Source organism: Takifugu flavidus, chromosome 17 (assembly GCF_003711565.1).
Source record: "Takifugu flavidus isolate HTHZ2018 chromosome 17, ASM371156v2, whole genome shotgun sequence".
Lineage (NCBI taxonomy): Eukaryota > Metazoa > Chordata > Actinopteri > Tetraodontiformes > Tetraodontidae > Takifugu > Takifugu flavidus.
The window spans coordinates 7,826,233-8,318,587 of NC_079536.1; the positions used below are offsets into that span (position 1 = coordinate 7,826,233).

The following is a 492,355-nucleotide window of genomic DNA, read 5'->3' on the forward strand; positions in this document are numbered from 1 at the left end:
GCTACGCCAATGTGGCCGTTCATTGTGCGTCTGCGTGCTTCTGTCTCTCCCAGAAATGCCTGTGGGTGACAGTGTGCTATTGTACGATTAAGTGTGCGTTATCGTGGATTTTCTTTTTCTTTTTTGGGGGGGGAGGGGGGTGGTAATTTACTTTCTATACTTTTTAAAAAGGTATCAACTCGGGTCTCTCTGGTCCATGCATTCATTTTTTAAGCATCGTCTTGATTTAGTTATGTCATGGTTTATGACAGTTACAGGATATAATAAAGACGTTTTGCAAACTGATAAAGTTGTAGCGATAGTTGAAGCAGGCAAATCAATATAGACATTGTCTGAAAGTATGAAGCTGGAACAAGAGTGTTCTTAATCCATACTGACCTTCTGTTCTTCCGGGATTCGTGGTATCGCGCTCAGCGTGATTGTACAAGAGCGAAGACGAGGACAAAGACGTAAATATGCTAACTGGAACCAGAGAGGGATCATTACGCTTTTATAATGAGAATATGCTGTCTGGAGACAAGACGTCTGCTGTCACAACTGGCCTCCTCATTTTATCATGGCTGTCCGTCCATTGTCTCCCCCACCTGTCTCCCACACAGGCGCAAATGTCCCTGAATGGTTCCATGCACTAACGCTCATGTAGCCAATCAGGATGACGTACTTTTTAATGATCCCAAGTGCAGCCACGTGTCCTTGTTAGCTTACTTTTTCTCATCACCCCGTCACGCATAAAAACACCCTCCTTTTACTGTATGTGCAAACGCACGTTCCCACACGCGCCCGCTCACACAGCTATGATCAGTTATGTTCTTTCAGACGTACACATGCGCACACTTACGCAAACTTCCTCCACAAACATGCGCGCTCGCACCAACGGAGCAGTCATTAAAAATAAAACCATGGGCTTTTTGAAAGCTCCCAGGACTGAGGGAAAAAGTCAGCAGCGCAGCGGTGAAAAGAGTCCCCCTGGAAACAATGAGGAGAATGATCATTTGTTGTTCTTGAAATCCCGGTGAGGTTTCTCAGAGGTTAAGCTTCCCTTTGATGTGTTTTTAACTCGTTTCAGCACTGCAGAGGGATTAGTCAGCCTCTGTGTGTGTGTGTCTGTATGTGTGAGAGAGAGAGAAGCACACAAACGCACACACACACACAAACATGCACATTCACACTCAGGCATACAAGGTCTTAATTTCCACACCGTGAGTTCTTTCCCTCACATAAGTGGTAAGCGCAGAACAGGCTTCCTAACCTAATTTCATCAAATGAGAGCGAGTGGCGCTTCAATGCCGTGAGTGTGGTCCAGTAGAAACCTGCGGTAAACCGGCAGAATGGTGCACGTCAGGATTTTCTCTGTGTTTTCCATAAATTAGCACCGGTTGTTTGCAAAGAGCGCCGGGCCTCAACCACGGGAGCAAGACACCCAGAGATCGCAATTCTCATTAACGTGTTAACACCGCATTAGTTGAACCCTATTTCAAGATAGAAAATGCACGTCTGCGTTTGTTGCTGGGCCGACCTGGTCCGATCGTCTGATGAGAGTGCTTTCATTTCCACTCTGGTATCCACTCGTCACGTTACAAACGGTCATATTATCTCTAAAAAGTCAGTAGGGGAACAAAGACTGAGGATAAAACAGAAGTGACAGGAGCGCTGGCAGCACATCTGCTGCAAACTGAGGTCAGTAAAACAAAGGAAGATAGAAGAAAAGTTAATTTTTTCCCTCCAAAGTTTGACTTTTTCTGTGATTACTTTTTATAGCCACACTATAGCGTGCTTCCGCTCCGCTGGTGCAGGCTGTAGGTGTTTCGTATTCAACGATTCGTTCTCACGCTGACAAGTCTCAGTAGAAGAACTCATTACTTCACCCACACATTTACTCATTATCTGCTTTTTTAAAATTTTGACACATAATCAGGGATCACGTTGCTTCATCCAGTGATTTTTCTCCAGATAATTAATATCATTCCTTGTATCCTGACTGAAGGTGAAAGTGCATGAGATTTTTCAGCAGTATCGATTACAGTGACTTTCTTTGGTCTTTAGAACACAGTCTGGTCAAGAGTCCTGTCGTTTTTCTAAAGTTACCCATCCAGCTCACCCAAACCCATCTGAGCGCATGGCAAGTTTTGATCAAACTTCCCTTCATCTCTCCCACGCTTACATTTACATTTAAGGGTGTTTAAAAATAAGGCCTATATTTCATGTAGTTATAACCGCTTCAGTTAAACTGCTGCAGTTTAACGACGGCCGCTGCTCCTGCAACGCTGCCAGTAGACACCCTGCATTAGCAAACAGCATTCATCAATTGATAAATACTTTTTAAAAAATTGTTTTGCTTAATTCTGCCATGCTGGAGTGCCCCTTGATCTTTATTTTGAGTGGCGGATCATCCATGCACTTCCCAGGCGTTGCTTTCTCTAGCCATTGTGAAATATCATCGATGTGTTCAGGGCTGTCCAGATCTAGTTCCTGGTGGCCACGATTCTGCTGGGTTGGACGTGTCCACCTGTGATTCCACTTTCCTTGGTGATAGCATTTTCTGCCTGATTGAACAGGAATCTCAGCTGGACTGTGGCGCTTAAAGACTAGGACTAAATAGTGCACTACAAGGGAGTACCTTGTTTTGTAGGGCCGTCTGAATGTTAAGTAATGCATGACATCATTCCCTGCAGAGACACAAGGGAAGCTAACGTGACACCGTTTAAATGTGCGGCTTAGTGTCGGGGATTTTTTTACCTTATCATTTGGTCGTCCACTCACCCCTGCTCCCTACATAGTGAGTAGGAGGTAGGGAGCAAGTGTGTGATTTTGAACACATCTGGAATGTGGCGCTAAAGGACATTCGGCTCCATCTCTGATTAAGTGAAAACCTGACAGCGTCTCTGCATGTTGTTGATTTTTCATGGGCTTATCTTTCGCATGATAGGGTCTTAACTTGCATTTGTAGATGAAGTGATAAACCGTGTCTGGTCGTAGTGTTCCCCAGACCATGTAGTAATATCCTCCACCAAACCGTGTTGCTTTTAACGCAGCGCCGCCCGAGGGACCCGAGGTCATAAGCATTCAATTTAGTATGTTCATCTTTGTCCGGTATGTGAGGAGATTTCTCCAGATTCGTTGAATCTTTTAATGATTTTATGGGTCGCAGATGGTGAAATCCCAAAGTTCCTTGCAATTGAACTGGGATATTTTGTGGGAAAACTTGCCAGGACAGTTTCTGACTGTGTCCCCCAGGAATGTGCCCCATTGCACAAAAGTGATCCCACCTATTTGTCTGTACCACATCTCATCCAAGTTACTTTAGAGGTTATCAGGTAATGTTTTTCTTTACCCCACATGTCGGCCCCCTTTTACACAGTGATGGTTTTAGTTTCCTTTACACCCAGCAAATGTTAATTGATGCAAAATGTGCATTTGTCAAACAATGTGCCATTCCACCCCAGTGTGTGAATCCCACTTAACATTTTCCTGGCATTTCAACACTTTCTTCTTTTATTGTCTTCTTTAATAAATTCTGTGCGATTGTCTTGAAGTTATATTGCCAACTAGAGGCCTGGCCACCACACTACAGTATGTTCAGGCCTTCCAGTGTTTATCATTTCATTGTCCTAAAATCCATCAAGGCAAAAGTAAAGAAATGAATGGATACCGTATGTTCGCGACCATAAGGCGCACCGTATTAAAGGGCGCAGTCTCAGTTACGGGTGCTATTTCTGTATTTAACACATACATAAGGCGCACCGGATTATAGGGTGCGGTATATATTATATTATAGGGTACCCATGGTAAAACCTACCGGTATGCTAGCTTAAAACATGTATTGTATTCAGCAATGGAACCCTTTTCGATCCTCATCCACAAATCTGTCAAAGTCCTCACCTTCTGTATCCAAAATGATACAAAATGGATTTTTTTTTCCGAAAAGCATTTACAGATTTTTGAACTCGGTGAACACATAAGGCGCACCGCATTATAAGGCACCCTGTCCATTTTGGAGAAAATTTAAGACTTTTAGGTGCACCTTATGGTTGCAAAAATACAGGAAATAAAAAAACAACTTCTGCATTTTCAAAAGTTGTTCATGAACAGAATGAGACGCTTCCCAGTGTGGCGTATCATTGATAACCTTGCTTACCTTCATCCATTTACAGTTGAGATGAAGGTCTAATTTGTGGGTATGGCACCATTATTGTATTCTTAGATTCTGATTCAATTAGACCAAGATTATTTACAACTGATGAAAACAAAGAATGGACGAGAAAAAGGTGCTTGTGTAAGCACTGATGTTTGCTGAAATGATCAATGATTATGTATAAATTTTGGTTAAGAGTGCACGATGAGTTTATTCGGGGCTTACCTTATAAAGTGGGAGGGTGGGTCAATCCACCAACTCAAAATGGGTGTTGGAGGTAATGGAGTCAAACAAAAACACTTCCTACGTCATTTCTTTGGGCGTTAAAACTTAAACTACGCTGCGTGTTTAGCAAATGCAACACTGCAATGCTTGAACATAAAATCTAAAAACCACAACACAACATTTGTTTCCACAAGCAGCAATTATTGATTGGACTATTAAATGAAACCAACACCCACTGTATGAGACAAACACTCCATCATGTGATCACCCTTGGAAACAGCAACAGGGACTCACAGGGACTTAGCAGCATTAGCCTGGTAGGCGTACACGTGCTGTGTCCACCGGAATCTCCATATTCTTGACCGTTTGGGAGCCGACTAGAGCGTGTGTTTGAAAAAGTTATGCAAACTTTGTTTTTCATTGGCTTTTTGAGATTTTCCCTGGAAAGAAACAAGGCTAACCTGCTCAAGCCCCCACCTTACCCTGAAAATTACCCTTAAAACACATTGAAAAAGTAAGCACAACACTTTTGTTGAACTGCAAAGGTCAATAAATACTAACCAGACAGATTCCAACATTGAACACTAAAAAAGATTCCAGGCCTAACGCCAAGGGTATATCATTAAATTAACCCCTGATTTTATTGCACATTTGACAAAAAAGTCAAATCTGACTGAAGACACTCGGCCCACCACTGGATGCATGAATATAGTCACATCTTTGATGGGTTTACAGTTTTTTGTAGTTAATCTCAGTAGGGATAAAGGTAGCATAAACCATCAAACACAGTGTATTTTAAAACATTTATATGAAGTATGGCAGCACAAAGGGACATGTGACAGATCCTCTTGTCTGTAGTGCTGTTTTTTATAGTTATGTTGACCAGAAAGATGATTTCTCAAACTAAGTATGCTACGTTCCCTCGGGGTGGAAAAGGAAATAGGGGAGGGAATGGTACACCAAGACAGAAGGAGACCCGGGGGGATAAAAAGATTACAAGACAATTTAAAGAAAAGGCAAAAAGTTTAGAACTACCAGGAAAAAGGGAAGAAAGTGGAGGATGGGGGGGTGAGGGGGTGAGGAGACTGACAGAGGATGTTTCCAGGGAATTAGGGGGAAGTTGTGTATGAAGGAACGATGATGCGGAGGACGATCCACAAAAGGGACGGATGGGTAGCGGTTTGGGGGAAAGAGCAAAGGGGTTAAAAAGGGAGTATGAAAGTAATGGGACATTTAGGGAAAGGTGGTGGGATGGAGAAGAATGTGAAAGGTGAGTGGGGCGTGCAAAGGGGCCGGACTGAGCACTGGATGAATTGGTGGGGACACTGATTTAGTGAGGGGAAAGAGAAGAATGAGAGAGGAAAAGAAAGAGAGTAGTGAGAGATTTAGTGAAGAGAGGGCACCAGAGAGGAGCATATTGTCCTTATCGGCCTGCTCCAGAGAGTCTGCGCCCTAATGGGGCCAGTGTGAAGGAGAAGCGAGCACCAGGCCTGATGCTACCTGATTAGCCATCAACTCAGGCGCACATCAAAAGCTGGGGGGAGTGTGTGGAAGCTGTGTGTGTGTGTGTGTGTGTGTGATATTTTGCCACTACAGTTACATTAAAAGTAATTTGAATTGAAATCTGGTTTCCCCCAATTAAAAGTCATTTTGGTGTCCGAGCTGCACAAACGTGTGTGTTTGTTTGTGTGCATGCGTGTGGGTGTTTAAGGGCTTGTATGCATGCATGATCTGAAGGTGAGTCGTTACCCCATTCAGCGAGACCACAAATGAAAGTCCCCTCTCATTCTCCCCCCACATGCAGGCCATTTTCTTCAACCTTGAAACGGGAAGCTGCTCTGAATAAGAGATCCTCGGAATGGTACAGCATGATGGGGAGGAGGGGTCAACCGGGGAGGAGGGGTCAACTGGGGAGAAGGGGTACAGTTGATAAAGGAGGGTGCTGCCAGGAAGAAGACGTGTCATTTCCTGCCATCCTATTGTGTATTAGCAAAACTAAAATATTAGCTAATTATGCCATGGAACCTTTCGCATATGTGTGCGTTTGAAATTCAACCCTCTTGGCCAACTTTTCCCGTTGTCTGCCCACCATCATACACACCCAAACACACACTCTTAAACACATTCATGGTCATCTTCCCTACCTCATTGGTTTTATGTTTTATTCCAAAGCAGCCCCACCGCTGCGCCTTAGACCTTCATTAGTGCCTCTCCTTTATTTGCTTCCATATTTCATGTTTTTACTCATCTTTCTCACATATGTTCACACACATGCTCCCTCTTTGTTTTCCCGCCCTTCTTCTCTTATTTTCCACTGTCAGACTCATTCCAACCCTTTGTTTCATTCCTTCCGCATGCAGTCTTCCACTCAGGCGCCTTCCCCTCATATCCCCCTTTTATCTGTCACTCTTTTCTCATTACTCCTTTGCTATGTTTCATTAGCATACAGAGTAAGAAGATGGCGCTGTGGGTAATCTGCAGAAGTCGGCGCTGACAAAATGGAGGGCGTCGTGAGAGGTCGCGGTGCTGTCATCAGCTGCCAAACCCGCGCTGACGCCTGCCTGTCACACTCTCACGCTAACGCATGCATCGGCGTGCAGACGGGAGAAAAAGAAACGTGTATCCATAATCAGGTGTGACACATCACTGCTTAAATGCCTCAATCTCACCCGACAGCCACGTACACACGTGTGGCGTTCCTGTCATGGACAACCGTGACGGGGACAGACATTGACAGGTATCTTTGTGTGTTCCACGCTGCACCTAAAGGCGGCTTTAATGATTAGCGCAGGTTTGTTATGCTTTTTCGTCCAGTTGTTGAGGAGATCAACTTGTCAGTGTTTCCTGTCAGGAAGCGTTTTTGAGGATAAAGGATGGTCACAACTTCCGTTTAGCTTGCATTAGCTTACATCTGCAACAGAAAGCTGCCTTCTGCCTCGCGATACTTCTGAACCATCCACTCTTAGAGATGGATGGATAGATAGATGGATGGCAAATGGTGTATTCAAATCAATACTAATTGCAAATGTATTGTATTTAAGACAGAAGGTAAGCATTGCTACTGACGGTATAATGGAGTGCTGCTAAGAGTGAAAAGGATCCAATTGGGTTTGTGACCCAGAAGTGTGTATGGATCAGTCAAATAGAAGTGTGATTATTGATGCCCCAGGTTAAACCAGAAGTCAACATGCATCCATCTTCTTCTCAGTCAAGGTCAGAGAGGGCACTGGGACCTGTCCATACGGTTGTCAGACAAAAGGTAAGAATACACCGTGGACATAATCCAGATCCTTCTTGAGGGCGCTCCGATCACTCACACACATGCAGGAGAAAACCCTGACAGGCAGCGACCACACAGAAAGGATGTGAGCTGGGGCGTTAATCCATTTTCTTCCTGCTATAAGGCAACGCTATTAGCAAGTCAGCAGTTTAGCGCAAATTAGCTTCTTAGCTTAACTCTGTAAATTGATCTTTTTTGGCAGAAAGAGAAAGACTTGTGTTCTGACCAACACGTCCACTGCATAAAGTTGACAGAAGTGGAGAAAAAAAACCTGCAAAAGCCAAATAAAGTGAGAGAAACAGGAAGGAGAGGACAAACAGAGAGTGAAGGATGAATTCCTGTGAGGCAACAGTAGCTCGTATTGGTGTGTGAGCCGTCACTAACAGTGTCCCCGCCATGGTTATGAGTTCTTGCAAATACTTTGGTGCTAATAGACAGATTATGGAAAGAAACGGAGCATGTCCTGAAATCCTCTTAGCAAGACTCTGCTGTTTTTATTTATTTATTTCCTGCCATATTCCTTTCTTCCCCTCTCGTGCGCGTTTGCTACGTCGGTGGCCTTAGCATTGTCTCGTTGAAGGCGTTTCATGTTCCGTCTGACGCTCGGCGGGTGCTGTTGTCTCTTCCTCTCTCTCTATCTTTTCCTGTCTGACACATTTTCAAAAGGCACTTTATTTATTGTCCCTGGGGAGCACTACATTATGCATTAACCTGTTCAATTATGCATTCATTTATGCAGCCGTTGCCTTATGTAAATGCACTTTATGATTAAACAAATTGTTTCGCTGTTTGGCCGTGTGTTCCCCACGTTGAGTGTTTGCCAGTGACATCATGCAGCAATAGCAAGAGACTCTGAGCCTCGTGTGTGTGTGTGTGTGTGTGTGTGAGAGAGAGAGAGAGAGAGAGAGAGTGCTGTTTGTGCCCTATTAAAGTGATGAAGGAGCCTCAGAGATTAAAAAGTAGATCCTGTGAGCTGTAAAAGGCGAGAGGGTCACATCAACTACCTTCAGACTGTATGCATATGTAATGTATGACCCAATCACAAGGCCTTTTTTTAATTTATGAAGGATTTTTATTAAGGATAAAGGGCTTCCAAGCACTTTCCAGAGTGTTGAACATTAAAAAGATGACCGGTTCGTATTAAATGTCAGTGTTTTTTTTCTTTTATCTAAATACAGAAAGGTGGCAGCAGAGGTCATCAGGCGGTCTGACCCTGTAAATGCTCAAAATTAGCGTTCACGCTCTAATTTTCACGTGAAGGTTATTTCTGATGTTCTCATTTCTCTTTTTTATCCTCATAACTATTCAGTGTCACTCTGCGACGTGCTCAGTGATTTTAGGATTTCAGTAGCTTCGGAGAGAAATTAAAAGAAGTCAGATTTAACTTAGAAAGTAAGACTTTGCTTCGGCCATCTTTCTTCCCCAGACCCAAACCTGCTGTAGTGTTTCATCCATTTACGTGCACATACATACTTTGTGCAGAGGCCAGATTTTTAACCCACAGAAGCTGCATCTGGAGGGAAAAATCCATATTCGATGACTTGGGAGTGATTTGCTGGGACTTTGGATTAATGAGAGACAGCAGAGCTCTGAATACACAAACCAGGATTACTTGAAGTGTTCTTCAGAGTATGCGTTCATGTTTGTGTCTCACAACCCAGGACCCGGGTTTAAAAGAAAGAATAATTAGAACCAAATAGAACTTCCAGAGGGGGCTTCGTAGCTGAGGCCTGTAAAGTCTAAAAGTAAAAAGTGGCTGCAGACAGCTTAATCACTGCTACAGATAGACTTTCCTCTATCTGACAAGAGAAATGAGCAGCCGTTTAAGACAGATGAACTGTGTCTGGTCTGCGGGTGGACTTATCGGAGGTGCAGCCACACCTTTGATCTACTCTAGCATCTCCCATTGGTCTCCACCATCTGATATAGGCTATCAGATTCACTCGCACCCGCTGAGGGATGAGGAATTTGAGACAGATGGAATATGCATCCAGACACCTTGACTGTACAGTCACTCTATTTTTCCTGCCGCGCTTTTGCCTTTCTTCTCCCCACACGTGGCCACTCCTCAATCATGAGGCTGCACCGCTCCGACCCTGCCTCCCCTCCCCCTCCTCCCCTCTTCCTCTCTTCACCCCTGTGTCCCGCCTCGCCTGCCTCCTGCCACGGTGTGCATCGCTCTCTCGCTCCATCTCCGGCGGGGTGTTAGTGAGTGATGGAGTTTTAGTGGACCCTGCAAGCAGTCCTGTGGTGTGTGTGTGTGTGTTTTCCAGTGCCACACATCACAGACAGAGCATTAGCCCTTTGCACGCTCCAGGAGTTTGGCTTGGCAGAGTACCAGGCCCTGACTTCCTCCTCCCTGGCGCTCCTTTCTGCCACCAATGGCCAGATAAGCTACCTGAACCTCACATGGAATATGCATGGAGTTACAAGCGTGTTTATTAACCTGTTTAAGGTCATGCGTGTGTTCCGATCACTTTTCTGAGTGCACCCAGACACGGGCTGATGTAAAGCTTGCTTATACTGTCTCTTTTAAAAGAAAGTGCTGCCAACTTGCTTTATTTACATTATATCCTCATTAGAGGGCCCTTTAATAAAGCCACAGAGTTATGGTCTCCTCATTTAGCAGAATTTGAAGAAACATGGCGGAAACGGCTGGACCGAGACGCAGGATGACGCCTGTGTTGGTGTGAGAGTGTGCCTGTCGCAGATCGCCTGCGGCACCTTCAGTTCCGCGTGCTGTAGCTGATCAGAAGCAGATGAGCACGGTAATCTGGAGTTCTGGATTGTCATCATTATTGCACCACTGTGGGGTGGAATCAAGGACTCATTTATTTCTCGCCATATATTATAATGTCCATTCACGGACGTCCAACAGTCTGATTGTAGCACATGGTGTGTTAAGGTGTTTTCTTCCTCATCCTCAGACTTGTGGCCATTAGAACACAAGGATGAAGGCGCATTTTGTTTTGTCCCCAGACGTGTGTTTAAAAAAAAAACAGGTTTATTTTGACTGGTGGCCTGCTGAATGTAGCAGGGCCTCCAGAGTCACTATGGTAGACATATAGCCTCGGGCTGTGCCACACGCCGCCCGTGCACGACTGTGCTTGATGTAGCAGACGTGCGCATCCACATATCAATACACAGCGCGCCTAGGAAGCCTGCATTTCAACCACGCCGCTTTATTAAATAGTAATCATCGAAAAGCTACATTGGCGTAATTTATTGGATCTCTAATAAGGACAGAAGAAAGAGGCACACGCGAGACGCTGCGTTTGGACTAATTCCTGGACATTACTTTAGACTAACGCACATGTGAAACTGCTCTCCTGGTGGTATGGCAACAGAATAATTTATCAAAGGAAATCTCAGTTTTATGCCGTGCCACCATTGAATATGACCAACACTAAAAGATGCAATGCTTTCATGTAATATGTATGAAATTATGCTAATACACAACACTTTGCATTTATATACTGTATGGTCGGTTGGAATTTTTACGAGCGGCGCGTGTGCTAGCGTTGAATGCTTGTATACGTAGCACAACTCCAACAAAACAGAATCGACGGCAGCTTTTTCATGCGAAACGGCAAATTTAAAGAGTTGCCGTGCAACGTTGAATGCCAGTTCACTCCGGTAGGAACCAGATTTTCAGCATTTCCTCGTGTCCCCGCTAATATTTTACGAGCATCGGCTTGAGCGGGAGTTTTGGCGGTAAACCACAGGGTAATACGTTGGCAGTCACACTCACATCTATAATAACAGAGATCTATAGCTCAGTATGTGCTGACCACCCAGAAACCATTACCCAGTTATAAGAGACAGCCGTATGCTTTTAAATGCAGCCATAATAGATGATTAGAAGTATAATCATTCTCCCCCACATGCGCACATTTGCATATTACAAACATTCAGCACGCTGGTGACACCTCAGTAGTCACATGCTCGGCTATACATCTATGATAATGGTTAGCACACTGATGATCAGAGCTATTTACTTTAAATGGGTCATTATCGGTGGAAGACTCTACCTTGGCGATGGCGATGAGGGCTTTGACAGATATATTGCCGAGTGGGAATAGGTTGGCGATGATGAGCTGCAGAAGTGTGCCACCATTGTGTGCTTGCACTCCCCGCTCGTGTCTCCCCACCTCATCGTCGCTTCACCTCTTTGTCCTTTGCTTCAATTTACGAATTGCGTGTCAGGAGTAGTCAAGTGCTGCCATTCTGCTACACAACAGCGCTCCTCGGAATACTGAAAGACGACAGTTGGAAACGTATTGGTTACACAAAGTCCGTGCTGTTTTTTTCTTTTTCCCCGTTTTTTTTTTTTTTTTTATTATTGAATTATGAAGAATTTATGGTAGCGATTTGATCTGGTGTATCACTTTCGGCGGAGTTCTTGTTCTGCATGTTTCAGATATAGTGCAGCACTTGAGCGTTTGTCTCTTCGGGGAGTTGGCAGGGAGCAGAGCATGCTGTGAGATGCTGCACGCCTCCTAATCACAGCTTTGACTCTTCAAAGAAAAATATGATGACTCAAATTCATATTTGACACGGTAATAATAAAACTACTTAAAACTATAAAGCGTCTCCCAATTTCCCCCATTTTGGTAAGCCTGTGTTTATCTCCCCCATTTTAATTAGTAAGTGGCATTAATTTCTGCTGTTGCTTTTATCGCCAATCATTTACAAGTGCAGGGATGATCATGTTAATATTACAGAATTATGGAATACATTCCCAAGGTTAATTAGGTTGTTCTTTTTAATTAGGACGTATTTCTGAGAACTGATGTCTTTTCAAGGAGAAACGCAGGCCATCGGGCTGGAACAGGCTGTAATCAACAGTGCCCTCTAGTTGTCAGAATTGCAACTGCACCATTATATTATTGTGCTTTGTTATAGTGGTTGTGTGAGGTTGGGATTCACAGGGTGCTTGAGTTGCCATGCACGCGTAGGCATGCATGAAAAGGCCAGTGCAAAAAGTTCCACCATAGAGTTATTTGTTGCTCAACATGTGTGATCTGTTAACTATTACATAAGCAGGTTTGACTATTCTGCTGCTCGTTCCTTCTCCAGGAATTTCTATTTCAGAATTTAAAAAAATGCAGCTAAATCTACAGAATATTATTCTGTTGAACATGTCATTATTAATAAATTCAATATGGATCTAACTGTGCTGTTAAATATTGTGTAGAAACGTGTCTGTTATTGTTTATGCTAACTTGACCGATATGGCGGATTTCAGCTAGTGTTAGTGCATTAGCTAAATCAGGCAGAGCTTTGGGATTTGCTGTGCATTACGCATTCTCCAGACTGTGATGGCCTGTGAAGTGAAAGGATTTAAACATCAGTAGGTTGTAATAGTAGCACACAGTTTTAACCATCAATCAGTGCAACAGTTCACTCACAGAAGCCATTAAATCCATCCTGTCATGTCATGGGACCTCTCACACTCACCGGAGGGGGATCTAAGTTTCCACGGTGAATTAAAATGCATATTTATGCATCCCTAGTTGTGTTGTCCTCAAAAGGGTATGGAAATCTTTAATAGTATTGAACCTCTCCATCTCTCCCTGTTCTCTACAAACGGGAGGCACAGTATAATCGCCCTGAGCGGCCCCTCGCCTGCCGTGGCCCCGAAAAAGAACCTCGCAGGCCACAGGTCCACAGAATTATCTCAAGGCCGATCCTACACATGGGGCAAGGCAATTACAAACTCTGCATGTCACCCCGGCGTACCACATACGCTTCACACGCACACCGACAAACACACACGTCCTCTATGCACGGATTTGGAGGCACAGCCCTCAGGTCTTCAACCACCCTGCACATTTTCTCACTATTTCATCCCTCCCCTCCCCACCCCCCCCTGTCTGCATGTCATTCTCTGTCACTCGCCTCAGTGCAATTTTGCACAGAGGCGAGCTGCCACAGTATTGAGGAATAGTGTCATATACTGGCAATTTCCTCCCTAGGTGTCAGGCATACTTTACCTTAATATGTCTGCAGCGACTCTTAATAAAACAGCCTTGTCTATATACATATCTCTACCGCAGCCCAGCCCGTGCCACATTGCATGCGGCACTCGATAGCATGCTGTTAAATATTTACCTCCACTGAATGTCAACAGAGGAGGAGTAGTCGGTGAGGAGACAGAGGAGAAAAATGGAAAAATGTGTCCCCTGTTGATGTTTTAGCTGTTTCGATCTGTTGCAAGGCAGTCTGGGAGAAATTTCATACCAGCTACCGGAAGGTTTTCGGATATTGTGACGCAATATCAATGTTCTGGCTTGCTTTAGTGGGGAATATATATGGAATATATGGCAAGAACAGGCAATGATTGTGATCATGGAGTGATCGTGAAGCCCCACAGTCTCAGACCTGACTGTGCTGACATGTCTTTGAGTAACAGCAGCTTCCCTGTAGAGTCTGTTGGGCGCATGACTTCACTGCTAACTACCAGGGTTGTTCTAACACTGACCGGATCTATGCAAAACTGTTATGGGTCTGAAACTGGATTATTTTAATTTCGGTTTCCATTAACTTTATTTAGAGTACTTGTTACAATAAAAACTCAGAGCGTGACCCAAGAAGAAGCAACAGCAGAAAAAAGAAAATGACCCCAACTAAATCTGAGTTGTTCAGTGGAGTCAAAGGTCAGTACACAGCTATGGGGTCAGTGATACCTAAAGACTGAGAGAGATAGACGTGTGTAGAGACGGTGTTTATAACATCAAACAGTGACGAGGAGAGAGAGGAGAGGAGAGAGAGGAGAGGAGAGGAGAGGAGGAGGAGAGGAGAGAGGAGAGGAGAGGAGAGGAGAGGAGAGGAGAGGAGAGGAGAGGAGAGAGAGGAGAGGAGAGGAGAGGAGGGGAGGGGAGGGGAGGGGAGGGGAGGTTAGGACAACATGCAGCCCAGAACCAATAAGGTGAGAGAAACCTGTCAGTGGATCATGTTTCTGGACCTGGGCCGCCTTGGCCAACAGCACCACAACACAGGTGATGCTAAAGGTTCGTCGCCCGTCAGTATTAGCTTAGCTATTCAATTACTACACATAAGCTTTCCCAAAGAGGAAGGTTTTCAGATTAATTTTAAAGGTAAAGCAGGTGTTAGCCTCTTGGACCTGGAAGGAAGCACTTTTTTTAAGGTGGGACATGGACCACATCTCTCTGTAACCTTTGACCTTCAAAGATCTAACTTATCTGTCGGATGAATTAGTCCATAGCTTGTTTTACCTTTCTGTAGGTTGGTCCCTCACAGAGGTGATGGTGATGAGCTGAGCAAGCTGGTAGCCTGTGGATCCCAGGATCTGGTGGATTCCCTCTGATGCCCCAAGACCGACGGTAATGGGCTGTCCATCATGTTGTTAGCTTTCAGAACCTAAAAATATAGTTATTCTGCAGTGAGGCTGAACGGAAGGCTCACATTAAAACCATTAAACCACAGAATTACTGCCCAACCCTAAAAACTTCATCACTTAGCGGCGGCGCTCCTTTGAGTAAAAGTTAGAAAAGTGTCTCCGCCATGTTAACGAGGTGGCAGGTACGCCTCATAATGATGATGATCTTGAAGGAAGGAACGCTAACATCTCCTTCAAGTGCAGATTCTCCAGCTCCGGCTTACAGGCAGGAATATTCTCAGCGAGGGGAAATGAAAAAAAGAGAAGGAAAACGGCGCCCGGGTTCTTTTTTTAATGACTTTCTGCACATTAGAATAATCTGTCATTTCAATTAGCAGGATTGTCATCCACAGGATGTCTCCTGCTGCACCCGCACGCTGACACACCCATGCGAGTGTGCACGTACCACACATGCCTATACCTTAAGGTTGTCATTTGTGCCCCTCATGGGAGAGAAACAGGGATGTCAAAGCATCCCCCCCACCACCACCACGACATTCACGCACGCATGCAAGCGCGCCACCAGCTCCGCCGCCACTACTAGAACTACAGACACCACCCCTCCTAAAAAACAAAGCGCGGTTTCAAGGGAAATTGCTTGACAGCAGCTTAAAAGCCAGTCAGGAATAACTTATCAGGCGAGGGCTGCCATCATGCCTCGCGGGGTCATTTCATTACGATTACCTTACCCTCCTTAACTCAAAGGGAGCGGAGAGAGAGAGGGAATGAGCAAAAAAAGAGATGGAGGGAGGAGGAGGAGGGTGCAGGTGGTAGTGGTGATGGGAAGGGGGGGTAAACTCTTCAAGAAAGACAGATGGAAAGCAAAAGTTTCCAAAAGTGCTTAATTTTTACTTTTTCCTCTCTCGCTGTTTTTTTTTTTTTAAAAACTTGTCTCAGTAATGAGCTTACCACCCCCCAACCCCACCCGCTCCATCCCAAGTTGCCACCACGTGCGTCACCTCTTTCTTCCCTTTCTGCTGATATTTACAGCCCGTTTCAAGTTGCAGAAACAACTCAATAAACCTGACCACTTCATGTATTTCCTCATACCGTCTCCGTCTTTTGAAGGTCAGCATTCGTATGTCTGCTGGAACTTATCTGACCCAGGACCTTGTCTCCCCCGAGGAGCTCTTGTTCCATTCGCTGCATTTGACCGAAAAGCAGCGGTAGAGATGGAACTTGTGTCCTTGTCTGACGACAACTTCATTAAACTTCTGTTTTGTTGTTGTTGATTGAAGATAACTTGACCCACTTTCAAGCTGTTATAATTATGTTTAAGAATAAAGAAGCCTGGCGTTTCTTCTTGTAGTCTTTTACCTCAAGGCAATTAAGTTGCTCCCAGAAAGTACGGCAGCGTGGCATGTTGGGATGATGTTATGATTGCTAATTATCCTCTGATGCGGCTCCGAGAACTGCGCGGCGCTCTGGCTTTTGTCTGGCCGCGTTTGCCAGGCCCAGATAATATTTATGAAATGTAGACATTCTTGGGGCTAAAGCAGAGGCTTTATAATTCGAGACAGATGGGGTCTGCTTCGGATTACCAACGTCGGCTCTGCTATCTGTGGGAACACCTTCTCTCCACGTGCGCACGCACTTAAATGCGCCTCAGTGTTTTGCATGTGTGTGTGTGTGCGCGCGTGTGTGTGTCAAGGCGATTGTCTTTGACAGCTGCAGTGTAGTTATTTTTTTATGCATTTCTGAGCTATGATAACCATCGCGGTCAGCCCTTTTCAGTGGCTCGTACGTCTGGCAGTCAAAATGGGAATAATTGCACAAAATAACACTTTCAAAAAAAAGAAATGCCTCACAATTATATCGCTGCAGTTCATTTGGACCAAAGATATTTGCCAACTAAATGTCTCTCTGATGGTGGTTCATCAGAACCAACGACCCTCTGGTACCTCCGTGGGATGAAGACGGACGCAACAGGATGGCAAATTATACACGATAACAGCAACAATATACGCTGTGGTGCATTGCACCACCCTAATGACGTCAAACTAACGCGCTAATGGAGATTCCAAGAGCGCAAATGAACTGAACATCTTCCAACGGCCAAAGTGTCGTTGTGACCGTCTATGTTTTGCAGTCATTGAGATTTAATTATGTGATTCCCAGAAAGGGCGAGGAGAAGCGAAGGTGTCGTGTTATGTTCAGGGCTGCAGTAGGTTGCGTTGTGTTCATTAGCTTCCAGAACATCCATAAGATCAAATAAAACCTTAGAATTCACATTCTAGGTACTTCCGACAGGCACTGATGATAATGATGCCGGGATATCAGCATGTTTCGTTTTATCTCTGTGGTTTCTTCACTCTTGAGTGTGAATATTTCCCTCCCTTATTCTCTACCCTACTTCCATCTCCCCATTCCTTTTGCTCCTTCTATCTTTCCCTGACAACCATCTCCAATCGCTCTGGAAAGGAAGCTGACCCACATGGTCCAGGAAAGGGTTAATGCACATATTTATGTGTGTTTGTTAGGGTTCCTACATGCGTGTGCTGCTGTCCAAGCCCCACACTCGGCTATCTCAGACGAAAGAGACAGAAAATGGAGTCAAACTTGGCTGATCACATTACCATTGAACGGGGCTCAGATTTAACCGGCCAAACGCCGCCTCTGTGAAATACGCTGGCAGAAATTCATCAGGACACTGAGGCTCCGGGGAATCGATATTTTTAAAAAATATTTCTTCCACTTTGGACTCCTCCAGTAATGCCGGAGTTCACCTCTCTCGCACTAATTCTGAATAAAAGGTTATTAAACGCCACAATATCCATATTCATGTCAGCGATAAATCCCCAGCCAGCGGTTTCAAAGACAAGAGAAACAAGGTTGAAAAGTCCATTTTGGCCCATATTAATACTTACCCTCTGCCAAAATGAGCAGATGGAAATTAACTGAATCTATTGAGGCCATATTAGTCCCATTTGGGTAAGTGTCATGGAAAAGATAGCGCGCACTGACACTTTTCAGCTCAATGAATTAGGCACAGTTAAGGATTAGCCTACAATGGAGGTCAATTGATTAACAGTGTTAAACACAGCATTAAATGTTGAAGTTTGAATAAAGGAAACACGGAGGGGAAGAAAAGAGAGGGGGTGAGTCCAGTTTCTCTCCCTCATCTTTCAACATGTCAGGTTTGTATAATTGTAATTTACCAACTCCGTTTACGATTCTCGCTCGGGAGTATCACGGGCTCAGATCTTCCTTCCTTTCTTCTGTCCTTCACTCTTCTCTCTTTCCAGCCTCTTTTTTTTATCCCTTGCCCCCCTCCGCCATATCTTCCCTGTCATATCCCATCCCATCCCTTTTTTTGTTGTTTGCTTGGTTTCATCCGGCAACAATGAGGGCGAAAATTACATTTTAGCTGGAACGTTTCATGTCGCGTGGCGCCGGACGCTGTAATCTTTTTCTTCTCTCTCGCTCTCTCTTTCTCTCTCTCTCTCTCTTTTGCAAAGGTGAAAACATCAGGCTGCATTTGCAGCACTTCCTTTATGGAAATCAGACGGGTGATGCACACCTTCTGAGACCAGCGTGATGATGTGTTTAGACTGCTTAGATACTGAGTAAGCTCTTGTCTCTTGTGTGTGTGCCCACGCGCGTGCGTGTGTGTTTACACCCTTTAGTGACAGCTTCAACATAATCTGGGTTTGCACTACAGGCCTGGTGGGATGATACTTCAAAGTAAGTAGCTGCTAACAGACATTAGCCCATGTAAACAGGGCCCACCTGCCTAAGCTGGCTGTGCAGCAGCGTGTGTGCATGCACTTTTGTTCATCTGCACACACTACTGATACAATTACACACTTGTGTAATGAATGTGCATGCGCGGTGACGGCATTAAGCTACGCTGCGCCGGACATTTTGGCGTGCGTGCACAAGAGAACGCAGGAGTAGGCACAAGCGCGCCGTGCGTTGGTGTGTCGCGTCGACTCGGCGGCGGCAGGTGAGGGAGTTAAACGTAATGAGGCTGTTTCCCCTCATGATTTAAACATGAGAGGCAAGACAGACAGAGAGAATGAGTTTAGTGTCTTGAGGCAGAGGGATGAGAAGAGGCAGCCTTCAGCCGGTTAACAGTTTGATGCGTTTATTACAGCACCAGATAAAAAAAAAAGGCAAAATACAATAGATATTTTTTGCATCTGTGCATAGATTCATTTAACAGGCATTTATTTGGTCCGCTTTTGAGTGCACAGGGCATGAAAAACACAATAAAACCACCATTACCGACTGCATTCCTGGAGTGCTCCTCGAATTTCGAGGCCGAACGTAGGAGTGATTATGGATTATGGCGCATCTGGTTCATGCTGTGATCTGTTCTTTCAAGCTCCTGAAGACATCCAGTATATAGGGCACCATATATATGTTTCTGTCAGATATGGGTTGATCTCAGCATGTTGCAATGGAATATTAAGCTTTTGTAAATATGCACGTTTGGTATTTAAGATACTGAGAATGAACACAAGACTGCAAACTGTGCTCAAGCATGGCAACTCAACCATACAGACAAAAACAATATCTATCTCTCTGTCTGTCCGTCCGTCCGTCCGTCTACCATCCTTCCTCAAATTCAGGCTGTAGAGAGAAAAGAGAGCAAGAACTGAAACTGCCAGAAATCTAACCTGAATTCAAGAAAATTGCACTGAAGATTAATTAAACAAACGGCACCTCTGTGATTTTTCTTTTACACTATTTGTGGGAGAAAATGAGGTTTGAGCATGATTCACTGACGGAGATGAGATCTGTTGGGGCAGATAACCTCAGAACCACCACCTTTAGCCCACACTTCCATGTGATGCTGATGGGATATACATCAAGAGCCCTTATCAAACACCATTATCACACCTTTGGATGCCTCGCTAGTTAACCAGGCTGCCCAGACTGGCCAGTTCATCACGTCACCATCTGCTTCTTTTTTACACCTCCCAAATAACACACACACAAAAAAGAGGAATTCACATTTGGGATTTCATTTCATTCAAACCTACTTTTTATCTACACGTTTTCTTCTGTGTTCTTCACTCCTGTGTTTCACGCCACCTTCCTTCCATGTCTGGGCTCGTCTCTTATCGGCGCATGTCAAACACAGGCCGGGGGACATGTCTCCCTCTCTGTCCACTCTTCCTTCTCCCTCCCTCCATACTCCCGCTGAGACAATAGGCGGTCAGGATAACCCTTACTCCAGAATTAATTATCTACTCCTTTAATTCTGGGCCACACTGATTAGCCTCGCGTGTAAAATGGAGTTCACATTAACATAATATTTGGCTATATACTCTAAGCTGAGGTCCCTTGACCTTTTCAGCCTCCTAAGTCCACCCCCCCCCCCCACACACACACACACACACACACACACACACTCACTCACTCACTCACACTCTCTGTCATCATTTCCTCTCAGGAGGTACCTGACAGTCCCAGCCTATGAATGTGATTTGAAGGGGCAAATTAGATTTTACTTCTCTCTTTCTGTCCATCTCTCTCTGCCATTGGTATCTGAAACCAACGGCAGTTCATTTCACAGCCTGGGTATAATTATGTCCTGTTATTTTCTTCTTTTTATTTTCCATCATTGACTTCTCTGATGGCAATGCTGATATGCTGTTTTAGGATAAACGTTTAGCTGGGTTATTATGAGCCCAGAGAGTCATAAAGGACATCTAGCTTGTAGTCTTATTGTCTCCCGGACAGAATGTCCACCTTTGCTGCCTGCTGCTATTCTTTCCGTTATCAGCCCACCCTCTTTCTTCCAGTTATCACCATCTTGTTGCATTTTCTCCATCTTTGTCTCCGCCAAAGGTAATGTTCCTTAGCACAATTAGAGAGCCAGGAGAGCTCTTTAATTAGCTTTCTCCCGTCTCTGCGAATGGTTGGCAGGGAGATGGTGGCTTCTGTGTGAATTAAGATCATTTGAGGAAATGGATGTCAGCGCCGCGCCGCCGATCAGGGGAGCTAACGTGCCATCGCTTTTATGGCAGAGTCATCTAGCGGAGACATATAAAAAAGCAGCAGTTTATTCTCATAAGGCAACGCTCCAAATGTCCCACAGGCCCACGCGTCAGGTGAAAAATATAATCAAAGAGGAAGAGCCAAGCCCCCTGCACAGTTAGAATTAGAAATACTGGTAAGATGCTGGTCGGTTGCAGAAAATAAAAATTAAACGGTTGTTTCAATCACAGATGCAGGAAAGAAAATCTATACATTAAAAAAAAACAATGAAAGTCCTATCCAGACCTTTACATTTGAGCCGCCGGAGATGGCGATGGCGTTCAAGTTTGCCTTGTTCAGTTTTTTTGGACATTTTCCCAACGTGTGTGTATTGTTCCCAGTTGTTAAATACAGTTGCACTGTTATTTGAATTTATTGCAGCGCTGCCCCAACATTCTTTCACACAGAATTAGCAAGGATCCATGATATCATCTGGGAAATTGGCCTTTAATTGCTCACTGGTGTGCAGGAGCTGGTGCGCGCATCTCGCCACTCTCCTCAGGCCATTAGACACGGTAGGTGTTATTTTAGCTCTGAGCAGGTAAACAGTTAGAAGGGCATTAGCTTCTAATCAGCCCACACTATATCACCTAGAAGCTTAATTAATTTGAATCCATAGGCCATGTGGTATAGAGGTCTGTGCATTTGTGTTTGTGTCCACTTTGCCTCCCTTAAAAAACATGCACAGTCTAAACCTGCAGGAAAAGGTTAGCGCTCTCTTTAACTCGCCTCGCATTTTAATTGACTATCTCCCATGTGCCGTCCCAACACGCGTGCACCTTCACAGGCCCCGTCATTATGGCGGGTATGGATTCCAGTATGAATTGATGATGTCCTATCTGAAGCCTAATCAGTCTGCCAGAACTCGGCAAGGCTCCCGTCATCCATTTCCCTCCTGTTATCCACAGGAATCTCGCTTTCACATGCTGAGCCTGTTGATGAGGAGAAAATGAGCATCCTACCTGGTTTATTGGAGTTCACGGAAAATTCCCGTGAAAAATTGGAACAGACATGGCGTCGGCACCGGGTGCCACTGGCAATGGGTGAAATTGATGGATGTGAAAGCATTAGTAGGAACATACAGCAAACAGTAGCATGTAAACGCAAATTTAGACATAACGTGGCAAAATAATTAGCTTTTTATTTGTAATTTTTCAAATATAATTGCTGCATAGGCATCTGTATAAGACAGGGTAAGTGCTGGAGGCGCGGATAGAGCACAACTGGTTTTTGGTCAATGGCAAGTTAAAGGAACAGCACATTCTTTGATTCTGCGTATTTATTGAGAACTGGATTCTTGCTGCGTGCTTAGTGCTCTAGTCACTTCCGCAGTGAAAATGTGTCTGCAGATTCTAGTGTAGTTGTGAATTCAGGGTTTTTCTAACCTCTAGTACATCACTGGTAGTCGTTGTCGGGTTTGGACCCCACCACGACACAGGAGCCACCTCATGACTGAGATCGTTGCAGTTACTGCAGTGCCTTCAAGGCAAGAATACAGTAAGCATAGATCAGTAGGGCCGTTCCTCCAGCTTGATAGAACCTCCACAAGAAAGCTTTCACTCTCTGTCGCATCCTCAATCAACAGGGTCCTTTTTCTTCTTCTTTCACAGTCGAGCCTGCACAGTTATTCCATCTGTTCCGTTATTGCAGACGGATGCACAAAGAACATGGTGCTTCGGTGTGCTTGGTTCGGCAGACAGGTAGATGTTCTAATGTGTATAATGAACCTGTTTCAGAGGAAAAGAAGAGTGGAAAATGTGCCCCAGTGATATTTAAAGATGAAAAATGTCTCTGTGGATCAACAAAAATTTGAGAGTAAATAAGGCTGGACTGTGCAAGCATGTGTTAAATTTTACATTTAAACACGCTGTAAGTTTATTTGGAACCCATAAGAAAATAACTTTTTCCTGCATCTGCGTTCAGCACCGGCTGGTGAGCAAGTTAACCCGCATCATTATATTCCACTAGAACACACAAGATGAAACAATTATGATGAAAAAAGAGGGAAAAGACACACGTGAGCTTTTTTGGAGAGGAAAAATTTGCATTGATAATTTAATTGGTAATAATAAAGGTTTCAAGCTTAAGTACATCATAGCTAATTACATTCTCGGTCTTCTCACATTCCCAATAGCCGTTTTATGTAAAAAAAAAAAAAACAAAAAAAAAAGATTTTCCTTTTTCTTGTAGTGTTTATATGCTATATTAAAATGTTATAATTATCTGCACCTTGTGTAATGACTATTAAGGAGCCAGACATGCAGACCCTGGGTGGCTTTTTAAACTTTTCCCTAAAGCGCATTGATGCACCAGTTCTTGAACAAGAAGACCTCCACATCGACACACACCCAAAGATACACACGTACACATGCACACAATGGCCCTGACACAGGCTCATCTTTGTCTCAGACTTTTGCAAGTACAGAAGTGGGAGTGTGAAAATGAGCAAGCCAGAAAAGAGGGGCCCAGGATGAGGTGCGTTATTCATTTTCACCGCGGGGGGTGAGGACAACCAGGAGCTGAGGAGAGTCTGCCCATTGTCCACGTGCACCGCACACATATGCACATGTCAGACAGAGAGCGGCCGCTTCCGCAGCTCAGCCCAATATGTTGCAACATTTGCCAAAGAAAAGTGAAAATGAGTGTAAATTGAGGTTATTTTATCCACCTCGCCGTCTCTGCCTCACACTCGTTATCAAGTCGCTCTCAGCTGCGACTGTGGGGGGGAGCAGAGACTGTCGGTGGGGGGAGGTGCCTGACATCTGCCACTAAAAAAGTAGGAAACAAGAAGCACTCTTCTGCTTTTCCCTTTTCTCTTTGTAATCCAGATTTTATGAAACAACGAGGAGTGACCTGTCAGTCTTATGGAAATCCGTGACATCACACAAGCAAGTAAATAATGAATGTTCCAAATTCACTGTTGTGTGTTTAGTGTTTCATTTGTAACTCACTGCCTTGGTGATGCAAGCCTGCTGAGGGAACAATTTGCAACAGCCTCTCTGAAATCCTCTTGGTAACCACGTCAACCAGGTCATGAGTAATTTTGTCTTCCTCTCTGCTTTTATCTGAATTTGACTGAGCGGTTTGACCGATTATTTTGTTACACCGAAGACGACATATTCACGTTTCAGACGTCCTGAAACCCTCGTGCAAACAGCGAAGCTTCTGTTGCATCCCGTTACACTGAGGCTTATGCAGCCTCCCGCTGGTGCGACAGGATGTACAGGATGAGCCGACAAGCTTATTTCCTGATGGCCTCTTATTTCCTTTTGGTGTGGCTCCCGGTGTCGGGCGGCGGCCCTGTCCCTGAGGCGCGGACGGCCTTCCTGAGACGCTGTCGGTAATTAAACCTGGGAAAGTCTCTATTTTCCACAGACTTTCTCATCTTGGTTGATATCACTGAATAGATAGCTAGCTAGCTTTTGTCATAAATGGTGTTATAACCCTCATATACTGTATACGTGAATATAAAATAGATGACTATTTACAAATAAAATAAATGTAAATCCTGAAATACCGACCTCGCAAATTGTAAAATGTAATGAAACACCAGCCTCTCGGACAAACTGTGAGACAGCCATAAAAAAGTGTTTCAGTTTCACACTAACAACATTTCCATCTCTCACATGTCTCAGATGCCATGGCAACCAAAAATGTCCCAACAGAAGTATCGCACATGTCAGGAACACCTGACTGCAACAGCGAGCGCACTGGTGCGTCAGTCTGTGGGAGAATGGCACCAGAGACCGGTTTCTGGTTCGACACCCGGATGTGGATGGGAAAAAAAATTGTGAGGTGGTGCTGGTAGCAGGAGAGACATTTCTAGAATAGTGCTGAAGTTCCCTTGGGCAAGGTACACTCTGACACCGCTCCCTTAATGGTTACTTACGCTATATTAATTGCTTCTCCTCTTCACCTTCAAATCATAACATGCTTAATTTCACTTCCTCATTCTCAAATATATATGTCGACGACTGATAGTTTTCTTTGTTCTCCTTTGTTGTTTTCTTCTGGCTTCATTTCCTTTTTGCTGGTTTTGAGCAGAAGATCTGTAGTGGTTTATTATATGTGAGGAACAGATTTTAATATATCTCATACTTGACCTAAATTTAAGGCTTTTTTTTTTGCTGTGTCCTGTCTAAATTCAAGTTAATCCAACTGTGCCAAACACACCCGTTTTTATAGAGATGACGAGATCAGGGGCTTTAGGATGAACTCTTCGATCCCATATTGATTCCCCACTTTAAACTATGTCTCTTGGGGCTTTAGGAGAAACGCGCAGGTTAAGAAAAGGATTTGCAAATTGACAACCGGATTGTGAAAAATTGGATGGGGCTCATTATTAAAATGTCGTTTCCAATATTTTGTGCGCTCTGGTTATTAGTGCGGCAGAGGTCTTAATTTGAACTGTCTTTGCACATACATCTTATTACCAGACACCAGCTTCCTTTCTTCTTTTGGTGCATGTTTCCCAGTACACAGTGGGGACATGTAGTGCACATGTAGTAGATGCTTTAAAGAAATAAAATTAAATAAAAAAAAGTTAAGGGTTGGTGATGATATAGACAACAACAAGAGGAACTGTCATCAATTGTTCTTTGTGCAGTCTCACAAATCAAAACTCCAAACTGGAGGCTCTCTGTTTGTCCCTGAACATTTTGATCATCAGGCTTTATCGCTTTCAAAGGCAATGCTGCGATGAAAAATCAGAGCTACGACAGTGACGCTTGGGAAAGGAAAGCTGGAGCTTCGATGAAGGCGTTCATTGTTGTTCAGCATGTCTGTTTGTGTTCTCATTCTGCGCTTTGCTGATGGCGCTGTGCAGCTGCTTTACGGAGGTGAAGGTAATTTGTAAGTGTTGACTTCTATCAGGTACAATTTTTGAGCAAGAAAATTTCATTTTATTAGGTTTCACACAGCAAAGCTCCAAAATGTATGGATTTGACATTGGTGACTGAAACTACATTGAAACAGAAGCGTCTCATGCATCTTTTTGCCACTGACAGTGTGTTTACTAAGGTTTCGTAATGCTGCTTTTTGCCGAAAAAGTTTCTGTCAGGCCCAGAGAGAAAAGAGCTCCTCAAACTAGTGAGCTTCAGAGTCAAGGGGAAGAAAATGATGGACCACTAAAGCAAAGTCCTCATCATTTTAAATTATGGCTGTCACTTAAACAAATGCACATCTGTCGCCTTGTTAAACGTTCCATAATGTGTTCCCAGAGAGGCTGAGAATGGCGACGTGAGTCTTCCCTTTAATTGCTGCAGCTCTGGATGTGTGTGTGAGTGTCTGTCCTGATTTACCCTGCCACACACATGTGCGCTGTATGTTTATGAGTGTTTAATGATAGATTCACAAGCTGCTCCTGGAGGACTGCGGTTCCTCTGACCTCTGACCTTTAAATCTCCAGTCAGGTTTAATGATCCAATCCTCTCACACCCTGGAATATGTAACCATGGAAACATAGCCTCTTCCCCCCTGCTCATAATGCAGGAGAGGTCTTCCTCTCCCATGTCTAATTCAGTCTCAAGCCAAGTCAGTGACCTCTGAAGAGGTGTTTGCAGTCTGGAGAGGCGCAGACGTACTGTTCTTCTCCCTGAAGATGATGTGAGGATTTCTCCAGGTTAAATACTGCAGTTAATGTAATTGGCACTGACCTCTAAGAAGCAGCGCTATGCAAAAGAGTGCTCCCCATGAAAGAGGCGCTAGCATTGCACGGTTCAGGAAAACTAGGGGAAGAAAAGCTCAAAATAGAAGTCAACTGAAAAAACATTTGACTATTTGGAAGTTATTTTAGCTCCAGGATATATTTCTGGGGCATCAACATTGGCAGGAAGCTGCTCTTACGACTAAATATTTTGAATTAATTGGTCGGCGTATTCCATCTTGTGTATTTTAATGCCTTCCCTTTTCTTTTAAAAATGCACGTTTTACAACCACGATGAAATATTTAAAGAGGAATCCGATTTTATCACAACCGTGAATATTAAAAGTCAGAATAAAGTTGGCTTGAAATCTGCATTTTACTCAACCACGTTACATCATCGACGCAATAAAAGTGGCAGCAAGCCACGTGTTAGCTACATAAAGTTGGCGGAATATGGATTCGGCCATATCGTTGAGCCACTGCGAAAGAGGAAGGAATGATCCCTTTTAATCAATGTGAGTAATATTTGTGTCTATGAGCAGGGAAGCAGCCACATTATCATGTCAAGTTACAAATTAAAATGCCCGGCCGCTAACAGAGCGGGAATATAAATGGGCCATCTCGGCCATCTGCAGTAAGTGTTCTAATGACGCTTTTTGCCTGTCAGACAATTAATTCTATCAATCTGCATAACCTTTCCCAAAGCTCGGAAAACAATGCCATTTTTATGGGTCAAAATGAATGAAGTCCGAGTGAAAAGCACGCTTAGGCAATCATTACATTATTTAACAAACGGGTTTAATTGGATTTTGATCCCAGTGTGTCTGTTTCTGGAGCGCCTGCACCAGTGCGGCGACTTGGGCTCCAGCTAATTCAATAGGCTAAATGGAATCACTGGAAACACTCTGCAGTCATCACTGCATTAGGACGCTCGTTCCCATCATGTAAACATTGCTGCGAGCTCTCGCCATTTATCCTCCGGTCTCTCTGTCTCTGTTTCCTCTCTATTTCCACCACTTCTCAAGACATTCTTTCATCCTCTGCCTAATGAAAGTTGGGGTTGAGTTCCGTTTTGGACTCAAGTGAATTCGCAAAAAGCAATTTAACTGAAAAAGCTAGCACTTCTAGACGCATGAATTGCTTAGCTCCTCACTTTTCAGAAATTAGGCGTGGAAGGCTTCCATCAGGCGGTGTCTCGGAGGGATTAGGAAGGTGCTAAGCATGTCTGCCTTTAACGGAGGTGAAAAACAGACTAATTCATTAAGCATTGATCACCCCAAATGACAGCAAAGTGCTTCGACATTTAGCGGGCAAATAACTGACAAATTGGCACACAATTTTTGTACATTTCCAACTCTTTAATGGCTAAAGTATGGAGCAAAAAGGCAATAAAAATGTTAGCAGACAACCCGATGAACCCACACCCAACCCATTATGCTCACCACTCCTTACAGCTAAATGCCCTTAATGTCTTAAACTGTGGCCGAGGGCTGCCCTAATGACGCATTTTGGTGAGTGTTTCTTACTTTTTGATCAAAATTACATGTCTTATTTGATTCTTTTAAATGCAGTTTGTAACAGGAGCCCCATTACACTGTGGACGGATGGACCCATTATGATACAGGCTGAAAGTACCTGAGTATGTATTCGACTAAATGTTCTTAATCTCACACAGCCTAATATCATTTCTATCAATACTCCACCCTGTTCCGGCCAGTGCGATGAATACTTGTATGACCTCATTATTTTATTATTGGTTGATTTCTCACCTAACAGTCTTATGCCACATGCACACACGCACGCGCTTTTGTCTGCAGACTTTTGTGAGGGCTGGAATAATGTATAATGTATAAAACTGAGGGTATAGATGCTGCCTGCAGACACGTACGGTATACGGTCCCACTATGACTACCGATTTAATGGATTCAGCCTTTGCCACGGCTTCTGCTCAAGGACAATTAAAAGGGGTTAGGCCATGTCAGTCAATACAGGAATGCTGGCAGACAGCGCAAACACGTGTGTGTGTACGTGCGTGTGTGTGTGCGTGCGTGTGTGTGTGTGTATAAGCGATGGCTCGGCAGTACTAGATGAGCAGCGAGCTGACCTAAGCCCCAGCCAGACTTTATTAATCAAGGCAGGAAACGTGCACAACCTCTAACGCTTGGCCTAAAGACTCTGCTCGCCACGTTCCTGCCATCTCTGTTCCTCCGTCTCGGCGCTCTTTCTGCCCGCCGCCGCTTCAGTCTTCTTAGATCCTGCTCTACCCCTTAACTATCTCTCAGCTGATAACTCTGGGAAGGTTTGCAGCACAGAGGATTTTAGAACAATACCTCTCTGAGGGAGAATCTGAGAGCTGCTAACGATTGAACCCAGGAACACGTGGCCAGCAAAGCTACTGATACTTTTCAATCACCAGGTCAGCTTTGCTCCCCTCGTTGTGTGTTTTTGTGTGGCTACTTTATTGTTCAGTTGATGTATGATTGTTGTTGTTGTCATTATTTGTGACCTGTCCGCTCTTCTCCATCTTTTACAGCTTTCTTTGTGTTCACTGGAGATGTTCGTGGAAATGTTTTTCATCCTTCCTTGCCCTTTCTTTTATGGTCTAAAAATGCTAAGTAAAGTTCCTGTTAGCTCGGTGCCAGATGCTAAATTGAATTGGTGATAATTGAATCCACAAAGTTTTTGTCTGAAAGTCACATTTTCAAGGACTTTCTTTGACATATTTTTAGTCATTGGAAGGTGCAATTTAGGGTGCATGGCTCTTATTTTTCAAAAACATACAGTTGTTTTACTAAGGCAGAAGGTTTATGTCAGTCTCTTTAATGTAAAGTCTGATAGGTGCTTTTCTAACATGAAAAACAATCTGAGGTCTTTTTTTGAATTACAATTTTTATATACTGTCTGTTGCAATAAAAAATGACTTGCTTACAGTAAAAATAGTTGCAGTAGGAGCCAAAGAGAAATTCTGAAAGTTTGAGAAACCTTAAAGAAGTTAAACTTTTGAATCCTGCTGACATGATTTCACATGAAGAAAAGAACACGTTGAAGCAAAGTACATCTTGCTGGCGGGGGGCACTGTCTTATAGCACATGATGCAAATAAGGCAGAGGAAAATGATTAGTGTGATTGCACGAGTGATTGCAGGATCGATTGATGGCTGGCAACGTTTAATGAAAACTTTGCGACAAATAACGTTTTTCTCGCGACGGGGGAGTCAGAGAGGAAACCACCCAGAGAAGTTGGTGCAATATTGACGGTGCCATCTGTGATGTGTGTGACTTCAAAGCCACAATTACTTTGAGCGGGTTTTTAAGGCCGATACCTGTTCGTGTTAAAAGGAAGGCGCTCACCTCCGGAGAGCCGCCTGCCAGTTGAGAAATAATTCAGTTTCCTTTTCTGAAGAAACTGAAGGGAGGGCAAAATCTGCTGTGCAGCTCTCTTCAAAACTTCAAAGAAACCCAAGTTCCTACATGAAACAATAGAATATTTGGCTTCTTATTCATGTCATGAACCTTTTTTTCCCGCCAGTGCAGGGTTCTTTAATTCCTCTATTGTTGCTGATGTGCCATACTGGGAGCACATAAGAGGCTTTTTTTCACCCCACTGGACACTCTTAAACACAGACCCATCAAACGCATAATAACAAGTGCAACATTTGTTCCAGAACTGCGGGGAATTTGCTATCAAGATGATCTCTATCTTTAAAACAACAATAAAATAGTCCCAAAGACATACCGGCTATTTCCATGAGAGGCCATTTTGCTCAGTTTGGCGGCTTCCTCGCGCCTTTTAAATGACAGCTTTGCTGCAGCCATTAACATGCGTGCCACTGAAACAAGTATTATAGTTTAATTCCTACCATGAAAAGCTTCCAGAGGCATAAAAAGGAGCGACCATATGAAGGGAGGGGGTGCGGAGTCAGACAAGCTCCAGAGGCCTCATTGCTTGTCTGTTGCTTTGACTTAATGGCAAATGGATGTCATTGGAATTTTGAGCGCAGCAGCAAGATCTTATCGAGCAGATAAATGAATTAATATTTTACACTTACGCCAGAGTTTTCCCTCTGCTACATGAAGCCTAGAGTTGAGAAGGAAGTCAAGTAAATTAAGGGAAAAAAGAAAATAGAATGGAAAGAATGGGAGAGAAATAAGAGCTGGAACTCCTCTAATGTTATTCAGAGGCAATGAGTCAGGTGAGAGAAAAGGATCTTTTCTTGTACTATTCAAGGACATTATCTCCTCCTGCTAGCAGTTATTAGCATTAGCATTTATATATTCAATGCAATTTTGAGGTCTGGTGATACTCTGAGGGGGTCAGGAGGGAGAAATGAAATGAGGGAAGGAAGGATAAAAAAGGTCTTTTCTCTGTGTGCAATTGGCGCTAACCAGGACAGAATAAGCAATGAGGTAAAACACAAGGACATCTCATGGCGGAATTCAATCTGTGATCACGGCTCAAATTTTCGGAAGAGAGCAGGTATAATACAGACAATTTAAATACGATCAGGAAATGAAGGAATTGTTGCGCTCAAGCAATTGTGCGTATTTATTAAAACTTATGAATATCGGTGATTTGTGGAGTTAAAGCCTGAAAACCTTTGGCGGTCAGATTGTATTCACAGCAAATGGCTTGAATAATTTGAAATTGGCTGTTAAATTGTGTTTTCTATGAAAGCGGGGGGACGGTTATTCACTAGATGAACACACACGCGCGCGCACACACACACACAAAGCATAGCTAATGATGTGTGCCCCGCCCACCCGCACGGAGGGGTCAGAGGTCATGAGCTGAAGCACTCAGACATTTTGATGCATCATCTGTTCAAATTAAAGACCAGAAAAGAGAATAACTACATCACTGGGAGAGTTTTGGTCTCCGGCTCTCCCCTCCCCAAAAAAATTTCGACACATTTTTGTGAAATCTGCCTAAAAAGTGGTTACTATGGTTACATACACGATATAACCCCAGTTTCAGTTACATGTTGAATGATAGTTGTAATCATAACCGACACAAGAGACGAAAGGGGTGCAGTAAAAGGTGGATATTGGTGGATGTGGCCCATTTTTCTACAACAAGACTAAAAGAATAGCCTATTGTGACTGGTAAAATGATTGTATTTTCTTCTGGGACTCATTAAATAAGAAAATTATAGCACACACAAGGTAACCATATGATCTCTTATTTAATTATCATATATATGGTCAAATGCCGCATGCTTGAATGTGCTATTTCAAATGCGTAAGCTCTATAACATAATATGTTGGACTTGGAAAACAACAGGAACTCCCGCCTCCATGATCGGTCCGTATTTCACGCATCTACATCCTTTTTGAAGGCAGGAGTAATCTAATGCCCTCTTTTCTGCTTGTGATATGCAATAAGGAATGTCGGTGAAACAAAATGGGCCTTTTTCTGTCGAGACAACGGCTATAGGAGGGGAACAAAAGCTTGTGACTAAAACAGCAGCCGTTGTTCATTTTAATATGGAGCTGGAAGATGGAGCTGGAAACCATGAATGTTTTATAGACATTCGTATTTCAATGTAGCTTCACCTGTCTGAGAAATCATTGTTACCTAAATCCCTCCCACAAACGTCATCTAATCTCCACTATAATGAGCTTCATCATCTTTTTGTTTGTTCCGTAAGTAATTCGCGGGGGCCTTAAGTGTCACAATTTGGACCCCCACCCTGCCGTGTTCCCTCCACACACACAGGGCCCACCTTGTCCTCAGCAGCCATTGTGCAGTTGTATTAAGTGGTAGGGGGCAGACGAGGAGGGGATGGAGCACAGCCAGGGGAGCACATACTCTTCTGAGGCCGACTTTGAGATTGTTATTATCATTTTCAAAGCATCAAAGCTTTCTCTCGCGCTTTTTCTCACTCTCTCTCCATCCGAGCTTAAAGAGATGAAAGTTTGCCTTTGTTCCATCCCCTGCTACATTACCTCTATGCATTAGGCCTCCTCTTTATCCGTGAAATTACCTTTTAGCTTTCTCATTCAGTGCAGGCAGTCTGCATGCGACGAGATGGCTCGCAGTTTTTCACCACATCATATCCTCCCCCTGCACACCTCTCTCTCTCCCTCTCTCTACCTCTCTCTCTCTCTGAAACGATTGTTACATTTTGCAGTTTGATTTTGTCTACATCTCTCTCCCTCAATGGCCCTGCATCTCTCTCCTTCCATCTCTCCCTTTTCCACTCCATATGAAGTCCATCTGTCCCTTCATTATGTGGTTAGCGCTGTTCTTTGATCGCTCCATCTCAAAAGCAAACACAGGGGTCTGTGTTGTTCCCCCCATCGCGCAGATGGGTCGGAGATGACGGCTGAGATGCTTCTGTTCTCGTGGCGGTTCTGAGAGCCACTTTCTAGGCCTCTTAACGTGTTCTTTGATGCTGACAGGAAGCACTCCAAGAGAGAAAAGTTGCCTGATCACAATTCAAAACACACTTTCTTACCCTCTATTTGTGATAAATGTTACCTCTTTTTGTTTATGAATGTTTATCTATCTATCTATCTATCTATCTATCTATCTATCTATCTATCTATCTATCTATCTATCTATCTATCTATCCATCTATCCATCTATCCATCTATCCATCTATCCATCTATCCATCTATCTATCTATCTATCTATCTATCGTTACAAGCACACAACAGGAAGTAGCAGAAAGGTAATTTCCTGTACAACCGCTGCCAACTCAATAGATTTAACAAATGTTTCTCTGCTCTGTAAAATGTTTGTGCTGTAGGAGCCACCAAAGATGAGTAAAAGTCCCCTTTTCCCCCCTCATAAACTCATGTCTCGAAAACTTAGCGGCGTTGTTTGGCCCCGAGCCCTCATATACAAATGAGGAAAAGTGTACCCATGTAAAAGTGGAAGCTCCACACAGGCGGAGATACACACATAGTCTCCTCAGTTGGAATGAAGCTTTGCTGCGCACTAATGTAATTAATAGCTTTTTATCCATGTAGAATTTGAAATGAAGATGTAAATTGTTCGTTTAACATAGCCATAGGACATGGAGGCTTCTGCTGTCAGAGTCAATTACAGACTCAGCATAGTCCCAGACTTTATGAAAACCTAATCACAACGTGTGTGTGTGTGTGTGTGTGTGTGTGTGTGTGTGTGTGTGTGTGTGTGTGTGTGTGTGTGTGTGTTAAACACAGATTGTGTCCAGTTACGCCAATGTACAATTATCTACAAATCCCATCTTATCACCAGATGTAGAGGTTCTGTGGCTATAATCTTAGAAAGCCGTCTGATCGCTGAGGCTGTTTTTATTCCATTTTCATTAGCCTCACCAAAAAAGTGATTTGAAGCAAACACAGAAGTAGTTTAGCACCGCAATCCCTTTAGAATTGTTACAACTGTGAAACTGAGTATTGGAAACTGTCAAGGTGCACGTGCTTACATGCTTGGGGAAATAAATTATCCTATTATTTGTTCATCATTTTTATGTTCCTATATTATTGATCATATAAAACAGATATGACTAAGCTAAACTGAGCCTAAACTTACCCAGGCTGTACCTACAGGTTCCCCCAGGACCACCGTGGGGCTTCAGGTGACGGATGGAGCTGCTCCTTGTGGCCAAAGTGTAACATTACACCTAGAAATACCCCTAACTCTAATCAGACATCAGAGACACAAAGCATATACACCTAATCTTTTACACCTTTTTAAACCAATGCTTCATATTGCTGCCATGATTCATTATCTTGATGATTCATTTGTTTAGGTGATTGACAAGCACGTGTTTTGCAAATTGTAACCACATTAGCCTCTTCAAAAACAATGAAATAACCACTTGGGTGATGCCAGGATGGCTGTGCTGTCGCCTTGAACACAGATTTACAATTAAAATCACCATATTATCTTCTTAAATGTCAATATGTCGTATTTCGCGTTGTGTTTGAACATGACCTTACCGTTCGTCCGGCGCTTTCCTTTAGTTTTTCTGCCCCTTAAAGACCAAACAGTTGATCCATTAACCAGAAAAATCACTGGTAATCAAGGCAATTGTTGACTGGTTCACATTAATGAGACTTTGGCATTAGGACGTCATTTTAATCAGTGTCTTCTTTTTCGAGTAGAACCCATGATTGTTACTATTATCGGAGACATACAGACGCCATTCTCCTGTCTACCCGTTGAGCTTCAACCAAAGCTCTTTGGTTCATCTATTTAGCGACAAAACAACATTGTTTTTTTTTTTAACACAAAGGTCCGAGTATTGTGGACAAACCTCGTTAAACCTCATTGGAGCTCAAATACCCAAATGACTTTGGTGGAGTGAGTCATGCCAGCAGAGGTTGGCTTGGGCGGAGAGCCATTTACAACCAGCAAGGGTAGCCATTCATGCTCAATGATTTAGGACTTTCAAAACACATTTCTAGCTCATTTGAATAATAATGGGCATAAAAAACATTGCCAGAGGCGCAGCAAGCATACATCAAGCTACAACAAATGCCTTCTGAAGTTGTCGAAAGGCCACAAACACGGAAACAATTAGGACGCACAACTTAATTTGAGAAGGGTATGTTTCCCACTAATGCCGCCCTCATTTTAATGAGTTTGAAGGCAGCAGCGGCGGCGGCCGGTGCCGAATGATTGACTGTTCCATCCGTACGAGTTCAGACAGGCCCTTTATTAGAACCTCTCCATCTGCTGTATACCTTTTTTTTTTTTGCACAGAGAAGCAAATTTTCACCCGCCTTTGTTCCTTATGCCTGATTTAATCGCGCCAGGTAGCTGATGATAAGACATTCAAACACCCACGTGCACACACTCGCACAAAGATGGATCAAACAAGCTGCTCCACTTCAAACAAATGACCTCATGATTGCGCTACATCAAAACTAGCAAGCAATTAAGGCTGAGTAGTGTTCATCAGTCCGCTGTCGCTTTGTCCAGAGGCTTTTCATTGTCCAGCTTACTTTGTAGCAAAGAGCAGTGAAGTGAATCAGAAAGATGAATGTAATTACATATTGCCAGTCAGAGGCAGAAAAGTCAACCCTTAAGTCTAAATAGGATGAAAATGTGATTTCTTCAAACAGTGTTGCCATGTGAATTGCTCGAACCCACAAGCACAAAAAAAATGTAGATAACATGGAGAAAAGAATCAGTTCTTCTGTCTATCTTCCATCTCCAGGTGCTTCTTTGATGGGGGAGCAAATCCATCATTGAGTTAGACAGCTGGCGTGTTTTTTAAAAAAAGGGAAGGTTAGCACCGAGGCCGATTGGTTTATATGTTAATTCAATTCAACTATATTTATGTAGCTTCTGTTACAATTAAAAAGGCCTCATAGAAGAAACCTAGAGTCTGACCCCCAAACAGTGGCAAGGAGACGCTCTTGAGCAGGACCAGCTTCAGGACCCTCCTGCTGATGGCCGGATGGGAAAATGAGTAAACGAGCTAACAATGCAGCAAACAGTTTTTTGTTTTTTTTATTGTTTGGAATAAATGTCTTTTCCAGGATGGTTTGACCGTGAGAAAGGAGGTAAAGCTCAAGCTAAAATGCTCTGAAAAGGTCCACTTGGTTAATGCAGCCCGCTAGAAATTTGGAATATCAGGTAATCTAAAATAACCAGAGAAAACAGAGGAAGAGTGTATCCCATAAACGTTATTGAAACTTTGTTTCTGGCCTCTTCCATTAACTTCATTACACTGTTTATTGTTTGTAAAAAATAAACCTACTATTGTCTCAGCACAAACCCAGACTACACGTGCACAAACGCACACACTCAGCACAGCGAGAACAACATAGTCTAGATGGAAGTGACAAACAAACACGCACGGTGCGCCGACTAAAAAAGCTCCCAGCTAGCATTGTCAAGTGAAAAGATATTAATATTTAAATAGATCATTTGCAAGATTGGTATAATTAGTGACTCATATTCATGTATTCACTTCAGGGATATCACGTTGAGACACGTCTACTTATTCAAATAAGATGCAACATGTCACCGGGTGCGTATATGCAAATGCACATATGCCGCTAATTACACAATGCCTGTCACAAAGAGAGAGACGCTTTCAGCAAAAATGTTCAAAGTTTTCTATGAACTGTTCAACCATGCTGCCGAGGCTGCTCAGGTCTAATTAAAACATGCACGTCCCCCAGGCCTTATCAAAGCTACCGTTGGAATATGTACATCTCAAATAGTGGAGAATTAGCTAAATAAAGGACCTCCCTGGTGCTTTTGTCCTGCTCAGATTTCAGGCTGCGCGCTAACAAACTTTATTTCTGATTGGTACTGATAGCCCACCGCAGGGATTCGAGAATATTTTGACCTGAGGCGGGGGACGTTAATTTTGACATCTCCTCCCGCGGCACAATCCCAGATTTAATAGCGCGCTTGACACCAACTGTAGTGAAGGCTGTCGTGACAGAGATTGTTATTTTAATGAGGTTGAAATGAGAGGTAAACCTTCTTGGAAATGTTTTCTAATTAACCAAATGATTTGGCCTATAGGGGTGACGAATTCCACGTCCGACGCCGGGCGGGAACGCTGCTTTATTTTAAGGCATCAAAGCAAATCAAGCTAAGGGTTGGGCTCTTCCACGAGCGCAGCAACTTTTGATTGACACGCTAAGGGGGGTAATTTCATTGAGTTTGGGTTTGATGTAATAACAAAAGTGAATCATTTATGATTAATGATCAGAAGTTCTGTTTTTATCCAAATAGCCGGGAATATTCCAAATTTATTCTTCCGCAGCGTGGCAAAATTGCGTTAACTTGTCAAAACAGCTACTTCTGTCATTCCATGCTGTATGTATAGTAGATTATACATTTGACATATTTATTGCAGTGTGCCACAATGAAAATATCAAACTCACTCGTTTCTTTTCTCTTCACATTGTGGATCCAACGTGTCAGCGCGGCGTTTTGTTTTTTTTGTTTGTTTGTTTTTTTCGTGACGGGAAAACTGCTTGTGAAATTTCTGTACACCTCTGACAGGTGTAACAAACGCAGGCATTATTTCCAAAAGACGTTTGGGGGAAATGTGGCGGATATATGTCCGTGTTGACATGCGTTTTTGCATTCCGGCACACAGCCCGGCTCCTTTCCCGCCCGAAAAAGCTCATCTGTGTGAGTCAAATGTACGCGTCGCCAAACCAAAGCGGCCCTGCCCACGGTAATCTTTCTCCATTAAGGATGTCACTTTTTGCAATCTTTTCGCAATTGCGGCCTAATATCCCCGACCACACCAGTGCTCAGGGTCGGCGAGCTGCCACTGGCGCCCACGGCTCCATCACGCACATCATAGCGTGGAGGTATCTGCTCAGAGAGGCAGCCATGTGTGTCTTTCAGATAGGAGATGAGAAAACCCTTGATTAGGACAGGAAGTCATGTGTGTAAAACTCACGGGTTTCTCGGTGCACAACGGGCGTCTGGCGCCTTCGTGCATCACACGCACGTCCGCAGAGTTTGCAATTAACTTACGTAAAGGTAAATAGCAATATAAAATTAATTACATGCCAACAGTGGGTTCCTTTGTACCTTTTAAAAGTGATCTGTTCTCATTTTCAGGGTAAAAAAATAATTATATCCAGAGCTGTTTTGGAAATGGGACGCCTTTCTTCTGTTATGAAAGTGCAAATTATTTACACTTGGTTTGTTTCCGCTGATGAAATTCAAAATTGAGGAGCACCAGTCTTGTGAACAGGAGATAAAGGGGAGCCATTGTCTAATTCGACTGATCTTCCTCAAGCGAGTTTTGATCGTTTTTTTCGTTATTAAACCTCATTTACTTGAAACCTGCCCTGATTCGCTCTGATGGCCACGCAAATTTCCCTCAGAATGCTAATGTGAGATATTTGAAAGCATGGTTACAAGTCTAATTCTGTATTATCTGCAATATCCTACATTTTAACTACATTTTACAACTACATTTTAGAAAATCACACCCAAATGTTGAACTTCCTAATGGACACCCCATGGTGATGTGAACTATGGAGACAATAGTTCAACTGTATGGTTAGGCTAAGGGCTAATGTTCTAAAAGGCTTACATAAGGCTAGCCTGAAGCCACCTTCTGGCCACCCCTAGTTTAAAAGTCTAGCTCCACCACTGACGTTTACCCATCTAATTCTGAATTATCTGCACTATAATCTAATTATTAAATGACATTATGAGAAAACACACTTGCTAATGTTGCTAATGTTGAAGGTGAATGCTAACATGACCACTTGCAACCTCCACCAAAGCAGATGAAAAGAAATTTGAAAGCAGGGTTAACTGTCAACAGAGATGCTACACTTATAAAAACATCCAAATGTTGACCTTATTGCTTCCAGCAGTTGAGGTATGTGAGTGGGTGCAGCGGCCAGAAGATAGACTGAGGGGCAAGATTTTCCATTTGAGAAAAAGTGAGGGTCACCAATTACTCAAGACACAACATGTCTCATGACTGCATTATCACATTATGGACTATTGATGTGACTGTCAGTGGGGAAATTGCCATCTCTGCCTCTTCCATGATGGATTTCTCCCTGATTGCCGAACGTGGAAAACGGTAAAAGGTCCTTCCTCCTTAATTTCCCGGTGCTGAAAAAACAAACATCTATGATTTGAAGAGGCTGTTTTGCACACAATTTTACAGCCATTCAGCGCACATTTATCTGCACGAATACGCGTTGCTGTGACCATTATATCAAAATTTCTCATGCTTGATTGCAGACAGAGGTGTTTTTTCATTCGGGTTGATTGCCATTTACACTGCTATTTGTCTCAGAAAGAGACCTCTGGATGGCAAAGGGGCCCGAGTCTCAACACTGTTTTTTTCCCCTCAACCTATACATCTAAAGCACCTCTACCTCTTTTCAGACCTTTTAAGAGGCGTTTTTGTCCTCAGTGACATTTTTTTAGCCAAATTGTGCTCTTTTACATGGATTTCCCTTGAATTTTGGCCAACCTGCGTCATTGGTGAGCTACACCTACACACAGTAACCCTCACAGAACCACTAATGTTGTGCTTTTTTCCCCCCCAAGTTCTTAACAAACACGAGGTCAGTGACGTGATCATCCATCCTTTCCTTTTCAGAGTGAACGCGCAAGCTGCGCCGCTCCGAATCCCTTTGAATGCCGAGGCTGTCGTTTGAACCGCACACCAAAGCATCTCATTTAGCCGAACAACGCACCTCTAACCGGGGGAAGTGGGAGGACGGCGGCGCATCGGTGGCTCGTTTGGAAACAACGAAAAACCCCGTTTGTCTGGATGTCAGATCGACTGTGCTGACGGCATTTTCAAAGTATCCTGAACATCTGCACTTAACTTTGATGGCGGGCTTGTGCCTGCTTTGATACCACCTCTCACGGGGAGGGCACAGCGCATGTAAGGAGCATTTCTCAGTGCATTTGCATTATTGACCAAGTTCCAGAGGTGTCCACGGCTCCCAGGATCTGGAGGATCCTGGGAGAATTTTCCTCATGCAGATGTAGTTATCTGAAATCACAGCTCGGGCGTTTCAGGCCTCTCCTCGCTCCCTCCTTGCCCGTCACCCCCTCTCAATTGTGTCCCTTGCCTCCGGCAAATGGGAGTCATTTGTTTGTGTGAACTTCCCATAACCCGCCGCGCGCGAGACACTTATCATTCAAAGTGGGGCTGCCACCCCCCCACCCCCTGACGCACAACTCCTCTCCTAGTCTTCCTCCTCTTCCTGTGGCTTCCACTGCAGCAGCGGCGTGCATGTTCCTGCAGACTCTCACCATGGTTCATCAGAAATTAGTCCCCCCCCCCCCAAACACACACACACACACACTCACACACACCCTGCAATCTCATTCTCTGTGTAATCTCGGGGTCCAGAGGACCGATTTTATTACCACACTGCTCATCTTATCATCCACCCTGTCATCTCTTCTGTCTTCTTTATTTTCCTTTATTCCAACAAGGCGGCATCTCAGAAGCCATCGCTGGTCCACCCCGTTTCATTTCCCTAATGTGTACCCCCCACCCCACACACACAAACACACCATCCCCCTTCATACCTGACTCTCGGGTCTAACCCCTACTTTCATTGCCCCTAACCCACATCCCATCATCATGATGCTGAGCACCCCCACCCTCCCACTCCACCCCAATGAGTATGCAGCTGTGTGTGTTTTACATTTTATCCTTTATTCCACAAGCAAAGGGGGGGTGGATGGAGGGGGGGCAAAGGTGGGGGGTGGTAAATGAGGAATGAAGGGAGACGAACATCAGTGAATTCTATAAAAAGTGACACATTCTACCTTTTTTGTCAGGGTTTAGTCCACTGTTGGATGTCACGCCATAAGAGAGAGAAGAGGGGGAGAGAGGGGGGAAAAGGGGGAGAGACAGGTGAGGACGTGGGATTTAAGGCGGGGACGCTGCCACCGACGGCCGAGGTGAGCCTTAACCCTCTTGCTTGCTTGATTTAATCCCTCATTTACGTGAACTCAGCATTGGAAATGAAGCTGTCACTGTGTTTCCCTTCCCTTCACCCATGCTGGGGTATAATGAGAATCCATGCATGCAACACACACACACACACACACCACACACACACACACATGCACGATCATAGGACAGAGACACAGAAAATCACTCAGAAGAGGGTTTTTTTAGATTCATTCTGAGTTAGATGCAGAACTCTGCACCAGCTCACCGTCAGTGGAGGGACGCGGGGATATGTTGGAGACAGAGGGGAATTGTGGGTAAATGCACCTGTGAGGAATATAGCTTGCAATCTCCAGGTCTGATCTGGGATCTGTGTTCACTGACACGTGCCATTCACTTCAGCTTTGGCCCAGAGAAATCTGCTTGATTTTCCCTTTTTGGTTTGTGCTTATTTAAAATAGTAATGCAAAACCTGATGTATCATCATCAATCATCATCATCACCATTATTATTATAAATGGGAAAAATCTAAATGCAAGTACTGTTTCTGAGAGGACTGCAAATATAATTACCAAAGATATGTATCCCATTGGAAAACACCGCAATGAGTTCATAACACTCTAAATTCATTAAGATAGTACTAAAGACTTTTACAAATTCATTCGCCTCCTATTTTTTTTATTATTTTTGAGTTAAATTGACAGAAGGACGTTTGTTGTAAGACAAAGTGGAATTTGCCCTTTGAAAACCACAGAACTGTACTGCCATCTGCTGGCCATAAAAGGAAAAGCATAGGGAAAGATTATGAATGCTATCAAATCTCCGCTGTGATTCAATGTTTTGAATGAAATCATCACGTTTTAATGTTTGTTTTTATATTCTTGAAATGTTTTTTCTTCATTTTAAATATTACAAACTAGCGATCCTATAAAAATACAGAAAAGCAACAATGGGGGCGATGAAGACAAAGGAGTCATTTTTTAAAATGGTAACTTCAAATAAAAATAAATTCAATTAAATAATAAGGCAGATTTCATATTCCCATCCTTCCTTTGCTCCTCTGTATGTCCATCCCTCTATTTTCCTCCTCCTCAGGTGGAGTGAGCGTCACACTGTTGGGTAATAGGGTGCTGTCAGCGTGGGCAGCAGGGAGGAGAGCGCTGCGTCTCAGATGAGATATGTGACTGGCATGCTAACGCAGAGTTTTATCTGACGAAAAAAGACAGACAGAGCCTCCATGTCTCTTCACTACACACCTTTGATTAAAGCAATCAAAAAAAGCCCACCATACATTCGGGAGTGTACACACATTTGCACAGATTAGAAATAAAGGCAGGAAGGAGCAAACACACATACAGTATATATGCATACACACACCCTGCTATTGTCAGTGCTGTTGAATTGACCTCGGTTGCTTGTCCATTATGGACTCGATAGGAGGATTTGGCCATGTTGATTCTGGGCAGCATCAGCTCCTCTGCCTTAAATAACCCGAGTGTTTTTCTCCAAGTCGCACAACAATGCTTTCTTCCTCCACGTACTAATGCTCACCGACACACATGTAAACCCGGAGAAAATGATTTGTCTGAATGACCAAAATAAGATATTTCAAAACTCAGTTTCCCGGAGCACATTATCATTTTACATTCCAGTTTAGCTTCAGGAAGAGTGTGTTTTCTCAGATGGTCGGAGGGGCAAAACTAGTTTCTGATTTTAGATGAGCAGCGTCATACAGCAGTGTAGTCTCAATGACTTGCCAATAAAGTTTTTGGATACAATATACACTTGATTACTGCGACTATGGGGAAGCTTGATGGCTTCCAAAATGGAAGAAATGAACAAATTACACTTCCTTTTTCCCCACTAAAAGCCACGGTGGTGATGTGTTGTAGCTACAGACAAATCGTTTTCTTACAGAAAAACTTTGAATGCATGCTCATTTTCACATGGAGCACCATGCAGCATACAAAAAGGCGTGTATTTACAATTGGCCACTAGGGGGCACCGTTTCACCAAAACGCTATTATCTTGTATTATCACTTTGAGTAATTATGAAAAGTACACATCATCAACCCAAATTAACAGAAAAAAACTGACATTTAGAATTTTACATTGGAATTTAATTATTGAATTATATAACTTAAACAAATTAAAAATGGTAAAGATGGTTAACATATTAGAATTATGTTATTTGTATATATTGGCTAATCTGCTCTTGTTTTTGCATTTATTAAAGCCCTGCATTAAATAAAGCTAGTTACAATATCTAATTGCACATTCACACCTTTAACCATGAACAAAAACAATCACAAAATCCGTAAAACTATTATAGTTATAGTTATAAATGACATTTTGTTTTCATAAACCTTCAGTTAAAGTATTGAACAATTTCCTTAAATTTCCCATCAACTACAGAGTTATTCAAACAAAACCTGTTACCACCTATTTACAGAAGAGTTTTGTTTAGGATAAGCTTTTGTGTTTTAATAGCTGGCTACATCTTCATATTGACACTTTTGACTTCACAAAGTGCAGATTTAAAGTATTTCAAGCCAATGTTTTGGTTGACTGAAGTGGACAACAGGAAGGGGCAGATCTGACCTCTCAGCGAGAAGTCAGGGGTCTTTCTGCGAGGACAGCGAGGGGCTGGCTGGAGGACCGAGAGGCTGGGCAAAGGGCTTGTACTTGTCTGGCGCAGGCCCCTGAGGGGGAGATGGGATGGGAGTGTCTGGAGAGGCTGCAGGGTGACGGATAAGGACAGAGAGACATTTGCATTTTATCTTTAAAAAGGATCATTTACGTTTGTGCGGGCAACATCGGCTGGAAACAAAATGAAATCTACGACTTTTGCGTTACAGATGCAGGTTCAATCAATCCTGTGTGTCCATTAGGTGGTGTAATATGGCCAAATGCATTTTTTTAAATGAAAGCATACAATTTGGCCAATTCTCATCAGTTATTTTTATAGACTCTTTTCAGCTCCAGGGTTCATATTTATTCATTTTAACTAAGTTAATGGAAACAGTCTGGCACACGTTTAGCATTTTATGAAAGGTAGTAAATTGTGCTGTGGCTCTCACCTATCAAAGGAGTGTGAGCTGCAGATACAGCGCTGATGACCAGTGTGTGACCAGTCAAAGGGTCCTGGGCCAGCTGGGTGTGTGCAGGGTGGTGCAGGTGGGAGGGCTCCGATGTGAGACCTGAACAAATAAACGGGCAACTCTCCATAACAATGTTGTGGACTTGCTTAAATCATGGTTGTGTTACATGCTATTTCATTTGACATCACTGTAAAATTCACATATATAATTAAATATAATCTCAAACAGGTAAATACACCAAGAAGCAGCCACCTAAGAAAAGCAGTTGCACATTACACAGTAATAGATTAATAAATGAGCACAGGGATGAAAGATGAAGCACATACAGCCATTCACATTTTGTCCTATGCTGAGTTTCCTTAAAGCCACTTTAAATTTAAGACCTTTTTAGAGCGAGAGATGAGCAGATATGATAGTTCTGCTCTTTGGTGCATCTGATTTAAAGAGAATTCCTTATTTGTACAAATTACAAGTACTTTAGCAGCAACTCTTGAATCTACTTTGCCTCATCTGTTTTTGCTGCAGATTCCTGCAGAAGCTGGGCAGAAACCTACGTGGCTGGTGCTGAAGGCCACCACGTGTTTGGTACTGGGAGTTCAGCCTCACAGTTTTACCTCCGAGGAGCATCTCCTGCAGCAGGTTGTCGATCTTGGCCAGGCCGCACAGCTTGATGAACTGGAGCTGCTCGATCATCTGCCAGGTGATGCTCTGCAGGGTGGGCAGTAGAAGTAACAGCTCTCCAAAACGACCCCTGGAGTCATACTGGCGGTCGTTGATGTAGTCTTCCAGGCTCATCTGGACCTGTGTAAAAAAGGTATATTTCATAGAAATCACTCTAAAACTGATTTTTTTTTTGTCACCCATCTGGAACTAAAATAAGGGCAGCATTCAGCAGGAAGTCAGATGATTGGTGTACCTGCAGTCGCATGGCCTTGATCTTTGAAGGATTCCTTAAAGATTTCGCATCTGCAGATTAGGGAGAGAAGCGCAGGATTGAGGGGATTGAAGGACAGCTGAACAACAAAAACAGAAAGATCAGGCACAGTATTGAAGATATGAATAAAATTGATGGAATATTTAAAGTCAAGCTGGGCTATGAAGGCAAAATCAGGAGATTTAGCGTGTGTGTGTGTGGGGGGGGATCGATTGTCATCAAAGCAAAGAGAGAAAAAGGTAATGGGGGGCTTGAATCTAACATTGAGGTGAAATGTAACCAAAGGGAATGATCTGCATGGGGAAAAGAGGGATTTGAGTTAAAAATGTTGTCCCATGTTGTTTTTAATGGTTTTAATGCAACTTGGAAAATGTACATATCATTTATATTTAATGGCAGGTCTTTGACAAGTCACCAGTACACTCGTGCTTCATTATAAGACTCCAGATGAAAAAAGTTATAATAAAACACACAAAGTTACTGATTAAAACTAGATCTTATATCCTTCCCCATCCAACAATTGTGTATCTCAGAGAGATGTTTTTTTTTACTACCTGGATCAAAAAAGACGATGGCCTTGAGGGCCGCATACTCGTTGTCGTCGATCTGAATATCCTGGAAAGGCTGCACCAGCTCGTCCAGCACTCTGTTGGCTATCCTGCAGATCTCCGGTTCAGGACTGTTCCTGTGGATCACGCAGCCATTGCCTGCAGACACCAAGCGTGTGGTTCAGTGGGGAATGTGTCAGGATGGGAGGGGTGCAGCGCTGGTATCAAAGAGTAGGAGAAATAGTTCATCTGGATGGGAATATGCATGGTTTTATTGGGCTTTCTTAAGGGTCCAGTTAAGGCTGCAAAAGCAGGTTGAGCAAAATAATGAAGTGCTGGGTGTGCCTGGGTGTTGGGACCTGTCATATTCTCTTACAGTATGTTCAAGCACACCCCTGTCATGAGTAATGCTGTTTGCATTTTCCAATTACAAAGGAAGAAACCCCCTCAGTTAATGATTCTCAGCTAGCACAACATTTGATTACACTCCAGCTCCAAACCGCCACATATGAGCAGCACGGCTGGTCCGTACCTAAGAGCAGGAAGTCCCTGAAGGACATGGACCTTTTAGCGACCCCGAGCAAGAGGTGTTCGCCTGCATGAGCCCTGAGCAAGCTCACCTGAAGATGAAGAAGAGCACAGAAGATTGAGAGATATACCGTGATACAGTCTCATACATGGAAACACTGAACTGAAACAGAACAGGCTGACTTATTGACAGACTATTGAGTGTTTAAGATAGAAAGTTACCAGGTTAAGTCACTGATAAGCCCTGTTACCTGGTCATCCAATGGCAGTTCTCCAAAGGCAGGAATGTATTTGGCCCATTCCACCAACACCAGTAACTGCTGCCTCATAGAGTCACAGACGTCCCCAACGGTGGCTGCCTTCTGCTCTGACATATCTACTATCCCAACTGGAGATGTGATCTGGATGGAAACAGAGAATCAGATCAGGAGCAGGCTCATATGGGGAGGGAAGGAGGGATGGAGCAGGGAGAAGGGCAGAAAGAGAAAGAGAAGAGACACATGCAGCTACACATACAAATATATCAGGATGCAGGATAGAAACTGAGCAGGTCAGTGGGGTCAAAGGTCAACAGGTCACATACACATAAACACAGGAAACGTTACCTGCTTGGACAACGTTTCTGCTTGGGCCAAAATGGTGATGGGAGGCAATTCTTGAGAGTCGGGAATGCTTCTTCTGGAGCTGATGCGATCTCTTTCATTCTGTACAGCTAGTAGAAGAGAAAGAAACCTGCATCTTTAGGAATTTGCAGAGGAGTGAATTCAGTCTCAAGTTGCAAGAATGGCAGACGAGTCTGCAGTTAATATTTAGGAAAATAGCCACACAGGCAGGCCTCAGCAGAAGGAGTCAAATATTAACCTGTTGCGATCCAGAACAACATGCTTGAATAACTATGATTAGGTGTCATAAAAGTGAGGTGCCAAGGTTATACTCCTCATAAACACACACACACACGCACACACGCACACACACGTACACACCAAGCAACCACTTGTTTTATGGCGTGGCCAGTTTCAACTATCTTGAAACTGCTCCCAGGCTCGCTTTATTTCCTCAAATGTTCAGGCTATTTTTAAAGTAATAGTTCATCCAAAATTCACCGTCATGAGGGAGGGAAGCTAAGTCAGGTTCAGTTTTCGTGCATAAAACATACAAAAATACAGGGAAAAACTAAAATGCTTCACAGGGCTTGAGAAAAAGTTACCTTGGGTTAAGGGTAAATTGTCAAAAATCAGTACATCTAAGCACATGCCACAGTATAGAACCATTGTTATTAATCAAATATTTCACAATGCAGTCATTGCTTTCTGCAGTCCCCCATTTCTCTTGATTCCTAAACTATTTTGTGAACAAAGACAACTACTAATGCGCAAAAAACTGAAACATTTGAAGGGGAACCAACTCATACATGTATCTTATGTCAACTAATGGCCTCAAAGGAAGGAGATTACAGTTTGTGAGGTAACCATCAGGGTTCCTTACCTTCTTTTTTCATGCCGGCCCTGAAACATTTGTTCAGTCGACAGAAACGACACTGGTTCCTCTTGTCTTTATCGACAATACACTGCCTGCTGAACCTGAACAAAAGTCAGTGACGCAAGCAGCTACCATTAAAAGATGCTGTGAGCAAGTTTAAGTTGCATATCTGCATTTGTGCAAGCTTGATTAGGTTCCAGCTGCACGTATGGGCGCTCACCCTTGCATGGTTTCCGTACCTGCATGTATAGATGTGGCTCTTGCGTATCGAGCGTCTGAAGAAGCCTTTGCAGCCATCACAGCTGGAAGCTCCGTAGTGCTTCCCTGTGGCCTTGTCCCCACAGATGGCGCAGTTGGTGGTGACCCCATCTGGACCGGGCAGGCTGGGCTCCGTTGGCATGCTGTCTGCTTCACACAAAAACAGAGCTATGCAGGTAAGTACACACATGCCGCAAATCAATGAGCTGTGCTGCCATGATGGGACACACTAACAGCAGTTCATTGAACCGTATTGGCAATGGTCTAATTTCAGCAAAACAACAGCGTTTTATGACTGTTGCTCAGTATATTCGACATAACAACAACATATCTGTGCTTGGGTTCTGTAATTGCAAAGTAGTTTATGCACATTTAATTCAGGGAATGGAAGAAATGGAAGTTCAGCCACCAGCCGTGTAATATCGCTGATATTTCATTTTTATTGTCCTCTCTACGCTGTCATGACAATCATCGTGATCATTTTCATTATCTGAAACTGTAACGGCGTCGTCTCCATAATCAAAGCTGTAATCATCACCGCTGGCTACACATTTATGGTTCACTCAAAGCTTAACTAATAGAAGGGAATGTTCTATTAGGCACATGCGAAAACCCATTGGCACAGGTGGCCATAGCACCACCTCCGTACCAAACGCCCTGTAGCCCCGTTTTGGCAAAATGAGTCAGCGTTTCACTTCATTACTGTCTTCATGCTCAGGTGACATCAGCGTATCGTATAGATGTACCGGGCTATAAAAATGTATTTTATGACACATTTCTACTTCCACATTAACAAATATACACATTTGTATTTAGTACTAGATGGATATTGTATGATTTAGGGTAAAAACCATATCCATCAATGCCTTTAGCCGATCTCATTAATCAATCAGTCCAATCAATTAAAATTCTGTGTGTGCGTGTGTGTGTGTGTGTGTGTGTGTGTGTGTGTGTGTGTGTGTGTGTTACCTCCTCCTCCATAGAACACCTCTGCATTCTCAAAACCAAGGGTGCTGTACGAGGGATCCAGGCCTTCACAATAGTTGGCTACTTCCATATCTAACAGAGACTTACTCTGAGAAGGATACTTCATTCTTCCTCACCCTCGGGCCGTCCTCGTCTTCAGACCAACTGAGTCAGCTGGTCTGGGCCTAATCTAAAATTTACAGGTATAACAGGGGACATCCCTGACATAAACGATGGATAATCCCATCTGATTGGGCAGAAGACAAGAGGAGGGGCGGGGCTGTGCTAAAGGCTTCTTTTCTTATTGCAAGTACTTATCTGTTTTTCTCTGTTATCACAAGGAAGAAGTGATAGTGTTGAATGAGTTTCTTCACTTTTTTTTACCTTTTCACCTTTTCTTTTAAACCACAAAGCAGAAATCATTAGTGTATTGTTGGTACATGGGACAGGTTTATTAGAGGAGACCCCAATGTGTATGTGCGTGTTTGTGTGTACATGTGTACTTTGGGATAAATCTCAGCTCAGCTAAACCCTCAATAATTAGGCACGCATAATCAAGTTTACGGTTAGCAAAAGCAATACATGCACAAATATATAAATGACTGCTAGTAAAGACCTCACAAATACAGCTATGCAAACCTGTATGTGTGTGTGCGTGCGTGTGTGTGTGTGTGTGTGTGAGAGAGAGAGAGAGAGCTTTCCTAATCTAATCAATCATGAGGTAATAACACCACCACCTCAGCAGATAAAATTTGCAGAGACTGTGAAGTGAAAAATACTGATAAGTTCCCATAAAGACCCTTTTTGGGTTTGATTGGTTAAACCAATCCTGTCCTGATGCTCCTGTATGTCACACATTTAAGCAGCTTGACCACTGATTAGAGCTTGTCTGAAATCTTTGTTTTAGGTTAGAATCAATCACTTTTCCTTAAAACGCTTGTCTTTTTGTTTGTGACAGCCAACATTTGGGCACATGTATCAACTCCTTGTCCTTTTCCTTAATAATCAAGGACCAATCAGCTGGTAAGAACCAAAGAAATCTCATCAAACTACTTAAAAATAAATTAAACTTCCACCCAAAACATAAGACACAACTTCTCACTAAGATGGCTCCTCTTTTAGTGGAGGAATGCTGCCAACATTCCAATTTACTGTCATAAAAGAGTTAAAGTGTCCCAGCCTGCCCCTTTCACATCAGGAATTACATTGCACTAAATCTGGTGTGGCTTGCAGGTAATCAGTTAGAGGCCTTGTGTTGGGGAGGCTGTAAATGATAAGGAGCACCGTTGTTGCAGATTTGATGTCCTACATCAGAAAAGCACCCACCCTCCTTCTGGAAGCGCATTTTCAATCGTGAGCAGACAGCGATGACAGCACAGCAGTGGCGGCTGTGTTACTTCATGGAAGAGGTTGGATTGAATCACACACTAATCCTGCGAATTAATGGAGGTCAGACATCCCAGCTAATTTGTGGAAGCAGTGAATTTGTTTTTGTGACAGTAGCAGTCACCTAATGCACTAATGTGCACAAAGAAGCATTAAACTGACATTAATATAATCCTGGCCTCACAGAGACAAAGGTGGGAAAATTTAAAATGTGTGATGTCTTAGAGGTGTTGGATCAGATGTTTGTGACCAGTCAATTTTCCTCCTTAGACCAACGGTGCTAAAAGCCAGTCCTCAAGGGCTGGATGCTTCCTCCAAGGAACCTGGGATCCCAGGTTAGAGGATGTCTACCTGGTAGGACGGAAAACCCTGTCCCTCTGCAGCCCTTGAGGACTGGATTTAGGCACCCCTGCCAAGAGGGCAGCTAAAAGTTTCTGAAAGTCAAATTTTCATCACATAAATACTGTATAGAAAAGATCTCTTCCATGATTTTGTGCCTATTTCATATCAATACTTTTCAAGCTATATTATCAATCCAAACATATGGGTCCATTGAAAATAATACAAAACTTTAAAAAATCGAACTACACTGAGATATATATATAAAGTTATGAAACCTCTCACGACTATGTTGGGTACATTGTGTTCACCTAGCAACCAAAACCTCTCAGAAGCCATAAAACCCTGCGTTAAGAGGCTATCTGTGTGTGAACCTGCCATAATACTGCCACTTCTATTTAGCTTAGAGCCTTTAACAGCCGCAGATGATCAGACAGCAAACTGTCTCCCGTAAACCAACACCGCGAATGTCCCAACAGCAAAGTACTGAAAAATGATGCTCCAAAAATTGTAATAAATAATAATAAACTCACAAATAACCAAAAAAGACTCAAAGTACTTCGTTATTAATGAAGTATTATAGAGAAAAGACGGGGTTGTAAATTTCTAGTTACAATTGATTTCATAAAGAGATTTCTTTGTACATTCCATAGATACTCAATCAATCAATCAATCAATCAATCAATCAATCAATCAATCAATCAATCAATCAATTTCACTACTTCCTGTGTTGAGCTTCAAATGTTATCAAGAGATTAAATCATCATGGAGATAATTCAATTAATCACATCATCTTTACAGCCCAACATGCACGACAAGGTAAGTTTCTTATCTCTGTTCATTAAATGCTCCATCAGACACACAGACCAATACTCAATACTCAGCAACATGCTAGAGAAAATGTGGTCCACTCAGGCCACCGTACTGCGCACCACAACTTTCAGCACAGGTTTTGACAGACACAGTGTGTGAAAGTGGACCGCAGCCACAGCGGAACGCAAAAGCATGTAGTTTCTCTAGAACCTTGTACGAAACATGCCTACATTTACAAGAAGAGACAAAACAGCCGCTCTTATCAGCATGTTTTTGGCCTCACAGGCACAGAAGACTTCACAGGATGAGACCGTCTTACCTGGTTTTCTTTTTCCAGCTGGGATGTGCATTTATCCAGGTGCACCGCTCTCAGGGCGACATGGATTTCAATGAGACAGAGTTGGTGAAATGTTGAAGGTGTCCAATAACAATGAAAGGGAAGGTTGGAGAAGCAAGCAGCTTATGATTCATGGAGCGACACATTGGATGGCGCCACCATAGTCCTGTCATTAGATCGATTTACTAAACAAACTCAAAGTAGGGTGGGGATGTTAAACAGTAACCCAGTGCCATAAAACCCGAAGGAAAAAAAACGAACACCAGGTGTGTGTGTGTGTGTGTGTGTGTGTGTGTGTGTGTGTGTGTGTGTGTTTGTGTGTGTGTGTCAGCCAGGCCCTCTAACACCACTCTGAGAAGAAGGTAAGAGATCCATGAGGGTTGAGGTAATGTTTCACAATAATGGTAGAAAAGTAACAATTTTAGACATTTATTTCTCAGCTCTTTAGGTAAATGCTACAAATGTGCACATCAGGGTGAAGGTTTGAAATGCTCATAACATACAGGAAGAGGTTATGACAAATGGTTTGCTTTAAAGACCAAAACAAAGCAAAACAGTAGCCCTGACCAGGAGTGTATCTTGTTTTTATTCCCAGTCCACCGCTTTAATCTAACATTTCCTTTCCGGCATCCACGTCACTAAAACAGGCTCTCAAAAACTAAAGGCAACTTTTGAGGTGTTTCTGAACTTAGAGTATGAGCTAATTAATCAACTGGGTTCATCTCTGAGGTACATCAGCCACTAACAGCAGATAGGTATAAGTAAAACAGATGTATATAATTTAATATGGCTTTAATGTAAACACTTATGTAATGGGTGTCATGGTGGTGTAGAGGTCAGCACATTTATCAATCCTAGGTTCTGGTTTGGATTCTTCTATGTCTTCTCTGTTTCTTCCACTTTTCTCCCCCAGTCCTCAAATGTGACCATTAGGATGATTAAAGGAGCCAAATTTCCCCAGATCAAAGTGTGTGAGCAAACAGCATACCAGGAACCTGTCCAGAATGTACTGTCTCTCACCTGGTGACAGCTAATTTGGTCTCCAGTACCGCCACGAGCAGATTAGGAATAAGTGACAGCTACTATTATAATGATGAACAAAATTGTGCATAAGTATAAAAGCCACAAATAAATTAAATTCATTCTAGCAATGACTTCATTGTTCTCTGATATATTATGTTACATGGAAATAATTATAGTAAATATATATTTTTTTAAATTCTTAAACCTAAATCATCCTTTGCGTTGTGACAGCCAGCCAAAATGTCCTCACTTCACTTGTAGATTGATTAATTTGGTACTCAATCTGTAACAAAAACGAACACACACACACAAATCATTGTACTTCTATCTTTGTGAAGACTTTCATAAATATAATACATTCTCCAGCTGTAGCTCTCCACCCTTAAACTAAACCTCGAACTCCAACCAAATCTTCACCCCTCAGAACTTTGAACTCCCCCCCCCCCAAATTCCCAATATTTATTTGTGATAAATCATTTATTTATTATATGAAAAATGCCATTTGTATGTGATAAGCTGATCAAAAAACACATTTTGAGAAAGAATAATCTTAAATGTATTGAAGAAAATAAAAGAAGCAAACTAGTAACAAATATTTCGGTGAGGTTACTCAATTTGCATAATTTCATTTTATATGACAATCGCAAAAAAAAAAAATTTCACATCTTCTTTCGGACTAGTACTACTAAAAGGTTTCAAATGTTCTTTCCAAGCAGGCACATGATGCACCGCCTGTTTCCTAAGAATGTGAGCATGTCTACACAGTTTAGAGTGGTCAGACTTAAAAACACCTCATTGACATTTTGCAGATCAAGGTTTTCCAAATATGTCAGCCGGAAGATGTGATAGGGAATGAAGCAGACTGCCATGATGGCTGCAAAGTACAAGCTCTTCAAATGGGCCGCAAAGTCCTGCTGGAAAGTGCAGGACTCCCGATGCTTTCTGTACAGAACCCACGTAGCGTTGGCCTGAAGGGCCGTCAGCATGGAGGACACCAATATGATCGCTATGCTAACGATGTAGTTGAACACCTTGCCTCCAGACTTGATGTGTTTGCCGAAGACGAAGCAGTGTGTTATGTTGTGTGACCCGCTCTGCTCTGGATCGTTACCGTAGTAAACGGACATTATGCATGGGAACACCACGAGCACCACCAGCCACACCACGATGCTGACAAAGAGGGCGTGAACCCTGTTGATGGAGACCTTCGGCCCTGATCTGCAGTAGAACGTGACTAGACGCATGGACAGGATGATCACGTAGAAAATGAAGGACATGTACATGTGGATGTGGATCATCCCACTGATGGCCCTGCACCAGCCGTGGCCCAGGTTCCAGCGAGTGGTGGCGTGATAGTACATCCTGAAAGGCACAGTGAGGAGGAAGATGAAGTGGGTGAAGATCAGGTTCAGCATGGCAATGGAGGTGCTGGAGGTCACGTTTGACTTCATCATGTACATCATCAGGCTCAGGCTGATGGTGCCGCTGAAGAGAACCACACAGTAGATAGCCAGGAGAGCGGTGTGGTGCTGTCCCGTTGGCTTGTTGTCATCCATTGAAGTTGGTGTTACGAAAGATATATACACCTCCGTTCCGAAAGGTACAGAACTGGACGTAACATTCGGTACCATAGAAGTCATGTTGTGCAAGGAAACTGCAGACAGATTAAAAAGTGTTAGAAAGAGAGCAAAGTTGGTAATGACCATCATTGGATTTTTGCTAAAAAACCTGCAATTACACAAGAAGTTTAAACCGCTCACTTTCAATGATGAAACGGGAACTACAGCCTGTAATTCTACCCATTTTTGTTTGCAATTGTACTATTGTTGAGCAGTTTGATCTGCTGTTTAAGAGTCTTACATTGTCTATACTCTCCAAAGGTAGCATCATATTGACCGAGTACAAAGTCAAAACAATGCTCACTGTTCTTACTTACCGTACATTGTGTTTCGCAGAAACCCCCGCTGTTGATTGCTTTTATGTTTAACTACGACGATCAACACATCCTCTAGTCCATTATGCTGGCAACAATGTCAAACAGTTGGTGTTTTACATTGGACAAGCACACAAAACGTCCAAAGAAAATGTCCGAGTCTGACAAGCCTCAGTATGTAGCAGCATGAAGGGTGGAAGTTGGCATCTTCATTTGTGAGAAACCAAACTTCTAGTTTTGCATACTGTGTGCACTGTCTATGTGTGTGTGTGTGTGTGTGTAGGGTTGTGTGTGCGCTCTCTCAGGCAGATGGGGGGTGATTTCACACATGCGGACTCAACCACAGCCTGTTACTTCCTCCTTCCTGATACTTACAGGCAATTAAAATGGCTCATTTATATTCTTTCTGCATTCTACACCTAAACAATTAGAATAGGAAAACAAAGAAAACAAAGGCACTATAGTATGGTTCAGTCAGGGAAACTCACAAAAAAGGAAGATTAATGTAATTTACAGTTGTACAGGCAGTTTCTGCATTTTCTTAAAATGAAGAAAACAATAATGTAACACATTATTAATATAGTATATTATTTTACCAACATTGCTACACACATTTTCATACAGTTGAGCCAGGCAGAGTTCAGGATGTGGTCACATTGGTTATAACTGAATGATTTCTGATGAAACGCACTCTTCATATTCCTGCAGTACTATGAGCCCTCTAAGGTGATGGTCGTGATGTTTACTTGGTCAGAAAAATGAAGCTACTTTAAGTGGAAAAAGGAGGAAAATGTCACACAACAGAATTGGATAATTTATTTTTATTTTTCAGTTTCAATAATCACTGTCCCCACATTAACGAACATTCCCCACCTAGTACTTTAAATGCACCCAAGCCTGACTTTTATCTGTAAGCCATATTTAAATTTTGCCCATCATTCTCTGCCCATCACAATAGTTAGAATGTAAAAAATATAATTGCTAGAATGAAATCTGTTTTCCGCCATTTGTACATGCAGTAGTCCTGTACAGTTGAGCTGATACAGTAAGTTAGATCAACTTCCCTTTTTTAGAAAGTGCTACAGACAGCTTGACAGGAACTTGTGCCAGACACTTTTTTTTCAAGTTTTCATTCTCTGGGAGCTCATAACTCAGTAGAGTGGCTTATTAATTATTTAACAATGATTAATAAAAACACAATGGGCATAGACATAATGTACAAAGTATATAAATGAAGTAATACAACAAATATTACTTCATAATTAATAATTAATCATTTGATTTTGCTTATAACATCTAACAGTTTCATGTCATTTTCACAGCAATAGACAGTAAAAGACAGTCCTACACACCTCACATAAATACTCTAATATTGTAAGAAAATATATTAAAAAAAGATTAAAGGCAATTCCTCAACCAACCAATATTTCCTCTCTAGTAGAGTGTGTGTGTGTGTGTGTGTCTTGTGCACAGTAACACATTTTGTCTAAGGAAAATGCATCTTGGGTCTCCTCCACAGCGCCAGTCTTTGTGAGGTGAAAGTGTGTGTGACCACACTGAGCAGCATCAGAAAAATGGTCATCGACATCACGATCACGTAATGACTAATGCTGCAAGAGACAAGAGTGAACGTGAAAGCCACGGAACAGGGAGGGGGCGTTTGTGTGCACAAGCCAAGTTTTTAATCTGTTATTAATTAGGACTTCAAGAGCCCGAGCTGCTCGGCTCGCTCACCTTGTACCAATGTCCAACCAGCTCCCGTAGTCTTGCACCAGGAAGAAAAAATGCTGTGCGTAAAAAGAGCAAGTTAAAAATTCATTGTGCAAGTTTCACATCCTGTGTTCTAAAAGTGCAAATGAAACATCTTCTACATGAACTGGAAATGTCTTACAAGGGCCATCAAGTCAGATATGACCAGGACGATGAGGAATAGGCTGGAAGACAATAAGAATTTATCGATGAGTAAGAACTTTAATCCATCTGCCTATAGAATCAAACCTTATATTAACAAATTAACTGATACAATACCTTCTTGAAGACAGCTGTGTTACAACTTGAATAGTCTCAAATGTGCACATGACTATAATGAATGGGATGATGACCTAAAAGAACAAAGAATAAGATAGCTAAACAATTGACAATAACTTTTATAAACTGGGACTTTATTGTAACAAGGACTATTGAAGAAAATGCTTTAAAGGTCATTAAAAAGTAAGTAATATCCCATGGTTAATTATCAACCTGCTCACAGGAAGTAGACAGAGAAATTACGGCTCCAGGCTGGTTTACCATGCAAGGGTCAATAATATGCAATTCCTAGTTTGGTCACTAAACAAGGTGAAGCATTTTATAAAATGTATGCAGCAAAAAGTGGATCCACAGCCTAACACTTTTGGTTGCCATGTTCATGAGGTAGATGATAACAAGTCAAACACAGAGACACAAGAGGCCTTTTTTGGGGGGGGTACATATCAAAATACATTACCTTCCACATCATCAGGCCTCCCATGATGAAGGGGTTGAAGACAGTGAGGAAACAATAAACTGATGTTGGATCAAAACTAGGAAATAAAGGAGAAAGAAGTACTTTGTAAAACTATGCACATCCATATACGTCTCTAAATATGAATATATACATGCCTGTTGATAGATGCTATGTTCCCTGTGCCAAAGAAAGCAGTTATTATAAAAAACACCTGCAGAAAAAATGTTAAGGACAAACAAAGTGTGTTTTCTACTCTTAAACACCACACTAAAATATGGTGCAAGTTTAATACTCTGCTAGTGTGATTTAAATAACATGGATACAAAAAAATAAGATCTTCTGATGTCATCCAGCTTCAACTGACGGATCTTGGAGATGTCGATGTTTGCTGAAAAATCAATGGTGGAGAGCTGAAAGGAGATGTGGACAGGATAGCCAAATTATTCTCCAATCTACTCACACTCAGGGTACTTTAACTTTCACTCAACATGTATGCATGTCTTTGTACTGGGACAGGAAGCCAGAGTCCCTGGAGGAAACGAGCGATGGCACTAAGACAACCATGCTGTCCGTCTGAATAGTGCTGGTCACGTGTAAAGAATCAAATCTAAGCTATTGAATGCGCTACCTCCTGTCTGCCAGGAACACCCTGAGCCAGCATGGCCTCCTGTTCAATATTGATCCACCCATACATCAGCCAAGATAACGCCGGGGGAAACAGTGCTTCTGATCTGTGGAGAATGTATTTGCATCAAGAAGGTTTTACTTAATGTTTAATTTGCAGCACTGTTGGGAGACTTACCCAGTGCTGAGAAGCAGGTACGTGGCAGTGAGTGAAAGGAGGATGCTGAGGAGCCTGTGGAAAAGTCGCGTGGAACTCAGCAACGGAACCAGTAGTGAAGAAGCTGGTGAGGGAGGAATGGTAAATAACAATGACATAAATTAATGTATGGATGAGCTATCAATTTAAATCTCTAATTATTTAGTGGTCTCTTGAACCCATCTACCCAATGTGGTCCAGCTGACGATCTGATTTAGAAGGGGCAGACCCTGTTTCTGCTGCAGACTGGAGTGTGTGAGGAATGGTACATACGCACACACCACCACGTGGAGCATCTGTATAGTTCAAAAGCTCAGGTTTGTGATTTTTGTTCGGAATTCACACATTTAATTGCATTCTAAATCAGTAGAGGCGCTACCTGGATAGCAAACTGTTGTCTGTCACATGGATGTAGCACTGATCTCTGCCACAATGAGAACAGGAAGCAGGCTGAAGTGAAGAAAGTCATTACACCACCGCACAAGCTGAGGAAACAATTGTCACATGTGGTCTTATTTTTGGCATCAGCCATTAAAATGAACACTTGTGTCTCATAGTATGCACTGTGATGATGATGCGTAAATAAATAGAGGAAGCACTCACACCAGATGAATATTAGATTCTCTACCCATAACAGGCATCAAGGGGAACACAGCCAGACACAGACAGCTGAAGAACCAGCTTAATGACCACAGCTACACAAATACAAGAAATCATAACTTTAGGCATTGTGGGGAAACTGTCACAGTAGACTGCTCATATGTGCAAAAAACCATAAGTCAATTTAAAGAAAAATAATACAGTTTTTTCACTGGTTTATTTCTAAATTCAGTCAGACTCAATCTGACTTTCTTTGAATTAATTTTGTCCATAAAAAAAATAATAGTTTGAAGATTCAGTGCTGTTAAGGCTTGTAGGTAGCAGAGAATAGCTAAAATGTAACCTTAAGAAATGCCGAATTGTGTACAGAAGTAGAATAAAATATGTTTATCGATATAAATAAAGATTTCATCGTGTCACCCTGCATTTGTAATTTTCTTTGCTTTTCAGGTATGCAGAAAATCTATTTTTCATTACAGCGCTTTGGTTTAAGTACCAGTGCTGTAATTACCTTGGACCTGCCAAAAATTCCACACACGAAAGGCCAGAGAGAGAGGACGGCCAGGCCCAGGGTCAACATGGCGCGGTGGAAGAAACTCACCACCTGGGGGCAGCAAAGGTGAACATTCAGCATTATTCAGCGCATGAAATAATTATGAGCGCCAAATAATCCAGATTCAGTGTATTTAATCACCTACCAGCAGCTCAACTCCTAATGCTACCAGCAGAAAATAACTTAAACATTTCCACAGTGGCAGAGAGGGAGCAGAGTGAATCAAATCTGTCAGAGTTCCAGACCTGCAAAGGATCAATAAAGCTGTTTAAAGAAGAAAAGAGAGAAGAAAAACCTAAAAATCTAAAACAATATTATACAACAGCTCTCAGGAGCCGATAACAATGAAGGAAGTGACATGTAATGTAAATAACTTCAAGATACAGCTGCTATGTATTGATTATTCATTGATGGTTATTATTTTGGCGCTGGTTAAGATCCAATGCTTGCAAGACAAGATTTGCTAATCCAGCCTCGCAACCGTAGGTGGTAGTTACACAGATAACTGAGCAGACTGCAATAACTCTGCATTTATAATCTGCACCTGTTTACATTTTCTGTGTTTTACTCACTCTTTAAGGACAGAATACCACACAGGGACAGGCAGCAGGCAGTAAATATAGTAGGTCATCGGGCTCTTTTGGACAAGTAGGAATGCAACAATCGCCACAGCCAAGCACATAAAAACCCTCGCTAATGTGTGATTCGGGATCTGCAAAGAAGTAAGAATCTAGTCTGACCCACGTGTTTAATAGAAAGTGATTACAAAGTTGGGTACATTAACTTGTATGCTCTGACCTGTCGGAGGATGCTGGGATTTCTGATGAGGCTGGCGTGTGTCTTCAGTATTAGAAGGACAACATAAGATGTCCAGCCTACAAATCCAAGAACAACACTGCAACCCAGGAAAAACCTGTCGTAGGTGTGGTAGTAGACCAGACCTTCCAGTGCGTGGGATATCAGAGACTGACACAGAGAAACCTGATGGGAGACAAAAGAAAGGCGGACTAATTTTAGCAAATGGTTCAAATCTAAGCAGTCTAACTGGCTTTTAGTTGTTTTCAGAATACTCACAGCATCAACATACTTCTGTAACCGAATCAGCATTTTGGCTCTTTCGATAAATTCTTCTTGTTTTGACTCAGTCAGAAGTCTGGAAGAAAGGTTTAGCGTGAACAATAACAATTGCAAAAATCTCCCTCTTCTTGATTATAAACCCAAATGTGTTTCTTTTGCCCTGATACAGACATTAGTATATAAACGACAGTGACCTGATATATGTTCTTGGCTGCACTTACTGATATGGGGTGAAGAAAAATGACAGCGTTGTATCCTTTCTCTGGGTCATTTTAACCTATATAAAAAAAAATAGTTTACACAAATTTCTGTAAAAATATTTAAATACAATATAGGAAGACAGTGTGTAAAGTTACTGCTTTCAAGTTACTACGATAAACCAATTCTACTGTGAATAGCACTACATCTTATCACCTGATTATACAGTTACCTATTATTGCTAATGAAAACTAATATTTCCTTTCATTCAATAACTAAGGAAGAAGTGGTGTGTTTATAGTCATTTACAATCCTGATTAAGGATAAATCTTAAGTTAGGGCAGTGCTGCATGATTTAGTACCTTGAATTGCTCCAGTACTTGAAGAGCATTTGTGTACATGCTTTGTGCCTTGAAGTGGTCAGTGTTGTTGAGGTAGGGAAGAGGTAAAACACCCTGAAATTACACATAGCATTAAGATACATAGAAAGTGAATTTTTTTTAAAAATGTGTACAACCATATTGTTGTTGAGAGTTTTATGAAGAATCAAAATAAGCATTTTAAGCTACAAATGGTTTGTGTATGTCCATTATGCTGAACATATTTGTGGACTTACAACAGAGTTGACAGGGATGGGAATGCCAATGAGAGATGCCATGAGGGTGGCTATGTCAGCCTGCAGAAAAGAGTTTTGTACTGTCAAATTTGATTTATTTGCATATTTACATATACGTCAGCAACAATTTGATCCTGACCTGATTGACGTCAACTCTACGAATCTGCTCCAATTTCCAATCTCAGTAAAAAGAAATTGAAAACGTTAGCATAATAACAGTCAGCCAATGTCACAAAACAACCAAAATGTGTGTGAGTTTAGTACCTTGTAGGTACTCATCGATGTAGGGTTGGGGATCAGTCGCTCTCTGAGCAGTTTGGACTCCAGCTCCCCACACCACCAAAGGAGTAAGAGTCTCTGAGGGATGGCCTGCGCCATGTGAACCTGGAGACACGGGCATAAAGTAATTCTTGAGAGGAAACATACTGTGCGACAGACATTTGTGAGGCATATATTAGAGAAATAATTTCACCCCAGTTTGTCATTCCATGATCAGAAGTAAACACGTAAGCTGTTCTCCCATCATAATTAAAAAACTCCTCTATGATAGAAACCACCTCAGCAACACCACTGTCCACCAAACCAATGTTGTTAAGATACTGCCTGGAAAAAACAAGAAATAGAAGTAATTCAGCAAACAATTAGTATTGAGCAGATTTACATTCGATATTAAAATGCATAAATAAAGAAACAAGGAGTCATAATGTTATCCTTAGTCTTACTGTGACATTGGTCTGTGTGCGTGTCCATTTGTGTCGATGCCCAGCAGATGTAGAAAGAAGACATTTTTATCTTCAAGGAGATAGGCCTTCAGGCTGGAGTTTGACTTTGCTGAATGAAAGAATGACTAGTACACAAAAAGAAAAGTCAACACAGACATTCACTTTGGTGAATTCTTTCTTTAAAAGAGAGCCACCTCTGAAAAAAAGCCTCTATCGATTACAATATTTATCATTGGCAATGTTATTAGCAATTCCACTAGCATACTTTTACTTGAGTGAACACCCAGGTGTCCAGTCTGGATGCATCTGTGGAGGCAAAATCCTCTTCTTCTGCTGGGTACGTGTGTGTGTACACATGATCTCCACTAGCACCTGGGGAAAATGGCCCAGCATGAAATGGCATTACGGTTTTCTATCAATGATAAAAAAAACAACAACAACACGTTTTTAAAACCACAAGAGAAAATTTCACGTAGTTTAGTAACTCATTATGTGCAAGAGAGTGTGTGTACCTTTGGCAAACATGGGCAGAATATCAGGGCTGCCCCAGCACCAGGTGCGTCTGCTCTGGTTAAACACAGAGTCGAACTCAACTGGATTCTCCTTCCACCCTAAACAGACACATGAGTACATATAACCCAAGCTTCAGCCAAATATAAGCAAAAATGTCATGCAGCATAGGGCACACACCCACCTTTAGCAACGGCACTAACATCCTCATAAAAACCTGCGATGAGAGCAACATGACCAGGACGAGACTCAGTGGGAACCCGTGTGTGCGACACCCCCCAGGTGCCCTTCTCTTCGATAATACTTCTGATATTTGAGAATCACATCGTGGCACAGTAAATTATGTACCACAATATGGTAAAGGCAAGCTAGAACACAGGAAAACTGTATCCTAGATCTATAAATAAGGTACCTAGTAGCACCCAATCAATCAGTTTAGAGCCATACCTTAGGTATGGGGTCCTGGAAGAACCATTGTGCAGAGGCATGAAAAGACTGTCTGCTCTGAGACCGTCAGCAACAATTAAGATAAGTCTGGAAGCAGGAGGTGGCAATAGCGTGGCATGGGGAGGCATGCCATGGACCAGAGGGGATGTGAAGTAGATGTCAAAAATAGACAGGAAGAAGACAATGTGCACTGTTAATCCAACCAGGAAGAAGGTGATCATCCTCATTTTGGAGTGAGCTGAGTCTGCAGGGCATTAGAAGGGTGAAGACCTAAATTAAAACACAATACACATGACAAATGAAGCGGAAAAGCATGATTTGTTTGTCCTTGTGTTCAAGATGAAGATATTTCAACCCCAAAACGTGTTAATGACCCTTTATTCAACATGAAGAGAAGGTTTCTGTAGTATGACAATGGAGAATTCCAACGTGTTTTCAATCGATGTTTATTTCTGACAGACCACAATCGGTAAAGTACGCTTGTTGACATAGGTAATCGGTTACAACGTTGTCGTGACAGAATAAGAAACCTTACCTGTTTGTTACGTAGTATTCGTGAGTAGAGTTAGCCAAAAGAAAGGGAGAATAGAGTCTGTTTATGAATGAATGGGAGAGTAGTGAGATTTACAACCAATTTAGCCATTCCCCTGATTCAGCATCCACTCCTCGCGTGTAACGAAAAACAAAACCCGACGGATGCTTTACTTAAGGGAAGCAAGATCAACATAATCTTTAAACGCTGCCAATTACAAAACCAACTGTGCCGGCGTTTAAGAAGATTAGCTCAAGACATTCAGCTATAACTGACATCAACTTCCTTATTGTGACTGACGTTCGACGCTGTTGCGCGTCCTAGTAACTTACATGGAATTATGGGTATTGTAGTTAAATTCGGACAATGGGATTTCTTTAAATATTATGTTTAAAATCAAAAGCATTTTCACATCAAGATACACAATTGTGTTTTATATTTTACGTTGTGTGAAAATGTGCGTTTTTTTCTCCATATCGACATTTTCATAATTTATCGTTCGATTATAGCACACCAGCTAGCACACATTTGTGCCCTGCCTGTCTTTCTGTTTCACTGGCATCCAATCATATTACGCTGTCCAATTTAAGAGGCGGGATTTTACGAAAGGGTTTGGATAATTTGGCCTATCACGTGTTCGTATTTTCTCTCCATCGTCAAAGCCGCTAACACCCATGCTATTCAGGAAGAAGTGGGTCTAGCTAGCATAGCTAGCTCGTATTGCTAAAAATCTTTATAGTGGAAAAATGGCGTCGGTCAACCCGTTTAATCTCAGTGACTCAGAGGAAGAAGCTGAGCAGCGCCCAAATGAAACAGTTGACACAGAGCGAAGCCCAAGTGACGGCGCGCCAGGACCCCCGACAGGCAATCCATTCTCTCAACCTGCGGACGCCGACCCTCCGACGCTCCTGCTGTCTAGCAACCGCACCAGCCCCAGTGGTGAAGGCGTCTCGATCTCAGCCACCTCCGCTATGGCAGCAAGCACCGAGGCGCGAGTATCTATGGATGTAATCGCTGCTCAGCTCTTACGGGACCAATACATTCTCACGGCCCTAGAGTTTCATACCGAGCTACTAGAAGCAGGCAGGGAGCTCCCCAGGTTGAGGGATTATTTCTCTAACCCTGGTAACTTCGAGCGACAGAGCGGCACCCCGCCCGCCAAAGACCAGGTACTCGTACCGGGAGGACCACTGAGTAAGTACCGCCATGGAAATAGTGACAGTCATAAAGCTAGCCAGTGTTGCACTATTGGATGTTGGTCCGATAGCTAATGAACGTGAGGCTGAATGATTGATTGATTTGGAATGGCAGCCAACCGACACCTGCCGTCCCGGTGCAGGGCCCACAAGTAGCAACGTTCATGTGTTTGCTGTCATGCTGACGAGACATCCCAGACGGGAGCACTGGTTGCTTTTGCGTCCATCCAATGGGATCAGCTGGGTGTGTAACATTATGACCGCCTGTCTGCTTATTTATTGTCAAAAATTGTCAGGATAAGATCCATAAAAGGAAAGATTTTTTTTTTTTTTTTAAATAAAACGTTGCCTATCCTAGCCTTTTAGTTGGACGTTATAGGGCCATGAAGCCAGAATAATACCTTTATGGTGGCAATATTACTCACATCCCTTCAGAGGCCCTATCTACTGGAAAAACCTGTAGCATTTCATGGTGGCTGAAGCTTCTGGACCTATAAACTAACATGGGGTGCTAACGTAAGCATAGAGATGAGCTGAGCCACAAATCAACAAAACCCACTCAGAACAATAAGACTGGACTTAATTGATGTATATGTGCTGTTTATGTAGCTTTATTTATTTATTTATTTTTTTAAACATAATGTGTGACTACATGCATGTATTCAATGCTGCTAATTGATGCCCTGGTCTTCAGTGATGGTGTTTGGTCCTATGCACATATTTCCTAACAATCTTCAGATATTCAGCCGCAGGGGTAGTTTCACATTCACCCTCCCAAAAACAAATCATAGACAGTCTTTGCATTGTACACCATATCAAGGCCAGCGTGATGGCTCTCACATGCTCTCCATCAGCACGCCCATGGCTGTTTGCACTATGTTACTCTTCTTTCTTTCTTTTTCTCCGTTCTCACTTTAATGCATTGAGGAACTGACAGCCAAAGGCAAAGCAATACCAGTGACAAACCAGAGAGAAATAAAAGTAAAAATACCAGAAATGATATTGTGATTTAAAGCAGCTGATGACTGATGCATGCTTAGAGGACAGAAGTTAGAGTTCTCATAGTTGTAGATCATCTTTTCATCTCTTTTCTGTTCTTGACAGAGAAAGTAGCTGTTTAGGCAATAGAATTAAATTCAGCATGTAATGTAACACAATCAATCCAATATCTTCCGATGCCTAGATGCTGATATTGGTCTATATTTAGCTTGCTAAAACACTGAGCAATGGCTAAAACGATGCTTTCATTGAAAAATTCCAATCCCTGAGGTTTGTGAGTTTAATCTTAAATTCAAACATTGTCCCCAAAACAAATACGATGAATTCGGTCTTCCTGACTTTGATTGCACAACCAGTGGCTGTTAGTTGTTGGTCCAAGCAGCGTTTGGTTGCATAATGAGAGTGTTCTATGTAATTTACCACCAGATCCGCAGCTGCGGCTTGAAGATGCGTCACGTTAAACATCTCTCACCCGCTTGCTAATTTGCCAACAGTAAGCCTAATGAAAGTCCATTTCACTCGTCAGTGGCCTGTGAGGTGATTATTTACGTTGAACTAACTCGCTCTTTAAAGGCATAAGTCAAGCTAATTACATTTCTATTTACGTCACTGAGAATAAAATTCATTGTGAGCAAGTAACTCCAGTTTGTTCTTTTAATCTGTTATTATTTTAATCTGTAGAAGTAGATGTGGCTGATGGTCTGCTGGAACTTTAACAGGCAGAGACTTGCTGCTGTGTGAAGGTGATAAATGATGGAGTTGTAGCCTGCAGGGTCCCTGCAGTTGCACTTTTATTAAGGTTATTTTCCTTCATTGTGCATGTGTAAATGACTCAATTGTTACTTTCTTTTTACATTGTGAAAAAAAGTCTTTTAAATTTTAAAAACTTTGTTGTCACAGTTATTACCTCACATACAAGAAAACATATTTATATAAAATACTTATGCACGGTTTAGTTAAAGTCCTCCAGTAGTTTTTTCCATTTGCCAAACACAAAAACATGCTCATTACCATGATTAAAATGCTCCTTCAAACCAGCATTTTCATTAGACCTTATGAGATTCTTTTTCAGCAAATGTGTATTGGTTCTTTTGAAGATGCTGCTACATGTGTGCAGGATTTCCAAGGTGTGTGACAGCACTAAAGAGGTGACTTCTGAACCCAGGCAATGATTGCTGCAAGCATTTAACTAAAGGTCACCACAAGGAGGTTGGTTTTTAGTGGTAACCATCTTTTTTTACGTAGTGAAGATGTGGTTGTTTTTAACATCCCAACATTCACAGAAGACATTCAATCATCAGGAAGCGAGGACAGTCAGATGAATCCGCCGCAGGGAAATTTGTCCCCCTGATGTTAGTGTGACAACACAATAGTCAAACACTTGCTCTCCAGCCACAAGACTGAGGTCGTCTACATTTACGCTTCACATCTTGCATGTTTTGTTTACCATATCACCATTCAAAGAAAACTGGAGAATCTGTATTAGTACAGGACAATCTATTTGTGGAACACAAACATCTTTGACTAAGCTGTGAGGAATGTGGAGCCCAGTGAAATAGGAGCACCAACACAGGGCGTGGCTCAAATAATAGATACTGTATAGTAGGAACAATTACTGAAATTATTATGCAATGATAATTCATTTTTAAAGTGTGTTATAGTTCAAGAAATCACACTGTCTCACTAATGACACTTAAATAAGGTATTAAAACATTCTTTCAGCTTCGCACCAACGTTACCCGGACATGAAGCCATTGTTAATAATTAACATGGGTTTTGTCTTGGTTAGTAAAGGTTACTTGGGGCCATTATTCTATGTGAACAAGGCTTTTTATGACTTATAACCATTTTGTGTGCGTGTGTGAATGTGTGTGTGTGTGTGTGTGTGTGTGTGTATATATATATATATATATATATATATATATATACACACACATGTGTGTATATATATATAAACACACACACACACACACACATATATATATAATGTACGTGTTTTTGTGTGTGTGTGTGTGTGTATACATAGTGAGGGTTGGTCTCCGCCAGGGCTGCCCTTTGTCACCGATTCTGTTCATAACTTTTATGGACAGAATTTCTAGGTGCAGTCATGATGTTGAGGGGGTCTGGTTTGGCGACCTCAGGATCGGGTCTCTGCTCTTTGCAGATGATGTGGTCCTGTTGGCGTCATCGGCCCGTGACCTCCAACGATCAGCGGATCGGTTCGCCGCCGCGTGTGAAGCGGCTGGGATGAGAATCAGCACCTCCAAATCCGAGGCCATGGTTCTCAACCGGAAAAAGGTGGAGTGCCTTCTCCGGGTCAAGGAGGAGATCCTGCCCCAAGTGGAGGAGTTCAAGTACCTCGGGGTCTTGTTCACAAATGAGGGAAGAATGGAGCAGGAGATCGACAGGCAGATTGGTGCGGCGTCTGGACTAATGCGAACTCTGCACCGGTCCGTTGTGGTGAAGAGAGAGCTGAGCCGAAAGGCGAAGCTCTTGATTTACCGGTTGATCTTTGTTGCTACCCTCACCTATGGTCATGAGCTTTGGGTAATGACCCAAAGAACAAGATCACGGGTACAAGTGGCCGAAATGAGCTTCCTCCGTAGGGTGGCTGGGCTCTCCCTTAGAGATAGGGTGAGAAGCTCTGCCATCCGGGAGGAGCTCGGAGTTGAGCTGCTGCTCTTCCGCGTTGAGAGGAGCCAGATGAGGTGGCTTGGGCATCTAGTTAGGATGCTCCCTGGACGCCTCCCTGGTGAGGTGTTCAGGGCATGTCCCTCTGGTAGGAGGCCCCAGGGAAGAACCAGGACACGTTGGAGAGACTATGTCTCTCGACTGGTCTGGGAATGCCTGGGGATCCCCCCGGATGAGCTGGAAGAAGTAGCTGGGGAGAGGGAAGTCTGGGCCTCTCTGCTTAAGCTGCTACCCCCGCGACCCGACCCCGGATAAGCAGTAGAGGATGGATGGATGGATTTTTTTTTTCTTCTAAAACTTTTCTTTCTGTCTCACAAAGAGATCAACCACCTATATCTTGTATGTTCTTTATAAATATAAGTATAGTCCTGTAAGATTGCTGCTTTTTAGTGCTTAGAAGTCCTAAATTTTTACTCTGAACCATAAACTGAAGTCCTGTTTCTGATTGTCTGTTGTCTCCATCTGTGTCCTCTGTGCAGACCGAGCAGGCAGCATCAGCACCTTGGATTCTCTGGACTTTGCCCGTTACTCAGATGACGGTAATCGAGAGTCAGATGAGAGGGTGGCAGGTAAGACGAGGCGCTTAGAGCGAACACAAAAACATGTAGGAAAACATTTTAGACAGTAGATGGTAGACGCATCAGAGAGTTTAATGCGATGACCTATAAATATGTTTATGAAGCTTTAATAGAGAGGATTTAAAGCAGAAATGTTCCTCCTCGCGTGCGCTGCAACACTGTTGAGGCGCTCTGATGATTCTGCTGCTGGTCTCAGCATTGTTGAAAATCACACCTTGTTGATTCGGGGGCCCTGACACGAAGCACCAATCAGTCAGAAGGTTGTTACATTTGGTTGAGCTCAGCGCATCACCAGCTGAGGCTGCCGCTGACAGTGCCTAAAAACAGAATAGTTTGGTATATCTCTGATGTTAAAATAATCCGCCTCCTTTTCTATCTCACCAGCATTCGTTAGCCATCTTGAAAAGGTCAATTCCATTTGACATTTCCTTTTCTTTTTGTCTTTAGCATAAGATCATTTGTACTGTGTGCACATTGCTACCGTGCATGAGAGTTAGGATTCTCTGTCGCGTAGACAGGATATTTTCTACAGTAGGTTGGAGCCTTCGGTGATATTTCCACAAGGACAAATAAAACTGCTGTCCAAGTCCATCATAACTACACATGCAGCAGAGATGTTGGTTTCCTACTCCCAAAAGCAAATTGGGCATCTTTTTCAAAGACTCTGCACATGCTGCCAGATTGGCACCTTTCCTTCTCTCTATTCCTCCTTCACCTACTCTTTCCTTTCTTTGGTTCTTCCTGCCGAGACACACCTGCCCCCCAGCTGTCTGACTCTGGGTTTTCTGCTTTCTCTTGACGTTGATCAAACCCCAGTGAACAATACTGGACAAGTCACTCCATCCAGACTAGCTGTTTACTTCATTTTCTTTCTTTAAAAAAGGAAAAAAAAACTTGTCCTTGTTACTCTGTTCTTAGTTTTCCCATTTTGTTGCAATTGCATCCTGTGCACTCTTTATCTGTAAGAATCATTAAGAATTATGGAGTGGCTTAAATTTGTCGATTGAATAAGTTGGCATTGCTGATATCTCTTTCTGCAGATGTTAAACCTTTGCAAATGGACACAAAATTTAAAATTCCTAGAGATATTGCTGCCAAACCAGAAGCAATACAATGGTAACAAGAGAGGGAATAAGCCCAACAGAGGAAATCAGATTTTCAGTGCACACCTATGCAACATTTTTTCTCCTGTTCCATTGCTTTTAAGTTTGTGTGTGTTTTTAATCTAGTATGTGAATCTTTTGTTCTTTTTCTCTCCTTGGTGTTCAGTTTACACTTTGAAATTTGAATTATCTGCTTCTTCTGAATGTGTATGTCAGAAAGAGCAGGCTTGACTGTTGTGGTCGATGAATGAAAATGAAAACCAGCAAAGGAGTTCTACAATCATTTGTTGTTCTTATAACATAGACTGATTTGTTCCTAGTTTGATGGTCTTACTGATGAGAATTAAAACCTAAACAGTGGCTGTCCATTGAGTGGCTTGAAACCAGTTAATTTATTCCTTTGTTTGAAAGGAAAGTCCTTTGTCAGACAGCTCCTAGAATAAACAAGAACCATTTGAGCAGTTCAGTAGTTTTGCTGACTCCAGCTGAAGTAAAATCAAAACTCACTGAGCTTTATGTTCAACATGTCACTTGAGCAAACATGTCATTTAGCTGGCTTTACCATGATCCTCTGCTGCATGTGTTTCCTGCAATCATGACTTGCATGCATCTTTTTTAAATTTTGTTTTGGTTTATGACATGATCTTTTGTGTGCTGTTTTTGTTTTTCATACCCATCTTGTTTTATTTGTTTATCCCCCCTTCTTTGGTTGGATGCACTTCCTGTGTGTCTGTGTTGTCACTTCCTGTCCAGTGCTGGAGTTTGAGCTACGGAAAGCAAAGGAGACCATTCAGGCTCTGCGCACCAACTTGACTCAGGCAGCAGGTGTGGCGTTCTTTTTACCTTTTCTGAACCTGAAGCCTTTTTATTACAGCCTTCTCTCTTTCTTGGTTTCCTATGTGAATTCCTGTGGATGATTAGTGCTAAGCATCTTTCCAGACTGATCTTTCTTCTCACTTATTCAGAGAGTGAAATTCCCTCCCAGGAGAGGAAAAACTACAAATCAAGTCCTGAAATTCAGGTGGGTAAACCTGAAATGTTAAAAACAGTTCAGAAAGTTGGTGAGGGATTTGACACATTCTTGTGAGGCACTCTGATGTTAAAACTGCTTCATGTTCCCTTCCTTCAGGAGCCCATACGCCCACTGGAAAAAAGAGCCTTAAACTTCCTTGTGAATGAATATTTACTGAAAAATGAATACAAACTCTCATCAATCACCTTTTCTGATGAAAATGATGATCAGGTAAAGTCCAGTGCTGTGGTATCATTAAAACAAAAGAAAAGTCATCTTATTACAGTTAATCATGTGTTAATATTCGCATTTGCTTCCTTTTTAATTCAAAAATCCCCATTTCTTGACAAATAATGAACGAAAAGAATTAACAACATGGTCAAGTCACTCCTAGTAATATAACTTTCTGCCTTCCAACTTGTTTTCAGGACTTTGAGTTGTGGGATGACGTCGGTCTCAACATCCCAAAGCCCCCTGACCTACTACAGCTGTACCGGAACAGCGGCACCCCCCTCTCTTCACCCAGGGACATGGTAGATGTGTCAGTAGAGGTGGATTTGGGTGATCTTCCAGGAAACAGCAACAACCAAGATCCTCCAAAGAAGCCTGACCTCTCACAACAGGTGTGTGTATGATGATTGCATAGGCTTGTTTGATTAAAACCTTTGTGGTCAGACAAGACTGACAACATTGAGGCACAGTGATGTGAAAGTGGGGGAAGCTGGCTAATCTTTTTTGTCACTTCATAGCAGCAAACAGAAGTTGTCCAAGAGTTGGAGTACCAGATAAGCCTTCTGAGCAATGAAAAGCAGAGCCTCGTTGAACAAATTAAGAAACTGCAAAGGTGTGACAATGAGGATAACTTTATGTATGACTGTGTTTTTTGGTAATAATGGATTATTTACTCACTCTTCATTTCATCTTGTTTTGCAGTGAGCTCGAGACACTGAAGAAGGCTGTCTCCTCACCTCCCTCCACTCTGGACTCAGATTCTCAGAACATATCCAATCCCTCCTGTTTCTCCTCCAACACCAACAGTTCGTCCACCGAACCGCTCTCTGTGGTGTGTTTTAAATACGTAGTTCAGAGATTTGTGATTATTTGCACCAGTGTTAGACCTTTCTTATAGCTAAATATTCATTGATGAAGTAATCATTCAAAATCATTTAGATGATTCCAGAATAACTGCATTTTCTTGACATGCCTGTTTAGGATTTAACCTAGTTTTACTTTCAGCCTGATACCGACAATGATAAATATCTGGATACCCAGGAGGGACCACAGCCTGAAACTGACACCAACTTCCCCTCCTCTCAGAACTCATCACATCCACACACACAGATCAACAGCAAGCTTAAAAAGCGACCTCCTGTCCAGTTCGATCAGCCAAACAGGTCAGTGAATTTAGAATTACATAGTTTTCATTCTAAGCCCAGTCTTTTAAGGAGTAATACTTTGTTTCACCTGGAAGGTGTAAATGACTTAATATACCGTAAATTACGGACTATAAGCCGCTACTTTTTTCTACACTAAACACTGCGGCTTATTCTACGATGCGGCTTAAAATTGAAAATAAAATTGATCAGAGGTCTAATGAAATTGTATGATCAGTCAAGCACACTGATTCACAACTATTGTGAATCAGTCATTTTTACTAACCCTCATCAACATGGAAAATACTAAAAGAAAAGCATATGATGCGACTTTTAAGTTAAGAGCGATCACTCTGGCGGTTGAAGAAGGAAATCAACCTGCCGCACGTAATCGTGGCATAAATGAATCAATGGTGAGAAGGTGGAGACGCCAACCTGAAGAACTGATCGAAATCAAAAATATGACAAAAGCTTTTAGATAGCTTGAAAACTTTCTGGAAGACTGGGTCAACACACAGAGAGCAGGCGGCCGTGGTGTTTCCGCTATACAAATCAGACAGAAGGCAGAAGCAATCGCCATCGCGATGAAAATATAAGATTTTAAAGGTGGGCTATGGGGTTGTTTTAGATTGTCCATTGTTTGAGTAAAAAAGCATAAGCAACGTAATTAGTGTGTAGCTGATACAAACGTATATTTCAAGGTAGCTGCATTACAGAAAGTTAGAAAAAAACCATTTATCAGTACAGTGATCCCTCGTTTATCGCGGGAGTTGCGTTCCAAAAATAACACGTGGAAAGTGAAATCCGTGAAGTAGTCAGCTTTATTTTTTTTTTATTATTTTACAATGCAATACTGAACTATAGAATGAAACCAAAAATCAAAACCTGTTTTAAAGCCCAAAATTTGTTTAAAACAATAATTTTAATCTAGTAATACAAGGTTGGAAACATTGTCACTCGCGTATTTCACAGTCCCAGCTGTGCCTCTGCGTCCTGACTCCGCTCCGCTGTAGCGTCTGTTTCTACTGAAGGCGCAGGAGTCTTTCTCCGAGAGAAGAACATTGTTATGGGTAGTTGTTGGCGCTCTTTCTTTTTCTGAGCAAGAAGATTTTTATAAACGGATATGCCACCTTCGATTATATTTGAGAACTGCAATGAACGACTTGCAAAAAAAATCCGTGAAGCCGTGAAAGATGAAACGCGATATAGCGAGGGATCACTGTACATTATATTTGTTTATGTTGCTAAACAGATTAAATTAAAAGTTAAAAAAAATCCTTACATGTGATAAAAAAATTGGATTTAAGGTCTCTGTATAAACATACAATTGAAAAGAGCGGATGTTGTTTCTTACCTGTCTGTTTATCACTCGTCAGTGACTCATTTCTTACAGTAATAAAAACATATACCGGTACTGAATGTTATTGAGCTAATTTTTCATATTACTACGTGGGATACCTGCGGCTTAAAATCCGGTGCGACTTGTATAAGTAAAAAATTGATTTTCTTTCTAAAATTAGATTATGCGACTTTTAATTAGGTGCGCTCTGTAGTCCAGAATTTACGGTAAATATAAATTAAATCAATTTTGATTAGGTTTAGCAGTGTAGCCACTAGATGGAGCCATCATTCTTTATCAAAAGTGCACAGAAGCTGCCAGCTTGTGGAAAAATGTAACTTACTCTGAACATGTACATTGGACTTCATTGTGTAACGTCAACTTGTGACTTTTGGCCGTGTAGAAACATTTTCTACCACAAACTCACCACCCATACTGTGGTGTGCTTGCAAAATCGCTTCTGAATCAATTAATATGTACATCTGTTATGCCCTCTGCCATTTTGAAATGTTGTTACATCCCTCAGGATGCAGTAATATGAGTGGCAGCACAAACCGCTCTAGCAAATGTCTAATCCTCAGTCAGAGGAGGTCTCTGGTTGGGGGAATAAACTTTGAACTGTCCTGTCTGTAATAACTGTTATTTTTTCTTTGTCTCTGTGGGCTTGTCTTTATTCTCTTGCTCATAGGAAGTTGTCCCCAGCCTTCTTGCAAGCACTGCTCTCTTTCTGCAGAATGTGCTCTGACAGTCGCCTGGGAGCAGAGGTAAGATTCCATCCTTCCTATAGAACACTTAAAGCTGTACGTTCATTATAAAGTTCACCCCAGCAACGTCTTTTGTTGCAGGTTTCTCGTATAGCTGACAGTGAGGACAGTGTGATGTTGATGCTGGGCCGCTGTCTTCCCCACATTGTCCCTAATGTTCTGCTTGCTAAGCGAGAGGTACAATAATCCATATTCTTTCTGCTCATCATATATCTATATCTATATCAGCATCTCCATCAGCAAGGCTTCTTTCATATTGTCCAATAGATGAACATGCGGCAGCAGGGCTTTGCAGGGTGTTTAGGGAAGATAGGAACATTAGTTTTCATTTTATTTCAGTCAAATAAGCTGCATTAATGTAGACGGCCCCCCCCCCCCGGTTTATACACAATTTATATATTTTCTCCTGCTAATTCCTAGCTGACTTGTGTCTATCTATTGGTTTAGAGTTTCACCTCACTGGTCGCGTGGCTCTTGTTTACACCACTGTAAACTGTCATCATTTCGCTGATTTTTTTTTTCGACTCCCATTCTTTTTCCACCTTCACTGGTTTGACTTTTCCGTTCTTTCCCCGTCTCACCCATTCTCTTCACTCTCACGCATGCCTCTCTTCTAGAGAATGGTTGCACACCTTTGCCAGGTGAGTCTTTCACGCGCTCATCTGCATGGTTCTAACGTGTCCTGTTAAATCCACGTAACAAATGCCTAAAGCCTGTAGGCTACAACTGCATTCACACAGGTCAGAAATGAGTAAGAACTAAAATAATAACTCAAACAGGCCTTAAGTATTCAGTTTTAGCCTCAGGTGTCTGCTACACCCTGTGTATTTATTCCTTCCCTGTGTTTTATTTGCTGCAACTTTCATCCTTTTTTGACTTGTGTTTTGGTTTCATATCTTCAAAGGAAGCAAGGGAAGGCTTTTATTGCCATCTGCAACTTTTCTGTGCCTGGACAAATACTGTAGGCTTATTTTGCTCCCAAACACCTAAAACGTGCAAAGCTATAAAAACACACGTCTGGTTGGAGCAGTTCTTAGACTTGCGTAGATTTGCATATCCGTATGGTTTGTTATTCTTATTAACGTTCACAGTTTTGAGATCTTGCTCTCAAGATCGAAACTAATGTCATATGTAAGACTGCTGAAAACTACAGAAAAACAGCAGAACTTTAAGATGTTGAGACTCTTCAATGATTTGGACTTTGTTCCTTGTCCGTTAGATTCACTTAACCATAACATTACATTCACATGAGCGCATGCATGCACACACGCACATGCACACGCAGCTGCTCACACCTCTATCATGCAACTTGAAGCTCTCTAACCCCTTCAGGACCGGAGGAGCCCTTTGTTGGTGTTTAAACGTAACACCCTCTTAAGAACAAAAAGTGTTTGACTTGAAACGGTCCAGTGACACATCGGAACTGTGCCTGCCACCTGGCCACATTATCAGACACTGTCAATCATTAAACGTTATTATTTCTCTTGCAATGATTCCCCACAAGGGCTCGGCCTGATTTCTGTTACATTTTTAGTAACCTTTCCTGATAATGAAAAATCCAGTCTTTTTTTAATAAGGCCCTTCAATCAACACTAAAGAATAAGCCTTTTGTTTTGTTTTTTTGGGGTGGTCACCATTAATACTATAAATATGCCATAGTGACCGACTTCCCTTTTCACTGTGAGGATTTCTCTGTGATCTTTAATGTACGACTCACAGGACAAAGAACATTGTCAGTTTTATCAGGGCTCCGTCGAACTGGGTAGTGTAGGATGAAGAGTGACTTATAAAGAGTTATTTGGTCTCTGGTTAATTTGCACTACTACAATCATCACTCCTCTCAAAAGATGGTAAATGCATTCTCTGTTATCAGCATAAAATGAAACTCTTGCCATTATGTTGTGGTTATAATACACTTTATGCCTGAGATTTTCACGAGAAATAAGGCGTCTTAGAGATGTCAGAGTCAACCTTTTAGCTTCAATATAGTGCAGATAATATAGCTTACAGAGTTTGAATTGTCTGCTTTGTTGCTTTCATTCATCATTTTGGAACCAGCTGTGTTCCTTTTGAGGGGGGGTCCATCTATTAATGTTCCTGGGAATATGCCAAGTAAATTATTATTTACAGGAAAAGCCCCTGACATCTGGAAGACAGAATCTTTATAGTCCCTTGCTGAATCTGCAAGCATTTATTCATTCTTTCTTTGTCTTTATTTTCTTTTCTTTTTTTTCTTTCATTCAAGAACCGGAACATGCAGCAAAGTCAAGCATAGAAATTGATGTTAACAATGAAATACATGTGAGAGTAAACTGTTGGCTGAAATTATTGGACAGATCTTGAGATATAGACTTTTTTTGTCTCCAAAACCTGACTTCATGTCCTAATGTTCATGAAATTTGCAGATGGTGGCTCTCAGCACATCAAATCTGAATTTTAACATCTCTCTGGCTTAGTTTTGAGCCTTAGTTTTTGTTCTCCCATCCCTCGTGCAACTCAAGCCAAAGCCTTTCCTTTGAATGTGCAATGGGCAACATGAGCAAAGCAGACTCTTATTGTTTAGATGAGTATTTCTTTCTCTCATGGCAGACTATAGTATTTTCTTAGGCCAAGGAGGCAGAAAACAAATTTTAGCCTACTTGAACCATTCATGTAACCACTTAATATAGTCCAGCGCTTCTTAATTGCCATGTTGAAAACGTTTGTTGGTATCTGTCACCTCTCAGGTCCCTCTGTCTCTCCAGCTTTGGGGTTTTGCTTGTTCTTCCAAGTACATTGACAGGAAACTATGAGATCTTAGTTGAGGAAAGGGAGAAAAAAACTAAATCGTATTTTTAACTTTGTGTGCACTCTCTAATTTGGGTGTATCTGGCGGGAATAGCCTGGCCATAATTTTGGCAATGGACGCCCTGTATCAAGTGCGGCTCTGGCTGGAGTCTCCATAAACTCTGTGTGAACTCTGCAATCGAGCTGCTGTGTAAAAGAGGAGCAGATTGACTGTATATGTGTCGGTTTATGTGCAGCCGTGTCCCACTGTCTGCATGCACTACTTAAATCAACTCCAATTGCCTGTATGCAAATCCAAATCCAAACAATTGGTTTCAGAGATGGTTCCTTGTTTTCTTTTTCCTCACTTCCTTATATTGTTTCCTTTTAAAGACTTTTACGTGTCCTTTCTCTGGTCTCTCCAGGCCAATTTTATTGTTATCAAATTGTGCTTCATGAATAGTAATTCAAGCTGATACTTCTTTTCTGTGTGTCCTTGCCTCCCTTGATCTCCTCCAGGAGTTGATCCCTTTAATCTTGTGTACTGCCTGCCTTCACCCGGAGCCTAAAGAGAGGGACCAGCTTCTCCACATCCTCTTTAATTTAATCAAGAGGCCGGATGATGATCAGAGGTGATAGAACAATACAAGTTTAGTTTGTCTGATTAGCCTTTAATGCCCCAGCTTTTCTCTAGCAGTGTGTTCTCACTGGTGTCCGTGTGTGTTGTGTCTCTCCAAAGACAAATGATCTTGACAGGGTGCGTCGCCTTCGCAAAGCATGTAGGCCCCACACGTGTTGAAGCCGAACTACTTCCTCAGTGCTGGGAACAGGTAATGTAGTTTGAACACTCACTGTGGCTAACCATTACCCTCGACTTCTCTTCTCATAGAGAAATGTCTTTTTCATCTTTACTTTTGCGTTGTCCTTGAATGTGAGAGCTCAGTCTGGTTTTCATTGCCACCTGTGTCACCTCATGTGCATATTCTTAACAGCTGCCAGCAGCTAGTAGCCTGAGAATGAGACTGGAGAGCTTGGTAGCCATTTCCACAGGGTCAGCATGTTGATGATACATGAGTTGTTTTCCATTCTGTGTGGCTGCCCTCCAGTCTACTTCTCTCCTCCCCTGTTTCCTTTAACACTTTTCACTCTTTAAATATTGTTCTCTTTCTCTGAAGATCAACCACAAATATCCAGAAAGGAGATTGTTGGTCGCAGAGGCCTGCGGAGCATTGGCACCGTACCTTCCTGTAAGAAAATATGTTCACAGAGAATCGGAGATTGTACATAAATCACTGGGAATAAAGCTAAAAAGTCTTTTTCTCTATTTCTCTTCAGAAGGAAATCCGTAGCTCGCTGGTGTTGTCCATGCTGCAGCAGATGCTCGCTGAGGATAAAGCTGACATGGTCAGAGAGGCTGTGATCAAGAGTCTGGGTATCATCATGGGTTACATTGATGACCCTGACAAGTATTCCCAGGTATGTCAGCTGAGAGCAGAATTGATGTTTATTGTGTTTCTAAAAGTAGTTTTATTCTATTTTATTTTATTCTAACTAGTTTATATTCTATATACATTGCAGTGGTAAAATATATACAGTAAATTCATCAGATACTCTTGAATTACATCATGTTTACTCTTGAGTGGTTGTCTTTCAGGGTTTCGAGCTGATGCTGCTGTCACTTGCAGACCCATCGGAACGGGTGGTTAATGCAGTCCACCAGGTCTTCATTCCTGCTTTTGCTGCCTGGGCCACAGAGCTGGGCATCCTGCACACCACACTCATTCCCTCCCTGTTGACACGGATAGAAAAACTACTTATGGTACGTGCAGAAAATTATAAAACATATAAAGCACATAATCACAGTTTACCTCCATGTGCGCCCTCTTTTCTGCAGCAAGGAGAACATGGACTGGATGAGCACAAGCTGCATGTGTTCCTCTCAGCCCTGCAGTCTCTCATTCCTCCTCTGTTTGCTGTGGTGCTTCAGAATGCACCCTTCACCAGCAGAGTTAAACTTCATGGAGACATACCTGCAATAGAGGGTAGGAGACACAAATATGGCAATTATAAGTAGCGATTCTTAAAGGTCTCCTGATCGTTCTGTTCTGCATCTGCAGTGACCCGCTTCCCTCGACCAGCATCTCCCCTACAGGATGTAGCAACCATTATCGGAAGCAGGGAGATGTTGAGCGCACTGCTGTTGCTCTATGACCACCAGCTGGAGCACGAAGGAACCACCGGATGGGAGAGTCTGTTATGGGTGGTCAATCAGTTGTAAGATACATGCACACGGCTGTAAATAGTAATATACAGGGAGTTTTTTAAAAGTTTGCACATTTTGTCTTCAGCCTTCCTCAGCTCATAGAAATAGTGGGTCGTATTAACGTGACTTCGTCCACCTGCGTACACGAGTTTTCTCGCTTCTTCTGGAGGTTCTGTCGCACGTTTGGCAAAATCTTTACCAGCACAAAGGTAAAACCTTTATGAAATAAATGTAAAGCATTTGTGTTATCTTACCTTATCTATCCAATAACCACTGACCTTTATAATTCTAAGTATCAAATATTTGTTTATGTCCCTTTCTGATTCAAAATAGTAATAAAAAGTCTATTTAGACATTTGTGTATTTAGAAATATGATGATCCTTTGTGTGTCATCAGATTAAACCACAGTTTCAAGAAATTCTTCGATTATCTGAAGAAAATGTTGGTGAGTTCACACACACACACACACACACACTCTCTCTCTCTCACTCTGTATGTTGTCACCTTTTTTGGCTGTTTGATCAGAATGTTAGTAGGTGGAGTTCAGACACAAACATCCACAGAGGTAAACAAGCTATTTGCAGTGCATTGTGGTTTTTTTCCTGACTTTTTTTCCCACGTTTCTGTCGTTATAAGAAGTGTTTGGCCAAATGTTTTGCCTTTGTGGCCTCTCAAGAAGTATTTTTGGTGTTACCCAGTCGGCACTTATGTCATTGTCAACTTAATTTTCACTTCCGTAGATATTTGTGAATACACAATAACATATTTGCAGGGTCATGTTGACAAACATCCCACGCACAATGTTAAACATAGTATCTTTGCTACATTTCTAGGTTATTAGCTGGTTATAGATACATCATTAGGAGTACATAATACTGTATTTCACTTTCAGATGCTTCAACTGGGAACGATATCCTCACCAAAGCCACAGTTCCTATCTATGCTACGGGGGTCCTCACCTGTTACAACCAGGTAACGAAATAACATCCAAACCTGTTTGTGATGCACATTTCCTGTAGTTTTGTGACCCATCTGCTTTGGGTTATGGGTTTGAGCATTATATCTGTGCTATATTAGATACATTTTGCAATTATTTATGATCCCTTCACAGGAGGAGGATCGGAAATTACTGGTGGGTTTCCTAGAGGACGTCATGACAACCCTGTCGCTGTCTCATGCGCCTCTAAACAGTCTGAAGGCATCTTTTGTAGAGCTTGGGTAAGAAAATGCATACTGTTTTAAGTATCTACCAGATCATGTTGATGTGGATAAGGAATTTATTATCATATTAATTAATGTTGTCTTTTCCAGAGCGAATCCAGTTTATCATGAATTGCTGCTGACTGTTCTGTGGTATGGGGTGGTCCATACCTCTGCACTGGTGCGATGTACTGCTGCGCGGATGTTTGAGGTGCTGAACACTCAAAGTTGACACACTGAAATGTGTTTAGATTCATCTCAATAAGTTTTACAAAAGCTGCTTTGTGACAAATGCAACTGAATAAGTTACACTGATTCAAAGTCTTACAATTTATTCCATGTTTTAGTTGAATTTAATTTGGTAATTGACATGTTTAGCCACTTGCTGTATATCTGCTTTGCTTGGTATTGCTGCTGTTTAACATGCTAGCTGCTGTCTGTCTTATTAATGTGAGTAAAGGCGGCAATTTGAGCGATGGTTCCAAATTTCTAGATTTCCAATCAGAACTTTTACTGTTTACCGATCACACAACTTGACTTTATGATATATGTTAGGAAAGTTTTGGAAACATCCATGTTCATAAAGATTAAAGGGAGAGTTCACCCACAATTTAAAATTCACTTTATTTTCAGGGAGCCATTGGTAGCGATAAACTTCTCCCTGTTAGGTTGAAAGTTATAAATACATCAGTTAGCTTTCGCACTTACTTCCCACAGCGGAAACAGGAACTTTCTGTTACCATGGGTTCATACCAAAGCTGATATAAATTTCAGGACACGTTTACCTCCTACTGACGCTAATAATAGGTTATACACTGGGAGCAGTATGGAGAAGTGGCCCCAGTGAATAGAGTGAATTTTAATTTAGGGGTAAATTGGTTCTTTAATGCCTGAAGTTTAGCTGAAACCAAGACCTGATTAAACACAACCAACATATCAAAGCTCCCTGTTCTTTGAGAGCTGTGAACAGTAAAAGGTCAGATGCTGAGGAGGAGGTTTAGTGGAACAACAGAAGTCTGTTGATGTAAACCTGAGGGAGGAGGAGCGGTAGGTCATATCCATGCCACCTCCCCTCTCCCACCACACCCCACTCTCACCATTCCACTTTGAATAGCTGTCCACCATCGTCCAAACCATGACTGAAAATGTGGTCCTCTACAACAGATCCCAGACCAGATCAATTCTTTCTCAGTAAATAGGAAGGAAAATCTGATCTGGGGTCTGTGAAATGAAGCCACAGCATTTAAAGCTCACACAGTATTTGTACAGTTCAGCTGCAACCCTGTTTCTACAGCAGTTGGAGAAAATCTTGTTGTATGTCTTCATACTCATTATGTTTTCAGCAACAAGACTGAGAAAAAAGCACATTTAAGTGTCAAAAATAACCCATTTTTTTTAAATGATCCATATTGTTATTGTTTTTAACATATTACACAGCATTCCGGCTTTTCTTGGAAACAGGGTTTCGTTTAAGTATATCTGTGTTTGCACGTGTGAGCGTTTGTGTGTAGAGACACTTGCTCGATACACGCAGTACCGTTTTGTGTCCTGCGTCTATAGTTCTTGTCATTGTGTATCACTTTCTTCCTATCTTTTTGTATTTTTCTTTATCCCTCCCTTCTCCTTTCTCGCTTCTTTTTTTTAATTTTCTCTCTATGTGTTGGCGGTGTTGCTCGCTCTTGTCCCAATGCCCCGCCCACCTCTGTGACATCGCGGCTGGCTCTGTCCAATCCGATCAGCTGCTGGTGAAGGGGGTGAATGAGACGCTGGTAGCTCAGAGAGTTGTGCCGGCTCTCATCACACTGTCCTCCGACCCAGAAATGTAAGTGGAACCACGACAATCAACCGTGCCGCGTCTCTCCCCCCTTCTCTCCGCTGTCTGAGAACTAACCCAAACCAGTCTGTACCCGCCAGGAGCCAAAACACTTTCTCAAAACTCTCTGATTTGGTTTTTTTTTATTTAATTTTTTTTTTTTTAAATTCCAACTGATCACTTTTAGGTCTTGGCTGCCACCCTAGCGCGGTTCACAGTGGCTGTGCGGAGTTTGTCCCACTCAGGTTTAGGCTGGGATAGGGGGGTGGATGTAGTTCATCAGCATAGCCACTGTTCACACACTGCACGTGCAATTCCAGCCCACGCATGCTTGCTTCCATCGCCTCATCAGTCTCGATCATATTGACTGAACACAGCAGTATCATGGACCTAGCATGCTCCTCTGTAACCTGTCCCCTCCTCCTCTTCAGTTTGATTAGGGACCCCTCCTTCAGCCGACCCGTCGATTAGTGGCCGGGCTGTCTCGGTTTTATCCTGTCACTGTTCTCGCTGTCTCTCTCTCTCTCTCTCTCTCTCTCTCTCTCTCTCATTCTCACTTCCATATCATCCCCTGTCTTTGCCTCCTCCTGTCATCTCTCTCCTCCTTCCTCCTGTCTCTCTGACTCCTCCCACCCTGCCTCTCCCTCTCTCATCGTGCTGTATGGTGGGTTTGCAGTTGGTTCTCCGAGGCATGAGTGAAGCATTAATAGATCGCCGGGCGGCTCCGGCCCTTATAACTCTGTGCAGTGGGCCTGAATTGTGAGTTAATTGACACAAGAAATCCTCTCCCTCAACACTTGTTTGTTTGTTTGTTTCTTGGGCTGCATCCTTACAGTGTAATCAGGATCTTCTGAGCTTTAGTGCTACAAAATACTGTCCTTAACTACTGTTATATTTCATATTTCACTGATATCTTCAACATAAAGCAACCTAAAGACATGAATAAGAATAAACAGAGAAATTTTGGACATCTATAATCTGCTTTTCCAGCTGCACCACTGTTAGAATGCAGCCTGTTTCATATCATCATTTTTTAGCAAACTGTAATGCTGATGGATGCACACATCCCCAATTCCTAGATTTACCACCTGTCCTTATTTTTAAATAACTTTTAGTTGTCATGAACTTATCACTTATTTTTGTGCACAATCATGATGAAAGATGACCCAAGGGTCAGTTTTGGGCTTAATCTGGAACTATTTGCTAATGTTTTCCTTGCTTTGTAGGATAACATGTAGGAGTTCCCCCGATCCCAAGTAATGCCCTTCAGAAGGAGCTATGACCTTGTTTTCAGGACCGAATCCTTTTAGGTGCTATTCAGATTAACTGTTTACAGTAAAGGAAATCATTTGCATTCAGTATAATTTTATTTAACTACAAAATCAAAGGATAATTGGCACTACTGTCCATATTTCTGTCATTGCAGAAATATAATAATTTAAAAAACATTTATAAAGTTGACAGTAACCACACAATTTCAATCCAAATCAGCATGAAATGTCACTTCAAAATCACAGACTATATTATTTAATTTTTGTAAAGCTTGTTATCAAATGAATATAATTATAACATCTGTCAGATTATTCACTACTAGATTATTGAGGGCCAATTAAGGCCATTTAGTATCAAGCAAATATAGCTGAAACATTCACAGATAATATCTGGCTCATTCTGATTTTTCTTTGGGACATTAATTAAGAAAATGTGATACATTTCTGAGTGAATTGTAAAGCTTTGTTTTTGTGCTGCTTCCAGCTCAGTGAGGATATCCACCATCCCTGCCTTTGGGACCATCATGGAAACTGTCACACAAAAGGAGGTGGGAACACACACAAGCTGCCTGTCTGCGGTTTAAAAAAAAAAAGAAAGAAACAAAATAAATATGTTAACGGTTCTGCATTCATTTGTGTATTCTATGTAGCTGCTGGAGCGTGTAAAAATGCAGTTGGCATCCTTCCTAGAGGACCCTCAGTATCAAGATCAGCACTCTTTGCACATGGAGATCATCAGGACATTTGGGAGAGTGGGGCCCAATGCGGAGCCCCGCTTTAGGGATGAGTGTATGAAACGAAGTCCATTGTGTAAGAATTCAAATCATTGCTTTAGAAGCCCTTTGATTTCCTTCATTTCTCCTTTAGTTGTGTTGCCACACCTTCACAAGCTGGCACTCGCTAACAACAGCCAGGCAGTGGAGAACAAGAGGATCGACATCGCCACGCAGCTGTTTGAAGCCTACAGCGCCCTCTCCTGCTGCTGTATCCTTCCATAGCACAGCTCTGTTAGTTGGCCAACAAATTACCGGTAATAATATTTTTCTTCACATAATAAGTTGGCCATACGTTTCCAAAGCATTTACTCGAAACCTGCGTCAAAGTTGGCTCAAGTTTGGGGTTGGCTGTCGTGGTAGCGAGTCATCCAGAAGGTCAAATGTACAGTCGGTCAGCTGTGTGTGTGTGTGTTTGTGTGTCTGTTGGCAGGACTGGCCTGTCATTTGGCAGGAGGAGAAAGGAAAAATGAGCCTCCTCCATTTTTGGGGTTTTGAGGTAATTACAGGGTTGGTGAAGTGAAGGAAAGGATGAGAGAGGCAGAAAAAAGCGTGAGAGCAGCGAAGGACAGAACATCAGCTCTAGCCTTCAGTAATACTTCCCAAAGAGACGCTCACTTTTACCTCCATGTTATTTCTTACATTTTTTCCTCTGTTCTGTTGCCCCTCTGTCAAACCCCACCCAGGTCTAACACACACACACACACACACACATATGCACATACAGGACAGCTGGTCTGAGGTTCATTCCTGTGGATCTTTGTCAGGCTGTGATTTTACAGCGCATTAGTGTCCAGGAGGAAAAGCCCATAACCTCAGAGGCTGCCCCCCACAACAGGTCTTTCTCTTTTAATCAGTGTGACCAGCTCTCAGATGGGATGCTGCCATCACTGAAAATACACATTTATTTGCTGTGGGCCCATTACGGCACTGCTGACAGAGACAGGTGGCAGAACACACCCAGGCGGGGCGTGGTGGACAAAGTGCTCCTGAATTAGATCAAACAGCTGTCGAAGTGTGCAGGAAAAAATTAATTAATGTGTTAGTTTTACCTCTTAATCTGTTTCTGATTATCATTCATTTTTAATTAGATCTGATTTTTACCACTTTTATCAGTTATTTCTTTTTAAGGAATGTATTTAGTATTTATGTATGTGTAAAACCCAGTTTGCGTGACCTCTAATTTGTCCTTGTGTTTTTTATGATGAACGGGGTTCATTTAACTGATTTTCAGTGTCCCTTAACTTCCTGAGCAGTCATTTCTGAGGAAGTGATGGTCAACCACTTCCTGCCGGGCCTCAGGTGTCTCCACACTGACATGGAGCAACTTTCACCTGAGCACGAGGTCTGGAAACGCACACACATCTCTTTACAGACGTCCCACTAATGCCAGACGACTTCCACCCTGTGTCTGTTACTCTCAGGGGGATTTCACAGAATATATACGTAAAGATGGCTGCAGATGTCTTATAGACAACTCTGCTGTATTTATTCTTGTCACAGTTCCACAGCATCTGTTTCATGTGAGCGTCGGCACAGGGTGAAGAATGACTAATGAGTTCTGACACATTCACTCTGTCTGCAAGCTTCATAGCAGGCAAAAAGTGGAACGTTTATATATTCATACAGTTGAACAAATGCAAAGTTTTTGTGGTATTTGGACACAATCATTGATAAGTTTTATAGCTCTGCCATTGGTATAAGCATGAAATTGCAACCCTTGATTGTTATTTTAAGTGTCCGTCATGTGTTCTGCAGGTTATTCTGAGTTCTATGATCAAGGAGTGTGAAATCAAGGTGGAAAACCGAGGGATGGCAGATGCGCAAGGGTGAGGAACAAGAAAACCTCTTCAGCTAACGTCACTTCTTTCTGATTGGCAAAATAATTGCTACCTAAATGGCTGTAACACCACTATTAGAGGGAGCTAATTTGGAACTTCATCCTTCAGTGGGATTTGACCCACCATGTGGTTTTACTTCCTATTCTACGACTGGAGATATTTTAGTTTCCAAAAATCTGAGATTGCAAACTTAATCAGACACTTTATAAATAGATGCCAAATAGAAAAATAGCAGGCTATCACAATGAAATCATGCTGTAAAATCACAGGAAATGTGAATGTGTGTTGATGCTGTCACCAGTATGTGTTGATGGCCCATGAAAATTAAAACCCCCCTTTCAATCAATCAATCAATCTTTATTTATATAGCGTCTGTTACAATCAAAATTGTTTCTAGGCGCCTTACAGAATCCTTTACACAGCAACATTTTGGGTGAAAATCTAAAACTAGTTCCATTTTGTTTGGCTGTCTCCACTAGAATCCATGAAACCGGAGCATTCCTAAAACATCTCCAGAGTGGAAGATTTTGAAAAGTTGCATTCTTTGTTTTTAACGTAAAGCAGGGTGTTAGCAGCAAATTCGGGCACGTGCGCTACAGCTGCAGGCAGCTAAGCTTGCGTGAGTACCGGTAGTAGTAGACCATAGGCAAGCATAGGAGAAGAACGTGCCCCACACATGTTTATGTCTGGTTTTGCAACCAATTCTGAAAACATTGTTGTGCCAAAGGGGCCTAAAACTCACATTAAAATAACAGTGATTACAGAAGAACTTTTGTCAGTTACGCTTAATTTCCTTGTCAAGACAAGGACAAAAACTTGAAAATGTGCCTTAGTACATGCCAGTTGAGTTTACTTTGTCTTGTTTTTCATCTTTTCGTTGAGGAACCGTTGGTCATGAGTGGTCTCTTCTCTATCGGACCAACTCAAAAGAGGAACTCATAGAGCCGTTGGACTGTAAAAATCAGGAGGGGCTGTATTGGCAAACAGTGTTTCCTCATCTGTGAACACGGACATAAAACTGAGAGGGGATAGAGGAGGATTGTAGATTTACTTTCTAGTGATTTGCTTTTATTGTTTAGTCCATATATGGTGCAGACCAGACGTAATTCTGTTGCTTTGCTATGGCTGAATTTGCTTTTTTTTAAAAAAAAAAATTCCCGACAGCTCCATTTCAATCGCCTCCAGTTTAGTGGGCGAGGACGCCAAGACCAAGTTCCTGAGCAAGATGGGTCAGCTGACCACCTCCAGCGCCATGCTGGCCAACGTCTTCCAGAGAAAGAAGTGAACGCAACGCCGGCCACCTCACGGAACTGACGGGTCCCACCACCAAGCGCGCGTGGGACTTTTTCAGTTTGCTGGGAAGAAAAAGCGCCGGTTCCTTTTAAGTGTAGATGAAAATCAAATGTCGTTGATTCACTTAACAGAAATGAAGGCTGTGCTGACAGTTTTTCATTTTAGAGTTTTTGTGCGAGAGGACGTCTTCGATTTACAGACGAGCGACCGTGTTTTTAAGGTTGGTTGCAAGAAAGCAATTTCACGGACTCGGGGGGGAAGAGGAGAGTGTGGAAGAAGACACTGGACAGTATTTAGATTCACCAAAAAGTGAGAGCGAAAGACGTCATTTTTGGACTTGAATGCGTCAGAATAAATTTGGTTCGAGTGCAGTACTTGTACGAGAAGAGCTCCACACGTCTCAGCCTGCTAGTTTGATGTAGAATTTTGGAGGAAAGTGTTGCCAGATGTTTGACATTTCGCTGTCAAACAATTGTCTCGACACGCAACAAAATGGCTGCGAGTCTCGTTAAGAACGCCAACCGTGGCGTACCTGCACAGCTCGAAAGTATCGCCTACTTGAAGTTATGAAGTGTCTTGCCTTTACGTCATCAGTCTTTTGTTTTGATAGCTTCTATTTTATAACTTATTTATGTCTTAATGAAGGAAAAAAAAAACTTATTCCAGCTTCCAAAGAAATTTGCACTTCAAATTTGGGTTCTTTATTTTACAAATGTGTGTTTTAATTCTAATCATAGTCATCACTACTGTTAATGGGTTTCTTTTTTTATTAATTCCAGCATTGTAAAGCTAAAGAGAACACTGGACAAACCGATTCCCTGTGTGTCTGTTGCATATGTCTCCGTGTTTGCAGTGTCTTTGATTGTATTGCTTTTTTCTATAAAGGGTATTTGGTCTTATTTTTTGCAGTATGCTAAGAGAAACGGTAAATACCTGTATCATACACTAAATTGAAGAGGTCGGTGCCTATGTATATTTGAAAGTTGTGTCGTTGTGTAATAAAGATGGATTCAGTAGTGTACCTGACCTGAAGCCTCGCATGGTGCCTGCACCACCTTTTTTTTCTCTTAGGGTGTTGGAGCGTGGACAGGTGTTAGCGACCATAAAACAAAGTCATTTCACAGACAAACAGACATTCTTCTGGCTGCGGCCCCCGCGTACGAACCCTTTGATGTGCACTCTATTGTCTCACAAATACAACGCGCCAAAGTCCAACTCGAGAGCCATTGCTGATAAAAGCAACCCACAGGTGAGATTAGGCTGTCTTTCCTTTTTAATCCATCTCTTTTGTCAGCAATTCAGGCCTTGGTTCTTCGGGACACCTGGATTCTGTAATCAGCTACATCTTGTAGTTGTGCTGGGATTGATCTATGCTCCCCTGATCAATAGATGTGTGAATGGCTGGTGATAAAGAGCAGCATTTTCATATTCAGGCTAATATTCAACCTTCTGCACTGATAACTTGACAGGTGAACAAATAATCGATAAACGTGGGGTTGCAGTAAAGGCTATGGCTTTATTTTCATAAAGGTGTGGTCTAAATATGTGAGGAAATCGACATAAGGAAGGTGATCTGCGTGCACAGTAAAGAGTTCAGCAGTTTTCAGCCCTTATTCAAACACCTGTAAAGGAATGTCATCAGTATGCAACCCTAACTGACCCCGGTGAGCCTGGGGTCACGTCAATAGCGCAGCCTCAAAAACCAGCAGAACACAATAGCCCAGCCCTTAATATTGCCAACCTGAACCGAAACCTTCCCCTGAACTCCAGTCAAAACAGGCTGTGGCTGCTTTCTGTCTGTGCTTCTGCATCAGTGGAAACAAATTTGCTGCATTTTGGAGCGCAAGCTGTCTGAAACGGTGTCGACTCTGTGAACTCCGTCACTGGTGCGGTGCCCATAAAAGCAGCGTGGTGTTATCCTGCAGCACGCCTGCACTTTAACCCATCAAAATCAAGTTGGCTTCTGCCTAAATATTTGGGATGTATGCAGAGGCTTCCTGAGGTTTGGGACTGACCAGAGATGGAAATTACAGAGGCCCCAGACACAAAGCAGCTTTTCTCTTTTTTAAAAAGATGAGGAAGTCGGAGCCTCCTCTCTGTCTACCACCTCTGGCTCTTCCTCAAACCCAAAATTCTGCTTCTTTTTTTTTATCATCCCCATTGACATATTCACAGTGAATATGTTGAAATGATGTCATTCTTAGGTGAATGGAGTTTTACAATTTCCTGCACAGCACTTGAAGGTACATCTAAGCTATAAATAAGCTCTGTTTTACTGTATTTTAAACTTCTGTTCTTAGGAATGAGAACAGCCAAACGTTAGTCCTTATATAAGAGTTTAGTAACTAAGTTCTTATTTTTATTTCAGTGCCAGGAAAATAACTGCAAGTATATTTTCAGATTGTATTTGTTACGCTATGAGAGACAAACGCTGCTGATCTTCTGGTTACTGGTCTTCTAAACTCTGACACAGTTCTTCCTGCTCTGTTTTCATGACTGAAGAAATTTTCATTTCCTCACATTGCTTTTTTAACTGCTCTCTGGCCCGGATCTTTATGTTTTCTCCATTTGGAGGGCGGTGGGGGGCACATGCACATTGGTATTTGCATAACTGTCATAACGAGGAGAAACTTCTCCACTCTCCCAAACCTTTCCTCTTGTGATTTGACAGGGTTGAATGAATCTAATCAAACATGCAAATTTAGAAATACACTCAGTCACTCACTTTCTCTCTCTCTATCTCACTTCCTCTATATTTTAAGGACTCTAGTTTGTATAACCTTTTTTTTTTTAACTGATTACAGATTTGGCTATTTGAAAGGAAAATATTGATTCTAATAACGATGCTGCTCAGATCATGTTTTTTATTTATTTTTTTAATTAATATACAGTGAATACATGTGTGTTATAGGACCTGTGTGTGGGATTTGGTGTCATCATTTGGTGAGATAACGTGTTGTCTTTCTCAGCAAGAGTGTCAGCCAAACTAAGGTAGCTGCTGAAGGAGAAATCCATTTACAGCCAAGAGGTTTGTTTTTCGATAGTACCACTAAGAAATACTAAAATAAGACTTGGATTCGCAATGTTGGAATTGTCAGATGAGCTCAATGAAGATGATTTTCTGTCAATTCTATATGTAGCTATGCTTGAAATGATGATGAATCATTCTTATGTTTTTGTGAAAATGTGCCAAACTTTAAAAAAAAAAAAAAAGTTTCTTAACAAGCTGACAACCGAAAAATTGACAGAATATTATTGCGGGGTCTTGAAGGTTCAGGTTACAGAGACCGATTCACATCATGGACAGACACACCTCTCACTTTCAAACGGGGGAGAAGCCTCGGGGTCAGATAAGAGAGGCGGGATGAAGCTGCTTTACGCACATGACAGCGTGCAGGAGATCCCTCCCTCTCTCTTTTGGGAGGTTTTTACAAGCGGTTGCGCGCTGTTTCCCCTCACAACGCGTGGGTGAAAACTTGCAAAAGGAACATGAAATGAAGAGACAAGTGAGAGCTGCAGCCGCCTGACCGGGAATGACGGCGCAAGAATGCGCGGTGAGACGGTGCGGAGGACCCGCCACTTTTACGCACACGAGGGGAAGAATTGACCGAGAGCTTGAGCGAACCGGTGTTGACAACCATCGTCTGAACTGAAGATTCGTTTGCAGATTGTTGACAATCAGAAAGATGGAATTATTTACAAGTTGGGTCGCCAGAGCCTGGATAATGTGCGCCTTCGTCACCTTTTACGCACAGGTAAAAACACTAGCTGCCTAAACATGGGGTGGATCTTTATTTTCTGTCCTGTCCTTTATTCTTACTGATACAGTAGAGTCTGAGTAGATTAGCTCTTTTTCTTGCGGGTTAAGTACATTTGCAAATCAACTTGACATCACAGTAAATGGTCGAGAGAATCGAAGAGTTGGGAGAGGGTTCGAGGTTCGATGTGTATGCTTGGAATCCTCCTGGATTAAGTTTGGTTCGGGTCGAGCTCCTTTTTGCCATCGAAACACCGCCGTAGCAGCTGGTCACTCGCTTTGCGCCTCACTGAGCAAAAGAGCTCCACCAAAACTGGAAAGAACAGTATCGTAATCGTCGCCTGAGCAACCACTAACGGAAGGTTCAATGCGTCGTTAAAAGCACAATTTGTGTTGCCGAAGATTCTCATCTTAGTAAGACGTTTTGCAATTAAAAGACATAAAGGAGTGAATCAGCCGTTACACGCCGGTGTTGTTTAGTCCAAGGAGCTAACTCTGTCCAGGTGGAGCAGTTTATGAGCTGCGGTCTCAGTGGTGGGACTGTTGGGCACCAATAATCTGTCACTGCCTGTGTGCCTGTAAGTCACTTGTGACTTTTAACTGGAAGAGACGCGTTTGATTCCCTGTTGTTGTTCCAAGTGTCAGTGTTTTACAGGAGATGCTGCAGTTTTGCGAAATCTTCTGCCTGCTCTTGCCAGGATCGACTGACAGTTTCCTGCAGGAATCACCCCGTTCAAAGGCATAGTCATCCATCATCATCCATCCATCATTTAGCGCATTTGTTCCTGTTTTAAGGTGTGCAGTGGGGGCAGTCACCTCATTACAAGAAGGTTATACTTTATGTCCAATCCCCCAGGCTCTGGCCTGTCTACATGGAACTGACACATCTTCCCAGTCAATGCGTGGATTTTCTCCATGTTCCACAGTCGTTTACCCCCCCCCCCCCCAACACACACACTCCGACCCTGTTCACCAGACAATGTTTGTTTTTTATTCCAGTAGCAACTTGGTCTGCCGTTCCATAACTAGTTTTTGCTGTCAGCAAAACATCAGGACTTTGTAGGAGGTGGGAAAGCAAAGTTATTATTTTTTATAAAAGTTTTAGAAGAACATATTGTGATTATTTTAGCTTGTACTCTTTATACTTGGTACAAACACAGTTGTTATCTACAGTGTTGTGCTTTTGCAGAACCTTATCAGAGATCAGTGGGGATATCAAAGTCAAATCGTGCTTCTTGGTTGGCCGAAAGCCACCAGCCATCACAGCCGTTATGCAAATTCTCCAGTTTTCTGACAGCAAATGGAATGCCCTCTGAGTCACACCTACAATCTACAACATTGCATTGCCAAAACAATGCTTTTAGAGATTTTTAAAACAAGAACTATTATTGGGCACCACATGAGCTTCTGGTGGAGAGAAGATATAGTTCTGAGGGTGGAAGTCCTGTCTTAACCCTGGTGGCAGCCTATAATCATATAGGGTGGACCTGCTCTTTCCCTCCTGCATATTTGCTGTATTTAGGGAAGGAAAAAAACTGTTCCGCATCACCGTTACACAAAGTTTAGATACAGTGGGAACAAAAATACAATACCCAGCATTTTTTGGCTTCTTGATGTCCGGTTTGACCACACCTCCACATCTATCACATGCTATCAACATTTTCGTATCACGGGAGCCTTCCCCCGTAGGTGTGGCATCAGTCTGCTGCAGCACGTGGTCCTGGTTAGCACTGCGGTTAGAGCTGTGAGAGAGTGGATGTCATTACCTCTCTGGTTGGATAATAAAAAAAAAGCTTGGTTGATGCATAAGAGAATGGGGGTAATTAAAAGCTTGAAGGGGTTTATTGAGTGGTGTCTTAGCTCAAGGCTTCTAAAATATTTTTTTTTAAAAACAACAGAAGGATCACTTTTGTATTGTGCATGTGGGGAGGGCAGTCAGTCTGGTTTGTCACATTTTGCATCAGTGATTTCTGCAGGAACAGCATTTCTTTTTAGAGCACCTCCATAATTTTGCTGGAAAAACAGAATGGTTGCATGAGAAAAGTAAGTAGTTGGGAGTGCAGTCGGGTCTATAGGTTTTTCTGCATTTATATATAGACCAATGTGGCTTTGGCAGCATTTCTGTCATAACAGCCAGGTTCTGTAATTCAGCAAGTTCAGCAGTCCTTCTATACTGTGTGTATAGAAGGACTGTGTGTGTGTGTGAGTGTGTGAGAGAGTGACCTTACAATCTCACTTTTTGCTTATGTGTATACTAAAAATATTTCATTTTTACCAGCTTTGAAGCAACTTAAACACTTTGACATCTGTGAAGTGCTTAGCGGCAATAGTCACCGTAACAGACATTATATAAAGATGAATTGAAGTGAATTGAAATTGAACTGATATGTTCGCTGCTACCAGAGGTAAATGATTCCTCCAATTCCTAGTACAAAAAAACAATGTCCTCGTCACATCATGTCCACCGTTGTGTGTTGTTTTCGTCTCCCCTTCAGTGCAAATTTAGATGCTGTTCCAGTCTTGCTGTTGCAGACGTTAACAGGATTATTTATAGAGCAAAGCGTTTGATTCACAATCAAAATGACCTAAATGTGTAAATTTCCACTGCTTATGTTTGCGTAGTTTGAGCACTGCTGTGGTCAGGTGACTCTGAGCGTGTGGAAAACATTTCTGGTCAAGTCTTGGAAACATTCTAACCATCCTCATCCTCTCATTAGTCACCGTGATGTCAAAATATCAATGATGTGCTATTGTGAAAATTGCAAAGAATGGCCAACTGATGTTTTTGTGTTCTGATTTTTCACCACCGCATCTTTTCAGGTCGTATTCTCTAAATCGTCCGTCATGTGCGATGAGAAGCACTACTGGAAAAACTCCAGATGCTGCAAGAAATGTGAACCAGGTATTCTGACACACACACACACACACGCACATACACACGCAAATACACACAAACACACAATTGGTTTGCAGAATTGAAAATAAAAATAACTTTTCCATTCATAAAGATGCTAAATCAAAAGAGGAAGGATGTGTGTGCTTAAAATAACCCATAAACACACTTACTCACACAGTTTACTGTGACATTTGACCCAGTTCTGAAAAAGTGGAAGTTGATCCTGTTTTCCTTTTTGGCCTCACCATAGTCTCATCATGGATCTGCCGTTTATTCACCACGTGTCGCTTTCCTTTTTTGCTCCGGTTAGGCTTCCACGTGTTCTCTCACTGCACGGAGTCACACCAGACCATTTGTGTCAAATGCAGCAGTGGAGAATATCAGCCGGGCTGGACCGACAAGGCGCGCTGTCTCCAGCAGAAGTACTGTGATCCAAGTCAGTCCACAGAGAGAGATCTCCGCTATTTACCCCAACTTATTTTGTTAGAAAACTGTTTGCAACAATTCTTCATGACCTTAATATACTTTATGACCTTCAGTTAAAGGTTTCATGGAACGGCCTGAAAACCCAGTAGCAGAGGAGCCGTGTCGCTGCTTTCCCGGCCTGCAGTGCTCCCCCATTAACTGTGAGTACTGCGAGAGGATCCCAACCTGCGCCGCCGGACATGGCCTGGAGCCGGACTCTGGTGAGATGCACAGCTGAAAATCACTAGCTGAAGAGCGCCAGCTGGAGCTGTACTTAAAAAAATGTTGGTTACAGAGTCCGTTCATGGGAGGAAGAAGTGTGTGGCATGTAAGAAAGGCTTCTTTTCTGTTGGCAACAAAGCTGAACCATGCAAACAGTGGACTCGGTAAGTTTCCACACAATGGTACACATATGCACACACACAGGCACACACAGTGGACTTGTGAAGACCTGCCAGAATGTCCTCACTTCCAAAAATGTCCTCCTTAAGCCAGGAAAATATGTGGTTTAGTATTCCCTATATAGCATGTATCCGTAAGAACACGCATGCACATTTGTTCTTGTGAAACATCATCATGGTGGTAGCTCAGTCTGGAGGGGACTGGGCTGAGAAGCGGAGGGTTCTTGGGTTAAGCCACAGTGCAAGGTGATCTGATAGCAGATACTTGAGGAACTGATGAGGTGATGGGGTGTACCCTGCCTTCATATTCTGATGGAAGAGGCTCCAGCACCCTCACCACAACCCTGCATGGGATACAGCGCTATATAATAAACAAAAAAACAAGTACCGTAGTAGAAAATAGTCTTCCTTGGTCCGCCCATATATGCATTAGATATGACTTGTGGGGACTTGGGAGAGCCAAATATCCCTCAATACCTTCCACCTCAGCCAGTAACAGTAGACAATGCCGACCAAATGGTGCAAGACTTTACCCTCAAATAATGAACTAAAACTACTAGAATGCATTCATTTGCCAATGTAATGCTTAGTCTGGTCCTCACTACATAGTATACTCAGGAACACACACACTCAATATCATAAGGATAGTTTTGACTTATTTATCCATCGCTACTGCCGATCTGTCTATAAAAGAATAAAACACATCTGAGTGGACGGCTGTTTCATTCTGTCTTCCAGCTGTAAAACCGAAGGAAGGAGCGAAACGCAGACGGGCAGCGCCGAGGCTGACGCAGTGTGTGGACAGTCTGTTTCTGGTAAGATTCTTTCACTGTCTCCATTGAGATGCTACTTAAAGGGACGTCTGCACAAGTGAGAGTGGCGGCAGGGAAAAGAAGTTCAGCTTTATGACTGGATGATATGCAGTATGTCTTCAACAACAGACTCTTGTGACCAGCAGATGCGGCGCCATCTTGGGTCATAGTCTCGGTGCTGTCTGCCATCACTGTTGTTTGCCTCCTCATCCTATTGCTCTTCTGCAACAAGGATAAACTGAAATTACTCTCTGGTAGGTTAACCTCAAATTTCACCTCTAGTGAGAGCTTTCAGTGTTATTCTTCAATTTGTATTCTTAATTACATGTACAGTTTTGTGCGTGTAATTAGGAGAACCTGTGAAGTCCAAACCTCTTTGTGGTACATTTTTGACTAAAATGTCCCTTTTTTTTGTTCAGTAAATTTGCGATCATGTGTCCAGAATCTGAAGAGGACACGGATACAGCAGGTAAAGTAGATTATAGTAGTATAGTAGTAGATCATTTTTCACTATACTGGAAACTTAAAATAATTAACAATGCTACTTACACATTTCTTTGTTTCACTTATAAGGAGACTTTAGCTCCTCTTTACCACAGTGGAGCAGCAGGAGGCCCTGGAGGACCTAAATGTTCGCCATGTGAGACAACTAAACTCATCTGCCAGTCACCCCCCTGTGTGACCGACAAGACCCTGTGCACCTTCCCCACGTCTGTGCCCGAAGTCAAAATCACAGTGACGAATGAAACTACAGGAAAGAAGTCAGAGGAAGTAGAGGCCCATGGGGACAGAGTGGCAGAGGATTCAAACCAAGGCTGTGGAGAGCCAGAGGAGGTGTCGGAAGAAGAGGAGGGTGACAGCGAGTCTCGTCTTCTAACCGGTTCTTGCACGTGTGACGTGCCAGTCCGCCAACCGCTAGAAGTGGGTGAAAACGAGGACTGCAGCCAGGCAGTTAGCCCAGGGACTCTGGGAAACTGCTCATGTGGAAGTGAAATTCGGAAAGACGAGAAACAAAAAGAGGACAATGTGAAAACGTCGCCTGGCAGGAGCAAGAGTTTTGAAAAGAGAGACAAGATGCTGTTATCCAAGAGTGAGACGACTGCTACTGCTCCACTTGTCTCATTTTCTTCCCAAATAACTCGCTCGTCTATCAGCCCTCCGTCCACTCCACTTTCTGAACTTGGCCCCCAGCTGTCTGAGGATCAGTCAGGAATCAAACCACCCCTGACTGACAGCTCACTGTTGAAACAGGAGGAGTTAGACGGGATAACGAGCGCGGTCTCGGTCAGCCCCAAGACAACGTTTGCATCGGCCAGAGACCCATTGAAGCCCCCCGGGGCTTTGAGCCCGGATCAAGGCCTGGGACATTCCTGTGGGGACAGCAGGGGATCCAAGCTTTCTTCAACCGAGGCCCAGCTAGATTGCACCCCAGAGAGCCTCCACAGTCAGCTGAATGAACCAAATCTTACCTCAGGTTGGTCAAAATTAAACAAACTTACTTGAAAGTCCAGTTGAACATGTGGTTGCCAAATGGTATCGATCTGGAAATGTCTCCAATTTTTGGGCATATCCCCAAACTTATTTGCTACGGGTTAGGGGATATACCTCTAAATTATTTGCTATAGGAATACAGACCCATTTTGAAGCATGTGTCAGGCCATAGGTGCAGTTGCCAGGCCAAATCTGTCCTCTTTGTTTATGTAGGCATTGCGCCACTGTATTGCCGCAGGGTATCAGCTTTACATTTGATCCACAATACCGCAGTTTACCCAGTTTTCACGTTCCCAGTTTGTGGCAAAAGCCACCGTCAACAACAGAATGTTGTAAGTCAATGCTGGACATTTTCATTCTCAGTCAACCTTGTATTGTTTTTGTTGGGAGGAAAAAAACATACATATGTGTCCTGGAGACATATTTGTTTGCCTTAAAGATAGAGTGGTCAGGGTTGGGAGCAGCCGTTCTTGAATATTCAGACAAGTGATTCGCTCACAATAGGGTGTTATTACATCAACAAAACTTATAACAAAGGATCGATTTCAGGGCAAAAATCAGAGGTTTATGTTTTTCCAAGAAATGTTTTTATTTAAATTTGGCATTGATAGGATTCCACATTTTTGGGGAGACCACACAGAGAGCTGTAATGAGATACGGGAATGTTTGATGAGCTTGTGGCCTCACCAGAACCGCAGACTAGCATAATGTTTTGTGTGCGTGTCAGACCGAACTGTGCCATCTACAGAACTCCTGTTTATGCACGGCTCCATCACGTTGCACAAAGTGGCCACGGCCTTAATCGAAGCAAGATGTGCACAGCTTGAGTAATGCTCCTAGAACCCCGGCCACCCAACAAAAACACACACGCACACACCGTGAGCGGTACACACGCGTTGCTTTGCAAACTTGTGAATGTGTTTTTCAGCTCTCACAGATGACTGGGTGTTTTAATGACACACCTGCGGCCCGGCATGAAACCCATTTCCCATCATGCACTAATTAAATTTTATGATCAAATACGACTTCTTTAGTTTTCTGTTTAATGGCCAGTGTGAAGGCTTTTTCCTCACGTCTGAATTTAGACAAAATAAAATAGACATGCTTATTTTGAATATAGTACTATGAGATATTTATATAAATGCTGACACAGGCCTGCATCCGTGTTGATCCATCATGTGGCTCCAGTAGCCCCGGATGGACAAAATAATATTACAAACCAGCTGTATCACTTTTGCATTTACATTTCTGGGCTTATTTCTAGAAAATAAGTTCAACTTTTTTATATTTATAGCCTCTGTTACAATCAAGTCTTACAATCATTGCCTCCGAGCAGGCATGTCCATGGACCCCCTGCAATGAGGGGAGAACTAGACGTGCAGGCAGTTGCCACCGTAGCTTCTTGAGAAAAGTTATTCAGTATTTGCAAACTGCTTTCTGACGGTTAAATGGAAATTGATGCTAACACGTGTCTGCATGAATTTTATTCTACTTGAACGAGAGCAACTTTGGTCCAGAACTGTTGGTTTAAGGCAATGCCACAAATAACATGATCCTGATAGGTTTGACTGATTGAAGGGTTGCCCAGTGGCAGCCGTCCAGGGAGAATCTGCCAAGATTGGTGCAGAACAGTTTGGACTCGTGGCTTATCCCCGGTAAATAAAATCCCTGCCTGCTTCATTACAATTGTCGGACATCCAGACAAATCATCTCAGCGTCGGGGAAGGACAAACACAAGAAGCCAAGCGGATTCCATCCACTCTTTGTTTTCTAATTTGTGGTGAAATTGCATACTTTTGATCCAGGGCGCCCCAACTGGCGTTCTGGGAAAGTTTCTCAAGTGGGGAACACGCAGACTGCACGTGTGTGTGTGTGTGTGTGTCTTTGCGACAGCTATGTGTACTTTGCAGTGAATAGTCTGCTAATGCTTTCATGCTCATTTTAACTGTGTGTTGTGTGTGTGTGGTGTTGTGTGTGTGTGTGGTGTGGTTGCATGTGTGTGTGTGTGTGTGTGTGCTGTGCGCGCAGACAAGGCATGAGCTGTGAGTCACACAGGGTCTGTTAGTAAGGTCTGCTGGAAAGTCAGACAGGAGGCTGGATAAAAAAAGAAGCAGAGGCGAAGCAAGTGTGAGAGCCTAAAACGTTTTGCTCAATATGGACAGCAGCAGATCTCTGAGGGTCCACAGGAGTACAGGATTATGTACACACCCCAATCTGTGAAGGCTTGATGAGCTGAAGAGGTTTCTCACACTCAGACTTGCTGCATTTTAGAGAAGCAGGAAGGATATGGTATGGTGGTCCATGAGGCCGCTCTGTGCTCCATCTGCATGGTCCTCACAACCACTGTCCATTTGTCATCTGAGGCCCCTCTTCAGTGATGTCACAAACAGTGGAAGTCGCTTTAGGCAACACGTTACACATGTTGATATCTCAGCCTTTCCCAACAGGGCATATTTCTTGTTGCCCACGCCAGAGTCCAGAATGACTCATATGTCACAACCTTTGACCCACTGGTTTGCTCTGTGGCTAATGGCAATTTAGTCAGATCCCATTTCTTCTTCTGTTCAGCTCAGGTGTCTGGGAGCAACAACACCACCTTCATCTCCAGCGGCCAGGTAATGAACTTCAGCGGTGAAGTCATCGTTGTCTACGTCGGTCACTCATCTCCAGGCAGCGACGGGACAGATCAGGGGGGCGTTTTCCGAAACCCTGTCCAGGAAGAGGCCAACGAGTCAGCTCTGCATTTTCAAAGTATTCCAAGGGCACAGGACTCCATTTCCCACGATGCCTTGCAGGACGAGACGTTGCCAGTTCAGGAAATGATGGAACGGTGAATGTTAACAGGTCTTATTGTAGCGTGTCCACTCAATTAGCTTTAACAAACAAAAGCATGAACTGAGGCTTTTGGTTAACTCGGTGGAATGTAATCGTCACTCAATCTCAGGCATCTCCAAAGAGCCTTTATGGTTTTTCCAGTGGAAGACATTTTTTATAATGGACACTCCCTCCATTCCAGACAATATTAGGGAAATTTTGTTGGAAATTGAATGTGGAACCAGAATTCACACTGAACAGCAGCCTTCTTCTTTTTTCTTTTTCTTTTTTTACAGTTGAATGGAAATTGTAAGTGGCTCCTAAGCGGAAAGAGAATTATTGCATGTCTTTTTGCCTGTTTTATTTTAATTTGACATTTCATTGATTCACTGGGTTTTTTCTTATGTAACAAACTGTCCACAATGTGGAAAGATTACCCTTTTTGTTATAGTCAAAAATTCAACAGTCAGGGTTTTCAGGGTTTCTCAGAAGCTGTTTTACAGTAATTGAACATAATTTTTTTGCTACAAAGCTTTGCTCAAACTGTACAAGGACTCACTTTTGTCTCATTGCACCACAGATCTTGTTTGTGTCTAGAAATAAAAAGAAATGCTGTGCATTTTGATAAGCTATTTTATTACTGGATTGTTTTTTTAAAAAAATTCTCATTATATATGTATTTCGTTTGTACAAGGCTTAATGAAGTAAAAAGTCGGCCTGTTTCTACTTAGCTTTAATTGATTTGATAAAGGAGATTGTTTATTGGGAAAAAAATTACTTTATGATCCTGTTTGTACATACTGTATTTCAAAATTTTTGACTACAAGAATGAATATTCTGTTTTTCTTTCCTTTCATTTGTGTTGTGGTGTCAGTGACAAGCAAAGAACGCAAACGGCAACCTCACTGCACGTATGCAACATTTTAAAGATTAGCGATTACACATCACGAATGATGGCAATGAACGGTTGAGTGAATATTTTGATTAAAAGATAAGATTGAAGGTGCCTTCTTTCCTGGCTTCTTTGTTTTAAATCACTTCTTTCTATTTTGGACCTGACAAATTACAAGTCATTCATCTCCTCCAGATGATCTATAATCTGAGAAGAAAAGCTAATTGTACATGTGGCAGTGCCTTGGTGTCTTTGTCCCCATGTTGACAGAAAAGGCAGCCTTTCATCAGATGCAGTGAGGATGGCGAGCAGCTGTGAGCACAAACTAAATAGCAGTCAGGCTCGCTAGCGTCACAGAGAGACCACATGAGAGGAGCAGGCAGCGTTCATTTGGGTCTGCTTTGGGTCAGCATACCACTGTGTGTGTGTGTGTGTGTGTGTGTGTGTGTGTGTGTGTGTGTGTGTGTGTGTGTGGTGTGTGTGTGTGTGTGTGTGTGTGTGTGTGTGTGTGTTGCCTCAGCTTATTTTCTGGTTGTTTGTGCAAACAGGAAGTTATGACTAGCTTTCACATGGTTTACGTGAGTCCTGATTGGAGACTTCAGGTTCTGTGCTGGAAGTTGCTGAATTCCTCCCTCTAGTGGTGAGTTTTGGTTAAAACCAGAAGAGAAGATTTAATCTCAAAGCGGGGTTTTAAAGGACCTGTTGGCTGTTTCGCAGTCTCCCATTAAAGTCTGTGGTCTGTATGGAGGGAGGTGACCAGTACTGAAATAAATATGCCTAATTATAAGGAATTATTCTTTCTGTATAATTAAGAATTGAAAATGAAAGGTCATTATGGTCATGAAAGAAATAGTCCACATTGTCATAACATTAACATGGAATTCAAGATGTGATAATTGTATTGTAATAATCACTTTGAATATTTGAAAAACAAAAGCCCTCCCATCTGTTACCACATCTAAACTAATATCAGTTTAATAATTTAAGTAATCTGCATGTTCCTTCTTAATAAACTGGCTTCCATAAGAGGAAGCTGCTGCCACATTTAGTGTCCTACTTTTGGGGCGTCCTTGTAAATGTGATGCCCGAACGCACGTTGTTCTAGAACAAGAGGAGATATTTTAGTTCCAGTGTTTGCACAGTGTAACACAAACCAACCCTCCTGTGGAAAGCACCAGTAAATCCACATTTGCTGAGATCACCTGTGGATCCCGCTTCTTCATTTTCACGTGTGCCCATTAGACACTCCAGTTCTTGCACCACATTTTACAGATTAAGTTTAATCATCTCACATGACAGTAAAAACACTGTCGATAGAGAAAAAAATAAAATAAAAGACTGTTTGAAGCCAGGTTATAAATAGCCCTCTGTTCCTCTTCATTAATCTTCATCATTATCATGTGAATCCTAACAAGGAGCCCATTTCAGACTGTGTCTGATTGATTGGTTACATTTGCAAACATCGTTTAATAAGTATTCCCAAACATCTTCTCAGTCTCAGTCTTCACAGAGTCAACATTGCAGTTGGAGCTCAACAAACCTCAGACATGCAGGCGATCCGGTAAGAAGCTTCTGAGCAGATCTCAGTATATTTGAGCTATTTTAAGGAATGCTTGACCACATTTTTGTATGATGATATCGAATGATACAAATGGAGACGTTTCCACGTCTTTTGGAACCTTTAATCTTTAACTTGCTGCATGACCGCGGTTCCAGGAATTTACTGTTTTGACTTAGGTGGTAAACCTCACCGCCCTCCTAATTCAGTTACCATGAGGTCAAACCAACATCTCACAAACACACTCCTTTATTTTTACACACACTCCTCTTATCCTCTTACAAAGCTCTTCTTTAACTTCCTTGGCAGTAAAAGAATGCCTTCACCACCACTTTGGGTGACTCTATTTCTCGTATGCTTTCGCATCTCACCTCCATCAGGTCTCTGTTTTTCAAGAACTGGAGCTCGGACGTGCGTTTGGATGGGAAGACAGCTATAGTGACGGGAGGAAATGCCGGAATAGGCAAAGAGACGGTGAAAGATCTGGCCTCCAGAGGCAAGAAGTATCAATTTGAAGCTCTTTAACTGTTTGGCACAATGTGTGAACCAACACAGAGACTTCTGGCAGTCGAGTTAGAAATCAGCGCTTCAAATTCAAACAAAAGCAGAATTGTTTAACAGTGATTTATCCGGTGAACTGTAGGTGCCCGGGTGGTTTTGGCGTGCAGAGACATGGCAAAAGGGGAGCAGGCCGCCCGTGACATCATGAGGGAGGTGAGGGGAGCCAAGGTAGTTGCCAGGCTACTGGATCTGGCTGACACCAAATCCATCTGCCAGTTCGCTGAGAATATATACAACAGTGAGTCACACACACACACACACACACACACACACACACACACACACACACACACACACAACACACACACACACACACACACACACACACACACAGAGTATTACAGAGTTACTTGCACAGGCATGTAATACACATGCTGTTTATTTTCCAGCTGAAAAGTCTCTTCACTACCTGATCAACAATGCAGGAGTGGCATTTTGTCCTTACAGCACCACAGCAGATGGATATGAGACACAGTTTGGGGTCAATCATTTGGGTATGATGTTATAAAACATTAATAATACACAAGTCCATTTATATACTCTCCAATTACTTTCTGTAAACTGTCCATCTCCATCTCTCTCCATTCAGGTCATTTCTTCTTGACCTACCTGTTGCTGGATTTGTTAAAACACTCAGCCCCCTCACGGGTCATAAATCTGTCCTCAACGGCTCACAACATTGGCAAGATCCAGTTTGATGACCTGAACGGGGAGAACAACTACCACCCCATCAAAGCCTATGCCCAGAGTAAGCTGGCCAACGTCCTGTTCACCCGAGAGCTCGCCAAAAGGACTGAAGGTAGCGCTCACTCGCCCCAACCACATGGGTGTTCTTACTCCTAAAATGATGGCTCTATTTTTAAATTATACTGTCAATAATGAGTCTGGTGAGAGTACATTTTCTCTTGAGTACATCACAAAGTGCTTCTTGGTGCAAAAATCAGACAAAACATTGATTTGATGAATAGAAAAATAAAAAAACTATTCAAGTAATGCTTTAATGAGGAAATAAAAAGGTGCTCTTTAATGAAAGGAACGTACCAATGAATGCACATAAAAATGAACAAATAGCAATTATTGAAATTACTCATACATGTCTTTATGCGAATGGATTTATGTAAGTCACTAACCAATTGTGGTTGGAAAATACTAGCAAATTGTACAATACTATCAGGCAGTAACAATATAATTATCAAGTTTAAAGACAAATCAAATTACATCATGTTAGAAAGCGTCATGATGTTTCATTCTCAACGTATTTGATGTGGATTTGGAATTTTCCATAGTGGTTCAGCTGCAACTGATCCACACTACACTTGAACTACACTTCACAGAGTAAATCAAGTACACAATTAGTTTGAAATGCATTAAAACAGTATTTGATACAATACAATTTGATGTTCTTTGACCACAGCTCTTGGCGTGAGCACGTACTCAGTGGACCCGGGCATGGTGGACACTGGAATCACGAGGCATTTGATGCGCCCTCTCGTAAGCTTTGTGAAAACCTTTGGGTTTCTCATCAGGACCCCTGCAGAGGGGGCCTACACCACCATCTACTGCGTCGTCACCCCTGAGGACCAGATGCACAATGGCGGATACTACAGGTGGGGTTCAACAGCAGCATGGATGGTGGTCATGAAGCAGAACATCAATGTTGTCACACTTCTGTGTCCTCCCTACAGCAACTGTGCTGCTGCACAGAGCTCCATCGCAGGTCAGGACGATGGCACAGCATTGAAGCTGTGGGCCGCCAGCTGCCACATGCTGGGCATCCGCTGGAGATGATGCGTTGCACGTAAACAGATTTTCCATAAGGGTGCCGCAACTGCTGTTTAGGGCCAAATGTAGTTTTCAGTGATGATTGAGTCTGATGGTGAATGTGTGACATAGAATAAATGCTGCAAGTAGATAAAGAGGTGATTTTAATGGATGTTTTTTAATGGCAGAACAGAAGGTTGTATTTTGAAGGTTTTTTTTTCGAAAGCAAATTGGAAAACAGTTAAAAAATAAAATAGCTCCCATATTGTATTTCCATATTGTATGTTACACACGTGTATTAATACACATGTGTAACATGTGTATCAATAGTAGTAATTTTAACCTAAGGGAGCTGTGAAGTGCAATATTAACTATTCATTTGCAAAAGAAATCTCTCACAACGCTCCATTTAAACACTACAATTGTGAAATAAAATCATCATCTATGGACATAGACGTTAAATTTGATATTGGACGACATCTTGTGGTCATGTTATAGTATTGCAATCAATTTTCTAACTTTCAACTCCTAGTTGGACTAGTTGGAATAGTTGTTTGTGATTTTTTTTGTTTGTTTTAATCCATTTTTCTTTCACAGTTGTGTGTACACAACCTTCTCAACACATTCCTTAAATACAATTCACACAAGTTCGTATTTCATTTGTGCATTTGTCTGTGGTTGAATAAACAGCTTAAAAAAATGATAAAATGATAATATAAATGTTCACAGTCAGGCTGACAAATTCAAATCTCCAAAATGAGTTCAACAGCCTATAAATGAAGCCTGTATGACGAAAGTGGAGGCTGATGAACAGCCTATAAATGAAGCCTGTATGATGAAGGTGAAGGCTGGTGATGAAACTCGTATGATGAAGGTGGAGGCTGATGAACAGCCCATAATTGAAGCCTGTATGATGAAGGTGGAAGATGGTGACAGCCTATAAATGAAGCCCATATGTTGAAAGTGGAAGCTGGTGAGCAGCCTATAAATAAAGCCTGTATGATGAAGGTGGAGGCTGGTGAACAGCCTATAAATGAAGCGGCTATGATGATGATGGAGGCTGGTGATGAAGCCTCTATGATGAAGGTGGAGGCTGGTGAACAACCTATAAATGAAGCAGCTATGATGAAGATGGAGGCTGGTGATAAAGCCCGTATGATGAAGATGGAGGCTGGTGGAGGGAGACTTGTGGAAGGCTTCCAGCATTTACGCCTTTCAGCAGGAGGCACGAGCGTCTGGTGGTGAACTTGAGAAACAATCACACGCCTGCTCGCACCTGATTGGCTGAGCTGTGGCCGCGCTGTGCACGCGGCGGCGTGGCAGACGAAGCGGACCGAGCAGAGCCGAAGGTGTGCCGAGGTGTCGTTGCAGAAGTAGCTGCCTTCTGCTCCGCGGGCGCTTATTTATCTGTAGGGAAGGATGTCCTGCAGGTAGGACCAGTCATTTCTACGCCTGTTTCTTTTCCCCCAAGTATTTATTGACTCAAGTGACGGCACTTCTCGCAAATCTGTCCGTGAGTCTGAATATTATACAGGAAATTTGACAGCTTATTTGTTCAGCCTCTTTTAATGAAGTGCCAAGTTTGTGCTGTATGAATACTAAAATGGCCGTTTGAAAATGTATGGTTCACATAGAATTTGTATTGTCTGTTGTGTTTCTTTACATTTTCCCAACATTCCACAACAGGTCTTATTATTGGCTGAATGTGCATTCTTGACAAAGTAGCTTAAGTGTGACCTTTAACTAGTTTTCTGGAGGCTCCTTTTTTCATGTTGTGACAGGAAATAATTGCAATTGTTTCCTCTTGTTTTGATGTGCTGTCTGTGATGCCCAGGAGTGTGTGCTGTTATCACTGGTCATCAGAAGAGAGGTTAGATGGGAAAACAGTCATTATCACTGGAGCCAACACCGGCATCGGCAAGGAAACAGCCAAAGATCTGGCCAGAAGAGGTGACATCTTGCTTCAGCAGGCAACGGCTCTTGTTCAATCAGTGGAGCACTTCTTAATGCAACAGTGGTTTTTAAGCTACAAAGCCTGAGCATTATGTGTGGGCTTTGCCCTCAATACCCCCTCTCCAGACAGAAAGATAAAAAAAACACCCACATTTTGGTGGCAAAGAAGCACAGATGGAATGATTTATGAATTCAGTATCGTGTCTATTTCCCAACTCCAGACACAGGAGATATGTCAGCAACATGCATCTTGCAACTAATTAGAGGGAAAGACAAAAGGCCGTGATGACAGACGAGCCATCACAGGGACAGAGGGAGCATTGTGAGGAGCTGCTCTCCCCTCCTGAGCCAGACAGGCAACAAAGGGACACACAGACACATGCAGAGAGAGGAATATTAACACTTGTCCTGCATATGTGATCCTGTCTACTCATGAGGTGCACCTACTTTTGTTCTCACATGTACACCAAAACTGGCTTTGTTTTTATATATAAGATCACATGATGTCTTTGTCACGCTGGGGCAGCATCATAACGTTGCCTGGAGAGTTTCACCAGCTGAATTAATCTATACGTGTAACTCCACAATGACAACATGATTAGATTTGGGAAGGATTCATTGCAGATGGTGCTTCCTCCAGGCGGAACATCAGCGTTTTTAATCACTTCTAACATTCATTTTTCCTCATGACTGCTGCACATGCATATCACTGGTGTTTGTGAAGCAAAATGAGGGAGCATGACTGTAATGTATTATTACCATTTTGCCTGATGATGGGGCCCATTTGCACAAATAACATTGTGTAAGAAGGGCTCTTTAACTTGACCTTTTATGTCGCATTACACCAAATTGAGGGAAATAGCTGGGAAATTCAAGGCCAGCTGGGTTTTCCCACACGGGAACAACGGGGTGAGAAACAAAGGCCCTGTGATGGGGTGCAGATGCTATGCATCATCTGCTTATTGGCTCTCCTCCTGTATAATTGCTGGGCACGGTGATAATTTTGCGCAATGGGGGAGATTTCTGTCTGTTCACTGTTTGTGTGGGAAGAGCTTCATGCTCATTGGCGAGCGTGTGTGTGTGTGTGTGTGTGTGTGCAGGGATCATTAAGAAGTATGCATTGTAATTTCTGTGAGAAATGAATCAGAATAACGCACTTGAGAGGGTCTTTTCCTGACAACAGTTGGCTGGACGAGCATTTTTGGAGTTCTAGAAGAAACTGTTCAATCATATTATACTGTTTTTCAGCTCAACATAGTTTTCATTTACAAAGAAATAAAGCAATAAATTGCAGAGAAATCTATTTATTTGGATTTGGAGTTCATTTAAATGCTGTTAACAGATGTGTTTTTTTAATATCTGTACTTGTGTCTCAGGGGCCCGTATCGTGATGGCGTGCAGGGACCTTGAGAGGGCCGAGGAGGCACGGACAAACATTCTGGAAGACACGGGAAATGAAAACGTGGTCATCAGGAAACTGGATCTGTCCGACACCAAGTCCATTAAAGCCTTTGCTGAGCTAATCGCTAAAGGTCTGTTGATCCGGCTTCTGCTGGTGCTGCCTCTGAAAGTGTGAATAAGACGTTTTTCATATTAGAAAACCTTGCTTCTCTGATTTTCCAGAGGAGAAACAAGTGAATATTCTAATAAACAACGCGGGCATCATGATGTGTCCCCACTCCAAGACTGCAGATGGATTTGAAATGCAGCTGGGCGTCAACCATTTGGGTGAGTCCTGCTGCAGCCTCACAATCTGTAGCTGTACTTTCATTAACCTGCGAAAAAATATTTTCACTCTCAATCTGACCTACTGATTAGCTATCTCCCCCAACCCTAACCCCCCTGGTTACAGCATTGCATCATGGCTTCCTTCCATAGATTTTCACAGATTTGCTTTTCTTAGCATGCTGATGATGAGAACAATGTGCTCACCAACTCACATATGTGCACACGTTTGCACACATAAACTGTAGGTACTCATTGACAAACATTCTTCACTTCTATACCTTCAATAAAGATGAACTCCTTCTGGGGTCATGGAAAAACAGGAAGTGGATACAATAGCCAGAGGCCACATCCTTACATGTACTTGGTCACAGGGCTCTCTGGAATATTCTTTGAGATGGGAAAATATGTTGTTCAGTATATTATTTTCAGCATTAGTTTTCTGGTATTTTGGCCTCACATTTAGGTTAATATAGTTAAATTACAGCATATATCTGACAATAAAATTGCCATTTTCTTTATTCAAACCGGTTAAATGAGCATTGTGATAACTGCACAATTTCCACAACTTTGCTCAGGCCATTTCCTGCTGACATACCTGCTGTTGGACCTCATCAAACGCTCAACTCCTGCCCGTATCGTCATTGTGGCGTCGGTGGCACACACCTGGACGGGACTTCGCCTGGATGACATCAACAGTGAGAGCAGCTACGACACCATGAAGGCCTATGGACAGAGCAAGCTGGCTAATGTGCTGTTTGCACGCTCACTCGCAAAAAGGTTACAAGGTGAGCTAAAATATTGCATTTCTTGGAAATGTATGATCCTTTTGCTTGGAGGTTTATTTTGACACAATAATTCAATGCATCCATGTCACAGGTTCGGGTGTGAGTGTATTTTCTCTTCACCCGGGGGTGGTGCAATCTGATCTGTGGAGGCACCAGCACCAGTGCATCCAGATGGCTGTGAAAATCTTTAGAATTTTCACCAAGACAACAGTGGAAGGAGCCCAAACCACCATCTACTGCGCTGTGGAGCCTCACCTGGAGAGCCAGAGTGGAGGGTACTTTAGGTAGAAGCAGCACTTCAACCCAAGGATAGTTATAAAAGAGCTTTTAGGACACAGGCTTCATGCTGCTAAGTACTTCCTGTTGAGAAAAGGGCAATTGTTTGTTGTAAATACAATGCACCATGTTGTAATGGCAATTCTCTCTCACTGTGTGTCCTTAGTGACTGCGCTCCTGCAACGTGCTCAAGGGCTGCTTCCGATGATGACCTGGCCCAAAAACTGTGGGAAATCAGCTGCAACATGCTGGGCATCACCTGGCAGTAAAACCTTTCAACAATACAGTGTTTGGAATTTAGTACTGAGGCATTAATGTTCTATTTTGTGTTGAAATGACAAAAGAGGCCTTACATTTAGCTTGTACCTTAAAACACAATATCATTAGTCCTGATGGCTATATGTAGTAGTAGTAATGTTTATTTTTATTTGTATATTGAGCATAGATACTGTTCTATAATGATGTTATCTTTTATCTATTATCTTATTATTATCTAGATTTGCTTGAATTGTGCAAAACCCTCTCGTGCAATTTATATGGTCTACTTCTTCTCAGAATGGTAAAGAGTCTAAATCATGATTCAATTTCCAGATGAAGATATTCCACGAGAGACTCTTATCGGTTTCCCATGCAGCGCTGTCGTTAACAGTTATAGAATGTGGTCTCTGGGGTGTATTTACAGCTCTGCATTTTTAAAATGAGACACATCTTCAATGATCAGTCTCGCTGCACAGCTTTGTATCACTCACCTGTGAAAATGCAGAACATGCATAACATGATGCAAATTGTCCCCTCAGAATGGGAACAATTTATTGACCCTGCAGCACTGTTACTCCAAATTGTGACAACATGCACAATCGGTTAATAAGTTTGAAGAGGTTGGCAAGGTTTTTTTGTGCCATTTACATATTAGTTACTGTACTTTCTCCATGGTTTCTGTTAGCTGAGGTGAAGGGTTAGCTTTTTGTGATGCAGCAGGTTTTTATCACCAAAAATGTGCACCTTTTTAATAGTGAAATGGAAAAAAGGACCTGATATGACTTCTTTATTAAAGTGCAAAAATACACACAAAAAAACGTTATTTTAGAGAAGAGACCACGTTTGTGCAAAGTAGAATCAAACAACCAAGTAGCAGACATTTGCTCTTTCAATTATTAAATATCAAAAGAGCTTTGATTCAAAATAACACACAGTGCTGCAAAAGAAGGTCCAACACAATGCCTCAAACGCATCACAAATACACCTTTTCCATTAAAGTGTCTCTCATCAGAGTTGAGCAGCCCTGAAGAGGAACAAGGTTAGTACAAATACTGTTTACATTCTGTTTAGGGTTCTTTAAATACCTTGGTTTAATAAAGTCATTAAGGTTAAGGTTTAAAGGATGAACAAGTCTCATATTAGGGTAAAATAAAAGTACTAATGTGAAAAAGTTCATTAGAATGAAAGAACATTGTCATGATTATGAGCAACTTTATTTTATAACTGTTGTACACTATTTTTTGAATGTATAATGTATTCTGTCAGCTTTTATATTGATCCAAGGATTCTTAGTAACTTCTCAACCCTCAATCTTTACTATAATTCGGATGGGGCTTCTAGAGTAATGTTCTTGAAAATGCTAGAATTCTATTAAGCAACAGTACTGCAGTCTTAATCACATGAGGGATTATTCAAGGCTTAAGAAATGTGGCATGAATCAAAAGACTGGCTACAATGCCTCCACGGCTAATATTCCTTCACAGCAATATATGCATTTTGTGCTTTACATCTTTACCAGTATTCAATCCATAGTGCTTTTTCAAATGGTACAGAACTATATATGTGTATCTAGTAAACACAAATGTTAGGTGATTAAAACGTGAAGAAAGATTTTTGTAGGAAGGTGTTTAGTACAAACACTTGGATGGAGGGAATGCAGGTCTCTTGAGAGTTAAACAAAAATCAGATGTTTTAAAAGTTGGCAAAAACAGGATTGTGCTGCGATTTCAGCTCTTTGAGCAGAGACACCGCCCAGCCTCTAGGTGACGCTTGTTAATGAAAACCTTCCAGAAACCATAGAAGAAGATCATGCGCACGCGCGTCTAAAGTCTACGTCAGCTCTCGACCATATCAAGCTTCTTCAGGCTACGTGGCCTTCGGTCTTTTCTTCGACTTCTCCACTAACACGACAAACAGGTAAATTTGACGCTTTTCCTGTAAAACATTGTGTGAATCAAGGAATCTTTGCAGTAAGTCTTGAGAGCTCTGTGGCCTTTTTATTTTATTTAAAAAAACTATAATTTCATTTCATTGTAATTCACCTCGACCTGATTTTATGGCTGACGTTAGTTGGCTGTGACGGTTTGAACAAAAAACAGTCACGTTTGGTGATACTGGCTTACAATTAATGCTTGGAACGAGATATTTTAGGGTTAAAGTTACTGTGCATATAGTTTTGAGGTTTATGAATCGTCCGTGGTGTTAATCCCCGAGGCTGCTCAGGTCAACGTCAGCATTGAACGAGCCTGATCACAGCTGAAATTTGTCTTTTCCACCGTCCACAGCCCAGAACCATGGATCAGGTCATGCAGTTCGTCGAACCTGGCCGACAGTTCATTAAAGACTCTGTAAGACTCGTCAAAAGATGCACAAAGCCAGACAGAAAAGGTAGGATCTTGCTGTTTGGCAGCGCATCAATCCTGATAAACCCAGCTTTGTTGAGAACTCATGACATGATCGGAACCACTGAGCACACTCGGTTACTGCCTTTTGATAACACTTTGTGGATTTCTTACCTCTAGAATTCCAGAAGATCGCCATGGCTACTGCTATTGGATTTGCCATCATGGGTTTCATTGGGTTCTTTGTTAAACTCATTCACATCCCCATCAACAACATCATTGTGTAAGTAGTCCTGTCATAAATATTACTATCATAAATGATTGCGTGATTTAATTTGTATTGAAGTATCGAACTGATTACCATTTAAATGATCTGGTCAATGCCTGTGATTATCAGTTCAAGCAACAGAGAAAGTGTCATCTGGGAAATCTCATTCTAACTTTTTAAAGGAATTTTAAGTGTACAAATTAAAGTGTTTTGTGAGGGTGTGGATCTCTTATGCAGTTGATTATATAGAGTTTTCTGCTTATTTTAAACTGTCCTAACACTACTGGTATTTTCTCCAGGGGTGGTTAAATGCTGCTTTGGCAGAAACTCAAACATGAATATCTGGTTAAAGAAGACTGTCGGCAGATGGGACTGAGGACTGTAAGGATGGCATTTTTACATTGTTCCCAACATTTGTATTTCATTGTAAATAAAAACAAATGGGAACCCATGTAACGATGTGTCCTTGCTATTTTTGCAGCAATTAAATGTTTTTGTTTTTAACTGATTTGTGTGAGTGCTAATAAAGGAACTCATTTTTATCTTGGTCTTTTCTTGACTCTGGATCAGTTGCTGGTTCAATTAGCACTTGTGGGTTTGGTGTCTTGCTGTGGTGCTGCTTTTGGGGGTGTTCTGGCACCTTCCATATCTTGTTCTGCATGGTGTGGGGGTGTTAGTTCCCACCTATAATTTATTTTTATACATAATTTACATATTAAACTAATCTCTAACTGAGACCAAGAACACAGGAGGAAAATTATTTTATCATACTACACTATTAAACATTCCAGGCTTTAGATGTTGCAGTAAAGTAGCCCCACAGTTCTGAAAGATTATTGGTATGCAGCAATTGCACTTATGTTAAGATTAATAATGCAAAAATCAAGTCTTTAATGTTGTCTTTCATTCTTGGTATCCATGTATCCCCATGCTCCAGAGCAGTGGCTGGTCTGTGGTTACCATTACAGGTTTCCTGGGGTTTCCATGGGCAACAGGTTCATAGGTGTTGGAGGTGCTTACAAGCTTTCCAAACTGCAGGACCTGGTTATCTGTGGAGGACAGAGGAAACTGTTTAAATAGTGGTTTTGAGTGCTGTAATGCATTCTGCTGTTGAGGATGTCCTAATTTTAGTGACAATGTCTTCTGAAGTGATTTGTATGTAGAGGCGGTTTACTTGACTTTGAACGTAGACTCGATCAGAGTCCAGGTCAGGATCACAGACAGAACCACACATTTAGTAAACTCACTGCACTTGATAGTCCTACAGGCAGGACAAATACTCCTGAGACAGATTCAGCTGCCATTAAGAGGCTGACCAATGAGGTGTGAGGCTTTTGTTTGGGGATCCTTTCTAAAATCAAGTAGTTGGTGAAGGAGAATGAACTCAATTCCATTCAGAGGGAAAAAAATTGAAAAATGTTTTTTAAAAGGCTTGACAAACGCACAGTGTTTATGCTTAGAATACTAAAAATCGAACATTTGATTAATTTAGAAATGAAGGTATTTCCGGGCCAATCACAACTGAATCGGAAGCTGGCAGATACTGACACCTACTGGCCAAATCGGGGAGTGCAAAAATTAGTCCCAGTATGATTCAAATTACTTATTTTAAAGTAAATAAATATATAGCTTAATACCCATCTTTTGTGTGATACACCATAATTGAGGGCAATGTCCTGAGTACCCTCACGAACTATTTGATGTAACATTTGTGTAAATTTGCTTTATGAAAATTTAAATGTGAAAATTATAGCAAAGAATTCAATATGCTTCAGTGGGCCAAAATGAGAGAAGATTTTTTCCCCATTGTGGGTTGATTTAATTCACAAAGCATTCGCTCTGAATAAGCTGAGGTGACAAATGTCCTGAGAGTGGAGCTGTTGGATTGTGTCTAATGTAAAAATGTGCCTAAGGCTATTTCTACCTGAAGCTTTCTATTATTCATTTACTGTTATCTGCATTCCTCAAATCTACAGCAGATGGGGGAAAAAAGGACACTTTTACACTTAATTTTGTCTGAGCCAGCAAGTTTAAACAACAAAAATCCCCTCCTGCTCTGGACCGAGTTATTATGGGAAGCTTTCTCTTGTTTTTAATCTATATTGATCTTCATGATTTCATGTCTGGGTTCAGTCAAAAGTATTTTGGCTGTCAGATCTGTCTGAACTGTTCTGTCTATGAAACACAAATCATCAGGAAGTGATGAGCCAACTTTAATTGCCATGTAAATTAGGTCATTGTAATTTAAAAGACCAGGGAATATCCTGTATTAGCCTCCAGAGTACAGATTGTAACCACTGAGTTTCAGTACTTTACCATTTAAAACCTTCATAATGTTAAAAAGTTAAAAGCTGGAGTGAGAGTGAGCACCAAAGTGAGATGGAAACAGCTGTCTCAGGCCATTAGAAACTAGATTTTAGCACACTGGAAAAATAGTCCACACATGGGCACAACTGCCAACGTGGCCAGGTCTGGCTTTCCAAACAAGTTCACTCTGAGAGCAGACTGAGAGATGCTAAAGATGTCTCCAAAACCCCTAAAATGTCCTCCTAGTACCTGAGACAAGCATTCCTCTTCAGTCAGAACAGGTGATTAGCCCTTCTCTCTGAGGAGGAAACCTTTGCTCTCTACTGGTATAATAAACTCTGCTCTGAAGAGTCCTAAACTGATTTATTTGGACACCGGAACAGAGGACATGTTTGAACTAAACCAAAAACAGAATTCAAGGAAAAGAAGCTCACCCTGACTGTGAAGCATGGAGGTGTCATATTTAGGAACCTGACCAGCTCTCAACATAGAAGCTACCATGATGTTTTTAGCCTGAGGGTTCTCGAGCAACCTCTGGAAAGCCAAAACCCAACTGGACTCCTGCAACATGACAATGACCCCAAAGTGCCAGTAAATCCATTAACTGCTGACTGAAACCTGAGAAACAGAGGATCCCGGGATCGTAATCAATCAATCAAGACCCAGATCTTAATCCCACTGAGATGGTGGAGGTGCTGGAAACAGACTGTGCATGCAAGGAACCCCCAATCATCTCACAGCTGAAAGAGAGCTTAAAGAATTCTGCATTGAAGAGGGGGCACATATTCAGATAGTGGTAGAAAAAGCATCTCACTGAGGTATTTCCAGCTGGAGCGATTTTGTGGATATCGACCTACAATTATTAAATTACAGATTAATCAAAGCAATGTTACACATCGATATGTAAACATCTCTAAAACACTGGTCATTTAAAGAGATTTGCTTAAAAAAACCCTCATGTTCTAAAAATAATTAGTTATTGATATATTCTGTCCTTCATTTATGTAACTAACTGATTTCAATGTTGTGTTTAAGTTTCCAATCAACACAGAAAATATCTGATGGATGACATTTTCTCCCTATAATAGATAGAGAATTAAAAACTGATTTAATTTTAATGCATTTATTTATTAAAATGCTACATTAATTGCTGAGCCACAAGTTCAAGAGCCTTAAAAGCGCCAACCGTCGTGTACAATTAATGCAAAATATCTACAGATGTCTTTTTAATGACAATGATTCCCTTCATAATCCTTTTCTTTTATCAATGATGATGAACACATTCAATACTTTCCACAAGCAGGGGAATTTCCTGAATAAATGCAATTTCATGCAGAAAATATGGTTATAGAGTATGTTTCACCACATAAGTACATTGTTTCACCATATAAGTACAAGTGCTGGTGTTCATGTGTGGCGCATTTAAAGAAAACAAATAAATAAATAAATAACAGCTTCAAAGGGTGTACAGGGATGGTGTTAGAGCAGCGTGACTGAGAATGGTGGGGAAAATAAGCTGGATGTGAAGTTTGGGTCCTTAATAATTGAGTAACCACAGAGGTACAGCCACCGTGCTCAGGGTGCATGAGAATAATGTCCAACTGGGTTAAAGTGCTGCCCCTGAAGTTTTTACTCTGTGGGATAATGGTCCCCACTAAGTTTATACCCGCAGAGCTGCAAAGGTCACCAAAACTAGAAAATACAGACGAGGCACAAATCGCCGTGTAACACAAGAAATGGACCCGTTTCTAACATTCCTGAAAAGATTCCTGCAGGGGGGATGGAAAGATTACACAACACATCTTAAAGCTTGGCTCAGATGAAAATAAACCTCCTATACACAGTTAACTGGCTCACAAATCAGAATTTTGCAGTGAAATTAAAGGTAATCACATTTCATCAAAACTTATTTACCCATTTTAGCGATGAACATCCATCCATTAGCCTCTTAGATCTCATTTATGCAGCATCTCTCGAGGCTGTTCCAGTCACCAGTTTATCACTGGACGCACGTAAAGTACAGCAACTGGGAAACACTGATCTGACTTGTGTTACTACTGGGATGGAATTGTGTTACTGGACAGCGTGACACAGTCAATGGCAACAAAGAAAGAGGTCCTGTACTCAGGCTGCAAGAAAAAGCACAGTGGAGTATTCTGATGGCAGATGTCAGACAAACAAATGTGCCTCGTGCAACTCTTGAGGGTCAGACATTTCCTCTTAGCTCAACATGTTTGATTGTACAAACAGGTGATGATGGATCAAGTAATTAAAAAATAAATAAATCACAAAATCATTGTACGTTCACACTGTGTACATTGCAAAAAAGGGAAAATTAAATAGTAAAATAAGAAAATATACACCAGACATATGTTGTAGTTACTAAAGCCGCCACCAGAGGCAGCAAAGTGCAAGGGGTAAAGTATGAGAAGTGTAAGGGTATCTACATTTACTATCAAACATTACTTGTGCCCCCCATCCCCAAACACACACACACACACACACACACACACACACACACTCCTTACTGAGCAGAAAGGGTTTTCAGATGGCTTCATTAGTAATCCCCTCCTCAAAGCTGATAGTGATCAATAACGGCCCCCGTTGCAAAGGGGACCAAAATGAGCATCGCACCCTCCGGTGATAACAATGGAGATGTTTGCAGCCTGTAATTGCATTTCCAGCTCCACAGCTGAAAGAGCCCGTCAGCTGTAAGTAGACCATATTTACACAACAAATTACCCAGGAGAGAGGGAGGGTGAGGAGAGGAGACACACACAAGGCACTCACACTGCACAGGGCAGCTGAGAGGGGAATTATAGGTGGTCAGGGGCATTTCTGAAAAGGAGAGATCATTATGCTTCTCTATTTGTGCCCCAGGTAGTTCAGTGATATGTTAAAGGTGCAGCATGGAGCATTTTACGAGCTCAAGTGCTAAATTGTCTGCAGAACAGCTCAGTGTAAACACAAATAGGACCACACGAAAGGCAACTGGTCTTTATCTAAAGGTTGTTTATGTTATTTGGCTCAGGAATAATATGACAAAAAGGTTGACTTCATGTTCCCATAATCTCTGAATGAGCATGAAACACAAGATCTTTCTGCCAGACTTTCACCAAGACTCAAAAACAGTTTGACTGATGAACAACACCATCATTAGACAGATCTGAGCTCTGACAGAGTCAGCTTGAAAAGATTTGCAGATGCAGCTCAGCAGGAGATAAAACTGCCTGTATATCTTCACACGTTGCAGACATCCTCCCTCATCCGTTGTTCACAAACGCTCTCTGGTTAAAAAGATGGAGTGACGTGGCTTAAAGAAAGTAGACGGCTGTTTCGGTGTCCACTAGTCTGGTTTACAGCCGGAGTTTATGGAAATCTCTGATCCAGTGGGCTCTTTGATTCAAAGTGTCAGAGACGTGTGGCGCAGAGGCAGAAATGTTTCAAAACCCTCCTGGGTGACACAGCTGCACACCAGCTCAGCTATTGAAGATGCTTTATACTCACTTACGCCCAGTTGTCTGCTGTAGAAAAGCCTTTATGATTACAAAAAGTGCATGAAGGCATGCGAGAGAATCTCGATATACTTGACTATGTTTTTGTTTATTGTGCACATGCAGAAATCAGGATTTATTTATCTAGAGCCAATATCCAAAAAGTCAATATTGTAGCATTCTTTGTAGGGTCAAGGTCAATTTTTATATGTTACAATAAACAAAATGATTTGCATGCTAATTTTATTATACTATAAACTATAGAAGCTAACCATTTCCTAATATGCATACTTGTCCTTGTGTTCTCATGTTCTTATGAAATGCCATCATTTGCTGATGTACAGTTGCAATACTACGTACCCAAGCTCCCAAGTATGCGCCAAGCTTCTCCGATGTGTAGTTGTTTATATCAATCAGTCAGCCAGTCAGTAAGTCTATGTTATACATATCCAGTGTATGTATACATGTACACTCTGGACAAGTCTCCTGCTCAAACCCACAACATTCTTGCAGTGAGGTGACAGTACCAGTGCGCCGCATATGCAGTACATGTGTCTAAAAAAAGTAGTGACTTCACTTTTCTTCTTGACATGTATGTATTTATGGCTACTTACTGGTTATGGCATGAGGCAAGGCAGGCACTGCCATTGTTAGCACCATCTGCTGTGTAATGATAACCTCTTCCATTAAATGTTTATGGCACTACTGGTGGGTTTGTCTGGGAGTGTGAGGTGACAAATGTCATTCTGGCTTAAGGTCACCTTCAGATAAAAACTAAACGTATTCACAGTCAGTCAATAAACACGTGCAAACAGACAGCACGGCAATTTAAACCATATTTTTGTTGCGTCTAAAGCTCCAAAACAGGTGAACATGCATGCGAGTCATTTTCCTTCAACTCTCCAGGGGGATGTTCTAACAGTCATTCATATCAGGCTGCTCCAGCACACACCCACCCAACTTGTGTGAGGTGCACGGCTTCAGAAATCTTCACGTCCATACATAAAAGTGCAGCGCTCCCGCTTTCAGAACACTTTTCATTTCCCCTCAAGGAAATAAGAAAGAAAGAAGCTATTTTGGGAAGGGGCAACTCTGCTAAAAGGTCAGTGGCAATGTTGATATGTAGGTTTGACAGAGGGAGAGTGAGAATGCAGTAGGAAATAAAAGGAAAAAGGTTGGAGAAGACTTCAGATTTCCTGAAGGTCGCAGTCCAGATGGAAAAACAGAAGGATCAGGATGTATCAGTTTTAAAGGAGGGAAAGGAGAGTTCATACGGTAAAGATGTACGCCTCTGGCAGGAATGCTGTTTATGACCTTCCTGAACCGTGTTAGACACATTCATCCGCATGACTAAAAGAAGTACAAGAACATTTCTTTACTTTGAGGATGATTCCTTCAGGCTGGAGTGGCTTTATCTTAGTGACAGAAAAACTTTAAACACAACCCCGTCAACTCATTGTTGGAGTTATTGATTCTGAATTCATGTCAAAATGTTCTAAAAAGGCCTAGCTTGGCCCCTCTCCCTCCGAAACCAAGCAGATTCTGCAGCTTTGAAGATGACTTAAAATGTCAACACATGGAAATCCCTGCAGGTTTAGTCGTTTTTGACACCTAGTCAAAAGCATCTGCCTTCACAGGTTGGCCAGGCAGGAAAGTTAGCTTAAACGTTCCTTTAAGAAGTCACCAAACGGAATTAGACGTGAATACATCTGTAGCAACAAAGATGACCGACTAATTAAATACAGGCGACAGATCTTGATTGTGAATATCGCGTCTGTATCATCGTGTTCACAGTCAAACTAAAGATACGGAACAAACAGCAACTGCTTATTAAGATGCAACATTGTTTGCATGCTGATGTGTTTTAGAAGGCTCACATTTTAGAAACGGCCCACTCTCATTAACAGTGAGGGCGAGCCTTCTAATCTTACCCAAAGTTTATTTTTAATTAAGATTTCTCAATGGCGTCGTCTCTCTGAGACTATTCCATCTGTGATCACATTTGTTCTTATCAGACTCTACACCTGTGCTGGCTTTGTGTTCCTGCGTGTTGCTGTGCTGATATGCACAGGTGTTGGCATCTTTGGATGTGTCGGTGTCACCCAGCACTGGGAGAAGGAGTTTGGGAACCCATCTGGAGGATCATATGATGATTCTTCACCATTCCCCTGACATTTAAAACACTGCCTGTGGAATTCCTTCTGAGTAATTGAATATGTATTGAGTGGGAGATTTGGAATATCGAAAAGCTGGAGAAATGGGAGTAACAGAGCAAAACAAAATAATCACAAGGATACAAAAATGACAGCAAGGTTTGGATGATTTTACATTTACATGATAAACATCACAATATTTCTCTTTTAAACCTAAAACACAATATCAGCATAATTCACCACATCCTTCCCAGGTCGAGACTTCAGAGTTGTAAAATGTACGTTCATTAATGTAAGTTTGATCAATAAATCCAAAAATCCCCGAACATCAGATCATTTGATTGATTGATGACAAGGTTAATTCTTTAGCAAACACAATCAGGATACGGAGCCTCCTTTTGTCAATAAAGAGCTTTATTTAAATTTAGCTTAGATATGGATCAATTTTTTGGGACCGTTTTATTTGCATTAGGATCTGGAAGGATCAGCTGGTCCAGAGGTTTTTCCAATCCATTTCTTGGATAACTATAAGCTAAATCTATGTTCTAAGCAACAATATACACATGTATGGTGATTCATTTAATCAGAGCAAAGAGATCTGACCAACATTAGACTTTAAATTGGATACGTATGAGAATATATATATCTAAAAATTACAATTCCAGTTCAGGGTCTGCACATGCACATTATATTGCCTGGAGACGCTAAACTGTGAGGGCACTTTAAACCTGTCTCAGCTATATCCTAATCCTGTGCGTGGTGACTGCTGGGACAGACTTTAGCACCCCCCCTCCATGACTCTAATCAGGAATAAGCTGCAGTCAAAACAAGACGGATGGGTGATACATAAGGTCTCACCACCATAAATAACATTTATGGATGCATGCACCACCCATAACTGCATTTTTAACATTTGCTTGTGTCTAATTACACATTGGCACTGCCAATGGTGGCTACTTCCTCCCAATATTCCATCCTTAAATACTACTATATGACCTGTGCGTATAACTAATCTGACTTTAGTGTAGATAACAGTGATTTACTCAGCTACACAAAATCCCATATTCCAAAAAACCTTTGTCACATTATTTATTCCCAGCCCCGTGTGCTTGAGTTTGTGGCTGTTTTAACCCGATAAAGAGGAAATTATTAGATACAGAGGAAGAAATGTTGCGGGAGAACACGAGCAGCTTATTTGCATATCATGCTGAATGCAAACCTCACAGAGGAAATCCTCCTCACCCTTCCTGTGGGGTGACAGCCATTGTTCCGGCTCTTCACAAGTTTCTCTCCCAGTGTTCTCAAAAGCATTAACCTCCACGTCACCATGCATAAAGAGAAACTTTCACACAATGAACCACAAACAAGAGGACAATGTGTTGAATGCACGCGTGCATATGCACACTATCAAATGCAAAAACCAAGCAAATAAAAGATAAGATGCTTTTTTTAAATCCCCTCCCTGCTTCCCACGTATACCATGTGCACAGGAGCTGGTTTGCGGATGACAGCTATTCAAATTACTTGTTCATTATGATCCATGCTGAGCCGAAAACACCACCACAGTGCAGGTTTTATCACAAGTGCATGCACACACACACAAACACACACACACATCCTTGTGCTTCTATCTTCATGAGGACTTTCTTAGACATAAAGGCATGACCCAGCTCCTAACCAACCCTAACATCACAACTAACTCACCAGCTCTAAATGTAACCATAACCAAAACCCAATTCCAGCCTCAACCTTGAAGCCATGAACCCTCAAACAGCCCTGCTATCTTATATGCGTACAATATAAGTTTTTCCTATTTTAATTTATCCTTCTTAAATAAAATGCGCTCTGTAAATCTTTGATTATCAAGTTGGGAACATCTTGATAATCTTGTTAAGTTCTAATTTCACCCACTCCCCACACACATTTAGATGCAACTTCTGTTGTTAATGAGTTGTCCACTCAACCCTGTTCCGTATATAGTGAGTACAGTATCTAATTGTGAAGGAGTCTGTGATTTTGGACCCAGCAATAGATTATTATTTCTCCTGCGGTGGATGAACTCATCACCTCGTATATCTGTTAGAATCGGCACTAATTTCTGTTAGTACCTTTGAAAATCGCTCCTGTGAATGTCACGTTGAACATGTCGCAGCTTCCTATCACCCAATTTATATAAATTTTGCTAGGGCTTAAATTCTGACTGTGTCTCTTTGATGATATGCAGAAGGTGCAACAGGTCTGTTTACACAGCCTGGGTAATGGTGCACATTTTTTTTTCCTGATTGAATTATTCTGACCTTTAAGGCCAACGTGGATTTCAGTCATAACTAACTTTTTGTGTGGACTGCCACTTAGGGCATGGGGTTGGTATTTAATTAGAAGCTATCTTATCTCAGGATATTCTTTAAAAATAAGACTTTCCCCCTGGTGCTTAGCTTTAGAAGAGATTAATACTGAATGCACTATCAAAAAATGTAATTCTGTGCTTATACTGTAGGTAGAAACTTGTATGTAACAGCACACAATGATCATGTTTAACTGGATTAAAAGAGCAGTTTGATTTGCTGGAAAATAGAGCCAGCAAGAATTGCATAGATGGCCTAAAAAAGCCTTCCTTTTCACAAATGTGGACATAAGGAGGTTAGTTTGGAGCAAAAATGGAATTTTCCAATCAAGTAAAATATAAAAGTCATGTCTCACACACTGTGTTTGGTTTCTGGCAAAATATGAACACATGTAATAACCTTTATCTTAATCTGGAACTTTTAAATCATGTGAATAGTTTTTTGAAACTTTATCTAGTTTACATTAAGTCAAAATTAGTCACTTAAAAAATAAACAAATGTTGTAATTCATAAAACCTGCACAAACAAACTGTGCGTGTGAAGTCTGTACTTGATGTACCTCCCTACAACCCAGCATGATGGCTTAATTCATTCATGCACATGAGGAAGAACTTCAATCTCAGAATCTGTTGGTAGAATTATGGCTTTATGAAGGCCACTTTTATTAGGATACTTTATTAACCATGGCACGTTCAGAATTACAGGGTTTAAGAAGAGGAACATTTACTAAAGAGTACTTTTATGCTGTAAGACTGTGGTTGAAGATGTTGCTGAATGAATACCTGTGTATGGTTCTCCTCATGTAGCTAAGGAGAAAGAATGCATGATGCAAATGAGTTGAGGAGAGGCAAGAATTAATGACCCTGCCTTTTCAAGTATGCATTACATGTGTCTTATTAAAACAGGGAGCACACACAGCAGGGACAGGAAGTAAACCAGGTCACCTAAATTACAATATTACTTGAATATGGAGTATCAGTTTGAGTAGCAGACCACCTTGGCTTTGGCATATTCATAAGAATAAACCACACTGAAGCTTGCAGTAAAGGAATGGGTGAGGAAAGGGGGGGGGGGGGGGGGGGTTAACAGACAAATTTGTTCCAGTGCAGAGCCCCAGCAGCAGCCTTTTACGTCACATTAATGTTAACATTGGACACTTGCCTTGGCTGGTACGCTAACGGTCATTTTCTGCAAGGTAGAGCGAAGACAATGGAAGGCACAAGAGCAAAGAAAACGAGTGGGGAAAATCGAGGTTAGGGCTCCTTAATGCGTATAAATCGACAGGGGTCTTTAAGTGTTACTGCAGCTATTGCCAATCAAGAGTCAGAGGCCCAACCAGCAAAAGTCTGTCTGGGGTTTATGGTCCCAGGACTGGCTGATTCACAAAGAATTAAACCTTAATTCAGTCGGCGTCACATGGTAGGACATGCTGGGGTCAGCAAACAATTTTAGCATTCCATTTCAAGAAAGTAGTCATCTCCCCTTGATTTTATAATAAACATCTAGCGATTGGAAATGTGGTCATTTGGTGTGGCTTTGCCTTCCTTGTTCACACACACACACACACACACACACACACACACACACACACACACACACACACATTTACACACACACGTATTTACATGAAATGTAAATACGGAAATAAAAGTTGTAAAAGCAGCCTGGTGAGTGCGACAGAAACACATCAAGCATTTTCATCTAAAAGCTTTTGATTTTGTAAGTGTTGTGTGCATGGGTGTGTGTGTGTGTGTGTGTGGGAAGGGGGTTACACATTTTTCATTTTTCAGACTATTTCCTCCTTTGTATAATCATCATGAAACATCAAATAAGTGCCACAGCCTCAACATTCTTCCATTTCCTCCGTCTTAAATATGATTTTGCCAGTATAGAAAGACAGACATAAGTCATGTGACTTCCCCCTTTTATGTGGTTATTACATTTCATCTTTTCTCAGACTATAAGAATTATTGATCTAATGAGCATATCTCTAGCTAACATCCATGCTAATTTTACGGCAGCTCATTACTCAATAGAACAGCCTCAATTACACCGTGTTATGTCTCATTGGCATTCATTTGAACTTAATTTAAAAATATTATCCTCATCCAATTTCTTGTACAGTGAATGCCTTTATATAAAAGCACTATGACTGTAGAGTGTATATAATGTAGCAGGTGTGTGTTTATGTCACACAGTGTCATTTCAAAAATGGGCACAGCTGGTTGCTTATGCATCTGGTTTTCTCTTAATTACGCTGTAAGCACAGCAGTTAACATTTCTCCTGCGAGGGGGTGGTTAACAGCAGGAGCCTCACACAACAGGACCTTAAATGATAAGTTTTTTGCCCCTCTCAGGGCAGAAAGAAAACATTGGTGGGAGAGATTGTGTTGACTTAACTAACCAGGAATGGAAGCAAACTTCCTGACTGACAGGACTTGACGGACGTTGCTGGAGAAAAAACCCAAGTGGAAACTGCTCATGCTGCACAGCAGCACTACTTTGAACCCATTAGCTGTTTATATTGACCTTGATCCAAAAATCCGATGGCTTAAATCATCTGTCTTGATTGGAAACACATTTATTTCCAAATAAGCCCACCAGAAATTGACACAACAAATAGGGACAATTCAATAAAAGCAATGGTAACCTCTTATACCAGTATATATAAGTGTTTAACTACTATTACTTGACCTCTGTCTAAACACCACAACCCATGTTAAATACACATAAATTAATAAAAAACATAACAGCAATGGTGACAATATTGTGCATGTAGATTCCCAACAGAGATTAATTATTGCGTCCTCTGAGAGTCTAACAACTAAGAAGTGGAAATTCATTCTTGATAGTCAAGAAATAAAGACACTTGACAGCGGGAGGTTGAGAGATGAGGGGAATGATCTCCACTTGGAAGGTAAATATCAGGTATTCATATTTCAGTTCATTCCTTTATTGTGGACTCTCATCAGATTAATGACTGCAGAAAATGGACACTACCCTCCAAGATGTGAGTCTCCTCATTAGAGCAGACTACATTCTCCTTACATCCCTACCTGCATTTAGCACTCTGTACATTATTTCTGAATGCACCCCTTTCCTATACTTTTCTGTGTTGCAGTCCTTTCATTAGAGAGCATTCTCAGCAAAGCTGATGCTTCCCCTGCTGTTGAGCTTCATCCTTCATCATCCTCTATTATCTAATGCTGTCAAAAAGGCTGAACAAATTGCTGGATCCTCTTTATTTGTAGAGCACTTTTAATTAAAGAATCCAGCTTTATAGAAAGGAATATATGGTATGTTTAGGTAATACATCATGAACAGGCGGTGGTATATGCTCATTATATCATGGCCAAAGGGCGTTCTTCGGCCCAACACGAAGGAAATTTTATAAAACAGTTACCAACAATTTCAAGTTTGCTGCAGAGCAAAGGAGAACCGTAAAGCTACTCAGTCCAGGTAGTTTCCCTTAGAGTTCCTGTTTGGACGATAATAACAATGTTGTTTGGACCTCCTCTTAACATCCACTGACACACCTTTAGCCTGAAAAAGTCTTCAAAGTGCTTCATTTCCATTTTATCTCTGTCTAATTTATCAGTGAGGCTAGCATCACTGTGAGCTGTTTCTCAATCAATCAATCAATCAATCTTTAATTATATAGCGTCTTTTACAATCAAAATTGTTTCAAGGCGCTTTCCAGAATCCCAGGGCCTAACCCCAGACAAGCAACAGTGGCAAGGAAAAACTCCCCTTTAACAGGAAGAAACCTTGAGTAGGACCACGCTCATGTAGGGGGACCCTCCTGCTGATGGCCGGCAGAGAGAGAGGAGAGGGGGGAGGACAGGTAGAGGATAGAATACGTAGGAGAGGAGAGGAGAGGAGAGAGAGGAGAGGAGAGGAGAGGAGAGGAGAGGAGAGGAGAGAGGACGGGCACAGAGCACAGAAACACACACAAAAATACACTATTTATACAGCAGGTCAGCGGGGCCGGAGGTCATCATGCAGCTCCGAAAGCGGCGATACCTGTAAATGAATAGGGGGGGGGGGAGAAGCAGAAAAACTACACAAGAATCAGCATAACTAGTCTACTCGATGAGGAGGAGGAAAGGAGAGGAAAGGAGAGGATTTCTTCGATGTGGAGTGATACAATGTTAACAGGTAAACCTCTGGTATACTCATACCACGGCTAAAAACCAACCAGATGGCTTGAATTCATTTTTCCACTCTATATAACACTCCTTTGTTACAACTGCTGGAGGATTGAGCTGAGTAGTGGCTAGATGATAGATTCATCTTTACTGGAACAGAGTGAAAAGTACACAAGCAACTCTGCAGCACATGACCACCAGGACTTCTGTACTTTTATGAGAAACTCGCAAGCTGCATAAAATGTTGACAAGCTAGAAGGAGGTCCCGAGATGGCTACAAGACAGGAAATGATCAATATCTCATGGAGAGGCGGTGGCTTGAACAACTGAAAAAAACTCTTCCAGACAATCCTTTGAAAAAATGATTGGGGCAAATATTATGCCTCCAGACATCTAATTTGTCTAGACAGAAGATCTTCACAGTGTTACAGCACTTCAATACTCCAAGACCTTGCCTGTAATTTTTCCATTCAGAACAAAGCTTTTGTGTAATTCTTAGACACTATTAATGATAGAAATACCAACAGCTTTTGATCTTATTGCAAAATATTAATCACCCAATATAATAATGACCCTGCTGAACATGCTGAATAACTGTTGAATTATTTGAGTATTCACCATGAACCATAAATATATAAATCACTGCAAATCTTATTAGTTAAAGCAAAAGTTAAACCAAGTTCTCTAAAGTCTCCGGGTCAGCAGGGATTTAACGGCTGACAGACCAAAACTCATTTTTACAGAAAGATTATATACTTTTAATTACACGCAGGCTTTGAACACAAGTCGGGGGAAACATTTCAACAACTTCTAAAGCATTTTGCTGTCATCTCAGGGAGTATTTGCACACACGTTAGGCCCCATTAAAGATGCATCAAAAAGACCAAGATATAAAGAGTAAAAACAAAAGCACAAATCACTGACAAATAATCAAGATGACATGTCACTATGTAAACACATCATGCGCTCCAACATTTGAGGAAAATACCAGATTTCCTGATGTGGCTGCAGATTCTGGAACTTGCTCACAATCCCGATGGGAAATTATTACTTCCAGCCTCTAAATATGCATGTGATTAATTAGGCATCATATTCTAATTGGCTAATCTGCATAGGCCTCTCATGTGGACCTCCTCTCATTACCATTCACATGTCCGTTGGCAGGTGTGCTCAGTAAATACGGATCATGTCTGACCAAAGCAAAAACACACAAGTGTGTGCAGCTATCTTTGTGAGGACTTGTAATACATTATGATACAAACAGGCTCAAGAATTGCAAAAAATCGAAAGCTAAACTTATAATGATTAAAGAAAAAAGGTGCCGACATCCCTCCCAATGGTGGCACTTTAGTCTCTGCCAAATTTTTAATAACAAAACAAGTGAACATAAGGTCAGACAGAGGGGCCACAGGGGTCTTAAACAGCTGTCAACTATAATTTTACACAAGAGTTAACAATACAGCAAACTATGGTAACTTTTAACTTTGAAACTAGGAAAATGGCCCTTTTGTCCATAAAAACAAATGAGCAATTTGGTAATTTAAAATTTAGACATAACGTTGCAAATAACACAGGTTTTTTTTAATGGTGGTAAAAAGAAGCCATCTACTGGTCTGTAACAGAGACTGTAATATTTCTAACAACAACATCAACAACAACAACAACAACAACAACAACAATAATAATAATATAAAATACTAAAATGTTTGCTCACACCACCTTGATGTTTGAGGAGATTTACTCAATTATTTTTCAAAAAGAGGACTCACCCAAGTTCCATTTGAGACCAGTGGTTGTTGTCCGACAGGGTCCACCAACAGGAATAAGGCTGCACCAGTTCCCCTCCAGGCCAGAGTTCACCCCCAGTCTGTGGCTGCCCTGTCCACATAAAGAAGATTTACTTGATTTTGAGGCTTTCTTAAGAGCAAAAGAAAGAGGAAAAAGTTCTAGAAATGTAAAAACTCCTTCACAGAATAAAACAGTCTGAAGGAACATTGTTTCTGTTGCTTCCCATCACCATCTCATATCCAAGACCCTCAAAACTTTACATATACATATCTCCCCAAATGGACAGGGTGAAAAGCTAATTAATAATCTTGGGGCACTATACGGTGGTGCAGTGGTCTGTAATGTTGCCTCACGTGAATCGCTGTGCCAGTGTGGCTCCTCTTTGGGTGGTGCAGCTATTCTAAACTGGTTGTGGTGTCAACGTCAACAATTGTTTGTCTTTCAATGTCATCCCTCTGACTGGTGACTTGTCCAGGGTGGATCCCACTTCATGCCCAAAGGCAGCTGGGAAAGGCACCATGATTTTCACATAAAATAGAGATGCATTCAAATGTTGTGTTGCAGTTTCCCTATAGCTCAATGGCAATGAATAACACATATTCTCTGAATGCACTCTAATAATGTACTGAAAATGAACAGCTGAAGCTACATTTTGTTCTTTCCCAACAAAAAAAAAGAAAGTACATTTAATTTCAGTAAAAAAAGATATTTAAATAAGGACAATGGTTTCTGCATTTAAAAACAAGAAGCAAGTTTAAAGTCTGAAGTCATGAGAGTGTTGTGTTCAAAGACAGCGTTCCTCTGTGTGGCTTTTAGAGTGGCACGGTGTCATGAAAAAGACTGAAAAACGGGAACATTTTGCATTCTAAAAACTTCCCTGGGGTTGTTCTCTATACAATAAAAGATGTCTTGTTGTTCAAGTGTGTCAGAGAGAGAATGACAGATCACAAAAAACGGGGAGACGATGCACAAAAAAAGTTATTACAGACGGTTTACGGCTTGTGCTGCTTAAGTAATCAGGTCTTTTTTAAGCTGAGAAAAAAAAGTTTACAATTCTCCTCTGTATATATTTATTATAGTATCACAGTCAAACTAAAACTAATATAACTTGAGTGGTTCTGGACCAACCCTTCCAAGGTCATTTCCATATTATACTTCAGGTTTTTTACCCAAACAGAATGTAAGATCAACTTGCTCCAGCCTCCAGCCAAGTTTCACACCTCAGCTATCATACTTTATCATTGAAATCAGCTCTTGCACTGACAAAGTGTTACTCATCAAAAGGGCATCATGAAAACAAGTCTGCTTGTTTGACCCAGACTGTGTAAGCTTATAGAATGATTTATAGCACCATTTGGGCTGAGACAGCTTCCGCTCCATAGAGAGACGCCTATCTGGAGAAGAGGCTAGCTTAATTTTCATTGTGTAAGATAATAACAATAATGGCAGTGGTAGCAATATTAAATGCAATAACAATAAGAACAAAAATAATAAAGATTAAACAAACACTCTTATGAACTTTTTCACTTTCTTCTTTTGGTATAAAATGACTAAATTTAGCATCACTGACACATTTTCTCACCATGTAGGGACTTGGATGTCCCAGCCCAGAATATTGAAATGACATGAAATTATGAATGCAAACAACTAGGGAGGAACAAAAGGTGCACAATAACAATGATGCTAATAACAAGAAGAAGAAGAATAAGGATAATAATAATAATATTAACACATTTGACACCTCACCTAGGAAACAGAAGCTCAAATAAAAAGGTGTAGTCCTGGTTAGATCAAATAACTGGCATAAGTACACTACAATTACAGATGTAGTTTGAACAAACAGCAGTGAGTCTTTCAAAGGTTGGGTTCACCTTCATGTAAAGGCATCTGCGTTCATCAGACATAACTGAATCGGAGCCGCGTTGACAAATGAGCTTAATTTGCCCTCCCCAAAGTAAGATTAATTGAAGGTGTCGAGATATGAAGAGGCAAATGACAACGCTCCTTTGGAATAATGACAAGATGTAGGAGGGAAGTAAATAACAGAGGTATATGCGTATAGTTACTTTACTCCTGTGAAACCAGCAACAGCAAACTGATCAACGTCGGCACGGTCAACAATTAGTGGTTGCTTGTTTAATGTTCTATTATGTCCTAAATATTTACATTAAATAATCAGCACCTAGAATGCTCCAAGGATGATGGTATGTGTTGGTACGTGCACACTACTCTTCACAAAGCATTATGGGATACATTGGGCACACTAAATATAGGGTACAGTATCATTTGGACACCCCTAAAAAATAGAATACGGTACTTCCTAGATAGTGCAATTCATAGGGAATAAGGAGTCATTTTGGACAATTTTGAATGAAGTAAATAGAAGTAAAGTGTACGGATGCCATTCTCGCTGATCAGAAAAGATGGTGGAGGGTCTCCGTGTGTGTATCTCACTTACGGCTCTGAGCAGATATGCCAGGCTGCTGTCCTGTATGATCAACAGAGGCAGTTGTGTCATTGACAGAGCATGATGGAGAGTCTCAACAGACGCCATTGTCTGGTCAAACCTGCCGGCCAGGCCGCCTAATACTACGATGGCATCGACCTGGGAGAAAATAATGATGAAACAAAAAACACACAGCTTGAGAAATGAATACAACTTTCGATTTATGTGATGCAATGACTGAAAATACAGGAACACATTTTTATTTTCACCCCGTTATCCTGTTAAAAAATGATCCTCAAAAGAAAGGCTGTGAAAATGATGCTGCTTATTCCTTCCTTTCTCTATAAGCGATTTAAAAACACAACAGTGAGCTGCACTATTTCCTAAGGGGGCTTGTTTCTTTATTACCATACCATAAAGCCAGAATGTAATGAGCAACGGACTAATGCTTTAGTGGCTTTGCTCTTTTTATGGAATTTGTTGATAATGGCAAAAAAATGGAGTTTATAACAAGCATTGTCATTTGAATAAAAAGGGGAAAAATAAGCATGCAGCCCAACAAATACCAGTGGGACATTAAAGGGAAGAAACAGGAAGGACACAGAATTTTAATAGAGGACCCATAAAAGGAGAAGCAACTTGAGACACAAATGATGGTGAATTGAGTAAGCCGAGTAGGATTTTCTGCAGCTTGTGAACTAAAATTAGGTTCTTTTCCAATTTGAGCCAGCATGTGGTTTGAGTGCAACTTTTAGACCTCTCAGCATTTATACTCTCATGGAGTCCCTGAGCAGTCAAGCACCAGTGCTGACAGCATTTAAACCCAGCAGAGTTAAGAGGGCAGAGGTGCTGTCAGACAGTAGCGACTGACAGACACACTGGGAAGCAAAATAAACCTAATAGCATCAATCAGAAAGAGTGTCACATAAAAAAAAAGAAGGGTTGAGAACTAACAGCAGTGTTTTTGAATGGGCAGTGAAATAAGCGAACATACACAACGCAGCAAAGACCCAACACTAATGATGTCAGAAAACATCCAGAACGGTCCCTTTATTATTCCAGCTCATGTGTTTGCAGGTGATGTTTTCCTGGGCGATGGAAATATCCTTTAGGTTTGTGGTTCCAGAAAAAGGGCATTTTGGTGCAGGTCAGAGTTCAAGTGTGGGAGGAAATATGGAGCAAAGGATGCAGGTAAAGGTAAAGCGCTCAAATTATTGGTGATTCTAAATGTCACGTTCCGTCAGGAGTGACAAAAGAAAAACAGCACTATACAATATGAAAGTATTTTCCAGCAGGAGCAACTGCACATTTAAAAAAAATAGCGGTGTGATTCAAGAAGAGCGAGCTAAGGTGGTTAAACATGTCTTCTGGATTGACTTGGGTGGTGTTTCAGCCAGTCTGACCTTGAGGCCAAACAGGATATGCAGGATCTTCCAGGACATGCCAGGATTACCCTCTCCTGTCCAGTTCAGGAATAAAGGGACTTTATAATCATGAAAGAGTGAGTCAGTATGGTTAGGGAGAGGAGGGTTTGGGACTGTTGTCCCCATTGGCCAACAATGGGCCACAATTAAATTTGTTTTTTTGCCACATGAAAACAGATAGCTTACTAAACTGAATAACAACATCAAATCTCCATCTTGGGGTCACTGTAACATTTGGCTGACACCCCGATACATGCAGGCAACAATACAGTAAACACAAGGGAGATTTTTAAGTTGTCATAGTGATGTCTCTGAAAATACTTATTTTCCACAGTCATGACCTGTAAAGTTTAGATAGTTACTTTTCACAGAGAGCTACATTTATCTGGTACTTCCTACCATTCCAAATACTTTGTAACTTAACCTTTGGTAGAAAAAGGTTAGTATACCTCCCCTCTTTATACTTAGGTACAACAGGACTTTTTATTACCAGGTACCCCTGGAAGCATATATATGTTGCATGTATGTATCTGTTCTTCTTCTCTGCCTCTCTTTTTTTCCTTCCCTCCTGTCCTAGCCCCATTCCTCCTTTACCCAGCTGGCCATCAACAGAAGGGTCCCCCTATATGGGCCTGGTTCTCCTCAAAGTTTATTCCTGATAAAGGGATTTTGTTCTTTCCACTGTTGTTTGTTCAGGGGTCAGGCTTTGGGGTTCTGTAAAGTGCCTAGAGACAACTTTCATTGTAACAGATCCTATATAAATAAAAAGAAGAAGAAGAAAGAAGAAGAAAAGCACCTATCATCAGCCAGAATATAAAGGTCATGGTGGGATCAAGCCGAGCGAGAACAATATCAGGAAAGAATATCAGTCGTAGGAGTGAAAAGTGAGAAAAAGTAAATAAAGTTTAAAGAAAACCAGAAGTAAGGAAACACATTATGTTTGAGCATCCAATGACACACTGTCTCAATCTTACATTTCACATCACTACTTTTTGCGTTTGTCATGCATACCCCGTGTCAGCGAGCAAATTCTCCTCGCTACCCATTTCATATTGCTTACCACATACGAATATGAGCAAACCAAAGAAAATCTAACAAGTGAATGGATAAAATTCACAAAGATCAACACATCTGATCATATTCTTTCTTGATTGGCTATTGGAAGCAGAATGCGAAATGGTGCCTTGACAAGAGCCAACCATTTCACCATAAAAAAATCAATTTTCTTTTGATGATGAAGAGATAACTGATGTAAAATGCTTGTAAGAGTGCAGTGAGAGATAATCACAGCTAAGTCAAAAAGCACAGAAAAGAAAGGTTTGAAAGAAAGAGCAACACACAAAGAGACATAAACAGGAGCCAGAAATATTACATAAAGAATATATCAAACTCCACTGAAAACAGTTTGATCTTGTTATATAGATTCGACGCGAGTAACAAATTTCATAAATCTATGGTACCAATAAAACGCCTATTTGAATTGTTTAAATCAAGGTGTCGGGAGGCAAGCTGTGTGGGAGAAAACATTTAGGGGTTAATATGCTGAATCTAAAACAGGAGCACCGCGCTTGGCAACCACCCTGTTATTATTTAGTCTAAGTGCAAAATTCATTTAAACAGCCTAAGTGGATGGAAATAACTGAAGGTGCAGCTGAAGAGAAAATGACAGGCCTGATATTAAGCCATTAAAAAGTTCTGCCTTCATATAAACACCTCCTACTCATAAAAGCGTTTACAGGAACCCAAAATTTAGGGGGCAGAGAGTCTTGGTAAAGACACAAAAAAGCGATTATCAGCAACTCTTCTGGAGCATTTAATGTTGATTCCCGGGCTCCTATCTCTCCGAGGCAGATGGATGGACAAACACTCGCCACAACAAACACACAACAGTTCAAACACAGGGTAAATATTAGCCTTAACAATAAAGGCCCAAAAGCTGTGGAGGACAAAAGTATATCTTCCCATAAAGCTAGACACCAAAAACAAACTAAAAATGCACGGCGTAACCCCGCGGTTGTGTTTAGAACGGCGTGGACACCCTTTTTGTGTGAAGTGTTTACGCAGGCATCTTTTTGACGCGGTTTCATCAGCTTAGAGATGTGAAGTGATTTGGACACTTAACGGTGATTGGAGCAACACTCGGCACACGGCATTAATAAAAAGCTTAAAGAGAGAAAGGCTGCAAGCGAAAGATTCACAAATACACTCGGGCAGAAACAGAAACTTTGGGAAAATTCTTGAAAAAAAAAACTGGGACAGTGTTTTGTTTTAAACCATGTAAATCCCAATTTGTAAGTATAGATCGATATGTTTCTGTAGAGGTCTTGCGGGAGATGCTGAGGGGGCGTGCATGCTTGTTTCTTGCTGTATGCTGTTTAATATTCACACGCTGATGCATGCTTGCACACCTGCCTGCAGCCAAGCATGGTCTGTTCTTATTGACCTCTTCACAGCTCAGCCCAGGCACCTAAGGAATGAGTGTCTAACCTGAGGGCATAAAACTCACAGAGGCTGAAGAGAGGAAAGTTTTATTTATCTGTTTAATGCAGTGCTAACGTGCTGCTACTCATCTGAATAATAACAGACACTTTCTGCAAAAAACAATTTGCGACAAGAAGTTGCTGCTCCTCGTCCAAGAAATGTCCATCCCAGCATAAAGAGAGGCAAAATAAGCCAAATAATAGATAAAATGAAGTGTTTACTTGTTCTTTACCTTTCAGAAAGGAGGTGTTAGTGCTAGAGCAACACCACATATATAAAACACACCTATTGATATTTTCAAAGACGAACACAGTTTAATTCTCTTCTGTCTAGTGTGTGCAGTGTTGTTACCTTTAACTGCTGTTTCTTAATTTCCTCCAACAGGATTGTGAGGCATTTAGTGAAATCTGTTTGGTCCTGGTTGGCTGTTTCTATCAGTCTGCATCCCTGTGCAAGAAGAGAAATGGAAACAGAAACACCGGCAATAAATAATCAGATGCGCACACACGCAGATAAAAGTGAAACAAAAAGCAGGCAGAGATAAGGGATGGGGGACAGAAAGGTAAAGAAAAGCAGAAAGTGATAGATGGATGGAGAGATTAATCAGTGTTTTAGCGCTGTCTGGCTGTCTGCAGGCCGCACTGCTGAATAATGTAGAAGCTCCAGTCAGTGGCCCTAAACCCTAACATCTAGCTAAATAACTCTTTCTCTTTCTTACACACACGCACACACACACACACACACACACGCTCCTCTCACAAGTTCACACAAACTTGTTCACTATGTCGTTTGATCCCATCCATTCACGGCCTCTTCATCCCTGCCTCCCCTTGTCTCTCCGCTCCCTCCCTTGTGGATGCTTTTCTCTTCCTTCCTTTTATGCAGAGTTATTCACGCTTTCTCACAAATCTCACTGGAAACATTTCAAACTTTCCTTTTGTTCTGACGCTAAAACATTACCATAAATGTCATTTCACTCAATAATATTTTTAGGGATCATATACACACACACACACACACATACCGTACATACATCATTTGTCTTCATATTTTTTATCCATTGTTAAAGATGAGAAAGGTAATTCATTTTAATTTGTGCTCTTTTTAAAGATTATTCACCTTAACTGATAAATGTAAAATTATCAAACTTCTTTCCTTGTGGCCATTCTGATGATCGCACTGAAAATGTTCTCACCACTACAGGTGGGGGAACTCCTGCCACATCTACAGGAAAAAAAATAAATAAACTTTTTGACTTTCATCAGCTCTGGCATTACTTTTACATGATGTGACCTCAACTGTTCGCCTGCAGCACCATTCAAGCTTTTTAAGAACGTTCTTTTAGGACAAGTTCTGGCAGAGTGATGGAACATCTAACTGCTGGTTTTGAAAGAATCGGTGTACAAAACCAGGATAAGATCACCTGGAATCTCTTCATCATTATTCACAAGCACAGCAGAAGAAAACTGGTTTGGACGTTTATAGTGGAGACATGGCAAACGGTTACAGGCTGCGTTTATATATCTTTGACTAAAGCGCTTCACATTCAGTCTGACTCCACATTCATAAACTGGTGGCATCGACTCACAGGAGTAACTTATTAGGTATAAGGAATAACCAATCATGCACGTTCCTGCAGCGGGGAGGCCTGCAGGGCATCGACCCAATGACAATTGTATGAATGGAGCAGCCACTCTACCACTTCAGCTAAGTTCAAACTTCATTATGTCTGTCTGAAGTCCTTTGGCCTCTATTTCTATGCATTTCTGTGTGTACATCTGCAGTATAGTGTGTGCAAATTGTGTGCCACTCACCTTATCTGAAAAAAAAGCTCTGACCTCAGCTGTAATGGAATCAAAATCTCCACTGATATAGTCGGGGAGGAAGCTGGATAGAAGGACAGAAAGAGAGGATGAGTGACGGCAGAAGAGAGTTCCGATTGGGAGACAGACAGAGGGTGTGAGGCAGAGATAGCAGGGAGGACATCGGGGCATTTGTCAGCTCTCTGATATATGCTGCAAGGGAGAGGACTGACACCACCGGGGGAAGCCGAAAGACATGAGGAGTGACAGGGTGAGTCTTTGTGCTCTTACACACACACACACACACACACACAAACGCACGCACGCACACACACACACACACACACACACACACACACACACACACGTTTCCAACAGTGTTGGTGAAGCACTGAATCTGATAGCAACCATCCTTAAGAAAATCAAAGGTCTAGGCTACAAATATAAAACTTATATCATCAATCATTAATATCGCTAACATTTGTTGTGAGTGATTAAATAGCTGCTCAACTTTTAGTGCTAGAATGTAGCACAACAGATTCTCTAAGGGGTTCAGATTGGGGACATTTTCTGGTGGAAAACAAACATCTGTTTTACTTATGAGCCTCAGTGCATTTGTCTTACAAAAAGAAGCCCAAAATAAACAAACTAGTAATACATTATTGATAAATTATATAATCAAATTAAAGGCAATATGCACGTAATACCACAAATAATTAAAACTGATATATTTGGTTTATCAAAAAAATGAATTGGCTGCTTAAACTAAAGATTCATTGGTATTCATAAAATTAAAAAGCTTTAGAACCTTTTTACTCCAGAGTCCACTGTATGTGCCCAGTATTTATAAAAAGCAATTACAGATTTGAAAAAATAATATAAAAATTCCAATCTAAAGGGCTGACATTTGATTCAGCCAGCTGTAGGCTTCCCTGTAGCTTTCCACTCGTGTAAACACCCACTGAACAAATCGATGATAACAAGTAGTTAGTCATTCAGAATGTCATCAACAATAACCTAGGTACAACACAATGTTAATAAAGGTAATTAAGAAGATTACAACTGCACATCTAGGCTTTTCTGAATATAAATTTCACAATGCCTTTCACTCAACCAGAAAAAAAACACACTTTGTTTTGAGGCAACATGCACTGCCAGGCTTTAGGAATTAACGTGGCCCACCGGAGCCATCGCTGGAAAGACCGCAAATGTGCCAGCATCTACCGGGTAGAACATTTTTATTAGAGCAAAGACAGACAGCACTTTGTTTATTCTGTGCAAAGAGCAAGACCAAGCAGGGATGCCGTTGCCACTATCTGGAAGCACTAAGATGCCTTACATTACGATTTCATGGTTGGACGGATGGTATATTTGTTTGTTCGCGTGCGTGTGTGTGCATGTGTGCTTGGCCGTTCCCCAGCAAGAGCCAATAGCAATGTTCTGCTTGGTTGAAGTAACAGATACTGAGGGATTATCCCTACCCTTCCTTCCCACTGTTCCCATTTATGCCAACAAGATACAGCAGGACAAATAAGGACACACCAGCGGTCATCTGTGGTACAAAGCGATTCGACTTTCCTAGTCTGCACAAATTCACCTCCATTTCCGTAAAAGCACTTTTTTTGCTTCTTTAAACAACAGCCACCCACAACTGCATCTCACTTTAGAAATAGCCTTCATGAGACAGATGGGATGAGACGTGACATTGGGACTGATCAGACTCACACATCCCTCCGTGACCCGTGCGCATGACTCCATCAACTGACAACGGCTGGTCAGGGTGGGATTTGAAATTCCAAACTCGTGTCTGTGAGCGTAAATGCTGTTTGTGTGTCCATGCATTGTGTGCTTGGCACTCTTCGCGTCCACATTAATATTAACTGACACTTTAATTTGGATGGGAAATAGAGCATTTTACCACCAGTCTGACTGAGTATTGGGTGGTACGGCTGGCGGTGTGACCTTTGCCTGTGTTTGTGTTTGGCTATCAGCCTGCACATGGGTCCCTCTCCTCTTCACCCACTTTTTCCTCCTTCCAGGGCTGCTTCCTTCGTTAGATTCCCATCCAGTCTCGTTTGTGCTCTCCAATACTTGAATTAAAAGAAGCTCCCTCCATCTCCCTCATTTATTAGACCACCAAAACATGTTTTCTTGTGGACTATATTCCAGTTCTATTAAATCCTAATGCCATCCTTCCATATGACTACTTAATCACAACTAAATGTTGCTTTGTGTGTGGTTCCTTCTTCCATTATCTCCTTCATCACAGCATGATAAGCAGTCTTCTTCTTTCTCTCTTCTCTTCATCGGCTGAGTAGATGTGTCACTGATTATTCCCTCTCGTCCTTTCATTCTCCCAATCAGAGAGGATCCATGGAGTTGGATGAAGAAATTTTCCCAGATGAGAACAGCAATGACCAAAGTGCATAAACAAGTAATAGCAAATGCTTTGACACAGTCGGCAGTCTGGCTCATATTAAAAATGATGTGAACTGTAGGCAAAAACTAGCTGTCAAAAAAAGCAACCAGACGCAGACGACCAGAGATTAAAAAATGTTTTGGGCATTACTGTTAAGAAGAATTACTAATTGCCATCTTTTGATGTAAGTGTTCTAAATTTAAAGTAAAAAGGGATAGATGAATTTCCCCTCTTCCCTCAAAAGGAGCTGGTTCTGATTACATTTTCAAGGTGCCGCCTGTGATGGTGTATGGCTCTTGTTTTAATGTGGCTGAAGCATATTAACAGCAATCATGATGGTTGGAGTATGACTTTGACTCTTTTTTGATTTATTTACATTCTTCTCCTTAGTCTCAGATCAAGATGTGTGCTGTTTTATATTATTTGCTTTATTTTCTTCTGAAAAAGATGGCTGGTTCTTTTAAATTTGGAGTCAAGAGATAATTTTGACCTTGGAGCATGAATCATCAGACGTTCTAAAAAAGCCAGGGCAGGAATTTCCAATGGGTATGGCAGCCACAGCACCGCCATATAGCCAATATATTATTTTAAAAGTTGTGCTCTGCGGCCTTGCACTGTGAATGGCTAAAATCTGTGACCTGTAAAAGAATGCCTGACAAGAGTTATGTACTGTTTGTGACCAATACTGAAAAAGAATTTAGTAACTCACCAAGAGGTCTGTCAATATTTTATAAATGTCTCATGGCTAAAATAATAAAAGCAGTTATTAGCTATTATGTAAAAAACAAGACCTTTCGTTAAACACATCGTTACATTTTGGTAGATGTTGTAGCATATTTATTCGTGAACAGCTGGTCTACAGTGGGCCTTAAATTAATAATAATAAAGGAATGCAAATTAATGGTAGCAATATATAAAAAAAAAAAATAAATGAAAACAATACTAACACAATCACCAATACTTACAAGATCAGATCAGATCAACATTGGCGCTAGTCAAATATATTTTCCTTTACTGATTAATAAGTATGAATCACTCACTTGTGGTTTGTTGGTTAACACAGAACTACATCCTTAATGCTTTATTTTATCAGGTGATACTTTGAATGAGCTAAACAGGGTACAGTGATCCTCAGTTAACAATTTGGTCAGCCCTGAAGGTGTCAAACACCCTTGTTAGTGCACTATATAGGAAGCAGGGAGTGACTTTGGACACGGCACATGTCAACTTACGCGGCTCTCTCAGAAAAACAATCTTCTCCTTCAACACGAACTTTTGTCAAGCAAATAAAAAGTAATACTGTCAGAGGGAGATATTGATATGCCACTAAGCATTAAAAAAATAAGTAGTCGAGCTGCTGACACCTTCATTTGCTGAAGCTGACAGCATTATCAGTGACACCCCAAAATGCATACACAATGCTGACTACTGCTCCTAAAATCCCTTCCACACATGCACAAGCTCTAACACCTCCTCCTGCTGGAGTAATTCCACTCACACATCCGTGCTAGGCTGGAGATTTTATACACTCTGCTTCTGAGCAATTATCGCCTCCCACATTCAACGTTCCCATTCCTCTTCATCCATCTCTTGGCTTCCTATTCTCACAGAGGATTTGATGAGACGCAGGAATTATACACAACACAATTTTGTTTAGAAGGGGAGAAAATATGGGATTACCTTTAGAAGAATGCCAGAAGGTCTGAGCAGCCAAGTCAAACAAAGCTAAATAATACTTTAGCAAAGGTGAGAGTACTTTCTTTATGAATGACTGGTCAGTTAAACAGTGAAGGTCTAAAATGAGCTGAAAATCAGATAAACATTAAAGTAAAAGCAGGTTATTCACCCAACATCGATTTGAGGGATTGATACTTAAATCTTAGTTTCACTGTGCATGAGCTGCAAAGGAAGCAAACAAAGGTATTTAAGAGTCCACCTCAATGTCCATATCAACACATCCACATCTCTCTTCAGTTTAGACAGAACATTATGTAGCACTGTTCTTTGTAATCGTAGCAGGTCATCCATCGACTGAGTTCATGTGCCAGTGAGAGGCAACAGAAGCTCTAGAACATTTATTATTTTGTAATGGAAACACACAATGGCAGTAAGTACATATCACCTCAAACATATATCATTGTCATATGTACAAAAAAGTTCCTCGAAAGTCTTACATTGCTGCCCACGAGAAATGCCAGAACAAACGTTAAAAAAAAGTAGTATAAAAATAGTACAAAAAATATTGCAAAAAGAAATAGTCCAGAAATACTTTGGTTACAGCAATTGAAATACAATAAAACAAAGTACAAACTGTGCAGGAATAAACATGTAGTATATACAAATAATAGTAATGTGCAAGTGCAGTGCAGATATGTGCAAATGTGCAACAGAGGAATGTGTGTAAATCTATTGTGTGAGGTAGTCCGTGGTTGTAGGTCCTGTCAACTGTTCAGGAGTCTGATGGCAGTTGGATAGTGAGAGTTCTTCAGCCTGGAATTCCTGCATTTCACACTTCTGTACCTCTGACCTGAGGGCAGAAGTGTGAACAGTCCGTGCTGGGGGTGGGTGGGGTCCTTCAAGATGGAGGCAGCTCTACTGGGGACTCGGCGGTGGTAGATGCTCTGCAGGGAGGGCAGCGGAGTCCTGGTGAGCTTCTCCACTCAGTCTTCACCACTTTCTGCGGGCATTTGTTACTGAGGATTTCCTGCGACATGCCAAACTTCCTCAGCCTCCTCATAAAGTACAGCCGCTGTTGAGCCCTCCTGTCCAGCTGTGTGTTGTTACATGTCCAGTTAAGGTCCTCACTGATTTGGACGCCCAGGTTATTGAAGCTGCTCACCCTCTCCACTTCAAGCTCCCGGATGACTAGTGGCCAATGAAGTCTCCTCTCCTTCCTCATGTCCCCTATCATCTCCTTCATCTTGTCTGTGTTGAGGGTGAGGTTGTTGTCCTCGCACCATGACACCAAACTGGCCACCTCCCTTCTATAGGCCGCCTCGTCCCCGTCAGTCACCCCGTCCCTATCACTGCGGTGTCATCGGTGAACTTTAGGATGATGTTGTCCTTGTCGGAGGTGACACAGGGTGTAGAGGATGGGGCTGAGGACACATCCCTGAGGGGTGCCAATGTTTGTGGTGATGCTGGTTGAAGTCCTATTTCGTGACAGACTGGGGCCTGCCAGTCAGAAAGTCCAGGACCCAGTCATAGAGGGTAGGGTGCAGACCAAGTATGGACAGTTTGTGGGTGAGTTTGTGAGGGACCGTGTTCAAGGCAGAGCTGTAGTCGATAAAGAATATCCTGATGTAAGAATCTTTATTTTCCAGATGGAGGAGGGAATAGTGGAGGGCAGCAGCGACAGCATCTGAGGTGGACCTGTTGGGCCAGTAGGCATACTGCAGGAGGTCCAGGGTGTCCGGTATGCTGCTCTGAATGTGGGTCAGCACCACTCTCTTGAAACAAATCATAATGATTGGAGTGAGTGCTACTGGCCTGTAGTCATTCATGCAGGTGGGTGGACTCTTCTTGGGGAGGGGGACGATGGTTGTGGTTTTGAAGCAGAGTGGAACAATGCTCAGGCTAAAGGAAAGGTTGAAGATGGAGGTGAGAACATCAGCCAGCTCGTTGAGGGCCCGCTCAGGGATGTTATCGGATCCAGCTGCCTTGCGGGGGTTGGTCTTCCTCAGGGCTCTGTGTAGTTGGTCTGATGATACGGTTGGTGGGGGAGGGGGGGGGGGGTGTCCCAGTGTGTATATGTCGCCTCTCTGTGTGCTTAAGGTTTCGAAGTGGGTGTAAAAGGTATTGAGGTTGTCCGTTAGGCTGTTGTTGGGGCTGATGGTGCTGGTCCTGTAGTCTGTGATGTGCTACCTACCTTGCCACATCTGCCCAGAGTCAGCAGTGCTGTATCAAAACAGTAGCTGTTCACCAAAACTTTGCCATCATTTGCATGTTCAAAATCTCAACACCATCTGCAACTCATTTTTCAGTTGATGCTGCAAATAAACACACAAGATTTGCATCTGTTTGCCTTTTTTTTTTTTGAAAGCTTATGTAATGAAGTAAACCACAAGCAAAAATTATGATTGTTCTAGAAAAAATAATGAAACTGTACTCCATTACACCACTGTGTTTGAAATCAACCCTGAACTGACCACAGGTCGGCTGTAACCTTAACATCTCTAAATCTCCTTGAATGAAGTTTATTTAATGGGGGTGGGTTGATTTAGGAGTGAAAAGTGTAGAAGATGCCCACTAACACACAACACTGCTGATGTTTTTTATTATTTTTTTAAACCTCTAATCTTCCCCCCTTTATTTGAATGAGCACTCGAGTACTGTCTCTGTTGCCGGCACTCATAAAAACCAGCCTTTGATTGATTACTGCCATCTCACTCTTTATCCCTCCTCTTCCTCCCTGTAGCTCATTAGTTACTGTAATGTTAGGTTAAGTACATTTTAACTTCATGGTGATTGATTTATATACTACAACCCATAAACATTCTGCTTTTCTCCCATCATCATCATCCTTCATTTTTTTTATCCATTGCTCTGGGTTTTATAAATAACTTTTTGAGCAAGTGGTGCTGTTTTCAAGACCTTTGTTAAGAGGCTTCTGGCTGTCAGCTGCTTGGGTGTGTGTGTGTGTGTGTGGGGGGGTATCAGCTGTGTCAAACAGACAGAAATGACGCATCTGATTCACATATATTATTTAACTATGTATATCATTACTCTGATCTGTCTGAAAAAAGTCATATACACATCGTGTACAAAACATGTGCATGTAAAAATTATTAGAAAAATATACTATTATTATAATAATACTAGACGAAGGTTAAGCCAATGGTAAAAATACCCAAAAAAAACACTGAAATAAGACAAGGAATCAGAGCAAAAACAAGAAGTGGAGGAGGGAGAGGAAGAAGAAGAGGAGGAAGAAGAAGAAAAAAAAAGGAGGAGAAGAAGTAGTATCTATTTTCATGGTAAGAAAGGGTAAATGGCTCTCAAAATGAATGTTCACCCTTGAGATATCTACAACGTTGGACAGCTGTGATGGCAACAGTGCGACACGGACATTCACGCGTCACATTCACAGCCTAACACAACTTGCTTGCGCTCTGGTGCGAATGTGAAAGCTTTGACACTTCAGGGATGCACCGAAGCCAGATCCTTATAGCACAGGTCCATTTGACACACACATTGAAAACACACAGCAGGAAGCGCACAGACGAGAAAGCTTATTCATAAAATTTCATTTTTCCCTCAGACACTGACAATACAGTGGTGCTTCTGTAGAAAATACACAACATGGAACTGGAGGATAAGTGGGCCACATTAGCTGTCACAGACTGACCTGTCTCTGTCTCCAGCAGTTATGCTGTAAAGATGATTGGCAGCTCCATCAGCACATGCCTTCAAAATGGCTGCAGAGAGACAAACACAGTGAAGGTTTTCATTACTGGTGCAACTACATGTGAGTATTAATCACCAAAAGTTACTTTTCTATCTTCAACAAACGCAGAGTTACTTATGTGCACCACTTCAGTGATAGGTGCCAAGACTAAAGGGTGCATTCAGAACCTGATGTCATTCAAAATTCTGTTTTTACATCCAGGAAGCCTTTCCTTTGCGAGAGCAGAATGTATTATTTGACACTGAATGCAACACTGCAGTGATGAATAATTAAACGTGACCTGTCATTCACAAGTGCAAAAAGGAATGTCTAATAAGGTTGAGTATGCTGTTTGCAGTGAATATGTGCATGTGTTTTGTGTTTGCCCAAGTGCACTTTTCAAAATTTCTTCTACTGTGCCAAGATTCTTCTTCTGACTTATCTTAAGAGACATGCGGCATAATCTCAGTGAATCTTTTTATCTTTACGTCTGTCAGATGGTCCTACAAAACAGCATGTGTGAACACAGCACTGTGGATTAAGAAATGCATTTACATTGCTTCTAAATGATGAATTGATGAATTGTCCAAATTGATAATTTTAGACAAACAAACCAACTGCCAGAGAAAATATAATAAAAATATCACAATAACCCTTTGAAAATGACACAAGACTAACTTTCTTTTCTGATTTCAAGATCATAAAATGGAGCTATTTGCTTTATTTGAAATAAGACTCAAGGTTCACTTAATCAGATGCAAAGTATTTGCTAATGCATGTATTTCTGAGCACATTCTTTTCCATCTCCAGTTTCACACCGTCTGTTTTTCCTGTTTCAAACTGCTACAATGCAAACAAGACAAGAACTTCAAAGAATAATGTGAAGTTTTTGTACTACTTTGCTTAAAAATGTCTGAAGTCTTCAAAAAAGGAGTGAGTGGTCATGAGTCCAGTGTTTTCTGATCCAAGGTCTGTCATCCACTGCATGCGTGCATGTGAACATGTGGCTTTTTTAACATCACAATCTGGAAAAGATTGTAGATTGTAGTTTGAGCAGGAGTAAATCACAAATAGAGTCTAATTTTAGCATCTCGAGGCCATTTGGGGCAATTTTCTTGGAACATGTTACAAATGCTACCAGAATTAACTATGAAATATCCATAAAACTAATGTAAAAAAAAAAAAAAAAAATCACTGTAGCCTTTGGCGTTGATGGTGGCCACAGTGTGTCTTTAAGGGGATTATTTTAAATTAGGTACATGAAGCACACCCTTAAGGATGAAGTGATTGCATTTAAAGATCAAAGGTCAAGGTTAAAGTGGTTATTACACCGATACCAATACAGTCTGGCATATCTATAGCTTTGCCAATCTTGCAAAGGTACCAATGATAATTAAAATGTTTATCATTTTAAAAAGTAATATATTCTTTATATTTTGTATATTAGTAATTGTTGCTTCACAGTAATAAGGCTCCAGTATGGAACCCCCAAAGTTTGCATGTTTTGTTGTCTGAGTGGACTCTTTTCAGGTCCTCCCACAGTCCAAGGAAATGCATTTGGATATCAGGATGTTCGTCAACGCTAGCTCTGAATGGTTGTTTCTTCTATATGTTAGCCGAGGTAGTCCCCCACCTCTCAACCAGAGCACCTCCAAAGCTGTTTGATGTCAAAAGTTCATTTTAACACGTCTTATCCCTCCATGATACCCAAACACAAGAAAAGACACTCACAATAAAATGTTGCTGGTAGATACAGATAAATGAAGATTTGTCTTTGCCACAATTGAACAGGTCGTTCTTCAGCAGACAGAATCCAAAAGTGTTTGTGCAGACGTAATAAGAAACTCGAGGTTGCTCTTTTATTCATAACCTCCACCAACTGTTATCATTGTTTCCTGTTAAGGAACGACTGGAACATACGGCTCGTTATCTCTGACAGAGTTCAAGGGCTGAGAAGATTTTAAGATAAGGTCTCAGAGAAGGAGGAAAACTCCAGCTGTCAGTCATTTACTTGTACAGGCCTCTACACTCACAACACATAGTTGAGTGTTTGAGGGTTCAGGTTCTAACTGAATTTATTGCTGTCAGTCATTCACTCAGCTCATTTTGCTTTACGTTAAAACAAACAAAAAAAGTAAAAAGTGAAGCCCTCCAAGTTAAGTTCTATAGGCATCTTCAACTCAATAAGTGACATATAGATTTCTAAAGCTTCTCCATAGCAACAACACACACACACACACACACACACACACACACACACACACACACACACACACACACACACACACACACAACACACACACACACACGCACACACACACTCAAGTGTTGATTTCTGCTCCTCACTGCAGTTCCTTCACGTTCAGAAATGGACGGTTGACAGTGATGTGATGAGAGTTTTATGGGGGCAGTAGAAGCAGTCAGAGAACATGACCTTGTAAATTATCCAGCCATAATAATCCCTCCCTGCAGGCTTCAATACCTGCTCTTCCTGTCACTCCGTGCTGTCCGATCGGCACGCTGCTTGGGAGATAATACACCTTCCCACAATAATGAACCTGTCATTTCAGCCTTCACCTTTTTAATCGTCTATTTCACTGGTGATGTTCTGGCAGGAAGAGTACATGTTCATTTTCATGCTTAAAACTCCATGCTTGCACATGTAGCTCTGGGCTAAAGTCCATAGTGGGCAATTATTGATGAGGTTAGTGGTGGGATGCCAGTCAGGTTGGGGCACACAGTCACAGAGTTTTAAAATGACTATTATCCTTATGTGGATGTCCTCCTACCCTCGCTTGCTATCAGTCACAATCTGCCACCGTGTCTGCACAGCCACCTTTGATATCTTCCTTCAAATTGAATTGATTTCCAGCACAAAGGTCTCATTTTCTTTCTCTCCAGCTCCACCGCGTTTCTACCAATGCCCTGTCCTTCTCTTTTGATATTCTGGATCATCCAATGCCACCGTACCTTCTCTTTTCCCCTCACTGACAGATTTAAAAACATGAACTTTTTACCTCTTTGAACACTATAATTGATCCTTGCCAATAGGTCTGAACTAAAATGCAGAAGTGCTGGAGGTTTGCACGAGCACATTTTCCCACTACCCCGATCTGAATCAAGAAACCTGATAATTGTATACCATGCAGTGTTCACAAAACTCTGCATCTCTGTAGCTAGCTGCTTAACACCATGACAGATGAAACAAACCCTGTTGTTGTCTCATCAAGCAAACCTTCACTGATTACATTATTGATCTGCTTCCTTGTAAGAGAGAGATCTGTGAGTGAATGATTGAGGGGCAGACTTACTAGATGAGCAGGTGGAAGACTAACACACTTGATGAGGGAAATGGTGTCTAAGTGAGATAAGCAGCCTGATCCAATTTCACAGCATCGCTCTGTGCACCTGTAAACGAGATCCCCTTTGATCAGCACTGCTCTCTTCTCACATTCAACCCGCCTTTGCTCCCAGCTGCTCTACCTCAGCCTCAGGTAGAGAAGGGGGCCCAGGGGGCAACACATCAGAGGACCTGAGAGTCCACAAGTGCACAAAGGGGCAGATGTCTCTGTAAGGACGGGGACCTCGATAGGCGGCCTCCAGGCAAACAACTATCTAGGGAGTAAAGCTCGCCTCCAACATAATACAATCAAAGATCAGTTATTCACCCAAAACATCATTAAAAGTACACAAAATATCCAGTCAGGAATGGTAATTTGTTAGAATCATTTTGGCATCATACAGGGGCATATCTCAGATCTGACATTGTGTGAAAAACCATTCAAGAATGGTGTGAAACCACCTTAATTCCTAGTTGCAAAACTTGTTGTGCCGGACCAACTGGTCTGCTCATCTCACAGCAGCTGCATTTCATGCAAGTTTTTGGTCCTGTTTTGATCGGGATGACCTTGTGTTACATCATGCATGTATTAAGTTATAATTGACTGATTCTGTCACAGCACGGATTTCAATTACAACAACTACAATCATTTACATCACTGAACATTAGTTACATTTATCAGTATGTCAATACAGTGATCCCTCGTTTATCGCGGGAGTTGCGTTCCAAAAATAACACGCGAAAAGTGAAATCCGTGAAGTAGTCAGCTTCATTTTTTAAAATTATTTTACAATGCAATACTGAACTATAGAATGAAACCAAAAATCAAAACCTGTTTTAAAGCCCAAAATTTGTTTAAAACAATAATTTTAATCTAGTAATACAAGGTTGGAAACATTGTCACTCGCGTATTTCACAGTCCCAGCTGTGCCTCTTCGTCCTGACTCCGCTCCGCTGTAGCGTCTGTTTCTACTGAAGGCGCAGGAGTCTTTCTCCGAGAGAAGAACATTGTTTTGGGTAGTTGTTGGCGCTCTTTCTTTTTCTGAGCAAGAAGATTTTTAAAAACGGATATGCCACCTTCGATTATATTTGAGAACTGCAATGAACGACTCGCAAAAAAAATCTGTGAAGCAGCGAAGCCGTGAAAGATGAAACGCGATATAGCGAGGGATCACTGTAGTTTAAAATACATATAAGAAAAAAATTACATGTAAGAAATAAAATTACATATAAGAAATAAAAAAAGGACTGTATTCATAAAAGTGATGGAGACTTCTCTCTGAATGCTACAACCTTGAACTTTGAGGCAGCCAAGAGCGTTGATGTTGGCCACAGCCTCACAGTGAAAACATACCCAGAGACACAATCTGCAGTTTGCCTTTCACCCCAAAACCAGACAAGTTCAGCACAAAATGATTCTTTTGTGTATGTCAGCTCTTTGTATCATCCGACAATTCAGCACTAGAGGCTTTAGAGTACGTCTACCTTGGCAACATGGAAGCGTAACTTATTTCTGTAACAACAACGCTACTCAAACATTTCTTCTTTGAGCTGGCCTTTGACTGTAACACTGTTTCTAAGTACATTAATTATTTAATAGACTACAAAAATGCTGTCTTGAGCCAGTATACAGCATCTGATGGGGCATCAGCTGAGAGAATTGCCATGTAAAATACTGTGTTTTTTAAATTGAATTATTGTTTGATACTGACTGAAAAGACAGTCAGGTTTGAAAGCTCTTTGCATATGCATCACAGCCAAGAGGCACAACCACAATGCATCAGCATATCTCATAAGAAACAACTCTGGAATCTGGAGCTCAACTTTGCTTCGCAGGCTCTGTTTTCTACTCTCCACCAAATACCATTTTGAATTTGTCTTTTTCTGTTAGAAAAAGGAGGATCCATTGTATGAAGGATCCATTTTAATCCTTGGAATTCCTGTCTGTCGAGATTGGGCAAGAATAGCTTTTATCTGTTCCAAACTATGGTGAACCCTGTAACCTCCAAGTTGGCATTGTAAAGGTGAAAAAGCACTATTCCTTCTATTATCAGTTTCCACCTGCAACTCATCTAAAGCACTCTTGCTGCATCACTACACTGGGTGTTATCTTCACTTTATTACGAGTCATCGGAATATAATCACATGACAATTCTTCCCTGGTATCATAATTTCAAGCTTAGTGAAAGTTATCTGAACTATCATTTAAATTTTACTGGGCTCTACTGGAAACCGCTACGTCCACGTAATCAAGACATCTGTGAACTCTGCATTTTAATATGATTATGAATGATGCAATGTAAATAATATAATCGTTATAATATAATATAATATAATTTAATCTATAATAAAAATATATTAGGTAGCAAGATTATATAAGACTGTTTGGTGGCTTTGACCTTTGCAAATCCACATTCTACCTTTCCCTGTCAGCATTTGTACCAAATTTAAATAAATTCCCTTAATTATGTCCTGAAAACTGCAATTACATTCATTTTATATGTACAAACCGACTCGTGGACAGCTCAAAAGTGTCAGTGTCAGTAGCTGCACCTATTTTTTTTGTCTGGAGGCATAAAAATGATGTCAACTTTAACCTCATTAAACTTCATCTCAAGGAAAATGTGTGCCAGAAGAAAGAGGAGAGCAGTTTGTATGACATTAATTATTTTTTTCTTTTTTTAAAGAGCACTAAAAGAAGCTAAAGAGATGGATAAGAAAGAGACAAAAGGGGAACCTTCAGTATGAGCTGAGTGCGAACCACTGAGAGGATAACTTTGGTAGGCTTGTGTGAGATATACTTCACCTTTACGCCAGAGGATGTGGAGGTAGTTCTTGTCCAGTGGTTGGTTCAGAATGATCAGACAGATCTTGTTTGTCCCTTTACAAACACAGCGGAAGGACAGTTATCAGACAATTATAAAAGGTACAGGGGGCAACAATTAATTTCATTTAATAAGATCATTAAATCCCATAATACAGTAAAGGGGTATTATCAAAGTTATAAAATAGCACAAATCTGTTAACTGCCTTTTTGCAAATTTTTGCTAAGTTCAGTAAGGACCCAAGACTGTAACTGGACTTTATTTTCAAAAGTTTCAAGTACAACTGCATTTGCCACCCAAACTATGATTATTTCTTTTTTCCTAAATGATTGTGAAGCACCAAGTCAAAAATCCATTTTCCTCCCTCAGATCCCCATTTACTGTGCTTTTATCTTTGCATATGTTCTGCTGCTAATGTAGATCCCATGAATAACACTTTAGAATACAATCAGTAGGAGATGAAAAGGAATACATTGCATATGCAGATAAATGAAAAAAACAGTGCTGCTAAGAAACTTTAATGGCCCAAAATGGTGAAGCATAACCTCCCTCCCCTTTTACAGAACACCATTATGTGCTCATTTAGCTGTCAAGAGGTTTATTCTGGGCTCTGGTTTTTCTTTCGGAGTTGGCATGTTCTCATGGTGCATGGAGTGGGTTTTCTCCAAGGGCACAGGCCAAAGACACACACATTAGGTTGATTGAAACTCTAAAAAAACCCTAGACGTGAGTATGGGCACCAGGAACAAACAGCAGGCAAGAAGAGAGGGATGGATAAAAGGTTAAAAAGTGATTTCTTTTGTGAAATGAAAATGGCACACTTTGGCATGGCTGATGAAAAAAAAATGAGAAAGGGGTGAAAAATGCTATTTGGATTTGGTGACAGCATTTGATGTTTAAATTACACATTAATGGACGGTCAATTCCAAAAAAAGGACAGTCAACTCCAGCAGTGTATCGTTTAAAAAAATAAAATAAAAGCAGAAAAACACCAAAGAAGGGAGATAAGAAAGGAGGACAAGAGAAAGAATAGGTGAGGAGGAGCACGGAGAATGGGCGGAGGATTTGTCAGTCTCGTCACTTAATTGGCCGTAGATGGAGCGAGAGCGAAAGAAGAACTCAGCCAACTGTGACTTACCACATAAACCCCCCTGGAGTACAAATACTCACCACTTTTTACACAAACAAGGGGAGGAGCATGGTCTTTTCTGCCACCCCCTCAAAGAAATGTCACCTTGAGATTTTTTTTAAGAGTCAGACAGCATAAATATCACCAAGGCACACATACAGAGGCACAGAGACATAAGCCCGCTCATTGATATTCCAGAAATAGACATTTCTAATTCAACTAGAGAAATTTAGAAAGCCAGTCTTGCACACTGGAGATGTTAAAATGCAGACCTTCCAGCCTGTTTTGTATTCACAGTGTGCACATTTTCTGCAAGAGATTAAATTAAAGAAGCCGTAGAAATAAACTGCAAATATATCTGAGTGTCTCACTGTAGCTTTGATAGCAAGTGACAGATTTATCGCAAAATTGTATGTATGGGAGGAGCTGTGCCTGCGATCTGCCCTGCTTGGGAACTATTATTATTTGTAAACTTAGAGAAATCTGGAGAATAAATCTCAGATTTTTCCAGGGAGAAGACGGCAGAGTTGAGCACACAAAACATATCTAAGCAAACATTTGCTCCTACAGCAACTTCAAAACTGCTGATAGCATCCGATCAGTGAGTGTCTCTTGACGGATGTTGGCCTTTGTGCACTATTGATTTTTGGGGCCCATACGAGCATAGGAAATCAGCACCGTTACCGAGCTTCCGTTTCCACGCAAATCATGCACACGCACTGAGAAATGTCAAGTGGCCGCCAAGCATACAGTATGCCCAGCACGGTACATGGGCACAAATGCAGCTATTTGAGTTTAACAAGCAGGCTGATGCTTCAGTGGAGAAGAGCCGCGAGGACCGCAAAGCGAAATGAAAACTACCTCAACGTAAGCAACGCAATCATGCACACCCGTGTTTTACAAGGTCACGCGGTGGCAAAAATCAATTGTTTCCAGTCAATTTCTAGCAAAATGATGCAAGACAGTTGCTGGATTCTTGAAAGTGTAAATACACCTCAAAATCACTTTCAACACATTTTAGTCTAGGCCGTGTCAAAATCCAACATTTAATTTGGATTCATTGATTTTTCTGTTTTGCTGACCTTACAGGGTAAAAATAGAACGGACCCCAGAGAAGGAGGTAAGGACATGGGACAAAATGTCCTCCCCACATTAACACGCCACCAGGGAGGGCACATAAACCTCGACCTGAGTGGCCACAGGCAGCTATAACAAATTTACACATCACACTGTTGAGGACATCAACCAGAATGGAAAGCCTTTGGGGAAATAGAAAGATTTTCAAGCCAAATGTCAGATTGAGGCAGGTTTTCTAGCGTCCCTGTTTGGATGACTGAAAAGAGGAAATCATTGAAAATAAGAAATGGGCTTAAAAGGGATAACTTTTTCAAATACTATTATCCCCCCACTGCACATTGTAAATATACAAGAAAATACAACATATATCAAGCCATATCTCCATTAGGATTAATTATGGTTGGTATTTAACAAAAAAGGCACAGAAGCATATTTCATACATAGATACATGGAAGTGCCCGTGGTTAGCTTTTCAGTTTCAGCTCTCTAAGGATATTTGTGTGTCAGAGAGTGGAGAGACACAGAGAAAAAGGAAGACAGGGACGTAAGGAAGTGCGTGTTTTGATTAAACGCACACCTCTCTGTTTCAGTTGGGAGTATAAGCTTTCACTGTATGAAAGATTGCATATGTGTAAAGAAAATGAAATGAATAAGCAGGTACCTGAGGGCATCAGACAGTCCAGAGGGGTCAACTCTTCATCCATGACAATGGTCCACCAGAAATCTGCTCTTAATCAGTTCAGCCACTGTGGGGAAACGGGTATTCGATGTGTTAAAGAAAAACTATTACTACTGTTAACCCATGACACCACAATAGTAGTATCAAGTGGTAAAGTAGCAGAAAAGAGGCTTAAAAAAATAATGAGTAATTTTGTTACTTTGAATATTGTAGTTCTCTTTTTGGTAAATAATTATCTGCATATGGAAGTAGGCTTTTATGCATTACAAAACACAAAAGATTTACAGACACATCTACGTATTGGGGAATTAAAGGAGTATCTAAAGATAAAAGAAACCTGTAAAATCATTCAAATGTGATATAAAAATATATACCATGAAAATGAGCAAATCATTTGAAAATTAACAATGTAGGCATATTTTTGTAACACGATGGGCTATTTTGTGTTATTTCATGTTCATACAGATTATTTAATAATAGAAACAGTTCTTGTAAACTTACACAAACAGAGATATATGGGTCAAATGGATGAATGGTTAAGAAACGTTAAAGTATAATGAAGGGCAAGAGTAAATTATTAATAACAACCAAATGAAATAAACTGGATGCCCAAAGCATTAATGACACATTCGTTTCTCTTCTGAGGTTCATCATTGGGTTTTTTTAGCAAATAATTTGGGATAATTTAAAATCTGATAAAACTTCAAGATCTTTCTTACATATATTTTTAATGATCCTACACGTGTTTAATCTGGACTGAAACTAACTGTGGCAATCTAGGATTCTAGATTATGGAAGACCTCAAACGGAGAATACTGCCATCTTATTTTGCAGTTCCGTTACCTCATATGCCGTTCACCTCCAGGAAGTGCCACTTTGTTATGCTTACAACAGAAATAACATGAACGAAGTGAGGTCTCTAATCACACACATAACCTCGCTTATGGTGTCAAGGTAACTTCAAACAGTAGTTAAATAGATCAGTAATTATAACTTAATCAATAAGCCAGTAACACAGAGAGTTGCCAAACTGCAACAAATAACATTTATAACGGATAAAAAAAAACACTAACTTGAACTTACAGACACACTGTTACAAAGCATGCTGGGAAATCCTTACATTGACCCTCCCCAACACGCTACACAACCTTTAATGTCCAGGTACAGGCTGACCCGGTTACCATAACGACACTAACGATGCTTAATTTAAAGCGTTCACCATATTTCGGAAACGGACACCGACGATGTTCCCGATAACAGCAGAGGTACTGCGGTCCAGTAAAGCAGACCACTGCCTGCTCCAGGTACGACAGTAACCCATCCACACGCAACATGTCGGACTGGTTGTCTTTTTACAAATTAGAAAAACTTACGTTTTGAAAACATTCAAAACTTACCGAATTGAGGACCTTCCGCCTTCGGAACCGGAAAGAATCAAGGAGAGCGAAAGGAGCGGCCACTCAGGAGGGTCGAGAAGAGTGAATATGTTATGGGGACATCTAGAGGCTAAAGAGGTTTTTTTTTTTTTTTTTTTTTTTTTTTACAGCATAATTGGCCTCAAGCGTTAATATTTAGCCCCAAGATCGGTTCCTAATTAATTTAAAAGAAGTGCAACTAAAAAAATGGAATAGAATTAAAATGTCATGTAATAAAATAAAAAAACGAGCACAGCTTAATTTTAGACAGCTTCTATCCAAGCTGCTGACAGACTGACGACCACTGGAACATGTTTTGTCATCATCTGTCAACTTAGTTTAGTCACAAAAAATTACTGTCTCATGATTATGTGTGTTGGTTAAATATGGTTACACTTAGGTAAAAGTCCATATTTTCACTTTCACGTCAAATAAATCAGAAACCAAAGAAATTAGTCAATGTTCAACGAGCCATTCCCAGATCTAACTGGCTTTAAATAATATACCACTTCTGAAAATACTGGAAATTTTACAGATTTTACAGTAATTGGGAACAACAGACCAAAAATTATCACAAATATTATACATTAGCATTTATAACCTTTATAATTGAATTTTTCCCCCTACAGCTCTGTAAAAACCTTGGCATTGGGAAAATAATGAATAGGAATTGTTATATGATTAATAATAATTCTTAAATGGGAATAAACATCAGAGGCCAAATGGAATGCCACTCATAGCACTAAATTCCAAAATTCTTAATGTCCCCACAACCAGTAATTTGGGTTTATTTAAACAGCAAACAATCTTTCATAAACATATTCAAGTAAAATGCTTGCAAACATCTATAGTGAGGACACAAAGTAAATTTTTCTCAAGGTGAATCCACTGGAGGCTCGTTAAAGCAAACCTTCTCTCATCAATCAGCACTTTTCTGTCAGAGAGACTGTAATTACATGCATACAGATGCAAAACACACACACACGCACACGCACACACTATGGTGTGAGGAAAATCATTTCTGATTGGAGAATGCAGTATAAACACACTTATGAATACACTTTTGAATAAATTCCACTTCTCCCTAAAACCATTTAAAACAACTTTTGTGTGTCTGTCCATAGTTAATACTCACTTCTTTTCATGCTCTTTCAAAAAAAATATTATTTGCTTTTCTTTCACTTTCTAAAGATAATTTTTGTCAGGGTGCTGAAGAAAACAAAAGCCGTCCAGCTCACTGATTGATGATGACACAACAAAATGCAGACTAATGCAGATAGACTAGGCTGTATTAAATATAAATCATTGACAGAGCAATAGAAAAGAGACAGGCAACAATCCCCAAAACAATGCACATAAGTATTATCAGGGAAATTAGAAACGGTCACGCAAACACTGAAAATATCAAGGAATCACACAAATACAAACTCCACATTGGTGTGAATCAAAATGTGACTCAAAGGGAGCAATTTTGAAAATAAAACTGAAAACGTGTTTTCAATCGGAACGTTGAGAAAAAAAAGGAAAAAACTGAGACTGTAAATCTTTCTATTCTCCTCAGTCGACTAAGCATAATGGGGAAACTGCTACTGGTAAGTGTGTGTGTGTGTGTGTGTGTGTGTGTGTGTGTGTGTGTGTGTGTGTGTGTGTGTGTCCATGTGTGTCCATGTGTGTCCATGTGTGTGTGGATGGATGTATTGGTAGTACAAGTGCATTTAAACACCACTTGAACTACTACTACTACTGCTACTACGACTACGACTGCTACTATTGCCACTACTATTACATTATGGATGGATGGATGTATGGATGGATGGATGGACGGACGAACAAACGGACGGACGGATGGATGGATGGACGGACGGATAGATGAATGGATGGATGAATGGATTGATAATGGACTGAATTTCACAATTTGGTAGCCTCCTCACTGCCTTATGTTTCTAAAAAATAAAGCACAATATCATAAATTCAGTTGTGCTAAAAAACACCAATACCAACTTCACAGCTCATCTACAGATGTATGTATTTATAAATGTCTACGGCTCGTTACTGTGCTGGAGCCTAACAAAAATACATATTTTATTAAATTCAGCCCTCCTAATGAAGGTCATGAGGGTGTTGCTGGAGTCCCTAGTGTTACCAGTCAGAGGCAGTGGTACATCCTGGGCAGCTCTCCAGCCTCCAGTCACAACAAGGGGCAACTCAAAATCTCCAGCATATACTTTTGACCTGTGGGACGAAACTCATGTACACAGAGAAAACCCATTCTGTTCAGCAGAATGAGCCCAGAAGCTACAAGGCTAGCTGCTGCACCATTGTGTTGTCTTGTTCTCCCTGTCTCATGAATTCTGTCCCACCCTATTGTTCAATCTATCCCAATCAACATAAATAGACAGCGGAGCTGTAATAAATGCACTCCAGAACAGCTCCTGCCACTTGAAACAAATGTAAAACTTTCAGAGAAGCAAGTCTTGCGCAGCCATTTATTTGCAGCCGCTCTTTCTAGTGTGCAGGGTAATAATAGAAGTGCATCAAAGTCTCTTGCCAATTGCTTTTTAATTATCTTTTTGTTGAACATTTAGGTGGGTCTCTAGGTTGGCTATCTATTGTGTGCAGCTAATTAGCAGCAGGCACGTGTGAACCTGAGAGGAATGCTGCCAATTTCTCTCCTTCAAAACGTGCAATGTAACCCCAAGTAATAAACAAAATGATATGGTTATAGACTTCAACAGAGCCATGGTCATTCAATTCTCAAAATACCACCAGCTTACAAGGAGAGCTATTGCTGTGGCTGTTTTTAATTTCATTTTCTCCTCAAGGTCATATTACACTGAAGCGAATGTGTTTATCATGAAATCAATTTAACATTGTCTACCAGTGAATACACCGGCCACATTATTACCCCACTCACCCCCGGCATAATATACCTGCTGCTGAGATGGATAATGGAAGTAAAAAAGGGATACACTAACTGACATGCAAACTCAGACACTCTCTCTCCCTCTCTTTGTATCTCTCTCTCTCGCTCTTATGTACTCTCTCTACCTTCCATCGATCTTATTGTTATCACCATTCTTCCTGTTCACCATTCATGCTTATTTTTTGGCCTTAATTCCATTTTATGAAGTCCTCCTCCTCTTTCTGTTCTATTGCTAGATGCAGAGCAGCTCCAGTTAGCCCAGTTAACCCATTGAGGATACTCAGGGGCTCTGACTGATCTGCTTATGCTGGGGGTCTTGGAGGGAAGGTTATATGCAGCTGTAGTTGAACAAAGTAGGCCATTTTTGTTTCTTATCTGCCAGTGTTGATGACCCATTTTACTTAGCAGTGAACAAGACACAAGGGCAATGGAGGACATTAGCCTCTTTTTCAGTTGTTTTGAGGTCTGTGGTCTTAAAGGAGTGAGAAGAAGACGGGGCCCTGTGGCTGTTTGGACAGGAATTTCTTTCTTACAGCCAACAAATGGCTGTAGGAGGAAGGACGGAGGGCTTGAATTACTCTCGGTATACGTAAACGCACAGGAACAGGCCATTAAGAGGGCACATCACAGGTGATGGGATCCAGGTTGTCAATGTGGATGGATCTCTCTTTACTGGGATACATGGGGCAGAGCGGTGATTATACAGCTTGGCAGCTCTTTTTCAATCTTTGCTGTGTTTAATCCCCCTACCCCAGAGGCTCCCTGTCAAGCTTGTGGATTTCTTTTTTTGGTGGCGATATGGCTGCCTAAGGTCAGGTGTCCCTTACCTGCCTGTCCAGAAGCAGGAATAAAAGTCATCCTTGGCTATAGGGCATCTCATATCTACTGAGGAGGCCAATAGCTTTGTAGGCTCTTTCATGAAACCAGAATTCATGGATTATTTATCATAGATCCTCATATTTTACAGCTGTGACCCAAGGTCCTACCAGCTGGAGAACAGATATATGGATTGTTTATAAAGCTTTATATGCACTAGGAGCCACCAACACCCCCCTCCCATTAATATATTCTTACTAGAACCCTCAGGAATATTTCTGTGGAATCACCATCTCTGTCACCTTGGGGAAGAGAAATAAAAAGAGCTGGAATGAAATGACCTCCCAGAAGCTGCTGGCAGGGTCTGGATGGAGTCCGCCGTGGGCCCTGCCAGGTGCTGTGAGGGATGAGGCAGATGGTGTCCAGGGAGGCTGCGGGGAGGAGATTTCAGAGCTTCCTGTGGTACCAGTAATAACTGGGCTTTTTGGAAAGGAGAGATCTTTCAAAACCGCAGGGGTTGTTGCAGATAGATCCAAACACACAAAGTGGTCAGATCAAGAAGATGAACCTGCTGCTGGTAAGGAAAGCAGGCTTAAAACCGGTGAAGAGGTTGAAATGGGACAGATGTTTGTGTGTTTTAGAGTTTTACTACCCAATTTGACATTTCAAGACTGCTCACCTACCATTGTAGAACCTTTGGTTTTAGGCCAGTTTAACCATTGGAGAGACGCTGACGTTGACCATGAGAGTTTGGATTCTTGGATTCTTGCTGAATGAGATGGTCTCAGCCTGCCTCCGGCAGAAAGAAATGTGTTTTCCTCTTGACAGGATATTGTCATGGGTGCAATATGTTTGGGAACTCTGAAACGCAATATATATCTATAATGGGTAAAAGAGGTTTAACTGTTTATTTCATTGCAAGTAATTCTATGTTGTGTTTGTGTGTCCGTGTGTTTCTGCTGACAGTGGGTTTTTGGCATTGCTTATCAGGCTTGTGGCTGATGAAAACCGAAGTGATGAAAGATATATTCAATATACTTTGAGCCTTGTTTGGGTGGAGCTCACTTAAAGGCATCCGTATACAGCTAAATGTGGCCAACCCGTATCTCTCTCTCTTTCTCTCTCTCTCAACACACTCACTCTGTCTGTCTTCTAACTTCATTCTTCTCTTAAAACACCATTGATCTCTCCGTGCAATTGATCACACTTTTCCTTGCCTGTGCAGTCTCTTGAGTTTTGTGTTGTCTAAACACACAGAGCAGCAGGAACCCTGACAACGAATCAATCAGTTTAAGGAATGAAATGTCTGCTTCTGCACTGCCGTGCTTGGGAAGGACTATTTCCTTAGAACCCCTCTTGTTCTGTGATTTAATGTTTATTTTCTTTTAGTCCTCTTTGAAGCTACATTTGCGAATTTGTCAATAGATTTCCATTGTATCAAGTCCACCTCCTTTTTGTCCCCTTCATGTTTGGCTTTAATTGAAACATGTATTCATTCGATATCTTCTTAATCACAGGAAAGTTGCAGGCAAAACGAAAACAGACAGATCAGAAAGGTTGAAGGATGATAACAGCGGCAACGGTTAAGATAACCGCGAGAACAAATGGAGGTCTTAGCTGAAAAGCTTGTCAGACTACACTCAAGTTGCCCTTTTCAAACTACCAGTCTAGATGTTGTCATCAACATCAGTACTTAAAGAAGGCTTTGCTATATTCAATCAAGCTCAAGCTAAACAATAAGGAAAACATAGACAGCTGTAACCCTTTTTATTCTCAAGCATCATCAGCTTGATTTAAAGAAAAAAATCCACTGGATAAGCATTTAAGTGACAGGCATCAGATGCATAAGATCAGACACATTTCAGTCTAATGAGAAATGCTTTGGTCAGCTTGAGTCATCTTTTTTTTTGACGCAATGCTCATTTTTCTTGTCCTCACAACCAAAAAGACCAGTTAACTGTTCATAACTCATCTAATTGTTCACTCTGCACCTTCCTGGAACCCCTTTAAGTGTCACATTATCACTGTTTTATCACTTGCCTTTTTATCATCTTTTAATTGTTTTTGTGGGGGTTTTTTTGAAGAAGAAGAATTTAGCAGTATTGAACAATTTGTGTATAATAGAATGCTGTGAGGCATGGACTTTTTTCCTTAACTTTTTAAACCTGCATCTTTTTAACTGGCTGCCAACATCTGTTACTGTTTTGGTGTTTTAATTGTTTTATATTTATATGTGTGGACGACATCTGGGATCAATCAAGTGTTTTTATTCTATTCATCTATGTTTATAAAGGGTTTGTTACACACAATTCATATAAGGGGACCCTGATGGTGGGAGGAGGAGGAAGAGGAGGTAAATGGGGAAATATATTGAATACATTGAAGATGCAGAAAGTGAGATGGTCAGTGGAGCCAGAGGTCAGCAGCTCACAGTATACTGATGGTGGTTTGTGAGATTTTTTACTTTCGAACACTTCAAACTGCTGAAAGTTCCTTTTACAAAATGATGACATTTAGTCAAGCAGCAAAACAAACGTAAGCTGCACAGTTTGAATGTGTCCTATTCCCAACTCAAGGACGATCGTACACACTCAGATGGTTCCTCACTGTGAAATGATCTATAACTCACCATCAAGTACTGACATTGTTATTGTCTTGAAGCAGCTGCATAATCAATTCCCCAGCACAAGCAGCTCTAATTGTGCTTTGTATAACTCCTGTACAGTTGACTTCATGTTTGCCTTTGTTGGTTTTTCATGACACAAAGGTTTATTTTGCACAAACCTCCAGCAATGTGTAATTGCCCATAAATGGGTTGCATTATCAACAATTAAGCACAAATCAAATCAAAGACTTTTCTGAGAGCCTCTGAGAAGGACCTCTTGTACTGATTCCTTATTCTCCTTGCATTTTCAGTTGTCGCACTAGACGGACAATTGTAGTCTCAGGGGAGACGGGGTGGTGTGTGTGAGACGTTGCTCATACTGTACAGTAAGATGTTGGCCTCGAGGAAAAGAGCCGTGGACGCTCACAGCAAAGCGAGCCAGTAGAAAGCTGAATCTAAATTCTCAGGAAATAAAATACTGAAGTTGACGGCACATGTTTTTCACAAAATCTTGACTAGGTGAGAGCTACAAGAAAAAAGTTGGAATTTTCTTGATGGCGTAAAATGAGCTTTATCCAGTCCATGCTGAGACAGGGAAATTGGTTTCACTGGTTCAAGATAACCACTTACAACTGCTCCTGAACATACCAGGTAAAAGCAATTGTCAGATTTTAAGGGTTTTGAAAACCCTAAAAAGCAATTGTCAGATTTTAAGGGTTTTGAAAACACATGAAATGCTTGGATACATGCGTCCACATTTTTAAGTGTTGTATTAACTGGTAAAAAGTTTAACAAATGTCATTTCACAGGTTTTATTCATTTTAGTTCAAACATAGCAGAGACATGCTGCGACCTCTCCACTGAAGAATGCTGAGGCTTTTTCTCTCGTCCTGCCTGTATTTGCACAGCCTGAACATGTTAGATATATTTAGAAAAACACACAGTTTTTGCAGTGAAGAAAAGAAATGGTTCAATTCTCTCTCTTTAGCCACAGGCTGATACAATTTGTGGCAGAATGTCAAACTAATAACACAGCTCATCATAAAATACCTCCCGTTGCATGCTTTAAATATAGTCTTTATTCACACAGGCAAATCTCTGCCAGCATGATTGCAGGGGTGTGTTTCGCCATATATCTGCACCGCCTTTCAAATTGATGTTTGATTAAACAGTAATACACCTCACAGCAAAAGTCACAGATGGAGCATTTGAGTTGTTGAACTGCACTGCAGTGCTTCCTGGAATTGTGACTCACAATGCACCAAAATAACAATTTGCTCTGCGCTAAATGAGGAGAAAGATGGGCTTCAGAGGTCGGCCTGGAATTCATTCATTAAACGAGTGCGGATACACTCAGGCGCTCACAGCTCACCACTTTATTGATTTAAAACACAACCTTGTGCAACCTTTTCAAAATCCACAAAGTCACAAAACTTGTTTTTAAACACGCATAATTTCAAATCTGCTTGAAAGGGATTTAAGGGGTTAATGCTTCTAACCTGCTCCAAACAGGAGCTCTGGATTAAGTCAGCACTCAGTGATGACAGCATTTGTGAAGTGGGGCTGATTATGTGGTTTAATTACTGTAGATGTGTTCACCTTGAAAATTTGCATCAACTGAGGGGGAAGTAATTCAAATCGACCTCCCCGGTGTAAACTTCACTGTCTTTGTTTCTTGTGTGGTTGTGATGTTCAACAGCAACTCAACTTAAAAAATAACCTGTATATAAAAACAGAATAGTCAAGGTTAAAAATTATATCACATATGTTAGCGTCCTCTGGTAAAGGAGAGGATGAAGAATCTGATTTGTTTCTTAAGATTTTTGGCTGGATGAATTACATATGCAGGAAACAGACAAGAGTGTTGACAATTGAGATGGTTTAGTTTAAATTTTGATTGAATGATAATTTATTTTGAACAAGTGCAAGTGCAAGTAAAGACAATTAAATAACTGACAGATAAGTCATAAGATAATAAGTGACAGATTCATACTAAGTAAAAACAGCCAAATTGTTCCACATCCATTTTTTGTACCTAATATACATGTTCAAAAATGAGCCGGGAGAAGTAAATACATCTTAATAATGATAGTAAATACTATGAGTGGAGAACTGTGGGAAGGCCAGTACTGCAACGTGTGGATGAATTTTTCTTTCTTCTTCTTATTATTAAGATTTTAAAATATCAATATTAAAATCACCAAAGAAAAACAAAACATTAATATCTGACAGAGACTGAACTGGATTTGAAGAGTTCCCAAAAAGTTTCAGTAGGTGTATTTGCTCTCATTAGTTTGATCACTTCCTTCTATTGACTCGATAGTTTAACAGGTCTATTGTCCCATATACACAGTTCAGTTTTACCAGCGCTTGAGGCTCTGAATTGGAAAGGACATGGGTCTGTCTTTGAATAGGAATTTATTCATTCTCAAGAACATTTCATATTTTAGCTTGGAACTTAAGAGAGAAGAACAGAGAAGGGACAGCAGAAGGATGAAGAATATATATATAAATAAAGATACACAGTTATTAGAGCTGTTTTCTGTTATCTTTAACCTTCAGGAAGGAGCATCTGTGTTAGCTGAAGGTAAAATTAGCTGCTCCTCACAAATTTAAACTTTTACAGGAGTTTTTGGAGTAGTTTTATTAGTAGTTAAAGATCAGTAGTTAAAGATCAGTTTACATTTTAATGTGTTGTCCTGAAACTGGTCCATCTTACAAATATGAATATAGCGTCCTCTTCTCAAAAGACATACTGTCCAAACATTATGTCATTACTTCAAAGTCCAAACCTTCAGGGCTGTACTGTATATGTTGTTACTGTCACAGTGAGCATTGTCATGCACAGCAAATCTCATTTTGGTTCATTTCTAATATTATCGCCTTCCTGACAGTTTTCTAGATGGCAAAACTGTTAGAAAAACTGTTATTCAGGAAAATGAATGAATGGCCGACTGTTACCTGTGGCATATTCCCAGATGACACCCATCAGAAGCTGAAGCAGCTGACAGGCTGTTTTCAGGAGTAAAGTCAGCTGGCTGACTGGTTGTTCTGACTGGCAGGTTTGCCTGCATTTGCCAACCAGCACAACTGCAGGTAAAGCATTATAATTCCATGAAGTGTGCAGCCCTGAGGCTGTCATTTAAAAACAAGCCTTAAGCTCTTTTGTTTTTTTTTAAATAATTCATATAAAGGGGATTACATGTTGGTTCCATATTCATTGGAATGCTTGACCTGCAGCACACTCAGCAATTGTGTTTTACACATGCTAACAAAAAACAAAGTTTAAGTTCCCTGAACGACAATGCAACAGATAAAATCATATTAAGAAATAAATGGCTTAATAACAGATTGCTGTTGTTTTTGATGTTAATTCCTGAATCGTGCAAGGCAGACAATCCCATTCCAGGATATGACACCAAATATCCCAACAAGAAAGCAATCTCCCCACCTACACACACACACACACACACACAAACACATACCCCTTCCCTTTTTTGGCTGTTGGGTCCTTCAGCAGATGTTGAATCTTGGTCAGTTACCCATTGGGACAATCTGCTGGATCCAGGCTCACAGACTATAATTTGCTCTGTGCATTTTTAATATCTGTAGTTTTGCCATCAAATCATCCCCAATTTTACTTGCAGAAATATTGGGGTGGGGGGGGTGGGGGGGGGGGGGTATTTAACTTATGTTGATTATACTGAAAGCTGAGAACACACCAGAGGATTTTCAGATCTAAACCATTTAAAAAATGTTGGAGACATCAGACACAAAGATTATTTCAACCATTTGTAACTATAAATCTTCTGAACAAACACGGTAAACAAATCAGTCAGCCTGAGAGCCGGCACATCCGAAGGTTTTTTTTTTTTTTCCTGTGGGAACTCCGTGAATGTGGTCATTTTGACATTTGGTCACTTCCTGCTCTGCTCTGTCTCATCGGCAGTATGTCAAAATGAAATGAGACACTCACAGTCACATGACAGTATTCTGAGAACATCCAGTGTAAAAAAAAAACCATATCTGCATCAGAAAACAACTAAGGTTGAGGGTTGGTGGAATGAGAACAAGTTTTCTATCTTGCTTTCCTGTTGTCAATAAAGGTTATTGAATGCTTCTAAAGTGCAACACTTTGGCCAGGGTTTCTCGCAGCTTTGGGAGTGAGCTGAACAGTTTGACTTTTTATCAGTTTGTTTTGGCGCGCGCACAAACCAGGCTGGAGAAATGTAAGTTCTCGAGCAATTTCTTGGGTTTGAATCTGAAAAGTGCAACATGTCTGAGCGCGAGGCTGTATCACTTTAGTCTCTCTGCAATCGCGAGGGTTCCTCATCGCCAGCTCTTGAAATATTGACTTTCCACCGACTCACGCACAAAACGGTCATTTATACACTGTCAGGTGATTCGCTGCCAGCTTCTCCACGAGGCTGTAAAATGGACACACACTGATATTCATCATCATTGCGCAAAAGAAGAAGCAGCGTAAGATCATTAGAATATTGGGGGCAATAGAAGACAAAACAAAGAGTGATGGCTCGGTTCTGCTTCAGCAAATCAGGGAAAATATGACGATATGAGAAAAATATAGAAATATTATTCGCAGATTTCAAAGTGTAAGGTACTCCCTGGGTCAGGAAAAGCTATATTTACGTTAGAGCAGAGGGTATGCTGTGGGGGGAAAACCCTGCATACTGAGAGGAGTTATCGATGTCCCTCTGTCAGTTTTTAAAAAAACAATACACGCATGGCATATAGAGAGCTTCACAGGTGCCAGTGCTGCATGAAAAGGAGGCAAGTGAGACACCGTAAAGATGGAAATAAGCAAACAGAGAGGAAAACCGAGCCAATAAGTCTCCATATAGTGGGACCCAGCAGACGGGGTGTATGTCATCCTGGGGATAATAGTATCAGCTGATGTGAAAAGTCTCCCACGGAGTGCTTGGCTGGTTCACCCTGGAAACTAATCATGGTAGCGGAAACCCCTTATGCCATTCTTAATGAGATGTCCCATCCTGGGGAATGTCACAGGACTCAGTGCTACTTGAAAAAGGAGGGTTTTTTTTTTTGCTTCAGCTAAAAAAAAGGACTTTCTGAAGGGAGCGAATATTCTGACAGGTTGCAATAACATGGAGGGCATTATGAATGTATCACCTGACCCAGGACATGGATGTTCTTTTTATGGCTATTTATTTGCATTTGACTGAAACAGCAGCCATTGTTGATTTTTCAGTGGTGCCCAAAGTCCAAAGACCTATGGAAGAGTATTAGGGCGACCCATTAAAAAAGGAGAGGAAGATTTCTTTTCACCATGCACTTTCACAAAATATAACGTCAAGAAAAAAGCTGACCTTTTAAGACAATGGCAACCAATTCAGTTCAATTCATCTTGATTTATATAGTGTCAGTTACAGTTAACATTGTTTCTAGGTGCTTTACAGAAACGGACAAGGCAAAAACAAGCAATAGTGGCAGGTAAAAACTCAAGACTGTGTATTTACAGTGTTTTAGGACACGGAAGAAACTGGGTCATGCTCACCTACTGTCTCTCCATAGATTTTCTGTGTAAAATGTGAAAACATTTTACATTTTGAGTAACACGTTAACTTTGACATCCACTAATTTAACTGTAAAACTTATCTTATCTATTTGCGAAAATAGAGAAACAAATCTAATAGTGGAGGCCCAACTTTATTCTCAAAATTTCAACTTTTTTCTCAAAGTGCTCCATGAAAACAAGTTGCTCTTGTCTTTTAATGGGTCACCTGCTTAAATTCTTTCACATTCCAATTAAATAAAACTGTTTATCAAGGTGCAAGTAAACTTTATCACACACTGCTTCAGGCATTTTAATTAATAATTACCAAGCAAGGTGTCAAAAATAACTACACGCGGACACCCTGCCAATTGGCTCAGGGTGGGCTAACCTTTTGTGATCCCTCTCAACAATGAACCAATTTCAGCCAAAGTCCTGCTGCTAGCCTCATGTTGCCGATGAGATGGACCGATCTGGATGGTCACATGACAGCTGCTGTCTTGTACAGCACCATGCAGTAGTCAGGGGTGCAAGCACAATGTTTGTAGTGGGAAGATTTCAAAATGCCTCCTTCATCTACACTGACTGAGGGGGATTTAACACGTTCAATTAAATGGGGATCAAAGCTTTCACACGGATTTGCATGAGTTGCACAGACTCAGAGGGGAAAGAGGGTGTACTTACACTTTCTGTGCTATCACAACCCAAATAAGCACAAACAATGTTTATCTATCTATCTATCCAAATTAATGCATCACAAATGCGCTGCCAACAAGAGATTTTGCCCGATATCTCTCCAATTAAACTGTTTCATTGGCTCTAAACCCAACTACCCCAATCCAGGTCAAACATGGAAAGAGGCGACCGCTACAAGCCTCATTACTGCGTCATTAAGCGTCTCCTTCGCCCGCTGTGGACTGTTTAGCCGCAGGGCTGCAGCCCTCCTCCACAGCTGCAGAGGGCTCGTCTCTGCACGGTAGTGTTTTACAGTGGTGTCCTGTAATTATTTATTCTCATTACTGAAGGAAGAGATGTTACTGCAAGTTATACAATGCAGGTTTTAGAATATATATATGTATATGTATACATATGTATACAGCTCAAGCGGTTGGTTTGTCCATGCAAGAGAATACTGAGGAGTGCAATCCATTGCTTTGTAGATCTTTCTTACCCTGGTTAACTGTGGATAACTAAGAAAACTGTGAATTTTGGGATCCTTGCCACGGCACGTGGGCAGAGATAAGCTTTTCTAAAGTCAACAGATTTGAGAGGAGGTTTTAGCGAAAGAGTCAGAGGCGTCTTATGTATCCATCTAATCCATACGGAGACTTTTAAGCTTCCCTCACTTTTCAGCCCTTACAAAGCATGTATTTGCGAAACAATATGATCTTTCAGCATGCACGCTGATGTGACAACCCTGCCCGTGGACCCACACTCAAGGCGAAGCACGCATGCTCGATCCATACGTCCTGTAAGGTTATACATTTGACTAGAAGCAGCAATAAATTTCCCTCTCCCGCAGACGCCCACACCGCGAGGTGCAGCCGAAGCCGACAGAGTAATCATCATTCTGACAGTTAAAAGATGAAGAGGACCCACCTGGAAAATAGCTTTGTCAAAATAGCCCTGCGTCACACAAACAGCAGCAGATCCTAATACACATGGATAGCATCCTGTCACCTAGCAACCACAGCATTATAGCTCCAGTTGGAACACTAACTCCTCAATAATAGTGGTACCATATATGAGGATGCAACTTTAAACCCATTAATCCCCTTATAATAACAAAAAACAAGATCTCTTTGCAGGTAAAGCATATGCCTGACATAAGGCGCTTTGCTGTGAGACACTTGGTGACACAGCATCAATCTTAGCGTCATTCGCTCCTTCACCACACGCTTACCGAACAGCATGCAGAGATCTTTGTAACATTCTTTATGAAATCCCATATAAATAGTTCGTTTTCCTTTATTTATTTATTTTAGCATGATGGATAAAAAGGCACCAGATAGCGCCTGAAGCAAGAATTTTTTTTTTTTTAAAAAGGTCTCAATTGTTTTGGAAGCTATTATCTTACAAAAAAGCACAACGGGTGAGTTAAGCAGATCCTCAGAATGCATGCACAAAGAACCCTGCGAATGAGCAGGTTAAGGAGAATAAAATTAGACGGAGGCTAGGTACTTTTAAAATCCCATCTGGGACTCAGTCAAGCAGTCATGGCACTAAATTAGCATTTATGGCGAGGAGCAACTATCACGAGAAAAGCTAACTGCGCTCAGCGTTCTGCAACTGTACCTGTCTTACAAACCTGGAGCAATCTCCCTCAGCCACACACACTCTTTCTTTTGCAAACACACATTCTCATATACTCCTTCTTTTCTTCCATTTTCCCATGCAATCAGATTAGCACTGTGTTAACCACCTTTCATGAAACGCACACGGGCACACACAGTTTTATGAGCTGCTCAACCGGAAGAAAAGGGTGACAAGTGAGGAGGGAATGAGGGGTGGAATGAGAAAAATTATGTTGAATACATTAGAAATGAGAAGACAATGGCAGGAAATTCATTTTTCGCATTATGCGCTAAGCCAGGGCTCCTCATCCACAGGGTTTGCTGTTTTTAGTCCCTTATGCATTTGGAACAATATAGGGTCACCCTCCCATAGACACTAAGCCCTTGAATCTCCCTCCATGTCCCCCGCTGCTTTTGTGTGCCTGCTGCTGAGACAGCAAGTCGCTCTCCTCAAGGAAATGACGAGGTATTAAAAAGTATTAAGAGAAAAAATGTCCGGGTTGGAATTTGAAGCGATAAGAAATGAAAGTTTACACACGGCCCGGCTATCTTTGAGCGTTTTCACTTACAAAGGGGATTAGTGAGAGCAGGAATGGCATCACGGGAATGGACATATCAGAATTCTTTAGGAGATAAGATGAGGGATATAGTGCATGCGTATTTAGTGTCATCTAAGATTTTGGGAAAATCACGCTGCATTGGGATTTAATTTCTGAAAGTCAGCCGTACCACAATTGGACTCCAACCCACTGTCATAACTCGGAGCAAAAGCCTTTAATCATCTGGAAACAGAGGAAGTGCAGCTGCCGAGGTCCATCACAAATGTAGTTTCCTGGTTCCATTTGGTCCAAAAAGACCAAACTTTAATGTATATTCACATACATATACATCCATCATTGGAGGGCTACTTTTATAGTCATCCTTGCAATAACAAATGTCTGAAGTTTGTAACCAGGGGTGGTTAAGGGGACTTGACGTGATTGGCTTCTGCATCGCTGTGAATCAAACCCAGACTACTGCTGCCAGTGTTCCCAGTGTGGAGAACATAAATCTCACTGTGAAAGAATTAGAGACTAACGCTGCTGCTGTGGTTGGATTAGATCGATCATTTACCCAGAAGTCAAAGAACCTTGAATTTCACTGTTGTGTAATGGTTTGAGAATGACTTCAACAGGTAATGGAGCACTCATTACCATTGTTTCTCAGGAGTGGGACTTGTCATCAGTAGTGACTTTGAGGAACATCACCCAAGACAACAAGCACTTTTTTATGCAGAGGAATAGAATTGAAGAGTAGAAAATGGATGGATTAAACATGGGAAACTGACTCTGAAAGGAAAATAAAACAAACCCAGTTATGCAGAAGTCAACGATGGATGATTAAAAATGGGGTAAAAGCAGAGGGAACAAACAGCCAAGTACTTCAGGCACAATCAGGCATCAAAAGTTTCCAATCGTTTTCTAATCGTTAAATAACCAAAAATAAAAAGGCGGCTTATTTATGTGGCATTTACTCTTCTCACAGCAGTGAAAAATTCAAACTTTCTTGGTGTTTTGGTGGCTGATAGACCCTACCTTTAGTCTTAATGACTAGGTAAAATAGAGGTTTTATTTTATTTATTTATTTTTAAATAGGACTTTTAGAGTATTTTAGAAGATTCTTTTCTACCTTAATTTAAATTAGGGAACTTTTTGCCTGATATCCTTTTGTTAAACTACATTTCTCTTCTGGATTCCATGTTTGATGCATAAAGGCGGCATCTCCAAATGTTTTTATATTCTGTCCCAGCTGCTTACTGGCCTGACTGTTTTAAAAAACTCCCCATTTCTGCTCTAGCACAAAGTGACAGATCAACACAGATTATGATGATGTTTTGACAGGGAGGCAGTTAGAAAGATTAAAAAAATAATTGCTTAAAAATAATTCAATTCGTATTTTACATTGTAGCGTCCCTGGTGGCCTATACTGCTGATGTAAAATGTATCATTGGTTAATATGATGGTTTCCTTGTTGGAACCTTGATCTGTTATCCATGCTGATTCTAGATCTGCGAGATGAGGGGCATTAGTTCACACCTCTATGTAGCCATTATTGGATGAAGACATGGTTTTATGGGTATATGCAGTCGTAATAATTGCCCTTTAATTCTAATTTTACTTCCCAAAATTATGAATAAAGAGACGTCTGCTGTAAATGAAAAGGTAAAAAATTAAAGTAAGAAAGCAATTTGAATGAAACGGCATTACGGTATTTAAATTTTTAGATTTTTTCTCCCCTGAAAAAAAGAGAAGAAAATGATAGAACGCCAAACTTGCAACTCTGAGCCAGACAGCCTGTAAGAAGTCAGCCAGCAAGCTGCATGCTGAATAATACAATAGTAATTTCTGGAAAGTGAGACACGATCATCAAACAACGTTGCAATCGAGCACTTACAAAAATTATATACTATATGATTAAAGATAGCCAAAGTTTTAAGCAGTTTCCATCTGAATTAAATGGAGAACATGTGAGAAACTGTTAGTTAGCGATAACGTGCCTTAAGGGAGCACACTCACATCAATTTCTTCTGTAAAGGCCAATCCTCTATTGCCTTTTACTGGAATCTGCTTTCTCAGCTCTGAATCCTCTTGTCCTTCCCTCCATGACCTTCACTGCCCTTTGTAACACCGCTCCTCTGACCTCAGTTCCTAATAGTTGGGACCCTTTTGTGACCACCAGTGACCTTTTAAACCTCAGTCTGCCACAACAGGATTGGGAAGATTTACAACATCTGTCAAAGCCTGACTTTTCCCCCCAGGGCTTCCTCCCCATCCTAGTCATTTATGGACTGTTAGCTGGACTCTCTTTGCTTCTCTGTCTGTACCATGCAATCAGTCCTTTACACGATCTCAACCCACTTTTCAAATATTTTATCCAAGAAGCCCAGTGGTTAATGGCAATGTAAAAGCGCTGAGAGGAACCGAAACCCCTACCTCCAGGCACCGCTCCAACCTTTATGTTCCATCTTTGCACTCTGTAGTTAATAGGTGCTCAGCATTCTCCTCCCTGTGGTGATACCTGGCTATCAGTGCACAGCTGAGACTTCTCACCCTCCTGGTTTCTCAGTGGGAAATGATGTTTTTGTCAGGTGCAGGACAGCAGAATCTCTCCTTATTATCTATGGATAATGAAAAAGCACCACAGGGTCTTCTCAGCTCGTATTTTGCCTGAAATCTCATTTTTGCCCTTTTCATGTCGCCTTTTTAAGGCTTTTGGCATTTTTAGCAAGTACCCATGTTAGTTTTGAAGCTGTCTGTTCAGTGATTGCCATAGTGACCAGATTTAGTTTATTCTCTTTAAAGAATGGACTCAGAAGGACAACATGCATAGTGATATGTCTTATAAACTAGGAGTTCCCAAACATTTCCAAGCCAAAAGCCCCCAAACAGTACAAGATTCTTGCAGGGACTCAGGACCCAAAGGCAATACTACAAAATATGTTAGAAATGTATTTTGATACTTTTATTCACTGTTCAGTAGTACATTTCTATTAAGCTGTATTTACTGTATGTTTCCTCAGATGCTTGCGGAGCTGGCCAGGACTTTTTGGGTTTTTTAGAGCAGAATCTACCACATTAGCGCTGTTGGACAGTTCCTTGGGACTTTTTAAAAACTTGTACAATTTCTGCACTAGTTAGCTGACTGGTAGTTTGAAGATTATGACAGCACCACAGCGGCAGAGCAACCAAGATTAAGACATCAAGAATGATGTTTTGACAAAGGATTAGAAACATGAATATGGAGAGTAAGATGTAAGATGTTACAAATTTCTGAAGTCCCCCCTTGTGACCCCCTAAACAAAGGTGCTTTCAGTCTTTGGATTGAATTTTAAAAAAAAGTGGATTCAGAGACTTGGCAGCACTATGCTAGGAAAAATTAACTGGTTGTGGCTAAATTAAACAGATTATCTGCAACCCCTGTGATCTGACTCCAAACAGTGGTAATTGCTTAACTATTACCATCACTTTCATTGGAGACACAAAAGCTTTAAAGCTTTGAACGACAGGAAAAATTCAAGTTCTGAGGCCATGGTGCAGCAGTTGGTAGATGATGTTCAAAAATGTCCCAATGATATGAAATCTCAAAAGAAAAACGTGCAACAGCTGGAGGATGAAATAAACAGTCTTGAAAAACAAAGAAGATGGTTACAGGCTGGAGGAGAATGTGAGAGGTCAGCAAAAACTGACAGTGGAAGGAGGTTAAATCAGACAGAGGAAGAGAAGAAAGAGGCGATGGGGGAAAAAATCTCTCTGACTTAGTTTGGTACTTTAAACTTCAAATGTTAAGCTAAAATGACACTGGTTTCTGGTTTCTCACTGGGTTTGCAAATTATAGTTTAAGTTTTTGTGTTCACATAATACTTGCACATATGCAACAGCACCTTTAGATCACACCAGAAGCCCCTCCACCATATTTAATTTGCTAAGCTGCTACCACTAAAGGGCCGAGCAATAAGCTGGGGAAAAAATAAAAATAAAGTGTATGTATGTATGTGTATGTATGTATGTATGTATGTATGTATGTATGTATGTATGTATGTATGTATGTATGTATGTATGTATGTATGTATGTATGTATGTATGTATGTATGTATAAAATAAAAGAAGCCAGAGATATTTGTTGTACCCTTTAAAATAAAAAAAAATGTCTATTGAAAAACAAAATCAGGTCAGTTATTTTTGATTTGTGCTGTCTTGTTTTACGATTAATGCAGTGACAGAATGATGTCGCACGTCCATATGATGTACAGTCATTGACATTATAGGATTTCACTCAAGCCCATATGAACACACACTAAATGTAAGTCCTGACAATAATACATTAAAAAAATGGCCTTAACTGACAGGAGAAATCTAGTTTTCTCCTTCATTTTATGCAATTGTTTCACATCACAGTCAGGACTACAGGACAGCTTATTTCCCAAATGTTACCCAGGATTAAGTTAAAAAGCCCACGAATATGCGTTTCCTTCCGTGCATGAGGCTGCAGCTAGCTCTTTCCACGAGAGAGTCAGGCCCTAACTAAGACGAGGCATTCACATCCATCCCAGTCTTTCCTTGTTGCCTGACAGGACAGGCCGACACTGACACCACCCTCCTCCAAATTAGATTTCAGATATAATATATTCTTGTTTTAATGTAAGTGGTAAATCATATGGGAATAATACACAGTCACTCACTATTGTTCTTGAGCTCCCTGTTGTCTTAGATAGTGCATGAAGGAATAAATGAATAAAGAGGTTAAATGTCAAATAATACAAATCTTGTTTTTTATCTTGCCCATGCACAGAGACAGAGAGAAATCCTTGAACGGTTCTGTCTGAAAGCCCATCTCCTGCCTCTGTATCTGTCTCCTCTATCCATTTTAGAAAGCAAAGCCATTCATTCTTCCGGTAAACAAAAATGGGAACGCGAGTAAGAATCCTTTATTTCCTTCTCTGTTTAGTGAAGACACATTATTGTACATGAAAAAAGAACAGATGCTCGTTCACTTATTCAAGGAGAGGTGTCAGGTTTCCCTCCACATCAATGTAAGGAAGTGCATTAAGAACTGGGTTCGACCTTTTCATGCTTTTGTTAAAAGGTGATAGAAATATACACCAACATTTAAAGTAGCGAACAGCTACAGGAGGCTCCACAAACAAGTCATTTTATGGTGAACTAGAAAATACTACTGCTGTTATTACTACTACGGTACTACTTCTATTACTACTACTGCTAGCACTACTACTACTATTACAACAACTGCTAGCTCTAAATTTTAAGAGGAAATGGAGAGTTTTAAGATTTTTGTGGTTTAAAAAGACACAGAGAAACAGTAATGAAACACATAAATCAGAAGAGTGAAACATATTTATTATATTTCTGGATATTATTTTATGAGAATGTATCAGAAAACTGCATCTTTGACCTGCATTCTCACGATGTGCTGCTTTATTATTTCCTCAAAACTGGCAAAAGAAAACACTTCAGAAGAAGGAAATCTGGGAGGAGCATGATAAATTCATGTTTTCCAATAAAGTTTTATTCACTCCAGCCATGCCAAACGCTACGAAAACAATAGCCAACTGTCAGCTTAGTGTGTGTGAGCTGTACTGCATCAAGACAACAGCAGGAAAACAGCCCTCAGCCGATAATGCTGCATCTGCGCCGACATCAGTCAAATTGACACCCTTCATTTTGAAATTGTTTGAATTTCTTATTTGCCCAGAATTCAGTCATTTATCACGATCCGCACAGACTATAAAACCCATAAATAACTGGAATAAATTCAACATAAAAGGAGATTTCTCTGCATGTCCAACAAGAAAATCTGCAAGTGCGTCAAGCTTAATAGCGGCATAAAGTTTATGTAGATCCAATTCATTTGACGGCAAATATTAGTTTCATTGGTCAATCTCAGGATGCAGAATGGAAATGAGACCTTGACTTCCTACCTCATGGCTAATGTCTTTGCTTTCCTTCATATTGGCAATGAATCAATCGCAATTACCTCATGCACGCACAACAAAATGTGAATATATCTGTATGTAAGCACAACAGCTAAGATGCACAGAAGCACCCTGTAGGCAATGGCCTACACACACTCTCTCTCTCTCTCTCATATTACTATCTTTCACAAACACAATATATTACCCAGCTTCTTACCCTCACATCCCAACTGACCCCCTAACCTAACTTATTCCAATCTTAACCTTAAAACCATGTCTTAATCCTTAAAAAGTCTTTTGAAGTTGCGGGGACCTTCGGTAGTAGAGTATTTTTGGTCCTCAATATGCAATCCCGACACACACAATTGTTTCTCTTGTGATCATTACTGTAGGCAGGTTTTGTATTAGCCAGAAGCAGCAATGTGGTGCTGCTTGCAGTTCCTCCCTCTTAACAGAACTTGTGGAGACACTAAACAGACGTCATTAGCGCCAGGAGGGATGGAGGTGCGAGGAAAGGATACCACTCACTCTCCAAGCTGAGTGTGCCAAATAAGAAAATACTGCTGTATCAGGGAGCGCATGGATACCTAATCTGACTGTCTGTTTAGATATAAGGAGGGTATAGAGAGAACTTTACATCTTCTTTTGCGTTTGCCTAGTATTTCCATCTCAAAATGTTATTGCTGCTTGCTACATTCTACGTAAGCAGTCACTGATGACATCCCCTTGATGTGATGCGTACAAATGCTATATCGCAATGCATATCCTTACGTCCTCTATATTAAAATTCAAGTGGGGGGAAAAAGCCCTGCAACATCTGTCTTTGTAAACACTGACAGCACTTTATACCTCATTTCCTTTCTTTTAAAATAGAAACAGAGATGGTGAAATCTCTGCAAATGTCAACACATGGTGGGAATTTGCATACGCTTTCATATTCAAACCTGTTCCGCCATGGAATGTGGTTAAGGGCAAAAAAAAACCAGCATGTAAACAGCACCTTGCTGAACATAATAAAAGATCTATTCTCCTTTTCACTATAACCTCTGTTTTGATGCATGTATTTCATTATTTTCGCGCAAACCTGCCATTTGTAGTATTAGGAATGATTTATATCTATAAAACTGCTGTGAAAACATCACAGACTCATTGCTCAAACCCAGCATTTCTCTTCCTCCTTTTTATTCCTCCATATTTTTAGGCTGACTAGGTTTTACTCTAAAAAGTAAAATGCTTCTGGGTGTGTGTGCCCATGTGCCAAATGAGTGGGACCTAATCAATGCAGGCATTTATCACGATTAGTCATTCATCATTGGACCAGAAGAGGTCTTTAAAATCACTGACAGTCCTTCCCCTTATTTCCATCTTCATTTTTTTTGCCACCATTTTCAGCTTCATCAGGATCAGCTCCAAAGAGGCTGTTTTCATCAACTACAGTTCGCTGGTCCACCCTCGTCATGCTCCTCAGGCCTGTTAGAGCACTTATTTGTTTGACCTTGCTTCTTGTAGGGGCACAGGGTTCTACATTATCCTACAGTATCTTCTCTGCATCAGCGTGAAAAACTGAAGACTGCGAAATCAAGCTTGATTAACATCATTATTCTCCATTAAGAACAAAAATTGCATCAAAATGATTGAAGTTGTGAAGCCTGAATCGTATGTAGCATCTTTTGTTACCTCATAGTCATTTCATGAAAGTAATAAAAGAAAAAAAATCATCCATGCTATGAATTGATTTCTTAGTTTGAAAAGCTCTATTTAAGGCTACTGAATTCTCAAACCTCTTTTCACATACTGGCACCTGAGACTTTATCGTCTATAGTCTGGCCTGTTTTTCAGCCACTCATGCAATTATAGCAATTTGTAGCCCATTATATTGATTAAAACATTTATAAATGTTCACTGCAGCGGCCAAAAGGAAGATTTTCTCATTTGTTAGTTTCAACTTTGTGTGTAAGCAGCCATTTCAGTGACACTGTACTCAACAATATATTCATTATCGCACCGTGTTTTTAATTAAAACTGTAATAAATGAATGAATACATAATTTAGTACAATAAGTATTAATAATATATCAATAATTTTGTATTATAAGTCCAAACTGCCAACCAGTCAGTGTAATCACCCGTGCTGTATTACAACACTGGCATGTTTGGTGCCTCTTGGAAACACCTGTATGCTGACGATACTCTTGTATACTCAACTTTACTCCACTGAGCTGCATCTACCCGCTAACTCATGATTTACTTCTGAACTAATTTTAAATATGATTTAAAAAAATCCCCCAAAGCTCACCAGTAGAGATAGCTGGACTCAGGAGTTGATCAGATCCTACAAATGCCTTGGTCTATGACTGGACTCTTCACTTTCTTTCACTTCGCTTATCCATGATCTTCAGACTAAGGTCCAATCTAGAATGGAGTTCTTATGAAAATGTCATCTATAAAATGGCCTCTTGGCATTTTCTGAACAACCTTGAGGTTCTCCATCCCTAGTTCTCAGCTGTCCGTTCCACTGATGTGACTTTCTGCACTCATCATTGTGGCCTTTAAGAACAGTTGGGTTGACCAAATGGCAACATTACTAGCTTTTTATTGTTTTATAAGTTATTATTAGGGTTATCACTCCCTAAACCCTAACAGCTATCTGTGCAATGTGACAAAGTGTTACTGCTTCTACAAGAATGATTCAGTCCTGTACCTCAGCAGTTCATCTCAGTTAATGAGGGACATGGGGTGTCTTATTAATTTCAACATCATTTTCAAACATTAAACTGCACAAAGTACCAGTTAAAACACATTAAACCTGCCAAGCCTGGTTAGAACTGACATAGTTGTAGTAGAGACCCAGAGAATCCCAGGTCCTCGTTGTCTTGTCACAAAGTCCTCTCCAGCAGCGGTAGTGATCTGCCCTGGGTCTTTTATGTTTCTTTTAACAACATAGTATCTGTCTCGGTCGCGTTTGATCTTCAACAAGACAAAGGGGTGGTGAAGGAACACTAGACAGCCATTTCGTACCTTTCTTTGAGGGCTGAGGAAATCAAGTGCAGTGTTAAATCTAATCCTGCCAGCGTCGTTGACGACTAGAGGGGACTCTGCATGAGGCTTTGTTTCTACAGTGGATCTTTAAAGACTAAAATAAAGAGAAGAGAAAGTATGCGTGAGCTCTGAAAGCAGCACCACTTCTCCTGTCTGGCAGAGACATAAAAAATAAATAATTTTTGTTTGATTTTACTTTACGTTCTTTTGGATTATGACAACAAAGGGGATTAAGAGCACCTGCTGCTATGTGACCAGCCTAAACACATACACACATTGGCAAACACATAGAGAGGATTTAACAACATATTTAACATCCATATGGAATGTTTTATGCTTTCCTGCCTGTTAAGTGAACAAAGAAATATGTGAGCACTTTGAGCATTTCCTTGAATGTGTGATTAGAAAATACCCCCTGTCAGACCCAGCTGGTGGATGTTAAGGTGGTATTGATGACGGTGGAGGGGCTTAATGGTGGAGGGAGAATACTCGCTGGTAGAGTGAGCGAGATGGGAAATTAAGGCTTTTTAGGTCAGGGCCCTGCAGATGGTTGTACGTCTTCAGGGCTTTCATATTGGTTTTCATCTTCACTGTCAAATACACTGACAGTAAAGACATTCTATTCCACCTACGAAATGTCTATTTTTATCTTAGAAAGAAGTCACTGTTCCTACCAGTGTAATTATCTTATACCATATGGATCAAAGTGTTAATTAGGAAAACAAAAACACAGGGTTTCTAATGAAAGCTTATGCAGACATTAATTTGAAGGTCTAATTGTTGTAAGGATTATTGTCAGAGATGGCGCCAATTGAAAGATGCTCGAAGCCACTGCTGATTGGTCTGATACCATAAGGTCATCGCTAATGCTAGCGGTAATGCACCACCAAATGCTGAGACCAACAAAGAAATAATATTTTTACCACAATGGTTCCAGTTTCCTCTGCTCACTCACACTCAACATCATCTTAGAGGAAGAAGATACTAACTAGAATGCATGTGTGAGTACATCCCATCCCAGGCAATTTTTCCAGCCCAGGTGACAAATTGTCCAGACAATTGTTTTTAACAAGCCAGAGGGAAGTAGGGCAAGAAAATCTGATCTTTTGCTTCACCGATACTGTTCCACCTCATTCCACACATGCAAGCTAAGTATACTGGGAGTCAAACTGGTGAAGTAAGGAGTAAGTCCAGTGAACCAGCAGGCACTCTTATTGCTTGATTTTTTTTTTTAATCGTTCTTCCCCCTTATGTATATGCAATCTTTTTTTCTTCTCTGCATTACTGAGTGCTGTTAAAGATTATAAGATTAATCATGCATGTAATAACCTAGAAAACAAGTGTGTGATGGATGCACCTAAAGAAATGTAGACAGTAAAGAAGGTCAGGAAAGTATATATTCTTGTTTGTTCTACCTGGCAAAACAGGAAAATGAGATATTGACTGCAAACACTTTTTCCCCTTTTCTCTTTCAACAAAACCTGATCTGTAGTGAAAAGTATTCCTTAAATCTTTCTAAACAAATATACTTACAAACAGACTATTTATCCTCAAATATGACTTGTCTTAACCTTCATTACTGCCTTTTCAGCAAAGCAAGAAACGCAACCATATCTTCCCAAATCACGGCAATTTTTTAGGACTTTTAAGATGAAATCACTTAGAAATCAGTTCTGTAACCTCTTTACTGTGGTTTCTTGTCATCGCAAATCATAAGGCAGAGCAACCTTAACTTGGGGCACAGTTTGACTGTGGTTGATCTTACAGGAAGAGACATAATCCAGTGGTTTTTGCACATCTGAAAGTGGGTTTATGAGTAAATGAAGTGTATCATATTTGAGGAGAAACATGCAGGGTGATTAAAGAAGAAACCCAGCAAGGGGCAATTTTGATGCTCACATATAAAAATGGGATTTCTGCTGTATTTTGCTTTAGTTGTGATGTGAGGCTACTCTGGACCATGTGTGTGTGTTTTCTCTCTCTCTCTCTCTCTCTCTCTACAGGTTGTACCTTTTCCTCCTCCCTCACCTGTTCCAAGTGACCACAGGTCAAACCACTTTTAATCAAGGCCCGGAGCAGGATAAAAGCTGGTGGAGAGAAACAGTTTGGGCCAGTTAGGTCAACCAGAGAGCAACCAGACCTTGATGCCCGTGTATGTGTGCTTTGAGTAAAAATCTTGTGAATCTCTTTAGTTTGATAGTGTGTTTTCAGCTCCAGTTTTTGTGTGAGCCTTCTTTAGATTGAACCCATTTTTCTTTTTTTTGTGATCCACTCATGGAGAGCATGCTTTACTTTGTGATCCTGTTTTTCAGTCCACTTTTGTGGTGTTTTGCTTTTGAATGGCTGCTTGGTTTCTGGGTTTTGGCATTCTGCTTTAATCTTCTGTACTTGAGATACAATAATTTGGTTACACACACCCCCCTCCCCATCTCCTGGTCTGACCTTTGGGACATAACAAATATTAATAAGAAAGTGCCATTTTAGGGTTTACTTGCTTCTCTGTGCCACTGGCAAAGAAGCAAGAGGGCAGTCTCCACTGGATGGGACAGGAGGTAGGCTTTGGACTCAGGAGGAGCAGGATGTAAGGATGAGTCGGTTCAAGAGGGGACATTTATTGGGTTAGCTTCAAAGTGACGCAGGAAATATCAGTTACATTCGAGCATCTGATTACACACTTTGTGATATGATGTAATGTTATTTTCTCTGTCAGTTCATATGCCAATCATAAAAATAGAAACCAAAACTGTGCAGTTGCAGTGCTCTCAGCGAGCACTCAAGGTGCACCATGGCACTCTTGTCCTCTGTAGCTCTGCAGTCAGCAGTTTGGCATTTCTGTATATCTCAATAGCACAGAATCAAGTGAGTGTGTGAGGACTAAAATTGCAACATGGTAAGAAAACCCATTCATTCCATCCAACCTAAAAATGATGTTTCTAGACAGTTCACCATTTCAGTATAAGCACATCACAGACACAACAATTCACAAAGAGGACACTAATGTCAATCAATCAATCAATCTTTATTTAGATAGCGTCTTTTACAATCAAAATTGTTTCAAGGCGCTTTCCAGAATCCCAGGGCCTAACCCCAGACAAGCAACAGTGGCAAGGAAAAACTCCCCTTTAACAGGAAGAAACCTTGAGCAGGACCAGGCTCATGTAGGGGGGGGGGCTCCTGCTGCTGGGTAGAGAGAGAGGAGAAGGGGGTAGGACAGGAGGATAGAATAGGGAGGAGAGGATAGGATAGGACAGGCATAGAGCATAGAAATACATACAAAAATACATTATACTGAGTATTGAATAAGCTGCTGAGTTAAGGAGGAGGAAATTTGAAGACACCCAGGACTTTATGTCTTTAAGACAAGTCTCAAGCTTCACTAAATTCTCTGTCTCCTCTGGTTTCATGGATAAATAAAGCTGAGTGTCATCAGCATAACAATGAAAATTTATCCCATGCTGCAGAATAATGTTCCCTAAGGGAAGCATGTACAAGGTGCATGAATTTCATGCCTGGTGATGTGCACCAGGGTCATAGTGTAAAGGGGTACTTAAGAACCTAGTGCAACCTAGAATTTTGACCTTGTGAAAGTATCAAATTCAGGTCTGATACATCAGCTGAGTCTGTGTACAGTGTTAAAGCACAGCCTACAGTGGACCATATGCCTGGGGTGGATGTATCCACATCGCTGCACAAAGCATCACAGCTAACAAGTGTGGAAAAAAAGATGCTGTAGGGAGACAAGATTTGACTTGTAAATTATATACAGAATGTGTTTGAACCTCAAGCAAATTAGGGGACGGCAGCAGACACTGGAGCTTTAATGCAGCGTCCTGTGTTTTCTATGGTTACTGCCATAACAACCATAAGAAGGAACCTGTTGAGTGGGAATTACAGTTACATTCCAGGTCTGAAAGTGCAAGATTTCATTAAGCACATTTCAAAATAGCTTCTATAACTTATGGTATTAAAGAAAAGGACCATAGATTTTGTTAATGAATGCAATAATAAAAGTTTTAAAACAACATGCTGCCAACCAGATATGTTTTATTCAGGAAGTGTTTATCAGGAGGGATCCAAGACCTGGGAATAAAAGACCAGACCATCCATTCAAATGTGTTGCACATGATGAAGCACAGCACACAACCACCTCAGACTTCTGAAAAAAACACAAGCCATATGTCAAATACCCAAGTGAATTCCACTTCAAAACTTCAGTAATTAGTATCTGCTCTTCCTGAAGGCTTACAGGGTGTTGTTAAAAGGAAAGGTGATACAACACATTGGTAAACAGGCCGCAATTTTTTAAGCTGGAGAGAGAGAGAATATTTATAGCTGGAGGCGCTCAGAGAGCACAAACTGCTGCCAAGGACCACCAGTTCCCTTAAATTAAAACTTCTGGATATGCACCAAGATTTAATGGGTTCTTCATTGGCCCGTTGCCTGTCCTTCCACCACATTTGGAGGGAAATTACTGAAGCAGATTTCAGTTGAAAAGGTAGAAACTCCAGAATTGTCAATCAGGATTTATCTGTGATCAAGAGCAGTTGGGACAAAGGATGACACGTGTTTAAAGGACTTTCAGAGAAAATTTCATACAGCAACAGAATGTGTTTCAAAACATGAAACAGTCAAATAATAAATTTGACCTATAGCCCTTATGCATGAAACAACACCATTTCATCCAAGATCATGCTTTGCCAAATGAATTGCTTTTTTCCTTTAATTTTTGCCAAATTATCTGTACAAGACTGAAAACACAACATAAAGATACCAGAGTCACTGCAGTGAAATTAATGGAGGCACTTAATCTGAAGCCCATGCTGTGGCTCATTTGGAGAATTCTTTCAGGATATAATTTGACCTGTAATTATCATTTTCAGCTCTTCGCCAAACACCGGGAAACCTGTGGCGACTGTCAAGACGTTATTGTTGGGCATTGAAAGTCAGAGCAAAATTCAATCTGCTGTTGCTAGGAGATTTGCGATAAAAGAGGTGCTACAGTAACTGAATGCAAAATCCCAGCTTTTCAGCCGATGATTTATGGATGGGGCCGAGTAGAACGCAAGATTTGAACTGCCCGGTAAGAGGTGATTTGTCAGAATCTCTGGAGTTGTGTTGTTGACTGTCTGGTTTCTGGATAAAGTAATTCACAGGCCTGCCACTTGGGGAGGATAAAACTACTGTAATTGTAGCTGTAGGCTTTAAGGGAAAAATGTCTTCCCAAAGAGGAATAAAAGAGCGATTCTCAACCACAGCATCACTTTACAGGACAACAGATGAAGAAAACATTTGCAAAACAATGAGCACGACATGCAATTAATAATAATAATTCATTACTTTCTGTTGACAGAGCACCAAGTTCATTGTGCAATTACGGTACTCTGGCTCGCAATGAAAACATGAAATGAAATGAAAATAAATGAATGCCAATAATTCCCATCTGGATCATTCCTGCCAAGATAGGTCTGAGATGCTTTGAAATTTGAATATTTGTATGTTGTTTTTTGGGGGGGTTTGATGTAAAAACCTCGATATCCCCTCCTGCACCTTGTTTTCCACTTTCCCCCCTTTCTCTGTCCCTGGTGCTCTGTTTCAGTTGAGGCAGAGTGTCAATGCATGAATAAATGATTAGACTTTTAATACAAAAGGATTATCATCTCTATCCCTCCTGCACGAGTACCTTTAATCGTGGCGCGCAAATCGAGGGCGCGGCGTAAAACATTCACACTTTTTGAGTCGCATATGGAGTGACCTGCTGCAAGGGCAAGCATTAAATAGTAATTGTGTGTGTGTGTGTGTGTGTGAGGATCAAAAGGTACTTGTGCAGAAGAGGATAGAAATGATAATCCTCCAGCTACAAAACCCCCTAATCATTTTTGCATGGATTAAAACTTTTACCTCTCCTCTAATGCTGCGTCCCAGAGAAAGGGACGGAGGCAGAACTTTGACATTATTAATATATGGATTCATTTTAATCACAGTTGATTTGACAGCTGTACATGCTGCCGAGAATATAAGAGACCAAGACACATTTGCTCAAGCTTGTAGTTTAACTCAAAGTTGTGCTCAAAAACTGATGCTAGTTTATTTAAATAAGAAAAACACACTTGTTTTATTATTTATTATTGTAAAAGAAGCTACTTGATGTTTTACTGTAAATCAGCAGGAATGTGAACACATTTAATCAACAACTTGACTCCAGCTGAACTACAACTGGGAACACTGTGGGGTCCTAATGCACAATTTCTATGCACAGTGACGTCAAAGATCATGTGCTTGGGTTCGATGTGTGTCCGTGGATGTTTACTCCGCTCAAAGGGAGGGATCGGTGTTTGAACGGCTAAATGTACATCCCTGCTGCTAACAGTCCACATAGATTAATGTCAAATCCAGAGTAATCTTTAAATTGCCTGTTTAAACCCAGATCATAGTTTTACCACAGGCTCCTCTTTTATTTGAGTCAAATTATATTTACACTGAGGATGAGCTCGCTACATGTCTTAGAATGAGTTCTGGGTTTTTCTTTTAATAAGCACTCTATAATATAAGCACTTAAATCTTTCATTAACAGATTAAAAGGGATCTGATGATAGTTGTCAAAGAGATCAAGAACTGGACTCTGGGCCTCAAGTGATAAAATCATTTTTGCTGCTTCAGTTCCTCTCAAAACCTCAACAATGACACCCTTGTTCGACACATAACCCATATGTTGATGCTAAACTTTGACCTCCTCTTCATAGCATTGCGTTTAGCAATTATCAGTTGTTTTGTTGTAGCAGTTTAGACTTCTGCAAATGTAGTCCAATAACATAGCAAGCAAACAGCAATAAGGACTAAAAATCAGGGTTGCCAGTAATTCTGAACTCTGAATTTGCTGTTTTGTTGTTTTTGAAAATTAAACCCTTTGAGGGTAAATCGTAGCTGTGTGCAGAGCTGAAACATTTTACCCTGTTTATTAAATGATTTATTCAATTGTGCACAAGCAGGGCAATTTTCACGTAGGTAAGTTAAAAAGAAAATCCCCAGATGTCCACATCTGGCTTAGGTGAAAAAAAAAAGCATCTGGAGAAATGACTCTGGAGATCAATGGAAGTGCATTCAATGACCAGCTAACGTGTGTGTCGCTCACTTTCACCTGTATGGGTCATGAAATGTTCACTCCTCCACCATCTGCTCATCCTATCCATAGTTTTACATATCTAATTATAACCAGACTGCATCAATACATCAGTTATCAAGTTGATTGCAGGTCAAAAAATAGCTCATCTTTGTCATCCTCATCATCTTTATCATTGTAATTCCATTAATTTTAGCTATTGTGATGCAAGCTTCTTTAGGTTTTAGACTCAGCTGTCCAGTTCTTTGTCCTGCAGGGACACATAAGTCAGAGCCATCCTACAGATCCAAAGTCCATTTTAAAGGTTGATATTTTAATCTTTTTATTTTTATTCTACCTGGATTTTATGACCAGTTTCATATTGAAGACCGGAACTTCATGGTTTATCCATCTAGGCAGCATATAAAATAATCAAAGCAGACAGCAGTCAAAATTTAGATTGAAACAAATATCTGGCAGAATAAAATTCATTCCTTCTTAAAATAACTGATGGTGAGAATTACATTAAACTTCCTGGAACTCTAGATTCAATAGGCAGGACAGTGACGGATTTCAGTGAGAGGGACTCTTGGTAATTCCATGTGTCATGAAAGCATACAAGGGATTGATGACAAGGACGCCAGACAGAGCAGAAATGCAGAAGAGTTTTTGTAGATGTAGACCTGTGCAGGCAAAGATTAAAGGGAGGCAGCGAGCATGAAGCAGAGGAAAACACAGGATTAGTCAAGTCAGTGGTCAGAGTGATGATAGCCTCACTTCACTAAACTGGAGGGAATCAGTGAGCCACCGTCAAAGAAAACACTGGAATGAGGGCAAAAGACTTTGATCTTTTTAGAAATATATAGATAGAATAATCAGAAATGCTGTTTCTGTTTTTTATGCACTTTTTATTAAAGCTGCAACCGAGTAGCACTTTCCAACTTTGACATGTCTTCACTTTTTCTCTTCTGAAACAATTACTTTTCTAATAAAACACTTTTTTGACTCAAATACGGGCTCTAATTTAAAAAGATGACACTGATGTCAGGGTTAGGTGTACACAGTCCTGTGATGCAGGTCCACCTGAAAACTATCCGTCTGAGACCTGGCATCCAAAGGCTCATCCTGCATTGTGCAGTTTGCTTTCATTGATTTTTTTTTTTTTCAGATAAGAAAAGCAGCACAAAATGTATTTCTGACAAACCTCCAAGAACATCAGTTCTTTTGTAGGCTAGAGTGCTAAAGTCACCTGTACATAACAGCATTTCAAGCAGTTATCAGTGAAAAAGCACAAATTTCCTGGCCAGAAAACATGATGAATTGCCACTGTTTTGGGTTGAAATGAGTTCAAACAATTAGTATTTAATTTATGATAACAAAACAGACTCATGGTAGACTTAAAGTCAGATAATGTTAACGAAATTCTGGGCGAGAACACTACCTTTTCCATTCTATCTCTTTTGTTAATCTATTAGCTGATTTTAAGAGATTTTTGTATTGAGTTAAGTGAGTTGCTGTCAAGATTTGACAGCCTTTCAAGTACAGTGGGCCCTCTACTTACGAATTTAATTCGTTCCAGAAGTTACTTCATAACCTGAAAAATACGTACGTAGAGACGTGTTTTCCATGTAAATGCCCTAATCCGTTCCAAACCCCCAAAAATTCGGACATAATTTTTTAAAAAAATCATAAAAATGCATCAAAACATGTCATCAATACATGTTACAATTAGATTACCGCACAATAAATGTAGGAATTCAGTGCAAGGCTTTTTCAGGAACAAAATGAACTTTATTTCAGGCTAATCTTACATTAGCCGTCATTACTAGCAACGAACGTTAACACTTGTGGTAACACCGCCATCTAATGGACAAACATATGAACACCCACAATAATAATAAGTGAAACGAAGGCGACGCTGGGATACACACAAACTTGTACAGATTGACGTCCCTCCTAGCCAATGGGATGACAGGAAAATGCTAGGCGATAGCCAATGGCAGAGCAGCTACAAGCACGTTTGTGTTAGCTAAACTCCGCAAGCTGCGAATAGCAGTGGTAGCGTATTTTTGACCTTCGTATCCTGAAATTTCCTTCGTAACAAGAGGAAATATTTTCCCGTTGAGACGCTTCGTAACCTGAAAAATTCGCTTGTAGAGACGTTCGTAAGTAGAGGTCCCACTGTAGATAAAGAGCAGGGAGACAAAAAAGAATGCTTCATTTACACCAACCTCAGAAAGGTGTGTGTGTGTGTGTGTGCGCGCGCGTGTGCGTGTGTGTAATGTGCTTATAGGGTTTCAGTCATCACACCACCTGAAATTGTATTTGCTAATGGAACCACTTTGTGACAAGTGGGCTCAGACCAAAATAGAACGATATAACCCAAGATAACACCTTGATTTGCTGCCATCTCCCCTCGGCCGCGTCGTATTTATCTGGTGTTTCGACTGTGAATATTCTCCATTTAAGTCCCAGCTGAGAGGAAATGAGCTCAGTGGAACCAATTTTTATTTAATTTTATTAGCCATAACCTGGAATTTTGTCCAGTGGGAAACTTCATGCATCTTATTGAAGCATATTTACAGACAAGAAATGTAGTTTTCCACCCGAAGAACGAGGTCATTGCACAAATACAAGAGACAGGAAACTCATGTACTTGCACGAAAAGACAAACAGATTCATATTTGATCCCATAAATGTTACTTCTTCAGTAAAGCCTAACCTAAAATTGTTCTTCTCTGCCTATAAATGGATTCTCACCCATGACTGTCCCATCTATGCTCAATTGGATTGGGATTCTGGGAACTTGGGACACACTTCCCTGCCAAGGGGTGGTCCCATTACTGGGAATGGTGAGGTGTAGAGGTGCATTTGCTCTCTGTGTCCTAACTTGGTACATTTATATAAAATAGAAGGCCTACAAATATTGGAGATATGAAATTTGATTTCCTGTCTAATCATCTAGATAAAGTATATAATATAGTCTTCCAGTCCCGCTACATTTACCCTTCGGAGCCCATGTCCCCTGGCATTTATATTAATAAAAAACAGTAGAACATGACAGTAAGATTCTCCCTCTCCCACCTTCCTGAATATTACAGTGTTATTGCTGGTGGTGTAGTGGGTATAGTGGATCCAGCGTCCTCTCACCCCCAATGTAATTGAAAAGGTCTCTATCGTTCTACGGCTCTGGTCACTTTCGCATTAGTTCCACACTCCCCCTGCTACCAAAATGAGCCATCAGGCTACCCAAATGGAATTACCCCGGGACAAGATATTACCATCATTCACGGAATTATTACATCATCACTGTCGGCATTTTAATAATAAAATAGTTATTGGGTATAGAGATTGTGGGGCAGGGAGCAGTAATGATGCTGCCGAGGGTGAATGCAAGTTCAGAGTTGAAACAATGGAGAAGTGTGTTGTTTTGGGGGGTGCAATCTGGATATCAGTCATATTTAGCATAGTGTAGGAACAGTGTCAACACAGAAATTGTTTTTTTTTACTTTGATGAACATGACTTCAAGGTCCTGGAAGTGCATAAAGAAGTAAACATGTAAATTTTCACTTTTTAATTCCCCCCCCCCCAATCCTTGACAAATAGGCATTAATGAATTATACAATTTTTTCGTATCCAAACCTACCTTGTTGGCCCTAAAACTATAGTTAAAATGGAAAGGTTATAAATTATTCACTTCTTTTTGTATTGCCCGGTAGGGTCGATGCAGAATGAAAAATTGGAACAATACCGTAAGCTGTATCTATTATGTATTTGGGAAAATTTTACGGGTTGCTAGAGAAGTAATGTGTGGAAGGGCACACGAATAAAAAATGTGTAAAGAACATGGTAATCTTCAGATATTTAGGCCTGAGTGCAGCTGCAACAAAAGAAAAGTGCAGATGTCATTGTCACCAATAATCTAATCATTACAGATTAGACAGCCTTTCAGCCACCAGTGAAAGGTAAAAACCTGGACCCCCCCCCCCCCCACACACACACACACACACACTCACACACATACACACTCACACACACACACACTTGCCCATAGTTTTTCCTCTGAGACGCACATTAGCTGAGAGTAAGGACAAGTTGCTATACAGAGCCTTGGATTTGTTACTGTAAATCCAGTTTATGGACAGAAAACCAGCACAAACACCTTCACAACAAGCTGCCTTTGCAGCAAAATCATAAAGGCTGATGGAGAGAAGGAGGTGCAGGGTGCCTTTTGCACTTTGAGGGACACAGATAAAGACCGGAGCGACAACAGAAGAGAGAAGGCAAAATTGTGAAGTGAAGTATAAAATTTTGCATTTACTTTGGCTGTTAACAAATGGAATAATTCATGTTATTAAAGATGAAAAACATTTCATTAGAAGACTAAATTGAACCTGATAATTGACAAACAGCACAGTGGTTCTGGGTTGAATCCCAGCTGTGCAAGGATCCAGAAACACTGGAGAACTCTGCTTCTTCCACACATCAAAATTATGTTGATTTTTACTCCTTTCACCTCAAACTTGGCGGGTGAACCCATTTGTTTGACATCGTGCTGTATGTGGTCTCATGACAAAGTGAGCAAAATAACGAGCAAGCTAAATGCGGGCTGTGCTGCATTCGCTTACCTTTTCTGTTGTCCCTCTTGTAAACCTTTTGGACATACAAACATTATTGCCCAGAAATAATTCAGCAGTACACCAAGCAGTAATGTTTCCTTCTCAGTTGCTGGCTGAACTAGCTCGATTACACATTTGTTTTTTTCTTCCCATAGTCCTCAATTAGTGATAGTACGTGGGCCTAAATGAGTATTGTGGCCAATGTGAAAGTCATTTTTAGTTCACTGGAGACTCTAAATGACCACCAGGCATGAGTGTGTGAGTGAATGGAATATGTGACCTGTCCAGGATGCAGCTCAACCAGTAGCTGCTGGGATAGCCTCCAGCACAACCAGCAAGTTTTCCTGGAGAGGAAGTGTGAAAAAAAATGTATGAAAATGTGTTGTTCCAACGGTGGAAGGGATTGAAGAGAGGAGAAGAATAGGTGGGAGCATTACACTAAGAAGAGATCAAAAGGAGAGAATCGTAAAGACAAGGAATAAAAGGAGGTAGGTGTGGGAAGAATCCCTCTAATGAGCTCAACAGACCTTTATTATTTCATCTTCTGTACTTCTGTCTTGGACAAGTAGTTTATCACAAGTGGGAAATTTAATTATAATGTTTTTCTGCTGTCATTCTTAAAGTCAAGATTTTCCAAAAGTAGTGTTGACTACAGAGAACACTATTAACCAGACCACCTTATAAAATGTACTTTGAATGCTAAATTGATGAGAAATCAATATTGACAAAGCTACTCTGCTCAGACACAAAACTCCGTAAAAGCCAGTGATCTGTTGGGGGATTTATGATTCTGATCCATCAAGTGTTACATTTTAAAACAAGATGTTTCATTCTGAAGGTTACTGTCGGCTTAATGATCATGAAATATAGTAAACTGTAGTTACCTGAGAGAGGAAAGAGATAGCTTAAGGGGTTACTATAACTGAAGGATCCTGCAGGTTCTTTCTGTTAAATTCTGTCTTTTCCCAGAGTCTGTGGTTGTCCTTAAAGCTCAGCTCACTGTACAGAAACAGAAACGGGTCAGTCAGAGCTTTATTAATGTTTTAGAGCCACACAGGATTTGGTTGCATTCATTAAACTGCAATTTTTGCATGATATTTCCTTCCTCACCTACATCCCCTCCCCATTTAGAGCCGTATCCTATTAAAGGTGGATTCCCAGGCGTTCGGCAGAGCATAAAGGCTAGGACAAGCCGACTCTTCCTCTCTCCTCTGACTCTCGTTCGACTGTCCAGCTGACACCGATACTATATGATACATTAAAAGCTGCTGCCAAGTTAAAGATTTAGTGTTTTTTGTTACTTCAGGTAAGGTTCTGAATTAAGGTGCAATTTAACACATTTAACTTCTAAATATTGGACACAAATAAAAAAATATGAGGCATAATTCTCTTGTAGACGCTCATTTGCATATTTATTCCTCAGAAAGGATTTAAAACTAAACTGTTTATTTCTAAGCAATCATTTATCTACCATTGTTGGACCTTGAAGGACCATGTACAAACTTTGTTAGCATGAATTCTAGGAGCACCAGCAATTATTAACATTCTACTTAGAAAACTCATTCACAATCAACAAACATTTGCATGAAACACCTATAATTGCAAGGCATTCATTCTTAATTTATTTTTGTCTTTGGTAAGTAATTACTATATGCTGTCCAAGCAAGAAATAAGTGCTGTTGAGCTTCCAGCATCTCTGACATGGAAACACAAAAACCCATCACAGACAACAGCACCGTTCTAAAAACAATACATCTGTGCTGTGGAGTGTGCCGTCTAATCATATGAAAGCATACAGCCCACACATCACCATAATCACTCCTGTAATGAGGGAAACCTCTACTTGATTGGACACTAATGCTTTTCATTATGCGCCCAAGTCCGGGCTAATCTCATGTTTATTTTCCTCTTGAATGTACACGCTTTTGCTTGCATAATTCACACATTCACACAGATTTTGCTGTCTGGATTTTATAAAGGTTGTATATTGTACTGATTGTGTACTAATGATACATAATTCTTGTACTGGTATCTTTCAAAAATATGTGCCTCTAAATGGAATAAACGATGGCTAACATAGTAGCATCCCAGCTAAAAAGCTGCATGATTGTGCAATAATATGCAGTGCAGAAGACTGTGACTTTGTTTGTCAAGCCATCCCCTTCAGAAATATTTTTTTGTTGCAATTATGTTTATGAAAAACAGGGGGAAAAAATCTGTACATATCCTAACGTGTTTATTGCCACCACAAGATTTTGAATCCATCATTTTTTAAAACTCAGCTCGTGCCGCAGACAGCCCGTGAATGGGAAGAACGTTAATTTGACTTCAGAAAAGAAAGCTATTGAGAGGCGTTAGTGCAGAGTTGAGCGGTTCGAGAGAGAAAGATGTGTGAACTGGAGAGATAAAATGTCTGATCTGTATCGGTTGTATTACTCCCTGCTCTGCCTCCGTCTTTTATCTCCTCACTCTGCCCTCACCGATTCCTTTAGGCCCGTTTAGTTAATTAAGGCCAAGGAATGTTTTCAGAAACCAATTATGCTGTGACATTAATAAAAGACCACCCTCCCTTGTAAGTGCGGATTGTGTCTATCTTGTGCCTTCCCAAAGAAAGAAATCCCCTCTGACCTAAGCAGCCATTGAAATGGGATTTGGAATGAGTTTAGAATGCAACGTCAGCGAGTTTCAGCTTCCTTTCATTTTATTTTTTTTCTATTTTTTTTCTAGATCTGCTGTCTTTCAGCTCATACTGTTGTAGACCTTCACTGTTGGGAATTTCAGGAATTTCATCTTTGCAACTGGAGTCACATGTGTCTGACATTAGATTCCAGACAATCTGTGACCAATGATCAGATCTGTAGATACATTATGAGGGGTGGAGGGTCACAAATTTGCTTTCTTTCTGGAAATCTTGTTGCATGTTGCACAGCAGACTGCCTATAAAATTCACAGGAGATGTTGAAATATTTATTAGAAAAAGTGTAATTTGAGATTATCTTACATTTCTGATGAATTACTAAAAACATTTGACTTCATTCACATTCATTAAATCGATCAGTCTGTTGCCAAAAGCGTAAACAATTTTTTACCTAGTTAGACACACATATTTCACTTAACTTTGGCCTGTGGTGGCATATGTAGATGTGGAGTCTTGCCAAGGCTGGATCAGGGCACAACTGAGGGGTTTGTGTCCCCTGTTGCCCGGTGAGCTAGAATATTATCTGTGATGATGAAGTCCTCTTGCCTGGTCCCGCACAAGGATGATGTTGGGGCTGAAAGAATCACTTAAATTTAATGTAACTGTTGTATTTGTGGTCTACTGTAATTGGCTTTTTGATTACGTATAGTCTTGTCCTTTGACCTTTAGTACATACAGTAAGTGCTGCTAAAAAAATGTAATGAGTTTGGAATTTTTTATTTCAAAGACACAAAATATTCTGACAAAAATAAACGATCCTTTTTTGGACCGCGTATCTTGAAAACTAAGTTTTGCTCAGTCGTGGTTTTGTGGTTTTGACCGGCTTGTGTGGCGATCTAGAAACATTGTTTGATTTTGAGAAGAGATAAATGAGGCGTTGGTTTGAATTTGCCAGAAGAACCCGTTTTGTTTAATATAGTTTGATAATTGTTTTTTTGTGTTTAACGTTTGAGAAACGTATCTTCCAATTGTTAATTGACAGATGCTGACCTGTATTGCAGCATTCCACCAGGAGCATGTTTGTTTAACGGAAGGATTTTTTGCTCATGTATGGTAAAGACAGAGGAATGTTAATCACCACTGCTCTGCAGTGATGATTACCATCATCTCAGACCTCCAACTTACAGACCCCCAACAGACCCCAACACATTGGAAAAATTTGTTTTTTGCCACTTTAAAACTAAATAAATATGAACAAAGCTCGAGAGAGAGAAATAAATCTTAGGAACACTCTGAACTCACAAGCAGATGATTTAGGGAATTTGCTCTTGCTAATCAACATAATGCAGGAGCTGCAGTGATTTGTCCTACATGCACAGTCATTTGTGTTGCAGTACTCAGCTACGTTGAGGAGGAGCTGTTCACAATTGTGCAGATGCTAAATTTTCTACTTCTGGTGCTATTTTGAGAATATGCAAATAATTCCTGGAACACTGACACCAAAGGTCGTTAATTAACATAAGTCAATTCCACTGTGCTGCTTTTGGGACTGAAATTGAGCAGCGTTCAGCTTCGCTCTCTGCACACGTACAATGCAGTCAATTGCAAAACAGGAAGGAGGAGGGCAACAAGGAGAGACTGGTGGGGAAGAATTGTTCAAGTTTTTATTAAAGATCTTGAATATTTTAGACATTATGCGAGACACTTCATTATTAACTGTTGTCATGATTGCATGGACAGCAACGATCAACAGGATCATGAAGACAAACATAGACGCTGGACTAAACAGAAGATCCAGTCACAACATACAGAGAAATGGGGCCACAAAGTGCACAGTTGGCAGGAGGCATTATAGGAGCACAAAGCCCACACGAAGAGGTCTGCAATGGCTGAGCTCATAAACGGTGATTAGATGATTTTGGAATAAATTGTGGGTGTATCTACAGGTGGAGGTCATTCAGGTGAAGATGTGGACAGGAGGAAATAAAAGAACACATGCTAGAGCGGTGGAGAATGGCAGGATTGCCAGGTGGAGATGTCTCTGATGACAGGACTGGCTCTGGACGTGTGAGCTAACCTCTCCGTATTGGCCACCTACTCCTGGTTGAAACATCTGTCTCTGTAATCTTTAGCAGTAACTAAGTAGTTAAAATTGTGTGTGTGTGTGTGTGTGTGTGTGCGTATGTGTGTGTGCACAGGTTTGTGTGTGTGTGTGAGTTTGAGTGTATGTGCGCACTCCTGTTCTGTTTGTGAGCATTTGGTGATTTTATTCATTTATGACTTTCAGAAAGAAGAAAGATACAGACTCAAAGATGAAGGTAACCATGGACCCCCTCCCCCCCCCCCCCCCCCGCACAATAAATACAAGCTTGTCTTTTCATTGTTCTGTCAGGTTTTTTCCAAAGACTGTAAAATGTCCAAAAATTAAAACTCATGCTGCCTAAAATAAGGTGTGTGTTTGATTTCTCCTGAGATCGATTGAAATAATGTATTTATTATTTGTATTTGCTTGTTTCTTTGTTTGTTTAACTACATCAGGCTCACTGATTAGACATTGTGAGAAAAAAAACACAGAATTGCTGTCAAAAAACCTTTACCACTAAACAACTTTGATTATTTTTTTAAGGGGCCTTAGTTTAAAAAAATATGTACTTGACTGCTTTAATGATTGTTAACTTTGATATTTTCCCACATTACTGTTATTCTAATAGTTTTTTTTGCTTATTTTTGAGACCACTGCCCCATCGTTGCTGTGTCTTCCTGATTATTCAAGCTTGTCTAATGAGGTAAATTTGCTCCATAGTTAAAGCCTTAAGTAGATATTGTAGCACATTTCCTTTTGCCTAATAAGCCTGTTTACATTGTAACTGGAGTTTAGGATGTACTTTAATCTAGCACACAAAATATTATTTAATGTTAACTTAAGAAATACCTGTAAAATCTTATAATTCCATATATAAATATAAGTCCATATTTGCTCCCCCTCACCTCTGGAGTCAATGCGTGCACTTAATGTGTATGTGTTTCCCCTTCCTAACACCTTTTTAAGGAGTTCCTGTTCTCTCGCACTTTACTTGACAATAATGCAAAGTTCCCCGTGATTTAAGCACTGCGGAATCTGGTGTACACAATTGATTGTTGCTGCTCTGACACTAAACTTCCCACATGTTCATTTAGGCGAAACATTAACATCGTTCAACTTCATAAAAAATGCCGTGCCATAGCAGGAGACGCTCCCTCCTCTCCTTTTATGTCAGCAGAATGGTTATCTCCTAAGCTTGTACGCCAAATAAAACGAGCAGTTTTGTCTCTCTCCGTGATTGAGTTTGCTGTGGTAACTCAATAACGGCGGCTCCTGAAGAAACAGCCAAAGACTGATTCTGATGTTCATTTCTTTTACTTTCTCCATACAAGTGAATTCCTCCCTGAGGTAGCAATTTGGCCACATCATTCTCCCGCCATCCACTTTTAATGGGCTTTACGTCAATGAATTTCTTTTTCACCTTAAACGACTTTTGCTTTGCATTGCAATTATTTCCTCTCTGGAGTATATTAAGCTCCAGTGCAACTACCTCTTTATAGGATTTTGCAATAAAAGAGGACACATATTCTTTTTTAAATTTGTTTCTCATTGTTTGTGAGCAACAATGGCAGAATCACTTCAGAGCATGATTGTGCGAACAGCAGGGAAGCATGGAGGAGTGTGGAAAATCATGCTCCTCTCACATGTCCGTCGGCTTCCTCTGGAGACAAATCACTCCTGTCACTCACATTTTGCTTTTATCTTAAATTTTGGAATCCACAGGCCCATAGTGATCACTGCAATGACTGTAAATTACTATGCATGACATACTGACATACTCATTTGTAGTGGAGAGGTGGCTGGAGTAATCAGCAAGCAAGGGGAGGAAATACATAGAAAGGAGGGGGGAAAGACCACCAGGAGAGGAGGAAATCTTGTAGTATAAATTACTCCTTGTATGTCACAGGAAGATGAAGATTATTTCCTCAGTGCTCCTGTTTGCTCTGCAAAACTGATTCATGTGATGAATAACATCAAAGTACATCAGCTGAATGAATGAAAAGATTACTATTGTGATACTGACTGAGATTTTATCCTCTTACAGTCCCAACGCCAAAAACAATGAGGCAAGTTCAGGTTCGGCTTCAGGCATCGATGTCATATGTTAGATTTTCCACCTTGTTATTGTTTTCTACTTTCACACAGGAATCCACTTCTTACTGATTTCTGCTCACTGACACACATATATTTTCTTCTGTATTGAAAATGTGTGGTGGTTTTAGTTCTTATGATTTCAAACGCTAAGCTGCAATTTGTGACCTGCAAAGACGCACTAACAAATTGAAAAAAACGTGAAAATTCTGCCATTTCACTCTGCTTGGTTGCCACTAAATAATATGCATGATGTGATCCAGCTCTGAGTTCAATTATACTCCTTCAATGTCACACATCAAATTGATTAAAAATATTTATATGAGTAAAACTTGATAGCACATCATTAGTCACCATGTATTTGCTTACCTTCATTTGTTAGCACGATGATGATATGAACCAGAAATTTGGACAAGGCAAATTATTAATATCATTCACATCATTGAGAGACTCTGGTACAGCCAATGGAGTCTCTAGGTTAACAAGGTTAACAATGCAACAATCTGAAATTTGGAATGAATCATGAAAATGACACCTACCTCACCTAAAGATTGCGTCAGCCCAAGCAGCCCACCCTCTGGCAAGAAATGCTTGGCAGAACATGACCCTTGAACTCCTAGAACCAGCGTGAGCTAGGCACCGGTGCACCCATCTCATAGAACATATTGTGGCAGGTCAGAGCTGTTCTGGTAACACAACATGGCAAGAGCCAAGATGAGCAAACACAAGGGTAAATTCCTCATTGACAGTAATTTAAAGTCAAGCCCGTGTCTTGAGCTCCCTCACCCCTCTCAGCACCACCTCTGATTTGAAAGCGTCTGTAAAGCTAGTGTAGCTCGACAGCCTGATTGCAGTTTGCACCAGAGTGAAAGTGGTCCTAGCAGTAATGTAAGGTTACACCAAATATGCATGTTGAAAGGAAAAAAACAAAACATGTGACAGAAATGACTAATTGCTCAGAACTGTCTGTCCATTTGGGTGACAGCAAAATTCCCTGTAAATTCATCTCTTGCTGTTCAGCTGTGCCTGATAAAAGGTTCCTTGCAGCCATCTGAGTGTTCATGTTGGTGGTTTGCTGAATTAAAACACATTTTACACAAGTAAATGGATTCATCATGTGGTAAGCATGACATGCCAAATAAGACATCAATGTTCCTTTGTATTTGAAACAGACTCGGAAAAGTAGATTCAGTTAAATGAATTGAGTGGATTTTGCATTTTTTTCTCCAGAACTGGTGCTTCCTGGGTCTTGACTGTGATCCTGAAGCCAGGATTGGTTCATCTGATCACATTCCAAATCTTCTTGACGACAAATATTCAGGTCTGTGAAATGCTCAAGAATCAGGTTATTAGCCACAACATACATGCAGCACATATGAACATACAATAAAAACATACATAAGCAATCATTAATGAAAAGGTGCCAGACTGATTAAACTGCTCTAAACATTTGAAGATTCTTTACCTTGCTCAAGGGCACCTAGGCTCCGTGATAGAAATGTGAGAGCGGGCGGAGAACAGCACAACACAACGCTCTGTTACTCTCACAATGCTTTACATTTTATTCTCTCTGATCGATCGAAGGTGGCATCAGAATCCGGTTGGAGGGCGCTCGGGCTACACATTAGCATCACCAGCCTTGATGTGCAGATATGATTTTAGACTTGTGTCATCCTAGGAGTAGCCAGCGGCAGTCTGGGAGCCTGCTTGCATCTTCTAAATATAATTCCCTGGTCCACAAACACTAAAGTAAAGTGAGTCATGCTGCTCTTGCAAATCAATGGGGAATATTGGTGAAATATAAAGATAAGAATATTGTCAAACATCAGTATGTAAAATACTGTCTCTTTCGACTTTTTCAGAAATTCAAGTGAAAAAAGTTGAATAGCCAATTTATTATTTCATATGAATAATAAGTCATGACAATCATATTTGTTTCCCATTTTTATTTTTCTTATCCTCTTACATGGGGCCACTGGGGCCAAAAACAGATGACATGAGCGAGAGAAGTTCTGCTTATGAGCAAGGTGCATCGCTCCATGTTTCTTAGTGCAGTCTTTTGGGGGAAGTTGCTGTATGCCCAGTCTTGCCCATCAAACCTGTTGATTTTATCCTGGGGAATGACTTAGCTGGGGGCAATGTTATGCCAGTTGCAGAGGTATTAGATGGAATTACACTAAACATCCAATCACATATCAGCATTATTGCCTCCAGGTGTTGCCCATAGCTCAAGACTATTCATGGTCAGTAAGACGTAGTCCATCACAAATGTTTTGTTGAGGACATAGGTCAAATGTGTCAAAGCACTGTCATAGTTCTTGTGTTTGTAAGCTGTCTGGTAAACCAAATCAGGTGATTTTCCCTGCTCTTCTCTGTCCCAGTCCTGTCATGGGGGAGCCTTTTGAAAAACTAATGACTGAGTGTGTCAATCAGGTGTATAAAATATATCCCAAACCATCCTGGAAGCCATATGGCACTGGAACACTTCCATCAGACATTGAAATCCAAGTTGACCAAATACCGTTGTGATGCATGGAAGGATTGGGGGATGATATTCCCCTATTTATTTTTTTTCGCCCACGACGCAGCACAAGGGTCTTTCGGTTTCAGTCCTGACTTTCTGCTCTATGCTAAGTTTACAGAATCCCATGTGTTTGACAGCAAAATCAGTGAAAGGAATGAGTTCATTAAGACCCCAGACCCTTGTCGGCCAACCAGGTGGTGTCATGTCCACGTCATAATAAGGTACCACTCTTCTGAATTTAGAAATGAGCTATCTAAGTCACACAGCCAAGCAGCTGTATCTATATGATAACAGAGGTGTGTCCTGTTAAAGATGAGGGATTCCTAAGCATCTGAATTCCCTGATCGTTTTTGATGTCCCCTCCCAGTATTCATCATCTAACAAGATGGTCCAAAGTTGTAGCTGAGTTGTAGCCCTGGAGTTTTCCATGTCTCTTGGACAGAAAGTCTTATGGGACGCCAAGGTTTTGTACCAGTTTTCATAGACTAAATGCCAGAATGGTACCAGATGCAGATCCAGTATCTGAGTGATGACTGCATTGACCACATCGGTCATGACATATCTGACTAAACTTGCTAGGTTGAATGGATAGTGCCAAGTTCATTTTACTTGTGAGGCCACAGAGGTACCCCAGAGATATAATTTGTAACTCCTAAGGCTTCAACTAACTAACTGTATGGAGCTCATTGGCTTATCATTGCTGAGGCCACCTCTCATCTTTGCTGGAGAAGCCACATGAGGAAGGAACAGAATAAGCGTTGGTTCTTGCTTGCTTGCCTACTTCTCTGAGTTTCTGGCAACTTGTTTGTTGTTCATGAGCTTCATGTTTGTAAGGCTGCGGGTTCAGTGGTGGGTGCCACCATTTCCTTACTTTAGTAAGGTTTTCTTTTCACAATCCGTTATCCAAATCCAGGACAGAGCTTGGGTTCATTTTGTGTTGCTTAAAAATATTTCTTTAGCACAACCTTTTGATTGTGTGTTATTAAGATTAAGATTAAGATGTACTTTATTCATCCCCGTGGGGAAATTGAATTGTAGTAGCATATTATAAGCATATATATAATATATACATAATATAATATATACATATTATAAGCATATATACATAAATATAGAACAAAATAGAAATAAAATTACAACATAAACATTACACAATTATTATTGGCTGGGTAAGGATGAGTTATACAGTCTGATGGCGGACGGCAGGAAGGACTTCCTGTACCGTTCCTTAGAGCAGCAAGGCTGCAGAAGTCTGTTGCTGAAGCTGCTTCTCAGTTTGTCCACTGTGTTATGGAGGGAGTGGGAGGGATTTTCCATGATTGTCTGCAGTTTCAACACCACCCTGTCCCTCACCACCTCGTCCAAGTTTGCCAGTCTACAGCCAACAACAGACCCTGCCTTTTTAATGAGTTTGTTAAGTCTGTTGGCATCCTTTGCTTTAATGCCTGCACCCCAGCACACTGCAGCAAAGAAGATGGTGCTAGCCATGACAGACTGGTAGAACATGTGGAGCATCCTGCTGCAAACACTGAAGGACCTGAGTCTCCTGAGGAAATAGAGTCTGCTCATGGCCTTCTTGTAAACAGCATCAGTGTTTGTGGACCACTCCAGTTTATTGTCCAGCTGAACACCCAGGAACCTGTAAGATGAGACTATTTCCACATCCTTCCCACTAATGCAGACTGTGGAGGGAGGGGTGCTTATGCTTCCCCTCCTGGGCTACCACCTTATCATGGTGGAGGGGTTTGCATGTCCCAATGATCCTAGGAGCTTCGTTGTCTGGGGCTTTATGCCCCTGGTAGGGCCACCCATGGCAAACAGGTCCTAGGCAAGGGATCAGACAAACTGTAGCCCAAGACCCCCTAATGATGGAAAACAACATTGGTCCTACGTTTCCCTTGCCCGGATGCGGGTCACCGGGGCCCCCTCCTGGAGCCAGGCCTGGGGGTGGGGCATGTTGACGAGCGCCTGGTGGCCGGACCTCTGCCCATGGAGTCCGGCCGGGCACAGCCCAAAAAGGCAACATGGCAACCCCTTCCCATGGGCTCACCACCTGCATTGTGTGTTGGGTAGCCACCGAAGGCAGGGACCTTGGCGGTCTGATCCCCGGCTGCATAAACTGGCTCTAGGGACATGGAATGTCACCTCTCTGGTGGGAAAGGAGCCTGAGCTGGTGCGCGAGGTTGAGAAGTTCCGACTAGATATAGTTGGCCTCACCTCGATGCACGGCAAGGGCTCTGGAACCAGTCTTCTCGAGAGGGGTTGGACTCTCTACCACTCTGGAGTTGCCGATGGTGAGAGGCGACGGGCAGGGGTGGCAATTCTGGTTGCTCCCCAGCTCAGTGCCTGCATATTGGAGTTTACCCCGGTGGATGAGAGGGTAGCCTCCCTTCGCCTTCGGGTGGAGCCTATGGCCCAAACAGCAGTTCAGCGTATCCACCCTTTTTGGAGTCCTGAGAGGGAGTGCTGGAGAGTGCTCCTTCTGGGGGCTCCCTCATCCTCCTGGGTGACTTCAATGCTCTTGTTGGCAATGACAGTGTGACCTGGAGAGGTGTGATTGGGAAGAACGGCCCCCCTGATCTGAACCCGAATGGTGTTTTGTTATTGGACTTCTGTGCTCGTCTTAGAATGTCCATAACAAACACCTTGTTCAGGCATAAAGGCGTCCACATGTGCACTTGGCACCAGGACACCTTAGGCCGCAGATCGATGATCGACTTTGTGGTCGTGTCATTGGATTTGTGGCCGCATGTTCTGGACACTCTGGTGAAGAGAGGGGTGGAGCTGTCAACTGATCACCACCTGGTGGTGAGTTGGCTCCGATGGTGGGCGGGGGGGTGCTGGACAGACCCAGCAGACTCAAACGTATTGTGAGGGTCTGCTGGGAACGCCTGGCAGAGTCTCCTGTCAGAAGGAGCTTCAACTCACACCTCCGGGAGAGCTTTGACCATGTCCCGGGGGAGGCGGGGGACATTGAGTCTGAGTGGACCATGTTCCATGCCTCCATTGTTGAGGCGGCTGACCGGTGCTGTGGCCGCAAGGTGGTTGGTGCCTGTCGTGGCGGCAATGCCCGAACCCGCTGGTGGACACCAGTGGTGAGGGATGCCATTAGGCTGAAGAAGGAGTCCTATCGGGCCTGACTGGCCTGTGGGACTCCTGAGGCAGCAGATAGGTACCGGCAGGCCAAGCGGAGTGCAGCTACGGCTGTTGCCGAGGCAAAGACCCGGGCATGGGAAGAGTTCGGTGAGGCCATGGAGAATGGCACTTGGACGGCCTCGAAAAGGTTCTGGACCACCATCCGGCATCTGAGGAAGGGGAAGCAGTGCACTGTCAACGCTGTGTATAGTGGTGATGGTGTGCTGCTGACCTCAACTCGGGATGTTGTGGATCGGTGGAAGGAATACTTCGAGGACCTCCTCAATCCCACAAGCATGCCTTCCAATGAGGAAGCAGGGCCTGGGGACCTGGGGATAGGCTCTCATATCTCCGGGGCTGAAGTTGCCGAGGTAGTCAAAAAACTCCTCGGTGGCAAGGCCCCGGGGGTGGATGAGATCCACCCAGAGTTCCTTAAGACTCTGGATGTTGTAGGGCTGTCGTGGCTGACTTGACTATGCAACATTGCGTGGAGATCGGGGGTGGTGCCCCTGGATTGGCAGACCGGGGTGGTAGTCCCTCTTTTTTAGAAGGGGGACCGGAGGGTGTGTTCCAACTATAGGGGGATCACACTCCTCAGCCTCCCTGGTAAGGTCTATTCAGGGGTACTGGAGAGGAGGGTCCACTGAATAGTCGAACCTCGGATTCAGGAGGAGCAATGTGGTTTTCGTCCTGGGCGTGGAACAGTGGACCAGCTCTACACCCTCAGCAGGGTCTTCGAGGGTGCATGGGAGTTTGCCCAACCAGTCCACATGTGTTTTGTGGACTTGGAGAAGGCATTCGACCGTGTCCCTCGGGGGGTCCTGTAGGGGGTTCTCCAAGAGTATGGGGTGTCAGGCCCCTGAGTTTGGTCCGCATTGCTGGCAGTAAGTTGAACTCGTTTCCAGTGAGGGTTGGTCTCCGCCAGGGCTGCCCTTTGTCACCAATTCTGTTCATAATTTTTAAGGACAGAATTTCTAGGTGCAGTCATGGTGTTGAGGGGGTCCAGTTTGGTGACCTCAAGATCGGGTCTCTGCTTTTTGCAGATGATGTGGTCCTGTTGGCGTCATCAGCCTGTGACCTCCAACGATCACTGGATTGGTTCGCCGCCGCATGTGAAGCGGCTTGGATGAAAATCAGCACCTCCAAATCCGAGGCCATGGTTCTCAACCGGAAAAAGTTGGAGTGCCTTCTCCGGGGTCTTGTTCACGAGTGAGGGAAGAATGGAGCAGGAGATCGACAGGCGGATCGGTGTGGCATCCGCTGTAATGCGGACTCTGCACCGGTCTGTAGTGGTGAGGAGAGAGCTGAGCCGAAAGGCGAAGCTCTCGATTTACCAGTCGATCTTCGTTCCTACCCTCACCTATGGTCATGAGCTTTGTGTAATGACCGAAAGAACAAGATCACGGGTACAAGTGGCCGAAATGAGCTTCCTCCATAGGGTGGCTGGGCTCTCCCTTAGAGACAGGGTGAGAGGCTCTGCCATCCGGGAGGAGCTTGGAGTTGAGCTGCTGCTCTTCCGCGTTGAGAGGAGCCAGATGAGGTGGCTTGGGCACCTAGTCAGGATGCTCCCTGGGCGCCTGGTGAGGTGTTCAGGGCATGTCTCTCCGGTAAGAGACCCCTGGGAAGATCCAGGACACGTTGGAGAGACTATGTCTCTTAACTGGCCTGGGAACGCCTGGGGATCCCCCCGGATGAGCTGGAAGAAGTAGCTGGGGAGAGGAAGTCTGGGCTTCTCTTCTTAGGCTGCTGCCCCCGCGACCCGACCCCAGATAAGGGGTAGAGGATGGATGGATGGATGGATGGATGGATGGATGGATATTATGCTTCCTCACATCTCCAAGCTCCATTAGAACAACATCAGTACCCTGATTTTGATGAATCTGCAGTAGTGACTGAAATTTGATTACTTCTCAATATCCACAATGGAAAAAGCTCATTTGAAGACAGAAAGGATGGCATTGATTTCTAATTTATTGTTGATTTTCATTTTTAAATTAAAAAACAATCCCATCATCAACATTATTTATACTTTAACAACAACAATACTACTACTAGTACCAATAATAATAATAATAATAATACCTATTATTATTATTTATGGCCTGGAGAGATAACAGCCAGATATGTAAAACAATGAATCCTGTTCATTGTCTATAATTTAAAATGTTCAGTTCTTTTCTATATTTTCAGAAAAAATGACAAGACAAGTAAATGATGGTGCCATTTTCTGAAACAAAATCGAATCAAATGAAGAGGCCAAAGTTGGGACAGAAGTGATGCCTAACCATCCCTCCTCCCTAAAAATAAATAGCTATACCAGACCTGACAACTGTTTTCCTGTTTTCCGGGGACCCTCCTATGAGCACGCAGACAGAGAAAAGTGAAGCATGAAAATGGTGTTGGTTTAAATATTTTATCAAAGTTTTTTTTCTGAAGGAAAATAGATAGATGCCGCCAAACAGAAAGCGCGCGGGGGGGGGGGGGGGGGGGGGGAGGACTATCTGGCAGAGAGCGAGAGAGAGGATATTAACTTTAGAGTCGCGATCGGTGCTGAGGAGCGCAGCACAACAAAAAGCTCAGACGCATCTTTTTTGAACACCGGCAGCTCCAACTGTCTTTTCACCGACCCACAGGTGGAGACACGGCTGATACGTTTGGCTCTGAAGGGGAGAAATAGCTGCAGACACAGATGCTCCGCGCTTAAGCACAGGGCAGCGGCTTGTGTGTCAGCGCGAATCTTACATCATCCCGTTATTGGAGAGAGAGCGAGATAGCGAGAGAAGAGGAGAGGGAGAAAAAGAGAGAGACAAGAGTCAAAGAGAAAGAGAGAGAGAAGAGGAGAGAGAAAGGAAGAGGTGTAGAGAGCGACAGGAGTAAGAGAGGGAGGGAGAGAAGAGGGAGAGAGAATAAAGAGGGGGGAGAGAGGGGGAAAAGAGAAAGCGAGAGTGAGAAGGAGAGAGAGAGCGTCAGAGCTGATCGCCGTCAGTCCTAAACTGCAAAGCGAAGCTGACGGACCAGCGTCACCAGCACATTCTTCCTCTCCCAGAGTGTTTCCCACCGCTTCGAGCCGCATCTGCACCAACCGCGAAGATGCTCCGTCCTGCGCTGGGATCGACGTTGTTTTTGCCGGTCGCTCTGTGGATTTTCAACCACGCCAGCCACGCGCAGGGAGCTTTGCCAACAACCCGTAAGTTGTTGAGTCTTATTTTCTTTGGCCCCTGGTGGTTAATGGGGTGAGTCTTGTGTGTGAGTGGACTGCAAAGCGAGCGCGTCTTTGGAGCGGAGTGGTGGCGGCAGAGTCGGCGCGTTTCCTGGCGCGACTGCAGGTATCCCCACGGCGGTGTCAGCCGGTGCTTTGGAGAGGTGTAAAAGCCCGGCTGTTAAGAAAGTGGTAGAATTGGTTTACCTCTTTGAGTTTATCATTTAAATAATTTATTTCATTTAAAGCCGGTTGGGTTTTGATTTATTGTGCCTCAATCCTTCCTCAGGCAAAGCGAATAGAAGCAATTTAAAACATTTCCACAAATCTGCAGCCGTTTGGGGACGTTTAAAAGGCTTTCCAAAGTGCTTTTGTTTTGTTTTTTACTGTCCCAGAGAACAGAGCATATCACTCGGTCTAGCAAACTCTGGAGTTACTTTTCAGTGAAACAGTGACTCATCTCTCAATATTCTCCAGTTTAATGCTCATTCTTTTCAACAGAATTTGCATCTCATTTCGTACCTATCATCTGCTATTGAAAAACTGGTTATGACTTTTCAACACCCGAGGATGGTGTGCTCACTTATTATTCTTTTGTTATCTTTTCCCATGATTACCAATCCTAAATCTGATAAGTAAATGTCACACATTGCAATGTTCTACAGTGCAAAACAAACTAAACAACTAGAAATGTGTAGCATTTCCCTGTTGAGGGGCATCATTGATGAATGATGCAGATCTGATCTAAAAAGACCAGACAGTGTTTAGTTTTTGTAATGTCCTGGAATTATTTCCACTTGGTTTGGTGTCTTTCCAATGTTGCTGACTCCCGGTGTGATCGCTGGGGCTCCTCTGGTCCCTCGCCTCATTAATCATCCTGTGTGTGTGTGTGTGTGTGTGTGTGTGTGTGTGTGAGAGAGAGAGAGAGAGAAAGGGAGGACGAGAGAGAGCTTTGGTAAGTGTTACAGAAAAGGTAGAGGAGATTGACACACAGCGCTTTTTCCGAAGTTGTTCCTCATCGTGGCAGCATGGCGCACACAGGTTCCACAGTGGCAACATTCTAAAAATAAATCTTTATTGATCCGTTTATGGAAATTCTCAAAATGCCTGTATCCATTACTGGTAGACCTAGAAGAAGGTCTTTTAGAGGTACAAAAGTTATTCTTGTTTCATTGATCGGAGCGAATCTTATGCTTTTCCGCAAACTATTTTTGGGGCTCATAAGCTAGAAATATTTTCTGGTTTGCTTTTCCCCATTAAAATGAGGATCCCCGATAAAAATAAACATTCAAATATGTCATGTGCAACAGGCAGAGTACAGTTAGAATTAAAAGCAGCTGCCAACTCTAATAAAATCTCAAAAAATGCATTCATATTTGCACAAACAGTTCAGAGTATCCGAGTGTGATTTAGGGCTTGCCAAGCCCAAATGTGCGTGTGTGTAGTGGTGCACAAATTTAAGTGCTGACCCTACGCTTCCGCTGAGGAGATGTGCATCGTTTGTCGAACAGACAATGTCATCGCCTCCACTGGTCTGAGGTATGCACTAAAAAAAGATGAACATCCTGCTGGGGTAAACACACTCATGCAGTAAAAGTCAATAGGCTGGTTGACCCAGCAATTGGGTGCACGGTGAATTAGTCATTTGAGTGTGTGTGTGTGCGTGTGTGTGTATGGTGTTGCATGTTTTGATATCTTTACGAAAAAAAAGTTTGCGGATCCCCTCCGGAAAATGAAGCCACTAATGATGCACACGCACAGCTGAAGAAAACAAAATTACCTTCTTCCTTGTTGCAATTCAGTGTTCTCACATACAGCACTTGCACATCGAATATATCCTGTTTTATATTCACGTACTCCAGAACGCATATTGTACATACTTGGGCTAATTTTTCCTTCAACCAGCCTTTTTCCAGGCACCATGACAATTCATCTCTCCGTGTGCAAATTATGGGGTTTTACATTTTTAAAAGCCTCCACAACCTTGCTAAACGAAGCCTAAAGGATGGGCAACTTTAAGATACGCAACTTTAAGGGCTTTAAGTCTGTGTAGTAGTGTCACCGTGGGTGGCTAAATAGGAGGCCCCTAGAGCCTGTCTGATATAGAATCAGATTAGCCTTTTCCTATCTCATTAAGCGTGCCAGGCTATTTGACATAGACATCACTCTGCCTCAACCTCCAGGCCCACTGGAGGGCAGGACAGAGGCCCTTTTACAATATAAATCATTGGATGACACTAAAGGGGGAGATTTTTGTTTAATCTTGTTGGTAATATTCTGAGTTTGGGTTTGAGGCTGTAATTGTTGTACCCAATTAGGGAATAATTACGTGTTACCCCACAGTGAACGTAGAGTTGTTTTCTTTCAGATAAATATGTGTGATTATGATCACCGCTTACCACGATGGGAAAAAATGTCAGCGAGATGCTGTAATTTTCTGAAATCCAACACATTTAGTATAGTTTACTGTGTTTTGACTCCCAGGAGCAGGTGGTAATAACAGGCAGGAGGCAGACCAGTTTAGTTCAGATGCGATCTGACCAGCATTTGGTGTTTTAGCTGAATTTGGCCCTGTGTAGTCCTACAGGTGCACCTATTTGTTTTGGCTGCTCTTGTGTCCAGGTTTGTGCATTTATCGAGTCAGGGCTGGGATGCAAGGTCTACTTGTTAAGTGCATGATCATTTCTCTCTTTTGGCCTATATTGTCCTCTGCCTAGACAACTCTTTTCCACCTTCTGCTTTTTACCTTTGCTTTTTTTATTGCTTCTTTGGACTCCTGCTATTTTCCAATATATCTCTGTCATCCTAGGGGCCATTCTCCTTCCCTGTATCTCTTCTCATCTGCTCTTTACCCTCAAAAATCTCTTCCCACTGAGTAGGAACTCCTCTGAGACCTTTGACCCCTTGTGCATTGCTGTTGGTCACCTGTGCACCAGCAGTAGGAAGCAGTGATGTGACTAAGCTGTACTGTGCTGGCAAAATCAGTCCATGCTGACATTGTGCGGCACTAACTCTTATCTGTGGCTCAGGGCAGTAAATGGGTGCTCCCACAGCTGCATGCAATTCTTTAGTCTTTAGAAGCTCGACTGCGTCCAAAGAAAGGAAAGCTTGTATTTCCCACTTGCATCCTCCACAGTGAAGACGTTTATAATGGCCTGGATGGTGGCATCAGGCCTTTAGTTGTCATTTCTTTATATTTCCATGTTTGCACAAGGGTGAGCTTCACGTATCTAATCCTAAAAACTGAAATAGTTTTTCTGGAAGCAAGAGTAGGCTTTTGGACCTTCTCTTCTCATATTTTCCAATCACACCTCCTGCTTTTTATAGGGTTATTGTCTAACCCTAATCCCTTGACCTAGTATTGTTTTTGATTCGTTCTCCTGTCACTCCACACTCGCTGGATATAAATATATTTGTTTAAAAAAATGACTCTTCAACAAGTGACAATGAGGCTGAATGTGTAGCCAACAAACCGAGATACTTTTTCTCTGGCGCCTAAACTCATTCTGTCCCATCAAGTGCATGAATATATCAGATCAATAAAGCATGATTTCATTATTCTCACTTAATTTCCCAAGCATATCAAACACCGACTGGTGTGGAATGTACTGTCAGAGATTTCTTTAATACCTTTTTTTCTGATTCATGGTACACTGGGGCTTCTGTATTTGTCTCCTCGAAGAACTGACATTTCTCTCTTGGAGTTAAATGCTTCTGCAAGGCTATCTATGTTTCATCATGGGAGGGAGGCAGAGTGATATAAATGTGTACTGACAAGTCTTGTCGCAGAATTCCCTGAACAAAGTGAACGAAACATCCTTGCACATTACCACGTATACACGGAGGCCCTCGCAATAAAACTTTTCTCCTCCTCTCCATCTCCTGCCCCCTCTGCACTAAAGCTGAGACCATCTATCAGTACGGTAATCCTCGATTTATGTCAGTTTGACGCGATTGGAGATTACCTGTGAGATTGCTGCTGATAAATAGAGAAGCCTGGGATTTTGCCTTTGTTATGGGGAGACACATCTTGTGGTGTTGATATTGGACATGGTATGAAACATCTAAAGATATCCCTAATTTGCACAGAAGCCTCTCCCGTTCACTGCACCTGGGTACCGCCGACACCAGTAATCGTTTAATTCTGTTTTAGGGATGTACAAATACAGCCTCTGTATGTACATCAATGCGATTTGGTTTGCGTTCATTTGCAAATGTTCGTGTGCAAATGATTAAATCAGAAAGTTATTCTAGTGGAATGTGTTCTCATTAGAGCCTGCAAGATCTGTCTAGCTCATTAGACAAGGGTGTCCTGACATGGCGAGTGGGCATGAGATGCTAGAAGGAGGATGGGAGTAGGGCATTTCAAGAAAGAAAGATAATGAGAGACGTTTGAATGAGATTTCAGAATGGATTTTTGTTTTATTCATTCTCAGTCAATATGTAGAATTGTTTTTGTAATTTGGCGCTTCAGAAAATATGTGATGGCTAATGAATATTGTGCTTTATTACATATTATTAAATCTTTGTACCCCCAACAAGCAACAATGGCAAGGAAAAACTCCCCTTTAACAGGAAGAAACCTTGAGCAGGACCAGGCTCATGTAGGGGGACCCTCCTGCTGATGGCTGGCTGGGTAGAGAGGGAGAAGAAGGGGGAAGGACAGGTAGAGGAGAGAATAGGCAGAGATCATAGAGCAGGGGTCACCAACCTTTTTGAAACCAAGAGCTACGTCATGGGTACCGAGTTGTGTGAAGGGCTACCGCTTGACACACTCCTCTAAAAAATGTTGAGTTTTTACCAGACCCTTTCAACCATAAGAAACTAAACTATTTTAACAATTCATAAACTATGTTGAACCATGTTTTAAAAAGTTATGCAACATTTAAAAAAAACTTTCATATTGAATAAATCTTAACTGAACAAATCTACTGCAATTCTGCTCAAAATCTGTTACATTTTATAAACACACTTTTTACCTCATGGGCCTTCTCTGACTGTAGAATGCTTCCCGGTGGGTAGTTAGCATTGTAGCTTTCATGACGCGTAGTGAAGCGTCGCTCCACATTGTGCTGCTTCGCCGTCATCACAGTCACCCCACAAATGCAAAATACACACCTTCCTTTCACAGTAGTAAAAAATTACTCTTCCTCCATTCACTTTGAAAATGATAAATTTACTGTCTTCTTTTTACCATGTTTTTGGGGTAGAAAATTGCACTCCACTCACCATCTTCACTGCCCGCTAGTTTATTCTCCACAAGCGCCAATGTTCTTTCATACGCACAATACTGACCTTTGAACTAGGTCAGAGTTCACCTTCACTTTATTTATATTTTTATTTATTTTTAAGACATTGTCATTTAAAAATCAATGTAAATGCAGGTGTGATTTAAAAAAAATAGCGGTAGAAAAAATTTTCTTAGACACACCTTGCGAGTTTTGCTATTTTTAGAACAGGCTTGCGGGCGACTCATGTGGTCATTGCGGGCGACTTGGTGCCCACGGGCACTGTGTTGGTGACCCCTGTCATAGAGATACATTAATAGTACAAGCTGCTGGTATAAGAGTAGAATGGGTCAGCAGGGTCGGAGGTTGGCAGGCAAGCATACAGCTATAAAGACAGCTAGACCTGTTGATGGATGGGGGGGGGGGGGGGGGGGGGATCAGAGAAACTATACAAGAAACAACATCATCAATGATTTACTCAGAGAGGAGAGGAGAGGAAAGGAGTCAGTTAAGGTTTCGAATGATTGGGGCTAAGAAAGCACCCTGTGCATGAACAGACTGGATTGAGAGAGTGAATTTTCAGTCTTTGAAAGGTCTGAAAATTACAGTCGGTGTTGCAGATGTAAATGCCAGGTAATGACACGGCAATTTAAGTCATTTTGTCTGAACTTCAAAGCATTTGAACCTTTTATGCAATTGATGTGATACTGGCGTCGTTCCACAGACGGCTTTTTATTGCTATGTTGTAGCATTGAGAATGCGTTTTTCAGAGAAGGTATAACCCAATATTTGTCAAGTCTAAAAACACACAAAATATAATTGCTGCTTCATACACTCCGGCTGTATTGCTAATCTCACTTTTCTGTAAATCTGTTGCGTTTAAAATCTAACAAACCTTTTGTGCTACAGTCATGATGGTCATTCATCTTTGATTGTATTTTATGCTTCAGCCAAGCATAAAAGCTGCAATATTGATTTTACCACAGCTAAATTTTGGCTCTTTGGGAGAACAGCTTGGTTTACTATAAACATCCACAGGATACATTTGACAAATGCACCACAGCAACTTTACAGATTGACGCCAACTTTTCACAATACACTTCTAGTAGCGACTATAGAAATGTCAAACGCTGGACAGAAAATCAACTTCCTGTCTTTGTATTTTACCAAACCTCTGTAATATGCTGCTCTGTTTAGCATCCCTATTGCTCTATAAACAACACACTTGACTGGTTTTTCATTTGCTTCTACTGCATTACTGAATATCAAAGCATTGATTTTTCCACTTACATCCATGGAGGTAACACAGACATGCTGAGTCCTAATTACTTTATAATGTACAATGGGAATTTCATAAAAAAATCCACCAATTTATTAGCCTTTAAACTTAAACATCAATTAAGTGTTTTAGATGAGAAAATAATCAGCATATATTGCTTAGATATTATTTAGTCATTAGCTAGTTATCCAGCAGTAGCTGTAATCTTTATATAGAGGTGGACTGAGCGTATTGTGGGTAGAGACTTACATTATCGACCTGGCTTGTCTTTCTGTTTGAGTTTCTTCTCTGACATTAACCATTTATTCTGCATGTGCAATGGGCATGATGGGTAGCTGAGGAATTTCAGGGATTAAAGATAAAACTAAAGCACACCATCTGCTCACCTCACTTATCTGTGCATGCTATCGCATACAAAGATAAGCAGAGCCTCAGATTTTGTCCAACACCATTTTGTTTGAAAGTGAGATTGTGGATATTGAATGGGAATGTGTGTGCCCGAGGACTCTCTAAATGAATGTTGGAATTGTAGTCAGCAGCTTGCACTGCAAGTGTGCCGCAGAAAAGGACATCAAGCCTCAGCTGAGACAAATGTTGTTATTACCCTCCTCTTTTGGATTCCAGTTGTTTTAAGCCACTTAACTACTCCATTTATAGCCTGAGGTTAAGTGAATTAATCTTTGGATCCTTTCCCCCCTTTTTATTGAAACACAAAAGAAAAACACAAGTCAGTCACTCACTCACATGAGAAACAACCTGTAAAAAAGTGTCATATTGAATACCAAAATACAAATTCTATAAGCAAAGTGAGGACATTTTTGGGAAGTGTGGACATTTGGGCTGGTCCTCACATCTTCCCTTAAAAGATTTCTTGTTTTAGGATTGGTTTTGGCATATACAGTGATATGAGAAAGTTTGGGCACCCCCTCTGAGGTTGTGTAATAATGGACTCTTACTTCACACAAAATTATCTTGGTGGCATGTCCTTTATTTGCCCATAAGAGCCAAGTGTTAGCTTGATTTCCACACACAGATTTTAAGTATTCATAGTATACAATTGTATGAAATTAAATCAAATGTAAAAAACAAGCTGTGCAAAAATGTGGGAACCCTTGTCATTTTGTTGCTTTGATGGCCTGTATCGAATCATCACAAGATAATTGGACACACAAAGTTGGTTTGGTGAGCTCGTTAAGCCTTGAACTTAATGACAAAAGGTATTTAAGGTGGCCAAATGCCAGTTCTCATTCTGTTTGACTCTCCTCTGAAGAGCTGCAACATGGGAGCCTCAAAACAAATTTCTGATCACCTCAAAACCAAGATTATCCAGCATTATGGTTTAGGGGAAGATTACAAAAAGCGGTCCAAAAGATTTCAGCTGTCAGTTTCCACTGTCAGGAACATTGTGAGGAAATGGAAGGCCACGGGCACAGTTCTTGTTAAGCCTAGAAGTGGTAAGCCAAGAAAAATTGCAGAGAGGCAAAGACGAAGGATGGTCAAACTGGTTAAAAACAACCCACAGACCACCTCCAAAGACTTGCAAGGATATCTTGCTGCAGACAGTGTCGCTGTGCATCGGTCAACAATACAGCACAATTTGCACAAGGAAAGGCTATACGGAAGAGTAATGCGGAAGAAGCCTTTTCTTCACAGTCGCCACAAACTGTCGCCTGAGGTATGCGAAATAACATTTGGACAAGCCAATATCATTTTGGAATAAGATACTGGAGACTGATAAAACAAAAATTGAATTGTTTGGTCACAACAAGAGGCGGTATGCATGGCGGCAAAAGAACACAGAATTCGAAGAAAAACACCTGCTTCCCACAGTAAAATTTGGTGGAGGTTCCATCATGCTGTGGGGCTGTGTGGCCAGTGCTAGTACTGGGAATCTTGTTAAAATTGAGGGTCGCATAGATTCCACTCAGTATCAGCAGATTCTTGAGAATAATGTTCAAGAGTCTGTCACAAAGTTGAAGTTGCGCCGGGGATGGGTGTTTCAACAAGACAGTGACCCCAAATATTGCTCAAAATCTACCCGAGCATTCATGCAGAGGAACAGGTACAATGTTTTGGAATGGCCATCCCAGTCCCCAGATTTGAATATCATTGAGAATCTGTGGGATGACTTGAAGCAGGCTGTCCATGCTCGAAATCCTTCAAACATCACTGAATTACAGAGGTTTGCCAGGTGGAATGGGCCAAAATACCATCATCCAGGATCCAGACACTCATCCAGGCTGTTATTTTTGCAAAAGGAGGCTCTACTAAGTACTAATATGATTTTTCTATTAAGGTGCCCAAATTTATGCACAGGCCTTTTTTTGTTTTGGGGCATATTGCACATTTTCTGTTAACCCAGTAAACCTCATTTCACTGCTGAAATATGATTGTGTTCATCAGTTATTTGATATATCAAAATTAAGTTGTGAATTAAAACACCCAATGATTGGTGAATAAAAATAATGCCAATTGTCAAGGGTGCCCAAACTTTCTCATACCGCTGTAGTTGTGATGGATAGGGCTATGGTGAAGGGGTTGGGAATGTCTCATTTATCTATGAATGTCCTCACAGAGATAGGAGCAGTGGTCTCTATGTCCAATTGAGAAATTGGAAAGTGGAAACACCAAATTCTGTTTAGGATTTGAACGTTCAGGTTTTTGTTTTTTTTTAATTTTTGGTTGGCCAAACAAAAATAAGCCTTTTAAGAGAAGAAATCAGTGTGGGTACAGAGGAAGATTTAACAACTAGGCTGCCTGAGGCAGAAACATATACAGGGCTCACCGGCTCATCTGATGTTCTCCACTTTCTTCCCTAACCTTCATTTCTCCTAAGTAGGTTCTACTTTTTTCTTTTACAATGTAGAATAAGACAGAACATGTGATATATCACTGGAGGACAATATTTCTAAATGTCGGTTCTTGCAATTTATACTATATATTTATAAGATGTATCCTGGGTGTTGTATATTGACTGTGTTTAATAAGATGCAGCTTGTGTTGACTGCAGAAGGTGAGGAGGCTGTGATGCAGGGATGGGTCTTGCCATAGGCCACATAGTTGCCGAGGGTGATGCTTGCTGACAGCCACTTAAACTCATGATTCCAAAACTATAAAATAGATAGGTCAATGGGGAAAATGTTGCAGTAAACCAAAAAAAAAAAATAATAATAAAGAAATACAGAAAAGCCATGCTCTCATCCTGGGCACCAAAAGGGCTGCAGCTGGGGTAGATGTTGCCGCTTTATCAAATAATGTTGCTGCAACGAAAACGTTGGTGAAAATATAATCAGGAAAATATAAACAAAATATAAACAGGAAAATAGTACAGTTAAAAGGCTACCATACTGGGGAATTACAAACATGAAACATACGTCTCGACCCAACATAAAAAATGAAACACCGCAGGCACAAGGCGGAATTAAAATAGCCCTCAAAGCTGAGCATGCACAAAGCTGCAGGTAGCATTATTTGATCGGCAGGAAAATATAAAAATAGAAGTACTTGAATTTGCGGTTACATGTTTTATGGGTCAATATATACAATCAAATAAAACCTTCTCCCAATAGTTTGTGCAATGGTGAGATGGCTGTAGAATTTGTTTAGTTGGCGGTGTTGGACGCAAAGTGTTAAATTATGGAGTGTAACTGGAGAAGATCAACAAGAGAAGACATCCCCCTCTTGGCAGCAATACTGTAGTGATCCTTCATGTACTTCATAAATAATGTTTGGCAGAGCACAAAAACTGGCCTGCATTCAATTCACATGTAAGCAGCCAAGTTTAATTGTGTCCTGCCGTCAACTTGCACAATCAATCAGCGTTAATTAGCAACAGCTGTAAAACCTTTCGCTGTCATTTGTTGTCGCTCTTCACCGATTCTCGCTGGATCAAGTTTAAATGCTGCTAGTGCTATGTCGATTTTACCAGAGCAAGAATTACTGTTGGGACCTGGTGAATCCATATATTTCACCGACTGGGATTCCAGACCTGTCAGTCCATGACATTAAGAAGCAACTCCTCATGTTTGGTGTAATTCTGATTAGCCCATTAACCCTTGTGTGGTGTTCGGGTCTGTGGGACCCAGCTTGTGTTGTGCACCTGAATGGGTTGAATTTCAAGTTCAAAGAAATAAAAGTCAGTAGTTTTGAAAAACCTTACTTCACTTGTAAATTTGTTTCCACTCATCTTGATTTTAATTTATTTTCTTTATTATGTTTTAAATAATAAGTTATAAATGTGATCTAACAAAGGTAAAGGGCAAATATTAACCATATATATTGTTTATACTGCTTGTAATTGGGATAAGGTAAACATCTGTTCAGTATTTTAACATAAAAGTGTTTGATGTGAGGCATTAAAAGCCACAAAATGCAACGGGTCCATCAGACCCACAAACGCTGGCTGAGTAACAACAATATGAACATTACACAAGGCTTTTGGTGCCCTTTTCAAGTAATGATGGTGGTTTTGTTGCCACTGATTAGCAAATCTGAGCAACAGAGCAGTTGTATGCAGACAGTGCATTGAGCTTTTGTTTTGACACTCTTCAGTGTGTTGGTGTGTATTTAGGGTCCTCTTGGATGTTCATGACAGCGTGAGAGAGGAAGCTGAGGCTAAATGTGGATGTGGTCCATTAGCTTCTGTTCGAGGTGCTGATACAAGCTATGATTAGTCAGACAAGGGTCGCTGGTCCCTCTTTATATTTTTATTTGTCATGCTTTTCTATTTCGTTACTTAATTTACTCCAGCCTTTATCTTTTTGTGTTTGCCTTATGCGTTCTACATTGCCTCTTTAGGTTTCCTCTTTCTCCCTATTTAAAGGTAGCATGTTCTGCTATAAAGTATTTGCTATATGTTATATATTTTTAATGCAATAACCTGCTTTTTATGAGCAGCAAACTTTATTTTATTGTTGGTGCTGTCTGCTCTACCTGTGGAAGGACAATTGGAGTGGTTGAGGATTAATAAGGCTAACATGGAGCAAGTAGTTACACTTGCGACTTGGTGTGTTTATACCTCTCTGCTACCAGCCCCTCCTGCTGTGGAGCCAGCTCACTTTTCAGGTATGGGGGACACCTGGCAGGCTGACAACTTCTCTTATTTTGATTAATCTGAAGACCTTCTTTTGTCAGAAAGCTTAAAAACAGTAATTGTACATCTACAGTCATTGATCTACTTAAGCTAGTTCAGCATAGTGCAGAGTTGTCTAAACCTTTAGCATCACCTTTAGCATCATCTTTAGTATACAGGTCGGTCGGTCGGTCCGTCCGTCCGTCGTTAGTTCAGTGGTCAGGCTCTGAGTTGCTGTACAAAATGGAAAACCTGTCGCCTCCTCTTTTTTGTGCTCTAATTCCATAATTCTGGTTATTCCTGCCCTTTGCTCAAGGGTCAAATTATTAATGAATATATTCTGTGAGAGTCTATTAACAAGCCCTTCTTGAGTTGCAGGAAGTGCCACCTAGACACTATTAAAGATGGCAGTGCAGTGGTTGGAGTCAGGGCAATCCTTTAACTGCTAATTTGATTAATTCAGAATTTCATTTAACCGCCGTTATGCGGTTAATTAATACACAGCACAGCAGACATACAGTATATCTGCAAAATTGTTTTAACATCATTGCTTATCAAATGGGCTGTCTGCTGGCATCGTGACTGGTTGTCTAGAAATGAAACAATGCTGGCCAACATGGAGGGGATTATCAGGTGGATGATCGCAGGATCATTTTTAGCTCTTTAATCTGTCTGGGATGGATGTTGAGTTTGACTGTGTCCATGAAACAGGACAAAAATACATACGCAGGCTGGCAGATAATAATATGTAATAATAATATGTGTTAATAAAATGTGCGATCGACTAACTGTGCCTTGCAAAGGTATTGCAGCAGGTTTAGCACCAATAGCAAAGATATTATTAGCTGTTTTTCAAGAAGAATAAATGCATAAATGTGTCTTTATGTCTGTGTCTCCCATGAACCCTTTGTCTTGTTGGTATTTGGCGATTAGAAGTCGATTACACCTCACACTCCTCTATTGTGTGGAACTTGGCTTCATATTTAGGAGAGCAGCATGCCATCGTGCGTGAGAGGCGAGGAGAGGTAGACGCTCTTTGGCATTCTTTGAAAAAACACAGCACAAAGAGCTGCTCCGAAAGCTCAGCATGGTGCAGAAAACATGACATGTTGTCCTGAATCCTTGGATCCTTTAGAGCCTATAGGTAGTATTAGAAGAGTTCAATTTTAGCATTTTTAGAAAGAAACACCCAGACTTCCCGTTTGATAAACATAACTGTGGTCTATATGAAAAACATTGCTACAACACTCCTGTTTACATCAAAATATTGTCCCTTAAGAGCCATAAAATCAATAAAAATAGAAGGAAAAAATACCATTTGTCTTCCAGAAAAGAGGTTAGGAAAAGTTCTTCAAGTGTCAGCCTCTAATTTGTGCACCTACTGTTCCTAAAACACAAACAACAAACTCAGTGACCTGTCGGAAAATGAGGGTTCGCAGGGAAGATAAGAGGACCAGGGCCCTGGAAGTACTGTTTAGTCAGCACAGTGTGTCAGCCGGCTAATGGACAGATGTGCCGCAGACTCTCCCGGAATGGGATCCAAACCCATTAGCAACTGAAACACTTCAAAGGGTGGTAATGCGTGATTCTGTGAAGCCGCCCTCATGTGTGCTCTCTTACATGGTTTCATAGGTTCTCTGTCGGGTTGTTTGGGCATTTGAACTTTGCGCCCAATGTCCGTCAACTCTGCTGGGTCTTTATAGATGCAAGTTCTGAAAAAATGGCAAAGAAAGAGCTTCTTCACCTGGAGGAGTCAGTTTAGCTGCACCCAGACATCTTCTATCACGCAGCCTTAATATTATTGGACTGCACTGGATGACTGTAGCAGACATGAGTTGGAAGTAACAATAACACCTCTGGAAACTCAGTAAAGTCTCTATATAGTTCTGAGATTCCACATGCCATTAAATTGTTAGACTGGGTCACCGATTAGCATGGCTGCCTCATCACAGGAAGGTTCTGGAGGGGTTTGGGGGCTTGTGTGGTGTAAATTGGTTGATTTTAGCCCCTAAATTACCCCTCCACATATAGTGGTGATATTTCGAACATCTTTTTTGAACAACATCTCTTCATCTCTCAACATCTCATCAATTCCCTCTTTCACAATAGTTAAATGAATGTTTATTTTTTATTGCCAATTCAACAAAAACAACTGAAACCACTTAAATATGGTGATTCTCTTATAATTTTGCCACCACCCTAAGTATATAAGTGAATGGTGTGTGGTCGACTGGTCACCTGTCTCTCACCTGGTGACTGCTGAGAAGCACCCTGATCCTAATCCTGATCCTCATCCTGACCCTGTCCCGGACTGGGGGAACATGGATGTCAACAGAATGGATGAAAAGTATCATAAGAAAAAAACATCATTGTATCATCAGTGTATAAAAAGAAGGTAAAAGTGAAAAAAATAGGCATTTACTGAAGAATGTTCAGCCACTTAAAACATTGGAAAACTGAACTACAATATGAAAAATAATAATTGCGTCATCTGATTAATATATTAGTAGTTGTTATTCCCAGAAACAGTGCAGCTGGAACCTCATTGAGCAGCACAGTCAACCTGTTGCAGAGTATATTAAACCATCACGCATAATTACAGCGTCAGGCCACGTCACCAAACATCAGCGTGCTGCATGAATCACACAAAGACGAATGAGGCGTAAGAACGCGGAGCCGTCCAAACAGCAGATTGTTAATAAATGCCACATAAAGTATAGTGCACTCAGTCAACCACACAAATCGCATTAGCGTGACAGAATGAATTTTATGATTAATTGCCTTTTTTTGAGAAGGCCGAGTGTAATATTTTCATCTAGCTTTGATAGTTTTTTGTTGCTGAACACAGTGTGAAGGGAAATGTCATTCCACTCCATCATACAGAGCTGCTTTTGGTTTAATTAATGACGTTTGTTTCTGTAAAGCATACGTTATGGCAGATTGGAGGAAACTACCATCAGTTTTCAGAAATTAGAATTGCTGACTTACATTTGCATCGGGGTGTCTTCACTTCATTGCTGTGATGAGGTCATGTTTTTATTGAGTGACTGCATTTTTAGACATAAAACAAATTGCTAATAGTGAAATTACAGAAAATGCATATGCAATTAGGCAGAAATACCAGTGGCCACAAAGAGCAGATTGATTAAAAAGTGGTCTTGAAAATGGCAACGCAACTGTGAAGAGGCGATAAAGTTAAAAGGCGTGCAGGGAATTCCCAGGTCCCCTGCCTGTTATCATGCATGCATCCTGCAAGATAATGAGCAGGCAACATTCTGAGCAGTGTGTGTTTTTGATAACTACATTTCATATCCTGTATGATTATTATTACTGTTACTCCATCTGGCTCTCTGATTCACTTCCTTTTGTGGAGGTCATCCATAAATATCTTTAACTGAGGGAGGGACACCTTTTTTCTCTAATCGCGCAGTTTTGCAGCATCAGAAAAGCCATAATTTTGCTGTGTAAGAGAATAGTAGTCGAGAATTAGTTTGTTTTAGTTTTAAACATCAGGCAGAATGCACACCTCATTCTGACTGCAGACAATTATTCTTTGGATAGATTTCAGTTCAACCTTCTTCCTGTTAAAGGGGAGTTTTTCCTTGCCACTGTTGCTTGTTTGGGGTTAGGCCCTGGGATTCTGTAAAGCGCCTAGAAACAATTTTGATTGTAAAAGACGCTATATAAATAAAGATTGATTGATTGATTGATTGATTGATTGATAAAAGTTTTGCTCAAAACTTTTAGTGGTGTATATTCAAAATACCCAGTTTGTCCCATTATTATTTTAGCAATGCAACAAAAAAGCACACACACACACACCGGATGCTCTCCAGCTCATAACCCTAACCTTAACAGGCTGATGAAATGCCAAATCCTGACCGAAAGCCCATTTTAACCTCAACCTTAAAACCAAGTCTTAACCATCAAACAATCATGTGAAGATATACATCCCAAATGTCCTCACTTCCCAAAAGGTCCTCACTTTGCTAGTAGAACTTGGTACCTGGTGCTCACTATGTACCATGTACAAGAACACACACACACACACACTCTGTCTTTGCACCAGCTGTTTGAATGAGTTTTAATCAAATTGAAGTGCAGGGTAAGAATAGCAGGTCTGGCAAAAGTGAGCATCTCCCACTCTACAGACTGTTAGACAAATACATTATTATCCAAGTGCCTTTACATTATCAAAAATGTCCTTTTTTAATAGTGTGTGTTGTACATAAGACCCACTCATCAGCACCCTGTCATTTCCTTTCCTCCTGTTCATAGTAAAGTTGAGTTCAGATCCAAGTGCCTCCCGAGCATTCTGACCACCACTGTGAGAGCTGTGATCTAAATCTGGTACAGCTGTAAACATTAGTGCCTTAAGGGTGGTGAAAGATAGCAAGACACCTGCTGAAGCAAGGAAGCAGGGATGAGATGTGGAGCAGAAAGAGATTTCTTCCATACTCACATTAATATAAAATGGGAAGCGTTGAGTTTCTTAAATGATGTCCCAAGTCAGGAAATCATGAATAATACACATTTTTGTCCTGTCGTTCCCTTCACTTTCCATTAGAGGATGATAAATAAAAAGCTCTCAGCCGATTAAGCCACATTTGACATTTTTAGTCACATTATTGTTATGAAATATTCATTTTATTTTGCTCGGCAGTGCCAATTTTAGACATAGATAATGCAAACACTGCAGTTGCATTTCTTTCTTTGAAGTGGAGACCATCCAAACTGTCCTCACTTCCCAAAATTGCCCCGACTTTGTAGCTGAAATAAATATTTTGGTCCTCAGCCTTGTTGTCTCCCATCTTAATATGCACCAAATGAGATAATGACCTAGAAACTGAGGTAGGGAAACAGTGTTTCAGCAGGCGAGATGGCATCAAATTTGTTTTTCTTTTAAAAGTTCATGTTGCATTCATGTTTCCTTCACATGAACCCTGCAAGCTAGTCATTATTTAAACCAACATTATATCAAAATAATGCTAAACACTGTGAAAAAAAGAGTACAGGTTAGATCATTGTCCATTCAGAAAACTGACAACACAAAGGAGCTGAAAGGAATGCAGCTTCATTTTTTGAGATCAAGGGCTTAAATAGTTCATATTCATCACCATAATGTTTGTGTAATAATTGTTATTTATCGGCATATTATCATTAGCAGATAATACTAGTTGCAACCTGACCCTGTGGGGGAAGAGATGTGACAGTATTGAGTAAAAAAAAATTCTGTCAAGCACTTTGAAAATCCATGACTGAAATATGAAAGAAGCAAATTATTTTTAGGTTTAAAGTAGCATAATCCAAATGTCATTAGAGTAAAAACTCAATCTGCATATCTGGCTTTTGTTGCTAAATCTCTCTCAGGAGAGATGCCCTACTGCTGCAGAGCAACCGGGATTTATCTTCCAGAACTCTTTTTGTTGCCTCTCGTCGGTAGAAACGACAGATTGAGACACATGGCACTCAGATACCAGGAAGAAAATATCCAAACAGATTCTAGTGCAGCATATGTTGCCATTCAAAGCCTGCATCCAAACACCCTTATTTACTTCTTGTTTTGTGGGCTTTATAATTAGATATTAGCCAAAGTGCTCTTTCTTTGACCGTATTTGGTGCTTTCAGGGATTCAGGTCTTGGTCTGGACCGCTTGTCTGTATGCTGTGTGTCTGTGAATGTGTGTGTGTGTGTATGTGTGTGTGTATCTTTTTTCAAATTGGTGAACATGCCATTGGGTTCTACTTTTATTGTACTGCTTGTTCGGACATATCGAGGGTGTGACGCCCTCAAGCGTGGAGGCAATTTTTAGCTGCGTAATCAAGAGCTGATCGATTTTATTCAAATAAATCCAACAGGTTTTATTCACAGCTAAAGGGAATTGAAGTGATGGTGGAAAACACAGGGGAAAATGGGTTTGGTTAGAGGGATTCAGTCCAGAATGTTGGTTGTCCTCTGGATAATGGACGCCTTCTAACTCCACAACCAGGCAAATTTCTCATTTTATATGAAAAGCCTAGGTTTGGTTTTATCCTATGTAGAATTTACTTGAGTAAACGCAGCAAAGATGGTTGAGGCACTGTTGTCCTTGCTTGCTAACGTCCAGGTGAAATTCATCTTTCCCATAACTGCTGCATCCAGTGAGTTAACAGCCAAGAGCTGCAAGGAGCAGAAAGGTCTTAATTTGTTCACAAAACACAAAAAGATGGACAGATATTCAGCACCATCCCCAACCTAAAACTGCAACCCGATCCTTCATGTATTAAGAATAAACATTTAAACACTAATTTAACCTGATAACTCCATTTTCAATAGTTAGTTCATTTTAGGTATGGTTAGAAATCAATTTAGATCATAAATGAAACACCCTGATGTTTGAATATCCTCTCGTCGTGCGATTACATTCCAACTGGCAGTTGTTACTGTTGCAGTTGAAGCACCGCGGCTAATTTCTGTCACTGCTATCAGCTACCAGTTGTCATTTTGCTGAACAAATAATGACGTGTACGCTGAGAAGATCTGCATCTGTCTATGATTGGATCTGATTAAGGTTACAGGAGCTGGCCTGGTGAAGCCACCGGTTCTCTGCCAACTTCTCAGTGCAAACTCTGCCTCCTAATTGCACATGGCATCACCGCCGCTATGTGAGTTATATCTGTTTTTTTCTTTGTAGAGGATGTAGCCCAGGCCTCGGCACAGCTGCGGAGATCATAACGATCGCGTTGAAAAACAGGCTGAGCCCGTGCTGTTGATCTAAGACTAATTGGATGGATGGGAAGTGGCAGCAGGAACTCACGGTGCCTCCAGCTGGCTCAAAGGAAGTTTGGAGATTCCCAGAACTACTTTGATTGCTAAACAAGTTGGACCAACCTGGATCTGCGTAATTGGCAACGTCAACCTCTAAATTAGAAACTCACCACTGTGGTCCTAGAGGAAGAATGTCGGCTGCAGTGCTATGACATGGTGAGGACAGTTGCCAGTGGTCACATTTAAAACCGCTTGTGCGTGGACATGATGATTGGACATCTGGTGTCTTTGGAAGGCACATCAGCTTGAAACATCAGACCATGATTGGCGAGGGTTTTGGCGATCAAATGTGTTGATTTAGACACCTAAAGCCGTGCCAAACAATAAGTGTGCAACATATATCCTGATGTCTTTAGATTGGAGTCCTGGGACACATGCTAGCTTGTTTAAGGTTAATAGCTCTACTGCTTCGGGTGGCTTTGTTATACTTGTTAGATGATTTTGACTGTTTTCCAAAGTTTTAGAAGATGCAGCCAAGCGCCCCTGTGTTTCAGGCTGTTAGTTAATGTTACAGGAAATCTGTACTGTGAAGGTTTAATTGATGAGATTTTTTACAGATGATTGATGATGTGATGGAATATGCAGCTCTTTGTTCAAACTCTTTGTTCTTCTCTGTTCATCTTCTGCATAAGTTTTGATGATTTCTTTGTTTCTCACCGTGTGTATGTGTTTAACTTTAATCACATTTCCATCTTCCTCCCATCACTGTCATCAGAATCGTAAGCCCAAAATCTCTTCACAGCTTCAAAGAGTGTCTGGCCCTCTGAACCTGCCAATCCTTGTTTAAGCTAGGGCTTCATCGAGTTTTCTTTACATTTGCCTTTCCTGCTTTCTTCTCAGAAGCACTCTTAAATGCAGGCAAGCAATTTTATTGTGTAGTTGTGTGACTTTTAGTCCTTCATTCCATGCATTTATTTACATATATTCTAAAGTTCCTAACTTTGTTGCCATGGAACTCTGTGGAACCAAAGTTGATTGGCCTTTCTTTCTGCTTTCACTCGCTCTATACATCTATCAGTTTTACTCTGTTTCGCACTTAAAAGCACTCATTTATCTTTACATACTGTCAACACCAAGGAGTCAATTTACCTTAGCTGCTGCACTAATTCTTTGCGAGAGTTTTTTGAGTTAGTGTCTTAACTGTTGCGCTCTTGCGAGTGTTTTTGTTGTAAACAGTGCACACAGGGGCAGCTCAGCTTCAGCAATTATTTTGTTTTGCTTGTGACAATTTGAAGGTAAATGCAGAGCAATTGCCAGTAGCTTTAGTGTTGCGTACCTCCTCTGAATGTCCAACCTGTTATTAGCCGAGGCACCTTTTGTTAGAAATTCGGTTCCCTGGGGGGATGAACTCCATAACTAGCTAATATTGTGAGGATTTTCGACACTCTTTTTGATACTGTACTATTTCTTCTGCTGAAGATGTGAGTGTTGACAGATAGTTCTCAAGCCTTACCGCTTAATGAAGCTACATTCCTCATGTGAATTGGTTAAAGAAACAGTAAAGTCTAAGAAAAAGGTTATTGGTTTGTGTGACCCCACATTTTGCAGCGATGCAAATTAAGTTGTGTATTTAAAATTTTTCTGAGACCTTAGATCCATCATCAGCCATGTTGTGGGTAATGTGTTTTGCAGAATTAGACCAGCAACACCTTCGAAAAGCTCAGTGCTGTATCACAGTGTCCCTGTGGCTTTCCCCTCAGCACCAAAGAGCTGCTCAAAAAAACACTTGTAGATTCATCTGATACAGGGTCTTTATTTTACTATTATAGAGTCGACGCTCTGAGAGAAGCGACACTTGTAAGAACACTGTGCGGGATTTCACAGCAGCTTGGTCCAACTTTGATATTTCAAAGTTTTTCCACATCTGAATCTCCCTCTCGTCTGCTCTTTCCTCTCATTTCCCGTGCTCCCTTCTTCCCTCCAATGCTGTTTCCTGGACTTAACATCTAAGTCCCTTGGAGGACATCGCTCCTCCACGATTTCATTCCTTTCCATTTTTTTCTCTTTTGTGTCAATCCTTGGGGACTCTGTCACTAAAGAGGGCAAGGTGAATGAGGCCAGACAATCTTGGTCTTTAGGAAAGGCCCAAAGTCACTTTCTCATGTGCGTTTTGGATACATCTGCTTGTTTTGTTCCCTGGTCTGTGTGAGCGTCTGTTTGCCAACATGATTCTAATGAACAGGGTGCTGCAGACTCCAGCTTGGATCCCAGTGCTGTAGTCACTTCAAGCTAATGGACTCCTGTTGTTAACACTTTTCTAGCATGTTGGTTGGTCATGTGACAGGGTCAGATTGAGAGCAACTTCTCTCTTCCTTTTCAGCTTTTCTTTCATTCACACAATATTTCCAATGCCTGTGTTACATTTTGCTGGTGGATAACGTACAAAAAAACAGGATTAAAGTGATAAACAAAGGTCAATGTATGGTTCTGACATACACGGATATGTAGAAGGATGCTGCAATGTGGCCAGCTTTAAAACACAGTAGCTATCCTCAGCCTGACCTACTGAACAACCGGATTAAAACCATCATCTGCATGTGGATTTAAGTTGCCTTTCCATCCACCCCCCCCACACACACACACACCACCAGCTGTCATCCCCTCCCCCTCACAGCATTTGAAATCACATAATCAAAACAGAAAGCCATGCTAAGCTAGGTTAAAATCGCCATTCATGAGCGATCAGCTGAGTTGTATTAAAATGTCAAAACGTTAATTGTGGCTTTCTCAGTGAGTTGTTTTGATTACAACATTTTATTTTGCACTAAAAAAAATGGCACTTTTCTTTTCTACCCTCATTACTGAAGAATGTAATAGCATTGCTTTGCCTTTCACTGGATGAGCAACAACTACCACGTTCATTTTCTTTTCTCTGCAGATCTTTGAAACATATGAAACTTTTCCAAGTGTAATGATCAGATTTTATTAAACCACAATTGCCCCCCCCCCCCCCCCCCACCCCAGTGTGCAATCTGTGCACAAGGGCCTTTTTTAAAAATCCGACCAACCGTTGTCACTGAGGGCTGTAATTGGGGGGTATGCACAGCATCTCAATCCTCCTAAAGAGCATCAGAAAAGCTTCTTATTTCCATGTTAGCACAGAATTAATGGCCTAAACTCTTAAAAGGATGCAGTTTTATTTGTGCTTGCAAAAAAGAATAAGCAGCTGGTGTTAAAAAGTAGCCACTCGTTCTTTTTAGAAGTAGGCTGAAAACACTCCTGATGTTTTGTCAGAAAGACGAGGCCAGAACAGATGTTGATTCCTGTCGCAAGAGAGTGGGGGCTCAGGATACATGCCAACTGTTGGAAGGGAAGTGAAGGGAAGAGAGAACAGGAGAAGGTACTTATCCGAGGATGGGAAGGATGCCATGGCATCTATAAATAATGAGTTCAAATGACACAGATGTGATATTATTGACAGAATTTTCAGGTGGGTTGTGCAACACATCCCTTTCTACACATTCAAGTAGACATAAGCTCTGCCATGTGCCATCTGCCATCTCAAAATGTAATTATGTTCTGTAAAAAAAGACACACTCGACAGGAGGTGGGCAACTGTACCCGCCTCTCCTGACGCTTTGAAAAACTGTCCAAAGTCCCTCGCTGAAAGCCAAATACCTGCACTTTTTCCCAGAGGTGAAGTCAGTATCGATGATGACGGTGCTGATGCGTTGGGGATGAAACTGCTGACTCACTGTGTTCCATCATGACCATGGTGCCCATTTGAGAGCCGTAACACTCATCCTCACACTTTCTCTCCAGCCATCCACCCTTCTGTGCCCTCTATCTTTTGAGCCACCCACGGCCCCTTCTCTAATCCCCCAGCAGGCCCACTCTCCCCAGGAAAGGATTAGAGACCGTTTGAAAGACTCGCGGCTGTTTCTACGCGTGCGTGCGAGTGTCCTTCTGTCGGCACACGCGAGAAACAAATGGACAATGAGCAAGAGCTACGAGGGGGTAGAATGGATGGGACAGAAAGGCGCGGAAAGGGAGAGAGGTTGAGGTGTAGAGTATAAATCACAGGAGCACAATATGTCAGAGGAAGGACAAAAATGTCTCCCGCAGCTCATGAGGGGTGCAGGCTGGAAGAGGGGAGATGAGACTGTAGAGGGCGCACCGCCCACTGACGTCAGATGAAAAGTAAGATTTTAAAGTCAAAAACCGAACAGGGAATAATTTATCTCTCCCCCAGTGGAAATAGCTGAAATGAGAAACAAAAACAAGTCCAGCCTGCAGGGAGATGAGGTGAGCTTTTTCTTTGATAAAAACCCTACTCATAAAAATCTACACAGATTCAGTTCTTTTTAAAGCATGGGGGAAAATTACATTTATAAGAGAAAGTGTTGTCCAAATGATACAAAACATTCTTGTGAAGTTTGTTTCCTGCAATATCTGACTTAATCCAAACGGGTTGTGAATTCGTGCCTGTCTCCCCGACACCGTTTGCTTAGTAAACCTTCTTCTGCGTGAGTTGATAATATTTCTGACATTTTAGTCGGCTCCCTTTCAGGAGCCTCCTGATGCAACCGAGTGATGGTTGCAGCAATAGTCTGTCACTTTTCCAGAGTGTGTGCACAGAGCATCAGTCAGTTCGGCCTTCTGTCTTCCAATTCTATTCCACAGTTTTGGGGCTTCAATTGAGGACGTGCATCCCTTTCTTGACTTCCTTGTTGATTCAGGGACAACAAACACACATCGACCTGCTGACTTGAATGGCTGAGGGAGATCATGTGGATGGAGACCATGAAGAATCTGAAAAAAGTAATAATTGTAGCACATGACCAGATTGTTGCTGATGTCGATCTAGTAGCGATTTTTTATGCAAGTTATGCAAAGATTAAAATGCCACAGCTGAGTGTCCAAAAGCAGAACTTCCGCCTATCGGTGAGTGCTTTACGTCTCTCTATATAGTGAGTAGCGAGTAGGGCTTTAGGACACAGTGAAGGTGTGGCTGAGCCCAAGTGCTTTAGGCGAGTCAAGCTGAATACTGGCGGCATCACCAGTCCCAACCGTCGTGACCTCAGTCTTCCTAATGTAAGAAAAGATATCCAGGCCTTGATTTTCTTCAGCGAGTTCCAAAGTCGTTGCAGGCTGTATGCTTTATCTCTTCTTCATACTGTATTCTGCTGTTCCACCCTGTTGCTTTTGTTCCTGACTTTGTTTTTGTAAGTGAGCCCCCACTGACAAACAGTGGGATTGATGTTTGTTGCACTGGTTCTTGTAGCTTCCCAGTGAGCTGCTGTATTGTAATCATATCAGCAACGCAATGAATATTTATTCATTGTACATAAAAATAATTTGTCAAAAACAAAAATGAAAAAGATCCCCATCGATCCCCTTCCCACCTTTCACAAAGGGGAGAGAAACGCTCGCACACTGAACCAAACCACAGCACTGGCAGGTGTTAATGGATCCAGCTCGCATCATTTGCATGCAGAGATGTGAGCACAGGTGGAGCGACCTGCTGGGCCTTCCAGGCTAATGCTCCTCTAACTCTGCTGTGGCAGAGCCACAGGGTGATCAGTCAGGAACCAGCCTTTACTGATGTCTCCATCCTTTAATCCAGGAAGATCTCCAGGTGTTGAAACAGCAGCATGAATTTCTCCCCACTGTTCTGGCCGGACTCATGATCCATAATTATTTCACGCAGTTTATTCCCTTTAGAACTGGAGCCAAAAGTTCCTTGGTGCTTCCTCCATCGCATCTTGATTGTGTGATATTGTGGGAATTGGATAGATGGATGCACCCTCGTAGCTTCTGCAGCTAATTTTAAACAGCCAAGGATCCTAAATTCAGCATTTGTGGTGTCCCAGGAACTTGATTGGCTGCTAACACTGTTTTTCCAAGCCAGCACCCTTCCGAGATTTCCATAGAGTTCCGCCTCCATCTGTTCCAGCCCCCAAAACGCCCGACTTCATACCCAATGAAGATCGGTTGGGTCTGGGTCCAGAACTTAGACAAGACAGAAGTGAGCAGGGGGACGTCGTTGTGTGAGAGAAAAGACAGGATTATGTGCCTCTGCTCCTGAGATTGAGGCAAAACAATGTTTGTACACATGCACTTTGTAGTACACATTTGAGATCGGTTTAGTTGCAAATAAATCAGGAGAATAAATTGCTGGATTCCAACACATTTTTTAAGGTTTTATCATGTTCACTTTTGCTTAAGCTGCTCTATTTTTTTACAGATTTATCAAGCCCTGGACACAAAGTGGTAACAGCACTGATTCTGATACTTTCAAAGAAAAATACCTGTTGCGAATTGTAGATGGTTTAGTCAAATGACTGTTTTGGTGATTTAGAGGTTTTATTGTAGCCGTAAGGTTAAGAGGCTAGCTGGCGGTGAGCAGGTTTCAGTTGGGTTTAATTTTCTTTGTTTCAGTGTTTACACTTCCAGTCTGATTTCTGCTGCTGTATTATTCTGACTTTTGTGCAGTTTTCTGTGAATTTGCTGCCACCCCATTGTGATCCCTTCAGAATTACTCTCTCCTGTGGTTCCTCTTCCCTCCGTGTGTCTCCTGTGTCTGTGTGTCCTGATTACCCTGATTGTTGCCACCTGTGCTTCCTCACCTGCGTCTCATTCTCTCTCTCACTTGAAGCTCTGTCTCAGACACCTGTGTGGGTCACTGTAGATCCCTGTCGAGTGTTATTATTTGTTTGGTTTACCTTCATGTGTTTTAGGCCCATTTTCAGGTGAAAACTGTAAACTTCTGTAATGTTTCAGCTCTCTGTAGTTCTCCATAATCACGGTAATGTTTTTAAGATATGCATGTGCATCTGCAGAACTGGTTCTGTTCGGGGTACGACTGGGAGACTGATACACCTTATTCTTGCGGGCCTTAAGGAGGAAGTATCTTGCATTGATATTCAAAAATGAACATTAACCACAAAGATTCTCTTCTTCCGCCTGTTGGGTTCGATTAAATAGAAAAGGGTAACAATGTTTGTTCAAAGGTTTAACTTAAATGTCGGGAGCACACTTTTATTCCCCCACATTGTTATTTTGCCATTTTAAGTGGTTTATTTTGCAAACTTGCAGAAGCATCCTTATTCATCCTTATTCAAGCTGACACAGAGAAAGGCTGGAGATAATCTGAACACTTTTAAGTGCACATTTACAAGTAACAATGATATTAGCAGAAAGTCTTGTCAGCAGAGAAGAAATGACAGATGATATTTTAGCTGGTAGCAAATCGATCCATTTGAGTTCAGAAGTAGAAGAAAAACACAAGGCTAAAAAGAGGGTGTCTCTTCCCCCTGCTTTTTAGAGAGAAGAGACACGAGAGAAGCAGGAGAACATCGAAAAGCAAAGGAAGAAAAGAGAAAAAACAGAATGAATGCAAAAAACTTTCTGGAATCTGACCCCTAAACCTGAATATGTGAATGCAAGGCAAAACTTCTGCATTCATCTTTTATATCTCCTTATTTTATATTATTCACACTTTATTTTCTCTGAGCTTCCATTCATTCTTCTCGACGTCTTCCAGCCTTTTTATGCTGCTGTGCTCGTAGCGTGCAGATGTGTGTTTATGCAGTGTGTTGCCGCTTATTCCCTGATGTATTTGTACTTCTCTCCTTCTCTGCAAGCCTCTTTGCTATTGCACCAAAGCTCAATTTTCCAAATTAAATGGAGCTGATTAAAAGACTGTGCAAATGTTTGATTTCTCAAATGTGTGCGTGTCTCCACCGGGACTTTAGGAGCAATATCAGATTTACATTACTTTTTTATGTCATTTGATTATGGACGTTCATAACATCTCTGTTAAATGAATTATTGATTTGAACTGTAATTAAAGCATGACTTTCTTATGTGTGTGCAAGTGTTTGCATTAAATTACCCTCAGGCGTTTTTCATTAAGCCTATAGCAGGGGGTCAACGATGTGTTATGATGGGAATGCCTCAACATAAATATTGTGCTCTGAAATCACCTTTAGATGTAGATGTGGCCCGTCCTTTGTGAATAATGAAGCAACTCCCCCACCACCTCCACAGCTATTGTAAGGACATTTTCAAGTAAAACTTGTAAAACTTTTAAAATTGCAGCTGCCCGCTTGTAGAGTTCTGTAACAGGAAGTCGATACACATGCCCACTATAGTTGAGGTCGCTTTTCTGCAAGTGTGATATATAGATATACAATGAAAAGTGGCCAATTGTACACTACTGTTTGATCCTGATATGGAAAACTATAACCTTTTTCTTGGGTTCCTGCTGTTTTCAAAGGAGTCGAGTGTGTTACTTTAGTCTTTCAGCAGGTCTCTCTCATGTAAACAGGGACTCAATTCAGTAGAGGTTACCATCAAAATAAAGTAATTTTTATTGTTGAGCTCCTTTTTTGAAGAAAAAATACAGAAATAGACTTTCTGGACTTTCAGGCAGATTGAACAGAATTCATGAAATATGCTGTGTCCAGGTCTGAGAACCTGCAGTTGAAGATTGGGATTTTCTCATTTTGTTGCTAAATTCAAAACTAATTGCAAATATATAAAGGTTGAGTCAAGTAAGATAGAAACTCAGTGAAGCAACACAGTATTAGGGATCACACACTGTTCAGCTAAAACTGGACTTGGTGCATGTAAACATGTCAGCTCGGTTGAAATTGAAGTTTTAAAACTCTCTACACCCAGTTAATGCCATTGAAAGTCGATTTACTGTAGACAGACCAGTCAGACGGAACATGACGAGGTGTTCTGCGCCTCCACTGGAGCTCTGCACCAAGTCCTGAGCCAGAAATTGTTCAGCATGTAAAAGGAACACAACAGAACTGTACAAATGTGCAATGTTGTACTGGTTGTTACCTGGTCATTTACTATTATGAATTAATTGTTCTTCCCATCAGAAATGCGTGTTTGTCATTCCTGATTTGCTGTGAGTGGTTCAGCTTTTTGATGTAAGAGCCTCAAGACTGAAAGGTTATTTTCTAGGTGCTGCTGTCCAACCACCAACCACACGTTGGCAAGTGAAAACTGCAAGTAGCTGCAGACATTTTATGGCTCTGAAAATGTTCTTCTCAAATGAAATTTTGCTACAGCTGCTCACACATGACTGAGCATACACACACAAACACACAGACACACACACAGACATTAGAATCTAATGGGATGGTCCTCACCACCAGAAATCAGCAAAACCATTTAACCAGAACTGCTGATTCATCTTATATTTCACTTTTTGCATGGAAATCTGCAGAAATTGGTAGGTAATGCATTTGGCCTGTGTGTGCCCCACAATGATGTAAAAGAAGAAATCAAACACATGAAGATGAGAAAAACATTTCATGAGAAAAAAAGAGAAGTTAAATGGGAATGGGAATCTTTCATTTCTTTATTTCAGTCTGTGGATTAGCCGAACGGTGGATTACCTTTACTGCACACAATTATTTGCAAAATTAGCAGAGCTGCAATGTAGCAATATGGAAGCAGGTTTAGCATCAGGCCCTGTCTCAGTATATTAATTTGATGATAATAGTCTGCTAGACATTACAGGGAATGAATATCAGACCCCCCCCCCACATGGATCAATGAAGCAGAGCCCACAGGAGGATGCTGGAGAGGTGGTGGGACTGGGAGCCGAAGCGCAGAGCAGCAGAAGGCAGAGCAGCACGAGCAGCATACATCAAGCACAGAAGCAGCATGGAGCAGTCGGGAAAGGGGGGTGGATTAAATATCTGTCCTAATCAGGAGAGAGGTTCACGTGACGGATCACCAGAATCGTCCGCTTTAAGTTATCTGTCCTCAGTCTGATCATCTGATTGGAAATCGGGGCCGTACTCGTGATTTTTTAAAGGCTCAGAATTGGGTGGGAAAGATTTGGATCACTGATGATAAAAAATGTTACAGTCCATTGTCTCAACGCTACACATTTGCAGAAAGCTGCGATTGGGTACATAGAAACATACAGTTGAAAAGTGAGAGTTGCATCAGCAAGACTCTCAGTGTCAGCGAGCAGGCAACCAGGGTTCCAGTACCGTATATTTCTACGAGTGGCTGTACTGTTGAGACAAGCTAGTTGCTGCTTGGCTGCGAAAGGCAGCTACACCAACACGCTTGATGGGGATTCACTGAAAGGAAAAATGCCTACAATGAAACCAATATGTTATTAAAAACAAGAACCCAGCAAAGTCCACAGTGGGAACTCATTTCTGTCTGATGTGTGCTTTTCCAACACTCTTTCAGTTTGTTTATTTAGGAAAAAAACATCTTTAGATGGAAATTGTGTACATGGCTATTTAGTACTAGCTGACTTTGTGATACCGCAACAGTGATTTAAGCTGCAGCCATGTAGCTCGGCCCTCACACACTTATTCAGCTGTGGCGAAGCTCAAAGGTCTGCTGCTTCAGTGACCACTGGTGTTGGAAAACTTGGATATGTTCTTTTGCTTACTTCATTTCTAAAGTATCGGATCTGGACTCTGGATCTGGTGCCAGCAGATACTCAAAATCAAATGACTCGGACTCCCAGTACTGTCTGCCTGAACTGGCATCCAGGCTTTGCATCATTAGTGTGCACAATAACTCTCCTTGTCAAGAGCCTTGTATTGTCACTTTATATATATTTATCTCACACTTCAATAATTTACCATGGCATCTTCAGCCCTGAGGCATTTAACCAATCTGCATTGTACAGCTGGGTTTTTTCTTGTCTTAACCCAGTCTCTGCAGGGTCTCTTGTCATATTTCTTCACATGGTTGTGTCATCTTTCAGCGGGTTAGCCTTCGATTCTCAAGGGTCTCCCTTTTCTCTCGCCATCAACTTCCTTCAATTCTCTTTGAGCGTTCTGCTTTCTTCTACATACTGGCTGTGTTAGTGCCTCCACGTCACAAGGTTTCAACTAAATTTTCCTTAAGATTTCCGAATTAAAGGCTGGTACAACCTGCCGTGTTTTTATTTCAACGGCACAGCAACAAGTCAGGTCTGTGGCGCGCTGCAAGAAAGTGTGATCACATACCATCGGGAGGCAACACTCCACAGAAAATCCCCAAAATGTCTGGCTCTTGGCTGGTGCGCTGTCAGCTGTTAGAGGCTGCCAGTGCTGTGACAAACCCATTCCAATGTGTCCCACGTTAGCGCCACTTAAACTGATCACAGGTGATCAAACAGCTCAACTTGTAAACATTCTGTTCACCTTTGAAGAAACACAGGAACTGCTGGCAGGATGTACACATTAGTACAGCACAGTCACAGTGTTTATTACACATTTTTACACCTGAATACACATACAAATAAGTTACACACTAGTGTCACTTGTACATGCATGTTTGTTTAGGAGTAGACACACAGGGTTTAATTGTTGATAAATTAAAACACGGATGTATTAATTAATAAGAACCAATACATTAATAACTAAATAATGTGTAATTTTGTGTAAATTAAAAAGTTAAAAGGAGTTAGAGTGAGCGGCATCAAGGGATTTTTAATCTTATTTCTTTCTCAGTTTGTCTGTAAACAAGCTGGATTTTATTTCCAATTGCAGCACCACTGTGTCGACAGACAGAGCGAGAAGTGAGAGACATCCATGACTCTGGAGGGAGAGTGAGAATTAGAGCAATGAGGAGCAAAACTTAATTATGATGGTACAATGGGAGATCAATTCAGAGTCAGAGGCCAAAAATGGTGTTTAAAAAGGGAAAAAGTAACTAAAGGAAAGCTATTCAGCAGTTGAATATGTTGTCGATAGTGTGTGCGCGCGCGTGCATGCTTGCGTGTGGGTGTGTGTGTGTGTGTGTGCATGATCCTGCAAAAAGACTATTACTTACATTTTTCTATGTTTTCTATAAACATGGTCAAATACGCGCTTGAGTGTCACTTTATAAAGAGCTATAATGTAAGAGAGTAATATAAATAACAGCATTTAACTAATGGACTTTTCTTTGTGTCCATTGATGGTTTAGTATGTTTTATTAAAGCAGTTTGCACAGCTTTTTTAGTTTAACTTTGTCGGTCTTATGTTATCCTTCTTCCCTTCAATCCAGCCCGGAAACTCGAGGGATTAGTAGCTTTTATCAAGGAGGTGAAAGGTGATTTTCAACATTTATTACGGGGCCACAGTCTAATACCTGTTTATAATTTTGCTAATGCAGTTGTTATTTATAGAAATCAACTCTGAACTTTGACATCTTTTAATCAAAGCTGGAAAAAAGAACTTCTTTGCATAATCATGGGTCAAAAAGGTCTGAACTACTGTCCCATTATCTATAGAACTGCACACAGTTTGCCAAATTCTGAGTGCTTCAGGCGTTTCCTTTGATCCGACCTGCTCTAATTCTACTCTCAACGTCCACTCTTTCAGCAAGAGGGCACAAATGTGACCTTTTACCTAATTGTTTTAGTGTTCAGTGAACATTTCATTGGACTAGACTCCAGATGCAGTCAATAGCTCAGCCATCAGCTAGCAACACTTGTGTGAGGAGTGAGGAGATATTTAATGGGTAAGTTCTGCTTCAGTTTGAACTTCATTAAAATCTCAGATGGCAATTCTATTAAATAAAGAGGTGGACTGTCTATTTATGAATCTGCTATTTTGTATCCTTCCTCTCAATTCTCTGCAGACAGGTGCGCTAGCTCTGAAATGAGAAGCCCTGGTTGTGACTAAATCAGTGATGTAGCAAGACGTGTGTTTTGTTGTTATTATCAGGGCTGTTTGTTCTTGCTTCTCTCTGACTCACAGCTAAGGAGTTCTGTGTGAAATATTCAAGCTTTTATGTAGAAAAGTGTGTAGGCAGGGAGATCCAAGGCTAATGAAAGTACCTCCTCGACAAATTTGTGAAGGAAACCAGGTGAAAGGTCAGCGTATCTGTGTCGATGCCGACCTTGTGGTTTGTTTCCTGTGACCTTCACTCTACCTGCAGGACTAAGGAATGCCATGTTCAACGTCTCACCAGTATATTTTCCCGATCAGCCTGTTGGGGGGTTGCTGCTGCCGTTGTGTGTGACAGCTGAACACAATCATGATAGTGACATTTTAAAACAATTTCCGAGGACTTTTACTCAAAAAGAGCTTTATAAGTGCTGTTTATTTACCAGACTATACAGTACTTCAGCTTGTGGACTCCTCCCTTAAGTATGGTTGATTGAATTTAGAGCCTTCTTAAAGAGCACTGGAAATTAGATGCTGAGTGTGCTGCAGCACCCCCTGTTGGTAAGCGAGTTGTTTACCTCCATCGTAGCTTTGAACGTTCCACCGTTAGCGCCTTCATGGAGCCGGTTGTCATAAATCCTCATTAAGACATACTATGAATGTTAGGACACGATCAGAATACTTCCCAGAACTTTTGTCACGTTATTACTGTTGTACTGATTCTTCCACTAGCACCATTGGACATCTTCGAGCAGAGATCAAGCAGCAGATACCCGTCTCACCTTTGCCTAGATTGATTTATGGAGCTTCTGCAAGGGAGAGCTTATCTTGTAAATATGTGAAAGGTGATCATGTCAAGCAGCATATCGCTGGAGGCATCACTAGTTCACAAACTGTTATTTTCAAGGTGAGAGACAGAAGCTAAGTAATTCCAATATTTGCTCATAGTCAGATTACCATAGATGTTCTATATAAAGATGAATTTGAGGGTCTTGTGGGATGAGAAAATGCTACCTTGTTTTTTTGTCTCACAAATTTAGCAAACATACACACGAGCATCTCCATTAGAATCTAGCTTTTGAATAGTGGGTCTTATTTTTCTAAATGTCAAAAAATAGATCCAGCTTGGACACAAGACAGGGATGCTTTAAACAGATGGTCTTTAAGCACCAAAGTTGATAGTGTTCACATCCGTAAACAGAGCTGAAGGGACACATCCTTAGATCAAATAATGACTTTGAAAAGAATCACAAGAGTAAAAAACAGTTCATTATTTATCCATCAATTCTGTTGCCGCAAAGTCATGTTTTTTTTACGTAAATTGTTGCTTGTATGCACTCAAGTTATGGCTTAATAAAACCAGCATTAGCATTAGCATCCGTACTGAAATTAATTGCATCCACTGCAGCCTCCTCACCTCTGTCAGCTGAAGACCAGTGAAATTACATTATTTATGAACTTGTTTTGTTGTATGTTGTGTGTGTGTGTGTGTGTGTGTGTGTGTCTGCGTGTGTGTGTGGGTGTGGGTGTGTGTGTGTGTGTGTGGCTGCATGGTGCACAACAGCATGACTGACAACAGCTATAACCTTGCAGTAGGAATGTCAAAGTAAAGCTACTTTTGTCATGTACTCATGTCCGGCAGAATGAGGTTGGGAAGCCCCTAGTGGGAGCAAACTAGTGGTGTCTTCGCTCCGCTGCCTCAGGCGCAACACACTGCAGCCCACATCAAACATATACAACAAAATATTCATGGAAAATGCCAGCTTTGAGTACAAACCCTTTCAGAATGTTTTGCATGTGTAAACTCTGAATCATTAAGAGCTCTGTCCTCCAGTGACGGCAGTAACACATGGTTCATATTCACGTGGAAGCCTTTATTAGATTAATAATAAATTAAAGCAGAAAAAAAGTTGAAAGGTCTGTTCAGGAAGATCAGTGTCGATGTCATTACATGTTACAAGATTAGGAGAATATTCTGTCTCAGGTCTCTCAGGGGGTCTTTTGAAACCTATATTATAAACCAGACCACACGGTTATCTAAAAAAATATTTTCTCTGAATGTATCCAAAACATGACAAATGCTGTAGGTTTTGTTAAATGGCAATCTTAGCTAAACTATTAAGAAAGAAACACTGTTTGCATTCTTGCAACATTCACAAGCTGTCCACAAGGTCACCAAATTGTGACTGTAAAAGCAATTTAGTAACTCCTTCAGACAATTTCAAGTCTAAAACACAACTGCTTTGATTCAATTTTTAAAAAGCGTTTAAAAGGTGCTGGGGTGTATTTTTCCAGTAACTTTTTCAAGTTCATTTACTAACGTGAAGCTACTGTTTCTTCTATAAATCGTGTTGAATTAATTATTTCACATCCTTTGAAGGAGTCCATTAAAGTGCTATTTAAATAAATATAGATAAGTTTATGTAAATATGGTCATACTGTGTAGATAATCAGACTATGAGTCTGCATCAACCTGAACCATCTGAGTTATCATGTTCGAGAATGTGGTCACCACCGTCAGAGACACCACATTAAGAGAACAGCCCCGCACGCTGCCACCTCCTCATTGAGTTCTCCACATCCAGACATAGCAATTTCAGACTAGAAATGAACTCATCTGTTTGTGTCATTCTCCGTATTTTTAGATTGGTAATCTAATAAAATAGACCTTCTGTTGGAATTAACTGCCTGGAGGATGTGGAGTGCTGGATTGATCAAAATTTAGCAATTCAAAAACAGACATTCTAATCTTCAGTCCTTCCCTCCCCTCTTTGTAGTCCTGGTTTAACATTTGTTTTATCGTCCCACAAACAATCCAGACTCAAACCTCTTCTGTCACAGTCTAATCTGGAGAAAGTCAACAGGCCCTTTTCTTTCCAGCATTTGCTAGTGCAGCTCCATTATGTCCTGGGACTCTCAAAAGTGAAGTACCGACCCATTTTGAGCTTTTCTATAATGTCAGTTAACAGTATTTTCATTTTACTGTTATTTGAACTGATTTTCATTGCTGCTGTTTATGAAGCACCTTAAAGTTCTGACTTTTCAGAAGGGACATTTAGCACTGTTACCTCATAGCAAAGGTTTTGAGTCCCCTGGGGGACAGAAGCTTTTCTGTTCTCCTTGAGTGGATTTTTCTGGGTTGCTCCAGCTTCCTCCCACAGTCCAAAGACCTGCATTCGGGGGCATTCAGGGGCATCTGAGAGGTCCTAGCTCCCATGACCCTGCTAAGGGACAAAAGTAAAGGACGGATGGATGGATGGATGGATGGATGGATGGATGGATGGATGGATGGATGGATGGATGGATGGATGGATGGACGGACGGACGGACGGACGGATGGACAAATAGATGGACAGACAGATGGATGGAAGGTTGGATGGGTGGATGGACGGTCGGACGGGCGGATGGAAGGAAGGAAGGAAGGACAGAAGGTAGGAAGGAAGGACGGACGGACGGACGGACGGACGGATGGATATAATGGATATCATTATAGGGCATGAATATAATTAAGTGTGAAATCACCAACATGGCAGATTTTTTATATGAATGCAGACACTGTTAACATCTAAGCACCAAAATTCATGTAACTTGACTAATTTAGTGACTCCTGAAGTTTGTGTGGCTGTTTTGGTTAGTTCTCCATTTCCTCTTCTAGTACAGAAATGTTGTTTACGTGTCTGGAAGCACGTCAGCTCTTTGAGAAAATTGAGTTTGTTGTTTGCATGTACGCCGTGCAGACCGAATTGAGGCAACTTTCCCGGCATAAATGCGGCCTGAGTGGTGACAGATAATGATTAAGGCTGAGCTGAGAGAGAGAGAGAGAGACCAAGAGTGGAAAATCAAAGTGAGAGACGCGATTGAAAACGAGAAGAACTTAGATTTCCATTAAACTGTTTTACCATCACTCAGTCAACGTCTCCCCCTCATGTCCAACCTGTGCTCCCTCTTCACAGCCGAGCTTCACCTACATCTCACTCCTGAGTGGATCAGTTCACTTTGATTCATGTGGTTTAACTGATATAAGTGTAATATTTGGTGGCACTGTACCAGAATACAACAGGCAAGATAGACAGAATACCTATTTAGATGTATAAATATTTATTTTCTTTAGTTATTTTACCCACTTTTACGCTCAGAATGTTTCATGCTTAGTGACCTATATCCTCACTGTCCTTATGCCCTAAATGGTGATCTGTAATACAGCTGAACTCGCCGCTGTGCACAGATCTACAAAAATGTCCTTACAGGGCAGTAGAGGGATCGTACCAGATCTCCTTTTTTCAGTGTGTTTCAGGTCTCTGCATTGTTGTGTCACTTTTAAAGGCCAAAAACTGCCTTGAGACAAAGTGTGACTGAATAAATAGCGATACAAACCAGTAGTAATGAGCACTAACACTGGAGGTTTGAAGTCTTAAATTATGCAAAGCGCTGGTTTCTCCAGACAAATTAGTGGAGAAAATCTCCCCTCTTCCAAAAATGAATTTGGAATTTGCATACATTTTAAGAGGAAAGGCTGCTGTCATAATTAGAAAATAAAAATAGAATAAGCTGACCCTCAGACATGCATTCTTGTTTGCTTGTGCAATGTAGTATTCCTCCCCAACTATGTTTTTGTTGGTGAGGATAAGGACAAAAAGAAGAGTGGCGGGTTTGGCTCGGAATACTTTCCTTTTTGTCAAAAATGCAAACCATCTACCTCCACTGGCAGTGTGTAGACAACACCGTTGTGTATTCCAACGCAGATGCCAACTACATCTGCAGCTTCGTTCTCGCTGACGCCGTCATTTTCAAATCACCGCCCACGCTCCCTGACATTTGCTGCTCTTCCATTTATTCAATAAGATAAAATGAAATAAAATAAATTACCTGAGAAGTCAGATTTAATTGACGGGGAGGCAATAACACAAATTAGATCTGCAGTCATTTATAGCAGGTCTCGTTTCACGTGTGGTCAGGAAACCTGTGGAGCTGTTGGTGTAAATGAGATAACAGCATTATGCAAATGAGTGTTGATTGGATTTCTTTGGTCTATTTGTTTAATTGGCTCTCAAATAAACCCTTAATGTGCCATATTGGAAATCAGAGTGTTAATAAATGACATGTAATATTCATGATATTCAAACACCCTGAAGTTCAGCTGACAGCGGAGAGACACAGACGACATGGATCATCTGAAACAAATCAATAAATGTTCGTTTCTGGCCTCAGCTAACATAAATCAGTGACTGTTTGCACTCTGAGCGCATGAATGTGTATAAATTAGTATGTGCATAGTGTATTCAGTGTGTATGTGTGTGCATGTGTGTGATCCACCACTTCTTCTCATTAAAGGGGAACTGAGGTGAGGCTGTTGGTAATTGATGTGTGTAGCTCAAAGGGATACAAGCTTTAATTCCTCAGCACTAACAAATGATACATCATACATAACCTCACACTCAACACTGCAGAAGACATAAATCAAAAGCTAAGGGCCTGCCACCGTTTGCTACACTAACAATAGCAAACACCTCTTCCTTCCTCTGCTTTTCATCGCCAGCCTTTCTTTCAATCTGTCTTAATCCACTGACACTATCTGCTCGTGTGGAGGATCTCTCCCCCCATCGGTTCTGTTCAACTTTAAACGATACAATATCATAGCACATTTTCTCCCCTGCCTGCTGTTGGACTCTCTTGCTCCACCACAATCCCTTTCAAGCGCTGCATGGACAACAGATGGTCAGCTCATCCCACCCACAGACAGAGGATAAAGTGAGAGAGAAGTGATGTGCAGGAAGGACAGAAAGTGGAGCAAATCAAATGGACAAGAGCAAAGAAAGGGAGGATGAGTAGAGGGAGGGGACACAGGCAGAAAAACAGAATATAAACAATGCTATCTCTCTGCAAGGACTTTGGATTGGATCATACCTATGCAGTCAAATGGGTATTCTGAAGCCTGCCTGCACAGATTGCAGCCTCATCAGAACACCATGGAGCCAGTTCACCCCATTATTTTAAGAAAGATTTTCTTGTGACTCACCAGTAAGTAACTGGGTATTGGGGAGGCTGCCGAGGAGGCGAGGCCAGCATTCAGAGCAAAAGAGAAAGGCTGAAGATGATGGAAAGGTGGACTGGCAGATTGAAGTGCAGCGTAGTGTAGGATTAGATAGAGGTGATGCAAGGTGAATTATGGCAGTGCAGTAAAGGAGAGGACAGGCCAAGCTTCTGTCGCTCTTGATTTTGCTGGGTAGCAGAAGTTTTGACCCAGCACCCCTCCCCCATCCTCTATCCACACCGAAATCGGTATTCATGGTCTGTTGTGGCCACTACATAATTGAGCTTGGTGGCGTTGTGGAATGATGATGGAACAGCAGATGGTCCGCACAACACAGGAAGGATGCTGTTTCCTGACCTGCAAAACTTTGACATAATCATGTCTCCATTTAAATTACCGTATTTTCACGATTATAAGGCGCACCTAAAACACTGAGATTTTCTCAAAAATCGACGGTGCGCCTTATAATATGGTGGGCCTTGTGTGTGGACTGAGTTCCAAAATCTGCTGTGTGCCTGTGGTATTTGCACTACGGTAAATGCTCCGCCCATCGATTAGTGGCACACCTACGCGTAAGGATCCCCTAAAATAGCGCTGGTCAAGCAACACGTGTATGAGGCTTACTTTAAACTAAAGCCCATCGAATATGTGGCTGAAAATGGCAATCGAGCAGCTGCAGGACATTTTAATGTAAATGAGTCCATGGTCAGAAAGTGGAGAAAACAAGATAGTGAATGAAAGTGAGGAAGACAAAGCTGAGTTTCCGTGGGAACAAAGCAAGGTGGCCCGAGCTGGAAGACCGAGTGGAACAGTTGGTTGTGGAATAGCGAACAACTGGAAGGGGCGTCTCTACTGTCACCAAAGCCCAAAGCGATTGCTGAAGAAATGGACATTGAGCACTTCCAAGGAGGTTCGTCTTGGTGTTTTTGCTTTACGCACAAGGACAACTGTTGCGCAGCGGCTGCCCGCGGATTACCAGGAGAGGGTGGCCATCTTCCGCATCTACTGCCGCAACAAGATAACTGCGCCCAGCCACATCTATGAGGCAGCGGCGGGCAAGTTATGCCACCATATGCGCGTGGATTGTAGACGCATGGGCTATGATACCGTCTTCATGTATTGTAAGAGCTTTCACAAAAGTCGGCATCAACGCTGAAGCGGAACCGGTTGGTGAGTCTGATTCAGATGATGAAGAAGAGGAATTCGGGATGTTGGACAGTGAAATAGCGCAGCTGTTTAATTCAGATACAGAAGATGAAAACTTTGATGGTTTTGTGGCGGAAGAATGAATATTTTGTTCAATAAATGTGTTGAAACTCACTGTTTTACTTCCGTTGTCATTTTTTACTGTATGTTTTTAGCATGTGCCTAATAATACGGTGCACCTTATGTATGTTTTAAATACAGATATAGCACCCATAACTGAGGCAGCACCTTTTATTACAGTGCGCATTATGGTTGTGAAAATACGGTATCATTGTCAGGATCTCTCTTCTAATCACCGCATGCATTTTGCACATTTCATGAGTTTTGCTGCCATTAATCTCTCATTCAGCGCTGATATTTATTAAGCTTTGTGTTATTTGCCACATTGTCCAACAGCATCCCCACAAGTGCTACTGGTACTGCAACTTTTGTAGTCTAGGCAGTTTCCGCCCACATAAACGAAATAATGAAACAATCTTTTACCAGGAAACACAAGACCATCGCACAAGCACATTTTGTAAAATATTTCTCATAAAGGATAATACATTTTTCCACACACATTTTTTTGTGTAAAATTGATAGATTAAATTATTGTGCTGCCTGAATCTAAGCCAGTGTTTAGTATTTCACTCTTTAAATAAATAAGGGCTTGTGCTGTCATTTCTTCATATCTATACAGGCTTTATTGACACTGAAAGTTGATACATGGGTTTAAAGAGTAAGTACCTCAGGTCAGCATCATGGTTGAATGAGAAAAGCGTGTAGAGAATACAGATGTGTTGAAGATGGTGCAACGACACAAATGGGCCATGAAGGTTCCCGTTCATCCAGGTCATGTAATCCAGTGATGTCTACCATAGAGTCAATTGGGTTGTTGAAGGACACTGGAAGCTGTTTCACCCATTATTAGCTTGGCGGTAGTTGAGACTGTCTGTGGTACTTGATCAAAGAGCTAAATGGCTGACATTGGGGAGTTTGTTTCATCAATAGCTGTCATGTAGGGTCATCAGCTTGTTAAAGAGTTAAGGCCCCAGGTCAAATGGGTGGTGAGCCATTTCCCCAAACTTTAATGTCCATTGTGCTCATATGAGTGACCTTTGTCCTTGAGATGTAGGTGAACAGCTGAGTCCTGTCCATAGGAGTAATTGAACTGAGGGTGTTAGTTCTCTCTAGTTCTCCCTGCCATCCCTCTCCCCCTCCCTTCTATGTTCTGTCAGTCTTTCCCCTGTTTGTCTATTTCCAGGCTGGGTGGGGCTGCTTCCTGGTTCCCCCATCAGACCCTCTACACACCCACAACTCATCTACAGACAATTATCTACACTTACCTCCTGCTTAAAAGACGACTCCACTCGTGCTTTGGTAATCCTTTTATCTGCAGCATTCCAAAACCGCCATCCTTTTCTGCCCATCTCGCCCAGCCATGAGGTTGTAAAACCTCGCCATGGCCTTTTTCTATGCTCACAATTGCTGGAATTTACACTGCTAACCTTGACTAAAGAGCTAAACTGGATTCTGCATTTAGGGGTTCAGTACACGTCTATAAACTCTAACAGAGAGTTATGGTTTCCCTACTTTACACAGCACAGCACTGGTTCTTCTTTGGTGTTTTGTTCTTTGGGTGGCCTAACCTCCATCTGAGAAGTGTTGCTGGGCTAGAAACGGACAGGAATGTGATGCTTCTTAAATGTGCTCCAGCAGTGTAGGCTAGTCACATTTGAACACAAGGAAAACATCTTCCAGCTTATTTCAACAGTCAAGTTGACCCTCTGCAGGACCTAAATGGAAGACCAATGTATTAAGCCTCTTCTCAATCCCTCAAACATTTGCTGGCAGACATGTTTAGACCACATGAGACCAGGACACATCATGACCACAACTAGATCTTTAAACCAGGTGGTGGAAGGCACAGGAAGAAGTAGCAGATAAACCTTTTTTTCTCCAAAAAATAATTATATTGGATAACATAAAGAAACCTATAGAAGCTACAGAACATCTCCAATAACAGTCTCTAAATACATTCGTGTATGATGGGAGAAAGGAAGAAGGCAACATTATGATGCACAAGAAGGAGCAGTCGACATTAGATACACGTTATTAAACTTGTTGATTTCCACTGCTGCAAAGTTTGATGCTACACTTGCAACATTACGCTTTGGAAACAAAGTGTAAAATAATCTACTGCATCCCAGTAGATTACATCAGAAATCCATTGCTCAGCAGAAATAACTTTACTGCCCACGTCAGTTTTTGAGTAATTGCAACCTAATTGTGTTCAATAAAAATCCATAAGGACTAATGACACCTGGGTTGGATTGGTTATTGATAATGCTTTACACCTAATGAGGTGTAAAAAATTAGGATTGCCTGTGTGTAGTTGAGGCACGTTAGATAGGGTCTGGAAGTTTGTAATGTGTGTGATATCATGCACGTGGGTGTGCCTGTCTTCCTGAATCCATCCTTCGTGATGGACATGTGGAAGTGAAAAAGGTCAGTTTTAATTTGCTGCATGGATACCCTCCTCAGCTTAGCTCTCATGTGGACCTGGATTGCCATAAAACCAACACATACAGAAACACACACACAGAAATGCACACTTAATAATGTGAAAATGTCATTAGTGTCAGGCAGTTGTGGAGAGTCTCGATCATATCAAACACAATGAGCACAGCAGACACCTGCATCCATGCGATTGTGTGCGTTTATGTGTGATATATACATAAATATCAAAGCCCCCCTCACAAATCATTTCAGCATCCACGTGATGTTTTTTTCTCAAAACTCCCTCCTGTAGCATGCAAGGCAAAGTACAGAGGGTTGTCAAGTTAACTTAAAAGAAGTTAAAGATTTGATAATGCAGCTTCTTTCAAAATGCACTCAAATACCACATCTGTTTTGTCTTGGCGCCTGCTTACAAGCCAGAAGCCTAGTATCAACAAGCTAAAGCAACCCAAAGGTAAGATGATTTTCTTGGTCCCAAAAGATACTTTAAAAACGGTTATTCTGCCTTCTAATGCTAGAGGCAAAGATTTGGATTCCAAGAACAAACACAGGAGAGTACTATTGCTAAGGCAGGATGTAACCGAGAAGATCATGTTTGGAAGGTTTTTCATACACAGTCTTGCCAATTTAGTCAAAAAGTAGGATGATAACAGCAAACTTGCTAACGTTGATTTTGTTCCTCAGCCTGTGCTGTATGAGTCAGTGTTGGTAAAATAGATGGCATCATAAGTGAACATTACAAAATGGCATCTTATCTCCAGATATTCTGGCATCCTCCTACAGTTCAGCGCAAATTTGAGTGTGAATGTGGTTTTGTCTCTATGTCATCCCTGCAATGAGCTGGCAACTTGTCCAGGTTGTAGCCTTTCCGTCATTTATCAATGTCTGAGGTTTATAACATCTATTCAGAGAGTTCAGGAGGTTTTTGGTCCATATAGAATGATTGCACTTTGCTTCTGCCTGTGGATTGATATTAATAAATATATTGTTTTTGAAGCTACAGAGAAAGGCAAGAGTTGCCTTGGAATACCATTTTAACAGAGAGATTAGACAAATGCAAAAGGTGTTATCCTGTTAAAACTCAAATGAAGGTGATGTTTTCCACATGTTACAGGACTTACAGGAGTAAATCTTCAGTTTCGTTTGATACGTCACCAAAAACAATAATGGGTTAGTTTATGCTCAGCATTATCACTGGGGGCTAAAAGCACTACTTATATCAACTCACAAAAGGAGAAGTCAGAAAAAGAAGTGAGAGTAGATGAGATAATGGAAACCCAAAAGAGAAAGGTAGGAGCAGGGCAGTTGTGTCTCATCAGGTCTGCTTTTAAAGCCTTGTACATATAGTATGAGGAATCATCCCTGAGCTAATGAAGAGGAAGACTGCAGACTCTTTCAGAGGGGAACTCTGGTGTCTTTTCATCCTCCGGTCTCAGGCTGTTCTTAAAACTGTCTGGTACAGTTAAGTTAACTTTACCCTGTGCTTGAATATTCAGATATGACAACTCCTGCTGAGGATTTTAGTATTTAAAAGGACATTTTCTTTCTTCAGCCAGTCGGCTTTCTGTCCCTACAGCAGCTCCCACCTCCACGTTTGTTGCTTTTGGCTGTTACAGATGGGTCATTAGTTGCACTTTAGGAAAGGTCAGGAGCATCTGGGGTTGAAGTTGAAATAATGTGACCATGGAGACGAGGGACCAACAGTAATTCTGAGTGATGCAGAAGGTAGCTTTATTCAGCTCAAGTTCTCAGCTAGAAACCAAAGAAAAATGTTTAAATCACAACTTGGCTCTGATGCCAAATAATGTCTTGAAACAATGCTACTCCTGCAAGATTCTCCAAATGCTTGCTGTCTTTGATGCTTTATTACAGTGTTATTAACATTGATGCTATTCTTATCCGTGTTTCCAGTTTTTGCATCTAGTATCTGAGCAGCTGTCTCATATTATGAGAAAAGGAAATGAGGTTGGACAGTTTCAGTCCCTGCTGCATGAGTCAGGAGCAGCACCATGCGGAGCACTCAACTTGTTCATTAAACCTCTTTCAGCTTGTCTCTTATCACGCCTCTGTCACCCTTTTCACTCATAATTACATTCTTGCACTTCTCTGTTTTTCTTTCAATTTTCCTGCCTTAGTTTCAGCATCCAGCCGTTCTTCACAAAGGAAGTCCTGAGAAGCTTTGCAGGATCTGAAAGCTAGACTGCATCAACACTTTAGAGTAGACCAATTAAAGCACTCTCTTCGCCTCACCAAATTCAGAGCATCAACAGCAGCATCGTACACTTTTGATATATTGGTCTTTGTCTCATCCACATCTGCGCTCCACCTGCTGCATCTGCTTTAGTTCATTAAACTAAAAAATGCATGAGACAGTGAAATTACTCACATGCAATTAACGGATTTTCACTATTTTGGATAGTGGCAAAAAAAATTGCATCTTAGAAGAAATTAAACTTTTTCTATGTACCAAGTTGCCATATGAAGCCGTTGGAGCCCAGTTCTTAGATATGCAGATAGAAAAACGAATGAAAAAGATGCAGAAAATGATCAAACGTTGAGATAATCAGACGTAATAAAAGCCAGATTGACAGATGAAGAGCATGAAGGATTCTTCTTTAATTCCGGATTAAAAAAATGATGGAAAGGACGGTTATGAGTTAAGAGGGAAGTTCTTTGAGAGTGAACCCAGAAAGCCTGTTTGAGAGTGTCGCTTTGAAAGTAGAACTCTCGGTATGAGCAACCATTCTATTTGTACCTCCATTTATCAGTTTTCCACTCTTATGTTTGTTTTCTTCCCATCTTCTGTACCTGTTTGACAGCTTTGTACAATCTGGCCCTGAACACCACTGCTCCTTCTGCACGAGGTGCTGCCTGGGACTCCCAGTTTCCATTTGCAGGGGCTTTGCATCATGCCTTGCTCCCTATAACCCTAAGGTCTTAGCAGTTCCTCAGTCTCAGCTGGGGGGAACCCCCTGGCTTCAGAGGAGTGCAGAGTTGAATGGCTGGATTCTTACCAAATTATACTTACGAGGCAAAAAAGGGGTTGAAATATTTCCTTCAGAGATTCAGGATTCAGAGAATCTTGAACAGAGTTTGTGGCATTTTTAGTGGTGTTAAAGCGTCTCTCACATCTAGAGTATCAAGCAAATGTTGTCAATGTGTTTAGATCCTCCCAGGAGCAGAAAGTTCAAGATGAGAAGAACCCGAGTTTGGCTGAAATTAGGGGTTGGAAAGTGTATCTGGGAAGCCTCGATCTAAAGAGGGCTCAACATATCTAAGCAGAAAGGCCAAGGGAAAATCTGAGTCTTTTGAAGTTGGAATCACAGCTGTAATTTTTCTGCAATTCCAACCATTAGGCCCTTTTCCTCTAATACAGGGCTCCATAAAGAGCTCAACCGCTTCGCATGATGGCGTAATACTTTCATCTAAACTATCCCTGATTTAACGTTGTTCTCTTCCTAATGAAGGGTTAATTCAATCAGGTCCCAGGCCATTGTTCTGCCCAAGTGGGATCGATTGTGAGCCTGAGGGTGCACGGTTCTACGAAGAAACACGCGGAAACTTACATCCTCTCCTATTTCACACACAGATGAACGCACTGATCAGTGATATCAGTTAATAAACTGCATAAAGAATAATAATAATAATAATAATAGCAACTTTTTATCCTAACCAGTCTTTTTATCTCTGGCTATCTGCGTCTGCAGGTTTTATTAGTTGTCTTTTTTTGTGTGACCTTGTTTACACGGGTGCAGCAAGACTCGTTGTTAATCACAGGGCATGTGTCGAAACAATTAGAACCATGGACCACTGATCAAGAGCCGATTATCCATCTCCAGTGACTCGATTCAAGGATGTCAGATACCAATAAAAAGAGAAGGTGGTGGATGTGGGGGTGGCTGCTGCTTATGTGACTTCTTTATCTCCAAAACAATCTCTGTTCTTGTATGCATCTCTGCCTAAGCAGTGCATGAAGGATGACAAAATGCTCGATGCTGACAAATGAGGAACAGTTTAAATTCAAACGCAGCCCTCTGTTGAAGTTGGCTGTAGCTGTCAAACTTTGAAGAATACTCTCATAAAGTCGTCACGCCCTCTTCACCCTGAATCTGTGCAAGTCTTCCCCATGACCCAAATATTTCCATGTTATTATCAATTCTGCCAGACATATAGGGCCTCTCCATCTGGCTTTTCACTCTGATTAGGATAACACACTTGCACTGGAAGCTTTTTCTGGAGATGTGAAGATTACACATGTCTGAAGGTGTTTTTACACCTGTATTTGTATTTGTTTTATCTTTCACAGCCAAAGCGGAGGCACTGAATACCAAACCTTGCTGCAACAGCATTGCTCTAATGACAGCACCAACAAAACATTTCAGTAGTTTTGTCATATTGCTCATTGTAAAAAAAGGATCAAATTAAAGCAATGGCAGAAATATATGAAACTCTGTTGCAAACTCTGCATCGAGGTATGATAACAGCATGTTTACACAGCGAGTTTATTCAGCGGATTAGCCTCCTTCAAAAGAGATAGATTAGAAGAAGTGAGAAGAATTCCTCTAAATCTTGTCTTAATAACATTGTTGCTAATGAAAAAAGTTTTGAAAAGTAGTCCAGTGTTTGTGTTTTTCTATTTTGAAGATGTGAACCAAGCAACCAGGCTTGCTGTGAGCTTTAGCCTGAGCCAATTTAAGTGCAACAGAGTCTCTCTAGGCGGTCGTTTCTTGAGGGTCTCTACAAATCATCAGTGTGGTTCATTAATCATTTTTCCAGTAATTAACAACATGATTAAAGCATTAATAATCTAAAAGCATCATCCACTTTTGATTTCTTTTCATGTGATGACAACATAAGGAGAGAAAAAAATTATGTAAAGCGCGACATATTTCTCAAACTCCAAAAATTAGGTCTGTCTCATCGACTCAAGACAGAAAGACAGTTATAGTATGTGATCACCTCGCTGTCGTCAACTGAGATGATGGATAGCACTTTCATGTGTGAATAGGGCCGATTGATTTATTGTCCTTTACAGAGGCTGAACAAAGAGCCTGTTTATTGTGGAACAGTAAATTAATGAAGTCTCTCTACCACGGTCATATGATTTGAACTCTTCTGTAGACTTCCTTCCAAGACAAAAGCTCAGTCACTGTTGAAAAATATGTGTTTATGAAATTACGCTGGTCTAATTTGTGGTCTTTTCAATGCAGCGGGTCAACAAAGGGCTTCTCCTGTGATGAGCCCCCTCACATGTTTGTGCAAGTCGCTTTGGTACAATGAAGATGATGAAGTTAGTTTGTGTTTTCATGCAAGAGGCAAAAATGCTGTAGAGGGGAATCTAACACAAAGGAGGAAATGAATAATGATTAATGCAATACAAGAGATTTTTGGTCCCCCTGAAACTTGGAATTACATGGATGAAGCAAACCCTGGCTCGCCTGTCTCGTCTTGTTCATATTTTTATTTCAAAGCCTTTTGTATTTCTCCCTCCATCTATTCCTTCTCTTGTCTCTTCCTCTGGCCTTTTGTCTTAGAGCAGCTCTGTGGGTGTGCATATATTATGCGTAATCCTGCTTGGCAATGAGAGCAAGAAAGAGATGGAAAGAAGCCATTTCATCTATCGATAAATTACTATTGTACGTGCCTTCGTCTCCATTCTTTTTACTCTCTCCTGTACTGTTGTGCTTTTTGACCTCCAGTGATGTTGACCTGCAGAAATTAGATGAGGCTGAAAAAAAGGAGGCAGATGAGTTGCTGACACTGAAAGCAGCAGGTAATAAAAGCAATTTTTACTTAAAAAAGAAAACAAAACCCTGGTGGTAGACTCTAATAGACAACAATCAAGTTAAAATTTCACAAAGATGGGAATCAGAGAGTAAAAGAAAGGAGGGAGTAAATTAATTTTTGGTCCAGAAAGCCTGTCATGGAGGACAGTTGTTTACTGGAGTGTTGAATCTATTGAATGTCAACAAGTGCCTTCCGTGTATTTTAATTTGCTTCTGTTGTTTTCCTTCTCCGTTACACTCGATTAGCACTCAATTACCTTTTTAGGATTGAAGAGGGAGGGGACGGCAGTACGGTGGGACAGTGGACTCATTCATCCACATTATGCCGGCAGGAAGCCATGCAAGTACTTGCCGGTTCACTCGACCTCTGAGCGGCACAGACGTGCAATGTTTAAATATGTTTGGGGACATATTTACTTTCAAATAATTTTAGTTGTTTAAAAAAGGAAAGAAAAACAGGTCTATCACCTTTCAGTAGTTCCCAAGAAATGATCTTTGCTCTAGAAGTCGATACTAGAAAATGCTAAGGAGAAATGGGTTAGAATTAAGGTTCATACTGGTAGACTGGGTTGGAACCACTGGTGTAGGGAACAGACACCTCTGAGATTCTAAGACCTCCAGATTTTAACTTCATATTCTTTGTACCAGCTGTTGTTGAAGATCATTTCATAAATAAAAAGAATGGTTTAAACGGGAAATTTGTTACAAACATTGGATGCAGTTGAATGATTCATTCCATTTATTTCTTTTATTATTCCCTTTTTCCCTGGTATTTAAGTCGGGGGGGGGGGATGCTTGGTCTCAGTTGTTACTTTGGACAAAACCTATTTATGATGGTTAAGAGGACACCTTTCATAGTGGAAGAAGACATGCAAAAGTGAAGAAAGGGGTGGTTGTTGATGCCTATGGTTGGGTGGCTGAGGATCCTGGAATTTTATTTATTTATTTTCTATAGTAATCAATAATCATCAATATAGTCAAACCAATACAAATACTTCTTCATATTGTCCTTCAGGGTTGAGTTCTGGCTCTATTTTATTCTCGCCGTGGACAATCATGGCAAAAATATATGGTTTTATTTTAGATTTTTATGAAATTATCACATTTATTGGTCTTCTAACCTGAAATTTAAACCATATTAAATAGAGTTTCGGGTGGTTTACGGCAGTGGTGCTTCCAGTTTGTCTTCTGGAGTACATCAAGGCCCACAGGATTCAAATTTCAGGCATCGGCAAAGTTTTACTGGCAAGAAAGGTAATTTTGGCCGGTTTGCATGGATTTCCTGACTGGCTCTCCTCCGCCCTCAGAACCAGCCTCACACCACACATTATGGGATGCAGTGCACCTACTAGGTGTGACAGCTTAAGACAAAGGAGGCCAGTAAATGAAAGGAAGCAGTGCTTGTTCGATTGACAGAAAGGTAACATGAAAGATAGAGAAGCTCTTGAACTCTATTGATAATAGGCAGATATGCTCAGCTCAGGCAGAGCAGCTCTCGATGTATAATCAATATCTCTTTTTAACAGGCGATGGGGGATCAATGGAAAGAGGGAGTCGTCACACCTACAGTAATGGCTATTATTTGGGTGTTTTATAGTGTTATGCTGAGGCCTTGAAGCGCAGGTCACCCTAATATGTTACCACGGTTCTTATTTCTTCCCTCAATAATTTGGATGGCGGGTGAAAGAGCCGATGTTTAATAGCCAGGATGTAATATTGATCTTCACTCATGATTCGATACAATTCACTATGCTAAGTTCAGGATATTTTCACATTATTATTAGAAAATAACAGTTAAAAGATGACTGAACAAGATCTTTTGATTATCACACCAAACATACAAAGTACTCTATAGCTACTTCCTGTATTAAATAGGTAAACAATGTATCTTTTCTTTTCTCTGTCAAAGTAAAATGGAAGCTCTCCTTTTACTTAACCAGAACCTAAATTGATTTTGAAAAACAGGAGTATGGCGTTTCATTTTTAACTGGTTACTGATTTTAATCCTCATATATTTGTGTTGTGTTTTGATTTTCTTGTGAAGTTACATCCTAATTACTAAGTTGTGAACTTTTGAATTCATGAATAATAAGTTTTGGAACATCAGGCAAACTGGAAGGTTGGAACTTACAAACGTCACGAACTAGGAGCTTTTCTTGATGTCTCGGCTGCTTTGGGATCCAGAAATCAATAAGACGAGCATGCTGGTGTTGTTTTGCATCATTGTTAATATTCAGAACAAACAATATGAGATAAAAAATGTATGCTTTCTTATGTTTGCCTAATTTAATATGTAGAAGTGTATCATTTATGTATGCAGACACTGGCATGCACGTCTGAAAACACTTACACCGTTACACAGGCAGGGTTATAGGATTAGAAGTGAATGGAAGGATCAAAGGCTCCAATGCGGGGTCTTTAAATTTTTAATTCTGGTTCTGTGGCTGAATCACCGGGTCTCCACAAACCCTCCGAGGGGCTGTCATCTGTTTCTTTCAGACACACTGTTTAACCCGCTTGAAATGGTCCTTTCCAAATTCCACTCAGAAGATAATGTGATTTTGCAAATTTGTGCAGATGCACCTGTGTTTTTCAGACTGCACTTTAGCTGCTGTTTAGACCTTCGGGGGAGAAGCTGAAGGTCGGGTACGTACAAGCAACCTGACTGTACAGTGATGTCGGTGTTGTTCACCAGGTCGGTGTGGTGACAGTGAATTACATCAACCATGACTTGCAGGACAAATCCCCTTTTATCTCCTAATAGAATATTCATCCTTAAATAAAGGAACGGGAGCCCGTCTGCATCCATAGAACGAGTGGGACCTATTTTTTTGTGCGTGTCTGCGCATATATGCAGAGAAAATGTCATTTCTGCGCCCAAACACCCCTGATGTGGTGATGATGAGTCTTCTACAGCAGCCTGTTGAACCAACGGCATCACACGTTCCACAAAGCCGCTTTGAGCCGAAACTGTAAGTGTCGGGCAGGACTGAGGAAGTGACTGTGCACATGCTCCATGTCTTCTCCAGCTTGTTTTACCCAAAATAAATGTTACTTATAGCAGCTAGCTATGCATTTGGATTATTTGGTGCTGTTTAGATGCTGATTTTGTGTATTTCTTTTCATTTAAAGAGGCCATATTTTCATTTCATTATGTCAAGCTTTAACTTATTCTTTGCTTTGTCTACAATGTTGCTTTTTGCCACCTGTGCCCCAGTTTGCATCACCTGCTTTCTCCTCCTTTTTCTGGATGCTGTGGCTTGATTTTCTTTCACTAGTCTCTCCTTACCCTGAATCTCTCTGTGTACACACACAACCATATTGTTCCAATGTGAGACTTTGCAGCATTTTAGCATACAGCCTATTTTTTGTTGTTTTTTTCCTTTACTTTCATTTGTTTCATGGACCTTTGGTCTTTGACACTTTGATTTGATACCCAGTTGGATTTTTATTTGCCTTATTTGCCTCTGACTGCCTCAAAATCTCATGAGCTAGACAATTTCACCCCAGAGTTAAAGCCAGTTAAAAAGAACAAAAACAAAGACAGGAAAAAAATGATGAACTTGTCCATTGAACTGAAACAAAGCAGAACTGGGCTGGTAACAAAGATATTACAGAAATCTATCAGCAAGACAGAGTCTAAACTGGCGACTCCTCAAGTCACACACAGTTAATAACTTTCTGTAAATAAGATCTTGTGACATGATGGATGCTATATAGTCAAAATGAATAATCCTGTGGATTGTAACGTTGTAGAACAGACCTCGACTGGTCTGGTTCACAGTACCAATTTACCCTGCATGTCATTTAACATTTGACTGTGGCAATTTGAGCATCCATTTGTGTGGATTGATTCTCTGCACTTATGTTGGGAGCTGTCATGAGATTAAATTTAGCAGCAGGACTCCCAATGTTATTGCTTTCTTATAACCCACTGCCTTCCTGCACTAGTTTGACACTATGATTATGCGTGTTTGCATATGCACAAGTAGTCAAGTTGAGGCATTGACCAGATGCTGTCAATGTGTTAAATACTGATATAAAAACTGCCTTTATGCTAAACAATTGAACTCCATGTCTCCTTCTTGAGAGGCATGTCATGATGAGCATTTGCGGTTAAGGTGAGCAACTCCTTAAAATGCTTTGTGTCGGGTCTCTTTTGTTTGTAGTAGGGCCCTGTTGTGTTACGTTGCTGTCACTTTCCAAATATTTAAACACCCTATATTATACATTTTCATGCAGCAAAGCTGCTTAAAATTCTACATGACAAACCTACCAGGTTCCCAAAGGCTGTCCCTAAGCCCTGACCTGTCCCTGACCGCCCAGAACACAGAAATGTGCACTTCTGAAGGGCCCCATTTGAAAGGTGTCGAAGAGAGCACAAAGAGCGTAGCACGTCCCGCCGCTGATGTGTTAATTGTACAATTCAACATTTTATTAAAATGTCAAGTCGCCTGTGGGAGCTGTCAGAGCGACAAAACAGACACTGATAGAAGGAGAAATCCTTCCTTGACCTTTATAATTCACATTCTTCCTCTGAAAATCTCCCTCCACCTGTGTCTAATAAGCGGGCCTGGGAAAGGACACACATGCCCTCATGGACAGAAGCTCACGGTTGAGCATGGGACTCCACGAGTACACCGCCCTGACCTTTGTGTGGTTCATAGTTGACAGGAATTATACACTTGCATTTGTCTGCTCCTTCAGCACTGGCTTCTTATTGGTGACATGGCTTCATAGGATCAGTTACAGATTGACTGTTCGGCCAGTCCCCCTGCTCTGTTGTCGACATGATTATCTTTGAGGCCCTCAAAATGAGGAGAAAATGGAAATTTATTTTCATTAATGCTGAGGGGTCTCTATCCATCTCTACAACTTGGCCTTTCTCATCTCCCAGACCTCTGCACCTGCCTTTATCTGGCCTTGCTCTTAGCAACCCCTGCTTTTCATGTGGGGCTATTTAAAAAAAAAAATCTCTTAATTTCTCTGTCGTACAAGCATGCACTCTTTGTATTTCCCTTAGCAGCTCTGCTTTGCTTTGCAACCAGCAGACAAAGCTGCTGACAAAGGTGAGCAAGAGCATATTTAAAATGTCACTGAAAAAGTGACAAAAGGTCATATGGAAAGTAAGAGACTCCCAGCACAGTTTGGACTGACTGCTAAACAGGATTTCTGTGTGTGTATGTATGTGCGCATGCGTGTGTGTTAGTGTTGGAGGGGGTCTATGAGGCTACCCTGTGGCGCCAACATCTTTGTTGTTTTTTTTTTATATTTCACTTAATAAATATGACAAGATGGATGATTTCAAGGCGGTTTTGTGGATTTTTATGTTGAAAAGAGTGGCGCTAAATAAAAACAAGGCAGAAATACAGATGTTTTGATGGCCATCTAGTGGTTTGCTGCAGGGAAGGAGTGCACCTGAGTACTAAATTGAGTCTTTTCCTCGAGTTTCTTGCTAGCTTGACCCAATGCTAATGCCAACATTCACATTAACTCCTCTAAATGGTTGTATAGTATATTTATTCCTTGTTACACTGCTGTTAATTGATACAGAGCAGTCAGGTCATTAAATACAGCACACACACACACACACACACACACACACATATACACTATATATATATATATATATATATATAGTGTATATGTGTGTGTGAAACTGTCCAGTCTTGCTAAAAGTAAAACATTACAAAACATTTTGTTTGTAGGATGAGTCAATATTGGACACTCTTGGTCCATTTTTGGTTCGAAGCAGAACAACATGGGTAGATAGGATATGGTTCAGTCAATTTTCTGACATGTTTTTACTTGTTTCACCTTGAAAAACAAGACTGATGCACTCAAGTAGACAGATATTGTCTGCACTTCACAATCCTTTTTTTTTTCCCAGGGCACTTATAGTTGGCATTCAGAGCGCTTATCGGCGTGCATGTTTCTCGAGAGCATTTTAAGGCTCAGACTCATTCTCTCCGGCAAGCGTATACAGACAGCTGTGTACTTGCTATGCGCTCGTCTGTGTCTGTATCTGCAGGCCCGTTTAGCGGAACAATAATATATCATGCAGGGAAAGGTGCCGATCCATAATCCACACACTACCAAGTGAGTGTGTGTGTGTGTGTGTGTGTGTGTGTGTGTGCACGTTTCATGCACTAAATGTCATAGTCAGCTGGTCCCACTTCTCCTTTCTCATCTTATCTCCCCACTCTTCCAAAATCAATCTTTGATGTTATACCTCTTGCTTCCATTTGTTCCATCATCACATTGTTCTTCCAATTTGAATCTGGAGATTTCTGCTGACTGACAAAGGTAGCGACCCAGAGAAGGGACGTGTATGGATGAGCACATAGACATACAGGGATATTTGATAAATATGGGCACAGAAAAGACAAAAGCGAGATTTCAGCAGAGTGTCAGCGGTTTTGATGAGTTAATGGCAAAGCTGACCCAGCAGTGGGAATAAGAGGTCTGCCCTCTGCTTATCTTTCTGTCACTGTCATTCCATCCATTTTTCTATTCCCTACAATCTGTCTTTTTCCTGTCAAACAAAGATCCACTCACCAAGGGCACAAAGGGATGGATGGCATGGAACAGGAGGGATACAGTGTTACAGGTCGTCCACTGAAAACAGTGCTTAGCAAACAAACGTACAACTGCACAACCACCTAGGGGGATGACTGAAGCCCACCATGAAACAGTCGTTAAAAAAAGTTATGTGAATGCAGCCAGCAGTGACTTCCATAGTTCTCTCTGTTGCTCTTGTAGCTGCTTCCAACAGAGGGTGCTGTCTAGATTTAGAGCCCTTAAATCGATTCTTTGTTCAGGTGCCAGGCTGGTCGAGGAGGGAAAACAGAAGTTGGGAATAGTCACAAGACTCAAAAAGTTACATTTTCACAGATAATCATCTGAAAAGTTATATGACCCTACAAATGCTTTTTATTACACATGTAGCCAGTAACCTCAACTGTTTGGATGAACTTGTTGCATTTTACTATAAAATTATAAAACTTTACTTTTACTTATGGTTAATGGTTAACGTGCAATAAAAGGATCTTACAATAGAATTTTGCTTCTGTTTGAAAACAAGATGCATGGATGGATGGATGGGTGGGTGGGTGGATGGATGGATGGATGGATGGATGGATGGATGGATGAGAATAAATTCCTAATATAATGACATTCTCACTGCAGACTAATTGTGTGTGCAATGTTTTTGTAGAAGATGTTAATAGTTAAAAAGTGTTCATTCACCTCGTTCGGACCTGAGGGGACAGAATTTGCTGACAGGTGTAGCCCAGAATAAAATCTGAGTCAGACAACTGAAAATTAAGTTTTAAACCTGGAACTCTACTGGCACAAAGTTTCTAATTTTATCAAACTGATTCACCCCTAAATTCTGTCAAACTCATCAGTTATTAATACTTTTGTGTTTATTCATGTGTGTTTATTCCCATGTGTAATTTATAGACTTTTATTACTCTGCACATAAATACTTTCTTCATTCCTTCATTTATTTGCGCTACAGACAGCTGAATTCATGCTCTTCTGCACAGCAGCATTCCCGGAGGACCCGTTTGAGACTGTAGGCAGAGTGGTGATTGTGACTGTTAGTTTAAGAAAAAAATAGCAATGATGGCTCAGGAAGAGGGTTGCAGGATGGCTGGATAAGGGCAGCTGTGGCTGGAGACGATTTCATTAAAATAGAAGATAAAGCAGCAGTGAAAGTCTCTCCCAAGGAAGACGTTTCCATGCTTCCACCATCTCCTCTCAAGACTGGGGTTACGCTCATTTTAGAGGCGACATGCTAACGGACAGATGGTTGGTCCAATCGCTCACATTATTATTTTGCGAGGGTCTGCCCTTTCCCAGAGTTCCCCAGGATAACTGTTCAGATGGTTGTGTGTAACAAACCATCTGGTGTGTCAGGTTTTAATGTCTCCCCACAGCGTGACTCCCATTAATGTGTGTGTATCACATGTTTGTTCAGAGGGCATTCCACCCTCAGCATAGGCGTGAGATGGGGCAGAAGATGCTTATACTTGTGTGTCTGTGTGACTGCATATTTTATATCAGTTTTGTGGGCTATCAAAGAGATTCTTTCCTACCCTTTGTAGCGGTTGTTTTCAGTGATGTCATTTCTTGCTTTTTCTAATTCTCATTTTCTTGTTTACTGAAATTGTCAGACTTGTTAAACTTGTGCTAATGCAGATTTGCTCGTTGGCGTGTGAACACATTTAATTGTGATTTCAGAATCTGGACACTGTTTTGAAAATTAGGGTAAAGAAAAAGGCCAAATTTGTGAATGTCATGCTCTGGTTGGTCTGTTGATAATATGTTAAATAATGTTGCCATAAGATGCCACCATGCAGTGATTAAAAGTCAAAATCATCATTTTGGACAGCCCACATTTGATAAAGAAGACATAATATAAATATTCATAAAATCCTAATTTATGTCCAGCCTATAATACTAATGACAGAAGTGAATGATTGCTCAGGGTCTACTGCTCTCTGACTTGCCTCCCTGCTGGAAGAAATAAGGGATCATTAGAAGTGAAAAAGGTTCCATGGTGACCCTTTGCTAATATCTGGAACCTTCCAACTGTGTTTAACGGAGCACTACTCTGAACATGGCTTTTCTAATAATAATCAGTCTCTTGATTTTGCTTCTGAATTTTGGGTAAGTGTGTTTTAAGAGTATTTCAGTCATATTTTGTTTTCTTTTGCATGCTCCCTGTTGGCGAACACTCAATGATGTCTCCAGGTAAGTTCCTTGTCAGATTTTAAGGGTTGTGTGTGTGTGTGTGTGTGTGTGTGTGTGTGTGTGAATGTGCTTGTGTTTAATTTAAGGCATAATTGACAACTCACAAATGATAATGTTTGCTTTTAAAAAGGCAATAATGCTCATTTTTACTTGCTGAATAAACTGATCACATCAGCAGGAGTTCTGACTGGCTCCTGCTATATTTTCACTTCAAAAATCAATTTTGTTTGGATTTTGCAGAGAACTTTTTTTTCTTTTTTTGCTAACAGGAACTCTCCCAATAGGATCTCACACTAAATTTAGCCTCAAATAATAATAAGGTATCATCATTTGCCACTGGGAGTCAGCTGCTCCATTTGACATGCAGTCTGTCATGCAGTCTCCTGTTTCCACCATTTACTGTCTTGGACTATTTCTTCTTTCTTTGCCTACAGTTTCTGTACTTAAAATTTTGTTATTTCACATTGTTCAGATATGCTCGCTCATGCGTGGAGGTTTAAATTTTGAGTTGACGATTTGGATCTGCTTTTGCCTAGATGTGATTACTTTTGCCTAGATGTGACTAAATGTGAACAGCAGTGTAATAAGCAATAATTGTGATAAATAAACAGAAGAAACAAAGATTATGAGCTGAAAACAAAAAGAAAAAAGTGAGCAATAAAACTGTGGAGAGAATAGAATGGATGAGGCTAGACTGAGGCGGCTGGAGTGTCCTCTAGGCTCAGCTTGCGGGGTCCAGTGACCCAACCAGAGAGGCCCAGACTTCACTTCACAGCACCTCTGCGGGGATCCCCAGATGCTGGGACACAGGCCAGCATATCCTGAGTCTTGCCCAGGGTCTCCTGCTGTAGTAGATAATTCATATGTTCATATTTGCTCACATATTCATGTAAGACTGAGAGAAACTCACAATCTCACACACTGGGCCCATCCATTAGTCAAACTCAAACTTTTCCTTGACAGGAAAAGATATACACTGCAAGCAGAAAAGGCTCCCGGAGATTTAGAAAAAAAATAACATACATACACGCACATACACATATGCACATCATGCGCATCGTCACCTGCATAATTACCACACCATACCATCGTCTACTGCTTATCCGGGGTCGGGTCGCAGGGGCAGCAGCCTAAGCAGAGAGGCCCAGACTTCCCTCTCCCCAGCTACTTCTTCCAGCTCGTCTAGGGGGATTGACCATTTGAGAGACATGGTCTCTCCAACGTGTCCTGGGTCTTCCCTGGGGCCTCCTACCGGTGGGACATGCCCTGAACACCTCACCAGGGAGGCAGAAAGAGGTGCCCTGATTAGATGCCTGAGCCACCTCACCTGGCTCCACTCCATGCAGAGTAGGGGTGGTTCTATAGATGACCGAGCAAAAGCCCAGACATCCCATATTTTGGCCGCTTGTGTTCATGATCTCATTTTTACGGTTACTACCTACAGCTTTTGATCATAGGTGAACAGAGGAACGTTTATCTACTGGTAAATTCAGAGCTTTGCCTTTCGGCTCCTTTACCACAATGTGCCAATGCAGAACAAGTGTCAACAAGGGCAACAAGTGTCAGAAGTTGGTTCATAATGTCTGAGGTGAGAGTTTGACTAATGGATGGGCCCAGTGTGTGTTGAGGGGGTCCAGTTTGGTGAACTCAGGATCAGGTCTCTGCCTTTTAGAGGTGAAATCGTTCTGTTGACTTCACAAGGACACAATCTTCCAATCTCTCTATTGTGGTTTGTGGCCAAGTGTGAAGTGTTTGGGATAAAAATCAGCACCTCCAAATCAGAGACCATGGTTCTGGTCAGCCAGAAAAGGGTGGAGGGACCACTCCAGGTCAGGGATAACATCCTTCCTCTAGAGTAGGAGTTCAAGTATTTCAGGTACTTGTTCACAAGTAAGGTAAGTATGGAGCAGGTTATTGAGGGGCGGATAAGACTTTTTCAATTATTTAACGTTTCCATTCTCTTATTTTGCATCATACATCAATATATGTATAGTGATATATACACACACACACACAGATATATATGTGTGTGTGTAAGGTAAGATATATATACACATATATACATATAATGTATAAGATTGTCAGCACATCTAGAGTTATTAATCATATTCATCAACTTGTCTCAATTTATGTGCAGCATGTACCACCTTGAGCTTGTCATGATCAGCCACTTCTTAATGCTATTATACATTTATGACCGCCTTGTGGGGACGTTGCGGACATCAGCTCATCAGACAAATGGAGCAACCTGACGCAGAATCCTGTTACTGTCCTCACCCCTGCCCCTCCCTCCACCTTAATGAGCCACATTTGCAAGGTGCGGCAGGGAAAAGTTCAGTCTGTCCACATCAATATGACAGTTATTAGGAGACACCAACAGCTGTTGGAAGGTGGACTAGGGAGGTGAGAAAGAGAATGACAGCCCGAAGGAATCAGAAGAGTAGGGTGAAAAGGCGACCAGGCAAGAGAAATGGCCAGAAAAGAAGAGTGCAGTGGTGGAAAGCAGAGAGTAAGAGTGATGTGGAGCGCTGCTCGTAATGGTCATGGCACTCCTTGGGCAACACTTGCACTTCATAAGATGTGCTGTATAACCTTGATGGGAAATGAAGAAGAGGAGTGACAAAGAAAGTGCAGGTAGAGTACTGCAGCACTACAGAAGTCTGCTGAAGCACAAATATGAATCCATAATGCATAATGGAAAGAAGAGCGCACCCACGCTGACAGCCATTGCAGCTGTCCTCTCATTAGTTCCGTCATTGAGATGACTGCCCAAGGCTGTTGTTATCATTAGCCGTTTTACGAAGTTTAAGGAGTGCAAGACATAGAAACGGAGAGCTGAAAATAAAGTTAAAATAGGGGATATAAATAAGGACTGGCAATTATAGTACATAATCATGGAAGTCTGTTTCTGAACTTAATTAAACGCCATGAAAGGAACTGAAATTTGAAAGTCACTAAAAAGGCTGAAATTAGTTAAGCCTAACACGTGTGTTAGCAGAACGTGCTGCCATGGCCTGAAAATGCATGGGTTTATTATCTACTCATCCACATGTCGGATGGCATTTGGGGTTTTACAATGTTCTCCTAAACACCAGGGAGAATGAGCCCTGATGTAAATGATGCAGAGATAATTACCCAGTTGAGTTATATGGTAATTATCTATATGGCCAAATGATCACACTACAGTTCATTCACAAGCCAGATCATTTAAAAATAAAAACTTTAACTCCACAGATCAAAGAGATTAATTCTAACCTCCTGAATTCATATCAGGATGAGTTTATCCATTTAACATCATCCCGTAATCTAAAACCAGCAGTTCCAACATCAGTTCTTATCTCACTTTGGGGAGTAGTGAAGAACTGAACTATTCTGGGTGGTGACATTAATTCTGAGCCTACATAAAGGCTGACGTGGTCCAGTGCCACGTGACAGCTTCTTCTCTACAGCAGAATAAAACAACTTTCTCAGTATTTGCAAGCAAAATACTGATATCAAATTAAATGTTACAGATTCCTTTAGTTCTTTATATTAAAAGTTTTATTTTAGTTCTAAGGATTTTCTGTGACCAGGAGCATTAACCTAAAAACTGTCTTAAAACCTTTTTTCTTCTCCATCGTCAGCCTGGCCGCTACTGGTCAGACTATAGCGAATCTATTGATTTTTTTGTCCTCTGAAATCAAATTTAATTGGTTATCTGTGCCTAAAATTATACTTTGAAAGCAAACAAAACATTGACTGGACAATTGGCGCTGCAGCTACTCCTTCCCATAAGTGCTCACTTTTTGCTTCCTTTTGCTCAGGAACGTCAATCTGACAATCTGGGAAAAAGAACTCCTTGATTGGAGATAAATGGATGCTACTCCAGGTAGAGGGGAAATAAAATGAGACAGAAACAAGGCACAACAGAGAGAGTGGATTGGCAATTGTAGATTTGGGGAGGATAGGAGAAGATGGAGGGTTCTCAGATTCATAGGATACAAAACTGACCCAAAGGTGAGTCGACACTGTTCAAAAGAGTCCTGCGGGTTTTTGTGCCCATGTAGGAAAACCTCAGGGATGTAGCTAATATAGGGTTCCTCTGTCAGAGGGTTGGAAGTGAATGTGGAGAGTTTAAACCAGCACAACCCACAAAGGAGCCGCTGTTTTGTAATGATCATCCATTTCTGTATGTGGATGACGGCTGTGATTATGTCAGTTCCCTGCAAAATACACTTCTCTGAATGCATCTCCACATGAATCTGCATTATATTTCATCATCATCCTCACAAGGTGCATGTTAATCTTCAGGAAACGCAGAAGCCAACCCCTTTCCCTTTTCTACATTAGATTTCCCTCTGCTTGACTCAGCTCTGACTTTCAACTCATCTCTGCTGTCTCATGCTGTCTCAGCTTCTGCTCTCACCGCGGTGGCTGAGCCAAACCATCGCCGTGATCGATCTCTGCCACTACCACTTGTCCTCCATTAGGGGAGAACAGCAGGAGACCAGGAAGCTGCGCACATAAACACAGAAACAGGCTCATGGGCGCGGACACGTCGGATGTTAATCACATAGTGACTCATAAATGCATCATTCTCACAGTCACATAAAAATGAACACATGAGTTCAGTATAGACTCCGGATTACTGCATGTGCTCCAGATAAACTGTAAGAAAAAATGTGCTCCAGATAAACTGTAAGAAAAAATTGTGAATTATGAGCTCACTATACTTTGTTGGTAATATTTTTTAGTTTTTTTTTTTTTTTAATTATCTTAAGGTACTTTAATTATTAACAGTATACTGATGTTTCATTATGGATTAGAAAGCATTTGGCAGCTCTGGTGAACACGTGTTCCACTTTCGTGTTTCTAACCCACACTTCAACGTGGCCTAAAAGACACTGTGAAAATGTGACAGTAACTTTTTTGCTTACTTTTCTGTAAATTTTGGGAACAACAAAAACAAAAAAGAGCTAATTTCTAAGTAAAACTGAGTGAGCACATTTGGGCTCTAGTACTAAAGTACTATTCTCAGAAAAGTGGATTTGGCAAGTGGATGATGACTTTGTGTTTGCATTTTTGTATTTTGTTGATAAAGCAAAACTAAAACCTTTATTTATAAAATGTAACTCGCTCTTCCAGTTTCTTTAAAGTGTTGTAATGATGGAAGATGCCAACCAATTATTTTTGCTCTTTAATAAAAGGGAGCACTTTATTACAGAACAATCAAATAAAACATCAAATGCATTTTGATGAAAACTAAAGAAGTGATATACTGATATACAGCTTTAAGCAAAGTTTGCTTCTGTTCACAGCTCCTCTACAACATGCCCAAGGGTCTGTTGGCATCACTAATTGTGAAAAGCCAGCGCTGGTGTTCAGCTGGAGAGTGGCAGATATTGTGACAAGATGAACACAACCGAGCGTGCTGCATAAAACAATACTCCCACGCTGCCTTTACCAAAATAATTGTCTTTAATTGACATTTTCTATCCACAACTCAACACAAATGACATCTGACAAACCATGGCGCATGTGCAGGCAGGTTTCAGTCACCACATACACGTTAACATTTGAGCCAAGGGACGAGGAAGAGGATGACTCATGGTGAGATTTCCGGCTGCTAGTTTCAAGACAGAGTCCATCTTAATTAAGAATTATTTGCTTTCAATGGACCAATTAATGAGACTCTGTTTTCAATTATTTTACAATCTGTATTGGATGTGTTGGTGCAGAAAACTGTATAACAGTCACTTTTTTGCCACCTATATCGTAAGTAATGTGAAGTAAGTAGTGATAATGCTATATGGTAGCTATGGCAACGCTGGGACTAATGTTAATGGGGGTTAACTAATGGGGGATTTCAGTGAACCTCTAATGTGTTTCTCTGAGTTTTCACATTGGATATTTTCTGTGATATCACCTGTTAATCCAGAACCAAGAGTCTTTGGAACAACCTGGAGAGGACTGCCTTCATTAAAGGTTTTGAAAATGAATTCAGTTATTTAGAGAGAAAATGGAACATCACAATCAAAGCTAAAGGCAGACTCAGAAATCAGTGTGACATTTTTGTGAGACATCATGAATGTGAGCAAGTTTAGCGGCGCATGTTTTCATGTCTCACTGGTTCTTAATTGTGTGCCCTGAGAAGGTAAAAAGTTTGCCTCATCATTTACAGAGTAATTCAAGATTCCATTTTACCCTGTTCCTTTTACTTCTCTAAAGCCTTTTGATCTTTTGAGCCAATTAATTTGTGTCCATGCACCAGTCTTGGGTATAATCCAGTTGTGAGTGTGTTTTTCTTCCATTATTGCTTCTCGTGGAACAACAAAGTAACTTTTCAGGTGAAGGCTGCTTTCGTTTTATGATCATTTGGTGAAATTTGTGCATTTTTTTCCCACCCCTGGTCTAGTAAAATATGAAATCCAAGCCACTTGCACCCCCCTCACTGATTGGTGGCATCCAAATATAAAAAGCTGTGGAATAAATCAGTGCGCTGCTTGTTTTATGACATCACGGGCCTATGCGGGATGGTTGTCCTTCTAGTGACTACTTATATTACTTGTATTTACTGCTCTTGCCAAGTGATTTGGTTTGAAAATATGGGGCTGCGGTACTGCGAGAGGAAAGTTTTAGGACGTAAAATCAATGGATTTACATAGTAATACAGCTCCGGGATGTTGTATGCGTTAATCACATAGTAGGAACTCTGCAGGTGATTTACAGTAGTTCAGTTCATCAAATCACAGGAAGGATGTTTGGCTTCTCAACCAAACTACTGCAACACTGAGAGCATTACTATCCAGATCTCTCGATTTAATCCTTTTGATCCACGCCTGAGTGTGAGTCCAGCTTTTAGCAGTGTGAGTTTTTAGTGATTCTACTTGTGAACTCACTAGCGAGCCAGACAAACTTTCTTTTGTTGATGATGATACAGCTGGAGAATATATTTAAAAGGTTACAGACAGTTTTGACTTGGCAAAGAAATTCTTTTACGTGGATTTTAAGACATACTTGATGTGTTTTGTGGGATGTTATTTGGAGATGACTGTATAGAGAGCTCTCCAGGGACTTTGCGAACATAACACACAGAAATAGGCATGAATGTGAAGGAGACCGTCTCGCTTCCGAGCCAGTACCATCGTCATGCCCGCGAGCAGAAACTGTTTTATCCACACTGCCGACGGGGGGAAACCAGCGACATTGTCTCTCGTGCTGACATAACAAGAGCGCGGTGGCGAGAAATATAAAAGCCAGAGATGTGGAGCGGGAGGAATGAAGTTAAGAAAACAGCAGGAAAAAATGACTTGGAGGGAAAGAGAGACGTGAAGGGTGAACCAGCTACATCCATCAACTGCATGCATTTATACTCTTCTTCCGTCTCACTTTTCTTCCCACATTTACTTCTCTTTGAAAGCAAAACTGGATAAAAAATCAAACATTGGAAAAGATCTCACAAAAGACAACAATAGCTGTATGCAACGCTAAGGTGTGAGACTCCCCCACATGCTGCATATGAAAGAACTACATAGAATGTGTGCTTTAGTTCCAAAACTTAGGTTCTTTTCTGTTTCTGTGAACTGTGCTCACTGGAAAGTAGACCAATGTACCCAAAATGTGTCCTAAATTGCACACACTAGCTAACAAATCCCACAGCCAGTGAGCCTGCATGTAAAATTCAGGGTACATAAAATAAACATAATAATTCAATAAAAATCTGCAAGATTATTCATGTATATCCATCCAACAGTATTTCTACTTGTGAATCTGTGTGGGTGCAAATATGTGTGAACATAAGCTTTGATCTTAAAATTTCATGCTATTTATGTATTTTCTGTGAGCTGGTTGCTCTGTTGCCATGTGATTATATGCAATAGAAGCCATCCTGTAGCGGGAAGTCTGATGTTTGCGGCAGGAAAACTGTCAGAATCAATCTTCTCCAGCGTCAGTTAAACAGCCAGCGTGGGAGAATCGGTTGCTCTATAGGCTACCACCAACCTCACGCTCTTTAAATAGACAAACCCATCTGCCTAATGCAATAAAATCAAAATGAGCAATGGGTTTCTCATGTGACACGATGATAGCTGTGTGACACCGAGCTGGCAGAAGCCTGAAGTGACACTGGACAGTGTCGCTGAGCTCTGACAATTACCGCAGCTGAAACCGATGTCACGCTACGCTGTGGAAATGGCCCGACTGTGGATATGTTCCTACGGGAATTTTGCCTTTTCTGGTTCGTGCGATTTCACGTGTAAAAGTAATTGTGTTCCTAGAATGTGTGGTAGAAATATCCAACCTGGCTATCTTCAAAAACGCACTTTTTTGACTGGAGCAGTATATACTAGCACATAAATATGTTTAATTACAGTATATTTTCTACTTTGGAAGGAATTCCCTGTTTAATTATTTAGTTGTTTAGATCAAGTTTCCTCAGGATTTTTATTTATATTTCAGTGACACAAACCCCAGACTACCGTATTTTCACGACCATAAGGCGCACTGTATTAAAAGGCGCTGTCTCAGTTATGGGTGCTATTTCTGTATTTAAAACATACATAAGGCGCACCGTATTATTAGGCGCATGCTGAAACATACAGTAAAAAATAACAACGGAAGTAAAACAGTGAGTTTCGACACATTTATTGAACAAAATATTCATTCTTCCGCCACAAAACTATCATCTTCTGTACCTGAATTAAACAGCTGCACTATTTCAATGTCCAACATCCGGAATTCCTCTTCTTAATCATCTGAATCGGACTCACTGACCGGTTCCGCTTCAGCATTGATTTTGTGAAAGCTCTTACAATACATGAAGACGGTATCATAGCCCATGCGTCTACAATCCACCTGCATATGGTGGCATAATTTGCCCGCCGCTGCCTCATAGTCTTTGTGAAGGAGTGTTCACCTTCCGTCATCCCTCGCTCTGTCCGTTTCCGTGGCAGCCGAGAACCACGGTGAACGACGACTTCTCGTGCCCCGTTGTGCGTATCACCACTGCGCTGGTCCCTTTTTCTCCACTTTGTGGGTCAAAAGGATGTCAAAAGTCAGAGGGATCTCATCCATGTTGGTGATGTGGCTGGGCGCGGTTATCTTGTCGCGGCAGTAGGTGCGGAAGATGGCCACCCTCTCCTGGTAATCCACGGGCAGCCGCTGTGCAACAGCTGTCCTTGCGCGTATGGAGAGATGCCGCCTCCTCATAAAGCAAAAACACTAAGATTGCTCGATTGCCATTTTCAGCCGCATATTCGATGGCCTGCAGTTTAAAGTAAGCCTCATTCATAGGCGTCTCGCTTGACCGGCGCCATTTTAGGGGATCCTTATGCGTAGGTGTGCCGCTAATCGATTGGCGGAGCATTTACCGTAGTGCACCCACCAAAGGCACACAGCAGATTTTGGAACTCAGTCCACACACAAGGCGCTCCATATTATAAGGCGCACCGTCGATTTTTGAGAAAACCTTAGTGTTTTAGGTGCGCCTTATAGTCGTGAAAATACGGTCCATTTTGCCATCTGTTGGGTCATAACAAGCTCCAGATGTTTTATTGTTTGCTCAATTTGATGTGGGGGATATTCTCCCAGATGTTTTTTGTTTAGGTGGGAACATTTTGCCTACTCAAAATGAATGAGGATTATACATTTAAATGTAACTAGGCACCAAAAAGTAAACACTTCAATGTCTAAAGGCTTACCTGGCCTTTAAACATTTTCTTTTTTGGCAGTCTCCTTTAATGCTCATCAATTCTTTCTTTCCTTAGTCCTTTTGCACCAGGTGCTTAGATGATCATCAACATGATCATTTCCATCTGGGTCCATCCTGGACAATATGCCAGGCTGTCGCATCTGGGATGTCTCCAGCTTGGTGGATGTCAACATTCCACGACAACTCGTGGGATTTGGGGATGGGATAGGCTGGTGGCGGAGACCATACAAAGCCTTCACATTGCTCCCTATTAGGTTGTTGGCTCTGCTCTCTGATTGCCATCTTGGTAACTTGCTGAAACCAAATCATCCCTCCATCCGCATGTCAGAGTCGTCCAACCTGGCCACCAAGGTGTTGTAGAAAGGGCCAGGTATCTGCGCTATGCCGAAGGACCGATGTTATGGCACTTGGTCCTCCTGCAGACATCTCAGTTTCCTCACAGAGGTCTCTGTGGTGACTGTGTGATGGCAGCTGCAAAATCTTTGCGTCAGTATACTTTATGTTGTGTCTCTTGTTATGGACAGCTTGGACATATTTGAATGTAGAGACAAAAGAAGAGCAAAATATTGTTGAATAGGAATGTTGATGGAACAGGATGCCACAAGTGATTTCAGTCCTTGATCTGTTCAATTGTTGTTATTTACATCCAAAGAAATTAGAAAGGAATTAGAAAAATTCACTTGGGGAAAAAAAAATCAGGTTAAAGTTGGTTCAAGCTGTAATGGTCACCTTATATGATCCTGATTCTGCAACTGAGCCTCAGTAACCATCAGCTAATCAGCCATTCATATGTCTAACCCTGAGGACTGTTAGCCATCGTGTAACAACCAACCAAATTTTGCAGACACACAGTCCTGTTTATGAATATGCAGCAACAGTAAGATCGTAATTAGTCTAACGATGGGTCCCTGGTGACAGCCAATGACATAAAAATTTCAGCTTGTTGTTTTCTGCTGCATTTTTTATGGCTTATTCATCAACACCTGTCCCCAATGGTGAATACAATATGATGGATCTGTGTAGAGAACACTGCCTCTGTCAAAGGAGTTGTTTTCCAGCTGTGAAGACTTTCTGCAAGATGCAGCTGTTGCCTTTGTCCAAACATCTCCTTTCTCCATCTCGAAGGATTTCAATTCCAGCGCAGTGATTTGCACATTGCTTTAAGCTTTAACGTCGCCATCTGTCAAGTTGCAAGTTTCTGCAATCTAAATTAAAGGAGAGTTAAAAAGGAAAATATCACAAAATCAAGAGAGTATATCATTTTTGGATGGGGTGGTTAGTCCGGAGTTAGGAGCTTTCTAAGTAAAGTTTCCATGTTCAAGATACTGTGTGGGTTTTCTTGGGGTATTCTGGTTTCCTTCCACAATCCAAAGACAAGAAAATGTCTGTGTGTTCCCTGTGACGGACAGGTGGCCTCTCCAGAGTGTACTTCTCCTGAGACAGGCTGCAGTCCACGCTGGGGACTTGATTTTATAACCGACCACTCAAATAATTCCAGAAATCATACATCCTTGGACATAAACCGTGTCTACATGTGACATGATGATGCACACATTGTAGGAGAACATCTTTGCATACAGGTTTGCAAAAGGGTTCATGGAAATGAGCTGGAGATGTGAGACAAGGTGAAGGCTCACCCCTCATGATCATAACACGTGACACCTTAAGTTGAAAACCACTGAATAATCACCCAGTGCTCAAACCTTTTTGTCCTTGGTTTGATTCAGAATCACACACTGACTTCGGGCCCCCTCCGGAGACCTATCCCTTTTTCACTTTGCCCTTCATCTATTTCTTTTCACAAAGGAATAAAGCCATACGAACTTCCTCCTCTGAGAATCACACGCGCTGTACGTTGTCTTGAATACTGTGTTTTTGTCCTTCATTTACCAGATTAAATTCAATTACATCTTTTTTTAAACTACTCTCAAGATAATTTCCCTTTTGTATGACATTTCTATTGTATATTTATTTTGTTTATCTCCACCTTCGACATCAGTGTCTCTCTGTCTCCTGTAATTAGGTGTTTTATTAAACTAATTCCCTGAACAAGAAAAACCTTTCAGCAAACCCTCTTGGGTCCATGATTCTGCGTTCTGATGGTTTAAAGTGAAAAGACTTCTAATGTCACATCTCAGATTGTCATTGATTGTTTTTCACTCCTTCAAAGAAGAGAACAAAACTACCATTTCTGCTACTACCATTTCACTCAGATGGCTCTTGTCTCTTTCATTATTACCCACCTGTTCTTCACAGCTGGACGTCTGATGAATTGATTTTGCACTCTTCTTCCTTCTTTTGGTGCCTGTAGTCTGATTTCCTTCAGTTGTAGAAAAAAAGGAATGGAAGAAGAATTATTATTTTAGGATCAATGAGTGCCGCTTTTCAGACTTTTAAATTCAAACAATTTAAAGATTTGGATTTGGTGTGAAGCAAGAACTTGAGCTCTCTCGGTTTTCCCATTTTCCCATGTTTCTACACCTTGGTTGGAGGTCCACTTTCAGTAAATTTGAATAATTGGAAGTGATTTGGGAAAACAGTCTGTAGGGCTCAGAGCTGACATGTTGGAGTAAAAACTGAGCCGAGGTCACAAGGACTGCTGGTAGAGCACAGAGACGAGATTATTCCAAGTTACAGATCTATGGAAGATGATAAATCACAACTATGGAACCAGAATGACTATTCTCAGAACTGTCAATCAAACCCAGAGGATCAGTTTAGGAATAAGGGTGTTTGCAACATACGTGACCAAGAACCCAAAGGTCAGTCTGACTGAGCTCTAGAGATCCTGTGTGTAGATGGTAGAAAGTTCCAGAAGGTTAACCATCCTGCAGCACTCCACCAATCTGAACTCTGCTGACTAAAAGACACCTGACAGCTGTGTCGACTGATGTAGCAACATGTCGTCATCTCAGCATGACAATTTAGCTGCTATCTTATTGGCTGTCTAAGTAGCGCCTATGTATCACCAGTGAAACAATGCCAAAACTGGGTTGAAAGATGGAAATGTTGTAACTGCAGACAGAAACAGCTAACTCCTAGGCTTGTCAACAAGCCATCACTTGGCTTGTTGACCATTACTCATATTGGGCATTACAGTATCTCCTTTGAACTTTACAACTGACATTTTCGTGAACTAAAGAATGTTGGCCTGCGGTCTTTTATTAACCTTTTAACTCTGTCCTCTCCTTCAGAATCAGAAAATTATTTAATTGATCCCCTGAGGGGTGATTACTGCTAATCTCTGCCTTCCAATCACATTGCCCACTACTCAGCTCTCTTCCTCCTCTCCTTTTCTCTCTCTCACCCCCTCTCTTTATTCCCCCTCACTCTCTCTTTCTCTCTCTCTTTGCAGTACCACTGCAGCTCCATCAATCACAGGCATCCAGGCTCTCTCTCTGTACCTATTGAGCAGATTGGAGCTCATCTATAGAAGACAAGGAATTCTCTCTGAATGACTTACAGACTTTACACCATGTTTCTAATTTATAATATTCTTTAATTATCTCCATGCTTCTCTCAGGTTAAGTATTTTTTAAACTGTGGGCGGCTGCCGGATGTGTGCGTCTTTAAACAGTCTTGTGTGGAGGCACACATGGTAAAACTTTTATTATTATGAATATTTGTAGGATTTTCTTCCATTATTATTATCATATTCATGAGGGATTCCACAAAAAGATTCTTCGGATTGCTGATAAATGGAGAATCTTTCACTGAATGTGAATCACTTTGAAAATGTCCACATAGAAAAACACATGGGCATTATTCAAGCATCTTGTTGGTGTTGTCTTTAAACTAAGGTAATCAAAAGTAAGTATCAAATTATTGTAAAAAAAATAACCCTGAATATTTAATATAGAAAGAAGAGATGTAGAGAGCCAAAAGAGATGCAGATATTTAATATTTAATAACATATTTAGCCAGAGCCATAAATATTGGAACATTGACCTATTTCTCATCTTTTTGGCTTTATTTGCCAAAACAATGGACTTGAAATGAAAGGAACAAGACTTTCATTAACTTTCAGCTTTAAAATGTGGGTATTTACATCCAAATCAGGTGAACAGTGTCATAAAAGAAACAGTTTTGATGTGCGCCTCCCACTTTTTAAGGGACCAAAAGTAATGGGTCAAACTAAAGAATCAGAAATCACATTTTACATAATATTTATTAACTACAACCTGAAGTCTGGGATGCACAGACATGACCAGAGGCTGGGTTTCACCACTGGTGATGCTCTGCCAGGCCTTTACTGCAGCTGCCTGCTCCTTGTTTGTTCCTGGTGCATTTCCTCTTCAGTTTTGTCTTCAGCAAGTGAAATACATGTCCAATCCCATTCATGTCAGGTGGCATGTCCATTGTCCATTAAAACACTCTTTGGCTGCTTTTGCAGTGTTCTTCAGGTGACCTGCACTGAGAAGCACCTTCCATTGAGTTCTGAAGAATCTGGTTGAATATGAGCAGATAAAATTGCCTGAAACAGGTCAGATTCCATCCTGCTGCTTTTGTCAGCAGTCATGTTGTTTGGCAAACTAATCTGGTCTTCCTGTTTTTGAGGCTCTCCGGTGGTTTCCATCTTGCGGTGAACCCTCTATTCCCTCTGGAGAAGTCTTCTCTGCCTGTTGACTTTGACACACACGCCTGACTCCTGGAGAGGGTTCTTGATCTGACCAACTGTTGTGAAGGGGTTTTTCTTCACCAGGGAAAGAATTCGTCCTATAGCCACTGTTGTCTTTCATAGTCTTCTGGGCCTTTTGGCATTGCTGAGCTCACTGGTGCCTTTTTTCTTTTTAAGACTATTCCAAACATATATTTTTGCCACACTTAATGGTTTTGCTCTCTCTCCAATGGGTTTGGTTTGATTCCCCTGTCTGATGACGGCTTGCTTCACTAGTTGTAACAGCTCTTTGGATCTCATATTGACAGATGACAGCAACAGATTCCAAAAGCAAAAGTCGCACCTGGAATCAACTCCAGGCCTTTTACCTGCCTAATTGAAATTGAAATAACGAAGGATTAGAACACATATGTCTAAAAAATAGCTTTTAAGCCGAATGTCCTTTTATTTTTGGTCCCTTAAAAGGGGGAGGCACGTGTTGTAACTCCAACCCTGTTCGCCTGATTTGTACAGAAGCACATTGCATTCACCAAAAATACCGGTACCCAAAACACACACCTTGTTACAAGAAACAATCTCCTCATTACAAGATCTTTTCTAGACAGGTGCCACTCTGACACAAATAGAAACAGCTCCTTTAATTAGCTCTTATTTTGGCCTTGGAATGAGGCGCTGTCATATAAAGGCTTTGGGTTTGTTTTGATGGACCGCCCAGTCTCACGTGCAGGACGTTGCTAGTAACTAGAGCAGTGTGGAACGTTTCATTGAAATGTATCCAAGCTGGCTTGAAATGTATCCAAGCTGGCTTGGTGGTGATTCTGTTTAGTCCCCAATGAAGGAGTATAGCTGAGGAAAATGAGTGTTTAGATGTGTATAGGAACTCAATAGTTATTATGGTTACCATAGTAACCTTTTAAGGCATGTCAGCTCATGTGGATGAAGAGAAAATATCTCGTAGTTACGAGATTTTTTTTGTACATTGCGATTCAGTAGATTTGGATGTAAATACCAACAAATTGAAGCTTTAATTCTGCAGTAAAGGCATATCTTGGTCGTTTCACTTGATATCCTTTAAGGTGGTTTACAGAGCCAAAAAGATGTACCAATTTTTATGGATCTGACTGTATTTTATTTTATATGGATGTAGGAGCTGGAGGAAGTGATGCTATCAATCAATCATGTTTTTTCCGTTCGTTTGCTGTCTGTTGTTTTTAGATGTTCCTTTTAAATAAAAAGCTGGAGGACATCTGCCTCCTTTCTTCTCCACCTCCATCTCTCCATGCTCGTGTCTGTCTTGAGTATTTTGCTGAACTCTTAACATTTTCATCTCAGCTTGCTCCTCATCTCTTTCAGCTGCTCGACCTCTCTCTTTCTCCTAGCAAATTTTGGGGTTTTGTTTTCCAGCTTCTGATTTATTTATTTGTTTTTTGCAGATAACATGATCTGTTTTTGTGCTCTTTCAGACAGATTCAGAAGCGTCATTTTCTTCTTTATGTTTTCTTGCTTTTCTCTTGCCTTTTACAGGTTTGTTACGAATGACAATTTAGGCCAACCTCTCATTGGCTCTGCTCACATCCACACAGGTGGATTCCAAAACGATTTCTTTGCATTTCAAATGACAAAATCAGTGAAATCAAAAGTCCAGTCCCCATGTTGAATTCACAACTTTGACTGTGTGCGTGCGTGCGTGCGTGTGTGCGTGCGTGCGTCCGTGCGTGCGTGTGTGTGTTCTTATGTGTCAATCCACATAGAGGAGTATAGGCACTAGTAGGTCCTCACAAGTGAAAGGGGCCGAATGGGACTTAAAACCTGGTCCATTTCAGTAACTAAGGTATGGGTGAGGCATTTTGTCAGGCAACGTCTCACAAGGATAGAATTACAAATGACTTTGTGTCTGTCCATATGTGTGATAAATAATTGTAAATTTTTGTTGTGTTTTCTGAAGTGCTCCATTGAGAATGCATTATGCTTTATGCAGGAATAAATATTTTATGGTGCATTTTCATGACCTTGATAGTGGAAAAAGTGTGGCTTTAAAATCAATTTATTTGAATTTTAAATCCAATAGCAGATGTTTACCACATCTGTACCCACAGTGCTAACAATGAAAATCCATAATTGATGTGGTTTAGTTAAAATAAATTACTTTCAGCCAGGAGATGTTTAGTCAAGACCAGACACACACACGCACACACACACACACACACACACACACACACACACACACACACACAACACACACACACACATACACAGAGAGAAATATCCCAGAGGTTTTCATTTCATGCCTATTCCATGTGGAAAATGTCAGGGAGAATTGTTATCTCTTGCATACTAGGACAAATTAATGAAAGTAAAAGCTAGCTAGCTAGTAACAGCATGCTGCTCATTTAAAAAATGAACTGACACAAACATATTAGCAGTTCATTGTAATATCATCACGATTATAATCTTATTTTCAAACTTGATGTATCATTTCAACGTCTACAGAATACACCGTACTGCTAATGATCAGTGAGGCTTTAGGCTGGTGACACATGGCAGCAATGTGTTTCCACTGCAGCTTCACAGTTAAGGATAAATGCTTCAACAATTTTATTCTAGATAATCAAATCTATTCTCCCATTTGCTTCCAAGTGTGGTCAGTTAATTTTGTAGCAACCTGCATACTGCAAATCACTGTGACCACAGTAACAGGAAACCATGACAAGATGATGGCAGGCAGGATGACAGCAGCAGAGCAAAGAAGAAGAAAGGTTAAAGGAGACAGGATGAAAGTGCAAGTTTGAAAACCTACAAAGCCTTGTGATATCACCTCAAACCTGGCCTGATTCAGAAGCAAATTTAGCCTCTTTCTAATCCTCTTGCATTAGCAGTAAACATAATAATCTCATCTGAGAGCATGGGATATTGTTCGCATCACTTGCAGAGAAACATCAGTTAATTCATGATTAGCAAACAGTGTTAGCACTTCATTGCCACAGCACAAACAAAGCAAACCGCCGTAAGCCTTGTTTTTGGATTGCTTGGCCGGGAGCAATGCTAATTCCCCCTAACGCTGCCAGGTATTACTGACACTCAGAACAATGCTAAATCCTTGTTAGAGAACTCTGGCCACTGCAGGGGCTTAGCACAGTTTCCATTAGCTCAGCGATGTAGATGCGCACACATTCACATGAGAAAATACATTGTCTTGCAGGCTCACTGACACATGCCCTCCCCCCATTCCCATTAACCTGAGGGAGCCTTGGTGCAGCTGGGAGAGAAAACCCTAATTTGTCAGCCTACTGTGGATCTTGAAACTGAAGGTCATTATTGAATGAAGTTCAACTCTAATTACTGCCGGACCTCCCTTCATCTTAAGTGTTCACTCTGTGTTTGAGTGCATATTGTGTATATATGTTGTTAATGAGCACTAATAAAACATGTTTCTTTGCACATCTATCTTTCTGCATTGTAATAGCAGCACAGGCTTATTTGAACCAGTTGAACATATAGCATATAGTTACAGTGGACCGCAGAGATGAAAGGCTTTACCTCTCTTTTGTGAAATATTCTCTATACAATGAGTTAGCCCCTCCATGGCCCAGTCCTCAACTCTTGCTAATCACATTTCATAAGGATGCTAAATGGCTAACAAACAAATTAGACACAACTTTAATGGATAAACCAACAATCTTAAAATATCACTCAATATCTTATGCATCATGAGTGGTAGTGGTGGGGGGGGGTTATGAATGCACAAGACATTTCTCCAGGGTCAGGGCCAAACAGCTGTGCTGCTGAATTCCAATGCTGCTCAAAGCAACTTCTACAAACTCAGAAGGAACAAAATATGTCCATCAAGTTCAGTTCCAACCAGAATTCAAAGACTATTGTTAGACTATTAAGATAATTATTTCAACACCTAAAATGAGTATGTAAGTTGCAAGCTATGGACATCTGAATGTGTGTGCGGGGCGTCAATAAGCAGGAGTGAAGAGTTTGAGCAGAGTTGGGGAGACAAACATGAAATTGTTGCAGTTGTCATCGTTATAAGTTTGACTGACAGGATTTTAGAATATCAAATAGATCCCACACATGAGGATCTGGTTCATGATGTTGGTATGTAGGTTCCTTTATTCTGTGAGGATATACCAATGATCTTTTTTTTTTTAACCTGACAGGATTAGAACCTGAACTTGTTTTTTTGCTTTGCACTACTGAAATCAAATTTTATATAGAAATATTATTGTTATATCTGACATTTCCAAACATGGACAGAATTAGCTGCTGTCCACTTTAAAAATTGGCCGGATCTCAAAATGCATCCCATCTGACCGACAAACAATAATAATAATAATTATAATAATGAATGAAGAGAAAAGGGAGGATTTGTTGCAGCTTGGCTCAGCTTTATGTCTGCAAGGCTGTTGTTTCTGGTCAAAGTTAGTTAAAAATTCAAAATGTTGGAAACTTTTAAATTTACGACAATTTTATTGTTCATTTTATTATTTCCTGGTTCTCCTTCCCTACAGTCAGAACGTATCTCAGCATTTATGGCTGACAAAGGGTTGGAGGGTGGGGTGGGCAGCGGTGGGAGTCAAATTATGGGCTTGGGTTGCCAGATTGGCAGCAAATCATTTTTATGAGTCCGCAGGAGGACAGAAAAAGCCCCGTGATTTTTCCTGACTTCTATTGTGGAAACGACCAAAGCCCACCCAGCGCTTTCGAGCAGCCGGTAATTCATCGATTGCTCATACTGACCCTCCACACAAGCATCCACAAAGGACAGACTAGAACAAAACATTCAAATGTGGCCAATTTAGCTGTTGCTCATCACATCCGTTAAAAATGACGCAGTCGCTATTAGGTACAATTAGGACAGAGATGGTCAATGTGATGTTCTCCTCATCCAATGTCCTCTTCTGCTCTTTAGAGATTGGACTTTAGAAGAACAAGACATTGAATCCTTTATTAATGAAACACACATTAATTTACCTGAACATACAGAGAACACGTGCACATGCAATCGATACGTGCGTACATACATTTGAAGGGATTGTTGCTCAAGGACGTGTCAGCAGTGCTAAATTCCTGCAGACAGAGCCAGTTTTGCCCCAAATTCTGCTTCCATTGTCAGGATCCTCCATCTTCCAGCCAAAAATGCCCACACCAGGTAGCTGCTGTGAATGTGTGTGTGTCTTGTGAGGTGATGGATGGGTGACTTGTGTCCAGCGTGTATTCCTGCCTCTGTGACTGCTGGGACCCTGCTTAACTGGGGATATACAGGTGGACAGATGGGCAGATGGACAGATACTATCGGCTCAACATTTTCATTATCATCCCACTTTACATCATTATGTAAATACACTTGTCATTACCGGGGTCTCTAGTCTCAACTGTTTTTATAAATAAAAACAATAATAATATTTTTTGCTGTAATTTCGCCCACTCATATTGGTCGCAGTGGTGTTAAACATCATACAATGCAGAATAAAGGCTCAGACGTCTGGATTAGTAACTGCTGGAAAAATAATGTCATATTTTTAATTCAAAGATTGGTTTGTCTGTGTTGTTTAAATGTATTTATTTGCTAAAACTTAAAAATGAAACCGATATTTTGCTAAACAAGGACTGAACCAATAAAAACTGACGTAGATCTGCTGGCACAGTAGAAAGAGCACAAAACCAAATTCCAATATCTTTTGTCCAAGGCTAGTTTTTAATTGGAATCCAGAAATTTGCTGCAGGAGAATTCTATCGTTTCATGTCTCATCATGAGGGACGGAGCTGATGAACCTAATTACTGTTATAGAAAAGGCCTGTGGCATCAATTCTATTTAACTATTTAACCATTTTTTTATTCAAAGCACACGAAATGCAGTTATCTTTCCCCATTTTTCATGTGTTTTTTTATCCCACAATGGAAAATAATGGACGATCTAGAACAAAATCTGATTAATTACTATTATATTAGAATTAGAAATATAATCACAATGAAAACAGTTCACACCATCTAATGTCAAAATGTATTTGGAGAAAGATATTAACTTTTGCTTTTAGCAATGTATTATTCTATTTATAATAATATATATTATTCCCATTTATAATGTGCAAATTTAAGAATATTGTTCTTTTAGCTACACTTTTTTGTGGCTTGTATGGAATAAAACCACATTTTCAGTGGCATTTTTCCCCACGATGGTGCTGACCTGGTGATCCCTCTTTCACTCCGTTTGACTGGAGGGTATTTCCAGTCATTGATTGTTTAATGAGCTGCTCGTTTACTGAATCAGGTGATTTTTGCATTTCGATGGTCGGGGTTTTTAAAGAAGCAGGTGAGGCTGATGCGCTCATGCTATTTGGATGGTGATATTTGGAGGGTTTTTTAGTCCCACAGAATGTGTTTGATCTCACTCTCTTCAAGTTTAATCTGTAATATTAAAATATTGCAACCACTTACACATTTGTGCAGCTTTTAACAGTTGTCACTGTTTAAAAATGTAACTGTGACGTCCTCGAAATGACCAAAACCTTTTTTTGTGTTTGTGTTTTATTGCACAATCAATTTAAAGCTCAGCCTGTAATGCCCAATGCCAAACTTAGTGAACAACTCGCTGACAAGATGTAATCACTAAAGAGAAATATCCCTCTGGAGTCTTCGTTCATAGCCGCTTTTTTTTTTTTTTAAACTGCCCATATAAGAGAAAAAGCAGTTCACATCCGTTATAGTGGCTGACGCCTGTGGCTACCAAGCTCCACATTTGGTATCCAGAGAACATTTCAACCTTTTGACAGTTCAGAATCTTCCAACTGCTCTGAGAGCCCAGCAGATTTCATCACTACATGTTTGTGCAGCTCTGGCTGGCTTCCACTTATCACATTTTAGGAGTTGGTCAGGTACGTTAGGTTAACAAACTGCATCACAAAATAGACCTGGGGAGGTCATCCTGCCACTGTCCATTATAAACCAACAGGAAATCTCTCATTGTGAGGAGCTCTTTAATTACTGAGGTAAATAATGGATGAAGCTACATACAGCAGCCTCCCCCCCAGGGTTCATTGGGACGTCCACTCTATCTTCATACTAAACCGAAGAAGTCACACTGTTACATCGTTGGACACGTTGGAAGTGGTGGAAAACTCTGAAATTCTAATGTAGCCACACTGGAGCAGAGTGTTCTCTGAAAGGTTTGTTTTCTCCACAAGTTGGTTCAAATGACAAGTTTTGAACATCGATTGTTGACAGTAATGGTTCCGTTCTGCCAAATGTGTTTTTCAGTGTACAGACTGCAGAAATATGCCTCAAATTGAGTTAATGTTTCCTTGTTTTTCCACTAGCTCTGAAGATGCTGTTGACATTTTGTCTGTCTGAACTTTGAAAATAGTTTTTGTTTTTGCTGCTTGTCTTGTATTAAAAACAGAGTTGTATGTAGATAGTGGGGAAAGGGGCGGTCTTGGCTGGCCAGAAGGCATTCTTTACATGCATACGTGAACTAAAACAGCTCATTAGATGCACACTGTCACAGGGCGCCACTTTTGTTGACAAAAAATGCGCAAGGACTGAATAAACCTGTCCTGGGAAAAAATTTGATTGGAGAAGAAGCTGGCCCAAGGGGATGGGGGGTGGGGGGATTGGAGGGTGCTGGAAAAGCCAGTAGGACTGCAGGATGGTAAAGATTGGAAAGAGGAAAACAGGAAATGACATTTGAAACTGCACCTGCTAACATAAAAGCACAGAAATCCTGCATATAAGCTTGGAAAATCTCTAAGACAATAAGGGGAAGAGCCATAGGAGTGTGTTTCTCAAGAAGAAATGGAAAGAATGATAAAAATAAAAGCTAATTTCTCAGTTTGAGGGTTTGGCGCCTTGTCATAAATGGTCATTTTAATTCCCACTGGTGAATTATGTGAGAGGAAAAGGAATGAGATGCCACCCTGTGGTCTGGGTGATTGTTATTCACTCTACAGCAAATCGTATTTCACACTACAGAGCTGTAGGATCCCCTTCTGTCTAAACAGGACTTTATATCAACTCTGATATAGGACACTGAGCAAACTTGACACACCCTGGCTAAAAAAATTCACAAGATTTCCTTGAATTTTAGGGCAGCAAATAAAAAATATTATTTATTAACTCTAAAAAGCAGCATTAGCTTTTTCTAACAGAAAAAAAAAATTCAATGTGAGTTTTTGACTCTAATTAATTTTAGACACAAACTGGGCTTCACCAAAAACCACACTAAAAATTAAAAAATAGTATGTTGCGGATTGGACTCAGGATATTTAGCTAGCCCTCGGCAGACTTCTGCATTGTTTATGCCCTGAATTTCTGACTACATTTTTCCGATATTTCAGCGTTAAGACCTGAATTTCAACTTTAGAAACGAGAGAAACTAACCATTGGTCTGTGCTCAAAAACCTGCCTGGTATTAGATGTGATTCACAAATGTGTTGTGAAAATAAGCAATTTACTCATTTTAGCACTAGGTTCAAGTAGCCATTAATGGCCTGGATTTGTTTTTCACAGTTATGTATTGGTTTGCTTGCTGTTATAGTTACAGATGGAGGTGAATATGAAATAACACTTTTACAAACGTTGTTATGCAGTACACTTTCACTTTGACTTGATGTCAGTAGACCTGTAGCTACAAGGACAAGGATCAACATATCAACACCATGTTTAAGAACAAAACTTGAGTTTTTGAAAATACAAATTTTCAAAACACTACAACATATGGAGTCGGTAGTAAATACACACAGATACATCTGAAAAGAAAACACAATTTTATAAAACACGATCAAGGGACAATGAGACCTGGGTACAGAATCCTGAAATGTGATGGGCACAATGGTTGAAATCAAAGAAAAGATTAGCTAAAGTGTAAATATGACAACAAAAAATCTGTTGGATTGAAAACCAAATAGTTCAGAAATGACCTTCGATAGAGCAAGTCCATGTTTCTACCATTTTGTTCTGGGAAATTGTGCATGACGATCGCATGTCAAACATACATTTGCCTCAAAATCGGGGGTGTGTAAGACAGGAAACGCTAGCAAAAGATGAATGCATCACCATCTGTAGTGTCTGTTAGTGCTGTAGTACATCTGCTCCTACGTGTCATATAGCTCTTTGTGAAGCCCTCCAGGGAGCTACTGTCAGTGCATCCAGGTGTACAAGTCTACAACCGGATGTTGGTGGCTGTTGATTAGCAGAGCTGACCAGGTTTCATACATTCCTGGTGACCCAGTGAAAAGAAGGTCGATTTCTATTTGTTAGTTGAGCGATAAAATCTGACACACCACGGCTGGCTGTGCACTTAATGGTGATAGAAATGTTGCAAAGATGGGAGAAGAACAATTAAAAACCTCCTTTAAGAAGGGGAAAATATCTGAAAATGATGGTGCTGTATTTACAGATTCAGGTCAGAATCGGGTCAATGAGTAATAATATCCTACAGGAAAAAATGTCTCCTACTGAAGACTGATGGATGGCTGCAGACGTACAGGAGATGAACTACATTGTGAGTCATGGAGGAATTCCCCTATCTTGAGCTGATAATGCAATTAAATAAACTGTAATGTGTCCATCACTTCTACATTACAGCACATTAGAAGAAAATCCATGGATGCATATTCTTGTCCATTGTTGCGGAAGATTATTTCCATGACAACGGCAGTAATTAAAGTTTTAAGCATGAGGTAGGTCAGTGACTAGGCAGCTCATAATGAACAGAAATGTGATCAGGCTGGTTTTTCTCTATGACACTTTGTTAAAGGGAATGGGACCTGACTTTCTCATTATTTTTGTGCCTGAACAAATAAACGCCCGTGTTTTGCCCTTTTGTTGCCCTTTAGTTAGCCCAACAGCCGCTGCCAAGAGTTAATGTGGCCACTCCTTGGGTACAAAATGGACCTTTTTGTGTCTTGACAGAAAAACACAGCTCCATATATTTGGCACTGACTGACAGCGAGGCTCTGTGGTGATGCCAGATAAGCATTTGGGTCATTAACAGGTGTGGATGGCCATTCTTTATTATTACAAATATTATTCATTTTATTACAACATCAAATGTGGATTTTAACTTTATTTCAACATCCATATATTCTAAGTCACAATTTCATTGCATTTCCTATCACATCAGTGTTATTTATCTGGTGAGAAATATCAGTAAACCATTGTTGTTGTTTTTTTTAAATCTTGAATCTCACAAATGTCTCTGAAAGCCATAGCTGCCTCTCTATTATCAAACCATCATGCGTAAAATTATCTGCCTCTTGCTCTCTGGGGAATCTGCTGACATTTGCTTTTGGATTTTGTAGTCATTTGCTCACCCTGAAGTACCTAAACATACAGATCCCTACTTTGCACTTGAGACATGAGCAAATATCAGGAGCTTGGATCTCACACTTGAGTCCTGAGGGTAAGACATTGTGGCCTGCATTCATAAATGCTGCTTTTTCAGCAGTGGAGATTATGCTATCATTTCACAATGGCTCATCTTCTTTGCTCATTGTATTGTTATATGAGACACTACACTGTACATAGCATTAAAATATGGAACACATGGGATGTCAACATCTGCCTAGATTGGTGTTGTTGAGGAGTGATGTGTTTGAATGTGCATCTCAGTCATTGGTTATAACCTCAAAGTGTGGACAGGATCAGGGACAGTTTTTGCAACACCTCTGATATGAAGAATAGAAATAAATACATAAATATGTAAAAACTATGTTGGTTGGGTGGTGGTGGGGGGCAGGAGTGTGGACAGGAGGTGATGAATATCAGGTTACCAGTAGTTTGTGGACAGAGTACTGAACCAAAACCCAATGGAGATTCCACACACGTTAATACTTCAGACTAGTCCTTTGAGCTGGAAGGCTTTTTGGAACCCCCCCAAACCATTCAGCCAGACTGGAAGATGAGAGGTCTCATTCCCAGAGACATGGATGTGGAGGTTTTTCAGAGGAAACTGGAAGGAGAGCCACCCACAGAGTCTTCCCAGGAGGTCTGCCAGTGCAACAAAGGTGCATAGAAACTCTCCAAAAGGTTAGCATGGCAGAAGGGGAGAGGAAATGGACACACCGGGAGCTCTGAATGAAGCTCAGAATATAACAGTGAGATTTTCAGAGAGCTTCAAAGCTCTGCTCCTTGTTTTAATGTCCTAGATGACCTCTTCCTCTCAAAAACACTTCCGCTGTCAACACGCTGAAATACAGTGGTGCAGCAACACGTAGAGGACATAAACTGTGAAGGATGCCATCTGAATTGAGCTTTCATCTAGATTTACAGATCTTTTATTTCAGCTGGATGCTGCTCGGTACATTTAATGCATATGTACCTCCTCACTGACAGGCATACTTTTAAATTCTGTTGTTTGGTGATCACATCAAAGCAAAGGCAACACTGCCTTGGGAGAGGCTGATATTATTAAAATTACAGCTTATTAAACGAGCTTTAGAGGTTCTTTTGTGATAATGGCTGGGTAAATGCAGCTTTCTGATTACAGATGCAAGAAGCCTTTCTTCACCCGAGACTTTTGACCTGTGCAATGCTCTTATAAAAAGGCAACTGACTGCAGAAATAGTCTTTTCAAGCAATTTCTTTCATGTATGAGCTTTCCTTTACTTCCCTATAGTTCTTTACTACATATAGTTCTTTACTCCTCTCTCTCTCTCTGAGCATGGTGATTGTGAAAGTGTTTTTTCCAAACATTTTCTAAATTCTGATCTTTATTGTCACACTGGGTGGTGTTTAAACATATTGGGGAGCACTGTTTGATTGTTTCCTCACTGTCATTTTTGGAATTGTTTGGTGGCCGCGGTCGCCATGCCGGTCATGGCGGCGGCGCCGGGATTCTCCGGGTTGGAGAAACTCACCCACAGACACGCCGTCAAACTCTCTGTGTTCTGGCATAGATTGTGCGTCACGGAAGCGTGAAGTCCGCTTCCAGGATGAACAGCACGGTGGTGGTGTTTTTCCTCTCGGCTGCTGAGTCCCTGCTGCTGCCCACAGGACACACACAGCACACAGGACATACAAAGCACCCCAATGGACACACAAAGTACAAAAAGCTCCTTGTTGGACATACAGGAGAGCAACAGTTCATCGGACATACAGGAAACCTTTACTGATAATGATAACATACAGGTGGAGATGCACAGTGGACACTCTCTTTCCAAGATTAGGTCTTTCCTCAGGACCATGAAGGGGATGAGGTGTGTACAGGTGGAGGACTACTTTCCAGACCTCCAGCTTTTTCAGGAGTCCACCAAGTACTTTATGAAGACTGGGAGCTTTGGCCAGGCCTCTTTCACTGACCAGGAACTGTACCGCCTCAAAAGACTGCTGCTAAAGGTTCGGTCTTGGTTCGAGAGCGCCGACTAGGCCAATATTGAGGAGTTTAAGAGCACATGGTGCCCAAAAGATGAACTATGCCTGGAGGAGGAGGAGCTGGTCTTTGGAGGCCTCCTCATATGAATGATGTTCTCTGTTTGTTTGGATCATGTTCTTGTTTTTTGTAATGACAAATTAAATTGAGTTTTTGAAAAAACAAAAATCAAATCTCTCTCTCTCTCTCTCTCTCTCTCTCTCTCTCTCTCTCTCTCTTGTGTGTGTTTATGTGAGAAACCTACTGAGAGAACTCTGCATTGTATGACATGGTGACTCTCACAGCAGGAAAACGTGCTTGTAATGTGATGAAGCCAAACCTGATAGAATCTGGTCATTTATAAATGGAGGGATCAAAAATGGTTACGTGATCAATAAACAAGCTGAATTCATACATTAAAATTACATTTGAAAAGTTCTTGATTCAGTTAGGTTAGAAGTGGAGTCTGGTGGAGCACCTCATATCTCCACAAAGTGTGTGTTGATAAGGAAGACCAGAAGAGATGTGGGAAGTGAGGAAATATAGATCTCATATGATTCCATCTTGAGCAAACTTTCCTGTGGACTGACAGAAATTCCCATTTTTCCTTTTTCTGAAAGTTGACTGTGTTTGTGTTTGAGCAGGAGAAAGAATGAAAAACCACAATCAATTCCTCTGTGTGTGTGTGTGTGTGTGTGTGTGTGTGTGTGTGTGTGGTGTGTGTGTGTGTGTGTGTGTTTGCGTTTGTGTGTCTGTGTGTCTGTTTGCAGCCCTCCCAACCAGTGGGCATAAAGAATACCAGATAAAACTAGGAATTACACTCATTTCCACAGGATTTGGCCTTTCAGAAGGGGTCAAATTGCGGTAATGCAATTTTCAGTAAATCTGCCACATATTTTTTGAACATTAAGAGATTTAGTTGGATTTAGTTAGTTGATACTTGTGAATGAAATGAAGTTGTACTGGCTAAAAAATATGACACTATGAGAATTAAAGGTAAATTTGATTTCACATCTTTGTAATAAAGAAAGTCAAGCTGCTCAACATAAAATCATTAAGGCAGCAAATAAAAGAAACACAAGCCAATTAAAAGTCATTTTATTGACTGAATGGAGTAAAAGCCATAACACGAATAGTCAATCCAAAATGGTCATCAGCTCAGCACTGAGTTAAAGCAGACTGGATGTGCAGATTTATTTCAGTATCCTTGATGACATATTTATGCCATCTGAGCCACAAATTGTTATTATTTTCCTCAAAAGTCATTTCAACTGATTAAAGAACTGTAAAGTGCTTAAGTTTGTATCAAACCAACACATTTTGTTATATGTGAGGAGTGAGATTCGTAGCCCCAGGCATCTCTGCAACACCTCATTAGTATGCTTTATTTTTTTTTTTCACCCTTGTGAAATAATTGCAGCTTTTTCAATTTGGGCCAAAGACTTAGACACAATTTGCCCATTAATTGTGCAGCTTTGCAGAGGGTATGTTTAAAACATGCAGCAGTAGCAGACCATCCAAATGTACTAGGGTTCCCTGAAGTGCTCTTTGAAAATGAATTACTTTAACAAACGAGTCAAAATGTTGACCAAGGCCAGATCTCTTGTTAGGGTTCATATATATTATCAGATATTAATGCAGCATAAATTTCCTCTGTGGAAAAGTTAAAACTTGTTTTATTTCCCATCTCTCTCCCTCTCCCTCTGTGTCCCTCTCTCTGCAGAGAAGTGTGATGAGGGTCTGGCCTCCTCTTTGCCCCACACGGATTTCACCAGTTCATCCGTCTTCTCCAATGGCTATGCACCCGGATACGCCAAACTCAACAGGAGAGGAGGTAGGACTCTTCATCACATACGTTGCTGCTAATCAAGTGTAACAACGCTGCAGTTCAGTTCAGATCTTGAGGCTTATTCACGTTTAATCTGCCATCACAGTGGATCCATATTAGAAACGGACAATAATTCTAAAGCAAGAATGAAAAGGAAAGAAAGGAATCTGTGGTGAAGACTTCAGGACACAAGTGTGGACACCTGGAAATGGTCATCCACACTTTACGCTGATATTTTGCATGATTTCATTGTGGAGCCATTTGAGTGATGGCATGTCATTTGTGTTAGGGCAGTTTTTATTCTTATTTATTCATGTAACCCTTGCAAAGCCTCTATATTTTATATTTAAGACTACATGTTGACCCCTTCCATCTCCTCCATTCCATTCCTCTCTATTTCCACTCTTTATCCCTCCCATTTCTCCCTCCTCGAGCTCCAGTCATTATCTCCGTGACTCAGACTGGAGCTCATTTCCACATCACTCCACCGTAGAAAGAGATACGGCCAGACAATTATAGCCGTCTGTGTTTATAGAATTAATATTTCATACTTTAACATCTAATATCATCGCATTATGCGGCTGAGACAACAGAGCCGAGCGCTCGCCCGGTAATCTGCTGTGTTTAATCATTCCAATGGAATTCTTAATGTCGCGATGACACGACTGTTAAGTGATGACACACACCAACATGGAAACAAGATGGGAGACGAAGCGAAAAAAAGACCAACTACTGAGATAATAGAGGAGTCTCGCTAATCATGCACATGCATAAAGATTAAATAAGTCATCTTTTCTGACCTTTATTTATTTTATTATCAAAGACTAGTTTTATGGACCAAGCATGCATGAGAAAAGCAAATCAGCCACCCGACAAGTTAAATTTATGGCAATGATAATTCTTCTATTGTAATAAATAATTTGTTGTGGTCGCTAGACATCAGACTTGACCAGTATAATCATTAAAACTTTGCTTTAGCCTGAATTTCATTAAAGAGCATTCAAGCTAAACGCAAAAAAACAATAATTTCTGTTTTGTCACTCATTATGTTTCCATGTAGTGTGTTACAGTTTACTCCAGCTATGCTTAAAATTAGACTTGTGTTGGAATTAGGAACATCTCCCAGGTTGCATGCAATGGAGAAACTTAGAATAACTGATGGGAAGATGTTACCCTCCTCAGCACTAGGCGGCGCTATGCATCTTTTCAGTAGACCAATTCAGCCTCCACTCCATTTATCGATCCATGGCATAGGTTACTATGCCATCACATAATGAACAACTGCAGCCAGGCAGCAGAGCAGCATTTGTCACAACAGTTTGTTTGTCTGGTAGGGTTAATGTTAAGTTGTCTTCATGCTGGAGGAATAATCAGCTGTCTTAGTCGGATATGGAAAGCTAGGAAATCATTCAACTAACATGTTTAAATGTCCGTCAGTTGTCCCGTTGTAGACACATAGAGACAAAAATTCCTTTTTTATAAGTGTTATGTGAATATCCAGAGGGTACAGAACCTTCTTACATGGCGACAGTCATACCACGCTAGCATTGGTTATAAGTGGCACTAGCCTGGATACCCAGCATGGCTCTGTAGGGTTCTGAAACATGACCAAACCTTTCTGCATAGTATCTGGGCACGTGCACAATTTAGTGGTCAGGCATGGAAATTATATGCATTTTCAGTCCTTCCAGCATTATATGTTGTGGCATAAACCCAACAAGGCAAAGGAAATGCTTTCAATCCTCAGTCTGTATAACAAGTTTCTGTTATATTTTAGGTCAGGTTAACAAAGCTGCAAGAGGCAAAGCTGGAAATTATTCCTCCTCCCCGCGGCAGACGAGTTTCTGCTGCTGACCCGTGTTCACTAACATAAATATGACAGCTCACCTTCTGATGGGCTGAGCCAGAACATAAAGAAAAGCTAATGGAACATTATAATTAAGAAGCAACACATGTAATAGCAATGTGTTTTTGACGCCGATACTGTGTTCTGATGATGACGTGCTCACAGGGGAATAATATGCTGATCATTGACAGCACATGAGCAAAAATAAACATGTGTTGAACTGATTAGCATATTGTCACTGAGCGTGGAAGCATTGTTTGAGCGTGGATGTGACATATTTTCACATTCACGCTGAACAAAGTCAACACATGTAATAACCGTTGTCACAAAAACAGGACCGCCGCTCACGATCACACATTTATTTACGGAAAACAAAGAAAACTGAGCTAAGGCAGCTCAGACTCATGCGTAACCACTTAACAAAACGATTATAACCCCAGGCCTGCACAGTCATGGCATAACATAAGGAGGAGTCCCTCTTAGCGACTACTTTTGGCAGCCAAATGTGCTGTCAGTGGAATGAGTCTGGGATGAAAAGCCAATCTTCTCCAATCTCTCCGTGCTGAAGAACATGGGAGGCACAAAATCAATGTAAAACACCACTCATATTAAGCTGGTGTCTTGAATGCTGACAGCTATTAGAGTTTTAGAAATGCGTGCGTGGTTCTATATGTTTATCTGTATGTGTGCGTGCATGTGTGTCGACACAAAAGAGGGAGGTGAAATGATGCTGTAATGATTTTGCGGTAGGCAGCTGTCTGCTGTGTGCCAGCGAGTCACCAGAATCAATCTGCCTGTTAATACCCCCCTCCTCTCTCTCTCTCTCTCTCTCTCTCTCTCTCTCTCTCAAGTACACGCACACACACACACACACCACACACACACACACACACACACAGACACACAGACACACACATACATTCACACACAGAATGTTTCTCCAGGAAGGTATGTGTGCATGAAAACACAAATTAAAGAGGAAAGAGCTGATCTAAACTCATTTGTTCCATTTTTAAAAAGGTTCTGAAAATTGCCTTTAATAAAAAAGATTCTGATTAAATTGTTTTCGCTTTTAAAGTCACATAACAATAATGACTCAAATGAAATGGATGATCCACCAAGGGACATTATTTTCTCTTACATTTGTGAGTTTAGCCGGCTGATCTTATTTTGCGTCTTCAAGAGTGTGAAAGTGTTTGTGTCAGCAACAGAGTGGCTCCTGCAGACGTCTGAAAAATGACCAAATGTCCAATTTAGAGTCATGAACTCTGGGAATGAAATCCAACCATTTCCTAGGTTCAGAAAGCTGAACTGCTCTTTTTTTCCTCCCCTGCTGCCGGAGAACCTGAAGAAAGGTCTCCAAGTGCATTAGTTAACAGCACTCTTGTGCTTTTTACGGTGGCTCTAGTTACATTGTTTACCTTTCAAAAAAATTTTGATCAAACTGTTCCTTGGTGACCTAAAACCTGCCAAGAATACAAATAAAATGGAATACCAGAGATGATTTATCTGTCCCATATTGGAAAGTGTTGCCATTGTCTGTGTGTACTGTGTAACGTGCCATTACTGGCTCTGAAAACACTGTAAATCTCATAATGAGATCCTGACCCTGTTATCATCATTCTTATCCCATCACTGTCTCACCTTGCATGTTTTTATAAGATCCTAACATGACAATAGGGAACAGATGAGAGAAGAACGAGTAAATAGATCCTCACAATGATCCGCGAGGATATAGAGTCAGGTGATTCAAGATTCAGGTGTGGCACAGCAACATATGACATAAACGCCAGCACTAGGCTGCAGCAGTCTTCATGATCATGACTGAAATTAGACTTGACAGATCTGATCAGCTGTTCCTGTTATTTAGCATCTGCACCAGGCTGTGACAGAGATGCACGTGCATTTGGCTTGTTGGACTGAAGAACATGAAAATCCAATTCTAAACCCTTAAGCCCTTTCATGTCAAGGCCTCATCTAAGTTTCCTCTTAGGTAGGCCATATTTCCTAAACTTTAAACTGAAGGTATGTCTAGTCTGACAAAGCTCTTCTAAACGGCACCACATCTTAATGAGCCATTTAGCTTCAAAATGTCAAAACTGTAAAACTGCCCTCTTTTAAAACTTTTTTGTGATGCCGGTAGAATGTGATGTTTAACTCTTTCATGCATGATATATAGACTTTTACTGGCCATCAAATGGCAATTTGACAATTCTGCCACACACACAAAGAACAGCTCATGAGAAGCTCCCCTCTGTTGTGACCACTATGCACGAAAGGGTTAAGCAGCTGCAAAGAGGTGAGAGGAAGCAGAGGCAGAAACTCAATAGCTAAATTTAGGATTCTGATGCACAATGTGACGAGAAGTGAAAATTAGTGTGGTATTTATTGAAAGCTGTGGATTCAGGTATCCATTTCATTAATACGTGGACACAGAGCTTTTGCTAAGGAGGCTGGTGTGAGGAAACCAATGAAGGGAGGAGATGAGGGGGCCAAAGCCAATGAGGAAGCAGTCCTCCACAATGAAACTTAGATTGAGACTCAGAAGAGAAGCATTCGGTGAGGTCAGATCTGATGCCTATTCTGCCTGGGAGGGAGGAAACCAGGGCTGAATTATGATGAGATGCAACCGTGGGCTCAGGTGATGGGCAGCATTGGCAGGTGGGGTCAGGTGGAAAAACCAAAAGGCAGGAGTAGGATGAACCTTTTCACCATCCATCATTAAAAAAACATGTTTGTGTGTAAATGTTGCTTTTTATGCATAAAATGACAAAGATTGAGTACGTGGCTAACTTGTTGAACCCTGTCGATATACTGTAGTTTTTCATGATAATGTTGATGTCTATCACAAATATTTGTCCTTATATCCTAGTGGATTTCTCCTTAGCTCTTCTTTCTGTCCTCTCTCCCATTCCTCCCTCTCCATCTCATTTTACCAACCCACACCTTCCAATTCTTCACTCACATTCTCAATTCCACACTCCATTTTGCCAGCCTGTCCCCTCTCTTTCTTCCCAGACCTCATTATCTATTTTTGCTTTTCTCACATACATCTCAGCACCCCCCACAGCCCTTTGAGTTTTTTTTCCCATATAAACACGCCAGACTCAGTACAACATAACCAAAATGCTTCTTTCTGCTGCACGAATCTCTCACCATTCTCTGTCATGTTACTTTTCACTCTCTGTCGTTTGGCAAAGTTGTTTGATGTCTCCGGCCTCTGCAGTCATCCATCGATAATGGCCATCCACTCCTAATTAAATTACTTTGTCTTCATTCACTCCCTTTGCTCTATGACAGAAAGATGAAGTGCCAGCAGAGGGTTAGACAGCTGTTTTCACGCTGCTCCCTTTTTTTTGTCATTTTAATTAAGATGTGATACATTTTTGTGGTTTTGTACCAAAACGTGGTGACTTTGATAAACACGGCGTTTTTCTCGGCCGCTGGATTCAAAGTCAGACGGAGGACAGTGTTGCAACCCGCACAAATTAGAAACAAATTTTGTATCGCGCACCCACTCATACTCCCACATCAGCAGCGAGACAGAAGAGCAGTTTTCTTTTTAGGTGCTTTGGTTCAGAACTCAGCCTTTTGTTCCTGCGTCGTGCCTGTCAGCAGCTGCTTGTCACTCATCTCAAAACCGCACAGGGTCGCCGGCCTCAGAAGCCATCTTCCCTCCAGTCTTTTATAAATATTTATCTCTTTTTTGTACTTTGGCACTTTTTGTTGCTCACTTGCTCTGTGAGGCTTTGTCTGCAGATTGCACCTGATTCTCTTTCATTTTGCTTTTCTTTCTGTATGTTTGGCAAGTCAAACGGTTAATTCAAAGCTGTTTTTTTAATTCCCTTGCTGAGCTCTAAAGGATGAGACATCCTCGCTGTTAGCACATCAACATATTCACAGGGGAACACCGAGATCAGTGTGTTATGAAGTACATCATTTATATGATGTTTGTTTTAATACATTTGCATATCATCCTCTTTGTCAAATTCTGACAGTTCTAAGTTATTAAAGATCTGATCTGACAGCAGCCTGCAATCACCTGCGCTGTACACGACAGTCCTCTGAATGTGCACAACATGCATTTTGGCATGTGTTACTTGTAGTATGTAAGTAAGCACGAGGGAACCTGGCCCTCATGCTCATTTGCATTTCCTCAGACAGAGAGGAAATTAAGTCAACATTGAACTGAGATCCTCAAACTCATCTGACAAAAATTTAGCATGAAAATGATGATTTATGTCACAGTTCTCTACAGTTGTCTTCTACAGCTCATTGTTAATTACAACCAGCAATTCTTCCAGTATTTTGCACAATAAAACATTACGCTGAATATTAAACACCCCTGTGTTCTTCTCTGATTTGATGGGCTGTCCTGGATCTCGTCCACTTAAGTGAACTCTCATTGGTGTCTGTAGATAAAACAGCAGACGGAAACTGGCCCTACGGGCTGAACAGACGGGCAGCCAGAATTGCTGAGGCAGCTAAGAACTGACTCCGAGCGCACAAAGGAGGCTTTCAAATCTTTCCTTATGATTGGGTCTAATGATGAACGAGGGTTTCTCAAATTTTCCACAATTTGGGCGTACAAAGTTGGAAGGGAGGACAAAGGACTTGCAGAGTGCATTAACTGTAAGTTTCAAAAACTGCCTTTTTAGCACTGGCTCCCAGAAAAGGTTTGCTGTATATTTCTTTTCTGCTTTATTATGTTTTCCTCCCTTTTCTGAGTAAGCCCAATGATTTCACGTCATTTAAAGTATATTCATTGTTGCAGTATCCAGCTTTCACATAGTTCACTCTGCAGCCTTACAGATACTGATTCCATACAACTATTCCAGCGACACGGCTGATAAAATGTGCGCAGGAATATTGTGGTCATCGTCGGTGCCATTATCAGAACCATTCCCTCTGTGCTACTGCTGCTACAATTCAGGGTTATCTGAAGCATCGTAGATAACTCAAACCCGGTTTTGCAGGCTTGGAGAAACACCAGCCATGTTGAACGGATATCGGTTACAACAAGCTAGTTTCAGAATGTTGATGTTTCAGATTGTCAACAAGCTGATGCACTCAATGTTGTATGCCTGTATTGCCTGTGACTGTAGAAAGTAGGAAACAATTCTAAGGAGAAGAAGAAAGTTGTTGTTGTTGTTGTTGGGAGGCATCTGAAAACATCGATTATTTGTACTCACTAAATATGAGGCAAATACTTTAAAATTAAATCTGACCATCTGCCGTATTTCAGCATAATTAGACTTGATTGTTTAATATTGTTACAGATGACAGGATGAAACACTGGGAGGGAGGCAGAGAATGGAGTTAGAATGTGTCTTTCAGGCTTTTATCAGCTTGGGTTGAGAAAATATGGCTTTTGCCCCATTCGTCTCTTGGATGGTTCCTATTTTCCATCCTTTATCCTGGGGTCTATCCGCCATGGTCTTTCTGCATGTATGTTTCCTCTCACCTCTCCCTCAGAGGTGGTCTCTTTGACCTTCTTCCTGTTCCCCTGTTCTGGCCCCAATCCTCCAATCTTCCCCTTCGCCTCCCCAAACATCTGTGCATGTGACAGGTGAGGGAACAGTGACATTCCCTCGACACTCCCCCTCCCATTCTGTCTCCCCCTTTGCTCCTGGTTGCTCACTCTCGCTCTCACATCGTGCGTTCCGCATCACGACACTCTTCCTCCTCCTCCTCCACCTTAGTCTGTCATCCTCTCTGTTTCTCCTCCTTTTTCCCTTCGGCTCTCACCTTTAACTGCAGCCCTGTTCTTTTCCCCCACTCTTTATCCCCTCTTCAGCTCTTTGAAGCTGCCCCCTCCTCCCTTTTCCCCTCTCATCTGTTCCTTTTTGACCCCTTTCTCTTTCTTTCCAGTTTATAGCAGCTGTTTCCTATCGTTTTACACCATTCCTTTTATTTTTGTCCCTTGTTCCTTCTGTCACCTATCACATTAAACTCTGGAACCCACAGGTTTCTTCTTTTTTTCTCTATTCTGTCTTTTCCCCATACTTACAATAACATTCATGATCTTTTGAACTTTTTAGTCTCTGTGAACCTTTCAATCGACAGCACACATCTGTCTGAATCCCATCCGTTACTTCTCCGAACCTCACCTACCCAATGTGCCTCGCGCACTGGCTGTCTTCTCCTACATCTCTTCATCTCTTTGTCCTTTTATTCACCCCTTTAAGTCATGTACAAAGTGACAGTTTTGATTTTTCAAGACCTGTGTTCATTTCAGCGGTGCAGCGGTGCATCGGTCAGTGTTTCGGCATCTCAAATCATGTGCATGTTTTGTACAGTGCATTTCAAACTTGATATCAAAAGCCATCATGATATTATAAAGGAAGAAATCAGATCCCGAGGTTGATTCAGTACCCAGCTGTACTACAATCCCACTGATCGGTAACTTGTGTTTTGACATCAAGTTTATTGAAATTTGAGTTGAGTAGAATGTCCAGCTAATAGTCCATTGCATTGGTTTGAGCAAGAAAAGTGTGTAAAATTGTCTTTCTTACTGTATCAGGGTGCACCATAGTCGTGTTTTTGTGATTTTATTGGCAATTCCGTCAATTATTCCTATCCTCTTGGGGCCAGGGGCTTTCCCGTGTGGAGTCAGCATGCTCTCCGTGTTTGCATGGATTTCTTCCCTCCGTTCAAGACATGCATTTAGGGGATAAGCCAAGTGGCATCCCCACATTTGGTTGATTGTCTATATGTTTGCCCCATATGGGTTGATCTGGACACCTGTCCAGGAGGGACAATGCCTCTTGTTGGGATGGGGCCTCACAACACGTTGATGGCTGTTTGATTAATGGTGATTAATGGTGCATCCTGATTGGGCTCACCACAAATAAATATTACTTGATGGCATATTGCCTAAACATGTCGCACATTTGTGAAGCTCAATCGTAAACAAAAAGCTCATCATCACATTTCCCTCTGCTACACCACCATCAACTGACTCATCCCATAAATAACACCACTCTTTTTTGCCATATGTGGATGAAACCTCTATTGCTTCCCACTCCTGTCTTAAATGTGCTCACATCATGTCCCCGGTTGCTCACTCCTCTCCACCCCTCTGCATGGAACACCCCTTCCCCCAACTTCTTCCTCACACTTGGACTCATCTTTCATCATCTTTACCATAACGACATTGCTTCTTTTCTGCCTGATTTTTTGTTCCCCAAGCTATCTCATCTCTGGCCTCCTTCACATCAGAGCCATAAAATCCCCTCTCGTCACTCCCACATCTCCTCCCTTAATCTATCTCTCTTTATCCTCCCTCATTTCCATTTTGCGTCTCTCCTCTTGCAAGCCCCCCACTCATTTTTGGCCAACACCTCTGTGCCCTGATCCTGTGTCACGCTGCCTTGGTCATTGTCTGCTCGGCTTGCTTTCTTAATCTTTATTTTGTACTGCTGGTTTACTTATCAAAATCGCTGCTCCTCCCCAACCTCCCTCACCCTTCCTCACCTTATCCTCCTTTTGATAGTGTTTTCTTTCCCCCTCCCCAAGGGAATGGCTTTGCAAGGCTGGGTTTTTGAGGTATTGACGTTTCCACTGATATGGTTCTGGTTATCTGTCAGGGCCAGGGTTGGAGTGTAATGGCTCTGTAATTGGATAAGATATAGGGGTTTGTCGTGGTGGGATACATCCCAAACTGCCTCAGCCTGTATTGTATCATACGACTATCATCTCTACTACACTTGGTCCCCTCCCTTCGCTCTCTGGTGCCACAGTCATTCTCACTCTGTCCCCATGTTTTGAGTCCTCTCTGATGCCATCATCTTAAATCTCTCCTGCAGTTTCAGCAGTAACTTTCTTATCTGCATCTTTGTCCGTTGGAAAGAAATCCATCACAGTGAAACAAAGCAGACGGCCATAACACGGCCGGTTCGCAGTCCATCCACTGCCCACTCATCCCAATAATTATTTCACATGCTGTCACAGGCCCGGCTGTTGGCAGCGCCGCTATTTGTCAAAGTGTTTCGTGCATGTGCAGTGTGTTTTTCTGCGTTTTCTTCTCTGCTACTGTACAGAGTGTTTTCATCACCTTCATTGTGATGGCGGATGAAATCAGGCCAGTGGGATCTTGTCCTCCACCTTCTGTCTTGCTGTTTTGTATCATTTAACCTGTGAAGCCTGGCTTGGTCACTTGTGGGGTTGTGGGGACAGTCTTTAGAGACACAGGAAAGCTTTTTTTTTTTTTTTCTGCATCAACAAGCTGCCACACAATGTATCGTGACCACACTTGCCCCAAAGGTCATTAGAAACAATCAGATCAATATGTTTCCAAGTTGCTCGATTGTGTGTCACATTCATGCACGTACCAGAGGCAATTTTCTTTAAATTCCACTTGTCACATCGACCTGGTTCGGTTAAACTTTAAAGAAGTAATTTAATATACCACTTTATAGATGATCCGGTACCGCTTGTTTTGGACTAATGATACCAACTAGAAATATAAGTCCTTAGAGATGTTATTGCATCTTATACTTAATTTTCAATATTTTTGGTCATTAAATCCTTTTGTCACCCTTTTATTGTCCTGTCCCTCTTCAGCTCTGTCTCCTCTTCCTCATCTTGTTCAATTTCCGTTTTGCATCACTAAAGATGTTTTGTGTGAAGTGGTGCTGCACACAGCATATGCATCTCTGTAATAATGCCTGGAAGTATTAATTTTCATCAGTAATTGCCTTTAACTTAGCTATTTCCTCATTTCAGCCCCAGTGAGACATAGTGACAGAGAACAGGAGCCCTCATAACTCACAATCAATTGTAGAAAACTGAGAAACCACCATTCAACGAATTTCAGCCCTTCCTTTTGACAAATTTGCAGATTTGCTTAGAAACACGTTCACTTCTATAATATTTGTGTCTCCGGAAATACCTCCTCCTCAAGTATCCAAGAATGCCACTATGCCACTGGCACACTTTTATTCATACTAGATGTGAATAGTATCATCACGGATAGGATCTGATGCCAGAATTTTCATTATTAGTCGAATTGATAAGGAATTACAGGAGAAAGTAGCATAAACAACAAACATCAGTTAAAAATCTACTGAATACTTTGAGTCATTAGTAGCATGATTGGGCCATTTGGAATCTGTCCCAATAGTAATGTAGAGGACAGCATTTGTAAAATGTCATCCTGTACTTGGTGTTGAATGCCAATATAATAAAGGAAGTCAACTTGAAATGTCAGGTGCACTCAAGCCATCCCTTTTAAAGTTGGACAGTGAACCATTACAGGATGTTAAACTCTAGTGTGCATATCATTATTGTGAAGCTGAAGGAAGCCCAACTCCCCAGTCCTTTTCATTAAGAAACGTGGTACTAATACTAATTAGCTGTTGGTCATTCTATGGAAAGGTGGACAAATCAACTAGATCTGAAACGATCATTCTTTCTTTTGTAGGCGCTGGTGGATGGTCACCTCTGGACAGTGACCATTACCAGTGGCTCCAGGTGGACCTGGGCTCTCGAAAGCAGGTGGTCGCTATTGCGACGCAAGGTCGCTACAGCAGTTCTGACTGGACCACCCGGTATCGTCTCCTCTACAGCGACACTGGAAGAAACTGGAAACCATATCACCAGGATGGCAACATCTGGGTGAGTGACCAAAACCATGTGTCTTTCATGTGAATTTTTTATTTTATTAGAATATTCGTAATTCTTGACAGAGGTGAATATAGGGAGTAAAACTTTTCTTTTTTTCATAATGTATAATAATGTAATGTGTTTTAAACTGGCATTTAGGCCTAACTAGGATTATGATTATTCTCTCCTATAGTGCACATAAGGCTTCTTATGGATGTTTCTTAGTTTAAAAGAAATTAACTGCTTGTTTCACTGTGATATACATCATAATTATTTTCAGATTATTATTTAGTCAGGTTCTTTACTGCCATTAATCCTAATTCATTTCTTCTAATGTTTCTGCTGCTACAAACACCTTCATGGTTGGATCTTTCCCTAACCATAGCCACCTTTTTACTTGTGTTTTGTATTGGTATGAATGGGATACACATTTATCTAATGTATCCGAGTGTAGTTCAAAACACTGCTGATGTAAATAAATATAGACCTAATAATTTGAAGTTTGGGCATATCCCAACGATAATCTTTAATGCCCTGAAGCAAACCTGGAGCCATTTGTTTCCCCGTTCTCTGTTTGTTATTAATGCTGGATCAATTGCAACTATTGATCATTATGATGGGGGTAAGAGTGTTAAACTGTTCCCTCTGTTATAGGCTCAGTTGCTACCCTGAACATGGTGAAGGTTCAGTGTAATTCCTCTCCTCTTGGGTGTGAGGGTACAGAACCTTCTAGCTTGCAACAGGCTAAGGTAAAGCCTTTTCCCCCCTAGCATCAACACCCTTTATTCACGTTTGTTCACCTGGGAGTTTTGGCCTAAACTAAGTTTTTGGCATCTTAAGAACACAAGAGGAGGGTTTCAAAGTGACCTGCAGGAGCGGGAATAGAAGGTGCAGACATTCAGACAACTGCAACTCATCAATAACATGTGTAAATTCTTTTCTACTGGGCCTTTATTATGTGCAGAAACACTCCAGATATGGGCCATGGAATGCCAGATAATAATTTGATTATTTTGGGGGTTTCTTTGCATCCAAACCCAAACTGAGGGTTAATTAAGAGCCTCAGGGAATTACAGAAAACTGTCATATCTGTACGTCAGCAATTTACCTTTCATCTTTTCAACCGCTTTATTAATGCTTATATAGGGCCCTGCAGTCATTGCAGGGCCCTATATAAGCATTTGTGGGTTCGGCACCTTGCTCAAGGGTACCCTGGCAGTCCTGTGGTGTTCTGGCACATTCCCCTAAGACCAGAAGACATTCAAAGTTTTATCTCCCCTGGGGTAAAATTAGGATGCTTCTGTGAGTCACCGATGAAGGCATTTTCCTAAATAAGGTATTACAGTAACAGTTAATGTCCACTTAAAAGCTAGGTAAGAGGTCAATAACGTTGCATATAATTGCAAATATTAATAGAAACAGCTTGATGTTTGTTTTTTTAACAGATTACTTCAAGTATTGACAGCTGTTTAAATGTGGTGGTCAATTATAGCTGGTGGTATTTTCATCATTGCAGCAATTTATCAAAGTCAGTTTGATTTCTCAGCAGTACATTAATGAGTCATTAAGACATTTTTCACCAACCCAATACTGCAGAAGTCAGCGCGGCCGATCAGGCATAAATATTAAAGCGGAGCTAGCACTGGTGCAGCTTTCCAACGGAAAGTCCTGCCTTGACTGTGACAACAATTAGGTTATCAGTGTGGAGGAACAGCAGGAGGCAACAGAAGAGCAAAATGTTTTTGGAATCAGACCAGGACAGGTTGGATTGTTCTCCTGGAGCAGCAGTCCAGTGGAGAATGAAAGTGAACTGTCTTTAAAGGAGGTGAAACAGTGTCTGATGGTGGTTTGTTGTCATTTCTGTGTGCAGAATTATTTCCTTAACTCTGTTATATTTCCAGGAGGCAATTTTCACCCTGTTGATATGGAAATAAATGAATAAATTCCTGTTCAAAAATTAATTGTGTAAGGTGTTTCTATTGATTAGCAAATCGTCACATTTACAAAACGTAGATTAATTATTGAGACAGCATACTTATAACACATTTATAATCCACCAGTGTAGTGCATTTACATTTTTATTGTATAAATTGAATGTGACAGGAGCGAGGAATCAAATAACTGTGCCACCAAAGCACATGGTGCTATTTGAGTTGTAATTCACATCAGATTAGCTTCATTGTTGCTGAAACAGATTTGACTTTAATGCATATTTAACAATGTAAAATGTAAAGAAGTTGTCTTGTTCTTGTTGTATTCTTAATCAACATTGGCTTTTTAGGACAGCAGCTGCCATCATCTGAGCTGCACATGGCTCATGACGTTCATGTTGTTGTTAGCATTTAGGGCGCGATTTGGCAAGCTAGCGTACTCGCTTCTCTGTTATGCTTGAAATGACAGTGAAAGGACAATTGTCACCATAATACATGAATCAAATGAAGAATGCTTTTCAAACAGTAGATGTTATATTAAATATTCCATTATTTACTGGTTTAGTTCCGACTCACTGTTGGTGGGCATACTAAAACAATAATGAAAAGGTTTTTTAAAACATGCCTACCAAATATAGGTTTCAACAGTTATCTTGACACCAAACAGCTCAGAAATGAGATCATTGGGATGAAAACCCAATGAAACAGAGAAACTATGTGTGGATAAATTAAAAGCCATCTTACTTGTTTGGATTTACACATAGTTGCAGCTACCTGATGTACCCAGAAATGCTCCATCTTCTCCAGAAGCACTGGGGTTTCTGCATGTTAATTTCAAACACCATCGTCAACTGATTGTCTTTTAATGGTCCATGTGGAGTTTTTAGTGAGAGTAAAAAATCACTTTGTTAAAAACAGATTGTGCAACTTGAGAATTGGTCTTAATGGAAGTGTTAAACCTCCCAGAATGGTGCTCTCAGGAGTCTGGGGTCCTAAATCTACTTGAATTTGAGGCCTGACTCAGAGTTTGGTGAAGCCCTCAAGCTCAACACTTCAGACACTAATTAAATTGGAATCATTTCCTACCAGATCTTAACATTTAATACTTGTGTTTGTAATAAAATGTTTTAGTTTGTTGCATTTATCTCCTGAAAATAGAGGCACTTTAATTGATGGCGCATGCTATGTTTTTGTGCTACCCCAGCTACATGGACAGCATATTTTATATATCGTTATAACATATTTAATAATCAGATCTGAGCATAATTAAGATGTAAAAGCTCGGTGTTGACTCTCAAGACTTGAGTGATTTGTTTTTCTTCTTCCAGAATGGAATCGGCCTTCACAGTCCTAATTTTACATTTATTCATCTGGCAGACAGTTTTTTTCAAAGGGTTTATATTAAGAGGAGGACCTGAACACTAAGTGCAAATTAATGCAGCAGAATGTAGCGAGTAGAACTAAAACAATGCTCAAAAATCATTTAAAGTGTTTAAAGATGCAGGTCCAAAGTTACAAAACTGAAGAAATCCTTTTTAAATATTACTAAAGGCAGCGAAAGAGGATTCTTTGTTTTCAGATGCCTCAAATATTTAGCTGTTCTTCAGCCATGCTTGGATAAGATAAAGGTACTAAAGTAATTATTGTAGGGTTATGTAGAAGTGTGTTGAAGGGTGCATCCATGGTGGGGCTTGAGTCCCTTTCTGTTCAGGGATAAAAAAAAATAAAGAGTCACTTTATCTCAAGGTAATGCTGTTATATGCAAAGAGCAAGAATTAGTCATGACTAGAGAGCTGAAGAGCAGATATTCTGAAAAGAAGCTCTGTTCACGCTTAATTATTGTTGCATTCTGTAACAGCTGCGGGCAATCATGCCTGTGAGTCACTTCGCCCCGCACACCTGTTGTGTATCTGGACACTAATGAGCCCCTTTCTTAATCCCTGGAGGCACACCTGCTTCCTGCCAGATCGTTATTCCTGATGACTTTCCAGCATATTCCTGTTTGCCTGCCTGCCCGGTTCCGACCTTGCCTGTTCCTGACAATTCTGTTTTGCCTGCTCCCCGGTAATCTCTGTCTGCCTTCTGCCCGATCTCGACCTTGCCTGTCCCCGACTATCCTGTTCTGCTCACTCCCCGGTGAATCCTGTCTGTTGTCTGTGTCTGACAATAAAGCAGTGTTCAGCCAAACTCGTGTCGCATTTGGGTTCTCATATGGTCCGTGACACATTTTGGGCTCCACCTAGTTGTAAACAATGTAACCACCTTGGTTAACCAGTAAAAAGGCTCTAATTATGCATCAGACAATAACTGGCTAAACTCCACTTCTTTGGAATTGTTCCCTTGCAGATATAATTCAAAGATGCATTCAGCTCTAGGAAGAGCTTTTCATTTATTTCATTTTTTATTTATTTCGTTTTGGTGCAGATCCAGTTAAGTGGTTGCTATTCATCATGGGCAGCGGATTGTGCTGTCTGTGAAGAATACGGGACAAGCAAAGAACTTTAGAAGTCCTTGGAACGTCTCAAATGTGTAGGAGATGGCGTCCTGCTCTCGAAACGGAAACATTCCACTAATGTTACAGCTATAAAGATGGCTTTACCGCCGAGCCAGCAACTGCAGCGCGTTGTCACGACAAGCCTCAGACGTTTAAAAAGCTTCGGATGGTTTCCAACTCTTCCTGCTCCCGTTCCATCACCAAGACGACAGCATTAGTGGTTCCACCCCAGTGAGACTTCATAGAAACATTGCTGTCCTTCAAGTAATCAGCATACGAGACTCAAAGAATCATCCCCCTCTTAAAACCAGACACGTATGCAATGTTTACTTCTCTAATCTCTCTAGAGAAAGAAGTATATTTGCTTTATTGTTGTTTCTAATAGAGAGAAACCAAATCTCCCACACAGTAAATAGCAAACAGTGCCAGCTGATGAGGTGGATCGGCAACGGAATAAAAGAGAATTCTTTACATTCAAAGGCAGAAGCACTGGTTTGGTAATAATGTGAGATCTCTAGGAGGCTTAAAATTAAATTCCACATGGGTTTTATTATCACCTTAACTAACTGAATAGCATCATCCAAATAAGCATTCCACATCAGCTTTTGTGAATGCATCAATATATCCATGGTCAGAATATTTCAATTTAAATACCACAGAAGAATGTGTTGCGTGCAGTCAAACAGAAAGCTCTTGAAAAACCCGACTGATTTAAAGAAAAAGAAATGTCTTCAACTTTGATTTGGTATCAGCTGCAGCGGCTTCAGAGCGTTCGCTGCTGACTCTTTTAAGTCACATCAATCTGTCCAGATAACGGTTCCACGGAAATTAAAACTCGCTGACAGCAAATAACAGTGATGATGGATTCAAATGAATGGAGATGACATTTCTCAGTGGGTCAGTGACAGACTGCTGTGAAACTTTAATGGGACTGTCACAATCGGGAACATTAGATGCAGCACTGAAACCTTTGCTTATATTGTAGCTCTAAGTTCTACTTTACACACATTTCCACACTTCATTTTATTAATTCAATGCAAAATCATCTAAGTTCTGCCTTCATGTCTTCATCTCCATCAAACTAACCTCAACCACACAGTGTCGGACCCAACCAGCTTTGTATTTTGTGCACATTGTATCGTAAGTTCTCCACCTTTGACCCCGACTAAGGAGTATATTTTACAAAATAGAATTAGTCCCAGTGGAATATTTTGCACGAGAACCAGGCAAAAGGACTGCTTAATAGCTTAAATCCCACTATAACTTTAAAGAGCACAATACACCAACAGTCCCCAAAGTGTTCCTGATTTTTAGCCGACAGCATATGCAAAGAAAGTGGTTGCCTTCCTACTACAGGACCAGTTATTGAAATAATAAATCTCAAGGCAACTCTGAAGCACACTGCAAAGCTAATATGATGCTTGGGTTATTGAGGCACCTCTGCTGCACAAGAACAGTGATGAGCAGACACGTGATCATATTATTTTACATGACACAAGTTCAGAGGAGAAAAATATATATGAACTCTCCATTTTTAGAAACCACATGACTGAACCACCATATTAATAAGGTAAGCTGATATGCTCACTTATATCATGAATGATGAACATGGTTAATAACTGTTTAACCATATTGCCCAAGTGTACCTTGACAAAACTAAGGAGATGAATATATTTTCAACAAATGGATTAGATGATTGAAGTGGATTATGGTGCCTGATAGGAGACATCTAGAAAACATAAGATGAATAGCAACTCTAACATAGAAAAAGTGAGCAATGGTAATGTATTAACATCTGATTTAGATCAATTATTAATAATAGGGAAAACTGAGAAAGTTAAACTGAAAAGGCAAATGAGTTAGAACGTTTAAAAAAAAAGCGGCGGCGACGCAACCAGGGATGGCGTAGGTCAGATTGCTCAATCTTCCCTTTTTGGAGCTCTCGACCCAGCTCAAGAATTATTTAGCTTCTGCCCGCAGCAGAACTTGCTTGTGGTCTCCACCCCTGGAGGGAGGCTTGATTGACTGTGTAGTCGAGAATTTTAATTCTCTCTGCAAGTGTCATGGAGTGCTTAGCAGTAGGAGATGAGAAAAGTCTTTCTCCAAGATGCCGTTTTTGGAGTTGGAAGCTCAGGACCTGAATCACGCACAAATGTGCCAGATTAATAGAAACTTGATTTTTGTACTGATTTGATTTAATATTTATAACTTTTGGGGATACATTTAAGTTAAAGAATGATACCACTGAATTCATTTAATGATAAAAGCAGACTTTAAAGGCGCACTGTACAGCAGGGCGAGCATCCATCCGCATGACATACACAATGTATGAATATGCTAATCAAATCGTGTGATCATCGCGCAGGTGTGTGAGCTCATCATCCGCACCGACGACGTCCTGAGTGCCGTTTGTCTTCATAATTGCTCCCCTCACAGATGAAGTCAACAATTGACGCCTGTCGATCCCCCGCGAGAGTGTCATAACATCACATCCTTCAGAGGAGAGAACTACAACTTTCAAATGAGTTTCTAACCTTCTGAAGTCTACCCGCAGATTACTACAGTGGTGTATTTTTTAAAAGATCATCTCTAAAAAGTGAGCCAACAATTTGCCCCGTTTTCTTTGGCACATGCATAGATAAACACGAGTTCCCGCAGGGCCTCGCTGAAAATACAAATTTCTCTTTGGCCCTTCTGTTTTGTCCTGCACACTTGCCGATAAAAACACAAAAGACCAGACCGGGCCTGCACTGATTTCCCTTGCCTCTGTTAGGAACAGACGTGCACATACACTGATCCTGGACTGGTCTCAAAAGAGTTGAGAGCTACAACAACTGAACTCCAGAAAAGAGGATCCGCTTTTTTCAGAGAACCATGTTTTCTGAGAGGAAACGTGGTCAAAAGAGAAAAAACACAGTTAATACCTGAGAGCCAAAAATGAGGGAGCACCTCTGAAAGAGCAGCCTGTGTGTGTTTATGTACAATTCAAATGCATATGTATCCTCTTTACATGGTGGTTGAGGCTGAACAGCTGCTCTCAACTGATTCAATTGTTTTTCCAAATTGGCAGCAGCTTTGTTGGTCCAGATTTCCAAGTACTGCCACAGCAAAAACAAGCTAAAGCAACTTAAACAGACACACATTCGTATTTCTATCTTTGTGGGGAATTTTGAAGATGTAATGCCTTCCCCTGCTTTTTACTCTGACCCTGACCCTTCCAGCTAACCACCTAACCCTGATCTAAACCCAATTCCAACCTCAACCTTAAAACCACATCTTAACCCTCAAACAGTCATTTGACTCCTAAAAATGTCCTCACTTTGCTATTAGAATGAGTACTTTGGTACTCAATCTGTTGGAAATACAACAGACACACAGAAAGATTGAAGGTGTCCTTTTTGAGCATTGATCCTCAAATGACTTCAGTTTCGGATTAAATAAAATGTCAGTGTTGAAGCTCTTAAGTTGTTTGGGCCACTTGAAAATCAACACACATAAACTCTCTTTCACTCACACAAATGCTCTTGATGGTTAATGATTTGTATGTGGACGAGAGGGAATTAAATGGTTGAATATTCACACTTGTGAGGTGTGGAGCATACACAGCTTTTCTCTCATCTTCCTCCTGAACCACCTCCTGCCTTTCCCCATCCTGCTTTTCACTCTGCACTCTGCATAGCAATGCCTCTGAATTGAGTTGTTCATTCAGCCAGACACAGATAAGTGTTGAATGGTGGGAAGGACACAATAGAAAAATAACTGAAAGAAACCAAGAAATTCCAGTGAGGCGAAGGTGGAACATTTTGGGGGTATATTCAGGTCTGTATAACAAGATAAAAAAAAAAGAGGAAACAAGATTGACTTATGCAGTGCACTTAGGTGAATAGTTCCAGTTTAACGGTGCTCATTCACGAAAGCAGTTTGGTTTACTCGAAATACTCTGGCTGAAAAACGGGGTCTTGATTCATTTGCAAGTGAACCCTGGGCCAGATCTCTTATAATGTGAATACAAACAGACTACCCAGCAAACAAAGAGAGCAACTGAACCAAACAGAGAGGTGACACAGCCATTGTCCTGTTGGCAAATGTGGAATAATGAGGAGGTGCAGGCTCTTATTAAACTGTGGTCAGAGGACCATTATGGGGTTTGTGTATCAACCTGGACTTTCTTCTTCCTCCTGCTTTTTGCTTCTTGGTTTTAGGTGGTACCACTCACTAGCACTGTAGCATTAAGTGCCTTTACATGTACACAAGAAAACTGAATTCAAGAAAACCAGAGTCTGCTGTGAGTGGTAGCAACCAGTAAAACCCCAGCACTGATGCGGGGACCGCCGCAATGCTGATTGTTCTTAGGTGCTCCAAAAGCTGAACCTAACACAGCACCAAGTAGTGAGGCATAAACCCGTCCATCGCTGCAGTTGACTTAGCTGTGGCCTCTACCTCACCACCTAGATTATTATAGATTATTAGCTAGATTCCTGGAGATGTGTGATTGGGAAGAACGGCCCCCCTGATCTGAACCCGAGTGGTGTTTTGTTAGTGGACTTCTGTGCTCGTCTCAGATTGACCATGACAAACACCTTGTTCAGGCATAAAGGTGTCCACATGTGCACTTGGCCGCAGATCGATGATCGACTTTGTGGTTGTGTCATCGGATTTGCGGTCGCATGTTCTGGACACTCGGGTGAAGAGAGGGGCGGAGCTGTCAACTGATCATCACCTGGTGGTGAGTTGGCTCCAATGGTGGGGAAGGATGCCGGACAGACCCAGCCGACCCAAACGTATTGTGAGGGTCTGCTGGGAACGCCTGGCAGAGTCTCCTGTCAGAAGGAGCTTCAACTCACACCTCCGGGAGAGCTTTGACCATGTCCCGGGGGAGGCGGGGGACAAAGACCCGGGCATGGGAAGAGTTCGGTGAGGCCATGGAGAATGACTTTCGAACGGCCTCAAAAAGGTTCTGGACCACCATCAGGCGTCTGAGGAGGGGGAAGCTGTGCACTGTCAACGCTGTGTATAGTGGTGATGGTGTGCTGCTGACCTCAACTCGGGATGTTGTGGATTGGTGGAAGGAATACTTCGAGGACCTCCTCAATCCCACCAACACGCCTTCCAGTGAGGAAGTAGAGCCTGGGGACCTGGGGATAGGCTCTCATATTTCCGAGGCTGAAGTTGCTGAGGTAGTCAAAAGACTCCTCGGTGGCAAGGCCCCGGGGTGGATGAGATCCGCCCAGAGTTCCTTAAGGCTCTGGATGTTGTAGGGCTGTCGTGGTTGACTCGACTCTGCAACATCGTGTGGACATCGGGGACGGTGCCGCTGGATTGGCAACTGGATGGTGTGTTCCAACTATAGGGGGATCACACTCCTCAGCCTCCCTGGTAAAGTCTATTCAGGGGTACTGGAGAAGAGGGTCCGCCGGATAGTCGAACCTTGGATTCAGGAGGAGCAATGTGGTTTTTGTCCTGGGCATGGAACAGCGGACCAGCTCTACACCTTCAGCAGGGTCTTCGAGGGTGCATGGGAGTTTGCCCAACCAGTCCACATGTGTTTTGTGGACTTGGAGAAGGTATTCGACCATGTCCCTCGGGGGTCCTGTGGGGGGTCCTCCGAGAGTATGGGTTGTCGGGCCCGGTGATACAGGCCGTCCGCTCCCTGTACGATCAGTGTCAGGGTTTGGTCCGCATTGCTGGCAGTAAGTCGAACTCGTTTCCGGTGAGGGTTGGTCTCCACCAGGGCTGCCCTTTGTCACCAATTCTGTTCATAATTTTTATGGACAGAATTTCTAGGTGCAGTCATGGTGTTGAGGGGGTCCGGTTTGGTGACCTCAGGATCAGGTCTCTGCTTTTTGCAGATGATGTGGTCCTGCCCTAAGTGGAGGAGTTCAAGTACCTCGGGGTCTTGTTCACGAGTGAGAGAAGAATGGAGCAGGAGATCGACAGGCGGTCCGTAGTGGTGAAGAGAGAGCTGAGCCGAAAGGCGAAGCTCTCGATTTACCGGTCGATCTTCGTTCCTACCCTCACCTATGGTCATGAGCTTTGGGTTATGACCAAAAGAACAAGATCACGGGTACAAGCGGCCGAAATGAGCTTCCTCCGTAGGGTGGCTGGGCTCTCCCTTAGAGATAGGGTGAGAAGCTCTGCCATCCGGGAGGAGTTCGGAGTAGAGCCACTGCTCCTCCACGTTGAGAGGAGCCAGATGAGGTGGCTTGGGCATCTAGTTAGGATGCCCCCTGGACGCCTCCCTGGTGAGGTGTTCAGGGCATGTCCCTCCGGGACCCCCGGGAAGACCCAGGACACGTTGGAGAGACTATGTCTCTCGACTGGTCTGGGAACACCTGGGGATCCCTCTGGATGAGCTGGAAGAAGTAGCTGGGGAGAGGGAAGTCTGCACTTCTCTTCTTAGGCTGCTGCCCTCGCGACCCGACCCCAGATAAGGGGATGGATGGATGGATGGATGGATGGATGGATGGATGGATGGATGGATGGATGGATGGATGGATGGATGGATGGATGGATGGATGGATGGATGGATGGATGGATGGATGGATGGATGGATGGATGGATGGATGGATGGATGGATGGATGGATGGATTATTCACACCAATCAAGCAAGAAGTGTAGTCTGATTTAGAGGCGCATGTAAATGCCCTTATTGTGTTTATGATTGCTATTAAAAGCATAAACGGTAAATCAAATATAGGTATGCTTTTTTTCTTTATAAAGCAAGTTTCCTGAACTGTCCAGATGTAAATGCAACCTAAAATCTACTTTATGGGATGTACATCTGATCCTGTGATTGGCCTAATCAGCCGGTATCAGATTGTGGCATCTCCCACAAAAACACACCCATGAATATATTTCCTATTTGGACATTTCTTCTTTTTCATAAAACATTTTGTAAAAATAAGATGCTGCCATTCAGGAAAAAAATATTCAGAAATGACTTAATAGTTGATGACTAATCACAATTAGATTAGAGTTTTATGGCCTCTGATGGCTCTGTGGATACATGAGTGGAAAGCAGAGCTCTTGCAAACAGCAGGTTCTTCGCACCTGCTGAGAGAAGAAGCTGGAGCTGAAGCGTATTAATGGGCTCCTTGAGGAGTCATTTACATCAGATACTTATTCCTCTGCACCCAGTTAACCCATTTCAGGATGGATAAAAAAGACATTTAAGGAAGTACTGAGTTGATAAGAACACATCAAAACCATGCCCACTGCTCCAGCAGCTCTGTGGACACTGGGAACTCTTGACCACTCCCCTTCCTTTGCAGATAGCAGATCTTCAGGGTTCCGAACTTCACAGAAGGGTCAACTCAAAGCGCACAGAATGTGTAGAGTCCCCCCCATCCCCCAATGCTTATCCACAGCACTGCCCATTTCTGGCCTTATCTAAAACAGCACATGGCTGTCCCAGTGTCCTGCTCTCATCTGGTTATTTGCAAGGTTGTTAATGACATTTCTCCCCAATGCTCAGTACCACTTTTTTCTTTTTGTTGTGCATGTACAGGGACGGTCATAGTGGCTGTGTGTTCAGCATGTGTGCTTACAGAGATGAAAGGAAGGAGAGATGTGAAAGTAGTTTAGGGATTGTAGTGCAGAGTGGATTAGGGGATGGTCGGAGGCTGTCTGCCTGGTGAAGTGAAGGAAGGGGTGCTGAGGAGGGGAGTCAAGAAGGATGGAGAAAGAAGGCAGATTTAAAAAACGTGATAAAAAAATAAATTTTCATTCTGTAACAAATCAGCAATAAGTGGCTAATAATCAGTGTTTTAATATGATTTCATATGGCAGCTTCGTAAATTACACAACATGCAATATTTGTTGTGGGGAGTTTTTCCTTGCCACTGTTGCTTGTTTTGGGTTAGGCCCTGGGATTCTGTAAAGCGCCTAGAAACAGTTTTGATTGTAAAAGACGCTATATAAATAAAGACTGATTGATTGATTTGTTGTCAATATGTTTGAGAGTTTGGATATTTCTTATAAGCCTGCGAGAGCACTCATATTTCATTTTTGGATTATTTGCATGTGATCTATGACTTCTGAGAGGATTTTATAGTCACTTTCATAGCAACACACCACTCCTGTTGTTTCCATGCCATTTCTGAACATCTGGGTTTTTATTGTCCTCTTCTTTTCCCCTCTTAGCTTTCTCCTCAGGCCCTTTCTCACATTGATGCCTGCATATTTGCTTTCTTTCGGTATCAAATGGCACTAATATGACAGGCTGCTGTTCAACCTGTGGGAACATCAGCTTAGATATGTCACATTGCAAGCTATGTGTATTGAACATGTTCTCTCTAAATTGCCTGCAGTCATATTGTTTTCTTCTCTGCTCTATATGATGTCGACCCCTAATTATCATGCATGTTATGCGAAAATCTTCTGGGCAATCATAACTAGAATAAATGTTCTTGCTTCAGATCCCGAAGCATCTTGTTCCACTGCACGTCTCTGTCACTTACGTACATTGTCTCATCCGTGCGCGTGCACGTTCACAGGCCTTCTCCGGGAACTCCAACTCTGAGAGTGTCGTGCGCCATGAGCTGCAGCAAGGGATCGTGGTCCGTTTCCTGAGGTTCGTCCCACTGGAGTGGAGTGAGGAAGGTCGCATCGGTCTGCGTATTGAAGTCTACGGATGCTCCTACTGTGAGTGGAGACACACGTACACGTGCATTTTCATTCATATGCAACTGTACCCGAACAAATGCAAATAAATAATTACATTCTAAAATATTTTATATTATTTTATTCTTCTTCCAAAATACTCATAGATGTTGCCTATATACACAATGTCGTTATTTTCCCATTTATAAAATACTGACTGACGCCTGCTACACAATTACACATGCACAGTCCAACACGTCTCACTTTCCAAGTGAACTGACTCGTGCAGCCTCTCCGCTCTCATCCTATTAAAAGCAGCCAAATTGATTTTGATAACAATTTTCAATTAAGGTTGCGCAAATTACTGTTTGAGGGGACGCATGTACATCATTCAGCACCAGCATTAGTGTGCGTGAGCGTGCGTACGTGCAACGATCTGCGTTGCCTTCAAGTCATGTCTCCACTGTTGCCCCCTGTTATTTTTCCTTCCATGCTTTAAGTAAAGAACCTCATTAGAGATAAGGAAGACATGATGTGCTACAAACAGGAACACATGCACGTTTTCACTCAGCAGTTTGTTTCAGGGAAAACAATTGTGTTGTTCTTAATTTTGAAGGCTTTTCTGCTAAACTGGTGTTTAACATGAATCTGACTTAGTATTAGACATTTTTTATTATTTTCTTTTAGATTATGCCGTCTTTGAGCCGGACAAAACCAACTTTTATGGCTGGAGCATCACAGTCATGACTTATTAAAGTCCAGCTCAGTCTCAGTTTCAATTTTATTGTATCTCATGTCCATGCTGATGGTTTCATTACAACATAAAAGAAATTGTTACTCTATTATAGATTTCAATCTAAAAATTGCAATAACTCAGCTGTATTAATTAAAACATTGAATTTGTTACAAATAATTATCAGTTAAAGAATTTCAACTGTTGAACTTGTGACAGTAAAACTTTACAATTATAATTCAAAATGCGTTGTTTCACATATCACATTAAATTAGGTTAAGTCTATAAAATATGTATTTTTTCTGTAGTATTTAGAGTGAGAATCGTGTCTAAATATATGTGGGTGACAAATAAGTTGAAGTTCAAAATGTTTTGTCTTTATTCTTTAGGTTTGTGCGTTGAAAATGTCTCTTGCAACTTTTTTGACAGGGTGCTGAAAGAGTTTTATTGAGGAAAAGATAACATTTTCAGTTACAGTTAAATGATGAAAATTCAGACAGAATGGATAAAAATTCTCATTTTTCTGGACAGTCAAATTTCCAGCTTGCCAGCCTGTATTAGAGGAACGGTAAATCAGACAAAGAGATGCTGTCCCAAAGGTGGAATTAGACTAAAGTTTCAGACTTCTTCCAGGCCCAACAACACAGTTTGTATTAGAGCTGCGTATGAAACTGCTGGAAAGGCCTGAGCCAGACGTGCTCTCTAGTGATCATTATTATGATTAACTATCATGTTTCTAAGAACGTTGGTCAACCACAGTTGCCGGAATTAAATGGCAGAAGAAGAAAAGTATTAATTACACCAGCTGGACACTCGACAACTCTAATGGGGCATACCAAACCAAAAGGAGATATGTTTCTCTTCATCAATGCAATTTCCTATTATGTTTTTTATATTGGAACGTTGACAATGACCAATTAAATGTCCTGGTTTTAGCTTGACTTTTATTCTGTATACGTACTGGACTAAACGCATCAGTAGAGAACACACAAGTACATTTTTTCAAGTGAAAGTTACCAGAGTCAGTGTCCTGCGCTGTCCTTCATGCAAGATCGGAAAATATAATGAGTCCTCTAAGCTAAAGCCCACTCAGTCCAGATATTAAAGATAACACACACACACTCACACACACACACTGACTCTGTCTTACTGGATGTGTTATCTGTCAGACTTGTCTCTCAGCTGTGTTTTAAAGCCTACACAGTTGTCTCGTGATTAAACTGTCACCAGCGCTTTCATCAGCGTTCAGTCAAAAAAATAAGAGTTGGTACATTTGTCTTTTTACAAGCTTTCCCAGTACACAACAGTCCATTTCTCTTAACATCAATTTCCTCCAAATTGTTCTTACTTCTGCATCCAATATGAAATAGTTCCAGTTTGGCAGCAGTAAATCGCAACAGGCAAGGAAAGAAAGCACATAAGAGGGGTTGGAGGAGAATGAGGCATATAAATATAGACCCAGCATAATCAGTAAATGTCTTGGTTCTGGGTGTTGACAATGTATGAAAATTATATGCAATTATGATTCATATAAAGAGGAAATGTGATATATTTGTATCTGTATGTATCTGCCAGAGCTGGGGGCTAAAAATGTGTCCTGATCCACAATGCTGTGGGATTTACATGCTCATTTCCATTTTCATTAACACAGAATCAAGAGGAAATCAATAATTTCATTGATGGGACAGGAAGTAGATGAGCGCTCATGAATCCCACTGGAGTTGAACATTTCTTTGCACATGTAAATTTTAAAAGTCCACATCACATGTGACAATGACCTACTTTGGTCAACAATGCTATTTTTATCATGTTATAACCCAAGTCAAAGCAGTTTGTAAACCCCGTTATGGCTAACATAGTAATAGGAGTCCACCCTTCATTTGTGCCACCAGGCCAGCTGGAGACATACTCCTTTCAGGCTATCCTAGGTCTTCCCCAGAGCCTCCTAACCACTTCATCTAACTCCTCATGTGAAGGAGCAACAGGTCTACTCTGAGCCCTTCTTGAATGCCTGAGCTCCTCATCCCTAATGGAGAAGCCAGAATCCTGCAGAGGAAACTTGTTTATGTTGTTTTTAGCATTTGTTCTTTTGGATTACTACCAAAAGCTCATGTAGGAACGTAGATGGACTGGTCTTTCAACTCAGCTGCATTTTTTACCACAATGAACCAATGCAAAATTCACATCTATCCTTATTGTTTTGGGTTTTTTTGTTCTACAAGAAAACCCCTTTGGTCCACTGAAGAGATCTGTAAATTCATGCTCTTGTCAGAGGTGGAAGCTGTTCCCAACGGCACAAGACAAGGCATGAAGATGTGACTGGAGAAAATGAAATAAAAGTAGAGAAGAAATGAGGAGGCAAGAAAGGGAGATTAAAAGCTGGTGTGGGACCAAGTCTAGAAAAAGGGAAATTGGTGAAAGAGATGCAAAGTGACGCTGTGCCTGGAAGCATGCCGGGCTGGAACAGAGGAAATCTGTAAACTTGTCCATTCCGTCGCTGCGAGTGTTCTTGTGATTGGCATCATTATACGTCTATATATAAAAGTGAATGTGAGACAGTGTGACTGTACATGAGTGTGTCCTTATATGAATGCCTTTACACCTGCTTCTCCCATGTATCCTCCCACAGAATAAACTCTTCCACCAATCAAACACACACACACAATCACACAGACTGAGTAATAGCTTGGAGTAATAATTCAGCAGGGCATCATTTGTCATGTGTACACTCATCACCATTTTACAACTTACTCTTCATGTTGTAGAACTGGAAGGTAAAGGAAAACACTCCTCTAAATCTGGATCTACATCATGGGACATTGGACATTAGTGTTTTTGTGGATTGTCGGCATACAGTTGTGATTCATATCTGTACCAACAGAAGATATAGCTCAATGTTCCTATTTTTAGCCGTTAAGGTGGCTTCTGCTGCCATAGCCCATCTGTTTCAAGGCAAATGAGCTTTAAGTGATGTCACATTATAGTTTGCCAGTAGGCTTCAGTTTAAATTAATGCCTCATATATTTTCTGCTAGTGTGCACGTGTTTTTCACAGCATCCTCAGCTCCAGACCCTGGGTCTCAGTGAAAACACATTGCATACAAATACCAACGTGCTTGTGGTTATGATCCCTTTCTTAATGTGCCAGAAATTAAGTTTAATGACACGTCATCTAGGTTTTGTACTTTCGCGGCAAGTGTTTAACCGTGACAAAGTCGGGGCCAATGGGCTCCTTTAATGGACTGGAGCCACAATCTTCACCTCTTTTCTGATCCCCTTAGAATGTTAAACATTTTCCATCCATCTCTTTGTCAGCTGAGACCTATTTACAGCATAACAACTTCACACAATCAATGCTTTCCTTTCCCTGTTGCAGGTGTGCCTCTGTAATGATGCAACCATAAAACCTTAAATTGGCTTAAAGCTTAAATATATATAGAGACAGAGACAGAGGCAGAGGCAGAGAGAGAGACATAGAGCGGGACTATGAAAGTAAACTAAAAGTAATAATGTGAAGCCTGCAAAGCTAGGTCAGGTAGACAACTAAAATTCTGTGATTCCTGATGAGCTGATCCATCACACGACCCTCTCTTCTGATTTGGGAGATGTTTATTCCCCTCCCTTTTACCTGGTCATCCCGATCACTCCATCCTGCTTAATGTATGCCACTCTGCCTGTTGTTGCTCTGTGCTTCAGAGCTCAATCCCACCACCTCCCCAGCATCCTCCTGTGGGCTCTGTTTCTTCAATGAGGGTCTGATATTCCCTGTGATGTCCAGCAGACTATCATCAATGAATTAATATACTATTGAGGCAGAGCCTGCTGCCAACCATGCATCTGTTGCTACATTGAAGCTCTGCTAATTTTGCGAATAAATCTTTGCAATAAAGTATTTCACTTAATCTAGAATTGCCTGACTGAAATGAAGCTTCTTCCAACTTTCAATTCTATTTACCACCACTGACCCACACATATTGCTGATGCAGCAAATCATTCCCTTATTTGGTTTCTTTTGTGTTTGTGTTTGTGCTAACTATGTGCTAAAATAGGTGCATATTAGCACAATTCCATGTAATTCGAACATAAGTACATGAAGGGCAACTGTAAATATTCTCAAATGTGGCTCAGTAGTGTGCATCCCCCATATGCCAGTATGCGCTCACTACAACATTTAAACGTGCTCCAGGGGACATGACTGATGGTCTCCTGGGTCCTCTTGATTAGGGCATCAGTCAGCTCCTCAGCAGCCTGTGGCACAACGTAGCGACAGTGGCTGCATCGATACATGATGTCCCAGAGGTTCTTGATTGGATTCAGGTTGGGCGAACAAGCAGGCCCGGTCATCAATGGCTTCCTCATTGGCTTCCTCATGCAGGAAGTGCTGACACAGTTGTCATGCACCAGAAGGAACTCGGGGGGGGCACTGCAGCAGCATATGGTCTATGATCCTCTGAGAGTGGGTCCGAGGACCAGCCTGCTCAGACCATCACTGACCCCAAACATGTCCTTCTTGAGGATACGTCCTGGTATCTCCTCCGAGCTTTTGGCACTGCGCTTTGCTCCAACACACCCGCAATGAAAGGAATAAGTCCAAATACTAAAAAAGCTAATATACTATGTCTATAATTTAATTCTATTTGAACAAAAAGTCCAAAGTTATAAAACGTCCATTTCAGGGTCCAGCGTTTTGGATTTTTCCTCTCTCATCGGACGTCAAACATGACCCAGATTTGCTTTTTAAAGTGAGCAACAACCTTACGATGTCATTTGAAAGAATGAAATTATTTCAAAACCAATAACAAATCTTAATGAAACTTTTATGCACAAACCTTTGATGTCATGCCATGAGATTACATTTCCACATGCCATTTGCCGTTTCTTGGCTCATCGATTCATTATTGTCACATATTAGAACCCCTGACTACTCCATTTAGCCTCATATTTGCTTTGTATTTGTATTATGGATAGTCATTTGAAATCCTTATATGATTCTTTTTTTACGCTTTTTTTTATTGCTCTTTCGATCCAGTGAGCAAAAGTAGTTTCCTGCGAACATAATTGCCATTTTTAATCACTAATCCATTTTAATCTAACCCCGCTTTGCCTCTTACTGCTAATGTCTTCCTGTCTTCTCTTTTCTCTCCTCTCTGTCTGTATCTGTCTACATTCTTTAGGGGCGGGTGTGATAAACTTTGACGGACAGGGTGTAATCTCGTATCGTTTTAAGGTATTGCATTTTCCTAACTTGATATTTTGACTAAACCCACTCCTTCATACACCTTCAAACAGATAATAAGCCAACCAGACTGTTGTGAAAACCTGCAGAGCTTACGGCTGCGCTCTCATTTATGCAGGTGAAAAAGATGAAAATCATTAAGGATGTGATCGCACTGAGGTTCAAGACCTCAGAGAGCGATGGCGTGATTCTCCACGGAGAAGGCCAGCAGGGAGACTACATCACCCTGGAGCTGCGCAAGGCAAAGCTGCTCCTGCAGATAAATCTGGGTAGGCCACACAAGCATGAATTGATTTTGTGAACAGTGAAAAGCTAACTGAGTAGACAATGTTTGTGTTTTATGGTATAGCTTCTTATCTAAAGCCACTCATCATTGCAGGCAGTAACCAGTATGGCTCCATCCTGGGTCACACCTCCGTCACTACTGGCAGCCTCCTGGATGACAGTCACTGGCACGCTGTGGTGATTGAACGCTACCGACGAAATGTCAACTTCACACTGGACAGGCACACACAGCATTTCAGGACAAATGGAGACTTTGACCACCTGGACTTGGACTATGAGGTGAGTTTTGAAGCAAAGACTGTTGATCATATCTGCTTCCAAATCAACCTGCTTGTGCCAGGGTGAGGTTGTTTATTCTGAAACTATTTGTACATTGGCCATGAAATTGCATTATTATTATTATTATTATTATTATTATATTATTATTATTATTATTATTATTATTATTATTATTATTATTATTATTATTATTATGACTTGCCACATCTGTTTTCTGGTTAACTGGCCGAGAGAGATGGCCAAAATCATCAACATATATACATCCACTATCACCCTGCATGTTTTATCCACTAGTTCATTTCTACAAGCATTTTTTCCATTGTATCTGTTTTAATATCTACAGGCTACCGTAATTTCCGGACTATAAGCCGCTACTTTTTTCCTACACTTTAAACACTGTGGCTTATTCTACGGTGCGGCTTATTTATGGGTTTTTTTCGTGGCGCACTATCACAACTATTGTTAATCAGTCATTTTTACTAACCCTCATCAACATGGAAAATACTAAAAGAAAAGCATATGATACGACTTTTAAGTTAAAAGCGATCACTCTGGCGGTTGAAGAAGGAAATCGAGCTGCCGCACGTAATCTTGGCATACATTATGGTAATCAATGGCAAGAAGGTGGAGACGCCCGATCCAAAGCAAAAAAACGACAAAAGCTTTTAGATGTAAACATCGCAGGTGGCCTGAGCTTGAAAACGTTCTGGAAGACTGGGTCAACACACAGAGAGCAGGCAGCCGCGGTGTTTCCGCTGTACAAATCAGACTGAAGGCAAAAGCAATCGCCACCGCAATGAAAATAGAAGATTTTAGAGGTGGGCCATTGGGGAGTTTTAGATTGTTCATTGTGTGAGTAAAAAAGCATAAACAACGTAATTTGTGTGTAGCTGATACAAACGTATATTTCAAGGTAGCTGCATTACAGACACCGTTAGAAAAAAAAGCATTTACCGGTAGAATATATTTGTTTATGTTGCTAAGCGGATTAAATTAAAAGAAAAGTTAAAAAATCTTGACGTGATAAAATTTGGATTTAAGGTCTCTGTATAAACATACAAGTGAAAAGAGTGGCTGTTGTTTCTTACCTGTCTGTTTGTCACTCGTCAGTGACTCGTCTCTTACGGTAATAAAAACATATACCGGTACTGAATGTTTTCGATATTATTTTTCATATTACTACGTGGGATACCTGTGGCTTAAAATCCGGTGCGGCTTGTATAAGCACAAAATGTATTTTATTTCTAAAATGAGATTATACGGCTTTTAATCAGGTGCGCTCTCTACTCCGGAAATTACGGTAATTAGAGTTACTACCTAGTCTAAAGAGCACGTATTTGAGTTAAAGAATAGTTCACTCTATGTTATGGGCAAAAGATTATTTCATAGATGCAATATTTATGGATGCAAGTTCAGAACTTCAAAGGAAAAACCTTCACGATACAATCTTCCCCTCCAGGGGTAACTGATACTCAGTCGGCCGGTGTTGGTCGATGCTCGGTGAGGAGTGAACAGTAGAAGCAGAGAGGAAAAAGGAGCAGTGCAGAAGTGTGTGGGCTTTCTTTCATTAATGTTTGAGGTGTTTGTTTGCATTTTGGAACCTGAACTTGGAAAAATGATTGAGAACACTGCTTCAGGGCTCTTGGGCCTGCGAAGGTGTATCTGGTAACATGAGCGTGTCTCCGCTAAAAACCTGAACAATCTCAAACTGCAAAGTCTCTCTGTCATCACATTACACCATGAGAGTCAAACGCTGCCTCGTCATTGCATATGCTTTAATCAGTTAAAACATTTAAGCAGAAGCTCCACACTTTTAGTGGCCTCTTTGTGCACAGTTGGTGGATACCATGCAGGAAAGAGCAGCTGCCATAATTACTGTCGGTTAGTATTGGAATGCAGAGAGGTCAGCGCCAAATGCTTAAAGCAGAAAATTGATTTTAGAATGCATAACAGGTATAAAATCCACTTGTGTTTAGTGCAGCCGTTTGCATGTCTGTGTAAGTGAGCATATGTGTAAATCATTTGCATGTGTATCGATATGTTTATCTGTCAGCATGACCTTTAGCAAGCACTGCTGTTATGGCTGCTCTGTTCCACAGTTAAGTGGGATACTGACAAAGAACCAATAAAAGGAAAGCTATTGCTGATCTTTAGGGAAATCTGCACAGGATGAGGATGGGTGCAGCACAGGAGCATAAGTTCAGGAGCAATGGTCATTGGGAGCAGGTTCTTTTCATGTTTCTCTATAATATTGAAATTTTGACAGTTTTGGTATTTTCTCAAATAAAAATGAAAAAGACAGTGGAATAAATCAGAAGTTGAGCAAGTTAAAAATTGAGGAAAGAGAGCGGTAATAATGAGGCCTCCAGCCGCTCCGGGCAGCGGAACAAGCGAAATGAATGGCCTTGTGAGCAAGGGGTCCAAAAGCAAACCACTCACAAAGAAATTGGAGCTTTCTAAGGACACTTTTAAAAGTTTCGGTGATTAGGCATTTAGCGCTGATTGGTAAGTTAACAGAACGCATTAGGATTTTCTTCACAAAGTGAGAAACCAACTGGACAGAGGTGAACATTCCTGGCAGTAACCAATCACGGGCAGTTTCACATTAATTTGATTCTCATTGTGTTGGACACTTTGACCTGAGTTTAATGGATGTCCTGCTCAGCCTCCTGAGTCCCGGCATCACATTAGAATAATGCTCCCTCTGTGTTGAGCCCACGTATTATTTTCTGCCTCCATTTAAGCATATCAGACTAAATATCCAAACACATTTGTGTGTCTTCTACCCTTGGCAGTAATTACACAGACCAGTGTAGCATCATAAAAGACAGGCGGACAATCTCCTTTTGGCTCCCATCAGCACTCACAACTATGTCTGAAGGACAAAAAACAGGCATTAAGCTGTGGAAACCATGAAGCAGCTTACATTTTCATTATTTCACTGCCCTACAGCACTTCCCACTTGATGCCTGTTTATTAGCTTCCCTCTCCTCACCTCAATTTCCCTGGTGTCTCACTTGTTGCCTACAAACCGCCACAGTGCTATTGCAGTGCTCTGGCATTCTAAAAATATACACTGCAACTTATTCTGTTAAACTTCATTATATACTAATATACTATAAACTATAAAATATCAGTTTATGTAGCTGTGTTCAGTCTTATGATTTTTGACTAGGACATTTTAAGTTTTTGCTGTTATTTGTGTCTTTTTTGCTTTTTGGATGAGCATTTGCATTTTCCTCATGTCACTTTGGGATTTTGTCCTTTGGTTTTCCTCCAGCTGAGTTTTGGGGGGATGCCGTACAGCGGGAAACCCCTCGGAGGAGGGAGGAAGAACTTTAAAGGCTGCATGGAGAGCATCAATTACAACGGGGACAACATTACGGACCTGGCTCGCCGGAAGAAGCTGGACACCTCCAGCTTTGTGAGCAAACCAGCATGACTAGATCAGCACAGTTTATTTTACTACAATTGTTGAGCAATTATTCGAGGTGCCATAATAAAAATTCATTAATCAAATTCTTCTTTAACTGACCCATCACTGGCCTCTACATGTGTTTGCTTTACTGTCATTTTACTGTTGCTCACAAAGACTGAAACAACTGTGTAGCGCTTTGGTTTGACCCATTGGACCAGAATTTGGAATACTAAATACCTCACTTAGCTTTGTACGACCCTCTAGATGACTGCTGCATGAGTAGGTTATGATAATTCATTTACTGAGCCACTCTCTGTGCAAACTCCCATCTTTCCTCACTGACTGGCCAGTGTATCAACTTCACTCTAAACTGATTAAACAAACGGAGGCATTAATCAAGTCCATTTAATCAGTACCTCTAATTCCCTCTAATGAGTCGCGCAACCCCTCATTTCCAATCACAACAGATCTGCTCTAGAATTTCCAAAAACACACACCAAGGCTGAGGCAATCAGGATTCATCTTCAGTTAGAGATGCAGGTTGATATCGAGTGCCCACTAATGATTTGAGTGGTAGCACAGGGATCGAATATTAGCTCCATATTCTGTGAAAATGTTTGTTCTTCAGCTGACAAACACCTACAGTTGCTGAGGTTGCTGCTCAACTTTACGTGTCATGTACAAGGATCAGCCTTTGATTGTGGTTCAGGAGGTGAATTATGCAGAAGTTCAAGAGGTTAGCTTTGATTTCACGTTTTACTTTTTAATGATGGTTCACTTCCCGTCTCTGTTTTCTTGCCTCTCTGAAACTGTCCCAACAGCGTAACTTGTCCTTTTCCTGTGTGGAGACTCACACCTTCCCGGTCTTCTTCAACGCTACCAGCTTCCTGCAGCTGCCGGGCCGAGCCGGTCACAACACCATATCGCTTGGCTTCCAGTTCCGCACGTGGAACCCTGACGGGCTCCTCGTGTTCAGCAATCTCGATGACGGCACCCTGGAGATCTCCCTGGAGGACGGCAGAGCGGTGGTCCGCATCAACCTGACAAAAGCTGCTGGCAACAATCGGGTAGACCTGTCATCAGGTGAGTCAAAACAGATTAATTTCTATCGTTGAGATTAAAATTCACATGATTGGAGATGTTTAACAGCCTCAAACTACAATGAAGCACAAAGAAGATTTAGGCTGAAGCTTCATGTCTCTCCTTGCCTGTCTTTTCCTCTTTATTTTCCTTTTTGAGTATTCACCCTCATTTATTCTGTCCAGTGCTGCTTTAAAAGGCCATTATGCCCAGGGGTAGGGATTATTATGGGGTTACCTTGGAGGCTAATTGGGCCTGAGCCCGCGATTACATCAGTATTACTAGAATATGCGTGCAAACACAGCCTGGCAGACTCAAGCACAGCTTCCCTTTGCTTTGATTATGTTATTAGCATCTGAGTATGAAGCCACAGTGTCGTCTTGTCTTAGCAACACAGTTGGAGCGCAGCAGAAATCACGCAAAATGCTTAGTCCGGACACACAATTGTGCTGGGAGAGACATTTTGATGCTCTTGAGCTGTACTTTATGCAGGCGATGTGTTCTTTCTTTGTATCTCAGAGGATAGTTTATACAGAGAGCAGACGCACACAGAGACGTCTCCAGTATGACAAAAGTTAAACAGCCTACAGCAATTTAGAGAGAATGACATAATACTGCTATAAACTGCTTCTATAGGTGAATTTAGTCTCTTTTCACTCTGAAGTAATCCTATAGTAACTCTTTGAAACATTGTGTGGCAATTTGTGATTGGGTGACTATTGTGAAATGCAACAAATTTTTGATTCTTGATAAAAAATATATATACGGTATTGCCCTAATCCTAAAACGAACCCCAATCCAAACTAGAATTTATATAGGCCAGTGTCCTAAAGAATGTATTATTGTTGTGTAGGGAACATCAAACGTCTTTACAGCCATTGGATTTTAACAAGGATGCCAGAGGGATAATGATCACATCGTTGCGTGAAATCTAACACAGCACCTGACCAACCTTCATTATTTGATAAGCTCAGAATGAGTGAATTACTGAGAGCGTGAACATGATTATAAAAAGCCAGTCCGCCTGAGATACATCTGTCTGATTTATGCGTTCACCCCAAAGGCACAATGCAAAATGTCCCCGTGCATTTTTGTGGCTCGTGGATGGATAATGTTTTGCTTGTTTTTTTTATCTGCGTCTTTTGGAAGAAGGTGATATTCCCCAAAGAGAAAAGCCACCCACCTTTCCTATCATGACTGTTTCATTAGCATTACTCTGTCAGCCGCGCAGTTTTGCGATTTCAGTGGGGATTTGAAGGAAGAGTCCGAATAAATCAGCAGGTGCTGAGGAAAAGAAAGTGTAGATGAAAGGAGAGAGGCGGTGGATAAAATATTCATATGTCTTATGGTGTCCAGTTACCTCAGTATCCTTTTTCACAACCTTGTTCCCACTACAGTTGGCCCCAGGTCATTAAATCTTTTATTTTTTCTGATTGGAGACTGAGCTACAGGAACACTTCATCTTGTCCACTACAGGGAACCCACAAAATCCCCCTCTGCATAGACATATTCGTGTGTGTGTGTGTGTGTGTGTGTGTGTGTGTGTGTGTGTGTGTGTGTGTGTGTGTGTGTGCGTGTGTGTGCGTGTACCCTGAGGCTGTTTGTGACCAGCAGAAAGATGCTTTTCTTTCCTAAGAGACAACCTCTGTCGCTTCATCTACCTCCCCCTCCCCAGATGAGAGACAGAGGTTGAAACGTAAGGAAAGACGAGGCCTTTGCAGGCAGATCTACAGGGAGATGAGGCTGGGAATGTTTCTTTAACTATCTGTGTGTAGCCGTTAATAGAGTACTTAGTTGTGATTCCTGCAGGGATCTAATTTGCCTATCACTTTCCTTTTACTTACTCATTAAGCATCCAACTCTTCTACTGGTTCTCCTCATCAGTCATGAGCTCCAGCTTTGCTAAAAGAGAACTGGAAGCTCAGCTCGGATGGTTGCTCAGCAAGAAAAGTGGAGTTTTTTTAAATCACCTGAAATGAAAGATTTCATAAAGAAAAAGTAAAGAGAAGCCTTTTTTAATAATTTCAACACAAAATGTCAGACCTTTGCATTAAGGAAGCTAACTTCTAACCAGCACTCTTCTTTAATTGTTAAATTAATGGCTACCAGTGTTGTTCCCATGGAAACAATATTTACAGTCTGCAGCACATTAGCAGAAATGGGGAATTTAATTTCCTAAGAGGGTAGGAAAGGTCCTTGCACAACAGTGGGGAAATTTGCTTTCATTGGGCTGTTTGGGAGACAAATGTGTATGTTCTAATAATGAATCTTTAGTATAACACTATGTGGCACTTTAAATAACAAAAGGAGTAGAAAAGCCTTTTTAATATTTCAGTGAATTAATACATCTTTTCAACATACTGTATCATTATACACAAATGCTCTTTAGTTTTATAGAATATACCATCCTTTCTGTGGTTATAACTTGTTTCTGCTTTTTTTTTTCATTTTTGTCAGCATGGGTTTATATCAATTATTGAACATATTCTTTATCCTTTTATCTTCAGCCTTCAGTCACAATAAGTATTTATGCAAAATTGTAAACTACAGATCTATTCACAATGTCTAAATAGACTGTGTCACATTAATAAATGTATGATTAAACCTTATTAAATGTTTCAGAGAGCAGCGAGAGTTTTTACATTTTACAACACTCATTTTTGGAGGGAAAATATTTAATACATGTATTATGTATTTTGTCCTGTTATATAAAATGTGAAAGCCATAATAAGTTAAAAATATTTTATTGAATTTTAAAGTGACATAAACACTCTGGAACTGGAATTTTTATGATCATGTTTGACCACCATTATCATTGCATTTATATCATAAAAAATTATTATTATCAATATGGATGCAACATTTACCAGTTAGCACATAAAACATATAAAATGTATTATAAACAACTAGGAAAGTGTATTATAGTCTAATCACTGCATTCAAAGCAGTGGTTCTAAATCCTGTTAGAGCTTGCACGTCTCCCACATTTGCTTTTTTGCTGTCCAGTGCAGGATAGAAGGTCCATCTTCTCCTCTTCTGTCCCATGTTGTTGGCTTCTTGTGTGAGTTCTTGATCAAGGCCAGCTTCAGGCCGCTGTGCTACCCTCACGGGTGCTGCTCAAGTGACTTTGTGGGGAAGGTGTTGTCACTTTTGCATGGAAGGAGTCCCAAGGGCCTTTCCAAGCTCCTCCAAAAAGTACCACCTCCAGTTCTACTCGCTTGCCCTCCAGACAGTGTTCAGCTCAGTCTATGTGATAAAGGAAATGTAGCCTATTTTAGGCTAATATATCTATTATTTTGTGGAATATCATGAGAGACAGTTGGTCTGTTATTTATTCAAGGTGGTCCACTCTTCCTTTGTTGGTATTGTAGTCAAGGGTGATGGCTGCTTTCCTGTCTTCTTCTCTACATTCTTATTTAATTCTCTCATAAAACCATCATCCGCCTTGATTTGACCCATGCTGGTCCCAATAAATAAGGGTTAAATTTGACCTGAATTAGCCTCAGTGTACAAGTTCTCCAAGACAGCAACATCTGATGCCCCTTGAAGGTACATAATATTCACCTGAGTTGAGCCTGTGAATGTGCTTGAGGAGTGATGTTGATGCAGGAAGAAGAAGAAAGAGAAAATGGGATTTTTTTTGTATAACCTCCCTAAGGATCGTTGGAATACATAAGGGATTAGCAACAGTTTATGCAGAAGTACAAGGAAATGTGGAAGATGACAAAAACACAGAGACTCCATTAATTTCATGGCAGTTTTTCTCTTTTCATGGATGAAAGTTGACAGATTGTTGTTTTAAATCTGTAGCAAATTAAAGAAACGTGTTTTCACACCTGTGCAATCTGTCGGCACAAGCCTGCAGGAGGAGCAGGGCAGGCTACGTGCAAGTGTTTCAATACGGCAATTCTATACGGCAGGGACACTGTCAGCTGCTGCTGTTAAAAGTCAATTTTTCAAACCAGGCGGTTTGATCAAATATGAGGCAACAACAGTAAACTTGCAAGAAATGGGAGAAATAAGAGGAATGTGGCTCTGGTGGGCCACTGTGAGCAGCCCCACCAAAGACGTATGTGTGAGAAGTACAGCCGTTAAAGGTCCTGATTACAAGAGGGTGTTCTCTCTGAAAATAAGCATTATTGGTCTGTTGTTTCAGTAAATTGGTCTGTTTCACATCATCTCTGAAATATTGCATTTCATCACATTTTCAGTGAGGTGCACCACATTCTGCAAAGTCAGTCAGTGTTTGACTGCATTAGCAGTGAAGCGGTAATATCCAGAGATGATAAAATGTGGCATTTGTGCGCAGATCCCCTTTTTCTTTGTGTCTTCACACCCATCAGAGGAACCAGAAGAAATAATATCATGTTCCTTTGAGATATAGATGTGCCATCAGTCACAGAGACACGCATGCGAGGTTATCCGCACCGTCCAAATCGCAAGTCGTTATAATAATAGAGGAAGCCTGAGGCGGAGATGTGAGGGAAACACATAGCAAAGCCACCTCGATTAGAATGTTATATTGTTTTATTCCCCCTGTCTGTGTGTGTGTGTGTGTGTGTGTGTGTGTGTGTGTGTGTGTGTGTGTGTGTGTTGTGTGTGTGTGTGTGTGTTTGCGTGTGTGTGTTTGTGTGTGTGTGCTTTTTTCATTGGTGTTTATAGAAAGGGATTAAGATTTCGCATATCAGCGTACCTTCAAATCACGTTGGAGAAGCGAATATTTGGAGTGACAGAGAGGGAGGGGAGGGGGATGGATTCAGGGGCACCAGAGGGGCCCATAAATTCATAGCAGACAAAATGCATTATTGTACACACCAGATCGATATGTAACAGAAACAGGTGGAGAGGAGACAAGGTAGAACATTGATTAATGATGCCAAAAGGGTGAATGGAAAAGGACGGAGCACACAAATAAAGTGTCTGTCTGTCTGTCTGTCTGTCTTTCTGTCTGTCTGTCTGTCTGCCTGCCTGCCTGCCTGCCTGTCTGTCTGCCCGTCCGTCCATCCCTCCGTCCATCCGTCTGTCTGTCAGTCTGCCTGCCTGTCCTGTTCATAAACACTAAATATTTTATCCTTTACTACAGTCTAATGGCTGACAGGGTGCCCACCTGCCTCCACCAACCCTGTTTTCGAACCGTTCTCTTCTGTAAAATTAGGATCAATATTCCTGAATAACTTCAGATGGGTGCTATTAGGGTAACGGCATCAAAAATGCATCGTTTTAAATTGTGTTGGTTAAAACGACGTGTTGTCTGGGCACCTTTTTTCCCTGTAAGTTCCTGTTTTAACTGGTGTTCGATGTGCAATGGAAAAAAATACCTCTCCTTCTCCACATTTGGAACTATAGTTTCCCCAATAGTTCCCCATTTTTATCACAATAATTGAAGCATATTGAAAGGCTGTCTGGTCTAAAGGCCTTAACGTGCATGCAGACACGGATTGGCATGAATATCCGATGATGTCACGCTGCTGCATGAATTCAATCATGGGGTATCTTCACTGCAAAGCACATCCTCCCCATCACATGAATCCAAAGTGCATAAGTCTCCTCTGTTTCTGTCATTAGATGTAATATTTCACCTATCATCGTTCTCACTCTGCACGTCAGCCTCTTTGTCTTTCAGGCATTGAAGTAGAGTTGCAAAGACAGTCAGAGTCGTCCTCGGTTCTACGGCTTCGCTCCACTTTATTTGACACAAGTGTTCTGTACATATTCCACTTTCTCACTGAATGTGCATCCTCTGTAAATGAGATCACTTTTTATTATCCTTAGGAGGTTATCCTAAATGAGGTTAGCATAGGGCCACACCGGGGGTGCTGTGGTTAGCACTGTCACCTCACAGAAAGCTGGTTCTGGGTTCTCCCTGATTCTTTTATGTTCTATCTACAGTATGTGCGTCTCATGTCTGAAGATGTGCAAATTAGCAGCTTTTAGTTAGCTACATGAGTTAAATTGGCTGATTAAGCATTTTCTCTCTATTTGGGAAGACAGGTAGAGGGAGGATGGATGGATGGATGGATGGATGGATGGATGGATGGATGGATGGATGGATGGATGGATGGATGGATGGATGGATGGATGGATGGATGGATGGATGGATGGATGGATGGATGGATGGATGGATGGATGGATGGATGGATGGATGGACAGGTTTTATTTGTTTGTCTGTATTTTTCTATCATTTCGCAAAAATGCCGCTGCAGTAATTGTCCATTCCACCTCTTCCACGCTGGGCTGAGCGAGGTTGAGTTCATGCTCAGAAATATTCAGCCTCTTCCCGACAGATGTCACCTCCCCATCTGCTCCTGCACCTCCTACATCTCCCTGGCTGTCAATCTTGGAACCAACCCTGCCAGCAGCAGGTTGCTTGTACCAGAAACATTCTGGTCCTTTCCTACGACAGGAAAATCACCTCTGCTATGTTGAAAATTACACAGAATCTGCCTTCTAACGTCCACCAGTCTTTCATTTTCAGTTATTCATTTTGAAAGTTGCTAAAGCAGGGATAGCTGTTGCCCTGTTTTCTATTTTGCTGCGTCTATTTTGCATGCCACCTGATTGGGTCTTAACCAAGCTATAATGAGCACATCGTCACAGACATGCCTGTTAAAAGTTCACTGAATGTGTGAGAAATGACAAAAACTCTTAGCATAAATGCTGGTAGCTAATGCTAGCCTAACTGAGTCTTTACAGTAAGTAAGAAAGAAAAAGGAAATGAAGTGCTTTGAAGACTGGTGTCAGGATAAAGGTGTGGTGATGGACTTGGATCAATAGCTTTTATTTATTAGAGTTATGAAGCAATAGCTAGGCTGTGGTTATAAGCTTATTATGCATGCTTGGTCCGACTGAAACTGAAACAATTTTAAAATGAATTAAGAATACACAAAGTTTAATTTGAGCAGAAATACAAGAAGTGCACTGTGAGGACAACAATAAAGAGAAGGACTACTTTGATGTTGCTACAACTTTGGCTATTCTAACATTCCTAGTTTATTGACATTGATGTTCACTTCCAAGGATTGTGCATCCACTGTAAACTGCTTTGGTCTTTCTGAGGAGGCACCAGAAGTAGCTGAGTCGGTCGTAGTTAAACATGGTGACTCATGAGGATTCTTGATCCATAAAGTTCTCCTTAGTGGTTTAGACAGGACCATAATAATTTCAGAATATTAGCAAGTGCCGTTTAGCGTTAGCATCATCAGCACACTTTAATTCTGACACCAGTCTATAAAGCACTTCACTTCCATTTTCTCTCTTACTAAATAAAAACATTATCATTAGGGCTAGTATTACCTTAAATTTGGAGTTGGTCATCTCAGACACAGAGTGATTTGTTAGCAGGCACAACTGTGATATGCTTATTATAGATCCATTCACATGAATTCACCTTGTCATACACACCCCAAAGATTAGCTTAGCTTACTTACATTGATGTCATTACACTTTAAATATTGCATTTAACCAACTTTGTATAAAAGTCAAGGATGGAAATGGTAACAATAATAATATTAAAAATGCATTTCATTTACAGAGTACTGTGAAAATTCTTAAAGAGTTTGTACACACAAGATAAAGAGATAAAAACATCAGTTATAAAATTCATTGGAGAAAAAAGGACACACAGAAATGATACATCAAAGTGATGTTGAGTAGTGGGGGCTGACTGCAGCTTCCAGAATCCACTGGGAGTATCATAAACCATGAATCCAGAATGTTAATAAATGAGTGTACGTAGACTGAGTGTTTGTGTGTGTATGTATCTGTGTGTGTGTGTGTGTGTGTGTGTTGTGTGTGTGTGTGTGTTGTGTGTGTGTGTGTGGTGGGGGGGTGGGGGGGTGGGAGTGGGGGAGTCAGTTGCAGGTGATGGGAAACAAATGAAGAAATTCCAAGTTGAATTGAGTTTAAAGTGAGAAACAGGATGGTACTGTACAGGTGATGTGGATGAAAAATGAGTTTTAGAGCACATAAAATTTGTGCGTCTTCTTAATATAATTCTTTAACGATACATGTGCCTCACACTCACACGTCGCCATGGTGATGGTGGACATAAAGCCCTGCTGGAATGCCAGAGCAGGGGCCCATATGTGTCAGTTCCGCTTCTGTCATATGGTCAGATAAAGTCATTAATAGTATCCTGCTTCATGGTGTAATGTATGTATCGACATCTGATCAGCTGCTCTCTCATCCAAAGTGATTAAAGCAGGATAACAGGAACTTTCACTCATGCATTGCTACTCTGTTGTCCAGGGCCATGTGCTTAGCAGGAATATCTCCCATTTTTACTGAACATCACTTGACCTTTGTCTTTAATTGTATCAATCATTTTTAATTATTAGAAGCAAAAAGAATGTGTTTTTTAACGGGCACAGAGGGCAATAATCCAGTTACTTGGTCACCTCCTCTTCACTTACAGGACAATGGTAACTTGATGCACATAATGAAGATGTTGATGAGAGAAAAAAACATAGAAATATGTAGAAGAAGGTGTACAGATGGACCCAAACTACTGACAAATGCAAAATACTGGGTTGAATGTGTTTTGGCTTGACTACAGAACTAGTCCACACTCGACACATGGCCTCTCACTAAACTCTCTAAGTGTCCTCAACAGCAAAATCTGAATAATGGCAGTTCATCAGATGGACTCAAAGGAAGCACGAAAATGAAAATATCAAAGAAAAAGTCAAATGCAGGACAGGAAATAAAGAAACAGGTGAGAGAATCAGGGACAGAGAAGGAAAGCAGGGAGGGAGGAATGAATAGAGATTGGTGTCAGTGAGAGGTGATGTATAGAGGAGAGGGTGATGAGAGTGAGCCGGCTTCTCTCTCAGCTCCAGTAGTAATGTCCTTTTCTAAAACATCACTCATATTTAATGGAGCACAGCTACAAGAGAGGGGAGAGAACAGGAGTGCACAAACCTCTTGCACACACACACACACACACACTGGCGACAATGACATATGCACACAATACAGAAAATTACAGACTCATACACACTTACACAAAGTGCCCCCGTAAGCACACACACGTGCACTCTGCCGCTCAGATGCAAACAAGGTTCTCTGAGAGTTAATGGAGTTGAGACACAGGGGCCTTGAGACTGGGAGCTGCACTCAGTGAGTGAGGGAGGGGCAAAAGAGAAAAGGGATGAGGGACACCGGCATGAGAATGACACTGGAGGGAAGTGGAGAGCACCAGGGAGGGAGGTAGAGGAACAGGAGGTAACTCAGTCTAAAGTGCAAGTGCCAAACCAAAACTCCGGAGTGCAATGATTGAAGATTTTAAAAATACAAAACGGCGGTGAGAAAGTGGGAAGTAAACAGGAAGAGGTTGATGCATATTTGAAGAGAGGATTGAGTCTTCCACTTTCAGCACCGACCCACGCACCTTTGATTCACCATGAATCACTCCCATTTTCCTCAAATCCTGTTGAAGTCTGAGGCTTTTGTCTGTCTTCTGCAACAAAGTGGACTCCAATCAAACCACAACATTTTTGCTTTTAATTTCTTTGACTCCTGAAGTAGGCAGTCGTCGTGCTTGTCCAGCATTCTTGCAAAAGGTTGAAAGAAAGCATGCAGATCTTCCAAACATAATGTCTTCAACGCGCTTCAAACACGCTCAACACCCACTCAAACGGTGAACGTGGTTGGTTCTCAAGGACGATTAAAACCTCTTTCTGCTGATCAGAAAGTGCTGACTCACCTGCAGATGCCTGAAAACGCTTTTGAATTGAAATGAAACTCGTTTGTCTCCGTTCCCCCCAGGCTCAGGCCTTAACGACGGCCAGTGGCATGCGATCCGTTTGGTTGCCAAGGACAACTTCGCCATGCTGACAATAGATGGGGACGACGCATCCGCCGTGCGCTCCGCCTCGCCCCTCGCCATCAACACGGGAGGGACGTATCACCTGGGAGGTGAGGGCTAACCTGTGGCCGTCACCTCAGATTTAACAACAAAACAACATTACACTTTCCCATACATTAACGAGCATCTTATGGATATACATTCAAACATTGTGCTTTCATGCTTCCTCGTGGATGCTAGAGGGTTCCTGGGTTTTCACATATTTGAAAAAGCAAAGGTTGAATGTCATGAACAGAAGAGATGATGTAATCAGGTAGCATTAGCACTATTAAGAAATTGAAAATCATTATTGTTTGTCTCAAAACACACGAATACAAGAGTTCTGGCTGGTGTGGGTTGGCACGGTACCATTTTTGCAAGTGAAAGCAGACTTGGCGATCCACGTCCCTGGGTGTTCCAGCAGACTAAAGCTGTCTGCTGATCATGGGTCCTTCCAGCTGGGAAGTATTCATGAAGTTTCAGTAGCACAGTAACAACTAAACCAGCAGACACACACACACACAACGAGGGCGAACACTCACAAGCAGCCACAGCTATCTGTCTGAATTAGGAAGACACCGAGTTAATAATACCCTTACATTGCTGTCTGTCTGATTTCTATCTGTGTGTGTGTGTGTGTGTGTGTGTGTGTGTGTGTGTGTGTGGTGTGTGTGTGTGTGTGTGTGTGTGTGTGCGTGCGTGTGTGTGTCTGCTCACCTGTATAAAATTACAGTAACTGAGAGAGAGAGCAGTCTGTGCTCTGATAGCTCCTTGAGGCCTCTGTCCCTCTCTCGCTGTCAGGGCACAATCTCCTCCATCAAACCTCCCCGTATCCCTGCAGGCCTGTCAGTGCAGATCCAAGCGCCTTGCTCTCAGACACTCATACTCATACTTGCACTTCTATCATTATGAGGACTTTCATAGACATATTGTGTTCTCCAGCCTATAACCCTAACCCTACCATAACCCCAACCTAAACTACCCTAAACCCAATTCTATTTTTTATTAAACAATCCCTGTGTGCATTTTCTTCTCTGTAACATTGGGTTACTCCATTTCACCCACCTTCCATTTGCCCCCTCTTTCCTCTCACTTGTTTTGCCCCAATTGCTGATTTATTGATTTTTGCAAGCTGAGTTGAGAATCGATAGCAGCTTGAAGAGAAGCATCTGTGCAATGCCGTTACCCCTTGAAGAGGAAACGGTGAAAGTGAGGGACGCTGAGATGGATAAGAGACGGATAAAGGAATGTCAAAGTGAAAGCTGCTGTCACATACTGAGAGACCTGGAAAAAGGGAACAGTTACAGATAAATTCCTTGAGGCAGTAGATCAGACAATTGATGAACTGTAAATCATTTACATGCTCATTTGCTCAGTGATGCACATGCATATATGTCTAATACAGGGTCACAACATCACAAGGATCCAGAGAAGCACTAAATCCTTTGCTCCAAAGTGTTTTTCCCAGTACGCACAGTGGGAATGTGTGGGCTGAACTGGCAACATCTGCGACTAGAGTTCTGCTCGTTAGTCTCACATGACATAATGAATGGCGGAGAGCGGGGGAGCCTAGCAATAAATACAAGTTTGAATCCGACGCCAGGTTTTAAAACTGATGAGTGGCAAACAGTTCCGAGTGCTATTTAGGACATGGCTGCACAATCATATTTTTGGAGCCACCTTGACCAGAAATCTCAGCACAGCTCTCTTTGGTAGACGGCCTCTGCAGAAAGTTTTAGTCTGTACAAAATATCTCCTCCTCCAAATGGATCTATGTGGTGTTCAAAGAATATCTGGAACCTTTCATTAAGACGCCACATCACACCCACTCCAGCAGAGAGATAACAGCCTAATACAGTGTGGACACACACGTTTAGCCTTTGGCTCGGCCTCAGTTCCTCTCTCTGATGGCTCAGTCTGATGAGTCAGAAAGGCCAAGCACATTAAACTGCCCTAAAGCACTCTTAACGGTTTTCCATCAGCAACTTTCTCCACAGATGGGACCGCTCTGTCTGTGCACCGCAATAACCTGAAAGTCATCAGTATTGCGGTCAGTCTTTGTTCTTTTATAGACTTGAAGACTCTTTACATAATTGCTGTAAGTCATTTGTACATGTTTACTCCCAGGTAGCCATCTGCTTCAGATTTCATGGCTTTAAGGCATCAATCTGCTGTCTTTTTATGGCTCATAGTTGTTGTTCAGTCAGTTGTAACACAAACTCTAGAAAGCTTGCTTTACACTCTTTTTTTGATAGGTGCTCATATTTTAGATTTTTTAATCACATTTTATGTGTATTTGAAATAAATAAGCATACTTCTTTTTTGGTAAATCTGCTGTCGAACCGTCTGATATCAGATTGTATTTTAACAAGATTATCCACTGCTGTCTGTATGTCCTTTGTGCTCTGCCTCTGTATTTCCTGAGCATATCCAATTGTCATATAACACCAAATTAGGGCTAATTAGTATTATACAAAAGCACGCCAACCCAGATTTAAAAGGGCATAAATCCATCGTGCACCGCCAGGCTGAAGTATTGTATCGCACTCTGATGCAGTGCTTTAAAAGTCTGGATGCACCTGGGTAAATAACAACAGCACTGACTTATTATCTAACAACACTTAGGTGTGGGTGTTTAAAATATCAGTGAATCAGAGTGGCGTCAGGATTATTTATTTATTTTAAGTATCTGCAGCTGTTTGTGGGCTGTGAAAGGTGAGAAACAGTTGAACTGGCTGCAGATAAACTTATCTCAGTTAGAAGATGAAAAATGAGGACAGCTGCTTCTGACAGATGTGCTAAAATGCAATACAGGCTCCTCTTATACTGATGTTGAGAGGCTGTCATAATACAGTAAATGTTGCCTGACACTAGATTTTCCTTGCAGTACGACAGAGTTAGCATTATGTCATTATTCTCTTGTTATAGGCTGACTTTTCTGACTTAAAATCCTTGTTCCAAGCCAAAACCTATAAGGAAACAGATCAATGTTACTTCAGATGTCAGAGGAAGGTTCTAAGCCTGTCAGCCCATTCTAAATATACCTTATTTCTTCATTCTATTTCCTTTTCTCCTCCCTCCCCTTTACTATATTTCATTATGTACTCAGCTTATCTTCCTCTCTTCTTTTGCCCCCATCCTCCCCCTTTCCTCTCATCCCCTTTATCCTCTTTAACCAGGCCATCCCTTTCCGTCGCCTCTCCTCCCCCCACTCTCATCCCCATCCCTCTATCTAGCCCGACTCTTGCTTTCAAGAGTCAGACTCCTGAACCCAAAGCCTATTTTACGGGGAGTGGTTTCCCACTCCTGACACAGCGCTCAGTGGGGGGGTGACTGACACAAGCCATCCGAAACTTCAGTTAATAAAAAAAAAAAAGGCAAATTGACACAGTAATGAAACGTTCTTTGATTTCCCTCTGAGTGTCTGGTTTTGATGCTTAAAAAGCCTTTTCTTAATCCTAACATATTTTCCTAAGTGAGAGGAGGCCCTTATGCTGCACATGCCACCACATCATGCAGCAATGTTCGGGGAACAGCTGGGACAGACTAAAAAAAGGTGTGAAAAGAAGGCTTTCTGCCTTAATTACGAAACATTTCACCTCCATTCATCTTTACTTCACTATCAAGCAATCTTTACAGTATTTACTCCTCTTCCTGTGGTTGTCATCATTCACACATCCATAAGTGTGTGCCACACCATCGATGCACATCCTTTCCTGTATTGTGTGCAGTAAAATATATACGTACCAATAGTGCCAAGGCAAACAGCAGCTGGTCCGAATGAAATGATTACACTTCCTTGCCAAATATGGAGTTGTGAATATTTCCTTGTTGTGTTCTGAAACAATTAGTCTTTGTTTGGAATGTGTTCTCAAATTGCCTGCTCCCGATACCCTCAGAATTTGACTTCTGAGCATTTTGGCCGATTTTCCCATCTTCCGCATCTCAGAGCAGATGCATCTTTCAGAATGCGCTGGCTGAAAGAAATGAGCCAACGTGTTGCCTGACAGCCCGCCATGCCAGTCAGATGGTGTTTAGCTCTCAGGAAGTCTGCTGCCGCATGGCCTGTGCACATTGTAGGAGAAGCTCTCCTGGCACAGCAGGGAGGCTGTGATAGAATGCCAGCATGCCCGTGAGGGATTATTGTCACCGCTGCTGATCCTGCAGGGTTATAGCAGATAAGGTTTTTTTTTAGTATGTTTAATTTTCCTACATTAAAAAGGGAACAAACAAACACCCTAGCCTGGAGCTATATGTGTGTGTTTGGATATTAACTGTGTGCTAACCCAACACTTTCAAAGAATAAGGCGTTTTCAAGAATATACAGGCAATCATGTAAATGTGGGACATGCCGCTGTGGAACAACTTTTAACATTTAATTCTAGCCGGCTGTGCTTCATCTCACTCTGTTATTCAGTATGTACGCTGGTGCTTTTCCCAAATGACCATTTATAAGGTTAATCAAAGCAACACATGGGGCTACTCAGGGCAGCTGATCTCTCTGTGGGGTACCAAAGGTTAAGTGTATTTTAAAACTTTGCAGTGTAGATCAGAAAGAATTTAACACTTTTTTCTCTGTCGTATGGAAATTTATGTCCCCCCCTCCTTGGTTATAATGTAGCCAAAGTCAGCAAAAGTGCAAATTCAACATTATCTTATAGGTGAGTTTATTGAATATCCTCAAAATTTCCTCCCAATGTTTATTTAATCTATGTCAGCAATGTGTTGACCCATTCAAAAGTCCATCAACTGCTAATTCAACAATCTGTAAACTGTTCATTTATAATTATAGATCAACAGCCTCAAAGTTCTCCATTTGGTTTTTCTATTAAGACCAAACCTTCAGTGGCATCTGTTGGTCTGGACCAGGCAGGCGCTGAGACGAGCACAGACAGACTTGGACACAGCAGAACGCTTATTTACAGGTTGATAAAGGCACTGTAGATGTGACGCTGCGCCCTGGATTTTCATCACGTGGAGACTGAGCTCACAACAACCCATCCTCAGATTGTTTACCCTGACATGTAGGTAATTAGGAAAAAACGATTAATAGCTGGGTTTGATCATCATTAGAAATGCTCAAAATCTAAAGAGCTCAATAAAAATCTGGTAACTGAATTTCCAAAAACCTCAAATGTCACTAAAGGTCTAATGAGGAGGGATCAAAGTCAAAAGTCTTGTGAGATGAGAATTCACAAGAATTCTGGGAATTCAAGGGAAACGCCTGCAAAGCTCAAATTCTCAACATGAGGCAGAAATATTTGTTTTTATTGAGCAAAAACTAAACTGGAAACCCAACTTCTGTTTTAACTAGAACTGACCAACACACAGCAATCACAGAGCAAAGGAGATTTGCGTGACCATGTCTGATATTTTAAACCCAAAGATGGAGGATGGCTTTCTGCTTGATTGGAGTGAAAAATCCCCCATTATTATAAATAACACAGCAGCCAAGGGCCTGCATCATCCAAATTCTCCATCTTTCCAAGCTTGTTTCCATTTGTTCTCTCAAGCTGTCAGGAAAGCTGTTTTTTTCCCTTTGCGTTCATATTCTACCCACAAAATTGCTACCACACAGCTGCAGCCTTCCCTTCTCCTTCCCCCCTCCCTCCTCACCGCTTCCTCACCCCTTCTCTTCTGCTTCTCCTTACCTTGGAAACATACCAGACAGGTGTGGCAGGAGATGAGGCAGATGGTGAGGATGACAGGAGGAACTTTTTTGGAGGGAGAAATGAAAGCAAATATGAGGAAGAGCCACGCAGACACTCTTTTTCCCCTCTTTGAAACACTCTACCTGCTGGACCGTCAACAAGCCTGTGAAATACAAACGTGTCTGTGCAAAGACACAAACGTGCGCGCGCACACACACACACACACAGTGCATATGCCCTCTATAATAAGCCTGTTTGATGCTTTGGCCTCGAGGCTAATAGGCATTCTGAGAGTGTGACAGCTTATAACATCAGGATGATGGAGATGTCATTGAGCTGCGGTGTTTTATGACTGACCCGTGAGCTTGTGGCAAACATTGAATTCTTGCTTGACATGTTCTGCAGCTTATGGCACACATACATGGTAATAGCATCACAGTATGTACACACATATAATGCCTTCTCAAATCTGCCTCTGCGTAGTGTAGGAGAAATATTGTAATGGCTTCTTGTAATAATAACAATTGTACAAGCATTTTACTGAACACACACTCTCCCACACACACATATATGCACACACACACAAACATGCACACCCTGTTGCAGTTTTGTCCTAGCCTTGTCCCCTTTTCAGTCAAGGTCCTGTGTACCACTAGATGGGCCATTGACTCTTGTATATCATAAATGTACAGGATGTAGTCAAACCTACAGTATATGTTCCTGGAATCTGTCGCAGCCTCAGCAGAGGTATTAAGGCTGATGGGCCTTGTGGATAACCTCTAAAACAAGGAATGATGATGGTCCTCTGCTTTAATAAGCGGTAATAACCAGGCATCGCTCAGGTTTGTTGTTCCTCCCCACGGTTGATGTTGTTGAGTCGGGTGTTCTGCGTCTACGCAATGTTGGTGTTTTACCTCTTGGACCGAGGTAATCTTTTCTTCTTTATGTCTGCTTTCAATCAATTTTGGCACAAGCTGAGTATTGTGCATTTAAACCAGTTTATTTAAATCCTATTGTCAGTTTGCTAAAGGCCGGGGTTTAGAAGAACGTAAATATATTTAAACTGATTATGACTTGCAGTATCAAGGCTACCCCTGAAGAGCTCATATGGCTTTTAAGGTGTATGTTTTGTTGTTAATTTCCATTTTGCTTGACAGTATTGTGCTCACTCTCCACCCTGAAGCTGACAATCTGTGGTGTGCTTCATGGAGGATGCATGAATATGACAGTTCATACAGAATACTGCATGAAATCCCTGGAAATCTGCAAAAATAAACCTTTTTTTTGGTTGTTTGTCTCAGGTTATTTTCTCCAAACACCGTTTCCACCCTCCCAGCGATCCTTCCAGGGCTGCATGCAAGCAATCTTAGTGGACGACCAACCAGCCGATCTACACGCAGTGGAAAAGGGCACGGTGGGGGCATTTGAAAACGTCAGCCTTGACCTGTGTGCCATCATAGACAGGTAACACTGACAACAAGTACATTTACACAACACACTGCATGTTGACGCATTTGTAGATTTCTGCTACAATGTTAACAAAGATCATGATATAATGATTTCTTCTTGAACACTCCAACGAACACAAGCGGCTCATGTTTTTCCTTTTTGTCTTTATGTTTGCATAGTGATGGCAGCAATAAATGTTTAAGTCTGTTTTTCTTTGTTAAGAAATACAAACAGTAGGAACATTCCTGAGATCATAATGTCAGGAATAAGGCAAGGTTTTCCTCTTACTGCCGTTTAAATCCATGCTGGAACTTTGGTACAGCACAGCCGGATGACTCAACACAGCCATTAAAACTTGTCTATAGTTGTAGACACACACACACCAGGATGGTTTTGTCATGGATGTGGATCATCCATGACTCTACCTCACTGTCTGTGTGACTGGATCCTTTTGCACTTTGACTAGTTCAGCCTTTATACATTAACGTGACCATCTGAAGGAAAGCCTGCTGATGTTCTCTCTTGCAGAGTGAATCATTTTTTAGAAAATTGCATGACTGTGACTGTGGTGGCTGGACCCACAAATGAATATTAACATTGCCATGATTGGAACAGCTTTTTCTCTCCACTGAAAGATTTGTTTTTCAGTGAGAATTGTCAATAAGTGTTAACTTTATTAATATCCTTGTTATACGTCTTGACAGCTACCTATGTTTCATTTTCAGTGTATTTGCCTTCAGGAGAGTTGTGACCTGCTTAAATGTCACAGCTAAGACACAGCAATACCAGCATTTAAAACCCATAAAATACCGCATGTCAAGTTATTACTTTTTTATATATAAATATTGAATTCACTAGTGTCAGTAGCTGTGCCTAAAACCAGTGCCAATCTGATATTTGTTCCAGCCGGTCATCTAAAGGAGGTAAAAATATGCAGACACAGCCTGGTGAATAATCTGCTCTTTATTTGCTTCCAGACCAAAATATGGTTTCCCTGTTAAATCAGCAGCAAAAACTTTTCAGTAGCATGTTTGGTTGACAGGGTGTCGTTTGGTTTTATAGTTGTTGCCTTCAGAATTCAGAGGAAGAAGGAACAAAGTCTTTAGAAGTGAACTTTTAAATCAAAACACGAAGCAACCTTTTTGAAAGCTGTTTCTGTCGGCAAGACCGAATCTGTCACCTTCTGAAGACTGTAAAATTAAGGAAAATTGGATTTTATTTTCTCCACCATCTTCAGATTTAGGTTATAATTCATTATCATCTTACTTTTGCTGCAGTTTTTCTCGACAGTTTGAATTTAGAAAATGGTAGTGTTTGTGCATGACTTTAAAATCCTAGCAGCTTGCTGTGTGTCTGAATATTGCGTGTCCGGCCCGCAGCAATGGAGGAAGGTCCTAGCCTGCCATGGAAGATGAATGGCTGCACTATTACCGTCGAACTAATCAGAACGCCTTTGAAGGCAGTTCAATAGCCCCGTCTGACCTTCTTTTGATCAATGCCGTTCCAGTGTGGGATTCTGTTTAGGCTGAGATGGTGGACGTAGCAAAACACACATACACACACACATAAACATATGCGTGCACGAGTGCACATGATATGCCTTCACCTGCAGTAATGGCATTGTTTTCCTATAAAGCAATGCCCCTGTAACAACTACAGGAACGTACTTTACATTTTTAGCTAAAACCTTTTGTTTGAATAAACAGTCAGAAGATAAAGCTCCTTTTTAGTCTGAGAAATATTTTCATATTTCTGTTTATTCTGTTTATTCATTTTCTGCATACTTGGATTATGACTAAACATATTTTGTAGCATGCAGCATAGTAACTGGTTGTCTAGCCTGGTCACTGGCTTGCAGTTTTCAAGGGGAAATAAATCCATTTTACATTTCTGTGAGGTTGTTTTTGGCTTCATATTGTGTTTGTGATGCAAAATAGTTGTCATAACTTGTGTCTTACAATTGAACTAGTGATGTTTTTGTCTGGTTTCCCTGACAATTGTGTTCTTGGCAACTTGTGTTCTTTTTTACTCTTTATCATGATCGTGTAACTGTGATCCCATATACTGCATGATGAAAGCAGCAGTGGAATTTGTTTGGTTTGCTTTTTTTTTCTTGAAAACCTTGGCTTTCATGGAGCAAAGACCCTACACGTCCAGTTTTCGTCCACAACATTCACATCTCTATTGAAATTCCTTATATTACTGAAGGAATTGGCACAAGAAATGTGGATTGCGCTGCAGACAGAGCAGTGCATTTAACTGAAGATTAATGGGAAGTTAATGCGTCGATGGTCACATTAACAGATATGATCATTACAGTGTCAAACATTAAATGGTGTGGACAACTTCTACGAGGAACTCTTTCCTAAGACATTAAGCAGCACTATAACATGCAGCAGCATGAGACTGCATTAAAATGCATGGTTATCCTCTTTATTACTGTTATTGCTCATTTGATTATTATTATCTTGATAATTTACATCCAACTCAGGCTGTGTTGTTCTCTCACAACCAGCTACAATCACAACTGTTGATGCTGTAATTTTAGTCTAGTCTTGGAGGAGTTGATGGGTATGGCTCAGACAGGCATCTACATTTCAGTCTGCTAAACTTGTTTTTCTCGTGTTAGCCTATAAATGTCCAAGCAATAAAATATCATACAAGTTTTGGCACACAGAAAAAGCTTGCTGATATCTTATATATCTTAGCAGTATAAGTAAGGAAGAAGCCAAGACCCCTGCAGCTCTCACAAGTTTGTTTTTCCAGCAGCTAGCTTTGCTCTTAATGCAGCTTTGATTCATTCATGTAGTCTGGATGCTGGAATAATGAGCATGAATGTGTGTATGAGGGTGGTTATCCAGCTTTGAGATACTATGGGAACTGTCCCCACCGGGCCTGCTGAAAGATCAAACCACAGTGCTTTGATTTATTCAGGATTTCAGTTTGAAACAGTTAAAGTGCAATGACTTCGCTCTGTGCTTAATCCTGTGTTTAACATGTAGTACACATTGTTAGCTTGTACTACATTCCTAATACTGATTTTTGAAATGAGGATAGCAAATGAAAAATGTTGCCTCCTTTGTTAAGAAACATGCATTTGCACTGTTTAAGGGGAAAGCCCAGTTTCCATTTACTCAAGCTGATGTTCATTTCTAAATTTACACCTCAGCATATTCTTTACCACAATGATCTTTCAATTACTGTGTTTTATCAGGAAAACTACCAGGAATATCAATAGTTTGTCACTCTGTTCTTTGGAAAGGAGCTATTGTAAATGTGGTTGTCCTGCTGTGATGAGTCAAAATATCTGCCAATGCTTATGTATCTTATACTTAAGCCTATTTATAATTCCTGGAGTTGCTGTTTTGCATGTCAATCATATACATTATTTAATTTATTATTTAAGAGCTAATAAATTTGGAGACAAACTATGAATTAAATGTTTTATTGCTATTATCAGGTGTAGTGTGCTAGAAGTTAATAAAGCTCTGGGAAAATTCCATATCAAAAAGCTCCATTGGCACACCTGTGTGAAAACCGTACCAGAACATTTGTGGGAGCTTTTTCCTTTGTTCAAACTACATTTTTAGTCAAGGAGTTGCTAAATTTGATCAATGGGATCTTCCCGGATGGAATCATTCTGAGCATGGTGAAATATACTGTGAAGATAGGGAGAAAGGAGCGAGGACTCCCTGTTTTTTTGGGGTTTTTTTACGCTAACAGACTATTTTTCAGACTCGAAATAGATTCTCTTAAGTGCCTGGATGTCCCTACATCCAAAGAACATGCAGTCAAAGTTGGTTATCGTGACCCAAATATTTAAATTTGGTATAACTTTTTAGATAGTCAGGGCTTAAAGGGTTAAAAACTCAACAGTGAGGATGTTTACAGAAGCTATTTTTATCTCAGGTTGGATGAACCAATAAAAAGAGCTCCATACATCCATTTTCTTGCTGAACAATGTCTTGGTCTGCTAACCTGAAACAAACATGTGTCATTAAAGGTGTATGCCCAATCACTGCGAACATGGTGGCCGATGTAAACAGACGTGGGACAGTTTCAGCTGCACATGTGATGGAACCGGATACACCGGAGCCACCTGTCATACATGTAAGTATCTTCTGTTATCTGTGCTGGTTTGTTGTGTTTGATCCTTCAAACTGAAGTAAGGCAACAGACAGACGTATTGAAGTGTGCCGGCTTTTCAGAGCTTTGATTCTGTTGTGGTCTGAGAGGAAACATTCCGGCATGAAGAACATTCAGACACGGAGAACAAAGTGAGAAAGAGCAGAAAAGCCAAAGTGGGTTTTAAAAGACTTACCGTAAATGTTTGAAAGGCCACCTCCCGCTACTCCCTTATGAGACAGGCAGTGTTCTCCCTTAGCAGAGACTGTCTGAGAAAAAACACATAAAGCAACAAATAGAACATTTTGAGCCAGTGAATGGTTACTGATATGGTTCCGCTGAATGATGGAAATCCAATAATACACATTTGCTCATAAAGTTGGATTAATTTTGTTTTCAGACAAATTCCTTTTTATTCCATTAGTAATCCCCGTTGACCAGGCTGATCAAGAAAAGCTTGACTAGAAATACTCTATCTCTGGAGATGCCCCTGATTAATGAGACCAAGTCTGGAGCTGAAAACCATGAGGCAGTGCAGACGGACATGTGGCAGTGCAGACAGACTTCACATTGTCTTTGCACCGAGAAAAAAGCTGCTTGCTTTTCTCTTAGCTTCGCAGGCACTGCGACTTTTCACTGTACTGAGACGCGGTGAAGCAACATTTGCACCGTCTGCAGAGTCTTTTACATATTTTCAGATGTTTTACTGCACCCATGCATTCTGTCCCTATTTGTACTGTAGAATGGAAAGTTTTCCTGAAACGTCAAGACATACAAAAAGGGGAAAAATCAAACTAATTGACTTTTTGTTGCGCTCGGAGCTTTTGCCATGTAGAATATTCAAGCCTGCTTTGTATTTATGCCAACCAAGCTGGGACACCAGTTCTGGGAACTTCGTTTTTCTCTTGGCCTTTGAATCTTATGGTTGGGTTCCACCACTGTGGAGCTATCCAGAGAGAAATATTGGGCATCCAACTTCCACAGCAATTCAGCCTTTGCCCAGCAGCTTTGAACCAGAAGTCACACCCCAACCTTCCTCCTGGGTTTCCTTGCTGATCCATGTGAGATAGTTCAGCGGGGTCGTTTCCTCCCAGCCAAGGTTTCACTCAAGAGCAAGGAAGTGCAGTCATGAGTGCAACTCACAACTTCTGGCTGAACAAAGCGAAAACACACCATTGTGTAATAAGTGGTTGCACGAAAGGGATTTTAGTTTTTAGCTTTAAAAATTCTATTAAACCTGCAAACGGCCCACAGCCAAGAATGGTTCTTTGAAGTCCCATCGGCAATCTGTGTGCATGGATCAAAACAAACACAACATCAGCACGGTGTCAGACAGATTGCTGGAGTGTGTGTGACAAGACACTACTTCTAGACAGGCAGAATTGAGATTGGCGGCCAATGCAGAATTGGCTGCTGGAACCTGGAGGGAGACCAAAATTATCAAAAAAAAAAAAAAAGCTTTTGCTCACCTGTGTGAGATTTTTGAGTGATTTCTATTTTTGGATTATTTAAGCCTGTATATAAGAATAGAAGAGACTGAAGGCTGGTTTTGGGGGAAATATAAGATCTAATGTCATTTAAAATCACAATATTGGGACTTTATCTACTTATTCTAATGCCCTGTAGCTACTGTCCTAGAATTAGCTTTTAGCCCACTTTGTTGATTGATTTCACTAGTATCAGCTTCATCTTGAATAGTTGTGGCCGTGAATTTCACTCTTTATTGTTTACCGCAAAGGATCAACACTAACAAATATAACCTGCTTTAACATGAACTAACCTGTGGCTAGCCTTCTTATTCATTCAATATTCTAATATGAACATCACCAGCATGAGTCATGCCTCAAATGTTATAATTTCTGTTCTTGTGCTTCACTTTTCTACATTCTTCCTGGTACTGATGGTTGTTTATGAGTGGTGTGGGGGAATACTTATAGCTTCAATAGTCAGGGAATTCTTGTCATGTTTTACTGCTCACTCTTGCCTGTATCCCCCTCCCACAGCGATTTATGAGCCCTCGTGTGAAGCCTATAAGCATTTGGGCAGGTCCTCTGACACCTACTGGATTGATCCTGATGGCAGCGGACCACTTGCCCCTTTCAAAGTCAGCTGCAACATGACAGGTGTGTGTTTGCCTCTGTGTGTGTGCGCAAAACTCTCTGGCGTGTTAAAGGCCATGCATGGATGTGTGTGTGTGTGTGTGTGTGTGAGAGGCCGTGCTTTGGCCAGCGACCTGTGAGGGAAGAAAAGACTTTCTCATCTTAACCTCTAACAGAAACACTCTTAACCTGCTGAGGGTTCCATAGAAACACAGTGACAGTTTCTGCTTTAACCTTTGGTGTGTAGACTACACACAGATACACACACACTGACTTACATTCACCCCCCCCCCCCACCCCCCACCCCCACCCCACATACACACACGCACACACACATTGGAATAAATAGATATTCTGGAACAGCCAGGCATGCAGGTATAGCAAATGTGAAACTTTTAATGAAATGTCATTGCATTTCCCCTTAGTCATGCCAAATAGCGCACACCTTCACATACTTCAGAAATGTTAAGGAACCTCGCCCCCATCTCCTACATATACACATACTTTAGACACCTGAAAAGACCCACATGCTGCCTGAGTAAATATTAACTGTGCAGTGTGACGAGTGCTCCACTGGCTAATGCGCTAAGAGCACAAATGTGGAGTTTCTGAGCTGTGGCTCCCACACTGAAAGAACCGCAGCATCATGAAAGCTAAACTGCACATTTCCCTGAAAATGTGTGTCCATATTATACTGACACACCTGAAATGCTTTTGTGGCTGTAGAGGACAAAGTGTGGACCACAGTTATGAACAACCTGCCGGCCAAAACTACAGTGATCGGCTCCAGCAAGGAGAAACGGACCGTCTTACAAGTTAACTACAGCGCCTCTATGGACCAGGTAATACTTAAACAAACACTGCCATTTGCATTGTGTTTGACTTGACTGCAGTGAAAGCTGCCTAGTTTAAAGTGTTTTTTTAATTGTCAACATGCTTCTAAAATAATCAACAAGACATTGTCATGTTGTAACGTGAATGCTTGACACGAGGTGTTAATATTGAATCAGAAATCTACAAAAGTGTATTCTCTCTCCTCTTTGGAACTGTAACCAAGCCCCTCATTAACACAGAACACAGCCACTGAGATTGTTCCCTTTATCTGCTGTATACAAATGATTCCTCCTTCTATTTCTCAGCAATTGTGGAGCAATTTTAGAGATTAATCCAACAAGTTTCTAAATTTGACCATTTGTACAAAGTCTTACAAACACTTACAGGAAACTGCAAATTAATGCTTTCGACAAAGATCAATTTGTTGCCCTGTATTTGAAGCTGCACCAACCCGGCTTGAGAGCGTGCTGCTAATTGCGTAGAGTTCTCTGTAGACCTGACAGACGGGCCTAAAACCTCAAAACAACTCACCGACTTGAAAAATGCATTAGCGACTGCAGACCATTCAGTCTGATTTCCCCAGTTTGTGTTGTTCCGGGCAGCAGTCTTAGTGAAATCCAGACTAAGTGGCCTGGAATGGATTTAGGTTAGCCTTACGGGTGTGTAGCATGTGTTACAATTAAAATTTAACCCTCCCAATCCCGCCATAGTGGCAGGAAAACTGCCCTCATAACAAGAAGAAACTTTGAGCAGGACCAGACTCATTATCCTGCTGATGGTCATCAGTCAGGTGAAGAAGGAGGAGGAGAAGAAGTGGGGATAGATGAAGGAAGAAAGCGGAGAGCAGAAATAAAAAAGAGCGATATGGCTGCTTCGACTTGCAGGTCAGTTAGGACAGCGACGTGACCAGACCGAGCCAATGCAAATAAAACTACCGGTATTAATAAAGAAAACAACAAAGAGGAAGGAGGTAAAGATGAAACACATCAGCACATTAATAAAAATGACCCCAAAGTTCTTGCGAGATGTGCCCGCCTCTGCATGAGGCAGCAGAAACACTTGATGACTTCTAGCCGGGCAGGGACATGCAAAAGACCAATCTTTTAAAGAAGTTGGAAAAGGAAGAAAAGTCTAACTCTCCTAATATCCTCCCCTGTCTGGACTTGGAAAATCCTGTAAAATGTTCAGTGTGGAAATAAGTCTGAAATTACCTTTTATTTAGAATAAAACCTTTTTTATTATAATTATAGTAGAAATTGCTATGCAATGAATTACCTAATTAAGAGCATGTAATTATAGTCTGATTCCTTTAATTGCTTGACAGCTCTATTAGTTAGTGTCATTACAGTATAATTTGGTTCACTCTCTTGATGAGCTGGAGTTTCCATTCTATCCTGAATACTTATGGAGCATACAATCCTGTTACTTTTCTATATACAGGTTATAATTTCAAACAACGGGAGTGACTGAAGGTGCCAAATACACGATTTAGTGGAAGTTCTTTTAAAAACGTTATAATTAAATTCTTTCAAATCCACAATGGAACTCACAATAGGGAGTTTAACATGTGACTCTGCCTCTCGTCGGCTTTTTGTCCCACACTTGTTTCGTCCAATTGCTTTCAGATTGTTGCTGTCAGAAACAAAAGCTCCTGTTTGAACTATTTTTTAATGACACATTCCTGCCATAATTAGGATCCTTTTGAATTTTCTATGGATCACTTGTTTCATTTTCAACTGCTCTTAATCACTGAACACTCAATAAAAACTTTCAAATGCACGCTTGTTCCTTTTCCTGCTCGGTAATTTAGTCTTTACAAGGGCTGAGTGAGATGAAAGGAAGAAAGAATAATAATAATAATAAAAGTCTGTGTGTTTCCAGGTGACAGCCATCACCACCGGTGCAGAGAGCTGTGAACAACACATCAGCTACAGCTGCCAAATGTCCAGGTTGCTCAACACTCCAGGTAAAAACATTGCTTTATTTCCCACTGACTCGAGCCAGGAAGCTAGGGGGCCAGGAGCCTTTCTATGTGGAGACTGCATCTGCGTGGGTTCTCTCGGTTTAGTCCAGCTTCCCGCCACATGCATTTGGGGCATAGAATAATTAGCTATTTTAAAGGTGTGTGAATTTGAGTGTAAACATATTAGCTAGCAACTTTTCCCTAGTGTATCCCAAGAGGAAGGAAGGAAGGAAGGAAGGAAGGAAGGAAGGAAGGAAGGACGGACGGATGGGTGGACGGACGGACGGATGGGTGGACGGACGGACGGATGGGTGGACGGACGGACGGATGGGTGGACGGACGGACGGATGGATGGATGGATGGATGGATGGATGGATGGATGGATGGACGGATGGACGGATGGATGGATGGGCACTGGGTAAAATTTTGAGAGGGAATTCCTGCTATTATTATCGCATTTACCTGAGATCACGGTCACATGATGTTTGAAAAGGACAATATTTTTTTATCTTAAACATGTATGAGGCTAAATTAGCCATTAAGGTGTCTTCTGTAGCTGTCGCTACTCGTACAGTTCGGGTGACGTGTTGCAAGGCAGCATTTTCAAACCACGTTTCGTGACAGCTCGGCTGAACAGAAGAGCTCACGCTGCACAGACAATGGTTTCCGTGGCAGCAAATGCGTCCATGCTTTCATTCGGCAGGCATCAGTGGATTGAGAACATCTGTCCAAACTTTCAAAGAAAATAAATTGAAAAGAAGCAACAGTAAACAACTGTCAGGGGATGTATTTGTGGTGGGGGCTGAGTCAGTATTACCGCTCCCTAGGTAATGATGGGTCATGTCCTCAAAAATACATTCTCTTTCTAAAACCCTTTTTCTTCTTTTTGCTAAATTAGAATAAAACGACAATTAGAATTTCCAGCTTCATGATATATTTTTTCATTTTGGATTTTCTTGGCTCGTTCTTAGTCCCACCTTTTTCATAGTTAAATTGTTAACCATCTGTGCGTTTGAACCCATGCCTTCAGCCTGTATTTATTATACTGGAACTAATGGAACAGATCTTTGTAAACAAGCGGTGGCCTGGTTCAGCTTATTCAGAAGAGATTAACTTGGCTTCCGTTCATTTGCATTAGATCTCTTCCGAGTCGGTGTGTGTGTGTGTGTGTGGGGGGGCTGACGCTAAAGCACTCCAGTGAGTGGTAGGTTTTTGTGTCAGTTTGGTTTGGATTAGTCGGGCAGGCATGCAAAATAGTTGAGTTGTGCACAGTTTGCCATGGATTAGATGTGTTTGGGTTCATATTTGTGTGATATTCTTGGCTTTAGTGGGCACTTCAGCAAGGGTGTGAATGGTCTTTATGCAGGGGAGAAGAGCCGAGTAAAGGGCTTGCAGCTGTGTTGGGCTCGTTCTGTGTCAGAGCTTTACATTTAGACTAATATCTCTTTGTGAGTGTGTGTGTGTGTGTGTGTTGTGTGTCTGTGTGCACGCGCGCGTGCGTTCGTGTGTGTCTAACAGTGTATATTAGTCACTGGTTTTTTACTTTGAGAATAACAAGCTTGCTGTCAGAACACTTTTGTGTCGTTTTCCTCTCTTTCCTCCACTCCAAGCACTCCCTCTCACTCTCACGCTAACTCTCACTCTCACGTGCGTGCGTGCAGGCGTGTGTGTTTGTTTGACCTTGGTCCTTGTCTAAGTTGAAATAAATCCTTAATACTTTGATATCTGTACAGCTGACCAAAACTGTGCCACTAACATCCACTGCACTAAATAGCATCTAGCATTGTGCACATGCACACACATTATTCCACACACTTGATATGCATCTTTATTTTTTTACACACAACTCAAAGATCTCACACGTGAACACACACACAAACAGCCACCCTCGATCACGGTCCATGCACAGCGTCTGCCAAGATGCACGTTAATTAGCTTACTTCTAATTCGCCACCTTACAAGTTGGGGAAATCCAATTACCAGTCTGGGATGACTGGGAGACTAGCAGTAGGGGAAAGGCATTTACTCAAAAAATATGCTCAATAAATTAGCTGTCAGCTTTGATCAAAACGTGCTGTCAACAGCATTTTCAGTGCGAAGTGCAGACGCACACATGAACGCTCCCAACTCCTCCTACAAAAAATAACAAATTCGATCTCATCTATTACACGTGGGCTGGAATTTTACAGCTAAACGAACCATTAAATGGGAATTATATTCTGCCACCAGTGACGTCCCTCATTTGGATCCTGGGCCATAATTGTTCTAATTGTTTGACCCCTTGCGCACATTTAATCTGCAGTCCTTTTTTTTCTTCTTATCACCTCTCCTATCACAGTCAAACATATCCATCATGTCCACACACACACACATGCGCACACACAAACACATACAGGGACATGGCACTTTGAGCACGGTAGCAAGTAGCACGAGACTAATGAGAGATTTGGATGCAGGTACACATCTCGCTCTCTTCTCTTTCTCTTTATATCTTCCCCTCCTCCTCCTCCCCTCTCTCATTCTCTCGCTCTCTCTCTCTCTTTCTCTCTTTGCTACAAAAGGCTCACAACTCCCCCTTAAATTGATCAAACCTTTTCCTCCCACCAATCCATCTGTTCTCTCCTCTTACTTCACCAACAGCTCCTCCAATCTTCAAGGTTTTTTTATTTTCTTTTTTTCCTTTCATTTATTACTTTTTCCATTTCAAAAGAAGAAAGTAAAGGGTTGTTTTTGATAATCCTACGGGTTGAAGATTTTGGAGAATTAATACTAATTATTGATCATTTACCAGCAGTTGTTCATTCATAAAATGACAGCAATGAATTATTGTATTGTGTTAAAATGTGTGTTAGAAATTGTAAAAGTCAAAGCACAAAACCATTTATCTCTTTATTTTACTAGAATTATACAGTTTCCATTATTGGTTGCATCTCTCTGGGCCTCATTATAAAATCAATAATCTTCCCATTCAAAACCTGTTGTGTTGAATTTGCTATTAAAATAAGTGTTTTTGAAATTAAGCATTCTCTGAAAACACAGAGGGGCCCCAGGCTGATCCTTAAATTAGAAGTGAAAGAGCTGGTTGATTAATCTCACAGCACTAAATCTGTTTTACTGTGTCTGAGTACAGCACATCTGTTGACATTTATCGTGCACGTCTTTGTCTCTTCAAAGGAACGACAGTGTCTAATTGCTCTTAAAAAGTAGATTATGCTTTCTTCCCGTGCTTGGATGAGCGATTCTAAGGTGACTGCCTCATCATCTGTTGAAATTTGCACTCATGAAGTGGAGAGAGAACATTTTGCACAAACAACATTCACGGTGTGAAATGTGCTTTAAGCGACTTCACCCCCCTAAAAAACACAAGAAAATCAGCAGCTCAGCGTTCTTCACCACTTTAACACTGCTGCTTCTTTGTTGATCACGATGTGGAGGGACAAAGACCAGCAGCTGGTGCAGCCATTGCTGAACTGCTGTGTTATTTATCAGATTGAATAATTCGTTTAAAATGGTGTCCCCAAAAAACACAAAGGAGTCCCAGTGAGTTCCAAACCCAAATCTCCATGTGGTTCACCCAAATTGCTGTCAAAACCTTTTGAGTATAAGTATAAACTATAGCACAATCATGATTGGAAGCACAGTTGAGAAAAATCCAAAAGGTGAACATGCTGGTCTGAATATGAGAGGCAGCGTTTAAAGCGCCACGTGACTGTCATGTTAATTGGCTTCCCTTAATAATATAATAATAATAATCTGCAGCCTGTCACCCTCTTTTCATATTCTCATGAAGCCATTTAAAGAGGTCCTGGATCAGGCTTTTAATGGAAATACAGATCAGGACTTGTTCTTTAGTCTTTAGGAGCCAAAGCAGCAGAAAGACTGAAGCCCACAAGGGAGAGAGGAGAAATGGGGTGGCCAGAGATGAGAGCCCAGCCTAATTCTGAGTAATGAGGCTGCATGCATGCAGAGAGTGGCAGCAACCTCTTCCTCAGGCACTTCTGCTCTGTTATTTCCTCTCCAGGCCAGTCTGGTCACTCCACACACTCATGGTTCCTCTGTAGCTTTTTCAGACACTTGTTTACTCCTTGTTAAACTGGAATATTTTAGCTTATCTACCCTTCCTTCCTCATCATTGATTGTCATCTTCCACCCTTATGTACAATAAAAAGCACAGATGTATCCACATGTAAATTGTTCATGCGTCCCTGCTCACCAGTTTGCAGTGAAGAAATGTCAATTAATGAAGCAAATCAAAACATTTTTAGATAGTGTATATGTGCTGCCCTCCTGTGGCTCACTGTCAATCTCGAGGTGGATGCATGAACGCAATCGCTGGAGAATGCAAGAAGCCAAATGAGCTGAAAAGCTTAAAAAAAAAGAAAAGAGCACCCGTATTGGTGTCACTGCTCATTGATGATATAACCACTTATGGTAAGCAAAAAATATTAATGCATGCATAAAAACACGCCACCTGGGACTTTATGTTGAGCAAGAGATGATAAACCCATTATATATGTGATAGATAGCATATTTGCACAGTGCTGTTTTTTAGCATGTGGATGAGAAATTAACATCTAGCTAGTGATAATACAGGTGTGGGTGATCCACAGCGTAGTGACAGATGTAATCATGGAATCGGCTGGATTGTTATGGCGTGATGATTCGCTTTCTTAGGTATTGCAGTTAGAGGCTATGCTGGTGCGTATAGATCTATATACCCAATATAGACATACATTTCAAATGATGTGACTACAGTCCATTTTATTAGTCGATTATGTCCCCATATTGCCTGATCGTGCTCTGTCTTTCATTACTGGGCTAATGTTCTGGCTACAATGTCATTAATTTGTGAAAGCACTCGAGGCAAAAGCAAGTTGGGGGGCTGAGAAAGAGAACAAGAGCTAATATATTGAAAGACAAGAGAAAGGGAAACCATCACCAGAGTCCTTGGGCATTTCACTCCCCTCGCCCCGTCTCTGCCCCCCTGTCCTACCGACACATGTTCCCTTACTCGCCATTGTCAAGATGCCAATTAACATTAAATTATCCTCTCCGTCCTGCTTTGAACAGGATGGGATGGCGAGAGTTGCAGAATAAGAGGGGGTGTGTCTACATGTGTGTGTGTGATGGGTGATGGGCATCGCTGTGGTGGCAGACCCACCTGTGTCTGTACATCTCATCCCGGGGTTGCTCCGCGGTCACCGCTGCCTCTGTAATGCGTCGTTGCCCTAGATAATGCTGTCATACGTTGTGCTGAGAGAGGCGTGCGTCTCTCCGTGTCACGCCCTCCTACCTGAGCGTGCAGCACTTTCACAGGTGCCAACATTGAAAGGAACCTCTCTAACACTTTACAGTACATTAGGTTACAGTAATAAGCTGTTTGCAAAGGCAGCTACCCCCCCCCCCATTTTTTTTTAACTTTTATGGCATTGATTCAGATTTGTCTTCTTTTTCTCACTTTTTCATTGCTTCCCTCCCACAGTCTATTTGTCCAACAAACCCACAAGTGTCCCAGGGGCTCCGGCGTATAGCTGTGCCTCAGTTAAATGTCTGTCAAGGTCCCCAGTGAAGCTTTAGGCCTCTGAAACACACTCTCATGTTAACAGCAGAGTTAATGAACAAAACCCCGGAAACGGTGAAGCATTTTAGAGTCGAACTTTCAAGCCAGTCGTCTGGAAAAAATGCTGAAGTACAGTATCAGGCAGAAGGTGTCAAGTAAGCATATGTAAAGGCTTTGGCTTCCATTAAAAGTTTTAAAAGTTAATTTACACGTTGTCATGTTCACTATAATATTCAGGAGATGAATCTGTCAGGCCAAAGCCTGGCTGTGTTTGGATCTCTGTTTTTCACGTGTTAAAGTCATTCACACTCAGCTGAACATCAAGCCTTTGATGTGCTGATACGCTGTAAATTCAAATATTCAGGGAGGAAATGATCTGCAGGCACTTTAAGACTTCATATCTCCTAAATTTCGGACTTTTATACAAACCTGTGGGATACATTTCCATAAAACCCAACTGTCAACCTCCTACCTATTTTTTTAGGGATCGCAATTCCTATTATTTACAGTATTAATTAAATATAAAAGGCAGAATGTGGGTGTAAACCTGCTCCTGCTGCTTGTTGGCTGGCTAAAGGAGAAGGAGAAGGGGAGACAGGGCAGAAGAAGGGATGAACATTTACTACACTGAATATCTAAAACTAAAACCGAGCGGGGCATTCGGGCCACAGAGACACAGAGAGAAAGAATGAGTGAGATAGCTGTACAAAAGTAACACCTTGACACCAAAACCCATCAAGGGGAGCTGAGTGGATTAGAGAAGACACCATTCAGTGAAAAAGTGGCAGCTTAAATGTGTATTAATATTTGCTCCACCGCTGGTTCCTGTGTTGGAATTACATGGAGAAATATGCATTTTCCAAGGGGATTTGTGATTGTTGTACTTCTGACCAATGTTACATTCATTTTTGCATAGTTTTAAAGTATAAAATGATAGTTTATAGTCTTAAGCCTGGTTGATTACACCACAAAGTCACACACAGAAATTTAGCTTCTCGGAGGAGGATCTTTGGCTTCTAAATCATAAATCTAGAAAGCATTTATAGCTCTCAATTATTTATAGAGTGGTTCACAACCCATATACATATATGTAGACAAACCCAAACTATCAAGAAACAAGTTTTCAGAAAATCCAGTCATGCCAAAAAGTCTTTTGTTTTTATTTGGTTGGTTTGAGTTAAATTCATCAATTAATTAAGTTATATTTAATAAGTAAAACAGGAAAATGAATTATCACCTATATATTAACTGAATAAATGTGGTCACCCCTCAGAGAACAGCAGCAAGACTGTTCTTGTCTTTCATCTGAAGATCTTTTTCATCTGAATTCATCGTGATGATAAAGAGAGGGAAAAATAACTCTGAAAACTAAAGTGTTCTTCTGTTTCACTTCAGGTTGACTCAGACTTAAATACTTTATTAAAGAAATGCCAAGAAGTGTTTTTTAATAGTTTTTTGACTGTCCATCCGTCAGCCCAAAGAGCCTATGGGAGACAATTTCCATAAAAAGGCCCCACTCAGCATACACTGTTAACAATTTGCTAATGGTTTTGTTAATGTCATTGTCTGCATTAAAAATTCAAAGGAGACATTAAACTTGTTCATGATATTCTGGGAGATCAATTAAAAGTGCATCAGGTGAGTTATGGAGGGCAGGGACACATGGTGTTCTGCTTGCTTCAATTTTGCGAGTGAGTGAGAGTAGTTTTCTCCTCTCTCCTGCTCTGTGCTTCATCCTCAATGTGTTTTCTCCAAGATTTTCTATGCGCTCTCTGAAATCCTCTGTGCTCCAGGCACAGCCTTCAGCACCACACGTATAAAGTCAGCACGTGCAAATAAACAATAAAAATGTGTACCATTCTGTGCTGAAAGCCTCCAACGTGCAGCCGTTCCCCGGTTTGCCAATCCAGCCTGATTGTTGGCTGACACACACCTGATGGCAGCATTAAAGGGGGTTAACCTAAGCAGAATGAAGATAACGCTAACAGCTTATTGATCAGCTCCCGAGCTGAGACTCATTAATCTGCTTTCTGTTTGAAAACTGGCACATTTCATCAAACCATGATGGTAAAGGTAAAGTTTTGGTTAAATTGCAACTACATGTCCGACAATGCAATGATGAAGTGTATCATACAAAACACTCCACCCCACCACCACCTCCACATACAAACACACACCCACACACCCCAAAAATGTATGTTTGTGGTTCTGCTGTGAAGATAAACAGATGGCTTTCCATTTTTCTCGAGGTAACATCTGCCAACAACAAATGTGTGAGAATTCATTAAATCCATAATGGAAACATCAACGCAGATAGAACAGGGTGCCAGGCTGCCAGCCTGACTGGATCAGCAGTCAGCCTCGATATTCCCAACAGATTTTGGAACCAGCGGAGGAAAAAATTGTTCAGTGGAAGTGAGGTCTGTAAAAGAAAGTAAAGGGAACAGCAGGGGTGCTGCTGCTCTGTAGCCATTAGCTGGTGCGATACAAAATGATTTGTTAATGATATAATGCAGTAAACGCTATTGTCAGTTTCAACCTTTGATAATTAAATTTCATTAATTCAGCCATTTTCTGGTGATTAAGCCTAAAATTGGCTTGAGTTTATGATGATAGTTAACCTTTTAGATTTGTACTTGTAGAAACTATAAGTTATCATTGGTTCATGGTAGTGTAGACTTTTTATGTGTTTTAAAGCATATTTCTTCTTTAAGAAAATAAATTTGGAAGAGAGTGACTAATTGTTGCAGCCACTGTTTTCTAGTTGGTATCTTCATTTCCATTTTAACTGCAGTCTTTAAAAGCGCTGGAATAAACAACATGCAACTTCACCTTCTATTAGAGAAAATAATAGACCTTTAATCAGATTCCATTTTTAACTTTAATATATTACAGTGTCATTTATTCAGAAAAAGTGACTCTAGAAGAGGTTGTTTTTTACCTGAACCTTTAGATTACAAAAATAATCATGTGTGTGTCTCACGTGAAAGATTCAGCTCTCAACATTCAGTTGACTGAACTTGTTAATTTTTTAACCTGTTTAAAAAGACCCACAAAATAGCTTGCAACATAACAATTTAGACTTTAATACTGTGGAGAGAAGAGGACACAAAGGATATATTTTAGGACAATTTTACGAATTGCGATTGCGTGGTGAAATGGAGAGAAAGAAGAAGGTAAGACAGAGATTGATGCGGAGTGACAGAGGAAAGAAAATAAGTAAAAGAGGAGGGACGAGCGGAGAAGGATGGTTGAAGATTAGTTTGTTTTCCGCTGTTTGCTCTGACATTGAAAGATGCATCTGCACTAATGTCCCTGAAAGCCTTGAATAACACTGAAAACCAATACATATCTGCCTTAATGGGATTTCTGAGCTAGCCCACTTCTGCACTTACACACACACTGCCAACCATAAGCAATCACATGCATACAGACAATATGCTGCGTGGCCACCGTTTGAGTGTTGGGAAGATAAAAGCAAATGGGAAAAAGGCAGCGCGCTTGAAGAGGAATTCTAACACAGTTTGTGCGTCTGAAGCGTTGATCTCAATTATGAGGCTTCCTCCTTTTGTCCTCCCAAAGGCTTTCAGGAACCTTTTTTGTGTAGTGGTAGTTTGCTTATACATTGTATTGTTCTCTTTAGCTTTAAACCTGTTTCATATTATATGTGCACGTGCGTCAGCATGTGTTTGGTTTTGCTTGTCATGAACTCAGTAACAAATGACCCACAGGGTCCCACAGGAGCCTCTGCTGTTCCAGGGAAAATAAACAAATGAATATTCATGATCTTCATCTAATCACACATGTACAACTCTCCTGTAATGGTGGGATGAGTGTGTGTTTGAGGAGCTGTGAGTGTCTGTGTGTAAGAGGATACACAGCTTTCGATTTCTCTCTTCCTGGGACACCCGATGTCAGCTTTGTAATCAACTTGATGTATCTAAGTCATTGGCCACATCCACCCAGGTTTAATTTTAAGTTTTAGAGGGTTTTTCTGGAACAACTTCACCAACTTTCAAGGTACACAGAAGAGAAAAATGCCTGGAAAAGAAAAGCTTCAGCAGGTGTTGTAGTATACAGATCCATTTTATGAAACTGATCAGCTTGTGGCCTTCTTCAGGTTGAAAGATACACATGCAGGTGTAAACTGTCAATTGTGTCTGCCTGCCTTCAGTGGTTATTTAAGCTTCTCCTTAATTTCTAGCCTTGTTGAGGCTGCAGAGCCTGGTTTATCTAAACCAAACACATACTTCCAAATTATACAGCACTCAAATAAACAAGAAGATACTGTCAGTCAACCATTTTTTTCTCTATGTAAATAAAATAGGCTGTTCCCTTCATGTCATATTATAGTCATTTGGTTGCTGCATTCATCAATTTATAAAATCTATCTGAAGTAACCCAGACCAGCAGCTTTCGCTGTTTTTTAACCCAGGATGGCTGAAGGAGAAGAGATAGATTTGGTTGCAGACATCCCTGTGTCCACTGCTTCGTTGGGTCATTCTCAGCTTTAAAGCATATTAAACCTCCATCCATCCATCCATTCTCTACCGCTTATCCGGGTCGGGTCGCGGGGGCAGCAGCCTAAGGAGAGAAGCCCAGACTTCCCTCTCCCCAGCTACCTCCTCCAGCTCATCCGGAGGGATCCCCAGGCGTTCCCAGGCCAGTCGAGAGACATAGTCTCTCCAACGTGTCCTGGGTCTCCCCGGGGGTCTCCTACCGGAGGGACATGCCCTGAACACCTCACCAGGGAGGCGTCCAGGGGGCATCCTGACTAGATGCCCAAGCCACCCCATCTGGCTCCTCTCAACGCGGAGGAGCAGCGACTCTACTCCGAGCTCCTCCCGGATGGCAGAGCTTCTCACCCTATCTCTAAGGGAGAGCCCAGCCACCCTACGGAGGAAGCTCATTTCAGCCGCTTGTACCCGTGATCTTGTTCTTTCGGTCATTACCCAAAGCTCATGACCATAGGTGAGGGTAGGAACGAAGATCGACCGGTAAATCGAGAGCTTCGCCTTTCGGCTCAGCTCTCTCTTCACCACAACGGACCGGTGCAGAGTCCGCATTACTGCGGACGCCGCACCGATCCGCCTGTCGATCTCCCGCTCCGTTCTTCCCTCACTCGTGAACAAGACCCCGAGGTACTTAAACTCCTCCACTTGGGGCAGGATCTCCTCCTTTACCCGGAGAAGGCACTCCACCTTTTTCCGGTCGAGAACCATGGCCTCGGATTTGGAGGTGCTGATTCTCATCCCAGCCGCTTCACATACGGCGGCGAACCGATCCAGTGATAGTTGGAGGTCACGGGCCGATGAAGCCAACAGGACCACATCATCCGCAAAAAGCAGAGACGCGATCCTGAGGTCACCAAACCGGATCCCCTCAACACCATGACTGCACCTAGAAATTCTGTCCATAAAAATTATGAACAGAATCGGTGACAAAGGGCAGCCCTGGCGGAGGCCAACCCTCACCGGAAACGAGTTCGACTTACTGCCAGCAATTCGGACCAAACTCTGGCACCGATCGTACAGGGAGCGGACAGCCCGTATCAGCGGGCCCGACACCCCATACTCTCGGAGGACCCCCCACAGGACCCCCCGAGGGACAAGGTCGAATGCCTTCTCCAAGTCCACAAAACACATGTGGACTGGTTGGGCAAACTCCCATGCACCCTCGAAGACCCTGCGGAGGGTGTAGAGCTGGTCCACTGTTCCACGCCCAGGACGAAAACCACATTGCTCCTCCTGAATCCGAGGTTCGACTATCCGGCGGACCCTCCTCTCCAGTACCCCTGAATAGACCTTACCAGGGAGGCTGAGGAGTGTGATCCCCCTATAGTTGGAACACACCCTCCGGTCCCCCTTCTTAAAAAGAGGGACTACCACCCCGGTCTGCCAATCCAGCGGCACTGCCCCCGATGTCCACGCGATGTTGCAGAGTCGAGTCAACCACGACAGCCCTACAACATCCAGAGCCTTAAGGGACTCTGGGCGGATCTCATCCACCCCCGGGGCCTTGCCACCGAGGAGTTTTTTAACTACCTCGGCAACTTCAGCCCCGGAGATACGAGAGCCCATCTCCAGGTCCCCAGGCCCTACTTCCTCACTGGAAGGCGTGTTGGTGGGATTGAGGAGGTCCTCGAAGTATTCCTTCCACCGATCCACAACATCCCGAGTTGAGGTCAGCAGCACACCATCACCACTATACACAGTGTTGACAGTGCACTGCTTCCCCCTCCTCAGACGCCGGATGGTGGTCCAGAACCTTTTCGAGGCCGTCCGAAAGTCGTTCTCCATGGCCTCACCGAACTCTTCCCATGCCCGAGTCTTTGCCTCGGCAACCGCCGTAGCTGCACTCCGCTTGGCACGCCGGTACCCATCTGCTGCCTCAGGAGTCCCACAGGCCGGTAAGGCCTGATACGACTCCTTCTTCAGCTTGACGGCATCCCTCACCGCTGGTGTCCACCAGCGGGTTCGGGCATTGCCGCCACGACAGGCACCAACCACCTTGCGGCCACAGCACCGGTCAGCTGCCTCAACAATGGAGGCACGGAACACGGTCCACTCGGACTCAATGTCCCCCGCCTCCCCCGGGACATGGTCAAAGCTCTCCCGGAGGCGTGAGTTGAAGCTCCTTCTGACAGGGGACTCTGCCAGGCGTTCCCAGCAGACCCTCACAACACGTTTGGGCCTGCCAGGTCTGTCCGGCATCCTTCCCCACCATCGGAGCCAACTCACCACCAGGTGGTGATCAGTTGACAGCTCCGCCCCTCTCTTCACCCGAGTGTCCAGAACATGCGGCCGCAAATCCGATGACACAACCACAAAGTCGATCATCGATCTGCGGCCTAAGGCGTCCTGGTGCCAAGTGCACATGTGGACGCCTTTATGTCTGAACAAGGTGTTCGTTATGGACAATCTGAGACGAGCACAGAAGTCCAATAACAAAACACCACTCGGGTTCAGATCAGGGGGGCCGTTCTTCCCAATCACACCTCTCCAGGTCACACTGTCATTGCCAACGTGAGCATTGAAGTCACCCATATTAAACCTTATGTCAGAAACACGACCAGCCAGACACGCTATCAGCATTAGCCTCCATTAGCCTCCATGTCCATAGAAAAGGACTGATTGATGCAACTGACATGCTGAGATAAACTCTGCAACAGTGCCACTGGGGCCTTGTGGAGAAAAGAAAACAGGATGGATTTTATTTTCACTAAGCAGCAGCTGTAGAGAAGATCTGTGTTGGTGAGTGTAAACATTCCAATTTTAATATGTTTTTGTCATTTTATTGCATTAGTATTTGACACGATCAATTGTGTTGCTGTTGCATTTTGTCCAAAACAAATGCTCTTTTTACTTTTATTTCCAATGAACAGTTTGTCTCTTTATTTAATGTTGCTCGACCGGCATATATTAAGATGAGGTAATGTATACGTGGAATTCTGCATTGTCTCTGGAGCCTTGGTGTTATTTTGGTGCTATCACAAGGTGGATTTCTTTCATCAGGATGTAACTGAAGGTCTAGACATGAAACGCAGAGCCCACCACTGCTTCCAACATGGTGAAAAGAAAAATATTCAATTTATTTCTAAACCTCCAGGAAATGAATACAAGATAAACATTCCTCTTTATTAGACAAGTATTGAATATCTGGTACCACTGGCTGTTTTTTTTTTTTGTTTTTTTTTTAAATGCTTTCTAAAAGCAGGGCACTTTGTTTACAATTCTGTAATTAGATCAACAAGTTTGTTGAATCAGGGCCAATTGATTTGAAGTCATGAGCACAACAATCGATGTTCCAGTGTAGTACCAGAACCCCTGCAATGGTTGTGATTATGGTGTTTTGCCTCATCTGGTAATGCACTCTGTATTTCCACGTTGGTCCATCAGCAGGCGAACGTGCAAATGAGATGGCGACAAAGACGAGTGAGAGGAACATCATGAATGTTGCGAATCGATGGTCAATAAAGTATTAGATGGGGAGATAGCTAAACACCCACCATCATCCGTAGCGCGATCCTGCAGAACATAAGATTGTTTAACCTCCTCCTACTCACACACAGCCACCAAGTTCTGTACCTACAGAGTTTGCAGTCATGTATGAGAACCGCCTGAACCCTCCCTCACACATTCACAGAGGTATGCTGAACCTTCATGCCCCCACAAGTCCTTAATTTTCCAGCTGTGTAGGCAAGCAGCAGAGAGCAGTTTGTCCCCCTGAAAAGGGTCACTAACCCATGGGGAGTGGTGCGTCCTCAACCAGCTGTGATGGCTGTGGGGCAGGCAGGGATAAACGCTTGAAAAAGGATGGGAGGCGAGGAAGATACTCGACGCAGAGGTAGATTGGGAGGGAGGCACGGCTGAGGAAATGGAGCGCAGATGGGTGAGGGGTGAGCAGGAGGAGCAAGTGGGGGGTGGAAAAGAGGGGAGATTCTGGGGTCAGAAAGACGAGCGCCAGTGGACCACAGTGTGATGAATCACAATGTTAAAGGATAAGACTGGGGTTTAAAGTGGGCAGGCATGACTTGTCACTATCGGCTTTTGTCTAAAGGCAACACATGCACACACACTCACAAGCAAACACACACTTTTCTCACTGCAATGAATATCCTGACTCTTTTATTCACACAGGACCACACCAAGTGTAACAGTAACTCAGAATTTTTTAAGCTACTTTCTGTTTAATAAACGGTTGAAGCGATGATGATGTTGTGTTCTATACAGCTGAATTTATAGCAAAAGTACACCTCTGCATTGTAATGTTCCCACTGGATGTAGTGTTTGAATTCCCTGCTAACTGGTGCTAATTGCTTTTAGATCTCTGTTCATGAGACATGATGGGAAAAAGATGCAGCAGTCTTCAAGTGTTGGCATCAAAGGGGTCGTATATTTTCAAAACCCATCATGATTTTCTGACCCAACATCCACCTGTAGTGCGCACAACAGGCTCTGGAGGTGGCGAGAGAGGCCAACCTTGGATGGTCCTGCTGAATTTATGTAGCACTGTGGAAGGCAATTTATACATCTACCACGCAGCGATGATTCCAAGATTTCAACCTGCCTGTCATGCAGCTATGCTCCGGTGCTCCAGAAAGTGTCTGAGAAGCAGTTTTTATTCAGGTCTATCTCTCCATGTGTCTGACACATGCATGCATATGTGAATGTGCACATATAGATCACTGAACCAGCCAAGGTGGCAGCCACTTTCAATTAAGGTATCCATTCAATCCAGTTCGCAGTGGTGCATCCCATTGGCAGCTCCTTAAACATCCTCAGCCTCTATAATATCTTCACTAATGGCGAGGTTTGAGGGACGATGATTAAAACACCGACTGACTGGAGCTTATTGCAGCATTACCACTCAGGCCAGCGCAGCAGAGTACATTTCAACAGTTGGTGGGTTTCGCACTTCCTTTCTGGTTTATGGCTCTTAAACATTAACGGCTCAACACGTGGACTAGTTACATCTAATGTTCCCTTTTCTGACAAGTATTTGTGGCCATTTCTTTGGGTATTCAATATAATTTATTTTTCATTTGAGCTTTATTTATACAGTGCCTGTTACAGTCAAAATCTAGGTGCCTCTCAAACAAGCAACAGCAGCAGGAAAAACTCCCTTTTAACAGTATAAAATGTTGAGCAGGATTAGGCTCATACCTGGGGACCCTCTTAAAGGGTGAAGGAGGACAAGAGGAGATTGACAGGGGAGGACAGAAATAGAAGAGGGATAGACAAAAGATGCGGAACAAAAACCATGAAGCTGACTGGGGTCAGTGATACCTATTATTGGATCCACAGGTATAAGCATGCTTGTCCTGTGTAGAACACATATGTCTTCCACTCATCTTTTATGCATATGCTTAGAAAGCCCTGATTTAGTAACATATCCTTAACGTTTCTTCATGTAGGTGCACCACGTTCTGGCTCAGCTGATGTGTGAGAGCCAGTGATTTAACTCATCTCAATAAAGGAATCAAACTAGATAGCAAATAGAGTGATCATCCCCTGATGGTTTACAGTACTATTTTTTGACCACATTCAGGACAAACTGCATCATCAACACACCCCTTTTCTTAATATAAAGCCTCATTTGATTTTATTTGTGCCCCCAAAATTAGGATACCGAGCTTGCTCCGCTCACACATGTGTTAAATCCTGCTAGGAATTCAACAATTTAAATAGATTCATTCTGTTTTTCATCCTTTACCTGGAATCATCCAAACTAAATCCTTTTGTTTTTTCCCAAACTCAATCCTTCGGTTTTTAAATCATGTAAATTGTTCCCAGTTATGTTGAGGCATGATTTCCCCGCCAACTCAAATCCTTTTCAATTACACACGCTGAGAATTTGATGTGAATTGTTTGCACTTCTGTATTCACATGTAGGTGAACCTGAGGCAGCATGATGGGTCATAAATAACTCTGACGGCCCGATGACGGGCTGATGTTCCAAATACCCCTCCACAGTGATTGAATGCAGAACCGTAAACCTACAAACAGGTGCTTAGTGTATTAGTTAGAGCTCTTAATCCTCCAAATGTACTTATTAAAAGGCCTCCTGTGGTGGCGTCCGCTCTTAAAGCCGATCCAGATGTTGCACAGGCTGACAGTTCCCAGCTGTTTCCAGGTCCACAGCAGCCTTTACTGCCGTTGATAAGCTGTCCCTAAAAAATTGCAACTTACCATAGTGTGTTCAGAAACTGGAGTTATTACATATATAAATAAATAAATGCTGCATTTTTTATGCAATATTCTCACCAGTGTTCCTCTGCATCACGCATGTCTAATTTTCCCTTATTTTCCCAATTTTCTCTTAATTGATTGGACGTCTCTTCATTTATTTTCAGCTTCTCCAATTTTTTCTCTTTTTGCATCTTAAAACACTATTTGCTCAGCTGCAGAAGAAAAATCACGCTGCAGATATTTTGTCACTATGTTCTCACATCTCAGGTTTTATTGTGATTCAAAAACGGACCTTGAACTTCATCCTGCGGAAATGTATTGTTTGTTGGATGCTGGATTTTGTGCCTTGTGGAGTGGAAAATAACACGCTATCACAACACTGTGAGAAATATTACTGCCAGATACTTTGAGTTGCCGTGATGCTGTCCGTTTGTTCTGCCTCAAAGTGAAACCATGTTCTTTTATATTGTCTGGGATGTCTGCAATATTGTGTACTTAAAATACGTGCCAAGACAGGACCTGTTGTCACACAGTGCGAGCACACATTTGAAGCCATGTATGGACGAAGCAAGTCATGGGAAGCTTGGACAGATGGGAAGAAATAAGGGCGTTAATTGAATGGCAGATGGAAAACATAACACAGCAAGGTTGTGAATGAGTATGTGTTAGTGGATCGCTCCGCTTGTTGCTCTTGCTTTTAAACACTGCAGGAGGTCGCTGACTTCAACTCGACCACTCTGGAATGCTTATTCTGAGGAAGAATTATCATATTCCATCTTCCTCGTGCATTGAAAGAGCTCTACCATGTGGCGGGCCGTAAACTGAGATTAGATTCACAGCATGGTGCTCCGACACCTCCGCTGATGCAAATTTAAAATGGATTTTAGCAAAGTTACCACAATCAAAGCACTTTGTATGATGCCTGCTGTCCTTCAGATATTAAAGGCAGCAGGTATCAGTGGAGCATAATTTAACTTTTCCTAATTTTTCAGCTCATTATAACGATTATCATTGTTAGGGTAGTTTAGCCACTGAGTGATTGTACAAGAAAACATGTCCACATGATAAAATTTGCACTAGCTACTGTGTGAGCATACTGTCTTGTTGCCCCCAGCTTGCCAGGGGCCATTCTGTGGTGTTTAAATCTGTGTATCATCAGCCATTCAGTCTTGTCTCCCCGTAGCTCTATGACGCCTTCTACCTCCTGAACGCCTGTTACACCAACACACTTCCAGGACAATTACTCAGGCAGGCAAACATGATCACATACCGTAGCATGACTGCTGGCTGTGCTGCCTATAGCTAGACTTCTTAGAGTTTTTGATTTTTAAGCTGATTGTCTTTATTTTCTAGCTTTATTCTTCTTTTTTCTGACCTCAATCCCATTTCTCTGCCTGTATCCTCTGTGAGAAGGCCTGGGCAAGAAACCAGAGATATTCAAATAATAAATCATGTTTTCTGCCCAGATATGAATTAACAGTGCCGAACATCAGGGTTTGCAGTGAACAAACCATTCCAGTAATTAGTGCTTACATTTCTGTGAATGGAACACGATACCTTAAAAATCACAATTTTCAAGGCATCGTCATCCCCTGATGTCCCATTCTTCATCTCAATAAGCCCAAATCTTTATGAACTTATTGAAACAGCATCTGGAATTTGTGTGTTTGCAAGAGATAAAGTCATTTTCTCTCTTGATTGCAAAAGACGAAATAAATATTGAGTAATCAAAGGGAAGCAGAAAAAGACTTGAATCAGAACTATGAGGTATAGACACGTGCCATCGGGACAGTGTTTTCCATTGTGGTACATTAGCCTCTCCCAGCAGCTTTCTGCTCCCCACTGTTACCAAGGCACAGAAGCAAAGAGAAGAGGAAGTTAAGAGCCGCTGAGAGATAAATGAAAGATGGGAAGATAACGAGGGATTCGAGCCTTCTGTTTCCTGGACTCTCTCTTATATAGCAGAATTCATAATGCCTGCAATTGCTACATAAGAGTCAGAGAACTCAGCAGAAGAAAAACAACCCTTCATTGGTTGTTGCTATGACTCGTTACCAGGGTTCCGGCTGACTTCATTCCCCAGACCCTTAGACCGCCATTAAATAATTCTGTTTATTTTGCCTGACAGTCCGATAACCGCATCTGTTTACTATTAACTGCCGACAACCATGAAGGTCATGACTGCACACTTCCTCCACTTGAAGCTGCTTCGATAGACATTTATCTGGCTGGCGTGTAATGCATCCAGACATTGTGTGTAGGTGTAAATATGATGGTTCAACCTGTAGCCATAACTCAGCCATTACACACTGTAAACAGTTGCATGCCTGCATTTGGATTAAATAAGTGTATAAAAGTATGTAATTGCTACAGCTTTTTGGATGAAGCCTTTCATTAAAACTGTGTCTTATCGTCACAACTGGTAGCATTTTGACTGTAGTTGTGGCCATTAAGCAACGTTGTTGTTATTATGCAACTTATTTGCATTTTTTTCACTTAAAACGTCTAAAAACTCCAGCTGATTGCATCAATTCAAATTACCATCCACCTGTTTTTTTCTTTTTAAATGTTGCAATTTGACAAGTTACATAAAAAAACCCACTTTTTTTGGTAAAATGATGCAAACCTATATTTCTACAGACGGATAACTGTTAATTGACCTCCTCCTTCATTTCCCAGGCCTTTCATCTCCCACGATGACGTTTGCAGTAGTCAAACTTAACCACACCCCAGTGTCAAATTCAATGTGGGAATCTTTTTGCTTCGCGATGCTTGTGGACATGCATGTATGCTTTGATGTAACAATGCTAGGAGGTGGGGCTGTGCTGGAAGGGTTCTCCCATACCCCCCAAGGAGGTGTGTCTTGCACATTGAAAGTAGCCAATCACTCAATCAGCCGCAATCTTCCCGGGTAACACGTCGCCAGGATGACCTCTAGCAATTACAACCAAGCCTTTGTCATTTGGGAATGACGGAGCTTCGGGACAACTTGACTTTACCAGCCAGTAATCATGTTCCAACAAGCAATCATTCCCAGCTCCTTGTCTTGTGTTTCCCCTGGAGTGCTCAGAGAATTAGATTTTCATTTTTCCGGCATGCCCCTTGCCGCATTGCTATAATCCACCAAGAAGAATACATCTACACATGATACAGCTAAATGTGCACACTGTTCATGTTACAGAACCCTGATGAGCATCAGAATGTGCATGTTTCATACTCAAGTTCTGCAAAGATGCATGAAAACATGTCATGAAATTTTGTTAATATCAGCTTTTTATTTGATGGTTGAATATTTGCTGTCTTTACAAAATACCAAAACACACATATCTTTTTTAATTTGCTTTTTCAAAGCAAGTGGAAACATATGTTGCATCATCTTTTATCATCTTTTAAGTTTGCGCCAGCTCAATGTAATTAATCTTGAAAAGAAGTATTAGCAGTTGCCACGTGAGGCAATATTAAAGGGAAATTGCTACAGTCAGCCTCAGGAAATTGAGAAACTTGAGATCAATAGGTGATTGTTTAGGTTGCAGACTTAAAGACACATTTAAAACTGTGCAAAGTGCTGTAAGATAGATGCATAAATGTGTTTCAAAAATGTGTCACATGTTAAGCTTGCAGGGTTTAACACACACACACACACACACACACACACACACACACACACATATGTCAATGTTGCATTATGCAGCTATTCTCCACATCTGGTGACATGTCTCTAGCAGCATGGTACTCATTTAAATATAGCCCCAGACTACAAAATATTCATGTTTGCTCTGTCGCTCTTCACTTCCTGTGATTGACAGCTGTTTATGGTGTTATGACCCTGCTCCGACAACCCCCACCTGCCTACCCACCAATGGAAATTGTAAATCTGATGAAAAGATGCACGTAAAGTGTAGCAGAGGATTCATCTGCCCTTTCATCCTCCCCCACATATCCTCCCCCACATATACAATAGAGAGACTTCAGTGTGGAGATAATGAGGCTGAAATATCACATGATAGTAATTATGTTGTGGAATGCATGATGTTTTCTTGTTATCTCTGTATTTACATTAATCAGCCCACGTTCATTCCCATGGCCATTTATGCATTTGATGTGTGTGTTACATGTATGTATGTGTGACCTCCCTGTGTGTGCGTGTGCTGTCCCTCGGGGAAGGTCAGACCATTAGGAACATCAGAGAGCGGCCATGTTCATTTTATTAAACGTCTTCCTGATTACATCTTACCCTAGGGTATGCTGCCTCCATTAGCCAGGTCAAAGCATGATTACTCAGAAAAGATTAGCATTCTATTATTTTTTACTTAAAAGCTACTGCAGAGAAGTTCCATTTTGGATAATCTAAGGTGAACATATGTTGAAATCATTTTGGATTTTGAAAAATAAACTGGCATTTGATTTAGTCATACTTTAAATGGATTATAAAAACAAAGAAACTGGACTGGCTAAGGACTTGAAAATCTTATCCTGTGGGAACCAGGAGAAAGGTTACTCTGCTGTTGTTTCAAAGGTACTGAAAGCAATATGCTAATACGTACCTACACAGCCTGATAGATTTTCATCAGATTAAAATGCAACTCAAAATAGATTTAATCAGCTGTGTTCATCTTCTTTTTGGTAGAGAGACTCTGCATGTTGGCACCCCTACAGGTCAGCACAGGGAGTGCAGAGAGTGGCGGGGGTCTCTCCTGGTGTCCTCCTGTTTGGACCTATCTATGCTCCTGCAGATAATGCAAAATTTAAAAAAAAAAAAGTCCTGCAGGCAATTTGCCTCTTATTCTACAGATTGAAGGAAAATGTACATGCCCTCACATTTCAAGTCCATTTGGCCAACTGCAATCTTTCAGCAGGTGTGTACATGTATGTTTAACTCATTATAATAATTCAACTAGTACAGAAGGTTCCATCAAAAGAATTATGTTGATTATTTTGCACCAGGGTGTTGTTACTGAGACGTTCTTTATTTGTGTCAGCCGGCCGAGTTTAGTGCAACTCAATGCACTAAATTGTAGAGAAAAGCCTCTTGAAACCCACCAAATTACAAACATGCCTGTGCTTGCACTCACAGCCACAATGTACCACATAAAATCAGAGCCCAGATGAATTCTTTGATTTATTGATACTTTAGTTTAGGTCTGCAGGCAGCATATTCTCCTACTGAGGCTGTGCAACAAGTCCCTTGTTAAGCTGGGGAAAAATCCATCCTGTTTCTTCGGACTCAAACGATGAATCTGGGATTGATGGGAGCTGTCAGGCATTCATAACTGTTGCACCAATGGGGGACACTGGCTTTAAATTTAGATGGAGGGATACATGTGATATTTCCAAACCCAGTGTTCAATTATGAAGAAGACTGCCTACAGTGAGCCCTGATAAGTGTTTGACAGGTCTGATAGATGCGCTAACTTCAGGTTACTGATACGTATTCATCATTTACTCCTGCATATTTTGACTCACTCATATTGTCATTAACTGACACAGACCTCACACACAGGATCTCAATCACACTCCAGTCTGATAACCAAAATTGGTGCCAGCAGTTTGACTCACTCACCAATATAAGAATATGAACCTTAAATTGGCCTCGTACTCCATGATCATCATCTTGTTTGTGTCCTCACACAAACTCTAGCAGATCAACCAGTCAGAGCCAGTGCGTTCACAGATCATCTGGCTACATGCTGTCAGATCCAACCACAGCTCATGCACCAACCTCAGCCAACACGGCAACCACACGCAGAAAGTGTCTACATGTTTCCTTATATGGAACCTGGCACATCATTAAGGTGTTTTAATGAGCTTCCAGAAGCCATTTGTAGTTTACCTGTCAGCTTCATCCTAATTACTCTTGGCCATTACTCTTGTGAAGATATTATGCAGAGGTTATTATAAAATGACGGGCAGCAAGTCTTAATAAACTTAAAGTTTGCTGCATGATGCTGCAGGATTTCATCTCGACCTAGAATCAGAAATAATAGCAGAGTCTTTAAACTGACTGTATTCTCAAACTGCCATTGAAATGAGAGAATAAGATAAAGTTGTGACAACAGATCGTTGGTAAGTTAACTCGTAATGCTTCAGCTACATGCAAACATCTCACCTAAATCTAGATTATTTTAGATTGATGAATTACTACACGGCTAATTTGTCTGTCTGTTTATTATGGAAAGTGTGGTTATGTTATCTGCTGATGTGTTGGTGATGCAGGACAACCCAAGCAGGGAAGCCACTCTGGGCCACTCAAGACAATACATGAACCTAAAACTCAGTCTATTTATACCCATTAATGCTGACACTAGTATTCAGATATTTAATTGCATTTTTATTGCATTAAAATTAATTTACCTCAGCATTTATTGAGTTTTCTAAGTTAATATGCAGATTTATGTATCTGTAAAGTCTCCAAAAAAAATCTATGGGGAGCTGAAGCTGTTTTAAGTTCACCAGTGTCTGCCATGAAATACTTTAAGTAATAATGATCAGGGAGAGTTGTCGACTGTCATGCTGAGCACCCAAACATTTTGAAAATGTAAGATAACTGCCATCTTTCTCATGTATTATTTAAGAAAAACAGTCATTAGTTGCTGATGTTCAACCAGCAGACATGTGGGATGCAGCAATACAACCTCAGTATTTGTAATTCCTTTTTCTTTCCTCCATCGCGAAAAATGCACACAGAAGTCTTTATTCCATTTAGCACTAGCCTCAAGGAATTGAATTATTCATTTTAGAAATACTGGATACAGCCTGTTCAGCAGATGTTTTACGTGCATCCAGCATTGTTTTTTTTTAATTAAAACTCACTTAAGACTTTTCATTTTCTGAAATATTTTCTGGTTTTACAGAGAGAAGAGAGAGACAGTCTAAACTTCAGCTTTTCTAGACTTGAATGGTTTTGTTTTGGTCACGTGGCTGTGGGGTACATGCTCTCTTCTTCTGATTGTTTTTGAACAGTTTTGTAGTTTTTGATAGTTTCCTGGGGTATGATGGAATGCAATGGGAAAATCACTCCGATCTAAGTAAAATATAGAATTGACCCTGAGGTTTAGTATTAGTGGAAAATAAGGTATAAATGTAAATAGAAGTCCTGAAGGAGAGAGCATGGATTCACTAAAAAAGCAACTGTAGACTCGGCAAATAGGATGATGCAGAAGGAAGGCAAGAGTGAGAGAAAGAAAAAGGCAGTCGCTACTGTCAACCTTTATCGACATCAATAACTCGAGCTAAGATGGAGACGGCAGACCATTGAGGGGACGAAGGCACATGGAGAAATCCCAAGAGGAGATAAGGAAGACGCGAAGGTTGTCGTTAAGGTCAACCTCTTCACCTGTAGAACAGCAGGAAACAAAGAGCAAGGTGGGAACCTAGAGGAGGCTGGAGGAGTGAACTATCATGAGGGGTCTTTTGTTCTGCTTTGGAGGAGAGCATGGCTGTTATCGACCTATTTCAGTCTCAGCGCCTCTGAATGGAATGAACAGCTTTCAGTGAAACCTTCAGGCAGACGCAATAATAAAACCATGTGAATATTAGAGGCGACATCACTGAAACTAGGGTCTTGTCCAAAGGTTCTAAAAAACCAGAATGATATGTTTGATAGTGCCTAGACAAAGCAGTCTTTGTATTCCTACCGGCGCTCTCCACAGTGAGGCAGCTGGGCTCAGGCTTCAGTATTGGAGGCTTTATGGTGTCTGCAGAACCATTCAAAAACCTCTTTAAAATCGTGCAGAATGGAACATGCAGCATTTGCATTTTCTAATGCAAAAATTCTCCAATTTACTGTCAATTTTTTTTTGGCAATTTTCTGTCAATCTGAATATCCAGACACAGATCTGAAAATGGATAAAACTGTCTGTGAGTGTGTGAGGTCATGGTTGAAATGCTACAATTTCAAACAAACACTCTAGAGCAGGGCCAGCTGCACCGTTTGGCATCAAATCTAAGAATTTAGACAGATGTTTTTTTCACAATCAGAAGTCTTATAACCATGGGTTTGACAGTGTCATTCCAGATAATGTCAGAGTTGGCAGGCTGCTTGCTTGTTTGATACAGACAACAGGAAAGAACATCAGTAGAACTTCATGTGTATTTGCCAAAATCATAGAGCTGGGGATTTAAAAACAGCCTCAGAACTGCTCTAAGAAGACAAATTCGTGCAATGGCCATAGGGCTATTAATAGGAGAAACACCCCTGTCACAAAAAATTGGGTAAATCAAGGTAAATCCCAGAAAAAAATTCTGATAATTTTCTTTAAATCTGTTTTTTGCAGGACTGCTTAAGTGTTTGGGTGCAACCCTTCGGGGTCTTATCTGCACAGTGTCAGCATCTCATTAAAGTTAAAACCTGTTACGTTATCTGTGGCCGGAAAATTGATAAGTGGGCTGCAAATCTGCAGATGGATACAGCCCAGCATTGCTTAAAATGCACACGGCAACAATTTTTGAAAAGCACAACAATATGGCCCCAGCTAGTGGCAGCAGGTTTCAGCCACTGACGGTGCTATAAAATGCTATTTCATCTTCATACTTTACATAATCCTAATCCTCTTGTGTTTGTGTTTACCCAGCAGCCAACACCACAGCCGAGTTGAACATCTTGCTGCCTTCATGAATATTGTTATGTTATTATTCCACTAAGAAAATATTTTTATGATTTTTTTATGATAATTTTTATGGCTCTTTAATTTTGCCAAAATTAGAATAAAATCTTCCTTGGTGGCATTTTTTTTTGCAACATGTGACATCAAAAGACAGAACTTTTTTCCCTGTTTAACATCATTAATTAGATGCACTGAAAGTTCAAAATGTCACTTTATCTATTTAGGATTGACTTCTCATGCCTTATAGGAAACTTTCCTGCACTACAAAGAACATCTGCTCAAATCTCTTTCACATCTGCATTCTTACCTTTTACTCCTGTTGTTTTCCTCTCTTCTTTTAAATTGCTTTCTTTTACTTTTATTTCTCTACCATTTCCCCAAACATTCATCTTTGGACTCATTTGTGCCCCACTCAGTCGGAGCTTTCGGTATCTCCGTCTGTTTGACAAGCCTCGCGTAAATCTGAGCTGATGGACGGTGTGAATAAAAGAAAGGAGTGAAAAACGAGCACTTTTTTGCAGGCGCCATCTCCCTAGTGACGCATCTGTCCATCGGCCTTGACCCAAAGGGCCCAGCACTAAAACTAACACACGGACAAATAAACTGATTGAGATGACCCTGCGGCAGCGATGATTATCATTGTTGATGGTCTCCAACCAGCACGTTTGTCACTCCAAACCCCGGTGGAGGTGTGCAGTTTTGTGTGTGAGTGTGCACCTGTTTGCATTGTTTGTGTGAAAGCATGTGACAGATTTACTTCATATTTCAGTCTGGAAAACAGGGATAATTCAGGCACACGTTGGTTATTGTGTCCTTTATCAAGCAGACAAGCCAATTGGGGCACAGCCATTGATATTAATTTTGCCTCACTGCCCTCTGCCTCCTTCTCTGCCGTGGCTTTCATTTAATGGACGAATACACTCTGTGATGACCTGGAAGAGCAGTGGACGGCTGCAGCCTGGGTACATTGAGGGAATTTACTAGAGCATAGCAGAGAGAAGACACAACTGTCGGAGAGGTGCATGGTATTATGGGTGATCGCACCTGGAAATTGTGGAAATACCTTAATATGTTTTACAGTTTTCTGCTGTAGGCAGTGATGCCAGATCTGATTCGATAGCGTATGCCTTATAGCAAAGAAAGTCTTTCAAATGTCTTTTTCCACGGCAGCATTGAAGGTTTATATAATTAACAGTATAGATTTCAAGTTCTGTTATTCAGCATGTAACTCAATCTCAAGTAATTCCAGGTTTCACTAATTATTTTGATTACGTCAATATTTACACAAATCCAAAATCAATAGCAAGACAATTTAACCACAGTGCCTATTTATCTAGGTAATTTATAAAACTCTTGAGCTGTGACCTACCTGAAAGTTCTTCCAAAAATTCTATTTATGGTAAATTTGGTAAATAGTAAAAAAAAGTAGGATTGTTTTTGAGTAATTATTTTGACAGTGTAAAACTGACTTACGCATCTGTTTTGGTGCCAGAAAACCTCACACCCTCATTACAAGAGATAACCTTTCATTCACACGACAATGCTCTTAAAATGCAGCATCAGGACCAATTTGGGATCAGCATCTTTCACACTCAAGGGCACTTTGACAGGCAGCCAGACATCAGCCTTACGAGCATTTGCATTTAGTGTCCTCATACAGTATTTTCAGTGTTAAAGTTTCCATTAAAGTTTCTATATCTGAGGCCAGCTGATCCCACCTCAGGGATACACGGCTCCATGCCGGCAATTAGGACAACCAAATCTTTGTTCTCGCCTGTTTCACACACATATACTCAACTTTAGATTTAAAGGGTTGAATGGACATGAAGTTCACAGGTTGAGATGTTTAATGCCTTGGAGCCTTTTACGGATAAAACTGGGATGGATGTGAAGGTCGGGATGCGTTTCAAATTCAAGTTCAGATCAGGATCAAGGTAATTGGAATTTGCAAATAGCATAGCTGAACCGTGGATTAACACGGGAGTGGTAAGAATTTAAAGAGATTAGAACCCAGGACAGGGTCATGGAGACAGAGATGAGAAGATATGGAATATAAAGGTGAACAAAACTGAGAGTGAGTCAAGTGAAAAGGCAGAAGAGGTGGAAGACGAAACATCATTGGTCCAAAACTAAGGTTGACAGAAAAAACAAGAAAAGAGTTCTAAAAGGTCTCAGAGACCAACCAATAGGAGCAGAGAAAGGAAGCAGGGGAAGAAATTGGCCTAAACATGCCGGAGAGTAGGAGAAAATGGTGCTGTAGATCAAAAACAGGACGGGGGGTTTCAGCTAAATTGATGACCATGTGGGTCAGTAAGAATAAAGAGTGAGACAATAGAGAGAGATGAGAAACAAGGCCTAAGATTAAAGGCAGCTCAGAGGAGAAAACACAGAGATAAGACACACCTCCTCTCCTTTTCCCTTTTCTCATATCAAAACACTTTAATTAACACTGTATTGTCTACATATTTTTGGAAGCTAATATTGTAGCTAATAAAAGAAGAGAGTTGGTCCACTTTGTATGTATCAGCGACTTATAATTTGTTCTTGGCCTTTCTCTATTTTACAGTAGCTGATCTCGTTAGAGGAGAGAAACATTTATTGATTGACTTTCCCCCATCTGTAGAGATCAATGCAGAGAGCAGCGGAGTCAGTGAACCACTGCAGACAGACACCTGTCACTCAGCCCTGTTAGAAAGGGCATATTGTAGAGGGCAGCAATAATAATCAATACTTTAGGATTTCAGGAGTGAGGCAGCTTTTTGACGGGGAGGAATCTAAGGTTTAAGCATACTGGCTGACATTTCAGCTCCAACTAGCTAAACGAAAGCTATCATTTCCCAGATGGGCGATATGAGTGACGAAAGATGTCAAGTGCCATTTTGGATCCACTGACCTTTCAGTACACGGCTGGATCTGGATAGAATTACGCGTGTACCGTTGTCACAGACGAAGCTGCCCAATCAGGCAGAGTAAAATACAGGCAACTAACTTTTTCTCTGGAAGATTCTAGAGACTGAATATGAATTTATATACACGCCTCTGTTGCTCCTTCCTGTTGCTCCCCAGCTCATTTTTGGCAGTTGCACATCCCTCTGTGGTTCTTGCACATTAAATATGCCTCATTATGGTGCTCTGAGGTATACTTCTCAAGGCTATATGAACAGCAGGGTTGTTGCAATGCGATGTTTGACAAATTGGACATTTGGGCTTCATGTCGGAGTCTGTAATAAAACTGGGTAGGGTGGTAAAAGAAGCAAACTGAAGGTGGGTCTTTATGATCGCGCTTACAGTATATCCAGGAGGGGGTGGGGGATTGAGTCTGTAGGATGTCGATTGTGTGCTGACCCCTAGAGCTGCTCTGTCAGGTGTGCAGACTCGAGTCAAGGTTGAGTAGATGGTTTTGGTATCAACCTGGAGGCAACCCGGAGGAAGACAAGCTTTCCCCTCCTTACTTGCTGTGAGCATTTTCTGCCTGGTCGGACAGAAAGCCCAGCAGGATCATTTCTTAAACCCCTGATCTACATTAGTAGACTTTGTTGCAGTGTTGGACATTTGCAGGGTATCAGCTTTAAAAAGCACAACCTTAAATGCATTTCTTAATACTGCAGTGATAGTATATTTATTTTATGCTTTTTTGCAGCAGAGCTTTATGTTCTGAGCTGTTGTTAAACATTTGGCAACCTGGGAATAAAATAACTTGTTTTCAGCCCTTCCCTGCCTATAAGGCAGTGAAAAGCGCTCTATAAGCTGAGAGTGAGAGTTTAAAATGGGTTTATGATTAAAAAGTTAAGAGTTGCTTCTTTTGCTCTGATCTACAGATCACAACATTACAGTAAACAACACAATGTTACAGTAAAAATCCACCTGATTACCGTAAAAGTAAAAGTATTCCATTATGTTTTGGTCAGACATAAGGAGCACATTTGACTTGACACAATGAGGATAACAAGCACTCTCTTTTTTCACTGATGTCCTCATTCTCCATCCTTTCTCCATCCTTCCTTATCGCACAAGTCATGATCTGCTGCCCTCCATCTTTGTCTTTCCTTGTAATCTGTCTTTGCTAAGGGAGCCTGTGTGGCTCCGTGGCACGAGATAAAATGCAGACATTAACCTCTCTGAGGAAGCAGATAAGCAGATTAGTATCTGCCGGTGTGGGTAAATGCATGTTTCTGGATATTGTTGAGGCTGTGATGTTTTAACATTGTCTGATCCCCTGTGACCATTCAGCAGCATACTTGATGGTTAAACTGGGGACTTTATACTTCTTAGAATGGTTCTGATGATTGTGAAAACAAAATCATCACCTGTAACCATCTGTTGCACAACTCCTGGTCTTTGTGAATTCTTCAATCTCACTGAACCTGTTTTAAGCCTTAAACTCACTGAAGCCCACAGAGACTCCAGCAGAGCCTCCCCCTGGCAGCACCCTCCCTCTGCCGCTCTTCATCTCCACTGTGCTAACCTGATTCCTCCTCCCCTCCCATACATCTCCATCCATCCGTGTCGCTCTTCTATCCTTCTGCCTTCCTTCCTCCTGTGTGTTTTGGCAGAGCTTGAACGGTAATGCCATGAGACTCAGGCTGGCAAGGCCCCCATCGCACCCGATGGTGTCCTCCAACTCCTCTTCACTTCTGTTTTCTGCAGTCACTCATCCTAAAAAATGGGTTAAACGGAGGATGAAGGCAGGAAGAGGTCTTTTCACCTGACAAAAACACACTAGTTACCATAGTTCTGCACAACTATGAAGTGCAAAACAGCTACTTATATGGCAACACTGTGTTTTATTAGTTTATTTAATTATTCTTTTAGGCAGGTACATTTGAGATGCTTCAGAATGATTTTGTGTCCATCAATCTCAACTGTGTTGCACCTTGACTTGAGCTCTATCTATCTTCATTCTTTACTGTGTGTTTTTGGAGCCATAGAGAGCCCCACATTCTGTCGTGTGAGGATATGCTCAACATCTGGTTGTGGTGAATTCAGATGCTACTTTGACACTGGAACCAAAACAGCAGTCTAGCTTGATTGCACCTTGATAAGAAGAGATGTGTGTACTTCTTTGAAATGAGCCAAATCCACTTCAGGGTTGAGATGAATAATTAAGAAGACAAGAGCTCAGTTTACTTGGTTGGAACTCAGCGATCACAAACAGGACTCCCACACAGGCACATTAGATGCCAGATAAAAGGAGAGGATTGTCAAGTCTCCTGAGTCTTGTGTAATCCTACTGACAGTGACTCGTCTGAATGCTGGCCTGAAGAGAGAGGAGACTAATACCCTCCACCAAGCCCACACACTCACAGACCAGGCATCACAAGCCTTCTGCTGGAATTAAGCTCCAGTTCAGAAAATCAAATGTGTAATAGGAAAAAAAAGTCCCAGTGCAACTGTTCAGCATTTAGTTACTTTGGATTCCACTTAAAAAAAATGCCACAGGAGATATCACTGTCTGCTGGAAACTGTTGTATTGATAGCGACAATGTAGCATATTTCTCCAGAATAAAGTGGTTAAATTGTTTCATTCACTATTGTGCTTATTTCCAGGGTTGTAGTTGGATTAAATACTTTCGTCCATATTTTCACAACAAAATCCAAGAAAGCGATACGGGGAAGCCTCAGCTTGTAACTGCATTCTAAAATATCAGTCCACATGTGTGTTTGGGTGCCTCTTCTGTGCACATCTGCTATTGTAGTCACATGTTTGTAGAGACGTCTGTAATAACACAAACAACAAATGTTAGTGCATCGCTGAACCTATGAGTTAGTGCCTCTCAAAAGTCACAGGTGGGGATGTTTGAGCGCACCTGCCACTCTCAAGGGCATTTACTATCCATCTGCAAAAAGCATGTTGGGTGAAGGAATTGCTTTCTCCATGCAGCCCCTTTCTGAAAATATAAATCACATTAATGCAACAAAGGCCTCACAATACTTAGCGGTTTAACAATTAACACTTCTAATGTGTGGAAGTTTGGACAGCTTAGTGACACCGTTTAGAAAATTTCTTGTTGCTTTGAGCTTGTTTGTGTTTCCTCAACAGACGGGACCCCTTACACGTGGTGGGTGGGTCGAGGTAATGAGAAGCACTTCTACTGGGGAGGCTCAGAGCCTGGGATCCAGAAATGCGCCTGCGGGATGGCGAGGAACTGCACTGACACCAAGTACAACTGCAACTGCGATGCAGACCATGAGCTGTGGTAAGGGATGAATAAAATCAAAGGGATGAAAATCATCAAACATAGCTGAACTCTTGAGAGTCCTTCTTCCTGAAAAGAAAAAACACAAATTTGATGTGGAACTACTTTATACTATGTTTGGATTAATCTATGGTTTTATTTTGGTATTGAAAAGTCCACTCCCTTCAAGGGCTGGGTTTTGGAATCCTCCACAACCACTTCAAAAGAACTGCACTTCATAATGGATCTTCTCTTTGAATTAATCTCAGTGGGCAAAGTAGTCATGAAGGTTACTTCATCACAAAGTTCCTATGGTCTTTAAAAATAGGATGTTCTGATAACGAAGAATTTTCTTCCACGGATAAAAAAAGTTCCACTTTAGCCAGAAACAATGTAACTGTATGGCTAATCAACTGTAAAAAGACCACATCGCTTTAGTAAATGAAATGGAACGTGAAATATTTCATTGGCATTGTAGGTTTACAGTGACACTTTCACTGTAATTCTAATGTTTGCATTAATCTATAAACTCAGAGCCAGAAGGACGCAAAGGTGTCCAATTTCAGAGCGTAACGTGAGCAAATGATGAATGCCACCATTAATGATGTGTTTATTTAAGCGGGCCATTTGCCTCCGGAGCAACAGTTTGTGTTCCAAAGCTCTTTTAAGCAGCTGACGGATCTTCTCATTAAAGAGATTGCATGGTTCTTCTTGGCTATGCACGTGTGCAGGCTGGACGCATGCAGTGGAAAGATTTCATTTGTTCAATTCCAACATCTGTAAAACGGATGACATTTAGCATATGTCGCACTCTGTCTTGTTTTCTCCATTAATAATATATGCATTAATGTCTCATTGTGTGGATGAGTGAGTTTTTGAAAAATCCTCCATTCAGTTATTTCCACTCATTACCCATATTTTGGCAGCGTGTAAAAACGCACATACATACAGGGGCCATAAATGGGATTGTGCTCTTAGTTCCAGTCAGCAAAGAATATCAAGCCATTATTTTATAAATGATTTCTTGTGAATTAAAAATTCAGCATTTGGAAGCATGACTTGTGGTATTATTATGCTATTGTCAATGGAAAATAAGTTTTTCATAATATCTGAGTGATTTTGTTTCATTTCCTCATCCATAAATTGATTAATATTTGGTTTCATCCACTCATTTTCTCTCTCCCTCCCTTGCGCTTTCCCTCGTGTGGAGTGTAGACTTAATAAGTGCCACACAGGAGACATGATCCACCATTAAAACATGTCTTCAGTCATTTCATCATATCTGGACCTTTGATTCTCCCTATCCTCTTAAACACTGCTGTGATGGTGAAGAGGCGAGAGTGGAGAACACTGAGGTGAAAGAGAACCGATTAACCCGGTGAAATTTTAGCTCAACTTTGACTGGCCCACTTTTTTCATTCTTTATATTTCCAGCCGACTATAACCAACGTACAGCCAGTTAAGCATTTTTGTTATGGTTATTATCATAACTAAAAACTGTCCATCTGCTTTTTTGAACGCAGGAGAGAAGACTCTGGTCTTTTGGTATATAAAGAGCATCTGCCAGTCAGCCAAGTAGCTGTGGGTGACACCAATAGACCGGGCTCGGAGGCCAAACTGACTGTTGGACCACTACGTTGCCAAGGAGACGGTAAGTCCTGGGTCATACATACAGTAGCCATATTGTTGATGCAGTAGTGAATATTATTTTCAGGACATGGATCTGCAATAAGTACTCAGCACTGTCAAAGTACTTCATTTTTGATACTTAAATGTTTTGTTGTCCACGGTGTTGAAATCATTCACAGCAAGAACATGTGTGTCGACCTACGGTTTTGAAAGCAAATCCACATAACATACAACAAACAGTAAATTAAACCCTGGATGGTAGATAAAGATGTGGATTTACTTAAATAGTTTAGAACACATTGACCTGGTAAGAAGAAAGCGAGCTGTTAACCCTGTGTTGAGGCTGCAGGACACAACAAGTTGACCAACTGTAGAGATGGTCAGAAGATCAGGAAATTTACCAGGAGCTAAATCACACTTAGAAAAGACTTTAAAACGTACAGCAAGATAAAAAAAAATCTAAAAAGGACCGAGCTCTCTGGATTAACCGCAGATGCAGGAGAGACCTTAGAGCGAGAGCGAGACGCCCGCGGTAACAGTGGGTTAATTAAGAGGAAATGTCTGCGTTAATGACTTTGTCCGTGGCAGCTGCAGAGACGGGTTGTTTCATTTTCAAAATAACTCTCAGCTGGATGCTGAGACACGACTGCAACACCTCCTCCGACAGCTCATCAAAGCGTGACTCAACAGATCACCCCAGTCGCTGCAGCAGAGCTCCTGCTCCGGACCGGCGGCGTGCAGCTCGAAAACAAAGAATTTCTTTTTTCTGATGCGAACATGAAAGAATTTCCATGACGGCAGCAATGATAACGGCTATAACCTGGACTGCAGAGCAATAACCGCTGTTGCTCCACGTCTCTGCAGAAACATTTGTTAAAACAAGTGAAGCTCCGCTGCATGTGCAATGAATCTGAGGTCGCAGTCTATGTGTTTTTTTCGATAAAAGGTCAATTTGGAGTTTCCAGATTTTAATTAAAACTGAATAAATTTACATGAGATTATTCACTGTCAGGAGAGCAAAACTTTGGGGATTTAGATAACGTTTGAGGAAGGATATTCTTTAAGAAGGGACGCCTGTGTGTGTGTGTGTGTGTGTGTGTGTGTGTGTGTGTGTGTGTGTGTCTCTGTGTGTCTGTGTGTGTGTGTCTGTGTCTGTGTTTAATGGAACAAACAGCATTTATAAAAGAGAACCTTTATTGTCATTTGATGCAACTGAAAGCATATTTAAAAATGTGTGTACAGAGCAAAGGATATTTAGTTGCCCTTGACTACTAATTAGATTTTTGGTTTTTTTTTAAAAGAAAGAAAGATAACTGTCAACTTAATCTGTCTCTCCTAATTTGGAAGATTTTTTTTTACTTTGTAATAACAGAGGACATTGAAGATTGAGGTTGAAGTTTCTTTAAGAATATTAAAAAAAAGATGCAGACATTGTTTGTAAAAACAATGTTGAAAGAGATTCACCTTTTCCAACAACTACAGACTTGATGGTCTTTGGTTTTAGTTGTGTTTTTATTTAATAGTGTGTGTGTGTGTGTGTATGTGTGTGTGTGTGAGAGAGCGTGAGAGAGACACAGTAGGTAGATGATGTAAACATACTGTATACTATAAATGCTTTTCACTGATGTCCCATCAGAAACAGTAGTTTGCAAGGAGACACGACACACATGCACAGGCACACACACACATTTTCTCTCTATTAATTGTTGCCACATTATTCCCTTTAGGTCGACTACAAGACACACACTGATTGGGCTGTTCTATTATAATGAGTGCCCCCCTCCCCACCCAGCCCCCGCCTGACCCTATGCTAATTCACATGGCTGCACTTTGTCACGGTGCTCCATGCCGTGCGCCCGTGCTTCACTTGACACAGATTGATGGCGCAGCGATCATGATGCATCTGCTGTGCGTGGCTAAATGAAACATTTATTATTCTGAACCTGAAAGGGCTTCACAGCAAACTCGTAACAGTCAAGGTGATGATGGAAATGATGTAGACGTGATGATGTTCAGCCATACGCTTTGGAAGGATGGGCGCGATAACTGTAGGCTGTTGTGTTTTGGGAATTTTAGGTCTTGAAGTTTCAGCCTGGTGTATTGGAGTATTTTGGTGCAGCCTGAGCCACCATTCTGACCCCTTCCTTTGCCCTCCGGTCACGCGATTGCCTCTCTGGCTTCCACTTTTAAATCCAAGCTGTGTTTGTTTATCTGGGTCTCTATTCCTGCAGAGATTTCATGGCTTGAGGAGATATTCTATCCAGCTGGGGGGTAAGGAAACATGGTGGGCTTTGGCCAGGTTGGTTAATACACCCTCTCTTTATTTATTGTTTTTCAGCTTCTGCCATCCAGGAATAGGACCAGTTTGGTCTAGGCGTGAACTACAGTACTTTTCTTTTTCTAAAACAATTTCATAAGTAGATAGTGTCCTAGCTGCATTCTTATCCATTTTTATTTTCAGAAATGCTCTTTTATAGGAGTATAAATATTGAAATATCGCTGGAAATATTTGGGAGTTGCTACCCACTAGTGGTGCTATTATGAATTACATAAAATTGACTAGTGTGTGTGTGATGGAGTGCACCAGGACATTCTCACATGTATCTGCAGGTAACCTGCCAGAAAAGGTTTGTCAGTGGGACAAATTTAAGGATGCCTGACATGACACCCGATCTGCTCAGAACAGGAATCTACCCATCAAGGCTCAACCACAAGGCTGCAGCAAGATCTGTGGTTTCATGCAGATGTAGGATTCTTTTGTCCTCTTAAGGACCAGCATTCTGGAGTCAGTGCAGATAATTAGTCCAGTGTCACAGGACTCAAAACATTTGTCATATGTTCATTTATCTCCCGTCTGTGGGTGCTTAATCAAGTCGTACTTGTGTTTCACATCTTGAGAAAACGGAGCTGCATAACATCTTAAAAAAATGTTTTGTCTTTCTTAAGTTGGGTGTCTCTCCTGAGATGGAGTAGACAAAAACAGAGTGGATATGACATCTTCACCGTGCATGATTTAACAGAGACTCGCACACACAAATAAAAATGTGGGTTCCTGAATAAAATTATGTCCTTCGATGAGCAAAGCAAATATGGATTTAATCCGTAGTTGTTGGCGAAATGATCATTAATTTAATAGGGCTTTATATATTATCTATTGAAGACTTGTTTTTCATTGTAAAGGTAATAAAGGAGTACAACTGTGCAATCTCAGGGAGTTATTGCTGATACGGACATTCTTACTCAGATAGTTCTGCATTTAAATTCATGACGGAACAATGCTAAGAATCGTCCAGTTTTATGGATCTCTTCCACTAAAGTTTTAACTCTCATTTTTATCTATTAGCCAGTCTATCTATCCATTCATCCAGGAGACGGGAAGTGCCCTGGTTCTGTCCAGGGTGCAGAACATGACAGAATACCTGCCCTCGCTCCACACTGGTGCAATCTCATTACGGCCCCTTCATCAACAATCTGGCGTCAATCTTGCTAACGTTGGCGCCATCGGAGAGCTGCCGAACGTATAAACAAACCAGGACTTAATGACCCATGACATCACATCTGTTTGTGTCGGTGGGTCCATTCTGGGGCAATATGTGTACAGCAAAGCGTCTCCTCTATTGGTGTCGGGGAAGCATATTCTCTTTGTCTCACTCTATCGAAATATTGAGAGGCCAAATTGACAAAGTAACTTTAAAATGAACATGACTTTGAGCTATGTTTGGGGTAAGGCTAGCCAGGAACACAGAGCGTGCATTATATATTGGTCTATTAAAGCCTATTAAACATATATTTAAAAATTCACACGTGAATAGGTAGTCTTTAGATGATTGATGCTTCTCAGTAAGACCAACGATGATTGGCTGCCACATAATGAGTTTTTGTAGGCAAATGACTAATGTGTCGGCCAGTCGGGGAAAGTTGTGCTACAGTACTTTTGTGAGACGCGTGTGTGCGTGCTTGAAATTTCTGTGGTGCACGTGCACTTCGCGGATGTGCACGTGCACCCCCGTCCTGTGGTATTAATGATGCCCATTTCCATAGCTGGTTTAAAAGGCAGCCTATAGAGTCACAGGGAGACAGAGAAGAATTAGCCCCATTTTTGTTAAAAGGGTTTTGACACTTTAATGGATGGAAATTAAAATGAATGACATCAAATGAAGCAAAGCAGAATAAGTTCTGTTATTAAAATGTAATGCATGTTTTATGAGACTCACTTGGCCTCATGGCTGGCCACTAGTAAAAGCTTCCAAACCTCACCTGTGATTTTTATTAACTTATTTGTAACATTTATGTTCATGTTATAAATGTATATATTACCAAAGAAATGTCTCATTGTAGCAATAAAGTCACAATTTAGAGGCACAGACAGGTTTTCTTGCCTCTAATTATTAAGCCAGAGAAAGTTTGCAAGGGATTAATTCATTCCATTTCTCTTTCCTGAGTAAACTTTTATTTCCTGCCATCTCACCTTTTGTGGGATTTAATCTCTGAAGGTTTTGTGCTAAAAGTGTACGACAAGCAAGAAAATTTCACAGAGGAGCTTAACGACTTTATGCGCCTCAAAGGACAGATAGAGATTACCTCAAGATTCCGATGCCTCGACCGTAAAATTACACGCCACAGATGACTCAATTATGCGCAAATGAGATGAAATGCAGGTCTCAATGGAAAGTGATAAAAATGAACAAGGAAGAAACTAACGCACGGCGTTTTGCGCTGCTGAGCCATACGTGGAAGCTCAGCTGTATCTGGGCTTTCTCCTGAGGGACACTTTCAAAGAGAGGTACCAGTTGGATGATGCTATTGTTAGCGCTTGGACTGAAAAGGTTCATAACAACTCACACCTGCACCTGACAGAAGTGCAAGAAAAGGTCACGAACCCCCAACAACCAGAAAAATGATTAATCTTTGCATGCGATCAGCACAGGGTTTTAGTCCACAAACACGAGCGTCACGCTGAAACAACATGCAAAAGGTGTTAGAATGCCACCAATGTACTGTACCCATAACCAACATGACCCTACATCGGTAGGATTGTGTGTAGGATTCTGAAAAAGATGTTGTTCCAGGACCACAACTGTGCAGTCAGGCCTTCCTTCCTTTCCCATTAACAGAGTAAAGTTCTACTTTTCATTAACCCTGATTCAGATTAAAATTGAGTTGACTTATTTGTGCGAAGGGAATGAAAGCATCACAAAAGCATCACAGAATCATAAATCATGAAAATAATTGGAAGAAACTACCTACAACTTATTAAATTCTGATTAATCAGGTTGAGCATGGACAAATAAAAATTTTATAGTCTGGTTTCAACTGTAAACGTCACCATAAATGTATATCACAACAGCACTCATACAGCAGGCTGTATGATTGTTTTCTTCCTCTGATGTGGACCCCTTATTGTCACTATGGTGAGGGAAGAAAAAGTGCAATAAAGCCTGATGTTGACTGATGTCCTCCTGCATGTCTGCTTATATAAGATCTTCTGACTGCGTGCTCGCAATCCTCCACCAAAGTTACTTCCCTGAAACTGTATGTAAGGTTTAGGCCTGTAACATGGATGGAATGGCAGCGGCCTTGATAGTTTTGCCTCATTTAAAAGGCAAAATTCTTTTTGTTAACGAAGCTTGCAACAGGAGGACAGGAGGTGGAATTCAAAGTTTTGCAGACAAATTTAGAAAAACAATGTTTTTTTTTCATTTTAGATTCATCTTAAACACTTATAGCAGCTGGAAAATGTTTTTGTTCCTATGCTTCTTGGCTTCATAAATAACTTCAAGTCCATTTTGGAAATGAGACCCCTATTTTCCACTTTTTCTTGAATATTGTAGAGTTCTTGTCTGCATCGTTAAGTGGTCTGGATTTAATAGAATACCAGAGACCATTTTGTCTTAAAGAAAGAAAAGATCCACCGAAGGCCCATTATCCTGTTTTCCCCCAAATTAAATGTCTTATATTTGAGCAGCTCGGCGACAGAGAAAGTGGAGCTGAGACACTGAGACATGTTGTCCTCAGCGGCAGATGACAAATTGATGGAGGACATTTAGGAGAGAATGTCATATTTATAAAACATAATTCTGGTGCATTATTACGCGCTGGTTTTCTGGTGTCTAACCTCCCAGCTTTCATGTTTCACTCACTCATTCACTCACTCACTCACTCACTCACTCACTCACTCACTCACTCAGCACATTTTCTCACTTGCACTCACTTTCTACCGCTTGTTCCTCCACTGAGGGTTGCGGGGGGACTGGAGCCTATCCCAGCACAATGGGCGGAGGCAGGGTACTGGACGCCAGTCAATCGCAGGGCTACCACGTATAGACAAACAACCATTCTCTCTCACACTCACACGGGCAATTTAGAGTTTCCAATTAGCCTAATCCCCAATCATGCATGTCTTTGGACTGTGGGAGGAAGCCGGAGTACCCGGAGAGAACCCACGCAGGCACAGGGAGAACATGCAAACACATTTTTTAATGATTATTTCACTTTGGCTGCAGTATCACATTTACGAATTATGACTGTGAGGTGTGAATGCTGATTTTGTTGATTGTGGCTGTTTGATTTTAATGTCTCAATGATCCTGGTTGATCACTGATGTATCGTTAACGTTATAGGCTTTCACCTGTTCTATTCTTTCTTTCTTAGTTTCTTAGTTGTTTTCAATGTTGTTCTGTTTATTTGTCTTGTTTTGTTGTGCTTGTTGGCTAGTTTGTGAGTTTCCCAGCAGTCAGCGCCAACGTTCATCTATAAAATAAAGGTTAAATCTTCACCAGTTCACCAGACTCATTCTGACAAAGTAAAATCTGTCTGGCACCAAAAGGCATCCTATTGCCGATGCTGCTGCCTTGCTGTTGGACAGGACTAGGGTAAAAAGTAAATAAATAAAATAAAAATAATGAATAATTCAGTGGAAATTGGCATATTTTCTTCCCAGAGTTCATTCTGCTGCCTCTCTTTGCATCTCTCATCTAAGATGTCAGAGTCTTTTCTCTCTAAATTTCAGTTTCCATTTTTCTGGTGTTCTTTTTTTCCCACCGTCCTTCTGAAACAGGACTGTCCTCGCTGTTGTGTCTCGATTTCCTTGTGTTCCTTTAACGACTTTGGCAACCTTCTTTGTGCTCTCTCCCTCGGAGCATTAAACTTTCAGCCTATGTGTTGGGCAATTATCAGCTATGTTTTTGATTTCATTACATCTCAGTGGTCAGGCGTTTTATCCATGTGATAAACCCAAAGAATCAAATCAATTAATTCTTCACATGGGCAGGAATGTAACCCTTTTAATGTCTTCCACGGAAGCCTTTCATTCCACCAATAACTGCCATGCGCGGCCTCCTTCCTCTTTCATCTTACATTAACACTTTGCTGTAATTAGAAACAAGGGGGCGGTGATGTGGCTTCAAATGCATCCGTCACAAAGAAACCAAGTGGTCCAAAGTCACGTGTGCGTTTCTGTGCATGTGTGTGGGCGCTTGGCCGCTACATGCCCTCGCATCCCGTCACCGGGGGGAAGGAAAGGGGACGAGCGAGGAGTTCAGCCCTGTCACGGGGGGGCTGCTTATCACACTCAACCATAAACACATAAAGCATAGACACAGATGCATCCCCACCTTTCAAAGAAACACTCTCACCTGAGGACACACAAACACGTGGAAGCTGCAGTTTATTTAACTATTTGGACAAGATCTGTTTACATTTTTTGATCTGGGCTAACAGCATTGATCATTTATCATCAGTTTGTATTTTTGCAGTTTTCAATTTTCTGATCAGTTTTTCTCCAAGGTCATGGCAGTAAGTTTGAAACACGTCCCTCCGGGCAGCTGATTTTTGCTCTCCCGCTCTACTTCTTGCCCTCCACTTGCCCCCAGCTCCACGCGTTATCTGCCCTCTGCCTGACTTTATCCCACTCTTCTCCATCATGTCTTCAATATTCTGTCCTCTCACCCATGTGTGGTCCTTTTTTCTGTCCTCTCCACATCGAGCGATGGAACAGAGACGGTGAGAGGAGAGGGGGCCGCCGAGACGTCGGTTCATCAACCACAGTCTGATAATTCATCAGCAGCTGTTTAACAGGCTGATACTTTGTCTTTATTAGCAGCCTCACGTTTCATTTTGTGAAAGTTATGAGGGAAGAAGTGCCTATCAAGAATACCCTCAGGCCCCGATTTAAAGAATTAGATCTTTTCCCCTCATTTCTAAAGCCTTTTGTCAGTAGAATGAAGTTACAGGAAATTACAGAGGAATACGCAGAAAAAAAGTTATGAATTCATTTTTACAAAAGATGAGGCCCATTAAACAATGAATCGTGGATGTGAGGAAATACTGAGCAGAGATTGATACCTAATCCTTTGTGAATGGTCTGAATAGAAGGTAGAATTTTACCTTTGTTCCTTTTTTTCTCCACACAGTCGACTACTGGAACGCTGCATCGTTCACCACCCCATCATCCTATCTGCACTTTGCCACCTTCCAGGGTGAGACCAGTGCTGACATCTCTTTCTATTTCAAGACCAGCGCGCCCTACGGTGTCTTCCTGGAAAACCTGGGGAATACTGACTTCATTCGCTTGGAGCTGAAATGTAAGATGGCAATTTTTACCCTGCAAAGTGCACTTTCTGGAGTACACACAAACACACACCGGCGCCCTTTCGCTTCTGTCTTTGTGAAGTCATTCAAAGACATAACACTTTCTCCAGATGACACTAACATTAATCCAATTCTAACCTGAGCCTTCACTCCAAGTCCAAGCATTTGTGAGGACCAGCCAAAATATCCTCAGTTTGCTAGTAGTGTGCACATTTTGTACAGTACACACCCACATACTGTAACAGTTGTCCTGATTATTGTACTATGTTGTGTGATTGCACAATTTTTTATTTATGGTCATTGGTGTGTGCAATAATTAAATCCATTATGAACATTTGTCATGCTTTTCCATCGATGGCAAAACTCATGGATCTGTGCAAGCACACACAAGAGTTACTTCTTTTATTGTGTGTAAATTAGAGGCATTTCAGTCCATACATACATACATACTAATGTCTATAATGCTGCTGTTGAAAAGGACAAAATACATGTAATTGAGTGCTGAGATTGTCGCCTAAATAGAATGCAAGAAATGATGATGATGGCAGAGAAGGTATAAAACATTAGAATCAGAACAAGTGGCAGACCTTCTGTAGCCCCCTGTCATTCAGCACTTTTCACTGATTATGTTCCAATGGCTCAACTTGACAACTCAGCCGTCTCCACAGAGACACATTGACGATGAATGTATAATATCCGACTCCAGATTAATCTGCAAGCTCCATGTTGGCTGACAGGGCTTCCGTGCACACCACTTTGCATGTAAAAAAGGCTGACAGCATTTCTTTTCATAGCCATTTCTCGCCCGGTAGCCATTTTGTGTCGAGGCGCCAGCCGGTGTAAACGAGTGGAAAGAGGATATTTGTGCTAATGTGCTTCCTGAAGCCAATACGCTGAGAAATGTACGATGGTTTCCGGCCTAAAAGTTCAGTGATGCTTTTATTTTCTGACCCAGTCTTAGAGATTAAGTTGAAAAAGTAAGATTCCACACGTCCATTGGTGAAAAAATAAAAATAATGTGCTGACGCTGTACTACAGCAGGGGGGGTTTGTCTTGCAGACTTGTCTTGCCACAAACACACATATGAAGATATAGTGTTGTCAGAGCTGCACAGCAGGCCAGAGGAGATAGGGAGTGTGTCCAAGCATGTGTGTTTATGAGCATGTGTGTCTGCGGAGGCTTTCAAAATGCCCCGACATCGATTTCCTCTCTCTCTCTTTTGCTATCGTCCCACATTTAGCGCCGCAGCACACTCTCAGACATGCAGTCGCAACAGCACACAGGCACATGCTCACGCTCGTAAACACACACATAATCTCTGGCCTCTCGCCGCTGCAAAAACTGTATCTGCTGCAATCCTGTCAGGCCATGAAATGACTAGTATTAGCGCAGAATGGTGTGGTTGTGCAGTAGCAGGAGCTCGGCACCTCTGCAGATACACACAACTGTGTGAGCATACGTTACTGTGACCTCAGCAGATTCAGGTGGAATCTATTCCCCTTTTGAATTTTAATACTTGGCACAGAGTTATCGGAGGGGTAAAGATGAAGAAAGCCAATAATAGGATTGAGGACGGGAGTTTCTAAATACACAAATATGTTGCATCTGCCGGGCTGGAAGGAATTAGCATCTTTGTAGGGGCTGTAAGTTTGGTCAAAGTCTTGCCCAAAGGTCATTGAAATCCTCAGGCTGTGATCCCTCAACTCTGGAGTTCAGTGATCTACTATCCAACCGACTTTTAAAGCTGATGGAGCCCCAGTCACAAGTTACTTTAAGCGTAGGACTTTTAAAAATGATCAAATTTCAGTGGGTGGTTTCTGTAAATCCCATCTCAATGATCACCCAACAACCCCACACCCCCCCACCCCCCGGCTTCCCAGCCTGTAATGCACTGCTTGGCCTCTTTGAGTATTGAAGTCCCTGTGCTCCAGTTCTGTGTGTGCGCCCATTGTACACCCTCTCCTCTGTGGCTCTTTTTTGTTTTCTGTGTAGACATCAGTCAGCATTCAGACTGTTTTGTAGTTTTCACCTGCATTCTCTGTCACATTAAAGTCCACAACTGAATTAAATTCAGTTTACCACTCCACTCGCATTGAGCAAGTTCCAGTCATCGAATTAATAGGCTTCCGCTTTCTTTCAGACAGGGACATCTCTTTATCCCTTTATGCAAATATGCTCACTCTAAGAAATAACAGTGGGGCTGTTTCAGGGTTATAAAGAGACTTTTCGTCACCAGCTAAGAAGATGAAATTATTGTGTATTCTATTTTACTGTCAACTGAAGGTTTAGTCACTTAAATTTGCTTTTTAAAAACATTTAGACTGAAGATCCAGCTGTGACAAGAGTAAAAACACAGAGAAAATTCAAATAGATAAAATGGCAGAGAAATGGAAAGTATAACAGGAGCTACAGAAGCATTAATGCAGTGGCATCTGTCTCACCTACACCGTTGACATCAATCTTGGCTATGCTAATAGAGGAAGCCTGTTCGATGCACGGAGGGCAGTTAAGTTTTTATTCCTGTCTGACATGTGCAGCATCCATCTTCCTTTTGCAGTGTAACTATCAGCCAACACGCACATGTATGCTGTTTATCATTGTTATAGCGACATTTGCATAGCTTTGTTTCTGTTGAGTATATGGGTTTGCCTCTTTCAACATTAAAAATAACTAATGTTCTGCCTGCATTGAAGACCTTGCTGTGCATTGTGAGTGTCGTAAAGCCTGTTGACATACTTATTCACTCCCTCTCACCGCGTTTGCATGAATTTGTTTCCCCTGCATGCTGTTTATTGTGGTTTTTTATCATGGGTAGTAGAATGTTTAAGCATGTTCTGATTTATCTCACCAGTTAACGCACACCAAGGCAGCACTTTGTTAGATGATTTCTAGTGTCTTTGCATCTCATTTTAGCAGAAATGATGCTCGCAGGGCTTCAAGGAGAGAGTGATGGGGACAGAGTGAAGTGAAAAGACTAAAGGATGCGCATGCCAACGCTGGAGTGCACGCAGTAAAAGGAGAAACAAGCGTCAAACGAATTAGGGGAGAAATAAACAAGAGGAAGGAGAAAAGGGAAAAGGCAGTTAGAGAGAGTAAATGGGAATTTTAAAATGGATTTGAGGATTTTAAAAAGGTGGAAAAGATCGAGCATTCGACCAAAGCAACATTAAGAGGGAAAAATAATAAGGTTTATTGATTTGGCAAAGGGGATGACAGAAAAGTTCATTTCCACTTTGTCCACTACATAAAAAACATCCACATGAAATCATCCACTCTCATATCGGAATCTAATAGATCCATAATGAAGCAGTGACTTGGAGTCTTGAAGTAGTTATTTATCATTTCTATGACTGTACTACAGCCGCGCCAATAACCGCCATATGTCAGTGTCCAGAATATACGGCTTTTTTACTGCCGCCTCACACAAGCTGCGAAAGAGTGGAATCGGATTTTAATCTGACAATCACAAATGGTTTTCCTGGAACAAAACACAGCTCAATGTTTTCTTGTGGTTTCTTCCATCACTTCTTGTGTCAGAGTTTGAGAAAAAAAATCACAGGTGTTTTGCTGTGGAGCGCAGTTAATGAATGTCCCCTGTCTGCTCAGTACTATTGAATGAAAACCTCAGAATGTGGTCAAATGAAGATTTATTCACTCTGGATTTTATTTATTTACTTTAACATCGATTATTTACCTACAGGAAACACACATTCCCACACAAACATTGCTGACCTTATGACCTGCGGTGATTTGTCAGGCTGCCCCCTGTTGGCTGATTGAATTGAGGCTACTTTAAATTTTTAAATGAACCTAATGATGCAGTAAAACATCATTTACTTTATTTTTCCTCCCAAATTCTCTCCAAGGGTCATTAAAACAGGCATTTTACCAAAGTCTATTCACTCTTTTGAGTTCCTCTACTCTTCCTGAGTAGAAGGAAACTCAACTCTGTCATGTAACAGCAGTAGTTTATGGCATCTATCGACTCATCTGGGAGATTAGACTCATCCAAAGCTGCAAGCAGCGGCTCACTGCAAAGCTGAAATCTATACAAGCCAAATAAATGGCCTTCAAAACAAATGAACCGTTAGATAAGACATTGAACACTAATTTACATCCAGAGTGGAGGTATGACAGAGCAGAGAGTTAGCAGTGTGGGAGATTAAACGTTCTTGTCTGTGTGACCCTTAAATGTTTCTTTGTGCAGCTCCCAATGTCGTCTCCTTCTCGTTCGACGTCGGGAACGGTCCTGTTGAGCTGACAGTGCACTCAGCGGCGCCACTCAATGACGACCAGTGGCATCGGGTGATGGCCGAGCGCAACGTGAAAGAGGCGGTCCTCCAGCTGGACCAGACGTCCCGGGCTGCCCGACTCGCTCCTGCTCAGGGACACACAAGGCTGGAGCTGTTCAGTCAACTCTACGTGGGTAAGTCACAGAAACAATTAACCACGACTTTGTGTGAATGACACACAGACAGTTTAATACCGTGTTTTATCAGCTGTGCTTAGAGGGGACATTCACAGGGACAAACACACCATAATTACTCCTTCTTATGTGTGAAAAGCACACATCATTCATCTAATTGTACTGGATTAAAAATTACCATTGTGCAGTCTTGGTTTACAGCCACGCTGCCCTCAGATATTAAATCAAGAGGCTACTGATTGTTTAAGACGTTAGAGATGTAAAACAGCCTTTGCTGGAGATCAGTCCTTTCTCTTTCAGGCCAGATTAGCCGCAGCTACTGCTAATTAAATTCATGGTAATCTGTCATTTTAGAACGTGTGATCAGAGTTTTAATAAAGTCAAGATGCAACCTCAGTGCTGAGGGCGTTCAGACCATCATTTAATTCAGTGATACTGTGGAGGTCGTTTCTTCAGTACTTGGACTTTCTCAGCATTAGGAAGAGATCAGTCTTCTGACTTTGTCTCTCTCACACTTATAAACTCATATATTCGTCAGACTTGTCAGGACCCAATGATCAGACCAATTACAGTAAAGCTGTCTGCTTTGTTCCTCGTGGTTTCTTCTCCAGCTCATCAGAAGTCCAGAGGGCAGGAGATCTGTCCAGTTGGCTCCCAGTGCTTCACTTCCTGTCTCTTTTGCCTTTTGTGCTGAGCTGTCAGAGCTCTGGGGCTAAAATAGTTTTAGGGATTTGAGGATAAAAGGAGGAGAAAAAGTGCTGAGCCGGATCAAAGTTCCTCACATCTTGTATAAAAGTTCTACCAGATTGTTCCATATTCCAATCAGGCCTCCCGATGTGATAGCTTTAGCCTCCTGTATCCCTCTCCGTAATATAATTTCATCATTTCACGGCTCCACTGCAGAGACATTTGCACCTCATCACATCTCTGTTCCCTTCTCAGTGTGTTTGTTCTTCCATTTAGTGTGATGGAAACCACTGGGACAGCTCTCCTCATTCTGTGGCTGTCAGATATGACAACGCCCAGCTAGCCATTCGGCCGTAACTGTATTCGTCCTGTCTTTTCCATCACTCGAACTGAACGGAAGGTGACAGTATCTTCCAAAGGCAGATTTCTAATCTCACTTTAATCCTCATTTGATGGTCACTGTACAAGTTCCAGTAAGACACACAGGAAGTCATCTGGTGCTGTGCCAAGTGGGTTTAGTCCTGGCCTCAGGAACCTGAAATTGAGTTGCTGTGGGGCTGATCAAGGGATCTGGGAAAGGCAGGGAGAGCCCTGCAGACAGGATTCTGTCTTTCTTTCTTTGCAGCATCTTCAAACATTTACTGTTTGGTTGATTTTGAGCTGCATTGAAAGGATGGGAAATTGCAATCCCAAAGCTTAAGATGAAAATGATTAAATAAAAAGTACTTGTATTATTCGTATAAACACACAGTGGGGAATACAAACTGCTTTCTCTTTTTCTCCTTGTTCTCCGACCCTTTTCTCTATCATCTGCTTCTCTTTTTCGCAATCAATATGCTCCTCATCAAGCATTTGATTGCTTTAGTGTTTACTGCACAGTGGCTCATTTGCTCTAATGGCCTTCAGAGTAAATGTTATACCATCAGCATGTTGTCATTTACTTCACACTGTTAAGTTTTAGCTCCCAAACTCATTTCATTCCTGCATTCACCCATGTTTGCCACCATCTGTGTTTTTTTCCCTCATTTCAAGTTCTGACAGATTTCTTTTTTGTTCATTTGTGGGTTTTTTCCTTCAGTTGTCTCATTTTTTGTCTTTTTTTTCTTCCTTTCCTCGCCCGTCTTTCACGGATCGGGATCTTTGCTTGTGACTTGTCTGTCACTTTTGCAGGGAAACCAGCCTCGCTCACCTGCCAAGACAGTAGGTAACATTTAATGAGTACAGCCAACGTCTCTGTGATACAGACAACGCGACGCTTTGCAGTGCAGGAAAAACGCTCTTTGCTGTCGGTTTCCTGCAGCGGTGGTTAAAGTTTACAACTAATGCGAAATGCAACTGTCAGCGCTCCAGCACCGCTGCTTTTTGCTCCGCATTACTACGAGGTTGTGAGCAATTACCACGGATTTGGGCTGAGAACATTTTCATGCTGGGATCCATCACTAGCGAGCCCATTATGGACATTTAAGAGAGACTGGTGGCACGAAAACACATCAGTATAAATCAACAAATATAAAGCACTTGACTGCTAAAATGGGATTTATATGTTAATCTCTCCCTGCAGGAGGTTAGAAAGGCTTTTGAAATGACATTTAGACCATATGAATCAGAAATACTCTATAAAACCAATAGAAATGTCATCCCCACACTATAATCAGAGAGGCTTCTTCTTCAGCAGAGAAGAGCAAACAAAGACAAAGAGGATTTGCAACATTATGGACATCCAGTGACGATGAACTGTATGGGAGGATTTGAATAGAACAGTGCAAATTCATGATATTAAAAAAAGGTCTATTCTAAGAAGTCAGTAGTAATGAGTGCATGTAGTCATAGGTAGGAAGTGGGGAGATCTTAACCCTCAAAGACTTGATTTTAAGCTTGAGATTAGCCTAACCTCAACCTTAACTAACCCTCTAACCGTTAGAGGGTTAGTTGGGATGGTTAGGGTTAAGATATGGAGTTTATTGATGTATTATGTCTATGAAAGTCCTCACAAAGGTAGAAGTATTGGGGTGTGGGCAGGAGCAGGCATGTGCGAACATGCATTGGTCTCTGCAGGCCTCCAACCTGCTGTCTGTTTAATCAGACACTGATTTAGACCTTGGTAAACAGGTGGCAGAAAACCACCAGCCAATCAGTGGGACAAAATAGATTAATTAACGGATCCACTAAAAGTCAAATCCAATGTGAGAACGGAATGTGGAGGAACGGCCCTGAAACCCAAACCTCTTCCTACATGTGTAGCCTGTGATTGGGAGGTCTGTAATATCTGTGCTGCCCTGCAAAAGTAAAGCTGTTAAAGTACCAAATTGTGGATGATCAACAATGTTGTCTTGAACGTCTCCGTAATCAAAAACATCAACTGATGGGTTTTTCTAACTAATGTGCCCCTCAGCTCGTGTTAACGATGCCGTTCAAGAGTGAGCCCATGCGCCTCGTTTTCTATACTATTTAACCGTCTCTGTGGGAGGATCTATACCTGTGGGTGTGTGTTAGTGAACATGTTTATCGCTCCAGTCATTTAGGTTCCCATTAATCTATTTAACGCCCCTGCTCTGTCCAAGTTAATGGGTAGTTAGACTGTAATGGTGCGGGCCCAGAATGACAGTGGAAGCAGTTTGCAGGAACGGCTGTCGACGCCCCAAGGCTGAGCCCTGAAGCTTATTTTCACATGTTGGCATCAGGTAACGCCACGTGCAGTCACGCAATCGGCGGCATGAAGATGCTCATTTAGACAAAACCAGTTGAAGGGCAAAGTCATTTTAAAATTGCCTCTTATGCATTTTAACACACCCCTTTTCCACCCTGCTCAGGTGCCCCAGGGGGTCAGAGGGGTTTCCTAGGCTGCATCCGAGCCCTGCGAATGAACGGCGTCACCCTCGACCTGGAGGAGCGGGCCAAGGTCACGCCCGGGGTTAAACCTGGGTGCCAAGGCCACTGTACCAGCTTTGGGATGTACTGCAGGAACGGAGGGAAGTGTGTGGAGAAGTATAATGGCTATCTGTGCGACTGCAGCGCCACCGCATACGACGGCCCCTTCTGCACCCGAGGTGAGAGGCTTTTTACGGGAGCTCATTTCAACTTGAGCAGGTGGATTGCGGGAATATAAAGTGCATCCAACTGTTTCTCATCACGAAAACTGCAATTTCAAGACAAATCTTTTCTCCCACCAGGTAATATTCAATATTGTGCTTTATTCTGCCTCTCTCCAGCATGGCGGGGCGGTTTTGCTATTCCCTACCCAGTCAAGGCCGTCTCCCTTCATTCTCTCGTCCAAGTCTTTGTTGAAAGGGCACCGCGATATCAATTTGTGTCCCTCGACCTCACAAAACCAGAGTCTAATAGCCGCTTCATTGCCCGACGCCCTGCCACAACTGTCGCTGCTTCGCATGATTGTCCTCACCTCCTGTTCAGTTTAACGCCACAGGAGCCCAAAGTGTCTGCACTCATCATGAAAGACATCAACACACAGTAATATTACACTTAACCACCAATTCCACCTGACATTTGAGAGCACTCAGTAAATAATGAAAAGGGCGCAAATGCTGAGAGCCGAAAGGACAAAAAAAGATTCAAACCGTTTTGTTACTCTGATTCTCTGGTTTGATATGTTGCTCTGATGTTTTAGCTTTCTGCTGAGACGTGTTTGTTTCACGGGAATTCGTTAGTTTCAGAATTAAAGTTCAACCTCCAAGACAGGTTTTCATTGAATACTCTCGGGAAAGGAGCAACAGTGCTGTCAGGCCCCTGCTGCTGATCCCAAAACTTGAATTCATTTATTTCCTAAAGCCCAATCGTACTTTTTTTTCATTTATTATGTCCCTGCACTCGTGGCAAGGGGGTGATGAGATGACAAGTGTGTATGTCTGTGTGCGAGAGACAGAGAAGCAGACAAAGGGGAAGAGCACACCCTTGTGTATGGGTGCGTGTATGAGCATCTTCTTCCTCTCTTTTTCCGCCTGCGTCAGCATCATCTCTTTTTATTTCCTGTTGTTCTCGTCTTCTTTTCACCTTCCCCAGCTCTCTCCCTCACTTCTTCATCAACTCTATCTTTTCTGTCTCTCAATATTTCCTCTTTTTCCACCATTTAAACCCTTTCCAGGCTCCTCTTTTCATCCTTGACTCTTCGTCGTTTCACTGTGTGGTCCTTGTTTTCTTGGTCCAGCTCAGACAAATGGAGGGAAATGTTCTTTACGTGATCCAACCCATATACCACTGTCTATCATTTCTGAACCAGAAAGCATCCATCTGTTCAATTAACACAGATTTTCTTCTGTTCCTCCTTTCCCCTGTACCATTTCTCCTCCCATCCTGACAAATGCATGAAGGCAACCATAATTACATGTCATATTTTCATTATACTCATATTTACACACTGCTTAGGGGACCCCACTGCATTTTTTTTTTCTAATTCTCTCATTCTTCTGCTTTTCTGCCCCCAAGGGCCACACCATGCTCATGTACCACACATGGACACACACAATATGAACCACTGCATGTTTACACAGCTCCCTTCCCAAAACCTCCCTGTGTGCTCCCAGAAAACACACACACATAAAAAGTCTCTGCCCCAGAGCAGAGTTTTCTCATTCCCTCTCATGCTTCCACACGATTGTGTGAGCCACTGCAGAGGCTGTGGGCAAAGAGTTCACTGCTCTACTCAGCAGGCTGAAGGAGACGGAGACAGATTACAGATGGACCTCTGCTAGCAGTGGGCAGAACAACAACAGGCCTCTTCATTATAAGAAATATTCTCTGTATAATGTTTGAAAGGATTTTTCCACCTATCAACACGCAAATTAGGTGTACAGTGAAAGAGGAGGTTTGTAGCTACCACAAATGTCAAAGTGAGAGTTAGCATGCTAACACCATTTTCTCTTTGACTCCAACCGTCTCATCAATGGACAACTCACTTTGTCAGGTTTTAAAATATTATTTTAATTTGCATTTTGCTGTTTAAGCCGTCGGGGCCACTTTTTCCCATCTTCAGGATCTACATTTACCTTTATGCTCATTTTTGAGTCCACGGGTTTTGTATTAATGGTAATTAATGTCTGAAAGTGCAGTTTTTAAAGAAGAACTTTTCTCTCTCTTTCGTCATAATGTGCATAATTACATATTTTCATGGCTGATGTTCCAGGAAAGGCAAACATGTCAGGAGAAAAAAAATCAAATAACACACACACGGGGGGGGCTGCTGATTCCATTTCACGGACACACTTACACATATGCATCTTTTAGAGCATTTTTAACAGTGATGAGAACATTACGCATACACATACAGCGAGTTTAGTGTCAGAAGCATGGGGAAAAAAGCACTCTGGGCTTCACCACAGTAGATTATAAAAATCAATAACCCTGCCTCCTCCCCCCAGCATGGCTGAAGCAGACCAGTACTGTTATTGTACTGGTATACAAATCACTGCTGGGTTTCAGACGCGGGGGCAATTTAACACTCACTTTAGTGGTATTATCAACTCAGCTGTGTTTATGACTAGTCTCACATTACCGACAGCTCTATTCCATTATGACTGACTTCATGAATTCGCCCCTGCAGCTTCATTTCCTGTTTCAGACGTGCATGTGCAGGCATCTCTTCAGAATTGCCATTTCTGCTTTTTGTTCCCTGCATTTGTTTGCCATATTTATTTATTATTCATTTCTTCTCCAGATATCGGAGGTTTCTTTGAGATGGGGACGCTGGTCAAATACAACTTCCCACCTGCAGCGCTTGTGGACACCAGCAAGACGACCCTGCACCATCAGCCGAAAGCACACGCGGTGAACCTCACTAGGGAGGACGTAGCCTTCAGTTTCAGTACATCCAGCGCTCCAGCTATACTGATGTACGTCAGCTCCAAGACGGAGGACTATATGGCTGTCATTTTGAGGCATAATGGTACAACCCACACACACACACACACACACACATACACACACACACACACACCTACACTATATTGTGAAGTTTTACTGCAAAAATGTTCCAAGACTTTCAATGCAGCACAGTTTAGGAAGTTCTATAATCGTTAGAAACCCTCCTCTCTTAATGGAATCCAACCGAGCAGCTCACAAAGTGGAGCGCTTTGAGTTTTAATATATGAACGTTTGGACGCAGAGATTCTGTAGCGCCATCTAGTGTTTGAGCCACCCATGTGCACAGTCGTTCAAATGAAAGAGCTCTCAGGCTACCAGAGTGCTGCCAGAGGTTTTTGGCTGCAGACTCGGAGCCCTGAGACGGTAAATATCTATAATCCCCTGTCAAGCGGTGGGTCTTTTGAATCATTCAGTGTTTCCTCCACTATTCCTCATCCCCGCTGGCTCCATCACTTCAAAAGGAAAACTATATTTTGGCCTTAAGTACTCAGTTCAGTCTCAAAATTTTTCAAAGGTAGATAATGACTAGAATTAGCAGACCTGTTTAAAAAGTGAGTGCCTATTGAATTAATTCTGATGTTTCTGCAGCCACGGCTTTATAATTTTTATTTATTTTTTTTAAGACAGCACAGCTAACAAAGTGTTGCTCTCCAGGATCATTACAGGTGCGTTACAACCTGGGAGGGCTGAAGGCGCCATTTTCCATAGATGTCGACCAGCGCAACCTGGCCAACGGACAGCCACACGTCTTTAACATGTCCCGCATCAACAGAAGCATCACTATACAGGTACACACACACACACACACACACACACACACACACACCTCCTCATATTTCTATCTTTCTTGGGATGTAATAGCTGTAACAGATGTAATACATTACCCAGACCCCTACCCTGACCCCAACTGTCCCCACTAACCCCCTGACGCAAACAAGAGCTCATAGACATACAGTTACAGGAAGCCAAGTGCATCCTACGCAAACAAATCCACACTCAGGCTATAGTAAACACACACATACACAGTCCTGGACTCTTCCAGCTCAAATGTTTGCATTAGCGTTGCAGCATCCTGCTCCACTCCAGCTGACTGTGATGAATCTGCTTGTCCTCTGCTACTATTAATCCACTTCCAGTAGGCAATATAAGTACTAACAGAGAGCTCATTGATCCGTGTGTGTATGTGTGTGTTGTGTCTGCACTGCAGCAGATCAATAGAGCCAAACTTCGGTCAGTAACTGTCAACATGGAGTTAGAACTAGTTAAACTGTTCAAGTCTTTGTTCCAGGTTACCGGTAAGTCACAAAAATTTGATTGTAGAAAAGATGCTGGTAATCAGTATCAACCTCCACATTTGAGAAATGAGGAATGGCAGATATGTAGGAAAGACATATTCTGTTTTTATTCAGCTGGAAAAGAAAGTACATCTGTTGCTGCCTCTCTGTGGATGGTGTGGAAATGCTGGTTCTGAGGCCCAACATCAAGAGAAACGGAGAAATGTTCAAAATAAAAGGCCTGATGTAAAGTAGCAGTCTTGCAGTGACCATGACATTCACCCCAATTCAGTGTTAATAAAACTTGTGAGTGTCAACAGGTCACATCAAGGATACACCTAGGTTTTAGGTTTTTCCAGGACCTGAAAGCAGGCAAAACGCAGTGGTAAAAGTTCAAGACCAAGTCTTTTTTCAAAAGATCAAATTAGCAGTCCTCCTGGACCGCAGGGAAGCACTCTTCCAGTCTTCCGGGACGAACAGAGAGCTCCAGCGCGGAGCCAACACGGGAGTCAGGTCCTGCGTGTTCTATAGTCCGGCAGGGAGGCATGGATACCTCGAACGAGCAGGGAGATGCGTATCAACGAGTTGTAGAGCAATCAATGAAGAGGAATAAAGAGTGAGCTCTACCATGGCGAAACATCAAAACTCTCTGACGCTGGTAGACAGGCTCTCCGTCCTTAAATAGGTGGCCTGATGAAGACTGCAGACAGGGGCGCCTGCCTGCAGCGCCAGCTGTTGCCAATATCGGCTCCTCCACGCCCCCTGCAGGAAAAAACATAGAACCACACAAACACACGACGTGGAACCCTGGACCCAGACAACACCAACTTGTTGGTGGCAGATGAAACGACTAAGAATTTCCAACAATAAGGAAGAGAAATAAGGCAATATTGCAAGGTTTTCACTGCCATTGTGTCCGAATGAATGCTGCCCAATTTTGCTCACAGCTGTGCATATCTTGTAAGGATTAGGACTTAAAGACTATCACCTGGCTGTCCTTCTAATCCGGATCCGGTTGCTGCTTCAGTGAAATGAAATGTTGGCCAGAATGAATCACAGACCTTTATAATATCTCACTATCCGGAGAAATGACCTCATCCGCACTGGAAACTCATCACCGGCATCCCAATGCTGCGGTGAAAAATACAAACGGCAAAGGAAATTAAACATCCAATGGAAATCACTCTCATTTTCTGGATGGATCACCTCCCTCCACTGCTGATCACCCCAGCGGGAACACTTCAGCGCCTCGCTTTTACCGCCACGGAAGATGATTGGAAAACGCCGCACGAGCCTGCACTCACGCACACGCGCACCCATGCTTAGCAACCCTGTCGGCTCACGATTAGTTATGCCTAGATATGGATGTTAAGCTCAGTGTTCAAGGCGTGACTGAAATATTAAGTAGGTCTTTCCCCGTTTCGCATGCTGCATGCGCCTCCCTTGCAAACCTTTTTCTCCTTAATTGATGAGTTTAACTTTAAACTATTAAAAGGTCAAAAATGACGAGTAATTTGCAGATGTGAATATGGGAAGGCAAGGAAAACAAGGTAAATATTGTTGGGAGGGTGTGAGGAGAGAAAATAGATGGAGTTTGCAGATAAGGCTTGAAAGGGAGAGCCAGTAGGCGTGCTAACCAAGATAACTTTGATGCAATTTTTTTTTAAAGTTCCTGCCTCCAAGAGTCTTCGCAAATTACAAACAAGCTCCTCATATCCACTCGTAAACAGACACGGGCGTGAATACCAACAGGCAGACACGCAGCACAGATCCCATCAGGTGAACTCACTTTAAAGGCTTCCTGGGAATCCTGGAAAAGCACAGAATCAACTAAATTAAGTCTAGTTCAGTGCGCTTCATTTCTCTTTATCTTTCCTCGCCCACCATCTTGTTTCCCCTTTTACTTCAACATAAAGAGGAATTTAATCACATCAGTCATGTTCAAGTGATGATAAATGTCTCTAATCTAGTTTTGTCTGTTTAACTGTGCCATTAAAACCAGGTGTGAGATTTGTTGCAGGTAGGTGACATGTCTGCATTCAAGGCTAAGATCCAGATGTAATCACAGGTTATGTGGACTTTTTCCAGCTTACTATTAGCACCAGGAAGGTGACCAAGCCATTATGGTGTGCGGCACAACCAGGAGAGCTTTTGAAGCTGCTTTTATCAGCAATGTAGCGGCGTCAGGGAGGCAGAGATGCTGAGTCATGTGCAATAACGCTCAGTTTATGCTGTTGGCTCCGCCGGAGGATCAAATTCAATTTCCAGCCTTAAAAAAACCTCAAAATGATCCGAGTGATGACCTGCAGAGGCCTCACCTCTCTGCTGTCAGTGCTGAAACACTTTAAACTTGCCTCTATTTTAGCTGGAACACAGAAAAGAGGGGGAAAAACAGTTGCTGAATAAAATATATAAAGAAGAATCACTGATAAGTTATCTAGCACTTTATAGTCCTCAGACCTTGGAATGGGGTTACATGTACGTGCTTCCACACCCGCTGCATGAGCATAAGCTCTTTAAGCAGCCTGTGAGGTCTCGTCGGGTTAGCTCGCTATCAAAAGGCGAGATCAGAACACACTCTCGTCTCTCTATCTCCATCTTTCCCGCAACCTCCGTAAGGGCTGTGAAATAAAGGGGAGACATCCCCTCAGGTGCCAGACGTTTCATCTGTTTCCTCCTCTCTTCTGCTGTTTGCTCTGATGTCATGAGCTGGGGGTCCCTGTTCACTAGCTCATTTGCTAATCTCTATTAGCTTTCATTTAGGAGTTCATTGCTTTGTGTGTTTGTGTCTTTGTTGCCATTAAAGATTGATTAAAGGAACACAGGCACTGTAAAAGCAAATGATTCCAGGTTGAATCTCCCTATTGAAGAGACAAAATTGGATTTCTATTCAAGTACATAGTTAAGGAAATAGATTTCACCCTTTGTTAACTTCTTCTTTGTCTAATTTTACTTGTGTTAGCAACCTCGGAGGCACCAATGGCACCAAAACCGGTACAAATAGTGCCACTTCAAAAAGGAATAATCATGGAGGCGCTTTTAAAATGAGGTCTCTTCCCCAGCGTTCCCCCGCCCCCACCCCCCCCCCCCCCCCCCCCCCCCCCCCCCCCCCCCCCCCATGGACTTTTACATGAGGTTTTGGGGGCCCAGACGGCCGCGCCTGGCTGCACAGCCAATTTGTTTTCCAGATAAAAGTAAATAATCAGAGCACAGTTTAATTGTGTCCCATTATCCCCACCCTCCAGGCGCCACAGCAAACAAAACCCACACAATGCTCCTCGGAGAGCGGCCTTTTGGAAAGGATCTGATTACAGCACGCTGTGTGAATGCATGTGTGGATCTGTGCGTGCATGTGTGTTGGCACATCTCACTGTGGTTGTGTGCTTTTGGCTCTCAAAGGGATATTATCGGGATGTTTTTACCCCAATTATAGATATTTCTGTAGGTAAACAAGTCCAGAAGGGTCGGGGCTGCAGGGCTGATTACAGCTGTAACCAGAGCAGGTGAATCCACAAACAGCAGAATCTCAAGCAGCAACAGCAGCCCAGCTCAGCTCTAACGGGCCACAACAGCAGCCGTACTGACACACGTTTCTCCTGCACGCAGGAAGCAACATGCAAAAAACTACTTTGTGGATTTTCAGTCAGAAGTGATTTATTGCAGCTAATTGGAAACTTCAATGAAAGAGCAATAACAACTTAATTACGTTGCATGGATATTAAATTCATCCCTCCCCTACCACCTCAGATTTCATCATAACATTCATGTCTGTAAACACGCCGCGCATGCAACCTGCCTCGCAGCCCATGAGGACAAGAACCTCCCAACAAATGTGTGATTGTGACACTGCTCTGAAGAGCTGTTTGTTTCCACCATTATGTGGAAGAGAGAGAAGCAAATGACCATTTTTAGAAAACAAATCAGCACATGTGGCCACATTATTGCCTCACACTCAGAGGCTGTCTGTCTTTCTGCCTGTCTGTCTGCCTGCCTGCCTGCCTGCCTGCCTGAAAAACAATCTACTACGTTATGTAACCTTGTTTTAGTCCAATTTTTTTTTTTTAAGTTGAACCACCGCCATTAAAAAGAGACCAGTTAGATCTCTCTCAAAGCGGAGGTCTGCACTCTCTAACTGGAGTTTTATTTTTCTACTTTTGTTGTTTTGGTTTTTTAAATAATTATTACCAACAATTTACAGTTTCTGGGTGAAGACTAAGAGTGTTCACTGATTATGGCCTGCTGGCTCCTTAACACTTTCAAGGGGCGACATTGAGTAGATTTTGGATCCTATATTTTAATGTGCACATAAAACTCAGAGGGTTTGTGTTGCTTTTAGTGGTGTTTTATCTCAGAAAGCAACAGAGCTATTGTGATGGCTCTGATTGTTTGTCTTTCAGTTGGATCATTACCCCCCAGTCAGCTACACCCTCCCAGATGCCTCACACACCAACTTCAATCTAGTCAAGACATTGTTTTTGGGCAAAGTCTTTGGTGAGTCCTGCCACTACACAAATATTGTTATTATTTGCTTTTAAGGTTCTTGTATCTTGTGTTTGTATTGATCACATTAGGTCGTAAATTAGTTTAGTCAATGTTTGCTTCGAAATATTATTATTTTGTGTCCATATCCATGGTGTCCACACAAATTTTCGTTAATTTATATTTAAATTGTTTGATTCATTAATCTTAATTGTGTTTTCTCTACAGGTCTGAGAAATGTAATTCTAAATAGATGCTCGTTAACACCAGAACATAAACATTTTCCCTTAAATGAAAGGAAACTGTAATTACATGCTGTGGCCACCAGATAGAGCAACAGCAACGCATGAAAAGATTTGAAAAATAAAAGTTGGATTTAACTATTAACCAATGTCTACCAAGTTTCCAGGAACTTTTAATTATTTATATGGGTAAAATATATTTGGTAAAAGGTTTTACCAAAAGATATTTTAATCTTCTTTATTCCCAATCAATCCTAATCTACACCCACATCAGCTACTTTTTCAGGCAGAGTTTCGGCTCTAATGTCTTATTTTAGTGATAAAAAAGAGAATTCCATGCAGAAAAACATTAGATTCAAACTGATAGTTGGATCTAAAAGTGAGAAGATGCACAGAAGGTTCATTGTGACAAATAACAGAGAGGAACCACAACAAAAGAGCAGTGGTGAGATTGGGTTTTTTCCACATCTGCTCTGATCTGTTTCACTTCTGTGTCAGAACACGAGAGCTGATGTCAGACAGCGATCAGATTCTCTTCCCTCAGGAAGACAGAGACTGTGTTTCATCCTCACGGCTGACAGCGATGTCACTTCCACTCTCCCCCTGATCTGTCTGTCTGTGGCACCAAAGCTGCCAAAACACCAGAAACAAAGCAAAGACAGGAGCACAGTTCAAATAAAATAATGTTCTCTAGAGGTTAATCCAGAATGCAGAGGTTTAGGGTGTTCTGTTGTGCAATGGCAACGATGTATATATGATGTGCTTTATCGGATGCAGGGATGAGTTGGCACTTTGTGCTTTTGCAGTTATGTATGCTGAGTTGGAAGGATGTGTGTGTGTGTGTGTGTGTGTGTGTGTGTGTGTGTGTGTGTGTGTGTGTGTAGGAAGAGATTTCAAGCTAAACCCATGTCAGAAGGTGACAGTGATCATTACAACTCAGCCGACTTGCACAGGCATCCAAATTCCACCTAAATGTGATTTTCTCTTTTGCTTCTGTTTTATTTGGATGTGCACACTATTGTGACCTTGACCTTTACGCCCCCATCTGACATAAGTAGTACAATAGTACAAGCAGTGACTGGGTCTGAGCGTGTGTGTGTATCTGCTAATGCCTCTAATCCAATTGTTTATCATCTCTACTACACACTATTGGATTTCTTTGCAGACAAAGTTGCCTCCATGTACACAAGAGCTGCTGGAAAGCTGCAGGGTCTTGTTTACTTCAACTGTATAACAAAGAATTGTCTTAACAGGCACATGCGGCAATGTATCATGCACGTTGACACTGGATCATTAGGAACACAGTTGAATGTTTTCAAATGTAAAACTCTGTGATTCCGTATGGAAGACTTTGAGTTTTAATGTTTTGGTAAACAGCCTCATGCAGATGATGCCGCCTGAAGACCTGCTAAAGGATCCACAAGACAGCGTTCCATGATGTTCTGACCCAAATCCTTTATCAGCCATGTGGAGAATGCCTGTGCACCAGTTAAGCAAAGTAGCACACAGAAATCTGAAGGACATCCAGACCCAAGGAGGCTGTGTGTGTGTGTGTGTGTGTGTGTGTGTGTTTGTGTGTGTGTGTATGTGTGTATGTGTGTGTGTGTGTGTGTGTGTGTGTGTGTGTGTGGTGTGTGTGTGTGGTGTGTGTGTGTGTGTGAATCCTTAATCCACACCATTGTGAATCCAGTATCCAGGTTTTCTGCAGCTGCTGCTTGAGAGTGGGGGTTGACTGCACTGCAGAGGGAGAGAGAGACAGAGAGGAAGAGAGGGAGGTTAGGACTGATAGAGAGTGGGGGATGCTTGTCACTGTATGTCTTTAAGGATCCACATATCAGAAAGGAGGAACAACAGGAAACAGGCTGGTTTGTTTTATATTCTGTGTAAAGACAAACTACAGAGGTAATTACAGTCTGCTGCATGTGTGTGCATGTTTGTGTGTATCTGCACGTACCTGTGTGTAGTTATTTGTATGCAGTCTCATGCATGCTTGAAGGAATAATTCAGTTCCAGTCTCTGTTATTCCACATTGATTTAAAGCAGGTTTTTGGATGGAAATCAAGAAAAAAATGTATTTCCAACGAGTGTTTGCAGCTGAATTGTCCCAGAATTCCAGTGTGTGTCAGTCAAGGACAGGACAGGAATTTCAAAATTTGCTGGTCTGTTTGGATAATGTTTTTGGCTTGACCTTTGCAAAATGTGTTATAGTTAAAGAGAGAAGTGAGAGGTGATACAGATGAATACACCCGACATTGCATGCCCATAACTATTATTGTTCTTTTTGTTTACCATTATCATCACCCATGTCCTCATCCAGGAGCCTGTTTTTGATTTCAGTTCCAATTGTTTTTAAAGATTGTTGCACTTGAACTCAAGCACTGAAAAAGTTGCTTTACTTTTATTAATTTTACTTTGTTGTCAGACTTTGCAGCAAAGTCAAGATGCTTAAGTTTGAGGCGAATTCTTTTAAAAAAAACAAACCTAAAAACACGACGACTAGGTGTGTATCAGTGTGTACTGCTAAAGTCATCACAAAGATTGAGGCATTGACATTAACAGTCATTCTGTGTCTCGAATGCATCATACCTTCACTAACACCCCCCACCCATGCACCAGCTTCCATCCGTTGCCATGACAACTGTTTGATCTCCTCTACCCTGCCCTTCTGTGTCATCAGCCTTCATCACCTTCTCTTCTGCACACACACATACACACACACACACACACACACTTACACATCCCTTCACCCCACCCAAAAAGATAGAACAATTTAATTTTCCTCCTGCTGGTCTGTTCAACCTTTGAATTATTCATTGGATGTTGCTGACCATTTTGTTAGTCCCCCTGCATGTTTGAAAGTGCAATTGCGTGTGTGTGTGTGTGTGTGCGCGTGCGTGTGTGTGCGTGCCTGTCTTTGTTTTGATTTTAATCATCTGTGATGGTACTTTTCATTATTTCTCATTGGAATTGAAGCATTATTAGTTATTTCCCAATCAATATCTTGGTGTGAGGAGCTGTTGCTGGTATTGATCCATCTGGGATTAATGATTCCAACCACAAACAGATGATTTTTAATAGTTTTTGTTTGTCATGGCCTTTAACTACTAGGTGGTTTAAAGGGATGCTGTGTTCTGTGGCCGCATGGATGCAGAGCAGCTTCACTCATGGCTCAGAGCTGATTAGTATTCATAAACATGTCTTTGTAGTGATCAGCACATGTTCAGACACACGGGGGACCTTATTGATGCACTGGCTCCACTGGACTGTTGCTATCTGGATTCACCTTGCTGCAAAACTGTCATGTGTGTCTCTGCATGTCATTCACACACACATACACACACATTTTTCATATTCTTCTGCAAAGACAAAAGGCTGACCAGCATGAACAAGCTGAATGAGTCGGATGTAAGAAAAATATTTGCATAGTCAGGATTATCGCAGCGCTATTCCTGGCAGCACACTCAATAGTGTACACGTACACGCTCTGATTTTGGACCCGTCCAAATGGAATCATCACGGAGGAATTGAATTATAACCATGTCCAGATGCTCAAAATCCCAATCATCTACGATAACATAATTTATTAACTCACACACACACATATACACGCAGGCACAGAGATAGAGAGAGAGGGAGCTCTGTCCAAACAGCTGCTCTGTTCACTTTGGGTGTGGCACAACAGAACACCCATGCATGTAAAAACTGGATCAATCTTCAAACACACACACACGCACACTCATCCAATTCAACACTGCAGATGGTGAAGGTCAGGTGAAGGTCAAAATAACCCCCCAAAAAGGAAAAAGCATTAATAGAACCACCTTATCTCCAAAGAAGCAGCACAATGAAAATAAAGGTTTTCTATCATATTTTCAATATGCCAAGCACAGGAAATGCTGCCCAATGCTACTGAATAATGATTCTTTGAACAGAGGCTCAAGGAAGCTGCCATTGTTCAGTTAGTGCAGCGGTCACAGAACATCCCAGAATATTTGTGGTTAGACCTCTTCTGAAAAGTCAAGGCAAGCTTTCTTTTGTACCAATGTGTCCTGGAACTGGATTTGCTCTTTTAAAATTGTCCTACCACTGTAACACAGTGGAGATTCAAGTCACCTTAGGCTGCTTTGAGCTCAGTTACCGGATGGAGCCAGGAAAACCGGCTAGTAATTCCAGCTCGTCTCCAAACCCGTGTCTCCACACAGAAACTGGACACGTAGACCCGCTGCTCATCGAGCAGTACAACACCCCGGGCTTCATCGGCTGCCTGTCGCGGGTTCAGTTCAACGGGATTGCCCCCATCAAGTCCGCGCTGAGAGGCCCCTCACAGGCCCAGACAACACCGACAGAGACGCAACCTGCGGCAGCCTCGCCAGTGTCTTACCAGGGCAAACTAGTGGAATCCAACTGTGGGGCCTCACCCCTCACCATCCCGCCAATGTCAGCCGCAACAGATCCCTGGCATCTGGACAGCACAGGTGAGAATTATTCCAGATGGCCTTTAGAAAGGGCCAGCACGCCAATAATGACATTGATTTATGCGTGAAACATCCAGAAAATGCTAACGTGGACGTTAAATATTGATCTGATGGCCAATTATTGAGCCAGTCCAACCATAAGAGGCGTTTATTAAAACAAAAGTAAATAAAACTTAAATTTATGGTGCAACTACCCCTTCAATCACTCATTGGTTTGGTTTTTACTTTCTTCCGTCTTTGTTGCTCACGTTTTACCTCTGGAGAGTTTGATGATGTCAGCAGCAGAAAGAGCTGATATGGGTTGTTTGTTGTTGGGGGGTTGGAGGATGCATGTCTGCATTTAGGGACCATGTGTAGAAGCTCAATTTACAAATGAAACCCGTATATGAAGTGGAGACATACATATAATGTAACCGTCTCCTTTACCACAGAAATGATTGGACTCACTGGGATGTTTTTATACCTTCAGATGCAGAATTTCCCTTCAATGAGGAAAGAGTGATTCCTGATGGGGTCAACAGAGACTCAGCCATAATTGGAGGTAAAATGAAATATATCCTGTGTTTTTTACTGCAAGAAGTTAAAGGAAGGTTTAGTCTAACTTCTCTGACAGTTCTCCACCTGCTCAGAAAGCCGAGTTAATCTGAGAGGACTGCAGCGTAGCTGAGTCCAGGGGCACCTCGGTCTACTCTTCACCTTACAGCAGTTAGGAAATGCTCCTTCAACAAGCAGTGGATGTCAGCTTTGCTATGCTGTTTGGTTAATATTGATAAAGGTTAACAATGCTCACAGAAAATTATTTTAGAGGCTTTTTTTTCGACAATAGTAAGACATTTTATTTATTTATGGACAAAAAGCACAAAACACAAAGGTGAGGGGAAACAATGCAGCATTCATAGAATTTGGTAACAATTAGCACTTCTTCATCCAACAGAGGGTGCTTCAGCAAGCTCAACACCCACCTTAAAGCTACATTTGCATCCTAATATGCAAGAATCACATGAACATTAGGTGTCCTCTGACTTGTAGATATTTTATTTATAATGTAACTGCTGGCTGTACCAAGCTCGGGAGCGGGTCACAGCCATGGTGGCTCCCACAGGAAGGACCAGGAAAACACTGTTTGTTACTTGGCCACTAGATGGATCTTTCAGAAGCCTTTGGAAGGAAGAAAGGACCTAAAGTCTGTTCACTATAATGGATTAACCAACAACAACACATTTATAAGCAGAAGTTTGAAAACTCGCCAACTGTGTGAATTCTCTGCAGGCATCATTGCAGTGGTGATCTTCACTATCCTGTGTACTCTGGTGTTCCTCATCCGCTACATGTTCCGCCACAAAGGCACCTACCACACCAACGAAGCCAAAGGCAGCGGTGAGTCTGCAGCGGAGTCGGCGGACACGGCCATCATCGGCACCGACAACCCGGAAACCATCGACGAATCGAAGAAAGAGTGGTTCATTTAACTGAAAAAAGACTCGGAAGGAGGATGCGTCCGTTTCCACAGAGATGGAGATTATTTCCATAGTAACTAATGACATGGTGTAAAAGATGGACAATCTCTCAGAGAGAGCAGCGATAGGGGAGCCTTGTAAAAAAAAAAACTTTTCTTTTGTTTTCTTCTTTTTTTACGTGTATATTCAGAGTTTTAGAAAGAAGAGAGAGACAATTATGCAACAGAGCACAGCTGTAAAAACTGTCTATGTATATACTAACCAGCTTGTCCTTTGTATCGTGCTTGGGGGTTTTCAGGAGTCCTTTGAATACTGTATATGACAAATAATTATACTTACTGGGTGATGTGATAGCTCAGATTTATTGGCAGTTTCAGTTTTTTTAACAAAAATGTCAGATCAACGTACCAAATCCTTGTGTTGTTACTCATCTGTCAGACCACACGCCATCTCTACTATTGTGGTAATATAGAGTTGAATACAGATGCCAAAAGTGACTTTGTAAATCCAATATTTTGTGTTTTTCCTTTTTTCTCTAGAGGGTTCTTAAGAGAGAGAATTCACACAATAATTATTGAGAAATTTCAGATCTATATTACAATGATGTCTCCACTGCATTCTACACAAAGAAGTACTATGAATTATAGAGTTTCATGTTTAAATCGTATGAGATTCGTTTAAATGAGTCATTGCTATCTAAGGGAAGGGCAGAGAGCATGATGGGTAATCATCAGGTTGGTTCACCTTAGCACGGCAGCTTCTTCTTTGTTTCTTGAGTGAAACCAGGAGCCTTTACTCTTTGTTTCCTTGCCAAACACTCAAGTCTTACATCCTTTATGGTTTGGTTCATAATATATTTGACTTTTTGATATTGTTTACATCTCAGGATGACATGTGTGTGTGTGTGTGTGTGTGTGTGTGTGTGTGTGTGTGTGTGTGTGTGTGTGTGTGAGTCTGTCTATCTGTCTGTCTGTCTGCATATACTACTGTTAGATACTGTTACAGAAGCAAGACAGTCGCGCAGGTCCACTCAAACAACTTGCCTAAATACTACCGATGCACTCAACTCAATCATGAATTATGATGGAGGAAAGGGAAACTTCTTCTCAAAATGTCTGCTGTTATTGAAGATCTGGGGTAGGTCAACAACAGAGCAACTGGGTAATGCACTGTGCCTTTTAGGTGTGGAGCCAGGCGGCCTTGCCCCGACCACGCGACGTCATACACCAGAATCCTGATTTCATCGGTGCTGCGTTTAAGGTTAAATTTCCTCCTGAAGCTTGTGTTTGTCATTTATGAGGCCATCAGGATAAGAAAGAGGAGGCTGCTGCCACTAAACTGTAACTTCCAAATCTGTCACATCTTTTTCACCATTTTTGTTCTTTTTGATGTTTGCCATAGAATATACAAACACCTGCTTCATTTAATTACTCTAAATTTAATTTCCGTCTGTCTTAAGGTCGGTCAAACTGCCGCCACATGACATAGCATTAGCATGAGTGATTTCCTGCATCGCGGCTGAGTGCTAACTATAGATGACCATCCTTCTGCTGCAGCCTCAAAGGAGTTCCTCTGCGAACACATCACAACCATACAGGCAGACATGACTTTCTGTTTACATATAATCAGATTGTTCAGACTATACATGAACACGGAGCACACGTTGATAAGACATTAAAATGTGAAAATGGCATTCTCATCTTGACCAGACAGAATCATTACTCATATTTTCTGATTCAAGTTCTGTTAATTAAATAAAGAGTGTTTGATCTTTCACCCCAGAGTCTGTGTGCCAGATTCGTGCTTAATTTTGCAGGACTCCAAATGGTCAAAACTTGTAAATTTTCTGGATCTAGTTTTATTACTTTATTCGCATGCATGATCAAGATCATCTAAAGAATTTTTCACTGACCCAGTATTATTTATGGTGTTGAGAGACCCTGAAACATAATTGAAAATGTATATTTTAATATGTTAATTTCTTGTGTATGTGCACACATTTTTTGTGTGCACATTTAAGGTTTTACAGGCACCATAAAATGTGGCTATTAGATCTTTACAATCATTGTAGCCTTCAAAAGCAGCCTGTTGTGCACCCTTGTTAGTGAACAATAATTACAGACTAGGATCATGGGTGGTGATTGTTTATTTTGTTTTGTTTTTTATTTGGCTCATTTAAATAACAAGAGCAGCTACAAAATACATTCTTGTACAAAAGTAGTGACTGCCCTCATAGTCACGTGATCCCTCACCTGTGTCTCACAAGTCTGCTGACAGAGAGCAGAGTCCCAGTTAATATTGATCTTTGGTGAGTAGTTGTTATTGAAGTAGCTGATAATTCAACTGTCTTTAGTGCAGTTTTGCAGTTCTGACAAATATTGAGAGACGCAGGAAAGTGATGGAGGATGGGGGCTCCTCAAGCCTCAGGACACTCAGCTGTTAGAAGACAGATATAGAGGTTGTTATAAATCCTTTCAAACACAAAGAGAAACAACTGCAGGGTCCCTGCCTCATACCATTCCTAGGGAAGAAGGCAATGTTGTCAGAGAGGATTCCGGTGTCCAGGGAGAACTGTGTGAACTTCTGCTTCAGATCGTCACTGGGTTCTGGACTACGAGCTGAAACACACAATGGGCAGTTGTAATCTTTGAATCTCAGCATGGTTGTCAGGACCTTGAGCCTCGAGCTTTGCGGTACATATTTAGTAGATGAAAACTGATAATTCCTTTAGGATTAATATTAATTCATGAACTCAAACCATGTGATTGTGATTTTTTTAAATGTTATGGCTCCACAAAGGTGGGATCTGTATCTTTTGACCCAGGTTTTTGAAACACCTTTGACTTTTTGCATTAGAATTTGCAAAGTATAATAAAGCAAGACTTACTGTAAAGCTTATTGAGGACCTGAGACACCCCTTCTTTCGTCTTAATAGTGTGGACCAAAGCGTATTCATCATACACGGCATCCACGATGCGCATGTCATTGTCATTGTTCCAAACTGAGAACAGAAACAGATGGATTAGTCTGCTGGAGCTTTGAGGCTCTGGGGGGTGAAAATGTGTGTTTAGCTCACCCTGGCTGTGGAAGGTGAAGCGCCCCGGGGTGTCGGTTTTCTTAGCTAGGTGAGTCATTCTCCAGCAGCTTCCATCAGCACTACAAGAGAACAAGGGGGACAATTTATTAATTGTTAATTAGGAATCTTCAGAGGCTGAAACAGCTGTTTATGAATCACTCACTTCAGGGTGGTGTAAGAGAGGTCGATGTCCCCTCCTTCAGTAGGCGTTAGCGTTGCAGTGCCCATCTTCATTGATGCCTTGTGGTTGACAAACCACTGAGCATTACTGGCAAATCCAGCTGTGAACCACTTGCCTGTCATCTATGAGAGACACCAAAGATGTTAGATGTGCAAAACTACAGTAGATCTCCTGCATTAAGTAACACCTTTAGGAATGTCTTTCCTACCTTCTCTAGGTCAAAGTTTTGTACAGGAACAACTTCAGCGCAGGCAGTCAGCACCCACATCAGGGTAGCCAACATATTCAGTGTGTTCCTCATGGTTCCTCCTTGCATTTGTGGGTGTCTCCAGCACGATGAGGGACAGAACAAGTCCAAGCTGCTTATATCCTGCTCCCACAACTCCTCCTCCCTTTGTCGCTTCTTAACCCCGTCCACTTAACGGCCTGGATTCCGAATTACAAAACACCTTCGGCCTCCACCGTCGGCATGTAAATCACAGCCGTTACACAACTGGCACGTGTAGATGGAGGAGGGGGGAACACAAAGGGTGAGTGGACACACAATAGGGTTTTTATAACACTTTTTGCAAAGATTTGGCTCATATGTCTCAGTTTCATCATAAGTACGGTGAAAGTCTGCCACACGTTGGAATCAAGGAAGCAAAAACAAATGTAAATATTGAAATTTCACATTCAGTCACATGAATGTGAAAATTAAGCACATTCCTCATCCTGCTGCAGCCTGTGTTGTAGCAACAGATATAACATGTTGGTTCTAAACAGTAAACCACTCAGAAATCCTTTCCTGTGTATGTGCCCCAGAAAAAAACAGCCGTGTGTGAAATGCGGAAATTCTACATTGAGTGGAATTTAAAAAGCTTTTAATTACATAGTTGGACAGATAAATGGCCTCCAGCTCTGTTAGGAAACAAGGCAGGCACCAGCTTGTGGCCAGCAAGTTATGTAACAGCCAAAAATATGGATATCCTGGATGGAGAATTTTTAAAAAAACACTTTTTTTTTACATAGTTTTGTAACCAAACTCCCTCAACCCCATGCTGGGCTCCACATCTGGACTACATTACCTCTACAGATCTCTTAAAGGGACAAAGTTATTTCAATCAGAACAATAGGACAGAGAATGGAGCCTCATCACTGGTTGACTTTTAAGCCTTTTATTTATAATTTCATGCAACCGTTTACAGCAGTGTCTTCAAAAGGTTCATGGCGTCCAGAAGGTCGGTGCAGAGCCTACTGAGCACTGCAGAGCTGGATATGTCTGCAGGCACCCCTGCCCCCTCAGCATGTGGGGACACAGTCTGGAAAACAGGGAGTGATGGTTAGATAATAGAGGCTCTGCTGCCGCTTATATCAGGGTGGGGAGGTTGGATAACACAGTGTTGATGAGGTTTAAAGAACTGATTGTTACGCAAGTCAAATTCAGCAATTCTACACCCACTTCCTCTCTCTTCCTCTTTGTTCAATTTCTCTTATGCAATATTAAAAAGAAAAAAGAACTAGATACACAAAAACAGGTTTTCAATATTGTGGCTGCAATCATTATGATATATAGATTTTAGCAACGATGCTAACCACTGCATCAACACGGCAACAACACGTAATCTGCGGAAAGATGTATAGAAGCTGTATAAAAATGTGACTATAGCTATAATCATGCAGCAATTTTAGTAACAGCCCTATTTTACATATTAACTTACTGATTATGTGATCTTTGTCAACATCACCACAGTGACCTATAGGGGGCGACAAATGGCGTTAAATTAGGAGGTATATAGTTTTAATGAGCATTGGTAAAGGATTGTGTTGTAAAACAGTGTCCTGAATAAGAACCTACTATATGTGGGGAAGGGGAAAACGAATGCCAGTCCCATATTTTGTTTTTCAGCAAGTTGTTCAAACTTGGTCAGCATGGGCTCTGACAAGTTGTCCACCGAGCGTCCTGTACATTCAGCACTTTTTTTTTAAAAGGTGCATATAAACATGTCAGCAGCAATGATGTTTTGCTCACCCACCATAGAGCTTCATGGTGATCTTGCCACGTTTCTGGTAGTACATGATGGCATAGGAGCTATAATCGGTCTCCACAATGACTATGTTAGTGTTCAGCTCTTCACGAGTTCCTGCTCAGTGCAACAGAGAAGATAAAACTGCACCAAACATTGGTAATCAAAGGGGAGAGAAAAGCACAGAGGCTAACCTTTTAGCACCAGCTTGCCCGGGGTTGGCGAGCGATCGTAGACCTGTAATATCTCCCAACATTGGTGATTGCTGTAGAGAGAGAGATTTTGATTCTTATCTTTAGAATTTTAAGGCATAAGGTGTTTCTGCATGCTGACGGGGTTGCTTACTGTCGTGTTTTAGTGCTAACAGAAAGAGTTTGGTCAGAGGAGCGTGTCAGCGTCATGACTGTGGGTTCCACTTTGGTTCCATGGTTCATCAGGTAAGAGCACTTAGAGGCCGCAATCAACAGGTACCACTTCCCCATCATCTCCAACACAGAGAGAGGAAAAGTAAGGAGGAATTCCATCATAAATAGGAGGCTGTGTGGGCACGTTCCTCGCCGGGTTCCTGCTGAAGTGTTTGAACAAATCCTACAATCTAACATTTATAGCTCGAAAGAAAATTTGAAATCCTGGGACCTGCTTCATTTGTGCTTCATTGAAAATGAAGGCTTGTTGCCCCAGTTGCTGACACAACACAGTCAAGAGTGCAAAGGTACTCCTCTGGAAATTTATGCTAACCTCCAATTCTGACAGGACCAGAAAAGTTCAATCAGAAAGTCAAAAACTGATGAAAAATTGAAAAGATTGGAACTCTCTGCTCTGTATGTGACCTGCACCTCCTCCACATTCTTACCCGCTCCATGTCTATGTTCTGCGCCAGTGGAGTCACATCAGTAGGCTCAACCTTTGGCTTCTTAGGCGGTCTTCTTTGGGGTCGGGGCCGACTCCTAGCCCCCCCTACAGCCTCAGTAGGATCCCACATAGACACGTACATCAACACCACCGCAGCTAACATGCAATGCCAAACTCCTGCCATCGTGTCTTTGACAGTTGTTCTTTTCTTCCAGCTCTCTGTCCTGTTGATGATCCCGAATCAGCTATGCTCATCCCAGACAGATAAAAGGTCATCAGGGGACACACAAGATAAACAATGTGAAATAGAGGATGAACCATCAAGATAAATATTAACTCGGTTTACTGGCAGGAGTGTGTGTGTGTGTGTGTGTGTGTGTGTGTGTGTGTGTGTGTGTGTGTGTGTGTGTGTGTGTGTGTGTGTGTGTTGTGTGTGTTTTTGTGTGTGTGTGTGTGTGTGTGTGTGTGTGTGTGTGTGTGTGTGTTCTTTTAATTGCTTCATCTTATACATATTATGGAGTATTAAACTCAGCATTCTACTAACAAGGTGAGGACATTTTTGCTGATCCTTACAATTTCAAAGGGCTGTTTGAGGTTTCAGATGTGGGTTTCAAGGCTAAGATTAGTATTGAGTCTAGTTAGGATCTAGGTTATTGTTATAGGGTTAGTTGGGAGGGTTATGGTTTGGGTGGTGAGCTGGGGAATCTTTTACATCTATCAAAGTCCTCACAAAGCTAGAAGTACAAGGATGTGTGTCTGACCTAAAACATCCAGGCAATAATTTAATCAATAACTCAAAAATCCCTTTCAAATATTGCATTAGAAAGCTAATTATACATTTACTGGCAAATTGCGGTTGAGTTAATGAAATAAATTTGTTTATGTGAAATAAAGTGATGTGTGACTCTGAAAACTGCCAATGAAATCTCAGGCTGCTGGAGAACATTTCTGTCACACTTTAAAATGCCAGCAGAATTGTCTCATTATCAACTTAGATGAGAAATAAAATGATTTAAAATAGTACAGTCTAGTTTCTCTATTAGTTGCTCTATGAATTTAAGTCAACACAAACGCATTGAGCCACTCTATGCAGACTTCACTACGTGAATTCTAAGCACATTTACATTTGTTGCATACGTTTGCAGGACCTGGTGGGAAGACTGTTCCAATCTGTTGGCTATAATGCTGCTCAGCCACAGCAGATCTCATAAGGTCAAGGCTCGTGGCTGAGGATCTGGTAGGTCAATGCGTGTCTTCTTTTTGATTTTTTTTTAAACTTGAATTTTTAAACTTGAATGTGGCTGAGACTTGTCTTTGTGATTTGAAAATAGGCCACTTTTGTCAGTATGTGTTCACTAATTTTTTGGTACATGATGTTGCTGCCCTCTTCTGATAAAATAATGCAACTTCAGAAAAAAATGAAGGAGAAAAACAAACAAAAACCCTCTAGCTAGGTTAAGTTATTGAAGGTTAAGTTAGTGAACAAGTTAAGTGTGCTTTAACTGATGCAGCTTTACATAAAACAACAAAGAAAAAGGGCTGTTTACGAGTCACCGAAGAGTTCAACTCAAGCTTGATTTCCCAGTTTTTCAGAGCAACTGAAAACATTTGACCCCCATCTGTATTTGCTGCTCATTCACAACTTTTCTGCTTCAAGTCTATCAGAAAACAGGGTAAAAACAGCAGATCAATCCAACACGAGCACAGTGTTGCATAATCTCACCCTGCTGCCAACACCTTATTGACCCAGTTATGTGCACAAGCATGTCCACATCAAATCCATATTCGGGCAGACTCACTGGCAATTTGGTGCTCAGTGTTTATGTAACTGCATGAGAGGTGGTCAGGTATTCAGGATGCAAAGGTCAATGTATAGCACCAGTTAGCCTGTTTACAGCTGTTTCCATATAGAACAATCAAATGGACCTTCTGAATATTATCAAAAATGTCCTATTTTTTAAAGCCAGGATTAATAGAAGATAAAATGGAACAAAACAGTTTGTATGTAGGACAGTTTATCTCAGCAGTCCTGAGTGTCAACACTTCCCTCATTCCTAGATAAGAAAGCAAAACATGGACATTTTCAGAAAAAAAGTTTCTGTGGATGGAAATTTATTGATTTGCCAAGAAAAATAGCATTGAATTTCAGGTGTCCACCACTGTGATCATATTACATTCAACCGTGAGAGATCACAGAAACTGACCTGTTTTACTGGCTGCTGCTTCAAATTACAATAACCAGAAGAGCATTATCATCAAAGCCTTTAGAAATCATTAACATTAGTACAGGGCTGTAGTTGCAGTTGTAGTTGGGCTGTAGTTGCACTACAGCCCAAATGGTGCAGAGGAGCAATAAACATTCAGACACACTGTAGAACTAAATCTGCAGCAGCAGCAGAAATGTGTGTTCCCTTTATTTCATGATAGAAAAAAAAATCTAAAAGGATCTATGTAGCTGACGTTCTCTAATATTTCACTGCCTCCAGCTGCTTATCAGCTGTTTGCCTGAGAGTTGCAACGTGGGGTCAAATGGTTGATCTTGGCTCAACAGCTAAGTAACTGTCTCCAAGGTACTGACAGATATATAGAACAGTAAATATATATGCGCTGGCACATTATTAGTTCTTATAGTTCTAGCAATTTAATTAGCTACATTCCATCATATAAACAGCATCAATTACAGATACAAAGACTTTGCATTTTTGATTTAAACATGACAGATTTATTCAACAGATCAAATGTGTCTCCAACAATGAAGTTGTCCTCACAGGGAACTAGACATCAGTGGTTTGTGTTATCCTGCAAAGGCCGGGTAGGCGTCTTTCCAGTTTGCAAGCACACTGTAGGTCAACACTGTTCTTCAGTTTAGGAAACCACAGGAAATCCATCCCCACCAGTCTTCAAGCTAAAACCTTTGCACAAAGATTTGTAGATCCGAAGGTTCAAAAGCAGGAAAGTTATCGATTTTAGACCTTTCGTTTCCTCCTGAAGAGGTATTGAAAGGTTGCAACGACTCTTCAGTTGTCCTCAGGAGCTGCGGGTTTGTTGTTTCCTCTGAGTTTAAATGTCAGAGCAACACTGTTGATGCAGAATCGATGGCCCGTCGGCTCCGGTCCGTCTTCAAACACATGACCCAGATGTGCATCACACTACCAAATAAAACACACACAGTTGTGATGAGCGTCCAAAAGGCCAAAGATGTATTGGAATAAAATAACGTTGTCCTCTTGGGTCTGCTCAACATCGCTCACATTTTTGCAAAGAACCTCGGTCCCTGCACTTCCTAGACTATTGTCAGGGCGACGAATGATGGAGGTGTGGCTCTCATCCTGCCCCCATGTCCCGTGAGCCTCTTTAAACGAAGGCCAGCCCGTCCCAGAGTCATATTTGGATTCTGAACTGTTAAAAGAGGATGGAGAATCTTTTCAGCAGAGAGCCTCCACATCTCTAGATAGTAATAATAGTAATAGGCATACCTGAAAAGGGGAGCATCACAGCACACACAATGGTACATTCCTACTTCCGAGTGGTTAAGGTAGATCCCGCTGAAAGGCTGAGAGCCAAATAAGAAAAGTATTTCTTCAGGATCACGACAATAAGCTTTTTATAATAATGTTCTAAGAGGACAGAAAAGTGCCATCTCTTGAACTATACCCTTTGTTTGTAGCTGAGCCGGTTAGATCTACCCCAGCTCAATAATGCAGACATGAACAAAGGTCAAGTGGAACAAGTGGGGAAATTTGAGAAACTCTCAGCCAGTGTGGGCTAACGCAGAACTTACCAGCTCAGTGCCTTTCTCTCTGGTGACTACATACTGCTCAGGGGTCAGTTTCTTCTGCCAGTCTGTAGTGTCATCATAACGGGTCAGGGAGTACTTGCCTGCAGGAGGACAAAGGTTCCATTCAACAGCTCACCAGCCCCAATATAAAATTAAATCAATGAATCAAAAGTCATGAGGAATTAGCCGGAAACCTATGTAAACTATTCAGATTAAAGGGATTTAGTTTGAAAATAACATAATTCAGATACGGATGATTAAAAATCCTTTGGTAGTTGCAGGTTCACTGCAGCTGGTTGCTTTCTATGATCTGTGGGAAGATCTTAGCATTGCGCACATGCAGGAGCCAGAGGGAAGCTGTGTAGAGCGAAGTGTCAAAAAAGAAAAGGGGCACCCCACCTTGAGATGAAGAGAGCGAGCGGACGAACCTCGGAGTCCTCCCGGCAGATCTCGACGCCGTGTGTTTGGAAGCAACAGCGAACAGACGGAAGACGATACGAGACATGTTTCTAGTGTCAAGTGTACTCCAGTTATCAGCGGTGCCAAGTGCGCCTCAGCGGTTCAAGGCGTGATTGCGCTGCTCTGTGATGCAAGACGTCGTCATCAGATTGGAATTAGCAGTTTCTGCGATATAGGTCGAAGTGCTGCGGGTTAAATAGATATGTCAAGTTAATAAGACCAAAGGAGCACAGTCCTGATGGCGCATCAGGGGATTTACAGCCGGTTCAGCGGGAGGAGGGGCTGCGGGGGTCAACACGTAAGAAAGAAACTACAATTCCCAAGAACATACGGAAAAGATCGGAACTTCCGGGAACTTTGTGTTCGGTCCACTGAACAATTTTTTTTTTTTTAAATAGGTTTCTTTTGCATTCCACAGTTCATTTGAGGCATTGGGAGCATGCAAACAGCATGTCAGCCAGTCTACATGATTAGTACGAAGAACACGTTTATTATTCTACGAACCAAGACCAGTTATTTAAACCAACCATAAAGAAGTACGTGTGCACATTTAGTAAACCAAACAGGATCAAAGAAAAATAAGAATTATTGTTCATTTTCAAACTGGTGCTAAGCAGTGACTTAAGTTACCTCAAGCAACCCTGACATCTGCCCCATCAGTTTTCAGAAAATGTAATTTTAATAGTTTGGGGGGAAAAAATGAACATCCAGCTTTTAAAAGTTTTACAGTTTTTATTTAAGGATATGTACAAAATGCACAGTGTCACCTTTATCAATGTCTTAAACTAGTCTGAAATATTAGGCCTACTAATATATGTAGATATATCTTAATATAATTCCATGTTACATCAGTGCGTATTCATATAGACTGATATTGCACAGTAGCTGGGGTGTTGACTGCCAGCATGCGTCCAGGCTGGTGCATGAGGTCCACAATATAGCCAGCAGGCTCTGAAGAACTGGCATCATTAGAGGAATCCCCAGGCGACAGGAGCACCTCATTCCAAGCTCGGTTGTACTCCCCTCTGTTGAGTGTGCAGTTCAGTCTGATGCTGTCAGCTAGAAACTAAAATATAACAGATGGGTCAGGATATGAAGATTTGAAATATAGAGTTCTGATCAAGGCTTGAAAACCATAAAAAAAAAAGAAGCTGAAGTTACACCTTGAAGAGGAGAGCTCTGTGACAGAAAAATCCATATCTGACTAGACCAATTGGAATAAGGTTTGACTGGAGCTCTACTTTCAGTTCACTGAGGTGCAGCCCCCATGGAAATTCATGCAGCTTCTCCATTTGTACTTCTCCACCCATGACTTCACTGACCAACCTGACACCAACAGCCACACACAGAAGTGGTTAAATCCGTTGAACGTTAGCGTTAACTTCCAAATGTATAATAGTGGAAATTGATCAGCATCAACTGATGTTGACTGGATGAGTTCTGACCTGGCCAGAGCAGCAAACTTCTCCCTTTCATCATCCAATGAGAGGATGGATTCTTCAACCTCTTTGACAAGACCTTGTAATGTTGTATCATCCTTCATCTCCCACGGGGTGTCTTTAGGGCTCAGAGGGAAGACCATGTCTTTTGGACTGTTATCTTCTTTCTTCTTTCTGTATAGTGAGACAAAGAATTGTTGAAAGATACTTTTAATCAGCAGTGGTCAAAATTCCTGCAAAATATATTTCATGAATAAATATACGGTACTGTAAATGTCATTTAGAATTCAACCCTCTGATTTACATCTACATGAGTCTATATGAGCATAAACTCAGGCTCTTACTTTGGTGTTTTTTGACTTGTCTTACTGGTGGAAATCTCTGGAGAAGCGTCCTCTCTGCCTTCATATTTGGTCACTGGCTTTCTGCCAAATAATAATAATTTTAAAAAAAACATTTAATTGCAGGAATGAAAAGGAAAGACATAAAGTAACAATAAGGATAGTGACATTATGGTTTTTAATTAAGAATTTTATATCTGCACAGGTGAATAATGCTAAGGGAATAGATTATTTCCTCCTTTTTAACAGTTGATATATATCAAATGTAACATTATACTGAACTGTAGTACACAGAAAGCAGCTGTGGCACAGTACTTTGTGGATAACATGAGACAGTGTTCTCTGTAGGTTTTGTATGCTTATTGGTGGGGGTCCAGGGTGAGTAGTAGAGCAGCCCTGACTTTCACAAGTCTCTCCAGACACCTCATGATTTTCAGTGTCAGTCCTACGATCATGTAATCATTATTAAGAACTGTTACAGCCGCCGGCTTTGGGACCCTCTGGGAACAGCTTGGAACAATGCCTGAGCCTCAAATGATGTTGGTAAGTTTACGTGACAAAATGAGTTTAATTTATGTGGTTCTATATTTACGAGCATAAACTCAGACTCTTACTTTGGTGTTTTTTGACTTTTCTTGTTGCTGGTGGGCATCTCTGGTGAAGCGTCCTCTCTGCCTTCATTTATGGTCACTGGCTTTCTGCTGAAAAACAACCAAACAGGGATGAAAAAGGTAGAGAAATAAAAAGAAATAAAAAAGACATTAAGCAAAAAACAGTGACAAAATATTTTTAAGTACTGTATATATACACTGGTGCATAATGCTCAAAACAATTAGGAGAATAATTAATTTCCTCGTTTTTAGCAGTTCATAAATGTGAACCATTACTGAACATCATTATACAACAGTCGTTATACAGTATGTCACAGCAGTTACTATTCTTAACTAGGTGGCACCTTACATTGTGGTATAGAGAGGCAAATATAAGCAAGGCCTTTGAGATGTTCACCTAAAATACCGTACTATATATTTACCTTCTAGCAACAGGAGCGGAACCCTAAATTTTCACACTCCTGTACACTCTTTGTAGCTCAGGGTTGGATTACATAACACACTGTTTAAAAATGCTGAGATGCTGCCAGTGTGTGTGCTCATGTAAGGAGGGACAATGAGGGGGCAGAGGTACCCAGATGGGGAAACTTGGTACTAAAGTGTTCAGTACATGTGTATTATGTGAAACAGTTTAGGAAAACCTTCAAAAAAGCCCATGTTTCTTGGTTGCACATTTATAAACATCGTGTATCTTTTGGAAGGTGGGGTGGGGGGGGGGGGGGGGTGTTCAGTGAGGCCACACTAATAGTACACTGTCAGCAACAGAAGCTGAGAAAAAGAAGAGTGGACCATTTGATTGAAGGAGACAAGGAGGGAGTGAGAGTCGTTTAGTTGCCTAGATAACTTATACTAGTGTGCATAGAGGCTAATTCCATACCTCTCAACATTAAGCAGAGTTCCTCTCTCAAAATGAACTTATGAAAACATGAAGACATACCCTACACCCGAGTTGATAAAAATGATGGGCCGGCGATTATTAACTGGCTGCTTGGAGAGTTCCTCCAAAGTTAATATCTTATCCACTGCTTGAACCTAATAGACATAGAAGATAAACAGATTTCATTAGGTTAGTTGTAGATTTAGTTTTAGTTTGTAGATTTCCACTGATTTAAAAATACCTTTTTTGACATATAAAAACTGTTTACACACCTTCCCAACATCATAGAAGCCATCAGTGATTTTGTCAGTAGAGGCCAAATGACCCATCAGCGCATATTTAACAGGTAGGTTGAAGTTAAGAAGGGTGATCAAGGCCATTTTACTAAATCTACTCCTACGGTTCTGTGATTGGTTGATATCCTGAAGCATTTCCATTGCTCTACAAGTCACAGAAACACAACAAATGCAGACATTTACATGAAAAAAACAGTTGTCAGTGACGCCAACACAAAATCCACACGCTACCCTCCACTGCCACCTTCTGAGTATTTGGGGAATTACACAACTTTAGCTCCAACAAAACTTCCCGTTCCTCCTAATAATGACACGTTAGTTTATCTCAACCGTCCATCAGTTCTGTTTTTTACCCAAGTTGGTAGATCTGAGCAGCGGTGGGTTCATCACTGGCAAAGGTTTTAATAGCAATGCATGCATTTTGTAACACTTCCTTGTCGTTGGATCGGAGTAAGTTGACAAGTGGTTGAAGGCCTCCAGCAGACTGTAGCTGGAGAACAGACAAAAATTCTCAGCAATCTGGTGATGCATTTAATTGAAAAGAAATGACTTTCAGGTTTGGTGAACTGTTATTAATTACCAATATACTGTACAATACCAACCTGTGTCCGTGTCTTTGTCTCACAGGCTAGTGCTAACAGGCAATGCAATGTGTTGACCAGAACCTGCGTGCTTGTGGAATTGAGAGGCTCCACCAAAGCTTGAATGCCTCCATGGGATAAAATGCTGCAACGGATGACTTTCTGCTCTGCCATGTTGCAAAGTGCAGCAGCAGAATTGGCCACTATTGCAGGACCTCCTCCACAGAGCTGACTGATAAGTTTTTTGTGCCCCCCTGCTTCAAAAACAGCCCTGGAACAACACAGGACAACAAGGTGAGCTCTACTGCCAGCCCAATGATGGATGCCCTCTAGCATGATAACCAAAGTCCTCATTTGATTGTCACTCACAGTGCATTGAGATTACTGCTGTTTGTCAGACCACAAAGAGCCCGTGTTGCTTCTTCTTTCAGACCAACATTCTCAGAGTTTAGCAACTTGACAATTTCAGGAATTGCTCCTGCAACAGATCAATCCCATATGTTCACACATCACTATTGTGTTTGTGTGTCTGTGTTACAGTGTTTTAACATAAATGTCCTGTGTATACCCCGGTCTCTGAAGCAGTCTTTGCTGGCTTGATTGGGACTCATGACCTTCACAGCCTCACAGATGGCTGCTTTCACAATATTATCCTCTGCTGCAGAGAGGAGATTCACTAGAATCTCCTCCACGTTGTGCTTTTTGAGCTTTGGACTGTCTGCTACACACATCACCACCACCATTTACATGCACACAAAACACAGACAGCAATAATAATTACCCTTAGGGTTTACCATTCTCTAAAGGCCATTTCTTCTGTCATATTTACATTTCTCAGCAACCCTGGTGATGCATTTAATTGCAATGAAGTGGATTTCAGGTTCGGTGGACGTCAGAATGAATTCTATCAGCCTCTCCAAGCCTCCATTCTGATGGATCTCTTGTTCACTCTCACTGTCACTCAGGCAGTTAAAAAATACCTGCAAGGCCTCAACATGGAGGTCAGTGAAGTCCTGCAAAGACAAACATAAGAGGAAACTCATTTTACCAAAGGAAAATATTTTACCACAGGTTTGAGCATTTGCACATACATACTGCATTACTGAGGATATCCATCAGCTTCTCAAGTCCCTGCTGCTCTCTGAAGGTGATGAGTGTCTTTTCCTCAGTGGTAATATATTGCAGAGTCTTTAAAGCCAAATGCTGAATAACAGGGAACTCTGATTTTAACAGATCAAGAAGTGAATGGAGGACACCCAACTTATGCACCTCTTGGGAAGTCTCCTGATCCTTTTAAAGACATAGAATTAATTACAAATCAATAATGTGGCTGATAAATTCACAGCTTGTAAATTGTGTTGAGAGTTTTGATGTGATCTACCTGAACGAGGTTGTAGATGACCTCCAGGGAATTCTTCTGGACATCATTATCTGGGCTGGAAAGGAGCTGGACTAATGGTGGCAGACCTTTACTGTCAATGATCTTGGCTTTAAAGTCATAATCCACTGAGAGTGAGGCCAGACACAGCGTTGCAAACTCGTGAACCACGACATCTTGAACAGGACAGAGAAGACAAAGCTACGAGCCCATTCATTCACAGACGTTCTCTATTTCCATTGATGTCTATCCTGACTCACCTTCAAGTGAGAGACTGTCCACAATGGATGGAATGACTTCTATTTCTTTGAGTGCATTTTTTACTTCACCTTACAGTTGAAGAAAAAATGAGAAAAAATCCCCACAATTTAGTGTTTGTTCTGTAAATCATCAACAAATGCAACAAAACAATGTCCATGTAGATTCCATTCATCCAGGTAAAATTAGTCCATAAAAGTCAAGTCAAGAGTCAACTGGACTGATGAAAGCATGTGGAAGACATTTTTGAAAAAAACACTAAGATAAATTGTCCATAGGGGTCCCTGATGAGCCATACAGCAGCCCATGTCCATTCATCTGATGAAGAGTATTCCCAATTCTAAAACTGTTATTACATTTCAGAAAGTAAGAAATGGAAAGACAGGATGTTCATCTGTACACAGAAATACAAAGATTGAAAATATTTGTTAATTTCTTGCTGCCCGACTCACTGCTGGTGGCCATTGTCCCCAAGGTTATTATAGCTTTACGTCTGACCAAGACATTGCTGTGAGCGATGAGCTGACACAGAGGGTCCAAAGCCCCAAGTCCCACCAGAGACACTTTGTTTTCCTCACCTTACAAAAAGGACAAAAGACTAAATTGAGACATTCTCCAGGATGCATTTTTGACCTAATTTATACAGAGATAATTTATGCAGGGATACTGCAGACAGCGAATGTATCATTTATTATTAAAGAAAAAGGCCTGCTATACCTTTCTCAGCAAATATGCGGATTCCATTACAGGCCTTGACTAAGATGTGCTCCTCTACAGAGTTTAGCAAGAGCACCGCTGTGGCTGCTGTTTTACTTTCAATGTGCAGAGGTGAAAATTGAGCCTAGGAAGAGAAAAACGCCAATGTTCTCTTTGTACAGCACGTTTTTCAGGCCCGGCACCTTTTAACAGCTGCTATATTGATACAGAAATCAAAGCGAATTGTCAAATATGGTGTATTTTATTAAGATTCTCCCACAAATTACCACACTATATGTTCCTAGTTAAACAAAATACAATTATTAAGGGGTGAATGTAGGATTTCCTAATTTGAGCTCACCATTTCATTGGTTGAGGAATCGATTTCTTTTGTTACTTTCATCTCCGTTCTGCGGTCTAAAGAGGAATTGCAGATTAAAAACTCATCTTGTGTTTGCTCGCTCAACTAATTTACCTGAATCACAAATTAAGTTTTAAAAATAAAACACCGTTTAAAACACTCGGTATGACTTACTTGACATTTTTAAACAACCCACGATGTTTACAGATGAAGCGAAGTGGACGACTTCAGTGTTTTATAGAAGTAGTGTCAGTGTTGGACACCGAGAGCGACACTGCGTTGCTATGCAACGGACCTCGCGTGAGAGTACGGTACTTACGGTATTGGCTATTTCCCACGAGTTAAAAGCAAATTGTTGCGGTTAGTTGAAGCGATTTAAAGCTTTTTTGGTGTAAAATGCTAAATTTTACTGGGGAATATAGGAATGAATGGATAGCGTGAATGTTCGCACAGCCTTTATTCAATTACAACGGTTAGAATTCTCAAGGCCCATTTGTTTGGAATGCGTGTCTATTTTAGTTGTTATGGTAAAAGTACTGAGTGAACTGATTTTATAAAGCAAAGGACTTTGTTTTTGGGTTTTAGTTCTTAGTATTAAGAAAAAACAAATCTTATTGAACACGATTAAAGTATTTTAAAAGATGTTTTTTTCATAACAAATTTACGACATGTTAAATTTAGAATCAAATAATAGTCTCTTCCTAAAAAAAAAGACATTACTCAAAGCATTTTGTCTTTTATCTTGACCATAACTGTAATGAATTCATGCATGCACAGTGCATTTCTTTTCTTGGATGATTGGATGGTGTATATCCCCCCGTTATTACCATATTACCACACATTTCCATTTGGCATTGGTCTTCTGTTGTCACTCACTGGAATCCCAGCATTCCTAAATGTGCACACTCGCAGAGGAATGTGCAAATCTTATTCCTGAATGATTAATATATAACCTGTCAACAGAAATCACTTACCAAATAATGAGGACCATTTTATCAATGTTCTGAAAGAGGATCTGGTGTTTCAGCACAGCAAACTAGTTACTTTTATTTGTTCTTTGTAAAACAACTTAAAGGCTTATGAAAAGATTTAAATGACATTTTCAGGAAATAATGGGCCAAGGAGCTGCTCATTAGATTTTGGTGATAGTCCAGATCAAAGGACAAATATGTAGGTTAAATTACAGTCAAAGCCAAAGATCCTTTGTCATGAAGTAACCTACTGTGTTATGTAACCTTGTATAAATACTACTTTCATAGTTTATGCTGGTAATGGTTAACTTGTAGTTATTAAGTTCAACAACTTTTATCAAAAGACAAAGGGACGCTGGGACAGCAGAAACACGTACAAGGTTGTTTTGGACGTAAGTCACAATATGTGGTGATGTGACCTCCATGTCGGAGAGCTGCACGGTTTTTTTCTACTCCATCCATCCATCCATCCATCCATCCATCCATCCATCCATCCATCTATCCATCCTCTACCACTTATCCGGGGTCGAGTCGCAGGGGCAGCAGCCTAGGAAGAGAAGCCCACACTTCCCTCTCCCCAGCTACTTTTTTTTCTACTCATCTGTTTTATTTCTCTTAGCTTTTACAGAGATATTTTTTAGAACAAGAACATGAACGGGGATCTTATTCACGCCACACGTCAATGTGGTGTTGCGGTTATTTCTTGGAACAGCTCTGGGAGTAATGATCCTGAGCATTCACGGTGTTACTACATTATAGAATTATTTCAACAGCCTAATTAGAATCCATGAATAAAACAGTGCTTCACTCTAGTGATGCATTCGCATTTCAGAGGGGAAAAAACTGCGCCTGTATGATGAAGATCGCACCATTGTAGAGAGCACACGCACACCTATGCGCAATATGCTAAATATCCTCTAAAGACAGGACTTCTGATGGAGATGCTGGGATGATGCTGCACATCGATCTAAAGCAAATAAGAGATGGGTGTTGTTAGCGTGACAAACGCTGTTTTGCTGTTAATGCGTGCACACAAGCCCACATTCCCAGACCCACCTATACGAAATAACGAACATTCCAAAAATTCCCACGCACTAGTGAGAGCTTGACTCGATTCAAAGAGATGTGGGATTCTTTATTTATTTTTATTTTTTAACGCGGACCGATTGAAGGGAGGGGGAGCGTCGCGCATCACCGGCGAGGACACCGAAAAGCGCCGCTGGCTGTCGCCTCCCTCCGCTGTGAGCTGTCAGATGACAGCAGCGCACATGAACCGTAGGGCTGCAGGCGGATCTGGCTTTCCGTGGATTTTCCCCTCACGTTAGCACTATCCCGTGTTTGCTTTCAATCGAGGCAAGACCGTGACATGGCACCCCAGTCACCTCTACGGACTGACCCCAGAAGCGTAGGAAGACTGAGCAGTTCTTGGTCCAGTGCTAACTAGCTTCCAGGCTAATGCTGGCTAGCCACTGAATGCAGTGCTTGTTTTAGTTAGCTGCTTGGCTAGTAAAGGTCGGAGGGTCTTAACGTTGCCTGATGCTTAAGTCCGTTTAAGTTAGCTATTCAGTACCATTAATGCCATTTTATTGATGCTGTGTAACTCTGTATCAGTTCCGTTTCTCCGTTCGCTTATAGGTTCCACGTTAACAGTATTTTATACTTTATTTTTACAGAATTTATCGTTTGCTAGCTAGCGAGCCTCTCGGCTATGCTAACGCCAGCTCAGAGAGAGCTCCGGACTGCGGTTCATCAAGGAAGAAAGAGAGGTGTCTTATGATGCGGGTTGAGGGAAGCGCTGGCGAAAGGGAGCAGCAGTATTCGTTTTAACGCCTCTTATTTTTGTTATTTGTCGAGGTCGGGCTGTGTTGTCGATCGGGCTTGTGTGACAGTTGCATGAAGAAAGGAACTGGGACACTTTTTTGTGCGCAGGCTAAATGAATAGCAGCGGTGTTAGTGAGTCGTGAGCTGGTGGCTTCAAGGGAGGACGTTCTGTCAAGATTTTCACACGCACGACAATAACTGCTGGTTAGCTGAAAGATGGCTTCGGCGAGCAGCATTGCCGCATCCATTGCGAGCAAGACGAAGACCAAGAAAAAGCACTTTGTCGCGCAGAAAGTCAAGCTCTTCCGTGCCAGCGACCCTCTGCTCAGCGTGGTGATGTGGGGAGTCAACCATTCGGTGAGTCACCTCTTCTCATGTCTCTATACGGTGACACAGGAGTCAAAGTGAATGTCTCCTTCGTCCTTCTGATGTCCCACTGTATTTGCAGTTCTCTGTCACCCTCGGGACTGATTGATAAATAGGAGATGGCAGCTGTCCAGCTGTTGACTATAGAACCGCTAGTGATGATTTATGACGCCTGTGCAGAAGCACTTCATCACATCACACATGTGTTGCTTTTTCCAACCTTTTTGCACGTATTTTTCAATGCACAGGTCATAGGCAGTGGGAGAGAGAGAGAGAGAGAGAGAGAGAGAGAGGTGTCTCAGCCCTGAACTCTTCTTTGGCTTCCTGTTGTGCACATGGAGGATAAGCTTCTCGGGCCCTGTGTCATAAGAGATCTTCCCATGCAAGACAGCTTAGCTCTGCTCACTGCTCTTAATTTTCCTCTGAATACATGTACTTGAGTAAGGCTCGCATATTTGAGAGAGCAAAGATTGGGGCCAAATTAGGGTCCACGTTGTGCTACAGAATATGGTGAAAGAGCCAATTAGAATTGCTTATGCAGGTGAAACCAGGAGATCTATCTATGCAGCTCTATGTTGGGTTCAAGCACTGCCCCATTATCCCTGGATACACTTACCAACACTTGATTAAGAATCACAAGACCTTTGGTTCGCTCACTAGATTGTTTAGCAGGAAATGTAGAAATGACAAATACAACGGCATAATTATCAGTATATTTTGGTAACCCATCTATTTTAGCATTGGAAATACTAACTTAAAATGAAAAGAGAATAATATGCAAGACTAAAAATGTGGGGGAAAAATACATAGGAATAATACTGCCAGTCACCCTTTAATAGCATTCTCAAGGACAGAGGCACAGATGCTGTTGGGCAAACACCGCCCTTTAACTGTCACGGTATATGTCATAAAGGGACGACTAATGTGGTCTTATTAATACTGCTGTTTATTTTAGATCACATCCTGTTACATGATATATCTACATCACTGGGTTTCTCCTCAGAAGCTCTTCATTAATGCCGACTGCTGGATCCTTCCGGCTTTCTCTCCTTTCCCTCGTGTGATGTAAAACAAGATGTGTGATGCTAATCTTAGATCAAAACCAAGCTTGTCTCATTGAGGGCTCACTATCAAATGTTAAAGAATGTTAAAAAAAAGCATTACAATGTGAATTAGCACTAAATAGTTCAGGTGCTATATATTTATTACACCCACTTAGAAAAAGAAACAATAATCAAGTTATAAATACCATGAAGAGACATTACAAGCAGTCACATGCTCAGAAATGCAGTTTGCCAACTGTTAGAGGTTGTTGCTAAGTTACTCAATATATGGACAATTCCAAAACCACCCAGATCACCACTTTCTGGTTTCCTGATATGGAATGTGAGCTTTCTTAAAGTAAATGAGATGTGACGTAGGTGGAAGCCGAGGTAAATGCGGCTGTGGTCCTCGGAGTCCCAACAAGTCAGTTTTCCCTTAAAACAGGATGTGTTCTGACTCTGTACCAACTGGAGCTGATGTCGGGACGCACTTTGCTTTCACATGTCGAGTTTTTGCAATATGTGACAAAAGTAAAACTCATGACTGTAATTCTGCTGGGGAGATCTGCAAACTACTGTGAAGCTGCACACACGTGCAGAAAATAAAGATCCTAAGCTGCAAGTCTGTACAAGGAAGTGAAGAAATCCAGAGGAGACAGTGGTGCCGATGCAAAGGCTGTAGTGCAGAATGAACCGTCAGTCCTGTTTAAAGCCTAATTAAAGATAAAAATGCAGGCACTTTAAAAGTCTCAATGTTTTCAATTAACGGCTCGCAGCAGCTTCGGGCTATAAATTACAGCCCAGGTGAAGTGCTTTCCAATGAAACTGGTCTGGACCAGCTCTCTATGGTTATTGAGATGGGCTTAAATCCACTGTCTCGTGCTGTTAACTTATCTACGGTAATCTTAGTGTGCAGGTTCTGGTTTAGTTGCAATTGCAGCTCTGCTGTCTCAGCTTTGGTTCTGCTGCCAGTTCAGGGTGACTGCTGCATGTTGAGAGCTGCTTCTGTGCATACCTCAGGTTTAAGGAGTCGTTACTGAAGTAACGCTGCCTCTGTAAGTCCAAGCTGCTCTGGCTATTATCACCTGACCTCTGTCACCAGCTGGACCAAGAGGGAGGCTCTGGTTTCACTGGTTTTTAGAGTTGTGCATGAATTGGTGTCCAGCCTGATGTGATGATGTCTCAGTATCTGCTCATACAGTTAAACACCATAAACAATAATTAAAAAAAAAAAAACCTCTGGATTTTTTTTTATTGCACAAGGATTTTGTGGGAGTTTGGTTTTTGGTCTCATTTTACTGTACCTACACTTATAATCCCACAAGGTTGTCTTTTAGTGGTGGAATTAATTGCAATTATTTGCCAGTTGGCATTCTCTTAAAAATAGATTTGGATTACACTCCTAAGCATAGGAAAGAGCGATTTAAGTCTTACTTCGGGCTGTTATTTATACTGGGCTTTGTTTTAGTGCCATTTTTTTTCATTGCTTCTATCAAAATCTACATCTTAGAGCAGAATACTTGGTCAGTGCTCCTGCCTCACTTTTCTTTTCTCTTCATCTGGTTCTGCTGTCGTACATCGCCGTGGCATCCACTAATTGGGTCTGATTATGAGAAGATATTCTATAAATATCAGATTTGTCAAACCTGTGTGCTTATTAGGGAAGCCTGGATCAGCGACCTCTGTTTTGGCACCTCAAGGCAACAACGATCGAGAAAGTCAAGACTCCTGCTGTGGTTGTTTTAATTTGGCCTCCCATCTCAACAGCCGATTTTCTTTGTTTGCGCTCGAATGCACACTCCTGTGCCTGCACATGCCTGTTTGTGTGCATGTCCTCACCATAGTCGCTCCCAACTCAAATGCAATGCGACATGTTGCTTTGCAGCTTGAGTCAAACAGGCCACAATGCTGGACCCTGAGCCCTTTTGGAGCTCAATATGCTGTCAACTTTAAAGCTTTTTAGACTTCCAGTATATTTAAATATCCGTGGTGATGACAAATATCATTTTCACCCACAAGCTTCTTCCTCTCTATTTAGTTATTTTAAAAATGAGCAGTGTGTTTCTGCTGCCATGCACCATAAATAAAGGCTTCATATTTATTCATATTTGTCTGGCTTATAGACTATATATATTGCAGACTGAGCCTATGGGCATAATCTCCTGTAGCAAGCAAACTCTTGGGTGTGTGACACTGACTAATACTGAGCAGTGGACTAAAAGCTCTATTTTTTCATGTGCATATTGTTTGTTCAAGTAGTCAAAGGTCATTCTCACACTCAATTCAGTAGCAGTCTACTAGTTATATGTGACCTTTTCTGGCACAATAAAGGTTATCTTTATTTAGTTTGGTCCGTCCATATTAGGACTGTCCCAAAGCCATATACATCACTGAATTAAACTGTATATTTGAAAGTGTAACTGTGCCCCTAGTGCCCCTAATGGCAATATTTGATCGATAGTAAATCTGTTATATACATTTCCTTCTTTAACTCATGTTGTACTGACACCCCAATACACAGGCCCCATTAGCACTGTACTCAGTTATTAACGCACTTGGATGGTTACATTAAACAGATCTTATTTCTAAGTAATCTATATGCAGGAGGGCTGTAAATCCCAGAGAAAAATATCTTTTCCTCCTCATCACGTGCAGTTACCAGTGGATGAGAGGGAAAGAAGCCCCGATTGGAGTAGATCTTAAATGCTAATCCTAATCATCATTCACCGTGGACCCTCTAATTTGTTAATAAATGTATGGAAGGCAATTCCTGCTGCAGTCTTTAAGTAAATTAGACAAATCTGCAGAGTTTAACATCAATAGTTTGAGCTAGTCAATCTCTCCTGTAGTTTCTCCAAATTCAGACGAGGTGTCTCGCTGATGTTGACACTTAGGTGGCTGTTCTTCTGTCATTCTGTCATTTTACACAGATATGGTTTAGCTGCGCTGCTGACGGAGCACTCTCCCCTCACCAACTTCCTGTCCGATAGAGAAACGGCATGCTCTCACTATACTCAGGCAGGAAAACCAGTCTTCATCACCATGGAGACAAACAGGAAGTAGCGGTGTGACATTTTTGACAAGAGTTGAAAAGCTGCAGGCAGATAAGCAGACATGTTGAAAACACCACGATAATAATATATAAATACATACACAGGCTCTGTCTTTTATTTGTACTGTATATTTATGTGGAAAAGCTGGGTGTTGTGCATTAACCTCAGTTTAATGCCAGGCAAAGAGGCCAATATCTATCACCTCACTGAATTTGAAATACACAAAAATCAGTCATGATTTGTGGCACTGCTTGAAACACAGCTTTGTTGTCGCGGTGACGTCTGCTTGTGAGTACCCAGGATGCATCTATGCTGTGGCATCACAGTGACGTCTGTGCCTGCCACAGCACAGCACTCAAACGCACCTCAATACCACACATGTAAACTCAGATCCTTTGTTTGAAATCTTTTTATCCTGATTTATTTGCCTTGGGAAAACTTTGCTTTCATTTGCTAGTATGAATCTGTTCTTTATACACACATCTTTATCTGTCCACTGAAATACAGATGTAATCATTTGGTAATACATTTTTTTAATGTGTGTGTGTTTAGATCTCAGCACTTCTTCCACTGATATCTGGTCAGCATCCAGAGTAACATCATAAGCAAAGTATAATCGTTCTGCAGCCTTAACCACTCTTGTGTTGAGCTCTTCTTAAAAGACTTACTTTTAATTACCACCTCAAATATATCAAATACTCGCACGGTCGATCACTCACGCTGAGCCCTGTCTCTGCACCATCTGCCATAATGCGCTTTTAGCATTACTGGGCTGTGGCCATTCCCTTGTGGTAAAAATTCCTCTAATGCAGCTGCTGGAATTGTGATATGACACCATCTCACGTCTGGCTGCCTAGATCCACTTGTGAGCAATACATAAAGATGAAAGTCCGCTTTCTCTGGTTAATGTTGGAATTAATGAAAGTTTGTATCTTTCCACTGTGTCTGGATTCACAGTGTGCTTGGAGACAAGACAGGTTATTAATAGACGCAACCTGCTGGCATCCTTTCTCTGCTGCCAACAACACACAGACACATACACACACACACACACACACACACACACACTATAATTTCAAGCTATGTGTGACCCATAACAATTGTCAGGTCTATGTTTTACAACAGTGACACATGGCCAAAGCCAAATGGAAATTCCTGAAGTGTACCACATTGTTTAAATCAACTAATTTAGTGCGCTTCATGAAGCATTTCTTAATTTCATTTGGTCTCGATGAGAATCATGGCCATAAATAAGCTAACATGTAATCACTAAAATGGCTGGTGCTCCATTTGGCCAGTTCTTAACACATAAGCCTATTTAAAAAATAACATCATGCATGTGTAGACTACTGGACACAGAAGAACAGTAAAAATAATATAATACCTCAATATAATTTCCAAAACATTTTTGACATTGTGCTCAGAAGAAAACACCATAAGGCAGCTTATTTATTTGTGAACATGTTACACAATTTATACCAGCTACATATTTAAAACAAGTTTAGACAGAGGCAACAGAAGAATGCTCATAAACACTGAAGTTAAAGTGGTTACCTGGTATTTGTAAAATGGGATTATGGCTTTGTGTGCACAATTTCTGTCAGAGAACAAATAAAAATGGCCTTATTTGTGTGTTTATATAGAAAAGGACAAAGGTTAAATTCATTTTCACCAGGAAGAAATATGGTTGTTTCTGGTTGACTACAGTCAAATGAGCCTTTATATGGAGTTTAATCTTTGCATTAGTCTATTACAGTTTACTGGGGTATATAACGTGTAGTTATAAGATACATGGCTGGTCCTAAATGCTTAAATATCAGCAGACGTCTTATTTTCAAGATGCTGCAGCAACACGTGATGCAGCAATAAGACTGCTGTCATCTCACTCCTATTGATGATCATGTTATGCTTATATGAAAGATTACATCTTCCAAAACTGTCATTTGTAGTTTGACCCATATCATTTTCAGATATTTCAATACCTTTTTGATCTCTTTCTTCACAGATAAATGAGTTAAGTCATGTTCAGATACCCATCATGCTCATGCCAGATGACTTCAAGGCCTATTCCAAAATCAAAGTGGACAACCACCTCTTCAACAAGTAAGCTCCCCATTAATTTTTCAATTTTCTGATTTGTGTAGAAACTGTATTTTGTGTTTTCTCATGTTTGTGGATGAACAGGGAGAACATGCCCAGTCATTTCAAGTTCAAGGAGTACTGCCCTCTGGTGTTTCGAAACCTAAGAGAGAGGTTTGGCATTGACGACCAGGACTTTTTGGTAAGAAAGATGCTTATAGGAAACTGAACTAGTTTTGAATTTATATGTTTTGGTTGTCCTTTGCCTTCTGCTCTTTCCTATGATTTCCTCTGTACCCATGTAGGCTGAGTTGGCAGTGCTCGGAGGTCACCGTGTCTCAGTTTGGTGCAGCTGTCCTCACATTTTACATTATTGTCCAGCTGGCTGCATCGATTGGGCAATTGGGGGTGTTAATAGACCTGCCGGTTGAAAGAAATGGCATAATATTCCCAGACTTATACCTTCCTTCACACATAAATCATCAGTCATTTCAAACTGGCTTGTTTGGATTAGATTATTGTCCAGAGGCCTAACTCAGGGAGTAATGTAAATATAAACCTTTTCAATAAAGGTTTAGCTCCTAAAACACTTTTTCAACCTGTCACACAAGACGGTAACCTATCCCTTTCTTTGCCCACCACCTCCCTGATAAAACCTAAATCCTCAGTCATTTGTTGAGTTTACAACAGTTTCAGGAGAAAACCACCTCAACGGTTAGCGGTGCTACACTTGTGATGCCAGAAAGAGATGCAAGGTTTTGAAACATGGGAAGGGAACCGAGGGCAGATGACACGAGGAATTCCTGGAGAATGAGGCATGAAAACAGTGGTGATGGATCATATTACTTTTAAGCAACAAAGTCTGCACAGCAGCTGTTTGTGCCTGTGTATAGGTTTGGACAGGCAGCAGGCTTATGGGTCGGATCCTCACATGTTTAGATTGTAGAGGGGGTTAGTAGCAACTTGCTGCGCTGTGGGTTCCATTTAAATCTCCCACAGGAACACAAACAGGTCAACAGTTGCACTTTAACTTCCAGTGGCTCAAATATTTTTCATGATTAAACACTAAATATTGTTAAACCTATCGGAGTCTTTGCGGCAGTGATCAAAAGGTCCTGCAGCAGACTATTCCTCTGTGAATACTTTTGAACTAACTAATCGTCATACGTCTTTGTGGCTTTATTTTTTTCCATCTGTTTGCAGAATTCACTGACACGCAGCGCTCCTTTGAACAGTGAGGCCCAGGGACGGAGCGGTGCCCGATTCCATACCTCTTATGACAAACGCTACGTCATCAAGACCATCAGCAGTGAGGATGTGGCTGAGATGCACAACATTCTAAAGAAATACCATCAGGTGAGTCTGAAGGAACAGAAGCAAATCCAAACCTTCAGTAAAGCGCAGCACCTGCTGAAACATCAGGAGTTCATTTATTCTATTCTCTTTTTTGTTTTAACTTTCATCCTCTGCCTCTACTGGTAGTTTATTGTGGAGTGCCATGGCAACACACTGCTGCCTCAGTTCTTAGGGATGTACCGGCTCACCGTGGACGGAGACGAGACCTACATGATTGTTACACGCAATGTGTTCTCTCACCGCCTGTCTGTCTACAAAAAATATGATCTCAAGGTAGGCACGACAAAGATAACCTGTAGTTAAGTTGGGAAAAAGCTCTTTGACACTATTGTGCCTCTTATGATGTAAAGTTGTGTGATATTTAATGTACGGTATATGTTGACAGGATGTATCTGGGTGGGGGTTAAGACTTTGTGGTTAAGAGTAATTAAGTTGTTTCCCCTCTCTGTTTCCAGGGTTCAACGGTGGCAAGAGAGGCCAGCGATAAGGAAAAGGTACTATCACCTGTCACTTGCCAGCATCACTCTTAGTCTTACCCTCTAACATCCATATGCATCATGTTTAGATTAAAATATCTGGAGAACCTCCTATTCCAGTAGTGTTCTTGAAATAACAATTATAAAACAAACAGTAAGTTATCACATATTATAGGAGTTAGAGACCAAAGGGTGTTTCCAGTGGTTTCAATAACCAACATGATTCAATCTGTCTGATGCTCGCTGTCATCTCCTGAATGCCCACACGAGCACATCGTCGTTGCTTCTGTGGTCCTTTGGTGTTGATGACAGTTGCAGATCATCATCTTTTTCAGTTCACACCTCCTTCATCAGTCCAAACCTCTCATCAGATCCTGCACGCTAGTTGTATCTTTTTTATTTGCTCCATTCCCTCTAACCTTGTTCCTACTTTTCCAGTAGTTTCCCTGCTTGCTATCTGTTTGAATAGCTGCTGGTTGTGTGGGTGTGTGTGTTGTTTAGAACCTGATGCTGATGATTTTGTCCTGTGTATTATGTTTTCTGTACTTGAATGAAAGTCGCGTCTGCGTGTGAGGTCAATATATACACATGAGCAAGAGATTTTGTGAGTTTGATGATGATGTAAGTGTTGCTGGTTTTGTGAAGCCCTCTTTAAGCTGCTGACAGAATTGTCTGAAGAGCCTAACTGGTTCCTCAAATGGAATATATATTTATGATAGAGAGGTGGACTCTGATCCCTTTTGGGCTCAAAGCTGCTGACTGTCCTTAATGGCTAACTTGGGTTTCTATGTCAGCAGTAGTTTACACAGTGTGATTTTTTTTTTTTTTTTGCTTTGTTTGAGACTTTGTAATGTAAGGGTGACTAGATATGACGGAATTTGTAGTGAAATATCTCAGCACACTGTCATTTCAACCCTCAGCCTGTTGCATGGTGGTCATCTCCAGGCAGAGAGAACGTTTGCATTGTTAGCCGGCAGAGCTCCTTGACATGCTAACATGTGTCATTTTAGATCTGTGTTTGACTTTGTAGCACATGTCCATGAATCTGGATGTGTTGAGCTTCTGAAGCTTGAAACGCTTAGATTTATACCATTTACAGATGCCTACTATCGGTATCATGTCAAATGACCGTTGACTCTTTGATCTTGAATATTGGAGTGTCTTCCTGTCCTTTCTTGAAGGACACCGACCCTCATTCTGACCCTTCTGACCACCAGGATTTAACGCAAGCTTTACACTTTGGAATGAAATGCATTTGAATTTTCCACTGAGTTTTTACAGGGGCATAGCCACGAGGCACTGCTCAGTGAGGCATGGAGGCCTTCAGGGAGTCCCTGAACTAAATATAGCCTACTGTAAATGGAAGATGAAACAAATTATTATTGGGGTCAAAGTAGAAGGCTTAAACGGTGGAACAAAATAGCACCTGAAGAGTTGGCTTACTGATGAGCTAATTTTTGGCCTCCTTTTTTCTGTAGCAGCGCATATGAAACGCTGTGCTGTGTTGTAGCTGACATTAACAAGTTTTTTAACTCTGACCACATCCTTATTTATGCTATCACACTTGTTGCTGTGGGTCTTTTGAGGTCAATGTATTTGGCAAGCCATCTTATTTCTGTTCTAATAGTCGGTTTTATGTCATAATTTTAACAGCATAGAGGGATATTTTTCAGTGTAACATACCAATGAACCCTGACCATACATATACAGTTTTCACTTTTTCATTATTAATCACACAAAAATGCTGCAAATGATAAACAAGTTTCACTCTGATTACATCTGAATTTCATTAAAGCTTCCCAATTCATTAAGAAAAAAATAAAACACTGAGGAGCCATCAAACCTGCTAGCATATTCCTATACATAACCATAAATGCATGCATATTCTCTTCAAACTATACTTATATATTTTGTATCTAATAAGATGCACACGTGCACATTTTTGGGGCAAATAAAATGAGGGAAGAGGCTGCATTTTTTCTGAAGGTAAAGTGTGTGTTTGTCTGTAGCCTTTTTTCAGACACGTGCAAACACACAACCAACAAGCACGGCAAGGTTGCTCTCTTGACTGCATGACTGTCTCCCTTTCATGCATGCGTCTGCATGTTATATAATCTTTTCCCTACATTTCTAAGTTATGTTATTTCTAACATATTCTGACCTGTATGAGCACCAGCCCAGTTCTGTTGCCATTGTGGACATGTTTTTTTCTACCTACATATGAGGTGTATCTTCATTTTCATTAAATAAATGTTGCTGTTGTTGTTGCTGTTGTCTCTGGGTTTTGACTATAAAACAGCAACAATAGGCTTCTTTTTTCCGTCTTTTGTAAAGCACATTTTCAGTGAGTTATTTCTTATATTTTCTTTTTTACTTATAATTTTAACTGGAGCCCAAACAATTTAAGTTTTCTCCTTCTTATATCCAATAAATCACACTTAGTTGTGGCCCATATTTAGTAGGTGGCATTAAAGTGCCATGTTGCAGTATTGTTGCAGCTCTGGATCCTGGGATAAATTTCTTTGCTGGAGCTAAATTTTGGAATTCTATTTTCTCCATAAAGTCTCTGCTCGTTAGCTGTCAGGTGATTCGTTTTGTGTGACTGTTTGTTACCTACCTTGCTTATTCTCAGTCTTTAGTTGAGAATAGTAGTAGATGCTCAGCAGGACACATTTAGTTTCTTTACACTTGGGTCCTTGCTGTTTCCTCCGTAGCAGTAAGCATTCTCAGCATCGTCAGTGTGCTCCCTCTTGCTGCTTTTACCCGAGGAAAATGTCTACACAGGGGACCAAAACGTCTAAAATCTGTGATTGTTGAAACCAGTAAAATGGAAATACAATAAGAGCATTTTTTTATATTATTAAAAAGATGGTTTGTGAGCTGCATCCAAGGAGTTTAAACATCTAGAGCTGAATGCACCTCTTTTGCGTTTATGCCCTTTCCAGGCCACAGCCAATATAAATACAACTGTGTTCTATTACAATTTAAACACTTTGCCTTTACTTCCAACTTCCTTCCTCTCTCCTTTCTTCTCTCCTCCACCCCTACCGCCCCCCTCTCCCTCGCTCCCCTTTTTCTAGCAGCCGCCTCAACCTGAGGACGCGCCCCCGCGGCCCAAATCTGGTAATGTTCAGCAAAAGCTGCAAACACTGCGGATTGCCACGCGCTTTTATTGTGCCATGAAACACGTAAGAGATGTAAGAGAACCAGGGCTCATATACCAGGCATGAACTATTAAATCTTCTGTTGATTTTGTTATTTTTTTTGTATGGCCGGGCATTTTCACCTTCACGTCTTCTTCAAGCGGAGACAGTCCTGTTCCAAAGGCCATACTTTGCACGCTTCATCCATTTACAGTCACTTTCTGCTCAGCTTGTTAACCAGTTAAACGTTCCGTTTGCCAATTTTAGTTGGTTATTTTCCACCATTTCCTCAACAGCCTCTTGTATCTGAAACGCTGGAGAGCGAGAAAAGCAGGAAGAGTTGTAGTATGGCGGTGGCTAAATTAGAAGTAAAGTATTATAAATAAAGAGGAAAATGATCATTCATTCTGATATTTGTGCCTCAAGAAGGTAAATTACTGTCACAGTTTTAACCCAGATGCATTACTAGCTGTGATGAGCAGTTAATTAGCTTTTTTGTTACGCAGGTGTTTGACAAATGTTCTAACATTGTCACTATTTTTGATAAATAGTTAAACTCCTGCCGCCGTTAGCTGGAGATGTGAATGCATGGGTACAAATGCTGGTGAAAGCTTTATCCTTGCTCCTCTTATACAGCCATACAACAGATGAGATCTACTGCTTTACTGTGTTCTGACAAGAGACCAAAATGACAGGAAATTGATTTGATAACTTTTATTTTGAAATTCACCTGCCACACTCTTCTGCATGGCTCTTCAGCCGCTGTTTTCTCCTGTAACACGTCGGCTGCATTGTGAAATAAATAACAAGCCATCCTTGAATTCTGCGGGTGACCAGGAGAGACATGACCGAGGGCGTGCACCATAGAAACGAACCACAGTTGAAAGCAAAGTGTAAAAAGATGGATGAATGTCATTGTTGAGCTGTCTGTTGAATTGACAGGCCTGCAGAAAGCTGTCGGACAGTCTTCACTCTCTGCAGGCGTCTTCTGATGCATTCACATGAACTTTTTGTGTGGCATTTTCTGCATTTTCTATCCTCTTTCTATCCCCTCTTTATCACGAATGTGGGGGTGTGTATGTCTGTGTCCTGTATATATTGGCTCAGATTTTGTGATGTATCTGTCTGTCTCCCTCTGTGTAAAGGTCCTATCAGTATGTGACTGTATGCCTGCTGTCTGAGCTTGTTCCAGCGCTGCAGACTGTTGTTGTCTTCCTGCTTTTCTGCTGCCATAGAAACACTAGTAGCTCCACCGCTGCAGCCCCGTTACCACATTTCCTGTTCTCGTTTCCCTCAGTGACTCAGAACTGGGCCGCTCTCCTCCTCAAACACCATCTCTTCCCCCTGCAGGCTGCAAGCAGTTGTGCAGCAGCTGGATTCACAAGCAGATGAAAGCCAGCAGACAGCTGAAAGAGTTACATTTATATCCTCCAGTGTCAGGAACAGGGAGATTTCATTTAATGTCATTCATGTATAGATCCAGCTAAAGTGCACCAGATTCACTTCAGTGTAATATGCAAATCAGATGCATCTGTGCCCTCTTGTGAGCATGCTGCATGTGTTGTTTTACACAGTGAAATCAGCTGAGGCCAGCCTCGCTTTGGACAGACTGTATTTTCTTAGCGAACTTATTTTAGTTGAAGTAGCTTTTGCTGTTTGTTCAGCTCAGACAGGCAAGGCGAACAAAACAAAAGACTTCAGGCCTCATTGATACCACTGGGGTATTTCAAAATGCAGGATCACAAGGCAAATAAATGTGGGCCTGCTCTTTACATGGCTCTCTGTACATTAAGGTGAATCTTTTCTTCTTGCATTTTGAAGCACTCCTTCCAGGAGCCGTTTGAAATGTAAATAGAAACTCCACATAATGACGTACTAATGTAAACCCCGTATCTTACTGAGAACTGAGCAAAACTGTCTGCATTTGAAATTTGGTCCCAGTAACACGTGTGGAAAAAGTTTGCAGAGGATTGTGTTGACCACTGTCGCATCATCTCTACCAGCAACACTCTGGGAACTGAGGCCAGTTGGTGTCATTTAGTGGAATATTTTCCTCATTCATGTTCTCAGATGTTCAGCAGGTCCTTTTGTTGCAGTCTGGGTTGCATGAGGCATGTGTTGTCATGATTATTCCCATTTTTAACAGTATTGGGTATTTTCAGTGTTTGGTATGGTTAGCACAGGCTTGTTGCTCTGCAGTCATGTGTTGCAACATAGACAGAATGTGGTTTGGCATAGTCGTACTAAAATAATCAGTCCATAACAAGCTGGAGAGACTCTTTCTCCACTCTAGCCTGGAGGGGATGGGATTCTCAATTTCCAAAGAGATGTCACATTATAACTGGGAACGCAGACAGTTTTCCACTTTACCTCATTCTGTTTAAAAAGCACGCTGGCCCAGAGAAAACGGCAGCGTTGCTGCATCTGGTTTCTATATCCAGTAGTTTCCTCTTCGCAGCCTTCTTTTAAGGAAAAAACATTACATGCAGTTTGAACTCTGTGTCACAGTAGAATCCAACCGTGTTCTGGTGGTTTTTCCAAATGTTTTCCAGTTGCGTCCAATACAGAATCTTGTCTGAGGATCATTATTTAATGATTCCTAAAGTGTTGTCCAAAGTGAAAAAGTAAACTCCTCTTCACTCTTCCTGCACAAAAGTCTCTTTACTCAGGTTTCAAACTGGTTCTGTTTATATTTTAGAAACTCCTGACTTTTAGAAGTTGAAAAACAGCCCATAATATATGTTAAAAAATGTAGCTGTCTGGGTAAAAACTTTGAAAATCACTGTTGCTCTTGTTTTAGTTGACATTAATCTTGTTAAAAGAGTATTCAGCCTGAACATTCTCAACAATTCTTTCATATTTTTGCCCAGCAGCCACTTGAAGCACTGAACAGTCATTTTTGTGTTTATTGGTCACTAATTTACATTACTGATGGGCAGGCCAAGGAGCTGCCCACCTACAAGGACAATGACTTCATCAATGATGGGCAGAAGATCTACATTGATGAGGAGAACAAGAAGATGTTCCTGGAAAAGCTCAGGAAAGATGTAGAGGTATGTCTGTTAATCCACGAGGGATAATGTGCCTTGATCTGATTAAAAGAAGAAACCCTTCATTTCTTCTACCACCTCTCTTCTCTTCAGTTCCTGGCCCAGCTCAAACTCATGGACTACAGTCTGCTGGTGGGCATCCATGATGTGGAGCGAGCCGAGCAGGAAGAGGTGGAAAGCGAGGACAACGAGGCTGAGGAGGAGGGCGAAAGCGACGGAGGCGGCATTGGAACGCCTCCCGACAGTCCCAGCAATACCCTTGATAGCACCAAGCCTCTGTCTCCTGGAGAGTTTGATCCCACCATTGATGTTTACGCCATCAAAAGCAATGAAAGTGAGTAAATACGGCATTTTAACAGGGTGAACTACTACTGGTATGTCTAAAAGCAAGAGAGCGCTCCCCCTAGTGGCCGTTGCCATCCATTTAGTGTCAGACTGTTATAAAGGTTCTTGTGGATTTTATTCAGGTGTTGCTGTAGCGACTATGTAACCAGATAAATACTCATTTAAGGTGTTTGTTTGAACCTCCAGCTGCTCCCAGGAAGGAGGTTTATTTCATGGCTATCATAGATATTCTTCAGCATTACGATGCCAAGAAGAAAGCTGCCCACGCCGCCAAGACTGTCAAACACGGGGTATGTGGATAAGTTACCACAGCAACCTACACACACCAAACAGTCGGTGAATTAAACATGTGTGTTTGATGTCCAGGCTGGAGCGGAGATCTCCACGGTGAACCCAGAGCAGTACTCCAAGAGGTTTTACGATTTCATCACCACTATCCTGTCCTAGTCTTGAGGAGCAGTAGCGAGGGGGCAAAGAGGCTCGTGGGAAACGGAGAACAAGTGGGGGAGAAGTGAAGGAGCAGAAACACAAACCATCCAGAGGTGATGTGGTGGATTGATACCTCTCTCCTTCATTTATTCTCCCTGCTCATCCCTCCGTTTCTCCCTGCACAAGTGGAGCGCCACACTGCAGCTACAAATGAAAGCATCATCTGTTTACATTTAACCTCTCCTTTTTCATGTGTTACTTTGGACAATAAGGGTGTCGAACATGTCCAACTCATTATTTTATATAGAATCTTTTTGTCTAAATGGTTGTTAATGTGAGAAAATGGCTGTTTGTTACCTCCGTCTAACATCCTGAACTGGTTTAATTTGCCGTGTTTGTCTCTCCCTACGGTTGAGGTCAGGAGGTGAGGTGGGGAGGGGAAGCCATTCCAGGTGTAGAGGTGGTCGCTCTGAGAAGATGGAACGAGGCTGAACGCAGTCGCTTCATTGGTAGTAGGAAGCAGTCTTCCAATAGGCCAAATCAATCTTTCTGTTTGGGTTTTACGTCGTTTACCTGTCCGGCAAACAACTCCTCCTCTTCCTCCTGGGGCAAAATGCTTGTTTCCAGGCAACTCGTTGCTTCTCTCGTTCTTTTGCTTCGTCACGATGGAAATGTTTGGGCATTGTTTTAAGTAATACACTCCATGTTCGAGCTGTGCTGAAATGGTGTCTCAATGAAATGTCAACAGTCCCACCTTTCTGTTGCCATAAGCACCTTATGAGTAAAATCAAAAAAGAAGTTGCACTTTTATTTGTTAGATGTAGGAACTCTGTTCTACATGTGCTGCAACAGTGAGGACATGTGAGTCTTTGGAGGCCTGATGTCACATGACTGCAATACTCTGGGGGTAACCATCCTTTTGGCCAGCCGGCAAACATGTGACTGATCGCCGTAGCCAGGAGACGGCTTACCTCCAACATCGTACCAGCACACACACATCGGTGCCGACCAAAATGTGTGTGTGTCAGTGTTTAAAAATTTAAAGGAGAGAGTGAACGAAGAGGGTGGAGGGGTATCTGGATTATCTGAGGACACGTTCTGACCATTGGCATCCTCTTCTCCGAGCAGAGCCTTGAGTCCGGTATCGATCGGCATCCATCACGTTATCAGCGTGTATCTGTGTACGAAATTGGCGGTCGAATTGATGTGAATTTATTTTTTTTAAGTTTTGTATATTTTGCACAAGAGGAAAGGAACCAAATGTTACAAATAAAATCCCAATTAGTTGACACGGTCTTAACAAGGGAAATGCAATACAATGGTGCAGTAGTAAGAAAATGTGACGCGTTTTGCTTCTAGAACCAGTTTAAAGGAAGAAAAGCTGTTCTGTTCAATTACTTTAACCCATGCAAAGGCTTCCATTCTAATGTGTTTGTTCATATATCTCAGATTATATTTACATTTATATTTTTACATTGGATTTTAGTCATGAAAATAATTGTATTTAAATAAAGGAGCCACCCTTAGGAATGACTGAAGGTGCTGTGGTAAATGAAGAATGATACCCCTTAAATTTATACCATACTTACTATAAATGTGCTTAAAAAAACAACAAAAGCAAACAAAAAAATGCATGTTGCAGGACCATGTTTCCTTTTACCTCTAGTGTTGCTTGTTGAGTCGTGGCCCCATTACCACCTTCAATAATCCCTGTTTCATGCTTTAAATAGCTGTTTTCATTGTATACACTGTGCAGACTATGTGTGCCTTTATACTCCGAAATTATTTAATTTTATATTTTGTATTTTTTCTTTTTTTTCTTTTTTAAACAAAGCTGGAATGTTATTTTAAAAGGGTGTTCACGTTGACGTGCGTAAGGTGGGCGTCTGTGTTAAGCTTTGTTCTATTATCCAGTTGAACGAAGCTCGCTTGGCATCCTGCAAATGTCGCGTCCTCCTCTTTGCTTTCGTCCCCGCACATATTTAGCCCAGGTTGTCCGTTTCACGCCCGGTCCTGCTTTTAGTAAACGTGCGTGTGTGTGTGTAGGTGTGCACTTGGGAGTGCGTCGTGGGACGTGATCGTGTCGTGGTGCTCGTCCCGGTTTACTGACAGCTTCTCATGGCAGAAGACTGTGACCATCTTCATCACTATTACCCGCAAACAGCATTTGATCTTTTTTATTCAGCCGGAATTTCAGTTACGTCTGATTTCATTTGTGAAAAGTCATGTTGTCTTTTTGTTTTCATTCATATCGAGTTTCAGGGAGACTGTGGCAGACCTAGTGTCTGTGTTTCGATGGTTTTGGTAACTCGTATTTGTCCTTCAACACGCCATATAGTAATCACAACGAGGGACGCATCACACTTTTGCGCCCAGCTTTGCTCTATATGGCCCCGGACGGTCCTAAACACGTGAGCAACGACACGACGCAATTGGGACGGTGCATGCTGGGAGATGGAGTCCTCCCTCCAATCTAGCACGAGGAAGACAATTTAACATATGCAACTTTAAAAACAATTCTAATAACGTGCACGTAACATAAGCAACATGGCTTCTGTGTGATCAGCTCCACCCGCTCGCCCTTAGCGTGGATTTGGGTGGTTTTTTCCCTGTACTGGGGTTCTGCGAAATGGTCGCGTGTGGTTTATTCAGTCAATTTAAAACAAGGAAGCTGCCAGAACGGAGGGAAGTTACGATATGTATCTGCATTTTGGCTCCGAAATTAAAAATCGAAATAGATTTTAATCTTTTAAATTTGCACCTGTTCTTCTGTGGGTCGGCCTCAAGTCAGTCCTGAGTGTGTTTAGCCCGGAGAATTAACGAGTGTGTACATGCAGGAGTGTGTTTATTTCTGCTTTGGTTGATGAGAGTCAACGTTCCGGAGAAGCCAAAATGCTGTATGTTTGTTGTTCTTCACATTTACTGATGATGGTGATAATAATACACTCATTCCATACGTATTCACTCAAACCAATTAAAGCACTTCTGCTTAATTCAGCCTCTTTACTGCTTTTACATTTATTACTTATCTTTTACATTGGATGGTTTAAGGTTGGGTTTTTCTTTAGATACATGAAGTGAAACAGTTTTAATTCTTAGGATATTTGAGACTTTATTTTTCCTTGTGTTTTTATCAACTTTTAAATGTTTATTTATTAAAATTTCATCCAGAGTGTTGGAAAACTACTTTAAAAATGCAGAATATTCTGTTGTTTCACAAGGTTAAACACGAAATGCAGATATTTGTTTTGAGTTTTTTTCTTTTCTTTTAAAAACGCAAAATCCACGTAATGGAGTATTTAAATCAGGATTAACTCCTGGTTTCTTCATGATTTGGCATTTATTTAAAAAATAGTTTAAAAAATATATGATCCGTCTTGGAGGAAAATGAATGGTTTTAATTTCTTAGAGATCAGAGGAAAAACATGTGTTTAAAATATATGATGGCAGATAAAAAAAAAGACAACTGAAACCGTTTCTCTTTATTCTCCTTGCGTACAGAAATATGCAATAAATATCCTGCGAGGGCTTTTAGAATCATAAATGCTTGCACTTAAATCCATATGTAGGCGCATATCTGAACCGTTTTCCTTTGTAAATATACTGTTAAAAATCCGGTTCTTTTACCTATGTATTTCTTTTAATTTCTAAAATTTTATTTCTGCGGCTGAAACGTCAAGGTACCGGAGACATATTTCAACATTTATGTTGTTTGGTTTTTTTTACTGACAAATATGTAGGTTGGATAACCTACATTGGTCACTCTAAGCTTCTTGATATATTTATGATATAATCGATGTTATTGATTCAGAACAAAGGAATGACGAGTGGGTGCACGCGCGCCGCGTTATTTAAGCTCCGCCAAAAAGCTTTTATTTGGAAAAATACAAATTCACTAAATCGACCTTTCCTGGCAAATGTCTGTAATTACTGCGCCACATATGAACTACAGCGTTTGGTTTGAGCTGTATTTATTAATATAGAATAATTAGATAATCGTCCGGACCAGAGATGAAAGAAAATGCATCTTTGAAAGAGAAGACGACGGCAGCTGCACGTTCACATCTTTGCAGCGTCACGTCGACCAGGAGACAATAAACAAAGAGCAGCTCGCCATGTGTAATGCAGCTGCCACACACGCACGCACGCCCACATACACACGCGCAGCTGAGCTATAGTTATGAGTCATGACCGCCAGGGGGCAGAGTTATTCGACAAATGGCTGCAAACATGCAGCGTCCTATCGCTCTTGCGCTGGGAATATTGGCGTGCATGTGGAAAAGATTTAAAGCTCACATGACGGCGATGTTCTCAGTCTGCTGTTGTGTCTGCAAGAAAAAATTCTCTTCTATTTCCACGGTCATCGCTCAATTATAGAACCTGACCTTTGACCTCTATATATAGAATGCAAGACTGCTGTTCAGGGTGAAATGTTTCACTCACCGCAGTCACCAACTGAAACACACAATAAAAAGATGTCTTATCTTATAAAAAGTTTCAATTTGCTGTTGAGACATTTCTGGAACATATCCTCAGGCCAGATTTTGGTTCTCCATCTGTTCCAGCAAGACACTGGCGTAGCCTGGGGTGTAGTACCTGCAATGAGTGTTTCCTGCTCAGTTCACATTCATTCAAGCTTCTTTCAATTGGGTAAAGTTACACCACAAAGGCCCACCTGATCATCTCTTCAGAGAAGCAGCTATTTACATTGTTGATGTACTCCTGCAGAAGAGAGCCAGGATCTGCTTTGATCTCCTGCACCCTCTTCAGCCCCCCGTTGGTGACAAACAGGCGGCGAGCTTTGCTGTCATGGGGCAGCACCTCCAGACGGTGGCCAGGCACATCAGAGACCGCAAACACATCACCTTAGATCCGGAAATCAGCGGAACATCGGGAGAAAGTGGAATGAACTTACTTTGCTGAACTGACAGAGCACGTGTTTGAGGATGTTGTTGGGAGCAGCGTAGAGGAGGGGCTCCAAGGCCGGCAGGTGGGTGCAGACCTGCAGGACGCTCTTCAGAGCTCTCTTGCTCTGGCAATTTAAACACAAATATTCTGCCCATACAAACAAATTCAAGTGAATTTTCAATACCAACCCTCCACAGATGACGGTAAAATATCCCATAATAAGTAAGATGCATCTCAACACCAACTAACAATAAAAACACCACAAAAGGTTTTAAAAAAATCATCTGGAAAAAAGACGCTTGATTTAAACAAAATCAAACCTGAAATTCATAAACTAACTTGTATTGTTTAAAACTGATTAAAATTTGTTTTTTCTTCTTTCCTTTTTGTATTATTTAACATTTATCGAAGTTCATGTAAATAATATAATTAATCACTTAATTAGTCTAATAATTACTATTTTAAAAGATGTATATTCATAAAAAAATTATGGGGGTGGTAGCAGCTCAATCTGTTGAGAACTGGACTGAGGAGTGGAGGGTTCTTGGTTCAAGCCCCAAGGCAGAAAAAAACCTGGAAGGTGTTCTGGTAGTAGGGGAAGAATACCTTCAGATCATTGGTGGGGTACCCTTGACCAAAATGTTTAAAATGTTGTGTTGATAAAACAGCAGAGAAGAATTATTTTTTGTGTTGCTCTCACTTTGTCCTTCAGATCCTCAGAACTGCTGGTGTCCAGGTAAAATTCCAGCAGCCTGTGCAGAACATTGCTGAGGGCCACGGCCTTGGCGTGCTCCGAGGTGTGGCGGCCAATCTGCCCAATGGACCAGGCAGTGGCAGCCCTGATGTGATGTTCTGTCTCCTCAGACAAACACAGGGCCAGCTGGGGCACCCCCTACAAGAGAGGAGGATGCACATTAGATAGGAACCAGGCAAGTTAGACAAACCTACACACATGAAACACACACACCTTGGATAGAATGACCGCCATGGCGAGGTTCTCACTGTGAGCTGCCACATAACCTAGCATCATGATCCCAGGCAGCCGTTCATTTCCATGGTAATTCCCCAGACTGTCAATCACTGCTGCTAGGCCACCACAGTTCACAATCACCTGGGAAAGCTAGAACACACAATCACACAAATGTAAATGGAAGAACATAAAGTACCTGTGTGTGCACGTGCGTGTGCTACCTCTGGACTGTGTTTCACCACCTCTCTCATCAGAGTGGCAACGTTCTTCCTAACACATTCGTCGGGATCTCGGAGACATGCCAGCGCCACAGGAAATACCTCAGCCACGACCACCATCTCAGCCAGGTCCACGGAGTGTTTGCTGATCTGTCCGAGAGCTGAGAACACGTGTCTCTGGAAAAGGAAATCAAGGATATAATATTAGCTGATCAAATGTCCAATTAGTCTGACCCAGTTCTGCCTGTTGGTGGTTTTAGACGTTTTGATCTGTCCTACCTTGAGTTTTGTGTCTTTACTGAGGATCATTTGGGCCAGATGAGTGACAGCACCGTTGTCCACCACAGCCTGGGCCAACTCTGGTGTGTGTTTGCAGATGTCACTGAGTGTTGAAACTGTGACACGTTTGAGGGCCATCTCAGGCTCCTGGAGACACAACAGCAGCAGAGGGACGGCACCAGCATCCACCACCGCCTGGGACAGCGCTGAGCGCAGGAGGACAAGTTAGAAACACGTTTCTGAGAGACGAAGGCCAGATCTGTGTCCTTCTTACATCCGTTGTGGCGCGCAATGCAGCCCAGAGCCCAGGCCGCAGCCTCCTTCACCCCAGGGTCAAATTCCTCCAGGCACAGAACCAGCGCACCAACCCCCCCACAGGACACCACAGCCTGGGACAGCTCGGGGGAGTGTTTAGCCACCGCACGCATTACAAATGCGGCTGCCTTTTTGTAGAACCTCTGCTCACACACACACACACACACACACACACACACACACACACACACACACACACACACACACACAATCACCAATGGTCTTGGCACAAACTAAATGATATTAAAGATACATCAATAGTTGCACAGCCGAGATGTTATTTTTAGCATGAGATTCTTTGAAGCTACGTGTGGATTTAATTTTAATCACTTTGCTGCATTTGTATTTGATTGGTAAAAAGTATTTGACCTGCAGTCTCATGCTTGACTCCCATTTCCCCCACCAACACACACAAACACGCTGATCCTCTAAGTGGACTGAAAAGGGAAAAAAGAAAAGAGAAAACAAAGACCTGCTAGCTCTTGTGGTAAAGGGCTCTTAGGTTTTAAGTGTCCCTCAGGCAAAACTTGCCAAAAACGCACTCGTCCATTTAGTGAGTCAACCCTGTGCACTCGCGCGCTCCCGTTCGTCCCCCTCCCCTCCCCTTTTTCTCTCTATCCCTCTTTTTCTCTCTAAATGTACTGACGTTCTGCTCGCCCAGGGATCGGATCAGTTCGGGCAGGATGTCCTCTGTCACCATAGCCTCTGCCAGGTCATCGCTGTGCTCCGCCAGGCGGCCCAAAGCCAGAGCAGCTGTCTGCTGGATGCTGGGCACTACGTCTAGCATCAGGGGTCGCAGCAATGACATCACACCTGCAGGAAGTAGCGCTGGATAACAAACAAAAGACCAAACCAAAGCCAGGAACTGCAACCAGCGCGCACTCTAAACTGTTTCTTACCGACACTTTGCAGTATTTCTATGTTTTGAGGTCTTGTTGACAAAGTTGCGACCGTTTGCACAAACTGCACCCGCGACTTCTGATACTGCTCGAAAACTGTGGAGCACAAGCGACACCGTTTCAGACCGAGAAATTTCTTTCTTTTAAAGAACCACCACATTGAAAATGATTCACCTTGAATTATCTGCCGTTGGCTCATGATTATTTACACAAGATGTGCAGGAAAAAACGGGGTCGAGTTTCAATCTCTCCGACTGATTCGGAGTTGTTTATGAAGCCTAGCTCCAGGTGAAGTTGTGTGGCGTCGCCTTGGCAACAGACAGGAAGCTGGACGTACTGCTGCTGCTGACAAAGATCGTATCCACCTGCGACAATGAATCACTCATTCTTTTTTCACAAAATCAGAGATCTAGTTACGCCTCGTGTCCGGAAATGAGATGCGTGTGACAGGTCTCTGGAGCTTCTCTTCAGTTCCCGCTAATTAAAAGTGGCGCTAGCGGCCATTAATGCTGACGTGACCTATTATTTTGAGTTTTTTTTATTCGCTGCGTTTTTAAATAAGTGGGCAGGTATCGCAACTCTTGAGAGGCATTACCATAGAGTAAACTAAAGCATTATTATTTAGCATTTCAACAGTCAGGCTACAAAGATTACGGCCGAAATATTAAACTGCACTGAAAACAAATACCAAAACCAAACGTACGCTACATTGACGAAAACATGAAATCGTTGTACCTTATCAAATTTAACAGAAAATCTGTCAAATTTATACTGTTGTCTGAGTCTTTTCAGATGTAAAAGTTTTGGGGTTTTTTTTGCATATGTATGACACAAGTGACTATTTTAAAAGGCGCTCAATGTTTATTTTGTTAAATTTTTGTTTAATGTTGTCGAAATAATGCCGTATTTTTTAAAAGAAAATAGCACAATTTTTAAAAAGGTAGACTTAAGATAATCATAAATCGTCACTTCTTATATCCAAAAAAAAAGTTTCGTTTGTAGACAAGATAACATCCGATTATTTACGATAATCTCCCTATGGTGGCGTTAACATGCCTTTTTTTCGTTCTATAATTTTTTTATTTTTTTTAAATTGCTGGGGATATGAATCCTGACGTTAAATGTAACAAGTTTGTTATTTGTTTAAAATAAAAAAACGATATTTTAAAAGTTGTTTTAAAAGAAAATTGTTGCTCAAAAAAAATATTTTTTACGAAATAACCTGAGATGCAGCGTCATACATTACAATAAAAAACAACATGTAGACACAAAAAAACGAAACTATGTGTAAAATGTTTTATTTAGATGTTTTATACTGTGCAACAGTAACAATACAATAAGTTGTCCTTACAATCGAGCGATACAAATACGGAAAACACGGAGGACATCAAAATATCTGTCACGGAGTATGAAATGAAGTTTAACGGGAAATTAGATGATCCCATTGGAACAAACGTGAACAAGAGATTAACTGATTAAATATGCATTTTGGATTTATTTACACGTGGACTCTAAAACTGCTTTTTTATAGAGCGCGTATCGTGATTCCACCGCTACAAGAAACTGTTCGTTTTCCAGTAAAAGGCAATTTCAAAGTGGACTCTCTTTTTTGAAAAAAGAAAAAAAAATCCTCCAGAGGTATTTTTCCGTGAATCCAACAGCGCTGCATGAACATATTTTTCATTGTGGGCAATCACGCAGAGTCCTCCGGTATAAATGGAAACAAGGGTGTCATCGTGAGCATGCACGTTGAAACTGACATATCCCGACACAGATGAAATAATCATCGTAAACGAGGTTTCGTTAAAAATAAAATGGGAAAGCCTATCGTCTGTCCCTTCTGGCAAATAAAAAAAAATATGCTTGGAGAGGTGGGATTAATTGTCTGTCCGGATTTCGTCGTCATCAAAATCTGCTTTCACATTTAAAAATATTCCCAAGCTACTTCCTCGTTTATTTTTGTCATGAAATGTCTCTGATTCCACTAAACTTACATGGCAGAATATTTAGAACAATAAATGGAAAGAAAGCGAGAAAGTCTACACATGGAACTACGCTGGCATGGAGAAGGTAGCTAATAGCTGAGCGGGAGTCTGGCATTGGCTGCTCCGGCGCGGTTCAGTCCAGTGCCCCGCGTCATCCCGAAGAGCCGTTCAGGGAAACCTTTCTGGGTTTGCTGCCGCTGCCGTTGCCGAACTGCGTAAAGGACCTGCCGGGGGTCGTCGGAGCCGCCGCCGGGGTCCCGTTTACGCTACTTGGGGCCGGAGGTTGAGGAGACTGCGCAGGCGTGACAGGACTTGGTAGTGACGATGATGCGGAGGGAGCCCCCGCGGGACTTCCGGCTTTGTCGCTGGCGGAATCGCTCTCGACACCGGACCTGCTCGTGCTGTTCTGACCCTCGTGCTGTGCGTGACTCACTTTCATCTTCTTGCAGTTGGGTCGGACTCTGTACTTCAGCGGCAGTGGGCCGTTCTAGGGACAGTAGAAACCAGATTTCAACACTTTAGTGTGGGAATTATCCATTAGAAGCAGAGTGCTCGTCAAATAAGCCAAATTGAATCCAATGTTAAGTGAGGAATTTTTTTTCTAAATATAAATGAAAAGCTAAGCGACTTTTTGGAAAAACAAAAAGCAAATTGCTAAAATACATTCTGGAAAAGCTTTTTCTTTTTCAGCTCTGCTTTGTATTAGTCTCCTAGGGGAAAATCCCCAGGGGACCAGGCAACCCAAATATACATAAATACATAAAATTGTCAAAGAAAGACCATTCTATATACAGGCTAACCAACAATCTGTTTGTTCAAAGCTAAATAAACCAGTAAAAACTCTTTTACACAAACACCTTCGGCAATTATTGCAATTTTAACACTAAAAAATTAGTGTTTGGCGCAAATTGATAGATGCAATATTTACCCTTAATATAAAATTTATAATAACTCAAGATCAACCCTTGCTGACCTAGTCATCACTGTTTTCATACACAGATTAGGTAAACTAATCTAGACAGGAAAATTATGTTCTTCCTATTCACACACCGGCAGATAAATACATCTTTTAATACAGATACTTGACTGCCTTCTGCTTGGTTCAGTCATAATTGTCATTTGCAACAATATTATAATGGATGAATGTGTCCAAACAGATCTCTTACTCTTCTCCAAGTGTAGATATATGCTATGTCCATTAACGTGTAGTAGTCTTTCAAAGGTTCATCCTCATACATGACGTCCACCTGGGGGTGGGGCGGAGGGGGAACAGGGTTTGGAAACATTTAGAATAAAAAAAACAATATATTTGAGACAAAAGAGTTAATAGAGTAACTCATTCAAGGCACTTTATGTAATTCAAATAAATAAAGACCTGGTAGATATTCGGGATGTCCATTTTGCTTCGGAGGAACTTCCTCAGATGCATGACTGTCATGGCAGCCGGACACTGCAGGTACCTTTTGTGTGCCACCTGCACAAACATTTAAGTGTTAACTGTTTAATTGCCCCTACTGATGACATTATTTGTTCAGAAATTCTCCTCTGTTATAATAAATACTTCATTATAAGTGTAGAAGCAACAGAGGTGATGAAGAAGTTGTCTGTATAGCTAACCTGCTCTTTAGGGGACTTTTCTTCCATGCTGCTTCCCAGTCTGCAAAGAACAAAAATGAAAATAAGGTTCTAATCTACAGCAATTATCAGGTTATAAAATGACTGATGTTGAATTTTATTGGTAATTATAAGATGAAAAAAGTTGTTTATTCTTAGAAAAAAAACATGAAATAAATGATATTTTACTACATTGATTCTATTAACTTGTGAATTCTGTCAAAAGCGCAATGTACGCAGAATAAAAAAAAACAGAAAATGCCTCTTAAAATGTATACTGTAATGATTTTATTATAAATGTAATATTCATTATAAAAACGCGGGTACCTTTTTTTTAAAAAGACAAAAGCAAAAGATACAGCATCATCTTTTATCCAAGATGAATCGTTCACATTTAAAAACTGATGTTAAAAGGTAGAATATTAAAAATAAAATAATAGCCACCTGCTGTGATCAAAGAACTCGATAGAGAGGCTGATGATTTCATCATCTGTGATAATTCTCTTGTCCTCGTCGGCCACCTCTCCTCGGTCCTCATTAGATCCATTAGAGGCTATTAAAATAAAAATAAGAATAATGTGACAGCATTAAAGGATCTGACTTTAAATACATTGAAATGGTTTTTTTTTAAATAAACAAATTCAAAGCCTACCATCTACTGGGTGCTCTGCGTAAAAGTCTCTCCTTCTCTTCATTTCATCTGAGGACAGTCAACATCAACAAGCAGCTATCAGATGTTGTTTAATGTGACTCAAAATTGTGGTTGCATCAGCATTTGGCCATTTTAGGCACCATTACACCAATACAGTTGAGGCTGTTAACAATAACGTTTGGAGCCAACACATCACAAAACAGCCTAGATAATAAAGCAATCTATTAAATAGGAGTGCCTTTTGTAAACAAGGCAATGGCTGTCCAGCCAGAACACCACCTTCTTTCTAATAATAAACTGTCTATGAACTGAACATTTCATCTAATTGGACAGTAACTATTGAGCATTTAGTAACTATTTAGCAGCTGAAAAGATTGGAGCTGCTCTCTTCTTTAATTGAGCAGAGAAACAGCTGTTAACAAACAGGTTTGTTGCCATGCTCTTACTTTTGAAGAGGCCAGGGACCAGTTTGTACACGATGTCCTGCAGCGTTTTGTCAGACCTGGATGGAGATTGAAAAATGACACCAGTGCCATCAACATTTATATTCAAGAACAGGCAAAAAGGGTGGAAACAGACAACAGCACTTGGACTGTCTCACAGGACAAAGAGTCTTTTGCTGTGTTTCACACGTGCATAATTGGTGTGCAAATCTGTGGGAAATGAAAGTGTCTGCATTGAAGCATTTCTCAGTCCAGTTGTACTTAAGAGAACAGTCCAGTTGCTTTGTGGAGAACTCAAAAGGATCATGTCAGAGCTGCAAGTGTAAGGAAAGCATCAAATTTTTGACCTAATAATAAATTAAAAATCCACATAGGTTCTCACCTAATGTTGAGAAGAGGCTTAGTTTTGTGCACCTGCACATCACAGATGGGACAGTATTTGCTGGTTTCCAGGTAGCGAACAATGCACATCTTACAAACTGACAACCAAAAGGGGGAAATGTCATTATTAGAAAGGCCTCCATCTAAACATGTATAATCTAATTAGAGCAGAAATATTGTTAACGTTATTACTCTTAATTATCATGATCACAAATAATTTTCTTACAGGAGTGAAGACATTCGATGATTGTTGTTGCGTCGATAAAATATCCTCCACACAACACGCACATGAGGTGAGGATTGAGCTCTGTGATCTTTATTCTGGTCGTGCGATGCATTTTGTCGGGAAAAAACAGGAAAGGGGAGAAAGACCTGAACGGAAAGAGAAGAAAAAGTTAAGTGTAACGGCAAAGAAAGGGCACCATTTGGAGAGGAGCTGTCTGCTTGGCACCGTTGGGGGTCACATCGTCTTTTATGCTAATTCAGCGACAATCAGATGTGGCTGATTTACAGTCAACAGCTACCTGGAACAGCCCATAAACACAAATCAATCACATTGATGGAGGTCGATGGTTGGCAAAAATTCCAAAAGGCGGACGCGAACAGCAGAGATATTATATTTGAATTGTCATTTAATACCGATACGCTTTGAGATAGGTCACCACGCCGCTTTAAAAGACTTAGGTTTGCCCTGGCTCCGACTTTCAGAAATATTTAATTATTAAATGTGTAGTGTAAGAGCTATGGTGAACGAACATTCGCTGCACCAGGTGTGTCACACACGCACTAGCTATGGAGAAAGCCGAGCGTTTCTATGGCAACCCCTTCGCTTTTTAGCCCACATGGCTGTTCGCCATTCACCGGAGCGAAGCTGGATTTCTAACCATAACAAGAGCGAGGCGAGCCCGCCTCTGTGGAGTGGAGGGAACAGGGCAGACCCAGAGGCTTTCCCCCGTCCCTCCACGCTCACAGAACGCTCCTGGACTGCCAGGCTGCCGACAGCACGGCTGCCATTTTGTGTGGGGGGAAAAGACCGTAGCGGTTCAACAGAACGCGGGTTTTTTTCCCCCTGTAGATCGAGGGCAAAGCAATCGTGTTTACGCAAGCTTTTCCAGATATGCACCCACTGCACCGAGAAGCGCATGTGTACGAATCCCAGAACCATCCGCGGGTCGTTCGGCACCGCTCTGCCTCCTGTTTTTCCACGTCACGATAAGCAGCAACGCGCGGCACCAACATGGCCAGACAGCGGCGACTGCGCTCCAGTCGAAGCGCAACATTGATCGTACTCGTACTGCGCCATTAAGATTAACAGCAGCCCCGGTAAACGTCAACATCGTCTTTATAATCTAGGGACGCTAGATGAGGATTTCAAAGTTTGTTCGGATTTGGAAACAATCCGATCCTGTGTCTCTGGAGAAGAAGAATAAAAACACCATTGTGGAACTCTGAAGCAACAGCACCTCTCAACTCTTGATGACAATCACCCTGTTAAGCTCTGAGCTGTCATGGAGCCACAGCCCGGCAACGCCCGGTAGATCAATCCAAATCTCCCGAACAATGTTACACTCACACACAGACACACACAGACACACACTTTTGTTGAGCTCTGGTTCATCACGCCCGGATAATAATTGATCCTACGTAGACAGGGAGCCTGTTGCGCCATTAATCAATTGACTGTTGTTTAAACAACTGCTCTCCCTCTGTTCTGTAGCAGAACGTTGACTTGAAGTCGATCACTTGTGGGACACAGACGCGCATTCACGCAGGGGACGGATGCCATTAAAATGACTGTAACACGGAAATAAATCAACTGTACTACGGTTTTAGTTATGAAGGTTAATGTGAACAAGGCAGCAGCGGTGACACAAAGTTTGACTTTTGTTCCCAGTTGTCACAGTCCACACAGATCAAGTTCACAGTCCCGCTTGGAAATACCCTGATTAGATTCGGCAAATGGAAACCTAGTCGCTCAAGTTATTTATTTTATTTAATTAAAATAAATAATGTTTATAAGAGACATTGACAGTATGGATTCGAATGGATATTACGGGGTTATAGGTTAAATAGCTCATCACAGTAAAGCTTCAACGTGTTTTCTTTTCTGCCGCAAACCTTCGAACCCGCGACGGAAAATTCACTGTAACACGTCAAACTCAGTAAATCCAAACGTTCAAAATGATTTTTACCATTTCCCCAAAGTCAAAAACAGATACGTGCATGTGTACATGGAAATCAGACTCTGTGAAGTCACAATTCGGAAATAGTAATTTGGAAAAATCACAAATTCGAGAAAAGCTCGTAAAAATCATCAAACAAGCCGTTTGTGCTGTTAGTGAGTAACAAGAAATAAAGTAGATTCACTTGTCCTAGCCTTTTGTATCCAGGTCGACATAACCTTTTTTAAAAATCAAATATTCTCAACACCCGTACATTTCTCTAATTCTGATAATCACACAAGGAGAGACGGACAATAACAACACGTCACTAAAATTGATTCAATTCTTTAAACCAAACAGTGAACATAAAACATTTAAGCACATCGGAATCGCTGTGCTTCCTTGCCCGTCTATGGGAGCAATTCAATTTAAGTTAATAAATGCCAAACTGGGGCATGTACGTCCAAAAGCGAACCACCACCCCGTACGCAATAGCATAGAGGTTCAGATTCTATAAAATGAAGAGGTTATGTGGAATTATGGAGACGGGAGGACGGTTTGGAGCACTTGCTGTTGTTAATGTCTCAGCCTTCACGGCCAGGTTCGACTGGGATCTCCCACTTTACATTATCCAAACAAGCCGTGGCGGAACTGAACTGCATTCAACCTTTACAGACGCGTAAACGAAGTCCCTGAGACGCGATGTTGCGCGTGTGGTGAGCTAAATTCACCTTCGTGTAGGTGCTTGGAACCTTTTTTGCAGAGCAGCAGCGCGCAGACACACACAGAGCTCCACGTCGGTGATTGCTGCAGCCACCGTTCAAAGCTCCACATCCACCGCTGGATCGCCACGCAGAAAAACGCACAGCCGACGCCTCCAAACGCCGCCTTGTGCACCCGTTAGTTAGAGACGATATCGAAGAAGACGTACCTGGAGGTGAGGTCTGAAACCGTTGGGTCTTGTGACGAATAGACAATGAAAGTTGGGAGGCGATCAGCAGAAAATGAATAGGAGCCGAGCCGCCATCTTGAAGCAGGCTGCAGACGCTGTCAGTGGCGGAGAGCGCACGGCAGACCGGAGCGCATTTCAGATGTGCAAGTCAAAACTCCTCCTTTTCTCGTCGCTTGTGCGTTCTTTGCCTATTCGATCCGCGGCTTCAGGCGAAGTCGGTACTCTGGATCCGACTCGGAAAGGCTCGCACTCCGGCACCGATAACTTTGCCTCCAAAATATCCGCTTCGCCCCCTGTGATATACGGCAGTGTGTGTATGTGTGTGTGCTCCGTGGAAACTGACACCGTCCCCAAAATGGCTTGTAGTTCGACCGCCCCGCTTTAGTCACGTGGTACGGTTGCTTAAGGGTGCCTGGGAATTACTGTCGGTGTACGTTGTTTGCCTTATAGCTAAACTACGCATGATATAAAATACCCCATAAACACATATACACATCCAACAAACCTTTTTCAACATTAAACCTCATCTATAACCCCGTTGATGTCTTTATTGGGATCTAATATCACAGGATTAGCGGCGCATAGAAACATTGTCGGGTTATTTTGCTTTCCCTAATGTCCGACGTATGTAAGTCACCCAGAACTCACATTTACGCAGTTTTATACAATGAAAGTCGAGGGGTCTGAATATAGGACTGCTACTTTAGCTTTAGTGGCAAGCAAGCATTTGAAGGTGTATGCTTGTCCTTGGTGTTAAAAATAACATCAACACGCACATGCAGCCCTTATCACACTTTTCATGGTCAAGAATGCCTCAAAAATGTGACGTGAGACAGTGTTCTCCAATATATTCAGCGCAGCGGTGCTTCCAAATGCCCTACACAGTTGAGCAGGCTAAATCAACTATACCCCATGTGACAGATGAACGTGTCTCTATAACCCGCCGTGACAACCAGAACACAGAAAAGTGCGACGCAACTCTCACTTGATGAATTGGAGCGTTTGTCCCGAAATCGCGTCCAATGAAAGCACCTCGGACGCTTCCAGAAGCTGAATCGGTGTTCCTGCTGAGTAGCCCAAATACAGTTTTAAAAATATATCACTCTTATATAAGATGCCCCGAACTGACCACGAAGAAAGCGCACAATTCTCGACAAAAAAAAAAAATCCAATGATGGTTCAATGTAATTCAACGTCCCATCAACATTTAAACATCCGCTCCCACAAAAAATACATACAACATCAGCTATGAACAGCGGAAAGGGGACTCATTGAATGGACAGACAGGTTGGGGTTTTCATTTATTTTTTTATTTTACTGAAATCAAATTCAATTGGTCTCTCTCGCATTCACCGGTCGGAAACAAAAGAAGATGCGGTGGTTTTGGAATAGAAGAGGTGAGGAAACGTCACATCTGACTGGCTCTTTCCACACTCTTGGCAGCGTCTTTGAGCTTTGCCAACAAATCCTAGGAAGAAAAATCAACCACTGATCATTTTCAACGGGATCGGAAGACAAAATTATTTTTTTTTAAATGTGAGGTTTAATTGCATGTTACCACTAAAACCCATTAAGGCTTTCCTCTGTGGCGCAAGCACCTATGCGCAGCTGATGCATCCTCTCAATTTTATCTTAATGTAATTGACACTTCTACTGACTTGCGCCGAAAATACGTCTGGAGGAAGCTACCTGAAGCTGCTCCACAGTACAGGTGAAGTTAATATCTTCCAGGGATCCTTGATTCTAGGGAGAGTGAATCAATCATCAGGGATGAAAAACGCAACAAGTGCGGAAAGACGAATCACAAAAGATGCGAGTTTTACCTCAGTTTTCAGTGAAATGGTATAGAAAGGCTCGTTGACTCTATCGAGGTGTGCGTTCTGTCAGAGCAAGCAGCACTTTTTAGACTGACGCACAGAAAGAAAAAAAACGTTCTTGTGCTAAAAAAAATACCTTGATGTGGTGCTGGAGACGCCAGGAAACGTCGTTAACTCGTGGTGGACAACTTCCTATGCTGAAAGAGGATGAAGAGTGAAAGAGTAAAAGAAATTCAGGAGATGGTAGACTGACCAAAGATGTGGAGGAAAACAACATGAGCTCATATCTACATAAGATCTCATCTTTTTGATGTCATTGATTTGTGCGTGAAAGATTTCAATAAAACACCCAAATTCTTTCTTTATTTTATTTATTTTGTATGAGTTGGAGTGGCAATTTCTCCCCTTTAGAATCCCAAATATCAATCTAAAATGTCCATTTTCAAAAAGGAAAGCGATTTCAGTCTTACCTCATTAACAAATGCTCCAGATCTTTTTTGTGTGTCTGGGAAACGAAATTAATAATAAATATTGAATATGCTGTATACAAAAAATAAACATGCAAATAAATGAAGTGTTCCAAGAGTCACCTGGTATGTGCTATTAATTATTTCTATCCTCTCTGTACTGAATGAGAGCTCTTCCAAGCAGGAGCTGTATAGGCACAAAATAAGTCTTTATTTAGTGTTTGTAAGCTCACAAACATTCCTCAAACATGGTTGGTGCATGTTTGATCCAGGCGGATGCCGATGGGTCTATTACTAATGTCAACAGAGGGCTATAAAGAAGAATGTTCCTCTACAAAAAGCAGAAAGAAAAACTAATGCAAGCTAAAAATAAACATTTTTTGTTCTTGTTTTTGTTGTATCAGACACAACTTAAATCTGATAAAGACACATGGACCAAAACAAAATGTTACTAGGTACACATTTAGTCATCTGGACAAAAACAATTGACTATTTACATGTTTGCAATTACTTCAAAAATGCCTTGATAATGTTGATACTGCTTTACAGATCATACAGTTTTAAAGCAACATCGTAGTGTTTGAGCCCGCGTTACCTTATCGTTGATCTATCAGCACAATGTCTAACTGCCTCCAGTATGAACGTGGTCGCTGCAGCGTGACTCTGTTTCACCTGGATCTGGTCGACCTGCTTCAGTTCGGGCTGATCTAACACAGAAGCACACGCAGTACACGCGAAACTGTCAGCAGCAGCTTTACAGAACACAATGCTAGGCTAACTGATGGAGTCTGGATCCATAATTGTGCGCCCCAGATTGACGCGCAGAATGGGAATCGATGGTGATTTGCATGTGAATGGACCCGAGCTCCATCAGCAAGGGGATCCTTTGTTTGCATGCCCATGATTTCATCCGCTAGCATTTTTTACTGCAAATTGAGGTGGGCTGTTGCGTAAATTGAAGAACAGTGTGTTATGGACTTATAGTATTTGCTTTATGCCCGTGGAAGCGTTCTGTGGCAATTCGGACACTGCTGCTGCGTTCACTGCCCTCCCAGGCACCAAAAAGAGCTCAATGGGTTCCGTAATAGTTAACAGATTTGACTAATGTTATTTTAAATCGTCAACCATTCTTATCCTGATGGTGGTTTGAATAACAAAGTGCGCTGGAAGTGATGTGATTGCCTGTCCGCTGGTGATGAATGCAAAGCAGGCAGCAAAGCAAAGCTAACATCGTTTAGCCCAGCTGACGTGGGGCTCTTTGATCCGTTCCGTCTACGAAATCATCTTTATTCAAACGCACAAAAACATTTCGGTTGCATCGCACAGCTGTACATATATAAAAATACAAACAGGCGTCTCGTTTACGTTCTACATGGGAAAACACCGGAAGTAGCGGAGCAGACAAAGACGGCGTCATGCGGGAGACGACGGCTCACCGAGGACCGAGGAGTCACCGTGAGAGGACAGCAGGCTTCGGAAAGACGCATCCACCAACCCCTGGAAACTAGTCCGGTCGTAGACAGACGGGTCAGCGAGAAAACGCAGCCCTTTCTGCACGGATACGGACAACTCCATTTTGTAGAGGTTGACCTGCGACACCAGATCACGTGACAGATCAGCTGACGTGAACCAGCAGAGGACGGAGGAGGCGTTCAGGCACAGAAATGACCATAAAATCACTTTATCCTTACGTAAATCAGCAGCATTTGCTTAATCCAATACAAGGAGAAAAACTCTAATAAATACGTTTACGATGTGGGAACTCTTATTTACTTTAATAAAGAAAATACATATTGCTTTAATTGAAGTATAATCCCCGGAAACAGCCAACACCACATTAGAAATAACGTAGAATCCGTTAGTATACTGTTAAATTTTAATGACACCTGCCAATGTAATGTTAATGTACTTTCAACTTTTTCAACTACAGAGACATTTTCTACAGTTATGACTGTCAGATCAGTTTAATTTAGCAGATTGGACATGCTGACATTACAGTTTCATTACTCTTTGTCAATAAACGATACATAGTTGAGTTAAATTAGGGCACGTATAATCTGAGAGGCTCATATTTGAATCAGGATTTTAGTTGGTATACGTCAGCCATCACGGATATTTGATTTATTCTAGCCCCATGACAACTGACCATAAGATGGAGGAAAGTCCCTTTCCGCAAAATTACGCAAATTATGTAGAAATAATGAAGTGCACTTGAATAATTCCCCTTAAATCTCTGAGCGGCTTTCTTTTCTTTCTTTCTTTCTTTCTTTCTTTCTTTCTTTCTTTCTTCTTTCTTTCTTTCTTCTCTTCTCTTTCTTTCTTTCTTTCTTTATTCTTTCATTCTCTCTTTCTTTCTTTCTTTCTTCTATCTATCTTCTTTCTTTCTTTCTATCTATCTTTCTTTCTTTCTTTCTTTCTTTATTTCCACATACCCAAAGTGTGCCGTTTCTTTGATTTCACTCTTGCTTTTCTTGCACGAGTCTCACAGTGCTGACATTTCGCCTGCATATTTGGCATCAGACGCACCCATAACCGTTCTTAATGCAGAAATGAGGAGGTCTGCAGTCTTCTGCGCGGCCACACACGCAGCAGCTATCGGAGTGACCCCTGGCTCCGCTCTTTGTCCAAAGTCCATTTTGACTCGGACTCTGGTTGTGAAATAGATTAGCTTTCAATCAATAGCTCCTTTCACCCTTCGAGGATACGTCTCTCATCACGAGCCGTATCCTATTCCATCATTTTTACATCATTCTGGGGCCATCGCCCCTCTTTTGGCTTCTCACCTTCTATCCGCGATGCTTCATACATCGTCGAATGGATAATTGTATCGATGCATTCCAGCTTTTTTGTGTAGGCTAGTACAAGTCTGAGGGATAAAAATGTAAAAACTCTCCCCCTCAGACCTCTTCCTTCTGCTATGCACAGGTCAATATCGTACGAATCCATGAGAGCTTTGAAAAAAGTTCACCTTCTAATCCAACTCGTTAAAACCTCATTCATCCCTAAAAAAATAAATTAATAAAATTAGACGACGGATCCAATAGGGATCAAGGAGAAAGATCAACTTTGCCAGGAAATTGGCCTGGTCCTTTATAACCTAAAAACTCTTGCTCTAAACCTTTGGAGTCGACTTCAAAACAATACGTTTTGAAACAAACATATACTTAGGCTAGATGTGGTCAAATCGAGTCTGTTACGGAAGACGTTATCGTTCTCTTGACTTGAAACATCCCCTTTAAGACTCGGGAACCCTGACCTTGGACATTGGCTTTAAAACAACGATTTAAAAAAACAGTTTTCCTGTAAGCTGTCATACTGGTTTCCAGATGACTGACTGTCATTTTGCTAATTTTATTTCAATGACTTTTGAATTTTGTGCTAATGGAATCTCTGCGCGACTACCTGTTCCGGTTCTTGTTTTCTTTAACACTTCTGGAGTTTAACCAGAGGTTTTGCAGCGTTTGAGTTGCTGCGGTAACACGTGTCAGTGAGATTGTTGAGGGAAAAGTCGGAAAGGACGTTGTGTCTTCGAAATAACTCATATTTTATAGGGTTTGCTGTTCTCAGCCATTTAAATCTGATTGCTTTAAAAAAAAAAAAAAGGTTGTTAATGGTTTCTTTTAGTTTGAATACTTTAAATAATAACACCATAGTACATCCCACAGACACATTGGAGCATTATTTCCACATTTAGTAACATTTTAAAAGAATGACTTTACATTCTGTTTGAAAACTCAAGCAACAAGAAAAAGTGTTTTTCAAACTTCTAGGTGAATTTAAAGTTTCATGAAGACCCATTTATAAATGTACCTGTTGAGTGAGACTTTTTAAAAGGTTTTCACTCTTCTCAACTATCAACATCAAGTTAATCTAGCTTCACAGTTCCTGTTTCCTGATATTTCTGCCAAACATGTTTCCTTGCAAATGTGGAAATTATCAAAATAATCAAACACTAAGGCAGGTTTAATTCTCACCAGCTTGGTGAGGATAAACTGGTTAAAATAGAATTACTTTTATTTTTAAGCGTAATGGCTGAAAGATGCCCTGCAGAAAAAAGCAGGACCATATACAATCTGCAATTATTGTCCCTCCTGATAAGTACCTCATTAAACCAGATTATATATAGAGTTAATTAAATTGTCCTACAGTACCATATCTTTCCTTTATTGAAGCATTTAGATAATCCGTCAGATATGGTGGTGAAAGAGAATATGCACGAATAGATCCCTCTGATGTTAATGTGATAATTACAACCCCCCTCAACACACACACACACACACACACACACACACACACATCATCATCATCATCATCATCATCATCATCATCATCATCATCATCATCATCATCCCACTGACAGAGGTCACAATGGGGTCAGTGTCTTGCTCAAGGACACTGTCAGAACCTGTTCGTTGCAAGCAGAGAATCGATACACGTTGCACCTATTCCTACCCAGCATTTATTAAATTGCACAATTTTATTAAATTTTTAAGCACCAGCTGAGAAGCGTGCAAGTAGTATGAGTTTATAAAGGGAACACGCGCACGGACACGCGCGCCATCTCGCCGCTGAGCGGCGCTGTGGCCCGTCTGTCTTTCTGTCTGTCATTGTGCGAGTCATTGAAGAGGAACAAAGAAAGTGTGTGCGTGTGTCGGGGGGGGGGGGGGGGGAGAGAGAACGAGAGATGAATGGGGAGATGGGGTCTGTTGTGAGAGGACATATATGGAAATTTGAATGAACACCTCACCCACCGCCCTTTACCCAGGAGGCACCATCCTGGCCAGTGGGTGAGACTGAAGATCTACATATGATTCATCAATGATATTCTCTTATCGTTACATAAAGCATCACTACAAAAGCCTCGTACGTTGTTGTATTGTCTTTTCTCTCTCTCTCTCTCTCTCTCTCACTGTGATCTGACAATAAAATCTCCCAGCCTATCGCAGCTACAACAATGCGCACGAAAGGGATATTCAATGTAAATATCAGCTGAAAAAAAAAAGATTGAAAGGGATCATGGGGCCATTATTAAAATACATATGAGTAAAAGCTAGTGTAAGCCTACAACCCACTGATAAGCGATCTAACACATGGGTTAATGGGATTTTAATGAAATGCATTTTAAAATGTATTATCATGTTTTCTATGATAATAATTAAGGTAGGTGAATTTCACCTAATACTCTACTTGAGCTAAAATGAGTAAAACCTTATTTTTGACTTGATTTTATTAAATTATTAAATTTAAATTAATATTATCATACTCAATATATAAATAATGCACCAGTGTTTAATTTTATAGTAACATGACCAATAGAGAAGAGGACTGTTGCTAATTCCGCCTCGGTTTTGACCCCTATAAAAATCATATTGTGTCAGATTCTGCGGATTACTGTGCAAAATAAAATACTATAATATCGTCTGCTGCTTGACATATGCCCTGTTCTTAATTTTACATGCTCGGTTATTTGAAAATTTCCATTTTTGACGGAGGAAATGGCGACAGAAGCGGTGTTTCCCTGATCGCGCGGGGGGCAGCTGTTCCTCCTCCTGTTGCCGGTGAATAGCAGCTTCCTGTCGGCTGCGGCAGCAGAGACAGCCGTTGGTTTTCCCGTTTCTTTCCGCTCGTTTTTCCCCCTCACGGCGACGTTTTATTGAGTTCAACTCTCACTTAGGGATAACAGCAAGAGTAAGCGTTAACATGCTTGCAATACGAGGAATTTGGGCTTAAAAATAAGAATTAAATTCTAGTGTTGCTGTTTTTTGTCCCAGTGGAGCCGCCATATTTACGGGGACGCTGACCGAGCAGGCTGACACACAGACAGCTGGTCTGGACACATTTGTGTCCGCTAAACATTTAATTTCACACAAATATTGTTTCTACAGTACAATAATGCATGCCTAACAAATATAATATGTTTTAAATCAGTTTCCCGTCGGCAAGAACATTCTAAAGTGATTCATAATTTAGTTTTTATACAGTTTTAACTCAGTTTGAACGAAAACATTTTTGCTGGAACATGAATGATAACAGTGTATTAGCTAAAATGAGTTTATCTAGATGCTTAAATCAAGAACAGCCACACTCACACTGTGTGGCTGTGTGTGTGTGTGTGCGTGCGCGCGCGCGCGCGCGCCAAATGTCCTCATACCTGTTAACATGCACAACTGTTTGGCGTGGGTGTTAATATGTCAGTGGAACATTATAAATATATTAACCTATATTGTGTCAGCTAATTTAGCCTTTTTCTCTAAATAGGAAATTATGTTGATGTATGAATTTACAAGGCTGGTTATGCGTGAAATCTGTAGATTAATGCAGGTTAGAGAGTAAAATAATGTAAACTATCCTTATAAGAGTTTTAAATAGTTTTATCCTAAAATAAGAAAAACATTTTATGTAATAATAAATTTGATATAAATGCGATGGATTTAATTCAGAATTATCGATAAATTAAGGAATTCACTAAAATACATTTATTGAAAAGTGCTCTTTGACCAGTCCTTCTCCTCCTCCACAGCAGGTCTGTCACAGTAGGCAGCAGGTTCTAGCTGGGAGAGAAGCTGCAAAAGGTTTGAAAACTTCAATGAAGTTGTGGGAAGTGCTCACATTTAAACTTGAGGGCAGTTTAAGGAGCTGTAACCTGACATTCTCCATGACAAATTGTGAAAAAGCTTTAAAGCAGTTCAGCGGCATTGTCTTCTTTCTGTGACATGTCGGTAACCCAACACGACCCTCTAATGGCAATGAAACATTTGAAACCAACAAAGTCACTGAAAGTTCTATTTGTTTTTCAACTTGGCAAAAAATAAAAATAAATAAATATCAAATTGCTGACAAAAAAATTGAAAAGAAATATTTTGCAGCATTTTGAAGCTTTTCTGCACCAAACTTTGTACAACACACTTGAAATGTCAGAAGATTATAAATCATAAATTGACTGAAAAACAGGGGAAATTAAAAGTCTTTGTAATCAGCCAGGGTTGAGGATGGTCCATCAATGTCTCAGTTTCCTTGCATGGGGTCTTAGCTAAGGGATCAATTTTCATGCAAGCGCCTCAAAAGAAGGGTGTCCCTTTGTTCCAACAGATCCACACAGCTACCCTCTGTTTGAAGGAGAGGAGGATGAGGAAATGGGATTATGGTGGGCATCCTTCAGAAAATCTAAATTAGACCATTTAGACATTGTGGCATCCTGTAAACACAACTTTGTGCTCATTTATTTATTAAGTGTTTATGGTATCTTAAGTCTAAAAATATTTACACTTCTTCCTCCCAGTGCATGGTTAATCCACGGTGGCAGTTATGAGCTTGCATGGAGAGGTTTTATTGCTTGTTGACTCAAAATATGGCTGCTGGTGACACAATTGTCAAGCCGCACATTTTGTGTGAGTGCAGGAGCACAAAAAAAGTAGAATAATGGCCTATTTTGGGTTTAGTTTGCATGTGCAGAAAAAGAAAAAAGATGTCTCAGGATGTATGAAGCACAGGCATTCAATCAGAGGAGCACATCTGCCAATCACCCTGCAGTGACTCCCCTGGTGGGCGGCTGACCAACCACTATTTCCTTTAAACCAAAGCTAACTCTCCTCTGTCTAATTTAATTTTCTACCCATTCTGTCACTCTGCTCGCTGACTGGCTCCATGTGCTTTCAGCCAGAGCTCCTCTTTTATCAAAGACACCCTCCTCTATTTCTATCGCCGTCTTCCCTTTTGTTCACCGCTCCCCAGCTCGTCTCTTTTTTGATCTACTCATTTATTCATTTTGAGTGATGAAATTTTGGATTCCCGGGGCAACAGGCGCTCTTGGTCCATGTGCGTGTGTGGTTTTCACGACAGGGCGGTATAAGCAGCAGTCTGATCCATACTAATGTTCATTGATAGGAAAATCAATGGTGCATTGATCCAAGACTTGGCTCAGAAAGGTTGGGGGGGGGTGCAAGTGTGAAGGCTGGTGGAAGAGCAACAGACAGAGGAGAAAGAATTGGAGAGGAAGGAAAGGATTAGTGAGATGAGGGAGAAAAAGAAGTGATGATGAGCTGAACCGGTGGCCGCTGTTGGGGATGAGTAGCCGTATGTGTGATCAACCTGTTGTAGCCTCTTTTCTCTTTCTGTCTATCAGAACTGCCCTTGAGTGTACATGAACGAGCCCCAAATGGAACCTGAGAAGGGGAAAAAACAGGAAAGAACAAGAGCAGAGAGGAGAAAGGAAAGGAAGGGAGGGAGAAAAATCAATTTTCCTGAACAGAGGCAGGCTGGTCTAATGGAGGACTGAAAGAAGAAGCGGAGGAGGAGGAGAGGACATATTTTCCTGTGATTACCTCCTATAGGCTTTCTGGCAAACCTTAAAAGCTGGCATGGCCACAGCCAACAGCCTCACTCGTCCGACCTTTTCCTGGGAGGTATGGAGTCGTGATGCTTCTTTTACTGGCAGTGAGTGAGCTTTGAGCCGGAGAGGACTTGCTGCACAAGAAGAAAAACACTCAAAATGACAAAGCAAATGGCCAAAAGTACATTTGAACATTTTTTTTCTGTTTATCTCCAATGATGGATTTGGACCAAAGCTAATTTCATCTCCCTTTTTCAATCTCTAACCTTCAATTTGTAGAATTTATGTAACCCGTACATGTCTGAGAGAGAATATGAGCTGGATTAATGGATAAAGAATTCCATTTGGCTGAGATGAATCATTTATAAAGTATAAAGGCAAGGAAATTTGTCAGGAGTGTCTCTGCCAAATTAAAGGGCGACTCTAAATTGCTTTTTTAGAAAGCCTTGCTGATGTTACATGACAAGGTTGCCATGTTCATCTTTATTATTGTTATAAAGGCTGACAAGAAGCAGCTTTAATTCTCCGTAAATAATTGCATATTTAAAATTATATGATTCTTTAGGCCTTGAGGCATACATGATAATATTCATGGCTTTTGCTATACCAAATACTAGTTTGTCAAAAGGTCAAAATTCATCCCTGATGTGTGATAAATGACCGAAGTAGATGAAGGAAAATATCTGAGCAGAATATTGATATTTTGGATTCAATATAGGATTCAAACATAGGAAAAGAAAACACATCTATTGTATTTGCTAGAAAAAAAGCAAACCTTTTCACATTAGCAAATACTGTCATGATATTTAACTTTGATATTTTACTGCTGCTCTGTGAGGGACTATGTGGCTCCTGTAGTTAGCAAACTTTCCTCCATCACCTGCAGCAAAAGACCAGTAGATCATGGATCCCTCTTCCACCAGCCACAGAATGCCTTTAAACATTATGTTGTGAACACCTGCCTTTCAAGGGAAAGCAGAAGTGTAGAAACACAAATGTCCGTCCGTCTGTCTGTAACTGTTTTTCTGTCACTCCCTCCCCATCTCGTTGGCTCTTTGTGTTTTTCCGTCTCTCTCGGCCCTGCGAGGTGAAAGTGGCTTCCATGGTAACGGCACACTCTGTTTACGCCGCGACGTCTCACTTCATCACAAGCTGTTGATGGCTTTGATTTGCATGTGTGCCCGTGTGAGTGTGTGCTTGCCGTCGTCCCCCCCTCCCCCCTTTCCCCCCAGCACCACCCCAGTGTTGCATTTGGAAAAGCTATGTAAAATAGACACATTTACAGGTGTTTTTATGGATCTGGGATACCACATTCCTGTATGAAGTACCTCGAAAATCAGACAGCCATTAAATTTACGTTTCACTTTGTTTATAGCAGTTTCTCATAATGCCATAAATGTTGGAATTTAACCAAAATGTCTCAAAGACTACAGCTGGTAAGTCCTCTATAAAGATTATCATTATCAAAACCATTGGAATGAAAATGGCGCTTTAACTGTAAAGATTTCTTTTAAAGAAATGGAAATTTAATCATGTTCATTTCCTCATCCAGCAAGCTGATCCTGTACACTTAACCACTTAAATTAGCAGCAGAAACAATGATTATGACTTCTTTTCAGCCGAACCAGTCACCCCCAATTAGTGGACTAGGGGGTGGGTGGGAGGTATGTAAGTTGGGGGGGTGAGAGCAGCAAAGAGATGGGGGGGTTGGCTAGCTGGACCCCCTGCAGGGCAGAAAGGGGGAAAAATTGATTCCATACCAGGAAATCCATTAGGGAAGGGAACAGAGTGGAGCTGGAGGCACAGGGCAGCCGCCATGTTTTTAAAAAATTCCTCATTAGGTGTAATTTCTAAATTACAATCAGCATGGGCAGAATAAGAATGTGAGGATCTGAGCGACTCATCAGGATAATCAGGGTAATAGCATGATTCAGTGTGCATCGTAGCAGAGCTGGGGATGGAAGACTGAGGAGGACCAAGAGAAGGAGGAGGAGGAGGAGGATGGACATGATGTTTTTCCGCCTGCTTTCATTGATGACTTGTATCCGCCGATGATGACCCAAACACATGCAGTGAGCCTAAATCAACAGGTTCATCAACAACAGCACCATGGCATTTTCCCTCTCCTTCTTCTCTCCCCATCTCGGACTGAGACATGTGTTGGGAGACAAAGAAGACAAGGAACAGAAAATTAAGTAACAGAGTAAAAAAGGAGTGAGCGAGGGGCCTCTCTGAGGAAGAGGAGAGGTGGAGAGGAGGGATGAATGGAGGAAAGGAGGTTAATTTGCACATATTAGAGAGGGCAGGATTTTTCATTAAAAAAAGATTGAAGTTGATATATGCCTGTGTGCTCCTGACACACTGTACACTCTGAGTGTGTTAAGTCCTTGAAAGAACAAAGGATCCCCCTTCTCTCTCTCCCTCTCTCTGTCGCTCTCTCTCTCTGTAGCCTGCCAGCATTTTTCTACCTTTATGGAGTGGTTTCATGGTGAGAAGAAGCTCATACAGGGTGTCATCTCTGCTCAGCCCCCCTCCTCTGACACCTAAGCATGCGCTTGCTTTCCTATGTTAATCTTTGTCCATGCAGGGAAGAACACGGCCTTCCAGTTCCCTCTCAATTTGTGAGGGTACATTCAAGAGTGCAAACGGGAGGCGTTAACCGGCCTGGAACTGACCATGAGGAGCTGGTGTCAACTGAACCAAGGACATCTCCTCAATCCTTACTGAGTGGAACAATATTGCGTTTATAACCCCAATTTTAACCCTCAATTTTGATGAACTTTGCATTTATATTGAACCTTTCCAGCCTGCTGGTGTCTCTGGTTGACTATTAATAAAGCCATGTCGGGTAACAAAGGCGGCTTATTCGTCCTGCTACAGGGTGGCAATTATACTAAATTATCATCATTATAGAATTGTGATTGTTTTTCTGGGGATTCGAGAGAATTTATTTAAAAATCTGTCTCAGCTGAAACATTTTATCATTTTTTGACCCCTCCCTGCGATTTAAACTGAACGTATTTTTTTAATCACTCTAACAAACAAAACAAAAGAAAAACACTGAAGAGGCTGGCTGGAAGAAACGCCCAGGCCTTTAGTCAGGGAAGCTGATCTGGGGTCTGAGGTGGCGTCCCGCCTGCCGCAGACACTACAGAGATGATCATAACATCACTTTTTATCATACAGGATGTCATCTCTGACTCAGCCAACAGGTAAAAATCTGGATCTGCCTCTTTCCCTCCTTTTCTTTTATCTCGGTTTCCTCCAGCTGCATGTGTCATTCTGCGCTGGAGGGTCATGCCTGATCTTTGACCTTAATGAGCACAGTCTTACAGACCTCGTTTACACAGACACATGCATACACAGAGTGGCAGATATTGATTGGTGATAGGTAGATAGAGCAAGGCGAGACTGATAAGAAGGCCATATTTGATGTTTGTTCTGGCAGGAGAGAGAGATTAAATCACAATAAGGAGCCTGCTTCGTCCTTGAATTCCGTCCCCACTCAAGGCTTTACAGGAGTTTAGGGGTTGGGTTTAAGGGAAGATGGCTGAGGGATTGTGGACAAGAGGCTCCTGTGCATCCAGCATGGTTACAGCTGCTGATTAACATGCAATGCAGCAGCATTAACAAGGCTTCTTTTGCAAGCTGAGGATTTCAAATATTCTACAGATGCTTTGATTCTAAGTAAAAATACTTTTCTTTCCTCTCCTAACTGAAAGGTGTCAATACACAAATTAACTTATCCCCCCGAAGCACAATAAAAGCAGATGATGTACATTCTTGATCACATATCAGCGCTATGGGAACAGAATTTCTAAATTTTCAGAACATTTACCACTTTATACTGTAGTACCGTATCACTAACAGAGCATCCTGTGACATCATGATTGATTTTGAGGGTGATCTTTAGTTCCAAATAACTCAGAATGGCCCCTGCCTGACAGTCACATGGCTGCTCCAGTGCAGGTATGAACCAGCTTTAAAGTCATTTTTATTCCATATTAAACATGATTACACAACACCAGTTAGTCCAGGTCAGTTTTAAGAGCAATATAAGCAAAAGCTCTTGAGGTAGGCGTTCAAAATCTACTACTGGTACACAAGCCCCAGTTCAGAACATGAGTCCGAAAGTCCACAGTCGTGGAGACATCTGTTAGAGGTTTGCCATCATGTGGTCAAAGACATTTTAAAAATAGAAATTACAATAACTGTCAAGCAAATGTGTCTGAGTTGGTTATATTATCAAAAAAATGAAAAGAAAAGTTTAAAAAGATTTAAATTGGATCTGAGTTCAATTGAAGCCAGTGATATTTCACATATGCATGAATGCCCGCCTGTTTAATCTCCTTAGATCAACAGGTTTTCTTTTCTTAATCTTCTGTGTAGCCATGACAAGAGACAGAACCCAAGTTCAGCTTCACAGGAGGAACTTCATGTGATGAAAAGATAAAAATGCATGTGGAATTTTTCTCCTCAAGTGGAAACATTCAGCATGGCAGACAAGCTTGAGGAGCAATTCACACCTGAAAACACTCCAAGAGCACATGTGCTTCACATGGAACAGCGTTTTCCCTGCAGGCCGACTTCCTCCTGATTCCTGTTATTCTCCACGAATTACCTTCTCACGGCCTGTTTTGGGGTTTTTGTGTTGTCTGGCCTTACCTTGTTGCTGTAAATCAATATCACAGCTATAATTTAAAGTTAAAATAAAATCTTGACATAAGTTTCGCAACTCGAACCAGACAAACAAACCTCTGTCCCCTTTTACATATGAACAGGACAGGCCGCAGATCCAAATCCCCCACCCGAAAAAGTTCCGTGTGTATGTGAAAAGCTGTATACATTGGCCTGTGTGTGTGTGTGTGTGTGTGTGTGTGTGTGTTGTGTGTGTGTGTGTGTGTGTGCGTCCGTGCGTGCCCGCGTGCCTGCGTGCGTGTGCTGTCTCAAGGGTTGGGAGATTATGTTGACAAAAGGTGCACCTGGTGCTTTAGATTGAGTTTCTCTCCTCCCCTTCCTCCCTTTATCCTTCCTCCATCCCCCTCTCCCCTTCTTCTCTGGCCATTTCCAACATTTCTCTGGGACTTTTAAAAGATTAGTCTGCAGCTTCTTTTTTTTAAAATTGTGCCACTAATGTGTCAGCAGCTTGGGAAGAGGGAGGTTAATGGAAAACAGTCCTATTGAGTATCAGAAATAGCCGATAGCTGTTAGGAAACGCTATACTTTAAATGATTGTTTATGGTTTGAAGGAGTAGATTTCTATGCAAAACACTCGCGATACTGGGGGTCAGGATCTGCACAGCTTCCTGCCGATGGGAAGTCACGGGAAGTATCTTATGGCACACCAGTTTTTTCAAACATTAGCAATGCTATGAGTAGCGCCATGGCTAGCTGCGTTAACATGGTTTTGAGTTGTTGTATTCACTGACCTGGCACTTTTAAGGATTTTTGCCTCATATATCAGATCTGTAGTGAGCACAATATCAGTGGGATTCCTGGAATTTTCAGTTTTTACTCCTACAATATTACCTGATCTAAATCAAAAGCAAGTGTTCTCATGGAGGTACACGTAAGACTTTGCTTTGCTGCTTGTTGTTTGTTGATGATTACACATTCTGTTTAGAGAATAGCCCTTATTATCAGTGCGCCACTATTTTGTTGTTCAGATTGTGAGAATGTGATTAAAAAAAATACATTTTCTGAAAGCAACAAATGAAATGTGCAATACATAAGTACAAAGAATAAAATGTACTCATTTATATATGCAGTACTTAAGTTAGGTGTTCAAAGAATTGAAAGAAAAATCCACAATTGATAAAAGAAAGTTTATTTATCCATGTGGAGAAGCAGCACTTCACTCCTACTGAAGCTGGGACCATTCACAACTTAGATCAGATCATTTTTGTGACAGAAAAACGCAAAAACAGAATTCTGTATTAACCCTGTTGTCAATGAAATGTGACTTATTTAAACTTCTTGAAACATTTGAAACAAAGGTGTGGTTTAATCATTTCCTTTGTTTCTAACAGGAACACGAATGTCACTGTGTAACAATGTGACCTCTGGAAATGCACTGCAATAGAAGCATCAAGTCTCATAAAATAGAGGGACCATTAATAAGGAAATGTTGCGCTCCACCACATTGATATCAGTTATAAATGTTTCACCACATGGGCAAACTTGTAACTTTAGAACTTTGAGGTGTAGCTTGTGGTGGTTTTGAAGTCAAAACCTTCACTGAATGAAAGTAACTTAACAGACGACATTCTTGTCGCCGTTGGAATAATTAATTTGTCTGTTTGGATTAAGCTCATGAAAAATGTGAGACACATGTTCCACAGCTGCTTTCAGCCTGTTGTTTTATGAAAAATTAACTTTCATTTGCAGCTCTTTTATTTTGCCTGGCACTTGGGCCGATATTTCAATCCTCAGAGTCGATGCAAGTCGTTCAACATGCTCATTCGCAGCGATGAACTTCTCTTCATAACTCGCAGCCCTTTAGTCCTACAGCATGTATTGTAAGCGATCAAGTACGTGTATGTGTGTGTGTGAACGTGTACATGTGTGTGTGTGTGTGTGTGTGGGTGCGTGCGTGCGTGCGTGAGTATGTGTGTGTGTACACAGAAGCCCCAGTACTCCCAAAAGGAACTCACACACTGGCCTTCCCCTCCAGCCCAGGGGTCTCCTGTCTGCATAGTAAATGGGCCCGCTGATAGGTGGGTGAACTGGGAGAGAGGGTGGGCTCTGTTTCACACACACACACACACACACACACACACACACACACCACACACACACACACACACACACACACACACACACACACACACACACACACACTCGCCTGTGCCATTATGCAGCCAGGGCCTTTACCATTTAACAGCTGCTGCTTTTGGAGGAAATCCCAACTAATTTTTTAACGCCTCTTGTTGGCTCATTTATCGCGATTGCAGCATCAACCAGACTCTTCTTCAGTCTCTGACATTCTGATTTCACTGTTGAAATCCTCCTCCTGTAGTGCACGTTGCACAGGTGGAGCACAGCGTCAGAGTCTGAGATGTTGGGAAGATTAAAATCATTACAGACTCCCCATAAATCCTACAATTTGTTGCCTGACCACAAAGGGGAGCACTGATAAATTACCTACCTTCTATTCTGCCCTTTTTAATGTAATTATTATATATGGACACACATGTGACATTAAAAGTCACTATCACTGACCAAGAGTGGAATTATTTAATAATATAAACCTCCCATGACCATTTGAAAGTAATTATCAGTAATGATCTTCCGCTGACTGATCTATTTTTACCTGATCATCAAACTAGACCTCATCTCAGATCTATATCCCGTCACATTCATTATAACCCCAGCAGATTCCATTCATCTCTGCCAGCACCACCTGTCCTTGTGACTGTGCTTAATTCCTCCACCGCCTCTTCGGAGTCATGGTAAATACAGAGAATACAGCACTGGCTGGAGAAATTAACTCTTCAGGTTTGGTGTGACAATAACAGTGGATTTTTTGGCTACTGGATGCGTCCTTGTACATTTAATTTGCATGCTTTTAGTTGTGGTTTAACAGTTGTGGTCTAGCAGTTACTAAGGATACATCCTTGCAAAAGGACTGGAAATCTAATGGTAACACTTTTCAAAATCACCACAACTGAGAGGGATCTTGATTTTGAAGCTACAGTGCAGAAATTAAAGGGGCAAATGCTGACAAAGGAAAGAGGGAGCTCAAGTGAATTTATACATAATTTAACACATTCCAGTGAGGGGTCATGTGGCCTCCCTGCAGTTGGCTGCTGGTCAGTGGGCTTCAGAATCTAGAGGAGACCATAACCTACAGCACGGCTGGGCATGGTTGCAAATGGTTGTATACTCCAACAGAATCTGGTCCTACATCAAAGTGAAAGGAGTGATTGAAATTTATGTGTAGAACATATTATAAAATATACATTTAGATACTTTAGTAGGTCATAAACTATAACAATGCATTCCATCGCCCCCGCCCCCCCCCCCCCCCCCCCCAGTACATTTACAGTAGTGTACATAGAAAATTAATGTCATTTTAAAAGATTCATTACAGACTGTCGTTTGGAAAGATTAATTTGTAGGCTGATGTAGCATTTGACTAAACCGGCCTGACTGACGCTATGGACGCGGTGAAAGCTGCATTTCCCCTTAAAGGGGAAAAGCAGAAAAAGCATTATTTATTACTATCTAGATTCTCTCCTTCACAGAGGATTTTAGATGTATTTCACCCACAGTATGAAATTATCTTTCCAGCTGGTGTCTATGGTTCTTTTCGGAGGTTCTTTATTTGGCAGCCAGCGGGACTCAAATTCAGCGGGAGGAGGAGCGGCGCGCTGTCCGGGCAGCGCTTGATGCAGCGCGGCGGGAGAGCAGAGCAGCCACCGCTGAATCACGGAAGACGCTGCAGTGCTTCCTGCGCGTGCAGCGTGAATACAAAAAAACTGCCTAAATTTACATCGAACTGCATGCTACTGCTGCAAAATACGCTTTAAATGATTGTTTTGAATTAATTTATTTGTTCGAACTTTGATCGCGCCTGTGTGTGTGTGTGTGTGTGTGTATGTGTGTGTGTTTAAAACTGACTTTCTTCCATGAGTAGGTGTAGCATGAATATCTGTCTGCTAAATTTTGCAGCTATTTAGCTACATTAGATTATTCAGCAGATGAATTAACTTCATGTGGATCAAAGTTGTATGAGATTTTGGAAAATTATATTTTAAGATCTGCACGATTGCAAATCAGTTTAATTGTGTTTGTCTAAATTGCACAGACTCTGCAGGAACAGGCTGGTCTCTCTGCTAAGTGTTCTGATGAAGAGGTCACACATTTTGTTTCAATTGTAAGTGTGTGTGTGTGTGTGTGTGTGTGTGTGTGCGGGGGGTGGGGGGGGTGGGGTCCATTGGCCTAGACTCATTTTATTTCAACTGCACATTCAAAATTTAACTTGATTTTAATTCCTCCCCCACCCTCAAACTTGTGATCAAGTCATATGATCTTAAAATGTGCCCATACAGAAGAGTTGGACACCACAGCACGAGTGAAAACCCCAAGTTAAGAGCCGGCACATGAAGAAAAACAAATAAACAAACACACACACATCTTGGGAATCTCCTCAACCCCCTCTGCACTCTCAGACCTCTTTCTCCTCCTCTTCTTCCTCCACTCCTAAACACCTCTGCTCTCTAGATCTGGTTCCACTCGACACCGGATCAGGGCCCCAACCAGCTGATGGCAGGTTTCTGCTGAGGATTAAACATCCCGATGTCGACCACTCTATAATGATTTACGCTGCGTTTGAGTACAGTGCAGCAGTCGCCTCCTCTCCTCATGTTCACCACAGCAGACACGCTCTCAGCTTTACTGCTCTTCCTCCTTCAGGGCTCAGCTCTAATTAAAACCAGTTAACCCAATTACCAACCATGCCAAAACATCTCACTCGTGGCAGTTGGTTGACTGGTTTTATGGTGACCATTATATTTCTGCTGGGATATTTGAGGTCGTAGAGACCAGTACAAGTGGTCGCAGGTGCTGTTATTCATCGAAAGTAAACATGACTAACATTTGACCATTATAAATGGCTTTAACAGTTTTGGTGTGTGTGTGTGTGTGTGTGTGTGGGTGTAGTCAGACTTTTCCTGTAGATTTCATGGATGTGTTTTTTTTTTTTACTAGCCTATGAAAGAATAAAAATAAACTGCTACATGTTGAGTCGCCTCTCTGAAGCCACAGATATCAGTCGACCATTTGTCTAATCATCCATGACTTAACCCCCCCACACACACACTGGCCTGTGTGTGTGCTGTAACACCGGCGCTTGGTGTGATTTTGACTTAGTGACCAGGCACCTGGACAGACAGCACACAAGGGGTCCTCCATCAGCTGGTAAAACCTCCTAAACCCCGGGGAGGGTCGGCATTGGGGAGGGGGAAATCGATGATGGACACAGCAGCTCTGGGCTGTGTGTGCATGTGTGTGTGTGTGTGGGGGGGGGGGCTTCTATTATGGGGAGTGATGAGGCAGCTCTGATGGGGGAGGCTTATAAAAGAGATGGTGGGTGGTGATGGGCTGGAGGGAGGGGCTGCAGTGTGCTGTATAAACAGCCTGGCTGTGATTGACAGGGCTGATAGTGGGGGGAATGGGGGCAGAGGGTGCTTCGGAAAAGGGAAGAAATGCAGGGGGGTAGTGATCTTGAATGCATGCAGGTTAAGTTTTATGTATGTTTGTTGGGATGGGGGGTGGGGGGCAGGGGTGCAGGAGGAAAGTGAGCTTTTAATTACCAGGGCAGAAGCAGATGTAGCAGAATGGTGGCCCCGCCTCTAAACACACACACGTACACTGATGAATTCCAGCTGCCAAAAAAAACATGCGTACGTGAGAGAGGTTTTGTTAAGAGATTTTGCTTAATGTGAAGATGATTGAACAATACTAAAATACTACAACAGGATATAAAATACTGAACAGGTGGCATTTAAATGGCTGTTAAGTCAGCATTAAATTAAATATATTTTAGATGAAACTTAAGATAAAAAAATTAATTTGGTAACTTTTAATAGTTGTGTAAATTCCTCTTAAAGTTCTTTCGCCGTGTTTGTTCTGAGCAACAGAAGACCAAATACCAGCAATGTTCTCAATAGTGGTTTTTTTTTAATTCAATTTATTTTGGTGTTTTGAAATACAAATGTCAAATTTCAGCCCCGTCGTTTTCCATTCGTACAAAATTGACCCGAAAAATGTGCACGGATGAAAACACGGTGCTCCCAAGTATAAAATGATTTCTCATCAAGAAAATGGTGCAAACCTTAAAAAAGAAAAAAAAACACAATGTCCCTGAACATATAAAAATAAATTAATACTTTGTGTGTCCAGTTGTTTGTCAAAACTTTTCTGTGTTATTTAAGATTTGAACACACAAATTGAGGCTCCGTTCCTTCACACCAGCACAGCCAATCACAATTAATTATGTACACCGACGGCCAATGAGAAAGATCTATGTACACTTTAACGAGGTAAAACTATGCTGCCGAAAGCCCTCCTCCGGCACACTTATCCCACCTACAAAGAGCTATGGACAGCCACAGGCCCTCCCCAGTCAGCCAACTATCAAGTAGTTTCTAGCTTTGCAAACACAACACTGAGTAGAAGTCAATAAAAGGGTTTACAGCAAAAATCACCTGTATGAGGAGGAACTTAAACGAGACAAACATTACACAGTAGTACAAAAGTGTTAAATTTCATAACCAGCAGGATGTTTTTAAAATATAGCATTTTTGCCCATTACACAAACAAATCAAATAAATAAGAAAAAGCTAATATTAGGTTGGCTTTGACATATTTCCTGGTTTTAGCGACTGTTGACGAATGTTTCTTTGTGAGTGTTGTAGCTTCATTAGCAGTAGAGTTGTGAGGAACTGAGGCCCAGGGATGCAGGTCCATGAAAAGAAACCCTGTCTTTCCCCCTTCAGGCCTCAGGCACTTTGGGTCTGGACCCTGACTGGCCAAGTCCTGACTGTCGTGTTTTTCTTTTTTAACTGACCGCCGCTGTCGGTCTTTTAGGTCCCGCTCGAGAGGTAGGTGCAGCAGGGGGCTCAATCAGGAAGATGAAATGTAATGGCTTCCACATGCTGACAACCAACTGCGTAATCTCTCTCTGCAAAATCTGTGCCACGTGGGATTAATGCATCCCTCTGAACATTCAACCGGCTGCTGTTTTTCCCCATTTTGTTCCTTTTCTATCAACATTTCCCTTCGCTGAGTGAACCCCCCGTATCTGGCCCAGAGAAGAGACAGTCATAAGCAAGGCTTCTGTGGTGACGGCGTGCGGCGCGGCTCGGCTCGCATTAATGGATCCGTACAAACGCGGTGACAAAGACGCAACAGTGAGAACAAGTGGGATGTTTCCACAATCCTCTGGCCCAGTATTCCCCCGTGAGACGGATGTCAGATGTACATCTGCTACTGTTGCGTACTATGCTAGGGAGCTGTAGAATCTTTTATATATATTTTTATATATGTACTTCTGTTTACTTTCTTTTGTGTGTGTGCATCTACTAGCCTTTAGTGCTGAGGCCCCCTGAGAGAGTGAGACAGCAGACAGACCACAGTGAGAGGGTTGCAAGTGGAAGTGAAAATAAAAAACAGACAGTAAAGAGAGGAAAATGACTGAGGCCAGGAAACAATAAAAAAGTAAAGCTTATCTGAGAACTGACATTTTGTTGCTTATTTACCCACATTAAGTTGCAGTGATATTAAATGGAAAAAAAACAAAGCAGCACTAAAGATAAAACATAGGGGAAAAAATCTAGAACTGTAGAAATAAATAACCTCCTAAATGTAACTGGGTGAAAGCAAAGGAGTGCGATCACCAGTCATATTGTGGTACATCAACAGATGACTGGAGCCAAAAATGTACCAGAAATGCAGATTTCTCCCACTGCTGGACTGTACAGTTGTGGAACATTTCCTGAAAACTCTGCATATTTATTCAAAAAGAAAAAGCAGCAGTGAAAAAACCAACCCAAAAACCCCCGAGAGCCTCTGCTGTCATGTCTTCTCCTGGCCCGCTACACCCACAGCCTTCTCCGTGAGTCGCGGCTTCTGCGTGCTGGAGGCTGCATGTGTGTCAGTGTGTGCGTGCTGCAGGGTCAGAAAGGGCTTGGCGGTGATGGTGCCTTGGCCCTTGCTCTGGGCGCCGGACAGCAGGTTGTTGATGGGCAGCTGAGTGGAGGAGAGTGGGATGGAAGGAACCTGGGACTGCAGCTGCTGGAGTTCCTGCTGCTGCATCAGTTGGTAGAAAGCCTGCTGCTGCTCCTGGAGGAGAAAGTAAAGTGTTTAAAGGAGAATGGATTCGGGTGAGGACCGGCTGATTTGCAGATCTGTGTCATACCGCTGAAGGCTGCAGTAGCTGCTGGATTTGATGCTGCTGCAGGAGGAGCCTTTGCTGCTCCAGGAGGCCGAGCCGGGCGGCACTGGCGAGATAAAACCCACCGTCATTGGTGCCATCATGAGAGTCCAGAACACAATCTTATTAGGATCAACAGGGATGTTTGTAGATCTCTCGTGGCTGGAGCTGAAGTTATGATCAACTTCAGTCACTCAATTATGAAGAACTCGACTTGGATTAAATTCAAAACAACTCAGACCATGTGACACGGCTAAACGCAGAGAGAAAAAACTGTATTTTACAGATGTTTTGTCTCACCTGGTCTTACTAGACGGTGAGCTGCTACAATCCAACACGCAAGCAGAAGGTAACAAAAGAGAGCGAGTGATAAACGTCACATTCCAATGCTTCGTTACGCTCATTAACTGATTTTATTCCCCCCAATGACATTTCTGCTGTATGAGTGAGAGACAGACTGAACTAATCCACCTACAGCACCAGCAGTTGTCAGAACACACCTGTTAACGGGTAACGTGATGCCCGTCGTTAGAGGGCTGGTGGTGCCTGTCGGCGCCTGGATCACCCCGTTCAGAGCGCCGACGATTCCGCTCATGCCCATTGAGTTCCCGGTGCCCAGAGCCCCCATCAGACCCGCCACTCCTCCCAGTCCCACGGGGGCTGTTCCTGGTACCATGGTGCCGCCGTTGAGCTGCGGCTGGGGCGGGCTCTGAGAGACAGACGGCGGTGTTGAGAGGGATGACGTGGAGCCGCCGCTGCTGTGGCCACCGCATGACGCGCTGTCCTAGAGGCGATGATTGGGTTGGAATCTTGGAATGGTTTGTTGATCTTGAATGTAGATCTTACAGATGTTCTTACCTGAGCTCCAACAGGTAATGACGAGTCAGCAACTCCTTTCACATCTACAACACATTAGATCAGAGGTGTCAAACTCAAATACCCAATGGGCCAAAATTCAAAACTGGGACAAAGTCATGGGCCAACATTGATATTTATTGAAAAAACTCTTCCTCCAGCTATAACAGGGAACCTTATGATATGGACCCAAACTAGTTTTGCTCAACAACTGAACATGGAACAAGCAAAGCTTAACACAATATAATATATAATTTATTATTGCACACATGCAAAATCAAAATTCAAATAAAAAAACACATCACGGGCATTCATTGTTTCTCTTTTAAATTTCAAGAGCAATCTTTTGCTATTGTAAGTTGATGTAATGTAAATCTAATGCCTTTTCATCTCTTCAACTTTCTGGCACCTTTGAGTCATTTCCAGGTGCTTGTGCTTGTCGTGGTGTTGCGTTTTATTGTGTCATCTGTTGTTCTCCTTGTAATGCACATTGGCTCCACATACAAGACAGACAGGTCCGTCTTTTACATATCTAAACAGATATTCTGCCTCCTACCTGTTCAGAAAGGTCCTATTTTCTGCCTTTCTTTTTACCATTTTTCAGAGGGGTAGTGCGATGCCAGAATTAGCATTAGCATACAAGGTCGCTATGACTATTTCCTCTTTCTTGGTGGTTGGCAAGCCACAAATTGGTGCATTACCACCACCAACTGATGTGGAGTGTGGATTTTCACACCAAAACACCAGCAGAGAATTCCAGTATTTGTAGTATTAGCACATGCGCTTTAAGTGATAATACCGGCGGGCCAGCTCTAATAGTCAATTGGTATGGCTTCGCGGGCCAAATATAATTACATTATGGGCCAAAGTTTGACACCTATGCATTAGATTATCTATTAATAAGGACTTATTTACATGCATGTTTTTCTGAGAAATAAAATGTACTTAAACAATGTTTGACATCTTATAGGCTAAACAATTAAGAAGTGATTATGGATTATGTAAATAATGTTGTGTGTTTACCAGCTGAGGTTGTGGAGGGGGTGAACGGCACAGAGAGCTGAGCGCTCAAGAGCTGTAGCCTCTCCTTCTTCATGGTCAGAGTTTTAATCTGCTCCTCCAGCCTCCTGTTCTCCTCCTGCAGCTGGTGTAGGGACTTCAACATGCCCACCACTACAAAAAAGTGACAGCTTTAGTAGCTGCAGAGTAAGTTGGAAGCTTAAAAT

General features: G+C 41.5%; 18 protein-coding genes and 4 long non-coding RNA genes across 55 annotated transcripts in view; 9 read left to right on the top strand and 13 right to left on the bottom strand.

The window, feature by feature from the left end:
• Nucleotides 1–42,268: 42,268 nt before the first annotated feature.
• On the bottom strand, nucleotides 42,269–51,897 carry hnf4g (hepatocyte nuclear factor 4, gamma). 4 transcript variants are annotated; one of them, XM_057013030.1, is made up of 11 exons: nucleotides 51,711–51,897; nucleotides 47,869–48,034; nucleotides 47,636–47,730; nucleotides 46,756–46,862; nucleotides 46,402–46,551; nucleotides 46,155–46,242; nucleotides 45,629–45,781; nucleotides 45,057–45,106; nucleotides 44,755–44,941; nucleotides 44,120–44,239; nucleotides 42,269–43,776 (listed from the first exon to the last, which is right to left on the bottom strand). In XM_057013030.1, the coding sequence occupies exons 1-11, from the start codon at nucleotides 51,739–51,741 to the stop codon at nucleotides 43,655–43,657; spliced, it is 1,269 nt and encodes a 422-aa protein (XP_056869010.1). In that variant the 5' UTR covers nucleotides 51,742–51,897; the 3' UTR covers nucleotides 42,269–43,654. The 4 variants fall into 4 exon arrangements, with proteins under 4 accessions (XP_056869010.1, XP_056869009.1, XP_056869008.1 ...); XM_057013029.1 differs by having other exon boundaries at nucleotides 47,869–48,037; XM_057013028.1 differs by having other exon boundaries at nucleotides 48,857–51,897.
• A 244-nt stretch (nucleotides 51,898–52,141) lies between these two features.
• LOC130513853 (probable G-protein coupled receptor 141) lies at nucleotides 52,142–54,977 on the bottom strand. Of its 2 annotated transcripts, none has more exons than XM_057013031.1 (2): nucleotides 54,688–54,977; nucleotides 52,142–54,405 (listed from the first exon to the last, which is right to left on the bottom strand). In XM_057013031.1, the coding sequence occupies exons 1-2, from the start codon at nucleotides 54,692–54,694 to the stop codon at nucleotides 53,447–53,449; spliced, it is 966 nt and encodes a 321-aa protein (XP_056869011.1). In that variant the 5' UTR covers nucleotides 54,695–54,977; the 3' UTR covers nucleotides 52,142–53,446. The 2 variants fall into 2 exon arrangements, with proteins under 2 accessions (XP_056869011.1, XP_056869012.1); XM_057013032.1 differs by having other exon boundaries at nucleotides 54,693–54,967.
• Nucleotides 54,978–55,490: 513 nt separating this feature from the next.
• Nucleotides 55,491–63,556, bottom strand: pign (phosphatidylinositol glycan anchor biosynthesis, class N). Of its 2 annotated transcripts, none has more exons than XM_057013026.1 (29): nucleotides 63,248–63,556; nucleotides 62,713–62,956; nucleotides 62,450–62,571; nucleotides 62,268–62,366; nucleotides 62,021–62,127; nucleotides 61,756–61,880; nucleotides 61,506–61,636; nucleotides 61,298–61,417; nucleotides 61,173–61,213; nucleotides 61,034–61,093; nucleotides 60,780–60,872; nucleotides 60,441–60,496; nucleotides 60,217–60,295; nucleotides 59,941–60,123; nucleotides 59,715–59,854; nucleotides 59,288–59,387; nucleotides 59,101–59,193; nucleotides 58,593–58,684; nucleotides 58,369–58,474; nucleotides 58,177–58,285; nucleotides 57,972–58,074; nucleotides 57,798–57,900; nucleotides 57,493–57,579; nucleotides 57,325–57,380; nucleotides 57,170–57,245; nucleotides 56,713–56,786; nucleotides 56,576–56,618; nucleotides 56,419–56,471; nucleotides 55,491–56,294 (listed from the first exon to the last, which is right to left on the bottom strand). In XM_057013026.1, the coding sequence occupies exons 2-29, from the start codon at nucleotides 62,937–62,939 to the stop codon at nucleotides 56,171–56,173; spliced, it is 2,802 nt and encodes a 933-aa protein (XP_056869006.1). In that variant the 5' UTR covers nucleotides 62,940–62,956; nucleotides 63,248–63,556; the 3' UTR covers nucleotides 55,491–56,170. The 2 variants fall into 2 exon arrangements, with proteins under 2 accessions (XP_056869006.1, XP_056869005.1); XM_057013025.1 differs by having other exon boundaries at nucleotides 62,713–62,982; nucleotides 63,248–63,555.
• Nucleotides 58,179–60,914, top strand: LOC130513854 (uncharacterized). Its single transcript, XR_008946845.1, has 2 exons — nucleotides 58,179–58,306; nucleotides 59,040–60,914. It is a non-coding gene; the product is annotated as an uncharacterized LOC130513854 (long non-coding RNA).
• Nucleotides 63,557–63,890: 334 nt separating the features above from the next.
• Nucleotides 63,891–88,546, top strand: relch (RAB11 binding and LisH domain, coiled-coil and HEAT repeat containing). 13 transcript variants are annotated; one of them, XM_057013016.1, is made up of 31 exons: nucleotides 63,892–64,438; nucleotides 68,610–68,699; nucleotides 70,565–70,636; nucleotides 70,777–70,832; nucleotides 70,941–71,054; nucleotides 71,252–71,446; nucleotides 71,573–71,667; nucleotides 71,757–71,886; nucleotides 72,060–72,217; nucleotides 74,224–74,299; nucleotides 74,381–74,476; nucleotides 74,917–74,940; nucleotides 77,585–77,697; nucleotides 77,805–77,895; nucleotides 78,241–78,312; nucleotides 78,401–78,541; nucleotides 78,720–78,884; nucleotides 78,960–79,107; nucleotides 79,183–79,339; nucleotides 79,414–79,537; nucleotides 79,726–79,774; nucleotides 80,222–80,301; nucleotides 80,441–80,547; nucleotides 80,641–80,740; nucleotides 82,269–82,351; nucleotides 84,098–84,161; nucleotides 84,264–84,402; nucleotides 84,481–84,597; nucleotides 85,643–85,731; nucleotides 86,145–86,215; nucleotides 87,413–88,546. In XM_057013016.1, exons 1-31 carry the CDS (start codon nucleotides 63,991–63,993, stop codon nucleotides 87,510–87,512), a joined length of 3,564 nt encoding a protein of 1,187 aa, XP_056868996.1. In that variant the 5' UTR covers nucleotides 63,892–63,990; the 3' UTR covers nucleotides 87,513–88,546. The 13 variants fall into 13 exon arrangements, 11 of the variants coding, with proteins under 11 accessions (XP_056868996.1, XP_056869000.1, XP_056868993.1 ...); XM_057013013.1 differs by having other exon boundaries at nucleotides 63,893–64,438; nucleotides 87,392–88,546; XM_057013014.1 differs by lacking the exon at nucleotides 82,269–82,351 and adding an exon at nucleotides 83,019–83,101 and having other exon boundaries at nucleotides 63,893–64,438; nucleotides 87,392–88,546.
• A 2,230-nt stretch (nucleotides 88,547–90,776) lies between these two features.
• tnfrsf11a (tumor necrosis factor receptor superfamily, member 11a, NFKB activator) lies at nucleotides 90,777–100,793 on the top strand. 2 transcript variants are annotated; one of them, XM_057013036.1, is made up of 10 exons: nucleotides 90,777–91,275; nucleotides 94,098–94,179; nucleotides 94,484–94,609; nucleotides 94,713–94,859; nucleotides 94,934–95,024; nucleotides 95,778–95,854; nucleotides 95,998–96,105; nucleotides 96,271–96,320; nucleotides 96,425–97,325; nucleotides 99,911–100,793. In XM_057013036.1, exons 1-10 carry the CDS (start codon nucleotides 91,207–91,209, stop codon nucleotides 100,174–100,176), a joined length of 1,917 nt encoding a protein of 638 aa, XP_056869016.1. In that variant the 5' UTR covers nucleotides 90,777–91,206; the 3' UTR covers nucleotides 100,177–100,793. The 2 variants fall into 2 exon arrangements, with proteins under 2 accessions (XP_056869016.1, XP_056869017.1); XM_057013037.1 differs by lacking the exon at nucleotides 90,777–91,275 and adding an exon at nucleotides 91,300–92,072.
• Nucleotides 100,794–102,425: 1,632 nt separating this feature from the next.
• On the top strand, nucleotides 102,426–105,634 carry si:dkey-73n8.3 (uncharacterized protein LOC100150965 homolog). 2 transcript variants are annotated; one of them, XM_057013039.1, is made up of 7 exons: nucleotides 102,426–102,609; nucleotides 102,987–103,102; nucleotides 103,250–103,405; nucleotides 103,557–103,661; nucleotides 103,757–103,966; nucleotides 104,582–104,774; nucleotides 104,853–105,633. In XM_057013039.1, exons 1-7 carry the CDS (start codon nucleotides 102,596–102,598, stop codon nucleotides 104,953–104,955), a joined length of 897 nt encoding a protein of 298 aa, XP_056869019.1. In that variant the 5' UTR covers nucleotides 102,426–102,595; the 3' UTR covers nucleotides 104,956–105,633. The 2 variants fall into 2 exon arrangements, with proteins under 2 accessions (XP_056869019.1, XP_056869018.1); XM_057013038.1 differs by lacking the exon at nucleotides 102,426–102,609 and having other exon boundaries at nucleotides 102,725–103,102; nucleotides 104,853–105,634.
• A 647-nt stretch (nucleotides 105,635–106,281) lies between these two features.
• Nucleotides 106,282–111,102, top strand: zgc:112332 (uncharacterized protein LOC553712 homolog). 4 transcript variants are annotated; one of them, XM_057013042.1, is made up of 7 exons: nucleotides 106,282–106,358; nucleotides 106,763–106,898; nucleotides 108,258–108,413; nucleotides 108,505–108,609; nucleotides 109,185–109,394; nucleotides 109,486–109,678; nucleotides 109,837–111,102. In XM_057013042.1, the coding sequence occupies exons 3-7, from the start codon at nucleotides 108,272–108,274 to the stop codon at nucleotides 109,937–109,939; spliced, it is 753 nt and encodes a 250-aa protein (XP_056869022.1). In that variant the 5' UTR covers nucleotides 106,282–106,358; nucleotides 106,763–106,898; nucleotides 108,258–108,271; the 3' UTR covers nucleotides 109,940–111,102. The 4 variants fall into 4 exon arrangements, with proteins under 4 accessions (XP_056869022.1, XP_056869020.1, XP_056869021.1 ...); XM_057013040.1 differs by having other exon boundaries at nucleotides 106,763–106,878; XM_057013041.1 differs by having other exon boundaries at nucleotides 106,298–106,441; nucleotides 106,763–106,878.
• A 2,182-nt stretch (nucleotides 111,103–113,284) lies between these two features.
• Nucleotides 113,285–155,327, bottom strand: tpk1 (thiamin pyrophosphokinase 1). Of its 2 annotated transcripts, none has more exons than XM_057013044.1 (9): nucleotides 155,179–155,327; nucleotides 153,764–153,848; nucleotides 150,878–150,952; nucleotides 144,693–144,762; nucleotides 136,939–137,011; nucleotides 135,476–135,571; nucleotides 131,232–131,378; nucleotides 128,755–128,863; nucleotides 113,285–113,587 (listed from the first exon to the last, which is right to left on the bottom strand). In XM_057013044.1, exons 2-9 carry the CDS (start codon nucleotides 153,804–153,806, stop codon nucleotides 113,442–113,444), a joined length of 759 nt encoding a protein of 252 aa, XP_056869024.1. In that variant the 5' UTR covers nucleotides 153,807–153,848; nucleotides 155,179–155,327; the 3' UTR covers nucleotides 113,285–113,441. The 2 variants fall into 2 exon arrangements, with proteins under 2 accessions (XP_056869024.1, XP_056869025.1); XM_057013045.1 differs by lacking the exon at nucleotides 155,179–155,327 and adding an exon at nucleotides 155,001–155,148.
• A 50,310-nt stretch (nucleotides 155,328–205,637) lies between these two features.
• Nucleotides 205,638–417,407, top strand: cntnap2a (contactin associated protein 2a). Its single transcript, XM_057013033.1, has 26 exons — nucleotides 205,638–206,248; nucleotides 289,885–289,995; nucleotides 301,260–301,453; nucleotides 314,362–314,509; nucleotides 320,374–320,426; nucleotides 320,554–320,704; nucleotides 320,815–320,999; nucleotides 324,280–324,423; nucleotides 325,239–325,500; nucleotides 335,263–335,412; nucleotides 342,294–342,456; nucleotides 346,445–346,551; nucleotides 348,570–348,689; nucleotides 349,392–349,507; nucleotides 351,381–351,465; nucleotides 382,357–382,513; nucleotides 384,016–384,143; nucleotides 392,533–392,703; nucleotides 396,918–397,136; nucleotides 400,634–400,870; nucleotides 403,492–403,719; nucleotides 404,352–404,485; nucleotides 409,369–409,462; nucleotides 413,895–414,167; nucleotides 414,637–414,708; nucleotides 415,437–417,407. The coding sequence occupies exons 1-26, from the start codon at nucleotides 206,152–206,154 to the stop codon at nucleotides 415,634–415,636; spliced, it is 3,999 nt and encodes a 1,332-aa protein (XP_056869013.1). The 5' UTR covers nucleotides 205,638–206,151; the 3' UTR covers nucleotides 415,637–417,407.
• Nucleotides 227,695–232,453, top strand: LOC130513864 (uncharacterized). Its single transcript, XR_008946848.1, has 3 exons — nucleotides 227,695–230,690; nucleotides 230,833–230,858; nucleotides 231,428–232,453. It is a non-coding gene; the product is annotated as an uncharacterized LOC130513864 (long non-coding RNA).
• Nucleotides 405,078–406,572, bottom strand: LOC130513863 (uncharacterized). Its single transcript, XR_008946847.1, has 2 exons — nucleotides 405,599–406,572; nucleotides 405,078–405,524 (listed from the first exon to the last, which is right to left on the bottom strand). It is a non-coding gene; the product is annotated as an uncharacterized LOC130513863 (long non-coding RNA).
• Nucleotides 417,408–417,752: 345 nt separating the features above from the next.
• On the bottom strand, nucleotides 417,753–419,383 carry LOC130513862 (lipocalin-like). Its single transcript, XM_057013048.1, has 6 exons — nucleotides 419,090–419,383; nucleotides 418,864–419,003; nucleotides 418,701–418,780; nucleotides 418,512–418,625; nucleotides 418,141–418,242; nucleotides 417,753–418,060 (listed from the first exon to the last, which is right to left on the bottom strand). Exons 1-6 carry the CDS (start codon nucleotides 419,195–419,197, stop codon nucleotides 418,041–418,043), a joined length of 564 nt encoding a protein of 187 aa, XP_056869028.1. The 5' UTR covers nucleotides 419,198–419,383; the 3' UTR covers nucleotides 417,753–418,040.
• A 639-nt stretch (nucleotides 419,384–420,022) lies between these two features.
• c8g (complement component 8, gamma polypeptide) lies at nucleotides 420,023–422,029 on the bottom strand. Of its 2 annotated transcripts, XM_057013047.1 has the most exons (7): nucleotides 421,741–422,029; nucleotides 421,233–421,372; nucleotides 421,082–421,152; nucleotides 420,897–421,004; nucleotides 420,719–420,823; nucleotides 420,582–420,617; nucleotides 420,023–420,182 (listed from the first exon to the last, which is right to left on the bottom strand). In XM_057013047.1, exons 1-7 carry the CDS (start codon nucleotides 421,921–421,923, stop codon nucleotides 420,163–420,165), a joined length of 663 nt encoding a protein of 220 aa, XP_056869027.1. In that variant the 5' UTR covers nucleotides 421,924–422,029; the 3' UTR covers nucleotides 420,023–420,162. The 2 variants fall into 2 exon arrangements, with proteins under 2 accessions (XP_056869027.1, XP_056869026.1); XM_057013046.1 differs by lacking the exons at nucleotides 420,023–420,182; nucleotides 420,582–420,617 and having other exon boundaries at nucleotides 420,630–420,823.
• Nucleotides 422,030–423,834: 1,805 nt separating this feature from the next.
• On the bottom strand, nucleotides 423,835–426,252 carry msrb2 (methionine sulfoxide reductase B2). The gene is made up of 5 exons (XM_057013344.1): nucleotides 425,917–426,252; nucleotides 425,521–425,618; nucleotides 425,216–425,292; nucleotides 424,991–425,138; nucleotides 423,835–424,888 (listed from the first exon to the last, which is right to left on the bottom strand). The coding sequence occupies exons 1-5, from the start codon at nucleotides 426,020–426,022 to the stop codon at nucleotides 424,757–424,759; spliced, it is 561 nt and encodes a 186-aa protein (XP_056869324.1). The 5' UTR covers nucleotides 426,023–426,252; the 3' UTR covers nucleotides 423,835–424,756.
• A 436-nt stretch (nucleotides 426,253–426,688) lies between these two features.
• armc3 (armadillo repeat containing 3) lies at nucleotides 426,689–433,097 on the bottom strand. 2 transcript variants are annotated; one of them, XM_057013343.1, is made up of 19 exons: nucleotides 432,989–433,097; nucleotides 432,815–432,870; nucleotides 432,475–432,598; nucleotides 432,210–432,335; nucleotides 431,760–431,828; nucleotides 431,503–431,675; nucleotides 431,217–431,411; nucleotides 430,951–431,134; nucleotides 430,690–430,842; nucleotides 430,491–430,599; nucleotides 430,143–430,392; nucleotides 429,894–430,030; nucleotides 429,517–429,685; nucleotides 429,305–429,399; nucleotides 428,371–428,454; nucleotides 427,760–427,840; nucleotides 427,422–427,589; nucleotides 427,140–427,302; nucleotides 426,689–427,042 (listed from the first exon to the last, which is right to left on the bottom strand). In XM_057013343.1, the coding sequence occupies exons 1-19, from the start codon at nucleotides 432,993–432,995 to the stop codon at nucleotides 426,836–426,838; spliced, it is 2,550 nt and encodes an 849-aa protein (XP_056869323.1). In that variant the 5' UTR covers nucleotides 432,996–433,097; the 3' UTR covers nucleotides 426,689–426,835. The 2 variants fall into 2 exon arrangements, with proteins under 2 accessions (XP_056869323.1, XP_056869322.1); XM_057013342.1 differs by having other exon boundaries at nucleotides 428,371–428,457.
• Nucleotides 427,583–430,688, top strand: LOC130514008 (uncharacterized). Of its 2 annotated transcripts, XR_008946886.1 has the most exons (3): nucleotides 427,583–428,299; nucleotides 428,420–428,487; nucleotides 430,168–430,688. It is a non-coding gene; the product is annotated as an uncharacterized LOC130514008 (long non-coding RNA). The 2 variants fall into 2 exon arrangements; XR_008946885.1 differs by lacking the exon at nucleotides 428,420–428,487.
• Nucleotides 433,098–434,826: 1,729 nt separating the features above from the next.
• pip4k2aa (phosphatidylinositol-5-phosphate 4-kinase, type II, alpha a) lies at nucleotides 434,827–453,939 on the top strand. Of its 5 annotated transcripts, none has more exons than XM_057012678.1 (11): nucleotides 434,827–435,963; nucleotides 442,074–442,171; nucleotides 442,253–442,349; nucleotides 443,351–443,503; nucleotides 443,630–443,776; nucleotides 443,959–443,997; nucleotides 447,063–447,167; nucleotides 450,062–450,175; nucleotides 450,266–450,506; nucleotides 450,704–450,807; nucleotides 450,884–453,939. In XM_057012678.1, exons 1-11 carry the CDS (start codon nucleotides 435,823–435,825, stop codon nucleotides 450,962–450,964), a joined length of 1,320 nt encoding a protein of 439 aa, XP_056868658.1. In that variant the 5' UTR covers nucleotides 434,827–435,822; the 3' UTR covers nucleotides 450,965–453,939. The 5 variants fall into 5 exon arrangements, with proteins under 5 accessions (XP_056868658.1, XP_056868656.1, XP_056868657.1 ...); XM_057012676.1 differs by having other exon boundaries at nucleotides 434,828–435,963; nucleotides 447,063–447,176; XM_057012677.1 differs by having other exon boundaries at nucleotides 434,829–435,963; nucleotides 447,060–447,167.
• A 474-nt stretch (nucleotides 453,940–454,413) lies between these two features.
• Nucleotides 454,414–458,852, bottom strand: spag6 (sperm associated antigen 6). Of its 2 annotated transcripts, none has more exons than XM_057012674.1 (11): nucleotides 458,710–458,852; nucleotides 458,536–458,631; nucleotides 458,283–458,449; nucleotides 457,596–457,779; nucleotides 457,322–457,527; nucleotides 457,067–457,219; nucleotides 456,822–456,974; nucleotides 456,555–456,746; nucleotides 455,862–455,978; nucleotides 455,622–455,767; nucleotides 454,414–455,542 (listed from the first exon to the last, which is right to left on the bottom strand). In XM_057012674.1, exons 1-11 carry the CDS (start codon nucleotides 458,732–458,734, stop codon nucleotides 455,479–455,481), a joined length of 1,503 nt encoding a protein of 500 aa, XP_056868654.1. In that variant the 5' UTR covers nucleotides 458,735–458,852; the 3' UTR covers nucleotides 454,414–455,478. The 2 variants fall into 2 exon arrangements, with proteins under 2 accessions (XP_056868654.1, XP_056868653.1); XM_057012673.1 differs by having other exon boundaries at nucleotides 457,046–457,219.
• Nucleotides 458,853–459,817: 965 nt separating this feature from the next.
• Nucleotides 459,818–467,822, bottom strand: bmi1a (bmi1 polycomb ring finger oncogene 1a). 2 transcript variants are annotated; one of them, XM_057013225.1, is made up of 10 exons: nucleotides 467,710–467,822; nucleotides 463,837–463,982; nucleotides 463,612–463,708; nucleotides 463,233–463,288; nucleotides 462,787–462,834; nucleotides 462,579–462,687; nucleotides 462,138–462,177; nucleotides 461,896–461,994; nucleotides 461,687–461,767; nucleotides 459,818–461,007 (listed from the first exon to the last, which is right to left on the bottom strand). In XM_057013225.1, the coding sequence occupies exons 2-10, from the start codon at nucleotides 463,946–463,948 to the stop codon at nucleotides 460,672–460,674; spliced, it is 978 nt and encodes a 325-aa protein (XP_056869205.1). In that variant the 5' UTR covers nucleotides 463,949–463,982; nucleotides 467,710–467,822; the 3' UTR covers nucleotides 459,818–460,671. The 2 variants fall into 2 exon arrangements, with proteins under 2 accessions (XP_056869205.1, XP_056869204.1); XM_057013224.1 differs by lacking the exon at nucleotides 467,710–467,822 and adding an exon at nucleotides 466,704–467,082.
• Nucleotides 467,823–468,012: 190 nt separating this feature from the next.
• Nucleotides 468,013–470,663, bottom strand: commd3 (COMM domain containing 3). 2 transcript variants are annotated; one of them, XM_057013226.1, is made up of 8 exons: nucleotides 470,445–470,663; nucleotides 469,604–469,715; nucleotides 469,132–469,195; nucleotides 469,012–469,046; nucleotides 468,678–468,738; nucleotides 468,548–468,604; nucleotides 468,414–468,467; nucleotides 468,013–468,192 (listed from the first exon to the last, which is right to left on the bottom strand). In XM_057013226.1, exons 1-8 carry the CDS (start codon nucleotides 470,581–470,583, stop codon nucleotides 468,133–468,135), a joined length of 582 nt encoding a protein of 193 aa, XP_056869206.1. In that variant the 5' UTR covers nucleotides 470,584–470,663; the 3' UTR covers nucleotides 468,013–468,132. The 2 variants fall into 2 exon arrangements, with proteins under 2 accessions (XP_056869206.1, XP_056869207.1); XM_057013227.1 differs by having other exon boundaries at nucleotides 469,604–469,710; nucleotides 470,445–470,659.
• A 17,337-nt stretch (nucleotides 470,664–488,000) lies between these two features.
• Nucleotides 488,001–492,355, bottom strand: part of mllt10 (MLLT10 histone lysine methyltransferase DOT1L cofactor) — a 34,497-nt gene continuing 30,142 nt past the window's right edge. Inside the window, exons 16-21 of the mRNA XM_057012777.1 lie at nucleotides 492,153–492,302; nucleotides 491,133–491,176; nucleotides 490,775–491,058; nucleotides 490,575–490,598; nucleotides 490,260–490,341; nucleotides 488,001–490,183 (exon numbers count right to left, since the gene is read on the bottom strand). Of these exons, the coding sequence (XP_056868757.1) occupies nucleotides 489,917–490,183; nucleotides 490,260–490,341; nucleotides 490,575–490,598; nucleotides 490,775–491,058; nucleotides 491,133–491,176; nucleotides 492,153–492,302 (851 nt within the window). The 3' untranslated portion in view covers nucleotides 488,001–489,916. The remainder of the gene's footprint in view (nucleotides 490,184–490,259; nucleotides 490,342–490,574; nucleotides 490,599–490,774; nucleotides 491,059–491,132; nucleotides 491,177–492,152; nucleotides 492,303–492,355) is intronic.

What these genes read in the sequence shown, in the direction of transcription:
- zgc:112332 (XM_057013040.1), top strand. An exon ending in TGCTGAGCTAATCGCTAAAG is followed by an intron (nt 108,414 to 108,504) that starts GTCTGTTGATCC and finishes CTGATTTTCCAG; the next exon opens with AGGAGAAACAAGTGAATATT. An exon ending in CAGAGTGGAGGGTACTTTAG is followed by an intron (nt 109,679 to 109,836) that starts GTAGAAGCAGCA and finishes GTGTGTCCTTAG; the next exon opens with TGACTGCGCTCCTGCAACGT.
- tnfrsf11a (XM_057013036.1), top strand. Translation starts at nt 91,207, where the DNA reads ATGGAATTATTTACAAGTTGGGTCGCCAGAGCCTGGATAATGTGCGCC. An exon ending in GTGTGGACAGTCTGTTTCTG is followed by an intron (nt 95,855 to 95,997) that starts GTAAGATTCTTT and finishes TGTGACCAGCAG; the next exon opens with ATGCGGCGCCATCTTGGGTC. An exon ending in AGAGGACACGGATACAGCAG is followed by an intron (nt 96,321 to 96,424) that starts GTAAAGTAGATT and finishes TTCACTTATAAG; the next exon opens with GAGACTTTAGCTCCTCTTTA.
- spag6 (XM_057012673.1), bottom strand. Translation starts at nt 458,734, where the DNA reads ATGAGCCAACGGCAGATAATTCAAG. An exon ending in GTAAAGACACAAAACTCAAG is followed by an intron (nt 457,220 to 457,321) that starts GTAGGACAGATC and finishes TTCCTTTTCCAG; the next exon opens with AGACACGTGTTCTCAGCTCT. An exon ending in TGGCGGTCATTCTATCCAAG is followed by an intron (nt 456,747 to 456,821) that starts GTGTGTGTGTTT and finishes CCTCTCTTGTAG; the next exon opens with GGGGTGCCCCAGCTGGCCCT.
- tpk1 (XM_057013044.1), bottom strand. Translation starts at nt 153,806, where the DNA reads ATGGATGAAGAGTTGACCCCTCTGGACTGTCTGATGCCCTCAG. An exon ending in GGACTGTCTGATGCCCTCAG is followed by an intron (nt 150,953 to 153,763) that starts GTACCTGCTTAT and finishes GTGTTTGTAAAG; the next exon opens with GGACAAACAAGATCTGTCTG. An exon ending in GAGCTTTTTTTTCAGATAAG is followed by an intron (nt 135,572 to 136,938) that starts GTGAGTGGCACA and finishes CTTCTTGCACAG; the next exon opens with GGATGCAGACTGATAGAAAC.
- cntnap2a (XM_057013033.1), top strand. Translation starts at nt 206,152, where the DNA reads ATGCTCCGTCCTGCGCTGGGATCGACGTTGTTTTTGCCGGTCGCTCTG. An exon ending in ACCAGGATGGCAACATCTGG is followed by an intron (nt 301,454 to 314,361) that starts GTGAGTGACCAA and finishes GCACGTTCACAG; the next exon opens with GCCTTCTCCGGGAACTCCAA. An exon ending in ACAGCGCCTCTATGGACCAG is followed by an intron (nt 349,508 to 351,380) that starts GTAATACTTAAA and finishes GTGTGTTTCCAG; the next exon opens with GTGACAGCCATCACCACCGG.
- hnf4g (XM_057013027.1), bottom strand. Translation starts at nt 48,980, where the DNA reads ATGAAGTATCCTTCTCAGAGTAAGTCTCTGTTAGATATGGAAGTAGCC. An exon ending in GGCCGGCATGAAAAAAGAAG is followed by an intron (nt 46,863 to 47,635) that starts GTAAGGAACCCT and finishes CTCTTCTACTAG; the next exon opens with CTGTACAGAATGAAAGAGAT. An exon ending in CATCGTCTTTTTTGATCCAG is followed by an intron (nt 45,107 to 45,628) that starts GTAGTAAAAAAA and finishes CCTAATCTGCAG; the next exon opens with ATGCGAAATCTTTAAGGAAT.
- pip4k2aa (XM_057012675.1), top strand. Translation starts at nt 435,823, where the DNA reads ATGGCTTCGGCGAGCAGCATTGCCGCATCCATTGCGAGCAAGACGAAG. An exon ending in TGTGGGGAGTCAACCATTCG is followed by an intron (nt 435,964 to 442,073) that starts GTGAGTCACCTC and finishes CTTTCTTCACAG; the next exon opens with ATAAATGAGTTAAGTCATGT. An exon ending in AGCTCAGGAAAGATGTAGAG is followed by an intron (nt 450,176 to 450,265) that starts GTATGTCTGTTA and finishes TCTTCTCTTCAG; the next exon opens with TTCCTGGCCCAGCTCAAACT.
- relch (XM_057013013.1), top strand. Translation starts at nt 63,991, where the DNA reads ATGGCGTCGGTCAACCCGTTTAATCTCAGTGACTCAGAGGAAGAAGCT. An exon ending in AGACATACCTGCAATAGAGG is followed by an intron (nt 79,108 to 79,182) that starts GTAGGAGACACA and finishes CTGCATCTGCAG; the next exon opens with TGACCCGCTTCCCTCGACCA. An exon ending in CTGCTGCGCGGATGTTTGAG is followed by an intron (nt 80,741 to 82,268) that starts GTGCTGAACACT and finishes CAATCCGATCAG; the next exon opens with CTGCTGGTGAAGGGGGTGAA.
- si:dkey-73n8.3 (XM_057013038.1), top strand. Translation starts at nt 102,961, where the DNA reads ATGCTTTCGCATCTCACCTCCATCAGGTCTCTGTTTTTCAAGAACTGG. An exon ending in GTTTGGGGTCAATCATTTGG is followed by an intron (nt 103,662 to 103,756) that starts GTATGATGTTAT and finishes CTCTCCATTCAG; the next exon opens with GTCATTTCTTCTTGACCTAC. An exon ending in GCTCGCCAAAAGGACTGAAG is followed by an intron (nt 103,967 to 104,581) that starts GTAGCGCTCACT and finishes CTTTGACCACAG; the next exon opens with CTCTTGGCGTGAGCACGTAC.
- pign (XM_057013026.1), bottom strand. Translation starts at nt 62,939, where the DNA reads ATGAGGATGATCACCTTCTTCCTGGTTGGATTAACAGTGCACATTGTC. An exon ending in TGGTATTCTGTCCTTAAAGA is followed by an intron (nt 59,388 to 59,714) that starts GTGAGTAAAACA and finishes GATCCTTTGCAG; the next exon opens with GTCTGGAACTCTGACAGATT. An exon ending in TATCTGACTTGATGGCCCTT is followed by an intron (nt 56,472 to 56,575) that starts GTAAGACATTTC and finishes TTTTACGCACAG; the next exon opens with CATTTTTTCTTCCTGGTGCA.
- c8g (XM_057013046.1), bottom strand. Translation starts at nt 421,923, where the DNA reads ATGGCAGGAGTTTGGCATTGCATGTTAGCTGCGGTGGTGTTGATGTAC. An exon ending in GTTAGCACTAAAACACGACA is followed by an intron (nt 421,153 to 421,232) that starts GTAAGCAACCCC and finishes CTCTCTCTACAG; the next exon opens with CAATCACCAATGTTGGGAGA. An exon ending in GGGCAAGCTGGTGCTAAAAG is followed by an intron (nt 421,005 to 421,081) that starts GTTAGCCTCTGT and finishes TGCACTGAGCAG; the next exon opens with GAACTCGTGAAGAGCTGAAC.
- armc3 (XM_057013342.1), bottom strand. An exon ending in GCTCAGATCTACCAACTTGG is followed by an intron (nt 429,686 to 429,893) that starts GTAAAAAACAGA and finishes TGTGACTTGTAG; the next exon opens with AGCAATGGAAATGCTTCAGG. An exon ending in AAGTTTGCTGCTCTGGCCAG is followed by an intron (nt 427,303 to 427,421) that starts GTCAGAACTCAT and finishes TGTTGGTGTCAG; the next exon opens with GTTGGTCAGTGAAGTCATGG.
- msrb2 (XM_057013344.1), bottom strand. Translation starts at nt 426,022, where the DNA reads ATGTCTCGTATCGTCTTCCGTCTGTTCGCTGTTGCTTCCAAACACACG. An exon ending in GAGAGAAAGGCACTGAGCTG is followed by an intron (nt 425,293 to 425,520) that starts GTAAGTTCTGCG and finishes TTTGGCTCTCAG; the next exon opens with CCTTTCAGCGGGATCTACCT. An exon ending in CCGAGGTTCTTTGCAAAAAT is followed by an intron (nt 424,889 to 424,990) that starts GTGAGCGATGTT and finishes TTTATTTGGTAG; the next exon opens with TGTGATGCACATCTGGGTCA.
- commd3 (XM_057013226.1), bottom strand. Translation starts at nt 470,583, where the DNA reads ATGGAGTTGTCCGTATCCGTGCAGAAAGGGCTGCGTTTTCTCGCTGAC. An exon ending in CCATTTCACTGAAAACTGAG is followed by an intron (nt 468,468 to 468,547) that starts GTAAAACTCGCA and finishes CACTCTCCCTAG; the next exon opens with AATCAAGGATCCCTGGAAGA. An exon ending in GTACTGTGGAGCAGCTTCAG is followed by an intron (nt 468,193 to 468,413) that starts GTAGCTTCCTCC and finishes TTTTCTTCCTAG; the next exon opens with GATTTGTTGGCAAAGCTCAA.
- bmi1a (XM_057013225.1), bottom strand. Translation starts at nt 463,948, where the DNA reads ATGCATCGCACGACCAGAATAAAGATCACAGAGCTCAATCCTCACCTC. An exon ending in GGTCCCTGGCCTCTTCAAAA is followed by an intron (nt 462,835 to 463,232) that starts GTAAGAGCATGG and finishes GACTGTCCTCAG; the next exon opens with ATGAAATGAAGAGAAGGAGA. An exon ending in GAGTTCTTTGATCACAGCAG is followed by an intron (nt 462,178 to 462,578) that starts GTGGCTATTATT and finishes TGTTCTTTGCAG; the next exon opens with ACTGGGAAGCAGCATGGAAG.
- LOC130513862 (XM_057013048.1), bottom strand. Translation starts at nt 419,197, where the DNA reads ATGCAAGGAGGAACCATGAGGAACACACTGAATATGTTGGCTACCCTG. An exon ending in CTCTCTTACACCACCCTGAA is followed by an intron (nt 418,781 to 418,863) that starts GTGAGTGATTCA and finishes GTTCTCTTGTAG; the next exon opens with TGCTGATGGAAGCTGCTGGA. An exon ending in TGCCTTCTTCCCTAGGAATG is followed by an intron (nt 418,061 to 418,140) that starts GTATGAGGCAGG and finishes GTCTTCTAACAG; the next exon opens with CTGAGTGTCCTGAGGCTTGA.